This window comes from Cyprinus carpio, chromosome A3, assembly GCF_018340385.1.
Source record: "Cyprinus carpio isolate SPL01 chromosome A3, ASM1834038v1, whole genome shotgun sequence".
NCBI lineage: Eukaryota > Metazoa > Chordata > Actinopteri > Cypriniformes > Cyprinidae > Cyprinus > Cyprinus carpio.
Genome location: NC_056574.1, coordinates 17,159,768 through 17,735,795, shown reverse-complemented (window position 1 = coordinate 17,735,795; position 576,028 = coordinate 17,159,768). Strand labels below are relative to the sequence as shown.

At 37.1% G+C, this 576,028-nt stretch overlaps 13 protein-coding genes, 1 long non-coding RNA gene and 1 pseudogene across 22 annotated transcripts; 7 read left to right on the top strand and 8 right to left on the bottom strand.

Moving 5' to 3' along the window:
* Positions 1–9,925: 9,925 nt before the first annotated feature.
* On the bottom strand, positions 9,926–12,375 carry LOC109069891. The gene is made up of 3 exons (XR_006153522.1): positions 12,032–12,375; positions 11,420–11,498; positions 9,926–10,054 (listed from the first exon to the last, which is right to left on the bottom strand). It is a non-coding gene; the product is annotated as an uncharacterized LOC109069891 (long non-coding RNA).
* Positions 12,376–28,465: 16,090 nt separating this feature from the next.
* On the top strand, positions 28,466–32,423 carry arpc1a (actin related protein 2/3 complex, subunit 1A). The gene is made up of 10 exons (XM_042721254.1): positions 28,466–28,647; positions 29,632–29,721; positions 29,827–29,931; positions 30,049–30,271; positions 30,366–30,473; positions 30,580–30,792; positions 30,912–30,987; positions 31,094–31,287; positions 31,816–31,906; positions 32,034–32,423. Exons 2-10 carry the CDS (start codon positions 29,658–29,660, stop codon positions 32,070–32,072), a joined length of 1,113 nt encoding a protein of 370 aa, XP_042577188.1. The 5' UTR covers positions 28,466–28,647; positions 29,632–29,657; the 3' UTR covers positions 32,073–32,423.
* A 371-nt stretch (positions 32,424–32,794) lies between these two features.
* On the top strand, positions 32,795–39,684 carry LOC109050674 (actin-related protein 2/3 complex subunit 1B-like). The gene is made up of 10 exons (XM_019068256.2): positions 32,795–32,950; positions 33,565–33,640; positions 35,185–35,289; positions 35,374–35,596; positions 37,480–37,587; positions 37,674–37,880; positions 37,969–38,044; positions 38,126–38,322; positions 39,147–39,237; positions 39,339–39,684. The coding sequence occupies exons 2-10, from the start codon at positions 33,577–33,579 to the stop codon at positions 39,375–39,377; spliced, it is 1,110 nt and encodes a 369-aa protein (XP_018923801.1). The 5' UTR covers positions 32,795–32,950; positions 33,565–33,576; the 3' UTR covers positions 39,378–39,684.
* Positions 39,685–40,468: 784 nt separating this feature from the next.
* LOC109050689 (WD repeat domain phosphoinositide-interacting protein 2) lies at positions 40,469–47,920 on the bottom strand. Its single transcript, XM_042721243.1, is given in 14 exon segments — positions 40,469–41,597; positions 41,677–41,774; positions 43,041–43,148; positions 43,229–43,393; positions 43,628–43,715; positions 43,718–43,734; positions 43,841–43,911; positions 44,953–45,045; positions 45,152–45,176; positions 45,178–45,247; positions 45,487–45,583; positions 45,691–45,860; positions 46,636–46,718; positions 47,693–47,920. Coding segments are annotated over 14 exon segments (1,272 nt in total). The 5' UTR covers positions 47,767–47,920; the 3' UTR covers positions 40,469–41,484.
* A 1,600-nt stretch (positions 47,921–49,520) lies between these two features.
* LOC109050705 (monocyte to macrophage differentiation factor 2-like) lies at positions 49,521–69,093 on the top strand. The gene is made up of 7 exons (XM_042721234.1): positions 49,521–49,836; positions 60,864–60,945; positions 63,583–63,743; positions 65,135–65,209; positions 65,307–65,408; positions 65,596–65,665; positions 68,197–69,093. Exons 1-7 carry the CDS (start codon positions 49,574–49,576, stop codon positions 68,398–68,400), a joined length of 957 nt encoding a protein of 318 aa, XP_042577168.1. The 5' UTR covers positions 49,521–49,573; the 3' UTR covers positions 68,401–69,093.
* Positions 69,094–69,891: 798 nt separating this feature from the next.
* On the bottom strand, positions 69,892–79,275 carry LOC109050631 (AP-5 complex subunit zeta-1-like). Of its 2 annotated transcripts, XM_042721217.1 has the most exons (18): positions 79,119–79,275; positions 78,846–78,983; positions 78,555–78,741; positions 78,336–78,480; positions 77,454–77,566; positions 77,154–77,322; positions 76,406–76,447; positions 75,551–75,691; positions 75,420–75,457; positions 74,488–74,650; positions 74,224–74,402; positions 73,601–73,743; positions 73,367–73,519; positions 72,758–72,869; positions 72,514–72,611; positions 72,171–72,303; positions 71,872–72,086; positions 69,892–70,557 (listed from the first exon to the last, which is right to left on the bottom strand). In XM_042721217.1, the coding sequence occupies exons 1-18, from the start codon at positions 79,157–79,159 to the stop codon at positions 70,287–70,289; spliced, it is 2,481 nt and encodes an 826-aa protein (XP_042577151.1). In that variant the 5' UTR covers positions 79,160–79,275; the 3' UTR covers positions 69,892–70,286. The 2 variants fall into 2 exon arrangements, with proteins under 2 accessions (XP_042577151.1, XP_018923749.2); XM_019068204.2 differs by lacking the exon at positions 76,406–76,447.
* Positions 79,276–80,646: 1,371 nt separating this feature from the next.
* Positions 80,647–99,275, bottom strand: LOC109050616 (forkhead box protein K1-like). Its single transcript, XM_019068187.2, is given in 10 exon segments — positions 80,647–84,200; positions 85,142–85,164; positions 85,166–85,322; positions 85,438–85,695; positions 86,893–87,059; positions 88,671–88,864; positions 88,961–89,107; positions 89,192–89,348; positions 95,328–95,525; positions 98,383–99,275. Coding segments are annotated over 10 exon segments (1,908 nt in total). The 5' UTR covers positions 98,790–99,275; the 3' UTR covers positions 80,647–84,000.
* A 2,064-nt stretch (positions 99,276–101,339) lies between these two features.
* On the bottom strand, positions 101,340–109,511 carry LOC109050610 (annotated as a pseudogene).
* Positions 109,512–110,394: 883 nt separating this feature from the next.
* LOC109087162 (protein sidekick-1-like) lies at positions 110,395–400,795 on the bottom strand. Of its 6 annotated transcripts, none has more exons than XM_042721155.1 (45): positions 399,673–400,795; positions 278,996–279,155; positions 276,740–276,846; positions 273,803–273,950; positions 236,059–236,192; positions 205,054–205,165; positions 202,456–202,646; positions 190,619–190,702; positions 188,290–188,484; positions 185,209–185,325; positions 183,029–183,196; positions 181,654–181,756; positions 181,206–181,379; positions 177,713–177,849; positions 175,385–175,532; positions 170,321–170,461; positions 167,488–167,669; positions 164,875–164,990; positions 164,595–164,790; positions 163,720–163,818; positions 161,329–161,520; positions 160,587–160,708; positions 157,547–157,656; positions 155,829–155,979; positions 153,760–153,997; positions 151,867–151,982; positions 150,854–151,043; positions 144,427–144,525; positions 137,959–138,153; positions 135,931–136,132; positions 134,212–134,315; positions 132,920–132,990; positions 132,119–132,251; positions 130,049–130,105; positions 129,486–129,587; positions 122,714–122,829; positions 121,215–121,401; positions 119,738–119,875; positions 119,223–119,384; positions 118,848–118,973; positions 117,204–117,368; positions 114,148–114,285; positions 113,821–113,941; positions 112,032–112,164; positions 110,395–111,905 (listed from the first exon to the last, which is right to left on the bottom strand). In XM_042721155.1, the coding sequence occupies exons 1-45, from the start codon at positions 400,010–400,012 to the stop codon at positions 111,633–111,635; spliced, it is 6,693 nt and encodes a 2,230-aa protein (XP_042577089.1). In that variant the 5' UTR covers positions 400,013–400,795; the 3' UTR covers positions 110,395–111,632. The 6 variants fall into 6 exon arrangements, with proteins under 6 accessions (XP_042577089.1, XP_042577096.1, XP_042577103.1 ...); XM_042721162.1 differs by having other exon boundaries at positions 112,032–112,161; XM_042721169.1 differs by having other exon boundaries at positions 113,821–113,935.
* Positions 400,796–418,698: 17,903 nt separating this feature from the next.
* On the top strand, positions 418,699–451,287 carry LOC109113758 (caspase recruitment domain-containing protein 11-like). Of its 3 annotated transcripts, none has more exons than XM_042721131.1 (25): positions 418,699–418,798; positions 421,071–421,108; positions 433,665–433,880; positions 436,227–436,364; positions 436,680–437,005; positions 437,149–437,328; positions 437,444–437,590; positions 439,534–439,659; positions 439,756–439,950; positions 440,098–440,262; positions 440,347–440,398; positions 440,546–440,652; positions 440,743–440,846; positions 441,534–441,586; positions 441,677–441,812; positions 442,522–442,720; positions 442,820–442,946; positions 443,924–444,164; positions 444,347–444,431; positions 445,063–445,158; positions 445,266–445,386; positions 445,484–445,666; positions 446,747–446,871; positions 448,705–448,820; positions 448,967–451,287. In XM_042721131.1, the coding sequence occupies exons 3-25, from the start codon at positions 433,679–433,681 to the stop codon at positions 449,169–449,171; spliced, it is 3,429 nt and encodes a 1,142-aa protein (XP_042577065.1). In that variant the 5' UTR covers positions 418,699–418,798; positions 421,071–421,108; positions 433,665–433,678; the 3' UTR covers positions 449,172–451,287. The 3 variants fall into 3 exon arrangements, with proteins under 3 accessions (XP_042577065.1, XP_042577069.1, XP_018982121.1); XM_042721135.1 differs by having other exon boundaries at positions 418,707–418,798; positions 433,677–433,880; XM_019126576.2 differs by lacking the exon at positions 418,699–418,798 and having other exon boundaries at positions 440,113–440,262.
* Positions 451,288–457,380: 6,093 nt separating this feature from the next.
* LOC109113757 (guanine nucleotide-binding protein subunit alpha-12-like) lies at positions 457,381–484,491 on the top strand. Its single transcript, XM_042721123.1, has 4 exons — positions 457,381–458,193; positions 466,598–466,813; positions 481,105–481,155; positions 481,891–484,491. Exons 1-4 carry the CDS (start codon positions 457,870–457,872, stop codon positions 482,458–482,460), a joined length of 1,161 nt encoding a protein of 386 aa, XP_042577057.1. The 5' UTR covers positions 457,381–457,869; the 3' UTR covers positions 482,461–484,491.
* A 3,343-nt stretch (positions 484,492–487,834) lies between these two features.
* LOC109055614 (eukaryotic translation initiation factor 3 subunit B) lies at positions 487,835–495,708 on the top strand. Its single transcript, XM_042721110.1, has 19 exons — positions 487,835–488,093; positions 488,472–488,664; positions 488,927–489,046; positions 489,345–489,402; positions 489,514–489,642; positions 489,832–489,989; positions 490,582–490,713; positions 491,382–491,448; positions 491,535–491,581; positions 491,904–492,114; positions 492,203–492,275; positions 492,368–492,490; positions 492,583–492,661; positions 492,748–492,886; positions 493,223–493,348; positions 493,435–493,512; positions 493,622–493,730; positions 495,038–495,150; positions 495,236–495,708. The coding sequence occupies exons 1-18, from the start codon at positions 487,988–487,990 to the stop codon at positions 495,136–495,138; spliced, it is 2,049 nt and encodes a 682-aa protein (XP_042577044.1). The 5' UTR covers positions 487,835–487,987; the 3' UTR covers positions 495,139–495,150; positions 495,236–495,708.
* A 661-nt stretch (positions 495,709–496,369) lies between these two features.
* LOC109055615 (carbohydrate sulfotransferase 12-like) lies at positions 496,370–501,873 on the top strand. Its single transcript, XM_019072804.2, has 2 exons — positions 496,370–496,925; positions 500,209–501,873. Exon 2 carries the CDS (start codon positions 500,262–500,264, stop codon positions 501,570–501,572), a length of 1,311 nt encoding a protein of 436 aa, XP_018928349.1. The 5' UTR covers positions 496,370–496,925; positions 500,209–500,261; the 3' UTR covers positions 501,573–501,873.
* An 11,658-nt stretch (positions 501,874–513,531) lies between these two features.
* On the bottom strand, positions 513,532–518,243 carry LOC109055649 (neuropeptide FF receptor 2-like). Its single transcript, XM_019072849.2, has 2 exons — positions 517,879–518,243; positions 513,532–517,107 (listed from the first exon to the last, which is right to left on the bottom strand). The coding sequence occupies exon 2, from the start codon at positions 516,931–516,933 to the stop codon at positions 515,644–515,646; it is 1,290 nt and encodes a 429-aa protein (XP_018928394.1). The 5' UTR covers positions 516,934–517,107; positions 517,879–518,243; the 3' UTR covers positions 513,532–515,643.
* A 5,403-nt stretch (positions 518,244–523,646) lies between these two features.
* LOC109055637 (grifin) lies at positions 523,647–527,547 on the bottom strand. Its single transcript, XM_042721096.1, has 4 exons — positions 527,466–527,547; positions 525,457–525,535; positions 524,147–524,310; positions 523,647–524,032 (listed from the first exon to the last, which is right to left on the bottom strand). The coding sequence occupies exons 1-4, from the start codon at positions 527,475–527,477 to the stop codon at positions 523,868–523,870; spliced, it is 420 nt and encodes a 139-aa protein (XP_042577030.1). The 5' UTR covers positions 527,478–527,547; the 3' UTR covers positions 523,647–523,867.
* Between the last annotated feature and the right edge of the window lie 48,481 nt (positions 527,548–576,028).

Genomic DNA, 576,028 nt, shown 5'->3' with positions numbered 1-576,028 from the left:
GAAGCTGGACGACCGTTTCCTAACTAGTCGTACACCTGCACACCCCCATAGGCCTTTGCCTTTTTTCCCGGACCTCCACCAGGAGGTTTCGAGGTCCTGGAAACAGCCTTACTCGGCGCGCATTACTAACGCTGCGGCTGCGGATTTCGCCACCATTTCTGACATGGCGGACCGTGGCTATACAGTGATGCTGCCGGTGGAAGAGACTCTCGCCGAACATCTCACGCCTAATTCGGCCACGGCATGGAAGCCTCGCCCCCTTCTTCCTTCAAAGGCGTGTCGAGTCACGTCCAGCCTCGTCGGGAAATCCTACATGGCTGTAGGTCAGGCGGCCGCATCGCTCCACTCGATGGCGGTTCTTCAAGCCTACCAAGTGGAACTCTTAAAGGAACTCGATGAGGCATCACACCGAGGCTGTGAAAGAGCTGCGGCAAGCAACAGATTTGGCGCTATGCGCTACCAAATATTCTGTTCGAGCAGCGGGCCGTTTTATGGCTGGGTTGATTATGTTTGAGTGCCACCTTTGACTTAATCTCACCGACATTATAGAAAAGGACAAATCTTTACTCATGGATGCCCCTATTTCTAAGGACGGTCTGTTCGGAGAGGCGGTCACTTTGGTGGTGGAAAAGTTTAGGGCAGCGAAACAGCAATCAGCCGCTTTCCGCCAGCTGATTCCTCGCAGGCCCAGGGAGACTGAACGACGTCAGGTGTCAGCGGCGCGATCACGCTCAACTTCCTCTCACCGTCAACGGGTCACCTCACGAGAAGAGCCTTCACCTATGGCGCCCCATCGTAAAGATTGGGATCCTAGGGTTTTTCCACCAGCTCGCCAGCGACAGCGAAAAAGGTTAGACCTGAGCTCGACGGCAAATGCCTCTCGTCCTCGGGCCCCTAACAGCAGTTCCTGATACTCTCGCTGTTCGCCAAGGACTGTGTACTCCACTAGAAAGTGCTGTTGGACCGCTAAAGCGCATCCAACCCTCTCACTGCAGTCCCCACACTCTAACATTGACTGTCTCACCGCAAAAGGCACCTTGAGCAGCACTGGATCGAGCTACCCCTCAGACACTCTGCGCAATCCAGCCTTCAGAGTTTGAGGGACGGCCCATGGGTCCGGCAAAGACGGCCCATTTATGACGGCTCACACAGCTGCCACGTTTTCACTAGCGGCGGAGCCCGATGTTCATCTAGTTGGATTAATTCCTGCCGTTGACACGCTTCAGGATTATACACAACGAAATGCCATGACTTTGACGCATGCACTTCCCTTGCTTACGGACGTTGTGAGCCTTTCGTGCTCAGACATTTTAACGCATATGGAAACGCTGCAGCAGGGGGAGGCTTTGAAACCGCTGACATTTTTCCGGGCCGCGTGGGAACGCTTGCCCAGCATTTCACAATGGGTGTTACGCATAATTCGTAAAGGATACACCATTCAGTTTCGAAAAGGCCCGCCTTCTTTCCACGGAATTCTTCCCACGCTTGTGAAGCCAAAGGAAATCACGGTACTGCGGCAAGAGATGTCAGCTCTGCTGAGCAAAGGGGCTATAGAAGACGTACACCCCTCTCAGATGGAGTCAGGTTTTTACAGCCGCTATTTTGTTGTGCCAAAAAAGGGGGTGGTTTATGACCGATATTGGATTTATGCCATTTGAATCTTGCACTCAGGATGAGCAAATTCAAGATGTTAACGGTAAAGTCTATTCTGGCTCAGATTCAACCAAACAACTGGTATGTCACGATCGATCTGAAGGATGCATATTTTCATATTCAGATCATCAAGAGACACAGGAAGTTCCTCAGATTCGCTTTGGAGGGCAGGGCGTATCAATACTGTGTTCTTCCCTTCGGCTTAGCCTTGGCTCCTCGAACATTATGAAATGTATGGATGCAATTCTGGCCCGGTTTTGGTTAGATTGGATTTGGGTGTTGGGTTGTATGGACTCATCTAAACAGCCTGGGTTTACGCACAAATTTCCAGAAGAGTATTTTAATTCCCTCTCAACGGATAACCTTTCTGGGAATAGACTTGGACTCTTGCGCGATGACAGCAAGACTATCTCTCCCGCGCATTCAGTCTCTGAGACTTTTGGGTCTAATGGCAGCGGCATCCCCTGTAATCCGTCTGGGCTTGCTTCATATGCACCCATTTCAGTGGTGGACGAAAAGCCAAAACATTTCACCCCGTTGTTTTCCGCATTGGACGATTTCGGTGACACGGAGGTGTGTTATGTCAATAAAACAGTGGATGTCAGCCAAATTCCTTAAAACTGGAGTTCGGCTGGGGATTTGTGCTTGCCGTGAGACTGTCACGACAGACGCATCTTTGACCAGTTGGGAACGGAGTATGGACAATGACACAACGCGGCTGGCATATAAACAAGTTGGAATTGCTGGCAGTTTTTCTAGCTCTCCAGTATATCTCGAATCTGCTGATCGGCCGTCATGTACTAGTCAGGTCAGACAACATAGCGGTTGTGTCGTATCTGAATCATCAGGGAGGATTATGCTCTCTCCCCCTGTGCAGGCTGGTGAGGAATATTCTTCTTTGGTCTCAGAACAGATTTCTGTCGATCCGAGTGGTTCATGTCCCCGGGCACTTGCACTTCGGAGCGGATTTGCTCTCCAGACAGAGCCTGGAGCAAGGGGAATGGAGGTTGCACCCCCAAACGGTGAGCCTTATATGGCAAGTATTTAGAGAAGCGAAAGTGGACTTATCCACGTCGAGCATGACTACGCATTGCCCGCTGTGGTTCTCCCTATGCCCTCCATCGCCCCTAGGCTTGGATGTGTTAGCTCACGATTGGCCCAGGACCAACTTATATGCTGAGGGGAGATTCCCCTCAGACAGGACTTTCTATCGCAAGCACGAGGGATGATTTGGCACCCAAGGCCAGATCTATGGAAGCTGTGGTTGCTGTCATCCGCTGGTCTCTCGCTTTATACAGGGTTCGTGACGGCTAAGGCCTTTCCGCCCTGTGCGAGTTCCTTCATGCGATTTATCCATTGTGTTGCAAGGTCTATCAGGACATCCGTTCGAACCCTTGGAAACTGTATCAGAAAAAATCCTGACTTTAAAGACAGTTCTTCTTGTGGCTTTATCCTCCCTCAAGAGATTTGGGGATTTACAGGCTCTTTCTGTTTCGCCCTCATGCATGGACTTTGCACCAGAGTTTGTGAAAGTATTGCTGCGACCGAGGCATAATTATGTCCATAAGGTTGCCTCGAACCCCTTTCACTTTCAACAAGTGGTCTTGGAAGCTTTACCACCTCCCGAGGCTGGGTTAGGAGATCTGAGTCTTTGCCATGTCAGAGCGCTGAAGACTTATGTTGATCGAACAGCTCCATGGTGTGAGTCCGACCAGCTGTTTGTCTGTTTTGGACATAAGAATAGGGGCCATGTTGTCACAAAGCAATGCATGTCCCATTGGTTGGTGGAGGCAATATCTTTAGCCTATGAGGTGCGCGGACTCGCTTCGCCCTTAGGAATTAGAGCTCATTCCACGAGAGCAGTGGCTTCATCGCAAGCTTTTCTCAGTGGATCTTCTATGGATGATATCTGTGCTGTGGCAGGATGGTCCTCACCGAGCACTTTTATCAAGTTTTACAGTCTGAATGTGAGGACGGCTCCTGGCTCCCGGGATCTCTCCGCTTGAGCAGATGATTTCCTTGGATCCCAGCTATCAGGTACGTCAGGCGTTATGGTATAGGGTTCCCATACGGTGATGTCACCGCAGCATCGAAGTGACCTATGAAAGGGAACATCTCAGTTACGTATGTAACCACGGTTGAATAGGGAACGAGATGCTGCGGTCCCGTCCGTTCTGTACCTTGATAGCGTTTTTCTTCAGTTCATGAAATCTGAGCGAAATAGCATGCAGCACTCAGGTATACTATGCATATGCATGCGTAGGGCGGTGCCAAGCGATATTTAGCCAATAAAATTGGCGGGATGGGATAGGGCTTCAGACATTCGTCAGACCGAAAGGTGTTCCAATACGGTGATATCTAGAAAGTGCAGCTCTGTCTCGATTTTGGATGCAGTGTGGATACAGCCTCTCTTCATGTTTTCCTGTGTCTGTCCGTCTCTGTCATGTGTCCACTGAGTCTGTACCTGCACAAGGTGGCTCTCAGTTTTTTATTTGTTACTTAAAACAGATAGTCTGCCATAGTGTACTGTTTTTTGGGGGCCAAAAAGTATTGCACTTTACTTTGTTGTTGTGGTTGAGATTCCCAGTGTTTAATGTAATTGTGTTTTATTTGTGCTGTAATTTGGTTGAATTTAATGTGTTTGGCAGTATAGTTCTGGTCCAGAGTGTCAGTGTGATCAGGGCCGTGCACAGACATTTTGAGGGGCAGTGGGCCAAACCAAAAAAAGGGGGCAAAAGGAGGGTGGGTGCTTGTTAATACTAATTATCCAGTTGTAACAAATATACAATTAAAAGAGACGATAGCACACTCTGTAATAATTTCAGACTTTATTGTAGATGTTTTGATAAGAGTGGGCTCTCCCTCACTCTCTGAGCCTGCTTCTGTCTCATCTTCGGTGGAAGTAGGGGAGAGTGGGGTAAGTTGAGCCAGTGGGTAAGTTGAGCCACCCCCTGCATCTTGGCAACTGTACACTTTTACTGTCATGTGACCATGTATTTTGGAACCACACATAATTTCTGTCAGACTGTGAAAAGGATAAACACATTGGGGGAATGGAATGTGTCACGACACGCACACAAATAGGTAGATCCAATTGCAGTGTTTTATTGGGATAATCCAAAACTCATAATCAGCCAGGCAAAGGTCAAAATCCAGGTAAGCAGTCCAAAACAAGAAACAAACTCGGGCAAGGAAACACGAAATAGCAGGGTGACATTCAACAAGGACTCCGTAACAAAGACAGAACAACCAGGGTATTTATACACAGGTGCAAACAATGTAAGTGGGGACAGCTGAATACAGTGAACAGTGATGAATACAGATAAGGCTTGTGGGAAATGTAGTTCTGAAGTGGGGTGACGATAAGGGGAAGTGAGACCTCTAGTGGACACCCAGGGATACACAGACCAGACACTGTGACATTACCCCCTCTCTAAGGAGCAGCTTCCAGATGCTCCTCAGACACAAAACAAACCAAAAAGACCAAGAGGGAGGTGGACTGGTGGAGGTAGAACAGGGGGAGGGATGGAGGGTCAGGCCCGTGTAGGGGAACAGGGACAGGCAGCGATGGCTCCACTGGCAGCCAAGGTGGATCAGTCAGTTCAGGGGGCCAGGGTGGACCCGAAAGTTCAGGGGACCACGAGGGACCAGGCAGTTCAGGTGGCCACGGAGGATCCGTCAGTTCCGGTTGTGCCGACGGCCGGGGAGGAACCCGCCATTTGAGCAACCAGAGCGGAACCTGCCATCCCGGAGGCCCTGTGGAGACGTGAAGGTGCTCTGGAAGGCCTGTGGAGACGTGAAGGTGCTCTGGACGGCCTGTGGAGACGTGAAGGTGCTCTGGACGGCCTGTGGAGATGTGAGGCACCTCGGCTTCGGGCACCGCCTCTTGAACGGCATCGGGAGTGGCCTCGGGCACGGCATCGGGCACCACCTCGGGAACGGCCTGCTCGGGAATGTCCTCCTGGACGGCAGCGGCCCGCTCGGGAACGTCCTCCTGGACGGCAGCGGCCCGCTCGGGAACGTCCTCCGGTCTTTGAGGAACGGTAGACGCCTGTCTCCTCCTCCGCCCTCTATGATGGCGAGTCGGTGGCACCTTGACGGAAGACTCAGGCGTTGAGTCAGCCATCTTGTCTGGCAACACAGGTGTAAATTCGGCCATTCTGTGCAATGGTGCTGGGCTGGCGGCCATCTGGTGCTGTGGCGCTGGGCTGGCGGTCATCTGGTGCTGTGGCGCTGGGCTGGCGGCCATCTGGTGCTGTGGCGCTGGGCTGGCGGCCATCTGGTGCTGTGGTGCTGGGCTGGTGGCAGTCTTGTCTGGAGACTCAGGTGTTGTTGCTGCATCCCACTGAGCACGATGGCGCAGGTAATGGGTAAACCCCCAAAAGTCCAGGATCTCCAACCCCTTCATCTCCCATTGAGGCAAAGGGTCATCCAGGCAATCATCAAACAAGGCTTTCAGTGCTGCGTCATTATAACCTAACCCAACTGCCATGGACCAAAACAATTGCGCCAGGCCACCCACCTCACTCCCCCTTTGACGAAGGGTGGTTAAGTTCAGGAATCTCCCCCTCCGTTCCTCCATGGTGGCTGGGGAACAGATTCGAAATCCCACACCGCTGGATCTAGGCATGACGGAGTCCTTCTGTCACGACACGCACACAAATAGGTAGATCCAATTGCAGTGTTTTATTGGGATAATCCAAAACTCATAATCAGCCAGGCAAAGGTCAAAATCCAGGTAAGCAGTCCAAAACAAGAAACATAAACTCGGGCAAGGAAACCCAAAATAGCAGAGTGACATTCAACAAGGACTCCATAACAAAGACAGAACAACCAGGGTATTTATACACAGGTGCAAACAATGTAAGTGGGGACAGCTGAATACAATGAACAGTGATGAATACAGATAAGGCTTGTGGGAAATGTAGTTCTGAAGTGGGGTGACGATAAGGGGAAGTGAGACCTCTAGTGGACACCCAGGGATACACAGACCAGTACTGTGACAGAATGCACCACGGCCGTAGCCAGGGTTTGAGATTAGTGTGGTCTGGGTGGGAATTGTGCTATAATAACCCCACTCATTATATACACATTACATACGCTTTAAAAGAGACAGATATGTAGATGTTTGTGAAAGATGTTTCCTCTGTTTTGGTGGAATGAGCATTGTTAAATTATATCACATTGCGCCATTACTTTAGGTTAGGGTTATGTAATTTTATAAGTTGTTAAATAATCATTCAGCAAAATGCCTATTATTGTTATAGTTTTCATTAATAACCATTGCTATATAGACGATAACTTTATCTAGTGCCCTACAATATGAACTACAATATGAAATAGCATAGATGTAACATACTTGTTCTACAGATATCTGCACGAGCGTTAAATTAAGTTCCTGTGGCTCAGTGGTAGAGCATTGCGTTAACAGCGCAAAAGGTTGTGGGTTTGATTCCCAGGGAACACACATGGTTAAAAAAAAAAAAAAAAAAATGTATATCCTGAATGTATTGTAAGTTGCTTTGGATAAAAGTGTCTGATAAATGCTGCTGTTTTGATAGCGTTGATAAAGTTTCTGACAGATAATATCATGATGTTTTTTTTTGTGTGTTTGCGTTTGCCTTACCGGATGTGGTATCCTGTCAGCAATAACATGTCTGTGGGCTCTTTTGATTACTATCAGTTTAAGTTCTTGCAGTGTTGCCAGATATTGCTTTGAAAACAAATAAAAATAAATAAATAAAAATATCTTTCCACCTGTAGTCACTAATGGCCAACAAACTCTCTGTTTATTCTGATTTTAGGAGGGCTACCAACTTTGGTGTTCAACATATTGTTTCTTAAACGCAAACAATTAAATATTGAAATTTGAGCTTCATTTGGTTGGTTTTATTTTGTTAAAGTTAACTTTAAGAAAAGAAATAGGACTGTTATTATTAAATTATTAAATTAGTTTTTAATTGATTATTTATTTCACATGGGTTTGAATCAGATTCGGTCAAATGGTCATCTTACCCACTGACTCGACTCAAACCCAGGGCAAACTGAGCCGGGAACACTTTTTTTATAAGTCATATTTTTAGGACCCTTTGTCATAGATACATTCTGATCATTTAAAATGATAGGAATACTTATATTTGGATAGGATAGGAAAGGATAAATACTTTCATTGTACTTCTGCATCATTTTCCTGTATCTTGAGGTCCACAATAGTAAAAATTGGCTAATCTTACCCCACTCTCCCCTATAAGTATTAGACATTTAATTTAATATTTTACAGCATAAATCTACATTATATATTAATAAAATAGTAATTTGTGAAATTTATACTATATTTTTAGCTATTAATGGGTCTACTATTAATATGGTTTTAATAAAATATGATGTATAGATTACGAGTATCAAGACAAGTGATTATAATGTGAAATATACTTAATTACAAGATTTAAAGTGTGACAAATTGTTAAATATTCTATATGATGATTTACCTGCTGGCTTGCTGGAGCTTTGTATTCATGTTTGCAATGTTGAACTGCTTTCGTTCTTGTCTTCTTTTTTGTCTAAAAATAACCCAACAGTTGGGTTAACTAGTAACATTTATTCATGAGATTATTTTATTTAATAAAATATACTGTTTTCAAATACAGATAGTTTATTTAATTAGAAAAACAATGAATCTGTTTTAAAAACAGGTTTTAAGTGACAAATGTACTCAATATTGGTGAGCCTAGTATAAATGTTGAAGTACAAATATTCAAAATACAAATTAAATTCAAAACAAATGTACACATACAATACACATAAATTTAAATTCAAAACACAAATATGCACATACAGTACAAATATTCATAACAAATGTGCACATACGGTATACAAATTCAAAACAAATGTGCACATTCAGTATACCAATTCAAAAACCACACAAATGTGTACACCAAGGATCTTTATACTTCAAGAAATAAAGATATCCTTAAGAAAAAAGGCTACAGTGGTCACCATATGCATTATGTTATAAACACCTTAAAGGGATAGTTCACCCAAAAATGAAAATTCTGTCATTAATTATGCACCCTCATGTCGTGCCAAACCTGTAAGACCCCCGTTCATATTTGGAACACAAATTAAGATATTTTTGATGAATTCTAACAGCTCTCTGACCCTCCCATAGACAGCAAGGGTCCTTACACAATCAACGTCCAGAAACTTAGCAAGGAGATTGGTAAAATAAACCATGTGACATCAGGGCTTCAACCTTAATATTATACGAGAATACTTTTTGTGCACAAAAGTAAAAAAAAAGACTTTATTCACCAATTCGTCTCCTCTTCGTCAAATGATGGAAAAACACAAAACAGAGAACATTCAGTTGGGCATGAGGCTGTAAAACATATATATATAGTAGATTGATCAGGATTATTTAAGACTATTAACACACATGCAATAATGAATTTGAGACAAATCTAGATAGACTTACAGGTGGTGAACTCAACTGTTGCGCTCTGGTCACTAGGTATACTATGATCATTATAGTCAGTGCTCATTGTTGCTGTCAGAATGTAGGTGATATTTGGCTGGAGATTTTTGGCCACAATTTCAAAGGATCTCACAGTGTTCGGCACTGTCTTGGATATCTGTATGAACATATGCATATATATATATATGCATTAATATTCACATTAATATGGTTCATATTATCTATATATCATATATCATCTTCCTTACATTTTTGTGTCCTCCTTTGATGCCATAGGTCAGATTTATTCTCAAGCTTTCAAAAAAATGTCTTGGTACCAAACCACTTTTTTCATACTGGTCTTTCCAAGTTACATTAAAGTTTCCATTTTCAATCTTCTGCACTGATAAGACTGGACTTTTAGGTTTGACTACAGAAAATGGAAAACATGTAAATGTGTCAGATAAGGCTGGATGAAACTAAAGAGCATGCAAATTCTACTTTATCCACGAAATATTAAGCAACTTATAAACTTATTAACTTATAAACAACATTTATACTCACTGAAGTCTGAAGTCATGAATGTTTTGTATAATAAAACATTTGATCCTTCCAGAAGTGTAGTATTGAAGATCTCTGTTGCAACAAACCCTTCCACTGTAATGTTGCACTCACAATTGTCACTGTAAGGATTTCTCTCAAAGATGCAAGTATTATTTTTTTTAAACCTGCAATTCAAGAGATATTTGTGTCAACTGATTGCTAAATGAACAGCAATATATATAGTTATAGAGGAACTACAGGCCTGTACAAACACTCACATATCTAATACAGGATGTGTGATGTTGAGCTCGTATCCAGAACAGTTTTGGAGATGGTCAGAGGAGAGACTGCATTTCATTTCTGTCTCATAGTCATTAAAACATTTCAAGTCCTCCTTGGTGGGCTCTACAGTGATTTTAAAGTTTTGCATAAAAAGCAAATTATATCACACATGACCAATGTAAACAGTTGTTTTATAAAAATAACAGTAGTTATGACAGTAAAACATGGTGTAAAAAAGGTGCCACATGACAAAATTTTGAAGTATGAAAGTAAAATTAAAAAATTTGAAATGGTGTCGTCTAAATCAGCGCCTTCTCTAATTTATAAAAAAAAAAAAAAAAAAAAAAAACACCCATGTCAGCTTTTCATCAACATGTTTTAAATAAATAAATTTACGAACAAATGCATAAAAACAAAAAGAAAATATCATGTCTGTGCCGATGGGGAAGTTTGTAACACCTTCCTTTACCTGTACTTCTGAAGCTACAAAAAAGAACAGTGCTACATTTCACACAATTGTGAAAGTGGCATCTCTTAGAAGTTTTTCTGCTCTGCAGATGTGTTCGAGGCGGGACTTTTGACGACGCTGAGAACGGCATGCCAGAGCACATAGTGCTCATATTCTCCCGCTTGTTTACTGTCATTGTTAACAGTTCTGTCTGTTTTTATACAGTCTGGTCTAAATACAGATAGAAGTCTGTCTAATAATTAGATTGAATGGTTAAACAAAGGAATTAAAGTATACAAAAAGTATTATAACAATTACTTTTATATTATTAGTAATAGAAATGCAAACATTATCATACTTTCTCATTTGCCTTCAGCATTAAGCATATACCCATTTATATGATTTAAACAATTCTTTGAATGACTAATGAACATTTATTTTCATAAACCTTGCAAACTTAGTCAAATCCTGCTGTGAGATCTTGTGAAGTGTGTATGTGCCAGTGTCCCACAGAAAACCCGCAGTGGGCCCCCGTGGACATGTTTGCTGGGACACTGCTACACATGCATTTCTACCTGATCAGTTTGTTGGTATAAATTAATAGGTTGAATCAGTGATAGTAGACTTAAAGTAAATCAGTTAATTTAGATGTTAGGCCTTTTTTCAGTGTACAGGATCACGTGGCAATTATTTTCTATTAAACTTGACAGCACAGATGTAAAATGTAAGTTTATTTTCTTCGGAATAAAGGTTTGTCAAGGTTAAATTGAAATAAAAACACAAATATAATGTAGTATAATATTTTTAAATAGCCTAATGTGTAAAAATACATAAAGCATGGTTTAGCCCAAATAACCCTTTTCTGCCAAAATTATACTGTAGAACCTTTTTGCCATAAAGGGTTCTTTGGAGTTGAGTAAAGAACCATAGGGTTCTATAAAGAACCCCAAAGAAACTTTTTTTTTCTATATAAATATGGAGATTTTATATTTAAGTAACGTTATACATAGAGAGAAAAAACAACAACAACAAACACTTACCGTTACACAATGCAATACAGATGAGTGTGAAGATGATCTTACATTTAAAAACTGTGGAAAACATCCTGTAGCCTATGTCCTATAACAAAAACAAATATCATCTCATACATCTCCAAACAATTACACGTTACAAACTAAAACGATTCCTCGCAGACATGTTACGTTTTTACCTTTAGATGTATTTAGCCTACAGTACGTTGCATGTAAGAGTTTAGGCTACTACCACTCTATAGGCAAATTAAACACAGTTAAATACGGTTTCAGTCACAACCACATACAGCAAGTAGCCCAGCTAGTAGTTTAATCCAGCTTCAGATTCATATTAGCATGCTTCCCTATTCGGAAAAAGTAACTCGAGAAAAAGGGCGTTTCGAACTTTCCTGGAATACACGCAGCAGTTCCGTCGTTCCACAGTCGCCGTGATGTTCCTGCATCAACATCTTTTGATGATCCTGGATCAACATTATTGGCCAAAAATATAGACTTATCCCAGTCCCTACCCCTAAACCTTACCCTACCCATAATTTATTCCTAAAATCAGTGGGAAATATAGCTGATTAACAAGAGTGTAGAAGCACCTAACCCTGACTGTAAGCCTAAAACAGACATTACCTGAAATGTTATATCTCAGTTCTGATTGGTTGATTGGAATGTTGATCCAGGAACGTGTTGTACTTGGTGAAATCACGCTCGCCGTCGGTCCAGTGACTCCCGTCCTGCTCGAGCCTCCGCTGTTCCTCACAGATGCACGCTCACACTGATCTCTAGCCTGCTCAAACACCACACCGGAATAACACGGAAAACCCTCCGTTTCCACGTCAAAGATAAACAAGCAAGAATAATCTTCATTTTAATGTGTTATTTATGAGTCAGTCAAACGCAAAGGGGATACAAGGTTCGCAAAAGGAACCGCAAAATGAGACTGCATTTCAGAGAAACTTTTTACGCAGTTTCAGTTCCTCTGTACTTATGTCAGTTCTATGTCAAAATTAATAGCCTACCCCAATCTAAAATAGAAAACATATCAAAATGTTATATTATATTATTTATTTGTACATTTCTCTAGTACATTTTCAGTATGGCAGACAAGACAGACAGGTTTATTTTAAAAACAGAATGAGCCATATGCTTATGGTCTCTCTCTCTCTCTCTCTCTCTCTCTCTCTCTCTCACACACACACACACACACACACACACACACACACACACACACACACACACACACACACAGTTTCACAGTTAAGGTGTTAATTGGCATGACACACATTTGATATATGTAAATTTGTATTGCCAGTGCAAGAAAAGTCGTGGCCTAATGGTTAGAGAGTTTGACTCCTAACCCTAAGGTTGTGGGTTCAAGTCTCAGACCGGCAATACCACGACTGAGGTGCCCTTGAGCAAGGCACTGAACCCCCAACTGCTCCCCGGGTGCCGCAGCATAAATGGCTGCCCACTGATCCGGGTGTGTGTTCACGGTGTGTGTGTGTTCACTGCTGTGTGTGTGCACTTTGGATGGGTTAAATGCAGAGCACGAATTCTGAGTATGGGTCACCATACTTGGCTGTATGCCACGTCAATTTTCACTTTTGTTCTTGAAAGGAGTAGTGCAAAATAATATGAAAAGAACAAAAACAGTAATTGAAGTATAACAATACTCCAAGTACCCAGGTAGAAGTAAATAAGAGTAATACAATAAACAATAAAAAATACATTAAAGCTTAAAAGAGCATTACACTGAAAAAAAAAATAGTAGTTTTATTAATATTATTAAAAATTTTTGGTGTTGTTTTTCATATATATTTTTTTGGGTATATTTTGTGTGTGTTACTTTTTTCCAGTGTGTATATCTATAAATGTATGATAAAAGTTTTCCTGAATTTGTGGGCATTTTGTGCATTCTGTGAGAAAGTACAGCTCTGTCTCGATTTTGGATGCAGTGTGGATACAGCCTCTCTTCATGTTTTCCTGTGTCTGTCCATCTCTGTCATGTGTCCACTGAGTCTGTACCTGCACAAGGTGGCTCTCAGTTTTTTATTTGTTACTTTAAAACAGATAGTCTGCCATAGTGTACTGTTTTTTGGGGGCCAAAAAGTATTGCACTTTACTTTGTTGTTGTGGTTGAGATTCCCAGTGTTTAATGTAATTGTGTTTTATTTGTGCTGTAATTTGGTTGAATTTAATGTGTTTGGCAGTATAGTTCTGGTCCAGAGTGTCAGTGTGATCAGGGCCGTGCACAGACATTTTGAGTGGCAGTGGCCCAAACCAAAAAAGGGGGGGACAAGGAGGGTGGGTGCTTGTTAATACTAATTATCCAGTTGTAACAAATATACAATTAAAAGAGACGATAGCACACTCTGTAATAATTTCAAACTTTATTGTAGATGTTTTGATAAGAGTGGGCTCTCCCTCACTCTCTGAGCCTGCTTCTGTCTCATCTTCGGTGGAAGTAGGGGAGAGTGGGGTAAGTTTGAGCCAGTGGGTAAGTTGAGCCACCCCCTGCATCTTGGCAACTGTACACTTTTACTGTCATGTGACCATGTATTTTTTCTGTCAGACTGTGAAAAGGATAAACACATTGGGGGAATGGAATGCACCACGGCCGTAGCCAGGGTTTGAAATTAGTGTGGTCTGGGTGGGAATTGTGCTATAATAACCCCACTCATTATATACACATTATATATGCTTTAAAAGAGACAGATATGTAGATGTTTGTGAAAGATGTTTCCTCTGTTTTGGTGGAATGAGCATTGTTAAATTATATCACATTGCGCCATTACTTTAGTTTAGGGGAATGTAATTTTATAAGTTGTTTATTAATCATTCAACAAAAGGCCTATTACTGTTATAGTTTTCATTAATAACCATTGCTATATAGACAATAACTTTGTCAATATGAAATAGCATAGATGTAACATACTTGTTCTACAGATATCTGCATGAGTGTTAAATGCTGCTGTTTTGATAGCGCTGATAACGTTTCTGACAGATAATATCATGATTAATTTTTTTTGTGTGTGTTTGCATTTGCCTTACCGGACGTGGTATCCTGTCAGCAATAACATGTCTGTGGGCTCTTTTGATTACTATCAGTTAAAGTTCTGGCAGTGTTGCCAGATATTGCTTTGAAAACAAATAAAAATAAATAAATAAAAATATCTTTCCACCTGTGGTCACTAATGGCCAACAAACTCTCTGTTTATTCTGTTTTTAGGAGGGCTACAACTTTGGTGTTCAACATATTGTTTCTGAAACGCAAACAATTAAATATTGAAATTTGAGCTTCATTTGGTTGGTTTTATTTTGTTAAAGTTAACTTTAAGAAAAGAAATAGGACTGTTATTATTAAATTATTAAATTAGTTTTTTAATTGATTATTTATTTCACATGGGTTTGAATCAGATTTGGTCAGATGGTCATCTTACCCACTGACTCGACTCAAACCCGGGGCAAACTGAGCCATGGGAACACTTTTTTATAAGAAGCCATATTTTTAGAACCCTTTGTCATAGATACAGTCTGATCATTTAAAATGATAGGAATACTTATATTTGGATAGGATAGGAAAGGATAAATACTTTCATTGTTCTTCTGCATCATTTTCCCTTATCTTGAGGACCACATTAGTAAAAAGTGCAATCTTACCCCACTCTTCCAAAAAGTATTAGACATTTAATTTAATATTTTACTGCATAAATCTATTATTTACTAATAAACAACTAATTTAGAACATTTATACTATATTTGTAACTATTTATAGGCCTACTATTAATATAGTTTTAATAAAATATGATGTATATATTACGAGTATCAAGACAAGTGATTATAATGTGAAATATACTTAATTACAAGAATTAAAGTGTGACAAACTGCTAAATATTGTATATGATGATTTACCTGCTGGCTTGCTGGAGCTTTGTATTCATGTTTGCAATGTTGAACTGCCTTTAGCAGCCTCCCTTCGCTCTTGTCTTCTTTGTGAAGGCTTTTTTTTTTTGTCTACAAAGTGTGCCAACAACAGCAAATTTGGTGTTATCTATATAAGATCTGATCAGGTACATGGATATTTTGTACAACACTTTTATGTTGATTATTAGTAACTCGTACTACGGAGCCCCTCTGGTTCCACTTTGTCAAAAAAAAAAAAAATTATAACTATCTTGTGGCCTCAAGATACTAACTCGTGGCCTCAAGATAGTGAAGTGTCTGACACATGGACCCTTTGTTATTAAACTGGACCCTGTACTGTAGTGCAATGTAAAACTTCACATTCTGTGCAATATTCTCTGTTTTAATATCCAGTGTAATATAGTTTGCTGCAGTTCTGCTTCTATTTATTTACTAGTACTGTTCATCACAATCAATTCAATTCTGTTAATACAGTAATGTAAATCTTGTAGGCTGCATATCCATAGTCCTTTATAATTCTTCTTCATATTTTATAGCTTATGTTTCTGAGTTAAACAAAACCAAGTAATTGCAATGATACATAATACAACACTCGGTTAATCTTTGTAACGTAAATCTCCTCAGATGACATAGACGCCTGACAATTATGTTGTTGTGATTAACGTAAACGCATTTCATACTTTGCAGTCACGTGACTACCATGGATACCTGGCGGGCAACAAACGCTGACAAAATGCATCCAAGTGTGCATCCAATCGCACAACAACTATCTGCCATGCAGGCGACGATTGTTTACACCTCAAAACACCAACTTTTATATATTAAAACTAGCAAAGTCCTGGCAAGATCCTATTAATTCATACTTTGCACGTACTGTAACGTCACAAGTACTGGCTGGGAAATACACATAAATACATACAGCCAGACGGAGGTACCGTGACCTAAGCCTAGAACGCCCTCTGCTGACGTTTTATCGTAGGCTACACGGACATGCTTTTCCAAAATGTGAAACAATTCAATAATTAATGAACCAGTCTGCACACTACTATAGGCTAACTTAAAATCAGAATCAGAAATACTTTATTGATCTTTATTGATATTGATAATTTGGGGGACAATTCTTGTGTCACAGTTGATGGGCACATCAAGACATTTAAAGGAATATAAATAATAATAGAAGTTGGTAAATAAACAAGTAGCCCATATACATGTAAAAAGTATAAATATATGCTATAAAATATGAAGAATAATTATAAAGGACTATGGATATGCAGCCTACAAGATTTACATTACTGTATTAACAGAATTGAATTGATTGTGATGAACAGTACTAGTAAAATAAATAGAAGCAGAACTGCAGCAAACTATATTACACTGAATATTAAAACAGAGAATATTGCACAGAATGTGAAGTTTTTACATTGCACTACAGTACAGGGTCCAGTTTAATAACAAAGGGTCCATTTGTCAGACACTTCACTATCTTGAGGCCACGAGTTAGTATCTTGAGGCCACGAGTTAGTATCTTGAGGCCACGAGTTAGTATCTTGAGGCCACAAGTTAGTATCTTGTGGCCACGAGTTAGTATCTTGAGGCCACGAGTTACTTATCTTGAGGCCACAAGTTAGTACCTTGAGGCCTCGAGTTAGTATCTTGAGGCCACGAGTTACTTATCTTGAGGCCACGAGTTAGTATCTTGAGGCCATGAGTTTCTTATCTTGAGGCCACGAGTTAGTATCTTGAGGCCACAAGTTAGTATCTTGAGGCCACGAGTTAGTATCTTGAGGCCACGAGTTAGTATCTTGAGGCCACCAGTTACTTATCTTGAGGCCACGAGTTACTTATCTTGAGGCCACGAGTTAGTATCTTGAGGCCACGAGTTAGTATCTTGAGGCCACGAGTTAGTATTTTGAGGCCACGAGTTACTTATCTTGAGGCCACGAGTTAGTATCTTGAGGCCACGAGTTACTTATCTTGAGGCCACGAGTTAGTATCATGAGGCCACGAGTTACTTATCTTGAGGCCACGAGTTAGTATCTTGAGGCCACAAGTTAGTATCTTGAGGCCACGAGTTACTTATCTTGAGGCCACGAGTTAGTATCTTGAGGCCACGAGTTAGTATCTTGAGGCCACCAGTTACTTATCTTGAGGCCACGAGTTACTTATCTTGAGGCCACGAGTTAGTATCTTGAGGCCACGAGTTAGTATCTTGAGGCCACAAGTTAGTATCTTGAGGCCACGAGTTACTTATCTTGAGGCCACGAGTTAGTATCTTGAGGCCACGAGTTACTTATCTTGAGGCCACGAGTTAGTATCTTGAGGCCACGAGTTACTTATCTTGAGGCCACGAGTTAGTATCATGAGGCCACAAGTTAGTATCTTGAGGCCACAAGTTACTTATCTTGAGGCCACGAGTTACTTATCTTGAGGCCACGAGTTAGTATCTTGAGGCCACGAGATAGTTATAATTTTTTTTTTTGTTGACAAAGTGGGACCAGAGGGGCTCCGTACGACTGGATGCACACTTGGATGCATTTTGTCAGTGTTTGTTGCCCGCCAGGTATCCATGGTAGTCACGTGACTGCAAAGTATGAAATGCGTTTACGTTAATCACAACAACAAAGTTGTCAGGCGTCTATGTCATCTGAGGAGATTTACGTTACAAAGATTAACCGAGTGTTGTATTATGTATCATTGCAATTACTTGGTTTTGTTTAACTCAGAAAAATTTTCTATAAAATATGAAGAAGAATTATAAAGGACTATGGATATGCAGCCTACAAGATTTACATTACTGTATTAACAGAATTGAATTGATTGTGATGAACAGTACTAGTAAATAAATAGAACCAGAACTGCAGCAAACTATATTACACTGAATATTAAAACAGAGAATATTGCACAGAATGTGAAGTATTACATTGCACTACCGTACAGGGTCCAGTTTAATAACAAAGGGTCCATGTGTCAGACACTTCACTATCTTGAGGCCACGAGTTAGTATCTTGAGGCCACGAGTTACTTATCTTGAGGCCACGAGTTACTTATCTTGAGGCCACAAGTTAGTATCTTGAGGCCACGAGTTAGTATCTTGAGGCCACGAGTTAGTATCTTGAGGCCACGAGTTAGTATCTTGAGGCCACGAGTTAGTATCTTGGGGCCACGAGTTAGTATCTTGAGGCCACAAGTTAGTATCTTGAGGCCACGAGTTACTTACTCTTGAGGCCACGAGTTACTTATCTTGAGGCCACGAGTTAGTTTCTTTGTGTAGATTGTTAGTATCTTGAGGAGTGATTATAATATCTTGAGGCCACGAGTTAGTATCTTGAGGCCACGAGTTAGTATCTTGAGGCCACGAGTTAGTATCTTGAGGCCACGAGTTACTTATCTTGAGGCCACGAGTTACTTATCTTGAGGCCACGAGTTAATATCTTGAGGCCACGAGTTACTTATCTTGAGGCCACGAGTTAGTATCATGAGGCCACAAGTTAGTATCTTGAGGCCACGAGTTAGTATCTTGAGGCCACGAGTTACTTATCTTGAGGCCACGAGTTAGTATCTTGAGGCCACAAGTTACTTATCTTGAGGCCACGAGTTAGTATCTTGAGGCCACGAGATAGTTATAATTTTTTTTTTTTGACAAAGTGGGACCAGAGGGGCTCCGTACTAACCCCTTTTTGTTAACCTCTCTACCTAACCATCGATCGCGTGCATCCGCCACATTTGTGGTTTTTCTAACGCGTTTTATTCGTATTTGTAGTTTGGTCGGCCGAGTCATTACCGACAAAAACAAACAAACTACCAACTAATTACAAATTTACCGGATCAACCTCTGACTGTAATGTGGATCGAAATGCATCTACCTGGTAATGCAACGACCTTCGAGGCTGTGGTCTCCTCTCTCCAGAGAGCGGCACACAGGTTGTTTTTATACAGTCTGTGATTGTGAGTGATGCTGTGGAGCGGGCGGAAAACACGGAGCAGATATTTAGCGGATTGGTGGAATAGAGGTTTGGTGTGGTGTGATGGGGGGTTTGGTGAGGGTTTGAGCTGGGGCGATGAGGTCAAAGGGGCAGTGGCTCTAGCCACCGGGCCACCCCCCTGTGCACGGCCATAGGCCTCGCTATTTTTTCTCTACGCGTTTAAATATTAGTTGGCTACTACAATTTATGTATTAGCTACAGTGTCAGATTATAGGGTAGAGTAGGGGAAAACACCCCTCTTAAGGACTGTGTAATTTTTTTTCTGTGAAATAAGTTAAATGTATTAAGAAAAGTTATCATAGTTTTAGTGACAATGACATAAATTATAAACAAAGTATGAAAAATGTCCAGAGTTTTCATGTTATTAGATTTTTAACAAAAATTAAATTTGTGCCAAGGAGGCGTTTTACCCCCATGAGTGGGATAAAATACCCTCAGTCTGACAAAGCAATTTGCTTTAAACATTTACTGCAAAATCAGAGTACAGCCAGTTTTAGCTTAAAATTTAAACGAATATAATCAATAATTATGAATTACAAAATTATAATAGTCTGTTTGAAACATTTTGTTAGCTGATGCTAACTGCTTGCTAACTACCTGATGCTAACTTGAGGTATTTTTTTAAATTTGAAATGCAAATTTTTTATTCAACCAAATACATTTGATTGAAAAACAAAGGATTTGATGTTCAGAACAGAATAACTACAGTAATTGTGTGTGTGTGTGTGTGTGTGTGTGTGTGTGTGTGTGTGTGTGTGTGTGTGTGTATAAACTGTGTATTTGTGTCTTCAAGAACATTTTTGACATTATTAGACTGTTTTGTCTTTACATTGAATTTTCATATAATCTGCATACACTACTGAGCTGTTAAACATTAGTAAAAATGATGTTATGTGACAATGCTCAGCACTTAAGTATCAGAGTGCTATACTTTGTAAAATCGTTTTACTAAACCATTAAAGCTACATAAATCTGAATTTGTCAGCTTTTCAGAACTTGTCTATGTTTACGGTATTTAACACTAAATTGTATAATTTAGAAATTTTGAAAATTTTAATTACTTTCATGTGACTGATCAAGCTATTTTAGGAAGCAAGTATGAGCAAAAAAAATATTTCTTTGTTTCCAGATTTGACTAACGCAAAAACTTACACTTCAAAAAAAAAAAAAAAAAAAAAAAAAACGAATACAACTTTGATAAAAATGTCTTTAATGATGTCTAAATATATATCCAAATTAAAGTAACTAATTATGTGGGAATCCAACGTTCCCAGCCACAAGGGAACACACACACAGACATTTTTATATATTTATAGAGCTATCAAAGCCATCTACTGGTTACACAATGGTATTACAGATGATAAATGGTGAATAAATTTCCAATTTCCCAATAAATTAGAGATAATAAATATTTTAGTAATATTTAGTTAAAATCCCTTAAATTACAATGTTAAAGTAAAATATATATATATATATATATATATATATATATATATATATATATATATATATATATATATATATATATATATATATATATATATATATATATATTTATTTATATTACTGTTGGTTCAATTTTTGTTTTTGTTTTAAAAAAATGGAATTGTCCCTGATGAGTAGACAGGTGAAATTATACATGTATTAAACTAGTGCAGATACTAGGCCATCTTTGAGTATCATAGCCTAATGGTACACAACTTATAAAGTATCATGTTTTAATTAACTTGTTATATATTTATTTTTAATGTAGCCTATGTGTACATTTAAAGTACCATTCTGGCAGCGAGAACGATTGGGAACTAAATTAAGATTAATGTTTTGGCTATGATGTGTTTATTGAACCAATCAGATCAGAGTAAATGGAGAGTCAGCGAGAGGCTCATTTGATTGGCTACAAGAAGAAGTTGGACCCGCTCTCCCCCTCACGCTTGCAAAACTCAAGTTAGTGAGAGAATCGTACCAAAATTGTAAGCGCAGAGAAAAGAAAGACGGAGCTCTACATATCGGATTATTTCGAGAACTCTTTGCCTCACATGCACAACAAGTCATTTAGACATTTGCAAGAATTAGTTTTTTTACACATACAGACTGGTTCTATGCAGTCGATCCGTTTTGCAGTTCTTTAAACTGTTGTTTTCGCTTGCAAATCACTGTTCACATGCTTGCAGTGCTTTTGACCGTATTTTAGCGAAAACAACGTGCCAAAAGTGTAAGCGCAGAAAAATGGATGTCAGAAGAATGCAGATCATATTTATTTTGCCTTAGCATGAAGCTGCAGTTTCACAATACTTGAATTACACTACAAGTAGGGCTGTCAAGATATTAGATTTTTCATATCACGGTGGCCATAAGAATTCGCGATATCGATATATCGTGATACCTTTAGAAACCTTGGGGGAAAAAGTTATTTTTTACTTTGTTTATTCAGTTTTTCTTTTTCACCCAGCGAACATAAGGACACTGATAAACGCAGGGCACAAGACTCTGGCTTTCTCTGTCTTCTTTGAAGCTCCTATAACAAGAGAAAATACTGTCAAGTTCATCAGTATGATGAATAAATATTAATGGTAACACTTTACAATAAGATGTCATTTGTTAACATTGATGTATTAACTAACATGAATGAACAATGAGCAATACATTTATTACACAACTAATGTAATTAACTAATGTTAACTAATGAACCTTATTGGTAAGGCAATAAGCGCAAGGTTGGGGGTTCGATTCCCCGGGAACACATGATAGGTAAAAATTGATAGCCTGAATGCACTGTAAGTCGCTTTGGATAAAAGCGTCTGCTAAATGCATAAATTTAATTTAATTTAATTTTAATTTATTGAAGATTGACCGTAGTCAGAATGCATCAAAAATATCTTAATTTGTGTACCAAAGATGAACGGAGGTCTTACGGGTCTGGCACGACATGAGGGTGAATAATTAACGACAGAATTTTGGTCATTTTTGGGTGAACTATACCTTTAAGGTGTTTATAACATAATGCATATGCTGACTACTGTAGCCTTTTTTGTTAAGGATATCGTTATTTCTTGAAGTATAAAGGTATGTCCTTATTTGGTATGTGTACACATTTGTGTGGTTTTTGAATGTGCACATTTGTTTTGAATTTGTATACCGTATGTGCACAAATGTTTAGGATGTATATTTCTGTACTGTATGTGCACATGTGTTTCAAATGTGTATTATATGTGCACCTGTGTAGGTTTTGAATTGGTAAACCATATGTGCACATTTGTTTTGAATGTGTATACCTTATGTTGTGCACATTTGTTACGAATATTTGTACTGTATGTGCATATTTGTGTTTTGAATTTAACCTGTATTTTAATTTATGTGTATTGTATGTGTACATTTGTTTTGAATTTAATTTGTATTTTGAATATTTGTACTTCAGCATTTATTTGCCATGTGTTCTACATGTTCACTCGTGTATTTTGAATTCAGTATATGCAAATAATTGTGCATATTTATTTTAAATACTAGGCTCACCAATATTGAGTACATTTGTCACTTAAAACTTAAAACCTGTTTTTAAAACAGATTCATTGTTTTTCTAATTAAACAATCTGTATTTGAAAACAGTGTATTTTATTCAATAAAATAATCTCACGAATAAATGTTAGTTAACCCAACTGTTGGGTTATTTTTAACCCAACTGGCTTTTAACCCAATCATTGGGTTAAAAATAACCCACAGTTGGGAAGGTGCTATGTTAACCCATAGTTGGGTTACTTGTTGGGTTATTTTTAACCCAACATTTTTTAGTGAGTAGAATAAGAATGTCTAATCAAATTATTGTACCTGATCAGATCTAATATAGATAACACCAAATTTGCTGTTGTTGGCACATTTTGAGGACAAAAAAATAAATAAAAAATATTCCTTCACAAAAAAGAAGACAAGAGGTTGCTAAAGGCAGTTCAACATTGCAAACATGAATACAAAGCTCCAGCAAGCCAGCAGGTAAATCATCATATAGAATATTTAGCAATTTGTCACACTTTAATTCTTGTAATTAAGTATATTTCACATTATAATCACTTGTCTTGATACTCGTAATATGTACATCATATTTTATTAAAACCATATTAATAGTAGACCTATAAATAGCTAAAAATATAGTATAAATGTTCTAAATTAGTTGTTTATTAGTATATAATATAGATTTATGCTGTAAAATATTAAATTAAATGTCTAATACTTATAGGGGAGAGTGGGGTAAGATTAGCCAATTTTTACTATTGTGGTCCTCAAGATAAAGGAAAATGATGCAGAAGTACAATGAAAGTATTTATCCTTTCCTATCCTATCCAAATATAAGTATTCCTATCATTTTAAATGATCAGACTGTATCTATGACAAAGGGTTCTAAAAATATGGCTTCTTATAAAAAAAGTGTTCCCATGGCTCAGTTTGCCCCGGGTTTGAGTCGAGTCAGTGGGTAAGATGACCATCTGACTGAATCTGATTCAAACCCATGTGAAATAATCATTTAAAAACTATTTTAATAATAACAGTCATATTTATTTTCTTAAAGTTAATTTTAACAAAATAAAACCAACCACATGAAGCTCAAATTTCAATATTTAATTGTTTGCGTTTCAGAAACAATATGTTGAACACCAAAGTTGTAGCCCTCCTAAAAACAGAATAAACAGAGAGTTTGTTGGCCATTAGTGACTACAGGTGGAAATATATTTTTATTTATTTATTTTTATTTGTTTTCAAAGTAATATCTGGCAACACTGCAAGAACTTAAACTGATAGTAATCAAAAGAGCCCACAGACATGTTATTGCTGACAGGATACCCCATCCGGTAAGGCAAATGCAAACACACACAAAAAAAATTCATCATGATATTATCTGTCAGAAATGTTATCAGCGCTATCAAAACAGCAGCATTTAACTCTAATGCAGATATCTGTAGAACAAGTATGTTACATCTATGCTATTTCATATTGTAGTTTACAACAATATTCATAAGGGCACTAGATAAAGTTATCGTCTATATAGCAATGGTTATTAATGAAAACTATAACAGTAATAGGCCTTTTGCTGAATGATTAATAAACAACTTATAAAATTACATTCCCCTAAACTAAAGTAATGGCGTAATGTGATATAATTTAACAATGCTCATTCCACCAAAACAGAGGAAACATCTTTCACAAACATCTACATATCTGTCTCTTTTAAAGCGTATGTAATGTGTATATAATGAGTGGGGTTATTATAGCACAATTCCCACCCAGACCACACTAATTTCAAACCCTGGCTACGGCCGTGGTGCATTCCATTCCCCCAATGTGTTTATCCTTTTCACAGTCTGACAGAAATGATGTGTGGTTCCAAAATACATGGTCACATGACAGTAAAAGTGTACAGTTGCCAAGATGCAAGGGGTGGCTCAACTTACCCACTGGCTCAAACTTACCCCACTCTCCCCTACTTCCACCAAAGATGAGACAGAAGCAGGCTCAGAGAGTGAGGGAGAGCCCGCTCTTATTAAAACATCTACAATAAAGTCTGAAATTATTACAGAGTGTGCTATCTTCTCTCTTAATTGTATATTTGTAACAGATTAGGACTAGCTCTCCAAAGGATCGTCGGCAGTGAATGGGTGCCATCAGAATGATAGTCCAAACAGCATGAGACAACAATTTTACTGGAGAAAGCAATAGGATAGAGGACTCAGTGGCTCAGAAACAATAGTTTGAAGTTAAAAACATCTTAATGATGGATTAATTAATGGACTGGAGTGTATTACTTGTGAATTATTGTGATGTTTTATCAGCTGTTTCACTGCAAAGGATCCATGGAGCAAGTGATGTAATGAATGATTCTGTAAATCTTGCTGTTCCCGTGAACAAACTCATATACATCTTGGATGGCCTGAGGGTGAGTAAATTTTCAGCACATTTTTATTTTTGGGTGTACTACTCCATTAACATGTCATTATTGATTTTTTTTCATCTTTATTTCTAGTACTCCCTTATTTTATTTTTACTCTATCTGTATATGTACATATATGTCCTAAGTAAAGCTTTTTGTAAACAAAAGGTTTGAAAATGTTCTTTATAATTATTTAAATGGCTACACACACAACATCCTTAAATTCCCTGAATATAAAACATATATATCAATATAATATGTTAACCAATGCACATCCATCAAGCAGCAAAGATTGTTATTATTTCAATATATGCTCTTGTGTTTACCAGGTGTTTGTGACACAATCTTAATCCTGCACCTGGCATCTGGCATAAGGGCATCCTAGAGGGAATGTGCATTTGCCGAAAGGCTTTCCTAGAGACTTAGTAGTTTAAGCAGAAGCTGTCCTTGTAAAACAGTAGATCTTTTTCATATAAAACATGCAAAAATGAAAAGTACATAAAATCTACTGCATTTATACATACACTTAAAGGTTTAAACTAAACCCATGTCTCTCACTATTTCAGAAATGTCTTCACCTTCAGTCAGTTAAATGTGAGGAAATTCCTGCAGCTCGAATAAAGTGGAAAAATATACTTCTTTTCATGTCTATAATTTTTTTTTTAATTGTTTATATCTTTTCTATTCCTTTCTATCCTGCAGTGTTTTATTTTCAGGTTAAACTTTTACTCCACGTGGCTGACAAACAGAGCAAGATGAAGCCCAAAATAAAGGAGCCACGAGCTGCTCTGGAGAAATCAAGAAAAATGGTAGAGAAGATCAAAGAACTTGATGAAAAATTGATTACTGCTTCCAAAGAAAAGGGTGATTCAGCCCTGACCTCAGCAAGTATGCACATGACTGTGTGTCTGAATGTGCCATTCTTAATGAAAATGAAATGTATTTTTACATTCTCAGAATCAAAATACGGTTGCAGATGCTGAGAAGTGCTGTAACCAGCTGATCAAGCAGAAAATCAGCACGAAAGAACAGATATCCAGGATATGAAAGAGCCGTTAGAGAAGGAGAAGAATGTTGCCAGTGCTTGAAGTGCTCAAAACTAATGGATCTGAGAAGAGACTTGGAAGGATAGGAGTCGATTCTGGCAAAGTCAGAAAAGGAAAAACAGGTGAAAGCAATCAAGGTTTTCACTAAAATATGGTTGTAAATTCCCCACATATCTGCTATCATGTGTGAAATCAAGCAAACACGTGTTTTTGATTGACAAATTAAAATAAAGTTTCAATGATCTGAAATGATTCCGTTTATTGGTTATAAAATACCTGCTGTTGCTCTTTAGAGTCTGGATGACAAAGTGCACAGGAAATCTTAGCCAATGGGATGAAAGCATTACTAAAGCCCAAAAGGAAAAGACAGATCTAGAGAAGCCTAAAGAAGCCATCACTGGTTTAGAATTAAAGCTGTTATTACTAGAAAAGAAAATCCAAAGATACATGCAGCCACTCTGGAGAAGGTCAAGCAGCACAGACTTTTTTTTTTTTTTTCCTTTCTCTTTATTTATTTCTTCCCTTTCTAACTTGTACTTATTTGAACAATGCCTGAAACTTGGTATTACGAGCACTTCCTGTGTCTGTTTGCCTCTTTAAGAAGGCTTTATGTATCCCCCAATTAAGTCGCTTTGGATAAAATGTCTGCAAAATGACTAAATGTAAATGCTTAGATTTTTCAAATGTCAAAATACATGGAATATGTGTCAACATCAGTGTAACCTTTTTTCAAAACTGAGAAGGAGAAAACAATAGAATTCCTCTAAGCTTGCCCAGAGGAAGAGGTCAGAGGTCGTGCTGATGCTCTAAGGACCAAGAAGAAAATGGAGTCAGACTTGAATAAAATGGAGATTCGGCTAGACAATGACACAAAGAACAATAGTGACCTTCAAGAGACTGTAACGGCAGATCCAAGTACATCAGAATTGTTATCATTATTTTTTTAATCAACTTTGGCCCCACTGGAGTATGAAATTGTGTTTTTGATGAACATTTCTGCTATTAAACCTGCAGAAATGACATCTCGAACAAGATGGTGACTGAAATCAAGGATGTGTGCTGTGGCTTTAGAAAGCCTCTAAACCTGGCAGGGAACCTGTGGAGCAAGAGCTGTTGAACAACACTGAGTATCATGATAAGCTCAATGTGTAGGCATATGCCAGCCTTAGTTGTGGATAAATGCTTCATAAAGTTAAAAATAGAGCCTTGTTTGTTTGTTTGATCTGTGGGAAAGAGGAAATGGGAAATGGACAGCTTACTGAGGTACCAAACAGGATACAGAATTGTAATTTGAAATTTAAATTTATCAAAGTAAAAATAAAAAGAATGCAATTTAAATAAATTAATTACCTAGCCTAATACTAAAAACCATGAAATGCCAGCTGTAGAAATTTGTATTTAATTTATAGAGTCAGTAAAGTGTTTTCAAAATGCATTTGAAGTCTCTTATGCTCACCAAAAATGTGATGTCAAAGCTGATTTTTCAGCATAATTACTCCAGTCTTTTGTGTCACATATCCTTCAAAAATCACTATAATATACCTACTGATTTGCTGCTCAGGAAACGTTGATGAAAATAGCTGTGCTGCTTCCTTTTTTTTTTTTTTTTTTTTTTTTTTTTTTTGTGTGTGTGTGTTGTTTGTTATTTAGGATTCTTTGATTCATTTATTTGAAATAGAAATCTTTTGTAACAATGTGAACATCTTTGCTTTCACCTTTTTTTAATCAATTTGACACAAAATACAATTATTAATTTATTAAAAATAATAAATAAAATACTGACCACAATCTTTTATATGGTAGTGAAGCCCATATGCATACATGCAATATTTAAACAACTAATTTGATTTTATAAGGTTATACTGTAGAATTGCCAAAGTGGCAGAATTCATCCCACATGAATCAAAATCAAGGAGAGCAATGAACAAAAAAAGGACTATTAAGAGGGAGAAGTGGTCTTTCGAACAAAACAACGTCAAGAAAACCACACTGCAATATTGCACCGATAAGGACTAGTCTTTATCATGGACTTAATAATATGAAAAATCTAATCCCGCCTTAGATCAAAAAACGCACACTGCTTTGAACCCTGGCCTACTCGTACACTCCCAGGACCGCCCTCACTATTGTCTCCTGAATGACTTGCGCTTCCAGTGCACACGGACACGCCCACCGTTTGCCGTGCGTACGCATGCGCGCTGAGCGGTGTGCCATTTCCTGGATTCCTTGACAGGCCGAAATCAGGGAGCGAGAAGAGCCGTCGGAGTGAATTCGTGTCGACTGTCCAGAGTCCGCGAATTCAAGTCCGTCCACCTGGTGAACATCCGAGAGCGAACATCCTTAACGAACATTTCCACCAGAAGCGGAGCATCAGTTCAGGTAAACGAGGCCCGTGTCATGCCTTTTTCCGACAGCAGGGAGCGGACTCAACCGGCATCCTGAGCAAGGCCTTCCTGATCCTCAAATGTAACCACGAACATTTCTGTAACTTCACTCGCGTTGTAACACTGTTTACGTATGTATGAGTTACTACAGACCTTTATCTTTAAACCCGGAATCTTCTTTTCCAGCTCTCTGCGTAATTGTACTTGAATTTGATCAGTTTTTCGCGTTAGCTGTCGGCTAATGTAGCAGGCAGGCAGCTCGCGAACAGAAGCCTGTGGCATCAGATATTGATCTTCTCCCTCACCCACGCCCAAAACCGGGAACTGACACCCGTCACCTGGTTTTGCCGGTTGAACAGGCGGCTTTTGCGTTAGTATATGATTACAAAAGAAAAACAGTGCAGATTTAGTCGGAGACTTAGACTGATGGATGTGATTTAGCCCCGGCTCGCCAGTTTATCAGTGCTGGGTTTCATCGTTTTTGACACTCAAGAAGCCATGATTTACATCTAAATCCAGAGTGCATGATTTTCCACGATTGCGAATTATTTATTATTAAACTCAGAATAAGCAGTTCAGTAAGCATGCAATTAATGTCGATAAACTTGCGTTTCCACACAAAATGTGTCCAGTTAGTTCCTGTATGTGTTCTCTGCAAAGAAAATAGTTCAAAAAGAAGCCAAAACAGCAAGATTTGAGTGTCACAAATCAAAACCGGACTGGATCAGCCTGTATGAGTGGAGAGGACCTCCTAGTGTTTGAAATAACTCCTGCACAATCACTCTAGTGAGAGAAACCCTACATGTATTTGTCTTGGCAGCTGGGAAGCATTCACAGTATTGTTATACTAAATTCCTCATTTTTAAGTCTCTTTGGATAAACCCATCTGCTAAATGAATAAATGTAAATATAAAATCAGTTTAATTGAAGTTATAATATTACTGCCATATCAATCAAACATGACTGTGTGTCTTTTCAGGCAGAGGTGCAACGTATTTGAAGACAATGTCACTGCACCAGTTTTTGTTGGAACCAATCACATGCCATGCATGGAACAGGGACAGGACCCGTAAGAAAGATTTCCGTTGTCATTTATTCGTTGATGGTGCCTGCATCCATGATTTGATCATTTCTGAACCAATGCCTCCTCTCATGTATTATTTTTAAATGACAGAAATTGCTATCAGTCCAAACAATCATGAAGTCCATATATACAAGAAAAGTGGGAATCAGTGGGTGAAAGTTCACGAATTAAAAGAACACAACGGGCACATCACAGGTAAAAACTCCTTGTAAACTGAATTTCAAACACGAATGTTACATTTCTTAAATTCCTCACATTATGTTGAAATATACAGTTGATCATTATTTGTTTGTTCTTGTTGTTGTTTTCCAGGCATTGATTGGGCTCCTAAAAGTGATCGTATTGTGACCTGTGGAGCTGACCGTAATGCTTATGTATGGAGTCAAAAGGACGGCGTGTGGAAACCCACCCTTGTTATTCTCAGGATCAACCGTGCTGCCACATTTGTGAAATGGTCTCCGCTGGAGAACAAGTTTGCAGTGGGGAGTGGAGCGCGACTCATATCCGTTTGCTACTTTGAGTCTGAAAATGATTGGTAGGGCACAGCTGATATGTTGGACTACACTGATTGATTTATCTTTCAGGTCGTCACTTTATATATAATTTTATTTATTTATTTATTTTTTTAGGTGGGTTAGTAAACACATCAAGAAGCCCATCCGTTCAACTGTCCTCAGTTTAGACTGGCATCCAAATAATGTGCTTCTGGCAGCTGGGTCATGTGACTTCAAATGCAGGTGATTCTGCATATTGAAGCTTGTTAACCTTCAGTGTAAATGTCAATAGCTTTGAAATAAACTTCTTGTTAGCGCTCTGAATCATATTTGCATGTTTGTTTCTTAGGGTATTCTCTGCGTACATCAAGGAGGTGGATGAGAAACCAGCTCCAACCCCATGGGGGTCCAAGATGCCCTTTGGGCAGGTGATGGCAGAGTTTGGCGGGGCAGGAAGTGGAGGATGGGTTCACAGCGTCTGTTTCTCAGCCAGTGGGAACAAACTGGCTTGGGTCAGCCATGACAGCACCGTCACTGTAGTGGACCCCACAATAAGCTCAACGTGAGTATTAGAATTGGATGGTGTGTGTTTGGAAAAAAAACTGCTTATGATTTGTGGATGGAGACTTTTTGTAATCCATCATGCTTGTTTATGACTAATAGCACACTTCTGTTTTGCAGGCCAAGTCAGTTGAAGACCGAATACCTTGCCCTTCTGAGTGTGACTTTTGTTTCTGAGAACAACATTGTGGCAGCAGTAAGAACCTTTACGTTTTTTTTCATTGGTTGTAACATTTTCGATGTGCCGTACTTTAAAGGTGATTGCCTTTTTTTGGGAACTAATCTAGAGTATTTTCCGCCAGGGTCACGATTGCTGCCCTATGCTGTTCAGTTTTGATGATGGTGGAACCTTGACCTTCGTATCCAAGTTGGACATTCCAAAGCAGAGCATCCAGCGCAACATTTCTGCCATGGAGCGCTTCCGCAACATGGACAAGAGGGCCACCACTGAGGACCGCAATAGCACCCTAGAAACCCTGCATCAGAACAGCATCACGTAGGGCAAAAATTATAAATGTAAATGTTGTGGTCAGTAAGAGATTTTTTCCAAAAGAAATTAATTCAATCAATCAAAAATGACAGTAAAGGCATTTACAATGTTGCAAACTATTTCTATTTCAAATAAATGCTGTTCTTTTGAACTTCTTGTACATCAGAAAATCCTGAAAAAATGGTTTCCACAAATATATTAAGCAGCACAACACTGAGGATAATAAGAAATGATACTTAAGCTGCAAATCGGCATATTAGAATGATTTCTGAAGGATCATGTGACACTGAAGACTGGAGTAATGATGCTGAAAATGCAGCTTCGCTATCAGAATAATAAATTATTTCCAAACATTAGTAGTTTTACATTGTTACTGTTTTTACTGTATAGATCAAATAAATGCAGCCTTTGTGAGTGTAAGAGACTTTCAAAAATATTTAAATTCTTACTGACCCCTAACTTTGTATATAAATGATCATTTTTATTATTGTAATTGTGCATGATTATTTATAATTTTTAATTTTAACTTTGCAGCCAAGTGTCTATATATGAAGGAGACAAAAGAGATTGTCGCAAATTCTGCACTACAGGAATTGACGGAGCAATGACCATATGGGATTTCAAGGTTTGTATTTAATTCTTTCCAAACTATGCCAAACATCAACTTTCCATGCCATTAACTTGCTTCTGTTTTATCCCTCGAGTCACAGTTAACCAGAATTATGACCTTGTTTACTTAATTCTTTCCACAGACTTTAGAGTCTTCAATCCAAGGCCTGCGGATCATGTAAAACTAACTAGCATGACACAGCACAAGCAATGCAGCTTGAAGACTAACAAGGAGATTTCCGATAACACTTCTGAAAAAAAAAAAAAAAAAAAAACACAGCGCAATGATGTGAACTGATATGACACTCTTAAAAATGGAAAAACACTAATGGAAAAAGGGGTCAGGAGCTTTGATTTCTTTTTGTCTTGTTTTTTTTTTAAGGAAAAAAAAAAAAAAATCTAAGCTGGCACCCCAGCAGTGTGTGATGGTTGATCAAAATGTTCTGGGTCTCCAGGGGAACCGGAGAGGTGTTAAATTAAGAGGAGAATTTTATGTAAATGGTCTGCTAGAAATAAATGTATACTACAAACCATTTGCAAATGGCGTCTCTTTCTGTTTGATTCAATGCCTTTGTCACTGAGATTGGCTGCTTTCCATGCTAACATGAAACATCTAGGCTTTCAAATACTACTAGATATACACAGCTCTCAGATTGCAACCCAAGGTTGGGTTATACAGTTGTTGTTTTTTTGGTTTTAAAGTAACAGTTCTCGTAAATGATTACAATGCACATAAAGATTCATTCAAATAAAAAGTTTGTGACCATAAATCTGCTTTGCAGACGAAGGGTTTCAAAAACATGCAAGCGAAAAGAATGTGAAGGGGAGTTGAACTGCAAACCCTCCTCACCAGCAGACAGCTGCCCACGCAAGGAAGTGGTTATATGTTTCTAACAGGGAAGGGGAAGTAGTGCATATTTGGAGAGAATAACGAATAAGGAAATACTTCAGTTCATTCAGAGCAAAGCCAGCGTTTGTGTTGACTGCTCAGAGTCCACGAACTTAGGCTTCTGTTGCAGACACATTCCCCCCACATCTCTCAGTTTTTGACGGTTTCCCGGTAAGTAGAAAACACATATGGTTTTGTTTATCTGAATTTGGAAGATTTTTTTTTTTTTTTTTCAGATGTGAAGCAATCTGTAGATTCAGAATGCTGGGGTTTGTGCCTCACTTACATGCACTAACATGCAGAATGACAACTAGAAAGTATGTTTCAGTATTTCCGTGACTTTCTAGCTGTAGTGAGAGATTTTACAAGGTCTGCCAGACACTTGAAACTCACTGCTGCAGACTCCCTCACCAGAGAGAACCGTTATGTTTTAAACGGAAACTATGATAGATAGTGGAGGTGTTTTATGTGTTTTTCTTGTAAGTGGAGCATCTGGCTTTGTCGCATTCCCTTCTGGTCTGGTTTTAATTTACTTCAAACATTGAGGAAAATAATAATACTTGCTTTTACAAATGCAAAACCATTTTAGTTGTAAGTATGACTAAGACAGAAATAAGTCAAAAACCCAGAAAAGAAAAGGAACAAGAATTTAAATGGGAAGTTCAAAACTTCTCCATTTAAGTGACATGCCTTTACGGAAGTGAATGAGGTGTCATGTTGCAGTGGTTTGATCAAATATTGTTTTTACCAGTACATCTCAAAATTACTTCAAATTGAATTTGCAGGAAGAAGCAGCCATGTCTTATCACAGCTTTCTTCTTGAACCCATCAGCTGCCATGCCTGGAACAAGGACCGAACTCGTAAGTTCTCATACTTGCAAAATCTCTTAGTCTTTGGAGCAGTTCCCAGTGTCTAGGGCTAAAGATATCCTTCATCATCTGAACTGTGTATTCATGTGGGAGCATCACTGCCGAATACACAAATTATTATTTGATCATGAATCAAATACGTCTTTTGAGGATATTTCTGAAGAGAGTTGAGATTTGAACTGTGGACTAATGTTTAACATTTCCTTGTAGAGATGGTCGTCTTACCCATATTACATGAATTTTAACATTTATTAGAGTTTTAAATCGTCTTGTGAACCACCACCCATCAAGCTCCTTACTGAATGTCTACATTGTTCTGCTGAAACCTGCTCTCAAAAACCCAAGACAATTTAATTAACAGTTTAAAAAAACATCTTTAAGGAGCAAAAATAAATGTCAAAGTTGTGTCTTTTCACTGCTGCCGCCCTGCTTTTCTTTTCATGCAGTAATGACAAATTCCCCCCAGACTTCCTGTTTTACCATGAATGGTGCTTGGTTGCTGATGCCGTATGTCTTCACCAGACCACAGAGCAACAGCAGGGAAACGAGACGGCTGAGAAAGACTTTTAGGTTTAACTGCTGCTGTTAAAAACATAGCTCACCTATAAAAAATGTGAGAGAACATCTGCTGTGCCGGGAAATAGACGCTGTGTCAGAACCCAGGATTGGGTCTGTTCCCAATCTCCACGCTTGCTGCCTTTGTACTTGACCATTTGCTAAATATGTGACATACTTCCGATATTAGGCCCAAGTGTTCATGTTGGTGTGGACTGCAAGTACTGTATACTGGTGTCATCTCGCAAATGACGTGATACACTTCATCAATCAAATACTGCTTCGAAGCAGTGTGGGTATTGGGACAGACCTATTTTCTTTTAAGCCTTCTACACACTGCAAAATTTTAGCAATCAATAAGATCGTTGATGGTCACAATCACAGAAATTGCCTCGATTGTTTCACGATACCAATCTTTCGTCTGGGACAGCTGAAAATCGTGCAGTGTGTCTGGGGCTTTAAACACTATTCTGCAAACATGAGCGATGCCTGCCATAATGTTAGAGAGTTACAGGTGGCTGCCAGAGTGTTTTTTGCTATGCAGTTCCTAAGGTGTTTTGAGTAGTTTTTAATGTGTTGCTAAGTGGTTGCTAGGCTGTTTTTAGCAGTTTTTAATGTGTTGCTAAGTGGTTGCTAGGCTGTTTTTAGCAGTTTTTCATTGCTCCAAAAGAGCAAAGTGGGGTCCATTTTAATGATAGTCTATGGGATTTCCTTCACCTATTTTTTTTTTTTTTTTTTTTTTTACACCAGACCAAAACATATCCCACCATCATAAATCCAACCTCTCCTCAGCAATCCTCACAGTTATAGGGATATTATTCATCATTTTATTTATTTTAGCCACAGGAAGTGGCACTAATAAACCTTGAATAAACAAGTACTTACTAATAACATATTTAGGCTGTTATCAAATGCATAAAGCCAAAGTATTTTCGTCCTTGTGTTGAATATTTTCAACTCTGGATTCCCGTTTCCTTTAGAAATTGCACTTTGTCCTAATAACCATGAAGTCCATATCTACAAGAAGGACGGAAACAACTGGAGCAAAATCCATGTGCTGAAGGAGCACAATGGTCAAGTAACTGGTAAGTCTAGAAGGTTCACCTGACATTCACAGAGCATTACTGTGACCAACATCATCTCATGCAGGTTGTTTCTTCATCACCCAGGCATTGACTGGGCCCCAGAGAGCAATCGCATTGTGACCTGCGGCACTGACCGTAACGCGTACGTCTGGACCCTGAAGGGAGATGCATGGAAACCCACCCTGGTCATTCTGAGGATCAACCGTGCCGCCCGTTGTGTGAAATGGTCTCCTAAAGAAAACAAGTTTGCAGTGGGCAGTGGCTCACGTCTGATCTCAGTCTGCTATTTTGAGAAGGATAATGACTGGTGAGTATCAGACAGGAGAAACGGATATAGTGAGCTGGTATCTACTTATGTTATGAGGCAGATGGGCTTTCTGTTATTTTTAAATGGCTCGGTTTAAAACAGTGTTTGGAATGACGTGACTAGAAATGCACAGTAGAGGATGCTGGTACTAACCAATCGCATTGAAACTTGATTCGTCGGTCGATTTGTCACTTTCAGACACTTCCATGTGCTACAATGCTGGATTACAGGTTACACGTTACACATTAACTCATGTGATGAGCTGCAAGTGACCATATTTAACTCGAAATATTCAAGCTATCGCGCTGTTGCTGTGAATTCCAGAATAGCTGTTTTGGTCGCAGGCAATCATAATCTTGCTGATAGACAAACAGCGTGAATGTGATATTGCTTTAATACAATAAAGTAGTTCAATAAACACTACTACTAACAATACTGAATAACTTCTTAGACACAAGTTTCTATTTCATTGTCGAAGGGAGAATAGACAAAGGAACAGCGGAATTTGCCTAGCAACGCATTTAGTGGCGTTGCTAAACAAACCCACCTTTATTAAGAAATCGGTTTAATGAATGATTATATGACTCACTCGTTTCATTCCTGAATCAGTCAGTGTTTTTGAATGAATCACTTGAATTACATACAGTACATACAGCTACTTGGTTAGGTCCTGAAAGAATCTTTTTTTATTTTATTTGAAATAATCATTTAAGTTAATGGCTAATGACTCACTCAATCATATGTGCTGAATTCAGAACCCCATACTAGCATACTACTCTTTTTATTTCTACCATGAAAAGATATGGTAAAAGTGTTAGGATGGTTGGTATGCAGTTCTGAATTCAGTAGCAATCACTTGTCTAGTTCCTGGAAGAATCTGCAACCTTCTGATTGAGAAGCACCCCCAGTGTTTTTGAGCGAATAAAGCTGGCTGCACACTAGACGATTTTCAAAACTTAACCAGCTTTAAAACCATGGGAGACCACAGACAAGAAGAGTTAAACCGATTTTTAGCCTTATAATCCTATTAACGCATTCACTTGACGATTCGACCAGACCACGAGAGACCACACACTTGATTGTAGGAACGATTTCAGTGAGAATTGATCTCACGGAGACTCTCGAGATCAAACGTGACTAGAGAGGAAAAACAAATAGAGGACAATCAATGTTGTCAGCTGGCTCTCCTGGCGCGCGTTCTGTTTCACAGTGAAAAAACAAAGTATAAAAAAGAATATGGGTGATGTTCTCTGCTTTCATGGTATTTTTGTGGCTGCCAAGTTTCAGCAACAGAAGCATGCAACATCCAGTAGGTGACCCCTTTTCGCTCTCATTGGCTAAAAATCTCTATTGGCTTAAAATCGTCTAGTTTGCAGCCAGCCTTAGGTGAATAAATGATTCAATGACTCACTTTTAAAGTCACTGTCACCACCCACTAGCGAAACTAAGAAACCTGCAGAAATCAAGGAAAAATACTACACTTATGAAAATTAACCATGGTTTTACTATGGATAAAACCAAAAAAAATATTACAGTCCATGTCATTAGTACATGGTAAACTTTAATTAAAAATGGTTTTTTTATACTAACCATAGATAAACCATGGTATTTGTAGTAAAACTGGTAATCAATATGTCAAAAACCATGGTTACTACACTTTTACTGTAGTAAAACCATGGTTAATTTTCATAAGGATAATGAAAAATCCCTGTGCTATTCGACTGTTATAACAATAATTCGAGGACCAGAACTATCCAATGTTGTATTATGAACTACATCTTATGATTTCAGCAGACATTAGTTACTGTCAGATAATACAAACTAATCAATTGTTTTTATTTGTTGTATCTAAGATGCTTAAAGTTATTTTTTTATTATGCTAGGTGGGTGTGCAAACACATTAAGAAGCCCATCCGCTCTACTATCCTTTGTTTGGACTGGCACCCCAATAACGTTCTTTTAGCAGCTGGATCATGTGACTTTAAATGCAGGTTAGTTAAATCTTATCTGCATTATTATGTCTCTTTTATGAGTATGGCTGTTATTTGAACGTCCTATTTGTTAAATCCCCATCCAGGATCTTTTCTGCTTACATAAAGGAAGTAGAAGAGAAGCCTGCTCCAACAGCATGGGGCTCTAAAATGCCCTTTGGAGAGGTCATGTTCGAATCTACTGGAACTGCAGGTTGGGTGCACGGCGTCTGTTTCTCGGACAGCGGGAATCGTGTGGCCTGGGCCAGCCATGACAGCACTGTGGCAGTGGCTGAGGGAGGAAAGACTGCTGTGTGAGTATTGCCTTTCAAATCTGGCCCTGTATGCACTTGCCTTTAAAAATCATATTTACCAAATCATTTCGGTTTTTCATCTTGTCAGCTGCGCCAGTCTTACTTCAGAAACCTTGCCTCTTCTGTGTGTGACTTTCATTACTGAGAACAGCCTAGTGGCAGCTGTAAGTATCTTCAGATGTCAGGCCTTGATGCCAAAGTAATGTGTTTTTTAGATTGTCCCCTTATTTTCATATGTTTTTCAGGGCCATGACTGCTACCCTGTGTTGTTTGTCTATGATTCGAACAAAGCAGCCTTGTCTTTTGGAGGAAAACTTGACGTACCAAAACAGAGTGCTCAGAAGGGCATGACAGCAAGAGAACGCTTCCAGAACCTGGATAAGAAAGCCACCACTGACAGCAAAGAAGCTGTCCTGGAGTCTGTGCACAAGAACAGCATCAGGTACGGCCTATTTTTTGTCTTTCAGCCTCATTCCTTTATGTTGAAAGTTTGTCATTTCTGATTCACTGTGGCATTAAAAATACGTTTCAAACACTCCCTGTCCTTTAATTGGTGAAACGAATAGCTCCGCCCCAAAAATCACAAGATTGACTGAGCAAATGTTGAAATGCCCCACCCAGCATTAAAGGGATGCTCCACCCCAAAATGAAAATTTTGTCATTAATCACTTGCCCCCATGTTGTTCCACACCCGTAAAAGCTCCGTTCGTCTTTGGAACACAATTTAAGATATTTTGGATGAAAACCGGGAGGCCTGTGACTGTCCCATAGACTGCAAAGTAAATAACACTGTAAAGGTCCATAAAAGATATGAAAGTCATCATCAGAATATTCCATCTGCCATCAGACCATTCTCAGACCACCATTCTTTGCTTACAAAAAGTGTTCCCGTCGCTTCATATAACCCAGATTGCACGTCTGATGGCAGATGGAGTATTCTGATGACGACTTACCTTTTATGGACCTTGACACTGTTATTTACTTGGCAGTCTATGGGACAGTCACAGGCCTCCCGGTTTTCATCCAAAATATCTTAAATTGTGCTCCGAAGACGAACGAAGCTTTTACGGGTTTGGAATGACATAAGGGTAAGTGATTAATGACAAAATTTTCATTTTGGGGTGGAGTATCCCTTTAAATAAACAGATTGCAATTCCGTTTGCTGCCTGTAGTGATGCTGAAAATACTTAAACTTGAAACATTAATATACAACAATCGACATTTTGATCTGTTAATGTATTTTTTTTTTTTTTTATCACTTCTTAGCCAAATCTCAATTCTTAATGGGGGGAAAGCACAGTGTGCCAAGTTCTGCACCACTGGTATGGACGGAGGCATGACTATTTGGGATGTAAAGGTACTTGTTTAACTTTTGTGAATTTCATAATTATTCATTTGTTAGCAGTAGTCAAAAAGTGCATAAAGATTGATATTATTATTTTGTTAATTCTGTTTCAGACCCTTGAATCTGCAATGAAGGACCTCAAGATTGTCTAGACATTGCAGACATCAGAACAAAAATGTCTGCCGTTCATATTGCTTGCCTTTTTGCGATCTCTCTATTTTTTAATGCAGTTGTCTACACATTTCCAAGATTATGTTTTGATTAAGTGTAAGTGGTTTAAGGGTTTAATACTGATAAAATTTAGGAAAGTGGTTCTAGATGAACCAAAAACTGAATTTTGTCTGAATTTATGTGCTGGTCATAGATTGCTTTTCTTTAAATAGTGCAGGTACCTTGCATTGGATTTTTAAACTGCAGTTGAAACTAATGAAATAAAAATGATTCCTTGCTGAGGTTTAACATGCTGAATATTTCCTGTGTTAACCCAATAATTTCAATGCAACTCTATGTAATATGAGATATGCTTAATGAACATAAAAGATCAGTACACCACTCTCTACACTGAATTAAAAAAGGAATGGGGGTGGGGGGGGTCTAATAAGATGCTAAACATTTTCAACAGACGTTTTATTTTATTTTTATATGGAACAATTTACATTTTATACAAAAATCATTAGAAAACAGATTAAAGTGGCCTTGGGGGATTAGAGCTCATTGGCTGATGAAGATGCAAGTCAATTTATTACTGACATTTGTTGATATGCAACATCAAAACATGCTCAAGAGGCAATCATGCATAAAAATCATCTCAAGATTCTTTAGAGCTCCAAGAATTCAGGCAGTTTCTCAGAATGCCTGTTTTTTGTTTGCTCTGTGTGCTCATTTGGACACACCGGCTAACATTGTGTATTATTGTGAATATTTGGTAATCACATTCAAAAACCCTGGTCCTCTTATTTTTCAAAAGAACCCTGGATATCACTTTAAACATTTGACCTATTGTGGTTCAACTGTCAGACCATGTGACCTGTCTGTTCAGACTGACGTCCACATGCATGTCTGAGAGAACATACCCCATTTGTAAGTTAAATGCTGCAACCTTCTACTAAAGATTGATGTTTATAGTGAAATATATTCCGCTTTTTGCAAAGGACAAGGCCCTCAGAGTAGGAACCTACCAAAAATGAGGCTCATGAGCAATCATCAGCTGCTGGTATTGAGAATAAATCAAAGAGACAAGGCATGACTTCTACTAACTTCCTTCATTCATTCCTTAAGTTTCAAACAAAATGTTCTAGAAACAAGTTGATGACCGGCTGCCTCTTGAAACCACATTCAGCAGAGGCCAGGTCCTTCTCAAATCAATACATTAAATGCCTTCATCAGTCATCAGTTCTACTATAGAGGTTACTTAAGTGTTAGGAACTTAAAATAATACAACTTTTTCAAAGCAATCAGGCCGGATGAAGACACGAGGTGTAATTCAAAGCCAAACAAAGTTTTGATCGCCACATTGCCTGTTTAACCTTAATGTGGCATAGGATTAATTAAAAGAGAGTATTGTAAAGCATGTGCGTGTACAGATGCAGTAATTCAAGATCAAACTAAAAACAACCCTCTGAGCCTGTTAAAAACACTGTTCAAACAGTAATTGTAACCAGGCCGTCATGTTAACACATCATATACATTATTACAGGACAATATTCACATTTGCCACAGATGTTGATGATTGGTAAGGGACTCCACAATGCAGACACTGCACAGCTGTGTGGTGATGTAGCAGGCGGCGCAAGCCAGTTCGCTTTCAGTCACAATTAAAAAACAGACACAAATGGAAATGTTCAAGAGGAGAAATGGCCAGCAAACACATCAGAACCATCTACATGAAAGCAAAGGTTTTCTAGGATTTCTATTCTTGGCACATGTACATGCAAAGCTAAGAAATGTGACACCTGCAGCTTGGATTTCATATTTTGGTCTGATTAAGGACATAACTGGGCATTAAAAAACAGGTAGGGAAACAAAATAAAAATTCACCAGGTTTTATAAAGCCACAAGGGTGGGGGAAAGGAAACATCTATACGCAACAACAGACAGAATAAGGCTACAGCTAGGCTTGCTTTAAAATGATCTCTCTTTTAATCCCTTTCTCTATCTGGTCACACATGTCCATACATAGCAGCACCAGAGGAGGGAACCCCCCTCTGCAATGTCACTCAGTCGCTTCCATCTTCCATCCAGGGCATGACTGGCAGCAGCTCAGTCTGTTTCCAGGATTAACGGAGGCTGCTCGTTCTCTTCGTCCAGGTGCAGGGTGTTCATGTCATCCTCCAGTCCAGCACCCCCCACCGCCCCCTGATCCTCAGTGTAACCTGAGCCAATGAAAACCATTCAAGGACATTTTAACAATTACATTCTATGATTCTTTGAGAGAAAAGGACAGCTTCTTACCTTTGGCAACAGCAGCACTGTAGGTCTGTGCCACAAGTGGCCGGTCGTGAGCGGTTTGTTCAAGAATTTCATTCGCTGCCTCTGCACTTCCATCTAACCTAAAGGAAAAAACATATTGACATGAGAAATTCACATGACATTTCAATCAGTTTAAACCTAAAACTAGTTTTCAGACAGATACCATTACAATACGAACTATTTAATACAATTATTAACTTAAACACACAGCCTTTTAAGACCTTGTTTCAGTGAAGAGACAACCAGTAATTGGAAACTGTGTTTTTATAGATTAATTAGTCTCACTGCAAGACTATTAAAAACAACACCACCACTCAACTAAACTGGAGAAAAAAACAAACAAAAAAAAAAGACAATAAAAATGGCCCCTTGTCCTTTTTTTTTTTTATTACACTCTTTACTAGCCATGATTCATTAAGTTTTGAGTGTCAAGCAATTCCTCTTTTTTCATGTACAAACTGAGAGAGAGAGAGAGAGAGAGAGAGAGAGAGAGAGAGAGAGAGAGAGAGTGAGAGAGAGAGAGAGAGAGAGAGAGAGAGAGAGAGAGAGAGAAAAATCCCGGCCAATCAGAAAATATTTGACATTTAGCATTCAGCTATAGAGTGGGATTACCCAGAACAATGCATCAGAACTGTTAGTCCTGTTTGTGGTTCACAGTAAATTGTACAGGATACTCAATAACCAACAAAAACATACTACGTATACATTACCATTCAAAATTTTGGGGCCATTAAGATTTTTTTCTGAAAGAAATGAATGCTTTTCTTCAGCAAGGATGCATTAAATTGATCGGAAGTGACAGTAAAGACATTTATCTTATATCAAATAAATGCTGTTTATCAAAGAATCCTGAAAAAAAACTGATCACTGTTTCCCTGTTTTTATCATAAAAAAAAGATTCCTACGTAAATCAACATATTAGAATGATTTCTGAAGGATCATGCTTTGATCCTTCACAGGAATAAATTAGTTTAAAATGTATCCAGAGACTTCATTCAGAAACATGTTAAAACCTTACCAACCCCAAACTTTTACGATAGTATATGTATAGACGGTAACACTATAATATAGGGACCAATTCTCACTATTAATTAGTTGCATATTAGCATGCATATTACTTGTATATTGGCTGTTTATTAGTACTTATAAAGCACATATTCTGCTGCATGACCATATTCTACATCCCTAATCCTACCCAATACCTAAACTTAACACTTAGCTTACTAACTATTAATAAACAGTAATTAATAGTTAGTTAATAGTGAGAACTGGACCTTAAAATAAAGTGAGACCGTATAGACTAGTAGTCTGATAGATTGTTCCAGCTTGGTAACACTGGATCTCACTTATGCTGTTTCATTAGTGTGCACTCTCCCCCCTCCTGTGGGTCCAAGTTGTACAGGTAAAGATAGCCATCTGCTGCAGCCACCAGCAGGCGTGGGATCTTCTGGATTCTAGAAACCAATCACAAGCAAGATAATCAGAGACACATCGTTGTCGCTGATAGCATATTTAGATTGAATGGTTTTCTCACATGGCCAGAGCGCAGATGTTCTTGTGACCTGAAAAGGGCAGTCTGACTGTGGCAAATGCCCTTCCTTGAGTGAACATCTCTGTTACGTGTGCAGGCAGATACGTTGTGGAGGCCATCAATACTTTCCCAAAGTATCCCGTCCAAGTAGTAGGCTCCTCTTGAGGCCTAAGATGAAAATAAAAAAACATGAGTTGGTTGCATAATAAAAGATCAAAAAGAAAGTGCCTATTTTCTGTTTTTAGTGCAGCTTGTAGATCTGTTATCAGAAGGAGGCTTGGTCTTGCTCAAACAAGATTTTAATCAATAAAAAGGAAAGTGTAGAAATCCACAGGATTGTGTTTGAGATGTGAGAAGAAGGTCTGAAGAACCACTTATTTCAGTGGGCATCATTACACTGACTTCTCTCTCTGGGTCTCCAGCTTAAAAATATGAACTGTCTCCGTGTTGCTCGAGGCAGACAGATAGAGTCCCTCCATACTGAAGGCAGGGAACAGATGCTCACACATCTGTCGAGGGATAATTAAAGAAAGAGCATTGTTTTCACTCTGTGTGCTTATTATAGTTCTTGGTGTTTTGTATCGATTCAAATATAGTATGGTAATAGTTTACTACCTCTTAACTCCCCTCCGGAACTCAAAGAGCTTTTGGCCCTCTGGAATGGAGAACACTCGGATTACAGTGCCCTAAATAATACCAAGAAAAGAGGGTTTGAAAACTTAACTGAGTAAGGTTACAATAAACTAAAACTCTTGATCCATTATTACTCAGCACTTTAAATCTTGAAGGTCAGTATGCAAACACCATTCAAAAATTTGAAAGAAATTAATATTTTATTCATCAAGGACACCTTAAATTGCTCAAAAGTGACAGTCAAGATATTTATAATGTTGCAGATTATTTAAAAATAAAATGCTGTTATTTTGAACTTTCTATGTATCAAAAAAAAAAAAATCACAAATATGAAGCAGCACAACTGTTTTCAATATTGAAACATTGAAAAAATGTTTCTTAAGCACCAAATCAGCATATTAGAATGATTTCTAAATGATCATGTGACACTGAAGACTGGAGTTATGATGCTGAAAATTCGGCTTTGCCGTCACAGTAATAAATTATATTTTAAAATAGAAAATATGTTTTAAATTGCAATATTTTTGCACAATGTTACTGCTTTTCATAAACATTAGTATTATTTTCATTAGTAAACATGAATTAGACTTCATTAGACTTCTTTCATAAACATTATTAACCCCAAAAATTTGATTGGTAGTGCATATAGTTGGGCAATATCACTAAAAATTGAAAAACTGGAGCTACAATCCATTATCAACCAAACAACTGTAGCCAAGCAGATTCAAAAATCAAAACTTTTAACGCAACAGATTAAAAAAACTAGTTATAAAGTTGTTTAAAATAATGACATTTAATCATTTACTTGTATTCACAAATACAACCCACAGTAATAAAGAGCCTTCATATATTTTTAACTAAAAAAAAATATATATTTATGAAGAATACCACGCAGTGACTTCCGTAAACATTTTTGATTGACAATACAGAGTTTGGAATCGATTCACTGAATTAGTTAGAAGAGAATTATGTGAATATTGGCCATATCACACAACTTTCTTCTAATCTGAATGAGTGTCTCACACACACACACACACAACTTTCTTCTAATCTGAATGAGTGTCTCACACACACACACACACACACAGCTCTACCTTCTCAGATGCCGTGGCCAATTTAGTGCCGCTTGCATCAAACGCCAGTGCTGCTAGTGGACTATCATGGGCAGGTATCATGTTAGCTGCCCTCTGGGAAGGAATATCACACACACACACAGACATAGTGACCAACCCTGTTTAACACAATCCCTCAAAACCAAAATTATGGCAAACATTAAAACTACACAGTACTTACCAGATTGACAGTGTCAAAAACTTGTCTCTCCAATTGTTGCACTTCCCGGATAGGCCAAGTAACAGTTGTCATTACTGATTGACAGGGTACATAGTCCTATAAATATTTACTGACATTAATAATCACAAATAAAACATCTGTCTGGTTAATACTAATAACGACAAGGCCAGGCCATTCGTAACAGGGTCGCAAACCTACGCTTTCAGTTCCCCAAACATAAATAGAGCACTAGATCTTTCTGAAAGAAGCAGCTGCTACATGTACTTCCCCATGAAAAGTCTGGAAAAAAACAGCACACTGACAATGATGCACTGATGGCAAGCAGCGGTACGCACCGGAAGGATTCGGAGGGGTCTCTCGAATGGTATGTAGTACTTTCATATCCCTAATGTTGTGGATATAGAGTGACTCCTCTAAACACACTATCAGTCTCTGTGGAAATAAAGCAGGTTTGCAACATTCTCATATGGTCTGATCACTTGTAATAAAACACAATACTGTAAACATGCATCACAGGAAATGGATGTTTGCTGACTTGCCTGTCTGTTTAGCTTTACAGCCAGTATAGTGTTTGAGTAGCTGTAGTTGCATATCTCAGTCCCTTTCTTGAAATGACAGACTTTCAGCTTCCTAGGTGCCTTAAGGCTGACAATAGCGACAAGGCTGCTGGAGAACAATCTCTCCACGATGCACACATCTTCTGTGTCAGCTGAGCACAAATACATGAGAATATAAAACACGTCTTATGCACTACACTCATGCAAACATTTATTACGCACTACAGCAGTGATTCTCAACCTTTTCAACTCAAAAGCTCCCCGTTTATTATTCAAAGTCTTTCCCCCATAATAGCAGCGAATATAGTTTTGATAATTATGCTGTAATTAAGCTGCTTGTTTTTTCAACCATTTTTTTTTACAGAAACTGAGCGTACTGATTTATTAATTTAATTAACCACAATTTATTTTGTGATGAAAGAATTTTCAAGAACTGTATGTTCTTCAATAACAAGAAGTTATGGACTGGATATGATTTTGAAACTTTTTTAGATTATTTTAATAATATATATATATATATATATATATATATATATATATATATATATATATTTATATATATATATATATATATATAATAATTTATTTAATTTAGGTACTCATAAGTCATCCTGCATCCCCTCCTTGGTAGTATGTTGAGGCCACTGTTTGAGAACCATTGGACTACAGGGATGTAGCAAAAATAACTAACAAACCCCTGGAAATTTTTAAATGTCTACATCCTGCCCCCTTACTTTTTTGAAGTTTAACACTTACAGACAGGAAGACACTTTTTTCTGAATTTAGTTAAAGGCCATTGAGAGACATTATCAACCCCTTCAATCAACTTGTATCATGCCAGAAGTATAAGCAGCATTACTAGACATGATTTGCATGACTACACAAGCTGAATAAAGGCTGACAATAACTAAAACAAAAATAACTTACTACATTCGTAAATTTGTTCCAATTTGTCCACTGATGACAAGGAGAAAAACTTGTACCCGGACTTGGTACCAACAGCTAGGGATCTGGAAAGCAAAGAGGTAACAATAATGAAACGCTACAGTAAGTGATTAAAACACAAATCCACTTCTTTATGGTCTACTGGTTTGTTTAATGACTAAAACAGGTTGTTGACCTGATGGTGAAATGTGTTAAGGGCTATTTTGCAATCGAACTTCAAGATACACAAGTCAGGAGACAGTAAACTATTTCAGAGTAGTTTACTTTCTATAGTGCTGAAATGTAGCAGCTGTTATTAGTTATAAAACACTGGCGGTATTGTCTGTGAGGTGAGCCAGTTACACCCCAGGAGTCAAAATGATTTGAGCTTTGGCTAAGTTGACAGCTGGAAAGATAAACCAACGGCTTCTCAAAAACATAAAATTGCATAGAAACTATCAACCAAAAAACAAAATGAACGCTCAGTTTTAAGTCATAGGTTACTCTGGTGTTGCTAACATCTGAGCTAACGTTACTTTTGCTGTGTCGTCCTACTTCATTAAACACGCTGATAAAAGATCACTTTATTTAACACTTGCTAAATGATATATATATAACCAAACGTTAATTTACACCCCGTATTTAATATTTCACACTGTTAGGCTGACATAAAGCTTTGCAGAAAACCAAATTTGTATTTTTCTCGTTAGCACTGGCGCTAGTGCTACAAGTCTCGTGGGTGATTTTTTTCAACTTTACTTCACACTGCAAAATTGGGTGTTGATTTAAATCAAACAAAAGCGCATTAACACATCTTGTGTAACTGTCTTAAGAGGGACCGACTTAGAAGTCAGAAAGCATGACAAGAGTGAGTTAGCACGCTTTATCATCCTATGCGCACTGCACTCGCGCGACGACGCAGCGAAACCGCTTCAGTTACAACAAACGCAGCTTCGCAAGACTGCAGTGCAAATTACTCGTTGTTTATACTGACAGCATTGTGTTGTGGTCGAGTAGATGGGCTATTAGGCCAGCAGCAGTAGCGTGGTACTTTTCTTACGTGTTATCCTGATTAAAGTTGGCGAAGAGCAGCTGGCTGCAGCCGGCCTCTCCGCTCTGACTGGCCAGGTTCATGGGCTCGACACCATCTACAGATTAAGCCGAAGTGAAAGGGGCTCAGATGTGGATTAGATCAGTGAATTCTGGTGTCGTCTCGCACTGCCATAGATTCCACCCTTGTTCCAATGAATGTTGTTGTTTTTCTCCAGCACCTTTTTGTGCGCATGCGCAGTGGCTGCTGCACGCACAGGCTCCATTCTAATTAAAGGGAAAGGTGCTCTATTTCTCACTAAAGCGGGGATGTGTCGAATGCTTTGCAGAAGGTTTACACAGTTTATCCCAGTTAATTTTAGAAGCTTCCTACTGAAGCCCCATAATTGAGAATATATAAGGTACTAACTTTCATAGTGGTTCTTAAGCTTTTTGACTCCGAGGCTGTCCACAACACTGCACAAATGATCAAAACTTTGCTGAAAAACCTGTTGTACACAATATCCCATACCTTCTGCCTTCTGATTGATAGATGATTTTTTTTTACCAATAAAAGGTCTTTTACTATCATTCTAAAAATGCAAACTTTAAGGTCGTGTTACATGTGTCTGTTTGCTGTGAGTAATAAGTAAATGTAAGAATAACTTTTAAATTGTTATGAATACATCGTTCAAGATGAACACTTGGTCTGAAGCAACTAGATTTAGCCTACTTGATTATGCATACATCGTTTTTTTAAAACTCATGTTAATATGTGAGAATTAAATATGATACAACTTCTGAGGAACACAGTTTTGTCGCCATAATAAAAACTAGAGTTTTGATAATAAAAATAAGCATTTAAATATCATCTTACTACGCCATATTTTCGGGTGACAGCTGAAATTTCTACGTATTTTACATAAGTAGTCTGCTTACTGCCACCGTTACGACTATATAATTGAATTGGTTTACATTATAAGCTATTACAATTTCACCTTACTTTTGGCCATATAAATAATAACATCTGCACCAAATTGCATGCTTTTTGCTCAGTTTGGGCCTCTAAATAAAATGTATGTATTTCCCTCCTCCTCAAATCTGAGCTCCATAATTTCACAACATCATACAATATAGGCCATAAAAGCCTGATATCAAATGTGATACAAACATGAACACAGTTGCAAGATATGCAATAATAATTGTGATTTTCTTTTGTCTAAACTCTAAAGGTTCAAAACTGTTCCATTTCAAAAAACGTACTAATCAATCAAAATCTGGATTTTTAGTTGTTTTAGCCTTATTTTAAAGCTTGTTTTGTCTTTAAAATATTATTATAGGCTATTGTATCTTTAAAATATTTTAAGTAATCTTGAGAACCACTATACCAGTATTGAGTATGGAAGCCATCTCTGCGATGAATGAGACGCAGATTGATATGTTATGAACTTATTTAACCAGCAGAGGGCTTCGTGCGCCATGTCTCTGAGGAGTCACAATTCTAGTGTTAACTACTTGTTTACTTTCTTTGGGTCACAGAGAAAATGTGCTGACCAGGTCTGAAATGGTTAGATTTGATACCTGACCACTGTAATTTTGGCCTTCAGAGTCATATAAACAATGACCGGATTTATAACGGAGTTTATATGTTAAAAAGGATCTAATCTAATTTAACGCATCCTCAGAATTATATATAGGCCTATATATATTGCGTGCAAAATAGCGTGCATGTCTCAGATCTTGGAGAGGCTAGTTTGTTTACGTCTTTCTAAACAGGGATTTCTAAAGCAAATATCCGCTACATGTTTTACAGTACAGTTTACTTGGAAGGAAGCAGAGAGGCGGGGAGGGGATTGAGCGCGCGCACAGCACAGTGGCATTCCTGACAGAGAGAGGGGTCGCGAGACACTTAATGATTATTCCAAATATCCGCTGTCACCGCCTCGCGGCCGCTTCTCGCAGTTCTGCTCCCGTGCGCGCACTGAGCAGCGCAAGTCTTCACGTGCTCGTAGAGGCAGTATACTGCTTCCTTCCAAGTTTGGGACGCACTGAAACATCCGGAGTTTGCTCGTCGCTGGCACTGGGAGTAGTCAGGCTGTCTGCCCAGGAGCAAGTTCCGCAGCGAACATGTTCAAATATGTACAGTATGGATTTTAGGAGGACGAAGTTCAGCAGGTAAATTATCTAAAAAAAATAAAATACGTTTATAAACTTGTTTTCTTAATATTATTGAAAATAATGTTTGGCTTTTACACTTTTTTTTTAAACAACTTAAAGTTATTGCGTTTTTTTTTGTCCTGTGTTAATAACAGAAAATCATTCGCCTACTGAAAGGAGAATAAAGGTCTGCTAATAAGAATACAACACTATTAAACAAAGTAAAACAGCGCGAACCGAGACACTGTTTATTCATGGGGAAAAACTTGAGGTTCTGTCAACTTCTACTTTCATTTTATTTCTGCACTGTTGCAACTTGCCTTTGGGGAGGATTTCCTGCAGACTTTTACACAGACACACGAACACATCGAATAGAAATGGATTGTAACATTAGTTTGAAAGAACAGGTCTGGCATTAAACATATTGATTGTGTTTGGGCTAAAAAAAAGTATTCAGTTTTAGATAATGTACACTATAATGCCTATAGGCTATATAGATGTATATTTTACACAAATGTAAAGTGATCATATGAATTTATTCCCAAAAGAAAATAATTATTCACTTTACTCTTATATTGTCTTTGTGAAATGACCGAACTTCTTAGTATTAAACTCTCATCATTCCCATAAATTGTCATTCAACATGGCTTTCCAAGAATAGTGTTTTGGATAAAATGATATTTATTAATATGAAAATTTTCCAAATCCTTTTTTTCAGTAGGACATACAGATTTTGTAAATGTGTTGATAGTTTTGTGTGATGACAAAATGTCAATGTCAGGTCACATACCTGGCACACATAAGCAGGCCTCGTGTTTGCCTTTTAAGATCTTTGCCCCAGAGGATGTTGACTAGATTATGTGCAAATGCTGTTTTTGTTCCCTCTTTTATCTCATGTGAGCATTTTTAGAGCGTCTCAATGCTAAATATACATGTAAAAAACACACATTTAGCACTTTGTTCAATTTGTTTAAAATGTACTCACATTAGCCCATCCAAGATGTAGGTGAGTTTGTTTCTTCATCTACAAATTTCTCTTATTTGGAGAAATTTAGCATTACATCACTTGCTCACTAATGGATCCTCTGCAGTGAATGGGTGCCGTCAGAAAAAGAGCCCAAACAGCTGATAAAAACATCACAATAATCCACAAGTAATCCCCTCCAGTCCATCACTTCACATCTTGTGAAGTGAAAAGCTGCGTGTTTGTAAGAAAAAAATCCATAAAGAAGTTTTAACTTTATACTGTTGCTTGCTACTAAAATTCTCCTATCTTCTGTCCATAACATTACTTTCTCCTGTGAAAAGTTGTCTTGACTGAATCAGGAGAGAAATATGCACAGATCAAGCACAGTCCAAAACTGTTCTAATCAAATATGCTGGTGGATTTTGATGTGAATGGACAACAGTGGATTGACTTTTTCACTGGTTATGGAGCTGTATTTTGGCCAGAAGCAATAGTTTAAAGTTAAAAGATACATTTCTTTACATTTTTGGGTGAACTGTTCCTTTAACTAAAGAACAGTGGCTAAAAATGGTGAATTTAGTTAAACTGTATTATCGTACCTAGATGCAGTGTTTCCTCTAATCTCCACATAACTCTCAGGTGAATCATAAACTCCAGTCAGCACCTGATGACTTTCATTTAATTCTCCAGAATCTTTTCCAGAAAGGTCAGACACAGGGTTCCCTTTCAATCTCCTCTTCTAAAGTATAGTCCAATTAGTTGGACTGTGTGTATATTTGTCCCTTGTGACTCTTTGGTTTGGATCCTCCTTGTTTCAGAAACAAGAGACTTGCATTTTGGCCATCTGAGTGTATATTTGGTTTTTGGATGGGATATTTTGGCAATTGTTACACTCAACAATAAATCACTCAGTAAATTGTCTGTGCTCATAGAAGAATCGGACTTTATGAAGCTGGAGCATATGAAAGGATAACAAACAAGACCTTACCAAAACCTAAGATGAAGAAGCATATCCAACTTTATAATGACTGCCATATTTGATTACCTGCATGTAAATGTTTTAAACATCTGTTTTTTAACATTGCAAATTGGTTTTCAGTGTCTTGATATTATAACAGGGAGGAGCATTATGCAACAAAATGCACTTGCTGTTTTCTCTAGGGAAGGGCCACTGATAAGTGTCATTATCATATTCTCACATAGACACATCGGCATGGCACAGTCTTTTGGGGATAGGATAGCACCTAATTTCAAATGCCGCTTATTATTTTCACATCATAACATGTCTAGGTCTTACTCTTTCGAATTGAACTAGACTGATTGTTGTGTATTGTCTGTATTGTACATGAAGACAGTATTTTTTATATTTTGAAGTATTGCTAAAACATTTCTCTATTATAAAAAAAGTATATATATATATATCGTTATATAATAGACATTGATCTTTCCAGTTTAGCCCCAGATGCCATCATATAAAAGTGATTCCTTTTATAAAGGCCAAGCAGAGACACTCTGGGTGCTGAACCCTGTAGCAATGCCAAACATTCATTTAATGAACTCATCCATAATAATGAACAGGATGGCCTGCAGTGCTCGGAGTAAATATTTTCCCTGAATATAGTAAAAAATATTGTGATATGAAAAGTGACACTAAATATACCCAATAAATATGTTGCTTAAAGGCACATTCTGCATGAACTAGCAGCTCTGGTACATTCAGGCATTATAAATGAATGTATGACTGTGAATGCAGTTCCTACATCACACCTGTATCACACTTTTTTTTTTTTTTAAAGAATATTAATTGCTTAATGAAAATAAAAACACCCTACAGCAAATATTTATATTAAAATAGAAATTAAGAAAAAATAAAAAAAGTTATGAAAGCATGTTTCATAACAAAAAGGACTGTATGTTTCAGTGGCAGAATTATCTTTGACAAGACTGCAACTGAAGACAATTAATCTGTTTACTGCTTGAAATACACTATAATCAAGATATATAATGGAGAAGCAAAGTAAGATGGTTTCCTGAGCTTGGCTCGTTTATTCTGGTAAGCAGTGTAGCCCACTTCCCTGTGTCCTCAAGCTCATTAATTAAATCACACAGATAAAGAGTGTTTGGGGGGAAATAAAAAAGAAAATCCCAAGCCTCAGGTTGGCATGGAGACTATGACATCATCACTCGATACATCAGCGGCTCAATGTAAGTGGCATAAAAGACCTCATTCTGAACAGGATTAGCTTCGTCGTTATAGTTACAGATGCTAGGCAACCATGCAATATAAGAAAATTCTGAAAATGTGATCCGAATGCATATTAAATCCTTGAGGTGCCTCAAAGAGGCTTATCTAATGCTCTTGAACCTGAACATTAAGTGCTCTTTATCCTTAATGTGTTTCATATATCTGAATTAACCTCTGAAATGAAAAGGACCTGTAACACTGTTCTGCTGTTTCTGTGCCATCAGATGCAGGGCCGGTTCTAGACATTTGGAGGACCTAGGCAAAATTCATGCACTTGAAACAAATATGATTCCTAACCTTTTTATTTATACAGCATTTCATTTTAAATTTTGTTGATTTTTGCTTATACAGCACCGGTCAAACGTTTGGACACATTACTATTTTTAATGTTTTTGAAAGAAGTCTCTTATCCTCATCACACCTGCATTTATTTGATCAAAAATACAGAAAAAAGCAGTAATATTGTGAAATATTAATGCAATTTAAAATAATGGTTTTCTGGGGGAGGGAGCGGCCTCGAGTAAGATGGCGGCTTAGTTTGTTAGCTCCGTGCCAGTTCCCTTTCTTTTTAAAGTTTTCTATGTTTCATTTGGTCAATATTCGACGTATCTAGTCCTAAAAACATTAAACAATGTCCGAGAGTAAAGAAACACGGGAGTTTCCACTATTTAATTTCCCGTTCATCCAGAAATACAAAGAAAAAAGCACGCTGAGGCGGAGCAGGAGACCTCGTCTGATCAGGGCGACATTATGCTGACGGAAATTCGCTCGTTGGGATCCAGTTTGGCCAATATCGAAGGTAGACTAAGTGCGATCGATAACCGTTTGGACAATATTTCTACCTCGGTTACTTCAATTCAAGAAACGATTTCCAATTTGTCTGGTAGAGTGGACTCGAACGAAACGCGTTTAACTGAGGCTGAGCGCAGAATCTCCGATGTCGAAGATAGCATGCCGGCTCGTGATAGTAAAATTGCATCTCTGGACAAAGAACTGACATCACTAAGAGCTAAAGTAGATGACCTGGAGAATCGAAGCAGACGTAAAAACCTGAGAATCGTCGGTCTCCCTGAGAAAACTGAAAGCTCTGAACCCATGGCACAGTTCCTTTCGAAGAGGCTCCCGGAGTGGCTGGACCTTGCACCCGATTCACGTTTCGAGATCGAGAGAGCTCACAGATCTCTCGGCCCGGTCCCGGGAGCAAACCGCCCCCCGCGAAGCGTCCTGGTCCGTTTTCTACGATACACGGATAAGGAATTCATCCTGCAGGCAGCGCGGAGAAAACGCAGCATCAGTCACGACGGGAGTCAACTGCGCTTCTTCCAGGACGTGTCCGCTGAGGTGCTGAAGAAACGCCGAGAGTTCGATGATGTCAGGAAAATACTTTCTGGCCGTAGCATGTTTAGAGGCTTCGTTTACCCTGCAAAAATCAGATGCCTTCACGAAACGGAGATGCACGTCTTTTCCACTCCAGCGGCTGCCACAGAGTTTTTAAAGACTCTGAAAGATAAGTAACTATAAAGGACATAAGGGACATGAGTGCATCACAAGTGGTTATTCTTAAAACTTTGAGGGCCTTACACTGTTAACTTTACAGAAAATTCTGAGGTAAAATTTACTTTCAAATACATGGCCGGTTATCTTAGGTTGTCTTTTTCTTACACGTAAATTATTTTTATATTATAATATCCTTACTACGGATTATCCTGTTGTGGCCATGTTATAGAGGTAAATCTACTTCCAATTTATTTATTTTACTTTTGTTAGATATATGGCCGGCTATTTTAAGTTAATATATTAGCATCATTTTTACTGATTATTTTGTTGTGGCTACGGTAGTGTATCAACCTCGGATGTTTGACCAAAAAGGGGGACTGGCTGGTTACAAAGGTGTGCCTCCCTATGGGTATAATTCTGTACTACCATTTGGTATGGGTTGTCTTGACTTTAGGGGTAATACCAATCGGGTACAGTAACCTGAGTTTCTCTCTAGGGTTGGCTCGTCGTTTGGGGACGAGACTGAGGGAGGGGGGGGGGTGGGAGGGTTGTTTTTTTTCATTATATCATGTTTTCGTTGTTAAAATGCAAAAAATATTTGTGTCAGTTTTGCTACTTTGTCAGACATGCCTCAGTCTTAAATCGAATTCTCTTTCGTTTCCATTTTTCTGTAACTGATGACAATGGACAATTCGGTTAGGCTTATTACATGGAACGTTAAAGGGTTAGGCAATGTGATCAAAAGGAAAAAAATCCTAACTCACCTTAAAAAACAGAGAGCTAACATAGCTATGCTTCAAGAGACACACCTGTCTGACTCTGAGCACTTGAAACTAAAGCGAGATTGGGTAGGGCAATTATTTTTCTCAACTTGTAAAGCAAACACAAGGAAAAGAGGTACTGTTATTTTAATTCATAAACACTTTCCTTTTGTTTTAGAGGATCAAATTAGTGACCCGGATGGAAGATATATCTTAATTACTGGTACAGTTTATGGGGAACCTTTTACCATAATTAATATATACGCTCCAAACGAAGACTCCCCTAAATTTATATCTAAAGTAATTCTTCTGTTTAGTCAATACTGTAAAGGTATGGGGGTCTGTGCCGGAGATTTTAACTGTGTCATGGACCAAAATATGGACAAATCCCCTTCTGATACATTTACTAATCCTAGATCCTCTCTTGTTCTTAAAAAACTCTGTAACGAGGCCGGTATCGTTGATGCTTGGAGGGAATTTAATAAGGGTAGCAAGGAGTATACATTTTATTCTAATCCTCATTGCTCTTATTCTAGAATAGATTATATCTTTACCCCAGCTCATTGCCTCCATACTATATCCTCCAGTGAAATTGGTTCAATTGTTCTGTCTGATCATGCCCCAGTTCAGTTAGACATGATTATAAACAACCGTAGGGCCACCAGGATCTGGAGATTCAACTCTTCCATGCTAAATGATTCAGCATTTTGTGACTTAGTCCGAGAAGGTTTTAAGAATTATTGGTCAGATAATAGAAATTCACCAGTCTCTTCAGCAACTATTTGGGACGCTGCTAAAGCCACAATTCGGGGACATATTATATCATACTCCTCAGCACGCAAAAAGGCTTGGTCAAACAAAAGGCAAGAATTAGAACGAGAAGTAAAAAGATTGGAATGTTTACATAGTAAAGCCCCTAACCAAACAAATTGGGCCCAATTATGTCAAGCTAGAGCTGAACTTAATTTGGATCACACAAATCACATTAAAAAACTACTCTTTTTCTCTAAACAAAAATACTATGAATATGCAAACAAATCAGATAAATTATTGGCACATCAGATAAAAAAAAAATTAAATGAGAGAACAATTAAATCATTAAAAACTCCAGATGGCTCGGTCACGTATAATCTTGATTTGATTAATAACCTTTTTAAAATTTTTTATAAAGAACTATATAAATCTCAAATCACTGCTGAACAATCGGATATCATTGAATTTTTAGATAAACTTCCACTTACAGCCATCTCTGAAGAAGACAAGATATTTTTAGATTCGCCTTTGTCACCAGAAGAAGTCTTTAATGCTATTCAATCCATGCCTTCTAACAAATCTCCAGGTCCGGACGGTTTTCCCTGCGAGTTTTATAAGTCATTTTGGCCAGAAATTTCTCATATTCTAATGCCTGCCCTTCAAAATTTATTAGATAATGGAGTAGCCCCTGAATCATGGAGAACAGCATCAATTTGTTTAATACCCAAAAAAGACAAAGATCCCCAGGAGTGTGCTTCCTATCGGCCAATAAGTCTTCTGAATACAGATTACAAAATTCTTGCTAAAATTCTTGCTCGTAGACTTGAAACTGTTTTACCACATATTATTAAACCAGACCAGACGGGATTCATAAAAGCACGCTTTGGTACAGATAACATACGTCGGCTCCTAAATTTGATAAATGTAACTCAAGAACATAAAACTCCCCGCCCTTATTATTTCCCTGGACGCAGAAAAAGCGTTTGACAGGGTGGAATGGAAATTTCTATTTGCCACCCTTAAGAAATTCAATTTGGGCTCAAAATTGATCAAATTAATAAAATTACTTTACTCTAATCCCCAAGCTACAGTGACTACAAATGGTTTGATTTCAAAACCTTTTGATATTCAAAGAGGTACGAGGCAGGGCTGTCCCCTTTCACCCCTGCTCTTTGCCCTCATAATTGAACCTCTTGCTGAATCTGTTAGACAGTGCCAAAACTTTTTTGGAATAAAAGTGGGAAATGATGAACATCGCATATCCCTGTATGCAGACGATGTATTGCTGTATTCTTCAGAACCTGTAAAATCAATCCCTGCATTATTAAAATGTATTTCAGATTACAGCATGTTATCTGGATACAAGATTAATCTTACCAAATCCGTGGCGCTCCCTATTAATATTTCTAATATCTCTGACCTTTTGCCTCTTTCACCTTTCAAAATAACAACATCTGGTTTTAAATACCTAGGTATTTTCATTTCGCCAAAATTGGATGATTTATTTAATATAAACTATACGCCTCTTGTTGGCAGAATTAAAAGAGATCTTATTACTTGGCATTCTCTCCCTATATCCTTCTTAGGCAGAATAAATGTAATTAGAATGAATATTCTCCCAAAGTTTTTATATTTATTTCAGTCCCTCCCCTGTTACTTAGCTAATCCTTTTTTCAAAGACATTAACAAACACTTATCTAAATTCGTTTGGAACAATAAAATGCCTCGTATTAATTTTAATAAGTTGACAAAACCAAAAGAGAAGGGAGGCATCGCTTTACCAAATTTACAATTTTATTATTGGTCAGCACAAGTGAAACATATGGTCAGTTGGTATAATGAACGGACTGAGTCCATGTGGGTTAATATAGAAGCAACGGTCTGTGCCCCCTTTCCAATAAAATTTCTGCCTTTCATTAAAAATTTTAGAAAAATCAAAAACATTTCAACAAACCCTATTATTCTAAACACTCTTTTGGTATGGAGAGATGTCAGAACATATCTTAAAATTCCAGCCAACCTTTCTTTGCTTTCCCCTATTGCCTATAATCCAGATTTTCCTATTTCATTACATAATATAGGTCTTTCAGACTGGTTTAAATTAGGGATCTCAACTATATCTTGCCTTTTTTTTAGAGAATACATTAAAATCTTTCCAACAACTTTCATGTCAATATAATATACCACAAGCAAACTTTTTCAAATATCTCCAGTTGCGTCACTTTATAAAACCTTTATCAGATAATTGTAAACTAAGACTCAAACTTACTGCCATTGAACAAATTGTGACAAACATTTTTCCAAGGGAATAATCTCAGTGATATATGATGCCCTTTCTGATACATGTACTTCCTCATTAGATAGTTTGAAGAACGTTTGGGAAAAGGACTTAGGTCATGAAATTAACAATGAAGATTGGATCGCCCTAATTAACAACTTATACTTTAAATGTAATTCATTGGGAGTTCACGAACTTAACTACAAATTCATCAATAGAATTTATCTCACACCATTACGTTTAAAGAAAATATATAGAAATTCGACTGGCCTATGTTTTAATTGCAAAAAACATAAGGGAACATTTCTTCACTGTTTTTGGTACTGTAGCAGAATCATCCCTTTTTGGAACAAAATACATAACTTTTTACAAGAACTCTTTGGGTTACAGTTTTTGTTTCTCCTTGGAATTGTACATGTTATCTGTTGGAGTTGAGACAGTGTTTGATTCTCATGTGAAACATATGTTCTTAATTTTGGTGTATCTGGCAAAGAAATGCATACTACTATTATGGTCATCTCCTCAGGTTCCTTCTTTCAAAATGTGGATGTCTAAAATATCTATATTACTCCCGCTTGAGAAACTTACATATGACGTGCACCGAAAATCTGATGACTTTTGGCAGATATGGTCACCTCTTTGGCATTATATAAAGAACCTTCCTTGACTCTCTAATTTGTGATTCCCTGTACTTTTTTTTTTTTTTCCCCTTCTGCCTTTCCATTGTATTTTGCTTTGTTCTTATTTTGTATGTCTGACACTGTATCTGTGTACTTCTGATCATTGAACTGACAATAAAAAAAAAAAAAAAAAAAAAAAAAAAAAAAAAAAAAAAAAAAAAAAATAATGGTTTTCTATTTTACTATACTTTAAATATAATTTATTTCTGTGATGTCAGTGTTGATTTTTCATCAGTCATTACTCCAGTCTTCAGTGTCACATGATCCTTCAGAAATCATTCTAATATTTATTATCTGTTAGAAACAGTTGTGCTGCTTAATATTAATTTTATAACATGTGATTTTATTAAAAAAATTCAGTATCACAGTACTTTTTTTTTATTAAAAAGTTGTTTAAAAAAAAAGTTGTTACTATCACTTTTTATCAATTTAACATCCTTGCTGAATATTACTGTTTTTTTCCTGCATTTTTGATCAGCTAAATGCAGACTTGATGAGCATAAGAGACTCATTTAAAAAAACATTAAAAATAGTAATAGTAATGTACAAACTTTTGACCGGTACTGCATGTTCATATTAATCTAACTTTATCTAAGGTAATCTCTTTTTTGTTTGTTGAGTATGTTATTATAGCCATGATATTATTATTATTATTATTATTATTATTTATCACTCCAAAATAGATAAGGACAACTCACACAGCCATTTGCTTCGCAGCACCTGAATGATGTGTTCATCACAGTCAGGGTTGACAGGTTTTCATAACAAAACCTGCCCAATTGCTACTCAAAACTAAGCCCAAAACTAGGCCAATCGCATTTCGAGGGGGTTCCCATTTAAAATTGCGTTCCTGGGATAAAATCTGGTGTTTTGGAGGGGTTCCCCTGGTAAAATTCGACTTGGCAACAATGGTCACAGCAAACATTCAGAAGATGGCAGCCGCTTTGAAACGGCAACATTAATTGGTTTAATTGCAGGTCAGTGATAATTCAAGTATATCCAATGAACAATGAGGCTATACGGTGTTACGGTTATGGAGGCCCCGCCTCAAAGCTCGAGGCCACAGACAGTTGCCTGCTCGCCTATAGGTAGCAACTGGTATTCTGACAAATAATGCTACCAACACTGTATTTATCCTACTGTAAGGGTAGGTTTAGGGTTAGGGTAGGTGTTTATGTTAATAAAGCCCTGAAATGAGATGTGTGAGAAATGGGGTCAAATGGGGTGAATGGGACTCTGTTCTGTTCACCAAAGACGTATTAAATCAATGCATTAATGTGACAGTAAAGACATTTATAATGTTATAAACAATTTAAGATACATTGTTCTTTTGAAATTTCTATTCATCAAAGAATAAAAAAAGAGAAAAATATATCAGTTTTCACAAAAAATATGAAGCAGCACAACTGTTTTCATGAACAATAATAAGAAATGTTTCTTGAGCAGCAAATCAGTATATTAGAATGATTTCTGAAGTATCATGTGACACAAGACTGGAGTAATGTTGCTGAAAATTCAGCTTTGCATCACAGGAATAAATTACGTTTTAAAATATATAAAACAATTATTTCAAATTGTAATAATTGTTCATAAGAGACTTCTTTCAAAAACATAAAAAAATTACCACCCCCAGACTTTTGAATGGAAGTGTATATGAGCGTAGATATACATTTTTTTAAATAAATATTTTATTTTCATAAATCCAGTCTATATATTCTTGAAAAAGTTAATAAAATTTTACTAGGATGACAGCCCATATAAATTGCTTCTAATTAATGTATTGTATTTTAAATGAAGAGAGAGAGAGAGAGAGAGAAAAGACTGAAGCTCTGCCTTTTTTTATACCTAATTTATTTATTTTTAGGTTTATGAACAACCGAGTCCCATCTAGCAAGAGATACCAGCCAACTGAGTATGAGCATGCTGCCAACTGTGCCACCCATGGAGTAAGTGGAAATCTACTTCTTATCTCACGCAGAGCTCAGAGCAGGTCAAAACAATATGTTGAAGAACCCTCACTGAAAATAAAGTGATTAATAACAGTGCGTGAGATAATAAACTGGATGAGTTGGTCAACATTTAGTATACAGACCTCTGGTTTTGTGAAGGAGTGGGTGTTGTCAAGAGGGAAGGGTTTGATGCCATTGTCCTTTGACACAGAAGGATCACCAAGTTCACAAAAAGATCACAGGCATTGTGTGATGTAATACTGCTCAACAAAGAACAATATTTTAAGGATATACAGGGACAAAATCATTCGACAATACCATAACGTCACAGTCAAAGTCTTTTTCATAGTCATTTGCTTGACTCAGTTCTCTTTTCACCCTTGCTTCTGATCTTGGTTTATGTTCATGTGTTTTTTATGGCCATGTTGGGTATGGCCTTGCTCTGTGATGTTGTTTGGATAACATCCTGCTCTCTAATTCCTGCCTCTCAGAGCCGCACATCTGGCAAGGCCAGTTCACAAGCTTCAGCACACCTCGCTTTTCAGAACGATGAGCCTTGTAAACATCGATGCGTTTCAGTGTGTTTGGAATAGAGGGGAAGGGATTATGTGAGAAACATTAATGTAATGTATTTTTTTTTTTAACCTTAAACCGCATAAACATTTCATTACACCAAATACACAAAATAATGTTCTTTTTAGGTCTCTCTCTCTCTCTTTCTCTCTCTCTCTCACACACACACACACACACACACACCTGTTTACTGTACACACACAATTTTACTGTTTACATTTCTAGTACAACCCTCTTTCCTTAGCTCAAGTATGCAAACCTCTTTGCCACATGCATTGGAATATATATTACATTGAAAGTTACATTTTCGAATGAAAGTGGCAACATGATTGTTTTATAAAGTATGCGTTTCTTATGTGCTTCATTTTTACCGAGGAAACAGCTGTGGTGTGATGAGTGATGACTTTACGGTAACGTTAGATGTGGAACCGATTGCTCCCCTATGATATTTTTTAAACTGTATTTATGACAAAGATCTGCGTAGATGCAGATATTATAACAATCTATCAATAAAAACACACCTTGCCTTCTGTTTCTCGCTCTGTGCCGTCGTGGTCTGCAGATAGAAAAAGAATGCGCTGAAAGATGGAGAGGAGCCGATCAAAGTCTGCCGCCGTTTACATATGAAATTTAAAGGGGACTGAGGCGATCACGAATTCGTGTACAGTTTATGGAGCTAATTGCAAAATTTTAGGGGGACAGAGTAGTCAGTTTATGCCCCCCCCATAGCCCCCATAAAAATGGCCTAGCGACGCCCAAGGGTAGAATGCAAAATGTTTCAATACAAGCATTTCAGTTAAATGTAATTTATGCAAAATTTCAAACCTTTAACCCACGGAGGATAATCAACCCAAGGCAACAGTTTAAAAGTAGACTTGACAACCTGCATTTGACCGATCACGGGTTGAGAGGAGAGATGGCTGACAGACCACGATGGAGGATTTGCTGCTCAACAGATCCTGAGCTCACTGACAAACATCTGATCTTCCATCACACAGAATGTGCGTATTCACGAAAGTGAAAGTGAACAGCGAGCGCCCATTCAAAAGAGATTTAAATATTCTGCATACTGATAGCGGCTACCTGATGTGCGAAAATTATATGCAATATTAGAATGTTTGTGTGAGTGGGCGGTAATGTTCAGAAATTCAGTGGGAGCGGGATTAAGAAAGTAGCCCCTCGCAGGTCTCTAATACAAAAAATGCACACAGCGACTGTAGAAAGCAAAAGCCAAATCCCAGATATTTTGGGCTATTTAGAAATCCCATTTTTTTTTTAGGTCCAAAAAGAGGACATGTCCAGGAAAAAGAGGACGTATGATTAAACCAAACTTTTATTTTTTGGGTTGATGTGAAGACCTTAAAATTTCTGTTTGTATATAATGTGACGATAGTTTTTCCTCGAAAGAAACAGCATGTGACTCTCATAGAGACAGAACATGCAGGATTCATATTTAAATAGTCTTTTTGTGGCTTAATATTCACAGACAATAGTCCATATCACGTTTTGATTTAAGTGTACTGACCTACTTTTGATTTAGTCATCCAATCTTTGACAAATTCTGTGACATTCCATGTATACAGTAAATTCCAGTCTTATGACTGGATTCCGCATTTTCTGGATCACAAGACCAAGACCATGAAGAATTGGTCTTGACTCGCCCTCGAGTCCAAGACCTTATTTGAGTCTAAGACAATATTGGTATTTGAGTCTAAGACAATATTTTATGGTCTTGTTCCTCAGGTCCGAGTCCAAGGGCATGTTGTCATGATCTTGGCCTTAGTACACATGCTCCTGAGTCCACAGCAAGACCAAGACCATGAAAATATTGACTTGCTCATAAAATGTTATCAAAAAATAGTCTAAGACCACATTTTCACTTTCTGGTCATGTGGACTCATGGCATGAGGACTTGTTCTTGATTCGGATTCACCCCTCTTCTGGTCTTGTTTTCGACTCAAACAGGCTGGTCTTGGCTCTTAAACACTGCTTTAACACATACACAGAAATAATATTGAGAAAATACAAAAACAAAAGATACATATTTTGACTTCTCTTCAGTTCTGGATCATTCCCAGTATCCTGGGCAGCTCAATGTTGTACTTCCTCTCTGATGACCAGTGGGAGTCCATCTCTGCATGGATGTATGGGACAGGTCTGTCTGGGCTGTTCATCATGTCCACCATGTTCCATACGGTGTCCTGGAAGAAAAGTCATCTCAGGTGAGTCATAACGGAGCTGTGATATACAGTGATTATAATGTTTTAAATGTTCTATTTTATTTTAAAACGGATAGTAAAGAACCTCAGCAGCACCTTTATACACTTTCGCATGTACATTCACACACAATTTAACCTAAAATCTTGTTATTGAAAAAAAAGAAAAGAAAAAACAAACAAACAAAAACTTTTGTGAACTAAAGAGAATGCTTTTTAAAAAGTGTATGTTTCTGCCTAAGGGGATTCAAGAATGAATAAACACACACTCATTATAAAGTGCTTTAAAACAAACAGATTTCATAAGTTAATTAGGCATATTCCCTTCCTTCTATATATTTAAAAATAATTCAGCTGCAAAAAGTAGAATATTGCATTAATGCAATTGCTTTACATTTCTTCTAATCTTAAAACTCATGCATGACAACAGACGCCATCTGAAATGAATTATTTCCACCCTTCATGTTGACTGCCAAGCCCTGAATTTACAGTAAACAAAGAATAGTCATATGTCATCTGCAGGCATACAGATGTCTGATTATTAAATAGCTTATGATGACTCTTCCCAGATAAAGAGCAGCTTCACGCTACATTAACAGCACCATTGTAGATTTACTGGAATATTGTACAAACTTCTCATATGTCTATGGTGCAATATTTAATCTATAATGTAAAATGTTGTTTAAGCTTTAGTATATTTGCATATTCTGTGCTAGAGGAAGTGTCAGCTGTAAATGCAGATTTAGTGGAAACATTATGAATGAACTTTGGATCTCTATTCATCAGTCCGTGATTCAGTCATGACCCTGCCCATTCCAAATAACACGTAGGGGAAAAAGAACAAAAAAGTCTCATTAAGAAAAAACAGGACTCAAATCTATATAAATGGGTTGCAACATGCTTCACTAGAGTCACCTAAATACCTTTCTTCATTTAGAACAGGGGTGTCAGTTTAGTTCCAACCCACACATAACGTAGTTTTCAAATAACCCTGAATGACCTGATTAGCTGGATCAGGTGTGTTTAATTAGGGTTGAATCTAAACTCTGCAGGGCTCCGGCCCTCTAGGAACCGATTTTGACACCCCTGGTTTAGATTGGAAGATCAAATAAGCATATTATGATTTCTGAAGTATCATGCAACATTGAAGAAATGACTGCTGAATTCAGCTTTACCATCACAGGAATAAATTACATTGTTAATTATATTCAAATAGATAAGTTATTTTAAATTACACACAATAGTAATGTTTATACTGTATTTTAAATCAAACAAATGCATCCTGGTTAGTATGAGAGACTTCTTTTAAAGAATTTTTAAAGCCAGTACAAAGATTTGAGTGCAAACTAGAAAAAAGAGAGCGATTTTTATTTTGAAACATTTTCTTGCTGTAACAGGAAGGTGGAGCAACGATTCCACATGTGTGACAGGATGGTGATATATTTCTTTATAGCTGCATCTTATGCACCCTGGTGAGTATGTGATGTGTGTGTCTGCCAGTAACATCACCAGCAGTGTTTTACAGCTTCACAGGTGACACAGGTGTCTTTGTGGATGTGTTGTGTGCAGGCTGAACCTGAGGGAACTAGGACCCTGGGCTGTGCACATGCGCTGGTTGGTGTGGATCATGGCCTGTGCTGGCTCTGCCTATGTCTTCTTCTTTCATGAGAAGTAGGCGCCCACTTTTTTGAGGATAATAATCACTCTCAGATACTGATGTGGTAGTTGACATCCAAAATTGTGTAAAAATGCTGTCTGTGCTTGCTATTTTGCCAAGCAATTGCATTATGAATGCATCAAATAATGCAAGTGAATATTAGCAACAGAATATCTTTAAAATGGCTGTGTTATGTTTCAGGAACAAGATATTAGACTTACTGTGCTACACTGCCATGGGAGCTGTTCCTGCAGTTGTTCTTCTGTCAATGGTATGTGTGACTGACACCTATACACGTGTTCTTAAATATAGTAATCAAGGCTTTTGAGATGCCCTAAGCAGCTTATTTATATTTTACAACATTTCTGTTAGCTAGTGTTGTTAACATCAAGTATTCTTTGCAGTTGAAGTACGTTTTTATTTCATTAACGTGAGACCTGGGGCCAGTTGCATAAACATAGGCACTATGTTAAGACTGTGTTACAAAATAGTTTGACCAACCAGCAGTTAGCCAAGGGGTAATCAGTCTTACTTTCTGGATTCACATTAGACCAATCTACCTTTTTGTAACTGACTTTAAAAAAGTTATGACCAGTCTTGAAGAAATAAATCAGATGACTAACTTTTTAAGACTAGTCTAAGCAGTTAATGCAACCCGCCCCAAGTCACCTTGTGAGTCATTCAATGAATCAGGTGCCTTTCCTGATGAATTTTAGGAGGATTTAAAACATCCTATCAGAAAAACACTGTGCTAAATTAATGCATTTTAATAAATAGGCTGGGATATATTTATCCCCTCAGAAAGGGCTGACATTGCACTACACTACAGGGTGCTTCTCAGAAAAATAATTTAATCATTTTAATTATCACTTTTAATTTTTTATAAAAATTTTATCCCCAAGTGTAACATCCTTCCTGTTATCACCATTCATATATATACACATACATACATACATACAGGTGCATCTCAATAAATTAAAATGTCATGGAAAAGTTCATTTATTTCAGTAATTCAACTCAGTTGTGAACACGTGTATTAAATAAATTCAGTGCACACAGACTGAAGTAGTTTAAGTCTTTGGTTCTTTTAATTGTGATGATTTTGGCTCACATTTAACAAAAACCCACCAACTCACTATCTCAACAAATTAGAATACTTCATAAGACCAATAAAAAAAATAAAAAACATTTTTAGTGAATTGCTGTCCTTCTGGAAAGTATGTTCATTTACTGTACATGTACTCAATACTTGGTAGGGGCTCCTTTTGCTTTAATTACTGCCTCAGTTCGGCGTGGCATGAAGGTGATCAGTTTGTGGCACTGTTGAGGTGGTATGGAAGCCCAGGTTTCTTTGACAGTGGCCTTCAGCTCATCTGCATTTTTTGGTCTCTTGTTTCTCATTTTCCTCTTGACAATACCCCACAAACTTTTGGCAGTGTGGGAAGGTGCCAAATCCTGCTGGAAAATTAAATCAGCATCTTTAAAAAGCTGGTCAGCAGAAGGAAGCATGAAGTGCTCCAAAATTTCTTGGTAAACGGGTGCAGTGACTTTGGTTTTCAAAAAACACAATGGACCAACGCCAGCAGATGACATTGCATCCCAAATCATCACAGACTGTGGAAACTTAACACTGGACTTCAAGCAACTTGGGCTATGAGCTTCTCCACCCTTCCTCCAGACTCTAGGACCTTGGTTTCCAAATGAAACCAAAAACTTGCTCTCATCTGAAAAGAGGACTTTGGACCACTGGGCAATAGTCCAGTTCTTCTTCTCCTTAGCCCAGGTAAGACGCCTCTGACTTTGTCTGTGCTTCAGGAGTGGCTTAACAAGAGGAATACAAAATTCCAAATTCCTTGACACATCTGTGTGTGGTGGCTCTTGATGCCTTGACCCCAGCTTCAGTCCATTCCTTGTGAAGTTCACTCAAATTCTTGAATTGATTTTGCTTGATAATCCTCATAAGGCTGCGGTTCTCTCGGTTGGTTGTGCATCTTTTTCTTCCACAATTTTTTCTTCCACTCAACTTTGTTAACATGCTTGGATACAGCACTCTGTGAACAGCCAGCTTCTTTGGCAATGAATGTTTGTGGCTTACCCTCCTTGTGAAGGGTGTCAATGATTGTCTTCTGGACAACTGTCAGATCAGCAGTCTTCCCCATGATTGTGTAGCCTAGTGAACCAAACTGAGAGACCATTTTGAAGGTTCAGGAAACCTTTGCAGGTGTTTTGAGTTGATTAGCTGATTGGCATGTCACCATATTCTAATAGTTGGTGGGTTTTTATTAAATGTGAGCCAAAATCTTCACAATTAAAAGAACCAAAGACTTAAACTACTTCAGTCTGTGTGCATTGAATTTATTTAATACACGAGTTTCACAATTTGAGTTGAATTACTGAAATAAATGAACTTTTCCACGACATTCTAATTTGAGATGCACCTGTATATGCACGCACACACACTTTCACTTTTATATTTTATGTATCAAGTCATACATTTGTATCAGAATATGTGCAAATTTGTAAAATGAAACCGAGTTGGTAATGGATGGAGACAGATCAGATCAAAAAGGGCATTCTCATGATTAAAGGAACCACTTTAACATAACTTAAACATAATGTGACTGGATTTTAATGTTTAAAAGAATTATGCATTTGCATAGCAAAAGTTGGCATTAGCTATTCATTGTTATTCAAGTTATTTTTTTATATATGCATACAAGAGTGGCAGACTTTTTGTAGAGTGTCCCTTGTGTATTTCATCTGTGGGAGAGCGACCTGTTTAAACTGAACACATTATTTCAGCCTAACAGAGAGGGCATATTAGAGCTGTCGGTGGGCGGAGTCTTCTACTGCCTGGGAATTGTCTTCTTCAAGAGTGATGGCCTCATCCCATTCGCTCATGCCATCTGGCACATCTTTGTGGCAGTGGGGGCAGGCATACACTATTACGCCATCTGGAGGTACTTGTATGCAACGGGAACCAGCCAAATCAAAATATCCAGGTGACAGATGCAGAAGTGTTCACATACAGGGTTTGTTGAGCTATAAAAGACAGTGTATTTGATCATGAGCTGCCTTTGCATCCCTCTATATTAATCATAGACGGGCATGTTCCAGTACTGTTGGTCTAAAATATATTTTTATATAGAAGGATTTCTGTCCTGTTAACTGGCCAGTCTATTTTTGCAGATGTAGTTTTAACCTGTTGACATAATGTACTGTTTCCACAGTGTTTACAGGCAAAATGAGTGTATAATACAGAAGACATGAATAACATTCCACTTCCTTTAACTGAGCTATCTACTGCCTTGATATGAACTTCCATAATCAGACTGTGCTTGTGATAATGTACTGACATTTACTGGCATTAAGCAGAATAATGTTGAAGTATTTCTACTACTGTGAACTCGTAGTAAGTAACGTATATGTACAAAAATGTTAGAAATGACTTTCTAATTGTTGCACAATGGATCATAATGAATCATTTCTATGGGGTTGTGATATTGTTTAGATGGAAAGCTAGAGGGCACGACTTGATTTATACTACCGGTCAGGTGTTTGGAATAATTCATGTTTTCAAAAGAAGTCTCTTATGCAGTAAAAACTAATATTATAAAGCATTATTACAATTTTGAAAAACTATTTTCCATTTGAATATATTTTCAAATGTAGTTTATTCCTGTTATGTTAAAGCTGAATTTTCAGCATCATTACTCCAATCTGCAGTGTCACATGATCCTTCAGAAATCATTCTAATACACTGATTTGCTGCTCCATTATTATAGGTGCTCAATTAATATTATTATTATCAAAGTTTTGCTGCTTAATATTTTTTGTGGAAACCATGATACCTTTTTTTTTTTTTTGGATTCGATGAATTGAAGGTTTTAGAAATTAGATGTTTTTTTTTTTGTTTTTTTTAAATCTTACCCTGAACCTTTGAGAGGTAATCAGTTTCACAAAACTATAAAGCAACACAACTGTCAATATTGATCATAATAATGATGTTTGATCACCAAATCAGCACCAAATTATTATCCACATGAAATGAAAAATTGAAGTCAGTTCAGCTCCCACAAAGCCATTTGATTTGTTACTGGGAACAAGCCATGCACAGAAGCTCACATGGAAACTAGCCTTCATGAATTATCTTTTTAACAAAACCCAATAAGACTTATCTCAAGGTCTAATAAAAATATAAACCTTGATGAAATTCTTGCAACTAAAACGTCACTTTTAAAGTTAATAGACAATCATAATAGTTTAATAATTACAGATTTTTGTTGTGTGTTAGTTACTTCATGTGTTCCCATCTGTGCTCAGTTTAATGAATAACTCCAGCAGTTCTTTACATGACTCTTTTACCTATTGACACATTTAGCAAGGAAGCTCAGATATGAAAGAGTATGTTTTTAAGCACTTTGAATGTAAAACAGAATAGGTTTTTACTCATTTTGTCATAATGGTGCATTAATATGACAGCAAGAACCTGAGACGTTTGAATTGTCAAATTTCATTTATATGTCAATTCTTTTGCACCCTTAGTTTCGTAGACAAAGGACAAAATCTAAACTGTATTTTAACAGTTTTGACACTAATCATAAGTGGCAGTAATAAATGCAACCTGAGAATAAACAAACAGAATGTTTAATTTATAGAAATGTCTCTAACAAACATTTCAATAAATCAAAGAAGAAATCACAATCCCCTTGTGTCTTGACATTTAATTGAATACATTTCTGACTGACTAGCATGTGATCAGAAGAAGTGCAGTGCTTGGCTGTTCTGCTCCAGTGTTTCTCACATTCCCTTTCACTCCCTCTTTGTGTCCTTCAGAAACTCTCTCTTGGTATTCTGCACAGATATTTCGAAAACAGTTTCCTAGAATTGGCTTACGTGGGCAGGAAACTTGAATGTCTGTGGAGGAGCCCGCTGACTGCTCTCATGCCCTGAGGAAGTGAGGCGTTAGTGTCTCGGTGCCAGCGGGGGCTGTCGCCTCCGGCTGAAGGGGCCAGAACAAACTGAGCTACATTTGGTAACTTGAGCAAGTTAATAAGTTCATGGGCTCGTGTGATGATCTCCTCAGTGTCCTCCTCACTGTAGCACGCCATTACAGGAGCACTACGGGCAAACGTCCGCATCTTAGACAGGCAAAGCGACACTCTGAGAGAAACAGAACGAAATGGAAAGAGTGAGACACAGAACTATTAGTTGATACAGGATTTTAATTCTACTGTATGTTATGGCTGATAATTTTTTTTACTAATATATGATTAAGTTTGAACTGGGAAAAATACACCTTGAATTTATTTGCTTACAATATCTGGCTAATACAGACATGATCACAAATATCGTAAGGTCCAAAAGTTACATGAGAAAAGCATGAAATCTTGCATGAGATCTTCTGAAAAGTAGCTTTAGAAAGATTTTGTTTCTTTTTTCATTTTATTTCTTTTTTTTGGGGGGGGGGGTACTATCCCTTTCATTTGTTTTTTATTAATATGTAAATATGAAATTATTTTAATGAAATAATACTCTAGACAAGAAACTAAAACTGCCAGTAGGTGGCAGTAAATGTCCTGATGAATAAGTCATTGAGTGGGCCATTGAATATTTGGTTCACCCGATTCATTCAAAACGTGGATTCAATGAAATTGAGCTTTGCTTTGAAACGCACAACAATTGTGCTGTGGTTTCGCGTCTGCAAAACTGAGCAAAAACAAATAATATTGTGTTTAAAAAATAACACAATATTAACTTATTGACTGAACTGTTATTTAAAATCACATTTACACTCATGCTATTCAGGACAGAAACAGTACTAGTGTGATATTGCTCATCAAATGATATAAAAATGAGACAAAAACTTATACAGTGACATTTTTGGGCCCAATATCTTGAAATTAAGGGGCACATAACTGCATTTATGGACTACATAGTTGTTGCCCTGTGTGTCAACAGCCAACTGTATGAAATGTAAGATGGCATACAGGCCTGGGGACGTTAAAATATTTTAATCGTGTTATTTTTCCATAACTATTTAAATTCGTTAAAATAAATGTGTGTGTGTGTATATATATATATGTATGTGTATATATATATATATGTGTATATATATATATATGTATATATATATGTGTATATATATATATATATATATATATATATATATATATATATATATATATAAGTTTAACTGCTCAAGACAAATAATAGACTCATGAAAAACTATTACAAAAAGAACATGTAAGATTCAAGGGGATGCAAACTTTTGAACTGGTTTATTTGTGTAAATTCAGTTATTATTTTCCTTGGATTATATGTAAACATTTGTGATGTAAAACAGCATATTCAAGACAGTACTGAAAAAATATCATTCTTCTTATTTTGTTAAAAGTTTTAACATTGTGCATATTCTGCAAGGGGTATGTACACAATATATGATATAAACTATAGTGTTGGAGCAGGCAGGTCTACCTGGGAATTAGATCCTGACTGCGTGTGGCCAGTTTGGCCAGGGTGGTCATGAGCACAGTGACGAGGCGGGGGGAGAAGCTCGGAGGACTGGCTGACTGTCGCACCTGCGTGATCTCAAACAGCACCGCCTCCAAACTCTCAAAAAAAGAGGTGATCAGTTCCACCGTACAGCGAGGATCGTAGGACACGGAGAGATACTCGCCAATGACCCACACCTACGTATAAACGTTAAATACAGTCACCTCAAATACAGCATGATGACGCTCACAATCACAGTTCAACACACTTCTGATGCTCACCACATGTGTGTAGAAGTCTTCTTTACTGTATATGTTGGCAGGGGAGCTTGCGAATTCCAGGATCTCTCTGGACTGATCCACAATCAGTGGTGGGTGGAGTCTGCACAGGGCCTGCAGGTGGGTGCTGAACACCCTACAATAAATTGTTTACACGTGCAGAATTAAAAAAGATAAGAATATTCTGCTGAAATGACCATATAATTCAAGGAATTACTGAAAAATCACCCCATTGATTAGAATTCAATTAAAAAGAATAGCTCTAGTAACAACATGCCACTTGCAGCTTTCTGTGCCAAATCTTTTGCACAAATGAGAGAGGTTTTGCCAATAAAGAGTGCCTCACTTTTGGACCTCAACATTAAATGTCTTGATGTTGTAGAGCAGACTATTTCTCTCCAGCAGCACCAGCAACATCTGGTTCATCATTTTCTCATCAGCTTTCTATAAAACACAATAAAAAAAGCACTGGAACAGATGACATGACTGAGACCATCACTATTGCTGGTACAAAATGATATTGAAGGCAAAAGTTTTTTCATACTGGTGTGGGCTATTAAATGGCCTGACCTTTCATTTGTGACTCTTACCTGAGTGACTGTGTTGAAGTACACTTGCAGGAGCACCGGAACGACCTGAGCGCACCGAACAACCCGAGGACTCTCCGCCATGTCAGCCAGTATCTCATGAAGCATTTTTAACCTACGAGGCAATCACACTCAGAGGTTTAGAGTAAGCAGGCATTTAACACACACACACACACACTTCGTTTTGAATGAGGCAGCACAACTGTTTTCATGATTGTTATTAGTTGATTGTTTTTTGGTAAGCTGATAATTATATTAGAATGATTTCTGAAGGATCATGTGACACTGAAGACTGGAGATATAGTGCTGCAAATTCAGCTTTACCATCACATGAAGAAATTACATTTTTATACAATAAAATAGAAATCAGTTATTTAAAATGGTAATATTTCACAGTATCACTGATTTACTGTATATTTGATCAAATAAATGCAGCCTTGATGAACATAAAAGATTTCTTTTAAAACATTAAAACAATTTACTGATTTATGTACATGTGATTGTAATTATACCTACTTAAATTCTGCATCCTGCTACCTCATTTTAAATTTAGGAATTGAATTCCTGAATTCTTCCTAGATTATATTCTATAAATGACTTGCCAGGCATTACCTGTCTATTGTGTCTCCAGTCCCAGCCTCAGGTCTGAGGATGTAGAGGAAGAGCCCCCTATAGAGCGGCTGGCGGAAGGCATCCAGACAAGCGGCCACCTTCGCCCCCTGCTGGTCCCACGTGGTACGGTCTGAAGCATGATAGCACGCTGATCTGCAACAGCATTGCATCGCTAATTCACATCACAATCAACTCCAGTTAAAGCGTTGATCTGTAGTCTGTAAAGTCATGTACCTCTGCTGGAGGTCCAGGGCTGCTGCTAAGCAGGGCAGATCAAGGATAGTGTGCAGTAACTCAATGGCTGTATCTGGAGCTATCAGTGATGGGAGCAGCTCCACAAACTCTTCAATCAATCCTGAGCTGTTCCACGCCAAGAACTGATGGGAAAATTGATTTAAAAATCACTTATTAGTTTTCAATTTAAAGGAACAGTTCACCCGAAATGAAAATGTAGTTGAAAACTTTGCCCTCAAGCCAAGGCATCCAAGATGTATATGAGTTTGTTTCTTCATCGGAACAGATTTGGAGAAATTTTGACGGGTGCCGTCAGAATGAGAGTCCAAACAGCTGATAAAATCATCACAATAATCCACATGACTCCATTCCTTTAATTAATGTCTTGTGAAGTTAAAAGCTGAGTGTTTGTAAGAAACAAATCCACGGTTAAGACATTACTGTAATGTTTTTATCATCTGTATAAAAACTCTGACGGCACCCATTCACTGCAGAGGATCCATTAGTGAGCAAGTGATGTAATGCTAAATTTGATAACGAAACAAATTTATTTACATCTTGAATGGAGGATGAGTACATTTTTTGCAAAATTTATTTAAATCTATATAAGTCAACCAGTCCACCTTCAGAAGGTTTGGGAAGCTCTGTCTGTAGTTGGCCACTCTGTCCTGCAGCACGCTAGCGTTGAGAAGACAGAACTGGACAAACTCAAAGGCGAGCATGGGCTCGTTGAACTGCTCGGCGGGACAGTGACTGAAGAGTTGGCAGAATACAGCCTCCGAGTCCACTGCAGCTGTCTCGCCTGATATTAGAGCAAATGGACATTGAGATGTATTCATACTTCACACTATCAGATCCATACACCACTGAATGGCCACGTCACTCACTGTGGTTGAGGTAGAACTGAGCGATAGGCAGCAGGGCTCGAGCATAAGTAAGGTCTCCATTCAGTCTGCCGTACAAGGCTTTGATGCACGGGAAGGCACGGTACACGTAGGAGGGGTCCTCACCACAGATGATGTCCATTATTGACACTGACTCAATAATACACTGTACGACAGATAAACCGAGTCATCGTCCATATGCCATTTAACTGACTAAGTCTTAATCATGACACGATTCATCAATAACACAGTATAATCCCATTTTATTTTACATGGCAAAAATAATGAGTGCTTCTTTTATATTGCTAAATTTATTATTCATTTTAATTTATTTTGAATTTATATCCAGGTTAAAATGAAAAAATGTGATGAAATATGCTTACTACAGTTAAAAAGTTTGGGGTCAGTAAGTTTTTTTTTCTTCAGCCAGACTGAATTTTTTCAGTCAGATTGCGCTGAATTCAGCAAAACTGACAGTAAAGACATTTATAATGTACAAAAGATTTCTATTTCAAATAAATGCTGTTCTTTTAAACCGTCTATTCATCAAAGGAGCAGTTTCCACCAACACATTATGAAGCACTGTTTTCACTGATAATAATAAGAAATGTTTCTTGAGCAGCAAAGCAGCATATTAGAATGATTTCATGTGACACTGAAGAGCTTTATAAATAAATTTATATATATATATATATATATATATATATATATATATATATATATATATATATATATATATATATATATATATATATATATATAGAAGATTGTTATTTTAAATTGTAATAATATTCCACAATAATACTGTTTTTACTTTATTTTTTGAATAAATAATGATTAAATGCAGCCTTGGTGAGCATAAGAGACTTCTTTCAAAAATATTATACAATTTTACTGACACCAAACTTTTGAATGGTAAAGTATTTGGTACTTACTGCTTTCTGTAGCTCTGTGTCTGTCTTCTTTAGTGCTTCTACATTGTAAAAAATAAGAGAGAGATAAATCAATATATTCACCAGCAGAGTGTAATAAACACTCTCTAATAGCTGACCTATGATCTACTCACTCCGGTCACTCTGTTCAATGAGACGCTGGCAGTACTCAAAAGCCTTCTCTCTGAGTCTCTCTTTAGGAGGAAGTAGTCTGCTGGAAGAGGATGTGGCCGACACCATGGACATCACTGAACTGTCCACTTCCGAGCGATCATCTGCACCACAGCACAGCACATTACAGCACACTACAAAACCCAGAGCTCATCCAGGAGGATCTAAACAAGCATGTTATCTGGCAGGATCCAGTGCCATTGCAGGGCTGAGCATACGATGGGACACACAGGCTATGTTTGGAACGAATATAGTACAATTAGCCCTACATTAGTAGTATTTTTGTATGCAGTATATATAGTGTGCACACTATGCACATTTTCTGAATAACCACATGACTTACTACATTTTGCAAAATGTAAAGTATACAAACAAGAGCACACAACGCGACATCCTCATTGCCAAACATAAAGATATTCTTTCTCAAAATTAAATAATAAATAAAAATATGTCATCCTGTTTTCATTTATACCACACATTCATATTACCCAAAAAATACTTTTTTAAAGGTCATGACATCATTAACTGGATGTCACACAGAAGTAAAGATGATAAGGTCATGTGAGAGCAATGCAGCATTAAACACTTATCGCATTATATTGTGTGTATACAGTTTATAATTCACAGTAGAGAGTAAGTAGTATGCTAGTAATTCATTCCAAACATAGCCATAGACTCAAAATCAATTTGACACAGACAGCAGTTAATTGTGAATCATGGATCAATGTCATTCAGTAAAAGAGAGTTTCTGATTGGGAAGGAATGTAAAGCACACTGGTCATAGATTGATCATATCAGACTTTACGCTTGCATCTTACCTTGGTGCTGTGAATGAATGCCCTGTGTTTTTTTTAGTAGAGCTAGCAAAGATGAAAATCCCATGTTACGTGTCTTAACTAAGTGAAGCATATATCTTACATGGGACAGTTTGAAAACAGCGCTGATACTGTTACATTCATTTTCTGGTATTTAAAATAAAGCTGAAATAAAATACAAATCATTTAAGTAAAATGGAAATATTAAAATAATATGATAATGACAAAAGAACAACAGAAGTAAATGAAAACGAAAACTGGTAATATAAAAATAAAAACTAATCCAAAATATTAATCAATAATTTGTGAACCTTGACCACAAAACCAGTCTTAAGTCGCTGGGATATATTTTTAGCAATAACCAAAAAAAAAACATTGTATGGGTCAAAATGAACGATTTTTCTTATAAAAGTAAAGATCATGTTCCATGAAGATATTTTGAAAATTTTCTACCGTAAATATATCAAAACTTAATTTTTGATTAGTAATATGCATTGCTAAGAATTCATTTGGACAACTTTAAAGGTGATTTTCTCAGTATTTTGATTTTTTTGCACCTCTCGGCTAAATATTGTCTGATCCTAATAAACCATACATCAATCGAAAGCTTATTTATTCAGGTTTCATCTGATTTATAAATCTCAATTTCAAAAAACTGACACTTAAGACTGGTTTGTGGTCCAGGGTCACATATAACAGTATATAAGTAATAATAAACTAATGCTGATCATAAAGCAAACCAACTGACTACCTGATTCTGTGTTCGTAGTCCCGTCTGTGTCATAAGTGAGAAGCCAACTCTTGATCATAGAGAAAGTGTACATATTCATCCACTGGTCCTCGGTGTAGCTCTGACCCACACACAGCACAGTGAAGAAGTTACCCACCACCACCCCATCCACCTCCGTCAGCGGAGCTGGCTGATGAAGAGATGTTGACAAGTGATGGTCAGTTCACTGAGATCACTCAACAGTGTCATTATAAACTTGCGCTTGAGCTAATCGGTTGATGGTGAAGGTACTGATGAATGAAGAAGAGCAACATGCCCCACCTGACGTGTTCTTGGTCCACTGAAAAATCCCCCAGAAGACATGGAGGCTCCCTGCTGCATACTGGCATAACGCAACCAATCCACCAACTTACGACTGACCAGATTCACCTGATCTGGGTTTAGAGAGCACATAATTCATGTTGACGTCTTTGCATTTTCCAGATTATAGTATTTTCAATCATGCCTATCAATGTATAAGAAGCTAACTACAGAGAGGGTCCATTTTGAAAATCTGCGATTGGCATTGAGTTTGTTGGAACAAACAGAATGGAACAGATTTGGAGAAATTTACATCACTTGCTCACCAGTGGATACTCTACTGTGAATGGGTGCCGAACATCTGATAAAACATCACAATAATCCACAAGTAATCCACACAACTCCATTCCAGCAATCAGCATCTTGTAAAGCAAAAAGATGCATATTTGTAATAAACTTTGAACTACTGCTCCTGGAGTCTTTTATCCAAAATATTAGTCATCTAGTCTGAATCAGGAGAGAAATATGCACAGATAGAACAGCATTTAAAAGTAAAAACAGCCCTAGACAGTTCTAAACAAATATCTTGGTGGATTTTGATGTGAGAGGACACCAGCGATGGACTTTTTCCACCGGAGGAAGCGTTTTTATGGATTATAGACTCTGTATTTTTAGCCAGAAGCAATGATTTAAAGTTAAAACACCTTAATGAGGGATTTGTTTCTTACAAACACACAGCTTTTCACTTCACAAAATGTTAACTGATGGACTGGAGTCTTGTGAATTACTGTGATGTTGTATTAGTTGTTTCTGATTTCATTACTTCTGACATTTGGACCCCACTGTAATTCCCAAAGACACTTCTAATAGGGTTTTGGGTTTCAGAAATGTGATCAATTTTACCATCTGTGAGAATCTCTGGATAAGCAGTAATCATTTTAGAGAGAATGGGAAGCGTATGTCTGGATATCTGCCCGTCAGACAGCCGAGACTCAAGACTTTTCAGCAAATGGTGGCAGAGGGGCATCACATCTTCTTTATTTCCAGCCTGAGGGCAATTAGATGATTAGTTAAGTGTTCATGAACAGAACACAAGCTGATCACGAACAGCATGTGACTCACCTGAGTGAGGACAACACTGGCCACATAGCTGAAGGTCCTGCTGTCGTGACTGGGATCTGAGCAGAGGCTGTGTACGCTGGGAGGAGAGCTCTCCCGGATGATGGAGGAGGAGAGAACCTGAAGATGCTCTGGACACGAGGAAGAACGAAGAACCGTCTGCAGCTTCATCACCAGATCTGATGGGAGCCTGATGGTAATGGAGGTGTTCAATTATACACTTAAAATGCTCCTAAATATACTTTTCTGCACTCTATGTGCTGTTCAGATATATTTCACATGAATACGACTCACTCTCGTGCATATTTAGTGGCAGAAACTATCAGACTGAGTCTCTGGAGGGAGTCCACCGTGTCTCCACTAACGTCTTTAGTGTGGAGCTGCTTAAATATACGCCCGCAAAACCTCTGCAGCTCTTCCTCCTTTATTTCTCTGAAAAGCACATTTGAACGAATTACTCAGTTGTCACTGAGAAGAACTTGTCTAACTCATAGACTATAAACTGACCACTCGTGTGACGAATACAGCTTTTGACAGTAAACATTTTACGTAAAGATACCGTTTTACCTTGCCTGCTTTATTAAACTCTCCGTCGCGGCAGCATACATTCTGAAAATAATGCAATAACATGTCAAAACATTAAACTAGAATCAAAACATTTGCTCCCTCCGCTAAAATGTCCTGACAACAAATCACATGACAACAATTGGTTCCGCTTTTCCGCGTAAGTCGGCCACAAAACAGTGTAACAAACAGGAGGGTACAATCGGCGTGTATTCATACAGTGGTAGAATATCATATTTAATAATTAGAATATTCTATGTGTACAAAAAAATCTACTTAGAATATTCGTATCTCTCGGTAGATATATGATTTATACACGCTTCCCCTTTTGCCAATCGGGGGGATCATTTTTAACTTCCAATTTATTGAACCTCTTAAAGCAACAGGCATATGAAAATTGTTTATAGTAAAAATGGAGCGAGTAGAACGCTTGTTATTCCGAAATGAGCCACAGAATATAAGAAGAATTACACATCCATATGTAGAATATTCATTCATTTATGGTTACATACATCTATGGCTAAACTATAAATGTGGGTTTGGTCCCCTTGAGAAAGATCAGTGTTCATAAGAAACAATAAAATCCAAATTCGCCTTATATACTAAATAACATCTGCAGACTTATAACATGACAAGCAATAATCAACCTGTAAATGAATTCAAAACTTGAAAGGAAAAAAATAGTGTTTTTTTAATAGAATCAATGTAAATATACCCTAATTCCCCAATAATTATAGTGCACTGATATATGAAGAAAGTTTTTTTTTCTAAAAATAAAATAAAATCTAGTTTTATATTTACCTACTACCTTCTCTACAACAAAATATAGAAATACACTAAATGTATAACCATCATTTAACTAAATTACTGAAGGACTAACTACAATAAAAAACAACATAATCCTATAGCATTGCAGTGTTAATGCACAGTACTTTCTTAACTGTAAAACATTTAAAGAGAAAGTTTTAGGTGTCAAACTAATTAAATAAAATAAAAAGACACTGTTCTGACTAAATTAATAAAGCCAGTCTCGTGATTACAATATCTTTCATTCATTCAGTAAAATCCTTGTCATTAATTTTAAATATTTTAACAAGATTTATAATACTTACACCAATTTTATTTGGTAACACTTTACAATAAGGTCCATTAGTTAACTACTTTAGTTAACACAAATTAAGAATGAACAATACTTCTACAGCATTTATCATTCTTAGTTAATTTCAACATTTATTAATGCATTATTAAAATAAAAAATTGTGCTTGTTAGTTTATGCACTGAGAATTAAAATGAACAATGAATGACTGTATTTTCATTAACTAATATTAAGAAAGATTAAAAAATGCTTTAATGAATTGTTCATGTTAGTTAATACATTAACTAATGGAACCTTATTGTAAAGTGTTACCATTTATTTTTATACAGATCCATTGATGCTGTAAAAATCAAAGCTGTAATTAGCAATCTATAAATTCATACCTACTGTTCTTAAAGTCAGAGATCTTCATTACATGTGCAAGCAGGCTGCAATTGAAACTTTGTAGTTCAAACTTTTTAATAGTTTGTTGTTAACATTCCAGCATATTCAAGAGTTCTGCTCAGGCAGGGACAGAGTTTTGGAGCACATGGTTATAAAGAGTGTTAATGCAATACAACTTGGAAGCAAATTGTGAAAAATTGAGAAACAGAATCAAGCTAGGTACCCTGAATACAATAAAGACATGAAAATAAATTACATGAATGATAAAAGAAACAAAATGATGGTGAAGGGGCAGACATTCAAAGCAATGCTTAAACCTTCATCCAAGTGGAATCAAAACAGAAAATGCCATCATCACCGATTCATGTAAAAGATTAGCCAGTGAAGTATTTTTTTGTTCCAGATACACCATTGCATAAAATGCATAGACAGAAGAAAAGTCCTCATACACTTTGTGTAGTTGAATACACATAAAAAAAACAACAGACAAACCTAGAGGCATTCACAGATGCATGGCATGATCTCACTGATTTGTGGGGTGTTTTGTGTACAATGCAAACAGATTATATCTTTTAAATAGAGTCAAAAGAGAGAGAGAGAAAACCTACATCAGTTTAAATTAGAAATGTTTAGTGTAAAACACTTGCATATGCTAATATGCACAACACAAGAAGCACAAAAAGAAATTATAAAAAAAAATCTTTGAATCTTTGTGATAAAAATACTCCATGGTTATATATGCGTACAGACACTGTGACAGATTGTGAAAACAAAAAATATGAAAACCCATTTAGGCAGTGACAGCTAATTCTGTACAATAAGTGTGTTAACAATGACAATGTTTGTTTCACCATTCTACTGGTTACTCCATAATGATCTAAAGGGAAAGAGAGAGAGAAAAAAACATGTACACATGGATTGCTTTCATTTGTCAGGCAAATCAAAACTTTGTTCTTGATTTTTAAATAAAAATATACTTTAAATGGAATAGTGTTTCTCTCATTTATTGTGTTTATTGAAGCCCACTTGAATACATGAAACAACGAGCCATATCCAATCAGACTAATTAAGATCAATCTTTATGTTTTTGCGCTGATATCGGCATCATTTGAATCCAAATGTTCTTTCAAAGCTTTCAAAGGAACAGCTGAATCAAAAATGAAAATTTGGTGAAAATCTACTCACCCTCAGGCCATCCAAGATTTCTTCTTCTTGGTTTGTTTCTTCATCTGAACAGATTTGGAGGAATTTAGCATTACATCACTTGCTGACTTTCTCTGGGGAAAGCAATATAATCGATAGAGGACTATGGATAGCCACAAGAAACAGTCTGAAGTTAAAACTTCATCTCAATGATGAAATTGTTTCTTACACAAACACAGCTTTTCACTTCACAAGACATTAATCGAGGGACTGGAGTCTTGTGCATTACTGTAATGTTTTTATCAGCTGCTTAGACTTTCATTCTGACGGCACCCATTCACTGCAAGAGCATCCATTGCTGAGCAAGTAATGTAATGTTAAATTTCCCCAAATCTGTTCAGATGAAGATATCTTCGATGGCCCAAGAGTCTGTAAATTTTCAGCAAATTTTCATTTTTGGGTGAACTGTTCCTTTAAATCCACAAATAGACATTTCTGTTTACTAACAGATTCCTCTTGATTTATACATTAGTCTACTGAGCTATAAGAAGTTCTGAATCAATAAAAGCTTGCAAATGGTACAAAACCTCACTGGTCAAAAAAGAAAGAACATCTAGATTTCATTTCCTGTGTACTTTTATCATATTGCTCAGTCAATTTCAGTCACAATATAATTCATCATCTCACCTTTTCTTCTAAGGTTCTAAACATTATTACACAGGCAGGATCCTGTTGTTCCTTTTTTCATACAAGATGTGTTCATTTAAACCTGCAAATTAACTTCTTAGTAGGTGAGTTTGATGTGGTTTATCTTTAAGTAGTACATCATAATGATTTCTATTTTATTTAGTCCTGAAAGAAGTGGAGCACTAAGGCACTAATGATGAGGATATGTATTTGGTCTGTTAAAATTTCGATTTCTACTACAAAAGGAACACTGTACGGCTGTCACTGTTCAACTTCACTAGTATACAAAGAAGCTATCGCTAGCTCACGTAAAGCTACTGTAATTTGCATCATACAAAGCGGTCACTGAACTGAATCCTGTTAGTGATTGTCTTGAAAACACATTTGAATCATTCTAACAATATATATTTACTCTTCTCTTAGTAAAACTAGCAAGTCTCATTAAAAGGCTGACTTTGTTTATATTACTTAGAAACAAGTTTCTTGAAAATACTGAACATTCATTTAGTGGCTTCTGTGATTTAGTGATCACGGGAAGTCAGTGGAGAAACAATCAATATGAACAGTTACATTCCTAGGTCTGGAAAAGCATTTGGTTGACATCAGCAACGTATCATGTGCTTGCATTCATCCGTTGATGTTGCTTAAGATATTAAGGGAGCAGAATTTCGGCCAAGTGCTAACCGGGATGGACAGATACGACTGAGCTACACAAAACATCAAAAATGTATCTACATACACATTCTAATGGTTTAATATATTGTTAAGGTCAAAAGTGGGTGTCAGGAGTCAAAACAAATAAACAAACAAATGGTACTTACATTCATTGAGTTCTTTTTAATTTTTGCGCTAAACATAGACCAATTAAGAAATTAGAATTTTTCTAGACATTTCTCTTTGTAGTAAGCAAGAAAGGTAAGAATCCTCCACAGAAAAATATATTGTACACTATAATAATGCAGGTTAAAGGACTCCAGCTAGAAAAGGCCTCTGTTATATCTATTCATTTCCGCTTTGAGTTGTAACAATCTTATTTAATTAAAGACAACCTTTTTTCTTTTAAACAGAGAGATAAATAAATCCTCACAAAGGCCACACGGGTACCTGCAAGGAACGCACAGCTTCCCGTGACCCTTTTTATATACTGCTTCATTTCAGACTGTAATAGCTGCATAGGTATTGGTCCCACCCCGTCCCGAAAAGAAGAACTCTCTCAGCTGTACCTTGTGAGGAACTACCTGGGCACACATGCCTAGCTGGTGTCTTTAAGCACGTGTACCTCTCTTCATACTTCTTTCCAACATTCTTACAAGATTAAAAAACCCCTACAAAATTAAAACTGTGTGAGCATTGAATTTTAATGCTGCCAGATGTAGCTCAATGAATTTACTCTCATGAAACAACAACCTTTTCTTATAAAGACATTCGAACAGTCACCCGTGTCAGGCGTTTACAAAACGTTGAAGTTCTTGTTTTAAAGAAAACCAAACACGTTTCCCTCAATATGTTTAACGACATTGCGAGATGTGCTTTAAAGATCGGTCGTCGGCTCACTCGCTCGCGCACTCACTCGTTCATTCGCTGGCCTCTTGGTTCATTGCAACAATTACAGGCTGAGGGACCGGAGCGACACTGTCCTCCTCCATTTTGGGCCGTTTGGGCTCGGGCTCGTCGATGCTGGATTCGTTGGTTTTCATGCTGGAGGGCCTGTTGACCAGCACAGGTGGGGATGTTGAAGCCTGCGCAGCCAAGATCTGAAGAGGATTGGTGAGAGCTGCGGGCAAAGAGATGACAACACAAAGAGAATGGTTACAGGTCAATGACAAGTAATAGAAAAATGTGGTCTAGTTTAAAACAAACGTACACTTTGTTTTCTTGCTGGCTTTGTATCCTTGATTTTCAACACTTTTATATCATTTCCAATAAATAAATAAATAAAATATATAACTAAGAGGCTAAAAGTAATACTCATTCATCAATATCAGTATTTATTTATTATTTTTTAATGCCATGTCAGAATCAGGACAGTATATAAATTTTTTTAACAATCTATAAAAATCATGCTGTTAACAAAAAACTTTTCTGTTTTCATTTTAGGTTTATTTAAATTTATAGTAATTTCATTTTTGTGTTTTATTTAGTTTTATTTTATTTGGTGTTATTTTAGTATCATTGATAAACTGTTACAGTTTTTTTCATATTCAGATTTGATATTTTCCATTTTCGTTTTAAAATTTATTTATTTAGTTTTAATTTATTTCGTTTTTAACTAAAACTAAATGAAAAAGAAAAATGCTGCCTTGGTAACTAACTGAAATAAAATAAGTTAGTTTTAATTTTTTTCAGTTAATGTTTATTTCATTTTAATGAAAATTATATGGTTTTAGGTTTAGTTTTAGTGGCAGATTTTTAAATTAGCTGCTTTGTCTTTAACTACTGTACTTTTAAAAACAAACTTTTTTAAAGAATTTCAAAACATAAAAAAAAAAGAATTTGTGAAAAATTTCACAAAATGAATCAAACTTCATGAACTCATGAAAGGTTGTATCAAATCATTGCATGCATGAATTACATTTCTATGTATTTTACAGTAAATTAATAGATCTGGACAAAAAAAAAAAAAGTGTGTCACGATCCTTACATTTTAAGCAAGTTAGAAAATAAGCATACACTGTAAATTTCACAATTACAGGCTTCAGAACAATGCACACATACCGTAAGCACTGGTGACAGGAAGCGTGTTTGCCATTCTGAGCAATGGTCTGCACAGGAAGCTGGTGAATGGCGCTCTGCTGGACAACAGTGTAGCTCTGCTGCCCCCTATTGGCCGAGCTTATGTGACTCCCTACAGCATGAATCACTCTACTGCCAACCACAGGCATCTCCTCCACTGCACCTACACAGACCATAGACAGACTGTTAAGGCCTGTTCACACAGAGTGCAAAATTTAACAACAAAATTTTGCAAAAATCTCTCTGCAAGAAAAAAAAGAAGAAATGGGTAGTTGTACCTCTTTGATCTCCATGTCCCTCTCCAGAGCCTGATGAGGTGGTGTTAGCCAGGATGTAGCCATTGGGGGAGCTGGTCGAGGTTGTCAATACACGGACCATGGTGACAGCAGGCGCCTGCTGCACCACATGGATGGCCTGACCAGAGGCCTGGGAGGAGCTAATGATGGAGGCAGGCATGTAAGCCACAGGCTTGGGCATCGCGGCTGAGGACTGAGGTGGTACAGCCATGATTACAGGCTGAGCGCTCACTGGAGAGCCTGGGAGACAAGAGGAATCACAGAGAATCCGAGAAAATATATTTAGGCTTGAGAAGTGACTTTGAACTAGTAGCTTGCTAAGACAGCATAGATATAAAAAGTAGTTAGCGACACTATAAGTTATAACAAAACACAAAAAAACTAAATAAAACAAAATGAACCCAAACGAAGAATCAAACTAAACAAAAAATACAAAACCATACCTCATTTTTTAACATCAGTGTGAACCTACAAAAAAAAGAAAAAAAGAAAAAAAAAAACACCCAAACTATTTTTGTGTGTATGTGTCTGTTCAAACATAAGAAGGAGAAATGAAAGACGAATTAACTCGGTGTTCGTGCGCTGTCTGAAATATGTCTCTGTGTGTGTGTATGTGTGTGTGTGTGTGTGTGTGTGCGCGCTCTATGCACATGTGTTGGCTGAACTGAAGAGACTATGTGTGAGATGCGGCTTGTGCGTGCACTTCAGGTGTGAGACAGACAGCAAGACGAGACGGCAAAGAGTTGTTTTCTGCAACTTCTTACACTTAACTCTTTTTAACGTCAAGCAATTCTCTGCTATATGCATCGAACTAAAACTCTGAACTTTTGCAACATTTTGATTAAAGTAGCCTATTATTAAAATGATTCCGATATCGCACGCCCTTGCGATATGCATATTGCAATATTTACATTTGCGATATTTTGATACATCATGTAGCCCTATCATACAGCATACTCATGTAAAGCAGTATATAGTGTATAGCAAATCTCATCTGTGTGACTTTATATCAGTCACAAAATATAAAGTTAGCTTAGTAGGGCGATATATAATATATAGCAAATCACAACTACTGGATTGTTTATGTCATTACAAAATGTGAACTTTATATTATTGTTCTAATCTGCTAAATGTGGCTTTAAGGCATGAAGCTGTTAAGATATTACAAACATTAACATCATGATTTCGTGTAAAGCCTCTTTAACTATTTGTATTGTGAAAAGTACTATACAAATAAATTTGACTTGACATTAAGTCAAACACTGAAAGACAACAGCTGAAAAACTATACTATACTGAAAAACATAGTACTGAAAAAATGTAGGCAAGTTAGTATTGTTTCTGTTTGGAGACTTTACATCCAAACACTGCTAGTCACGCACACTGCTGTGCAGTCAGTCAGTCAGTACTGCTGTGCTATGAAAGGAAACACGCTCACCTGGTGCACTCTGGGAGTATCGGTACTCGGGCACAGAAGCAAGCTTAGAACCAAAGTCATGCTCATGAGACACTGGTGATCCTTCGCGTGACAGACACTCAGGGGTCTGGAGGCCACTCGAGTGTGGAGAGAGGAGGCCGGAGTGGGTGGGAGATGCTGGAGCACTCCTGAAACCAACGTAATGATCTGTCAGTCACACGCAACTGACATCCTGCCACACAGAAACTCTCAAACACACTGTGAATGCTACACATACTTGATCAGATGTTACTGGCCAAGCAGGGTCCAAAAATAACTTTTTGCCTCACCTGCCTAAGTTGGACAATTTAAATGGAAACATTTTCCAATATTAAACTTTTAACAACTTTAAGAAATAAGTGTGAATTTTTTGAGGGAGAAACTTTCAAAACACTGCTCTTTTTGTTTGAGGAATGTGAGTTTGGGGTGACACTAGCAAATAATGGTTTGGAAACAATCAATATAGACACAATTCTGTTTGGTGCCAACAGGGGTGCAGAAATGGGACATGAAAATGTATGGTCTCTAAATAGGTGGCACCTCATTAGCCAACTCAATTTTAGATGGGGGTGTCTTACATTAACTGCCATGACATTATATTACTATGGTAATACTAAAACTTAAAAATACTATTAACTAAAACGTATTAATAATGGTTAATATTGGTATTATTTCATATGCCTTTATAATGTATTAACTAATGTTAACTAACAAATTTTAGATATATACAAAAATATTAAGCAGGACAGCAGTGTGTGTATGTGTGTCACACACACTGCTGACCTGCTTAATATTTTTGTGTTATTTTATATAATTAGGAGTCTTTGATGAATAAAAAGTTCAAAAGATGAAAAAATCAAATCTTTTCTAACATTTTTGAGAAAATGTCTTTACTGTCACTTTTTGCCAACTTAATGTATCTTTGTTGAAAATGATCAATTGCTTGACAGTGATATAGTTTTCTTGACACTGACAGAGTTAAGATAAATCCTAAGATAAATTAATTATTAATCTGTGAATGTCTTGCAGGATCCCATCAGCCAGTCTCCTTGTGAAGTGGTACCTCCTACTAAAATACTAAAACATTGCAATTTTCAATGTTATATTAGGTCTAGTGGATAAAACGATAACGATAATTATCGCAATTGAATTTTCCTCTATAAAATGATAACAAGAGTTGGATAAATGTTCGATATAATGTTCATGTGCTGTAAACAGAATGAAACAGCGTGGCTCATTTGAACCTCACCACACGGAGCATTTATCTGCTCGGCTCAAAGTTCAAGCAGCAGCGCAGCAGGAGCTCACTCGCGTTTACTCGCTGATGATCTCAGTCACACGACACTAAACAGAGCTGTGAGATCCAGTGTGAAGCGCTTCAATTCACAAATGACTCGTGATTTAAACTAGTTTAGAGCCAGATGAAACAGCGCTGACAAACAGCAGAAACACTGTGTGCAACGAAACAGTCAGAAGCTTTTCAATCTACAAATCGCCATGGAGTTTTTAAAGGCAGAGAGCACAAGGATGGGTGTGACTTATGCTGCTTCACCAAATGACTCCTTAACAAACAACTGAAGCGGATCAAATACAAAGAGGTGACAGACTTACTTTGTTCTGCCCAGTGAAGAAACAGACAGAAGGGGAATAAAAAGGAAACAGAATAGGCTAAGCAGGCTTCTATTACATCGGACAGTGTGAGTGTTTTAAGGGGATGGTGGGTGCATGCAGAGTAAAAGTGGGGGTCTAAATCATCTCACCTTGAAGACAGCGGGCCGAAGGGTGTGCGGAAGCAGGACACTCCTCTCTGCCGGCGCTTTCTGAAGGCCTGCTCCACCAACTTGGACTCTGATGAGGGGTCCACACGCCAGAATGAACCTTTGCCTGGCTCTTCCTGTGAGCGCGGAACTTTAATAAAGTAGCGGTTCAGGGATAGGTTGTGTCTAATGGAGTTCTGGAGAGAAAGGAGAAACAAATTAGCACACAAACATGACAGACCAACAAATGAGAATTTGAGAAAATGAGAAAAAAAAAAAAAAAAAAAACTGACCTGCCAGCCTTTATCGGCCGTCCTGTAGTAGGGATAATGCTTGGTGATGTGAGCGTAGATGCCACTTAGTGTTAGCTGTCTGTCCGGTGCAGACGAGATAGCCTGGACTATCAGCTGAGCGTACGAGTATGGAGGTTTGGACTCATCCTGAAGGAATAGCGGACAGTGAATCTTGGGAACAAACACACTGATACTGACACTGACATGCATTAGGATGCTGGAGGCTCTTACCTTAGGACTATCTCCTCCTGTGGCTTCAGTGCACTGTTCTGACACAGCTTTGGCTGCGTACTCTGCTGCCAGCTGGAGATCTGAGGTGATGTTGCGCCCGTAGCGATATCCCGAGGAACCTGCCCCCCGAGGGCTCGCTGGGCAGGAATTGGGAACGCTGGGTGGAGAAAAGATGAGCAGAAAGGTGTATAGAGGTCATCATCTATAACAGTCCAAGAAGATCAGAGATTAAAGGAACATGCCTGAATATTATTATTATATTCCAGTTAAAATGTTAGGTTTAAAGGCATTCGTTAGTGCTCACAAAGGCTGCATTAAATTGATAAAAAAAAAAACCGTAAAACAGTACTATTTAGTGGTCGACCGATATATTGCCAAGGCCGATATATCGGCCGATATTTAGCATTTTTCAAATATAGGCATCGGCCGATACACTTTCTTCTTGGCCAATGTGTTTGAAGCGGGACTTTTATTTTGACAGCGTCTTGTTCGCTGTCATCATTAACAGTTATATTATTATCATTAACATCAACAGTTCTGTCTAATACGGATAGAAGTCTGTCTAATAATCTGATAGAATGGTTAAAGGAATTAATGTATACAAAAATTATTATAATGACTAATTTTATATTATTAGTAATAGAAAGGCAAACATTATAATACTTTCTCATTGGCCATCAGCTTTAAGCAAATACGCATTTATATAATTTAAACAAATCTTTGAATTGCTAATGAACATTTAAGTTCACAAACCTTGCAAAAAAGTGTTCTCTGTGTGACGATTGGTCCGTGTGAATTGAATGCTTTTAACATTAAACTCGTGATTTCAAATTATGCTGCACTTTTTGCATTTGCCCACTGTCATATTAATGTAATTTTCTCTGTGTACTGTATGTAAAATGAGTGTTACCCTGGCTTTATTTGAAAAATATAATTCCCAATGCACGCAAACTTCCCAGAATACTGAGTGCCCTGTTGGTTACAGTGTTTACTTCCTTTTTAATTATATTTTTATTAAATATTTATTTATTTGTGAAAAAATTTGTTATCTAAAGTATGTTTATTTTACACATTTATTTTTTAATCCATTGTCAAATGATTTCAAATTTCTTAAATATTAATAAAAATAAATAAATAAATAATTATATCGGCTTTATGTCAGCTATCGGCCACCCTGCTTTCAAAGATACCGGCAGTCAAAAAAACAATATAGGTCGACCACTAGTACTATTAATGCAATTTAAATAGCTGTTTTATATTTTAATATATTTTAAGATGTAATCTATTCCTGTAATGGCCAAGCTGAATATTCAGCAGTAATTACTCCAGTCCTCAGAGTCACATGATTTCTACACAGAAATCAGTTTAATATGTTGACGTACTGCTCAATTTCTTATTATCAATATTGGACTACAATTGTGTTGCTTAATTATTTTGGTGAAAACACATGACGCATTTTTTTCGGGATCCTTTGATGAATAGAAAGTTCCAAAGACCAGTATTTGAAATAGAAATCTTTTGTAACATTATAAATGTCTTCACTGTCACATTTGATCAATGTAATGCATTCTTGCTACATAAAGGTATTCATTTCTTTCAAAAGAAAAACAAAAAACTTTTGAATGATAGTGTACAACCCAAAAAAAAAAAAAAAAAAGTAAACATGTCATGACCAGCAGAGAGTAAACCTGTAAACCTGGTTATTTTCACTAAGCCAAAAGTTTATTTTCATGTTGTGGCCAATATTGCAAATCTTGACCCTTTTTTAGACAACTAAACATCCAATATCGACCAGGAAAAACTTAATGGTCCCAGTTTACTTTGAATCTCTACATAAAGCACTGTTTGCATAAAATAATACCACACAACCAGAACAACCACATCCATCTAGAACAGCCATCCCAATCAACACTTTACAGGATAAGTAATTTTTGGGGGCAAAAATCCAAGCTTCAAGTTTCTGCTTTTTAGCCCTCCGACTTGCTTGCCTTCTAGCCCCCATTTTAAGTGTATTGTGTCAGTATAAACATGTTTCCCATTTGTTTTTACACACTGAGGGACATGTTGAATTGACTGCCTGCGGTAACGTTGAAAATAACCCACAACATAATAACCCATATTATAACCCTTGTTATGCACCTGACATAAAAAAAAAACAATGTGCCAATAGGTGGCCCTGTGCCCTATAAACCCAACTGTTCAGATAAACAAACAAATTAATTACTGAGCCATTAGCCGCAGGGTTTTCTGAAATGTAACGATAAGAACTCTATTATTTAGACTGATAGTGACAGAAATGCATCCTGAGCCATGCTATTTTAAGGCTGTCGTTTACTGTCAACAGTTCAGTAAGTCTCCAGTAACACAGACACACCCCACCATTCCTTCACTCACTCTGTTATTTTTTACCACTGGCTTTCTGACAGCAGTGCACAACAGAGCGCTCAGATAAGGCTGTTGTGCTGCAGGCTCCATTGTGTTGTGCGGGCAGAGACAAACAGGCCTCTCTGAGCGGCCGGGGGAAGGCAATTGTGTGCATGAGGGCACAGCAGGCGGGGTGCATTGGGTTGAAGTCCAGTCCTGAGGCAGCATTTTCACAACAACTGGACTGTATTACAAAAACAACTTAAGGACAAGCAAAAAAATACAGCCTGAAACGTCTGTACTAAAACTGAAACTTCTATACTAAATGTGTATCAAGTATGTGTAAAAATAAATTAAATTATTCAAAAGCAAAATTTATGTCCAAGGAATTTCTATTGGGTATTTATATCATAAAATGGAACCAATTCCAAAGGATCCTAATGGGATCAAAATCAAATCAAAGGACCCAGATTTTACATTAGGCGTCAAATGATGATACAACACAGTAACTACATTGTTTATGGCACAAAAGTAAACAAAAATATACAAAAATAATCAAATCATATAATATAAATTTACTGTAAGTCGATATATTTCACACATTCTGGGTTATATTTATATTTACTGTCCAAGAGCCTTTCAGAACTGACCAGTTTACTAGATTTGATGTGATGAACTCACTGAAACCTGTTTTGGGTCAACAAATATGCATTACGCATTGCATTCATATTAAAAGCAATAACATGCCACCGCTTTCAGTGCTCATCAAGTTCAAACATACTGTGTTATAAACAGTGAAGGTTGGTGAAACACAGCCATGCGATTCCAAAGGGTCATGTGCAGTAATGATTTACAGAAGGCAACTATTTAACCAATTGATCATTAACCCATTTAACTAACAGAAATATTTTCTGAATAAAAAAAATAAAATAATTCACCCCAAATTCAACCCAACATCTAGTTTTATTGGTAACACTTTACAACAAGGTTAAAATAGTTGACATTATCTGATATGTTACGTAATTATGAACTAAGAATGAATGACAAATAGCCTACTGTTTCAACATGTATTAATGTTAATTTCTATAAACTATCATTCATAAGTTTGAGGTTGGTAAGATTTTTTAATCAATAGTTTTATCCAGCAAGGCTGCAATTTATTAATCAGAAGTTACAGTAAGGATATTTAAATTTTTACAAAATATTTAAATATTTTAAATAGATGCGGTTCTTATTGATTTATCTATTCATGAGCATTCTTGAGCAGCAAATCAGCTAGGGATGCACAATATTATCGGAAAGTTATTGGAAGTGGCTGATAATGGCTTTAAATGTAAATATCGGCATTGCCCCAATATGAAAAATGATGCTGATATGCCTTGCCGACAAGATGAATAATTCACATATGCTCATGGTGTGCTAGCGATAAGATCATGTCAGCAGTGTGGTCATTCTTGAAGTGAACTTTTTTCCTGAATGATGATTAGATTCACTGTTTTGGATCACCACATTTAATCTGAGAATGCAAGTACAGAATGATGCATCCTTTGTGCGATAGAGTCAGCAGCAGCGGTAGCCTCCCTGAGTCCAATGCCCCTATAGTAAGGTGTTTTATTTACTTAGGGGGCGCTGTTGGCCTACTTGTAATAAAATGAAAGTGAAATACACAAATTTTCAAATGGATTATGAAAACTTAAATCAGGCATGTGATCAGCTAGAGACAAAAAAAGAAGGAAAATCTGACCATGCGATGAAGTCATGCCCTCAGCACTCATTATTAAAAATATATATTTTAGCACATTAAAAGATATATTTTCAATTTAAATACATTATAAAATGTAATGTCATTCCTGTGATGCAAAGCAGAATTTTCTTCAACACTACTCCAGTTTTCAGTGTCACATGATTTTTTTTTTAGAAATCATTACAATTTATTTTACTCTCAAGAAACATTTCTGATTATTATCAGTGTTGAAAACAATTTTGCTGCTTCATATTTTGTGTGGAAATGATGATGCACTTTAATCTTCAGGATTTATTATTATTATTATTTATTTTTTTGCTTTAGACCATCTACAAATGTTCAATCATCAAACAAAATGTTAAGGTTACCACTGCACCTATCTGGGGAAAAAAAAGCATATTTATAGTTTTATAGATTTATTCATAGTTATTTTCAAAGCTTTCATTGTACTGTCATATAAAAGAACTTCATTGTTGTTTATTAATTCTAACGAGCAAGTTTTTATTAAAACTAACCAAAATTAAAAATAATTTGTTTATAATCTCTGCACAGGAAAGACTTGGTGTTTACAAACAAAAGAAAATATATCAGTATTGGTATCGGCAAAAATCCAATATCATGCATCCCTAAAATCAGCATATTAGAATGATATCTGAAGGATCATGTGACACTGACTGACTGGAGTAATGACATCACAGGAATAATTTACATTTTTAAAAATACAGTTATTTTAAATTGTAAACGGTCTGTACTGTTATTTTCTATCAAATAAATGCAGCCTTGGTGAGCATAAGAGACTTCTTTTTTTTTCAATCTTACAGACACCAAACTTTTAGATGATAGTCAACATTATAAATGAACAATACTTCATGTATTATGTACAAACATCAATTAACAATGAAGAGCAGTATATTTATAACATTAATGTAGGCTAATAAATGCTGTAAAAAAGGCTGCTCAATGTTAGTTTATAACACTTATGCATAACTACTGTTAACCTCATTGTCAAGTGTTATCACCCTATCAAAATTATGCTATTCTATTTATTAAAAAAAAGTTGCAGAAGGAAAACAGAGAGTGGGGTCAAATATGCGCAAAGGAGAGGCTGATACTGCAGGTTGTACTGTACATGGTAGTTGTTCAAGTAGCTCCATGTGTGTGGAATTCAAAGCTTTACACACATCTGCTGTTTGTGCAGCAGGCTGACAATCTGGGAAATGTCCCTAATCTATCACTCCACACAGAGAGTACCCTACAAGAGAAAAACATTACAGTAGAAAGTGCAGCTCAGCCGTCGATAACTGGTTCCAACGCTCGTAGAGCTGAATAGAAGGAAATACTCCCCCCAGTAAGGGAAGAGGAATAAGGGAGGGTAAAAAAGCATGTGTCTGTTTGTGTTGGGTGTAGGAACAGTCCAAGGAGTGGGATGAGAGGGGTGTTTGGAGGCCTCGCAAAAAGGAAACTATCTGTGGCTCAAAACACCAAACCACAACACTTTCCGACCGACCAATCAGAGCGCTCCAAGCTCAGCACATGCCATATATGGTATGTGCACACAGCATGCTCACTTTGAGAGCCACACGTGGTGCAGAAGAGCAGAGAGGCCGCCAGGGGCAGGCTTTTCCCAACACTATTGCATCTGACTACATTTACAATGAAGCCTGACAGCTTCAAACACGCATCAAAATCAAGCATCACCTTTTGCATGCAAATTCTGATGCTTCAGCATTAATGCACTTTAGAAATGCATTCAAATCTGACTTTTGCTTAAACTACAGACATAAGAGGAAAATGCAAAACCTAATGTTTTGTTGTCAAATTATTGATAATCTTTTCAAAACTGCAGTTTTGCACGGCAAATACAATATTGTGCTGCAGGTTTTTGCCTTTTTTTTCCTATAACAAAAACTTGAGTTTTCATTTCAGCAACAATACGAGAACAAAATCCACTTTCAAAAAGATCTGCAAAAGAACTGGTTCTCTAATGAAACAATTTTTCTGTGCGTGGTCTTTCGGACGAAGTCATACCTAATAGTTCCTGTCGGTGAAGGCAGGGGACTCATCATAGTTCTGAAGTCATTTTCAGGAATGCTGATTTTCAGTGGAGAGATTTGTGGGTAAAGGGGTCTCACGGGGGACACAGGAGCCTCCTCCTTCTGTGTCTCCTTGTGGTACAGCGCCGTAAACTGAATCTTTATCACCGTACTGGGAAATCGAAATGTGCACCTGTAGAGAAGGATACAGACAAATTAAGGCATAAGAGTTAATTTTATAAGATCAGTGCAAATATGTGGAAACCAGTAAACACACCAACTTTTGGCCTACCATTTAAAAGTCTCTTATGCTCACCAATACATTAATTAACAATACCGTAAATACACAGTTTTAAGATGAAAACGCACTAGTGTGAACATTGATCCTTGTCAATACTGGCATTTCCACTGCATTTCAGAAAAGAATGCAGTCCACACTTTACTACCGAAAATGCATGTTGCATGACCATTCATGCTCACTGTAGCATCATGCTATATAACACAATTTATAAGATTTATACTATGCTATTACTCAAAACTCACTTTAAACCACCACTGCGTGTTTGTAATAACTTCCGATTGTGATCTAATGTTTGTTTTGGCCATATAATGTTGCTGAAATATGTTTTTTGTAGCCTTTTATATCAAGCTAACCGCTACACTGGCTTAGAATTTCTAATTTAAATACCCTGTATGTAATGGACATTTGTAATAGGAGACAGAGCTGGTTATGAACGTGTAATATGATTGACATATGAGCGGAGAATGAGCTTCTTCTGAGTCAGAACAGCGATCGCAGACAGCGCTGGAAGCAGTGGAAAATGAATAGAAATTATGATTCTGTCTAAGCTATACATTTTAAAACGAAAATGCACTAGTGTAAAGCCCAAAAAGATGTGTAAACTGAAAACTATTTGAACTTTATTAAAACTATTTGCACTGAGTTATTGTGTTACATTTTGTTCTGTTGTGCAGTGGCTCAGGAGATCAGTCTATTAAAAAATAAAAAAATAAAAATTTAAAATGTACAAAAAATTATAAAACCCAATTTTTGACCAAATTGTGAATTTTCGAGTAAAAATGAACCCTCCCTTACACCCCTTTTCTGAGTTTTTGAACTGTCGGCCAGAGAGAATGATGAATTGGTGCACCGCCTCCACTGGATGTATTTACACAAGTGCTGCACAAGGAAGCCACTTTTAATGCTACAGCATACACACTGCAGTTGTTTTGAATGGTTGGCTTGGCATGCGCTCATTATGGGTTCAGTCTGTCCGTGTTTTCACAGCAGTCTACAGGAATAGTCACTCTGACCTCCATGACAACAAGCTCCACAGATCTATTCTGCATTGATAAGACAGATGGCATACACCGAGACACAGTAAAATATATTTTGATATGAACGAGGGAGTTAAATAGGGATTTTAATCAAATCTAAGAGTCACAAAGAGCTGAACTCTAGCCACTACTGTTCAGAAAAACTATGCAGGGACCTTCAGTCTGATCTAGTTAACTAGTTTATCCACCTCTCAATCATTAGTGTTTACATTTGAGGCTAAAACTGTCAATGGCATGAGAACTGCTTTCATTCTGATTAACTCTACAGATTACTGAAACTGAAACCAGTTTACTTGCGGTGCACTTTATCAAAAACACCCAACGAAGTAGGATCATCAACTACTCACAGATTGGTTTTCTAAAGTTGATTGTTACTGAGATAAACAACTATTTATACTGCTAAACTTATAGCTTAGTGTAAGCAGAACAACAGCTAAACACAGGGAAAGTAACAGCAAAAAACAAAAACATTGTCTTGAAATACAATATTATATTTTAAATGCAAGATTTAAAAACTTCACTACTTTTTTTTTTACTGTTTGTTAAAATAATTTCAAATTCGAAATCAAATTCCAAACTCATTAAAAACAAATTCAAATTTTTTTTAAAAGAAAATAAGATACTTCGAAAACTCAAATAATTTGAAATTAAATATTTAAAAAACTGTTTAAAAAAAAAAACAATATTTCAAAGATGGATGAGACTTATACTAACAACTGTAATATTTATTTACAGTTCAAAACAATCTAAACAAATAAGACTGCATGAGGATTGTGTACAAACAATGCCATATTACTACTCAAACGGTGCTGTTCGAAGTGCTTTATTATAGTATCACTAGGTTTTCCCCTCTGTTCTTTGTCAGCAGAGGATCATAAAGTGGTTACAATTGATATGTCATAAATGCGGCCTGTATCTCACATCTGCCCACAAAATCATGCGGTGGATCCAGTCTCTGTCATGCACACGGTTCCTGTGGTTGTAATGTGAAACGTTTAACTTTTCATGTTTGCATTTTAACCCGTCTTGAGCGCCAGCCTCAAAAAAAAAAAAAAAAAAAAAAACACTCAGGGGTCAATAAATTTATAACATTTAGATTCACACTGTTTGAACTTAAAAAACCAGATCCATTGACAGATCCAGATTCGGGACCTAAAGGGACACTGAGCCCAAAATGAAAACAAGTGTTATTGTTTACACACCCTCATGTTATCCCATTTCTTCAATGGAACACAACAACATTTAGACAGAACTGACTGCCTTGGTCAACATTTACTGAGGAAAAAAGTTGTAGAATAAACCTAAGAAATAAAGTCATATAAGTTTGGAACCTGAGAGTGATGAAATGATGCCAGAAGTGTAATTTTGTGTGAACTATCCCTTTAACTGATCGATTTACTACACTCACAATCGCAGATTAATGAACATACTATCAGATTATCCTGGCCCGAAACAAGTTTGTAGCCGGGAAATCCATTCAAAGTTGCATTTTATTTATTTATTTCTAAATGAATGCACAATACAATTTGTACATTTCTGACAGTTGTCGTATTCTCTCGCATGTAGTTTAGTCGGATTATGCAGGCGCTGCATTAAGCAGGTTAATTTAATCTCTTGTATGTACAGTATACACATCTCTCTAAGTGAATAGGTGCTTGCCATCTGGCCACAGAAGCTAATGTAAGGCAACAGATCTCATTTTAGTAACTTACTCCCTCGGCAGGAGAAGTGGAGGTGCGCCTCTCCTCTGGAAAACGCCATCGACAAACACACCGTTCTTGCCGAGACAGCGCAGGTAGAAGTGCGGCTCCTCGAAGGTGATCTGCAGATGTCTCCTGGAAATGAAGCTCGAGTGGCCCATGTTGACATCCACGGAGCCGTGCGACGAATTCCGCCCCACGGTCACCGTCCTTTGGCGCATGGCGAACTCGAAGTCCCTGCCTTCCAGGCGAGCGAGGGCCTGCGACGGAGGGGAGAGGGACATGGATGATGTGATCCCGGTCGAAGTCGAGGAGGAGAAAGTGTACACGGGCGGGACAGAAACAGCCCCCGGGCTACAAGGCGCAGATCTGAGGGCCAGTAGGGCTCTCGCTCCGGTATCATCCCCTAAATCAGCCATTTTGTTGAAAAACACCAAGGGGATTGCAAGCGCAACGGCTCTGTGTTGGTAGGGTTCGCTGTGTTGCTGTTGGCGGTGGTAGTCAAAACATGGAGCTGGCGCGTGGAAAACACGCCATGGATTCTCGGACCGGAGCGGGGTGCGATTTAATCCCTCGTTTACATTTCACTCGTTTTGAAACAGTTAGCGGGGAATAGTGCGATATCGTGAATATTTTTCGTGAAGTTCGCCTCAGATGTTTATTTTTTTATCGATCATTTTCATAGGCCTCACTCTAAGCTCTCTGGCATATTAAAGGTTAATGTTGTTGCAGTTCCAGGAACCGGACGACACGTGCGTTACATGTGGCAATAAAAAAAAAGTATACTTGATGTCGAACGCACGCGTGGTTACTCGCATTGTAACTAAACACACGCGGTTTTTGATGGGTATTATTTCTCGTTCGTTATGAAAAACAGTTTGAAAGGTCAAAATAAAATGACGTGGTTGGAGCAGTGACGTCAAGGCTCATCGACCATTCTGAGCTTTTTCTGTTTATAAACAGAGAAAGAACAAGGCAGAGGCAAGCCCCGGATGACGGAATCCCCGGATGATGGAGTTTCACAAGGACAAGTTCAAAATAAATTGAAACTATGCGCAGTTTCAGTTGCCAACACAAGGTGTCTGCCTTCACTAGTGCATAGATATTTGTTCTTTAACATTAAAAAAAACAAAACAAACAAACTACGAGTTCAATTGTATGTTGTTTGCCATTAAAATGCCATATTACGCATTTAAATCATTTAAATACAATTTCGATACAATTCAGAATGATCATTAGTTATTCATTTTAATCTATAATGTAGAAAAAAAACATTATGTAATGTCTTTTTTTCTACAGTCAAGGGGGAAAACATGTTTTGTGTAACTGCAGTGCTTTCAAGGCCAGCGTGTCTCATATTTCTTCATCTTTTCACACTTTTCTGCATTTAATTATTTTCCAACCATTTAATGCACATTTACATTTTGTCTATTGATAATATCCTTCACATCCTTTTATGAACTTTATTAAATCTCTTACTGGCTACATAAATGTACAGCTGGGGTATCTAATTATCAGGTTATAAACTGATCTGTAAGAATCAAGTATTCCAGAGAGCCATGTAATAAACTGATGTAAGGTTTACTGTCAGTAATGACTTTGAATACTTGGCCTGCCTGGCCTTCTGGATTATTTTACCAAAACCTTTTCTTAGTTATTTTTTGTCCTTTATTTAACAAGATAAACCATTCTGAGATTAAAAATGTCTTTTACAGAAGTGACCTGGCCAAGATACAGCACTACTTTATCAGAAGAAGAAAAAACAACAACACAAAAACAGCATTAAAACACAATTAAAAACATTTACAAATGGATTCTAACTTTAGCAGCTCATTGACCAAAAATCTAAAAGTGTTCGTTGACACCAAGGTCTTTAAGAATATTCTTTTGCTGTCTTTGTCATTTTAATGTGTTTCTTTTATGTTTTGATTAAAATCAGGCAATGGTTTGTTTCGCAATCTCAGAAAAGGGTGTAATGAAAAATAATGAAGACTTTCTAGGTCAAAATAAAAAATTCAGCCTGTTGGGAGTTGAGTCAGCAGGAAGTGGGAAGGAAAAAATGCTGCCGGATTTCCCATATATGAATGATGTATTTCTTGAAAGGTATTTATTGTAAAAGATTTCTAGGTACTAGGTCTGAAAAGCAATTTGGTTTACCCAAAGTTACACATTCAAATTTTCAGATGTCACAGAAAGACAAGAATATTTTTAAAAATGAAATGAAAAAAAGGGGCCTTAATGTAGGATGGAAATACAGCTGGTTACATCACATTCAGTGCTGAGGTCAGCTTTAATGATGCTCCAGCAGCTATTACCCAGTGCCAAACTACACATTTACTTACTCATCTAACTACTCATAATTAAATAGCCTATATATGAATTCATTTGTTTGATAAAGTGGGTATACAAACAATACCCCTTGAGGAGAATCTTATGCTCATTTAATTTTTTTAAAAAATAGTATGTTAATGTAAATGTTAAAAGTACCAAGAAAAAAGGAACATTGTATAATACATATAATATGATTCATGACTGCCAATGCTAAAAAAGCAGTTTCTTTCTCAATATCCGTTTTATAGTGGTGGTTTCCCAGGGCATGGCAGGTCTATTAAGGCTGTAAGCGGCATGAAAATAAACAATATCTTCCTGTTTAGTCTTCATTGACAACCATAATGCAGGACACTGGATTCATTTTTATGGGCTTTTTGCGTACAATGAATAACAAAATGACCGCTTTTCATAAAAAGTATTTCTCACATGGGCACATTTTATGTGGTAAAGTAATTCTGTTGATAAAATAGATCTTTTAAATAGAAAAGAACTTCATGTCTGCTTTACTGGTACACGAATGTACATTGCATTGACTATATACTGTACAATGTACATATACATTATTTGTTTTTATTTTATAAAACATATACTGTAAGTATAATAAATATAGTAAGTATAATTAAATGTGCACAACATTGTGTCTTTTAAAACTTATTTATTAAACTTCAATAAGCATTACACAAATGACACAAAACGAATGAACCAGGATGAGCTCAAGGTCCATCATGATCTTGAGCACCATAAATCGCACAATGGCTCACTTCTATAAAACGATTGACAATATAATGAAATATTAAAAAGAGAATTATAATTGTGTAAATATTCTAACATGTTTCAGTCATCATTATAAAAAATTTTCATATAACTCAGAATTATATAATGTAACTTTTGCATTGCATTATTGTTTTTCCTTGTGAGATCTTGGCATAAACTTCAGTGTGATGGGAACCTTTGGCTGAAAAGCGGAATTCATCTCTAGAGGGATCTGAGTTTAAAAAAAAAAATAAGAGAGAGAGAGAGAGAAAATAAACAGTAATTAATTAATTCAAGACACAAAGCAAGTCTGTCTCACATAACTCATGTATATCAATTCTAATTGATGACTGATGACTGGGTACCCACCTGTGTCTCTTTACATATTTCCGTAGTGAAGTTCTGAAGCAGCTTCACAACAAGAAGTTTCCAGATCATTAGGGTGAGTCTCATTCCAATGCAATTTCGAGGCCTGAGTCCAAAAGGCAGGAAAGCATACTGGTTTATATCTGAGTTTACTCTCTGGGCTGAACCTATAGTGATGTATTAGAAACAAATTCAGTTTAACAATTCTTGCTTTAATTAAATGGTCTAAACAAACAGAATTCAGTGTTTTAGACATACAATTAGGTTTCAAATGGAGATATAAATAAATCAGTGTTGTGTAACCAAACAAGGATGTTTCCTTACACTTTATAGACTGTTTCACAGTCCTTGCAAATTCCATTAGAGAAAAAAAATATTTGGTTTAGCCAGCTTTAATCTGGCAAATGGTTCTATAAACTGTATGAGACACATGCTATAAGATGATCATATGTGAGAAAAACTGAAGAAAATTTTGGTCGTGAAAAAAAAAATTGGGGGAGAATCTCATGATCTGTTAGTCCTATCAAATTCACAAAACCACATATTTGACAACAAGTTCCATTTGAAATGAAAGAGTCTATAATGTGTAAATGCTCTCTCTCAAACCTTTTGCTGATTGCTCACTTGTGTCCTCAAAATGATCACCAGGTATTTGATTCTGGAGCATGAGCTTGAGAAAATCTACCCGACCCTGATTAAAAACACAGAAGCATCAAAATCATTGCCAGGTCTAAATGACAGTGTGAGTGACAATAGATGAAAAGTGAAATAGTGACAAACATACATCTGATTCCTTTATCCATCTCCGTTGTTTATGGAGTCAATGTCAATGCTAAAAGAGGAGCTGGTGACAACTCAAATAAAAATAGTGTTTTCTTATTTTATATATGTTATATACAGTAAGTGATTTTTTTACATATTACTTTGTCATCTGCAATAATATTGCACCTTTTAGTAATACATTTAATTTTAATCCACGGAGCGTGCGACGAAGAATTCCGCCCCACGGTCACCGTCCTTTGGGCGCATGGCGAACTCGGAAGTCCCCTGGCCTTCCAGGCGAGCGGGGGCCTGCGACGGAAGGGGAGAGGGACATGGATTGATGTGATCCCGGTCGAAGTCGAGGAGGAGAAAGTGTACACGGGCGGGACAGAAACAGCCCCCGGGCTACAAGGCGCAGATCTGAGGGCCAGTAGGGCTCTCGCTCCGGTATCATCCCCTAAATCAGCCATTTTGTTGAAAAACACCAAGGGGATTGCAAGCGCAACGGCTCTGTGTTGGTTAGGGTTCGCTGTGTTGCTGTTGGGCGGGTGGTAGTCAAAACATGGAGCTGGCGCGTGGAAAAACACGTCATGGATTATCGGACCGGAGCGGGGTGCGATTAAATCCCCTCGTTTAAACATTTCACATCGTCTTTTGAAACAGTTAGCGAGGGATAGTGCGATATATCGTGAATATTTTTCCTTTGAAGTTCGCCTCAGATGTTTATTTTTTTATCGATCATTTTCATAGGCCTCACTCTAAGCTCTCTGGCATATTAAAGGTTAATGTTGTTGCAGTTCCAGGAACCGGACGAGCACACGTGCGTTACATTGTGGGCAATAGGCAAAAAAAAAGTATACTTGATGTCGAAGCCCACGCGTGGTTACTCGCATTGTAACTAAACACACACGCGGTTTTTTGATGGGTATTATTTCTCGTTCGTTATGAAAAACAGTTTGAAAGGTCAAAATAAAATGACGTGGTTGGAGCAGTGACGTCAAGGCTCATCGACCATTCTGAGCTTTTTCTGTTTATAAAACAGAGAAAAGAACAAGGCAGAGGCAAAGCCCCGGATACCGGAATCCCCGGTGTTGATGGAGTTTTCAACAAGGACAAGTTCAAAATAAATTGAAACTATGCGCAGTTTCAGTTGCCAACACCAGGTGTTCTGTCTTCACTAGTGGGATAGATATTTGTTCTCTAACATAAAAAAAAAACAAAACAAACAAACTACGAGTTCAATTGTATGTTGTTTTGCCATTAAAATGCCATATTACGCATTTAAATCATTTAAAAATACAATTTCTATACAATTCAGAATGGTCATTAGTTATTCATTTTAATCTATAATGTAGAAAAAAAACATTATGTAATGTCTTTTTTTCTACAGTCAAGGGGAAACCAAAACATGTTTTGTGTAACTGCAGTGCTTTCAAGGGCCAGCGTGTCTCATATTTCTTCATCTTTTCACACTTTTCTGCATTTAATTATTTTTTCCAACCATTTAATGCACATTTACCATTTGTTCTATTTATTAATATCCTTCACATCCTTTTATGAACTGAACTTCATAAAATCTCTTACTGGCTGCATAATGTACAGCTGGGGGTATCTAATTATCAGGTTATAAACTGATCTGTAAGAATCAAGTATTCCAGAGAGCCATGTAATAAACTGATGTAAGGTTTTACTTTCAGTAATGACTTTGAATACTTGGCCTGCCTGGCCTTCTGGATTATTTTACCAAAACCTTTTCTTAGTTATTTTTTGTCCTTTATTTAACAAGATAAACCATTCTGAGATTAAAAAATCTTTTTTACAGAAGTGACCTGGCCAAGATAGAGCACTACTTTATCAGAAAGAAGAAAAAAACAACAACACAAAAACAGCATTAAAACACAATTAAAAACATTTACAAATGGATTCTTACTTTAGCAGCTTATTGACCAAAAATCTAAAAGTGTTCGTTCACACCAAGGTCTTTAAGAATATTATTTTGCTGTCTTTGTCATTTGAATGTGTTTCTTTTATGTTTTGATTAAAATCAGGCAATGGTTTGTTTCGCAATCTCAGAAAAGGGTGTAATGAAAAATAATGAAGACTTTCTAGGTCAAAATCAAAAATTCAGCCTGTTGGGAGTTGAGTCAGCAGGAAGTGGGAAGGAAAAAATGCTGCCGGATTTCCCATAAATGAAACATGTCTTGCAACAAAGGTCTTGACTTTAAAAGATTTCTAGGTACTAGGTCTGAAAAGCAATTTGGTTTACCCAAAGTTACACATTAAAATTTTCAGATGTCACAGAAAGACAAGATATATTTTTAAAGATGAAATGAAAAAAAAGGGGCCTTAATGTAGGATGGAAATACAGCTGGTTACATCACATTCAGTGCTGAGGTCAGCTTTAATGATGCTCCCAGCAGCTATTACACAGTGCCAACCACACATTTACATTTACTTACTCATCTAACTACTCATAATTAAATAGCCTATATATGAATTCATTTGTTTGATAAAGTGGGTATACAAACAATACCCCTTGAGGAGAATCTTATGCTCATTTCATTTTTTAAAAAAAATAGTATGTTAATGTAAATGTTAAAAGTACCAAGAAAAAAGGAACATTGTATAATACATATAATATGATTCATGACTGCCAATGCTAAAAAAGCAGTTTCTTTCTCAATATCCGTTTTATAGTGGTGGTTTCCCAGGGCATGGCAGGTCTATTAAGGCTGTAAGCGGCATGAAAAAAGAAACAATATCTTCCTGTTTAGTCTTCATTGACAACCCATAATGCAGGACACTGGGATTCATTTTTATGGGCTTTTTGCATACAATGAATAACAAAATGACCGCTTTTCATAAAAAAGTATTTCTCACATGGGCACATTTTATGTGGTAAAGTAATTCTGTTGATAAAATAGATCTTTTTTAAATAGAAAAGAACTTCATGTCTGCTTTACTGCTACTACACAACGAATGTACATTGCATTGACTATATACTGTACAATGTACATATACATTATTTGTTTTTATTTTATAAAACATATACTGTAAGTATAATAAATATAGTAAGTATAATTAAATGTGCACAACATTGTGTCTTTTAAAACTTATTTATTAAACTTCAATAAGCATTACACAAATGAACACAAAACGACATGAACCATGAAGAGCTCAAGGGTCCATCATGATCTTCAGGCACACCATAAATCACACAATGGCTCACTTCTATAAAAACGATTGACAATATAATGAAATATTAAAAAGAGAATTATAATTGTGTAAATATTCTAACATGTTTCAGTCATCATTATTAAAAAAATGATTCATATAACATAAAAATTTTCATATAACTCAGAATTATATAATGTAACTTTTGCATTGCATTATTGTTTTTCCTTGTGAGATCTTGGCATAAACTTCAGTGTGATGGGAACCTTTGGCTGAAAAGCGGAATTCATCTCTAGAGGGATCTGAGTTTAAAAAAAAAAATAAGAGAGAGAGAGAGAAAATAAACAGTAATTAATTAATTCAAGACACAAAGCAAGTCTGTCTCACATAACTCATGTATATCAATTCTAATTGATGACTGATGACTGTGTACCCACCTGTGTCTCTTTACATATTTCCGTAGTGAAGTTCTGAAGCAGCTTCACAACAAGAAGTTTCCAGATCATTAGGGTGAATTTCATTCCAATGCAATTTCGAGGCCTGAGTCCAAAAGGCAGGAAAGCATACTGGTTTATATCTGAGTTACTCTCTGGGCTGAACCTATAGTGATGTATTAGAAACAAATTCAGTTTAACAATTCTTGCTTTAATTAAATGGTCTAAACAAACAGAATTCAGTGTTTAGACATACAATTAGGTTTCAATGGAGATATAAATAAATCAGTGTTGTGTAACCAAACAAGGATGTTTCCTTACACTTTATAGACTGTTTCACAGTCCTTGCAAATTCCATTAGAGAAAAAAATATTTGGTTGAGCCAGCTTTAATCTGGCACATGGTTCTATAAACTGTATGAGACACATGCTATAAGATGATCATATGTGAGAAAAACTGAAGAAAAATTTTGGTCGTGAAAAAAAAAATTGAGGGAGAATCTCATGATCTGTTAGTCCTATCAAATTCACAAAACCACATATTTGACAACAAGTTCCATTTGAAATGAAAGAGTCTATAATGTGTAAAATTCTCTCTCTCAAAACCTTTTGCCAATTGCTCACTTGTGTCCTCAAAATGATCACCAGGTATTTGATTCTGGAGCATGAGCTTGAGAAAATCTACCCGTCCCTGATTAAAAACACAGAAGCATCAAAATTATTTGCCAGGTCTAAATGACAGTGTGAGTGACAATAGATGAAAAGTGAAATAGTGACAAACATACATCTGATTCCTTTATCCATCTCCGTTGTTTATGGAGGTCAATGTCAATGCTAAAAGAGGAGCTGGTGACAACTCAAATAAAAATAGTGTTTTCTTATTTTATATATGTTATATACAGTAAGTGATTTTTTTACATATTACTTTGTCATCTGCAATAATATTGCACCTTTAGTAATACATTTAATTTAATATGGTTTCTATTTAGACACAGAAACCACTAAAAAACAGTCCTAATGAATATTTGGGGAACATTTTGCAGTAAATACTTCAGTAAAGTTCTTTATGTTTTGTTTAAGTACAGAAGTCACACATACTCTTTTACTTTAGCTGCTCGTGGTCTTTTTTTGCATGTTTTTAATAAAATGATCTGCACGTGTCACAGCTATGGGAAATATCTGAAACATATTTAGAAATAAGTGTTAGTTACATACGTGTCAGAGAACAAAAAGCAGAGCATAAAATAACATAAACCTAAATAGTACATAAAAGTTTTTATATAGAAGTAGAGAATACTGAGAGACTAGATGCCAATATCTGAAACTGCTCATATCAAAGGGACAGTTCACAGCTCTAAGTTTGTTTCAAATCAGTGTAAAAACTTCACAATATATTATTTTTTCATACGGAGAATAAACAAAGTCATTCATTTATTTTGAACAACATGAGAGATAAATTTTTATGTTTGGGTGAACTATCACTTTAAGGGCCTTTACTGTACATCCTTCAGTCGACCACTTGTGAAATATGGAGAGAGTGAACTGCGAATTCTCTTCCATTACTCATCTTTAACTACAGTTATTCCATCAGCAAAGGGGCCAGCAAGGTCTGCATTTGTTTCCTGCACAAATTCCAAAATGATGATGTTTACTGGGGCATAAAGAAATCCTCAGCTTCCGGCCATTAGCACACTTTCTGTACAACTTTGAAGGTGAGCCTACCCTTCTGTTAGTGAAGGTAGAATAACATTCTTTCACCATAATTGCTTTGATCATTTCCAGGTCAGTAACCATTAATATTGGGATCCTTCCATCATAGATCCTGAGCAATATAAGGAATATTGATGAGTTTGCAGTCACAGTGACAATACCATTCAAATGTTTAGAGTCAATATTTTTTTTTAAAGAAATTAATACTTCTGTTTAAAAAGGTTGCTTCTTTTGAGCTTTCTATTCAAAGAATCCTGACAAAAAGTATAAAAAATATTCAGCAGAACAACTGTTTTCAACATTGACACATGATTGTCACATGATATGCTGATTTGCTGTTCAAGAAACATTAGCAAATCAACATATATTCGAATGATTTCTGAAGAATCATGAGACACATTTTAAAATATATTAACATAGAAAGCAAGTATTTCAAATATAATATTTTACAACATAATAATATTTCACACTATTACTGTTTTTACTGTAAAATAATTGCAGCCTTGGTAAGCATAAAAGACTTTATAAAAAACCCCATTAAAAACATTTAAAAACCTCAGACTTTTAAATGACCTGTTGTGATCCACTAATAAAGCACACAGATCATTTAACCATCACAGCTCAACAGACAATTATCCTAACTTAAGCATAACATAATATTTAATATAAATTATTGACTGAGACTCACCCCCAAACTTTTCCATACTTCTTAGCACACTCCATATCGAAATGGCAAAATCCCTAAAATACATGTATAGACAATTAATCAAAGATAGATAAAAAAAAATCTGATCCAGAATCGTTTGAATACACCATCCTATATTATTTTACAGCAGTTACATAATTGATTACTCACTTTAGTGTATGAGAGAAATGTGCCAAAGAAAGGCCAAGGCCTTGGTCCTGGAATTCCCAGTTTCTTAAAAAACCCATGGGGCCAAACACCATAACTACAGTGGGATCAATTACAGAGATATCAGATCACAAATAACAGCATGGGATCCATTAGATGTAGATATAGATCCTTAAAGTTACGAACTGTACAGTGTGATGAAGTACACAAATACAAGACAACATACTACTAAATACAAATTAGATTAAAGCTTAAAGCCACAGAGAACACAGAACAAAGAAAACAGCATAAACCAGCAAAGGACCAGCATAAACCAGCATCCCAGCGTCAAAACATACCTAACCAGCATAGGCTTGATTTTTTAACAAGGTGGTTTAATACTATACACAGAAGTGTCAAGAGCAGAAGCACCAGGGTCCAGGTCACAGACTGAAATGGAAGGTCAATCATTGTAAGTCAGCTGTCAGCATTCTTCAGCAGAAGTCTTAATACACACTGATGCTGTTGGTTTGAATTTATTTTCACCAGAAGACGCATGATCCGGAAGTAGGCGTGGTTTACAGGTGTGCATGACGACCAAATAAGGCATTAAACGACAGGTTATTATAGTTTATAGTTTTTATTATAGCAGTAGCCAGAATAGGAGACGTAAGTCTAAAAAGTTATTCCTTTGTTAAGAACATTCATAAAGAACGACAGACAAAAACAACCGAAACCCAGTTCATCCTTCAGTGTCAAATAGAGTAGCACATCGATTTTACTCACCTTAGAAAACAGTAAAGCCCGAGTATTATGCGACTTCATAAAAAACGCTTCCTCTGTGCTCTGTTGCACAACAACATTAGATCCGTCCTTTTGTCGTATTTTAACTGTTCATAGTGACACCCATTGGACAAAAAGTGTAACTGAGTTCAGTCTTATTTTATATATAGCATTTATGATCACATGATTTAATAAGCTGCGAATGGATGCTTAATATGTTCCAGTGCCGTCAGGAAAACAAAAAAGATAAAAAAGCAAAGAAATCCCATGTCAAATGTTTATGAATGCTGATCCGAGAACAAATTAAAGAAAAATCTTATAGCTCCATGTATTCATTATACAAAGGTTATTAATATTGATGCTAGGTTGTATTGGTTTCAATGTCCAGCAACATTATATTTTTAAATAACTTTTTGGGTGAACAGAAAAACCACATTAGCTTACATTCAGACCAGAGAAATAATTTAAAGAATGCAGATTTAAACTGAAAGGCTTAATGTTAATATTAGGATAATGATGTTGCTCATAGATGTCAGGTCAGTTCAAGTTGTCATATTTGTACATAATTCTTTTTTTACCTTTACATTTATCTTTTTCATGAATTGTTACAGTTTAGTTTAAACTGTGCTGAAAAAAGGTAATTTTATGTATATTATACTTCACACTTTCTACTTTATTCAAATTGTTGCAACAACAAAAAACTGTCCAAAGATTCCCCAACATTCAGCCAATAGGCAGGACAGTGATACAAAATACAGCAACGGCCTGTTCTGATAAAAGTGATCATTTGATTCAATGCCTTACAGAATCTTTTTTTTTCTGTCATGATTTAGTGTGCATGTTGACACAATATCAAGAAGACATTGTAGTTGGAGGCATGTAAGTGAACAACAAACATTTAATTTATCATAAAAAAATCTTTACTTCATGAACGTCCATGACATACACTTGTGCTAAAACAGTTGGTGGAATTGAAACAAACATTTCCACAACAGTACACTCTTGTTTGATTACTATACTTGTTGTGTTGGCATTTTCAAGAACTGCAAAAATTCATACTTCTTGTGAAAGTACAACAGAACTACTGTACGTCACTTCTGAAGAACACTACGGTGAACAAAATTCATACAAATTAATTCTAAAATCGCACTGTAAAATTACACTTTTTACAAGCCTGTAAAAAAGCAAATATTCGATCAAAGAAGGAAACTGACATTTTTATGGCTCAAAAGTGCAGAACATATGTTCAAAGCAACCACATACTGATCTCCTCACATACAATTCATACGAGCGTTCATTAAATAATTTCAAGTGAGTGTTTGCAGTTCCCAAGTGAGGCCAAACAGACAGGAACAAAACAAGAAGAGTAAGAGAACAAAAAAAAAAAAAAAACCCAAACAAACAATGAACTTGATTGTTGATATGTGTGAGAGTGAGCAATGGCACAAATCACAACACATCTGGCACTGTCTCACCGTCTGATTTCACCGAGCTGTCTGGCTTCTTCTGACAGCCTCCGTAGGTTTTCTTGCTGGTGAGTCTATAGAGAATATACTGAAAACAACCGTGCTTCATTATCCAGGCCGCGTGAATGCGAATCAAATCAATTAGAGAAGATTTACATTTCATGACCTTTACGATCTCGAGTGCAACATGTATACAGTATATAGCGACAATGACGGTGAGATGAGATTATTCAGACAAGAGTATACAGTAATTACAGCGTGTTTTTCATTTAGCTTTTTCCTTATGTTCTTTTCAGTGTGGTAAGGGCAGGGATGTTCAGTGTGAATATATGCTGCTCTTTAGAGTGGGAATGTCTCGTTTTCTGTTTCGTCCTGCTTATTAAAACCACAGACATTTATGCATCTTTCACAACCAAGGCTGCAAACAGGAGGGACATGTACATTAACAGTAACTCTGATTAGTCTTCGGTATTGATATTGACGTATAAAAATCATTTTTTCTCTCCTTCTCTTATCGAGTACATTCAGGATCCAGCGGTCACATGTGATGTCTCTTGTAGTGCTCGTGGTGATAGTACTGTGCGAAACCAGAGAATTTCCTCTGCAACTATGTTGTCTGAGCCGCAAAGAGGTGTCTGGGTCCTCTTGTATGTCACACGAATGAGGAGAACCCTGTGATGGGAGTCCGTGAGCCTGGTGCGGGCTGGCCGGCGGGGGTGTAGACCCCGCCAACGCTGTGCTGCGTGACCACTGTCTGATAGTAGGACTCTGTGTCCCCGCTGGCACATTCATCATAAGAACAGGCCAGCGTCTGCTTCAGCCCCTCCTGCTGCCGCTTCCACGAGTTGAAATATGACGGGTCGCTCATGTAGTGATTCACGAACGAGTGTTTGATCGGCTCCTCTTCGCACTCGCTGTCTGTGGCCTGATCATGGAAATATGAGAGGGGAAATCACACACTTGGAAGATGTTGCGATATGCTGTATACAAGAGATAATGTACAGTCATGTGGTCAAAGTAAACCACAACAGAGTGAACTTGTGTCAGTCACCTCAGACTCGGACATCTCTGCAGGCCTCTCTGTCAGCGCGGTGCTCTCTGTGGAGACCACGCCATTGTAGTTGCTACAGATGTCTTCGTCTGAATACCGCAGTCCGGCTGGATTGGGTCGGGGAGGGGACCTGTGAAGAGAAAAGGAAGTGGTAAGGGCATATGTGACGTCAGCCAATCAAAAACTTTCTCTGTTGTGCATCTTTGTTTGCCTACCTCTCTTCATCCAAACCCTAAGTGATACTGTAGCAACTTGTAAGTGCATACGTTTGGAAGAATTTTGTAGACAAAAATGATCTATTGTCAATAGTGTTTAAATGTATAAAGCACAGCTCACACATAAGTCAGCTTTCTGTTGGTCAGTGTGGCAAATTCATTGAATCTGTTACGAAATCCGTTCAGGGAAATCACATGAAATTCCCAATCTTGTGGATTCCTATTGAAATAACAGGATTTTGCCCACGAAAATTCACTCAACAACAGCAAATGTGAACTAAAGGGATAGTCCACCCAGAAATAAAAGTTCTGCAATCATTTACTCATTCTCATGTCTTTCCTAATTTGAATGACTTATTGAAGTTATTTTGAATGTTGGCAACCAAACCTTAAAAAAAAAAAATCATTATCTACTTTTATGCTCCACAGAAGAAAGTAAGTCATACAGTTTTGGAACGGGATGACAGTGAGTAAATCTTTGAGTAGTCGATTTAGAAAATTTGTAGCTCGTCTTATTTAATCAGTCCTAATGAAGCCCTGTGTAATTTAGCTGGTTTCAGATTCACCCAATCCCAATCAGACACATTTATTAGGGAGCATTTATATATGACACATTCTTGCATTCAAAAGTAGCTCAGCAGAATGAAACAAAATGGAGCTTATTTAGCTACCATGTTAAGTTTATAGAATCCTAAAAACCATAGGCATTGAGGGGGACACATCCCACAATAATCAGATATGGCTAAATCATCCATCACAATATTCGATATTCTTGATGCTCTGCTGCACTCCATTAGACAAGGCTCTGTATGTTGTTAGGATGAAAAATGCACTCATTAATGTCTTACAGTACTTGTCAATGTCAAAACGTTGGAGATGTTTGGCCAATCAAATCAAAGAAGGCAGGCCTTACTGAGCACAGAAGCAGAACAATGATTCATGATTGAGATGTTAAACAACCGACAGTAATTTCCAGAGATACAAACAACAACCAGCTTTTTTTTTGTCAAACTTTGCGGTTTTGAATTGAAAATATTATAGCATATAATTTGTGTAATGTAAATTGTAGTTTAATTTGACGAGACAATACATTCAGAGCTGTTTTTAGTAAATGGGGCATACGTTTAAGAGTTAATGAATGCACATTGTGAATACATTTAATGAATATGGTTACTGGAAGCCTTTCAGTAAAATAAAATTAAGTAAAATTCAGATACATTACAATAAATGCTAGCTCTGCACTATTTTATCTTCATTTTTCTTTAAAAATTGTTTGGTCCCCTGCCAAAGTTAAACACATGGTTAGAGGACAGGATTAACTGTTCTAGTATTTAATATCGTTCTCCATCATTTAATAAAATACAGTGGATAATTTAATTAAATCCACTATAAGCCTAAACGGAACGGAGGGATGTTTAATGGCCTCATTTAAAGGCACGGCACTAATTCAACACATTTAGCGGCTGGTTAAACTGTTTTTTATAAAATACCACAAAAATGGCATAACCGTATTGTGAATTTGCCACCACAGAGTTATCAGATGATGCATTACATAAGCTGCATTGTTACAGTACCTGGTGCCATTCTTCCTCAAGAAGACACTCTTGACATGAACGGGCCTCCTGTTGAGCTCTAGAGCTGTGAAGCCTCCATTATCCAGCGTGACCGTCTCCTCCACCGTGGACACAGCTTTACCTACAGCAGTCAGCATATCATCATCACAGCAAAAACATCACCTGGCTCAAAACTTAATCGCTGTTTGATGGACGGCGTGCTAGTCTGAGTGGGCGGACAGGTTTATCTGGATGAATATGTATGCGTATTTACAGCACAAAATGATTATGTGAGGGAGGATGGATGGATGTGTCATGAGAAAGCTGAAGAGGTTTAGTCCAGGTCACCTGTTCCACAGCTCTTGTACTTTCTGTTCTGTCCGTGCAAGACGAGACCAAAAACCACCAGCAACAGCAGAATCAGACAACACAACGCCAACACGACGAGAAACCACCACTCCTCATAAAACGGGGTGTCTAGTTGAGCTGTTTATGACAAAGAAAAGTGAAATATAAAGATAAGAAATACAGAAATGTAGATTGTTGACATTTGACAAAACTTGCTGCCAAAAGTGCTGTGGGTGATTGCCAGGGTGTTGCTAGGGTGTTGCTATGGGTGGTTTCTTTGTGGATTTAAGGCTGGAATACTCCATGTGACTTTTACTTAGGTGGCTTTCACACTGGGCTTGTTTGCTGTGGTTCGAACCCAAGTGCGATTGTTCCCAGCACCTCCGCAGCATTGGTCTGGTTTCACACTCTCTTGATTCTATCGAACCCAGGGGCATTTGCAGTCATCACAAACGTGCATAACGTATGATAGAAAACAGAACGTGGGCATATGGGTAAACGGCATATGGGTTTACTCTATGTGTGACGCATGTAGATGGCTATTTTGAGGAGACAGCATTAAATAAGGGTCTAAACATTTCAAGTTTGCCCACTTTCGACCACTTCCAGAGGTAGTTGAAAATGCATTCAACCGTTGCTTTTGTTGTGTAGACATTCATGTGGTCTAATGAGTTTGAACAGCCACAAAAAACTGCCCACTTGCTGTCCACTGACGAAGATTTCAACTTCGCAATGTTGGGCCAAAACACACAGATTAAAATTGTGGTTACCATTTGCATCCTTTCCTTTCCATTCCCTTCCTTTCCTGCTCGTTCGCTTAATGGCTTCATTTATTCAGTCGTATTTAAGTGTCGCATTGGTGCTCCTGTGAAAGTGAAGTAGAGTGTGACGAAATCTGAACACAAGTAGTCACGGGAGAAGCTTTTAAAGCACATGTTAAGACCAGGTGTAAACAGTAATGTGTCTTGATTGACCACTTGTGATCGGATCACTAAAACGGCATCTTAATACCAGGTGTAAACAGGGCCTTAGAAAAGTCATTTACAGTCCTTCATATTACAAAAATTTTGTTTTATAGTAATAGTAACACTCCCCAACTTTTAGGAAGATAATTCCTCACTTTAGAGAAGCAGCAGTAATCGTCTACCATATGTAGAGCAGCAGTGACACATGTTTATTGGCCTGCGTCCTATCTGCTCATCTCTAGTGCTCTAGAGCAAAGGAGAGCATGGCCCGAATGTGCCAGAACTCTCCAGTCATATGTGACAGCGATTGATGGACTGCTCTGACAGCAATACTGAGCGGCAGTGACATCAGCTCACAGACAGATTGGAGCATGCCTGTGGTATGAATATTTCAGTCCCATGACATGAGAGATGTTGATAACATACTTTGCTTTTCATTTACAAACAGACCTCTAGGACTACTTGCACCACACTGCATTAATTACTTGCTGAGGCAACATGGCAGTTTTTCTTGAAAGCACTTGCCAATGGCCAAAGAGAACGACTGAGCGAGACGACAGCTTCATTTTTTTTCTTTATATAACTTTAGATGGCAACATTGGAAACTTGCTTTCAAATCCATGCTTACTGACTGCACTTTTGTTAAGGTTAAAGCTAGAATGAAACATCACAATGAATCAAGACAGTGATTATTACTCGGCTATAATATTCAGAGATACAAAGGTCTTCACTATATTTGTTTCAGGATTCTTTTAAGGCACTGGCCTCTAGATGACCCCAGTTACATTTGTTAACATTCCTTATACAGCAATGAGACAGAAATTAGTTGTATTATCTGAGATAAAGGAGGCAGACTGGTAGTTCAGAGTCCATGTTTTACAAATTCGGGATGTGGTTGCTCAACCACAGGAAAACGCATGAAAACAAGCCAATCTCAATGAGTAAACATTAATAAGAGCAAAAGAGTCACAGCCACATCTCTAAATCACAAGTGCACTGCAAAAAATAAATAAAAATCAGTATACTCAGTGTTTTTGTCTTGTTTTCCAGTACAGACATCTAACGTCAAGACGCTATACATTTACAATACTTTGAAAACAAAATGATGTAAGATATTAAGCCTTGTTTTCATGAAAAAAAACAACATAATTAATTAAAAAATAAACAAACAAAACACTTTAATTAAAGGAACAGTTCACCCCACAAAAAAATAAATAAATAAATGCTGAAGATTTCTCACCCTCAGGTCATCCAAGATGTAGATGACTTTATTTCTTCATTTTGAACATATATAGACAAAATTTAGAATTTAGCAAATTTAGCGGCTACATTTCCCTAAATTTGTTCCGCTGAAAAAATCTACATTTTGGATGACCTGAGGGTGAATACATCTTCTGCAGATTTCATTTTAGGGTGAACTGTTCCTTTAACAGTTTTTTTCTTATCCAATTTTTTCTTGTTTTAAGCATAAACTCACTTTATTTAGATTTTTTAAAGTAATTGTACCTTGATTTAAGATTGATTTAATGTTTAAACATTCAATGAAAAACAAGACAAAGTAAGCTTTTTTTTTCCTCAACTGATTCTCACAGTCGGCAATGAAATAAAATGGAAAACACTTGGAGAGGTCAAATTATTCTCCTGTAATCTCATAAGACTTCTCTTGAGATTCAGTTAAGATCTCCGAGATGTCTTAAACTGTGCCAAGATAAAGTGTGCAATCACATCAGAGAACTCAGAATGAACTCAATAATTTCTCATCTTAGCTACACATATTCATTCTATAGCCATATACTCCTCATAAATGTCTACAATTATTTAACTTTTGTGTTTTTTAATTTCTCCTACCAAATCTTAGCAGAAACATGTCAGATGAAGTTCATTTGTAAACAAAACATGTCTGAAAGCTCCATCAAGCCTCGCGAGCCAAGAAAGTGCTGCTTTTCACGAAGGACATGGTACAAACAGTTCACATGGGTGTAAAAGTCACATTAGAGCTTAATAATACCAACAGTAACTGATGCAACACCCTGTCAAAATCACTTTGATGACTTGTCTCAGGACAGGAGGCCACGGAGAGGGTGTAATTACCTGACATGGCAGCAGAGGGAGCACTCGGCTCGCCGTAGCCGAACTCGTTGACAGCCAGCACTCTGAACTGGTAGCTGATACCCTGCCGCAGGCGGTCTAGACTCACTGAGTGAGAGGTGCTGGTGGGAGGCAAGTGCCGCACAAATGTATCCCACATCCCTTCATCTGCGGAGAGCAAGGTCACTTCCAGTGAAAATGTCATCATGCACTTGGAAGCACTAAGTTCATTACTGTGTCCCATTTCACTTAGCAGATGCTGACATCAAGAGCAGCTAGCAGCTGTTTCATTGCCTGACAAGCAATGATGTTCAAATGTGAATGACACCATGATGATGTGGAAAGGGCAGTTATTTGAATGTATCCCAGCAACTATGGCAAGTAAATGATCAGTAGATTATTTCAGACCAGCAATTAGGTTCCTAAATTAACACTCATCAAACACCAAATGTGAGTAGAAATTAGTTTTGGCTGATAACTTTACATGGCTTGAACTGAAAAAAGTAATAAAAATTGCAGTGATCTTGTGGATTCTGAGGTTAATCAAGGATGCCTATTTTTTTTTTCTCGATAACTCTTTCTGTATAACACGTCGGAATACATAAACTGCCAAAATTGGAATACACTGAACAAAATTACAATCAGTCAATGTGCGTCAGGTGCAGTTTATTGGATTGGAGTGATATAATATCATGCACAAATAAAAAAATAAAAATAAAAAAAAAATCCACATGATTCCTGTCAAAATCTAAAATCTAATGAGGCTATATGAAAATAATAAAAACAAACAAACAAACAGTATTTTAGAAATATTTACATAAGTTTTTATTAATATTTTGAACGTTTTTTATATTTTCAGTTATTCTAACTTTAAGTTTTATGCCAAATCTTTTACTAAACTATTTTGCTATGTGCTTTGACATTTTTATCTTTTTTGGTAACACTTTCCAATAAGGTTCCATAAAGTTAATGTTAGTTATTGTTTTAACTAACATGAACAAACAATGAACAACACATTTATTACAGCATTTATTAATCTTTGTTAATGTTAGTTAAATAAAATACAGTTGTTCATTGCTAGTTTATGTTAATTCACAGTGCATCATCTAATGTTAACAAGCACAACGTTTTATTTGAAACTAATGATAACTAATGAACCTTATGGTAAAGTGTTACCTTTTTTTGGTTAATATTTCCATTTAGCTTTAATTTAATTTTATTTCAGTTTCAGTTTTAGTTACTAAATTATTTATTTCAGTTAGTTGCCACATTTGTAGTTTTTTAAGTTTAAGTTTCTCATCTAATATTTATATTTTATGTTTTAGTTTTTGATAAAAACACTAGTCGATTTAACTTTTAATTAGTCAAAACTAAATGTATGAATTTTCAGGGCTTTCAAAAACTTTTTTCATTTAAGTTTGATTTAAATTCAAGTTTGATTTTAAAATGAAATATCCAAAATATTTATAGTGAATGTTAGATAAAAAATTCAATGTATTAATAAAAACATCCCCTTTTATAATTATATAACTTAACAGTTGCCACTTAATGATTACCATTAACTTGGTAGTACTGATATGTAGTCAGTTTTCTCATTCAGAAAATAAATAAATACACACACAAATGAGTGAGTTTTGAGTGATGTACCTGATGGGCGTGCTTCAATCACATAACCGGTCACATGTCCTGCTCCTGTATCTCCTGGTGTCCAATGGATGTTGAGCATGGATCCTGTCTTTGAGATTGACATTTCTACAGGAGATCCAGGAGACCCTAAACAGAGAGGAGAGTGTGCAGTGAACTGAGAAGAACAGGCGAGCGATCCGACCCTTGTGAGTGAAGATCTAAAGCTAAACCAAACGCCTACACCACTGTGAGATATTGATCCACGCAGGTGTTTTTTCACAGCTTGGATATCTGACACCTCTCGCTGAGGAGTGGGGAATGTAAGCTGTGCTCAGCGACCCTGAGAGTTTTCTTGGTCTGTTTTTGTTTGGCTGTGTTTGTGGTTTTGTAGCTTACCTCTGACAGGACCCGCTGTGATGCTGGCCTCTGCCTCAGGCCCGAAGGCAATAGTTTTGGCCTGCACGCGGAAGCAATAGGTCACGCCATTGGTCAGGTCACGCACCTTCAGCCAGCGTTGCCAGCTGCCACGGATATCCACTGTCACCACTTTAGTCACACCTAATATGCACAAACACACACAAGACTGCACAATTACACACTACCGCACAAGAGCTCCTTTTATTCAGACAAACATTACAATGCAACAGCATCTTCCTACTGTACCTAGGAACAGCAAGTCAAAATCAATTACTCCAGTTATGTACGATAAGCTATGTTGACATTAATATTATTAAAGTCAGCTATTTTCTGCTTCTGGCTTTGAGAAAACTTAACACAGAGCCATGAAAACAATAACAAGAAAAAAAGTTTTATATAAACAACTCATCAAATCAACAGTGATGTAAAAAAAAAAAATAGCCACTGTTCAAAACAGAATCGGATAGAGTGAAAACATGCAGCTATAGACTGACCTTGAATAGGGGCAGTGGGCTCATATACCACCCTGTAGCCTTCCACCACACCGTTGGGGGACAGCGGGAAACCCCAGGACACGTTCAGAGTGCTGCTGGTCACCTCGGAGAAACTGATGAAGCTGGGAGTGCTGGGGGCTGCGAGAACCGTGTAGTTTGATCAATGCAACAAATACAGTCTATGCTAAAGCAATAAACCTTTGAGGCCATGTTTGCGTTACAGGGTTTTTTACCATAATTAAGCAGTGTTTTTATGCATAATGCAACCACATGACGATCTTGACCACATTACGGTTTCATATTATAAATCAAATTTTTTTTCAAAGAGCGTGTTGTATAACACAAGAACCAGAAAAAAAACAACACAAAGAAATTGTTTAAGCAAGTAAATGTGAAAAACAATAAGATAAAATAAACAAAATATTTTCCTAAAATGACTTTTAATATTTATGGAAATAATTGATGGATCGTTGAATATAATGATAATATTTAAAGGAATGACGCTTATTGCTTGTATAAAACAGCATTATGACAAATGACTCTAATAATGCTTCCTTCCATTTAACTTGTCACAATAATTACTACTGAATTTCAGAAAAAAAGACCATTTCATGAATTTTAAATATGAGTTTAAATAATAAGAGCTTTAATAATTAAGCTGGCAAAAAAAACTTTTTGCACTTTTTGTCAACATTTTGCAGCAAATAAAAAATAATTACTATAGGGTGTTTACAGTTGCTAAGCATCGGCAACTTACTAAAAGCATATTAATATAAAATTCAACTGGTATCTGTCACAGGTGTGAGTATATTGGCTATTTTGCAACAGCTTTGAATGTGGCACATCCAATCTGATTTTAGAGTCTGATGTAATATGTTTAATAAAAACAAATCCATACAAGTGACTATATCCCACTCTCTGAGAGATTTCACAGTGCTAGGTATGCAAATCTGTCCTCTTACACAAATGCAGCTTGTTGCTTTAGGAAATGTCAAAGAGAGGTAGAGGTGGTGAGTTTCCTCTGTTTGAACAAATGAGGTCACATCAAGACCATCTGAATAATTTTCAAACTGTTTTTTTTTTTTTTTAGGTGACTCGTGGGCAACAAGCCCCTCCCCGTCATTTCAGTGAGGTGGAGCCTGAGGTCAAATCATTCCCTGCTTGTGCGTAATTCATTCCGACAATATTTATAGAGTGAATGATTTAATGTAGAACACATGAATTGCTAATGTGAATGATGCAACAGTGATATAACGCTGCATGCTCCAAAATATGATCAGGTGTCGACCTGGTTTTCATGCATGGAGAAGAACACAACATGAAAGTGGACGTGTTGCCCTTGGTGCGCTGTCTGTGGTCAGATTTATAGTTTAGCCTTAAATGGTGTAACGGTTTGTGCTTAGGTCAGTGGAGGCTTCTGTGATCAGTCCTGAATGGGAGTTTAATGGCCGTTAAGATGATTTGTGCAGATGCTAACCTGCCTGAAGAGTGCGCCCCCTCCTGGGCTCACTGAAAGGACCGTCTCCAGCAGCATTGAAGGCAGACAACTTGACCATATAGTATGTGAAGCTGGTCAGATTCTTCAGTCTCATGTTGGTTTCAGGTCGAAAGAGAATCTTAACTCTCTCTGTTTCATTCTGATTATCCATCTCCCAGTAAAGAATCTACAGGCAACAAAAATATATATAGAGTGTATAGAATTAAGCTTTGTCAGGCAAAACCAACAGCAACCTCCAACCCTTTCAGCCAAGACTGTTTTCACAATATACATTGACCCTAAAAAATATTCGGACACTTAAGCCACACTACATCAGTGGTTTTCAACCCTTAAGAGACCCATGGAACCCATTCAAATTCTTAGCCAACCCAGTGACCACCAGTAAATAAATAAAAAATTAATAAATATTATTAAATAAATATTTTTTCCACATTTCCTTAGTAATTCATTCTTTTGTTAATAGCACTGATGTGTAGAAAAATTTTTCTTGGCGGATTAAATCTGCTACGCTGCTGCTTCTGCAGAACAAGTAGCCTTACTTCTGCTAAATGGTCTGTTCATAAAGTTAAAAGGAAACATGATGCTGCAGCTATAGAGAGCAAGATCCCCCATAGCAGATCTAGACAGGTGGTGCTGGGGAGGCGGTGGGCTAAGATGAGTACATGCATAGCGCACAGACATAGCATTCATTGAATACATTCGGGTTATATAGGTAAACGGTAACTTTGAATCTGATTGGCTGGGAACACTGAATTGAATAAACCAATTAGAATGCAAGTAGAGTTTCATGGCTGAACTTTTCATTTTATATCATGTAAATCAGGTAAACAGTTAGACTTTATGTGAGCTGTGAACTAATACAGATAACAGTTTTATTTTTATTTTTAATCATAGCTGTTACTATGGATGGGTGGATGGATGTTAATATATTGTATATTTTGGCACATCTGGAATGCTGTATTAGCCAATCAGCATTCAGCACAATACTCTGTTCCATAATCTAATTTATTCAATCCACTATGGTTATGTTACACAAATGACCATACAAACTATTTAAAAAACAAATAAAATGTGTAGTGGGCTTATCGTTTCTTCACTGATCATGCAGAACTGAAGTATTCAATGAAACAACAGGGATATCTGGATTAACATGAATCTGCCATATTACTGCCAGGACATTTTTATATATTTAATTCCATGCATATTTCAGCAGATATTCACTTAACCCTCACCCATGATCATTATTTCATGACCCAAATGGGCATTACTTTAAAACAAACTGTCTGGTGCCATTATCTAATGCAGTAAATCTGTGGAGGATATAAGAAAAAAAAAAAAGACGAAAGAAACAGATTGTAGCTATATTCTTCCACAATAGAGAGCTTAAAATGACAGTAGAGGTAGAGAGGAGGAGAGAAAGAAAACAGATGATAAGAGTATGAAAGAGACTGGATGAGGTGGGTGGTTTGGGGTGTCACCTTATATCCCTGAATAATGCCATTTTGGGTCTCGGCAGGGGGCGGCTCCCACTGCAACTCCAGCTGTGTGGATGACAAAGTGTTGATCTGGATGTTCTGAGGGGCCACGGAGGGGGCTACGAAAGAGCAGAAGAGATACTGTAAATACATCACACTCAGTCTCTTCAGCTAACCACTACAAAAGACATCAACTGTGCCATGATAAAATGAGAAGCACTCATGCTTTGGTGCCGATACCCAATCTGGAAGCATTTCACGTGTTCTAAACCTGTATGACATTCTTATTCTGATGAACACAAAAGAAGATGTTTTGAATAATGTTGGTAACCAAACCGTTGACGGTAACCACTGACTTCCATACTATTTTTTTTTTCATACAATGGAAGTCTGTGTGCTACCATTCAAGTGTTTGTTTACCAACATTATTCAAAATATCTTTTGTGTTCAATAGAAGAAAAAAAGTCATACAGATTTAGAACAAGTGGACGATGAGTAAATGATGACAGAATTTTCTTTTTTGGGTGAAGTATCCATTTAAGTCAGTCGAGATACGATGTGGAAACCTGGCTGGCATCAGTTCCTGAACGAGAGCTGGTACCAGTGGAAAAGTAATATCAGATGAACACTGACTCCAGCGTGGCTGCCGCCCTCTGTTGTGTCTCTGTTAAATGTCATTCATTAAAGGGGTGAGGAATACATAATCCCCATCCATCATAAATCACAGCAACTGATGCAGCTACCCCAGACAGCAATCATCCAAAAAAAAAAGAGCGAATTTAATAAGACCAAACCTGAAAGCAGAGCTAACTCCAGGAGCATGACAGCTCGTCTATTTTAGGGGCTTGAAAGTTGAGTTTACGTGTAGTAAAGTGGGGTGAATCATTTATGAGCAGGAATGAATTACAGCTGTGGACAGTGGGGTTCAAGAGGGGCTGGCGCGAGAGACTTGACTTGAATGAGCTGTTAAAATAAAGCACAGACAAGCTCAGTTCCAACATCTAAGTGAGCTGTCTTGCTGTCTACACAGACAGCATCCTAACCTAAACCCAACATTTCAAGTGAGATTTGGAACACTACATATAGACGACAGCACTACAGTATATGCCACAACACTTCTCACGTGAGGTGCACTGGAGACTCAATAGTTGTGTTCCAAATGATGTACTATACACTACTGCTATACTAATATACACAATAAGTACTGCACTTATTCTTTGCACGATGTACTCAACCATCTAGATAATGAGGTCTAAAAGGTTATTTTGTCATCCAGCATTGGAGTCTGATAGCCTCTCCCCTCTGGCTACATAAAGAAAGCCGCTACAGTTAAGTGCATGAAGTGTCCAACATTCCACACGTCATATTTAAATAAGTGTACTTTTCCTTGCTGGATTTTTCAGTGTGAACTCACTACTCACACTAGTTATATTAAAAAAGGGCTTGGAAAAGTGTGTAAGTAAGGCAAATAGGGATGAACTTAACAATTGATTCCAGTAGTGTCTTTCCAGTAGATTTCAGTAGTGTCTTGTGCCCTGCTAAAAACCTCTTAATCCAGCATAAACTGGTTTGCTGGTCTTAACTGGTCTCACACAAATCTTGGGTAAAATAGTTCTTAATTATTATTCTTAATTAAACCAAACTATTTGTTCATAGTTCCAGTGCCCTGCTGAAAACAAACAAACAAACAAACAAAAAATGTTATGTTATACCATGTTATACCAGCCTGGTATTCCTGATGCACCAGCCAGGGAGACCAGCTAGAAAATACCAGCAAATCAGGTTAGGCTGTTTTAATTTTTTTTGTTTTTGTTTTGTTTTTCATAAACACTGTTTTAATGAAGGAGTTTACAGGAACTCACAGGCTCCCTACCAGTAGCCCTCCATCACAAAACTAATCATCTAGCAGTTTTATCTTTGGTATCAGGGGCGGAATACAAAATGGGGGAAATCTTTTAATATAAGCAATTTATTCAACATATCAAACCTTCAACCTGCAGTAAAAAAATAAAAAGGGAAAAAAAATCAAACCGTCGAAAAAATACAGACTTGGCAACCCTGACTATGGCTGTAGGGATGGCAGAAGGCTTTAAGGGCAAAGCACCCTTCACGCCTGCTCTCCGTCTCTCTTTCCCAGCCTACATCTTTTGATCCCTCTTAGAGTATCTTCAGATGTAGCCAACCTGACGTTAATCAGAGGGAAATTCATTTGTTTGTTTGGCTCCCCCCCTCCTGCTGCTGGGAGTAATCTCGACGCCTGGCCCCTTCTAATGATGCTGTTAATAACCTGATGTTGATAACCCTGCCTGCTCCGCCAGCTGCTTGAGTTCTTTAAGACAGATTCATATTTACTGCATCATTAAACCCCTTATGAGAGGAGGCCTAAAATGCTCCAAAGAGGTGAAAGAGGTAAAAAAAAAAAAATGCACGCACACACACTGTCATGCCTAAACTCTCACCATGACTGCTTTATTAATACTGTGGAGCTACTACAGAAATGCTACTTAGAATTCCATAAATAATCTTGGAAATGATTGGATGAAATGCAAAACTGTGTGGCAAGCAAGAGCCCTGACAACATCCTGTCTGTGCAGCGTCAGCCTGTTAGCACGGCTGGAGTGGAATTAAACAGCAAAAACGACAGTTCGCATTTGTAACAATTTGCCTGCGTTCGATACATTTAAGCATATGTTTGAAATGCGGACGTAATGCATCTATTTGCTAGCAGTGGGAGGATTGTTTTTCCACTAAAGGCCCTTTCATTGATCATATGAGATGCCTTATGTGAATATAGATTTGTTTCGGGCTGTGTAGGTGATAAAGATCCTTTCTTTTGTGGTGTACCCAATACAACAGCATAACAATTATCAGTTTACCGTGAAACAGTTGGAATGTCATATGCGGGCTTCCTCTTTTGGCAGCTCATTAGGCAAAGCGCTCGGCTATTCAGCCAGGCAGCTGGATATTATTCAAGTCAATAAATATACAGAAAAAAAGACTGTTTTTAGTAACAAAACAACTTGAACTCAAATTGAAAAGCACTTACAATTCAGCAGTACAAGTAGGCCCGGTTCTACGGGGGTGCTAGAGGATGCTAAGCACCCTCAAACAAAATCAAAATCACCCTCAGTTAAAGCTGTATTAATGGCATTTTATTGCATATTTGCAAACTATCCAATGCGTTACGGTTTGCGCTCTGGAGACTGATTTCTATTTCAACGTGTTTTTGCAGCGTTGAGCAATATAGCCAATCACAGACATATCTGTTGATTTCTTGAATCAGAGGCGTTTAAGTTAGTATCCACTCACTGCTCAAATCGCCAGAGTTTTTGTTCAGATATTGTGTCCAGCATGAAGCATCTCATTATATTAAAGTGTTGGCACGTTGTAATAAGAGATTCGTTGTGCAGCATAGAGAACTAAGAACGAAGATAAGTGACAGGTTTTTAATGATTATGAATGGAGCGCTATACATATATATATAGAGCACCCTCACTATTTTAAGAAGCACCCTCAGTGATTTGATTCTGGAGCCGGGCCTGAGTACAAGCTATCTCGCAGGAGCCTGAAGCTCTCTCTCCTGGTAGGGAAGAAGAAATAACTAAACAAACCTTCAGTACAGCTTAAAACAGCAAACTCATCTTTGAGCACACTCTTTATTCAGCCATCTTTTCATATCTGCAAGCACTCCAGATTCACGTGGTCCTCTTAGCGCATTATCCTCAAGTCCTCTTTTAGAAGAACCAAACTCACATCGGACCAAAAATTGAACAGAGTGAAAAAAATGGCTATGACAGCGTTACAAAATGACAGCAAGGCAGTCGACTGTGTGTGTGTGTGTGTGTGTGTGTGTATATATATATATATATATATATATATATATATATATATATATATATATATATATAGTATATTTAATATCTCATGTCATCTGCATAGAAACAAAATAATAAGGTTATTTTTAGTTCATATTAGTCACTTTATAAGCAATCTCAATTTTTGAACTTAAAGAGTTTGGTTTCGATTAAAGTGTTTTGTTTTGAAGCCAAATTTCTTCCAAACCACTCTCAGATCCCTGAAACTACATTTCAGTACTAATCATGATTGCTTTAGACAGTTATAACAAAGCTATTTGATACAAAAACTGATCCAAGTCCAAAAATTGATTCAAACCCAGTCCTTTAGGTGGGTTTGTGTTTCTGTCACATTACGCAGCTCTGGCCTCTGTCCTTATGTTCCCTCTTTATGCCACTCCACTAAGAGAACACAATTCATATCTGTCAACTCATGTCAAGCCTTATTCCCTGAAGGACTGGAGACAGAGCACATGCTGTTCCATTCTTGGAGAGCATTACAGCACATGCCTCCATCTCAAAAGGAATATCCATTGACAGTGGTCATCACTCTGTATTAGAAAAACAAACAGTCCTTTATATAACCATTGAGTTATGTTCCTAAACTGTAAGTTCACAAAATGCAAGATACAATCCCCTTAACATCAAGGCTCAACAATAAGGATGACCTGGATGAATTATGCATCCAGCTGGAACTGAATATTATAATTTTTTATCACAAGTGTCTTTATGAATTTGTAGCAGTTATGGAATCACATATGCGGTTCCATTCCGGACAGCAGGTCCGGCAGCTCGTGTCTCTGGTGGCATGGGAGTCCCTCTACGTTCCCCTCCTGTACCAATGAAGACACCATTCATTCAGGTGTGCCTCATCACACGCAGCCAGACCTGGCTGTTTCTGTGCCCCTCCCCTCTCACACACCCACTCCTGTCGGGAGCCTGGTGAAGGGCAGCGATTAAGGGATGGGTGATGATGATAATTAGGGGGGAGGCAGCCGATCCGTCACTATATATACATAGTGGGAGTGGGGTGATTTGAGCCTGCTGGGAAGTTGAGCCAGCCCTGGATTCAAGACAACCTTAAACAAAATTGGTGATATGACCACACATATTTGAAGATGTAAGCATTTTACTCACCCTGTGATGCAGAGGGGTCCATGGAATACTTGGTAACTACATTTAGGTTCAAAAAACAGTTTTTGCTGCTCAAACTGCTGGATTATACAAGTTTGTTAAAATGGTAGGAGTGGGGCCATTTGAGCCAAAGGTCCTGAGGTAAGTTGGGCCAGTGGCTCATCCCTTCTTACGATTATAAATTATTATTTTATACTACACTATATTCTACACTATATTTCATTAATTTTACACGAAACATGATTTAGATATTGTTTTATGTTTTGAACTTGATTTTGTTCTGTAAATTTAAAATATGCCTTGTTTATTAAAATAGGCCACTAAAAATTTTTATGAAACTGTATTTACCTGCAACATTTATAAGTGGGATGTACTACTAACCCATTTCTGTAAGGTCAATTGCAGTGTTTTTTTTTTTCAATTTCAATTTGAACTTTTTGTTCTGAAAATTTTAAATAATAAAAAAAGCCTTCAAAGTTGTGACCTGTATCTTTAAATAAAACTTCTAAGAAGTCATCCATCCATTCTATTATCCAAACATATTATGTCTTTATTAGGGTTGTGGGGAGCTGGATCCTAACCCAGCGTCTTGAGCCACAGGTGAGGAAACTCCCCGGATGAACAGCCAGTCCATCACAAGGCTCACACACAGATTTTGAGAAGCCATTTTTATTGAATGTCCCTCCCTTTGATATAGCATTAAGTGAAAATGTTCAGTTTTACTTCAGCATAATCAGTGGCACTGCATGTGGCTCATCTTACCCTCTCCCTAGGCTCAATTTATCCCTCATTGTGGGCAAGTTGAGCCAAGAGACCACTTTTTTTTGAAAAGCCATATTTTGAAAGCAGATTATTTTAGACCCAAAGTGATTATTCCCAAGAATGCACCACATCCTGAAATTTATATAACGTTGGACCCATTGCTGGCATGTGCTCACATTAAACGTGGCGTAAGTAAAAACTCAATTCACCCTGCCCCCCTTTATATATATATATATATACACACACACACACACACGTGGGCATACCCCACCAAAGTGCAAAGGGAAAGGATTTTTTTTTTTTCACATTCAACCACTGCCTTCACTGTTCTAGACTGTTTGTACCGGATATATAGTCCAATCATCATCAAGTCACATTCTATGGAGTACCGCCCCTTCATGGGTGACATTTGACTCTTAAGTCAGGAGGGGCAAGAAAAAAAAACAAAAAAAAAAAAATAAACAATCAGTTGTGGGACTATATGAAAGTGTGCTGTGTGGGGGTTTGGCCAGGACCACTTCTAGAATTAAATCACTGAGGGTATCTCATATATTAAATTTCATATATTTTGTCCAGTCCATTGCAATGGTTATCACTGTGTCAGTCACTGCTATTTCGAGAGGGAATCCAGCATTAACATGTGGATGTCATTCCCTGAAACTTTGCAGCATGTATGTGTGCAGAAAACAAAAGTTTCATACAAATTCTGAATGGATTATAGCCTAGATACTGCGCAAAGAGTGCTCCCTTTATCACTAAAAAGTGTCACTTATCTTAGTTCAGTTATAATCAATGAAGCTCTCTAAACTGCACAATGAATCTCTTATTTACATCACGTCTGCATTTAGTTATGAGATGATTCATGAGCGTGCAAAACTGCAATAAAAAAAAAAAAAGAATAAAATCAAATAAAAAAATAAAAGCAACAGCTACTGAGGGACTATATAATTACAAGCAAAGTATTCATTTTGACAACATTTTGATATCAATGTGTAAAGTGCCCTCATTTTGACACAATCACTTACCTGCTTCTCCAACAAACACCTCTACCGGAGCACTTGGAGGGCTTTCGCCAATGACGTTGTAGGCAGTCATCACAATTTCATAGCGCCTGTATTTCTGCAGCTCTGATGAGAATTCAAAATTACAAACAGAAGAGCCATAAGCATGCTTGAAAGACACATCTTGGCTTTGAGACAGCAAATAAGAAGAATGAGAATACATCTGGGTAGAAACAAAAGCATCTCTGAGCTGTTCCTTATCAGTGTGGATACAGAACAGTTTGGGTGTGATCTTGGAAAGAAATGGCATTACTCTTTCCAAACTCTTTGAACAGTATTGATGAGACGGTACATGGGAGACTGAGAGCACATGCAAGTCTCAGGTCTCAGGCTGTGTGCAATTAGATTCACTTTGAGAATATCTCGGGGCCAGAATGTTTCTGGTCAGAGCAGATGGATTAGAGGAAGGACCTTGTTCTCTGAACAGGAAGAGTTCAGGGATTACACACTTTGCCAAAGGGATTTTGAATATTTTGGACTTCAAAGCAGACTGACGTAAATGAGAAAGATGGCTAAATGAAACTTACGCGTTAGCTCAAATTCGGTTAATGAAGGATTGCTGACAGTCTTCACAGTGCTTTTGGCTGTGGAGGGAGAAAGAGCAAACGATGAGGAATACATTACTGGAGAAGCAGCAGAGATGGAAAAGCACAAATCAAAGGGATATTTCATCATGGCAGTAAATCATTGCTTCTCAAAGTTGCTCATCACACACTTCTCCAAGAAATTGATGAAATTCCACAATGCTCATCTTGCGCTCCAATCAAACCCCGCAAGAAACCAAAGCTAGTCAGTGATTAATGATTCAACAGTCAATATACAGTATTAAATCAAAAGCTGGGGTGCATTAGGGACCTAATAAGATTTTTTAAAACATACATTGATCCAGCATCACTTGGATAAAATTAAAGAAAAATTTGACTGATCATTCCTTTTATACAGCTCCTTTTGAGTGCTGTAACTTAAATTAATATGCTTGGGTTTCTATATGGAATTCTTTCAGACTTTCTGAAGTATCTTCTGGTCAAGCTCAGACACTTAAATTTGATTTACAAAATGGCAAATAAAAATAAAATAATAAAAATAAGAGGGTGCCTAAATGGATAGAAATAAAGAGTTCAGTGAGGGACTGAAAATTAAAATGGATCATTTTTAACCATATTTTGAAACTTATACAGATTTTCGTAGAACATGGAATATTGTAAAACTCAAGTAATATCACACAATATTACATAAATCATCAAAACCACTGCTAATACTTGCTCATGTTTGTACTTTTGTTTTTCCCACCAAGTATGTTATTATTTTATTATATATATAGTTTTTCATTGATAAAAGGGATACCAATATGATTACCAATTAAAATAATATTCAAACACATTTTGCTTCAAATATTTGGATGAAGAAACAGCTAGCGTAATTCTGAATAAAAAATAAACAGTTTTTCATCCCAGAAGTGCATAGCAATCTCAACATCAGGTGTAGCCTACATTGATTTGAAATTATTTAAATTAATTTTAATATCACTTTACAGGGATATTGTGGTAAAAAAATGAATGTTATCCATCTTTAAAATTTTAATTTTATTCAATATATTAATAACTAGATGAAATGGGAAATGCTCAACTGGAATGACTCAGCTTTGTTTCATGTGTCACATGATCCAGAAGATTTTGTATTAGATCTTTGTATTTTTCCGACAACACACAATGAACAACAATCATAGGCACATACAAACATATCCGCACAATAAAGTAACATAAATTTAGCAGAATGCTCCAGAAAGTGACAGAGACCTTGTTAGCTTCTGGAGCACCTTCTAACTTTTCAATGTAAGCTGTTAAGCCTGAACAAATAGAGCATAGCTCTGGTAATTTCCTCTTGGCATTTAGGGTGATTTCAGCAGGGAGCCACATTCAGCACCTAACAGACCTCAGATTTTAACATGTAAGACGAGTGGAGAGCAGAGGAGAGATATTGCACTCCTGCCCTGGCCGGTGCAGAACATAGGGAAAGGAATTAAATACGCCTCCTTGCTCAGCTGCTCCGGGCTTGCGCATTTAAATGCTGTCAACACTGCTGAGCCCAATTTGTCAAAGGAGATTTAGCAGCTGGATCTGGGCTGCGGAGAGAAGAGCCCGTTGGCGCACCCTGTGTCGAACGCTTGAGCTGAAACTCATGATTCCGCACCTTACACATCCTGAACGCGTAATGAGTTCACCTACGCTCAGTCATCCATCTGAAAATTATCCTCTAACTGCAGGGAAGACGAGCGCTCTTACGCTTTGATAGCGCTCATCCTAGACTGACTTGCGCAATATTCAGCATATTAATGTGAATTTCATAATTTGCCATCACTGATTGTGTCCCGGTTTCATTTCAAAACTCGACTTACTTTCTGAGAGTGTAGCTGGGAAATACAATATTCATCTTTGCACAAAAGCGCACGTCAAAAAGGTGAGTAAAAAACGTTAAGGAATTCCTTTTATTTTCAAAAACTGGATGGGTTAAAGTGTTCAAAGAAGCACTCAAGCTATAAATCACACCTGCGTGCAGACGTTTCTGGTTCAAGAGGAGAGCCTCCTCCTGCTAGTTACCTGTCAGTTCGGTGCGCAGCAAGGAGCTGTTGACGGCCCTCTTTGATTCCTGCGGTGCGCTGTCATACTGCAGCTCGCGGTAGTAGAGCCGATAGCCCACCAGAACCCCGTTCACACTCTCCTCCTTGGGCGACTGCAAAGGCACAGATTAAATTAAAGGTCACATTCTGCTAGCTGTTCTCGTGGTCCTTATTAAAGCACACCCTGATAAAAAGCCATCCCGGCTGTAACTGACAGACAGTGCTCAATGATCTCCCATCACGTGTCCGTCAAACGGATAAGATAAATAAAAAATGAGGATTTAATTTCTGAGCCATTCAGTCAGTGGGTAATTAACAAAGCTCAGAGCAGAGTGTAATCGGCCTACGGTTCTGCTGATAGAACAGACAGTACTGAGAAAATTCGGGACTCATAGGTCAGTGAATAAAGGTTTCAGCTACTAATTAATATCCCTTCAGATTGCAGGATTGCCGTCGCATGTGGGTATTAATTATCCTGGGCTTGGCAAAGCCCTTTGCGAGCTCTGTAAATGTGCGGGTATCAATGCCGCATGTCATTAATTTATGCAAACCTGCACGAGGAATACTAAGTGATGCACGGCAGGCTGCTCAAAGTGAGGCGAGGCTACCTATTGACAAAACTCAGATCATTAAACAGAACAGGGCTGTAATTTCACTGGTGATAACCTGCAACATGCCGCTGCTCTTCTCAGGCTGGAGCCCGTTTGTTATCTGGCCATTAGATAAACATAAATGGGGGTCAGGAGTTCACTAGACCCGGAGTAGGCTGGCATTAGCGTACCTGCCACTGCACCAGCACAGATGTTGTCGTGGAGGGTTTCACGGCTTGAATTGTGGGCGCTTCATCAGGAACTGCAGACATATAGAAAATAACATTCGATAAGTTCATGTAAAATACAATGAGAAATTCCATTGCAAAAGAGTTCTTAGTTAAGGAAATACTGTCATTTTTATGTTGTTCCAAACCTGTATGACTGTATTTCTTCTATGGAACACAAAAGGATTTTTGAAGGCCGTTATTTTAATATATATAAGGACTGGTGATGCCAAGCTCAAAAATGACAAAAAGTACCATAAAAGTACCCTAAAAGTGGTTCATTTCACCAGTTGTAAGATTTCTTTCTGTGAGAAACAGACAAAAAAATGCTTTTCACACAGCACTAAACCATGGGTTCTTGTTGTTCTTAACCCTGCTTTTAGCCTGACTAAAGAAACGTCCCACACTTGTGATTTAGTTGCAGGTTTTGTGCCGTTAACCCTGCATTGCAGTGTCAAAAAGTTTGAAACGATGCAGTGTTAGAATGTTCTGGCTAGATGCTTAGCAACAGACACCCAATCGCGTGCCTCATGTGCTTTGCAGAGTCAATGCGCGTCCTTTCATTCTTAAATTTATACTCTGAAAAGTCCAAAACTTGATAGCAGTCGCCTATATATGTAAAAATATGCACAATGTTAGAAGCTGTGTAAACAGGTTGTGTGCTACGTCTGGCCAGCTAATGATACTGATACTGTAAATATGCAAATAAGAACAAACCCTGGGTTTAGGAACATTTCAGCATATGAATACCCAGAAGTTACTGTTAACCCCGGGTAAATAATGAGCTGTGTGAAATGCAAAGCAAGATAACCCAGGATTCTGTTTACCTGGGGTTTAGAATGACCCAGAGTTAACTATTGCAAGTGTGAAAAGCCCTAATGTCGTTATTTACCAGTAGCAAGTTTTGAGTCATTTGACCAGGGGTTTACAAACTATTAATGCCCTTGATCCCCATGTTTGATGGTCCCCTTGCAAGGGACCCCCTTAAAGACATTTATATATATATTTTTTTATATGTATTATATCTTTTTTTAACTTTCCCACAGACCTAGCACTCCCTTGTGGCCCAGAAAAATAAGTCACACAGGTTTAGAATAGCATAAGGGTGAGTAAATAATGACAGAATTCAATCAGTTCCAAGACTTCAGCTTGCAAGTAAATGGCATAGATAAGACTGTAGCTCCTCTACGACTTTTATTTGAATCAATAGCACATCAACCAAAGCCAGTAGATACAACATGCTCATTATTACTCACCATCTTGTAAAGTGGTAATTGCATCCGTCTCTTGGCTGTACTTGCTGTCTCCGATGTCATTAGTCGCCATCATTCTGAGCTTGTATGAAGTGAAGGGTTTCAGCCTGAGGGATTGCACAGCTCGTGAGCTCTCTTATATTGGACAAAGACCTTTCTCTTTACAAATGATGTGGCTCAGCAGTGCATGTATGAACTAGTATCTATAAATGTCAGGGACACAATCCATTGAAGCCCAAGGGCACGCACTGGCAATTACAGAGTTTTATCTTAAAGCACTTGAGGCAGAGAGGTGAGGACAGAAATAAGACACAAAAAACTTCATATCGGAGATCTCACATAAAGACATGAGTACAGCAAATGGCACTTCATAAAACCAGAAATAGGATTTGAACAACTGAGGTGATGGTAAATTGTGCTGCCTAATAGGGTTGCACAATTAATTGGACAAAACAAGTATTTTAAATAAGATTTAATTACATTATTTAATTTATAAAATATATTAATATTATTATTTGAATAATATATTTATATTTTAAATGTATATTATTATTATAATATATTCTACATAAATAATCACAATTTAATTTCAATCAATTACTATTTTTGACATAACTGCACAGCCATACTGCCTAGCCTTCTTCAGTTAATGTGAATTAAAATATAATTAATTGAATATAATAATTAAAAAATATATTAATACTATTATTATTTGAGTTATATAATATATAAAATATAAATGACTTGTACATAATCACATTACAATATTAAAGGATCAACAATAATCAACAATTACTTTTATCATAATTGCACAGCCAAACTGTCTAGCATTCTTCAAATAACTCATAAAAGTATAATAAAATTTTATTAATATTATTTCAATAATATAACATTAATAATTTCAACTATTATAATAATATAAATTATTAATTTACTAATATACTTCATAAATAATTACATCAGCTCTACTGCTTTGAAAAACACAGGCACAAAACTATTTGGGATTGACACTGAAGGGAATATGCTTTAATTTCTAATTTGTTCATTTCCCATTTACCCAAAACACACTCACAAGCCAATTGGGCTCATTAACGAACTAAACATGTCGTTTAGATCTCATAACCGATCTCTGTCGAATGAGTTGCACAGTGCTTTCCAATACGAGGGGGCTTTCTGCTTTTCGTATTGCTTGGTTAAAGGGAATATTTTTCCCATGATGCCCAAATCCTAAAAGCCTCCAGCTGGTAAAGACACAAATCAGACCTGAATAATCCATTTAGCAACAATCTGGCTGTTTAAAAAAGCACTCAAAAGCTGATGGCTGAGAGAGTTTTCAACTGAGAAAGGGGACTCATCATAATCAAGATGAGATGGCCCTCTGAGCGCATATAAAATACTATTCGACTGCCAATATAATCAAAGCTGCAGATCCGACATAACTTACATGCAAAAAGCTGGAACACCTGTAGCCCAACGTACTGATTGTTTCTCACTCTCTCAAATTGGATCGAGTATCATAAATTGCTGCAGAGGAAAAAAGGCTCCTACGCATTTAATAACACTCCCTCTATACTGCCCTTATTGTACGATCCTCATGAGCCTTTGAAGCAGCGGAGAGTAAAATCAGCTCTGCAAGGGTCACTGTAGGCCAGATTCTGGGTAAAGCCCCTGGTACTGCTGTTTGTGGGATTTTGGGGGTTGAGAAATGGCAAAGAAGCTCACCTGTCCACTTCCCAGGAGGTGTAATTGTGGCTTATAGTGGAGGAATGGGTGAGCCAGTCTCCGTTGGGTAGCTCCCGCGTCTGCAGGGTGAAGTAACGGACGGGAGAGGAGCCGTCCCCTCCGGGCACCCAGTTGAGCTGTAGTTTGCGCGACTGCACGTGTTCCTGGGGCACCCGCAGCTGCCGTGGAGGCTGCGGTCGCTCTGATGGAGGAGAGATAGATGTGAAGTGTGAGTTCAGGGGTCAGGCTGGTCTTGCTGACTGTTCTTAATCACGGGACAGGGCTCTCCTACTCGTGTGTGCATCAGTCAGCGGGTCTCGCTCTGGCCTCTCCACCCCCCACCACTTGTGTGACACACAACTGCATAACCTCATCGATTTTAATGGGAGAAATCAATACGGAGAGGCATAATTGTTTATTTAAAGGTGCACCATATCGACCGTCATTAAAGATGCAGATCATGTGCAAGGAAAGCTATCGAAAGCCATGATTGCAATGGCCTTGTCCATGCAGCATTTAAAAGCACCGATCTAGCAGCTTCAGGAGGTCAAAGGATGATATCTAATCACTCCCATCTTTAACCTAAACTATCTGTCTTTCTTGAAATTGATTTGTTTAATACCAGTGTAGCAGTTGGGCTGCATATCATGACTCTTTAGCATCTAAAAATCAGTGTCTATGGCAAAGAATGATTTGGATCATGCATGCATTTGTGAGCATTTCAATTTAAATATATGCTTAAAATCAACAGAAAACAATCGCAATCCATTTTACTTCTGTAATGTGCCTTGGTTTCTGAATGAAATACGATCCATTTTTATCCGTTGTGAATTGTTTGGACCATGAAAAGTAGATGTTTCAGAATGCAGCCAGACTTGAATGTGAGTTCTCAGTCTATTGTGGATAACAACTTTCCTCCTGAAACACCACTGGCATCCATTTCTGAAGTTGATTTTACTCTTCAAAGCAATTCGGTGTATCCCAATAGTAATGCTTCTGTTACAAATCTATTGTTTGCTATTACTGACAAACTTTTATTATGTTAACATTTACCGGCAATAAATTACTCTGTACACCATTGGGAAAATTGTAGAAACTAATCTAATATTATTTTATAATTACAAATTATAAATGTTGGACTTGGTTCAATCCATTTGTTGTTGATTGGATGAGTGCAGATCTGAATGTGAACTTGCAGTTAATTGTTAGAAAGGGGTCGGGTTTAGGCAGACAAAATGATTGGAGAAGTCCAGCATTTGTCACCAGAGAGAAGTCTGATGTTTTACCAGAAGATCCAGTTATGAAATTTTAATTAAACCATGCATGGATGAATCTTTCACAATAAAGTCAATAACATGCATTCAGAAAATAAACAGGGTGAATTTTCATTTCATTCTGACTTTAAAACTAGGGTAGGCAATTTTGGAGAGGTTAGCAATAGCAAGCTAGCTTTGAAAGCATAAGATCCCACCCTCCCTTCAAATCACTCTCCAAAGCCACGGCTCCTCCAAAACACATGAATGTGCACAGGCAGACCAGAGGCTAACCAGTGACACGATGAGAGACAGTGTTTGATGGAGGATTGAATGCATCGCTGTCAGATTACCTCATGTCTCATTCACCGGTGAGAAAACAGTACAGTACAAAGCGCATAACATTACAATAATAACACCTTCCGTTCCCTCTCGCTCTGCAATAGCGTAATGTAACGCGCTGATGACGTATCATGTCTGCACAATCAGGGTGCACGGAGGTATGTGAATACATACGTTGACAGGCAGGTAGGACAGCCTATCGTAGCCCTCAGACTGAGGGATATGACTGGACGAACATTTTACGGTCCTACGCATTCCACAGACGATATACTGTAAATACATGTAAATACATTTAGAGCACCTAACTTTCTGATTGCCATCGGGATGTAAAGAGACTTTCAGCCAGCATAACAAAAAATGTTTTTTAAACCAAATCACCTACTCTGCCTTTAAAGCTATGGGTGTTGTGTATTTGAGAATGTGTTTGCATCACCTCTGATCTCAGTAGTTATAACCACAGCCTGTGCAGGTGTTCCCCAGCCCTGCTCCGTCTTGGCAGAGATGCGAAAGATGTAGGCCGACTCCGGGGTCAGGTTGGAGGCGGTGAACTGTCGGGTATCAGGGCCCACCTCTACTGTGATGAACTGGTTGGGATCCCCAGAATCCAGACGGTAAGCTACCTGGTATCCTACAAAACAGTCATTAGATCATCTGAGGTGAGTCTTGATCCTCCATCCTTCTCATGTCTATGGTGAGACTTAAATCTAAAAACTTAGATCTTAAGCTGACATCAAAAGTCTGAATAACATTTCCACAAACTCTGAGAGTTGTTTTCAGTCAGGCATGCTTTTGAGAACTCAAAGTACAAAAGGACAGGAGGAAAATGACTCCTCAAAAAGCCATTTGTAGTTGGGAAACCATCTTTAGAAAAACAACAGCAGGTTTATAAGATGAACAGCTTTCAAAAAGGCTTCAGTGCACTGGAAAATCAGGTCTATCAGCATCTACTTTAAATTCGGTTCTGGTTAACGTCTGCAGGCATTGCTTCCCTTTACTGCAAAAAGACTCTATTCAAATACGTCTTTCATCGAGGAAGCCCTCTTGTCTCGCCTTCACTCCTTATATAAAATTGAACCCAAATGTCAAATTAAATTCAAAGAGAAAAGGACCACAAACAAAAAGGTGATGCACAACAAACCTGCATAAAATGAAATTTGTTTGTGTTTAACACAGCACCATAGATATGGCTCAGGCACCCCTTCATCGACAACAAACAAGAATTATGTTCTTTTAACTCATGTATTTCTGGATTTTATCAAGCATTATAAACTAAAGACCGATTCTGTGGGTGAAAAACAGTTTCACCAGTAGCTGCCACTCAAAATGAAGCAGAAAATTACAAAAACCGTTATTTTATAATTGGATTTAGTTTGATATTGGTTGGAACATTTGATGGGAGAAAAACAGAAGGTCCATATCTTTCATTACGAGGTTGAAACTAACGCTGACAGACATCATTTTGCTTTCTTTCCTTAAATAGGGACTGAATGTGGTAAGCTGCTAATAACAAAAATATGTTTTTAATTATTTGAATCAATTTACACCCCTAATATTTACACAATTTTTGCTTGAAAGGTTTAGCAAAACAAACAACAAAGTATTTTCAAGCTTTCTGCTTAGTTATTTATCCCTGGTTGAGAATCACTGTTTAACATTACTGAAATACTAAAATTTTAAATGAACTAACTTAATTAATAGTGTAATATATAAATCATATTAAAATATAGAAAGTATATATATATATATATATATATATATATATATATATATATATATATATATATATATATATATATATATATATATATATATATATAGTATAAAAATTACAATTTATATTTTTAAATTTTTTTTTATTTATTTTTTAAGTATTATAGGATTAAACGTATATTATAATTGTATTTTTTTTTTTTGTTTTGTATAAAGATTAATAAAGATTAAGTATATATTTTGAAAATATTTACATGTATTTACGTGTATATATATATTAATATAATTTATATTATATATAAATCTAGTTAATATATAATTATAACATATTTTTCTTAAAAATATACATGCATGTGCGTGTATTTGTATATACATAATACATTTACAGAGTTCACACACATATATTATGTAAACAAAAACTTTTATTTTGGATGCGATTAATCGTGATTAATCATTTGACAGCACTAATTAATATATGAGTATATTGGGAATCACTGTTTAACATTATTCATATTAAAAATTGTAACTAAAACAAAACAAATTATGTAATGTATATATCATACTAAAATATAGAAATTATATCTATATTAATAGATAAGTATGTTGGCAATCATTTACAACTATTTAAAGTGCTGTATAAATGCCTCATTCATTCATTCAAATACTACAAATTAAAACTGAAACTAAAACTAAAATAAATAAATGTGTTTATGCTAAAAAACAGAATGTTTTAGGCCCATTAGGATTAATGCTTTCCTAACTTAGAGACTGAACAGGCATGTTTTGACACAGAAGTGCTGTGCTAGGTCTGCTGAATGTCCATCTGCATCATGTCAGAGGGAATGACACGTGTTGCAAACTGCAAGCAAAACAAATGATAACATTATCAGGAAACATGTTGAAAATGGAATGTGTGGGCAGAGCTTGGCCGTGGGAGAGACGGAACATTATTCAACCGTCTATTTATCTTTCGGGATGCTTGCACTGCATGCTGGCCCCCTTTGGCTGTGCAAAACGAAATTAGGCCATTCCACATTGTGAAACTGCAGCACTTGGGGGCTGCCATTTCATCCTAATGTCCACTTCAGCCATGAGGGGCAGTGGAAAATCACATACATTCATCCCCAAACACACACTTACACCCACACACACACAGTTACTTCCATGTCAGTGTCTATATTTCTAGAGATACGGAGAGTACCGTGGGCAGAAAACAGCCCTTTCGCTCAGCGCTTGCGTGGCTCCGACGGGCTCTGACCCATGCATTGTTTATTAGGGCTTTGCTTTTGGCAAGGGGTTTCCACTGTGAGGGCATCAGCCCATGTGATTGGCTAGGTCACCACCTCACAAACTCCAGCAGCTCTATTTTCTTCATTCATTGCCCAGTGATTACCAGTCCTGCAGCGGCCAGCAAAAACACTCACAAGGGCAGTGCCCCGGCAGAAAGCGCAGTAAAGCCCTGTGCTCTGCCACTGAATCTCAGCAAGCTGTGTTCTCATCAACACTGGCTTTCAATGTTTTACCTTTCTTCGGGATGCCTCTTTTTATTATGGATATTATAAAAACCATTTGTACAATTAAAATGCTCTGTATTTTTGAAACAAAGTACACAGAGAATAATGTAAGAGTTTTTTTTTTCTTTTTTAATTACAAAGAATATATATATATATATATTTAAAAAAACCATGAATATATCTGCTGTCAACTTAACTATGACAACCTAATGTGTGCAATTTTGTGCTGTTAACATCACCAAAAACTTGCAAAGTTTTTTTGGTAATGACAAAAATTGCACACACACACACACACACACACACACACACACGCACACACACACACACACACACACACAAACAGTCACTGAATCTCAGTAAGCGCATTCTCATCAACATCTGCTTTCAGTGCATTGCCTTTCTACGAGATGCAGCAATTAGAGGCATGCCGGGAAATCTCGTTCCTCTCTTTTAAAGAGCTCTCTCTGTGACTTCAATCTACATAACCAGCATCTCTTGATCTGCTGAAGTATGACATGGAAACAGAGTGCGAAATAACACTGTGCGTGTGGCATGTTCATCTGGGAGCGCTGCGGTGTTGATGTAATTAACCAGGTTCCGTTGGCGGGGAACCTTTACTGCCTTTACATCTATTTAGCTTATGTTCACAACACACGTCTCAGTTTGATTTAGCATGCCATTTTCTGTGCAGTTCCTTTGTCGAACCCTTCTGTTTTTTTGTGTTTGAGTGGGGCAGCTGGAGTCAGATTAAGTGAAACTATTTGATCTGCTGCAAAATCCAAAGCAAACTCCCATTCCCAGCCACGGACTTTAACAGCATTTTTCAGGAGCTTTGAAAATGGGATTACATTTAGGCTTTGCTGTAAACAAAAGTCTCTGCTGGAAAATCCAGCCTAAGCTGGTAGCTGTTTTTTTTTTTTGTTTTGGACTTGCATTAACTGGTGCAAGATGATGGACAAAGTGAGAGAAGCATTGTAGAGAGACTTCCATACTTCACTTACAAACATTTAAATAAACTGCGCTGACAAGAGATGTGCGAACCAAAGAGGTTTGCATTATTTTGAGTGAATATGTCTCAAATTTTGGGCTGTTTTCCACACAAAGCAAGCATAAGAACTGCAAAAAAATCATCGCTTTTATTGTAGTTTTGCAGCTTGACAGTTGCAGTCGCCATCCTCTCATGTCCTTGTGTTTAACGGATAGAGACACATGATTGTGAGCATATGATGAAAGGAGTTTTAATTTAGGAAAACTAATTATTTCATACTTCTACTGCTACAAAGCAGTCTCTCTTTTAATATAATCCTTTATTTGGGATATTTTAAAAAGCCATTTTTTTACTACTATGTTTTGTTCTGTATCTTTTTGCAGCAAAATACAAAGAAAACTATTTAAGACTACTTACAGAGGGTGCATTCAGTTTTTTTTTTTTTTTTTTTAAGATAACTGATATGTTTACGTAACTATGGCTAGATAAAGTTTGCAATTTTTTTTTTTTTTGGCCTTAACATCCCCAAACGAAATTGCACAAATAATGATCTTTTGTTGGCCAGATATGATGGGTGATATTTTCCAACAAACCACATTGTTTACACATTTTGGGGGACAATAGCTAATGACCGGTTTTGCAGCTACAGTAAAAACTAGCTCTCATGTTCCAGAAAACAAAGCTATAGTATCTTAAGCTGCATTTTCCATCATAGATTTACTGGCTTTTTCAAGACTTCTGGGTAAACAGTCATGCTGTGCCACATTCTAGACTAAAATGAACCAGTCATATGCTTTCAATCTCATTTTTCTACAATATACACACCATAACAAAGTCCCAATTTTCCCCAAACATCATCAAAATGCTAAACTGACCTAACTGTATTAAAAATTAATGCTTGGTGAATAGGATTCTATCAACGAAAGTCTATCAATATGTTTGGATCTCATCTTTGCATCGCTGAGATTGCGTGTATTCTTCTCTGGTGTGATATGCACAGGCAGCATGATTTGGCAGGCAGCTATTCTTAGCTTCATTCACTTGAGGTGTTAGTCAGACTAATCTCATTAAAACGCAGGGATTTTCTCCTCTCCGGTTCCTTCTTCCCGTATGAGGAATTAGTCTCAGGTGCACGGTGACATGGCTTCATTCACAAAGCGGAGGAAAGAAACAGGCTCTGCTCTGAGCCAGATACTGCCAGTCCAATGCATTTCACGCTCTCATGTAGGCCAGATCAAGTACTGAGGAGACAGTTTTTAATGTTAGGTGAATTACATGAAAGCAGATTTCCCCCTTGAATCCAGGCTACATGGGTCAACCGAGAACATTCTCATGAGAAGAATGGCAATATGTGTAAAAATAAAAAATAAAAAAATCACAATAAATCAAAGTATTCTGTTCCTAACATAAAAGAAAATATAAGCAGCTCAACACATTTATTGGACTGAATCAGTCAAGCTGACTGGGGAATAAGACTGAATACAGACATGGAGCGTAGCATTAGCTCTGGCAGGTCACGTTAGTCAAGCTCGCATCAGCTGACACTCAGCTGATCCACATCTACCAATAGGAATACGACACCAATCATAATTCCCTTTAATAGGTCCTTTCAGTCATTATTCAGCAGCTATCACTTTGCTCAGGAGCTAATCACCCACCTCCATCCCCAGCTCCTCCTCTTGTCCAGTCAGGACTTGGCATTGGATATTTCTTCTGTTTTTTGTTGGTTTTTGATTTGATCAGTTGGTAAATTAATTATTTATGATATATTGATTTTTAATGTTGGTTCTGTTCTGTTTACCCTAGTAGAGTTATTTTTGCTCTCCCTGCTCCTATCCATGCAAGCTGTAGAACAGAACCATACCCCCCACCTAAAATGTATGCTACTTGTAAGTTATCTTTGACGATAGTGGTCCTGACAGAACTAGGATAAGTCTGAATCATGTACTAAATTAGTCAGACAAATCACTTCCTAAGTTGTCGGTTATTATGCCTGTCAACTTAAAATAAGTATGCCTGTCCACTTTAATACTTCAAATAAGTATTAAAAATGGCTGAAACTAATTTAGTGAAAAATAAGTACAGTTTATTAAAGAAGTTAATTCATGGTCATCCAAGGCTGCATTTATTTGATCAAAGTACAGTGAAAACAGTAATATTGTGAAATATTATTACAAATTGTACACTGTTTTTTATTGTAATGTATTTTAAAATACAATTTATTCCTGTGATGTAAACTGAATTTTCAGCATCATTACTCCAGTCTTCAGTGTCACACGATCCTTCAGAAATCATTTTAATATGCTTATTTACTGCTCAAAAAAACATTTCTGATTATTATCAATGTTGAAAATAGTTGTGCTGCTTAATTTTTTTTGGAAACTGTGATACATGTATTTGGAATTAATTAATTAACAGAAAGTTCAAGAGAACAACATTCATTTGACGTATATGTAATTAATTCATAATTTTTTTTTTTTAAAAGAATGTAAAATTCTTATTGTGACTACTGATCAACTGAATGAGTGCTTGCTAAATAAAAATATTATTTAAAAAATTCTTACTGACTTTTAAACAGTAGTGTAATAATATGATAAGGATATGTTGGGAAAAAGGCAAAATCTCAATTTGTTCTACATTTAATTTCTTCAGTGTATAAGAGAAGGAATTGACCTATTATTTCTCTTACCCATAATTATGCCATTGGGGTCCACAGGGGGCTGCCAGACCACCCTCACTTCTGTCAGACGCACCTCCGGGAACACAAGTCTCATAGGTGGTCCGGGAACTATTGAAGGGGAAAAGGAGAGGCCAAAGCTGAGATTTTATCATTACACGACTCTTTCAGTAATTACAACACCTATACACCTTAAAGAACTCTAAAGCTTTCTCTTGAATTATAGCTAAATAACAAGCCCAAGTCAGAGCTTTAATAGAGGTTATTTAGCTTTCAAAGCAGCAGCAGCCCTCCGAGACAGCCTCTGAAATGGTATTTACGTCAGGATAAGGTCATTATAAAAAAAAAAAACTGGTTTGAAAAGGACAACAACAAAAACATGTAACATTCATAAGAAGACAAAAACATGAGAGATGAGGAGAAAAAGAGACAGTTATGACAGCACTCAAACTATGGCAGTTTAATGAACATATTCCAGACTAAATCTCATCAGTGGATAAAGTCAGATGTAAGAGTGAGCGCTCGTGTTCCATCCACCTGTGCACAGAAATACTGTACACGGATCCACTATACCATAAAAATGATGTGAAGCATGAACTAATTATTAGTGGTGCATTAGTAATTGGTTGCATATTGCCACTGAGTGTTGCTATGTTGATGTTAAGAAGTTCTGAGTGGTCCCAGCATGTTTCTATAGTATAGTAGCTGCTAGGACATTGTGAATGTTTGCCAGGGATTTGCTATAGCCTAGTTCAGACTGTCAGCCAAAATCCGATTGAAAACCGATCATATTTAGATAGTCTGAACGGCAACGAATTACATGAAATGCGATTTTTACAAATCCATTTCGAGCTACATTCATATGTGGTTTGAAATCCTATTCATATAAAATTTCTGGAAATATGTTTCAATCTGACCGCACAGATCGGATTTTGCATAGCTTTTTCACATTCTCAGGCCATGTAAAAAGTAAACACGTCAGGTGTTGTTTGTAGAAAACATGCTGGACGTCCTTGCAGAAACGAAGGTTGTGTTGATGCGAGTGGCAAGTCAAGCGGAAAATGACAATAATCTGCTAGTCTACCCACCTTTTTGAGTTTTGAGACCGGTGGAGACAGCAGCAAAAAATATAGCCGTGAATGCAGCTTCCTACCTTTCTGCCGCTGCCTTATAAGGCGTAATATTGTTATCCCTTATTATAATCAATAATTTTTATTGCAAACTTTATTGCTCTTATTGTTGTTTTTAGCATAGACATACCGTCATTGCCATAGAAACCAATGCAGATATTGAGTAAGACAGTCAATCATTTAGATCGGATTCCAATCAGATAAACAAAAATTAGACTGACGGTCTGAACAAGGCTTATGTGGTTGCTAGAATGTTGTGAGTGGTTGTCAAGGTGTTGCTATGCAGTTGCAAAAGTGTTCTGAGTGGTTGTTTGCACAATGTTACAGTGTTATGGGTGGTTGCCAGATTGTTGCTTTGTAATTTCTTGAGATGCTCTAAGTGGTTGTTAGCACATTACTACAGAATGTGGTTGCTAGGGTGTTGCTATGTGGCTGCTAAGAAGGTCCGTGTGGTTGTCAGTATGTTGCTATTGCATTCTGAGTGGTTACTTGGTAGTTTAGGTGTTTGCCAGAGTGGTGCTATGTGGCTGCTATGACATTCTGAGTGGTTATTAGCACAATGCCATTGTATTCTGAGTGGATATTGGGGTTGTAGGTCAATGTTAGGGTGTTGCTATGTGGGTAAGAAGTTCTGAGGGGTTGTTATAATGTTGTTATGAAGTTTCTAGGGTATTGGGGCTGACTGCCAGGAATTTGTTATGTTGCTAGATGTTGTGAGTGGTTGTCAAGGCATTGCTACACAGCTGCTAATGTGTTCTGAGTGATTGTTAGTATGATAATGAGGTGTTATAAGCGGTTGCCAAAGTATTGCTGTGTAGTTTCTCAGATGTTTTGAGTCATTATTAGCACATTATTATGAGATTGTTAGAATGTTGTAGGTGGTTGTCAAGGTCTTGCTATGCGATCGCTAAAGTGTTCTGAGTGGTTGTTAGCACAATGATTCAATGTTGTGAGTGGATTACAGTTGCTACAGTGTTACTATGATATTTCTTGAGATATTCTAAGTGGTTGTTAGCACATTACTACAGAATGTGGTTGCTAGGGTGTTGTGGGTGGTTGTCAAGGTGTTGCTATGCAGTTGTTAAATGTTCTGAGTGGTAGTTAGTACAATGTTACAATGTTATGGCTGGTTGCCAAAGTGTTGCTATGCAATTTCTATAGTTCCAAGAGGTTGTTAGCACATTACTACAGAATGTGGTTGATAGGGTGTTGCTATGTGGTTGCTAAGGTGCTCAGAGCAGTACTGGTCTCTAGAAATTACTCTACAAGCCATGCGATTTGAAGTATAATTCATACGCATGAGTTACATGCCAAAGTCTACTTAGAGTGTGTGTGGTTTGTTAATTCAAATCTGCTCTAGCAAACAGTACTAATGATTAGCTGTCGGCCAGCAAGCTGCAAAATCTGCTCGTCTTGTCCTTGACCAGAGTATTTAGATCCATGCTGGTCCATGTGTGCTGCCACATGGCACACCAACTCACTCTACCCCTCCTAAAGCAGGCCACCACTGAGTCACATGCTTCGCTAGATGACCAGAGATCTATCATTGTATGTTAAGACTGGAGCTAAACATTTCCAAGGGGTGATCTGTTGCCTACAAGAGGAGACCTATTATGACTGGAGAATGTAATGACTGTTGTGCCCTACTCTGAAGGACACAGTGTGCCACCGGTGCTAAAAGAGGGCTCTGCCAAAGGCCTTGATTAAGGAGGATGTTTCCTTCCCCTGCTGATGTGTCTCACCTCTAAACATACATACTTTCCCCTCTCTCCAAGGCATCTTTGACAGGCCTATACATCCACTAAGAGGACACCTGTGGAGCGACAGATAACATGGAGAGAATCCAATAATGGAGGTGGGCCGGTGCTGTGCCTGAGGTACACACACAAACACATAAGCAGGAAATGACACTGCGAACACACCGCTGCTGTTTTGTATGAGAATCGCCGTGCTGTACAAATGTGGAACAAACACAATCAACGTTGTGCCGTCTCTCGACCGCTTCCTTAATTCTCTCTGGATTCCTCCAGTCGATGCGGTCGGTTAGGCAGATTCTGTGTTTCATTTCCTGGACATTAAGGAACTTATAAATCTAACACATCTGACAGCAATTTGATTTGTATTGCTTTTTGCAGTCATAGTGTGTTGGTCCGTAGGGACACATGTCCACAAGAAGAACCTCTTACAGTAGAGCGTGCTTTTCCCAAGATGCCTCTTTCCCTTGCCAATGTATTGCTAACATTCATCATCCTGCTATCAGCCCTCCTCAAGCCACGAGGTTTATATGGAGATTACATGCACATGAGGAGTCTTTTAACTACTTGTAATGTGCGACTCATGACTCGAGTGCATTTACTCTGCGTGAATCTTCAATTAGAAAATCTGTTTATTAATTACTTCTTTAAGTGAGTCACTAATAAACACACTTTCCTGCCAATCTTTTCAGAGACGTGCAAACTCTAACGACTTCAAGGCAGACTAATTTAATCGCAGCTCAAAAAAGAAACGTCCAATTTGCTGCCTGCTTTGCTGATAAGGCTCTGATTAAATCAAATTAGGATGTTTAGGTTTGCAGACAAAGCCAGGACAATCACTCACGTCCGGCCGAAATGGGATGGACATCCTGTGGCATCTGCAACCCCCTGCGTACAACATCCAGGGCCTGGATAAAATGGTGCTGCACCATCAGTCCTTAATGAGGTCTGTTCTGGAGGGGAATTTAAAAGGCAAACACACAGATAATTGCTGCCAAGGTCGAGTGAGCACAGAAGGGGGGACTTGCTGCCCGGGCCCTGTGCTTCCATCATAAAAGTGCGGTGGTGAAATGGCCCAAGCTCTCTGAATCTGTCAAGGGGGAGCTCCATTTACAGCCACGTTTAAAAGAGATCTGTTATCTCTTATTCAGAGCTGACCGCAGGCGTGCAGACTCCATTAATGTGACTCTGTAGCTGGCTGGATTAAGGGCTGACCCCTGTATTTCACATAGAGGGCTTCTTTAAATGGCTCTTAAAAGCTGGGGGAAAAGGCTTCTATTGCTATCCCCTATGACATCCTCTCTCGTAATAAGATTCTTCGTTTGTGAGGCAAGCAAAACTGCACAAAACTGAGCAATGTGATGTGTGTGATTCAGTAACGGTGTTGTTTTAGCTTATGACTTATAATATTTACATTAACAGTACCATACACACAAATTACATGATCCAGGCATGAGAACTAAGATATTCACATCATTGCAGCATTTATATCTTATAGATAGATATATTTGAATTGCATGTTTGATTCAGTTTTGTTATGGATTATAGAGTGATGTTTTTGCAAGAAAACAAGTGTTGGAACTTTAATCAAAAATAAGATAGTTGTCCCTCTCAATATCCACATTAGTAATTGGCTGATATGGGTTTTCAAATGGATGATTTGTAGTCTATTACATTTCATTTGCCTTAGTCTTGCATGTGTGGTATAGTCTAGCTCAATAATATATTTTATTCCTCCTTTTCCGTTGAGATATCTAGATAACAAAAATAATTTCTAAGTAAAGAACTGATGGCAGATGGCTTATATTAAATATAAGTTTCCAAGTATAACATGATTGAATGAATTAAATCAGCTTTGAACAAGAGATAAATTACAATTCAGCACTTCATATGTGCACACTATATTGCTTTATCTGACAAATCTCATTGTACAATGCGTATATCAGTTGTTTCTCCGGAACAACCTTGAGGGAGGCCTTATTTGTGCCATTTCCCAAAAACATGTTTCTGCTGTAGTCTGTCCCTTATGGCCTTGTTGGCTGTGTAGCAATCATATAAGAGTGCATTAGTTTCAACTGTTATCTGTCTGTAATCCTGACCGGAGAGAATCACTGTTGTAATGGAGAGCAAACTTATCATACCGCTCTTCAGAAAGCTTTCATTTCTCAAATTCAGCCAGCCCTTCAAAGTCTATTTGAGGCTGATGAACACTGCCCAAAGTTGCCCAGCAACACTGCTCAAAAAGTTGCCCCGTGTATCATCAGCCTTACATTTGGAGGCCATCCTCTGTATTATGTTTACTGTATCAGTTTCCGTCTAATATCAAATCTAGTCTTAAAAAAGACAGTGAGCGAATTAACTAAAGCCGGGCTCACACAACAGGAGTTTTAGGCTGATTTATCCCTGATTTCCCCCTCCCGAAAATCTGAGAAAAAAAATCTTGTTGAGGACATTGGGGGGTTCCGATGTTCACAGATTATCTGGTAATGTGAGGTGATTACAGATTGAATCTTGCACCTCCTGATCTGCTCGCACGCAAATCGGGGCCGCCTTGATCATATCAATCATGTTTTCATGTTTCATGCAACCAGATTTCGTAATGGGTTAGGATTTAAAAACTCCTGTAGTCTGATCCCGGCTTTAAGCGAATGCAAAGGCACAGAGTGTACACCAAAACAAATGAAGCTTCAAAAGCTATTGAAGACCTTCAAAAAAGAGTCTGAAAGAGCCTAAGACTAAACGCCATCTCATCTTTTTTTATTCTTTAAAATCCAAGGCCACATCAATCTGTGCAATCTTGTGCGCAGAGCAAATGGCCATTACTCATGACAGCTCATAAACTTACACTGCTTGGTCAAGGAGTGTGCACATAAAACAGAGTTACAGCATTAAAGGGGTACTTTATTGAAAAATGAAAATTTGGTCATTATTCATCTTCATGGGTTTCAAACCTGTATGGCTTTCTTTCCTGGAACAAAAAAATAAATACTGTATTTTAAAAAATTCTTAAGGTGGGCTTTTTTAAAACAATAAAAGTTAAGTGATGTTTTAGTAACACAAATTATACACACACACACACACACACACACACACACACACACACACACACACACACACACACACACACACACACACACACACACCTTAAGTAGTACCAGCACACAAGTCTCACTTTACTCAATGATCACAGCATTTCTCACAGATCACTAGCATAAAGACTATCAGAGAATAAATATTTATATTGTTCCTCACACAAAGCATCAGAAAACTTGGAATATTGCGCAGACGTTGATGATTTCTTTTAAGATGGTGTTTTGTTTTGTTTTTTTTTGCAGCCTGATGAACAGATGAGGTGACTGTGAACTGTTTTTGATGAGCTGCATTAAAAATTATTTTATGTTCCACAAGAAAAACCAAAAATAAACAAACAACATACTGTTTGGAATGACATGAAAGTGGGTAAATAATGACAGAATTTTTGGAGAAGTGCTCGTTTAAACTCTCTGTGTGGTCATTAAATTGAATCTTAGTGGTGAAATATGAAAAGTTGCTCACCATCATCCTTGGTCCTCTCCAGGACCGGTGGCCTGCTGAGCTGCCCATCTCCGATTCGTGTGAAAGCCAAAACTTGGATTTCGTATTGGACGTATTTACGCAGGTTCCTCAGTAAGACAGACTGCGTCAGATTGCCTTTAACCACGCTGACCTGTGCCTCCGAACCGGAGTCTTTCTCTTTGTACATAACCTGAAAGAATAAGCATATTAAGCAGTATTATAGCTCACATCACTGTTGTGTGATTTTGTGATTGTGACTGACTTTAATTTAAGATCGCATTAAATGGACACACACAGGGATAGCTGTTAGTAAAGCTGAATGGCAGGAGGTTTGTTCCTCTGGGGCCACTGTTCAGCAGGCTGTTTTTTTCTCTATAAAGCCTCCTGCCTTAATTACTGTTGACTTTAAACCAGAGAAGCTTCTCTGAACACATGGATTCATATCAAGATCTAGCTGCAAATATTTGTCTTTCTGCATGGGTCAGACTTTCAATGAACTCATTATTAAACCATTCCATTACTTAAAATGAAAAGATACTGGAACAAACATTAACAAACAATAATATTTGAATTGTTTTCTAAATGTACTTAAAGGAAAGGCAAAATGGCAATGGCACAAGAAATGTGAAATGTAAAATCTATGTAAAAATATATATATATTTAATGGTTTAAGAAAGTTTGAGAAATGTATAGTACAGCTGCAATGGTTAGTTATTATAGGAAATGTTGGGTTTCAGTGAAGAATAAAAACAATGCCTCTTTTCCTCAAGAGGGAAAAACATCAAATCTTTCATGTCATTTCATCATACAGAACACAGTTTAAATGGCTTGATCTTACATGAAAAAACCTTTATTCACTTCTGGGACACTTATTATACTGAGCCAAGAGCTCCTTCAGCAGACATTGTTTCAGAAAACTTCACATCAGTGTGAGGTCATTTTCATTTGTGTGAAATCACAAAGAATGTAATAAATAAAACAACAAGGCAGAAGCTTTTCTCATGAGTAACCACCTTGTATCCGAGGATGTTGCCGTTCTGCTCGTGCTCAGGAACTGGGCCCCAGGTAACCAGGATGCGACTGGAGCTCATGGCCTCCACCGTCACATTTTCCGGAGCCCCCGATGGCACTACGCAAACAGAGAAAGACAAATCACACTCCCTTATCGCACAGTGCCTTAACACATGGCCCCGAGTACTGAGTAAACTCACGGGGATTAGTCACCTCTCCAATGTCATAAGGGAAAAAAGAAAGCAAACAGCATTAGCGTGAGCAGCAAACAACAGTACAGGCGTGAGGAGACAGTGAACAGACCACTAAAAGATAGCAAACCTTTAACACTAGGCCTCATATCAGGCAGCACGGGCAGTCCAGAACATCCCTACATGTCGGATATTAGCCACACAATTATATAATGACTCCCTCCACAGATGAACTTCATTTTCTGATTACAATTATCTAAGTGCCGCCTTCTAAATGATGACCCACTAGTGGCACCAAATGGAATTGCAATCTGTTTGAGCAGCACAACTTTTTTGGGCATAACAACATTGACATTGATTTATCTATTCATTATTTGACCAACTGGATAAGTTTGGGGTGAGATAACCTGCTCATGCAAAACCGTGGAAGACAGTGAGGATGTTTAAAACTTTTTTTTTTTTTAAACAGTCATTAGTGGTGCTTGCTCATACTAAAGGTTATGGATTCAAAGAAACTTCTCAAATATTGTGGCTTGTTAAGAGGAGGCTGACTCTTACTTAAAGTGATCAGATTTACTATTTTTTTACGTTGTGGAAATATAATTAAATGGGAAGTAAAAAAAAAACTGTTAGATTTACTAGTTCATTAACGTTCAAAAGTCTGGGGACATTGAGATTTTTTAAATGTTTTTTAACAGTATCTTATGCTCACCAAGGCTGAATTTATTTGATCAATAATACAGTAAAAAATAATTTGAAATACTATTGCTATTTAAAATAGCCATTTTATATTTTAATATATTTTTAAATGCAATTTATTCATGTGACGCAAAGCTGAATTTTCAGCATTACTCCAGTCTTCAATGTCACATGATCCTCCAGAAATCATTTTAATATACCGAATTGCTGCTCAAGAAACTTCTCTTATGATCATCAATGCTGAAAACAGTTGTGCTGTTTAATATTCTTGTGGAAACTGTGATACATTTATTTTACATGATTCTTTGAAAGTTCAAAATAACTGCATTTATTTGAAATAGAAATGTTTTATGACATTATAAATGTCTTTACTGTCACTTTTGATCAATGTAATGCCTCCTTACTGAATAAAATGATGTATTTCACTGGCCTCTTTAGACCTGGGCTAGCAATCGCTCAAACACCCCAACAACTGCACAGTAATGCCCTGCAAGCAAACCACAAAAACCTAGCTTTGTGTCCCTTTCTTATGCATGTGTAAACATCATTGTCATTGTTTAAAAAAATTTAAACATATTTACAATTCAGTCTGATAGCACCAGTCGCACAGAAATGACACACTTCACTTTTAAACATCATATTTTTGAAGTTTACACTGCAGCCATTTGGGGCCATAAATCTTTCTTGAGTGTATCTTGCAGGGAGCAGCGGTAAAGATAAGTAGCGAAATCAGGCAGCCAATCACCTTGCTTCTTATCTGCAGTGTAGGCATGCATTCAGAGCAGCTCTCGAGTCAGACAGCATGAGTGGGTTGTGAGGGGCTGTTATGGTGATCACATAAAGGAAATAAAATTTCAATTTGTGAACCACCTGTTTACATTTGAGAACATGATTATCCTGAGCATGCAGATTCCAAGATGCTCCCTCTGCATTACAGTGGCAAACATGTCTCTGTGTCCCGTTGGGCTCATCAACCCGTATTAGTATTCGACTGGGTGTCCTCACCTGACTCGCGTGTGCGTCCCTTCACGGGCTCACTCCAGGGTCCGGGGCCTATGGAATTAAAAGCCTGGATCTGCAACTGGTATTCGGTCCACTCCTCCAGACCCTCCAGGGTGATCTCCCTCTCCAGCCTGTCGTTCACCAGTCGTGTGCTGGCTTCATCCCGCTGGTCCGCTCGCAACACTCTGACCCTGTAGCCCACGCTCTCTGGGTTTCCATTGTACTCGGTCTCCGGCAGTGGCTACAAGGAAACATCACTCTTGTAATAAGTCAACAGAATTACTGACAGAGATGTTCCTTGACATAGAGTGTTTTCATTTCATCAGCGGTAATGAAGATGAGAAAAAAAAGATTTTAATGAACACAACCAGTAGACACTTAATGACAAGTAAAAAACAGCACTGCAAGAAATTAACTAATACAATTAACTAAAAATGTCTTCTGCAGAAGAAAAATCTAGAAAGAATTTATCTAAATAATTCAACACTGAACTGCTTGTATAAGCTTAATCATCTGTATTCATAAAGTTAATGATACACCTTTTGACTGATGGTGAAGCGAATGAACAGTTTTCACAACATGTATTTTGGTAATAGCAACAAATCTTTTTATATATTTATACATATTTAAATTAATAAATGTTTATGTTGTTATGGTCATTTTATGTTACACACTGCCATTCAAAAGTTTGGGGTCAGTAAGATTTTTTTTTTCTTTTTGTAAGTAATTACTAATTTTATTCAATGAGAACACATTAATTTAATCAAAATTGACAGTACAGACATTTATTATGTCTTAAATAAGTCAACATTTATTAAGATTTCCATTTCAAATAAATGACTTCACCATCACGGGAATTACAACATATTTAAACTAAGTTTAAAAAAAAAAAAAAAAAAACCTTCACAATATTACTGTTTTTACTGTATTTTTAATCAAATATATGCAGCCTTGGTGAGCATAGGAACTTCTTTCAAAAACATTACAAAAATCTTACAAACTCCAAACTTTATTAGTGTAGTGTGTTATAAAATTTTTGAACACTGACACAGTTTTACCATTGACACATTTTTTTTTTTTATATATATATAATTCTGAGCAGTATCTTCAATTTAAATATTATTTTCCTTGACTAGAACGATATACCCTTCAGGGTAAAATGGACTAAAAATAAAGAATAGACAAATTAGACAAAAACAAAGAAAAAAAAACAGTGTAAAATAAACAGTGCAGCCTCTATAACACACAGTCTCAGCAGCATCCTGATCATTGCTAATGCAAGCAAGCTGAGCTCAGCCTAGCCCAATTAAATATACATACTCCTATAAATCTCATATTTATATTTAATATGCATATTTAATAATGCTACATCATTTACGTGCCCCCCAAAAAATCAACTGAACGATTTTGATTGGGTGCCAAAAGATAAGTAAGATGTCACAAACTGGCAAAACATCAGCTCTCATATGCTTTTAATTTGACAGGTAAAGAGCTTCAATTTGAGAAACTCAATTTAGGCACTAGCTCTCACATGTCAGCAGACTTTACATAAGCTGAAAATCGATAGATGCCTAAAACACCCTGCTTTCAACATCCTAGCCTGTATTCATGTGTGATACAAGATAATGACAGCCTGTCAGAACACTAGGACTGAAAGTTACAGTGTAATAGCTTCCTTGAATCCTTTTTTTCTTGTCATTCTAACTTCTGTGAATGAAAAAAAATGAAGAAAGACCTTGAATTAGTGAATGAACTCAATTGAATATAATGCACTTAGCTTACCTCATATTTCTCAGAGATGATATGAATCTGCTGAATTATACCTATTAAACTTTGAAGTATCTTATATCTTAAAAGCAACCATTTGATTGATAAAAGTCACTGAAATAGTTATGAAACACTCCACTTCATGAGTTGAGGAGTATTGTTTAACTCTACAGCCCTCTGAAGCAAACTGAGGTCACTTAAGGTCCCAATGATGATAATGTAACAATGAGTGGTGATAAATTCCCCCTCTTGGGGGTTTGATCCTACAAGCTACAGCCCAGATCTTTAACCACAATGCCACTCACCACCCAGCGTAGCCAGAGGCTGGTCTCACTGGCCGTGCGCACGGTCACGCTGCTAGGCGCCATGTCTGGAGGAGCCTGCAGGGTTTGAATTACACGGGACGGCATGCTCACCGGACTCGGGCCCACGATATTCACCTGACACATTCGGAACCTGTAACCACCAAGTTAATCAGTCACTTCGTTAAAACTTAACACTGGTAAGACTTCCCAAAGGGAAAGTAGATGGCAGTAGAGTTTGTGAGGAACCCTGTGTGGGGCATGTGCTCACTGCAATTCACTTTATAACTGCACCAATTACCATGAAATCAAAGTTTATCAGTGAGCAGAACAAATTGAGAGGCTGCGGCAACATTCATAAGATCCGACGTAAATCGCAGAGTAGAAAAAAACACAGAGGCAAGCAGTTCATCATGAAGCTCAAAGATGATTCAAGCTGTCTGAAACAAACGGATGAAGTCAGACATTAAACCTGTTTAGATAACAGCAATATCTTTATATTCACTGAGTGAAATAATACGATTATTGGCATGCCGTAAATATGACAATATTCAAATTAATCTATCTATCTATCTATCTATCTATCTATCTATCTATCTATAAATAAGTATAGTAAAAGTACACAGAAGTATAATTTCACACTATTACGATTACAAGTATATTAAATAATATGACTGGATGAATAGAAATCTCACATCTTGGCTGAAGAGGATGTCCATCCACAGCGATTCACACACATGATGATTTGCAAATGTAGATGAAATAATTCATTTGTGCATGCAGGAACTTTCAGAAATGTGCAAACAAACTTGGGTATTTATGAACTGTGCTTTGCATTTGTGAATCTTGTGCATTTGGTAATCATATTTTGTGAATATGAATTAGTTTACTGTGAATTGATGTTTTCAAATATGTAAACTTTTCTGGTGAATGTGAATTGGCTTATGCATTTGTGAATCGCATTTTGCAAATATACAAAACAGTTTATAAATATTAACAAGTCTCTAGTTTCTATTATTTCTTTTGGCAGAAACAACACCAGACAGGTTAAACAGTTGGCATCCATGCTTGTTACTTACATCCACAAGATGCCATATGCTATATTGTAGCTATGGTTATCACTATGTCAACCATCGCAAGTTCTGGAGTGATTTTTCACCGTGTTGTATTCTGTACACACACACAGTAGATCATTTAGATGCGACTGTCACTTGCAGAACTTGCAGTGTGTAGTGATTTCTGAAGTCCATGAATAAAATAAAGTGTTCTCTGTGTGTAAATAGATTTCACGCACACACTATGTCTCAGCAATTCTGTAGCAAATCTAAGTTCAATTGTCTTTTTTTTCAGCATAAGACAAAGACGTCAAGATCAGAAAGAACAAGAAAGAAGAAAGGAATGAATTGACGGAATCCTCAGGGAAAGAAGCAGAATATAACAAGATCAGAGGCATAAATACAAAAGCGAAAACATTGCCATAGTGTGCTGACTTGAACTGTGAACCGCTCGATTTGTTTATGCAGGCACAGAATCATAATCTGATTAAACTGTATACGTGTCTTCAGTAATGCAAGTGTAATTGCAGTAATCTACATGGCTTAATTTCATTAGGCTCACTTAAAATGTGTATTTATTCAGATTAAAGTAAATGAAAAAGCTGTTTACATGGCGATTTCTGTGTTAATGCAGTTAATGTGTGTTTGTAGAGAAACAGCGCTGACCTGTAGTGTGTGAACGGTGTGAGATTGGGCACCTCCAGCAGCTGAGCTTCAGGGTCATTCTCTTTCACGTACAAAACCTTCCACTCTTCCTCTTCACCGATACTGCCCACCTGAAGACAGAGAGCCCTGCTGTTACAATCAGTGCCAACAATACCAATGACCCCTACATATTATGATCCTCTTGTGAGGGATGTACTAAAACAGTGGTTCCCAATCCTGGTCCTGGAGAACCCTCAACACTGCACATTTTAGATGTCTCCCTATTCAAACACCCCTGATTCAACTCATCAGCTCGTTACTTAAGACTCCAAGACCTCAAATGTGTGTGTCAGATAAGAGAGACAGCAAAAATGTGCAGTGTTGGGGGTTCTCCAGGACCAGGATTGGGAACCACTATATTAAAACATGAAGGCATTTGTGTTATTTTCTCTAAAACAGACCCATTCATACAAATGTTAAGGGTGAAAGTTAATGTACTAACTTAAAATATGTATTAAATGTTTAAAAAATCTTACTCTTCACATTTATGGTCTTAGAAAACTAACAATATAAAATCCAATTATTTTGGTATTATCTCTATTATTATTTTTATTTTAAAGATAACATATTATCTTAAAATAATTGGCTTTTGTACTGTCATTGTGTCATGGTCCGGTCACTGCACATCCGTTTATTCACCACACAGACTTTCACACGACTCAGTACACCCTGGATTTCATTTCCCATAAACCCCTGCCTAGGAACTCATTATTGAACCTCACCTGTTTCCCATCAGTGACACTATAAAGGTTGCACTCATCCACACTCACATTGTTCTAGCCCAGTCTGTCAATTCCGAGTGTTTCTCCTTGTGTTTGTTCCTCCTGTGTCTGACTTTGGATTGTTTATACTGCCTGTGATTCTCTGCCGTCTGCCCCGACCTCTGCCTGGTATTGTTGCTGTTTCTGGATATCCCTTGACACACCTGATGCTGTTCCTGATTTCTGCCTGTCTGACCATTCTTTAATAAACTACTGCATATGGATCTGAACGTCTCTGACTTCCTGTTACACATTGTACTAGACCCAAAACAAATGATTAGAACAATCCCTGGAAGATGTTCACTGTATTATTATTTTTTTTCTACCCACTAATAGAGTGATGATAGGGAAATAAATCCGAAGAGTAAGATTTTCAGTTCGTTTGTTTTTCATAATAAATATCTTCCAATAAAGCATTTAACAAATTACTGCATTAAACATATGTAATAAATATTTTAAGTTTGTACATCGATTTTGACAGTCCTATACATAGACTTAAAAAAATCCTACAGACCAGCTGATTAAAACTGCAAATCAATATACACTCATTTATCACTAGGACACAAAAAACATGTTTTTAAGTTCTAGGGATGCTACAAAATCTACAAAAATTGTTAAAGACTTATTCTGTAAATGAGATTTACGTCCTAAAAATGTCACAAAATAATTTAATGTATCAGTCAGATGGGTGATTCTTCACCAGAATAAGCAGTGGATTTTATGGTAGTAGTCTGGCTACATGAGACTACCTGGACATTAAACTGCCAAGGCATTTCCAAACATCTGAAAAGAGTCATTTTTTAGCCCTGTTTTAAGAGTGATATTTCTCAGCATTTGTCCAAAGCAGCAAAGTAAATGAAAGAAGAAGAAGAAAAATCCCCACACTGCACTTTATTATACCCGGTACGTCACAGGCCGAAGCCTCTTAGAGTGTTTTGTAGAGAACGGGCCTTCAGCAAGAATGCAGAGTGGAGAGAGGTTAAAGCTTTTTCAATTGAGTCCAGGACAGTGCTAGCCACTGCCCCATTTCAGACACACTGTGCGAGCCAAGTCTAAACCAATCAAAGCTCATAGCACTCAGGAAGATTTACTATGACCAGTGGAGTGTACTGTATGCGGTAAGCATTTATGCCAACGTGATAGATGTTGGACGTGTGGCACCTTATGCTGGAGACTGCTGTTGTATTTCATAGCTGATGTGTGTGCAGGGGCTCTCTCTCGCTCGGTGACAGATTTCTGCAGCGGCAGATAGCCTGGCCTCAATCAACGCTGGAATTCAAGTACCGCCACATGAAAAGCAGATGCTTCCTTTTGCAAGCTCCGAGCCGGCGCCGTCAAGTTCAGAGAGTTGACGTCGATTACAAATTAGGAGTCAGTCATGTGATTCAATCTGTCATCACTTTTGCGAAAGTCGCAGGCGATGTGGAAAGGGTGAGGATGTACTCTCAATACATCTCTGAGCCTTGGAGGGCAATCACAACTGGAACTTGCTGTTATTCAGGTTGAAATGGAAGTGCTGAGTGGAAGTGAATCGAGTGTGTGTGATAAGTCTGCATGCTGGCTGTTTTTAAAGCCCTGTGATGACAGCTGGATGCAGGTTTGAGTGCTTGAACACTAGTAAATGAACACGGTGTAACCTTAAGCATATACTAAACCGATGAGCACATAGGCTGAATCAAAGTGACATTATGAGATAACATTTTCCATTTTTATTCATTGATTCATGCATTCTTTATTTATTGTGAGACACAAAACAAACACCAAAACCATTGTTCAATGTACATTGACGAACAAATAAAAAAAGCACAAAGATTTTTTGCTCTACTGTCCCACGTTAAATCCTCAAGAACTTGACTAGGTTGTTTCTTTCTTTCTTTATTTTTAGTGAGACACAATACAACAGTCAAAAATCTTGTTTGGTGACCTACTATACAAATAAAAATAGTAAATATATATATTTTTGCTTCACTGTCCCACTCTGAATCCTCAAGAACTCAACTGATTTATCCATCAAGCTGTCAAAATAGCTGAAATGCACATTCCTAGGATTAGGAGATAAAGCCTGCACAAATCATCATAAGTACTTTGCTCAACACTGCAGGGACGTTTCATTATCGTGTAAAATGTTTTTGTTTGCTGGTGAAGACTCATCAGGGAGCACTGTGAGGATGTACAGCTTCAGGCCAGCGTGATGGTAGGCGGATAATGATCGGATAAAGAAGAACTGAAATATGACTCACCTGCCCCTCAACGATCCACTTGGAGATGGTTGTCTTCCCATCATCCCCTGCACGGAACTTCAGCGTAGCAGATCGTGAACTGATCTTGGAAATAACCAAATTTGATGGAGGCCCGGGAAGTTCTGCGCGAACCCGAAATGAACTAAAAGTTAAAAGTCACTTCTAAACAACAGCCACTCATCACAACAATCAATAACCACAAAACATCCACAAACATGAATATTTTTAATAACACTATGTAGATCCATGTTGCACGAGGGACTGACTCAAAAAAAAAGAAAAAAAAAAGAGATTTGCGATTCTTTTGAAGTGCAGAGATAAAAAGTCTCATTTGGTTCGAGAAACCTTTGATGAAATTACACTGGAATTAAATCAAATAACAAACAATAGTCGCACATCTGCCTGAAATCCCCACTGAGATGTGTAGATGTCTGTTTCTCTAATGTCTCACAATATGCAATTTATCAGCAGGCATTATGGTTTTGGCTTGGCTTTAAGCCAGTTCAGCATTCGCCTTCTTTCAGCAAGAGAAAGCCTGATTTAAATCTGGTGCAAATGAATAATTCTCCTTCAGTGCCACATTTGATTTATGGCAGCGCATGGGAAACAACTTCGCAGTTCCTGAGCAAAAAAGACCAGCTTAAAAGATCATCATTCTTATATTGCTAGTGTACAATATTCATGCAGAAATAAGGAAGAGTACTGTAGCTCCTGTAATGCATGTTCCAAAGCTACAACAGACCTGGTGGCACTCCGGATGAAATGGTGGAGGAAGTTACAGTTCCTACGCCCGCCTCCGTCATAGCTGCCACTTCTAGCGTGTACGTAGTGAGGGACGTCAGGCCGGTGACCTTGTAGTCTAATGTGGTGTTGGCCAATGTACGCGCCACTCGCGATTGGTTCTTCCCCTGAGCTTCCCAGGACACCAAGTAACCTGCAAAGCACCATCACATTCATTAAAACTTGAAGTCATTTGAGTTTACTTCACTTTACAGCTCAAAACCTGTGGGAATGGGTCAATTTGGGGCGTCTCGTCCAAGTCCAACCTGGGAAGACAACTCACCAGAGCAGGAGGAATTTTTCTGAGGTCTTGAACTAGAAAGAAACCATCTCTCTTTAACAAACAATATGGGTGAAATGGGGAACTGCTGTAGAGTTGTCTAGACCCAGGGCCCTGCCCCCTAACCCTCATCTAACTGAGACTAATAGCCAGCAGAGATCCTATGTAATTTGCTGTTTATTGGGAGTATTTTCTTCCAGAGTCAGCACTGTTTCCAATCGCTGAATGTCCTCTTCCATTGAGTCGCTCATAAATCAAGCTTTGCGCTGGGAGAGCCCGCTGGAGAACAGACCTAGGCAACATTCAAAGAGCAACAATGCTGTGTAAATTGATATAGACAGGAGCTATTTAGTCTAATGTATGTCTGACCTCATTCGTCTCCATACTCTCAATCTACATCCAGAGCTGTTCCGCAACTCACTCGGTTTCATCTGTGTCCAGTATCAATCTACTGCTGCCTCGTTAGTCCACATCGAATTCTTTCTCCGCATTATTGAGATGTCATGAGTGATTGTCATGAAAATGTGTTGTTCTGGTCATATTTCATGCCAAAACAAAGAAAGAAAGAAAAAAAGAAATGATACAGAAAATAAACCCATGTATTTTTTAAGACTTGATTTTAAGATGATTTGCATTGTGACGTCATTTTCATGACATTAAAGGTTCAGCCATTTTGGTCATTGTAGAAATATTTTACTTACTAATTATTCTCAGTAATATCTTCTCATTGCCATATTTTTTTCCCCCTAATTTTCATTTTTCTCAAAGATTTTTATTAGGTTCTCATTTTTACAGTTTTATAATAAAATCATATCTCTTATGCAAGACTGCATATATTTGATTTATATAAAAAAAAAAAGTTAAAACAGAATTGTTGCGAAATATAAATTTTTTTTTTTTTTTTGTGGAAACCATGATACATTTTTTCAGGATTCTTTGATGCGTAGAAAGTAAAAAAAAAAAAAAAAAAAAAAACGCATTTAGTTGAAATAAAAATCTTGTGTAAATAATTATGTCTTTACTGTCATTTTTGATCAATTTAATGCATGCTTGCTGAAATTTTACTTTCATAAAAAATAGTATTATATAAATAATAAACAATATACAATTAAAATAGTGTTTTTGGATTTCATGAGATTTTTTTTTTATTAATTATTTATTTCAGTAATGTTAACTTGGTGGAAAGCATGCTTAATTCTCTTTAAAATAAGTGCAACAATATTAATGGTCCTAAAATTCTTCATTTTTCAAAAGCAAAATCTTTTTTTTTTTTTTTTTTTTTTTTTGATTTTATGACCATACTGGTAAAAAAAAAATGTATAGACTGAATGCACTGTTAGTCGGTTTGGATAAAAGCGTCTGCTAAATGCATAAATGTAAATGTAATGACCTGGAATTGTTCTTAACAGGCTCATGTTTTTGTCTTATGCTGGAATGTCACCTCATGCTTACAGATCTTTTGATCATGGTTAACATTTCTTTTATTTTGATCTGTTTGTGTTTTTCGTTCCTGCTGGTAATGATTCCAGCACAATATGGATACTGTAAATAGCACTCCAGGAATACTAAAACGCATGCATCCGCGCCCACACACAGAGTCACACTGAGAGCCAACCACACACACACATACACACACACAATCACAAAAGAATCCTTTACAGCTATGCAACAGGGAGCGAAAATTGTTTCTGCCAACTGAATGCAAACAACGATGCCATAATTGCCTTTGTGCAAATACTCAATGAAGTGTTAAATAGAAGTGTATCCATTAATAAAGCTATACGAACACCCAAGAGTTGCCAAATGAAAATGGAGCTCCTTTACAGGCTCACCTGCTCTGTCTAATGCAACGTTCAGCCACATTCAAACAGAGGGGGGCAGATTAGATTTCATTCAACAGTAACCAGAATTCTAAACTGAATTTTGCAAATACTGGTGCAAATAAATTCATTCAGATTTATTGCTGCAAAATATAAGTGTTTTCCTTTATTATTATGACGTCTGCCCATTATTTCCAAAGTTTTTCTACAGTATCATATCAATAAAAACAGCATAAAGATCAAAAACACTCACCAGAAATGATGCCGTTCTTGTCCACTGGTTCCTCCCAGCTAACTCTCAGAGACGTGTCCAAAATCTCTGTAAAGCTCAAGCGACCAACAGGGCCTGGAACTAAACGCAAAGACATTTCCTGGTTGTAGACTTCCTTTTGTTTCTAAATAAGTTCTTTCTACTGTAGGCTTATTGCACTGATCACAGACAAATCCAAACTCTAATTATGAAACATGTGAAATAAAGCATTATGTAGTCCCTTCATAATGAACCACAACAAAGATCCCAGTGATATTAAAACCTGACACATACACAAACATTGTTGCCTTTTCCTTGTTCACTCTTTATTCAGTCTTTTCCCACCAAATCTTTCTCAGATATAATTATATCGGCTTGACCCACAGAGCAGTATTTGTACTTAAGTCTGAGCAGTACATTAATTAATGTGACTTTTATAAGACATTTTGTAATTTGGTATTTTATTACCCTCAAACTACCCCAGCAGAGTTTCAGAGCAAGAACACTGTCATGATGCTGATGTAAAGGCCAAAAGCTGGCAGTGAACTACATATATTAAAACTGAAGAGTGTTTTTGTGGTTTGGCTTTCTCAGCAATCGAAATAAACATTTTGTTCTGCAATATTCTGTTTAACTTAATTATCTTTGAAGCTTCCATTAAAACAAGGATTAAAAAGTCCATGCAACAGTGTGATTGTTTCATTTTTAATTGTGCTTATAAAACGTTTTGTGACAGACAATATGTCCTTATTTTATGTAAATCCAATCAATCAGATTCTGAGCACCACTTTTATTAAATAATATGATTCAGTGAGAGACAGAAATACATCCTTATGACCTGGAGTATGGACTGACAGACTAACAGTCCAGTTACTTACTGTCCTCATGAGTCTGCACCAGTTTGGGGACACTGCGGGGTCCATTCCCTGGTGTGGTGAAACACAGCACTGAGGTCAAGTACCAGGTGAACTTTTTTAGACCACTGATGTAACCGAGGTGTCGTGTCCCATGATAATCAGGGGTGATGGTCACGATGATAACATCCTCTGGAGATCGTTCAGGCCACGCCATCAACTGAGGGACAGACCAACCCAAAACATATATTTTCTGCATATGACAGGGACTTAATGGGAACCAGTACAGGAGAACTAAGTTTACCTTGTAACCTTGATTAATGCCATTGATGAACTGTTGAGGCGGTGGATTCCAGGTAAATTCAATTATGGTTGAGTTCACTGCCTTGACCTCCACACCCTGAGGGGGCGCTGTAGGAACTAGATGAAAGTACATACTGTATGTTAGACTCCTATAACATCTTAATGCAGGGGTGTCCAAACCTGATCCTGGAGGGCCATTATCCAGCAGAGTTTAGCTCGAACCCTGATCAAACACACTTGAACCAGCTAGTGTGCTTTTTGTAAGTTCTGCTCTACTTTCAACAATGATAAAGTTGGTAATGTCTCAGTTCAAGTGGCTCATTTCTAATGGCTACCTGCATCTCTGATGTAACGGAAAGATTTCAGCAAACAAAGCCTTAAAACTGACAGGCTGTGGGACACTGTTGATCGCCACAGTGTTGGACAGAATGTACATGGTTATTTTTGATCACAGTGTGAACTCTAGAAATCACAATGAATCTGACATTTTCAAATCTACCAGTAGTTGAGGGAAAATTCTTTTTTTAATTAAAGTGCAGAAAACACTGCAAATTGTAAATTCATTTCTGACAAAAACATTAAACATGCATTGATGTACATTAGATGATAGTGAAAAGTGACAACAGATGTTAAAAAGTTAAGGGGTAATGCATAAATGTAAGTCTGAATAAAAAAATGTTGGTGGAATGATTTGATCTGAAAACTGGAAATGGCCACTGTGGACTTGTACTGTGGCCATAGCCCAATTTTATAACCATAACAAAAATAATTACAGGGTTTGCTCTTGTTTTTATAATGCAAAGTACAGCAACAATATCCACGGCCACTAAAATGACTGACGTTAGAATCGCAACAGTATTAAAATTCATCAGTTAAATTAAGGAGCCCAGCTTACAATCTTCACGGTGATCCTGAGACATTTCTGACCTTTTCTGAGAGTAGCATGCTATAGCATGAACAAAATAAATGAAAGAAAAAAGATATTCACATTCTATTATACATCCAGTATCCTTCTAAAAAGAGAGAAGGCAGTTGAATGAAAGAACAGGTCTTATATAAGCCAAAACACAACAAAACAATATCACAACAAAGTCCCAATTCCTGATTGTTTGCCATACTTCTTCCTCTTCCATTTTTTTTTTTTTTTTGGCTGTATGGACACTTTGTTGATGTATTTGATGTGTTTGTATAACACACACAAAACAGAATTTCATACTTTCAAAGATTTTCTGTGGAATTGGTTGTGAACATTTATAAAAGCCCTGGCAGGAAAATTCATACAAAAAGCATATTCATGAAAGCCTGGTGAGAGAGTTTTCTTCTGTGGCTGATCTTTTCAGGTTGCCTGTCAAGCTTTGACTTATTTTGAATCAAAAGACTATCGTTCAAAAGTCTGCCAATTATAGCCCTCTCTTAAAGCGGTGTAAACACATTCATTATGCAGTGGCATCTCTGCTCTTCAGAGGCACTATTCCCTACCTCAAATTCCTCACTGGATAAAACATATGTAGCCCTGGTGTTGTTCATAAAGCTGTCAATCAAATTTAGTGTTTAATTAAATTATTTCATCAAAGGAAGCTTATTTAGTAGTAAATAACATTATTGTTGCAGACATAATTTATACACTACCATTCAAAAGTTTGGGATTGGTAAATTGTTTTAATGTTTTTTGAAAGAAGTCTATTATGCTCACCAAGGCTGATTTAATTGATCAAAAAATACAGTAAAACAGCATTATTCTGATCTAATTTAAATAAATTGTTTTCTATTGTAATATATTTTAAAATGTAATTTATTCCTGAGATGGCAAAGCTGAATTTTCAGCATCATTACTCCAGTCTTCAGTGTCACATGATCCTTCAGAAATCATTCTAATATGATAAATTGCTGCAAAAGAAGCATTTTTTTTATCATTAATGTTGGAATTAATTAATTGCAACATAAAGTGAAGATAAGGCTAGAAAGCATGAAGCTCGTGATGTCAGAACGCAAGTCCGAATCAAGACTCAACCAATAGCAACGCATTAACAACGACGACTCAGATGGCAGATAAAAGTAAACGATAAATTAATGAGTGATCGTTACAAAAGTGCGCATTAAATACACTGAATACAGAAGCTCAAACATGTTTTACGCGCTAGAACAGATCTCAGTTTTTCTCGGAAACCCACTTAAATGGCTCTGTTTATGGTATGTCTATTTAAAATAATAAGAGATGAAGCCTCTCAAAGCAGAGTCGATACGTTTGCCGCTCCCCAGATAATCATCCAAAATGTCCAAATGAGAGGACTCTGAATTTCCTGAGATGGATTCTTCTCATCTGAAGAGAAAAGCGGCCTTGCACATAATTGACATAATTGTTTTGAAGAGGATTATTGTGGAAATTAGCTGTCTGAGAAGAGGGCTCTAACTAAATGTGGCGTCTATGTGGAGGCAATGTTGACCTCAGCATGGCATGTAAACAAGTGCTGCATCAACCGGGTTCAAACCAGCACGCTTCCTGCCTCCGCTGATGAAAAGGAATAGATGAAAACACAGAGGCTGATAGAAGCGGCAACTGTTAGGTAATAAAAAAAAAAAAAACTGAGAGTGTGACAGAGAAACAAGTTCTCACCTCCCTGCAGCGTGTACTCAGTGACAGGCTGACTGAAGACGCCCAGGCCTGCCCCGGTATACGCGGCCACCTGAATCTCATACTGGGTCCAGATGATGAGCTCTGTGATCAGGCAGTAGTTGATCTCAGGGCTGGTGATGTTCTTCTGCTGGTACTCTCCAGGGAGCCCGGCGAGCCGGTACCTGCATCAGGGCAATCGATGTCCAAACAGTGAGCGACAACGATTTTCTTCCAGGTCACTGTGCCATTAGAAGTTATCCCACAGGCTGTATAATTATTAGGCACACACTAGCTCTCTTTCAGGGAAGAAACTGTGTTAAACACACCACTGATGGGGGAATGCTATTAAAAACAGCAAAAATATTCACAACATACTCCACTGAGTAGGATAAGAGTGGTCAAACACTGCTAATGAAATGCATCCAAGCTCTTGCTACATAAGAGAACTGAGTGTCATTTAATTGGTTGATCTTTGTTGGGTGTAAAATAACTACAGTATAACTATAAATCAAAATAACATGCTAAAATTTAGAGTGGATACCTTGAAATAAATCAAACACATCATGACTTTTTACTGTGTTTGTCTTCACTGGCTAATCATATGCATACAGTGTGCTACCTTTCAAAAGTTTGGAATAATTATGATGTTTCTGAAAGTAGTCTCATATGCTCACCAAGGCTGCATTTATTTGATTAAAAATACAGTAAAACAGAAATATTGTGAAATATTATTACTATTTAAAATGATTGCTTGATGGCAAAGCTGAATTTTCTTCAGTCTTCAGTGTTACATGATCCATCAGAAATCAATCTAATAGGCTGATTTGAATCAGTACGAATCAGTCTGGCTCACTTAGTTAAACACCATTAATTTCAGTCATGTTAGACTTAAGATTAAAGAACTGGTCTGTGAAACTTAAATCAGTTTTTTTTTTTTGACAGGTTTTTCATACAAAGGCCCAGACAAACAGAATCAAAATAAAAAACTAGTGAGGATGAAAGCCAACTGTGGAGTCACCTCACGTCACCTTTGTCTGGGCAAAAGAGTTGCGCTTGAACACACCTCAGTGACTACAGTCAATGCTAACTTGCATGTACATTCTGCACCTGTGTGAAAGGAAATAACTAGCAGCAACAATCCGCAGTTCATTCAAAAAGGTCAATCGAAAAAGTTAGGATTGCAGATATTCAAACTGTAAACAAAGCTTTGTCATTTGCTTGCTGATGGCCCCCCGATGGCAATTCAATATGCTCAGTCTGACAAAAAAGCCATGCGGAACAAACTGCAAAAACTAAGCTGACATTGGCTTGGTGTGTCATGGCCCTAACAATGCGTAAAGACACATTCACAACAGAAATCTACGTGATAGATTTGCTATCACATAGACACGTCAAACAGTCCTTTTAAATCAGTTTGCTTATAAATGTGCTTGGCTACAACTGTACTAAAACAGCAGTGAAAGGTCAACTCCATTATCTAGATGGGATGACAAATGCAAACAAAACTGACATTGCTGGCCCCATAATAAGCTTCACTTTTTAATCAAAAGTGACTGCTAAATGAATAAACATGGCAGTCCACCCCAAAATGAAAATTTTGTCATTAATCATTTACCCCCATGTCGTTCCAAACCCGTAAAAGCTCCATTTGTCTTTGGAACACAATTTAAGATATTTTGGATGTGAACCTGGAGGTTTGAGACTGTCCCATAGACTGCCAAGTAAATAACAGTGTCAAGGTCCATAAAAGGTATGAAAGTCATTGTCAGAATACTCCATCTGCCATCAGACGTGCAATCTGGGTTATATGAAGCAACGGGAACACTTTTTGTAAGCGAAGAGACATGGAGAGACACAGAGGAGACCGTTGACAAAGGAATTACTGAAAAAAGTTATTTTTGTTTTCTTCACTTACAAAATGTGTCTGATGGCAGATTGAGTATTCTGACGACGACTTTCATACCTTTTTATGGACCCTGACACTATTATTTTCTTGGCAGTCTATGGGACAGTCACAGGCCTCCAGGTTTTCATCCAAAATATCTTAAATTGTGTTCCGAAGACGAAAGGAGCTTTTATGGGTTTGGAATGACATGGGGGTAAGTGATTAATGACAAAATTTTCATTTTGGGGTGGAGTGTCCCTTTAAAAAAGCAGATTTTTGTTCCATTAGTGGTACAAAATGGAATATCAAAAAGAATGGTAACACTTTACAATAAGATTCCATTTGATAACTTTAGGTTAACTACAGTATGTTAATTAACATTAACTAACAATAAAATTTCTTCTAAGAATTTATTAATCTTGGTAAATGTTCCTTTCAACACCTACTAATACATTATTAAAATTAAAAGTTGTATCTGTAAATATTATTTAATGCTAATATTTAGAGCTAACAAACAACAATGAACAGTTGTATTTTTATTAACTAACATTAATAAAGATTAATAAATACTCTAACAAATGTAATACTCATTGATAGTTATTATATTAACTAACTTTAAGCGACATTACTGTAAAGTGTTCAAATCTATTTCCCAAATACTTTCATTGGTCACAGAACCAGTTGGTGCCACCCCAAACCCATGCTATTGGTTGAGCCAGTGCTGCTTTGTTGGATAGCTCAAACAAACAATTTACATTTTTTCAAGGAAATAAACAAAAAAAATACAGAAAAACATAAATATAATGTCTACAATAACCATTCATTGGAAAAATGACTCAATAGAGAATCTTGGACTGAAGCCATAGTATTGTGGAAGTACCAGCAGTCATATTTCTGCACGTTTCATCAGTCAAGTTCTATTTGTGAAATGGTTTGTGTATGTCTCACCTGAGGACGTAGCCTCTCAAGACTCCATTGAGCTGAGGCTCTGGAGGGGGCTGCCACTGCACCATAATGGACTGGTTAGTTCTGCCGCTGGCTACGATGTTCTTGGGTGGAGCACTGGGCGGTTCCTCTCTCAGCATCAATCTGGGGAGAAAGCGTAAGAGGATTGTTAGCACAGGTACACACTTCACAGAGCACCAAAATATTGTTACATAACTGATTCATTGCTCCATTTTCTCTGGTGCGAATCGGGTTATTCGCCTCTCTCCGGGGCTCAGCAGTGTGAGCCGTGTAAGTGTAACCCTCTGGTCACAAGTCCATTTCCCAACCTGATGCACTGTGTCATATCTGCCTACTCCATCAATATCTCTTGTGCGGTTTCTTGGAAAAGTCTCGCTGTGCTTCAAGCACCTCACCGCTTTGATTTTGGAGGTCGCTGCTTACGTAGCAACTGGCTTGGGTGCATTCACAGCTGTACAAGAATGTGTTTGTCGGCTCAGCACTTTCAAGCTAAGCACTTCATTGAAATTTCAAGCTTTTGAATTACAAATAAACCAAGCATTTTTAAAGATAAGAGCATCTCATGGTTTGTTGTATGGTAGGCCACAGTATGCTGTGCATGTCTGCTGAAGGATTTGTCCCCAATGTGAGTGCTTTTTAAAAAAAGAAGGAACACGCTAAACAGCACTATTTCTGTTCAATCCTAAGAGGACAGAACATATTTTTTCCAGCTTATATTTTAGTTTATTCAAGGGTCTCAATTCTCATTTGTTGACTGAGACTTTGTGAGATTTTAAAAATGCAGAGGCTCTGGGCAAACATCAAAGTGCAAACAGACTTCAACATATTTCTCTCCAAAAATCTCTGAGACAGGAAAAAAGACATTGAAAGTCCTGTTGATGTCGATGTATTGGAATACAATACATGCATTCATATCGACACTATGTATTACTTTATTCAGAGTCCTTTATTTATTCTGGGACTGCCATTTGCAAAATGGGGAAATGTTTTACAACATATGTTTATAAAAGACCCCATTGGCCCCTCCTTACTAGATCTTACCACAACAAATTCGTAATGAAATAGTAAACAATTTTTTGTGGGAAATGCTAATGATTTTGTGGGCTCTGTGAACACTGGTAATGCCAAATATGTCATAATGTCTGGTCTCTAAAGGCTAGTTTGCTAACACACATAAATGGTTTTCTGTGAGCAATGCTTGGTTCATTCCACCTACAGAAAATGCATTTTCTTAATTAACAAAGTTTAAAAATGAATCAGTGTTGAATGCTTAATAATGCCCATAGATTCATCCTGTCCTTTGCGTTTCATGCTAATGGACAGTTAAATCTGCATTAAAGTTTAATAGGATCAGTGGGTCCTTTCAGATTTATTGTCAGAGTCTTCTTAAACCTCTGACCACACTTTGTTATTTCTTCCCAGAAGTCTATTTCATAATTAATGCCCTCTATAACCAATATCATGGAGCTTTTCTCAGACAGTGCTCTGTAAATCTGCCTAATGATGGCTGTAAGGAAAGACTGTGCGCTCCTCGCTGAAACAGAGCTGTATTTTTTTGCCATAGCCATGCGGTATTTATACATTTGTTTTACACACTTGCACTGTGCCACACACTATCAAACATCTGCTTCTGAACATAAACAACACAATGACCTTTTTTTTTTAAGCGGAGAAATTTTGTTTTTCTGAGAACTATTAGATAAACCATTTTCTAACATAATATTTACCCAGCATGAAATATTGCTAGTTTTAAACCCATCAGTTGTGTATGCCTCCCACCACCACCATTAAAAGGGTAATTTTGGCCTACCCCACTACGGAGGTCTCCACCTTCCTTTACTATATCTTACAATTGGACAACAATATCATAATTCAATTTCTGGGACATGTCTACATTTGCCAATAACTATGAATAACATTTGAGCGACAGCTTAATTTAGGCAATTACAAAAATTTTGAGTAAGTCTTTATATTACAATCTAATAACAGTAAATTATGCATAAGTGCTTTCAACTAACCCTAAACCAAACCATAATCCTAATCCTAAAACAACAGTAAGTACATGTTGTTAATTAATATTACTCACTAATAAACTTAATATTACACTGTAACAAGGACGCCTTAAAATAAATCCAAACTAATTTTGAATTGTATAAATGTTGTTTAATTTTGACACTCATTTAATGTTTACATCACACAAATCAGTATTTTAGACTGTATTTACATTTTTACTTTCAATGACTATTTGTTGAATAAACACCTTGTAACATTTTAAGAGTTAACTCTGTCCCTCAGGAAGTATCTTTTCTCTAAAGCAGGCATATTCAAATGGTGGACCGCGGTCCGGGTCCGAACCTCGGCTTGGTTCCAACTGGGCCGTAAGAAATAATGACAATGGTAGCACCATTTTACCATTTCTAAATAAAATGAGCAGCGCGTCAAAACAATGGAGCGGCCAAACATGCTTCATTCAAGCCCTTCCCGTGTGCGTTTAAAGATGCTTAAGCACCATTAAGAGCTGCAAATGACATGGTTACTTTAACAACAGAAGCAGAACCACAGCGAGCAGCAAAACAGATCTATACTTCGCAGAAAACAATGCTGCAAATATGATCATACTGTCAGTTTTGTGGACTTTAGTTTCCTTGTTTTACCCCGGTCTTAGTTCCTGTTGTCCTTATTTGGTCCTTCTTGTGCCTGTCCTTGTCATTTGAATTAGTCTCCAATTGTGTATCATTATCAGTTATCCTCCTCACCTGTCTGTCCCTCGCTATCAGCCCTATTTAGTTCTAGCCCATTCTGTTCTCCCTTGTCTGTTGTTAATTGTCATCCCTGATGTTCCTGTGTTCGTTGGTTCCTTGTTTCTTGAAACTCCATCGATGTATTCTCCAGCGTCTCCTTGTCCATTCCTGCCTGAGTGAACCGTGACGCATACATTGACCGTTCAAACTAGGTATGAGACTATATATATTTTTCATTTACATTTAGCATTATTAATCAGCATGTTAAATGCATATTAAAATAAACATTTCATTGTTATAATTGGGAAAATTACTTGTAGATGACAAGGAAAGACAACAAACTTTGAAATTATAGTTAAATTATATTTCTCTGATTTGATTATTATATACATTGTTTTTTGTTTTTAGTAGATACTTATTTTAAGCATATAATATAAAAATGGTCCAGACTTCAAGAGGAAAACTCTGAACCCCATCTATTTTCTGTCACATGCCCTTCTACCATGTCTAAAATAATAATAGCTTGATAAAACATCTGACCTATTCATAACTAATTGGACTCCACTGAATATATATATAAATATATATGGAAATGTAGACAACGGACCTCTTGGAACTTTAATTGAACACCTCAGCTCTAAAGAGTGTATCTTTAAACTGATTCAACAGCCCTCCGTGTATGGGTCACAATTTTGCAATTTTGCTATCGTAACGTATATCATATCTGAAATTGTTTTTTATTTATGAGTTAATCAGCAAGGGACTTCAAGGAACTTCTACAGTTTAACTTACATCAACATGGAAATGACACAGATGTGAAGCACAAACAACCAAAGCTCAGTTAATACAGGTACTTAACTGAAACACCTGCGAGCAATGAGCATTCCATTTGAAACATAACGTTTGCAATGAGTTTAAATTTGTAAGTATATTTAGAAGCAACAGTGTGCAGATTTTTTTTTTCACATAGTGAGTAATATATGCAGTCATGACATCAGATTCTCTCCTTCGAAAAATATGGAGTCTAAGATTCATTTAAAATTAAACGAAAAAGAATGTAAAACAACTAAACTAATTTCCTATGTTGAGTGAAAAATTACATTGAATAGTAATTTTTCAAAGAAATATGTCAAGTTAAGTAAACACTGAGAAATAACATCTACTGTATATAACATATAACAAGACAATATCAGTAATATGAGTCAAACATATTTAAATAATGGTAATATCATTAAAATACTGTTTTGTAATTGAAAGTGCAAATAAAAAGTTTTTACATCTGGCTGCCAGGTTTTTTTTTTTTTTTTTTTTTTTCACAAATTAACCAGGCATTCATGCAAAAGCTAATAAAGGCAGCAACAACAATGAGCATTCATGATGAAACTACTCATGATGATATGATGGCAGGTTATGAATTGCTTTTAGCCTTCTGCAAAAAAAAAAAAAAAAAAAAAAAAAGCCATTAAATGTGAAAAGTGAGCAAGTCTGAAACAGTTAAGCATTAATTGAGGTTAAACAAGAGTTAAGATTTTACAGCAGTTCTTTAAAGTTTAATGTATTCTCTCATCAGATTGTGCTGCACATTAACCTAGATGACATGAATATTTCTCAAAGACAAACTAACAAATATCACATTTATAGAGTGGGCTCAAAAGTCAAAAAGTTAAATGTCAATATTCACTTTTCCTGGAGAGGCATACAAACACTATAACACTATTTTGGAAGAACAGGTGCTGAGAAAAAACAGAAATCAGTGTTGGGAGAGAATAGATGTGAAGTCTGCAGAGAGATGATATTACTGCTCTGCGTACCTGACTGACTCACGCTGATTTCCCAGTTTTCTTTAAATGGGTTGCCCATTAACAGCTCTTTGCATTTACTAGAATGCTTTCATTATTCACACAAGCATAAAAAGAACGTCTTTTTCCACTGCAAAGCCAGATGCATAGTTACCTTGATCGTTCCACTTAAACTGAAAAGTCTTTTCAACTTTTTGTTTCCTGTAGCTTTCAGCTAATTCAGCATTGAGGAAGAGGTTTAAGCAGCTGGGTATCTCTGCAAAACCATTCTCAAAACTCAGCTAAATAAAAGTGATTAATTTTAAAGTGAGACATTGCTGTTGCGGGTGAGAAATGACACCACCTTCTTTTCACCTGAAACAGAAATGGCATGTTTTGCCACATCAGCAGCAGATAAAACTCTGAGGAGCTACTGGAAAAGAGGCGTCTGCCACCCACAGCTGAATCTTGCAATGATGGGCGGTTAACATGAGAATAAGCAGCTGCTGACAACCATGGCCTCCTACCTGTTGGTTTCGGTGCTGTATTGTCCCTTGCCCACCTGATTGACCGCGCAAACCCTGAACTGGTACGAGCGGGCCGGAGTGAGGCCCTTCACCATGGCTCCGGTCAGGGTGGGGTCCACATCAGGCAAATACACTCTCCAGGGAGAATCTAGTATACAAAGAGGAGCAGAACATTTATAAATATTTAAAAAATTACAAATGACATTATATATTGTTTACACATATTGTGGCGGGAGGAGCAAATGACAGAGACAGTGGGTGTGGCGTCAGGCCTCTGAGAGGCTTTTATTTAACAGAAAATAAAACAAAATCTCATGACATGCCGTGATGCTGCGCTGCGCTTCTCGTCCGGTGTGCGACCACCTTTAGTAGTAAACAGGCCTTTACTGCTATTGTACCAAAGACTTCTTTATGTAAATGAGCTCTGATGTGATAGGCTGACCAGTCTGCACGTGAAGTGAATCACACTTATATTAGTTATGGCTACATAGGCCTTTTTCATCATTAAGGCCCCTTTAACTAAAGATCTGCTGAGTGTAATCATTTCTGGAAATGTTATTAATGAAAGAAATCATACAGTATTATCAAACCTTGTTTTCTGTCTTCTAAAGACACGGTGGTCATGGTGGCATATATAAAATTACACAATTTGCATAATCAAGCATAATCACATGATACTTGTCAAGATATGTTTTACACAAATTAGTCATCCACTCATAATTACATAACATGCTTGAGTCTGGACTCCTCACAGCATTCAAGCTGGCCATTATTACTTAATGGCACTTAATGACCAGCCCATGTAGCTTCAGAAATTATACAACAGACTCCAAACAGCATTTGCAGCTAGATGAAGTTAAGATCAAAAGATATTAAAACAATCCTTTCATGAATAAATATCTCATGATTCTTAAGATAAGTACTACTCATTGCCTTTTGTGTCAGATCTTCTTAATGAGGAAGAAAATTACAGATTGAACTTGAAATTAGGGTTTTTGAGGGCAAAAAAGCAGTCAGAGAGAGAGAGCAGGTTTTTCTCACTTTCTCTGAAAGGTGTTTCTTATGGGACTTCCCATCCATATTACACTCTGCACCAGTAATCTTCACCTCCACTCCAACACATTCCTCACTGTCCTCTTCCAGCCCCGGAAGATCAATCTACTTTGGTGTTTTTTTTTCTGGTTCTGTAATACCACAGGCTTTTTCACCACTGGGTGACAGCAGCTGAAATCAACTCGTACATGTAGCATGCTGAGTGGTTGCTCTGGACTGGCCGAACATTCAGATGCATTATGGGTAGACGTGAATGAGGCACTGAGATCAGTAGATTCTTTAACACTACCGGTTCTGCTCTATTACTGCTTAAAAATAGTGCTACTGAGCAAATGGTTATACAGTGATCTCAGAAGTATTTGGACACCTTATTCACTCTTAAAATGATTTGATTTCAGAGCTATATCACTTTTCTAAACCACTTTTGGCTCAAATGTCTTTTGATCAAGTGGTGTCAAAGTGATTTTTAATGGATGCGAGAAGCTGAATTCAGAATACCATACTTGCATACTACTCATACTATTTTTGTCATTTAGAGCACATCAGTGGGGCTCCAGAAATAAAAATCCTATTCATTTTCTCCATAGGGGAACAGATTTTTAACAACAACTTTAAATAAACCTCTAAAAACAGACCTGCTATGAGCTATGAGATTGTTAATCAGTGGTATATGCTTTTGTTATTTTTTTTTTAAACAACAGTGTTTAACAACAGAATTTCTGGTTAAAAAATACATTACCCATGATTCTGCAGAGAAATCTCCACCAAACAATCGTGAGAAGCAAATCACGCCATAAGATCTCTTTAGTGCCCACCCACAACCATGAATCACTGCGAATGATGCAATCAAGTTTTTAAGTTGATAATGTCATTCAGCATGCTTCTTGGAATTATAGTTATTTCCTTCATTAAAGCTCATTAAGTTCACAGTCTTTTTATCTTTGTGGTCCAAAGATTGTATTTGATTCACTTCATAGCTAGTTAGTTTGCTTCATGGCTTTTATATATACTAAATCCCTATGGGAAAACTGACTGGAAAAAATACTTCTGGAACCAAGGCTGCTGAAAAAGTGGGTGGGCACAACAAGGGTTCTGTTCCCAATTCAACCTTAGTTCCTCTCAAATTCACACAGGTGTCCTAGCAAAGTGTAGATCACCACATTAACCACTGTTTGACAACCAGAAAGTGTTCAAAAAATGTAAAACCTAATAAATCTATTTTGTAAAGTGTTTTCATATTTTTCTTTACAATAAAAACCACTTGGTTTATCTTACTGTTCTCTGAAAGCTCCACCACATAATGCAATAGGGGGCTGTTTCCATCGAAGGGTCTCATCCAGGACAGATCCACGCTGCGGCTGTTGTTGGCGTTCAGGCTGGCCTGTAGGTTTCGAGGTGAGTGTGGCAGCTCTCTGAGGACAGAGGATAGCAAACACTCAAAATAAGGGCTGTTTCACCCTTCTCACACAAGTGCTGCATAAACAAAGCTAGCATACAGACTCTATACAGAAAGTGATATTATTATATTGGCGTTATTAAACTTATTTTTTAACAACTGCTATATACGTACAATCACATCTGAATATTGTACAACTAGCAACTAGATTTCTGGCCAGATGGAAATCAAACACAGGGTATTACAGAAGCACTACCAGATGTTCATTGTGGTTTGGGTCTGTTGATTATCATCTGTGGGACTGGCTCTCCCAGTAGGCCTCCTTGGCTCATTTTCAGATCTTCTCACATTTTCACTTCTACTGCCGGCTCCTCCATGTTCAAAAAGATTCCAAATTCAGCCCGAATCTCAGAGAAGGCGGGCATCCTTTTGCGTTTGTCTTGATTTTCTTCTTCACACTAGCTTTTTTTTTATTTTATTGATTACTTTATTAATCATTTCTGGGGAGGATAGGCTTCCTGCTGAGACCAGGCACCGAGCACCAACAGTTGCGCTTGAAAAGTTTGTTTTCTCTTCTAATTTAAACCCATGTAGAGAACCCGGCAACACTTAAGATTTCATCACTTTTCTGTGTTCTTTCTGACTAAGAAGGAAGATTATGCCATTTCTACAGGTGTAAAAAAATGTATGCTTTATCACCTGATGTTATCAAGCTATGATTTTACTATAATTAATAAAATATCTCTAGAAAATAGCTCTAATAAAATAAAATAAAGAAAAAAAAAACTATTATTTTAAAGTCTTTTTATGTAAATGTATATTGTAATAAGGAGGTTTGTCCATTAATATATTGTCCTTCACAGGTATTATTAGAAAACAAAGCAAAGACAATAAAAGATTTAATTTTCGAATTTTTAACATAGTAATATCAGACTACACTGGCCAAAAAAAGAAAGAAAAAGACCTCAGGATTAATGATTTGTTCAGATTGTTGGATCATCAGTGTTTAGTTGTAATGGTGTGGGCTGTGCTCGCTGGAAAAAGACAACGGATGGGTGACTTCAGCCACTGGGGAAAGTCCTCCTGACAACATGCCCGATTCCACACAACCATCTGATACCACCACGGCATCTTCTCCAGCTTAATGAGGAGCCAGAAAACCCACAAACAGATAATGAGTCTTAGTTCCACACAACATTAGCCTCATAAAATCTGCATAAAGTACACACACCCGCTGGTTACTGCCGTCTTCCAGCGGTTTATTTCTGGAGAGCTTCTGAGGGGATTTTATTCCCTCATCATATTGTGATACAGAGTCACAAGCAAAGGCTTTAGGTGTTCAAATGTTTATGCTACCAAGATTTGGCTTTTATTTCGGGTTTAAGGATTCGACTGGCAGACACGGATCAGAAATAGAGTTTCAAATAGCCGGGATGAAGAAAACTACACACTCAGAGACTGGTCAAAAGGTCAAAAAGCTTTTTAGGAGACAGTCAGGAGATTTTTTTTCTGGATGGAGAGTTAAAAAAAAGCATTCATAAACACTAGCAAACTAGCTACTTTAAAAACTAGGATTTGAAAGTCAGGGATTAAAGGCAAAGAACAGAGGAAAAACCTCTTTGATTAAATAAATGCTTACAATTAGCAGGCCGTTGATGAATATGAAAATTGTGTATAAGCAGATGGAATCCAGATGGAAAGGTTAGGCTGAAAAAGGTTACTGAGGAAAGGTCAGTCTACACGCTCCTGCTGAGAGCAGCAATCCACTCAAATAGTGTATGCAGATGCTGCAGTGGGTGAGCAAACATAACGTGGAAGAAAGCTAAAGAAAGATTCCAACATACATAACAAATATGTCAGTTGTGACACACAGACGGCATGCTGACTGATAAAACATGACCACAAACTTCAGTTTTGGAGGACTGCTTTTTATGTTTTTTCACTGTTGTTGTGCTGAATTTTTTTTAGCATAATCACACTGTACTCCACTGGAAATGCTGCTGTTACTGTATATATAAACCAAGAAGTTTCACTCATATTACTATGAATAGGAGAACCTACATCATATGGCAGATTAAGTCCCACTTTCCAAATAAAAGATGCAACATTTAATATGGGTTATGAAATGCATTTTTAAAAATTATTTTAGAATGTTACCTTAGGTGCACTTATAATCTTACTAAATTGATCATAATTTAGATATAAATGTCAATTTTATCATTTTAATTTAGCCCTGTGATTTGAATGCTGCGTTGGAAGGCGCGTGTCTGCTGTGAGACATCAATGTAAACGCCCACTGCTATGATTGGCTAACATCTTTGCATATTAAACAAGCGCTACAAATGGAACTCTCCCGAAAACTTGTACGGTCCCACTTTATATTAAGTGGCCTTAACTACTATGTACTTACATCAATAATTTATTATAATGTTATTTTTGTTTTTTTATTTTTTTGTGTATTTATTTTGGTGATATTTTGGTGGGATGTGGTTTGTTTTTTGTTTATTTTTGGTGATATGGGTAGGTTTAAGGGTGGGTTAAGGTGTAAGGGATGGGTCAACAGTTTAATTATTTACAGAAATTAATTCCAGATGTAAAATATTTGTCTGTGTTCAATCAAAGTCATACACAAAAGTCATCTACATCTGGGCCAGCATGAGGGTTACTAAATGATTAGAATTTTTTTGTTAGAACATTTCTGTACCGCGCTACTGAATGATTCTGTGCGTGCGCGATCTGTGCGAGATGTACGCACTACTGTCTGAAGCCTATGTGTGTGCGTTACAGTGCAGCAACGCATTAGATTTGAACGGCAGTTAATTTACCTCTACAATAAGCTGTTTAAAATGTGCATTATCCCATTACATTTCGAGCATCCAAATGCTATAATCACGCATTTCTTGTGGAGTGCTTTCATAGTATGCATTTATTTGTAATTTTAACTGTTTGGAAACGAAACATAAATATGGACTTCTTATCCTGTTGCGCCCTCTATAGGACCAGCGTCTAGTCGACGTCAAGCTTAAAGCGTCATGGCAGAGCATTAAAGTCGACTAATCGACAAGTAGACTAGTCTGTGCAACCCTTATTGCCCACTAGGTGGAAATCATACGACACCTCTCCTCAACAAGCTTGATGATGCCTATCTATAGCAGAAAACATGTGGGATGAGCTACATGACAAAGCTGAATACTTAGGGTTTGAGGTTTTGGAGAGCCAGCATATTTTTCGCTCTTCAGTTACGTCCTCACACTTCAAAGCCGGCTTGTGAAAAATGATGCGCAATACGCATCTGGAAGGTGACACACATCCATCAGCACAGCGCGTTAGTCAGCCTAATGCTCGGAGATGAAGGAAAGCAGAGTCACTCACATGACCTCCAGACGGGCTGCCTTGGAGTCGTTGCCGGCCTGAGAGATGACGTCACAGGTATAGTCCCCAATGTCCCCGGACCAGGTTTGACTGATATGCAAGGAGCCCTCCTGCAGGCTGATACGCCCCCCTCTGGTCTGGCTCACTAACTCCTCATCCTTTTTCCACACGTACCTGCCAAGTGAAGGAGACGAGGAGCAGAAGAGAACTCTATCACAGTCAAGCTGACACAGGGGGAGCGCAGGAAACAGCACTGGCTCATTACGCTGATATCCAGCATATTAGCGCTGAATTAACTGTACAGCACTACGGATCGTGCTTTGAATCAACTTCAAGGCCTGTGGGCTGACACTTTGAATTAACATTACAATCAAACCGAGTGTGGAGCCCTGGGCTCTGATGTTGAGAGGAGAGGAGGAAGCGGCGCGGCTCGTTTATCATCACCCACCTCACTGCCACACGCGGGTCGTGGGTGGCACCGCACTCCAGAATGGCCATGGTCCCCTTAATGACACGTCTGTCCATGGGAGGCCTGGATATGGACGTGCGACCTGGAGCAATCACAACACTGTTAATTCTGGACTAGTTCAACATTTCCAAGAACCAAACAGCTACGCTTCACTGTTTAACAGCCCCTTCACACATCAACAGCCGAGTGCATTTCCCTCCCGCTGAGACAATGCCAGGACTTCACATGCTCTGATCAGTGTGTAATAACAAGTCTGGATGCTGTAGATATCACCTGGCTAAGCTGCGCTAAGAAGCTGTTTTTCATGGAACAGCTTGTCAGGCTCTGCTCTGATTTTACTTATTTATTCATTTAGGAAAAGAAGTTTGATGTGAGTTTTGCCTTTGTCCAGTCCTCCAGAACCGCACATTTCTACTGAATTAATGGTGGTCAGTTAGCAGGCATGTTATTTTTCCTGTCCATCTGAAATAAAATTATATGTTTCAATTGATCATAACAGATCATTTTTAATGTGATGTTTTAAACACAATCAGTATGTTTAAATGCGCAGTTAAGGCAGTTTAAATTTGAATCAGTGATTGTTAATGCATCTATTCAGACCAACACAAACATTTGTATGCCATCAATGGAACAATTTTTTTTGGAGAGATGTTCTAATCTCTTTTCCATCAAAACAAAAACAGCATTGCACCAGGCTTGTTTGTGGACATATGGAAGTTACATAGCTACATATGGAAGCTTGTTTCTGCCATTGAATAAAAATATACAAAATGTAACTGCAACTTTTTATCTCACAATTCTGACTTACTTTATTTATTAATTATTATTATTATAATTTTGTTTTGCAATTTCAAGTTGATGTTTTGTAATTGTGAGTTAAAATTTAGTTTATATAGTTTTTAAAGCATGCCTAATTTTGGGGACGAAAGGATCTGTCTGTATCACAAAATGCATATTTTGTTCAAGAAATATTTTGGGACATTCAATTTCATATTCATATTAATGCATGGAATCACATATTACATTCACAAAATTAATATTTTGTTCACGACATGCATTTCTTTTACAAAATTAGGCAGGTGCAGGCCGGGATTGGCCATGGTGCACTGGGAAAAAATGATTTAGCCCACTGCCACACTCATTTTCAGTCCTTCAGTTATGGCTAAACTCAAAATTGCCAGATATAAACTTGTAATTGTGACAAATAAAGTCAGAACTGTGAGAAAAAAAAAATCACAATTACCTTTTTAATTTTTATATTTTGTGGCAGAAATGGGCTTCCATAGATACGTCATCTTTCCTCTCTCAAGTCAGTGAAAAATCAAATTGGTCAGATTAAGTGTGTTTCTCTTACTCCATACGGTGAGGGAGGCGTTGGCATTGATCACTCCCTCTGAGTTAGCGGCGTAGCAGGTGTACATCCCCGTGTCCTGCAGCACCACCGGTTGAATCTGCAGACCGCCGGACTCCAGCAGGGTGAAACGCGGAATCTGCACAGAACCGCTGGCGAGGATCTGAGTATCTGATGTGCATACATATGTAGACAAACACACACACAAACACAAACCTGTTACCTCAATATCTCGCATCTACTTCCATATAAGGAATTAATAGAACATCACTGTGCATGGAGTAAGAGATGATTTTATTACAAGCTTAAAGTTTTCCCAGAGGAAAATCCTTCTGAAACTGCCTGCAGAGCTCTCTACCTTGTTAGGGGCCACTATTATATATGCCACTTCATAATTGAGAATGCTATGGAAACGACTTCATGAATATACCCAAAACAGTTGTAGAATATAATGGAAGTTTTTTTTTTTTTTTTTTTTTTTTTTTACTCTTGCATGAAATTATCTTTTGTGTCGCCAATCGGCTGCAACAAAGACATCTTAATGGCTTCCTGTGAAACACAAAACACACAACCTCATACATCAATTTATGCCTCTGCCGCAGTAACAAAGTGGCAAGCAGGCCTGCGATCTGGCTGTGATCAGTAAAATATAGCACTAGTACACGTAACAAAACAGCAGGGCAGAGATAAACCCATGTTAATACTGACATTCCATCTGCACACTGACGCTCTGTTCAAAGACCTAGCTAACTGCCTGCAGAGTAGTCAACTTAATAATGCTGCCTCCTAATAAATCTCATTTTGATTTTGTTACAGACAAAATTAAAATTCATTAATTACTGCAAAGTATTGTAAAGACTTTTACATTGCTACAAAATATTTCTATTCTAAAACAAAAGCTTTTCTATTTAATAAAAATCATGAAAAACGTACCAGTTTCCACAAAACATTAAGCAGCACAAGTGTTTTCGACTGATATTTAAGAAATGTTTTTTGAGCAGCAAATCAGTATATAAACTTATATATTACCTTGCAATTGCGAGTTATAAATTCAGAATTGTGAGATATGAACTCACAATTGTGAGTTATAAAGTCAAAATTGTGAGTTATAAAGTACATCACAGGAATAAATTACATTTTAAAATATATTCAAATAGAAAACAGTTATTTTAAACTGTACTAATATTTCACAAAATGGATTTCACACATTTGTTTGCTGTATTTTGATATTATAATTGATGAGCATGAGAGACTTCTTTCAAGAACATAAAAAAATAAAAAAAACTTACAGAACCCAAACTTCTAAACATGAGTGTATTTTATGCAAATAAGGCAATCCTAGAATGGACTCTGATGAACTCAATATATAAAAAAAAATATTCAAGATTATAAATAATTATAATGTTAATTCTAAATGAAGTTAATTTAATTTATTGCTGGAAAAAAAAACAGAGCTTAGACATGGTTTATATGGAAGCTCATTTCCACCACTAAATAAAAAATTGCGAGTTATAAAGTCAGAATGACGAGATATAAACTTACAATTGTGAGTTATAAAGTCAAAATTGAGAGATATAAACTGCGTTATAATGTGAAAATTGCGAGTTATAAAGTCAGAATTACGAGATATAAACTCACAATTGCGAGTTATAAAATCAAAACAGTTATAAAGTCAAAATTGCGAGATATAAACTTGCAATTGCCAGTTATAAAGTCAGAATTGTGTTGTAAAGTCAAAATTGTGAGTTATAAAGTCAAAATTGTGAGATATAAACTCGCAATTGCGAGTTATAAAGTCAGAATTGTGAGCTATAAAGTCAAAATTGTGAGATATAAACTCGCAATTGCGAGTTATAAAGTCAGAATTGTGAGCTATAAAGTCAAAATTGCGAGATATAAACTCGCAATTTTGAGTTATAAAGTCAAAATTTTGAATTATAAAGTCAAAACTGAGAGATATAAACTGAGTTATAAAGTCAAAATTGCAAGTTATAAAGTCTGAATTACGAGATATGAACTCACAATTCTGAGAAAAAAAGTCTGAATTGTGAGATAAAAAGTCACTATTACCTTGTTTTTTTTTATTTAGTGGCAGAAATGGGCTTCCATAGATTTAGGCCTCACTCATTAGTGAATTATAAATGTAAATGCTAAAATCAAACATCACTTTGCACTAGCATTACCTTTCTTCCAGATAATGGCAGTTTTAGGGGCCCCGGACACCTGACAGGTGAACGAGGCCACCGCTCCGTCTGTGACAGTGATGTCGACCGGTGCCGCTGTGAAGGCCGGAGCCATACCTGCAAAACACACAGTCACAGTTTTTCATCAGGACGAGAATGCCACATCCGTTCAGTGGCCCCTCATTCACGCTTAATGCAGTCCGCCCACACTCCCCCACAGAAACACGCAAATTATTACAAGAGGCCAAACACCAGCCAGTAAATTGTATCAAAACAATGTTATGTCCATCAAAACACTACTGATGCTTTTTATTACGATGCGGGACATGTCTGCAAATTTGTGTTTCAAATCGGAGACGGTAAACAACTGGCATGAATCTAATTATACTGTTCTGATTGGGTGCCCAATGTGGCATTGTGGAGTTGCTGGGTCATTTTTAATAAGCAGATATGTGCAAATGAACAGGTATTTCCATTTGGAAAAGTAAAACATATTGCTGTTTGAGAGCAAAAGATTGCTGTTTGGATGCATTGTTGAATATGTGCCATAATCATTTGGAACAGTAGAGACAGAAATCTAAAACCCATTACAGCTTGCTTTGCAATTGCTTTACATAATTTTTATCACATGAATACTGATGCCACAGTAAGGCTGGGCAGTATAACCAAAATGTAATATTATGCTATAAGCAATTATATATATATATATATATTTTTTTATATTGTGTTATGATGAATTATTAAGGCTGGGCAGTATAACCATATAGATATACAGTAATATACAATTATATATATATATATATACACACACACACAATCACAGTAACAGTATATAATCACAGTCTTATTGTTTTTTAAAGATTTAATTTTTTGAGTTTACCTGCAAAATATTCATAACCTCAGGCATAACCTCAAAAAGTCATAACCTCAAAAAGCTTTTACCGTAGTACATTACCATAGTAAACTAATACATTTTTGGCTTTGCACATAACAGACACTATATGCATGTCTTTTCTGACTTGTTCGGTTGGTCTCCGGTACATAATTGCACTTGCAATACAGAGTGCTATAAAAGACATAAGTCACGACAAAAAGAGCTCAAATTCGTGCATTTTTTGAAATGCTTCAAAACATACAACAACCGACGTAATAAAATCTGTTTTGGATAAAACCCAACATGCTTTTAAGGCCACTCAATGGACATTTCATTTTAAACTTTCTGCAAAAAGCAACAAAAGAAGCAACGTAATATTTTGCAGAAATATCTCCACAGGCACATTTTTACTCTGAGCCTGGGTTGAAATTATCTTAATATAATAGTGTCCAATAAGCAATATGCAGAATTATTTTCATTTTTTGACACAGTACTAACTATATCATCTACAATATCAACAACAATTTTTAAAACTACGACTGTTGTAGTTTATTCTGTTGTTTGTGCCATTTATATTTATGCAAAGATTTTTGTGATCAAAATGGTAGCACATTTATTCTCACCATCGTTTTTGTCTATAATTAGTTATTTTTGCTTGAAAATCTATGTAAAAAAGCCTATAAATTAAATACATTTGGCTGTTTTGTGATAATTCTATTATTGGATAAGGATAATGAATTAAAACTTTACAAATTAAAAATATTTATCCTAAATTTTGTTTCTTTTTGGAAATTTGATGGACAAAGATTATTCATAACAAATAATGTCTGGCATCAATCCATATGTAGCATATTTAAAAACAAGACTAAACAGTACAACTAATATTATAAAATGGACAAGTCCGACTCTAAATCCTGTTTGAATGAGCCACATTTGAAGCCACTGTAGAAGCACATACAGCACTCATCCCTGTACCACAGTACTAAACAACTTTAACATCCTTAATCTTTACTATTTTTCATGTTTTGATTTGTTTAGGACATGTCATAATCTGCATTTTAGCATTACTCCAAGTTAAATAAACCTCTTTATGTCTTACATGTGTGCATTCTAAAGGTATCTCAGTGCTATCTTTGCTAGAGCACTTGAACTGTACATCCTGACACAATGTTCGACACTCAAAAATCAGATGTGGTATGACATTGAAAATCAACAGTTTCAATATGCTCTGATGTTTTTACGGTGACCTCACTCGCAGGCTCTCTGAGTGATTACACATCAAACTAGCATTCATCCACTGTACTTATCCTTGATCACTTTAGCATGAAACAAATCTATACAGGAATAAAAAAGCCAGCAGAACTAACACAGCTTTGATTGAACCACCGCTCAATGAGAGAGTCTAGATATACACAATCAATATGCAAGCTAGAAGAAGTGAAATTCCATGCGAGATCTTCAGCCATTCAGAGCTGAAATGAGCAAGTGCTTTTCTTTACTAACTTAAAACTTTCTTTAGGCCTGAAATTAATTGCTTATCTTTATTAAAGAGTACTTATTCTATATTTTATTTATTTATTTTTACTCTAAAGTTCATCTTATTAGTGAGGTTCTATGCACCAAACAGTATTGGTTTTATTTTTATTTTTTTAGACATTTTTGTGACCCTGAACACTGTAAAATGTTTCTTTTTAAACAAAATATTACTTTTTTAATGTCCAAGCTTCATTCCTTAAAATAGCCTGAACAATCACAGACAACTGGATGATTCAAAGGTCAATACAGCTGGAAGTTAAAATCATTACAGCAATCTACATGCAGTATATATGAGCAATCGGGGCTGTGGTAATTATCTGTGTGATGAGAGTGCTCCTCTGAGGGGGTCTTAATGTCCTCATGTACAGTGCAGTGCCCTGACAAACACTACGATGTAATCAACTCCAGACAGGCCTCTCCACAGGGAGCCGTTGCATCTCTTATGGAAAGGAGTGAGAATCACACAACCGTTGATAAGGAACAACACATCTGTCACAGTGGAGAACTGCTGTACAACGGCTGAGAGAAGGTGCACTTTGCAGCTGACCACATCTAAAACCCTTGACAACGTCTCGATTGTTTATGTGTCAATAGTTAGTAGCAGTGAGTCTGGAAAATATGCGATAAAGAATGCATGACGCCCCTCTGCCTGGCCTCAGGGTCAGACTCACTTGTGATGTCCAGGAATGTGTGGACCTGAGCCTCTCCGGCCGAGTTCCTGGCGAAGCACTGGAAGATTCCGGCATCGCCGGGCTGTAGCTTCCTGACCTGAAGCCCCATGCTGGAGATGACCTTGTAGCGAGGGTTGTTGAGTTTACTGAGGGGCACGGCATCCTTATACCACTCCAGCTTCGGTATTGGCACCCCTGTGAATTAAAAACACAACATGACAGGTCATGATGATGGTCAGATGAAGGTAGGAATTGAACAGTTGGGTCCAGAATTTTTAAATGAAATTTTAAATGAAACCTGGAAGTATTAAATTATAATTATTATTATTATTTTTTTTAAGAAAAGTGTTTAATAGTTGGAAATGATTTTTAAAAAATAGGAAAGAAAGCTAAAGAAAGTAAAAAAAAAAGAAAGAAAAATGAGAAAGATTTAGGTTAAAAATAAATAAAAAAAAAATCACATTATGGCTGATAACTGACAAAACACAGACATTAAAATGGCTTACTATTTTGTCTAAATAAATTAATAATGCTAAAAATCTAAAAATAAAAAAAATTAATTAAAGGTCCATTTAAAGGAGAATTTAAAAATCACATTATATCGTATAATATAAAAAACTGATATTCATTTTGAGATTTACTAAAGTTTACATTTAACAGTATAAATAAATTTTAAATGGTACATTTTAAAAATAACCTCAGTGTAAAAAATAACCTCAGACAGACAGACAGACAGACAGACAGACAGATAGATACAGACAGAAGGATAGAACGACAGACATAGATAGACAGAATTAACAAAACAATAGAACAACAGAAACTTGTAGAATTTCATGCAGCTCAAGTGCTGCTGTCATTGAAACTAATCTAATCTAATGCTAAACTAATCGCTAAAGCCACCTAGTATTATTGGTCTATTGTATGAGGTGGCACTATATTATTTACTGTCAGCTTCGCAGGTTCAGTAAATCCATTTTGTAAATGCAAAATTACTCTAGATGTATCCCCATTCTTGTTTCTGAAAGTGAAGGCCTGTGCGGTATGAAGCCACATGAACCGCACTGGTCTACAGTAAACACTCTTTATAAAACACATTCATAAGTCTAATTTGCACCCTTTGCATGATATAAAAAAAGATGAAGTATCAAGTGGTAATGAGATGAACTGAGGCCTTAAGCCTCCAAACAGATTCGGCTAGCACGCTTTTAAGAATATTCCAGTAGCTTGGAAAAGTGCACTCTCGGAAGGAATGATTTAAGTAACAGCTGAAAGAGCTAACAGAGAAAATCATCACTCGCTGTGGTTCTCGTCTGCATCAAGAGAAGGAGACAAGATTATATTATTCAAACTCATTTAGCGCTCTTCACCTGTGGTTAACGGCTGTATCAAGCTCTACTCGGCAGCAAACAGCCTCAGACTTTTCCGTGCATATTTTTTCCGAGACATATCAAAAGAGCGATGGGCTCTGGGCATGTGTTATAGTCTTTTCCTTGATCCTCGAGAGCTGAAGACTTCTGATTCTGCTCTGGAGAGATATAACTTCTCAAAACAAAAGGATTCCTTTCAATCCAGCCACATAAAAAAGTGAGAACGGTCCCAGAAGCAGCACATAAGAGAGGTAATGGATTGATTCCACTTTCCACTCTTGAGGATTACGGCGGGGTGACTCGCTTGTTTTTATTTCTCGCAGCCCATCTGATGCTGAGGGATCATTTTTACTCCTCGCTGAAATAGCAGCTGAGCCGAGCCTGAATCTCTATGGACAAATATCATAAGTACGGTTATAACAGTTGTGCCGACTTTCCATTCCAGCACTATTAGAAAGCTAGAGAATATTTCTGGCAGAAAACCAATACCATTTCATCGTCTATTTTTCCACTCTATAATGATAATGGATTAAGCCCCTTTCCATCAACACCTCATATCTCACAGCTAATCGTAAACTCTTCGCCACTCATCCGAAAGGCCTCCATTTGTCTTTGGCGAAGGGACACTAACATCCTCTAAATACAGATTTTATAAATCACCTCCAAACAGAGCAGGGCTCAGCCTTTGGGGTTGGTTAATAGCCCCGAGCGGCACTTCTGGGAGTTCATTCACAATGGTAGGCGGCAGCTCAAAGAATGCGATGTGAAAATTGCTATAAATACCTATACGTAACAAAGCTTACCAACTACAAAAGCTCTGAGCGCTCAATGAAGTGCTTGGATTAGAAGGAGGTTGAAGTGTATTGTATGTCTATTGTGTGTAAAGCATATTGCAGAGTATACTTATAAATCTCGAATCAATCCAGCCCCCTCGCTTTAAGTCCTGCACGTAAAGCACTCACCTCGAGCTTGGCATTGGATATCCATGCTTTTCTCCACCTCTCCCATCATCTTTCTCCTGGGCTCAGCGGTGAAATAGGGCACCTCTGAAAAAAGCAAACAGGCTAATTTGAGAACACACTGACATTTCTCAACTGAATACAAAAGAATGTTTTTCGAGGGCAATGAAATTCATAAATGGCTTCAGAAATAATGGAGTGATTCCATCAGTGGAGTTCAATTTTCATTGAGTGCAGATGGACGTGAGACAAATTTATTCCCTTTTCTGTAGCAACTATATGTTTACTGCAGCAAAATGAATTGAAAATGACATTGTCAAAACTGAAATGCTTGGATTGTGGGCTTAATGTGGTCAAGTGCCTTCAGCAGTCAAACATGTGGAAGGATCCCATTAAGACTGAGAGCACTGGTGTGCATGTTTCATTCACTCACCTAATGCACAACATATTCTACTGTAATGTCTGGACTTCCTGCAGAGGCACAGATGGCCACTGAGACTTCACTTTCTCACAATACTGCAGTCTTACATTATAGATTTCATGCCTATAAAACATCTGTAATGAGGAAAATCTCCCATTTATTATGTTCACATTATCCTGTAAACCGATCTGTATGAATGCTGTTTTGTTTTAAAGGAACCGTTCATCCCAAAAATACAATTCTGATTACCATTTATTCATCTCCATGCTTTTACAAATAAAATGATAATACATTGATTTGAACTGACATGACGGTAAATAAAATATTCACTTTTGGGTAAATTATTCCTTTAATCAGGTATTAAGATGTTTTAATCATGAAAACCGGGGCAAGAAAGCACATTCATAGATTTATTTTCTATGAGCTATTTCATACATCTCTTTAATAGTTCTACAAGAAATTAATCTCGTATGATGCACAGCTTAAAAGAGACATAATTGTAGAGATTTATGCTTGAGAGACAGAACTGTGATGTGTTTTCTGAGAAAAACTCACAGACCATCAAAAATCTGAAGTGCATCCTTCATCTAAATAAGCAGATGAATAAATGCATACTTAGAGATCTTGAATATAATTCAGACACCCAAACAGTTACTAAGCTTTTGACTTATGTGCAGTACACTCTGACAGCCCACATTCATCAATTCACATGCACTCTTGCCCAGTGCAATATATTCTTCCTGTTACAGATCCGTCTGTCTATACATATGTATTGGACTTCACATGGAGCTCAGAACACCTGTCAGGTGGGCTTTCAAATGGACACTGATGTGAAGCGACGAGAAGGCATAAATATTTAATATGCTGTTTAGCTCAATGGGTTTCCATATATAACTGTACAGAGAAGAGGTGGACAAACTAAGTGTGTGTTAAATAAATGCAAAGACAGGAAAACTGTTGAATTCAGCCTACCATTTACATTAATCAGAAAAAACATTAAAGCTAAATCATTTAGGAACAGATCATTGAGAAATTGAGAGTTAAGAGAGTTAAGAGATGAAGACAAGTTTGGGCAATGAATTCAATTTCAGCTCAGTACATGGTTCACAAGTGCTACAGTAAAAAAATAAAATAAAAATAAAAATAACTTTTTATGCATTGGTCAGTTGATTTCATATCTTGTCACCTTTCAGACTACTGGAAAGAAAGCATTAAAATTACACTTAAGTCTTTATTTTATTACACTTTATCTATTTGCATCTGTACATTTGAATTACAAAACAAGTCTGTAAAGAGTTTTCTTAAAATATGCTTTTTTAATTTGTTAAGAGATTTGTTTTTAAAAGAACTTGTGTTCTTTCTATTTATTATTAAAAAACTCGACCCTCTAACACTAGCACACTGTCTTATTTTTCTATTATATCTACTTGTTTTCTTTTAATTATAGAAAATAATAATAACTTGACCCTTTAACACTCTCTCTATTAGTGGTTATTGGCGGCCTGTTTTAATTTTAGTCTTAGTCTAGTCTTTGTGTGAAGCTGTCATTTTAGTTTTTATTAGTTTTAGTCACGTTCATAACTCTTTTTAGTCTAGTCTAGTTTTAGTCGACGAAAACTGATGACATTTTAGTCTAGTTTTAGTCAATGAAAATGGTATTTTAGTCTCTTTTTAGTAATGCAATTCTATTTAACCCAGTCAATATAGTACAAGTACCTAGAAGTACGGACGAAACCAAAATTTTCTTCTAGCCAAACCCATTTCAAACAAGGTTATCTTATTATATTATTGTTACCTTATAGACTCAAGAATACATCCATTCCAGACACAGAAGACTCTCTGATTTGAATTTACAACATTTATTTTACAAAACAAACATGTTAGAAGTACACACACATAAATTTAGATAAAATAAATTAAAACAATGAAAAAAAAAAAAAAAAAATTTTTTTAATAATCTGCAAATTTTTCTCCCAAAGACGAACCCTGGTTGGCCGGCCATCGGTCCCTTTCTCTGTGTCAAGGCTGATTTATACTCAATGCGTCCGCAATTTCGCTTGGGTGAGTGCGGAAAATATGACGTCATCGTGGTGTTGCCGGAAGTTCGCTTTGAGTGCGCACGAACTATTCGCGTGGCGGAGTGCACAGCATTTTTTGTAACTTTCCGCATAGCTCCGCATCTGAACACGCACGAGCTCAGGGCGATTCTATATAAAGTATAAATCCAGCTTAACTTTGTTTGTTGTCATCTTCTAAATAATGCCGCGAGTGGGACTTGAGGAAGTGACGTCGGTCCCGTCTGCGCAGTGAGATACAGGAAACAAAAATACTGCAAAATAATAATGATAACGAGACTAAATAATGTTAAAATATTTTGTTTCATCTCGTTTTGGTCAACGTAAATGAAAAGACATTTTAGCATAGTTTTTATTTTGTAAACCACATTTAGTCACGTTTTTATTCGTCAATGATATTGCATTATACATTTAATTATAGTCATCGTCACATGACCAGCATTTACGTTGCGTCTCGTCTTGTTTTTGTCACATGATAAAGGTCCGTTGACAACGATATTTAGTCATAATTTTTGTTGACGAAAGCAACACTACTCTCTATTCTATCTATTTTTCATTATTTTCAATTATTATAAAGGGTCTGCTAAATGGTTCAATTATGTCACGAATTCAGTCCATGGACTTCCTTTCACTCACCACCAGAGGTCACCCATCATAACATTGACTCTCATTTCACAAACTGTTACATCTCTCTCCGGACTACATTTCCCAGAACCCATTGCACTACACTGATCATGGACTCACCTGCAATCAATAACACACACACACGCTATAAAAACCACACTCAAACCATCATTCAGGGCTGAGTATTGTTTGCGCTTATCTCTGTGTTTAGTGATAGCAACATTAAGGAGTCATTCTGAGTTTTCTAAGTCTAGTCTAGTCTAGTCTAGTCTAGTCTAGTCTAGTCTTGTTCATTGCCTGTTTCAGCAGTGTTTTGATCCTAGCCTGTTTCCCTTATTAAGTTGGCTTGAAAAAGCCAACTTACTGATGTACTATCTAATCTTATTATTATTAGTGGTGCTTGCCGAAGGCAAAGCAACACTATTACTATGCACCATACTTATTATTATTATTATTATTATTAGTGGTGCTTGCCGAAGGCAAAGCAACACTATTACTATCTCACATACTTATTATTCTTCTTTTTCTTCTTATAGATTCCGTACAAATTTCTGCGGCGCGTAACTAGTCCCGCAGTTTTTGTCACAGACCCGCAAAAGTGGTGTCAAATCGTGCGGCCTATACGGGAATGGTGTGCTATGACTTTTATAAGCGATCGGGCGGCGTACGATGTTCGCACACCGGGCGAAATATCGCCCGAAAAATCGCATAGACAATGCATTGCGGCCGACTTTGACGGATCATAGCTCCAAGAGAGAATTTGGCAGAAACATGTGAATCACCACATTTGGAGAGGCTATCAGGCTGTGCGAGAACATACCCCGCAGTGGGGTATAAGTTGTACCCCTGGGGCGCAAGAGCCCCCCAAAGTTGCCCCATAGACATATTATGGTGAGGGATCGCCCATGAAACAGTGCGTTTTTCCTACTATGGTAATTTACGTAGGAGTTTTGCATTGAACATAACTCTGGATCACAATGTCATAGAGACATGGGGGTGGGCTCATTTTACTCAGGCAACCAATCACTCTGTCAGGATCATTGTGAAGCAGTCAAGCCACGCCCTAGCAACCATTTAGTGTCCCTTAGTAACGAGCTCCATAGACTTCCATTGAAAAAGATAAAAATAATATCTTTGGATAGAAGTGTCATAGAAACATGAGGGCGGGCTCGTTTGACTCTGGGCAGCAAACGGCCAATCACGAATCACATTCAAGACTTCATAGCCACGCCCTAGCAACCATTTAGAGCACCTTAGCAACCCAAAGCATAGAGGAATATCTTCAAATCTGAATATCATAAAGGCATAGGGGTTGGTTTATGTCATTCATACAGACAAGCAGCCTTTGGAGTATCATCATTGGCAGCTGTCAGGCCACCCCCTAGCAACCAATCACAGTACCCTAGCAACCATTTTTGCAAGATCTATATCTCTGCATCAGAGCAATGTACAGACATGGGGGTTGGTTTATATTGTCAAGCAGCCTTTTGAGTATCATCATTGGCAGCTGCCAAGCCACTCCCTAGCAACCAAACAGAGTACCCCTAGCAACCGTTTTGCAAGCCCTATATCTCTGCATCAGAACAATGTAGAGACATGGGGGTTGGCTTATATTGTCAAGCATCCTTTGGAGTATCATCATTGGGAGCTGCCAGGCCACTCCCTAGCAACTAAACAGAGTACCCTAGCAACCGTTTTGCAAGACCTATATCTCTGAATCAGAACATCGTACAGACAAGCCGGTTGGCTCTTTTGACTCATGCTAGCAAACTGGAATTCCAACATGCTAGTCATGCTAGCAGTGAATAGCTACATGTTAATAGTGATTAGCTAAGAGATAAATCAGGCTATGAACTCTATAAAAAGACCTAAAGCAACCGAGGGCCGAGTTTTGCCACTGCAAGCGCACTCCACTCACAGTGCTTACTTATTTTTTCTTCGCTTGAAAGGCAAAGCAACACTATTACTATCTCAGTTATTATTATTATTCTTCCGTACAAACTTCGGCGCGTAACTAGTCCCGCAGTTTTTGTCACAGACCCGCAAAAGAGGTGTCAAATCGTGCGGCCCATTCGGGAATAGTGTGCTATGACTTTTATAAGCGATCGGGCGTACGATGTTCGCACACCGGGCGAAATATCGCCCGAAAAAATCCCATAGACTTTGCATTGCGGCCGACTTTGACGGATCGTAGCTCCGAGAGAGAATTTCGCAGAAACATGTGAATCACCACGTTTGGAGAGGCTATCAGGCTGTGCGAGAACATACCCCGCAGTGGGGTATAAGTTGTACCCCTGGGGTGCAAGAGCCCCCCAAAGTTGCCCCATAGACATATTATGGTGAGGGATCACCCATGAAACAGTGTGTTTTTCCTACTATGGGAAAGTACATAGGGATTTTGTATAGAACATAACTCTGGATCACAATGTCATAGAGACATGGGGGTGGGCTCATTTTACTCAGGCAACCAATCAGTCTGTCAGGATCATTGTGAAGCAGTCAAGCCCCGCCCTAGCAACCATTTAGGGCCTCTTAGTAACAACCTCCATAGACTTCCATTGAAAAAGATCAAATTTATATCTTTGGATAGAAGTGTCATAGAAACATGAGGGTGGGCTTGTTTGACTCGGGGCAGCAATCGACCAATCACGACTCACCTTCAAGACTTCATAGCCACACCCTAGCAACCATTTAGAGCACCCTAGCAACCCAAAGCATAGAGGGATATCTTCAAATCTGAATGTCATAAAGCCATGGGGGTTGGTTTATATCATTCATACTGGTAAGCAGCCTTTGGAGTATCATCACTGGCAGCTGTCAGGCCACTCCCTAGCAACCAAACAGAGTACCCTAGCAACCGTTTTTCCAGATCTATATCTCTGCATCAGAACAATGTACAGACATGGCGGTTGGTTTATATTGTCAAGCAGCCTTTGTAGTATCATCGTTGGCAGCTGTCAGGCCACTCCCTAGCAACCAAACAGAGTACCCTAGCAACCATTTAGTAAGTATTATGTCTTCACAACCGAAAATCGTACAGACATGGGGGTTGGTTTATATTGGCAAGCAGCCTTTGAGTATCATCATTGACAGATGCCAAGCCACTCCCTAGCAACCAAACAGAGTACCCTAGCAACCATTTTTCAAAAGCTATATCTCTGCATTAGTACATCGTACAGACATGAGGGTTAGTTTATATTGGCAAGCAGCCTTTGGAGTATCATCATTGGCAGTTGCCAAGCCACTCCATAGCAACCGAACAGAGTACCCTAGCAACCATTTTTCAAGATCTATATCTCTGCATCAGAACATTGTACAGACATGGAGGTTGGTTTACATTGGCAATCATCCTTTGTAGTATCATCACTGGCAGCTGTCAGGCCACTCCCTAGCAACCAACAGAGTACCCTAGCAACCGTTTTGCAAGACCTATATCTCTGAATCAGAACATCGTAAAGACATGGCGGTTGGCTCTTTTGTCTCATGCTAGCAAACTGGAATTCCAACATGCTAGTCATGCTAGCAGTGAATAGCTACATGCTAATAGTGATTAGCTAATAGATAAATCAGGCTATGAACTCTATAAAAAGACCTAAGCAACTGAGGGCCGAGTTTTGCCACTGCAAGCACCACTCACATTTTCTTCAGGAAATGTACATTCTAGTTATTATTATTATTCTTCTGAGCCAAATTTTAAACACTATCTCCTCCTAGAGCTTTCAAGCTAGAACCACCAAACTCGGGTCAGACCTTCAGACTGGTCTGACTCGGGTTGCTATATCTTTTCTAACTGATCCGGCTTATGGTTTTCGTAAACCAGACTACCAAAACCACCTTAAATCCCATAGACTTTCATTGAGGGGGTGCAAACTTTTACCAAAATAAGACTTATAATGCATTTAAGTTGTCTACTACCATAGCAAACCTTAAAAACTCTCTATTGAGAATACAGCTAAAACCAGCCTAAGCTGATCAGTTGCTTTGGCTAGTCTCCCAAGCTGGTTTTTAAGTGGTTTTGGCCACTTTCATGCTGGTCTTAGCTGGGGTTTTAGCTGGTTTTTACTGAATCCACTGGTTTAAGCTGGTTTTGGCCGGATTAGCATAGAAACATGCTAAAAACATGCTAGTTACTCACTAATCAGCCTAGAAACATGCTTTTAACATGGTTTTAAAGTGGTTTTGGCCACTGTCACGCTGGCCTTACCTGGTCTTAGCTGGTTTTCTTTACTGAATCAACTGTTTTAGCTGGTTTAGTATAGAAAAATGAAAACCAACATGCTAGTTACTCACTAATCAGACTAGAAACATGCTTTTTAACATGGTTTTTAAAGTGGTTTTGGCCACTGTCATGCTGGCCTTAGGTGGTCTTAGCTGGTTTTAGCTGGTTTTATTTACTGAATCAACTGGTTTTAGCTGGATTAGAATAGAAAAATGTTAACAACATGCTAGTAACTTGCTTATCAGACTAGAAACACTTCTAACATGGTTTAAAGTGGTTTTGGCCATTGTCACGCTGGCCTTACCTGTTCTTAGCTGGTTTTCTTTACTGAATCAACTGGTTTTAGCTGGGTTTAGTATAGAAAAATGAAAACAACATGCTAGTTACTCACTAATCAGACTAGAAACATGCTTTTAACATGGTGTTTTTAAAGTGGTTTTGGCCACTGTCACGCTGGCCTTAGGTGGTTTTAGCTGGTTTTCTTTACTGAATCAACTGGTTTTTAGCTGGATTAGAATAGAAAAATGTTAACAACATGCTAGTAACTTGCTTATCAGACTAGAAACATACTTCTAACATGGTTTAAAGTGGTTTTGGCCACTGTCGTTGGCTTAGGCCTTAGCTGGTCTTAGCTGGTTCTTAGCTGGTTTTTCTTTACTGAATCAACTGGGTTTTTAGCTAGATTATCATATAAACATGTTAACAACATGTTAGTAACTTGATAATCCGGTTAGAAACATGCTTTTAACATGCTTTTAACATGGTTTTAAAGTAGTTTTGGCCACTGTCACGCTGGTCTTAGCTGGTTTCTAACTGAATCAACTAGTTTTACCTGGATTAACATAGAAACATGCTAGTCACTTGCTAGTCATGCTAGAAACATGCTAGTCACTTGCTAATCATGCTAAAAAAATACTAGTCACTTTGCTAATCATGCTAACAAAATGCTAGTCACTTTGTTAATCATGCTAAAAAAACATGCTAGAAACATGCTACAAACATGCTAGTCATGCTAACATGCATGCTACAGACATGCTAGTCATGTTAACAGCATGCTAGTCACTTGCTAGTCATGCTAGCTACATGCTAGCAACATGCTAATAATGCTAACAACATGCTAGTCTCTTGTTAATCATGGTAACAACATGCTAGTAACTTTGCTAATCATGCTAAAAACATGCTAATAACATGCTAGTCACTTGCTAATCATGCTAGAAACATGCTAGCGACATGCTAGTAACTTGCTAATCATGCTAGTGACATGCTAGTCACTTGCTAATCATGCTAGAAACATGCTAGTGACATGCTAGTCAATCGCTAATCATGCTAGTGACATGCTAGTCACTTGCTAATCATGCTAGAAACATGCTAGCGACATGCTAGTCACTTGCTAATCATGCTAAAAACTTGCTAGTGACATGCTAGTCACTCGCTAATCATGCTAAAAACATGCTAGCGACATGCTAGTCAATCGCTAATCATGCTAAGAACATGCTAGTCACTTGTTAATCATGCTAAAAACATGCTAGCGACATGCTAGTCACTTGCTAACCATGCTAAAAACATGCTAGTCACTTGTTAATCATGCTAGAAACATGCTAGCGACATGCTAGTCACTCGCTAATCATGCTAAAAACATGCTAGTCACTTGCTAATCATGCTAGAAACATGCTAGCGACATGCTAGTCACTCGCTAATCATGCTAAAAAAATGCTAGTCACTTGCTAATCATGCTAAAAACATGCTAGCGACATGCTAGTCACTCGCTAATCATGCTAAAACATGCTAGAAACATGCTAGTGACATGCTAGTCACTTGCTAATCATGTTAAAAACATGCTAGTGACATGCTAGTCACTTGCTAATCATGCTAGAAACATGCTAGTGACATGCTAGTCACTTGCTAATCATGCTAGAAACATGCTAGCGACATGTTAGCAACTTGCTAATCATGCTAATGACATGCTAGTCACTTGCTAATCATGCTAAAAACATGCTAGCGACATGCTAGACATGCTAGTCACCCGCTAATCATGCTAGAAACATGCTAGCGACATGCTAGTCACTCGCTAATCATGCTAAAAACATGCTAGCGACATGCTAGTCACTTGCTAATCATGATAGAAACACATGATAGCGACATGCTAGTCACTTGCTAATCATGCTAAAAACATGCTAGCGACATGCTAGTCACTCGCTAATCATGCTAAAAACATGCTAGCGACATGCTAGTCACTCGCTAATCATGCTAAAAACATGCTAGCGACATGCTAGTCACTCGCTAATCATGCTAAAAACATGCTAGCGACATGCTAGTCACTCGCTAATCATGCTAAAAACATGCTAGCGACATGCTAGTCACATGCTAATCATGCTAAAAACATGCTAGCGACATGCTAGTCACTCGCTAATCATGCTAAAAACAATCATGCTAATGCTAGAAACATGCTAGCGACATGCTAGTCACTTCGCTAATCATGCTAAAACAGGCTAGTCACTTGCTAATCATGCTAAAAACATGATAGCGACATGGTAGTCACTCGCTAATCATGCTAAAAAACATGCTAGCGACATGCTAGTCACTCGCTAATCATGCTAAAAAAACATGCTAGCGACATGCTAGTCACTGCTAATCATGCTAAAAACATGACTAGCGACATGCTAGTCACTCGCTAATCATGCTAAAAACATGCTAGCAACATGCTAGTCACTCGCTAATCATGCTAGAAACATGCTAGCGACATGCTAGTAACTTGCTAATCATGCTAGCGACATGCTAGTCAATCGCTAATCATGCTAAAAACATGCTAGTGACATGCTAGTCACTCGGTAATCATGCTAAAACATGCTAGCGACATGCTAGTCACTCGCTAATCATGCTAAAAACATGCTAGCGACATGCTAGTCACACACGCTAATCATGCTAGAAACATGCTAGCGACATGCTAGTACCTTGCTAATCATGCTACAAACATGCAAGCGACATTTTAGTCACATGCTAATCATGTTAGAAACATGCTAGCCGCATGCTGATCATCCTAGAAACATGCTAGTGGCATGCTAATCATGCTAGGAACATGTTAGCAACATGCTAATCATGCTAGGAACATGCTATTAACGTGCTAGTGACATGCTAGTCACTTGCTAATCATGCTACAAACATGCTAGTGACATGCTAGATACCTTGCTAATCATGTTAAGTACATGCTAGTCACTTGCTAATTATGCTAGCAACATGCTAGCAACTTTGCTAATCATGCTAATGACATGTAAGTCACTTGCTTTTAATGCTAGCAATATGTTAATCACTTTCTTTTTTAAACTTCTGAACTTTTCATCATTTTTAAATCTTTTTAAACTTTTTAAACTTTTCAAACTTTCTAAATTTTTCAAACTTTCTGGTCAGGCTTTTTCAAGCCAACTTAAAGTTTGAACACAAACTTTACTATCTAGTTTTGTCTGTTCTCTGCCTGCCCTGGTCTATATTTCCTGTCTTGGATTATCCCTTTGCATTTGGATCCGCACGCCTCTTGTCTCGCTGACTCCGTAACAAATTTAATTTATTCTTATAAAAATCATTATATTAACATTTTTATTATTAGATATTATAGTAATTTTTAAATATTATTAATAATGTATATACATATTTTTATTAGTATTATATACAAGTATTATTATTATTATTATTATTATTATTATTGAAATATAAGATGACACGTTAATGATATTAAATAATATTTTTCTGTTCATTAATGCTCTGTACACATTATACTTGTACAATAGAATATTATTAAGGAAAAGATAATAATATTAATAATTACAACAACAACAACAACAAACAATTATTTTATTATTATTATAGACATTGATAAAACAACAACAATAATAATAAATATTATTATTTATTAAAAATAAACAATTAAATATGACTACATTATATAAAGTAATTAGAAGCATCAGATGAGGCAGAAATGGCTCCTCAGGGTACCAATCTATTCTATTAATTTAACATTGTGTTCATGTAACAGAAAATATGTTTCTAGATCCTTCCTTTTTACTCTGTACTGAGGTGTCCTAAAGATATGATAACACCAACACTTATCTCCTTACACGCCACTATTTCAAAAGGCTACAAATTATGTGCACTTTCTGTTATTAAGTAAATCAAATGACTTGAAAATAGGCCTGATGGCACTTCACTGGTATGTATTCACGATGATCCTAATGTGTAGTATTACCTGGTGATATTCTCATATTCTCACTGTGACCGATAGCTGTAATGCCTGAGGCTCTCCTAAAAGCTCTTAGCTCAGCTAATACAGTGTGTAATTTCAGGTTTTATGCGCAGTAATGTAGTGCTATATCTATCAGAGGGCTTTGCTGTTCATCACTCCCCACTGAGTGGAACCATTAAGACGGTGGATTTTCTCTGCAGATGTACAGCTGTGAAAGCATTGTGTCAGAGAGAAGAAATGGAGCTTTTATTGGACAAAGTGTTTCACCTGTGATGAAGAGGAAGGCTCTGGCCTCCGCCGGCTTCACATTGCTGTCCAAAAGTGAGGCTTCGCACACGTACATGCCCACATCGGCACTTGTTGGGTTGATGATGGTCAAGCGCCGGCCGAAGGAGCCCACACCACTGGCCACTTCCACGCCATTTCTCCGCCACATCAAAATGAGCTTCTCAACCGGACTGTGGAAAACAACAGTGCAGAAATATGGTGTTTATATTACCGTGTGAAATACTTTGTTGCTGCTAATTCTGCTGATTTAAACATGCCACCAAGGAGACATTAACCAGTTAGGTTAGGGTAAGGTAACAGATGTAAGGTTTTGTTGGAATTGTGAGAATGATTTGAAAGCGGTAGCAGAATATTTTGTTCCTGGCATTTTCTACTGTTCAAAAGCTTGGATCAGTAAGATAAAAAAAAGAAAAAAAAAAAGAAATTAATACTTTTATTCAGCAAGAATGCATTAAATCGATCAAAAGTTACAATAAGGCCATTTATATAGTGTTCCTTTTGGCAGCACAACTCTTTTCAACATTGATGATAATAATAAATGTTTTCAAGCAGCAAATCTGTATTTTGGACTGATTTCTGAAGCAAACAATCAACTATGAGTGGCAAGGCACTGTCAAAAGATCTATGGGATAAAGTTGTGGACAGGTACATGTCAGGAGATGGATACAAAACATTTCAAAGGCTTTATCAATGCCTAGAAGTACAGGAAGTCTATTATTAAGAAGTGGAAGGTATTTGGTACAACACAGACCCTCCCTGGATCAGGACGTTGCTCCAAACTGAATGAAAGAGCAGGAGGAAACTGGTCAGAGAGGTGACCAAGAGGCCTACAGCAACTCTGAAGCAGTTGCAGGAATTTACTACAAAGAGCGGTCACTGTGTGTGTGACAACAATATCACAAATTCTCCACAAATGTGGCTTGTATGGGAGGGTTGCAAGAAAACAGCCACTGAACAAAGGCCACATTTAGTCACGACTGAGCTTTGCCAAAACACACCTTGATGCAGATGAGACTAAAATTTAATTATTTGGCCTCAACTGGCGGAAATCCAATACAGCTCACCATCCAGATAACAGCATTCCTACAGTAAAGCATGGAGGTGGTAATATCCTGTTATGGACTGGAGCACTTGTCAGGATAGAAGGAGAAATGGATGGGGCAAAAATACCATCAAATTCTTGACGAAAATTTGTTGCCCTCTGCCAGAAAGTTGTCAATGGGAAGAAAGTTTACTTTCCAACATGACAATTACCCAAAGCACACAGCAAAACTCAGCACACAGTAGTTAAAGGAGAAAAAGGTGAATGTCAGAGCCCAGACTTAAACTCCACTGAAAATCTGTGGAATGACTTGAAGACTGCAGTCCACAAAAGCTCACCATCAAATTTAACTGAACGTAAGCAGCTCTGCAAGGAAGAGTGGGCAAATATTGCAAAGTTAGTAGAGACAGAGACATATCCCAACAGACTAAAAACTGTAATTAAAGCAAAAGGTGGTTCAACAAAATACTGACACAAGGGAGTGATCCTTTTTACAACTCAGTGATTCTGGTTTTATTGAAGCTTAGGGTGGTTTTAGTTTATACAGTTGTTTTGTGTTTATTTGTTTTCTAACTCAGTTGTTCTTGCGATGTTTTTGGATTGTTATGTAATTGTGCCACAGGAACAGTTTTTATTTATTTATTTTTTATATTATAAGTTGCACTGAGTCAATACAACTGGATAAAACAAAAACTGTGTCCGTCTACATTTCAGGCTTCATTTAAAAAAAAAATACTTTTTGTATTTAGGCAATGAAAATAGTTCCAAACAAAGTCCTGCAATCCATAGCAACTGTTGCGTTTCCGAGCAACACACAGCGGTGATTTGTTACTGAATGAATCAGCTGTTTTGAACAAATCGGTTGAATAAATGTTTCCGTGGCTCACACATTAAGTAATTTGCAGCCACCTAGCCAGTTTTAGTTAGACATTCATATTCAGTCTTTCCATCATAATTCTGTGTTCAGAATTTTATTTTTCAAACATTAATCTCAACAATATTTATTCAATTGTAATTGTACTAATTCAGATGATCATTTGATTGATAACAGCTCTAAATAGTGTCTAATTGTTCTAATTGTATTTATTGATTAAATATTAGATATTTTTTTCAGGCAATAAATGTGGATCTTTTTGGATGAATTTCAGGAGTGCGTGTTTGGTCACGGCTTTGTCTTGGTCTTGGTTTAGGTGGTCTTGACTACAACACTATTAATACTCTGCTGAAAATTCAGCTTTGCATCACAGGAATTTAAAAAAAAAATAGAAATAGAAAATAGATCATTTAAATTGTAATAATATTTCACAATATTACCATTTTTACTGTATTTTTTGATAAATGCAGCCTTTGTGATCATAAAAGACTTCTTTTAAAAACAATATAAAAATCTTGCTGTTATAATAATGGCTTTGAAATGAAGGTTAAATGGAGTAAGAATCTGAATATTGTTGGGTGTGAATCTGTCAGAGGTAAATGAATATCAAATGAACTGTACTCCTGCTGGGAACAGAGTGTGTCCATGTATCTCTACTCACCGTGCATTAGCAACACACTCCAGTGTAGCCTCACTGACTCCGGCCGCCACTGTAGTGTTTCGGGGTGGGATTACAATCACTGGAGCCACAGGGTCCGCTGGGGCCTCTGAATCTAAACAGGAGAGAAGGTGATGGGAGAAAAGAGAACTTGAGATCTACTGTACATTTAGCTCTAAAATACCTGAATGCTGGTCTTTCAGCCTGGTCAAGTTGATTAAGCTGGTTTTGGTGGTCCCTAAATTATCCAAAATCCCCACAAACCTATCAAAACAAACCAGCCTAACAGGCTAGGCAGATTTAAGTCGTTTTCACAAAGGAAACATTAAGCGGGATCTACACTAAATCAGCCAACACGTATTATGGTATTACCACTCTGAAAAAGACAAAAGCCAGAGAGTTCAGCTCTTTATGTTTCATGCTTGCCTGACACAGAATGTTTTGAATAATTAATCTTTTGGCAGTGGTCCTGTAACATGCTCCAAACAGTGGGATTCCTCTACACCCCTTCGTGCGGCTGTAATACAAAATCATCCTTGGATTAAAATATGCTTTTTACATTTTTAAAATGACCCAAGCACATCTCTCGTTTAATAGTGAAAAATTAAATACTGCCTATTAAATCAGCTTCATTATTTCCAGAGGAAAATTAGAGAATATCTAAAATATTGAAATCTTATGATAATGAGGATTTAAATAACTAAATTGAATGCTAGACTCAAGCCTTTGATGTGGAATTTGATGAAATGCATGAAGGAGCTGCTGAACTCTGTCAAAAATGGGAACTTCATGTGCTACTGAAGGTGTCCTAACAGGGATGAGCTTCTCCAATTACAGATAGCGTCTGATGTGACTTATTAAATATGTCAAGGACCGTACAGAGGCCATAACCACATATTCAGGATTGAGAGAACCAAATGTAATGGTTTAACTGAAAAATTGGCCGAGCTTTAATCTGAATATTGTCAGTGACCTTTAAAATTCACAAAAAGAATATTAAAGGTCACTGCTAAAGATTGCATTTTGCTTTATGATTTATGTTTGTACTTTGGGCTACAATTCCAGCAAATATTACAATATTGCAGACTTGAAATGCAGACTTGACTTGGGATGCGGTAAACGGCACAATTCCCTCTTTTTACCATATGATCTCCATTGGACAAATGAGCCAGACATCAACTTCAACTTCAGATTATGTTATTTGAATAGCTAGCCAAGGGTCTGAGTCTAAGTAATTCTCTGCATTACTTCATTACAGATTATGTGTCTATCCAAGTCCAGAAAGGCACACTAAAGGGATAGTTCATCCCAAAATGAAAATTCTGTCATCATTTAAATGATAAATTATGATATAATTTTCATTTTTGTGTGAACAATCCCCTTTAAGGGGTGTTAAATATGAAATATGTATAGTATGAAAATCTACCACGATCTGCCTCAAGTCTCAACATTTATTATGAATTTGTTAAACTGCTTGTAATTCAATTATTTCCCATGAACGTCAAAAGTCTGATAGTGTCCACAGAGCAGAAACGCCATTTAATCGAATGCTAGGTGTAAACTTCAAGACACTTCATACAGGAGAACAGAAAATCATGTGTTAAGGACTAAATAAAACAAAAATTGGAGTATGTTTTACCAGAAAAAAACTATTCAGTGTCCTTCAAAATTTCACGTTAGGTTTGTTGCCGTTTCTTTGTAATTATTTGTGAAATTTGCTAGCAATTTCTGAGCAAAAATTGTTTCTATACCAATTTTTTCATTTTACTTTTATCTTTAACATATAAAACAACAACAACAACAACAACAACAACAACAACAACATTTCTCCATTTGTGTGGGATTGGTGTTTGGTTTTCTAATTTGTTTTGATATGTTATCATGGGTTCTTCTTTTTTTCTTTTTGGCTGTAAGGGAAAAAAAGAGAGGACAAATACCAGCCAAAAGAGTGAATTAACAGTATGCATGTAGTGTATATGCACAGCATGATTCACACATGTAGGGCATGTTATGGCATCATCTTTAACCCTAACTTTAAAATGTGAGGTCAACAGGAATGTTGTTCCAGGACCAGTAAAAGATGTATGAACATTTCCCATTTGTATAAATCATATTAACGTGTGTTTCATCAACTATGGGCAATATTGTCCCTTTGGCACACTTTCTTTAATTTTCTTTTAGTTTATTTAATTTGTCAATTAACAGTGTCAAAGGGCACATGCATACACTTTCTTTTCATAAAAGTCCCCACCAAATGGTCATTTCTACTACATCTCAAATGATATAGTGAATTTTTACACTATTCTAAAAACAATTAAAGTACGTTTTAATGTGATCTTAATATAACAAAAAGAAAAAGCCTAAATCTGTCAGCTTTAATTAAATCTACTCCTGGAACATGGATGGAACAAGTGCCCAGAGTTGAACAAACACCCATATACAGCATGGACAAACTATATAATTACTGAAATGTGAAAATGAGATCATAATATACTCAAAACAAGATTTAAAAAGGTTCACAGCGCACAATGACAATCTATATGCGCTTCTATATTCGGGCCAGTTTTCACAGCAACACATCAACCCTGAGACTCAAATAGAGATAATGCACAAGTACATGACCTACAGTTAATTGCAGTTGAGATGTGGAGGAACATGCCAGAACTGGGCTGAGACGATAAATGGCAGAAGAGGGGTGAAGACGTCCTTGTTTTCCTCCCCTAAATCTGTCGTCGCCTTAATTTACACACTGCCTAATGAATTCCTATGAAGCGTAAAAAGGTGATCTGATACCACACAACAAATAGATTTTAAAAAAAAATATCGAAAGAAAGGAGAACAGCTGGCAGACTGACAGGCAGAAAAGACACGAAAGCTATAAAATATTCAGTGATTCAGGGACTGGGGAAACTTCAAGGCTCATGTAGGAGTTTCTTCAGAAGGTATTGTCACACAAACAGAGCCAGATGAGCGAGCTGGGCGTACGTGGAACACAGCTGAGAAAATGAGGAAATATGTGCATTTGTAGATAATGCCTGGGAGACAAATAATTGCTTTGTTTTTGCACGGAAGGTTTAGTATGGATGGCGGACATCGTGTGCCACCATTAACAGAGAGGCAAACAGCAGCGGTCCACCCGCACGATTAGAACAGACATGTGATTTTTAGCAGTGCTCGGGCCAGTGAACGACTGACACCTGGGAAGGAGGTTGGACTGACATAAGGAACCCGAGGGTCTATTAAATGAACCCACTCTGCATCAAATGGAAGCTTACTCGCATGTTCATTCAATAATTTATGCTCTATGGGGTATAAATATTACAAATAATGGAAGACAACATTTTGAATTCGGTCGTGCTGTGTGACAGATGCCGCCCCGAAAAAGAAACATTCCCAAACAAGTGAATAACAATGGAGTCTGATTCTGTCACTCTGACCTCATCCACACCTCGTGCTGACAGCTGATGTGCGACTTCTGATTTTAAGTGCTGCTAGTTTTGTATTAAGGTGAACCACCGGCAGGTGTTTGCTGGTGAATAAAGACAGAACTGAGGCTATTCCAGTGCTTGTCAATGGCACACGAGGGGTTCGGTTCCTTGCAGGCTTGTTCTGCTTGTGTTCTGTCACTTGTTTTGCCAGGTAAGGAGGGGGGGATGGGGCCACTCCTCTGGTCTGTGTTGCCCCTGGGGCCCTGTAGGCAAAGGGTGGCTCTCAGAACCGATTTAGACAGACTCCACATGAATGGATTTGAACAGAATCAGTGTTTTGTGTATGTGAGGGCTTGATCCATATTCATTGTTAGCGTGTTTGGAATCTCTTCATAGGCAGACCCTGCTGTGGCCTTAGCTTTTTCTTTCGCACATCTAACCCCACGGGCAACACGCTAACTCAGTCAATGTGGCATGTCAAATAAGGACGAGCTCCTGAGGATAGAGATAGTTCAGCAAAAAATGAAAAAACGTCAATCATTTTGCAGTTAACCACCTCTCTCAAGCTCCAGAAAACCTCACAAGAATGATCCATATAGCTTGTGTGCTATTTTCTAAGAATAAAATTAAAGTCATTATGATCGTTAAACAAAAGCTAAAATTAAAACTAAACCAAAACAGTTTGTTACCTGAAAAAAAAAAAAAAACTAGCATAACTGATAAAAAATTACAATTAATTTTCATGACTCGAAAACTAAAAAAAAAAAAAAAAAAAAAAAAAAAAATTAAAATGGCCACAAATTACATGGTATATTACAAAACTTGAAACTTTTACAACCTGACTTGATTAAACGTGAAAATGCCATGAGATAGCAAAAACAATAGACTGTGCTTAGAAATTTTAAACCCTTACATATACTTTGAAAAAACTCTGGAGCCCTAAAATGCAAAAATAAAATGAAATAAAAATGGCCACAAATGATTTTTCAGTTTTATGTACATGGTATATTATAAACACTGAAACTTCTACAAACTGCCTTGATTAAAAAATAAAAAAATCTGCTAAACCTGTAGTAAAGACTGTAAAGAGATGGACCAACGAAACACAGCAGGGTTTACAAGCTTGTTTCGACCTCACTGATTGGAGTGTTTTTGAAGCTGCTAACACTGATCTTGATGAACTCACAGAGACCGTTACATCCTATATTAGTTTTTGTGAGGATATAAGTATTCCTACCAGGACTTATTTAATATTCAACAATGGTAAGCCATGGTTTACAGCAAAACTCAGACATCTTCGTCAGGCCAAAGAGGATGCCTACAGAAATGGGGACAGAGTCTTGTACAATCAGGCCAGGAACACTGAACAAAGAGATAGAGTGGCTAAAAGGACCTACTCTAAAAAGTTGGAAGACCAGTTTACTTCCAATGACTCAACTTCAGTGTGGAAAGGACTGAGAGCCATCACTAACTACAAGACACCATCTCCCTGCACTGAGGCTAATCAACGACTTGCTAATGACCTGAATGAGTTTTATTGTAGATTTGAAGCTCACCATGGTTTACGCTGTTTTGAAGTGACCACCCCTTAAATCTAGGAGCTGGTGTGGAGGCAGAGTTTTTTTTCTAAGGGACTTCGTTACCAGCTGTCTGAAATCGTGTTCAGATAGCACATGGAAGGTGTTGGATAATTAGCCTGAGCGAGACTGTCACGGTGTCTGTTCTGTGTCTCCCTGGGTGGCCACTAGAGGTCTCACTTCCCCTTATCGTCACCCGCACCTTAGAACTGCATTTCCCATAGTCTTGTCTGTTTCATCACTGCTCATTGCACTCAGCTGTCCGGTGGTTACTAATCAATCATTGCACTCAGCCAATTCCCCGTTAGCATTGTCATCTCTCTGTGTATAAATACCCCGGTTGTTCTGTCATTGTCACGGAGTCCTTGTTGAATGTCACCCTGTGTTTTTCCTGGTTCCCTGGTTTCTCGTGTTTCTGGATGTTGTCTATGTTTATTGTTTTGGACGGATTACCTGGATTTTGACCTTGCCTGGATGTTTTTCTGATTTTTGGATCACCCAATAAACATACTGCTTTTGGATCTACCTGTCTGTTTGTGTGCGTGTCGTGACAGAAGGACTCCGTCATGCCTAGATCCAGCGGTATGTTTTTTGGGGATTCTCCCCCAGCCATCGAGCGGGAGAGAAAGATTGGGTTTGAGGGAACCCGCCTGGTCATTTTTCGTGGGACCCGGGGAGGTCGCAGAGGAGTGAGTGGTCGTGAGGAGGCTCAGCATCGCTCTCAACCATGGCCCCCCTTCGATCCGGGGCTCGTGTTGGATGGATCAGAGCCACTGTCTCACCATGGCGGACGGAGAGGGGGGAGAAGAAGCGCAGGTCCGCCATGGTGGCGCCACTGCCCATGATGCCACTGCCAGGGCCAGCGCCACGAGGCAAGATGGACGCCAGCTCAGCGCCACAGCACAGGGTGGTCACCAGCCCCACGCCACGAGGCCAGACGGCCGCCAGCCCAGCGCCACTGTCCAAGATGGCCACGGAGACATTTTTTGAACTACTTCTCCAGGTTGAACAAGATCCCAGAGGTTCCCAGGAGTGTTCACGTCACGTCTGCTGAGCCAGCGCCACAGCACAAGATGGCCGCCAGCCCTGCGCCACAGCATAAGATGGCCGCCAGCCCAGCGCCACAGCACAAGATGGCCGCCAGCCCAGCGCCACAGCACAAGATGGCCGCCAGCCCAGTGCCGCAGCACAAGATGGCCGCCAGCCCAGCGCCGCAGCACAAGATGGCCGCCAGCCCAGCACCACAGCACAGGATGGTTGACTCAACGCCTGAGTCTTCCGTCAAGGAGCCACCGGCTCGCCATCATAGAGGGCGGAGGAGGAGGAGACAGGCGTCAGCCGTTCCTCAAAGCCCGGGGGGGGTCCCCGAGCAGGCCGCTGCCGTCCAGGAGGACGTTCCAGAGAGGGCCGCTGCCGTCCAGGAGGACGTTCCAGAGCGGGCCGCCGCCGTCCAGGAGGACGTTCCAGAGCGGGCCGCCGCCGTCCAGGAGGACGTTCCAGAGCGGGCCGCCGCCGTCCAGGAGGACGTTCCCGAGCGGGCCACTGCCGTCCAGGAGGACGTTCCCGAGCGGGCCGCTGCCGTCCAGGAGGACGTTCCCGAGCGGGCCGCTGTCGTCCAGGTGGAGGTGCCCGAGGTTCCCGAGGCGGTGCCTGATGCCGAGGCGGTGCTCGAAGCTGTGCCTGATGCGGTGGCCGAGGTGGTTCCCGATGCAATGCCCGATGCCGAGGCGGTGCCCGATGCCGAGGCGGTGCCCGATGCCGAGGGCGGTGCCTCGATGCCGAGGCGGTGCCTGATGCGGTGGCCGAGGCGGTTCCCGATGCAATGTCCGATGCCGAGGCGGTGCCCGAGGCGGTGCCCGATGCCGAGGCGGTGCCCGATGCCGAGGCGGTGCCTGATGCCGAGGCGGTGCCTGATGCGGTGGCCGAGGCGGTTCCCGATGCAATGTCCGATGCCGAGGCGGTGCCCGTTGCCGAGGCGGTGCCCGATGCCGAGGCGGTGCCCGATGCGGTTCCCGAGGCGGTTCCCCGATGCAATGGACCGAGGCGGTGCCCGATGCCGAGGCGGTGCCCGATGCGGTTCCCGAGGTGGTTGCCCCCGATGTTGTTCCCGATGCCGAGACCGGTGCCCCGATGTTGTTTCCGAGGCCGAGGCGGTGCCCGATGCCGAGGCGGTGACCGATGCCGTTCCGGAGGTCGAGGCAGCCCGATGCCGTGCCAGAGACGGTGCCAGAGACGGTTCCCGATGTAATGCCCGAGACCGAGGCTGTTCCCGATGTCGAGGCGGTGCCCGATGTTGTTCCCGATGCCGAGGCGGTGCCCGATGTTGTTGCCGATGCCGAGGCTGTTCCGGAGGTCGAGGCGGTGCCCGATGTTGTTCCCGATGCCGAGGCGGTGCCCGATGTTGTTCCCGATGCCGAGGCTGTGCCTGATGCCGAGGCGGTGCCCGATGCCGTTCCGGAGGTCGATGGCAGTGACCGATGCTGTTCCGCAGGTCGAGGCGGTGCCCGAGGCGGTGCCCGATGCCGAGGCTGTGCCCGATGCGAGGCCGTTTCCGAGGCGGTGTCCTTGTCCAATGCCGTTCCCTGAGGCCATTCCTGAGGCCGTTCCTGAGACCGTTCCCGAGGCGGTGCCCGATGCCAAGGTCGTTCCCGAGGCGGTGCCCGATGCCGAGCCCGAGGCCGTTCCCGAGGCGGAGCCCGAGGTCGTGCCCGAGGCCGTTCCCGAGGCGGTGTCCTTGTCCAATGCCGTTCCTGAGGCCATTCCTGAGGCCGTTCCTGAGACCGTTCCCGAGGCGGTGCCCGATGCCGAGGTCGTTCCCGAGGCGGTGTCCTTGTCCGATGCCGTTCCTGAGGCCATTCCCGAGGCGGTGCCCGATGCCGAGGTCGTTCCCGAGGCGGTGCCCGATGCCGTGCCCGAGGCCGTTCCCGAGGCGGTGTCCTTGTCCAATGCCGTTCCTGAGGCCATTCCTGAGGCCGTTCCTGAGACCGTTCCCGAGGCGGTGCCCGATGCCAAGGTCGTTCCCGAGGCGGTGTCCTTGTCCGATGCCGTTCCTGAGGCGGTGTCCTTGTCCGATGCCGTTCCTGAGGCCATTCCCGAGGCGGTGCCCGATGCTGTTCCGGAGGCCGATGCGGGGCCCGAGATGATTCCCGGAGGCGATCCCGTGTCCAAGGCCGTTCCCGAGGCGGTGCCCTTGTCTGAGGCCGTTCCCGATGCCGTTCCCAATGCCGTGACCTGGCCACAGCCTGCTCCTTACTGGCTCCCCCGATTGGCAGGTTTCCGTTCGGGGGCCACTCAAATGGCGAATTCCTCCCTGGCCGTCTGCACAACGAGAATGGACTGATCCACCGTGGCCACCTGAACTGCCTGGTCCCTCATGGTCCCCGGAACTTTCGGGGTCCACCGTGGCCACCTGAACTGCCTGGTCCCTCGTGGTCCCTGAACTTTTTTCGGTCCACCGTGGCCACCTGAACTGCCTGGTCCCTCGTGGTCCCCTGAAACTTTCGGGTCCACCGTGGCCACCTGAACTGCCTGGTCCCTCGTGGTCCCCTGAACTTTCGGGCCCACCATGGCCCCCCTGATCTGACCGAGCCAACTGGGCTACCAGGGGAGCCATCGCTGCCGGTCCCAGTTCCCCTACACGGGCCTGGCCCGCCATCCCTCCCCCTGTTCTGCCTCCACCAGTCCACCTCCCTCCTGGTCTCTTTTTTTTTTTGGTTATTTTTGTTCTGAGGAGCATCTGGAAGCTGCTCCTTAGAGGGGGGGTAGTGTCACGGTGTCTGTTCTGTGTCTCCCTGGGTGGCCACTAGAGGTCTCACTTCCCCTTATCGTCACCCCACCTTAGAACTGCATTTCCCATAGTCTTGTCTGTTTCATCACTGCTCATTGCACTCAGCTGTCCGTGGTTACTAATCATTGCACTCAGCCAATTCCCCGTTAGCATTGTCATCTCTCTGTGTATAAATACCCCGGTTGTTCTGTCATTGTCACGGAGTCCTTGTTGAATGTCACCCTGTGTTTTCCTGGTTCCCTGGTTTCTCGTGTTTCTGGATGTTGTCTATGTTTCTTGTTTTGGACGGATTACCTGGATTTTGACCTTTGCCTGGATGTTTTCCTGATTTTGGATCACCCCAATAAACATACTGCTTTTGGATCTACCTGTCTGTGTGCGTGTCGTGACCGAGACCCTGCTCTCTTTGAGTCTCGCATTTCAGACATGCACTTTTATTGTTTCCCCACACGCAGCAGGCAGAACTTCAAAGTAATGGACCTGAAAGTCTGCTCTGAGAAACACCAGTGACTACAGCACACCTCAGCCTCTTTCTGAGTCTAGCATGGCGAATGAATATTTGATCATTATTCGGCGGAATGCATAAAACTGTCATGACAAAATCTGCTTACACTACCTCATTACAGAAACAAACATTTTACCTTGCCATCAGGATATCATGTAAAATAAAATAAAACAAAAAACAATACCATGCAACTTATGTTGTTTTATCCTCTAATAATCAGTATTGGTCCAGTGTGGAAATATTGTACATACCAAAATTGTGATGTGATTTAGCCTTTTGGTTCTTCAATGCTGAGAACTTTGCAATATAGAAGTTTAAATAGGAGAAAGTTTATTTCTCTGGGGTCAAGTGAAACGCTTTCATCTTATAAAAGCACACCCTGTTCACTAAGCTATCAAAGGAGCTGTCAATCAACAGGTTTCCCCCTGGGCATTCAACATGAATTGGACAAAGCTGTAAATGTGCAATAAGCCTTAGGTCTGGTGTGACCTACACAGAAGCCTTTCATTAAATAAATCATAGAGATATCCTCTTTTTGTGTTCCTGTCTTTCGCTTTAATGGATCTCCGTTTCGAGCAGACCCCACTCAACTCACTTTTGAAATTCTACTGCAAAGGACGAGGTGTAAAAAGCAAGATGCATTGTTATGGCTTTTGTCGGCCAGGTAAGGTACTGCATTAGCTCTGGCCAGAAAACAATAGATGAAGTGCAGACAACTCTTTAAAAATGGAGAGCCTCAAATAGCTATCTTCCAGTTAAAGAGCTACAGGGTCTCTGCCATCTCAGATAGCACTCGGGCTGCTTAGCATTCTCTCCCTGCGAGCTCATCTTATTGATTGACACTGGCATTTCTTTGTAATGCAGATGGCTGAACAATAAACACAGCCATACACAATCCAGGCTGTTTGGTTCTTATTCTGAGCCCCAAATATCCCCATCAAAACAACTGATCCCACCCCGTGTGACCCACAGTTCAGACAGGTGAGTGATTTCCCACTACACAGTGAAAGAGTGGTGGAAAAAAAACAAGGAGGATGTTGGATCCTGGAAAGTCAGCTCTGACGTTGACACAAGGTGACCTTTTTGGTACTCCGTGCCCATCAAGTTGAAAGACAACCAGAGATCTGGCCCTAAACTTTAAAGAAGCTTGGTATTTCACCTGGACGAGGGGCATGACCGGGTGTCTAGAGGCGGTGCGGAGTGAGCAGACATCCATGACACGCTGGAGGATCAAGGAGGTCTATAATGCCAAAGCTAAAACTGGCCCGACTGCACAGATAGACAGAAAGATAAATGATAGATAGAACATTAGATAGCATGACAGACAGACAGAAAGACAGATTGGCTATAGAAAGCTTGAAAGAACAACAGATGCAGCATTCAGGAATGGTTTTCAAAAAAGCACAGTGCAGAACTCAAGGGTCTCTAGACACACTTTTGAGATGTGATTAAATAACAGAAATAACAGAATATAACCAAAAAGTAGAATAGATAAGAGTACATCAGGCTCTTAAAAAAAAAAAAAAATAAAAAAAAAACAGATTGTGATCCTTTCTTGAAAAAATGTTATATAATTCAGGGTATCCAGACACTATGACTGCCTCCTCCGCCATGTTGCCGTCAAAGAAAACAGTTGCTATGCCAACTTGTTACTGTGAACAAAAGCTTGCCATGCTTGCCTAACCTCTGAGGTCTTCTGATTGGTCCACTGTTTTGGAACTGACGTTGACGAGAGGTGCTGCTTGTGAAAGTTGAAATTCTTTTAACTTTACATGATGTCTCAAAAATGTGGCACTCATGTGCAAGACACTGCAAAAGATATTAGACTTGAGTGTCCATCTGCCGCGTGTTTACATAGAAAGCCAAATGGAAAAGTAGCACACTGGAATGGAAAAACACATTCTGTGTTTGACCCCAAGGCATTAGGCAGGCAGGCAGGCAGGCAGACAGACAAGACAGACAGACAGACAGACAGACAGACAGATAGATAGATAGATAGATAGATAGATTTGTTGACTCACTGATAGCACCATAAAAATATGCCCAGTTCTAAATCCTTCAGTTGTTTTGAATTGTGATGAGGAGTGCAGCAGGCAGGGTGAAATAACAGTTTAGGCCCTCCAATTAAAAAAAGTTCTAAGTCAATGGAGAAATATGCCCTAGTTTGGCCATCTACCAGCAGGGGTAACAAGGAATACTAACCAGCCAAACCGTGACCCCTTGGGTCTGAGCGAGCGGCTTGAGGCGGCACAGCAGACACCGGCCATACGCAGCAGGACAAGACTTTTTGGCGTGCCTCTGCAGTAATTCAATTCATTACAGCACTTGATCCGAGAGAGAGTGAACTCGCCAGGTGTAAATAAGCATCTAATTGGATAGTAAAATAATTCCCAGTCACTGAGCATGTTAATAAAAGCAGGTGAGGACACTTTTTTCCAATTAATGATATAATTATGCTGCTGCAGTGGGAACGTACAGCACCATTGGGGTCAAGAGTACTAGTTTAAAGCCCTGCACAGATAAAGTGCTCTGTGCTCTGATCAAAGGCTAGTTAAAGTAAAAGTGCCTTGTCTTCTTTTTAGGATTTTGCTGAATAAATGTTTTGAATTGGCAGCTGGCCCCGTCAAATTAATGTGTGCTTGTCCATTTATCCAGAGAGGGGTCTTGCAATTCAAAATGTGCGAGAATGTCTGTGAAATAATGAGGACACCAACTGCTTTTGCACAAATTAATTAGTGTACAGCGATGCGTATGAACAACAGAGTGCAAGATTCAGGTTAGAAAAACAGCCTGAGCCGTTTCAAATAAATGCTTGTCCAGTAATCATCCAGAGAATAGACTTCTCCTTCAATGATTCAGATGGGCCGACAGCGCGCACAGCTGTAGCTCAAAAGCCTTTCCCCCCTTTCTTTTCCCTCATCTCATTAATATCTTACTCCTCTTATGCCCAGACTGGGTATTCAAACATCTGTGGCTCAAATAAGCATAAATAAATTACACATCTTTCAAGGTGCAACAGCAAAAAAAAAAAAAAAAAAAAAAAAAATAGAATGTGTCATTCTATCACACATACAGTGGAGTCCGAAAGGCTGAGGCCATTACTGAAAATGTGTAATGTAGCTTAAATGGATTCATCAATTATATAATCAGAATAACTTAAAGTAAAATAAATAAATAATAATAATTTAAGTTTACAAATATATATATATATATTACTTTAATGACAACAGCACTTGAGCTGCATGAACTTAGTAATCATATTCCATTTGAGAAGATCCAAAGAGTCTCTTGAGCTTAAGTGAAAGTACGCCAGATTTTTTTAAATAATTAAAAAAATATATATATATCCAAAGAATATACTTGCATTTGCACATTCTTACCATTATTAACCAAGCTTAAAATCTTACAGACTTTTTTGGTTAATGATAAAGTTGCTATAGTTCTTCTAAAATATAAATAGAAGGTGATTAAGACAAATTACAGTGGTTATATAACCAATGTTATTTCTGTCTAAAAACATATTCTGAACTGAAGCTCAGAATCGACTTCATCCCAATTACACTGGTTTCACAAAAGCAGGTTTTGAAACCATTATTTTACAGTGTCTCACCTTTGTGCTTCCAGACACTTCAAGCAAATGAAGGCTCACTAAGACCGACTGCAGCATCACTGATAAGGAGAACCACACACTACAAAAACCAGAATGAATAAGAGTGGTAAACATCTTGAATCTGAATCCACACTACCGAAAAGGGGAGAGCTTGGGATCTGTTGGAGACGCCGGTTGCCTGATCTGAGTACTGCAGGCAATCTCACAGACTTAAATGTTACACTCCCTCAACACCAATCTCCAGTGTCAGAGGTTCCTCCTATACTCACCTCACCAGGGAGATCATTACGGAGTTCCATCTCCCAGCAAAATTACATGGCCAGCGCTTGAGTCGACTGGCTTGGAAATTAAGTTGCACAAGTAGTGTGGAGTGAGGTGCGGTAGGATGGGGGAATAATACAAAATGGATACTCCCTGGCTCCTGACCTCTGGCTTTTCACCTATGGAAATGTCTTATCTCTGTCTGGAGAAATCTCAAAGTTGTCTAAAAATCCAAAAGCACATTACCAACTTAATAGAATTCTGCAGTAAAGAACTGACTGACATTATCTAGATTGTAAAGGACAGGGTGCATTCTCTTCAAAATAGACACTTATTAAATCTGCAGCATGTAATTTTCTTATTACAAATACAAAATAATATAATTCTATTATATAATATAATAATGTGAAAAATAACATGTTAAGTTCTGTGATTTTCAGTTTAACATGTTAAAAATAATTAACGCAGAACTGACAGAGACAGAAACATTACAATATATACACTATATACAACGCACTACATTAAAACCACAGCTAAATGTGACATTTATTATAATGGGTTCATGTGAAGACTGTTTTAAGTTCACATAAATGGAAAGTCATAATTTTTTGTTTTATGTTTTGTAACAGTTTAGGCCTAGTAAACGTTAAAGATGACGGCACAAATTTTACTGTAATGTTGAATGGCTATATTTACTAATTTTATCCCAAGAAGAAGCAAAAAATCAGTATCAGAATTGGTGTTGGTGATACTTGCCTTCATTCATAGTACTTACTAAAAAAGGTGCCATTTAACTATGATCATTTAAATATTTAAATGAAATTTTATTGTTAAAGGGGAAATCAGATGCCCATTTTCCACAAGTTGGTATGATTCTTTAGGGTCTTCATGCAGTGTCTGTAACATACTTAGGTTAAAATTCCTCAATAGTCATGTAAAACGGCACCCTTTTAACTTTGTTAAGAACAGCTCTGTTCACAGCAAGCCGTTTCGATGCATGTATCTTTAAATGACAATGAGCTCTGCTCACCCCACCTCTCTCTTACATTTTTTGTGTATTCTGTGGTGCATTAGTTACTATCAAAAACAAAACTAATCCACTGCGTCCTCAGTTGCTCTGATGTCAGGAAAAAATGAAGACTCTTATGTTCACTTTTACATCCAACTACAAAACACCTGCATTGCTTACAAGATGTTTTTGCTACAGCTGCATGAGCGTGGAGAAAATGACAGACAGCATACAACTGGCTAAGGGCGGAGATATGCCAATATGGGACAGTCCATCAGTGGTTGTGGGTGGGGCTTGATCAGTATGACATCATATTGCTCAGAAAATCAAAACAGCTCGATTATTGAGATTGTTTAGGTTTGAAAAACAGAGTGAATGGATTTGTATCATTATAGAGTTGTTGTTTCAACGCAGCTAAGACAAATTTATATGCATACACCATGTAAAAGTGAATTTTGCATCTGATGTCCCCTTTAAGTGTGATTTATTACATTTAATTACAGAAAAAAATTGTGATTAATTCATTTTTTTTTAATTGATTGACAGCACTAAACAGCTCAAAAGACTGGTGTCTGCATTTTTAATGCTTTTGAAAGAAGGTGCTAAGTAAGCTGCATTTATTTGATCAAAAATACAGTAAACACTGTAAAAAGTGAAATGTTATTACAATTTAAAATATCTGTTTTCTATTTGGATATATTTTAAAATGTAATTTATTCCTGTGATGGCAAAGCTGAATTTTCAGCATCATTACTCCAGTCTTCAGTGTCACATGATCATTCAGAAATTAGTCTAATATGCTGAGTTGCTGCTCAAGAAACTTTTATTATCATCAGTGAAAAACAGTTGGGCTGCTTAAAACATATGAATAGACAGTTCAAAAGATCAGAACTTGAAATAGAAATCTTCTTATAACAATGTCTCTTATATAAAAATCATGCTGACTAATAATATTCTGTGGCACTGTTCCTTCTATAATACACTATTGGTGAGAGAAGCGGTAGGCAGATCTGAGTCCAGACTACTGCTCTTTCCTGAGCTACTGCTGTGAGGGGGAATTTCTTCCCAGCCAGGACATGAGCATGCTTGCTCTATGAGAGAGGTTAATGATCCGGCAGTCAAGGGCTCTTCCCTTGAGACACAGCGGGAGATTAGCACTCTGCAGTCAGGCTCAGGAAGAGTATGGTCTGAGGTTTAGCAATGATGAAGGCTGCCTGTTACATTCACAGCCCACTTGTGCATAAACACACACAATGGTTGGACATCAGTGGACTTCCTGCCTAACTGCTGACTGTACGGCTACCGTCCCTGAGGGGCCCTTCGATGACAAAACACACACTGGTGTCGCCTTCTGCTCGTATAGTACATGAGAAAGGGGAAATAGAGGGGGAAAAGAAAGCAGATCGTTTCTTGTCCCATTTTATGACTGCACAGGAAAATGAAAGTCAGGGAAAATGAGTTTCTCTTTGCTTTCTCTTCAAAGCAATTCCCAGTTCCCTGCAGGTAAATTAAAAAAGAGGGACTGCTGTTTGTCAGAAAAATACTACTATACTTTTAAAACTATTTAAATGTAAAATAGATTTTAAAAGTCAGATATAGCACCTATGCAGAGGATCCTTTTAAAAGTGGCACTAACAAAAAGCATCACTGCATTCACATTTTTTGGACTTTAGAATATGTGCTAAAGTTTGAATACCATTGCAAATGCAGAGATAAAAAAGTAACTAACATTGTACAGGTTCAGTTTTTAAGACAGTGTAACTTCCCAACTAACAAGCTCTCACGCGGAAACTCCAAATATGCCCAGCAGAAGAAATCCCTATAGCAGTTACTGAATAAACAGACAATTTAACTGCTTTCATTGATTCAACATGACTAATAAACACACGACTACAACAATATATGGTTTATCTGAGTTTGTCTTATTATAATGTTTATTATAATAAAGAATATAATAATGCAATGCTAATCGACATAACCTTTATCACTGCTTAGAATACTATGAAATATGTTGGGTGCCTTATTCTGTGTAAGAAGCCACATTATCTCACAGAAGGATTTACTTCAAACACTTGACTGACGTTATGAAGTGAGTTTGGAGTAAAAACATGCTATTTAATGTGGTATTTCACGTGAATTTTCAGATGGAGCAGAATTTACTACACAGCTGTAGTTCACTGAGAAGCTATGCAAACAGCTTTCATGATCGCAGAACGATTTCTTCGATTTCATTATCGCGCGATTAAATGGTCTAAGATTATGAACGTGATTTGGCTCTGTGTAGTAAATGCTGCCCCATCTGAAAGCACATGATGAAGATTTACTACTTATTACAGAACTGGCTTTACTGACAAGATGTGCATGACAATGGCATGTGATTAATCGTGCAGCCCTACATATAACTCAGAAATAGTTGTTTTAGTATACTGTGGTAAGTTGAACTGTAGTTTTACTACTTAGTCGTGGCCTAATGGTTAGAGAGTCTGACTTATAACCCGAAGGTTGCGGGTTCGAGTCTCAATTGTTGGTGGAGGGAGTGAATGTACAGCACTCTCTTCCACCCTCAATACCACGACTGAGGTGAGACCCTTCAGCAAGGCACCAAACCCCCAACTGCTCTCTGGGCGCTGCAGCAATATGGCTGCCCACTGCTCCAGGTGTGTGTTCACGGTGTGTGTGTGTGCACTTGGATGGGTCAAATGCAGACCATATTTGGCCACACATCACTTCACTTTTTCACTCACTTAAAGGTAATGTGTCATTTCTGTTCCATAAGTGGCATCAAACAGAACTGCAAAAGTAATGACTGATTTCAAACAAATGAAGATATTTTTAATGAAACCTGAGAGATTTATGTCCCTCCATTAAAAGTCCATCCCTCCACAACTTCCAAAAAAATTCCTCAATCCTAAAACATGCTTGCTTAGTGCTCAAGAACCAATGAGGTTTGTTCTCATGTCAAGCAAGTACAGCTGAGCTTCTGTTTCTTATTTCTGATGTGCTCTACGTATGTGCTTTGATCAATGTTTATATATAAATACAACCTAAATTAAGTCTGTTAGTCATATACAGTAAAGTGATCAGGTTTCTTCAGATGACTGGGATTAGACTGCTTGATTCATATGGATTTCTTTTATGTTCTCTTTATAAACTGCATCAAGTTTTGGTGTAATGGACTTTTAATGGAGGGACAAAAATGGTTTAACTGAAAATACTTTCAATTTTGTTTAGAAGATGAATTAATGCCTTATGGGTTTAGAAGGACATGAGAGTGAGTAATCAATGACAGAATTCTCATTTTGGGGTGAACTATCCCTTTAAACTTTTTAAAGTAGCTTCCCTGGCACCGTGTAGATGAGTATGGTCATCAAACAACACCATGCTATACATACATCAAAGTAAAATTTCCTCTAAATGACTCCAAGACTGGTTTTAATTATCTTTGCAATTCCCCTATAACCCTCTTTTTATATAAGAATGAGTTTTCCTCAAACATAAATCATTCTTAGCATGAAGGGCATGACAGCGTTGTTGTAATCTGCCCAAATGCCCTCTATGTCTTTTAAATGAGCAAGCGAACACCCTCATTCTCACGCTGAAGTTAATTATGCTTTAACTGCACTGATGGCGCTGTGCAGCCTCGGTCTGCACTAATATTACAACAGTCTAAACGCTCCATGCTCTACAAATGTGTGTAAAATGACCCACCTCCATTAGCATATTTGAGCCGTCACAAAATGCTAGTCCAATCCAGCAGTCATTCCAGGAACTCAGAGTCATCAGCGGCTGTAGATACCCTCTGCATAGATTTTTATGATTCCTTTGGCCTTGGGTTGAAATCCAATGGCAAATGCCAACAGCATTTCGGTAAGTGCTCCTTTATAGTCACAGCATTAACATCCATTGTGCAGACAGCATTGCAAAATGGCTTTCAGCAATTTGCTTCAGAGGTAATTCATATAGACGGACTGGATGAGGAATGATAAGCATCATCTTAAGAATACATAATAGAAACATAAAAGAGAGGAGTTGCTGACTGATTCTCTGACCGCCCATGATGCCTCTGTTTGCCAAGGAGTTTTGGCCACACTGGCCAGTCAGTAAGTGTGTGTAGTTATTGCACTCTGACACAGGATAAAAAAAAAAAAAAAAAAAATCACCTTTTCCACTTGACAGCAAACTTTATTAAAGGGTCAGGTCACCGAAAATGACAATTCTGTCATCATTTACCCACCTTCATGTTGTTCCAAACCAAATACATCTTGCCAATTTGAACATTAAAGCGATTTTAACGCATTCAAGCACAAGAAGACACAAATGACAACTCCATTCATTGTGTTCTGTGTGAACAGCGCACACATATAGAGCCATGTCTCAGGCAGGGCCAGTGATAATATCAGCAGGGCAAGTAAAAATTGAACCACTGGGCCAACCGGGCCAGTAGAAAAATCCTTAGCATTAAGCCCTGAAATAATTACAGAATTCCCACTTTGGGGTTAACTATCTGTTAAAAACGCTGGCCAGATTTCTAGGATTTTATAGTACAATCACAACTCAAATAATATATCCACAATGAAATGAGATTGTGTTCATCAGGCATTGTCTCCTCTCTATGGCCGAGGCAGACTTCTTGAAAATGCTGGCATAAAGAGGTTAGACGGCACTAAAAATGTTATTACTGGGGAACCGCATTACTGATTTTTTTTTTTTTTTTTGAGTATGAAAGTTTGTCATCATCGCTTCCAGGCACGTCTTTTAGACACAGAATAAGCCTTCTGAATGCTGCCTGACTTCAACACAACACACACGCTCCTATATATATATATATATATATATATATATATATATATATATATATATATATATATATATATATATATATATATATATATACATACACACGGAGGGGAGGCATATCCAGGTATATATTCCTCTCTGTTCCAGTCTGATGTTGGAATGATGCTCTTTGCATATGCAAACACTTCACTTCAATGCCTCTGCCATCTGTTTGCAATCCATGAAATAGAATGCTACTTTGGATATACAAAAATGATTGCAGCGACACTTTGAGGCTCTGCACTGCTACAATGAAAGCCGGGAGAGGCCCCTGAACAGTGTGATTCGCATAAAAAAAAGATGGCTGTTTATTTTTACATCACAATCGCGCCACGCTGGAGTTTCATAAAGGAGATATCTCAGAAGCATCGGCCCGCCATGAACACGCTCATTTACATTCAGTGTTTGTTGCGGTGCAGGAAACAAAACACGCAGACTTTCCTGTAAACAGACGTAACCACTGTACTTCCATGACCTACTTCCACCGCCAGCGATACTATCACGAATGTGACTGACAAGCTGACAAGAGAGTGACTAGACTAACTCACACTGACCATAAAGCTGTGGTAGCATAAATACTACCCAAAACACATTCTGTCACGTTGATACCCGAGGACAGACCTGCTAGCTAAAATGGCAGGAATGTCTCATATTTAGAAATGGTACCTCCTTTACTTATTTCTCAAAATACACCTGATATTTTCAATGTTGGCAGACAAAAAGTTGCTCGGTATCTGAATTTTTGGCCATGGCTTGTCAAAAGATATGTAGCTGTTGATATAAACCTGTTTACTCTCATTCCTATTTGTATGCAGGAAGAGAAAGGGTCAGTGAATGAGGCTTTTATTAGTATTATTATTATTAGTATTATTCCTGCCAGTGACACATAGGGTGCATTGGGTTGGACTGCAATCAAATGCACGCACTCATGAGCATGCAGCTGCTGTGCATATCCGCTTGTGACTTTAAGTCTCATTTAAAAACACAATTATATTTCAGCAATGCATGTCTATGACTACGTCTTGCTGTTAAACAAAACTTCAGTCTGTTCCTGGGGCCTAAAACTAAGAGACACAACACTGTGGTTGCTAATAATGGTGCAATTACAAAACAGTAGAATGGTTTACCAACTGGTAATTACTGAAACTACATGGTTGGAAAGCTATTCATTAATCAATGCAACTATAAAATTTAGTTAAGAATAAATAAAAGAAAGAGAATAAAAAGATCTTGAATGAAAAAAGTGCATGCCTCTGATGAGAAAATGTTAAATAACTCTTTTAATTAGAAATACAATATTGCAAATATTGTGACAAATTCATTACAAAGTAGTACAAAATGTTAAACTAAGATTTTTGGTTATTTTTGAGACACGTGGTTCTGCAGGAATGTATCTTGTATTGTCATCATCTCAAGGTACATTAAAGTGGCCCTATTATGCCATTTTCGAATACTGCCTTTCATGCAGTGTGTAATGTAGCTGTAAAGCCGAAAGTGCACAATAAATAAAGTTAGTGTCTCCCAAAAGAAAGAATCGACTCTGATTAGGTGATGAGGCTTCAAAGAATCAGTGGATGAAATGTATAGTATGTACGTATGTACTACGTATGTACGCATGTAGTATGTATGTACTACAGCAGTACAACCCCAATCTTTTTTGTGTTCCCGTCAATTTACTGACGACTGCTTCTCTAATCTCGGGGAGCTCAATGCGGGATTCACAAAATGCTTGCTCTTGAAAGATAACTCAGTAGCCAGTGTATTTGGATCAGTTGGCTCCACTGAATCACAACCTATATGTATGATAAAAAAAAGATGTTTATATTTTCTATCAAGCGTTCATAATACTATGGCAATGGGCATATTTTTTCTGACATGTGCTGTACGCGGTAGACCAATCACAACAGATTAGGCCATTTGACCAATCAGAGTAGAGCAGGTTCACGGGAAGGAGGGGTTTAGAGAGACTGAATCTTAGAACTGCTTTGAATGAATCGTTTGGGAATCGTTGGAAAATGAAGTGATATTAAAGGCATATTTTGAGAAAACAAAAGTGTTTTTTGACCTTACATGCATGTAAACCTTTTGTAGGAGACTCCCAAAACAATATTAGGAACCTTAAAAATGGCACAGTAGGGGCACTTTAAATATAAGATGAGTGAAGTTGTGCATGAAAATCCCTTTTTGCCATTTTAAAGTGTTGTCTGATTCCAAGAAACGATATACCTATACATAAAACTATATACCTATAAAACCTACATAGTTCACTTTTTATACCCATGCACTATATGTCATTATAGCATACAACCAATGTTCACTCAACACTAGTGCCCCAATCCAATGTAAAGGGGACCGCCAAAAAAAAAAAAAAAAAATTAATAATAAAAATAAAATAAAAACAATTAAATTAAAGCTTTGTTTCTTTTTTTTTTATTCCAACATTTATTTATTTGTTTTTTTTAATGACAAGTTATCAAAACAATAAGTATTTGTTTTTTGTTTTTTACTGTACTGTTACTCAGAGCTAAACAACAATATACCGGTAGATTTAAATGATATGATTATGTTTTAAAAAAATCATATGCTTTGTAAAGACATGAGGGTGAGTAAATGATGATAGTATTTTAGTTTTGGGGTGATCTATCCCTTTAATTCCTACAGTACATCATCATTAAAATCACTCTAATGTCCATCCCATAAAGATACATCTGGCTTGCTGAAAATGCTATTAGCAAAGGCTATGTTTAGGATGCTGATATTGTTGTACTCTCTCCAACTTTAAGTAGTGAGCCTATTAATTTTTTGGTAGCACATTAAGTCCATACGGTGCTGTAGTCGAAGAGGAAATCGAGGCTGTGCCCTGTGGGGCATTTCAAATGCATTCTTCACTATTGATTTTTCATCTTCCATTATTTCAGGCAAACTATCAAAAATAACAATGACATTGGGCAAATCTAGTCAAGAACACGAAGAGAGACCAGCGTTTGACAGATAAGATGGTTGTGATTTGACTAATCGAGTGTGTTATCATCTTAAACAGTTAAATGCCGCTGCACCTATAAACATTTACTATCAAAAAAGCTGACAGGCATCTTATTAGTCCTCCATCAAGAGTTGTTGTGAGCACCAATTCCCGGTGTGTCTTTCAGACGCTAATGAGGAGAAATGGCAGATTTCTCCAGCAGACGGTCCATCAGAGCGCCTCAAATCGGCCACTGTCGCCTCCTATCAATCTCGGCTCAAATTACAGGTGACAAGCTATCAAATCTAAGATATTACAAACTAAACATGATCTCTCGGGGGACCTATTTGTTTAAGATATAGCCAATTAAGCAAGGTGCTGAGTGTCAGGGATGAAACCCTCATCAGAGCGGCGGAGCTAATTTGAAACTCCTCAAGGAAATCAGATGGTGGAAGTGGAGTGGGAGGGGTGTGGAGAGGATATACTGGTGGGAGGAAGGTGATAATAACAATAAGTCCAAAAAATAAATAAATAAATAAACAAACAAATAAAGGTAAACAACATGGGGAAGGAGGCGCAGCTTTAATCATATTTAGTCTCTTGGGTCAGCTTACGGCACAGGAAAGCAGCTTTTGTTTGAATGTAATCTGCCAGCAGGAAGGGTATGATAAAAATTTATGGAGGTGTTCATTAAATCTTAACGATGCCATTCTCTGAATATTCCACATGCTGGGGTTCAATCCCATGCCCTCCCCTGATGGTCCTGCTGTTCCTGTCGAACTCTGAGTCGCATCGACATGCGTCGATTCTTCAGTTAGCATTCACCCAAAGCCTCAGCTCGCTCTCAGGGTGAGATCTGCACAGGAACCTGACTTGCAAATGATGGCTGCAGGTGGAAGTGTTTATCACATAGTTCTGACTGAGCTTGGCATAAACTTATCCCTGCAGCAACGGTAGCTGCTCATTCAAAACATCATAGAATTGTTATTATATTCCGCTGGCCTGAAGGGAGCACTTTTACAGAGCTGCTATTTTAGGCTCACGGGTGACCTGTTATTTTACATCAGGGGCAACTTTAGGAAAAGAAAAGAAAATAAACTATTGGTAGTCCATTCAAATAATAAATCATGGATATTACGTCCAGTTCATTCATCACACTGTAAATGGAAGATAAAGTTGAATGCACTGCAATGTGGGATGCATTACCCGGTATATTACGTATTTGATGAACACTGAAAAGGTGTATATTATGCACATTATTCATAGCAGGGTCGTGTATCATTCAGAATTGAATGAATTCATAACTAAATCCCAATTCAATTTTGAAATTTGAATTGAGGTAGCAAACAATATGCAAAACTACAATTCCAAATTCCAAAATGTAAGAAAGCAGAACTAAAATGAACTAAAATTAATAATTCATATATATATTTTTTTAATACAAAGCCTTCTTCAAAAGTTTTGAAGTAAGGTTTAAAAGACCTTAAAATTTCATAGACCCTACAGACAGAAAATAGAACAAATGATAAATAGATAGACAGACAGACAGACAGACAAACAGATAGATAGATATATAGACATGCAGACAGACAGTTAGACAAAAAGACAGGCAGGCAGACAGACAGACAGACAGACAGACATGCAGACAGACATGCAGACAGACATGCAGACAGACAGTTAGACAAACAGATAGATAGATAGACATGCAGACAGACAGACAGACAGACAGACAGACAGACATGCAGACAGACAGTTAGACAAACAGATAGATAGATAGACATGCAGACAGACAGACAGACATATAGATTGTAGTATGTTTACAGAGCATTGCCACTGAGTCCAGTTTTTAATAAATGAGGCTTTAATTTAAAAGGCAGAAGAAAGCATATTAAACCCTCATGTGGTCTGTGAGGGGGGCATAATACAAAAACACATGGACACACCCTCTATATAAATTTTTAATGGTCACATGTCTGTTATCAACCACACATCCTTATTCTGCGATTTCAATCTTCTATTTCTCTAACTGATCATCTACTGTAAACTAGACTAGCATATCTTGATGGGGACTGATTTAATGATGCAAAAGACAGCTAAACTACAGCTTTAATTATGTTTGTGCACAAACAGGAATTTTGAGAACGAAACCGTGATTGATTTTCCCTTCATAAAACCTTTATCTTATTGTCACAAATCCAGATGATGAAAGGCAGCTGGGCTTAGAAACACAGATTTCCATGCAAGGCATTTTCAGGTACCCATGGGATACCTGGGCAGACCACTACATCCACATTCCCTGTGTCCAACATGAATTTAATATCAGCTCACATAACAGTGCAGCACTGTTGAAGTCAGAAAGCAAAGCATCTCCACTCTCAAAATTAAATCCATAAGAAAAGAGAAGAAAAGATATATAATTTAGAAAATATAAACCCACCCCAGCTTCCTGTGTTGGTGTTAATCTCCACACTATGAGCTCGCCTGCTGTTCACTGCCTACATAAACAGCTGCCGTCAACAGCAGCATCCTAAACATCATGAACCCTCATAAGTGACTGATGTGAGATGTTCTACGTAGGAAGAGTGTAGACTTAAGCAGAGTGATGTTAGGCACAAAAACAGAGCTCTGCATGTGCAGAAGAGGTTGATGTTGGCATGTTGCTGACCTAAGAAAAGACTCTAATTAGCACAAAGACACTTATCACACACAAATTACAGGGAAAACTTTACAAAAGCTATTTTCATTTATTATGTTCTGTATTGAACAAAAGTATATTCCTAATTTCAGTTTGTTTTGCCATTTTAAAGATTTAATCATTTTCTTACTCACTATTTTTGTGTTGTTTTCCAGTACAAATGTCGTAACATCTTCAAAATAATCTACATAAAATTGAGAATCTAAATGACAAAAGAATGTTTTCAGAGAGATCTGAAAAAAAAAATCTACTTAAATTTAATACAAAACAAAAACAAGATGATTTTTCTTACACAATTTGCAAATACATTTATTGCATGAAAAATATAGTAAAAACAATAATACTGTAAAAAATCATTACAATTTTAAATAACTGTTTTCTACGGAAGAGGATTAGGGCCAAGCAATAATAAAAAAATAAAACCATCTCGAGATTAAAGTCATTATATTGCGAGATTTAACTCGTTAAATTTCGAGAAAAAAAGTTGAAATACAATCTTGAGAATAAACTCATGAAATATCGAGAATAAAGTCGTTGTGTTTCGAGATTAAACTCGTTAAATTTCGAGAAAAAAAGTCGAAATACAATCTTGAGAATAAACTCATGAAATATCGAGAATAAAGTCGTTGTGTTTCGAGAAAAAAAGTCGAAATGAAATGTAGAGAATAACGCATTCGATCAGTGTTCATTGCATAGCCTATATCTATATCTTAAACAGTGGTTAGCCACAAATGCCGTGTGACGGCTGCTTTCTGTGTGCGTGCTTCGGATGTGCATGCTCAGAAAACCCTATATCAGAAATTTAAACTGATATGGCTTTAAAATGCATGGTTTCAGCAAGACAGACATGATAATCAAAACCAAACAGATGTTTTTGGGCAGAGTATTTGAAGTAGGAGCTGTAAAGGCACAGCCCTATTGTTGAAAAGGGGGCAAAGAGCAGAAGCTCATTTGCATTTAAAGATACATGCACGTAAACAGTGTGTTTCTGCTTCCACTTAAAGGGATACTCCACCCCAAAATGAAAATTTAGTCAAATCAAAATTAATGGGGTTTTGGGGTGGAGTAACACTTTAAAATGGGCATTTTCTGTGGGGTATTTTGAGCTGAAAGTTCACAGATTCTGACAGATTCTGGGGTCACCTGAAACTTATATTACATCTTATAAAAAGGGGCATAATGGGGCCCTTTAATATATGTGATGCAAAGCTGAATTTTCAGCATCATTACTCCAGTCTTCGGTCTCACAATCGGTAGAAATCATTCTGATATGCTGATTTGGTACTGAAGAAACATTTCTTATTATTATCGATGTTGAAAACAGTTGTGCTGCTTCATATTTTTGTGAAAATTGTGATTTTCAGAATTATTTTATGGATAAAAATTTCCTTAAATAAAAATAAATAAATACAAATTAAACAGTCCTATATATTGTCACATATACGTAATCTTTTTTTAAGGATGCTACAATATTTTTTTACTGGTAAACACAAAAGTACATATAAGTATTCATGTGATGATGCCTCAGCATAATGTTGCTGTCTAGTGCCTACTGTGTCATGCCATTTTATGAATGCACAGCACAAGTTTGCCAAGTTCTATGAAAGCAAGCCTGGAAAGCCACCTGTAGAAATGCATCTCGGTTGTGAGACTTATTTTCATTTAACCACATTATGATACATCACACAATGTACACATCTCTGCAGAAGTGCCAGCTTTGTTTTAAAATGGTAGATTATTATTTCAGCCAGGAGAAATGAAACAGAACCAAGCACACGGTTGACTCCAAATGAGATCATTAGTAACGGCAAATAATGACTGAGCTGGTTAGTCTAAGCCTATTTCCTTTCGAATAAATCAAGCTGCTGTGAGAGTTAAAATGCTGTCTTTGCCAGGGAGAACGACAGGTAGACTGCATTCAGATAAATCATCTGTATCAGAGGAACCACATCCACACGATTATAAGACAATGCCGTCCAATAAATTCAGCCTCTACTAAAGGGCAGGTGTAAGAATCGTTAGGCCCCTCAAGATTGAATTCACTTTAAGTAGTCACAATGCAATTCCAAAACGATTCTCAAAGATTCTGAATACAAGCCTTACTGAAATATTTTCTGATATGATTCACTAGTTGAAGAATCTTCATGGATTGATGGAGAATAATTTGAGAAGAATCACACTTACGAAAGCAACATAATCTCCTTAAAAAGCCTCTGTTGAAATCGCAACTCTTGAGGTGATCCTTTACATCGTCGCATTGAAATCACATCCCACTTTTGTGACTGAACTGGAACAACATGCTCTCTTGAGTGTTATCAGTTAATCAGCCTTGATCACATGCTCCAATGTGGCTTATTCCACCAGGCTGACCTTTCTAAAGCCAGGTGTGAGCGACAGCATGGAGCCTGATGGAGACGCCACCAAAAGGAATCTAGGTCAAAAAGCTTTTTATTGTGATGCACGATAATTCATTTATGATTAGATGGATGATCTCCTTTAAGCAAGAAAAAGAAAACAGGCTAGAAAAAATGCTTCTGAATAAAAAATGAATCAATAAAGTAAGGAACGAACTCTCGATCTAGCCACCAAGATGCTAGGATGTTGTGTGGGTTCCAGTGTGTGGTCATGTGATTGCTAGGGGTGTTTGCTTACTGGCTTAACAGGCCCATTCACACCAAGAACAATAACTATAACAAAGTCTTAATGATCTTTCTTATTTTAAGATGATAGAGACATGCACACTACGGTTATAACATTAACAACATAGAGGAACAAGGAACGTTGCAATTACCTTTAGAATTTACTGCAGAAAAAACTACTATTGGTGTGGGCGATAATAGTTATCGTTCTTGGTGTAGAGAATAGCACACTCCACACCACAACTATAATAAAAACATACCATTTTCAGAACATTTTTTCCAGCTGTTGAATGATAAAATCATTGACAGCCAATCAGAATCCAGATTGAGCAGGGGTATAGGACAAAACTGCAGTTCATGTTTTTAATAAACAGAACATTATCATGCGTTGGTGTGGATGCTAGTTATTGTTCTAGGTGTGAATGAGCCTTTAGTCTTAAAAAAATCCACCTCTGGCCCCTAAATCTATGGCTCAGGTCTATCTTTAAATACAAATCCATTGGATTTCTTTACCCATTTTATTGTCTACAAGGCAAAAATCGCACGTACAATAATTTAAAAAAGTAATAGCACATCTCTCCCTCAATAAGCAGCAAGGTTTGAGGTCATGAATGTAGCATAAATGATACTGCACATACTACATTTAATACTTAGGGTTAGGGGTATGTTCAAATCTCAAACTTTCTGTATGCTCATATGGAGGTTTAGAGATTTGACACTTGCCCAAGCAAGCTAGCACAGCTAATTACAATAAGACCAAGGTCATGGATCTTCAGAGGTAATTTTTTTCCACTTCTTTCATAGCACTTTTCTTGCAGCTCTGGGGTGAATGCTGGCTAATTTCTGAAACGCAGGAAACGCCACAAGGGCAGTCTTGACAAAAGAATTGTACTTAATGCACATTAAGGGCAGCAGAAGCTTTCATCTGCCATCTGCAAGTGTAACTAAAAAGGGTTTCAGGGGGGCTGCCTCCCACCGGATACTCTTTATTTTGCTGTTTACTTCCTGAGAACGGGAAAAGTAGAATGAGACTTTGGGCATAAATGTCACAGCTCAGACACGATGATGATAGATCCCTTCATCTGGGCTCAACACTATTGTTTCCCAAATATCAGGGGAATTAACACTTCAATGGGGAAATTAATTATCTGCTAAATTTCAACAGCGCCCCTAAAAAAAGTATCACTGCAACCTATCAAATCACTGGTTCAGACAAAGCTATACACGCTGATACACACTCATTACGATGAACACAATTGTACGTTATCTGTACTGCATTCACAAATTTGACGCCAATCATCTGACGTGATAATCTGAAAACTGAGGCTGTTAAAAAGCAAATGAAGAGAGAACCACGTTAAAGCCTTTTATTGAAGGCTAGTTTAAATGCACTCCATTCATCAGGATATTAAATCTCATAATTCATTTGAATTATTAACTCTGCAGTTGGCGTAGCAGCTCAGCAATGGTCTCTTTTTTTTTTATTAGCGGCCTCCAGGCTTCTGATCATTTATACTCTTTAAATCGTCAAGTTGGTTTCATCTGGTACTGAAAAAAATAATGCTAGTTCCATGTTCCTTCATCTCACATCCAATTCTAGCTCACTACCATTTCCCAGAGGTCAATGACGTAACCCACAGCCACTGCCAAGATTGTATTACAGTTATTCTGGATGTTACCATTAAGCTAATTATTTTATGTTGTGGCCAATAACTAATAAATTGTTGATATTAAAATTTCAGTTTCCACAAAAATATTAAGCAGCACAACTGTTTTCAAAGTGAAAATTATGAGAAACATTTCTTGAGCAGCAAATCAGCAAATTACAATGATTTCTGAAGGATTATGTGACACTGAAGACTGACCAATGATGCTGAAAATTCGGTTTTGCGTCGCACAAAATATACACAAATACATTTAAAAAAATATTTAAAGGGGACATCAGATCAGATTTTCCACAAGTTGGTATGATTCTTTAGTGTCTTCATGAAATGTCTGTAACATACTTAGGTTAAAATTCCTCAATAGTCATGTAAAACGGCACCCTTTTAACTGTCAAAAACAGCTCTGTTCACAGCGAGCCATTTCGATGCATGTCTCTTTAAATGACAATGAGCTCTGCTCACTCCACCCCTCTCTTCTGTTTTTTGTGTATTCTGTGGTGCAATATTTACCATCACAAACAAAACTAATCCACTGCATCCTCAGTGGCTCTGATGTCTGGAGAAAATGTAGAATCTTATATTAATATTTACATCCAACTACAAAACACTTGCATTGCTTACAAGACATTGTTGTCGCTACAGCTGCTCGAGCACAGAGAAAATGACAACTTAAGACTGGCTGAGGGTGGAGATATGCTAATACGTGACAGTCTGTCACCGGTTGTGGGCATGGCCATGGCTTGATACTTGAGACTGCTTAGTATTGGAGTGAATGGATTTTTATCATTCTAGGGTGGTTGTTTCCACACACTGCTAAGACACATTTACTGTATATGCAATTTTGCATCCGATGTCCCCTTTAAGTGAAAAAAAAAGTTATTTTAAATTGTATTAATATTTCGCATTTTTAGTGTTTTTACTGCATTTTTAATCAAATAAATGCAGCTTTGGCAAGCGTGAAAGACTTCTTTCAAAAGCTTTTAAACAATTTTACTGACCTTAAACTTTTGATAATATTAATGTAATTTGTATAATAATATCTGATCATATAAACATTTGTAAATGAATGGACTCTGCTCCCTTATTATGAAACATTTATGGCCTTTTCGTCAGTCATTTGGTTAAGATCCTTTAATAATTTGCATTTCATCTCCACTTTTGCTTCAAATTAGAAGTCTCTATTTTAGTCTCCATATCCCCTGTTGCATTAACCACAAGCAGGCTTGATGATGCACTAAAGCAATAGTGAAGAGCTAATTGGCTTGAAAGGGTACTCGGATAATGACTGGTTATTTCTGCTGCAGGCTAATTTAATTTCTACTCCCTTTCACCTTTTAGGCCATATTTTGGATAGAAGCAAACGACACTATGCCAGTGGAACATCCATTTCTACAGGTCTGAACTGACGAGGGGAGCCTATATGCTGTTAGTAATTTTTTAACATTACATGGATAAGAGTTATGCACACTAGTAGGTAAATTGAATAAGACAACAATTGATTTGATCAAATAAGTTCTAACTTTCATAGTGAACACATTTTTGAGAAGGCTCAGCCATTTCTGCCTCTTCTGACAAATCACCACTGGCTGTGTATGCATGAATGGCACATGCACATTAGTATTGTGAAAGCCAGCCACGCTCATTAGCACCTGCCAAACCAGCTACGACAACAGCAACCAAACAATGTTCAGCTAGCAGATCCAAGTGTGTCACTGGAACAAACAGATTCTGTGTGTCATTCCACGGATGCCCATCCTCTCTGATGAATGCTCTGCATTAAACGGCCCCCTGAGGGAGGGGAAATTACAGGTGCCTCGTATCTGCATGCCAGCCTGCAGGCGCTTCTGAAGCGAGTGTGTTAAACTGCGCCTACAACACGTGGGCAAAAACAAAAGAGGGAGCAGGCAAACTGAAGGCCATAACTCCCACGTCTGGTCGATAGTTCTGTCTGGGCTGCATCAGTGGCTGCCCATGTGACATTAGCTGCAGGGTAATAGAAATGATCTAGTGAGATTCGTCCCCCCCCTCAACTTACCTGCCACATTCAGGTAAATGGATGGGCTTGTCTTGTTTTCTCCATTCTTCTCATTCACAGCTTGGACATAGTATCTTCCAGCGTCCGCCGCGGCTGTGGCAAGCACCACTAGCTGGTTCTCCAATGTTATGGCTCTGTGGAGAGTAACAAGGCGAATGAAATACAGCTTTGTTAAACCATTATTGACAATTATTCTGGTTCCCTAACAAATTCCACTATCGCAATAGAGTGACATTATTTTAATTAGTGCTCAACTAATGTATATTGTGTTCCATAAAACTAGCTTTGCCATGAACTCATTGCGCCCTGGGTTTGACTGAGACAAGTCTGGCGTGGAGAAATTTCATGGGGCCCTGAGAGTTTTCAATGTACCTGATCCCTCATTCTGACACAAGCTGAGAATCAATGAGCGGTAAGGGTCATTACGGACAGCAATACCGCTGTTGGTGGGAATTAACCTATAGGCTACTATCTAAGTGAGGGAGCTGTTTGTTGAAACCCAGACTTCGGTGACACTGAAAACGTGAAAAAGGAACAGTTCACTGAAAAAAGTCCACAAAGGACCATAGAAGTCTCATAAAGATACTATAAAAACAGTTCATATGGCAATCAAAAACAAACGTTTTGGTCACACTTTAGTTTGTGGACCAATTCTAACTATTAACTAATTATTAACTACAACCTTTGCCTCAATAAACTCCTAATTTGCTGCTCATTAATATTTAGTAAGGTAGTTGTTAAGTTTAGTTATGAGGTACGATTAAGGGATCTAAAACAGGGTCATGCAGTATGAGGCATTAATATGTGCTGTATAACTACTGATAAACAGCCAATATGCTAGGAATATGCACGTTATTAAGAAACTACTTATTAGTGAGAACAGATCCTTAAAATAAAGTGTTACTACTGTTTTCAACTGTGATAATGAGAAATGTTTCAAGAAATGCATCAAATCAAAGGATCACGTGATACTGAAGACCAGAGCAATGACTTGGAAAATTCTGCTTTGCCATAACAGGAAGAAACTACACTTAGAATGCATCAAAATACAAAACATTTATTTAAATTGTAGTTCACAATATTACTGAATTTTTACATTTTGAACAGTAGTATGTTTATACACAGAAACAGGAATAAAAGGAGGGGTTTAAATTAATATCAGAAATTGAATATAGTAAGTATATATAATAATTGAAAAGATTCCTTTGAGGTGCCACAAATCAACAAATCATTTGAACCATTTCACAAAAACTCAGGAAAAGGTCTTAGTGTATTACAACATGAATTTTGGCCTTTTACAAAACTTTTATCGAGATTTTATGACCTTAAGGATCCCTGAAAGCTCCTAGCCCAAGCAACTGTTTAGAAACCCCCCCAGTATTTTCTTTGTAATATTTTCTTTGGTGTTCCACAGAAAAAAAAAAAAGTCATACAGGCTTTGAATTAAATGAGGGTGAGGGTACATTTAATAAGAGTTTATCTCATTCAGACACTTGTAGACTGAAGTCAGAGCCACTGCTATTGCGCTAATGATTAATCAGAACACATCCATCATCCAAAGTTCATCCATCAATCCAAAGTTTGCAGGAAAGACACTAAGTGGCAGATGTGTATCACTGTCAATTTATTCAGGTGTCAGTTTCCCTGTGCCTCTTTAAGGCAAAATAACCATCAAAAACCAGCAGAGAACATAGCGCTTTGATAACCCACGACTCCACGTAGGCTGGATGGAATTGTTTTCTATTCATTTCTTTAGATGAAAGCAGGTACGGATTGTGTATCTCCAGCCCTGACTCCTACTCCTCATGCATAGTCTTTTTCCTCCCTTGTTTCTTGATTAATTGATGACATCCTCAATTACACATCACTGCTGTCTAAGAGATTTTCTGCTCAGGCGTGACCACCACGAAGAAGCCCTTGAGAGGCTGAGCACGACTCGTGGATGCTTTGAAACTTATGATTAGTTTTTTGTCTCTGCGGGACCTGTTGCATCTTCTACATGCCGCGAGTACAAGTGCTGCAGTCATTACCTATTTCCAAGACAGATCCCTACAAAAGACTGTCAAATCGCTGAGACGTTTGTACATAGACAAGTAAATAAAAAAAATGTAATGCTGCAGAATTGGAACAAGAGGGCTGTTGGCGCTTCTGCGGCAAGCAATGTTGACGTGTAATTAGAGCAAGCTTCAGTCCTGCTTAGTTCTCCTTTTGCTGTTTCATGATTAAATGCAGATTAACATAAAGAGATCCATCAAAAGTTGGTGCTTTGTTGGGGAAGGGGTTCTGCGAGGGAAGGAGATTGGCGGCCGCTGATGAGGATGCATTACATCGCTGTCTGCAGACTCTGCACCCTGACACCTGGCTGCAGATCCGGGCTGGGCTGCATCTGGGAAATAAAGGCACCCTTCACAGATGTCAGTGGCGGCTTTGAAAGGTCAGATCGGCCCGCCTTGATGGACTTTTAATTATTAAATATGCATCGGCTGAAATGGCTTGGCAAACATCAGAGGCTCCGAACTGATGTGTACATTAACAGCTCACCTTCATGATGATTTAAGGGCTTAATAGCAGCATGTGTGATCTTGTGTAATGCTGCCAGCGGAGAGAGCAAGGGCCCAAGCGTTTACCTGGTTTATGCTGCGAGCAGAATCGATGCAACCTGTGTATAAAGTGATTTTATGATTACTCCAGCTAGTTTGGATTCCATTACAATTGTCTAGATGAATGGCCCCTGCTCGCGGTTTGGTAAACAAAGCACAGTTGGAAAGATAATGGGAATGCTTGTTTCTGATCCCTGAGGACTCTTTGATATCAGCCCACAACGTATTAAAAATGCAGGTTGGGAGCCACGTGAAATGTTAATCCACTTAGGAAATGTGCCGGGAAGCCCAGGTAATCTAAATATTCAAAGAGGACAACCATTTCGATTTGTTGAAAAAGCTGTGCACCCATCAGGCTAAAAAGCACCAATTTAAACAACCAGCCATTTCCAATATAGGCGAATCAAATCTAAGTATCAAATTGCTGAGATACGCTCTGACAATCACGCTTAATACTTTATCATCTCTATTTTGAAAACTGAAAGAAAAATGGCTTTTTTGAGGGAAAAAAAGTAATATGCATAACTGAAGATGAATTCCTCTGAGAGATTTTTTTTTTTTTTTTATATTGTTTACCTGCCATTTCAGTAGGCAGTGTGTGTGTGTTCACATTCAAAAGGCTCTGAAATGTACCAAATTGCGTGCATGTTGGTAAGGGGCCAGAACCTAATTCTCTTGGGCACTGGACAGACCGCTACAGAAATATTACATTCATCAACATGGCAAGAACAGGCTTTCAGAAAGATGTTTAAGAGAATATTTGTTTTCATTTACTGCCATAAATTACACTCTCAAAATAGGCTTACCAGTCTGAGATGTATGACAATGTAATTAAAATGTCAGCAACTCGTATTGTGCTCCTAGTTCCTGGGAGCCCAGCTGTGTGGATCTGATGTTACGTTTTGATTTATGATGCTCTCGGGCCTTGGAAAACTTTCTCCCACCCACATCTGAGGACAGAAAAGCTTACCGCATTGACACCCATGGAGCAGGCAGAGAGACACAAACACCGCTGCCCTGAGGCATCGTGACCCAGAATTATGTCGGAATCATGGAATACGTTGTCTGTGCGGTGTGTGCCTCTAAGTGATGCCACAAAAGAAGAGATCAAAGTCTATCTGAAAGTTAAAAATTTAGGCATACTATCATGCCAGAAAATATGCTGTGGGTCTAAGCAAAAAAGATAAGTGCAAATGTCTGTTTATGTGAGACTATAAAGCAGTCAAAGAACTTGGGAAAGTAGCTTCAGGGCCATACAGGAGGCCATAGAGAGTGACACTGTCTGCTTTTCCCATTTAGCCCCAGGATCAAGCATATAAATGCTCAAAGTGAATGAAATTAGGTCATGGCAACTTTCTTGTTTCAGGCTCAGATGCCTAAGGTGGTCTGCGGGCATGAGTCAAGCCTTTTCCCCTGCTGTGCTCTGAGTGTCTCAGAAACACGTACAAAGGCAGGAGAAGCACAGACGCTCTGAAAGCTGCTGAACCAGAAGCCCAGACCTCCCTGTGTTCTCTCTATGGACTAAAACTAAAAGACTCAAAGAGAGAACATCTCCAAATCTCCCTTTCCTTTCAACCTGACCCCTCACTACTCAACAGAACAGACCGCCTGCTTCCGGATTCTGCTGCTTACCAACTTTTATACTGGAGAAATAGTTCAATGTGAAATTATAAAGGGACATTGAACAAAATGAGAATAAAAGAGATGTGACGAGATGAGACCAGTTGATACGAGTTGTAAAGAGATTGGTAGAAACAACAGATCTATAGCAACATGTTGAGATGCGAAGAGACAAGAAGAGACATGAAGAAACAAGAAAAAAAAACATGAGGAGAAGAGATGAGATAAGACAAAATAGAGGGGAGGGGACAAAATGAGAAAAAAAATCTAAGAAGAGGAGCAGCAGAAAAGAAGAGGGGGAGGAGACAAGAAGAGACGAGATAAGACAAGACATGACACGGGACAGGAGAGGTGGACACAAAATTAGATGACAAAAGGGGGTGGAGATGAGATGCAAAAACACCAGATGAGAGAAAAAAAAAGGGAAAGGAAAAAAAGGGACAAAACAAACTAAACAAGAGATTATTTGAGAGGAAATGAGAAGAAACTTTAAGAGACAAAGTGTGTAAAGAAAAGAATAGATAAGACAAAACAGAGAGAGAGATGAGAAGGGCACTGGTGGACTGTTCTCCTCTCTCTCTCCTGCATTGCTATGTATCACAGCACACTGAGACACTTTCACACAAACACGGTGGAGCTGAGCCCGAGCCCAGATGATCAATGGTGTGAATGCAATGACAGCAGAAAATCTCTCTGCCAGACCATATCCAGGCCACAGTTCTAATGCATCTAGCGTCTGCTTTCTTAATTTTTATTAAAAGCAACAGTCCGCTGCAGTCTCCTCTCTGTGATGAATGTGCTGGCCATCTGTAGGCTGAGATGTACAAGTAAAGATAAGCCTGCTGCCTCATCCGACCCTCAGCCCAACTCAACCCTATGACCATGGGATTCATGACTAATGGCTTTCAGAACCCAAACTAAACTGTCCCCGTTAGTCTGTGCTGTGTTGGTCAGAAGCACAGAATGCTTGCATGGTACTCCTGAAAACACAATACACATAATCAACAGCAGTTCTCATAGGAAAGAAAAATCAAAAGTGAGATCTCTTAACATCTCAAATATTTTATAAAGAAGACCATTGTGAGAGCGTTAGAGTTTTTGTCTCAGGAGACAAGTTTGAGAAGCAGGAGACTCAAGCAAAAGTTTCCATTCAATCTTAAGGTAACCCCATTTCTGCCTAGGAGAAATATTTGAAATGGTAAATGCACACATTGCCATACTGTATTTGAAGTAGTTTTATGTAGACCGTGTTTTATTGCACAGTGATTTAACAGAGGAAACCATAACCTATATTTACATACATGCAATAATGGGCTGTACAAAACAATTTTAATACTAAAAGCAAAAAAAAAAAAAAAAAAAAAAACACTGGAACACTAGTATACTAGTGTATATTTGTTAAAAAAAAAAAGGTATTGCTCTTATACTAAACATCACGCACTTGTAAGTCCTTTCTAGTGTGTTTGGAAAATGTGGTGTATAAAATGCTGAACACTGAAGATAAATTTAAACATTTAAACTAGTAACCCTTGATATTCTGAAATGTTTAAGGCTATTTAAATGATAGTTTTAGTATTTACAATATTAGTAACAGTTTAACGTTTCTCCTAAAATAAAACTGAAGATATCTTAAGACAAAGCAGATAAATCAATGAGATGTACAGTATAAGAGAATCACCCCTTAGTATCCTGAGCGTAGAGTAACCTGTCAGAGCCATAGCCTTGTGGCCAGCGACCAGACAACATGGGTTCAAATCCCATCTAAAGGTATTTTCCTGCTCCTGTTCAATTCTCACCTGTCCAATTGTTTCCTGTCTGGTGAAAAAACCCCATTGCAATAAAAAAAACAACAGCAACCTCTGAGTAGTAAAACATTTTTATAATGGAGTCTTGCAAGAGATATAGCAAGACAATAAAGAGATCTCCCATGTTCCTCACACGTTTCTCTCCCATTGTCATTTTGGATCCCTTTCTTTCAGAACTTTCTCATGTCTCAGTTGTGTCTACTTCTATTTCTCCTAAGGATTTTTAGGAGAAATGTCTGAGACACTGTTCAGACTAAAATGAGAAATACATGAGGATCACAGCTAAGTCTCCAGAGGTTAGAAAGAGCAACCACTGAGCAATAAAATTTTCCTATAATGGAGTCTTGATAAAGCTTGCAGCAATACAATAAAGGAGATATTCAGTTTTAACTTTTTTTTTTCCTCAAATATTTCTCATGTCTCATTTGTGTCTATTTCCATTTCTCCTAAGGAATTTTAGAAGAAACATCTGAAATGCTGTTGATACTAAAATGAGAGGTATATGAGAATCCCATCTACTGTAAGTCTCCTGAGCTTAGGAAAAGCAACCACTGAGCAATACATTTTTCCTATGGGTACACTTCCAGCTGTAGTAACATTAACTACATATCATGTATCATATGAGATATGACACATCATGTCACAGTTCAGTATGATTGCAGTTCATACAGTAATTTCTAAATATATCTATTGTTCTATCTGTCTACCATCTGTCTGTCTATTGCTCTCTTGACCTGTAAGAAATATAAACCTTCAAACTTTTAGGCTTTTTAAACTTTATCTTTATCTTAAAAAATTTTAAGGTGAAAATGTATATTTTTTTGAATTTCAATTTATTTAAATTCTATGTTCTAATATTTAAATTTTAAACTTTGTTACCTCAATTCAAATTAATCTAATTTAATCTCAATGTATTTCTGAATGGCATATAATCCTGACATTGACTTTCACAACAACTACACTTTAGACTTAACGACTTTGTTTTAAATCAAATATAAGTCTGCATCAAAACCAACATAAGTGTGGGTGAGATATTGGTAGTATTTCTAAATCAGTGTGTGCAGGGACTGTTTAAAATGCAAAGCTTGTATGTTTTTGGCAGAAGCACATTAATGCTCACAAAAGCTTTGATGTTTTGCATGACTATGCTTTTGTTTCATGGTGAAACATGACCTTATTTGCTTCTCCACACATCCCTGCTAGCCAATCCATAGCCAATTTTCGAACTTCTAGCATGTTCATAATGTCTAAGAAAAAGCCACCTTTCCAATGGCAGCTATAATAAAAAACAGCTAATTATGCATTAGCATCTAACAAGTTTGTGTTAGAGAATGGCAGATAAATTTAAACATCTCCCTAATGCTTATCTGAGGCGAGCTGAGCTGCCAAGCTGAGCTGAGGGATCTCCTTTCGTTTCCTTCAATGAAATATTCAGGTTCACATCAATACAGACAATCAAATATAAAACAGTCTGAAGGGATATTTCCGTCAGGTTCAGAGAATGGTGAAAAGAGGTCCAAACAAGATAGTTTCTCACTTTAAATATTGAAGACTGTGGTAACGTTACAGGGTAAAGCTCTCACCGAAACCCCAACCTCTTCAACCCAGCATCTAAAAAGTTCTGCTTAAAATACCATTCAACAAAGCAATCGAACGCACTGCATCCGTACACAACTTTCAAGTCACATCAATGGGTTTTCTGTGCTTCTCGCAGTGCCAAACACAGTAGACCACATAACTCCAGGGTTTGAACTATCTCAAGAAAGCTAACTTTTTATGCATATGCTTTTTATTCCACCCCCGTAGAAATGAAATAAATAGCCTCCTTTACTGGATCAAAAACAGCCAAGTCTTTTTCATTAGCTGCATTGTATACCGAACACCTGAGCAGAGGAGCAGAATTATGAGAGATAAATAAACACTGCTGCACCCATGTGGGCCTTCTTCACTTCCTTTCATTCTCTTTGTTCCATGCTATTCTACTAAATAATAGAGCCCTGGCATGTACCGGGGGCTCGACAGTACCAAACACAAGATTAAACCAATTTTTACCTTTGTGCTGAGAGAAAGAGAGAGAATAAATAAATGATCCAATACAGTTGGGGAGAACTCAAGTTGGGGCTTGGCAGATTGTTTTGTTGGATCATTCCTGGAGGGCCACGTTCCTGCGCAATTTAGCTCCAACCCTAAGTAAGCACACCTGAATCAGCTAATTAAGGTCTTGATTAGGATAAGATGGGCTGCATACTTCCATACTATAAAGTAGGCGATAAACAGTATGTGATTGGAGTGGTACATCCAAATATAGAGTATTCATAAAACCGTAGGTAAAAAAACTACCCGGATGACCTACTATTTACAACAAGATACTGAATAGTGAGAATCTAATGGACACTTTTCTATACCATGAGGCCTGGGAGAGGATTTGTGAATGGCAGTGAAGTCACACAAGTTGATGCTGTAAGTCACACGACAGTGACAACATGATTGCAGTACTGTACATCCAGGTTACATTTATACTACACAAATTCATACTATATAGAACATATTTGTTAAATGGTCACAAAGAATGTACTTTCAAAATAATTTACAAGAAGTATAGCATGCGCTTGCCACTAAATCTCAACACATTTACTGAATGCTTATGCTTTGTGAGATTTATGCAATCTGATCAGACTTGAGGTTAAATTATCTATTTTTTGTCATTGGATATCAGTGATCTGTTTATTTATTTTCAATTTTAAACATTTTTATATCTCTTTGTAAATGGAGGATTTTTGGACACAATTCATTTAGATTTCTAGTTTTTTTTTTTTTTTTTTTTAATCTAAGGTAAATGTTAGTTTAATTTAGACCCTTGACTTGTGTTTAATTTTTTAATTCATGGAATTCCACAAATTACATTATTCATTATAATGAATAATTCAGCAGAACCATTCCATCTAAATTCAGAGTTTGTTGCTGTTCTTTTCTATTAATAAACATAGGTTATAAAATATAAAATTATCATCATTATAGCAAAATTGTCAAAATTCACACATTCACACAAAACAATTCATTTATTACTCTACTTAATGATAATAAATAAATAAATAGAAATTACATAGGGTCGTCCTACCCCAGTGGGGCTGCTTTGATGATTTTCCATTTTGTGCATTAACACAAAATCAGCAAATACATCCAGTTATTTCCTTTAATAGTACTACATTGGATGATGCATCTTTATCATGTGCATACTAATCTCATTTTTAAATATGGTTTAGTAGTAAAAAAAAAAAAATGGTTACAATTTAGCAGTAAATGCACACTGTTCTTAACTTATTCAAACCTTCCAGTCAGGTGTTTTGGAGCAGGTTGAGTTATAACTCTGTAGGAAAGTGGCCTTCCTCAGAAACAAAGAGCAGAATCAGATATCCTTACTGAATCTCAACTGGTAGAGCATGGGACGACAAGGTAATGGGTTCAATTCCCAGAGAATGAATGGCCTGAAAATGAATGCAATTTTGGTAAATGTGGGCTAGAACAAAACCATCTCTCCTTTCCGTACAAACACATTGGGTAAAACCTGTAGCAGGTATCCTGCAGCCTCCACGGCAACCTCACCCATGCAAATGCCTCTTGTACAGTCACTCATGCATCTTTTTTTCTGCTTTGCAGGGCCTGTAGTAGCTGCACAACACCATTACAGCTACAATCACTGAAATATAAACTCTAATAGTGCTGGAGGAAAAGTTTACAAGTACACTGGGAAGGCAGCTATAAGAGCTACTTTAAAGCTGTAAGGGAAGGGACGGGCCCGTCTTCTATCTTTGACGGTAGAAGCGAGTATTACTGTCAATCAAACTAAAACCAAAAAAGTCCTAGTGAATACAAAACATATAAATTTGATCTTGTTTTCTTTCCTCAGCTACATTTTAGGGCATCTTTGCGACATAGTGGACAGACTGGGATTGGGATAGCCATGACATTGGTTCCTGAGACTGACAGCTAGCTTTGGGATGCAGACAGAGTGACAGTAGTACAAAGGCAGGGAGGCATCTTTGTTGTGTCAGAGTTCGCAACAACACTGTGACTAAATAATAAGATGAGACGTGCCTCATCAGAAATGTGTAGGCTGTGTTGTTGTGAGACTTCGCTCAAGAAGAAAAGATAGTATGCACTATTCTCTTTGATGAAGAAGGTTTTGGAGTGCTTGCCCTCTGGACTCCTGATGCCACTTTAGCTTTCTGTGGCTGATATATGTGGATCCCAGCAGCCTCAACCATGTCAACCAGCTCTCTCGCAATGTTTTTTCAAATCCTTTACAACTTCTGAAGCAGGAGGCTAGAAAGAAGCCAGTGCAACAACAGTTTTAATGTTGTAATACTCTGCAAGATTAAGCACACTTCACCATTGTGAGTATCCTAAAGCAGATGAGTTGTCTTTCAGCCTGACACATGAAGGGAAATGGAAGAATTCAACGTTATATGAAATTCACACAAATAAGAAAAAAATTAATATATTAATAATTACACTGAAAAAAGGGTGTAGTATTTACTTAGAAACAACTAAAAACATTGAATTAAACATGAAATTTTGAAGTAGACAGATTGAAATTGTATATTCCTGTAAAATGTTTTAATCTTTATTTACATCTTTGAAAAATCTTTTTTTTTTTTTTTTTTTTTACAGTTTATGGATGTAGATAGATGGATAGATAGATAGATAATAAATTTAATTAAACTTTATAAAAATATAACGTGCAAGACATAATATTTCATTATTTAAAAAGAACTGACCACCTTTAAAATACTAACTAAGGACAGCTTAAGACAGACAAGCAAATAAGTAAATAAATAAATATTTAAAAAGATTTCCACACCTATATTAATTGATTTTGATTTACAAACAAGGAAACAGGTGATCTGCTGTAACACAATATGCATTTTTAAAAACTAATTTCCTTGGAGTCACCCAATGCAAACTGTTCTCGTTAAGGGAATTAATGGGGTTGCTAGGCAACCAAGTTTGCTGGCAGGTCCCAGGCAGCTCCTTAAGTAACCCAGCAGCCTGTGTGGGTCGCGATGGTGCGTGCCCGTCTGCTCTGGGGCTTCAAGTGCTATCTGACATTTCAAAGACTTTCAGCGTAATTCATTATGGATGACTTCCAAGGCCTGATTAAAATGATTTGCTCGATAATAATTTAACCTACTGATTTTCCATCTGTGAGACTTGACAAGATTTTGGAATAGAATTTATACAGAGAAACAATAACAAGAACTCTGAAACCCAAAAAGCGAAAAGGTGACACATAATAAATACACTCTCATATATATATATATATATATATATATATATATATATATATATATATATATATATATATATATATATATATATCCCAACTCATAACTCAATCTTGAATTATTCCCTTTTTCCCTCTTAAATTAAATTGGAAAATAATTTCTTTACACAACCTGACTTTGCAGAAATGGAGCTACATAGACCATGGTAGTTAATTAGGTTCTTGGTATCATGAGTAATGATAGATAATATAAATGGTCTGCTCTTGGGGAGAAGAGATTTCATTTTCATGAATGTTAATGAACTTGTGAAATGTGTTTTTAACATTTCAACATTGTAGTGTGCTGGTGATCCTGGTTGTTATTCAACAGTGATAATCTAATTAAAAAAATACAGCTCTATCAGAGAAATGTGATCTTAAAGGATGTTTATATAGGAAAATAAATCATAAAAACATCCACACTGTACTAACACTTTGCATCTGAAAATACTTCAGTCCAGAAGTTGGTTGTTGAACCAACATACTGTAAAATATGAAACCCGATCTTGTTTATTTCTAAAACAAACCCATCCAAGTGCAATGACCTGAAATAACTTGCTATTCTCAGTCACTCCGAGCAAAGTCACTTCATGAAGGCTTCCCATCACTGGAGGAATCCATTTCGAAATCACTTGAAATATGTCCTCATTCCTTAACTGTATACCCCTTGTTTCAAAGAGAGGAATAATCCACTCCAGATAAGAGAATCAGAGCAGCTCTTTCGCTCAAAGAATAGAGTAGATCTCTCCAAAGCCACACAGTCAAGCTTGTCAGCACAAAAAGCCTTTTTACTTTGAGTAATTACCATTTCTCTGCAATAATTATACCACCTCAACTCTACTACCCCTCAAAGACTCGCCTTAATGTACAGGAAGCCAAAAGGCCATTCCTCTAAAAAGCCTCGCTACTTAAGTCCTTTTCTACACAGCCCATTAGTCTCTATTAATATTTGACAGTCAAACAGTTTTTGTGGAAACGAAAAATGATAAATTTACATTGGAAGTAGATGTACTGGTGTTAACTTTTCTAACAATATAAGTCTTTAATGTCACTTTTTTAATATATAAATTTAATGTCCTTACTGGATAAAAATATAAATTTCTCAACAAAAAACAAAAAGTATATATTTACTAGGACTGGGCAAGTTGCGTTATCGCGTTAGAGCATTAATTGATTAACGCAGACAATTATAGTCTGTTGCTCACTGGCTCTGAATACACATACAGATAAACCATGGGTCACAGGAGGAGTGGGATGTTGATCAGCATCATCACGCGTCTCAACCGATGAGTGCATTAGGGGTGGCCCTAAGACTGCAGCAGCGCTCACATGAAGCGCTCACGACTTCACAAGTGGGAAATAGGAAGTATCCGATAGCATGTGAAGACAGCAGAGAATAAGCGTTCTCACTCGAAACAGTGGAATGCAAAATTTTGTTAACTTTGTGGTTTATTATTTTGAGCCGTTTGGGATGCAGTAACACACAGCCCTCTCACAGTATATTACTTTACAGATCTATCAATTTTGCTGCTCAGAGATGTTCACCCAATCATGCTGCACGCATCATAAGTCTGACACTAAATGGGTGCCGTGCCCGAGCCCAACTTAACCGTGCTCTGGCCCACCTCTTCTCGATCACACTGGTCAAACGCACTCGGGCATGGTTAAGATTGCCTAATGTGAGTACACCCTTATTCTCCTGCATCCCGAACACATGAGTCTGCGCCCGCATCGCACTCGCCCATCAAGTATTGTCCCACGCCGCACTCTGCTGCGTTGGGTCCCGCGATGCGTGCAGGTCTCTACTCGGAAGGTGTCTGTTATAATCGAGGCTTGGTCTCTGAGCATAACTTGTTTTTCTATAAAATATTTTCTATAAAAACGTTAATGCCCTGGCAGTGTAAAAAGCTTTGGTTTTATATTTAATTTAATTACAATAATATTTTAACTGCTACTATGTAAAAGGAATAGTGCTGTAAAAAAGCACCTTATTTGTTAAAGTGTTTGCAAACCAAATGTTACTGCACTTTTGTTCATATAACATTACTTTTAAATGAAAATAGTGCACAATACACTACTTTTGAATTCATTATTTCATTTTGTGCATAATGCGATAAATCGTGATTAATCACAGAAAATAATGCAATTAATCGCGATTAAAAGTTTTAATTGTTGCCCAGCACTAATATCTACTGAGCCCAAACTTTTGAACTGTAGTGTATACTACAAATGATTTCTATTTTGCAAAACCACTGTTGTTTTTAACTTTTTATTCATCAAAGAATCCTGAAAAAAGTATCACAGGTTCGAAAAAAAATATATATATATATTAAGCACCACCTAATAAATCAGCATATTAGAATGATTTCTGAAGGATTAGCTGACACTGATGACTGATGTAATGGCTGGAGAAAATTCAGCTTTGCATTACAGGAATAAATTATATTTTAAAGTATATAAAAAATAGAAAACCATTATTTTAAATTCGATAATCTTTTTTACAATATTACAGTTTTTTTTCTGTATTATTGAACAAATAAATGCAGCCTTGATGAGAATAAGAAACTTCTTAAAAAAAAAACATTAAAAATCTTGGCAATGTATAAATTCATTTGAACGGAACAGTAAGTAATTAGAATAATATTATGTTATTGTTGTAAGTCTAATTTTTACAAATGGCAAGTCAACAGTTCTAGCAGCTATTGCCATCCAATTATCTGTAGTTAGCAAGACACACAGTCACTACCAAATATATGGTCATTTTGAGCACCATATTTGCACCCAAATTCATAAATAACAATCAATAAATTATGTAAATATTGTAAAAAAAATGTTTACATAGAAAATGCCCCCCAAAATAGCATCTGAAAGTATTTTAAGCTAAATGTAAAAGTATATAAGCAAATCAGTGACAGGCAAAGTCTTCAGTAACAGGCAAATGACATTTATGTTAAAGAAGAGACCAAACAGTCTTTCCAAATAAAACCTTTCACAAAAATAAGTCTGTTATCTTGATAAAAATCAGCTTAGTAAAAATAAGACAAAATGCATTAGCATTGATCACTGAAAGCTCCATATTGGTTGAGCAGTCCTGTCTGGCATACACCAGCCTATCCAGAAATTCAAAGCTTAGAGGTTTTTGTTTGTTTGTTTTTTTGTTTTGTTTTTTGCTGCATGGGGTGTACTGGCCTGGTTTTAGGGCCATGATGGGATCAGGTCACAGACAAGCCTGGGATTACTTTTAGGTGGTGGCACCCTGCAAATTCACTCTAACAACCTGGTGTTGGTCCCATTGAAACCCATTAAAATTGCAATACGATGGCTTGCAGTATAAGTAGCCAAGCTCAACTGCTTTTTTGTTGCTGACGAGAGCCCATTTCTGGACAGGAGTATTAATGTAAAACTTTTAAAACAGCTGCAAAGAGAAAACAACTATTTTTTATTCTATTTATTTATTTATAAAAATGGACAACTTCACATCCCTTAAATCCATCTTTAAAGTTACAATCCTGCTGATGAGTCACATCAAGAAGGTGAAAACCTGGCAAGTAAAAACTCACAGGAGTAACCAAGTGGTAGGTACAGTATGTATCCACAATGGCATCATCTACCGAAAAACATGCCAACAGTTTCTAGTAACAAATCACCTCAGCTTCTATGACATGAAAAGTGAAACATAAGACACCTTGGACAATTTTTACAAAACTGTTTCTGTAAAACATTCCCACCAAAGAAAATAAAATTTCACTGAAAATTCAATTATTTTATTTATTCTACTGCTGTATTAATTGGGGATTTGGTTACCGGGCATGAAAAAATATACTGCTGTTCGGTGATTTTAACGTTCATGTTAGCTGCACTTCTAAACCATACTCTGCAGAATTTTTAAATTTGATTGAGTCTTTTGACTTTACTCAATGGGTTTCCAGTCCAACACACATCCATGGTCATACACTTGATCTGATATTAACCTATGTTTTTTCAATTTCAAACAGTGAAATCAGTAGTAAATATTTTTCTGGTCACAGATTGGTCCTCTGTACTGTCCCTCTTATGGGCCTTAGAAATTCGAATCCTCAGAAATCCTCAGACTCGCTCTTTTACTCAACATTTTAGTGAAGAATTTTCTGTAGCCTACCGTGATGTATGCACCTCTCTGGAGTCGGAATCTACTCTGTTTAATCTGGGCACTGATGCACATCTTAATTTTTTTAATTCTACTTGTGCTGACATCATGAATTATATTGCCCCCTTGAAGTATAAAAATCATAAGCCTGTACCTGTGCCTTGGCACACTGAACCTGCATGTACTCTGAGACGGACTTGCAGACAGGCTGAACGCAAATGGAAGAAGGACAGATTGCAGCTTTATTATGAAATTTTGAAAAACTCCTATAACATGTTCCAGAAAATTGCAAAGGCTGCAAAAAAAAAAAATATTTGTCTGAACTTATCACAAATAATTGTCACAAACCTCAAGTTCTGTTTTGTACTATTAATTCTGTCTTATATCCCTCTGTGCATTATATTCTTGAGCCCTCTACTTCTCTTTGCAACAATTTTGGGAAGTTTTTTTGCTGAGATGATCACAACATTAAGATCCCAGCTGTTTAATTCAATATACATTTTGCATGATGTTCCATTATGTTCTTCTACCTGGCCTGAGTTTGAGCCTATTGATTTGATTTCATGTAATGAAATTGTTGGTCACCTAAAACCAACTATCTGCCCTCAAGATATAATTCCACTTATTTTCCTTAGACAAATCATGGACACAGTTGGTCCTAGTCTGATGTTGGTTATTAACAAATGTTTGTCTACTGGTTCCTTCCCTAACAGTCTTAAATGTGCTGTGGTGACGCCTTATCTTAAAAAACCAAACCTGGATCCTTCTTCTTTTTCCCATTTTCCTCCTATTTATAATCTATTCTTTATTTCAAAGATCATTGAGAAAGTTGTATTGACTCAATTACAATCTTATTTGACTGTTAATTCTGTTCATGAGATGTTTCAATCTGGCTTCAAAGCTTTACACAGTACTGAATCCACCCTTTTAAGAGCCTCAAGTGATATCTTTACAGAAACTGATCCTGGGTAATTCATGGCTTTAGTTTTATTAGATTTGAGTGCTGCTTTTGATTTGATTGATCATGAGGTCCTGTTGACACATTTGGAGACATCTGTGGGCCTGCGTGGCACAGTCTTACAGTGGTTCCATTCCTAACTGACAAACAGATGTTATAGTGTTCGTATTGGTCATCAGTCCTCCTCTAGTTTACATCTTAATTGCGGAGTGCCACAGGGATCAAACCTTGTGCCGGTATTGTTCACCCTCAGATCTATTTTCCTTTAAAGCACAATGATAAAAAAAGGCTTACAACCGCTGTTGGCCTGTCTAGAAGAATTTAAGATTAAGAATTTAAGATTAAGAATTTACTTGGCTCTCAAGTCATTTTCTAAATTTAAATGAAAATAAAACCGAACAATTCTATTTGGGCATAAGGAAAATTGTGTGTCAGAGGTTGACTGTGGCTCTCTGGCCCCATATGAAACTCAGTGCGCTAGAAATCTGGGCGTTCTGTTTGATCACAACTTAAAATTTTACAAACAGGTAAGTGCTGTTGTAAAATCATGTTTTTATCATCTCCATCAACTTTCTAAAGTAAAACCCTTCTTATCACAGAGTAATTTTTAAATGGTGATCCATGCTTTTGTAACAACTCGCTTAGATTATTGTAATTCACTTTGTTAAGGTGTTTCTCTCCCATCTACAGCTAGTGCAAAATGCGGCTGCTAGACTTCTTTCTGGTACCCACAAGTATGAGCCTGTAACTCCTGTTTTATCTGCATTGGACTGGTTACCCATCAAATATTGAATTGATTTTAAAATTCTTCTATTTGTGTATAAAGCCCTCAACAATTTGGCCCCTCAGTACCTGACAGACCTGCTTTGTCCATACACCCCTTCTAGAACATTGAGATCTTGTGATCTCTATCTACTCATCGTGCCTAGATGTAGACTTAAAAAAAGAGGTGATCGTGCTTTTGTGACTGCAGGTCCGAAACCCTGGAATATTCTACCTCTTCATATCAGATTAGCCCCCTCTATTTCTGCTTTTAAGTCTGCTCTAAAGACATATTTCTTCTCTCTAGCTTTCAATACCCCTTGATCATTGGTTCAGTTGTTGTTTTGTTGGTGTTGAGTTTTAAATTTGATAGCCTTGTTTTATCCATCTTATTTTTGAGTTTTTTATTCTATTCTGTGCAGCACTTTGGTCAACTTTGGTTGTTTTTAAATGTGCTCTACAAATAAATATTGTTTTGTATTGTATTATAGCAGGAAAATCTTGAAAAAAAAAAGGTTTTATTTGATGGTGTATGTTGCTTTTCTTGAACAAATAAGCCAGAGAAAAGTAGGATATAGTGGGTGATTGACAGTTTATTGAAAGATCTCAAGAACTGGACACAAAAGAACATTTTTGTTGTTTCCATTTGTGATTGAATTTGCATTATAGAAGGCATATTATAAAAGGTGCCACATGTCTTACATTTCAAAAGTTCATTCTTGATTTTTACAGCTCTGAACACTGGGACCAAACAGTAGAATGACATGTAAAATATGCTTCAGATTTCATGCTTGTAATCATATTTTTGAAGCCATAATATCAAAGTGCTTGTTTAGCCAACAGCAAATGATGAATGACTTTCACAAATAGACATGTAAAATTCAATTTGCAGCTGTCAGAAAATCTGATGTGGATTTTTTTCAAAAGACACAATCTCTTTACAGAAGAGACAAAGTGTCTTCTGCGTGGGGATGTGACATGGCACAATGCAAAAAAAAAAAAAAGTTTACAGAATGCTGGCCTGATCATGCGTGTCCGGTCTGAATAACTTTACATGACAACTAAAATGTAACTATCAACGACATTTTGTGGCGAAGCCCCTGGGAATGATGCAACAGGCCTCTCTCACTCAGTTATAGATTGCTGAATTGTCAAGGTGGGGTTTCCACGCAACACAGGTCTGTCTGTCTGGAGACAGCAAGCAATTCATGGAAGAACTGGAGGGAGGCTTAAAAAAGGCGCTCCCCCGTCAATGCAGTGCTTCAGCGCTGCTGAAATTGTATAAGAATGGCTCTCGTGCTTGGCATGCAGTGTGTTATATCATGGAGACACGAGCGTGCATACAAAAAAACAAACAAACAAACAAAAAAAACAAGACACACAACCCAATCAGCTCTGCCTAATAACCACTGAGAGCTGAGCCACTGTTGATTAATAGCATTAGTCAAGGCAAAAGCATGTAGTGTATTAACTGTAAATTGGCATTTGGAGGCAAAGAGGCCTTGGAGAAAACCATTCATTTATTTACATATTTATTCATTTTACATGAAATTTATTTAGTTATGAAAAACTCAAGACCATTTAAAACAGGCATGGACAACTCTGGTCCTGGAAGGCCACTATCTTCCAGAATTTAATGAAACAGCTGAAAAAGAATAAAATATAAGTCTTCCAGATTGCTTGAAAATTACAGGCAGCAACCTCTATACCCACACATTGGCAAGAAATTTGCCTTTGGCTAGTAAATATTTTAGTTTACTTGCCAGACTATATGTAAACTAAAATGAATGATAGGATATGGAACAGCTTTTTGTAAAGGTACATTCATATGTAATATGATTTTAAAGCATAACCGCAACACTTTTAATAAACTATCGCAGAACTTTAGTTAGTAGAACTAAAACCTTACAACCATGTATATGAATCAAAATGAATGCATATTTGCCATATTAAACAGAACTTAGTGAATAATGAACTGGTAATGATTGAGACATTATTGGTCATTCAGTGTTTCTATAAATAGTTAAACAATTTTATACTGATAAAATAAAGGTTTGAAGGATTTAATTTGAAACAATTTTTACCTATAATTACAAAGATATAGCAAGTAAAACTGAATTAAACATGATTTTTTTTAGTTTTAAGACTGAAATAATAACTCGTCAAACATACTGTAATTTCTTGTCTTCAAAAAAAAAATTATATTTATGACTTCTAACCTCTCTAACCTCATTTTGTTAGGTTACAAATGATAAACATATATATGTAACATGTATATTGTGTAGATATATTGTTCCAAATTAAGTAAGAATTAAACATTATCACATTCACCTGTGGTTGCTCTGGCAAAACCTGTTTAAACTTACAATATATATATATATATATATATCATTTAAAATATATCACTTTTTTCATGATTATCTAAATGATAATCCACATTACATATAAATAAGCTCTCTATTTCAAAACCAGTCTTTTATTGTGTTTTGAATATCAAAAAAGGAAATGCAAAAAAGGAATATGCAAAAAAGGAAATGCAATATAATTTAAGCTTCCATAAATTAGGCCAATAAGTGTTTGCTAATAAATAAATAAATAAATAAATAAAATAATTTCCCTTGACTTTTCCAGGGGTGTATTCCAGAAAGCAGGGTTAACTTACCGTGAACTAAACCCTGAACTCTCGGTTGATTAACCCCAAACCTTGCTTACTCGAGGTATGCGGTTCCAAAAACGCGTCTGGAAGTAAGTTCATTCAACTCAGAGTATGTTCCTGGTTAAGACTCAAGACATTCTCAACAGAGTGACGAATCGACGAGTCACTATGGAAACGGACGCTTAGAAATAACGCGCCAAGCTGTTTCTTTCTTCTTCTTTCGTTCATTATATGTTTACATGCTTAGTGCATATCGCCACCTAATTGATGGCTGTGCAATCATTTTTATTTTTTTTCCATTTAATCTATAATCCTTGAGAATGTGAATTATATTGTTTGTTTTATGCTGATTATATATTAAGTCATATCAGATATGTATTTTGATTTAGAATTTAGACATTATAGAAAATCCATGTGTGAGATAATATAACATGTAATAAATAAAATAAATAAATATATATGTTAAACATTACCTTGTCATAGTGTTTTATAATTTATACATACAATTCTTATATATGCCAATAAAAGAAATAATCATATTAGAATAATATATTACCTTATTTATTATTTGTATTAGCGCTTCCTCATTAATATATCAAATATATATATATATATATATATATATATATATATATATATATATATATATATATATATATATATATATATATATAAATAATAGGCTATATTACATATTGTAATATTATATAATGTTGTGCGCTATCTGTCACACCCACTGAAGGCTCGCTGAAGTGAACTAACCCTGGAACATAACCTGCTCCGGAGCAGGTTAAGTTCAGAGAGTGAGTTAGTATGACTACTAACATACCCTGAAAGTTACCTCCGTTTTTGGAACCGAAAGTTGAGGTTATCCGCTTAATTACTCTTAAACATACCCGGGTAAGTCACATAACCTGCTTTCTGGAATACCCCCCAGGTTAATTTCATTTTTAAGATTCCTTAATCATAAAAACCCTTCAAATCATATGTAAAAAGCTTTCTCCCTTTTGTAAACAACCAAAAATGATAAGTGCATGAGACCACTTTCAAAATCCTTTGAATCTGATAAAAATGCAAGACACTATTCCAGCTGAGTATGAAGCTTTTGCCACGAGGAACATAATGAGGAACATAAGAGGAAGAGACATGGACATTTGCAAGCTCTCTCTGACTCCAGCACTAATAAGAAGTTTATGCTTCAGTAAGCCATGCTGTGTGCTCCAATAAGGCTTTAGTTTGCTGCAGCTGAGATGGTGATAGCTGATCTATCTGAAGCCTCTGCAGTGACCAGAACTCACAACAAGCTTATAGGGAGAAACGGACTGTGTGGGACTTTAAAAGAGAGATAAGGAGTTCAATTTGCAATCTAGCTATGGGCAAAAAGCCCAGAAAACAGCACGGTTTGATTGCAAAGAATTATGCCAGACCCCTGGACTCTAATGTTATCAACCCCATCTGTCAATATCAGCCAGAGCAAAAAAAAAAAAAAAAAAGCATGGACAAGACTTCTATTGACTGGTTAAGAATGTGGATTAAACAGATCATAGAGGCTGGATTATGAGCTCTGTCCAGGGATCTGATGGCAGCAGGTTTTCAGGTGGTGCTGCTGGAAAATAGACTGACGTAAGGGAAATGGTGACCTTTGTGTGGGGCCAGGCCAAGTCACGGTGGTGCACTCCATTTCAGCGTGGTCAATGGGGCAGTTGTCCAGCATCTGATGTTGAGCACATTACCAGCCAAATATGCATGGAGCATTCAGGGGGCATTAACGGCTGACACTGGAGCCAGATAGCGAACAGCATGGTCTCCAAACATAAGGCCCATACTGTGGCTGATCTGGATCAGAATGCCTATGCTTCCAGCCCTGCTGAAAACACAGTATTTGTGGTGTATTGGATGCTGGTTTACCTGCTATATGACCAAAGGCATGTGGATTCCCGACAACACAACCACTTGTCCGTGAATATCTCACTTGGATGCTTATCAAGCTACTTGGCCAGTTGTTATTTTCTTAAACAATCACAAGCTTCGCTATTTGTCTGACACCATGGAATAAACACTGACTATTCACGGAAAGCAATTACCATTGGGTCATTATCTATTGAAGCATTGCCTCTCCGATGTCTGTGTCTGCTCTCTCCACTTTAAACATTCCTGTTGTTTTCCACAACTCTGCCATCCTCTCGAAGAACAAAACAAGAGAAATTCAGCAGCCAACAACTGGTCTTTAGAAAAACAATGGTAATTATAAGTAATTAAGTCTTCAATTAAGTGAATAACGTATGGAATTTAATCTGGCTGTTTAACTGGTATAATTTACTCAAGAGGTACCAGTCATTTCTCTTGAGCATTTCTGACTGATCCGAGGAGGCTGCTGATTAGGAAGTCAGCGCAGGGATGTTAGAAAAACAGACCTTGCAACTTCCAAACCTCGCATATGAAACAAACATGCCTTTGCCAAGACATGCCACCCATCAGCCATTATTGATCTGTGCCTTCAGGTATTTAATGATCTCTCAAGAGAGGAGAAAGGCAGGATGGGTGATGGAGGTGAAATTTGATCCCTGTAGCAACTCCTCCCCATCTGTAATTAATTCTCAATTAAAGTGGGCAGCCCGCAGCCCTGACACAGAGAACGGGAAGGAGGGAGGCCTTTGGAGTCTCATTAGTAGATTTACATCGATCAGATACAGCTGTTCAATAACAAAGAAAGAAGACGTTCTCAAGTCTATTTTTCACCTAGATAAACATTTGCTAGCCAATGTCGAAAAAGACTTTGAGTTGGGAAAGAAAGAACTGGAGCAAATGGGCCGCAGTGCCATATAATGCAGATGAATGAATGCATTTAGAAGCTGGTAGGATGATTAAAAGAGGTTTAGAATGTCACCTTAAGGTGAAAAGCTGTATACATGCGTTTCTCCTGAATTACAACAAGCCTGTCTGTCTATGATTGGTCTTCCTCTTAGTCTTTTTTATTCACTGTGGCACCGGCACTCTCTCTTTGGCATAGTTGCAGATAACCTTTTGTTTTCTACGGCATAATTTGTCATGAAAAAAAAAACTTATTTTGAAGGTCATAACTGCTTTATAATGCAAAGACACTGAAAAATGGAACATTATTCTATGTGGGTAAAAGTGGCTTGAGTAACAAAAGAAAGCACTGCAGCAATAGAAAACTAAATGAATATGTAGGTGGAATTAACCTAAGGCTTTTTCTAATAGCATAATATGTGGGTAAATCATAATTTAATGTCCCTAAGTAGCCTCTAAAGCTGACATGAACATTATTATTACTATACCATTCACAACAGAAAAGAGAAAAAGAGTATTATTATTATTAAAGTGCCCCAATTATACCATTTTTAAGGTTCCTAATATTGTTTTGGGAGTCTCCTACAATAGGATTACATGCATGCAAGGTCAATACGCCAACTGCCATAGTTTCATATTTTGAACGCTCAATAGAAAATAGAAAAATCTATAATTTATAATACTTACAGGATGTGATTCAGTGGAGCAAGCTGGTCCAAATAACCTGGGTACTGAGTTATCTTTCAAGAGCAAGCATTTTGTGAATCCCGCGTTGAACACACACACACACACACACACACACACACACACACACACACACACACACACACACAGAAAAAGATTGAGGTTGTACTGCTGTAGTACAGTGGGGAAAAAATGTATATTTTAACCACTGATTCTTCCAGCCTCATCTTTCGGAAGTGAAAATAGAAAAAATTTACTTTCACAGCATAGGACACAGCGTCTTCTCGACATTATGTTAACCACGCAAACAAGCTGCAGTGTTTGAGGGCGGCCTGTTGTTCACGGCCGGCCAACGTAGAACATAGGTGGCCATTATTCAAATGTATTACCTCGTAATGTGTAGCCGTCACGGAAGTAGGATTCAAATTACTGACAACTCATTTCGGCTGTTCAGAGTCGATTCTTTCTTTTGGAAGACAACTTTATTTATTGTGCACTTTCGGCATTTACAACTTTGCAAATTGTTTACATTCAATACAGCTACATTACACACTGCATGAAAGACAATATTCAAAAATGGCATAATAGGGGCACTTGAATAATAATTCTATGTATTTTTTTTTTTTTTTATTATTAATCAAAATGTATTGCTGTTGTTGTTGTTTTTTTTTTTTTTTATTTATTATTGAGCCACAGACAATTATTAGATGATTTATTGTAGTATATTATATTTCCAATACTTTTTTTGCAGTGAAACTGTGTAGGCAAACTTCATATAGTAGATCAGTGTTTAAAGTGTCTGTCTCTCAGTTTTAGAGGCACACATTCAAGACCCAATCAGATCAAAATAAATCATTCTAGACAACAAAATCTAGTCAAAGCAGAAACTGCATATATCATGAGCTTCAAGCTTCTGTATTCTTCAGTCCAATATTTCAAAAGTACCATATCACCAAAAATTGCAATACCTCTGCAACTGTCTTCACCCTAATTTAATTTAATCCTCTATACAGGCAAGTGCTCAGCAAACATGACCTAGTTTCACTCACCAGAGAGAAACTTCCCTTCAGCATTCTCAAAAAGACTTTATTTACAATATTTAAATGTCCCATCACACAAAAAGAAGTAAATGTTGTGTTGAGTTCAATCTAATTTGGAAAATACATTGCTTTGTCTTGCCATGTGCATTACTGGACAACACCTTCTTTTGTGGGACTTGAGTAACACGAGTGATAATTAGATCCACCACCCCCCAAAAAAGAGCTATTTAGCCTGCACCAACATGAAAAACAGTGTTTACTGAAATTATTGTAATCTTTGCACATTACCCTCACCAAACATGTAATTAAAGGTTTGGAGTGTGAACTGTTTTTTCCATTGCGAGTCAAAGTGATTCGCAGAAGTGAGCACTTATCACATCAATGACAATGTTTTTAGAAAAGCTGCAGACAGAATTCCCTGACCGCATTACCACAAAGATACTAACTTCACTGTGCTAGTATGCTTAAAAGTACCAAGAATGGAGTAACGGATAATGGGTGTACTCTGCCAGGCTTGTCTTGACTTGCAAACAGAGCAGCCCAAAAACCGTTGCGGTGTTATTTAATTTCATACAAAGTCGTTAGATGCACAAAGTCAACAGGAGGAGGGAATGTGGTTTTCTTCCGAAGTGTTGCACAACAACCGTTCAATGACACCAACAGATGCTTGTTCCCAGTAAGTGGCACAAAACGCACTGCATGAGAGCAGCAACCTTGAGCAAATGTATATGATTAAAAAGAATTACACCGCTCTTAGTAAAGGCGACTCTAATTGCGGCAAGCATGTAACATATCGCTTTGTTTGTAGTGCACGCTTAACTCAAATGAACCTGAGGGCAATAGTCGCTTAACCGCTTATAAAGTAGATTAAAGTTCCTGACTTATAAGGCCATTAAGTCTGAACACTGAACATTTAAATGAAAAGTAGTAAAATGTTTGTACTGGTAAAACATATGTGTTTAAATTCTTTCATCGCTGTTAGCGCCAAGGCAACAGAGCAGGTGCATTACCCAAGTACATGCTAACTAATAGACTGACAGACAGACTTTAGATCGATAGACAGACAGACAGACAGACAGACAGACAGACAGACAGACAGACAGACAGACAGACAGATAGATAGATAGATAGATAGATAGATAGATAGATAGATAGATAAACAAGCCAAAGCAGTTAATGCTCGTTAGCTCTAGCATTCTGCCCGCTTCAAATCAGATACAGAAATGAAAGTGTGGTAAGACCAAATTTATTTGAATGAATTATAGCATTTGTTTGAATTAATTATCGATCGATCGATCTCTCTCCCTCTGTGTGCGCATCAATTAAAGCAGCGCATTAATATAGAACAATGATTAAACTGACTTGAAACTACCTGTACATTAAACGGTTTTAATGCATACCTTCCAGCCAATCAGAATCGAGTATTTAGACAGACCATAGAATAAACGGTTTTGATGCATACTTGCCAGCCAATCAGAATCAAGTGTTCAGACAGACCATGGTATAATCCACAAGTAAGCCACAAGACTTACTGAAGTCCATCAATTAACGTCTTGTGAAGCGAAACAATGCATGTTCGTAAGAAACAAATCCATCATTCAGCCTTCTTTTTACTTCAAACCATTGCTTCCCGTTAAAATACGAGTTCTCTATGCATAATATTGCTTTCTCTGGTAAAAAATCTCATCTGAATCAGGAGAGAAATATGCACAGATCAAGCACCGTTTACAAACGAAAAATTAAAAAATAAGAACTCATCTAGATCTCGGATGACCAGAAGGTAAGTACATTTTCAGCAAATTTTCATTTTTAGGTGGTCTAGTCCTTTAATAAAAACAATATTTTTTTGAGAGAAAATGTAATTTTACATTAAATAATTACCTACAATAATAATAATAATATTTAATAATAATAATTTAAAATAATTTAGTCATCCCACATCCTCTTGAAAGCTTGCTGAGGCCCCCTAGTGGTCCCCGGCCCTCTGTTAAAGATGAGAGCATAGACCGTTTTCTCTCTGAAATATACAGGGAAGACTGATTATAAGCTCAAAGCTCAGAGCTCAAGACAGCATGGCTGGCCTGTAGCCATCAAGCGGCAGTATTCAGGTGCACGAGCCATGAGTCTTGATCTAGCTAGCAGCTTTGGACACCGCAGGATACAGCTTCTTTTCCTGCTACTGCAGAACTGCTGCGGCGCGACAGATGGACAGCCACAACAACCCTGTGTGTCAAAACCCACTGTAGCTTTCACTTTAATTCAATTATAAAATTGATTGCCTGGAAGTTGGCCTCCAGCTAACATATGCTTTGGTAAGCATGTTAAGACTTAAAAGCCTTCCGACGCAAAGCTAAGCAGGTATTTCCAGCGGTCTTGAGTGACAAACTGTCTGGTTTTTGGTACTTTGCTTCTCATCCAATCTGGCAAACAAGCCCAGATTTGCCATTTAAACATGTTGAAAGTTCACTGTGTTTATGTAATCGCTATTGACCTTTAATTATATTTATCTTAAAAAGCACTTTGCAATTGCATAAATTAGTTATTTATGAGGCGAAACGTATGCATTATTCACTGGTCTATTTGCATGATGAATGGATCTGGGAATTAATTGCAATACTTAATAGTTAATGCAGAATCAGCTACGGCCGGGCCATTGGTTTCCCAAAATATCCCATTCTTCTCAATTTAGAGGTGAATAGGTCATTTTTTAATGCTGTGAGCAGTAATGGACTCATTGTTAAAAGGCTGAAAGGCCATCGCAAAGCATATACGGTACACTCTTGTATTATTTGTAGTGAAAGCCATCAATTTTCCAGGAGTGAATTATGCTTTCAACAGGTAACTAATTGCGCAGTTGAGATTTCAGTTGGAGAAAAGTCAGCTCTTCATAATACGTTGACATTTCCACACTCATCTTTAGCACTAAATTAATCCGCCTCATCTCAGTGAACTCTGGGCCACTGTCTGCGGCTGCACACCGCCACTTCTGCTGCCGGACACGCCATCCCTGCAACACATTGGAGTGTTTCAATATGTCACACATGAAATCTTGAGCTTGATCTTCCTTTTCAGAACAGATTGCTTTCTGTCTACCCACACACTTCTGTTGCCCGCCATTGCAGAGATGGGCGCGAGCATCTTCTGACATGAAATGGGGACTGAGCGAGAGTGCGCCACATAAAAGGACTGACTGACAGAGCTGGTCGCTCAGTGAAAAGCAGGATAAGGGATAAACATGGTGAAGATAGATATCTTCCTTTTCATTTTTTCCAGCAAACACAGAACGTCTCTTTCATTCACACATCTATCCAGTCTAGTCCAGTCTTTCCTCTGCTGAATGCAGGTAGCAAACTAGGCATAATCTGTTGTGATTTATGAGATGCTTTTTGAAAAGCAGACATTTGAACTACTGTTGAAAGCACTAGTCGAACTGATTTTTTTTTAATGAGTAACACAAACTTTTTTCTTTTCTTCTATATAAAAAAAGTAAACTTAAACACAAACTTTTATTTTCATCCTCCAAAATAATCCAAAATATTGATTTTGACATTTTTTAAACTATTATCATGTAAACAAAGACTGATTGATATCAGTTGTACAGAAATTGCAGGTATGCCTCAGTGATCTCTTAACTAACCATTTTAAACCTAATAAAGTTTTTTGAAAAGCAAGTGTCCTTGTTTACCAATAAATATATATAAAAAATATATTAAGCAGCACAACGGTCTTAAACATTTGTAACAATAAATGTTTCTTGGGCAGCAAATCAGTATATAAGAATGATTTCTGAAGGATCATGTGACACTGAAGACTGGAGTAATGATGCTGAAAATTCAGCTTTGCCAAATTAAATACATTTTTAATCAAAAACTTTCAAAATTAAAACTCCCTAAGAACACACACACACTTTCTCTCTCTATATATAGTCACACTTTATTTTAAGGTCAAATTTCTACTATTAACAAACTATTAACTATGTCTCAAATAAACTCCTAACTATAAATGGAAAATTGCACAGTTCTCCAGTCCAGAGGGCAAAAACATGGCAATTTACATGGCACCTCCATAATTAAATATATGCATTTGGATGGTAAAAAAAATAATGAAATAAAATAAAACTTTTGGGCCAATTACTCTATGTAAACTCAGAGATGACAAATCGATCAGGAACAAAAAGAATAAAATACCCCAAAAACAGTAGGTAATTCATCCAGGAATTTCTCCTGGGTAGTTAGAGGGAAAAAAGGCAATAAAATCACTGACTAGCACCTATTAATGCTGAAATTGCATCATGTAACATGTAAAACAATTACAGTCCGAACAGGGCTATAGAGAGTAATTCCTGTTACAATGCTAAGCACAAACCTTCGCTATATGAAAATGCCATGGGATCATGGGACAATTCTTTCCATACTTCAGTCCAATCAATCATGAAAATTTAATTTCTTTGCATTCTCACGATTCTGGTCAATTTAGCACTTGGTCATTGATGCACCTTAGAGGTGGCATTTCTTCTTTATTTTAATGTGTAATACGACAGGTTCTCTGGAATAGCCTGTGAAAAGGCTATTATCTATCATCCGTGATTCAGCTCGATACCGGTCCTGATTAATGTGTAATTGCCTGGGAGTCAATGATAATTCTTTAGCAACATTTAATCACACTTCAGTTCCAACAGAGCTGCCAGTAAGCAGACACACACAAATTGCTCTCAAACACCCAAAACCTTTCTGCCTGTGAGCAGCCCAAACTTTTCTTTAATGGTGTCTAACGAGCTTTCTATCGGGCAGGCAGCTGATGTGGGGGTGTGAGGGAGATCAGGACAGACTCTCACATTTTCATTACCCTTTTCTTCTCTGCTACTTGCATCTCTTTTCCTCTTGTTTAATGAAAGGACTCAGCAGCATCTCTCCAGTGTGCAGGGTCTGTTTGCAGGACGAGGGCTTTATGTGCTCAATTCTAATTCGGCGTTCTATGCTGTGTCCCCTTCCTCCGGCTGCATTACTTCACCGTCAGAGGTGTAAAAGCAGAGACGAGGGCAGACAGCCCATCCGAGATCAGACTCCTTTCATGACTGATTGTCACTCAGTGGCATCCTGCTGCCACTGTGTCTGAGACCGTGTGTTACTCTACCAGCTATTACATATATACACATGCATGTAGCTTTGGAATCTCAAAAAACTTATTTTCCTCTTTCAAAATGGTCAGTGAAAGAAAATGCTTAAATAATCCATGAAGGGGGGTGTGTAACCTCAGAAAAGTTGTTATTAACCTCACTCTAATAAATATATTATTAATTTTATATGAGATTTGCAACTGTGGAACCAACCTGTTACCAAAATTTGGAACATGTTTAAATACAACTTTTGGTTATTTATATATGTAATTAAATATATCAATAAAATGGAAAGAAAGAAAAAAAGAAAGAAAGAAAAAGAAAGAAAAAGAAAGAAAGAAAGAAAGAAAAAGATAATTATAGGTTTGCAAATGTATGCAACTGTTGCACAAAAAGATAGGAAAATTGCAAAAATAAAGTAGAAGAAAGAAAGAAAGAAAGAAAAAGAAAAAAAAACAAAAAAAAAAAAAAAATAGGGGGAAAAAAAGAAAAAAAAAAAAAAAAAAGAAGAAGAAAGAAAGAAAAGAAAGAAAGAAAAAGAAAAAGAAAGAAAAAGTAGTTTAATATTATGTCAATTAAAAAAATATTTATGACAATTTCATTGTTGGATACAGTAAAAAAAAAATATCTGAGGCCTAAAATCATTTAAAAAATGCAAATATTTGCTGTTACTTTTCATGAAGGATTAATTTTATAGTTGTATAACAGTTCCATAATATATTGTAATTCTATCAATATAGATTTAATACAAAATTTTATTTTAAATTTTAAAATAAATTTAAATCAAAAAATGTATAACTAAAAAATAATACATTAAAATGACAAGAAATAAAATGACAAGGAAGGAAAAAAAGTAATTTAGCATAATTTAATCTAAAATTGATACATCCAAATTTAGTCTAAAATAAACTGTTTCATGTAAAAAGCTGAACACAGTTAAATATTATGTTAATTAACAAATTTATGAAATTTTTATTATTGGATATAGTAAATGTGCATTTGCTGTTTAAAATCTGCTGCTTTTAATTCTGGTTTGGGTTTCATTTTATAATTGTAAAATAATAAACAAACATACCTAACAGTTGTTGCAAGAAAAAAAGAGGATTTGTGCCTTTAATGCTTACAAACAAAAGTATTGGGACACCAAAGTGCCTTGACTGGATTCTGTGGACCTCTGCTTTAGCAGTGACAATAGACTAATTTATTTAAGAGTGAAGGAGGGAGTGGATGAAGACAAATGTGGGCAGAAGCCTTGGGCTAGCACAGGCTCACCCCACAGATGCCCCAACTGACTGATGATGGCTCTCAATAATTAACTTCATAAAGGGGCCCTGCCATCCAGCAGGTGTATTAAAACCAGGCCACATAAACGACCTCTATTGAATTAGCCAAGCCTACGTCATTTTTCATTTGACTCCTCAGAGCCAAACCACATTGATTCAAAATGGACGTGTCCATTGGGTGAGAATATGAGCAAAGGGCAATGGCTCAAACCCTCCCGTGAGTGACAGGACAGAGACGTATTTCTCAATCGTGTCATCTCCTCCTGATTACATTTGTCTAACACATCATTTACTATCTGTGGAGAGAAGTGCAAGGAACCATGACAAACAGTTGAAAAAAGGAGAAGGGAAAAAGCTAGCTAACATGATTTGAAATAATAACAGCAAATCACAAACACATTACCAGCACAATTCAGTTCAGAACAAATCTGATATCTCATTCTTTTCAGGAGAGCATATTCCTGGAATTCAGACTCCAAAAAGCTTGAAAATGGCTTCCTTGACAGTTTCTGATTTTGCTAAAGGCCTTTTTAAGTAAATCAGTCCACTCAGCAGCTCTCTGGTATGATATTTTCTAGTTGGCTCCTACTTACTTGAATGAAAAAAGTCTGAAATAGCCTAGCATTCTTTGCCAAGATTACATTTCAATAGCATGTCAAATGAGCTAGAAGATTTGACAAAAAATGTTATCAGTTATCTTATATCAGGCTAAAATGTAAATAAATATTTGAAACAACTAAATAATTCAAAGAAATGTAATATAGTAAAATAAGATTGCCCTAGACCTCAGAGGGTTAATATAATTATAATAATACATTATTATTATTCTTATCATAATGTATAATTGAAACAATGAATTAATTACAAAATGTATTATAGCATAATATTATATTTAATCCAATAATAGTAATATAATATGTAATGTAATATAAAGTAATGTAATAATAATAAAATTTGTTCTTTCTATAATTCCTGTCATAATAACCCTTTATGTTTCAATGTCAAATCACCTCTAAGATACCACAAAAAATGTTTCAATAATTAGTTAATAATATCAGGATAAACATCTAAATAAACAACTGAAAATTAAATAAATATAAAAATGGCGATAATAATAATAATAATAATAATAATAATAAATTATTTTCCAAACTTGTTTTAATGTCAAATCATGTACCAAAATGTCAAAAATGTTGATAAAAAAAAACAGCAAAACAGCATTATAAATTATTATAGTATAATATGATTGCAATCTAAATAATAATAAAATTCTAATAATTCTTCTTCTATACCTATTTGCTCAAACTCTAATGAAAACTGTATTTTTTAAATGTTCTGGGAACAGTGGTTCTTTCAAACAAGTAAACAGTAATCAGTTCTACTAGTTCAAAATACAAGTACCTAAAAGTAAAAGCTTGTGGCAAGTGTAATTTGGTGCACTAAATCTGCCAAAACATGCAGGAGTCTAGGGGTTGTCAAGTCCCTCAACGAAAGGAATTTCACATACGGCGGAGTAGAAAGACAGCACTGTCACCACACAAACACCACAGCCCTGTTGCTTGTACAGAGGAAAATAATCAGCTTCCTGTGAGCACTTCCTTTATTATCTGGTTTCTTGCTGTTGGTACTCGGGACAGGATGATTCTAGTGTGGAAGCCGTTTTATGTGCTGAGCGCGATGGAAGCCTGAATAGCTCGTAATGGGTGGAAACATCAAAGATCTCAAATAATGAATGATGAAAAATTCAGCAAGGTAGAGGAGGATGCAAGGACAAAGCAATGAGAGGTAGATACAATATCTTATTTCCAACCTGCTACTTTCATCTGCAGTGGCAACAGAAAGCACTTCTCACCAATGGGGTAATTATCGCCATCATGAAAGTTTCATGCTGTCTAAAGGGGAAGCCAGTGTGGAACAATAAGAGTGACTTTCAAAGGCCCGTGCTTCGCTGTCCTCCCCTGCATTGGCATTCACCTCTGGACCTCTCTGCTTTAACAGCTTTCTGCCTTTGTGTGGCTCAAAGAGAAGAAAAGACGACCAAAACAAACGAGGGGAGATGGGGAAGGAGAAGCCGTAACCACACAGAAGAGTAAAAAAAGCAAAAAAACAAAACTGTGGACCATTTGGATTGCAGCACAGTTATCCCTCAGCACGTGGATGCGATAGGAATCACACAGAGCAGCATCGCCCATCCACGTGCCCACTTATTTCATGCTACATTAACAGACCAAAGGGACGTTTCTGAGGCCACGGAAAAACTGAAACCAGAAAACACAAAGCTCAAGAAATAATAACACTGAAATACTGCACAGAGGCATGTGATGAAGTTACTAAAAATCGCTTTTCTTTAGGGAATGTTCAACGGGCTATCAAACAGAGTTGGATTAATATATTGACTACATAGCTCAACAATTCATAATGCTGATTGCAAGAAAACAAAGATCTGCAGGGCAAAGAAAACGAGCATTTGCAATGAAGCCGTACTGGAATAAATATGACCGCCTCAAGCTGCTTTCACTGAGTGGTGCCTCTGCTTTCCACATTTCAATGAGATGCATTTTCACACCGGAATTTAAAATGGACAGCTTTAGAATGAATAAAAAGTTGCTGCGGCCACAAAACATATTTGGACACTCAAGCCACTCACGCAAATATAAATGTGTGATTGAGCTAGATACAAAATATAAAATCAGCCAGCATTACTTTTAAAGAGGGATGGCACAATATCATTTTTCGAGAAAAATATTTCACTAAAAGATGTTTGCTAGGTTTTAAATGACAAAAAACAGAAATATTGTTCAGAATTGTATGCTTGTGCGCTCATGCTAGGCTTTGAGCATTGAAATTACTTCAGACCCTGCAACAAATATGATAACAGGATATTATGTTGTGGTCAAGGACTTATGCTTCTAACAAATTATAAATAATATATAAATAAAACTAATTTAATATGTTTGCATGCACTACTGTTCAGCAGTTTGTTTGGTAAGATTTTTTAAGATGTTTTAAAAGAAGTATCTTATGTTCACCAATGCTGCATTTATTTGAATAAAAATACAGTAAAAACAGTAATATTTTAAATATTATTTCAGATTTCTATTTTAATAAAATGTAGTAAATTCTTGTGATGGCAAAACTGAATTTTCAGCATCATTACTCCAGTCTTCAGTGTCACATGATCCTTCAGATATCATTCTAATATGCTGATTTGTCGCTCAGGAAACATTTCTTATTAGTATCAGTATTAAAGACAGCTGTACTGTTTAAAGTTAATTAAAAAAAAACTTCTGAAAGGTACTGGTTTACAAGTATTTGCAAAAAAATAGCTGAGAAAAGTTAGTTCTTGAGGAAAGATATAGCTCCATACCATGAAAGATTTCTGAAATGAACCTCTAGTTCATGAAAATGAATAATAATCCCATTAATTACAATAAGTATTAATAAAAAAAAATAACATTAGTAACAACATGCCACTTCTGTTCCAATTCTGGGGGCCGTCTTACAATGACCTGAGAGGGTCTAATTTTAACTTCTTACTTCAAAACAAAAACTATAATTTTCACTCCACAAAACTAAAACCATTGATGTGTTAATAAATCCCTCATTAACACATAAAACTTTGATATTCAAAATAATACATTGTCATAGATCACTATTTTCCAGAGACACAGAATTAGATCAATAACTGTTTCAACTGACTAAATCTCACAAACAATGATATTCAGATGAAATGACAAAATTACAAATAGTGTAACCATTTATCAAAAGTGCTAAAATGTTATTTTGTGATGACAAGATTAAAAATTGTTTATAAGTTTATGGGTAATGTTGAGATTGGGGTCTTACCCTACTATTTTTAATCATACTACTGTAATACTTTTAAAGGCCACTGTATATTTTAGTGTTGAAAATCCGGTCTACATCACACTGATTAATCAACTGCAAAAAAAAAAAAAAAAAAAAAGCAGCAAATGTGACCAAAATAGTCTGCTAGCTGACTCCTCAGAATCTCAAGAGCAGAATGACCATTGCCAATGTTGGTATCATTATTAATATTATCAGTGCAACACTCTTGTTATTTTGGGTACCTCTTGACTGAGAAACTGCAATTGATCAAACTAGTTTATAAGTCTGTACTGAGCATATTAAACTTTGATGAGGGCATCTCGACAAAGAACCATTCATTTCCTCCAGTTCACTCTTTGTAGAGGACATTAGTGTTTTGCAAAGCAGCATTTATCAGTTCTGGGAAAGAAACATCATACGAGACTCTCAAATAGATTTATGCTGTGGCATGTTCATCCATGTTAATATTGAATCAGGGCCGTAGATCCTAGCACATAGATAAACTCTGATCCTGCAAGGGCAGTTTATGTAATGACCGTGCCAGTCAAGTGCTTATGAAGTACAGCCCAATTTCCCAAAGTCCATCCTGGGGATTTTGCCCAGTAACACATAGTGCCAGTTTAAATGGCTAAGCTGATTGCATTGCTTCAGCCGCTGCCACAGAACAATTAAGGATGTGACATCACATCCAATAGTGCGCTTATGGGCTTGGCTGGATGTATGATTGCTTGATATAACTCTTCCATCCAATGGACTGGTTGAGCTTCTGGGTTCGAGTCTGGATGCCATAGACACCAGCTGGGCTTCGTACAGGGTCATAGCAGCGCTGTCTGGGAAGGCCGCCAGGCTCCCAAAGGTACAGATTCCCTCAGTTGCATATATGCGGCAGTGAACATTGTCAGCAGCAGTGGCATATTGATTTTATGTATGTGCCCCTGCTTTCTGTCATGATGCAATATTCTGTCAAAGCACTGGCAGGAGAGCACCGGTCCAATTATTGAGCTGGCGTGTAGCCAACCGCCTTAACTACATCTACGAAGAGCCTATATATATATATATATATATATATATATATATATATATATATATATATATATATATATATATATATATATATACTATATATATATATATATATATATATATATATATATATCCACCTTATAACATGTCTTTCAATCGAATGCACAATTTTACTTCAGAAGAACGCAAGATATATGTGCAAACCTAAATATGTTCAAAATCTGTTGGGCTGGAAGTCGTTTTCCTTGTTGACGGTTCTTCACTTTCCAGAAAGTTCCCTTAAAGCAAGTCGGTTCACTGGCCGCCCATTTTTGGAAAAGCCCTGCAGCAATTTCCAGATGTGTAATTACTGTTCATGGGGAAAGTATTGCAATTTATGTTACTGTTTCTGGAAATTAAATTTAAATAAAATATTTCACATCAGGAACAAAATCCAGTAACAATGGTGTCACAAGTTGTGCTTCTTAAGCCCAAGTCATGCAAAAAAGAAAAAAATTCATGCAAATTCAATAACCAGACGATTGACTCTCTTATCTATAAAGCAGGATTTTTATTCTTTTCATTCCTGCCATATACCATATTGAGTTTACATTTCCTCATATTTTAAATATATACAGACACACAAGTACATGAGTCAACCAGTGCCATGAACGATCTTTCTGCCTTTTAAAATGTTACATATAAATGTACATATCAAAAGATTTTAAACTTTAAGTAAGATTTTTAGATGTTTTTTGAAAGAAGACTCTTATGCTCTCCAAGTCTGTGTTTATTTGATCAAAAATTCAGTATAAACAGTAATATTGTGAAATATTACCACAATTTAAAGTAACTGTTTTCTATTTAAATATATTTTAAAATGTAATGTATTTCTGTGATGGTAAAGCTGAATTTTCAGCATCATTACTCCAGTCTTCAGTGTCACATGATCCTTCAGAAATCATTCTAATATACTGATTTGCTACTCAAGAAACATTTCTTATCAATGTGCAAACACTATGCTGTTCATTATTTTTGTGGAATAGAACAGAATATTTTTGATAAATAGAAAGTTCAAAAGAACAGCATTTATAAAACAGATTTTAAGCGGCATTACAAATGTCTTTAATGTCGCTTTTTGATAAATTCAATGCTTCCTTCCTACATAAAAGTCTTAATTTCTTAAAAAAAAAAAAAAAAAACTCTTACTGACCTCAATGGGCAGGGCAAACTTTTCATTATAGATTAGCATTTACACAATCAATGTGATTCGGGCCCATGCGTATTTGACTACTTATGAGGCATGACTGATTGAATCACACATGGTGATTGGTTATCCACATGTGATTGGATCAACGAGATGTATAATAATTCCAGGTGTAAACAGATTCACAGAACCATGAGCACAGTTCTACAGCTCACTTTGAGTGCTTTTATTAAAAATAAAACTGCCTGAACGTCGACCCAACTAATCAATCCAAGCCCGAAGCCAAACAGAACGAATGCAAATCAATACTACCGGAGTCTATTTCTAAATTTACCTGCGTTAGCCCGTTTACTTTTTAATCACACCTTCTACCGAAATCAACTGCAATTCTCAAATGGGCCCACCGCTGTATGCGTGGAGTGAAAGGTGAGTCATTAGATGTGTTTCAGTGGTGGAGTGTTGGGTCTCGTCAGAATGAAAGACACTTGACTGATAACAGCGAATCGGATCAGCCAAGTCGATCTCAGCCTGGGAGAGCTGCTAATTAGAAAAAGGCAATGAAGAACTACCGCAGCAAGGTTAAAGAAGGGCCGAGAACAGGCATTAATTGTTCTTCTGTGACAAGGCAGACGGAGAAAAACACTCACACACACTCTCAAAGAAAGCCGTGCACAGTATCCATGTCTTCTGCAACACTGACTGAAGTGTCTCAATGTTCTTCCCAACATTTTCCAGTGTGGGTCACCATAAGTGGATGCCCGAAGGGATTAAGAGGGAACACTGAAGGTAATTACATCTCTTACATGAACCCAAAGCTATAGGGACCTGTACTGGGTCACCCAGAACTTTCCTAATGAGCAGGCATTCTGGTTTAAAGATTAGTCAAGCAATTAAGCTCTACTTACACTCTGTTGCTAGGAATGATCTTGTAGCCGTCCCTGAACCATGTCACCTGTGGCCGCGGAAAGCAACTGACCGCTGGGGAGTTTAGGATGGCAGCCCGTCCCTGTGTCACTGTCTTTCTTTGGTCATTGTCGATAAAGTCGCCCATATCTGTGAGAAGAAAGCCAGGGTTCTTATTACAAACATGGGAATACTTGTTTGCACATAACAGAGCAACCCTGATGATTCATTCAGGAGGCTTTTGGGGGAAAAACTGCAGAGGAATTCAATCAGAAACATTTATTCAAACATTTATTCATGGCGCACAGCACCACAAGATTGCATCACCATGCTGAACAAAAGAATGTCTAATACATTGTGCTTTGAATTTGGTGACATAATTTCAGCGGTGCAGTTTTCACACCAATTTAAAGTGTTTAAAAGTTCTTATTTCTGGTTTTAAAAAGCCAAACATAACTGCAGCCAGTGAACAATATCCCTAAACTGACAAAACTTGCACTGACCTGCCAGATTTTTAGAAAAAAACTGTTAGAACTACTGTGTGAATGTTGCATCACCTAATTAATATTCATGATTGAAAAATTATGTGTTTATAATGGGTCCCTGTCCGATGGTTCCTACCACTCTGCTGGAATTGTTTATTTAATTTTTTTTAAACATGTAACATTATACAGGTCCTTCTCAAAAAATTAGCATATTGTGAAAAAGTTCATTATTTTCCATAATGTAATGATAAAAATTAAACGTTCATATATTTTAGATTCATTGCACACCAACTGAAATATTTCAGGTCTTTTATTGTTTTAATACTGATGATTTTGGCATACAGCTCATGAAACCCCAAATTCCTATCTCAAAAAATTAGCATATTTCATCCGACCAATAAAAGAAAAGTGTTTTTAATACAAAAAAAGTCAACCTTCAAATAATTATGTCTAGTTATGCACTCAATACTTGGTCGGGAATCCTTTTGCAGAAATGACTGCTTCAATGCGGCGTGGCATGGAGGCAATCAGCCTGTGGCACTGCTGAGGTGTTATGGAGGCCCAGGATGCTTCGATAGCGGACTTAAGCTCATCCAGAGTGTTGGGTCTTGCATCTCTCAACTTTCTCTTCACAATATCCCACAGATTCTCTATGGGGTTCAGGTCAGGAGAGTTGGCAGGCCAATTGAGCACAGTAATACCATGGTCAGTAAACCATTTACCAGTGGTTTTGGCACTGTGAGCAGGTGCCAGGTCGTGCTGAAAAACGAAATCTTCATCTTCCATAAAGCTTTTCAGCAGATGGAAGCATGAAGTGCTCCAAAATCTCCTGATAGCTAGCTGCATTGGCCCTGCCCTTGATAAAACACAGTGGACCAACACCAGCAGCTGACATGGCACCCCAGACCATCACTGACTGTGGGTAATTGACACTGGACTTCAGGCATTTTGGCATTTCCTTCTCCCCAGTCTTCCTCTAGACTCTGGCACCTTGATTTCCGAATGACATGCAAAAATTTGCTTTCATCCGAAAAAAGTACTTGACCAAATGAGCAACAGTCCAGTGCTGCTTCTCTGTAGCCCAGGTCAGGCGCTTCTGCCGCTGTTTCTGGTTCAAAAGCACACGCCTGTGCACGGTGGCTCTGGATGTTTCTACTCCAGACTCAATCCACTGCTTCCGCAGGTCCCCCAAGGTCTGGAATCGGTCCTTCTCCACAATCTTCCTCAGGGTCCGGTCACCTCTTCTCGTTGTGCAGCGTTTTTTGCCACACTTTTTCCTTCCCACAGACTTCCCACTGAGGTGCCTTGATACAGCACTCTGGGAACAGCCTATTCGTTCAGAAATTTCTTTCTGTGTCTTACCCTCTCGCTTGAGGGTGTCAATGATGGCCTTCTGGACAGCAGTCAGGTCGGCAGTCTTACCCATGATTGCGGTTTTGAGTAATGAACCAGGCTGGGAGTTTTTAAAAGCCTCAGGAATCTTTTGCAGGTGTTTAGAGTTAATTAGTTGATTCAGATGATTAGGTTAATAGCTCGTTTAGAGAACCTTTTCATGATATGCTAACTTTTTTGAGATAGGAATTTTGGGTTTTCATGAGCTGTATGCCAAAATCATCAGTATTAAAACAATAAAAGACCTGAAATATTTCAGTTGGTGTGCAATGAATCTAAAATATATGAAAGTTTAATTTTTATCATTACATTATGGAAAATAATGAACTTTTTCACAATATGCTAATTTTTTGAGAAGGACCTGTATAAGTGTACATCATGGTTCTGTGATGTAAACTAATGGATCAAACAAGACTTGCCTTAAAAGGACTATGTTGCTAAAATTACACACTTCACCTAACAAGCAATCTTGTCTGCTGGTTTGGGTAAATGAGGAAAAAAGTCATTTAAGATGATCTTAAAATAATTATTTCTCTTATTATCACTAGCGTGAACACTGCCTATTTTATGATAACTCTATCATGGCTGAATGTTTCTCTGAGCTAAAATGTTGAAGCATCTATTCAGTCATTCTGGGTCAATGTGAACCTTTAGAGCATTTTCTAAATGCTAGAGCAAAGGTCAAAGCCTAAAAACCAACTTTTGTACCACAGCCATTTTCCTCATTCAGTGTAAATCCTGCCTTATTCAAAGCATATCTGGCAACCTTTAATAGGTATCATTCAGGTCTTCACATGTACGTGCAAGAAAGAGAATCGGCTTTTTTTTTTTTTTTTTTTTTCCTGATGCATTTACTAAAAATGAGGAGTTTTCAAGCTTCAGAAAGGATGCAAAAGCACCATAAATGTGTATGTAGTGGATATGTATAAAAGTTGTTTTAAATTGTAATAATACAAACCCCAAGTGTGTGTGTGTGCATAAGTTGTCTGAAGTCATACAATATCATCGAACCGGAACAAACTAAAATTCAAAGCTCTGATCTGATCTACCACATCAACTCACATGCCACTTGTATCTCAGCTCTTCTCTGAAGCAGAGCGCCCATCCTGTTTCTCACCACACACTGATAAACACCCATATTGGAGCGCTGGAGAGAGGAGATGGTATACCTAAGAGAGAGAAACAGAATCAACAACTTTAATTCATATCTTAGGATGATAAAAAAAGAGGAAAAACAACAGTTCCCTGTGTTTCTATATAGAGAGGTTGGGTTTAAAAGGTTCACCCTCACAGTCACGACTATCCTTTTATTTGCCAGCTCGCACATTAGTGTGAACAGAGCACATCAAAAACGGCACAAAGGAACTTCTCTCCATGCCCAGCTACGATGACGAATATCAGATTTCAGCCAAAAGGCCACTTCGACCAAAAGCAGAGGTGTTGAACGCTTGGACATTAAAATCTGTTGGCATTTCCAAAAACAGGGAATACATGACTAATGTGCTGTTGCTCACTACTTAGCCGAATCTGTTTACATCTCTGAAAATGCCATCTAGTGGGATTGTGCATCTCAGTGGTGGTTTTCTTCCATCGCAGGAACTCAATAGCAATACCGCAGCAGCCTTGAGCATGCTGTTTAGGTGATGAAAGATAATAAGAAAAGCAATACCAATTACAGCAAACCAGTTCTATAGATTGACAAAATGTAGAAACACTTGACACGGGAAAGCGCAAAGATGTGAAACACCTACTTTAGCATGAATACAACTCCTAAATGGAAGATAAATCAAAACATCTAATGTAAAATTTGACATTAACTGTGAATCAGGTGTCGGCAGTGCACTTTACGTAACGAATGAAAGCATTATTCGTCTCCACAAGGAGCTGGGCAGCACTACAGACTCCTCTATTAAGACAGAAGAAACCCACAGGGCCAATTCTTCAGCACCTTTAACACTCCACATGTCTCAGGAAATGCTGAGTGCTACAGAGACTGTATGCGGATTAAAAAAGGTCAGGCTAAGAGGCTATCATTACTGAGAAATTAAACATAAGGCATGGAGAGACCTCAACAAGGAAATTATATCGTTGATTAAATGTACTACTGCATTAACTAAAGGAATCTCCCTCTCTAGAAAGAAAAAAAGTTAATTAAAAATAATTTGAATGCACTTCAATTACAGTAGTTTCATTTTTGATTAAAGGCACGTTCCAGGTTCAATACAAGTTAAGCTCCGTCGACAGCATCTGTCGACTCGTCTCTCAGTTTGTAAAAGCAAACAAAAACTGCATAATCCAATTACAATGGAAGTATATGGGGGAAGGCATTGCATTAAAATAAACATTAAAATACTGCTTCAACAGACTTAACTTGAGTATGTATTTAAGAAGATTCATTTGAACATTCATACAGCTAGAATAATAATCCCACTGATATTAGGATATTAGGATTATTTTTTACGATCACAGCAATTAGCAAACAATAATACCTATTATCCAGTCAATTCCTGATGGACAAAATCAAGTTCATGATTTCTCACTTTTGTTTACAGTAGACCTTCACAATTAAAATTACTTTTTTATTTTAATATTGAACATGCAGGACAAAGGTAAAACAATAAAATCTATAACAGACATTTGAAATGCAGCGGCATCAAAAATAAATGAAGGTCTGTTTAAAGTTTCCAAACCAGTTTTAAAGAAACTCTAAATCTGTTTGTTTTGAGAAAAATAATAGAGCTGACAGAAGAATGAAAGTGCTTTAACAAAACCACAAGCTTCATATTTTGAGATATATAATTCTTCTAAATGCCTTACCCAACAAGATTTTTGATTATAAGATTCTATGAAATTTAAGAAATTATATTCTGTGGTAATCTATAGATCTTAAATTGTTTTGAACATTTTTTTCCTATTGAAAACATCTAAAACAGTTAACACTTTTTCTTTTATAAAAAAAATGTGCAGTATTAAAAACAAAAATAATAATCTTTAAATTCCAAACTGCTTTCATTAAAAACGACACATTATTTAAGTAATGAGAAAGATTCCTCAAATGGATCCATAAAAGATAACAGCAGAATAAGAATATCCTTCTAAGGGTTAATGGTCATGTTTTGAACAAATTTAATATACCTGCCACAGACAGTGAATAAATGTGCAGCTTGTACAGAAGAAAAGCTGCAGGCGGGATTAATATTAGACTTTTGTTTCTCATATTAACCGTGAGCCTCTGCTGTTCTCTCTCATTGTAACCATGAGACAATTCTGAGCAGGACTTCATCTCCAGAAAGCCTTAAGATGAAAGCTGGCACTCACTTGTACTCGGGGGAAAAGGCTGTGATATCTGTGTTGTTGAGCATCCATTTGAACTCCAGAGGCCAGCTGCCCTCCGCTAGGCAGGTCATGACCAGACGGTTCCCTTCTAGGTGGATCTCTGGAGGACCCGGTTCCGTTTTGAAGTAGGGGGCCACATCACCTGCAGGCAGACATGAAAGAGGCACAGTTATAAAAGGTGCCAGTTCACCGTAATGCTTCCCTGACCTGGCGCAGGCAAAAAGTCATGTACCATCAAAGATGCAGTCAATATGCAGGACCATCACTGGTTCCTCAATTTACATCAACCAGCGGCGTCAACTTCACAGAAATCCACATTGATAGATCTGCCTATTTATGCCTACTGCTCTGTGTGAGCAAACAAACAGAAGCAATCACGCAAAGGTTATCGCAACACGTTTCTACACAGGTGGAGAAATCTTTCATGACACCTCACAGTGCCGGAGAACCAAAGACTGTCAGCAGCAAACCTTTTAAATCCACCATCTGTGGATTTCGCCACACTTCACAAGAGCAAGGCTCTGAGCTTTGATTTGAAAAAAAAAAGAACAAAAAAAAGACGACTTCGAGGCAGGACACCTGAGTGCAGTGAATCTGACTTCTGTCAGCGGCGTTGCCGTGTTTCCCCTAAAGCTCAGACAAATCAATTGTGCCATGCAATGGCTCTTTCAAACAGTGTATAAACCATTTCAAATACAGTATGTAAGCGAGAGAAGTGCGTCTCAGCCGATGTGCACTCGCTGCATAAAAACCTTTTCTGTATAATTTATTTACTGGAAAACAAGACAGAAATATCATCTAAACATCAGGAAGATTTACTCAAGAAACAGAATATATAATGCTTTGTTTTATTGAAGACATTTTGAATTAAGTGTATTTTTCTAACCCCAGTGGCAAAATGCTTTCTAATTTTAGGCATAAACTTAACTAAATATACAGTAGATAGATTTATGCACACAACAAATAACAGTATTTGTCAAAGCACTAAGAAATATAAACTTAATACAAGAGATGTTTTTTTTGAACACAAGTGCTATTATGTTATGCTATGATGTTTTTACTGGTAAACAAGATACAGATACTGATTAAGAAAGCAATGTTTTGCCTTGCTGAGAGATATAATGAGGCTTTTTTTAAAAACCTTAGCCTCTACAGATTCTTGTACTGAAAGTAGTCATTAATGTGAATTTATTTGTTAAAGAAAAAAGATCCAAATGTAAGTTGTTTAAAATGACTCGTTTTGGATTTATAAATCTACATCCAGACACTTTAAGCTCATGTACAGGCTCTTGATTTGCTGTGTTTCAGTTAAACGGGCGAAATGTCAAGGGGTCACAAACCTGCTGTAGAGCACATGGTGGAGAATGTAGACAGATGCAGTGGAGCTACTGTGAAGCATATCAATGAGGCCTGTAAAAATGTAATGAAAGGAGTGAAAGGAGGAGAAGGAATCCAAAGGCCAATGAGACTCCAGGTGACAGACATAGTGAGAGACATAGTGTCCTTGAGGTCAGAGCGATTGAGAAATATCTGACAGTGACCAGTGTGGGCGAGGAAAGATGGGAAATGCTTTATGGGCGTTTTATAGGTTTACCATAGTCGTCTCTCCAGAATGGAGGACACAAAATGCAAGGACCATACGTGGAAGCAGATTTCCTCGGTTTTTGGGTACTATTATAAAAATTTATGAGAGGACCTGCTGCAAATCACGTTCTGTCCTGGAGCTCCTTCTCCGGGGAGTTGAGACCCTTTAGCTCACGAGTATTCAATTCAACTTCTGTGAGGCCCATCCTCAGAATTTCTCTACTAGCAAAGTTTAGAACAATCTGGGACTGTTTCAGGAGTCCATATGTTGCTCAAATATTAAATTAAAAAAGCAATAAGCATTTCAGGAATATCTAGGATTTTCATACTTTGGGCTTTGGTTGTTAAATGGGCTTTTGGTCGTTGGGCTAAGGTCAAGATCCAACCAAAGCAAAGTCTGGACAACATTTTCGCTAATGGACCATTATCACAGACAGTGATCATGCATTTCCACCTAATTTTTTTTTTTTTTGTAATATATATATTTTCCTTTTAAAAAACATTAAAGTACCATTTATAACACTATACTTCATGTTTTATTACCTTGGCATTAAATTACAGAAAACTAGTCACTGAGTGTTTCTAATACATTGTCTAAGGGAGTAATGGCATTTGACATCTTTCGAAATCAATCTCAGGATATTTTTTTCCCCACTTTTTTTTTTTATTAAGTCATACACATGCTATTGTGGATTTTGTCTTTTGATATTGGGGGAAATGGGACCACAAAATCTGGAAACTACAACAAGCTGCTACATATGGATTATTTTTCAACTACAGGTCTAAATAAAAGAGAGAGACAATAACTGACCTCCTTTCCGCACAAAACATTCAAATCCAGCTCAATAATACATCACAAAAAGGCTTTCTTAAGCTTCAGGGTTTGCAGTAATCAAGAGCTGTAGTAATTAAAGCAAACACTCAATGCTGATCATGGATAATCATTTTAAGATTAATCTCTGACTGTGCTAGCACTGAAATGTTCAGTAATACTGACGTTCATCCTCCTCTTCCCTCCTCTCTGTCTCTCCAGTTCTTCATCTCAGAGAGAAGTCATGTCTGCAAGCAGACACCTGCTCACCTCTAAGGCATTTAAATCTCCTAAATCTAAAGAGTGAAAAGCATCCCCACATGGAATTTAACCAAGCGTTAGGAAACACTGAACTCCAGAGTGTTTGCCATAAAGACATGAGGAGGTCTGATTCTCACATGCAACACACGAATGAACAGCAGACTCCCTTCATGAGTTCAAAAACAGAACCCTGCTTGTGTTGTTCTATCCCGCTGCAAAGATCGAAGGACATGCCACTCTTCACACCCCTCTTATTTCATTCCTCCAGCACAGACATAAAAACTGTAAAATGTTAGTAGCCTTATGGTTGGCTGTAAATATAAAAAAAAGAAATAAGAGTGGCGAGGAAACAGCATACCCAAGTTTAATAATCCTCACTGGGGGTGAGGAGCATCATTTTAGAAAGTTTCCAGCCATTAATAATCAATCCATTTTTCATCCGACATGTTTCACCTACTTAGATAGAAGCTCTTTTTTGATGGCTTGATTCGGTTCTCACTCATTGTATTTTTTATTTTTATTTGATGCTGTGAATATGAGAGAGGAAATGAGTTTTAATTAGGGATGCACAGATCCGATACTCAGTATTGGTATCAGCTCTGATACTGCCATTTTCAGACGATCTGACGAGACCGATCCAAATTCGATATTGTGCGTATATTATCCCCTGTTATTGTTAAGCTCCATGAAAGGCACAAAAAAATTATAAAGCATAATAATGTTCCCATGCACTATATTCCAAGTCTTCTGAAGCTGTTCAATAGTTTATTGTGAGGTACAGATGAATATTTAAGTTCACGTAAACACTTCTTTCCTCTGCGGCTGTCATTCATCCTCCATCGTATCGTGTCGCGTACGGTTACGAAATTCAAGATAATAAAACTCTCTCCAAGATGATTAAATGTTCCTATTATTATACTTGATGGGTAGATAAAGATCAATGGTTTTGCATAAAAGGACTTAATCTTGCTGGAGTTTAGTGCTGTTTCTAAATCACGTTACTTTCTACCGGGTGTCTGTTAGATCACAACACTGGAGTAGAGAGCACTATGAATTGAACTGTAACAGTAACTGAAATTTCAAACTGTTCAAAGAAAAGACTCTATCGCACAGATATAATGCACTAAGCATCAATATATCTTCCCTTTGTGCTTTGAACTTTCCTATGTGGAGCGCACTGACTCCATGTTTCTTCAAGTGCATCATTCTGCACACGAAATGTGCATAAAAACTTTGTGCAACTCTGTATTGGAGCCTTTCATGTTATAATACTTTTGCGCAATGAAAGATTATTAATAGCTTTTTTGTTTTGTCCTATTTATCATATGTTGCTGCCTCATTACTCCGATATATTTAAAAGAAATGTCTTTTAATGTTATAACATATTTATATATAAATATATTTACTTGTTTTTTTATGAATGTATTTTACAACAATACAAAGAGCAATGTGTAACATTTTACCAGATTTAGTCCTTCACATATTACTTTTATTTGTTCCCCATAATGTTTTTTCACTAAATGTTTAGATTTTGTAAAATTACTGGGCATATTATATAATATTATTGGCAAAACAGATTTAACAAACACTCCTTTGCATTTTTCAGTTTGAGCTCTGGAGAACATGAAATGTTTCTATTAACAGTGTGTTTTTGCAGTGGTGAGAAATGTAGCCAATCACAGACATGTTCATTGATCTCTTGAACACAGTGGCCAATCAGAGGTGTTCAAGTTAAAATCCACTCATCGCTTCAAACGCCGGAGATTTTATTCATTGCTGACTAAAGCTCATCCCTCGCAAATCCTCTCTCATTAACAAAAAATGACACAATGTATGTAAGAAATTCATTACATGCATTATATACAACTTTATTGATTTAAAAGGAAAGTTGTGAGATGAGTGACAGCTTTTTAGTGATTGTAAAGTGAGCGGTCTTTCACACTTTCGAGGCTATATAGCTGTAATCTGTTGAATAAAAGTATTGAAGAGGCTGAAAGCAAATTACATGCTGCAAAGTTTTAAAAGTGACATCATATAAATGCGTGATTCACTCTAAAGCTGCTATTGAAATAGAGATACAAGCACAAGACAAAAATATGGCATGTCTTGTAGAATTTGAAACCTCTAAATCAATACTTTGCGCGATATCGCCTCAGGATCAAACATTTATGGTGTAAACACAATTTGCACTCACATTTCTTCAGCAAGCATGTGAGGGGAATATCAGCAGTGTACACAAGTAAAATCTGTCACCGACAAAAGTACACATGCATCATGATGGGCTATCTTATGTTTGCAACTAACATTGTCCATCTTGATGAAAAAGGCCAAAAAGGACCTTGATTGTGTTAGCATAAGTGCCGTAGGTATTCCCAGTGAAACATCCAGAGAAGAATTCACAATGACTGTACGTCGCTCTTGAGACGTGCTCTGTTTGATATGCTGTGGGAATGGCTGTTCTTGTGAATACCAACGAGTCCTCCACAAATTCTAATTCAGATAGGATCAAATCAAGCAGACAAAAAATAGGAAGCGGAGGAAAAGAAACAAGTACAACTGCACCAAGTCAGCTCTTCACCTCACAGTAAGGAAATGAAAACATCCCCTTTTGCTTATCTATGTCATAACGATACGCCATACACAAACATCCCTCCATCAGATTCAAAATGAACATTATTAATGAGCATAATAATGGTAAATCAGATAGAGGTAGGATTTTGATGTAGTTTCAGGCAGTCAAAGCCTCTTTAAGCATGCTACATCTCGAGAAAGACCCTTCCCATCTGCTACGGGTCCCTGGGCGACTCAAGCAGATGCCTGTAAGTCAGGTAGTGTGCGGACGTCTCTTCCCTCCTACTCCACCTATCCTATTTTGCCAGGTGTGCTCAATGGAGCCTTCACTTTCCATTTGTCTGTGCATGAAGCTGGAGTGGCAGTGTGGGGCTCATCAGCATCCTGCCTCTCCAGTGGACTGTACCACTGCAAGACGACTTCAGGAATGCATAAGCAGAGATCAAGAAGGAAATTCAATTTGTCAGGATTATTATCAAAGATGAAATGTTCTGACAGCAGACAGCTTGGCTAAAACTGAATGTAACGGGCCTCCTCCAGGGGTGATGGGCTACATTGATGAAACCGGCGCCTGCGTTTTCAGAAGCTTCTTCTGCTTTCCTAACTTTTCCAAACTTTTCCTAACAGGAATGCAAACTTGACAGAGGGCAATTTAATGAGTCAAAACGCATCCTGTGATTTCTTGAACACGTACAGAAAAGACACAACTCTGATACACATTTAAATATGTAATTAAAAACTGGTTGTTCAGTTCGGTTCCATACACAGTGCACAGAATTTCTGTAAATGAGGTTGTCACTACCTGAATTATTCAGGAGTCAGTTCGGTTGTAGAATATGGCTGTCACTCCCATAAATTACTGAACGGTGTGTGTACAGATCAGGATTAAGCAGTAAAAGTTCAAGCAAACAACCAAATTTAGCTGGAGTGTGTACATGGTCTTAATGTATTTCTTTGTTTCTTTAACAGGACTAAACATTTAGCCAAGAATCAATAGTTGATTTTTCAATGTAGAATCAATCCATATTTCATACATCATGCAATAATGTTGTAATGCCTAAATTCACTTAAGCATAACAATTTTACAATTGTATGGTATGTAAATTGGATAAAATATCAAATTTAACTGGTGATAGTATTGCCTATTGAAATTTCATTACTCTCACAACACTACAACTACCTCAAATATCCTACCATCCACGAAAACCAAGACTAAAACCAACTTTGCATTCCTTGTCAAATCAAGGACCCTCTGCATTAATTTGCAACGTCAGATAAGGAGCTAACAGCCTCCCAATGCTGGTTACTTCTGCACTCCATGGGAAATATGGGCCTGCCTTCTGACTCTTAACTCAATTACCTTTAAAAGGGCTCCTGGGAGCACTATCCTGCTTTTTATCTGTCAGTCTGTCTGGGGGAGTAAAGCCCACACACTGACAATCAGAGTGGGCAAAACTAGCTCATTACCATCCATTTGATGAGCTGACTGTGAATCAAAGCGCTAGCCAGGGCTTTGAACCTGAGAGCACAGCGCTTGACAAGATATGATACATCAACACATAAAGAAACATGCATGTGAAGTTAGTTAACAGTAAACCACATACTGGTGCACAAGGCATCAAACTAAATTTCAACCCAAAAACAGGGTTAAATTATTTGAATAAGTGGTGTTTACTAGTGAAAGTGTCATTATTACTATTGCTCAAACTTGAAAACAACATGCAACCATACAGCAATGTGCTAAAATAACTCAAATCACCTTCTATCAACACCTCAAATCAACAGTCTATCAGCCACCAAAGACACTCTAGCAACCATACAACAACTTGCTAAAACCCACTAAAAATAGTGACCATCTAGCAACACTTAAGCAACCCCAGCTGCTATATAGTAGCATGCTTAAAGGAGTCATGAACTGCCTTTTTATTATTTTGTACAGTTCTCTTAGGTACACTTATGTTATAAAAAAAAAAACATTTACATCAAAAAACTTATACTGAATATGCTATTTTTTGTTCTGTTTTGACCCCCCTCATCAGAACACTCTGTTTCAATAGGCATCGGGGACTGTAACCTTCGGAAGTAAATGCCCACTGTATGATTGGCTCACAGTTGTGTATGTTTGACAGCCTACATTCTTCATAGATGGACGCTGCTGTGATTTAGGTCAAAAATGCAAAAATACTCAGTACATATCAAACAATCTGTAATAACAGGCAATGTAATAGTGACCACGTAATAAAAACAGTTACTCACACTTGTGTGAAGTAATGAAGTGAACAAAGGACCAAGTTCTTACTGATGCGGTCTGGATCTTTATTAAGAATAAAGTTCATTCACTCTTTCCTAATGTTGGGATCAGAAAAAAACTCAATGCAAAGACTGTGTTTTTCCACAACTTGGCCCTGCACATCATCATCTTGTCTTTGGGACTTTATCTTTATCGTTTGATTTCTGCGTAGACCTGCATTTGCCTCTCTTGTTATTTACACCACATGCATGATTCAGTTGAAGGGGCTAAACAGGCAGTGGGCATTGATCTTCTTCTGCGGAGGCGGTGCTTAGCCACACTATTACGTCATAAAATGGCACATTCCACCACCTGTTGTTTTAGCAGACTGAGTTCAGTATGACCTGTTTATAGACTAATGAGAAAGTTTTGAGTTCTGAAACTGCTTTTATAGTACAATGACCTCTTATATGACACTTTAGAGTCCACCTAGAAACACCCTGCCAATCAACCAGAACAACCTAACAACCATACGACAACATGATTAAAACCACCCAGATCCTAGCAACTTTAGAGATCATGCTAAAACCGCTGACAAAGCTGTAGAAACCAACCAGAACAACCTAACAACCATACAACAACATGATAAAACCACCCATATCCTAGCAACTTTAGAGATCATGCTAAAACTGCTGACAAAGCTGTAGAAACCAACCAGAAACACCCTAGAAACCATACAACTACATGCAACAAAAAAAACTTCAAGAACACCTTAGTAACCACCTAGTTACACCTTAGCAACCACCAAAGCCCCTTTCACACTGCGATTCCGGCAAATACACGGGTAATGTGTCCCGGCAATTGCTCCCGGGTCGCTAGATTTTGCACTTTCACACTGCCAGAGATTACCAGGAATATGTGCGTGCGTTCACACACAACCCGTAAAGGTCCCGTAAAAACACGTGATATCAGGGTGTGACGTGTAATGTCTGAGTCGAAAATGCTAGGCACGTTAACTTTCACTGAAGCTGGTGAATTATCTCAGCTTCAGCGCGGAAAGTAAGGAACTAACTGATCTCTGCTTCATTACAGTTTGCACATATTTTTTCGTCGCGAACGTTGATCTGCCTTCAAGACAGCCGGTAAAAGAGTTAGGCGATAACGCGCGTCATCACTACGACACAGCATTAGTTCTGGCTTTTGTTCACACAGCGCTCGTTCCGGGACTGAACCCGGCAATGTTACTAGGTCCCCGACCCGGGTTCAATCCCGGAATCATTCCCGGGACGTGTTTGCTTTCACACAGAAGTCGACCTGGCAATGTTCCGGCAATTTGCCGGGTCCGACGTGCAGTGCGAAAGGGGCTCAAGACAGCCATACAGTAAAAACAACTGATCGGATAGGGAAAGCTCTGGCTTGTGTGGATGTGGCCTTAAAATCACTGAGAACACTTTAGGGAATGTTTACACGACAACGATTAAACTAAAAATGGAAAGGTTTTTCCTTTGCATTTCGGAAAAGTTTCGTGCACAGATAACAATCTTGTCAACGGTGTCGTTTTAAAAACTTGCATTTTGAAACCTATTTTCAAAAGTCTGCATTTTCAAGCTCCCAAAACAGCACTTTCATGTTTATGAATGGCCAAAATGCACAAAACAAAAATTCACCCTAGCATCAGTACAGCATATCTATTTGCTAAAAACCACTAAAGAATAAAATATTAAGGCCCTAGCAACCAACCACAACACCCTAGCAACCATACAAGAATGTGCTAAAAACACTTAAAACAACTTACATTATAAGCTTCATACTTCAGAATTTCATCAGCAACAAAATGTATTTTTTAATTATTACAATTTTTTTTAATTATTAATTAATGGAATAATGGTTGCACTACTGTATCTGTGAGGTTTAGTTCAATCTTTATGTGAATTCACTGTTAAATGAACAACAATTGCTCCTGAGACAATAAACGAAAGGATAATTCTCTTTAAGAATACCAATTAAAGCCTTATCTTCAAAGGTAGACACTTTTAATTTAAAAATCAGTGCATTAAGCTTCGTTCTGCATGTAGAGTGAAAGTTAAAGTCTTTTCCTGGGCGGATGGCACAGGATGATCATTCCTCTGCCTGACACTGTCTGACAGGCCAGACAGGGAGCAATCAACCCTGTCTACACATCACTGTGGAGACTAACACTCAGAGTCCAACACAGATGGACAGAGAGAAACACTGAGATTCACCCTCAATATTCACTCTGGGACGTGAAGCATCTCGTTCACAAGAGGAACAAAGTTCATCTACTCAGAGTGAGCCTGATCAGATAAACACTATAATACAGGCCAAGCGAAACAGTTCCTCAATTGGTAAATGATAAAAAAAAAAGTGAAGTGAAGTGACATACAGCAAAGTATGGTGACCCATACTCAGAATTCGTGCTCTGCATTTAACCCATCCAAAGTGCACACACACAGCAGTGAACACACACCCGGAGCAGTGGGCAGCCATTTATGCTGCGGCACCCGGGGAGCAGTAGGGCAACATGCCTTGCCCAAGGGCACCTCAGTCGTTGTATTGCCGGCCAAAGACTCGAACCCACAACCCTAGGGTTAGGAGTCAAACTAATTATTTGTTTATACCTACCTTAAAAGGAACAGTTCACCTAAAAATGACTCATTCTCATGTCATTCCAAACCTGTAAGACTTCTGTTCATCTTCGAAACATGTGAAGACATTTTAATGAAATCTGAGATATTTTTTTGGCTTTTATTAACAAAAAAACTCAACGCACATACATAGAGCGCAACAAAGATGATAAAGAGAAGATCAAACATGCTCAACACCTCTGGATTTCTTTTATGACATTAAAAGCAAAATTATAGTAATAAAATGATTGTGACAAACTACAGAAAATGTAGTCTCTGAAGAATCTGGGGAGAAATGTTTCTAACAATTTGATGAAAAATTAATACACAAAGAAATCTAGAGGTCGACTGATTGATCGGCCGATTTTTGGCCTTTTTTAATTAATCGGCATCGGCCGATTGTGCTGCAAATTAGGCCAATTTATAGGCAGGCGCACCGGTGGGCAGCTAAGCGTTGTTGCGGAACTCCCTCTGAGGCTGCTTGAAAGACTGCTGTCTATGAGAAACAATTAATTCTTTGCTTTGCCGATGACTGAAAGACTAAGAAAGAATAAATCAGGCTACAGTCCAACAGTATCTTTCACAAGTTCATGGACCTCAAAATAAAGTACAGCTTTACAACAATTTGTAAGAACTTCAAGGGCAAGCCTAGCTAATGTGGTTTACTGTTAATATTATTATTTCCACTTGCTCACTGATGGTAGGATTTAAACATATGTCACCACAACCATCTCTCAAGACATAAGCAAACTCATAAAGGATTCAGCAGAAGAGGCTTCAAATGGAGGGTAATCACTCACAACAACAATCACTGGAATGCGTGAAGCTACCGTGATAATCAAAACAGCCATCTCCCTCAGTGTCTATCATCCACATAAGCAACTCAAAAATCATCAGCGATGGAACATTCAGACATTAATAATGCAGCAAACCTTCCCCCGTCATAGAGTGAGATCTCAAGGCCCATAATCAACACTCTTAATCCTCCACAACACTGAGGTCAGCTTGGACTCGGCTATCTCTAAGATGCTGTGGCTTTCTCACACAACTCTTCAAAACCAACTAGTCTGTCCTACAGCTTACGGAATCAGGTTATCTGCTCAATACCCAACAAACCACGTACATTTCCTCTCCCAGCACTTAAAAGTACTGCAACTGTTCTGGTAAATCTTGAAGTATTCATCACACAGGAAGTGTATGTGATTTAACAGCATATTATGGAAACCACAGTCAAATAATAACATGTTTTAAGATGTTCAAGTAGTATAATAAACATCTAAAACACAAATATCCCCTTTGAGACAAGGTAAATATGCCTTTGCAGAGCTATTGTGCCACTAAACAAGGCATGCAACCCAATATCAGTCTGTCACATCACTACAAAGGAATGTAAAGCCGTCCACCTCACTGGACTATTAAAACATAGAAATATTGGTATGGGATCTTGTTTTGGTGGCCTTTTGTTCTGTGTAATGTTTATTTTGAAGGTTGGTTTCTTTGTTCACATCATGTGTTTGTTTCCAGGTGTGTGTCATTAATAATTCTCATTAAGTCATGTGTATATATTCCCTTTTGTTTGCCTTGTTCTGTTTGTTGAGTCCTTGGTTTCTCAGGCTTTAGGGCTTATGTTGATGCATTTGGTGTTCTCAGGCTAAACCTGCATTGCATTCTCTACTGCTGTAGTTGAGTGTTACATTACAGAGGGATGATGACAGTGCCAGGCCCATATGCTAGATAAATGTAAACCACTGACTTACCTGGCATTACCTGGCAACTCGCACTCTCCTCACAAAAAATAAAACACTCTTCACAATAAAATTTATGGCAAACAAAAAACACATGAACAAACACCACCACTATGTGAAGACAAATAATGTTACACATGATTTCTATTTCAAATAAATGCTGCTGTTTTGAACTTCCTATTCATCAAAAATTATAAAAAAAAAACAGAAGCAGCACTACCGTTTTCAACACTATAAGTGTATAATATAATATAATAATAACTAATAATAAAATTAATTTCTTGAGTATCAAATCAGCATATTTGAATGATTTCTGAAGGATCATGTGACACTGAAGACTGGAGTAATAATGCTGAAAATTCAGCTTTACCATCAAAGTAATTAAATGTTTAAATATTAAAATGGAAACCATTATTTTACTGTATTTACTGTAAATCTTACTTATCCCAAACATTTGAACATTTTAATCATTAACATTAACCCACCAAAACAAAAATATGATGAACAAACTCACAGTCACATTTTTTGTGAGGCAGTTTGACTGAGAAACTCCCATCTCATATATGCTGTTGCAAATGGCATCAACTTTTTTTTTCTTTTCTGTCTTATATATGTAACTTAAAACTTAAAGATGAAGTGGGCTATGAAAGAAAAATATCCAAACTTTTTCAGACTACTGCAGTTTGCACTCACGCTGCCCACTGGTTCGGCTACATCAGAAAGTTTCTCAGTTATGAGGAGAATCGGATCTTCAGTGGCACAGGACAGATTCTCAGATCTTTCTTTACTGCACACAGAGAACGATTAGACTGAAAAACTTTCAGAAGAGAAGAAATAGTGAAAGAAAGACAGTGGTCATCTACAGTGGTGCCTGCAGGTGTACAGATGTGTACGTACTGTGCGTAGGCCTACCATGAGCGCTCAAACTGACCTGAGATTTGCCCCGCAAACATTTCAGCAGTTATTATAGGCCTGTGTGTCCGTGTTTCTGTTGACTGAACCAGCAGTGCCATTAATTATGAATTTATCAGTCTTTTGCATGCCAAAGTCAATTTCTGCATTTAAATATTACACAAAATAGAAGCAGAAAATCGTGCCATATGCACTTCATGAGATTGGGTTAGCCTACAACAATTAATTTGTTGGCTATTTTACAAATGGGAATACAATGATTTCAAGACAATGTTTTACATTCAAGCTACCCGTAAATTTTAAAGTGAAAAGCAGGCTACTTTAAAAGCGTCTGGAATCCAATAAAGTAATTTTTACAGCTGTTTGTAAAGGATATGCTGCATGGATAAAAATAAATAAATAAATAAAATAGGCTAATAAATAATTTACATTTAGAACAAAACAATAGAAATATCTAAGCAGCTATTCAATTATAGGACAAAGTTTTACATATATGCCATTATAATTAGTTTTATTTTTTAATTGTGCATAATTATAAAATAAAATGCAAATCATAATCAGGCCTGTTTTAGGCTTTTTTTCCTTATTTTTGTATTTAAGACATCCATCAGTTATGGTGATGAAAAAAATTACTTGCCATCTTCTCATTGGATGTGCCTTTAGAGAGAAATGCACGGATTACATAATGAAAGAGTATCTATTTTCGATTTGACTTATTTTGTTTTAAAGTAGTAATTAAAATCTCTCTCTCTCTATATATATACATAATCATGTCTGTGAAGCAATTCGCTGAGTTTAGGTTCATCATCATGAAGCACTCCTGTTCATGACCGAGATGGCAGAAAGCGTTTCTTTTCTTTATTTTATAAAAGCACAACATTTTGTTGATATTGTGAGTGCACACAAATAAAACTAGACCTTTTATAGTTTAGAACGATGTATTACTCTTACCTTTATGAGCAAAAATGACTGTATTTTAAGTTGTTTCCACTTTTAGAAAAAAATGCAAGTGATCGTGCTGGCGCCTCCATGTGCTGCAAAGCGCGCTTCAGCTTCCACTCTCTCTACAAACTATTGGATATGCATCTAACAGCGCACATTTATCTAGGTTAAACGTAAACTAATGTTGTAATATGCTTGAACTGTTTATATATAGATTTTATTTTAGACAAGTCATGATTTGAGAAGGCTAAATTGATCACACATATATGACCAATTCACTATGCTGCTGGCCGCTTGGTCCTTACTTAAAAACAAAAAAAACAAAATAAAACTTATATTTAACGAACATAAAATGCTCAAAACATTTTTCTGAATTAACTTTAAAAAAACGAAACAAAACTTTCACTTCATCCAATGCTGTTTTGTTTTCTGTTTTCATCTGTGCAAGATTGCTCTTGATACATGCATTTTACCATTTTGTTGAGTTTAAAATGTTTGACACATTCGTTCTTCTCAAACTGGTCATTTGGTCCACCTAAAAAAAATAAATAATTCTGTGCGTTCCCTCAAAAGAAATCCTGTAGGCACCCTGGTCATCTACGCAATTCAGAAAAAGAGGCGGCTTTTCTGTGTTAGGTATGTTTTTTTTTTGTTTTTTTTGTGAAAATATAAATACACATAAAAAAATGTTTGTGGTTTGATAGTAGAAAGCGTAAAAGTTAAACTCCGCCTATGGGTACATAACATTTATATTAATCGTCTCAGTTCACTCACTACTGGCAAGTCTGGCAAAAAGTGAATTTTGGACCTTGAGAAGTGTGCACCTTTAAAACCCGGCCACTGTGTTGCCACATAACAGCACTTTGTTGCTGTAGAAACGCAGCATGAATACCAGTTGGGTAACCTCTCATCAGATGCTGCTGTGAACCTCCCACATGTTTCGAGCTCACAGAAGCCTTCTGGATCGACGCCAAATATCCATAACTAAATAACCTTCAACTTCAGTGTCTGTAAGCGGAGTGGCACTCTGCAGGATCGGGAATGTAATGGCTTCAATGAAGCTTCCGAGTGCAGAGGCGTCCTCATGCGAGGTGATTGATAGGAGCTTAATTCAGTTTTACTGGCCTCTAATGATTCTTTTAAAGAATGAGATGTGCTAGGACAGCCCTGAAAAGTGATGGAGGCTCTTGTGAGGCGTTCCCGAGTAATGAATGTGCCCATTAAGCAGTGTAACCAATGGCCATGGAGAGTTTGGATGATCCACAAAGCATAAAACATTGAGCTCAACATGTTTTCTGTAATCACTGGTCATTTGCAGCCATCAAGTGCTGGACCGCACTGCGGTCACATTTCATTCAGCACTACAGGGTTTGATTAGCTGCCTGCTATTATTATTTTGCTATCTCCAGTGTGTTCACTCTTTTGCAACCTCAAAGTCAACATTAAACCATTGGTATCCATTTGCTACTTTCAATCCCAAGAACCCAATATGCTGTTTGACAGAACAGTAGCAGTATTTACTATTTAATGGCAAAAATGTTTTGCTTGTTTACTGAAAGTTTGACATTGAATGTTTTAAGGTAAAAAAAGAGCTAAATTCTTCTTTAACAATTTAATCTAATTAAAGTAAACTGCATGCCTGGCATGGTACAAAAGAGAAAGTGTACCTTAGCGAAATACACCCAATTAAAAGAATAATTAGAATGAGCTGACTGAACATAAACAGGTTTGATTGCAACAGCTCTGCTCAGTATTAACAGTCACCATTTGAGTTCTTTTAGTACATTCTGGTATGTTATGATCCGAGCAAGATCCTGAAGACATCAGATAAAGCTTCTTTCTATCTGTATTACAATCTGGAAAGGGTTATAAAAGATACTGCAGAATCACAGTATGGGCTGTATTCAAAAGAAGATAGCTTGCTAACAAACTTTAATAATATGTTCCAGGAAGACACAAAAGATCTGTAATCAGAGCCATGATGCAAGAGTCAGTGATCATTTTGAACAATAGTGTGTGTGACGCAATATTTGCAGAATAAAAAACCTGACCTTGTCACGTTCTATTTTACTATGTGTGTATTTTGTTCTGCTTGTGAATCACTTTGGTCAACATTCGTGTTGTTTTAATGTGCTATATAAATAAACTTTGACCTTGACCTAGACCTGACACTTCTGTATGCACAAGCAAATTTCACATGTGAATAACATGTGCTGAGTAATTGAAAACATTCATGTTTATTGGGTTAAAGGTTAAAAATGTGTATATAACAAAAATGATTTCTTTGGTAGACAATTCAATATCAGTGTCTGGTGTTTGCAATGCAGGTGTTTTGTAGTTGGATGTAAAAGTGAACATAAAAGTCTTAATTTTCTCCTGACATCAGAGCCACTGAGGACGCAGTGGATTAGTTTTGTTTTGATGGAAATATGCCACCGAATACACAAAAAACGGAAGAGAGGGGCGGGGTGAGAAGAGCTCATTATCATTTAAAGAGATATCCGCCGAAACGGGTCGCTGTGAACAGAGCTGTTTTTGACAAAATAAAAAAGGTTGTCGTTTTCCAAGACCACTGAGGAATTTTCACCAAAGTATGTTGCAGACATTTCATGAAGACCCTAAATAGTAATTCCAACTTGTGGAAAATGGGCATTTGATGTCCCCTTTTAATCAGTGAGCATCAGATTAAACCAACCATGCATTATTTATTCAGTTAAATAAGGCCAAATTAGGAGTTTTATTTATTCGCCAAACCCAATTAGCATTTTGCATTTTTGCATTTGATGTTTGGTGTCTTACTTCTGGTCATTAACTTCCTATTTATACCTTGAAGGTGAAGCAAATGCTGCCATCATGACCAGTGTAAACTTATCCATAATGCTTCCGACAATAGCATCATCCACGGTGCCTTATTATGGCAAGAAAGAATATATTAAATGCATTATGAGCATTAAATATGATCAGGAAGTCCAGGGATGGACACAGCACACTTAGAGCGGCGGGTTTGACCTGTAATAGAGTAATAAGACATGGCTGCTGTACCCTAGAGATGCATGCTTGCACAATCTGGCTTCAGTTAATATTCTGCTGAGTAGATGGGTAATAGATGCTTTATAAAGTTTAAGGTAAAGTCATTTTCTCTGACTTCGGATTGCACAGGGAAGATTTGGTGCAGAATTTTAAGCATTGGAAGCCTGTATCCTGCTAAGCTGCCTTCATACCCTAGGCACCACAAGTAGCAGCTCTGAGATTTTCCTGCTCTCTCTGGGGGGATGAGATATTTCACAGGGCTCTTTCAGACTACTGACAGTAAAAACTGTGTTTGTGCTGTGGAAAGAAGAAGAAAAAAAAGGAAAAAGGAAACAAGGTAAAAGGAAAGAAGCTGGACTCGCACCTCTGACACTAGGGAACCCGGAGTGGTGACAGGGACAACGGCAGTATGTGAGTAAGTGTTCTCAGTGTGTGTTGGTAAAGGGAGTGCAGGACTGAAGGCAGGTCACAGGGGGTTTGAAGTGACTTGTGTGGGAGTCTGGATGCCTGTGTGGGAGCCCTCACAGCTGATGCTCTAGAAACCCAGAGTCGGATGTAAAGTGTGCAAAGAGCCTTACAGCAATGAAGGATAGAACAAAAGATATCAATAAACAAGAGCACCACACTACATATCCCGCTGGATATTGTTATGTATTAATTCTTACAGGAATGAACTAGCCTATCCCGACCATTATTTGAATGATAATTATGTTTTTAAACATTATGCTAACACAAAAAGTCTATATTTAATTGGAAAAATCAACGACTCAACATTGAGGCATTCATAAACATAAACATTAACATTTGAGCTTATAAAATACCCCCTGTAAGTCAAAGATTTTGAATTAACTAAAAAGAAGCAAACCTTTATATTAACAGGTGAGTGAAACAGTAAATGATCATCTTTCCTGGTAATAGTATACCATCATTATCCTCTCCAGTGCAGTTACACTGGAGTGAACAGCTGTGGAGCTAATGGAGGTGCCACTATTTTTTTCCCTTCATCATGCAATTTGTGTTTGGAAGTCAGAGATCAAGTCAAAATACCTTTCATTTGACTTTGAATGGAACACAGTATTAGTACAGCTCTAGGGCTGGGCGATATATCACATGAGATTGTCACATGCATTTTGTCAGTAAAGCCGGTTCCCTGATTACCGCTAAATCGCCATCACCTGCATTCAAATGGAGTGGCATTTAATAGAGCCATAGTTCACTGACAAGCTACGCAATATCGCGTTCATTATCGAAGGCGATTCATCTGTGATATAGAACGCGATATTGCGTAGCTTGTCCGTGATCTACGGCTCTGTCTATTACATGCCGCTCCATTTGAAACCAGGTGATGGCGATTTAGCGGTAATCAGGGAACCGGCTTATACTGACGAAATCTGCATGACAATCGCATGCGATATATCGCCCAGCCCTATGAAGCTCTGATATAATTCCCTCTTAAAACAGAAACGGCATTTATATGCTTCACACTAGTGTTGTCAAAAGACCCGGTACTTTGGTACCAAGTCGGTACTAAAAAAATGTTACGGTACCAGTTTTTTTTAAGTACCGGTGGTACCGAGTACCCGGTCAACCCTGCAGATGTGCTCTCTTCATAAAAGCACTGACATGAGGCGACCTCAAAAGAAGGAAACACACCAAACTAACAATACACTTTAAAGACAGACACCCAGATCAAATTAAAGAGTTCAAGCAGGTAAGTTTCACAGTGTTTCCCATACATTGGGAAATATCAAAACTGACCGCAACAAAGAGATTTTCCAAAAGGCGTTGACTTCGTTGAATAAACATGAGCACTGCACGTGTCAAAGTCTAAACCCGGTGCGGGTGTTTTTATATCACTGTATTTCTGAAGAAAACTGACTGTCTTCAGAAAATTATGGATGTCATTTTCATTTGATCTTGTCTGTATTGCCTGAGCAGCGTTTGTGAGCGCAGGCTCAGCGCTTATTTGATTACAGCCATTACCGGGGAAACCTCTATTTTAATTTGAATGTCGGATTGAAATGAACGCTGTTATTAGAGTAGTTAATCGTTAGCATAAGCGCGGCTAACGCTAATATAATGAGCTAACTATTTAATGCTCTTATAACTTTTATTAGGGTAAAAAAATATGGATGACATGATGATTTTTACTATTTTTACACACCAGAGGCTTTTGAATGAATTGTGAATCTAAACTATACATGTTAGAGAATGTACAAATTAACACTTTGTTATATCAGTCAGAAAAGCAGTTTTGGGCTTTTTTCTTTATTTTTTAGCTAACTTAGTTGTTATTCTTGGCTTTAAAATTCAAAATCCCTTTAAAATTAAATATGTACACAGTTTGGATTAAATTAAATTATAGTTAATTTTTTTAATTAGCATGTTTTTGTGTTTTGCTTTGGTACCGAGAACCGTGGATTTTCACTATTGGTACCTAATCCTGAAATTTTGGTACCGTGACAACACTACTTCACACAGTAACTGAATTTGACAGAACCCTGAAATTCATTCCACTTCCTGGCATATTTCACTTTAATATCACAACACTGCATCCTAATCAAATGCGATGCAACAAGTTTTTCATATCCTGACTGAAAGTGAAATACTGCACAAAGTGACATAATCAGTTAATCAGACTCTTTTTTTACACTCCTAAAACGTAACAGTCATATATAGGCCTGCTAAATGAAGCATGTTTATTTCAATATTTCATATTCAAATATGACTGAAAGTGCTGTTAATAGAAAAAAGAATGTGAACTTAATTTCTGATTATATTAAGCAGAACAAACTGAATGATTTCTAGTTCCAGCATGCTTTGCTGCAAACTGAATTACTTTATTGGCTATACTTAGTTGAGTTTTAGTTAAATGGTGTATCTGAATAGAGCATATAGTTATTTAATATTCAGGAATATAGTTTTTTAGTAAACTCAATAGAAACAAGTATATAGTACTTGTTTTCAACATGTCACTCATTTTAGGTCGCAGCAATTAGCAAACGACAATAATCCAATGAGCCAATCAATTTCCAATAGACAAAACCAAGTCCAACTCTAAATTTCGAGAAATTCGAGAAGCTGCTTCACTTGCATATACAATATGCAATTTCCATTCCATTAGACTTTAAGTGGAGTATGATTTTGGTTTCTGTGGGTGGAGCAGCCCAGTGCATCTCAACAAAAACAGACACTAAATTCACAAAATGTTTTGCCACCTGTGAATGGATGTTGACACTGAATGTTTAGAACAAAAAACTTCAGATTAACATTGAAGAGTGTTGTGATTGATATCGCAACAACTTGTTTCAAGAGCGGAGCACTTCAGACAGCTAATTGGGACTTGACTTGCTTGTATCCAAACTAGCATGGTCAACAAACCGTCTCCTCAGATTTGAAAAATAGTATATACAGAGATTGTTTCTGTCTCTCTAGAGGACGTTAAGCAAATTTAAAGCACACAGAACAAAGGGAGAAAAACAGAATCCATTAAAGCTGACTTATGATCACTGCAAAAGTACAGTGTGTGCATGTGTGTATGCGTTACTAATGGTAACCCTTTTCACGTGTCATCTTTCCTCACAGACAAGCCTGTTGAGTCACACAGAAGAAATTAAAATCTGCACAATGAACAAAGCAAAACATCTTGAAAGACCGATATTTAGAAAATAACAGTTATTGTGAATCATTAATGGACCGCAATCCGATCTTTTTAAGTTGAATAAAGTACTGTAGTAGTGATTTCCCACGAGGCAGCACTTCAACATTTCTTCCTCTTTTAAAGGGTGCAGCTGATTGCATCTCGCTGCATAGTTATTTGACAAAGTTGACAAATTCACCTGCTTTAATTCATTATTTAGATCTGACCCATCAAAAAATTGCATTCAAGCTGACCCTCGAGTTCAAACTAGTCTTTCAAACGGTGTGAAGGAAAAGGTTGTCTGTCTTTCCCAGTCTGCGATGCAGCATAGGTAGGTGTTTTTCTGACCTTATGCCCAGCATTGTCACTCATCACTGGCTTCCTTTCTATCTCGCAGCCCACAAAGCAATTATTTCAAAGTCATGAAAAACCACACAAGAGTGACAGAATCTACATGAAAGGATTTATATTGCCATTTAATTTGCCCCTAAAAAATACTGATACAAAATTTGAGGCTGAACAGAGAATCTCTTTTTGTGTCCAATATTGTGTGGTTTCAGAGGATGTACTCCATTCAGTGAAAGACATCTTTCACAACCGTTGATCAAGTATTCACTATAATGTTGTATGCATTTAAGTATAATCAACACACTCCTGGACATCCATCATTCTGGCACAGTCAGAAACCGGACTTTCTGTGACAGACAACATAGAAAAATACATAAATAAATAAATAAAGCAAAAATAATTTACTTTGCTAAAATTTAATTTTACCATGAACAACTTTGTTGCATTTAAAAAGAGCTACCTGGCTCACGTTATGTTGTTATATGTTATGTTATGTTGTGTTGTGTTGTATGTTATGTTATGTTATATGTAATGTTACGTTATTTATACTGAGGTCCCATTATTTAATATTAGGTAATGCATTAACAACATTAACTAACAATGAGCAATACATTTGTTTAAGTTATACAACTAATACAATAATACAACTGTTCAATGTTAGCTCAGGTTTGTTAATATTAACAGAAACAACTTTGGATTATATTCGTATGGGTAAATGTTTTAATTAACATTAACTAGGATTAATAAATGCTTTAGAATTATTTTTCATTGTAAGTTCAAATAATGACTTTTTTTTTTTTTACATTTACATTATATATATACACACACACACACACAAGCAAAGTGTCCACTGTCTGCACACTGTCAGAAGGTCATCTGGGTTTGTTCACCTACAGTACTGGTTCATGAATACTATTTGGACATACTTCTTTAATGTACTGCTTTTTGCATTCTAGATATGAAAGTATGCATATGGGGCATATTGCATTTATGAATATAAGCATGCATATGCAGAATCATCGGATGTGAGGTGGGAATCATTTTAAGGGCTAAAGGAATTTTAGATGTGTAGGGACACTAACAAGAGACTTCTCACCAAAATCTGTCGAAGTCTATGAATATATCTGGAGAAATGATTAGCATTTTACACCATGTGTTAAGTAGGCACAACATGATGCATTTGGAATTTACATTTTGTATATTTGACAGATGATTTCATTCAAAGTAACTTACAATGCATCTGTGCTACACATTTATCTGTGCGATCACTGGGAATTGAACCTGTGACCTTGGTGTTGCTAGCACCAGCTGAGCTACAGAAACACAAAGAATCAAAGCATCTTTTATAAGTCCTAACTTTCAAAAGCACATGTCAAATAGGCTTGGGGGAAAATAATTCACTGATGTGTTGTGATTCTTTTTCAAATGATTCTGGATTGGAATTCAAAATGAATGAATAATTCTGTTTAATGAAACAGTTGCCAAATTTATTTACATATATAATCAGACATTCAAAAGTAAATTATCCTCATGATCAATCTCATGAAAGAAAACTGATTTGACAAACATAATTTAAAGTCGGCACGAAATCAATCAAAATGTCATAAATCAATCTTCCATTGAAATGACAGACTTCTCTCTGGTGACGCATGCTGGACTTCTCCAATCAATTTTTTTTTTTTTTTTTTTTTTTTTGCTTAAAATCCACCAAATTCTAACAGTTAACTTCAAGCTAACAATCAGATCGGTCTCCTTCCATTCACTTCAACTTTAAAGAGTTTATTTGAGCATTTAATTAAAACTGAACAAAAGCAATAGGACTTATTATTACCTGCTTATTTTTCTACTTTTTTATTTGTGCCACACTGTTGCTAAAAAAAAAAAAATTAAAAAAAGAAAGTTTTAAAATTAGATCATGACTAATTTAATCAAATTCCCAACATTGGGTGGACTTTCAATAAATTGACAAAAATGATAAGTGAATATCAAAATATATTAATTTGCATTATGAAGATGAATGAAAAGTCTTATGGGTTTGGAACGAGATGAGGGTGAGTAAATAATGACAGAATTTTCATTTTTGGGTTGATCTATCTATCTATCTATCTATCTATATACTGTATATATATATATATGTGTGTGTGTGTGTGTGTGTGTGTGTGTGTGTGTGTGTGTGTGTGTGTGTGTGTGTGTGTGTGTGTGTGTGGTGTGTGTGTGTGTGTGTGTGTGTTTGTGTGTTTGTGTGTGTGTGTGTGTGTGTGTGTGTGTGTGTGTGTGTGTGTGAAAAATGCACATTTCTGTGACTGGACCTTTAACAAGTGCCATAGTGATTCTTGCTATAAAGTTAATAGCAGGCCAGTTCCTAACAGTGGCCTTATAAAAGAAGACAGACTCATTACCTGCTCCAGGCCAACGATGCTGACGGCACCTGTGTTACGAGGAACAGAGGGATCTTGAGTTAATCCCGTATAGAGTAATGCTGCAAACCATAAACTACACCGGACACCAGTCTTTGTCCAGGCAGGACAGTAAATCTGTGGCAAACAGTGGTGCACAGATTGTCCTCATGTCGGGGAAGAAGTGCTGCACCTGTCTGGGCGCTGAGGAACAGCAGTAAGGTCAGCCTATAAATCATTCAAGAATACAGGGAGTATTTCGCTGTCTTCCTCCACAGGACAGCATTAACCGAACCTTTACCGGCACGTCTGACAGGTGCGTTGAGTCTCCCCGATGACAATTAACTCGGCTGCTCGGTTTTCACATGTTGAATATTTTATGTGTACAGTGAATAATCCCAATTGTGCCCACGCATATCGATTCAGCACAGGCTTTTTGTGTAGATGGAGTGAAAGTATAGACTGCTGCTAAAGAGAATAGCCTAATTACTGTGAGAAGAAAAAAGACAGAGTGAAAAGAAAAGGTTGTCCTTGTATAATTGATCAACATTGTTTACAATTGCTTGGTAGGTTTTAAAAAAGAAGTGCCAAAAGCAAGCTGTCTAAACAGGAAAAGGAGAAAAAGAACTGTTAAAAGGGCCTTGCTGGAGTTTCATTAGCATGATAGACAAGCCCAGTTAGCATTGCCCCTGAGTCGACTTGCACCCAGCGTGAAGAAACCTGCCAACAGCTTAGCGGGTTACACATGCTATTTCAGCACTCAACTAACTATACTTTCTCTTCTCACCATAGGTGTTCGTCCAATCAGATGTGCATGAAAACAACGTTAATGATAGTCTTTAAAGCACTAAACTAACTGTGGAGCCAGCAAGAGACAGCTGAGCGTTAATTTACACCATGTTAATTAATTAGTGCGACTCTCTGCAATATGGCAGAAAAACTTACCTCTTAATTGTCCTTTATGGATGTTGGGGGGGGGGCAACTGTCCACGGTCGTGTGGAAAATATCACAATTAGAGACAAAATGTTTGCAACTGCACATTCTCCGTGCAAAGCAAAGCAAAGAAGACAATTTCCCCACTTAGCAACGAGAGTAAATAGCAATAAGTGTAGGATAATTATTGACACAAAAGCAGCAAACTCATAAAGGCAGCAGTGAATCAAGTGTTGGAACAAGAGACAGAAGAGGAGGATTTATTGTAATGGTCTTTGAAAGGATTAACAATAATAAAGCGGTCATGCTTGGACCAATACTTTCCATTAGTGCTCAGACACAAAGCTGCTAAAAACTGAGCCGTTGTCAATAAAACCAAACCTAAACATGCTCATACACCCTGGAATGGTATATACGGGGAACCGAGCATTAGAGGATTATATATATATATTTATATATATATATATATATATATACACACACACACACACACACACACATATACCGTACATATTTACATTAAATTATATATACACATTTAATTAATAAATAAACAAATAATGAAAACAGATGAGAAGTTTCTCTAACTTTACATTTTATCTACATGATAAAACTGGAAAACTTAAATTTTACAGATTTATTTCTTACTTTGTTAAAACTTAAAATAAACAAACATATATTTGTCTTGATGTTGCTCGTATTTTTCAATAAAATTTTCTAAATAGCCCTTAAAAACTGTGTATGATAATCTTTAATTACACTTTTCTAATCCCAAATTAAATTAATTTACTCTGAAGCCAGTATGCACTGTAGGAAAAAATAATAATAATAATTGTAGAAAACTGGAAAAGGTATGCTGGATATTTTCTGCCAGGACGTTATCTGTGAAAATATGTTAAAAAAAAAAAAAAAAAAAAAAAAAAAAAAACTCTGAAAAATCAATGCGGAAAATTCCTTTATATAAACAGTACATTGTGCCCTATTTTTATGAACTGTGAAATAAATTAATTTCCAATCTATTTTCTAAATATATGTTATTGTGTATTATGTTATTGTATATCTTATTGTGAACAATTCACTGCATGTGTTTCTTCCTTTTCATTTTTAAAAATAATTTTGAACTATTTTGAATTATAATTTTGAATGTTTATTTTATCAAAATTTGATCTTCCATTGAAATGACAGACTTCTTTTTGATGATGTATGCTGGACTTCTCCAATCATTTAGTTGGCAGAAACCCTGCCTCTTTCTTACAACTGACTGTGAGCTCACATTAAACTGATGGACAGAACCAAGTCCCTTGTCCTACTTTTTTCCCTCTATAATCCGTTTTACTTGGATGTACGTCTCAATACAGAAGAAAAGATCTGTCACTACTTCTATTTCATAATTTTTTTCAGATTTTCAAAACTACCAGTAAAGAAAAGTGTGGCACATGATTTTCAGTGCATGGACATGTCCCCTTTACATCTGTCACATGAATGTCTGGGCATGATAACAAGGGAACCATGACAAGTTCTAAAACAAATTAGTTTTTGACTTTCAAATGAACCATTGATTTGCATAAGAGGCAGGAGAGTTAGGCTAACAATACCTGAAAAGCTAAATGTGGTATTCTTTCATTCAGTTTCACTTTCAGTCTTTTCAAAGCAATGAAATGACACCTGAAAAGAAGCCAGCGGTCATTAACTGTTCATCTTGTTAATGAGGTGTCTTATCTCACAGGATCTTTTATTAAACTGGCTAGTGCTCCATTTGGATACATGGCCTGTAACCTGCGGCACTAAAACACTGTACCTTACTCTGGCTCTCTCGGGGCGTCTGGAAGAAAAAAAATCATTCAGGCTAGTCTGACAGAATTACTAATTCAATTCAATCAATGGTGGCCAGCCTCACCTTCAGACCAGAGTTATTACCACATCTGAGGGATTTGAGATGCGTTTGTCACATTTTTTTTTTCAATTGATATCTGTGTGTTATGAGCGTGTGGCAGAGGAATGTGCTTAAACTATTTTTCCTGTGGCAACTCGTCCCTTGAAGCATTTATGAAGCATCTATCTATCTATCTATCTATCTATCTATCTATTTATCTATCTATCTATCTATCTATCTATCTATCTATCTATCTATCTATCTATCTATCTATCTATCTATCTATCTATCTATCTATCTATCTATCAAATAATTTTTTTTTATTTATATATATATATGTATTTGTTTTTTTGTTCATTAGTTTTTGGGTTGTTGTTTATTTCCAAGAAATTTATATTTTTATTCAACAAGGCAGCATTAAATTGATCCAAAGTGACAGTAAACACTATTGAGTTACATTAAAAAAATCTATTTCAAATAAACTTTATTTTGAATGCCTTGCTGATCAATACAAAGTGTTTAGTGAGCATATATGAAAAGAAAATCTGCATATTACCTTTGAACAGTATATATTAATATACATATCATATCATATACTTAAAAGCAACAACAACAAAACAACCAGGCATTAATGGGCTATGATCTGCCGTGTCTCTTTTGTTCCTAAGATTTCTGGGGGGGGGGTTATACTTCTTTATTATGTCTCACTCAAATTGTTATGAAAAATACATTCAAATAACCAATCTTGCAATCATATTGGGTCATGATTTTTGCCTTCCATCAGCTCAGATGGAATAAACGGAAAGTCTCAATGCATTTCTAATTAGCGAGCATAGTACCCATTCATTTGTCAGTGTAAGGCTCCACAGCCCCAGGGGGATCTCCTTGCATTTTACAGCTTATTGAAATGAACCTTCTGAAATGGCGGCACACCGTCACAGACAGTCAAGTCAATTGACAATGACGCTTTCCTAAGCCCACACACATACTTGTTCTGGAATAATTTTTTGTGTTCTTCAAAACAAGTCTGATCAAAGTCACCCTGTTGCATATTCCCAACACTGAATTACCAGTGTCATTTTGCATCTTTCTTGAATTGACCCATAAACACATATGCATAAATGACCCGGCGTGACACGTCGCCTCTGCTGAGAAGCACGAACCCTGTGGCCGTCGTGGGTCCACAGTCAGGGGGCATTTTCACGCTTGGCTGGGTCAACACTTTGATTCGATTGGGTCCAGGGCCACGTGACTCGTGTGCCGCAACTGCCTGATTTGCATGCTGACCTGGCGTGGCTGTGGGCTCCTGTCTGAACTCTCACAGCATCTGTGCTGATGTATGGAACTGCAGGCTGTCCGGGGGCGATGACTTATTCTGTGCATTCACATTTGCTTCCTGCCAAGTACCAACAAACTTTTGCATAGTACATGAGCCATAGACACAAGCAAGAGAAAATACCTGGACCTAGCCAGGAATATTGCTGTATGAAAAACTCAAACTCTGAGTTCAGAAAGTCAGTGTCAATTTGACCATTACGTTTAAAGGCCAAAGTATACTTCATTTCCTATGCATATGCAAAAAGTCCACTTTTTCCATCTTCTCTACTCTAGCTTGTATCTTACTGTACATTGTTTTGGTTAAAGGGGTCATATGATGCGATTTCAAGTTTTCCTTTCTCTTTGGAATGTTACATGCTCTTGGTGCATAAAGAAGTTCTGTGAAGTTGCAAAGACTAAAGTCTCAAATCCAAAGAGATATTCTTTATAAAAGTTAAGAGTCAACCACACCTACCTAAAACGGCTCTCTCTTACACACCCCCACGTCAACGTCATGATGTGGGAAGATTTGCACAACAACTCCGCCCAAATGTTCACGCAAAAAAAAAAGGTGTAACTTTTATTCTCGCTGTAGTATTGTTGTTGCCGCCATGTCATGGAGACGTTGTGTTTCATTGTGAAAGTGAAACTGCTTTGTTTGGCCTTCCAAACGAGGACAATATCCGCTTCGTCATGCCTAGAGCTGATCCGTGCTGGTCGCTGAGGAAATACATCAACTTTGCACTGTGGATCGCCGGATTGGCCTTCACCGTGGATGAAGCGCAGTCCAGCCCGGGGTCGTCACATGTGGTTGCCACAAGATCCTTCGCTGAATTCGAATGTGTGTGTATGTTAATACGTGGTTAATATTTTTTCTTTATTTCTATATTATTATTGTTACATAAAGAATATAAATAAAATAATATAACAATAATTAAGATATTACTTTGGTATTGTTACATTATTGTTATAGAAGTACTTGATTTATACTTATAATATGAAGTGTTCATAAATGTTTTTGTTACAAATTACATAACGTCTGTACATATCAAATAATTATATAAAAATAATATAACATCATAGAACAATTTGTTGTATTTTATATAATATTTTAGATAATGAAATGTATTAACACATATAACTTAACACACGCATTACCTACACAAATATATTGTTTAATAAACTATGTACAAAATGTCACTCAAGGCCAGTTACTTTAGCATGGCCTATCACAAAAATAAAAAACTTTCCAATATTAATGAACAAACTACATATTTAATACTATGCATAAATATATCTTATAGATTTCTGTTGATCAAAAATTGCAAAGCGTAGCTCAGACATCATTTAGTAAGATGAGATAAAAGCCATTAAACTGGTACCAATCCTTCACTTCTGAGAGTCTGACACCAAATGCCACAAAACAGAGATCAACTAGAAGACTGATGCAACATGAAGACGTTCCTCTATCACCAGACTTAAATGGCCTTATCCCCCTGAGACAACTGTGATTCTGTGAAAGCAGTCTCTAAAAGTCTAAAAAATGGCCTTCATATTGCCGGCGCAGTGCTGTCATCTTGTAACAAATGAGTACCTGCACAAAATCTCTTTTTAAAGGGGTCGTATGATGCGATTTCAAGTTTTCCTTTCTCTTTGGAGTGTTACAAGCTGTTCGTGAATAGATAAGATTCCTGAAGTTGCAAAGACTGAAGTCTCAAACCCAAAGAGATATTCTTTATAAAAGTTAAGACTTGTCCACACCCTCCTAAAACTGCTCGTTCAAACACGCCCCCACATATCTACGTCACGATGTGGGAAGATTTGCCTAATGCCACCTAAATGTTCACGCAAAGAAAGAAGGCGTGACTTTACTGTTGCTGCCACCGCAGCCGCTATTTTGTGGAGACACTGTGTGTTTCATTGCGAAAGCGAAAATACTTAGTTTGGCCTTCCAAAAGAGGACACAACTAGAAATCAGTGGTTAAGTTGTATTTGCAACACTGTTCCAGAACTGTTCAACCCAAATATTCAGATGTGTGCAGCGCATTTTATGGAGGACTGTTTCCTGATCCTGGGAGAGTAGCCTACAATGCCGGCTTACATACTAAGTACGTTTTCAAATTTGAAGGATTTGCCAGTGACGATTCAAACGCAAGTTTTGAGCAGTGTAGAGAGTAGTGTTTGTTGTTTGTCATTTCTCCAATCACAAATGCAGACAAGGTTTTGTGTTTATGCGTCGCCATGCAACGCAATACATAAAAAGACAGTATAAGTCATTATAATCCGTAATTATGTCCCCGCTGGAAACAACAAATGCCTCGTTTGTAATAGGTTTTATTGGGTTTTGTCTCATCGCGCTGGTGTTCTGATGATTTGTATTACCCTGTCAGATTTTGCTAACTCCCATTAAAACAGATGGTAGCATAATTTGGAAGCAACATCCTTTATTAACATGTACACCTACCCCAGTGGTTCTCAATTCTAGTCCTTGCGCCCCCCAGCTCTGCATATTTTGCACGTCTCTCTTTGTTAACACACCTGATTCAGATAATCAGCTCATTGGAAGTGAGCTCCGTGCATGAACTGTGTTCCCATTGACATGGTCCCTACACAGTGTTCATTGCTCCCTACTCCCTGAGCAGGGGAAATCTGTTGGAAGTTTACTTCACTTCGGAAACATTCATTCACGGATTAGCGCTGGGCAACATCTTCACACACGGACAGGTGTGACATCATATACCTCTGCAAATAAATACAATTTAAATTTATATCTCGCACACTTCAATGCACTTTAAACTGGAATCATGGCGGAATATCCTGTGATGTCCACTTCGCAGGGAACTTACGTTCGAATAGAACAAACGTCTGAAGCGATAAGAGAAACATACAAAATGTGCAGAGCAGGGTGGCGCGAGGACTGGAATTGAGAACTGCTGACCTGCCCCAACCCTTAACCTACCCTTACAGTAGGATAAATACAGTGTTGGTAGCATAATCTGATAGGTAACATTATTTGTTAGAACACCGGGACACGGCATCACCGTATGTTAAGGGGCGTAACATTTCCGTCACACTCTTGAGGTATTCAGCCAATCACAACGCACTGGATAGCTGGCCAATCAGTGCACACCTCCTTTTTCAGATGGATGAGCTTTATAAAAAATGTACTCGTTTCAGAAAGGTGGGGCATAAAGGAGAAACAATGTACATTATGTGGAAAATAATGTGTTTTTTTTTAACCTTAAACCACATAAACATTTCATTACACCAAATACACCAAATAATGTTATTTTTAGCATCATCATATGACCCCTTTGAAGTCATTAAACCCATTAGTTACAATAAGACTTTATTAGGCTTGTTTTTTTCCAAGAATAAAACATTCAGTTTCTGATATTAAAACTGGATATCTTTGATTCAATTCCAATTAGAGAACTATATGTGCCTCCGACTTGATAACTGGAAGCAGGGACACAAGACTATAGGCCTCAACCCGTGAGACAGAAGCAGCCCAACACCAGTACATTCATTTAACCTCCAGCACCAATACTCTACCCATAGCAGCTTTGACCTTGTGTTGATAAAGGAAATCCTCTCTGCCATCTGTGCTGAGAATTGTACACAATGTCACGGTAATTGGCCAACCGACTGGATCAATGTTTGTACCTGGTCAAGGTTTTTATTTCTTGGTGTGCTTTCAAACTTCAAGCTGGAGGGAGATTTTTCTGCTGTTGACTTAGATGTAATACAGTATGTATAGAAGTGTGTCGTTCAATAAAGATCGGAACAATAGAGTGGTTTACGTGGCTCACATTTCAAAATGTTGAATACTTAAGCCACAATTTAAATTATTAATTCACCTGAAAATGAAAGGCGGCCATCACATATCACAGCTTTCAAGCTGAGAACCAAACAAAAGTATCAAAGAATCATAAAAATGGTCCATATGACTTATACACTATTTCAAGTCTTGTGAAGCCATACAAAAGCCATTTCTCAATTCCAAAGTTCAGACTTGTGTCCTTGATAGTTCGCACTTGGCAAGAACTCCTAAAGACAGGAGTAATAATAACCACAAAAATGTGGTTCAGGCAATGCATACATTCTCGCCTGAAAAACTCTTAAAACTATATTTCATGTCACAATGACAGTAATATTTTGAAAATTATGTGGGTTTTCTCCTTTGCCATTAACTCTTGCTCAAAATGCATTCTGGGATACCTGGCTGCCTCAAGTTTGCACAAGTCACCTCTTGATGCAATCTCGTAAAAGGGGCGTACAGGAACACTTCCAGGGATTTGAAATGTACTTGGCTAGATGTGAACTTTGAACTGGAACAGAACTTGGGCAACGACTGATGACGTTTCACAAATCCACAAGAACACAAGTACAGTCAAGAACGCACATATCTAGCGTAATATGAGAAACAGAGCCTAAATTTAATGTAAACTGAGACATAATTCTGAGAAACAGCAACATACTGCTGTCTCTAATAAATATGAATGCAAATGTTGAAAGGACTTTTCAGAAATGAGCAGCTGGCCATTCAAATTAGTGTCAGAAATTAAATTCTTACCAATTTGCATGGCCATTTTTACTTCTATCAGTGTTTTTTCTTTTTTTTTCAACTAAAGCACATTTTATTTCAAACATTTTAAATATCAATAAATAAATTCTTAACATGAATGTTTGATTACACAAATATTTTAATTGCATTTGCTCTGCATTCATCAGCAATGAATTTGAAACCTAATCTAATCTAAAATGACAGATGCTTGGTATCAGCAAAAGCATTCAACTGGACTTCATGCAAAAAGCAATAACAAAATACAAAAAAAAAAAAAAAAAAGGTAGTTAACCAGAATGAGCATCAATTTGGCTTCAATCTGGGGCATTACTCACAGTAAAATGAAGTTAGCTGTAAAAAAAAAACTTCAGTATCATTTGTTTCCAGATTCCTCTTGTTTGGATATTTTGCATTTAATGTAATAACATCCATTTTTAAGTAAGTATCTAAATACTTTTTGTGTCCAAATACATTACTGTTAAAATGGATGGGGTCTGTATAACTTTTTAATATATTTGAAAGAAGTTTCTCACCATGGTTGCATTTATTTGAAATACAAAAATCATCCTTCAAAATTCATTTTAATATGCTGATTTGCTTCTCAAAACATTTCTTTTTATCAATATTGAAAACAGCTGTGCTTCTTAATATTTTTGTGGTAACTGTGTTACTTTTTTCAGGATCCTTTGATGAATAGAAAGTTCAAAAGAACCACATTTATTTGAAGTAGAAATCTTTGTAAAATTATAAATGTCACTTTTGATCAATTAAAAAAAGTGTTCATTTCTTATTTAAAAGAATCTTACTGACCCCAAATTTCTGAACGGTAGTGTTATTTTGCTACTGTGCTACACAAGTAATGCTGTTTTCTCTTATTCTTCATTTTAAACACTATCCCTGGCATTTATAGCCTGTATTTCCCATATATGACTCCCCAATGGAACACAGATTGCCTCTATATTAAATCAATAGCACCAGAGAGCCAGTATGTTACATGTGGCCTACAGGATAAAGCAACCAGTTCTGCATGAGGCGGCACCTTGCCGTCAGTATGCTTAGCTCAAACACAAATCTTCTCTGATTTACACACCCATGCAGACTCCCAAAATGACAGCTGTAGACTCTGGGAGCAAAAGCTCCGATAGTCTGCGTTTGCCCGCAACCCATCGTTTGATGAATGAACCAAGACTGCAGCCTCACCATTCATTTCACAGCCATTACATTTCACCATGCAGGGGTTGGACAAGCACTCTGACCTCCCTGTGCGTATGGCATTTGCTTTTGCATTCTTTGAACCCTTTCCTCTCCATCAAATATGATCAGGCGCTTTCCAAACCGAAGCAGCGTTCGGTTGCAGCTCTGGAGCCGGTGTGTTTGAGCAAGGAGAACACAGGCACCGGAGGCTTCATCACTAGTGGGACGAGATAAACATGACTGTGGTGAGAAACATACAAGCCTGGTGGGTCTTAATACGAGATCACAGTGATAAAGCCCGAGGCTAAATGGTATTTCAAAGGCACAGCAAAGTCTTCTCCCAGGGACCGCTGCCGCAAATACCCCCAAGTCAATCTATGACACAAGCGTAATATCGGCAGCCCCTGAAAGAAGTCACATAACAGCACGAAACACAATAGGATCTAACATTCTGATGGTCTGATCACATATTTAATATAATGTGGGATGCATATGCTCCACTGCAAGATGCAAAAACACTTGTGCGCAAAGTGCAAATCTATCTATCTGTCTGTCACACACACACACACACACACACACACACACACACACACACACACACACACACACGCAGGTGCATCTCAATAAATTAGGATGTTGTGGAAAAGTTTATTTATTTCAGTAATTCAACTCAAATTGTGAAACTTGTGTATTAAATAAATTCAATGCACACAGACTGAAGTAGTTTAAGTCTTTGGTTCTTTTAATTGTGATGATTTTGGCTCAGGTTTAATAAAAACCCACCAATTCACTCATCTCAACAAATTAGAATATGGTGACATGCCAATCAGCTATCAACTCAAAACACCTGCAAAGGATTCCTGAGCCTTCAAAATGGTCTCTCAGTTTGGTTCACTAGCTACACAATCATGGGGAAGACTGCTGATCTGACAGTTGTCCAGAAGACAATCACTGACACCTTTCACAAGGAGGATAAGACACAAACATTCATTGCCAAAGAAGCTGGCTGTTCACAGTGCTGTAGTGCTGTATCCAAGCATGTTAACAGAAAGTTGAGTGGAAGGAAAAAGTGTGGAAGAAAAAGATGCACAACCAACCGAGAAAACCGCAGTCTTATGAGGATTGTCAAGCAAAATCAATTCAAGAATCTGAGTGAACTTCACAAGGAGTGGACTGAGGCTGGGGTCAAGGCATCAAGAGCCACCACAAACAGACGTGACAAGGAATTTGGCTACAGTTGTCGTATTCCTCTTGTTAAGTCACTCCTGAACCACAGACACCGTCAGAGGCGTCTTACCTGGGCTAAGGAGAAGAAAAAACTGGATTGTTGCCCAGTGGTCCAAAGTCCTCTTTTCAGATGAGAGCAAGTTTGGGTTTCATTTGGAAAACCAAGGTCCTAGAGTCTGGAGGAAGGGTGGAGAAGCTCATAGCCCAAGTTGCTTGAAGTCCAGTGTTAAGTTTCCACAGTCTGTGATGATTTGGGGTGCAATGTCATCTGCTGGTGTTGGTCCATTGTGTTTTTTGAAAACCAAAGTCACTGCACTTTACCAAGAAATTTAGGAGCACTTCATGCTTCCTTCTGCTGACCAGCTTATTGAAGATGGTGATTTCATTTTCCAGCAGGATTTGGCACCTGCCCACACTGCCAAAAGCACCAAAAGTTGGTTAAATGATCATGGTGTTGGTGTGCTTGACTGGCCAGCAAACTCACTAGACCTGAACCCCATAGAGAATCTGTGGGGTATTGTCAAGAGGAAAATGAGAGACAAGAGACCAAAAAATGCAGATGAGCTGAAGGCCACTGTCAAAGAAACCTGGGCTTCCATACCACCTCAGCAGTGCCACAAACTGGTCACCTCCATGCCACGCCGAATTGAGGCAGTAATTAAAGCAAAAGGAGCCCCTACCAAGTATTGAGTACATGTACAGTAAATGAACATACTTTCCAGAAGGCCAACAATTCACTAAATTGTTTTTTTTTGGTCTTATGAAGTATTCTAATTTGTTGTAGGTTTTTGTTAAATCAGAGCTAAAAACATCACAACTAAAAGAACCAAATACTTAAATTACTTCAGTCTGTGTGCACTGAATTTATTTAATACACAAATTTCACAATTTGAGTTGAATTACTGAAATAAATGAACTTTTCCACAACATTCTAATTTATTGAGATGCACCTGTATGTGTATATATGTATGTTATATATATATATTGTACATGTATAGTGCAATCATTTTCACATATTTAAAATTATATGTATATATATATATATATATATATATGTATATATATATATATATATATATATATATATATATTATATATGTAAAATTCTAAATATGTTAAAATGATTGCACTATACATGTAAAAAAAAAAACTGCACTTCATATGTTTATTCTATGTTCCACAGTTTCGACTACTAGACACTTCCTCAGTTCATGAAACACAGGTTCATTTGCAACATCAGACTATACTGTATGTAAACACAAAGCAAGCAAGAGAAACAAGTCTAAGCACAGCTAGTCAGTACAATAAAACAACAAACGCTTCATTAAATCATTATGGTTCCTTTGATTGCTCCACACTGTACATGGATAACTGTGGCAATTCTAGACCAAATACATGCAAGCGAGCACAGGCCTAAACATTTACTAAAATATTCTGGAATTCACAAGTGAAAAAGATGTCATTGAAAATTCTAAAAGTCAAAAATCAATCAATCAATCAAATTTATCAAATTTATGACATTACAGTATATTTACTATCTATCTATCTATCTATCTATCATCTATCTATCTATCTATCTATCTATCTTTGGTGGGGCCAGTGAAGAGTTTGTCATTTCTGAGCACTACATTTCCTTTGTGCAAATGAATAGAGAAAGGCTGGCTTATTTTTTCCAGGATGTTCACAGTGTGGGATGCTTGTACAATGCTAAACACAACTGACACATCCTGAAAGAATCTGAAGTAAACCTCTCATCACTGAAGACACAGAGAAAGCAAACAGCTGTGCATGTTTGATTTTAAACACACACACACCCTTACACAGGTGCACACACACATGTACACAGAAACACCTGTTTAAGGGCACAGTCTGCTTTTTAATGCTCAAGGTGAATATTAAAAAACCATATCTGATCTATTGCCTACACAAACCATTCATTTCAATAATGTTTGCCTGAGGGTTGACTTTTTGAGAAATATCCACTTTGCCGTTTGACTCCCAAATGCCTTAAAAAGTGCACAGGTCAATATGAGGCCCTGTGTATATTTTCTTTTAATCAGGACTTGAAATGTTGTGCCGCGTACAATAAACAATTTCAGTCACCCACAACACTGAGCCCATTCAGAAGATTAGATTATGATTGGTTGGTCCCTGAGCTGGGCTTGTTGACAGAAATGTGGTCCCTTGCAATAACTCACAGTCATGGGGGGAAACAATCTGTTTGAGGGGGGGTCTGAGTTACACCTGCAATATGCTCTCGCTCTCAGCCGGCCTTAACAAATATGAAACGCAGCTATCCCCTCGCCACAGAGCCTGAGCCCTAGAGTAAATATGATACAAACAAACCAAATCCACTTGTTTTATCTGCTGAAAGAATCCAAGGGTACCGGAGCCGCATAGAGTATTTCAGCAAAGCAAGTCACTGCATGTTATGCGCCGACAGGACATGATTGAAAATGCTTGGTTACGCCCCAACTATTTTAACAGCTGAAAAGAAAATGCTATGGAAAAGCATTTGTACTCAGGGCTCATTTTAGCCTTATTAAAGGGGTCATATGATGCGATTTCAAGTTTTCTTTTCTCTTTGGAGTGTTACAAGCTGTTCATGAATAGATAAGATCTGTAAAGTTGCAAAGACTAAAGTCTCAAACCCAAAGAGTTATTCTTTATAAAAGTTAAGACTTGTCCACGCCCCCCTGAAACTCCTCATTTAAACACACCCCTATATCTATAAGTCGCGATGTGGGAAGACTTGCATAAAGCCGCCCAAATGTTCACGCAAAGAAATAAGGCTTAACTTTGATTCTCGCTGTTGCTGCCTGCACCATGTCGTGGAAACGCTGTTTCATTGTAAAAGTGAAAATACTTTGTTTGGCCTTCCAAAAGAGGACACAACAAGTGGTGAAGTTGTATTTACGACACTGTTCCAGAACAGTCTAACCCAAATATTCAGATGTGTGCAGCGCATTTTATGGAGGACTGTTTCCTGATTCTGGGAGAGAAGACTACAATGCCAGATGTTCTGTCTCACAATCTGTAAATACGTTTACACATGTAAAGGATTTGCCACTCAATTCCAGTCATCGCGTCCCCCTGCTCTGCACTATTTGTATGTTTCTCGTATGGCTTCAGATGTTTGTTATATTCGAATGTAAGTGCCCTGCGAAGTGGACATCACAGGATATTCCGGCATGATTCCAGTTTGAAGCGAACCGTATATGTTCTGTTCAAAGTGCGCGAGACGTGAATTTAAATTGTATTTATTTACAGAGGTATATGATGTCATGCTTGTCCGTGTGTGAAGACATTGCGCAGCGCTAATCCGTGAATGAATGTTCCGAAGTGAAGTAGGGAGCAATGAACACTGTTTAGGGACCATGTCAATGGGAACACAGTTCATGCACGGAGCTCATTTCTAATGAGCTGATTATCTGAATCAGGTGTGTTAACAAAATTTTATGGAGGACTGTTTCCTGATCCTGGGAGAGTAGCCTACAATGCCGGCTTACAGACTGTAATTACGTTTTCAAATTTGAAGGGTTTGCCAGTGACGATTCAAACGCAAATTTTGAGCAGTGTAGAGAGTAGCACTTGTTGTTTGTCATTTCTCGGATCACAAATGCAGACATGGTTTTATGTTTACATGGCGAGATGCAACGCAACACGTAAAAACACCATATAAGTCATAATCCGTAATTATGTCCCTACTGGATGCAACCAATGGCTCATTTGTATTGAGTTTTATTGTTTTTGTCTTGTCGCCGTGTTCTGACCGGGACACGCATCACAATATGTTAAGGGGATTAACATTTCCATCACATGCTTGAGGCATTAGGCCAATCACAATGCACTGGATAGCTGGCCAATCAGAGCACACCTCACTTTTCAGAACGATGAGCTTTGTAAAAAACAATGCGTTTCAGAAAGGCAGGGCATAGAGGAGAAATAATAATGTACAGTATGTGGAAAATAATGTGTTTTTTTTTTAACCTTAAAGCGCATAAATACATTTCATTACACCAAATACACAAAATAATGTTCTTTTTAGCAGCATCATATGACCCCTTTAACACTATTCAGTTCAGTCAAAAAAGTACTAAAAATCACCAATGTATATTGGACATGTTCTTATATCAACACAGAAAAAACATGGATGGGTGGATGGATGGATTGCAACTTTATACTGTATCTGACAGTGTGACTTTATTCCTCATTATTTCACTTTAAATCTCAAGATACATCTCACAATGTAACTCCCAGTATTAAAACTTAAAATGACACTATTTCTTATTTTAAGCAAATTTCAAAATTGCTGTTATTATTATTTTTATTCTGAGGAGGAAACAAGCTTCCTTAGAATTGTCAGTTATTTTATTGCATATTTGTACTGGCAAAGATAAACCACCTTCTGGATTGAAATGTTTGATTGATGGGTGAGTGGGCGGTCCTTCACTGCTGAATGAGAAATTTATATTACAATGAGATGTGATCAAATGCATTTTCAGCTATCTCTAATTATTGTTTGAGCTACTGGATTACAATTTTTTTTTCGGACAAGTTATAATAAGCCCAGTTCACTTGTGATCAGATCAACCAAGCCGGGGCCTGAAACAAGGTCAAGGTAGCATGTTATTAATGCACTATTTGACCATGATACTGCATTTTACGGGTTAACTGCTTTGTGCAAATACAAAACTTCTGTATTGATCAGACTGTCAGTTATGAAGAATGAAAGTTCCTTTAAGCTATTTAGTTCTGCGTTTCATTCAATGTGCTAAAAGGGCTGCAACAGCCAATATGTACATAAAACTGCAGAGATGTACAGTAGAAGGAGAAAGGAAAGTGCAAAATATTATGATGAAACAGTAAAGAAATGTCACAAATTACTCTAAATAAAATAGCACAATATGTATATATATATATACATATATATATATATATATATAAATATTTATGAAATTATATATATATATACAAAAAAAAAAAACTACTCTGAACTAGAGGTCTGCTACCTGACCCAAATTTGACTGGTCCTTAAAAAAAATAAAAAATAGAAAAAGAAAGATAGAAAGAAAAAAGTCCACAGGTTTTAGGTTGGGTTTGGGTAAATTTGTCATAAAAAGTATTTTCTGCTTGAGAAAACAATACATATTTAAAATATAGTTTTATAATTTTAACACAACATTTATGGACGTTCTCTCGCTCACACACTCTCCGTCACAACACAACACATGGCATGCACACCTCTTAGTGAACAATGAGTAATATAAAACTAAAAATTAGCAAGGGAGAACTCATGATGACAAAGCATGTCATGGAGGATAAGACACGTCTGCTGGGTTGATGAGATAATAACAGCAGTTTTCTCATTACTCTCAGTGCTGAACAACCTTGCAAGTTGCAGCAGCAGAAAGAAGAACTATAGAACAAGAGTACAGTTGCTTTTTATCAGACAAGGACACCAGACAGAAACCTTTTACATTTTATTCATTTGGCAGACAGTTTTATCCAAAGCAACTTAACTGAAACCATTAATTGTCAATGCAGTTCCCTATCTGAGCGAGTAATTGTGCAACAATTTCTGTTTTCAAGAAGTTTGAGCTCCAAGAGGAATTTATGAGACTGTTTATGTAACTTACATCTGTTGGTCACTCATATATATATTTAGTAATTACATGTTGTGTGTGCTAAGGGAGTAATTGCACCTTAATGAAACTGTTTCAACCCAATCTCATGAGAAAACAGTGATTTTATGAATTGATGAATTCTCATAAATTTGTACAATTTGATATACAAAAATGTACAAATTAGACCAAACAGATTAATATGAATTTGCTGAAATGCTAATAATTATCAATTGCCATAAGAGTTACATGCAATCCTGAAATACAACATACCATGAAAAGTTAGTTGCTGTGAAAAATGAACAGTACTGGTAGGGTCAGGTCGGGTCAAATGGTACAGACTGGGTTCAGGCTTCGATCTGAAGCCCACTGAACATTCACATTCAGTCATATAACAGCATTAATATCTGTCTAATAGACTGATGCGATTATAAACAGCCTGCATGAATCTCAGTATTTCTTGAAAATGATGTAGAATATTGCGTCTTATTACTCCGCTCAGCTAAAAGCAAGTTTGGCACCGGCAAACTGCCAGCTATTAAACATGACCATCTAATTCTTGCTGCCCATGATGTGAAACCTGGAAAAATAATAGCATGAAAACTGAGGACTCTTTCATTGGCGACAGTCCAAATAAGCTGTTATGAATATGTTGCAAAAGCAGTTTGATTGATCAAATTGATCATAGACATCCTCTGCCATAATCATCCTTAAGACGGGAAAAGAAAAGAAAATGGATTAGTCATACGCTCGTCAATTAAAAACTGATTACTTGATTGATTCGTGCTATGGACTCCAGTCACACATTTCGTTTTACGACAGAAGTGAGAAATGACAAAAGAACTCTATAATTATCCCAAGCTGTTGCCATGACAGCAAGATATTTAAACACCTTCCAGCCCAACCGAACATGCACATTGCACATACATCTACTAAAGTACGTGTAATAACTCCTATCATCTCTAGCTTTGTTGCATTCTCATATTGTGTGGCAGCTTTTGAAAACTGAAGGAAATCATCCTTGGCTGTCACTCAAATTCTTTATAATCTTTTAAGACCTTTGTAATACAGTGGAGGAAATGATGTGAATGAATATGGCCCGAAAGACATTTTCTTCAGGTTCGGCAAGCTTCTACTGACACAGATGAAGTATTGACTCCCATCCTTGCCTAAATATTTTTCAAATATGGATGTCCAAAAGCGTGCTCTATTACAAATTAATTTAATAAAATGATAAAATTAATAAAATTATTCATTATTAACGCGACAACATACTTCAAGAGTATAGATTTCCTTTATGCCCTTTAGTGAATTAAGACAGCCGTTCCCTCACATAGAACAATCTGTATTTTCACACACAGAATTTTTATTTCAATTGTTTTTTTTTTTTTTTTTAGTACGGAGCCCCGCATATGACATGCAAGAAAAAATAAATAACTTGTGTGCACGATTTACTAATTCATTCACTCATTGTACTAAAACGTGCACACGATTACTATTGCGTTCCCTCGATTTACTTTTGCGTTCCCTCGATTTGCTAAATCGTAAAAACGAATTAGTAAATCGTGCACACAATTTATAAATTGAGTGAACGAAATAGTAAATCGAGGGAACACAATAGTAATCGTGTGCATGTTTTAGTACAATGAGTGAACGAATTAGTAAATCGTGCGCACGATTTAGCCTAATATTTTTTCCTGCATGCCATGTGCGGGGCTCCATATTTTAGCTTTCCAAAAAACAAACAAAAAAAAAATAATAATAATTTCCCTTCAGAACGACTCGACTCTGGGTGCCAACAAACTTCTTAATTTAATATATTCCAGATTAGTTGTACATGGTTATTAACTATTTATATGGAGTTAAGCCCTACGGAAATTCCAAAAAAATAATTATAAAATAAAATAATTAAAATAACTATTTTGGAAAAGAAACAGACTGTGTGATAAGAAAACTAATTAAATTTTTTATAAAAAGAATACAATTTTTAATATGCTAAATAGGCAGTCTAAGTGTATTCCTCAAACTAACATACAGTAGAACAATACTAGAATTCAATACTATTGGGGCCACATTTTTTATTTCCTTAAAAGCAGCCCAGTCATCCTGCCTCTGACAGGACAACATTGCCAAGTCACTTCAAATTTTTTTATTTTTTTAAGGGTTGTAACTTTTGACTCATCTTAGTGAAAGTGTCTGTTTGAATATGATCAAAGGAATGCTTTAATCTCCTGCCGAAAATTAGTGCTCCCCCATGTCAGGCGGACTCAGGAAGCCACCTTCATGATGGATGATCTGAGCTGTCACCTACCCATGGATGATATTAAGGGACAGCGGCCTGCCAGACACACAGCTGCTGCTTAGCCTCTACATAGTCCCGTCTACCTGAAACAGCTCTCTAACTCTCTATGGGACCTGTGGCATAGAGGAATGCATGCCAATTTGGACTGGTGCTGTGAAGCAAGCAGATGAATAAACTGCAGAGGGCCTCGACCCTCATCAACAGCCCTGGGAAAATGATAATACTTGCAATGCACCGGAGTATAAGAGGCAAGAGACAATGAGGTGATGATAATGAAAGTTTCACAAATCGCATGCGAGCATTATGTCCTTAAACCGGTCATGATGAAATGCTCAGCAGACTAAGCCTGTAACTGAATCTACAGTGATACAGGCTTCAAACAACAGCTCAGTTTATTATAATTGATTAACTTATGAAAATGTATTTACTTACTCTAATTTACATGGCTGTTCAAAAATTTAACAGTACTTTTTTTATTGAATACTTTTGTTCATCAAGGATGCATTAATTTGATCAAAATTCGGATGAATATTCAGCTTTGCCATCACAGAAATAAATTATATTTTACAATATTATGTATTAATAAATGCATAACCCCTCAACTGCCATTTAATATCAAAATAAATTTGGTTTCTTTAGTCTCGGTCAGAGCAGTCTCTTCCTGTTGAAATGGGTGGTTAATTCGTTTGAATAAACAGCAAAGTGGACCAGACTATGTTGGCAGTCAAAAGTCTGACTAAACGAGACAACAAAAGGGGAATGCTTTCAGAGAGAAGAATGGGAAGTGTTAAATGAATCCAAAAATAAATAAATTAATCCAAATCCTTGAATACAATCTAGACATTAACTATATTCGTTTTTCCGGCGGCGGGGCGGTCTGAGGTGAAATTAGAATCTGCCTCAGGTCAGTTACATATTCCTCCGGTCAATTCATTCATCAGCGGCTTATCCTTGCTCCCTATTATTTTGCACCTAATTCCAAGGCATGTAAGTGTCTGGTTAGTGCTATGTCAGCCCCCTACTGGGATCCTGTCAGAGCACACCGAAGCTCTTAATTGAATACTGTATTACCACTGTTTTCGCTGTAGGGTGCCCCCACGACACCTGAGCTAGACGAAGGCAGCCGGCACGACCCCTCTCTCCAGCCTCATTAATTACTACATCACATCCCTGCCTTCCACTCCTGTGCCGAAGGGCCCCTACCAACAGCTCATGTAAAAGAGAGAGCAATGGAAACTTCACAGAAATCTCCCTCGAATACCCAGGAGGGTCTTTCATGCCAGCCAAAGGACAGGCAAAGCCATGATAAGACCATCCCGGAAGAGGATAGGGAACACTGTTGATTTAGCTATTTCCTGACTGATTTTTTTCACACCATTCACTGGCATCAAACACCTTCTGCTCTGCCACTGTAATCGAAAACAAAAGATCCCACAGGAAGTGGCTCTGGGAACTAACCAATCGCTGCAATCATGAACACACATCCTGCTTTTGGCTCTCACGGCCATGTATTGATCAACAGCCAGCAGATGAAGAGTATGTTGGAGCTTCAGAGACAGAAAAAACAATCAAGGGGGGAAAAAAACTGGGATTATTACTCTCAGAATTCCAGGACACCTCAGGCGGTGATTTGCTTCCCTCACAAACTGGACATTTACTGTGAATAGGAAACAAGACAAAAACTAGATGTTATTCAGTAGTAGCCATAGTAGAATATCCATAATGCATATAATATTTTTAGACTTGTAATTATATTACATTATATTATATTATTTGCTTAGGTACAGGCTTTGTTTACACTTTAGGATTGGCTGTAATTAAATCTGATTCATTTGCTCAGACATTGTCTTTAATATCTAATGTATGTACTTGTACATCAGTTGCTATAGTAACAATGTAAGAGTTAGCACAATGGCAATAGACTTCCTCACAACAACTCAAAGTAGCTGTTAAAATGAAAAAAAAAGAGACTAATAACTTAAAATGTTTCCTTTACTAATGTCTATCATAAAAATCTTACTGAACTCACAAGGGCCAACAGAGAGCACAAGCAGCTGAGGGATTTTACATTCATGCATACAGTATACTGTGTCAAGGAATGCTGAGTCATTCACTCATTCAATATTCACTACAGTTGTTACTATATAGTTATATGAGACAAGAGAAAAATAAATAAGTGCACTCAGATAGCATTGTAACATTTGTATTACATTGTACATTATATGAAATGACTGGATTTCGCCTACAACACTTTACCGAGTCACTATAAACTTTGACCGTACCTTCAGTAACTGATCTTTCCTGTGATGCACGTTTGGCTCAACTGTGCTCATTATTAGACAAAACAAGTGTGAAAATAGATATCTGTTCAATCCAAAAATGCTGAATCCATTTCTCTAACTTTCAGTATTGGCAGAGTTACTGAATTTTGCATGTTTGGCGAACTGAGACAAATAAGATTTTAATGTCCATGCGAGCAAAGCCATATTCTTCTTTAAAGCCCAAAAGCAGGTCCCATCTCATTCTAAAATTACAAGCACGGATTCGCTCGTTTTTTCTTGATTCAAGTCTGTTATTCGCACAGTTTGCACAGAGATCTTTTAATTCAATTAGCTTTGACTCAGCTGAGAGACATATGCTCATCTATTGAAGTGTGGCAGGGCTTCAGATATATGTGCCAGGGGAACAGACTGCACATTTGAATATTTACGGCCACTATTCCTCCATGTTGAATGAGGTTTCACGAGAGTGCCGAGGTGAGCGAGAAACAACATGATCAGTCGGTTCAGCACTGTAGGGGCCTCTAATGAGCATCGTAGCACTCGGGATGAAAAAAACAAAAAACAAACTATTTCTCATAATCCACTTTGAGTACAAGGAAGCATCTTTGTTTTCAGAAGCACTGGGAACAAAAACAAGTGGCATAAACATCTTCAGAGCCATTATTTGTGAAAGTCTTCCATTCGAACATGCCAACTCTCAGTGCGACGCTATCGAACTGAAAGAGGGAAAAACTGCAAGATCTGGATGCCACAGCAAGTCTTCCTTTTCTCCATGTCAGCTGCAGCCACTAGATGTGAGGTCTCGGCACACTTCTTCAAGCCTTCAGTCCTCCTGAATCTGACAAGTCCAGGCGAGGCTGACAAAAGTTGTGTGACTGTTTCCTCGACATCAAACGTGCGGCAATGTGCCAGTGGTAGTGCTGGAAGGCTGTGAGACAGCCTAGTGAAACAAACAGCAGACAGTGCTCTTATCCCAGAAATAGACCTGTCTCTGACTGACACCTCAGATACGTCTAATGAGTGTTAGCCTATGAATATTTAATACCTTTTCTTCTTTTTTTGTCAATTTGAGCTCAAAGGGCTCTCACTGAAACAATGGAGAAAGGAGATGTTTTAATGTGACCCTTGAATCTAGAGGCCACTCTTGACTTTTAAAAAGTGACTCCTTCACCAGGCAACTGCCAAATTATCTGGCCACATATGTGTGGTATTTGCTAAAAAAGAAGCAATTTTCAAAGGAAATGCGTTTTAAATCAAAGAAATTTTGCCATCCAAATTACGTAGACATCACAAGCTGACCTTTTCACAGCTCTTTTTTTTCCACATTAAAATTAAACAAACATGCCTCAGAGCTTTCCCTTATTCAAAACCTGCCTTTCATCACATTTGTTCTGATTAACTAAAAATACCTACTGTTTGTGTGTGTAAAGGTTTTCAAGTAAAATAAATAAATTCACAGGCGCATGTGCATGTAATTTTGTTCTTTCCGTCATTGAAATAATAATGATGAATCTGATTGAAATATTGATGAATTATTATAAATGAGTAAGGATGGGTCTGCGGCAAGTTATTTGCAAAATACAGGGGTCAGTGTTGGGTCCGCTTTTAATTATTATTTGTATTTTACCTCTTGGTCATATTTTTCGCACTTATGGTATTAATTTTAATACAACTGTACTTATCTACAAAATCTAATATTTTCCATCCACCTCTCAAAATTACTAAATGTTTGCAGAATGTTAACATTTGGATGACTAAGGATTTAACGCTTAATACCAACAAAACTGAAGTCCTTCTTGTTGGGTCTAAATCTACTTTAAGTTTTTTTTTTTTTTTTTTTTTTTTTGATGAGAAAGTTCAAAAGAACAGTATTCATTTAAAATAGAAAATGTTTTGTAACATTATATAGTATAAAAGTCTTTGTTGTCACCTTTGATGAATTTAATGTGTCCTTGCTGAATAAAAGAACCCGAAAAAAAAAAAATTTAATTGACCCCAAACTTTTGAATGGTAGTGTATGCGATTTTACATTTAAAGCATGTTAAGTGATCTCCATATGAAAATGTTCACACACAAGTTTTACACACAAATAAGATTTATTTCCTCAACAAGAAAAATGGGTTTTGAATACTCTTCAGTCTCTCTTTTTGTAGTTCTCTTCACAGACTTGAAGCTTGGAAATGAAATTACAAATGTGTAATAAACTATTACAAAAAAAAAAAAAAAATGCATTAACCATAACATTTAAATGTTTTTGAATGAACAAATGTTAAAAAATATATAATTGCTGAATTTGTGTTAAGGGTTTTAAAATATGGTTTTAATAAAAATCTATTTGTGAATAACGTTGTTTGTTCATTGTAAATCCATATTAAATTTAGGAATCAAAAAAAAAAAAAAAACATATTCCTCCGGGGAGTTTGTGAACTACTCACAGTACTATAAAACTACCATGTAATGAACAGAAAAAAAGTATTTTTAAAAATGTTCTGCTATTCAAGGTAATGAAATATTCTGTTCATACTCAACATATATGCTAGCAGTACATGAACCAGCACTCATTCACTTGATATTCACTCAAATAAGAGCGCTTTATGCATAAAGGCTTTGAATGCAGTGATTGTCTGTACTCACCATGTAATCATCTGTTATGCTGACAAGCTAATTACTCGGTAAATGTCAATCAAAATCACAACAGACAGTAACAGATTAAACAGCCATGATGTTAACATTAACAGTCAGTAATATTGTGGAATCCTTTGTTAATTTGTGTTGTGCTGAAATAGAGTTAGCCCAGCAGGAGAATATCAAGCATGATTTTTCCCAAATGCTCTGAGAGCAAACACTGTGCGAAAAGCTGCTGTTATGCAACACGGCTGAAGTGTTCTTAAAGCTCAACTTGAACCACTTTGATAAAATGGGGGATATTCAAAGAAACTATCTATGTTTTGCCAGTATTCTAACATTGCACACCTGTCCTCCAATCAGACATTGACACTTCCTCAATCTGTGTGTCTGCTGAAATAAAGAGGCTGGATGAGCCATGGGATTGATATTTTTTGTTATTTAGTGTTTTTTAATGTAAAATTCAAGCACTTTTCAAGCACTTTCAATGTACATTTTCAAGATTTTCCAGCACTTTACAACTGTGGTAAATTACATGTTTACATACATACTTGAGTTCTTCAGTTTAGATGTTATTATGCTAATATCAAAACACCTGTCTGGATTGCATATAACATTGCCTAAAATAACCAACATACAGTTTATAAATTATCAAAAAAAAAAAAAGAAACAGGTATCTGCAGTATTTTTAAAATAAGATTTAAGGCTTTTTTATACCCCCACATATAAAATGAAAACTGTATGAGCAGGGTAGGGCAATGTCTATGGTAACATGACTGGTAGTGTTGTCACGGTACCAAAATTTCAGTATTCGGTACCGATACCAGTGAAAATCCACGGTTCTTGGTACCAATTTCGGTACCAAAGCAAAACACAAAAATATGCTAATAAAAAAATAAATAAAAACTAATGGCATTCTTTATACTTATTTACACTTATGTTTAAAGTTTTTCTACAAGTAATATAATTATGAAAAACAGTAAACAAGTTTTACCCAAATTTAATTTGTCTTTTAATTAATGAAATTTAAACATTTTATTTTTTGGTAAATAAAGGGGATTTGCTATTAAAATTAAAACATGGAAGAAATATTGTGTGATTTATTTCTTTAAAAAATAAAGTTTTATAATTTTTTTCAACAGTAGTAGCAGTATCACATACATTCTACTAAATAATAGTAATATTTCTAGCACAATGCCTTTATGTAAAAATGAACTTTTATTTTGATGGGTTGTCGTGAATACCTTTAAATTGACACTGGTTTTACTCAAATGAAATGGTAAAATGCTTGTGAAGTGACTCAGAACAGTTCTGGTGATGTTGTTTTTGTATTTATGTCCTCATTGAGACGGCAGATGCTGAAATTACTGCAAGCGTCACGCGCTTCAGTCTATGTAGTAAACAAACCCGCACGTCTCTGCCATTCATTCATCCATTCACACGGAGATGCGCAGAAGATGCACGATTCATATTTCAACCAACTTTTGCGGCTTAACATTAACAGATACTGGTCCATATGGAGATTTGATTTGATTAATTTTTGCTAACTTTGACAAATTCCGTGACTGTCCATATTAAAATGTAAGTTTCATTTTCATGACTGGATTTTGAGATTCCGTTCGTGTTTTCTGCTTCGCGGAAATCATAGCGCTGTATGCGTCCAGAACCGGGTTGACCAGGTACTCGGTACCACCGGTACTTAAAGAAACCTGGTACCGTGACATTTTCATTTTTTTAGTACCAACTTGGTACCGAAGTACCAGGTCTTTTGACAACACTAATGACTGGTACTATAAAATGACTAAAAAACATGATTTACAGATCAAAAACAGGTTCTTTACAAATAACTAAAGTTTTCTATAGTGATAAAACCATTAAAGTTTAAACTATTTTTAAGAAAATGGATTAGTCAAAAGTAGCTATAAGTTTTTATCTTAAGTTAAAAACAAACCCACACACAAAAGTATAAATTATCTTAATTTAAAGCGTGCGCGCACACACACACACACACACACACACACACACACACACACACACACACACACCTTATTTTGTAAATCGTTTGGATTTTTGAAGGCACATTAGCGATTTAGCATTGTTCTAAATGAAATCAGCAAATTGCCAGCAGGTGGTGCATTTGGAACGGTACAAAACAGTTGAAGTGATGATGATTAATGTCGATTATGTTTTTGTGTGGGGGAAACGACAGATCATATTTATTACATTTTTCAATTTGGTAATTTTAGTAGCATGAAAAACAAGATGGTTATTCAATTCGGGATTAAAACATACAGAAAACAAGCAAACAAACATTCCTGATGTTTTCACTGAATCTTGCTGTCTACACTGCAAAATGAATTTCTTGTTTAGATGGTTTCTGCTGTTTATGATGACAATATTCGAGAGAGTACAGAATACATTCAGTGAACGCATGATCTGAACACAACTGTAGCATTCTGCGGCTTTTTCCTTACTGGTGACTAATCTGCACTCAACACCGTGTGTGATTTGTTATAATGCCTATTATTAATAACCTAACCCTAACGCTGGGGAAAAAACCTGCATAAAGAAATTTGTGAGCAGAAATTTGTATGCATTGTGACATATTTAGCAATTGCTTGATACAGATGGATCTCTCAATCAGAAGCTTATAATGATGGCAATAGCCGAGCGGGAAGTTGTAGGCTAGTTCTCAAGGAGTTTGTCTGTTCTTTTTACTGAATATTTTCGGGTTAAAGCATGATTTAAACAGGTACAGCACATTCACACGCAAATCGCAAACAAATGTAATCTTACAGTGCTACTTCATCTGTATCTGATTTTGAATGAGCAGAAATCTTTAAGAAATGCATCGATCTGTAGATAAAATAACTGACAAAAATGTAAACTTATTTTCATCACAAACAACATTTGCACAGCAGAAAGCAGCAATTATACATTTTAATGCTGCCAACCATGTTATTAGTTTGGCATGTGGTAGGAAAAAAAAGTTTGCACACAATAGTCTAAGCCACTATGAAACTCTCCAGTTATTTTATTTTTTATTTTAATATAGGCTACGTTGTGAACATAACATTTCAAACATACTGAAATACTTTAGCCACGGAGCGAAGGCGGAGCGGTGTTTCTGGTATCAGTGAGCACGGAGTGGAGTGGGAGAAAATGTGAACCCGGAGCGGAGCTGGAGCGGAGTGATTATTAAATGCTCCACTCCGCTCACATACTCTGCTCCCGGCAAGTTTTTATCTCCTGCTCTGCTCCATCAGAGGGCGCACGTTAATAAAGATCACACTACAACCACACACGCAGACTCGAGCAGAGCTGCTTATTTTATGAAAAAAAAAAAAAAAAACTTATTTTTCCTATTCAGTAAGAAAGCTAATTATTATGAAACCAATGCAACTGCATTTTCAAGCACTTTCTGTGCAGGGAAATATTCAAAATCCAAGCATTTTTGAAACCTTGAAAACACTGCATTAAAATTAAAGCATTTTCAAAGATTTTAGGCACCCGTACGAACCCTGGATATTGGGCCCATGCTATAGAAAAAGTTATTTCTGTTGTTGCTTACAGTAGATGATGAAAAGTCCAAGAAAGAGTTTGCAACAGGAAGTTTGCTTGTGGTACATCGATTGCATGATTCAGCGTACTGAATAACCTTCATGCCAGCTCGGTGGGCTTTACAAATGACATAGACTCGGGGGATACATATAGCCTAAAGCCTACACTAAAGGAAGAATGGAATGGATCTGGCAGCTGAGGAAGGAAAGGATCATTTTGTCATCTTGTTTCTCTGAAAGCCATAGCCATGCTCTTTAATAAAAGAGTTGACCATTGCTCACCTATACGGTCTCAACACTCTTTCGTAGTGCACTCAGGGGACCAAAAACACCGAAAACTGTTGAACTAGGTGTGAGTCTGGGAATCTTGGGAACCATTCATATTTATGAGTGGCTCAGCAAGGAAACAAACACTCTTCGGCATAAGATAGCTGTTTTTCAAAACCCATGCTGCCTACTGTATATATACACTACATAGGAAAGAATTCATTTTACAGTACAAGCCTCACCTGAATTCACTAAATGCAATGTGAGAGGAACAATGTGATGGTCTAATTCACATAATTTTGAACATTTGGCAGATGCTTTTATAATCAAACGGCATACAATACAATAAGGTTCGATCACTTACTGTTGTTCAGTGAATTTTCACTGAAGAACCAGTCATTTCGATAGGAATCCATGGGATTGAGGATTTCATGTGAGGGCAAAAATTTGCTAATGTGGCTGCACCTTTAAGTATGCACTGGCATTAAAAGTCCAACCACTACCGATTATTATTTCCATGTTATGACCAATAATCAAAAATGGCCTATGTTAAAATACAATTCAATTTAATACAATTTACAAATAAATAAAATTCTAAATATTATTTTGCAGAAATAAAACTAAACTTGAAACTAAAATCAATTGTTTTAATGCTCAAGTGAATTTGAATTTGTCTGTCATTTAATTGTCAACAAAATTGAAATGCAATACTTTGGGTGCATAAAATAAATAAGCCCTTAAAATTTAGCAATTTTTTTTCATACTCTGCATTATATAATGTAGATTAGACTCTTGTAGCATTTAAAACGGTTAGTTTTAGGGCTGGGCGATATATCTAATGATATAATCATGCGCACCTAGTCAGTAAAGCCGGTTCCCTGATTAGCGCTAAATCGCCATCACCTGCTTCCAAATGGAGCGGCATTTAATAGACAGAGCCGTAGATCACTGACAAGCTACGCAATATCGCGTTCATTATCGAAGGCGATACATCTGCGATAATGAACCCAATATTGCGTAGCTTGTAAGTGATCTACGGCTCTGTCTATTAAATGCCGGTCCATTTGAAAGCAGGTGATGGCGATTTAACTCTAATCAGGGAACCGGCTTTACTGACTAGGTGCGCATGATTATATCGTTAGATATATCGCCCAGCCCTAGTTGGTTTTATTTTACAAATTTTTTAATTTGTTTAGCCAAGTAATACAGAATTTCAGTTCAGAATTTCAAAATTTAATACAGAATTTCAGTAAAATTTTCATCTGCCATTTGACAGTTGACAATAAAATTAAAAAAATAAAATAAAAATAAATAAATGCTCTTCTTGCAGATTTTTAATATTCAGTACATTCTTAATGTTTAAGTCATACATATTAAACAGGAAAATAGTGTGTCGATAATGCAAGGGAACGATAGAAAACACTCAATTTCCCAGTTAAAGTCAGGTTATCCTTGATTAAGTGATGTTATCATCCAACTCATTTCAGTTCAAATAGTATCTGTGCAATCAAGTTGACAATATTGCCAGAAATTAGGTGACCCCAACTAAGCAAGCCGAAGGCGACTGTGGCAAAGAACAAAAACTCCATCAGTGTTAATCATTTAACAGGTAGTCCAGATGGAAAATAGCCTTAGGCGTATTTTCAGTAATGTTTAGTAAGGAGTTAAAATTCAGTAATGAGAGCCTAACAACTTAGCATACTACCCTAATGCCTAGCTGAGCTCTAGGAGTGAATGCTTCAGTATGGACAACTCTCCAAATCAAGAGAAGAGCTAACAATGCCCTACGCTCAGGGTATCTTGTCAGCATTACTCTTGGAGCAGAGCTCTGGGGAGTGTATGCTTTAAGGAGGGTAGGAACGAGAATGCTATTGGTATTTAATGTGTATGTTAGAGAGCCTAGTCAACTAGGCAAACCTACTCTGGTTCTACTACTGGGGCCTAACACAAATAGAAAGGTCACCCGGCGTGTGCCCTTACCATAAGCATGGACTTCAGAAAAGACAAGAAGCCACACTCTCAGAACATCTTGTAAGGAGGCTCAAAGAGAGCCTACAACTCACAGATACTGTCCTAGGGGAGCTCTGGCGAGTGGTGGCCTCAATGAAGAGAATTCTCTGGAGCTAGAGAAGGCCTGACGATACTCGCAGTAGATGTCCCATACTCAGGATATCCTGCCATGAGGCTCACGGAGAGCCTACAACTTGTACTTGCTTGCCTATATCTGAGCTCATAGGTTACTCAACCTAAAAGCAGTGGCCAAGGAGGCTCAGAAAGTCTAACAACTCCACACCACTGCATGATGGAGCTCTGAGGATGGAGGCCTCAGCATAACAACTCTAAAGCTATAGGAGGCCTAACTACGTCCTATACTCAGAACGGCTTACCAAGGAGGCTTAGAGAAAGCCTAACGACTTGATGCCATCAGATCAAAGGAAAAACAGAAGGCTCACAGTAACAGGCAGTATGTACAGACAGTAACTGTTTCCACAAAATCTGTCTCAGGCAGCCAAAACAGATCTAATCTGTCATTGGCAAAAGCTATAACTTTAATAACTACAGCACTTTTCTTTCTCTAATTCCTCAGAATTAGAAACATAAAGAACAATGTTATTTGAGTCAAGAAGATGAGCCAAAAAAAACAAACACCTTCCTGTTTGACTTTGTGCTCTGCCTACAACCCCCGCACTTAATCCCACCTAACCGTAATGACGGTCGCGGGACACAACCGCAGGGTGTGCGCAATCTCAACTCTCATCCCTTAAGAGAGAGTCAAGCCCGGGTGGAACCAATTACTAAAAACACATCACTAAAGCACGCAATTTAACCTCAAGCACGCTAGTTCAAATGACGGATTCTATCACTCTGAAAAGAATCTTACGAGAACAGACGCAAATGCATCACTATAAGTGCCTTATAGAGAGCCGAACACGCTCATGCAAATCCTAACTACTATCCCTAAGGAGAGAGCAGAAAGGAAAGAGTTCTTTACCCATTTCTTGTAGTCAGTCTCATGAACACATCCAGCTTGTTCAAAAAGACAACATTCCAACCAAAAGTGCGTCCCACATCCCTTAAGAATAGGGACAGCACGAATAAAGCTTTCTTCTGAAAAATCCTTTCAATGAGTGAATTCTGAAAGGATATTTACTACATCTTAACCGAGCTGCTTTGCAGTGGAGGTAATAAGCAGTGCTCCTACGCAGCAACAGTGCACACAACCCCAGTCCTCCATGAAGTTACCTTTCTGCCTCCATCTGACAGCATGTGACAGTGCTGGGAGTTCACGGATTAAGAAAAGCCAAACAGAATTCAGTGTGATGCTTGCAATAAACCGGGTGCTTATAGGCCTAAAAATGGGCAGCTCATGAATATGCATGGAGCTTGAGGAAAATCCCTCACACAGTGAAAGGGGACTTCCCTGGAACGAGATAGAAAAAGACAGATGGAGAAATACAGCACACTTTGCACAACTATATATTACAGAGGAAAAAGTCTTTTCTCGCACCACATCAAAACAAATAGAAGGGGCTAGAGACCATTAGTATAAACATTTGGATGGGGGCGATAACTTTCATGAGATGTTGCGGTGAGCCTTTGAAGGGTAAAGAAAAGTTAACTGGTAGTCAACTAAATATATGGACCGCAGAGGTGTATACATCATATGAAAGAGCACAGCCCGTTCACCATAAACACAGACAATTGCCCTCAACCTCGAGCTCCTCATGAATAAATGCAAAAGTTTTTATGTTGCGCTATGGTATGACTTTGAGTGGCTCAATGGTATTCCGACTCAGGTAGACATCACTCAAGCCAATTTTTCCAACATCAGTTCTAGCACAGTGTCACATCTTGTTACTCTCTCATGACGCTAGAAAGCTGTTGGGATATGGCAGAAACATAACACATCTTTCAGCAGACCAAAGCCTTTTTTCGAGGGTGCTTTACTTTCGCCTACCAAGGAAAGTGAATGAAGAAACACAAGCAAGGTAAATCTATTTGATATAATTGGTAATTGTGCGATGCGACTAGCTGTGCTGGTAAGAGCCGAAATGGATGGGCACTGTCAGCTCCTCTCTGTCATGCTGTCAGTTGCCCAAAGCCCTGGGGACCAAGGCCTCCTACTGACTCATTTCCATAGCCACGCTTGTGCAGGTAAGCTAGGGATGGAAGGGGAAGGTAGGATGGGTGAGTTAACCAGACACACCAGAGATCGGCCAGTGCTCCCAGGTGGAATTAAGCAAACCAGGCAGGTCCGCCCAAGGTAAGTGGAAAAACCTGTTAGTAATCTGCATGAACAAGGCTGGCTATGGATTTGTAAATCATCCCTGCCCTTGCTGATCAACCGTACTGAGTAAATGCCATACGGCAGCTTTGTTCTTTCATTCTCCTTGCCTCCAGAAATGAAACAAGTGTTGTGCAGAAAGTGTGCACACATATCTACACACCAGCAGATGAACATACAAACTGCGTTCTTAAAAACTGAAACAAGTGAAGCGGTGTGTGGACTGCACTTAGCTATTGATAAGGAAGCAAAGCAAGAGTATGTGAGAGCAACTGACAGCAGTATTGATGTTTGAGACAACTCTTTCAAAACATGGGAGAATGTGTTTTTCAGCGTACACAATTTCTATACATCCTGGTGTAAATCTCACGGAAATATCCAGTTCACATTTAACCCAGGAACAAAAAGAACAAATTTTGCATAAAGAGAAATTGAAGTAAATTAAGTCAATTTTCAGGGTTGTGACGTTACGTGATGTGACGTGACATTGAGTTTAGAATTAGGATTCGAGATTATAAAATTGCACTGGAAAACATTTTGAATATTTGTATAAAATATTTAAATATTTTGTAATTAGTATACTAAAAACAAATACTATAAAAATACAGTAATTGATGTATATATTTACTTAATTGTAACAATTGGAGAGAATCGTTTTTGGGATTGTAAAATTTGATTGGAATCTGTTTTGAATAGATTACAATATCATATATTATATTATATACACACACTTGATTTAGCATTATAAAAATGAGAATTGGGGGACAAATGTACTTTATAAAAGTAAAACTACGATGCAAATATCATAATGGTCCTAAAAATAGGCTTCATTTCCATTAAGTGAAAAATTTTAATTAGGCCTACCTTTTTTTTGTTGTTGTTTTTTTTTTTACCCAGACAAATTGTTAGAGTTTCATGAGAAACACCTAAACATAGCTGCATTCAGATAACAAAACAATCTTATGTTGGCTACAGAAACACACACCACAGCTTTTACTGAAGCAGTCATTATCTCTGCTGGATAAGACAGGTGTGATTAAGAACACTGCACTAGCAACAAATTGCACGTAATTCATAACTGTGGTGATCTTACCTAAAACCAGGATGCATCAGCAAACAACAGGAGGCATGAAGGGAAAAAAAGAAAAGAGAAATACAGATTAGAGGTCATGGATGTCATTACAGGACATATGAAGACTTTCACAGCACAAACAAAGCCAGAGTGATTTTCAGTCATATGAAACCCGCCATATGTCAGAAATATTTAGTGTTCAGAGATTCCTTATGTATTCAAAAAGTTTACCTAGCTGACTTAGATAAAGCATTCTCATAATGCTCTGAAAACAAAAGTATGATATACACACACATAGTAAAAACAAATAAGAGATGAAGAGTTGCCCGTGCACACATCTGTGTGACCTCCGCTAAAAATGAACGGCCACATCATGACAGCTAAAAAAAAAAAAGAAAAAAAGAGAACTCTTATTGTAATAAACTTGTGTGTGAACTCCCTACTTAGACCAGACCTTCTGTCCCTCCACCCACCCACTCTGAACACACACATGCTGCGGTCCAAAGCCATACACTGCTGGGTCTTTCCTCTTAAAGGAGGGGCGAGAGAGTTCCCTTCTATGTGCACAGCTGTCTGCCTGAATGTTCCTCCCTAGTCGAACCGCAGGAATGAAAAGCCTTTTCATTCCATTGAACACCAAGCCCTATAAATGTGAGAACATTAGATCTGTGGGCCTGCTGTCCTGACAGCCCTCCATAGCTCATCCTAGAGCTCCTTGATACATCGCTGTCAACAATAAAGCTGGGAGAACTTTACAGACATGGTCAATAACATTTTTATTCTACATCTATATATAGTGATGTTAGCCTTGGCAAGCATATTACTACTGTGTATACTTACAGTTAGAGATTTCAATGAACCCTTAAACCTAGTTTTTGATGTGTAACCGGTCAGGCTCCATTTGTGCTAAAGACATGAATGATACCTCAAATTGTGTGGTTTCCTGAGGACTTTTCCAAGCTGTCACACTTACTGCAAGGCAGATAAAGCAGGCAGAAGCAAAATCCCATAGAGCTACATTTAATGTTGCGCAGTAGCAAACTATAAAAAGTCAAGCTAGCACTGTAGTTTAATTGCATTTCCCAGTAGCTAAGTAGTAGTATTGTTAGCTAAAAACATGTATTTGTTCAAACTGCTGCTGACCATTTTTAATGTTTGGTTTATTCAAAACTGAAGTAGCATATATGTAGCAAGCTACTTTTCCCATGTTGGTTTCTCTGAAAGGCAGCTAAGCTAATATTAGAGTAGTTACTAGCATAGCTGGCTGCATTTTTGAGTAGCTTGCATCACCACACTGAAGGTATTGGATGGACTACTAAGTTACACTCACCCCAGTAAACCCCACTCCCATCTGGGTCATGGCACCAATTTAATTGATCATATTTGCAATTGGTCATTGTAATGCCAGGCCAGCAGAGGGATCCCTCGCCTGAGTATTGACTGTCATGCTCCCTCTGCTTCCTCGTTGGTGACTTCCTGTTTGTTCAAGATTTATTAAGAATAGTGGTCTATATAATAGGATATAGGAGGGTTATTCATTCTTTTTACACTCCATCACAGTAGGTGGCGGTATGCACCTTGGAAGTTGGTTCGCAACCCGCCATTAAATTCAAAGAAGAAGAAGACTTCCTGTTTGGCAGCCACAAAGCATGGCTTGCCCAAAAAATCTCTGTGAAGTATTGCCAGTCTCACTGCCTTATCGAGCATTCTATTACCATTGCCTGTTGATATTGTGTATGATTTCTAGCCTGTTTGACTCTACTTCTGTTTATTGGATTTGCCCTCCGTTTTGGCTGCCGATTGGACTGATTGACTGTTTTGACTACTGCCTGTTTTCTGACGCTGATTCTGGATTGCCCTTTAAATAAACTTCTGCATATGGATTCTCACTTGGCTTTAGCCTCCTCGTTACAATAAGGTAAACATTTTTAGTTACAAATGCTTGATCGTTCACATTCGCTGAAACATGAGAAATTCTGACATAGAAAAACAGCGTTAAAACTTTCAACTTTCAAACCTGCATCCCCACAGCTCTAAAGTATTGCAAGCATGTGCACTAGCACCACAGTACTGCAACCAGTTTACCAAAACTACCCTTACAAAAATTAACCATGAATTTTTTTTTTTATAGTAAAACTGATGTACAGTATAACCACAGTTTTACTACAAATACCATTAGTTAAACTATGGTTTAATTTGTGGTTAACATGGTTTAACTACAACCATGGTTTTTTGGTTTTATTTATAGTAAGAACGTGGTTATTTTTGTGGTGTTAGCGCACTCTTTTAGAAAACTGTTACAAAATTACAGTATTTATAGTGCAGTGACGAATTTGGCTGTGGAGTTTATTTGATATTATTGGAGATTTGTGGGATATTGGAAAGGTAATCTGAGGGGACATCAGTGAGAGATTGCTTTCCTTGAGTGTTCTGAGAGTTGGTGTGTGATTGACGCGCGACAAGTGCGGGGCGTCTTCTTATCATGTGGCCTCAGGGACAGGGTCAGAGGCATGGTACTAGTTCGATTAAGAGATGGTGTCATAACTACACGCCCAAGCGTGTACTGCAGATGGATTGGGGGGATCTTCAGGGAGCCCCATGTCTCGAACAAAGAGCTCCTCCATCTGTCGTTTGCTTACTAAGGCATGTTGTCAACTCGCAGAGCAAAATTCAGTCTCCTGTCTGTTTGACGTAAATCCTCTAACTGTAGTTCCATCATTCTACAGGTTGGCAGACTGAAATTTAACAAAGACTGAAATTTAACATAAAAAAAGATTGTTTAATGTTGCCATTTTAAACTACAAAACTAAATACAGAATTTTCAAACAATACAGTAAAATGGGAATAGCCCATAAGCTTACGTCACACAACTTCTAATTGGTGGCTGGTGGTAAGGGAGAGCATCTGATTGGACAAAATCTGATTGGCCGTTTCAAGGTGAGGCTGTTTCAATTAAATAACCATGGTAACTAAATTTGACCATAAATTGTAGTTGTGCACACTAAAGGTACAATTTAGTTAAATTTTGGTAGAAAACAATTTATGAGAAGACTTGTGTAACAGTGTAACTACATGGTCTATACTTCTATGATATCATAAATCTAAAAATATAGTTCACATTACCATTTAAAACCTTTGAGTCAGTAAGATATTAATTTTTATTCAGCAAGAATGCATAGTGACAGCAAAAGACACTTGTAACAACTAAAGGTTTTTCTCAACGGTCTTCAACATTGATAAAAATAAATGTTTCTTGAGTGGCAAATCAGCATAAGAGTGATTTCTGAAGGATCATGTGACATTGAAGTTTCGAGTAATGATGCTGCAAATTCAGCTTCGCATCACAGGAATAACAGAGTTTAATATTTAAATATTAAAAAAAAAAAAAAATTAAACAGAAATAACGCTTCAAATTTACTCAATACAAAACCTTACCAACCCCAAACCTTTGAATGGTAGTATAAATAAAAATGTTCTAACATGCTTCGGATGTACTGATGTACTATAAAGTTGTGTATATAGTGTTAAAACAAACTGACCATATGCTGCGGAGATGTGATTTTCTCTGGCTTTCTAGTGGTAAATCCAAGTTAACTCTTAAAAAGATCAAACCGTTCAACTCTACGTGTGTCTGATATTTGTTCAATGTCCAACTTCAAACAACTCTACTAACCTTTCGGCCTATTAAACATGAACGCAGAGAGATCATGTCTCCATTTTCATGTTACTGTACACTCTCACAGCAAAGAACCTAAACTAAAATCACATCTGCTATGAGAAAACAGCAGTGCAAGATGTTTTTGGACTTTAAAGAAAGTGTCAGAAGAAATATTTGTGCATATGAAATTCTAGTAAGACTGCTTGTTTTAAAGAGTGCTTGTGAAGAAAGCTGCTGACGTATAGACCTACATCATGCGCTTCAATGTATCCAGCTCAGGGGACTAGTATAACTCATCTCTTTCATCAATAATAGACTTTGTTCACCCACCATTCAAAGCTTTACAAGAGATGAGATTTTGCTGAAGAGAATCTAAACCGCTATTGACGGATTTGCAATATATTACACGGCAATGTGGGCTGTGAAAAAGAGCCATAACTCTAAATCATTTTGTTATCTCACTCAAGACCACTTGGACAGACAAATAAAGTAAAATTGCAAGAATGTGTATATTGATGCGATCTGCGGTAGAGGCTGAAACACTGTGGCAGCACACATTGGATTAATCACAGAGCTTCTCTTTTTTTCCTCCCTCTTACTCTGAGTTTGTTATACTTATTTTCTCAAAGATTTCATTTGTCTGTTCTTCAGACTACACAGGCAGTTCAAAAACGTCCCTCTCAATTCCACAAAAATGCCCTAAATTATGAGCAGCCTTTCAAATAACCACTGAACAGACCCAAGACAGGCCTTCCCCTTTCATTTCAATCTAATAATAATTTCAGAAACATTTCAACACTGCTCAGTGTTTAAAAAGAGAGTGGGTTTGCAAAAGAGTGACCCATAATTTAACTGCCAATGAAATGTAGAATCAGTGCACAACGTTTGCTGATGATATCAGCTTCTTTGACTCAATTGAGAAGCAACAGTAGGTGAGATGCCTGATAACATCATGTTCTTAGCCCGAATTGTGAAACTGCAATAAGTGGAACACCAAGACTGAAATTACAAGATGACTGTGAGAACAGCACACCTGTTTTCAACCTAATATGAAATGTTTTTTAAGCAGCAAATCAGCATAGAATAATGATTTCTGAAGGATCATGTGACAGCGAAGACTGGAGTTATGATGCTGAAAATTCATTTTTACCATCACAGTAATAAATCACGTTAAAATATATAAAAACAGAAAAGCATTTCGCATTGTGATATTTTACAGAATTACTTTTTTACTGTATTCACTTAGTGAACTCAAACTTCTGATTAGTAGTGCAAAATATATCATAATTGTCACATTGTGCTGCACACAGGGAATCCGAAATAGTAATCCAAAATGCACAGGCAAACAGAACAGACGGGAGTATACAACACTATAAACGCAAACAAGACCACACACTGAACAAAAGAAAAAGATTAACTTAAGTTTCAAGTTTGTATTTATTTATATAGCACATTTAAAAACAGCAAGCAGGGCTGACCAAAGTGCTGAACAATACACAAGATAATAATAATAATAATAATAATAATAATAATAATAATAATAAAAATTAAAAAAGAGACACTTTCATGACATGATATCACAATGAATTAAAAGCTAAAGAAAAAAAAGTAGGTTTTAAGAGAAGATTTAAAAATAGTTCGAGATTGAGCCGTTCGGATGTAAGCTGGAAGGCTGTTCCACAGCCTAGGCCCGGCAATCGCAAAGGCTCTGTCTCCTCTTTTCTTTAGCCGTGATCTGGAGACAGCCAAAAGTCTCTGATCAACAGACCTCAGGTTTCGTGTGGGATGGTGTGGACAGAGAAGCTCCGACAAATAGCTTGGTGCCAGATTGCTTACAGATTTAAAAACAAAGAGAAGAATTTTAAACTCAATTCTAAAATGCACAGGTAGCCAATGCAGTGATTTTAAGATAGGAGAAACATGATTGTATTTACGTTTCCTTTTGAGGAACTTTGCAGCAGCATTCTGTACTAATTGGAGACGAGCAATAGAGTGTTTGGCAATGCCATAGTAGAGAGAGTTGCAATATTCCAACCGTGATTTAATTAGCGCATGGACAGCAATTTCTAAGGTTTTCTCAGAAAGAGAGGATTTGACCTTTGATAGAAGACGTAGCTGGAAGAAACAAGAACTAATCACCGCATTTATTTGTTTTTCAAATTTGAGGTTGTGGTCCCAGAGAACACCTAAGTTCTTAGTGCAAGATGAAGTTGGAGAAAGGTAATCCAGATCGATGTTACTGCAATTAAAGTTGTCATGGGGGCCAAAGACCATAACCTCGTTTTGGTTTCATTCAGAAATAAAAAGTTTTGAGAAAACCACATTTTTACTTCCTCTAGGCATGCAAAAAGAGATTGCAGAGCAGAATCTTTGTTGCGTTTCAGAGGCAAATAAATTTGTGTATCATCTGCATAGCAATGAAATGATATACCATGCTTTCTGAAAATGGAGCCCAGAGGAAGCAAATACAGAGAGAAAACAATGGGTGCGAGAATAGACCCCTGCGGCACTCCACAAGAGAGTTGGGTTGGCGAGGAAAAAAAGTTACCAAGTTTGACAGAAAAACTTATATTTATTAGATAGGATCTAAACCAACTTAGGACAGTTCCCTGGATGCCCACATAAAATTCTAGTTGGGATAAAAGAGTTTTATGATCAACTGTATCAAAAGCCGAGGTTAAGTCTAACAGTATTAGGATCACAGAGTTACCAGCGTCAGTCGCTAACAGTATATCATTAGAAACCCTTAATAAAGCAGACTCAGTGCTGTGCAGAGGCTTAAAACCAGACTGGAAGTTTCAAGAATTTGATTTGAGTTAAGGAAGGACTGGAGTTGATAGAGAGCCATTTTCTCCAATATTTTTGTAATAAAAGGAAGTGTCGAGAGAGGTCGAAAATTATTAAAATCTCTATCATTAATTACTGATACTAACAAGGTAAATTAATGAATAACAGCTGAAACTAAAGAACTTATCATTTCAGGAACTATGACAACAAATGACAAGCAGAAAATCAACCAAGGCAGACATGAACTAAAGAATACAATCTAAAAGTACATGAAACTGAAACTAACTGAACATTTCATCAACAATAATTTAATATATCCTTTGTTATGATTGTACATTTGAAGTGATCGACATTTACCTTTACGTTTTTTTCAAATCTTTTTATTATCATTTTATATTTTCATTATATTATTATTAATTTTTTTTTTTTTTTTTTAGAATACATTTTTGCTTGGATTTCTCAGATATTTAACTTTAGCATGCAAATGAGGTACATGGACTGGTGACTTGCAATTCTTAGTCAACACTGTCAATCATGATCAAATTCTTCACTAGAATGATTATCATATGTCTTTAATAAAGGCTCGTTCACACCAAGCACGATAACTGTAAAGATAACTAGCATCCACACCAGCGGACGATATAATCTGTTTATTCCAAGCGTACGCTCATCTGCCGCTTTAAATTTGAGCTTGTGATAGCAGGATTGATTCTGATTGGCTGTCAGTGTTTTTATCGTTCATCAGGTGGAAAAAAATTGTTCTGAAAGTGATTCCAACGATATAGTTTTTCTAGGCTTTTTCATTATAGCTGTGGTGTGGACTTTGCTATTCTATAATACTGAGAACGATTTTTAGAACTGTATCTTTATTGTTATCGTCGATGGTGTGAACAGGCCTTAAGAGATGTTGATTTCACATGTCTGCACCTGCACTAGTGACACTGTACAATCTGACTAGCAACAACTGTGAAGGATGGAAAAAAGGCACAGTATGAGCCTGGTAAGGTACACATTAAATCAAAACACTAAAACATATGAAATCATGATTTGTTACTGCCTATCATTTGTGCCCTGTCCCTTAATCACTTCTAACTGGCTGGAAGAACTACTTCCTGTTAGGCAGAGAGTGGAGACCAGGGGCTTTCAGCACAGTCAGCAGGTCACGGAGAGAAAAGAACTTGCACAACAAGCACAAAAGTTGCTTGTTCCAGCCGAGAATAAAACAAACTCCTACATCCAACAATGGAAAGATAAAAATCAACAAAACAGCTGCACTTTGGGATTTAAAGTTGCCTTATATGGAGCCTTGTTTATTCACCTTTCACTTAACTATTTTCATTATGGAGCAATAGCAGTGATGTTTTGCAATGACAAGAATTTGCAAATCAAACCATAAGTATTTCACAAACATGAAGCGTTACAATGGCTTACAGCAGGATCAACAGAAATTCAACACTGGGGAGTCGTAAAGTAATCCAGCGGTAGCGTGTGTGTCACAGGAATGCCAAGTCTAGCCCTAATCCTTTGTGAATCACAGATAATGACATGCCTTTAAAGACGCAGTGTTTGAAGCAATCATAATCGCTATAAAAAAAGCCATTTTTTGAGATGAGTAATTAACCCAGCTCCTGCGAGGCACATCAAGCTTCCTATAAAGTTGTCTGATCTCTTTCAAAGTTGTCCATCACCTGTCAGTCAGCACACGTACGCCGACAGCCTCGTCAAGCAAAAATTAGCGCACCCTTGTCTGCTTAACTACCTGTGCGAGACGAGAAGGCCAGGACAGGAATTTCTGATTCGCGGCTCAGTTCCTGACAACTTTCTCACAACTCTTTCAAGGGCCTAGGAGGTGAGATTGAATCTTTGCGTGAAGGTCTATAGTTGGACAATAGCCAGGCATGCCACGCTCGTTTTCTCGGCATGAAGAATGGGGCTGACAAAGCGTGCAAAGAAATCCCACAAGTGCAGGGGTGCGAGTGCGTGAGAGCGTGTGATCACAGACCAGATGGAGCTATAAAAGAAAGTCATGTAAGTGAAACTGTAAATTTGGTTTGTATACTGTTTGACTGAAAGCTGTACGTAACAATTTTGTAATCGAATGTCACCGTCTGCTCTGAATGTAACAAGTAAAAAATAAGCCCTTTAAATTTATCTTCAGCAGTGAACAATGGTTCACAGCTACAGTTACGCTGCTATTTCTGCCATCCTGGTGATAATGAGAGAAGGATCAATAGCTTCTGGAGGGGTAAAACCAGACATACAGACACATGCAGAATACTGTTGTTCGCTGGGAGTTTTCTGTTTCAGCCCAGAGGTTAAATGAGGTGCAGAGATGAATGCCCGACAATGGACTTGTGTCTGGCTTCAGTGGGCTGTTTCACTTTCACTCAAAATTCAACATTTGGATAATTCTAAACACATTTAGCAAGCAAACTGGGTTGTTTTAAAGTAAAACAGAAACAAAAACTGCCGAAACTAGGCTAAGTAGGGCCCAATGAAATCTGTTTTTTTTTTTCCTAAATTCCTTTTTATTTTATTCCAAATTCCTTTTTTTGATTTTAATATTTCTGGATTTTTTTTTTTTTTTTTCAGTTTAAATTTTTCTTGACTCCTTTTTAATAGTAAAATTTTATTAATAGAAAATCATAATTAATTAATTAATCAAACTAATTAATTAAAATCATGAAACTTATACATTTTCACATCAATTTATTAAAAGTTTAACAAAAAGTACTTGTTTAGGGCCCTATGAAATGTTTTATTTTTTCTCACCATATTTTTCATTGTTACCAAATTCTGTGTTTTAGCATGTCTTATTATTTGAATGCATAAAACAACTTAATTTATAAATTTTTTTCTTAAAGTAGCCTTATGATTTTTTTTTTTTTTTTTTTTTTCAGAAATTCTGTGTTATGCGATTTTTTTCTGGTTATCAAATGAAGGCATAAAACAATTTATTTTATCTTTTAATTATTGAAAATTAAGCAAACTTTATTTTTTGTCAAACAAAGGGGATTTACTATCAAAATTAAAACATGGAAGAAATGTTGTGTGATAATTCCTTAAATAATGTTTGTTTCATTTTAGTAGTAGTAATAGTAGTAGGCTATAATATACTGAAAAATAGTAATAGGCACAATGAGCACGTTTACATGCACACCAGTAAGCTGATAACTCACAAATATCAGCTTATTAAAATAACCAGGTTTCCCCGTTTACATGCACATCAGTAACCTGACAACGCAAGTAATCTGCATTTACATGACATTATTAATAAATCAGGTTATTTCCCCTTAGTGATGTCAAAATATATTTCCATATCTAACTCCGATTATTCCATATGTTTGCCAGTTGTTATGTTAAATAAAACTTGCAACACGTGAGTGTGAAATTTACAGCTCATATTATCCTCTCATGCAGTTATATAACCACTTCTACTTCTGCTGCTCGAGATGAGAGCGCTCATTTGTCTTCAAATCAAACCGGACTTTTATTTTGACGGGTTGCCGTGAATACCTTCATAGTTCTGTGTATTTGATATGACGCTAGTTTTACTCAAATCAAACGGTCAAATGCTCATGAAGTGACTCTCAGAGCAGGTCTGGAGATGTTGTTCATGTGTTTATGTCCTCATTTAGTGAGACGACAGAAGCTGAAATTACCGCGAGCATCACACGCACTTCAGTATGTGTGTAAGTTAGTAAATGTAACCCCACGTCTGCGGCATTCATTAACAGAGACACGCAGAACATGCAGGATTCATATTTAAATTGACTTTTGTGGCTTAATATTTACAGATACTAATCCATATTGTGATTTGATTAAAGTGTAATGACCTACTTTTGATTAATTCATTAAAAATTTTAAAAATTCCTTGACATTCTGCGTTAAACAGTGAATTCTGTTTTTATGACTGGATTCCGCGATTCTGTCCACGTTTTCTGCATCGCGGAAATCATAGGGCCCTAACTAAGGTCTGCTAACCTTGTCAACCTCTATTATTATCTGTTTCCTCAGCTTAAATGTAATGCTTTATTCCTATTACAACAGGAGTTTATGAGAGGAAAGCAGTCTTTTATTTTTATAGAAAAACTTTTTTTGTTAGGTCAAAAAAAAATTATTATTTGTTTATTTTACAATTTTAAACATCAGAAATCATGAGATTAATTATGAGTGTTTTTAACATTTTAAATTGTGAAATTTAAAAATTGTAAAAGTTCAAAAGAACATCATTTTTGAAACAGCCTTTTGTAACATGCCAAATGCGTCCTTGATCTTACTGACCCATTTAAAAAATAATAATAATAATAATATAAATATTTGCCAGACAATACTTCAAATATTTGATTGAGTGCAGTGCAGTGTACATGTAAATATGAAACTGTTTTTATATACATGAATAAATGTGTTCCCTTGGGGAACGTCGTATTTGGAGGTCCTGGGCATCGGTTTGAAAACCCCTGACTTACTACACAAAGTAAAGAAGTACATTTGGGTATTCATGAAGTTAAATACAACAACATTTAAAGTTATTTTCATTTGCTATTCAAATGTATGTGCCTCACTGAATGCTACATCAGCATCTTAAGTTACAGGGACAATTCTACCAGGATTGCTCAAGGATCGTCTCTTGGTGGCTTTGAATCACCATGCTTTTAGTTATCAGTTCAGATCTTTAACCACTAAATTACAGTTTCCACCAAAAAAAAAAAAAAAGATCAGCAGAATCCAATGAGACTTCTCAACAAACTAATAGCCTTTAAAAGGCATTTCTGACCACAAGATTCTTGATCAATACTTTCTTCAGCAACACCAACATCTGTTTAGCAGTTTGAGGAGATAGCCATGTCTAAATAACTCGTTCCTACAGAACAGCATCTACACAGTAATGTTCTGTGTGAACTGCTGCCGCCTCATTTTGAATCACTGAGACTGTGCCACTCGTCATCTGGCACGTCCCTGATGTATGAGAGCCCAGGAGAGATGCCAACTTCATCCTGCCCATGGCACTTTTATCCAAAAACACACAATTCTCTGAGCTACACTCTTCCATGCAGTCACCACTGGGGCTGGAATGGTTGTTCCATATCCATGCCAGCCTGAAAGTGAACCCCAAACACTGATTCACAGCTGGCTGATTATTTTATCACAGGAACAAATAAACATTTCTGAGAAGAAATGAACCAGATACTTTATAAACCCTCAACACACAGTTCTCAGAAGGGATGTGCAAAACTGCCTAATTTCAAAATTGACTAATCGGTGGTTCTAATGAATGGAAAAATTTTCACATGACCAACTTGAAACCATTGTGAAACCTGTATGGGGAAATCATTCACCCTCATGTGAATCCACATCGCGTGGATTCCTATTAAAATGATTTTGCCAATCAACAGTATATGTGACCACATCTTAAGCAAAACTATGTCAAATTAAACCAAAAAAGTACTCAATGTATGAAGGACAGCACACACAGAAGTCACTTTCAGACCAAGCGGCTTCCTATTGGTCAAAGCGGGAAAGTGTTTTCGAATTAAATGGTTGAATGAATAATTCAATGACAAATTCGTAAAAGCAGGATTTTTGACCGCGATATCCTTGATTGCGGTCAAAAAAGTATACTTTTGAAAGGCTTACATGCATAACTGTGCAAAAGACAGAGGGGAATGTGGAAAAATAAATATATCTGAGCTTCTAATAATCCTGTTCCTGTCTTCAAAGGTGACTACGGACTTGTAACAATATGTTGCACTGTGAGTGTACCTGAGGAATTCAGGAACACGGCACAAGCCATAAGGAGTCGCAGGTGTTGAGAACGGCCCTGTTCTACCTACCAGCTCTTTCAGGAAGAAAACTACTCTCCCTTTGAAGAAATTGATGAAAAGCAGATGAGAGAGTTAACCTCCAGCCACACTTGCCTGGGTCTTTTGATGTCTATCAAGGCATGTTTATTCACCTTGCATTCATGCTATGAAAATCTCATTTTAAGGAACAGAGGGCAGACCTGCCAGGCATTGCAGGGGACAGATAAAAGCAGATAGGAGGTGTCCAGAAGAAATGGCTTCCTGTGTTATCTTATTCCAGAACAAATTAGCTTCAGTCATGGGTGGTTGTATGGGCATGGAGACATCATGCTCTCAGATGAGGCGCCGTTGTTCATGTTGCATTGTATCACCTATCGCCATACATCTCGGGGACAATACGCCATTGCTATTGACATAAACAGTAGGCTTAACGTTATCTATTCCAGCTCAATCTTCTGCATCAGAGGAAACATATCTAAATACTAATGCGCCACTTGAAATCATATAATTGAGATTATCAATGGAGTAACTTTCCATTGGGTTAGAGATTTTGAGTCATTTCATGACTAAGAAATAAAATAAAATACTGGCAGAGAAATACAAACAGAAATACAAGCAAAGAGACCATTTTATTTAACAGGCAAGGGTGGTTAAAGAAGCCACTGATGTTTATATGTGAAGTCAGCATTTCATCTGCCGCCTGTGCTCTTCTCTTTATCTGAAGGAGGAAGGGTGATCATCGAGAGGGAAGTCAAGAATTATTCACAGAGAGGAGCATCAAGAAAATATGGTATGCCAACTGGGGCCAACTAGGCCAAGTGTGACTTGCAAACTGACATAATGGCATGAGTGTAGGCCTACACATTTAACAGAATAAATAATAGAGATGCCAATTACAGTAAAATAAGCAAGCCTCCAAAGTGAAAAAAATACTAGGGAGCTGTTTGCTCTTAAAATTAAACATTTAGGAGCCAAATTACTTTTTAGTTGACAGAACTGCTTGATGAAGGTCAAGGTGGTTTAGTTGCCATTTAATGATCTAGTCCAGATTATATCTGTGCCATATGAAATGTAAAATTTTGTAAGAATTTTATAAGAAGCCAAATGTTGTGTTGACTATGGCAGGGCTTTTCAAACTACATTTAAATATTTTAGAGAAAAAGTGCATAAACAGTAAAAATGAAAAGTAAAAACAGTAAAAAAAGAACAGTTGATTCAATGTACTCTCATTATGCTAAACAATGACCAATAAATAATATTTTTTATGAATATATATCTTAAATTTCAAGAAACAGTTTACAGTTAATTTTGAATAGGACATATTTTAAAAAATTATTCGCTAACCAATTGAGAAAGCCGCTTCAGTTTAGCATCCAAACAATTCATTGCCTAAGAGTAAGAGTCATTTGTTTGCTAATGACCTCAAAACTGAGGTCTATTAATCAAAATTGATCATCACCATTAAAGTATCAAGGGAAATAACCGACAATTATGATTTTTTTGTCATTATCATGCAGCTGTACATAAGCGCTCTGTGCCACAGAGACTTTTTCAATGTACCTCCAGTGAAGAGGAGTGATGGCCGATCTGACAACTCGAGAATGAAACTTCTCTTATTTGCAGACAAATTTGAAAGCCTTCACTAGTCAGTCATGGGTGTTAATTGCTAAAGACAGGAAAACTCATGAGTGAAAGGACAGTGTTATTGTGTATTCCAGCAAATGGCACAAAAAAAAAATTGTAGATATAAATTCATGCACTTAACACTATGCTCGATGTGATGTGATGATTTTTTTTTGACATGGTGCTTCTTTAAATTAGCAGCAGCACTCTATGACAATATGTCTAATTGAATGCGTTCAACTGCACACATTAGCTGCTCACTTAGTTAGACACCAAATCATTCATCAATTCTACCAGTGGTGAAAAAGCTTAAACATCATTATCAGTTCAAATAAGCAAACAACAGGAGCCCTTGCACTGTGAAAAAATGTCTGACCGAACCCCCCAACAGCTAATTGCACATTTGAATCAAAACAAAACGCCTAATGGCCACATTCAATGTGCATCAATACTTGACCAAATAACACTTTTGACATTAATAAATGTAATTTCCACCTAGCATCTTACTACATTGTTTTCAACATTTTCAGACAAAATACTTTTTTACAAGCACAAACATATATATATTGCTAATATTAAGCATCTGCTAAATGCATAAATTTAATTTAATTAAATTTTTTATAGTATAAAAAATGTTTTACCACTGCTGCACCAGTTATTATTTTTGCAATCCCATTTGGAGGTACAGAAATTACACACGCCACCTTTATTATTGCTTTTAACAGAATTATACTTTTGTTAGTTAATCTGAACTACAACACATGTATGCTATACATGATTGCATCAGGGACAGTGACCAAGGCTTCACCAATAAACAAAGCCCAAAAGAGGTCATTTGTTTCTCCATCAGACTGCAAGGCACACACAATTCATGAGACAAGCGATATTTACAGCATGACAAAGTCCTTGAGCATACACCAAGACGTCAGACCTTGGCAACCCATATGGATGTCAAGCAACTGTTGTTTCCCCACTCCACCCCCCACTTGTTATTTTTCTTCATCTGTGCTCAGATTGACTGCTTGAAAATGAGAACTGCTGAGGCTCTCAGTGCAGAGTAGCTTGAAATTGACAGCGCAAATTGAACTGAAAACTTTAGGCATTTCCTCACGGGAGAACGTACACTGAAGAGAAACCTCTGATGGTTTACCTTGCAGGGTTAATTTATGCATTTCAGCACCAAATGCATTTGTTTTGTTTTTCAGTTAGACAGGTCTAACATCACCATAAAAATCAGCATGCATCCTTCATAGAAAGTTCTAGGAATCCAACCACAAGGTCGCCATGTAAAGGCACCAAAATGTTCTTCGTCTCTGTGAATCCTAATGAAATCCTCAGTGGTTGGGTTGCCTAAGAGAGAGAAGGGCTAGTGAATAAATGGGGAAGAGGACTGCTTGGAATTCTGCTCCGAGATAAAGCCGGGCCGGGCCGAGGGGTCACCGAGGCTGAGGGAGATGGGAGGATTCACCAATCCCGCCTTTCAGCTCTGCTGGGTCAGAAATTGAAATCCAATGGTACAGATGGATCTGAAATTGGAAGTAACTTTACAGATGGAAAAGATGAAAACCTAGTTTGGGGAGTCCTGTAAGCTCTTGACAAGTGAAAGAATCAAATTAACCTCTGTGGCGGTTCTAGTGGTATCGGCTTTACCTGCTCATTGAGATGCCCCCCCTCCCGTGATGATCTGAAGTCCTGTGAAGTTGTGTAATGAGAAATTAACCTGAGTTTAATGGTCCTGGATATCTGAGGTACGGCCTGACAGAACACATGTGTGGATGGCAGTAACTAGATGAACTAATATATTCACCTATCAGAGTTCATCTAGTTGAATCAGGGTGATCTAGTACTTTTTGGATACTTATAATGACTTTAAGTGAATGGAATACAATGGTGAATGGTATGCTAGAAAAAGGTGTTTTGGTAATGTCAATGCTAGTTAATGCATTACGTATCACTATCTTTTTTTTTATTACAGTATCTAAATTGATTTATATTTATGTTAATTCATTATAGATAATGCATTCTATTAATGTACTGTATACAGCGTACATATATTAAATACATTTATATAATTAATCAATTTTAATTAATAAATAAAAAATAAACAAATTAGATCTGTTATTAGATCATGTTAGTTCTTGATGCTACATAACCTTTTTTTTATGAATTGATCAATTATTATTCTGAATAAAACAGGAACCAACTGTTGCTATAGTAACAAACACAACTTTCATGTGCATCTGATCGGATAAACTGCACCACTTCAGTGTTGTTGTTAATTTTGTGGATATTTCAGCAAAAATTTGCTTTGCACATTCAGTTTAACAGCATTAATTTAAAGATGGTAAACTTTATCATTCAACTGTACTGTGCACCTGCATTTCACAAGAGACCCTTACATCACGTTCTTGCAAAAAATGCATGTCTTTGAAAGAGCAGTGCTTTCTAGTAAATACTTCAACTTCTCAGGTATTGTCAATGGTATTGGACACATTTCTATTTAAATTACCATTTAAAATTAGTTAGAGCAATAGAAATGTATCATTATATTTTCAATGAAAGCTTCATATTATATATAGATCTTGTTTTGATGACCATCACGGGGGATCAAGTCTTATTTAAGGGGTTAGACTTCCAAACAATAAAGTACAACAACAACAACAAAAGTAAAGATCTCTGTGAATGGTGATGCGTTATGTTGCATTATACTGTTTTACAGTCAGATGTGTCTTATGTGAATATAAACATAGGGGAAAAAATATCAATTGGATTTGAATTTAAAATTATATAGTTAAACACATGCACCATACCAGGCTTAATGTGTTCATAACTGAAAATTTGCATAAACTCAAAAAAAAAAAAAAGAAAGAAAAGAAACCAATGAAGTTGCCCCATTGTAATTGAATACAAATACGAAAAATGGCGTGATGGAGTATCTGACAGCTCAAAATAACAGTACCAGATGTGTGTAAATGACAGATATTAGCACCTGTGAGTCACAGAGCTCATGCTTTCAGCATTGGGGGATTATAATAACTCTTTGCAATGGCTTAGCCTAATGCATCCTACCTCTCATTGATAACTGCAAACCTGTGCATTGACTGCAGCACCCTAACAGCCTGCTAAACCACATCATTAGGTTTTCATGGTCTCTTAAATTATCTCAGTGCAATTTTCTCTATTTCTATAAACTGTAAAAACCCACAGTGGACTCAGTCAGAGAAAATAGCGGTGACGCATTCATAATCATACTCGCTGCCGTAGATCCAGTTCACAGTGAGGTATGTACAAAACCACACATTTTAAAAAATCGACTGGTCGTATTATCATCTCAACTACTAGTCGGGTTTTATAATCTGTTTCTGCGATGACAAAACCTCCTAGAAAGCCTTAACAATACCCATGAAATAAGGCTTAAATTGTGAATGTAAGCACGAACAAAAGACAAATATGTAACATTCGTAAAACAAAGTCGTTAATGTTCTGGAGTCACATTCTCTCCTCACAGAGTGAATCATCAAGGAAGTGAGAGCACCTGCTGAGGGAGCCACATTAAGCTAATTTTAGTTAAAATGTTTTAAAACATGCAGGTTTATCAGGCAGACAAATGTCATTTCTGCAGAGAAGCTCATCACTCATCCCAGCATGCTCTCTGTTTGAGATTACTCTCCGGCTGTCGGCGGCCTCGCTCAGCCATTCTGCCTTAACGCAATTAGCACAGCTCAATGCTGTCATGACATATTCTCCCGACTTTAGATAATAGCATAGTTTATGAGAGGGGTCTTGTGACTATAAGTTTGTGTGTTCTTGTTTGCAGTCTTTGAGGTGTTTTGTTTTGGGAAATTTAAGGAATAGTTCACACAGAAATTACAATTCTGTCATCTTTCACTCACTCTCTTGTCATTCCAAGCCTGTATGACTTTCTTTCGTCTGTGGAACAGAATATTGTGAAGAATGTTGATTTGGTGACCACTGACTTCCATTGTATGGAGAAAGAAATAAAAAACACTGAGACCTTACTCAAAACATCTTATTTTGTATTCCACACAAGAAAGAAAGTCATACAGGTTTGGAATGACATGAAGTGACTAAACATTGACAGAATTTTCATTTTTGGGTGAATTATCCCTCATAAAGAGAGATGGGAGATCGAAGAGGTAGTTGAAGGGTAAAAAGTGATAGTTCATCCAAAATTGGAAATTCTGTCATCATTTCATTTTATGTCATTCCTAACCTCCATGACCTTGTTTCTTTTGGAAATTTTGTAGAACTGTCATTCTTTTCCATGCATTTACAATAAATTGAGATTTCAGGTCTCTAAAAAGATGTAAAACTCCATAAAAGTATTGTAAAAGTAGTCCAATGCTCATCTACTGAAGCCATTCCATAGCTCTGTGTGATGAACAACCCAAAATGTAATTCCTTATTCACTGATAGTTACCAGAGTTGTTATTAGCACTATTCACCAGAGTTGAGAACTAGTGTAAGGTTAAGCCAGCCCGGTTTAAATGTTTAAAATTGAACATTTGTTAGAAATTTTGAAAAGCAATCCTAAATAGGGTTGGGCCGATAGACTGATAGACATCACGTTGTTGCGCCGGCATCGTGACCCCCCCCCCCCACCTTTTTGGAATGCATGATCGCTTTTTAGTTTCACTATATCTGACCTATATTAACTATATTTAGTTACCATATCTGACCATAGCAGTCAAGCCCAAAGAACCCAGTCAGATCAGAAATCACCCTTGAACACAAGGAACACTCTGAAAAGAATGCTGTTGTTTTCTTTTAAAAGAAAGTATGCTGGTTTATGCCTTCTCAGATGATGGTGTCTCACAGTAACTGCTAGCCTCAGCAGGTCGCTGCATTCAGAAAGGCAATAAACTCCCACAGTGCAATCCTGAGCCGGGCTTCATTTGATTCCAAATCTGATTTGAATACACTGGCGTATGACTTGTTTGTGGGGCAGAATAAAGACATTCTATCCATCAAAATATCCACAGTGTCTTTCCTGAAACTTGGAAGCTATCCCATGAGACAATTAATCTGATTTGAAATGTATGGCACCATCCCAGACACTTATGTGAATGCTTATTGATTTACTGTACACCACACATCCATATTCTTTCGGTGGATGTTGAATATGCATGTCATCTAATACTTTCGATATGTGTGTTTACCAAACTGTATGCATATGAGTGTGTGTGTGTGTGTGTGTGTGAGAGAGAGAGAGAGAGAGTGAATGAGTAAAGGAAGAGTAAATGGGTTTGGTGTCAGTAAGAGATGGGTCGAGTTTTCTTTCAGTGGTCAAAGCTGTGGTCCGCATTAGGGCATTTGCTTAGTGCAGAGCTGCATTTAAAATGACTCAGTCATTTGTTTGCTGTAACAAAATGCAAATATGAAATGATGTCATATGAAATATTAGATGGATGGATATGGCAATAACAAAGGGAAAGAAATATTTTAACTGAATGCAGTGGAGCCTAATCTGAAGCATTACCATTTATTTGTTGGCTAATGGGCTATTTGCCATTCTACTGGTCTGATATTGCACTATGATACAGTCATGAGCAAAGGTTTGTGAACTCTTGAAAATGAACTGGAGTTCCAGTGCTTCCCACACATAGACTTTACTTGGGCGGGCCGCCCAGGTATATTAACGGTCGCCCAAGTATATGGAGTAACATTTTTGCTTTTATTATTTTTATTTTCATACTTTTTTTATCCGCCCAAAATAATGAAACCATCCACAATCGATTAACTAGTGGGAAATCTCGCCTCGCCCTACATGATTCCTATCTGCTCATTCTGTGTGTGCGAGAACTGTTTACTCCCGCTGACCTTCCCACGTGCGCTGCAGAGAGACGCGGTGGACATTTCACAGACAAAGACAGGGCTCAACAGCATGGGCGCTGATAAAAATAGATGTGCGCAAACTGTAAAATGTATTTAAGGAGCATGTTTGCAAATAAAGCAAAATCCCTCCGGGTGAGATTTCTTAAATTTACTGCCATGAAAAGTCTTCAGTACATGATATGGTAAAGTAAACATCTTAATGATCATTTTAAGTGGTCTTATATTTTGGGGATGGAAAAACATAAATCGCTATACAGCCTATCGATTATTAAACTTCAAAATGATTTCATTAAGGATTTCATGCACTTCAGACTGCTTCAAAGTGATTCTCAATCAATGAATAGCGCACATTTATGCCAAGCGATTGCTTATGAACTCGAGTTGATGAATTATGACAATGTCTACTTTATGACCTTTATATAATATGTTTTCAGACGGTTGTAAAAATGCATATTTTCTCTCTCATCTGAAGGATCAGCCCACAATAGTATAGACATTTCAAAATAAGAGTCCCAGTGTATTTAGGTCTTGTTTATGATTAAAAGTCACACATTAAGTTTTTTTTTTTTGTTTGTTTGTTTTTTTGTTTGTTTCTGGGCATTATTGTTATTTTGGTTACACAATTAATTGTATTAAATTAAATTTCCATTTCATTCTATCTATCTATCTATCTATCTATCTATCTATCTATCTATCTATCTATCTATCTATCTATCTATCTATCTATCTGTCTATCTGTCTGCCTGTCTATCTGTCTGTCTATCTAAATGTATATATACACACACACTTTTATTCAGCAAGGATGCATTAAATTAATCAAAGTTGACGGTAAAGACTTTGATTAATAGACAGTGATTAATAGAAAGTTCTTTTGAACTTTTAACCTTTTTGAACTGTCTTGAACTTTTCTTTCGAACATTAAAGAATCCTGAAACAAAATGTTTCACTGTTTCCACAGACACATTAAGCAGCACAACTGTTGAACTCTAAATCAGCATATTAGAATAGTTTCTGAAGGATAATGTGAAAATGCTTTTGAAAATATATTAAAATAGAAAACAGATATTTTAAATTCACTAATATTTCTCAATATAATTGTTTTTACAAAATCTTGAATAAAATAAGATAAAATAAAATTCAGACTAGGTGAGCAAAAAATACTTCTTTCAAAACAAGAAAAAACAAAGACGCATACTTTTCGAACAACAGTATTCATGTCATAAAATGAATACTCTGACAGAGAGCCATATTCCCTATTTAGTTCTGTTTTACACATCACTGAAAATGTCTGAAGATGTTTACCATTTTGTTTCTCTTTAGCTTCTATTTGATAGTCACCATATATTCAGTGAACTGCACTGTCACCTTAATGTCACACTGTTTACTTTCATAGAGAGTAAGCAATGAATGTGTCTGTCATCACTGACAGGAAGACTCCTTGTTACCTCTTCTTGCCTTTAACCCTGACAGACATAACGGTGATATAAAACAAATCATGACAGGTTGCTGCTTTTCTGTTCACAAATATTAGCCATGACAGAGCCCTTTACATCCAGATTCACAAATGCAATAATTAACAGCTGAACCTGATGATGATATTGATGAAGATGGCAACAGATTCTCTCGTACTTGTGAAGAGGAGTGCATTGGACAGGCAAAGAGCAGCCTGTTAAGAAAAGATATGGACTCCCTGAACCGTTAGAATTCAGATGCTATTTGGCTTTAGAAAGCAGAATCTGTTCCCTGCAATGATAACTGGGTCGTCAGCTCTACCTCTAGCGAAACAAAGCCCCGAGCTGCCAGCAGGAGTCCAGACGGCTCCAGCATGCAGAACTTCACGAGATGTCAGCAGGAGTGGACAGCAGGGAGGAAGTTACTAGCCATTACATTCTGCTCATGGGTGGCTGGAGAATCCCGAAAACGGTATAAACGGTATAAAACTTCTTTGCCAAATGCAAAAACACATGAAATTTTAGATAATTAAATAACAATCAAATCTAGACTTTAAAAGTATATATACACACACGTCTTCGAAAAATTACTGATCGGATCATAAGAGAAGACACTTATTTATTGTCAGGGTTCATGTGGATTACTTTGAAGCTGCCTAAACATGAATTCTGAACCATCAATTATTATTTTTGTTGAGCCCCGTTTACTTGCATTAGATGGAGAAAGATCCTGTAATGTTTTCCTCCAAAACATTCATTTCTCTCTTCATCTGAAGAAAGAGAGTCATATACATCTTGGATGGCATGGGGGTGAGAAAATGATCAGGAAATGCTCATTTTTGGGTGAACTATTCCTTTAACTCTCTGTTATCCTTACATCTGAATAAAATATTCAAGCATGTCACATCAAAATCAGTTATAAAGATGGCAAGGACCAGTGATATTTGGCATCACAGACATTGTGCTGCATCTGGAGGTCTGAATGGGCACAAGCGTGAAGATTTTCTGCAAATGACTAAAAACATCATCTGATCCTCAATGACACACCATTTAAATAAAAAAAGCATCTCGCAAAAAGAATCGCTCGTGAGGAAGCAGCATTCTGAAAAAGCTATTCCAATTGCACAGGCAACGGAAACATATCGGCTTCTAATACCAAAAGCTCTGCGTATTCCCATATAAAAGCATCAAAGAAAATTCAGTGGCGCATGAATTGATTAGTTCAGCCGTCTCGTATCATACTGTGTCACTGCATACTCAAGGTGCAATAAAAGAAAAACCTGCACATCTTGTGATTTGTCAGAGGTACAGTCCTGTACACGGCAGTGAAAAGGGCAAAACAGATACAGTAGCAGCCAATGAAGACGATAAGTGGTGTGAAATCCAGATCAAAAGGCCTTCAAAATCCTCCCCGGTGGAAGTGTAGGACAACCCTGATTAGAGCACTGAGCCTCTCGTGTGGGGATTTTGGGTAAAGATGCAGATTAGCGTGATTATGACACATGAAAGCCTCCCTTGATTTCGGATTAATCACTTAGAAATGGAAATTACCTCTGCTATTTAGACCGTAATGATTAACATTTCATAAATCAAGGGTATTTTGTATAAGGGTTGTTATGGAAGAAAACGGCTTCATCAGTTATTGAGATGTTATTGTTGTTTACCAGGCACAAACTGCCAATGGCAATAACTCTAACAAACACACCCACGCTTTATTAGTCGCAATATCTATCATATTTAATGACACCAGCATAATATTTACATAAATTCTGATAATAATTAGAAAATTACATGAGGAAATGTAAAATCCGAGACACCCCATGGGCAGCATTTCTTTGGGGACTTCCAAGTTCAGCCTCCATCTGTTAGCTGTAAACAATGAGAATACTGAGGCGCATTATTTTAACCTGACAACAGCTAAATTTTGCATGCTAACTTGGATGCCTAAGTCTGTTTAATTGCACTAATTAATGCCAGAACAATGATGTTAATAAAAGCTGTTGCCAGAGCTAAACATTGTACCAACTTTTGTCCTCTTACCAGAGTAATTGCTCTTGCAACTCATTGTAAATTGGCTTTTAATTAAAGATAACCAACTCTTAATGGTCACATGTGGTTAGGTTAAACCGCAACCCAACAAATACTCACAGAAATGAACTGAAGCCACTTTTATTGTTTGAATCTGAGAAGCTATTGAAACCTAGATGCTATTGAAAATCACTCACTAGTCAAGAGACAAGGCAGTGAAACTATTCTAATGATACACTCTTTAGAAAACTTAAAGGGTTAAAAATCATTACAATATTCACAGTATTCAAAATATTGCCCAGTTGTATTTTTCAATTCAGCCTTCATCATGTTCTAATCTCAATCGTGATCTCCCTTCGCATAGTTTCCAGACTCGAAGGCCCCCAATTGAACACCTGTATCTGACATAATATTTCAAAGCCCCCTATATTGAATAAGATGTATTTTGTTTTCATATTCCTGCTGTAATTAAGACAATATTGCTTGTTTTCAAACTTAATTAACAGAAACTGAGTACTAATATTTAAAAAATAATTAATCCAATTCTTTGTTTATTCAATGAAAATGTTTATAAAAACCCCTTTTGTATTTTATTTTTATCATTTCAATTAAGTTTTTATTTCTTTTTTAAACATAATCAAATACTTTTAAGTCATCTTTTGGCCCCGTGGAAGTTGTAAATCGGGTCCATGGGGGAATTTTTTTTTTTTTTCAGATATTTTCAAGGCTGTAAAAATTGCATGTTAACTTTAAAAATGTAAAAAATAAAAATATTAAAAAATTTGGAATGTGTTAAAATGTTTTATTAGTTTACAAATTATTCGTTTTTCATTCTTTCTAGTCTAAATCCTGACGTCATGAGCGTTTACGCATGAGAACCAACACAACTTTAACGGTAAACACAGTAAGCAAAACTATGTTTCCTAGCAACGACAACCGCGCTAAAATCTAATGAGAAAACTGCTTCTTCGAACTGAGACGGTCACAGCATTTGTATACTGTTGCCCTCTTGTTGGTCTGATTGCTTTGATTGCTCTCCTCATTTGTCGCTTTGGATAAAAGCGTCTGCTAAATGATTAAATGTAAATGTAATGTGAATGTTAACATTTTTGCACATAAATGCATCTGTATACATAATATATGTATATATATAGCTGTCTTTATATTTCTTTATAGAAACACCCTGGTCTAATATATATATTAAAAATAAAACTGATATATGGCAGAAAATGAATAAATAAATGATTACATTAGCAGTTATTCAGCTTTTAAGCATGGAGCGCAATCACGTCTAATGCAAGTCTGTCAATATGTTAATTGTGTAGTGTGTGGACATCTATTTAAAGTTGTAGGTGGACAGAAGGCCACAGGGTGTTCGGAGCCTTACAGTCCTTAATTACTTACGATGTGAACTAATAATCTCAATCTGAGAGTTTCATTTCCATTACCGTTAATCTATGCGCCATCTGGCTGCACGACTCAAGACTCAAACGTGCCTATTGTGTAAAACACACAGTCCAAAGACATGAGGCAGCTGGGCTCTGCCAACAACACAAGTGTGAAAAAAGCCAAAGCTACAAGTTGGTTTAGCTGGTCCTCTAGCTGGTTTAGCTGAACGGTGCCTAAAACCAGACCAGGGTTTTCTAGTTTTAGAGAGATTTTGGGCACTAAGACTCAAAAACCAGCTTTGGCTTTTTTGATTTTCTTTGTTTGTTTCAGCACAGATGGAGTCAGCAGATATCAAGTCCCGGCTCTTACCAAACACACTGACATGAGCTACACTTTGAAATGTTTCTGCAACATTTATCACCCTTCAAGTTCCTCTCACGGACTTTGATATCATACCGCCTCATGACATCAGCAGAAGGATGACACAAATATGTGTCAGAAAAACGATCCTGAAAGATATCATTGCTGTTGTGATGTATTGGAGGAGAAGGCCAGGCCAGGGATGAGACAGTTACATTTTTCTTGACGAATATCATAACGGTAAATCATCATGTGTAGTGTAGGTACAGACAGAGCCACCAAAAGAGAGATTGGCTTGGTGACCTTATCTTTGATTAGCCAAGAAAAATTAAAAACAAAGTTCCAGCTCTGAGTTTCAATAATCGTAATGTGAATTTACTAGCTAGCGAAAATTTTCTAATAAATAATGTACGTTGCTAAACATCGGCTACAATTTTATGCCGACGTTTTCAATAAGTATACATTGGCTGTTCCAACAAGGGATCAGCGAGCTGAGACTGTGGCCCAAACCCTGGTGACAGAAGGGTTTTATCAGTTTGGCATTCCGGGCCATCTCCATTCTGGTCAGGGTAGGAATTTTGAGTCCTTGTTAATACAGCAGTTATGTGATTTCTCGTACTACTCCTTATCACCCTGCCGGTAACGGCCAGTGTGAATGTTTTAACCGCACGGAGAGAGGTACAGGAAACTTTCTGAAGATCTGAGGAGCAGACATTAGCATTTACAGGGCAAAGTTGGCATAAGCCAAGCTTTCATGGCCCAGAAAATTTGTGCAGATTTGATACCTCAGATTAAAAAGCCAAAAGCTCCTTCCCAAACAGCTGAATCTAAGTGTGGACTGACTGGCATGTTAAATGTCTCAAGTAGTTCTGACATTAGTAGGGATGGGTGGTATGCCTGAAATCATATATTACACTGCGAGTCATTTAATATCACGGTAAAGGTATATACCACATACAATGTTATTTTTGCTGGATAGCGATAATGTCTATTTTTCAATATTTTTGTATCTTTAATACATAAAAAAAAAACTAATTTTATGCTTAGTGACAGAAGCTTTAAGTCGTGCCATATACATACTTCAGTACTGGTTTGGGTAATATGTACAAAAAAATTATCACAATAAAATTTTAAATGTCAGTCAATAGTCTAATCTTTTTTCTTTCAAGTTTTAAGGCAGATTTTTGCTCCCAAGTGAAAGTTGTAGAAACCAGACCATCAATTGTGGTTTTAAACTACTCTTTATGGTCAGAACATGACAAACACTTCGTTTTTGAATTCTTTGCACTTTTCCAGTCATTTTTCCTTAACAAAATAAATATCTTAAAAGAAAAATTAATTTCTTCAGTTTCTGCACTGATATCGTTTTAAATCATGAAACAGGTTTTTTTTTACCATTTCCACTTTATGCCAGCTTTAAGTCATTATTAACAAAATAGTGATGAAATGCTTGATGAACGGCAAAGATGTACATAAACATTCTTCTAAATTTCTCCTTTCGAGTTCCACAGGAGAAAAAAACACAGAAACAGGCTTGAAACAATATGAGGGTGAGTAAATAACACAATTTTCATTTGCGGATGAACTATTGCTTCAAAAGTAACTGTAAATCTTCAGACGAAACAATTGAAGAAGACCTTCCAGCAACAGCTGCACACTAGAGAAGAATGCTGCTTTTCCAGTCGACGGTTATTAACAGCAGAAAAGAAATTGTGTGAGCTTGTTTTAATCTACTCGTATCTAATCTATGCCATTACAAACAAAGGAATTGCAGACTTGAAATATTCATCCAATCCAGTGATCTGCACAGAATCTGATATTATCCCCACGGCAACATGTTGTAGTTGTTGTTCCAGCATTCTTTAAGCACTCTCTATTAGACTTTCCCTTCGGCTCAACCCATTTTAAACCGCCATCAAATGCTCCAATCTACCCAGTTGTCAGTTCAAAACAGTGGCCATCAATGGCGTCCTAAAATGATATGCAAAATGTCACTTTGAAATTAATAATGACATTCATATTTATGCAAATGCTGCTATTACACAGCTGGAAACCGCGAGATGCAGAAAACCTCCTCGCCACTTACGGTTAATGACAGTTTCCGACTGACATTATTCTAGCCTTCTCAGAAGTATTCTTCAAGACCGAACTGCAGAAAGTCTTTACATGTTCTGACATTTCAAATTTGTAGACATTTGAGCTGTCAAAAAAAAACAACAACACTGGCACGCTACTTAAAAGTCATTACCTGCTAAACTTTCTACAGCAAATATCAAGGTCACGGATTTCAAGCGCCTTCTACAAGGATTCGTCTGTCATTCTGAAATGAGAAGTTTGCTCAATGGCAACAAGTCGACGTATATACAAGAAAAATCTTCACGTCTTCTCTACACTAAACATAGATCCAATCACAGCAAAGTCATCTGAACTCCTGAAATGTCTACGTTAAGATCCATGGATTATTGTTCCAAAAGCAAATCATTTTTCTATTTAAATAATGATAAGTACATCAGTGACCTTTAGAAGTCATTAAAACTGGAATTTACCACCTCATTTAATCTATCATTAGGCAAATGGAGTTTTCAAATAAGTGGCTCATGCGATACGACATCGATGTCTTCACTCTTTGTCTTCCATTCAATGCAATGAAAATATCACGAGGGCAAAGCAAAGTAGGGGTCAATGAGAATCAATCCCAACAGTTTAATAATAAACGTTCAATACAGCATTAGCCATTATGGACTCTTTTATGATAGCTGCGGTGCAGCTGAATGTGCATCATTGTTGTTCAGGCTGCTCTTTTTTGTCTTCGTCCACTCCTGCCTCCTAGCAACCCATGTAACGCTACACCGTGTCGGTGCACACCCCACCTTTAGACGCTGGTGCTTGAATGGTGACCCAGTCTCTGTTTGAATACCAATGTTAGTGCACATAAAAGAGCTATTCAACAAGTATCAGCACATCCCCCCATCATTTAAAAAGCTTTGATCTGTGCCACATCACCACGCAGCTAAGCTTTAATGTCAGTGCTGTGTTACCACATCGTACAGCAGCCTAACGAGTGTGTAGCTGAGACTGGTTAAAAATTGTGTCAGGAAATAAGACACCATTGTCTGACAGGTGTGTCTGTGGAAAGGGGCATGGACTTGTTTGTGCATGTTTATGCACGTTTAGCACTTCCGATGGCACTAGTCTGCCCTGACCAAGGTAAATTTGTGTTTCACTGGCATCTCATTAACAAAAAGAAAATTAAATCAATAGGGAAAACTCAATTACAGATTGCTCAGGACGATAGTAGTAGCAGCTTATGTTCAGATATGATCTGCATCTAAATAGAATAAAACTGTATGCACTACCTTTTTAAACCATCTTATTCTTCCCATTCAAAACTTGATTAAAGAGATCTATAAATTACACCAACAAACTCACAATCACAACTACGGCTGCACGACCCCGGAAAAAAAGGTGAATTTGAATTATTTTGCTTTTTTTTTGTTTTTTTTTGATATGTATTGATTTTAGGGATTTTTTTTAAATATTATTTATTATTATTTTACTAGATGATTTAAGAGTAAAAAGGGGTCTTTAGAGTAAAAAAAAAAAAGACTTTGTTTTTGTGTGCAAACCATCCTTTTAGGACTAAACAATTTGGAAAAAACTTGGGAACTCTCTTTACAAGAACCACATAAAACATTTTTTACTATTATCAGTATTTAGTATTATTTAAAAACACTATTGTAACAATACTATGTTCTGTATAAATATATGATTATATTTATTTATGTATTTTTTTTTTTGTGTGTATATATTTATTTATTTATTAAAATATATATATATATATATATATATATATATATATATATATATATGGGTCAAAGACGTTAAGCTGTCCGCATCAAAAGAAATGTACAAAAGTGATTTTTGTGTCCATAGAAAGCACATTAAATGTAAGTAAAATGTCTACTTTTAAGGTTTCAAATAAGTTTTTGGAGAATAAAATGTCAAAATTTGGTTGAAATAATGTTACATTGTCATTCAAACAACATGCTTATTCTGACGTGTACATATTAAAATATCTAAAGGAATAACGGAGCATACTAAATTTTTTGTGTTTTAAATTAGTAAAGAATTCTTACTGACAAATGGGCAAAACCTTTGATAGTGGCAAATGTTAAAAATGTAAAATTACTAGGGATCGACCGATATGCATTTTTCAGGGCCGATGCCGATACCGATTATTACAGATCAAGGAGACCGATAACCGATATTTTGAACCGATATGTGTCTAGTGTAAAAATGAAAATTAATGTCAAAATTAAGAATAAAAAGGCCTCTGACAATGACTCTCTTTAAATTATTTTAACACATCTTTAATTCTGAGAACTGTTCATAATAACAACATTAATATTAATAATAACAACAAACATAAGCATCCATCAGCAGCCATTCTGTAAACTAAGTAAAACTTGCATCCATCAACAGCATCCTATAAACAAAGTAAAACTTAAAGCAAATTTAAACAGCGACAAATGAACAAATAATGGAAAATAAATGTAATCTCTCTCTCTCTCTCTCTCTCTCTCTCTATATATATATATGTATGTGTGTGTGTGTGTGTGTGTTATATTTAGCATTTTATTTGCAACCCAGAATTGCATTAAAATCACACACAACCCATATTGTAATAGTGTTTTTTTTTATCTTTGATGTGTAAAATGTTTGTTTGACTGTTTATCACGGCGATACAAACTAGGAAGTATACAGGACAGCGTCATCCAGAAACGTGCAATGTGAGATTATTGACAATTTACGTTATTAGCGTAGGGTTATTAGCAGGGTGCGATTTGTGAAATAAACAGGGGGGGGGGATGCTTTTGAAAAATTTTATGAAATGTTTTTAATACGACGGAAATTGTATTTAGTGTGATATCAGTTTAATAAAAACATTGTAAGCCTACGTTAGGCCCATTAATTGATAATGATTTAATGTCCATGGTTATTCAAACAACAAAATTACATAGAGAAAGCGAGCAAAGAAAACAACAGAGCTTTTTGAAAGTCTGAATCAGTTAAACCATTGTGTCGCAAAATGATTCACTGTTTCGAAGCGCTCCAATCAGATCGCGTATCGCGAATCATTTGATTCAGATCTGGACGTCAGAGCGGGTTTGCATGATGTTTTTATCCCCACCGGGGATCGCGTGTTGTTAATCATTTGCAGGGATGCATAGACCAGAAAGGGGGAAATCCCCCCCATCCTGGTTATTAGTCAAATGAGAGAGCGCGGCCGCGGAGATAACTAAATCAGGAATAGGGAGCTCGCGTCGCGTCAGGGCGTCAGAGCTCGCGCTTGATGCCCTTTCAGCTCTTCAAAATTGCATAATGGTAATTCTGAATCTGTATGATAAATTATTTTGCAATCATGTTAGAATAAAGCAATATTTCTCCAAATATGCGCAATTTTTTTGACTAAGAGCCCTAACGTAATGGACGCTGTTCAGTGAAGCTATGTGAACAACACAAAAAAAAAAACCGAAGCAGACGTGAGTGAATTCATTCGTGTTGATAATCCATTCACAATATAACGTTAAGTTGGCCGAATGGTGAGAGAAGTAGGTTTTAGTTTCACTATCTCAGCACTGATGTGATGGTCTGTTAAAGCATATCACTGCAATGACGGACATTGACCGGGAATTCACAGTATAATAACTGAACGACGCTTGTCATCATAAATCGATTATATTTAGGTGTTTTGCAACTTCAGTGTAGTGATTTATTGCAACTTCAGGAACGTTTACTGCATTCTTACCTTCGAGAGATAAGTTATTGATGTGTGATGATGATCACTGAAGCAGCTCCTGTGCTTTCGGTGTGAGAGCGGAACATTTTCCAGCCGCGCCAGCCGTATTGATTGGCCAGGCTCGTGACTCCCAACAAATCAGACGGATGATGTGGGCGGGGCTTAGTCTAGGCCACAGAGCGGTGCGCTCTGACTGAGGTGGCTGGATCAGTGCCAGATCGCGCATTTCAAAATAAAATGGTTTTATCGGCAAATCGGTTTTGAAAATGGCCGATGCCGATAACAATAAAAATGCTTAATATCGGCGCCGATAATCGGCCACGCCGATAATCGGTCGACCCCTAAAAATTACAACTCATTAGTATTTGGGGTGAAAGTAATTAGTTTAACATGTCATAAATTGATTTTTGTTGTAAATATGCCTGACAAGATTGTTACACTGAATGACATTTTACTGGGTGTCTTCTGTAAATCAGGGGAAAATGTATGATATTTATTTTTTGCTCAGAAAAACAAAAACAAAATTGCAGTTAAATAAAACAGAAAACTTTTTGCATTTTTTGGGGGAGAAACTACAACAGTTTAAAGCAGTATTACACTTTTTTTATGCTTAAACACTTTTTCGTCTTTGACCCAAATATATATATATATATATATATAATTAACATAATACAATTCTTTATATTATGACTGTAAAGTTACAATACTAATATTTAAGCCTTTTTTATTTTCAAACATTATCAAGCTTATATTTTGGAGGATTGCTAGCAAATATGTTTATACACTGTTCATTTATCATTTTCATTGCACCGTATCTTAAGCTGCACACTTGTAAATGAACACAGTTTCACGTGGAAATTTGCTGTACATATTTATTTAATTATATCACAGTTTTTGATAATCGCACTAAGCCAGTTTTATTTTGATACATCATGTAAACTTTGATTTGAATTTAAAAAGTTGGACAAAAAGACAAACACGCAAAACTGTGCACTCAAAAAAGTTACACAAAATTAGTTCTGGTCCATACAACAAGACATTAAAATGTTTCTGAACCAACTTAAAAGATTTAATAGATAATAGTAAGCTATTACATATTTCAATGGCTTTCGTGATGCTTGTGAGCTCAGATAAATAAAACAGCCCAATGCCATCCACATCAGTATATGAAATCACAGTTATTAATTGTGACAGAAAGGCTGTTTAGAAACCTAATCCCATCCAAATAGTGCTTTTGGTGAATCTGTGAATCTGTGTGTAGGGAAGGTCAGCACCTGCCGCTTTGAGGTTTAAGGTTTGGACAGAGGTCAGGTTGATGAAGGGGGGCTTAGCTGGAGAGCGCCTGAGGTAATCTCGAGCACACAGACGAGGGGCCCTTCAGCAAACAGACTAAATTTTATCAGTCATGACCAAACCATGTGTTGCGAGTTATTCTGCGAGGACCACCAGAACACATCACTTCCTTCTCTGAAGCCTCAATCAAAGCAGTCGGTCTCACAGGTGCCATGTTTCTGATGCAATATGCAGTCGAGCAGTACTGCCGCACGAAAGCTGCATGAAATGTTGTTGATGTAGCACTGACAGAGACTGATAGCTTCTTTTGAAGTGCAGTCATTAAAATTTAATAAGAACAGCTCAGGTGAAACAGCGCTTTTCATGGTGTGTACCGCCGTTCGGATCTCAGGTTCGAATCTCAGTAATATACATGGCTCAGGTCAGACATCTAAAGAGACACGGTTGTATTTCAGGTTGAGTGAGCCAATCATGAGTAACCTTCCTTGCCAGTACCTAAGCGGTTTCCACAGCGATGGGATGCATTTGGGTAGTAGGTACAGTATCAGAAAGTTCGGATACAACTAGTCATTTCATATTATTTCAAATTTCCATGTGGTCCTTATTTTAGAGTAATTAAAACAATGCAAATGGAAGTACACTGAAAAAAAAAACACTGGCATAGGAACAATCTTGAGAAACTGCTAGTAAATTTCACAAAGAAATGGCAAGTAACACATTGAATTAAAAATGACACTTTAAAGTAGAAAAACTTAATTAGTATTTTGTCAAATAAAAAAAGGAATCCAATAACATTTGATTACTTTATACTAGTTTATACTAGTACACTAAAAAGGATTTTTGCTGCTTACACAGTTATGAGTTATTGAAACAATTCTTGAGCTTTATGTCAGCTTAATTTTATGTCATGGAATCACTATGAATTTTTAAAATGGAAGTTTAAGTAATCCTTTTACATTGAGATTATGTACATAAATATTTTTCATTGGCCATAACTGGATGTACAGTATGTAAATCCGGATCTACCCAGACATATTGGTAATTGATTCAAGCTTTGTTTTTTGTTAATCTATCATCATCTGTCCATGAAGCCTATGTCATTCAGTACTCTACTAAATTAAAATATGGTTACTTTTCTTTTTTTTTATACTGTATGCTAGAAATCCTTAGCCAATGTTTGGTAAAAAGCCAAGTGGTCTGATACATTAAACTACATTACACATACATTACACAATAGTATGATTCATTACGTGCTGATGCATGTGTACAGGCATCCAAATTCGAAACAGTAAAAATCATGTCTATGTGCTTTGTGGGCAGCGCTTCGACAAAGTGCTTAAAGCCATAAAAATGGCAAAAATGTTACTATATTTTGAGGTACACAGAAACTTGTAGTAGTTACAGAAAAGAACAATGAGAAGGGACAATGAGGCTAGAATGTAATAAATACGTGAGCTTTGTGCTGTGCTAAATACAAAGAGATTTTCTAATGATAACCAGGATCATTTACAACAACTGAGAAATGTCAAGGACTTGTTCTCCTCCTAATTAAACCGTAGTCTGTCAGACTGTTATATGCAATAAAGATTATACTAACCTGACCTTAAAACCATTCATGCACGGCATAAAGAAAACTGATGGGTAAAATTGTAACTTTAACATCTAAAATTGAGCAATAGAGTACAACCTTTTGCTCTGTAACAGGACGAGGAGATTGAAAATATGCACTTTATTACATTTTAAAGCACAGGCTTTCAGAAATAAGATATTAAGTGCTTCCATTAGTAATCACTGCCTTCAGTGGAATATTCAGTGTTGAATAAAGAAAGAAAATGATGGAAAAAAGAGATACTTTCTTATAATCCCTGAACAGACTGAGCTAAGACTTCAAGATCATGCCATATGAGCAGATTTTGCATGTCTCTGTCACATATGGAAGACTAGCTAATTGTCTACCAATCTCTAAAAGAAGATGCCACTAACTTTTAAATTGATATGTTTAGAGTGTACCAAACCAACGTTGCCAATACATTTCCATTGAGCCTGTTTAATAAACCGGTATAATCTAAGGAGTGCAAGCAGTTAAATGACATAATTCAATTAGCTTGAGGTTATTTCCTTCCTATGAAGCTGTAAATTAGTCACCTTTCCCTGAGGTTATGAGGGAAAGGAAGGCAGGAACATGTGGCTGAGATGTTTTTATGTATGTGCAAATCACTTGCATGTAAGTGATTGACCTGCTCATGGAGGCATATCTGAAACGCCACAGCACTGATTGAAATTGAGTCAAGCGATGACTTGAGATAGTCAGGACACGTTAATGAGAATTAAGATTCAAGTGAGAGAGAACAATGGGGAGGCTTATCTTAATCCTGATGCTCTCCAGAGCGGATCACGGAGGTCCGCGATTGGTGAAGAATTAAAAACAGATGCCCTGCTGCACTGAGGTCTGCCCGTCCTCGCAATGTGTGGAACGCATTCAAAAGAAAACCAGGAACAAATAACAGCTCCGCATGAGAATCTAGCACTAATGTTCCAGTAATAATGATGGTGGAAACACACAACTAACTTATAAATCCAGGACCTAACAGTGTCAGGCCTGTGCAGGTCCTTTCTAACTTGTAACAGAAAAAAATGGAGAAGATATTAGTTAAGTTTCAAACCTTAGGCTGCATTTATTTGATGAAAATACAGTAATATATTGTGAAATATTAGCACCATTTAAAATAACTTTTTTCTATTTAAATATTAAAAAAAAAAAAAAATTTATTCCTGAATTTTCAGGGCCATTACTCCAGTCTGACCCTTCATGATCCTTCGGAAATCATTATAATATACTGATTTGCTGCTCAAGACACATTTATTCTATTATCAATGTTACAAAATGTTGTGCTTCTTTATGTTTTTGTAGAAAACTTGATGTATTCTTTGATGAATAGAAAGTTCAAAAGAACAGCATTTATTTAAAATACAAATCTTTTGTAACATTTTAAATGTCTTTACTGTCACTTTTGATCAATTTAATGCATCCGTGCTGATTAAAAGTAATAATTTCTTTTAAAAAAAAAAAACTTATTGATCCCAAATGATAGTGTACATTTGAAGATATAAAAAAAAAGGTAGTTTCTTTCATTAAATGGATAAACGGACAGTTAAATATATATTAATTTGTGTTCTGCAAGTAAAAAATAAAAGAGGAAAATCATACAGGTTTGAAATGTCATGTGGTGAGTAAATGGCCGAATATTCATTTTTTGGCTGAACTATCCCTTTAAAATCCTGTCTACATAGGCAGGTTACTAGGTTTAAGAACAAAGCAATTACCTACAGCTGGTCTACAAAAATACAAAAGAATCATCCCCGGGAAAAAGGAGGATAGCGCACTTAAGACATAGAGCCTGGGAATGTCTGCTTCACAGATGCTTTCTTTTCTTTATTACCAATGACCTTTTGATACCCTAGACCGGAATTCATAGATACTTGCAAGTTTTCAGAACATTAGAGAACTTTAAGAGTCACTGATATCACAAAATAAATGGAAAATGAATTGTGTCGGCTATGCTCTTTGCCATCCAGACACATAATAATTTGGCAAATCATAGAGAGAAGCTTCTAATCTGGGTGCGAGCAATGTCTTAAAAAGCTGAATGGAACTTTTTCGTTCCAATAGTAAAAAAGTCTATACTGTCTTCATTGTCTGGTTTGAATTGAATGTGAAACTCTCTAAGAGTTCTGTAAGAGTTATGTTATTTCCAGCTATTTTTACAAATTATTGTTTATGCCCTTTTTAATGGAAAGCAAGGAAAAAAGCATTGATTATTCAAGAGGACTTTGTAAATAGAAAGCCACATCTTCATGGATTGATTGGTTCGCTGTCAGGCATCTGTTGATTCATGCACTACAGGTGCATCTCAATAAATTAGAATGTGGTGGAAAAGTTCATTTATTTCAGTAATTCAACTCAAATTGTGAAACTTGTGTAAATAAATGCAATGCACACAGACTGAAGTAGTTTAAGTCTTTGGTTCTTTTAATTGTGATGATTTTGGCTCACATTTAACAAAAACCCACCAATTCACTATCTCAACAAATTAGAAAAAATCAGCTAATCAACTCAAAACACCTGCAAACATTTCCTGAGCCTTCAAAATGGTCTCTCAGTTTGGTTCACTAGGCTACACAATCATGGGGAAGACTGCTGATCTGACAGTTGTCCAGAAGACAATCATTGACACCCTTCACAAGGAGGATAAGCCACAAACAACATTCATTGCCAAAGAAGCTGGCTGTTCACAGAGTGCTGTATCCAAGCATGTTAACAAATACAAATAGTTTAGTGGAAGAAAAAGTGTGGAAGAAAAAGATGCACAACCAACCGAGAGAACCACAGCCTTATGAGGATTGTCAAGCAAAATCGATTCAAGAATTTGAGTGAACTTCGCAAGGAATGGACTGAGGCTGGGGTCAAGGCATCAAGAGCCACCACACACAGATGTGTCAAGGAATTTGGCAACAGTTGTTGTATTCCTCTTGTTAAGTCACTCCTGAACCACAGACAACGTCAGAGGCGTCTTACCTGGGCTAAGGAGAAGAAAAACTGGATTGTTGGCCAGTGGTCCAAAGTCCTCTTTTCAGATGAGAGCAAGTTTTGTATTTCATTTGGAAACCATGGTCCTAGAGTCTGGAGGAAGGGTGGAGAAGCTCATAGGCCAAGTTGCTTGAAGTCCAGTGTTAAGTTTCCACAGTCTGTGATGATTTGGGGTGCAATGTCATCTGCTGGTGTTGGTCCATTGTGTTTTTTGAAAACCAAGGTAACTGCACCCATTTACCAAGACATTTTGGAGCACTTCATGCTTCCTTCTGCTGACCAGCTTTTTGAAGGTGCTGATTTTATTTTCCAGCAGGATTTGGCACCTGCCCACACTGCCAAAAGCACCAAAAGTTGGTTAAATGACCATGGTGTTGGTGTGCTTGACTGGCCAGCAAACTCACCAGACCTGAACCCTATAGATAATCTGTGGGGTATTGTCAAGAGGAAAATGAGAAACAAGAGACCAAAAAATGCAGATGAGCAGACGGCCACTGTCAAAGAAACCTGGGCTTCCATACCACCTCAGCAGTGCCACAGACTGATCACCTCCATGCCACGCCGAATTGAGGCAGTAATTAAAGCAAAAGGAGCCCCTACCAAGTACTGAGTACATGTACAGTAAATGAACATACTTTCCAGAAGGACAGCAATTCACTAAAAATGTTTTTTTTGGTCTTATGAAGTATTCTAATTTGTTGAGATAGTGAATTAGTGTTGTTTTTTTTTGTTAAATGTGAGCCACAATCATCACAATTAAAAGAACCAAAGACTTAATCTACTTCAATCTGTGTGCATTGAATTTATTTAATACACAAATTTCACAATTTGAGTTGAATTAGTGAAATAAATTAACTTTTCACCACATTCTAATTTATTGAGATGCACCTGTATATGCCAGAATGCCTGTGAGAAAGGAACTGGCTTAGAGGGGGCGGAAAAGTGGTGCACATTTTTCCAGGAAAAACACCTTCAATGAGGAAAATGGCTAGAAAAAGAGAGGTCTGAAGAGCCTTATACACTGAGGTGCCTGTGACAAGAAGAACGTTGACAAAGAAACGATATGACGTTTTTTCCTGCCATCTGGGTTTGTGCTGATTGGCACAAGGTGCTGGTGAGACTCTCTGGTATAATAAGGCAGAAACTCTAGCCATATTTTTAACTGACAGCAGAGAAATATTTACATACTCTAGATGTGCAGGCTAACAGAAGAGTAGCCCAAGAAGCTTGGACTAATAGTAAAATTTATTTTTAACCCTGTAAACGCCAATATATGAAACAGACTGAGCCTAATGGGGCAGAACAGTTACCTAATGATTTAAATTTAAATTTTAATTCTTTGTCACTTGTTTTTATAGTCGCTTGAAAGTTGGCATGTAATGATAATTCACTCTTTTTTCTAAATGTATGTTATGCTAATATTGAACAATTCATCCATGCATGTTTCTTGTCTTTTTTTTACCTCATTATTTGATTAAAATTCAATTATTATTCTAAAATTATTTAGCCAGCTTAAACCCCGCCCCTTTCTTACAATTGGCTCAAACTTAAATTCAGCTCTGCCACCATCCATTCAATTCAACAGACAAACACACACATACACACACACACACACACACACAACATGAACAAGACAACATGACAACACAACGTTTATGAATCACTCTCTATAAACAGTTACACACCATCCCTGTAACAAAGAGATTTTCAATTGCTGCATTGCTCCAAAAATACCAGGCATTCAAAACTTTGTTGATGAGTCAGAAACAATCAGTCATAAAGGACAAGCAGACAGGCTACTTTGTTGCTACAAGAAAGAAACACTGCAATTCAGCAACTATCTTCTCCCAAAGTCCCATCGATGATGTACACTCCATTGTCTCTTATTGATTAAACGTGGCTGCCAGATCTGTAATATTGGAACTGAAGCGGCACAGACAGCCAGAGCCACTGTGTGCTGTTCATTACAGATCCAAAATGTACAATTAGCCAGCAGACTGAAACAAATAGGCTTTTTTGTTCAGGATAACCATGTAAAATACATGCTGTAAATGGATGACTTAAATGGGATCTTAGAGCTTAACTCAAAGGCCGTAACTGGAGATATCTGAGACCATCAACAGCAAACTCACCCATGTAAATGCCTGCACTCTCAAAACACTTGGCTTTGAAAGTTAATGAACATGTAATGGAGATAACTACAAAATATATGCTACATTTGCATTCTTCCACCATCATTTACTGGTTTCCCTCTTCTATCATTCATTAATTTGTCCAAAAGGCCAAAAAAAAAACAATGCAACACTTTTCTACGGCATCAGACTTTGTGAGGTTTCCAAAAAAGCTTTTATCAGTCGAAGTGCATTAAGATAAGGATGCTCTCACAATAATAAGTTGTCATTCTTAAGTGGAGACCATAGGTCACACCTCAGAGTCATCAGCAAGAAGGAGACCCTTCTCTCCGATGCGAAACACGCATCGATCAGAAGTGCACGACTGAGTGCCAATGAGCGAGTGACTTAACAGAGTAATTATGAGGGAAGTAATGTCTTCATGGCGCCGGCGTGAGCAATGCTACTTAAGATGGTCCTTAACGTGTCTGAACCTGTAGTCTCACTAGACCATTATCTGCTTGTCCTGACTCTTATTTCCTGATTTATCCTAATCCTCATTTATCTAATTACAAAATCATTTGGCTGGTATCCAGAGGGTCTTTGCTTTTCAAACTGGCCTGATGCAGATTGCCATCATTAGAGATAATATACACCACAAGCAACACGACTAATGAACCGTGTGATTGAACTCGCTCCTCTCCGCTAAATATGACACACTGGAGCCCTTGATTTTGAAGGTCTGATGTCATAAACGCCCTATCTGACATCATAGCATGATATGGTTCTCAGAAAGATGGGTTTGCAACTCTCTCTAATTGTGGCATCAAGGTACAATTTTTTTACATTGTGGTATGTCCCAGTTTTACCCCACTTACTTCATCATTCCCAGTGTACTACATAATTTTTGGACTGAAAGAATGCTAATGGCTATGTAAATCTACAATCTACAACCCCTTAAAGAAGTGTGTTTGAAGCCCATCTCAGTTTAAAAGTTTAGTTGTACTGGCAACACCAAGAACATTGGAAATGCAGGAACTGATAAAATCCTTAAATGCAATGTAAATAATTTTTAAATTAAAAGCATCTTACTTAATAAAGCATGTAAATTTAATAAATGTAAATTATGCCTTTATGACATTAACTGTTAACCAGATCAAAAATAAACAAAATAAATAATGATATAAAGGTGTTTTTGGCCATTTTGAGATCATTACCATCATTTGATAACCATTAACCAAGAGTTTGCCAGTAAATTATACTTTTTTTAAGTTGTTTTCGTGAATTTTGAGTAAATATTGTGAAAAAAAAACTGTGAAAAAGAATCTCTCTGTTAGTATCAATATTTGTATTGTCATTGGTCATAGAAAAATCACAAGCTAAATAAAATCAGACATTAACATAAATCACAAATGTTGTTTAAATGTTGTTTAAAAGTGGTCCCTTCAGATTTTTTGTGCATTTAATCTTAAATTGTATATTGCAAATATAAACCTTCAGCTACCCTGTCCTCTAAATATCAGTATCGATATTGAGCATTGAAAAATTAGTTGACAACTAAAAAAAAATAAAATACAAAACTCAAAATACAAATACTTAAAATTATGATGGGTCTCTTAAAAAATTAACCACAGACAGGCTTCATAAAATATGCTTCAGGCTTGGATGTCAGAATCCAAACAAAAGAATCCACTTTTTTAATAGACTATCACAGCTGTTCAGCATCTGCAGTCAGTCCACTGGGCGTCTTCCTCCATAAATCAAAGACATGTCAGAACATAATTTGCTGCTGCACTCGAAACTATTATAAAGTGCCTCACAATCATTCATTTTAATTGGTGGCATCAACCACAAATGTTATTTATTAAATTACAGATTTGGAGAGGGCATGCAATTGGAAACAAAGAAAAAAGACATCTGTAAGGTCAGAGGCACCAGAGATTGCATGCAATTTTTTTTGCGGTGGGTAATCAGAGTTATGCATAAGTGCATTCTAATAAGTTTCGCTCCCAGTATCTGCACATTATAATGAAGGATCAACAAAACAAGCCCAGTGTTGCCACCTTTGGTGCCAATGAATGGATGTGTAGCAAACACGAGTAATGAGGAGCCAGCACACCGTGCAAGTGAACAGTGAGCACAAAGCCATGTCTTGAAAAGCAAACAGCTGCAGCAGCCTCCTCATCAGGATGCTCAATGCTCTAGAGAACCTTTGCCTGACATATGCTTGAGTATAGACGGATGGAAGAATGGATGGATGGATGAATGGATGGATATGCCAAGGAAAGAATGAACAGGGGAAATGCTGTGAACTCTCCCTACTGTCTGACAGTATGACCTCTGTATAGAATATCTGACTGGTGCACTCATTATAAAAGTTTTGTACATAAAGAAATAATACACTGTAAAAAATGATATGACCAATAAGCAGGGCTGGGTTTTGAAATACATTTCACAATTCGATTCGATTCTCATTCACAAGCTTTCGATTCGATTCAGTTACCAGTTCGATTCGATTTGATCCAATGTCGATTATTTTGGATATATATCAGATACAGTACTTGCCAAATTTTCTCAAGGGAAAAAAAATCTCTCACCTAATGCTGTAAAATATACATGAGAGTAATTTGGTACTACATTACTATAATACTAAGGGTTAAAACTGACTGATTTGTAAGCTATAGCATACAACTGCTAAAATTACACAATGGAGTTTTTAAAATAATAAAGTTACAATTACATAATCTTTCTATTTCAATTCGTTTTCTTATATAAAAATTTAAATGGTGGCTGTCATAAAAATGAATGGATTTATTAAAATATAAGAACTATTGAGTTTATGGTCATCGAATATGTTTGTGTATGAGGTAAATGTGACGTTACGTGATATTGATTACAAGTCTTTAAATTGACATATAGAACAATTACATGAGACAGGATACAGATTGTAAAGTTGTACTCTTTCTTTTAACTTACCTTCGGATGTTTAGTCATGACTCATGTTTATTTTGTTCTGAAACTGGTATTAATGTGGAGGAGATGATTAGTTCAAGTGCGCCTCGCGCTGCCACATCTGTTGAACTGAGGCGCTACAGCGATCCCTCCACATTAAACAGCGCCAAAACAGCATTTATTGTTTGAATACTGCAATACAATGGACATAAATTGAAACCTGAGACTTTGTTTCATATTAAAAGCACCAAAGCACAATGCTTATTGCGATTTATTGGTTGGGAAGTGCCCTTCAATGTTGTCCATTAACTGAAAACAGGCTACACTGATCGATTCTTGGGATTTAAGAATTGATATCGTTCTGAATCTGTAAAAAAGATAATTGATTAATATCGAGATAATTTCGATATTTTTTACCAAGCCCTACCAATAAGTCATGGCTACATATGTTTTTCCATAACTTTAACTCATCAAAATCATTTCAACTTTATTTTTGAAGTTATACAAAATTCAGCTTGATTTTTTAAAGTCAGTTTAATATAAAGTTAAAAGGACTTACAGATAATGCAGCAACTGAACTTATAATAAGTTGTTAGACATTTTTTACAGTGTACTTTAAAATATCAACAAAGAGAGCAACTGCTATTGTTTGCACAGATTTCTATTCCACTACGAGAAGTGGAAACTGTCTGAGTTGACAGCTGATATTTGACTCCTCCCTGACTGCAACCACCTACTATGGAGTACATTCAAAAGGCAAGGTGTTTTTGAATCTCAAACAAAACTATTGTTACAGAAGAGTTTGTTGCTACACACGACTGCACAAGGCCATAAACACAATGTGAGAAGACTTCCTTGAAGACCCCCTACCGTTGCTGCTGACCAGCAAAAACTCTTTCCTAATACAATAGCATTATGTGCACAAAATGTAGAGATGATAACAGCACAAACAATGAATTATTTTCACCGCTTTGCATTTTGGTTCCTGCCTGCAGGCACTTTCAGCAAAATGCTCACAAGCTACAGTGCCTCCTTCCATACAAGATGTCCGTATCTGTGTCTTCAGCCTATTCCCTTTTCATTTCTCCTGAAGCCATGATATCAGTTGCCGTGCTGTGAATTCATAGCTCAGCACGTTTGGATTCATTCCACTTGAATGATAAATAGAAAATTGAAAAATGTAGGGAAAATAATCTAGTCGCCTTCAGGTAAGTCTTTAGTCATGGTATATCTATTCACCAAAAGAATATGTGACTCAGAGCGTACAAAAGGATTTGCACAAAATACAGTACATGTCTATAAAGAATAGAAGAATCGTTTGCTAATACTGTGCTATCATGTTTTATACTGTAGATGATATACACGTTCACAATCCAGGCTCATTTAAGCAAAATTATATTACGTTGCTTCTTGCACGTTTCACTGATATTTCAAAATGAAATGTGGTGATAAAGCATGTTCAGTTTTATCCAAATCAGATGAACATGAATCTGGTGACATTTTATTAGGTTGGTCGTTGTGTATTTTGGCAGAAACGTAATGTCTGTTGAGTGGCGATTTAAGGTTAATATCACATTTGAAAATAATGTACCACCTATCCTAAAACTTATGTTAAATAAACAAGATAAAAATCTGCAGAAGCGACCATGCCCTTTTAGCTTGCTTAGAAGACTTGGAGATCTTTTTTTATGGGTTTTATTTCACAGGACTCATACCTGAGTGCAAATGCTGTACAAGGTGAGCTACCAAGCAAGTTTACTATGTCAGAAAAGCCACATATATGATGCTGGTTTTTGTTTACAAATCAAGCACTATAATAAAAATGTTTCGATGTCATATTATAGAATATTGTGCAAGGAACCACACAAAAATAAGTCAATTAATCAATAACCTGCCCCTGTAATCACAATTTGTGTGAAAAGGAATTCAATTTGTTGGTGTTTTACTGCCAAAAGTGTTCATTTCAGGTAGAAACTGCAGTGAATTGTATGTAGGTGTAAGGTCTGTTTTGGGTTTTGTTTCTTGTTCATTGTTTTCATGTCTTATTTTGTAGTTTGATTTATGCTGTTTGTGTCAAGCTTCCCTTGCCCTCTTGTATTCCTGCTACTGGTTCCTCTTTACAATGTGTCATGTTCTGATTTGTTTTCTTAGTCATGTGTCTTGTTTCCCATTGGTTTGTTCTTGTCATGTGACCTGTATTGTTTGTTATAAGTAGTCATGTTTTTGCCATTTGTGCCTTGTCGTGCATTAACGTATGTACCTGCTGTTGGTGAGTCAAATCTGTTCAAGTCAAGTCTGTTCATACCTCGTCAAGTCTTTGTTTATTGTTTGGATTTTGGATTGCACTTTGTAAATAAACTGCACTTTGGTTCATCTACGCTCGCCTTCAGTGGACTACTCATTACAGTAGGTATTTTGGTCATTTTGTCATTTTTTTTTCTGTAGTCTTTAAATCAGGTTTTAAAAATTATTGAAAAAAATAATGGTATTTTTGACAATGACCAAATAAGTTGTGGTAGATTTTTTTTTTTTTTTTTTTTTTTTTTTTTGTCATGTAGATTGCAATGAAATAAATAAATATAGTTAAAGTGTATAACTTGTCTACATCATATTAAAATATTGAATATTTTGAAATTATGGACATACTGAAAACCTTTTTGAAGACAAAATACAGTTTCTATTTGTAAATGCATGGTTAATCCAATAACAATGCTTGAGGAAATTCACTCAATGTGAAATTATTCTCTCATTTGAAAGTGGCAGAACAGGCTCAGGAAAGACATTTTGACTGCATTATCAACAGTAACGGGGGAGTGAACCTTAACAGAGGGTCAGTTCCACACTACAGACCATTTTTTAACAAGCTCTTGCTCATTTTCTCTCTGAATGCAAAGTGTTGGCCATACCTTACACTATAGTAGCATTTTGAATAACTGCAACAGAAAATGTCAACCGTTATATCATTTCAACTGATAAATCACTCACATCTAATTGATGGACTAAAGGATTAATCTATAATAATCAAAGCTGAATAATCCATTCTGAGCTCATTGAGATTTTATTGATGACCCGATTCCCTAACATGTAAGAAATTAAGCAACGTCCTTGAAAGGCCTTAATACAATTTATAAAAATTTGAGGAGAGTGTAAAAACAAGCTTCAATAGAAGTAGATTAATTACCTCATCCAGAATGGTTGCAGGCTTCCACATAGTGCACTTGAGCCAGCCAAAGGCAAGGTTGCAGACATCTCTGTCAATTACTTTCTACTTTTAGACCAGGTGCCTTCGGGACAAACAAGTAATGTCACTGCAGTACGCTCCCAAGAGTTGTAGTCTGACTGCAGGGCATGCACTCTGCTGTGGGTCTATGAAGTATCGGAGCTTCACAAGCATTTGATTTAATCACAGGGAACATTTAACATTGCGATTACAACGGTGAATGCAAAGTCTTTCAAGTAATTCATTTCTGCCAGTGGGAAAAAGCTTGCACAGACTTTGAGTAATCTGGGGAGTCTTGCCTCAGATGTCTCAGATCTAGATCAGACTTTAATAATTACAAATAGTGGTTTATCCTACTTAAACACTAAATTACAACCAAAACATGTTGGGAATACAGCTTTCCAAATGCAGATTTTATTTTTATTTTTTTGAAATGCAAGGGGCTTATTTAGACATGTAGTTGGCATCTGGGACATCGCTGATGTCTATCTTTTCTCTGTAAAGGGTAGCAGTATCTGTAACAGCCCTAGGCTGCCTACTATTTCAAAACAAAAGACAATACCCAAAGCAAACATTTCTGTGGATTCTGGCCTTTTCTTGTAGCTTTCCAGCTATCAGCTGAATGTATAAATTTGCTTGCAGAGTTCACACGGGACTTGAATGACCTTTTCATTATGGCTTTTGGGAAAGAGCAAGTGAAGATTACATAAAACAACTTTAACACCTGTGATATTGTGTGTTAACACACAGTATGCAGGGCTCAACAATAAGGACTTTTTTTCTGCAAATTTTCTGTTTTTTTCACTTGCCCTGCCAATGTTTTCACTGGCCTCGCCGCACACCTCTCTATATTTATTACAATGTATTTAAATTAACAGGGTTTTTTTTTTATTACATAAAAAATTTCCAGTTAAATTTCAATATTCAAATGTTTTTTTAACCTCTACAAAAAGAAAAGAAACTAATACAAATTATTTAGCTTTAATTAAATGCATAATAAAACATAACTGATAAATTAATAAATAAACAATTGCAAAACAATCGCATATGATACAAATATGATATTTCTGCTATATTGTCACCAAGATAATATAGAAAACATCACAGATAATCAAATGTTTGTAAGCCATAAAAAAGTCATGTATATGAACAATGAAAAAGTATGATTTTCAGTTGCAATGCAGCACTAACAATAGCAAGTGAAAGTTCCATCAGCTTGCCTGAGACTCTCTCACACTGGCCTTGGGCCAGCAGACCATCCTAATCATTGAGCCCTGGAGTATCAGTACAGAGAGGTAAGTGATGGTCAAACTGAAGTTTTAGCTGTACTTCCAGAGGAAAGCTAAGGGAGTATTTGAAAGACCTGTGATAAAATATGGTAAGCCTCTTAGAATTGGGACTGTCAAGTTCCTGTACCATGCGCTTGTGTCGCTTTTCCTTTTATTCCCCACCTGGGTAGAATAACTATCTAACGGAGACTAGGTCAAGGGTTCAAACTCTTTTCTCTCTCATTTCAAAAGCAAGGCTTACTCTTACGAAAATGGATGCAGGTTAGTGTGGCTATTTGCATCAATTTAGTATATCTGACCAATGAAAAACGCTCTTCACTACCAAAAGTGTCTTAGATCCTCAATGGTGCCGCCAATCTCCCATTGGCGACAATGGATGCAGGATCTGGCTCTCGCTTTAGGCCTTTTCTCCACTCTTGTACACTTTTTACTACTATATTTTCTTTAATTGCACTTCAACTTCACAAAGGACTGCTATTCGCTCCCACCGAAACAGCACCTATTTATCAAGACCACAAGGCGAAACCATAATAATCCTCCTCTTCTGAACTACACAAGCTTCTGGCTATGATTACTTTGAGAAAGACTGACGATCCAAAGCCACAATATCTGGCTTCTGGCATTGCTACAGCTTGGTTTCTCTGGATTACATTGGGCTCACCACAGCCAGATAAAATACGGTTGTCTAAATGGCAATAATATTGTGCGTCTCTATAATTTTGTATGAAGGCCATCTCGTGACAGCTGGATGGTGAGGTCCATAAAACCATCATATTGTGGTAAAGCAACATCTTCACCCTCCTTAGCAAACACATTAACTGTAACCAACAAGAGTTGGGTTCGCTCAGTGGTTCAGTCTCTCCTGAGACCAACTGGTCTACTGGAGAGTGACTGCTGATTGAGACAAATGTGACCAGGGTGTCCCAAAGGATATCAGCACGAGAAGCCCCATGCTTCTATTTGTTTCTCTCTTTCTTTCGAAAAGTTCTCACCTCAGCATGCCCCTGCTAGCTCTAGCTTTCAGGTCCCTTATTTATAGGTTATCAGATGTGTCACCTCTCACATTCTACACATCCTCTCCTTTCATCACTCACCTCTCACAGTGCAAGATCACGCTGCCCGCTTTACCAGCATCCATGGGAGAAAAGTGAAAGGGAGATGCTAAAGCTAACAGAGAGCTGCAACCTCTGCCCAAGAGCTGTTGATTTTAAAGCACAAGGGGTTGCAGCCATATCCTGGTCTTTTATCAGGAGATGAATTTAATCTTGGACGAAAGGGAGATTGCTAGAGTAAAAAACACTTGACTGAGGTCACTGAATATGCGTCTGAAAAGAACAATTTACCAACATGCTAAAAGACAACAAAGACATTACTTGACTCCCTAATCAAATAAAGATGATGGTCCATTTAACGCGGCCTCCGTTGGGCCCTTGAGCTGCAGATATTCATTTCACTGAACATACTGGAAGGTGGAAGGGAGAGACAATCTGCCTATTGTTCCCTCTACTACTCATCTGAAAACCTTACAAAACCAAGTTGGAAAATCTGTACTGCTCCTAATTTAAGAATTAATGAAAGGTCTGGCTTTTGTCTGTGGTCCTTCTGTGCACAATCACAATGGAAAATTATCTTGGTTGTGATGTACAATAGAGACTAATTTAGAGAGACTAAAAAAAGTTAGAGAACAGTCACATAATTCAACCCGAAGGCAAAGAAACTTTATTTGCTTCACACAGGTCTATTCTTACCTGGTAGTTCACAACTGCAATTCTTATGCCCTTCAAGTGGAGTCTGAAATATTGTAATTATGAGTTCTGAGCACATGAATGAACAATCAAGGTTGTATTTACAAGTTGGAAACTCAGAATTCCAGATGAGTGGCCGAGCTGTGATGATGGAAGCAGAATGTCGATTTGAAACAAAATTTAAACACTGATCTATGATGTAATATATCTTTACTCTATACCATTATATAGAGATCAGTGAGTGGAAAGCAAGTCTGTAGTGAACAGTGTAAAGTTAATCACTCAACTTTTACAGTTTGTATTGTGTAATCATCATGTCATCATTCTGAATTCAGTGTTCAAAATATATCATTTTCATTTGTTTAGGCTACTTATGTGTTATGTTTCCAACTAACAATGCACAACTCAGAGATACTAGCTTCGTACATGCACTGGAAGGCAGCATCTGTTCTAACGAGGTCACGGACAGCAAGGAAAACTACGGCTAACTTGCTAAACACTAATAACAAAATGTTTATAATAATGCAAATATTTATTTAGGATAGTAAACTACATAGGCTTATAAACTTTTACTTACATCTTAGACTCTGGAATAGAGTTGGGGTTCTTGGACTAGGACTTGTATTCGGACATGCACAATAATTATAAATAAACTCAGATTCAGATGTAATTGGATGGATTTGACACTGACTCAGAAATTTTGGACTCTAAGTACAGTCGAATCCATGTCATGTGTAACATAAAAGATGAAAAAGTAACAATTATAGATAAAAATTAAGATAATTTAAGATAACAAATTAAAAGGGATAGTTCACCCCCAAAAAAATCAAAATTCTGTCATCATTTACTCACCCTCAAGTTTTTACGAACCTGTGAGTTTCTTTGTTCTGTTGAAAACAAAAGAAGATAATTTAAGTATGTCTGTAAACAAATAGTTGACGTTAGCTATTGATGTTCATAGATTCATGAAATTCAATAGCTACCGTCGACTGTTTGAATACAAGCATACTTAAAAAATATCTTCCTTTGTGTTCAACAGAAGAAAGACACTCATACAGGTTAAATGCAAATATGTAATTTACATTTTTGGTTACTTTTGTGCACTAAACAATTATGGTACTGTTTTTGGTCGCCCCTTCAAGTCCCATGTATAATCTGCATTCTAGAGCAAAACCAATTGTGAACCACTGTACCACCTGCAGTCACTGGATTCACAGACTAAATGCGAGTCAGAATCTAAACCTACAGTACAAATGCAGACCACCATCTCCAATATTAGAAACTGAGGCTTGACCCTCCCTCCCTCCCTCCCACACACACAAACACAAACACAAACACAAACACACACATCCGACAAAGACAGTAGAAGCCAGAGAACCTGAAGGAGCATGCAAACACAATCTAATCACTCAAGATTCATTGTCCCTGACAACAAAAACATCATTAAGACAGCATAATGGGCATTTACTCTGGTTGAATCACCATTCCACACAAGCATGTTAGTTGTATCTAAACAACAGCAGAGAAGTACATCTTGGGAGGTTGGTGGTGAAGGTCTTACCACATGTACAGGTTCTCCCACAATGCACCTGAGTCCTACACAGGCCACACTGCATGCCCACAGATTACAATTAATTACTTACCAAGAAATTATCATTTGGGCTTAACTGACCATGTAATTTTACGTGAGCAGGGGCGGCAAACAGTTTACCTTGATATAAATGTGTGGAAAGCACATTAGCAGCTGCACTGTATCTCTGTTGCAGTGTCTAAGGGCATTAGAGGGGATTTCATTTTACTGACACACAATCATTGGCAGCACACAGGCTCATTTCTTGGCTGAGAACTGCAGAAACTAATTCAAATGCTTGAAGCAATACTTTGTAGGTTTATACGATGCAAATAACAGCTAGATTGCTCTTTTGTCCACAATTGGCAGTAAAACACCCCTTGAGTGCTTTAAGGAATGTGTGTGTGTCTACCATATATAGTGTTTTTTTATTTTTTTTGGGGGGGGGGGGGTCAAGGTTCTGTTTTTGCTGCTTTCATTGTCTGCAGGGGAAGTCATGGCCTCGTGGTTCTCCTAACCCTAAGGTTGTTGTTTCGAGTCTCGGGCCGGCAATACTACGACCTTGAGCAAGGCACCGAACCCCCAACTGCTCCCCGGGCGCCGCAGCATAAATGGCTGCACACTGCTCCGGGTGTGTGTTCACGGTGTGTGTGTGTTCACTGCTGTTTGTGTGCACTTTGGATGGGTTAAATGCAGAGCACGAATTCTGAGTATGGGTCACCATACTTAGCTGTATGTCACGTTACTTTTACTTTTTCACTTTTGTGCTGATGATTGTGAAATAAACTTGGCTTGCTCTGGGAAAGTGGTGTGTCTGTCTGTCAAGAGTCAAAAATGGCCCAGTGAGAGTGCAGATTTGCATTTTATTTGTCTGATAATGCATCTCAATAACCACGTCATCATGCATCATACACAATCAAAGACATTGGCTTTGTTGGATTTCAATAAAACCAGCAGTAATCTGCCCGATCACAATTTGTCCTGCTGCCTATGGGGTAAAAGCACATGCTGATTGCATCTGAACGACAATAATACTATTGTTGAACAACCACGTGCATTCATTCAGCATTTGTTGCATGGGTTGATTAGAATAAACAGCCTGCCATCTATATGTGCCATAAAAAAGCAGTGAAGCACAATAATTCAGATGAATGTTACCCATTTGCACCCACAATTACTGAAGATCAATTAGGCTGCAGAAATGTTTATGGTAATATTTAAAGGACATGGATGTTAACATTTAAATGGTGTGGATCTGACAGCCTCCGGTATTATCAAGGAGTGGATTACCCAACGATGCAGACACGAGAGCGAGCAGCCACTAGCTATTTCTCCACATTAAAAGAACAATTACATCTTCCACAGGCGTGATTACCCTGATTATCATGGCCTTGCCAATAAGCGTGTGCTTATAGTGGGAACTTTGAATTAGAAATGGTTCATCGGCTGACATCTCACTATCCCCTGACATTTCGGTCAACAATCTCTTACTGGCACATCACTCCAAATCACGGATCCATCAGGATGAATCGTAAAGACATAAAGATGATGATGATAATGACCTCAAATAATACGCCTACTGAAGTATTAGGAGTTCAATCATGTGCTCTGCTTCAAAACCTAGTGAGATGCCTACAGAGGCAGTATTTTAAGGAAATCAGACGACTGCTTCAAAAATGATCTTGTTATGGCAACCACAGTAAAGTAAGCCCCGAATGCATTGCAACAAGTGAAAACTTGAAGATGGTGGATTAATTATTATTAATATATGGAAATATTATAAATATACTGTACTTATAATTTGTTTACTAGTTAAAGGTATTGATGAAAAGAGTTTAAAATAATTAGGTATTAACAATATCAACATTAAATAATACTAATGTTGATATCGTTAATATTATTATAAATACAAATTTTATATATCATAAACGCTTATTTGCTGCTTAAGAAATTTCTTATTATAATCAATGTTAAAAACAGTTGAGTCATTTAATACTGTTGTGGAAACTATGATAGATTTTTTGAGGAATCTTTTATGAACTGAAAGTTAAAAAGAACAACGTTTTAAGTAAAAATCTTTACTGTCACTTTTGATCGATTTAATGCACCTTTGCTGAATAAAGTATAATTTTCTTATTTTTAAAAAAGCAGTAGTGTTTGTATTTTTTTTCTTACTGCAGTAGTTCTTTCATTTTACCTTTATTCAAATCAATTTCAAGTCAAATCTCCTGAGTGTTGAGTACTACAGTAGGTTGCTACACAACTGCTCCAACTCACTCACTTACAAGGGTCAATTTCAGTTGAGATGCTCCCTTAGAAGGCAGCAGGCAGCTTGTTTGGAATAGAGCACTGGGTGGAGCACTGGCAGAAAGTTCATTTAAATCAGCATAATTAAATGTGAGCACAGTCCCGCACTGTTGCCAATTGGGAGCATGATGTCATGGGGTTCGGGTCAAGCTGTTAGAAACTGGCGCAGTCGCTGCAAATCAGCCACCTGCCACCGTGTGCCCCAGTGGTCACCACAGCTGGCAAAGTCACACGCCCTCCTCACCCCCCACGACCTGCTGTGCTCATTTTCATACTGCCCCGCCACAGGCTGCCTTTCACATCCATGGGTTCATTACTACAGCATTCAACATCAGTCACCGCATACGCACATACATAATAGAAAAGTCAAGGAATTTCATGGATCACATCCTTGCAAAAATATTTGTTTCTTCTCAAAAACATTACAGAAGATGAGGCATTTTAAAATCAAATGTATGGTCTCAGGGCACAGACAGCTCAGCTTTTTACTGAAAATCTTCAGCTTTGAGTGAAAGTAGAATAACTGGATGGACAACCGGGTTTATCAGCCTTGATCTTTTTATATGAGAATGACAATACAGCCAGGCGAAAAGCACATGGGAAAAGTACATCAGTATTTGTTTGTGCAAGTCCTGAATTTAACTAATGAAGCATAAAAAGACCATAATGAAGTCGACTTCATCTTCATCTCCAATGCATCTGAAAGATGCTGATCCCATGGCATATGCATATTGAAAACATGGGCTAAATATTAAATGAATATGCCCACATTGTTGTGCGGCGTGTGTGTAAGAAGGCAAAACAAATGCAGCCTATCTATAGAAAACATTAACATACATTAAAATAAGTTAATTGTCATACATAAATTGCTATGTTAAATTTTCTTCATTTCTATGATTACAAATACTTTATCCAAACAATCACACATTACTGTATGTACAAGGATCAATGACATGATTCTCTCTTTTTTTTTCTGGATCTATTAATTTAAAAAATAAAAATACAGAAATTAAATTCACAATTTACTTGTAGTGAAAATTTATTCCACACCAATTTGTGTGTGTGTGTGTGTGTGTGTGTGTGTGTGTGTGTGTGTGTGTGTGTGTGTGTGTGTGTGTGTGTGTGTGTGTGTGTGTGTGAACATCTATGTAAGCTTGTCTATGATAAGCACAGAAAAGATAATTATTATATTTCTGGGGGATAACGTCAAATATGTCAGGGTGTCTGGATGGTGCAACTGTCCTGACATCATAATGAGGAAAAGAAAACCTTAAGTAAATTTCAGCATAATGTTTTATTATTATTATTATTATTATTATTATTATTATTATTATTATTATAGTTCAAGTTGTGTCCTTCAAAAAGTCTCTTCAGTATTAACGGATAAATAAAATAATGATAAGTAAAATTAAAAAGTCAAAGCCTTCTTGCACTCATTGCCAGCTACAGTCAAATGTTCATCTCGTATCCACCTTATGTGAATGTGTTATGTGAGACTTCGCTTCATTAGCCACTTTAGGGATATAACAAGAAGAATAACAAAGTGAGTAAGTGGTAAAACTGTTTGCACTACAAACCAGTGTGTTCATAATTAAGATAATACATTAAAATAATATGGTAAGACACGTTTGCACTATCAAGCAGCAAAACAAGCTGTTTTGTACAGCTAACAATAGCTGGAAGCAGATGAGACCGGAAACCAGACACATTACATTTACAAATGACCTCGCCCGCTCTTACAGGAAAAATAAGGTGGATAAAAAACACCAGCAATTCACAGCTACTTACATAAAGTAGCCTTGTTGAGAAGTTTCGGTGAGTAAGGGCAAAACGCACAAGATATAGTACTTTCAGTGCCCTGTAGTTGGCGATATCACTGCAGAAAAAGCTAAGTGTAATGCAAAATGTAATGTGTAATTGCAACATTCATTAAATTGTAGTTAGCCTACCTGATACTTAGTGAAGTAGAGAGTAAAAGTTGCTAATATCATTGATACTCTGTAAAACTAAAAAGATACTCAAGTACAGTATTACTTAATTAATTACATTTTCTCAAATAATTTACACCTCTGCACAAACCTTAATGATATTCATGAAATAGTAATTCACAGGAATATATTAATGAATATGTGTACACTCACATGTATTTATTTTATTACTTTTTAGTCATTAAACTGAAACTTTTCTTTCAAACCCATATAAAACCAACATGAATTTATAGAGTACATTTTTAAATTGATGTGTTATAAAGTCAAGCTTTAAAATATCTTTCCTTTTTTCCTTTTTTAATGACACACAAGTTCATGTGAAAAGCCCAAACAGTTTCGGTTTCAATTACATGGCAGCATCATCTGTGCAAATCATAAGCAAATCCACTTTCCCCACATGATGACATTCAAGGCACGGCGCATGTTCGCATAGAAGGAGTGAAGAAATGTAAACGACCTCATCATTTCACCCTATTCTGATGACAGATTGCCTATGGAGTCCTGCAGTCATATGTATTAATATGACAACGATCCAGAAGTGAGAGGAAATGCTGAGTGTGTGAAAAAAATATTCCACACTATACAAAGCCATTTGGCAGGAGATTGAGCCCAGAATTCACAGAGTTTGAGAGCTTGTGCTAATAGGTGGTCCTCCATTTTTATGATTTCAGTGATTAAAGTGTCTCCTGATTCAGCTTGACTGAACTTTGCTCTTGTGGCCCACTGAGAAACTTGACCTGATAACAACTGTGTTATTGTGAAACCAAAATCTGGTTCCCATGCTGCTCTTCACATGTGTCTAGTGTCTAAACACATTTCAGGTGATCTACTTATCAGCAATACTGCACAAAATGCTTTCTTTCATGAAGGAAAACCAATTCAGCATCAGAAAGAAAACATGGAAGGGTCAAAAAATATTTGCTCGTGTTAATATTCAACATAATGTTCTGCAGGCGAGTGAGCAATTCAAGATAAAACTGTGGACATCAGAGCGAGAGGGACTTTTTCTGTGTGATCAATAATTGTGTGGGTGAGCGTGCTGTTTGAAGGAACAAAGCACACAATTCAGTTCCCTGTTCTCTATGTTAGATGACATCCATCTATCCAATCAGAATGAAGAATTATGCCATGGCTCAATTACTTTGCCAAATCATCTGTTAAACCAGGAATTTTTATGATGTTCCTTTAGCTCAAATGGTAGCACAGCACTAGCACCACCACATCATGAGAATGATTCCCAGGAAAAAAATACTTGGATATTCTTCAGATAAAAGCCTATGCCAACTGCATATCTATTTTTTTATATACCATGCAAAGTCATATTGCTCTACTTCACACTGTGCCAACAATGTGGTAAAATAACTGGAAATAACTAATAACACATAACTAAAAGACACAGACGGCTTCTTGTGTAAGCTGCTTTTATAAAATTGCAGTCAAAGTAACATGATAAAAAAAGAACACCCATGTTTAAAATAAGATAAATTCATTAATAATATTAATAGAAATAAACAACTCCTTTGCTTAGTCACTAGCATAACTGCAGGTTGTTTACGTTAGCACAAATGTGTCACAAATGTGTGTTTATTGCATATAAACTAAATTTACTGAACTAACGATTCTGTAAAAAAAACTGTGCTTGTTTGTGCACTTGTAGTGAACTTCAAATCTAAAAAGTATATTTTTATAAATACAAATTATTGTTATTTGATGCTACATTTAAACATAAATTTTTTAAATGTTATAAATTGCAACTTAATCACTACAAATCTATAATTACAAATATATTTCAATACACTGTAAAAAATATTTTTCAAAGTTGTAAATGAAACAAAGATTGATTATAAGAAAGATTATGAGTATGTTTTTTAGAAAAAAAATAATATTTCAGTCTTTTTACTTTAAAAAAAAACACATTTAGTGGAATGCGTTACTTGTCGTTCCTTTTTTTAAATATTTTTGGAAATTTACTTGCAATTTCTGAGCGGAAATTATTTTAGAAAATTCTACACATTTTTTTTTTTTTCAGTGTACATGACATACAAATTTAAACAGAAATGATTTATTTTAGTTTACCATTAATGCTTCTAAGTACATTCGGCAGTATGTTAGTATACTTCAATAACAGACTACAGAAAATAAATTTTAAAATCACATATAAAAATATACAGTCAAAAAAGCACTCTAAAGTTCAGCTAATTGCATTTAATATTCATTTAAACTATTTTAATTTAACTGCAATCGACATGCAATTAAGTGTCAGAAAAAATGACATTTAGTTCACACTTATAAATATCCTTTTAAAGTAAATAGCATATATATATCAAGAAGCCCTGTCTAAACCTGTCAGACAGACTGAGCAACTGTTATCATCTGATAAATTATTCACCACAAACATGTCTTTTGTATCTGATGAACATGAGTTGCATGACAACCTGGATCCCTTTGAATGTTAAAGACATGACACAACTGACACATTTTATATATGTGTAAATCACCCAGTTTTATTATATCAACAGAGCAGTTTTAGAGCTGGGCTATTTCATGTATTCTTTAAAAATATATGAATCTCTGAAATGCATGCTTCTCTCTCAGATATGTTTTGTCAGTTAGAATGATCAGCTTAGCATTCATTTTCAACTAAATCATGTCCCTGCGTGTGCTTTTCAGTTCAACAGAAAGAGCAACCTCTCAAATGCAACTTAGTGTTACAATATAGAACACATTCTGTTATGTGTCTATTATGCTTAGCAATATCGTTTTTTAATGAACTTTTATACAACAGTTTTAAGTTTACTAGTTTCTAGATATACTGTCAGTCTGTATATTAATGGTGGGATTTTTCAGTGACTCTTTCTGCAAATTACATTGTTATGCTAATAGGTGGCAACAAGTGACTTTATGAGTTAATTATTATGAGTGAGTCATTTAAATAATTCATTCAACCAATTCATTCAAAAAGACTCAAAATCTCACTTTCCTTATCAATGAGTCACTGAATCATTTCCTCAAAAATACAGAATAATTCAGAATGAACCAAGTTGTAACAGTTATGCTGTTAATTCTAAAAATGGCAATACCATATAACCTAATCAGACCTATTATGAAGTTAATGACATCACAAACACAGATTGTTTTCAGAGCTCTGTAGTATTTGAATATTGAGGGTCGATGATCTCATTGAGTTTGATTGTGAATAATATTATCCAAAGTAATTAAGCAGTAACTGTCATTTAATCAATAGTGCCAAAGAACTTCATGAAGACATTTAAAATTAATCTGATATCATGTACCGATTCCACAAATTTGGTACTTTTTCGCAGCATGTATCCTCCGAGAATGAATTTTGAGTCATGAATCTTAGTAAAGTTCAGTATAATAAATCAGTATCACTCAAGCAAGATTGCATTATGGCCATATATCAAGACAACAAGTACAACAAATATGTAAAAAGTACAGAAAAAAAAAACAAGAAATGTCTCAAAGACCTGAAAACAATCTGTGTTTATGATTTCATTTACTTCATAATAAGTCTAATTAAGTTACATGGTATTAATATCTGTAGAATTAAGAGACACTGTGTAGTGACTGTTCTTAATTAAAAAAGTACATTTTATTTTTAACATTTCCAGAATGGTTAAATACTTCTAACCTTACTTTGTGGCAGTCTGTAATCTGTTTTAATTCTCAGTGTTATACTTAGGTCAACAGTTTTACATTCTTGCCGACTTCATCAGTAACATATTTCTTCTATTTTATTCATTCTTCAAATGTATAAATTCCAATTCATTTTCTATTCCATTACATCTGAACCCTGGCAATAATAAGTAGCAATCCATTTTACTCTTGATGAGATTTGAAATGCATCTCAATCTTGAACTGATCCCAAATGAACTCATATTTAAAATCATGACCATGAAGAATGAACATTTTGTAGTTCTGCTTAAAGATGCTTCTATGTAAAAAGGCTTGATGAATTATAGGGATGTTCAAAATGACAAATTTCCTAGATTAGTCAGAGGGTTGCCTGAAGAACTAGTTAGCTAATTAGTCTTAAGGAAAACCCAATATAATTAAGCTGGTTTTGGGCTTGAGACAGAGCTAGACAGAGTGCAGTGGAAAAGAACAGAATGCACAAGGTCTGGAGATGCATTTTTAAAAACACAACACAGCAAAATTTACTACATAATGACCAAGGCCTACAAAAATAAAAAAGAACAAACAAACAAAAGACAAAATTAAACTTTACAAATTGCAACCCATTGGAAATACGTGACTCTGACTAAAACCTAAAATATGTTGCTCAGGATATATTTCGCAGCACTTTTTGAAATGACACGTCCACAAGAGGTTACTGGTGACAGCACGGTGAAAACAAATCTGTGGATACAAAGTGGTTGCAAAATGATATTGCGTTGCTTTAACATGCTTCAAGGCAGTTTCTAAGCAAACTGCCCAGTGTCTAGCGCTAAATAGCATGTTTCATTTTCTCCAAAACTCTTTGAACTCTTTTGTGGAGTGTCACAACTTGTGTTTCACTGAACTTGTACCTGAGTGCTCTACATCGCAAGTGTAACCTTGAGCTATCAAGCAAAATGACTAAGTCAGAAAATCAATACATATGGAGAGGATTATGTGACGCAAACATTAAAATGTACAGTGTGTATAGAAAAGAACCCCCCCCCACCTTAGAATAATCATATTTTGTTGTTTTGCAGCGTGAAATGAAGTCATACACAGTTTTTTGTTTTATCCAGCTGTATTTATTCAGTGTAACTTATAACATCCAAGTGAAAGATATAACAACAACATGTCAGAAAAAAAAGACCAGAATCACTGAGTTGGAAAAAGGATCACTCCCTTGTGTCGGTATTTTGTTGAACCACCTTTTGCTTTAATTACAGTTTTTAGTCTGTTGGGATATGTCTCTGTCTCTACTAACTTTGCAATATTTGCCCACTCTTCCTTGCAGAGCTGCTCAAGTTCAGTTAAATTTGATGGTGACTGTTTGTGTACTGCAGTCTTCAAGTCATTCCACAGATTTTCAGTGGGGTTTAAGTCTGGGCTCTGACATTCACCTTTTTCTCCTTCAACCACTGTGTGCTGAGTTTTGCTGTGTGCTTTGGGTCATTGTAATATTGGAAGGTAAACCTTCTTTTGCCCCATCCAAGTGACCCAGTCCCTGCTGCAGAGAAATTTGTGATTTTGCAGAGAATTTGTGCTTTTGTTGTCACATGCACACAATGACCACTCTTTGTTATAAATTCTTGCAACTGCTTCAGAGTTGCTGTAGGCCTTTGGGTAGCCTCTCTGACCAGTTTCCTCCTGGCTCTCAAAATACCTTCCACTTCTTAATAATAGACTTCACAGTAAGTAAATACAGCTGGATAAAACAAAAACTGTGTCCGACTTCATTTCATGCTTCAAAGCAACAAAATGTGGTTATTTTAAAGGGGGGGTGATTCTTTTCTAATAATGCACCACAGTAAAAAGTGTTTTGAGGTCATAACATAGAATTGTGCAAGGATCCACACAAAAATAATTCTTTATTTATAGATAATCTGGCCCTGTAATCATAATTTGTGTGACAAGGAACAAAAGTCGTTGGTGTTTTATTGCCATTAGTGTTCATTTCTCCTGGAAACTGCAGTGAAATGTATGTATACTGTAGGTTCAGTACATTTAGGTGCAGAGTCACATATTTCCAATAAGCCTGGGTTGTCAAATTGACTAGATGGTTATTAGTTGGCCATTGTGACCTAATGCTTATTATGACAAAACACTTAAATAACAATGCCAATTAAATAAGGTATTGATGTATTTTGTATATTACAGATCGCTCATGATTGCTTTGACATACCCTGACAGCCCGTACTGATAAGATAATGACTCACACATCTTCTTAATTGTGATGAGATGGGTTCTTGTCAAGTTCCAATAGATGCTCAGTGAGGCTTTTTCAGTATGACAGTGTTTATAATAGAACAGGCTTTTCTTTAAGTAAAAGTTTACATTTAACTACCAAATCAGTAGATTTTTTGCCTTTACTGTATTGTAATTTTACATTTATTAAATTTCATTGTTTCCTGAATCCTTTTTTCGTGTAGTAAATCTTTTTTGAGATAAGATTTGAAGTGTCAAATCTGGTCAAAGAAATTAATTTACTTTACAAGTAGCTGGAAACGCAATCAAAGCAATACAATCAAGGGAATAAAATACCGGCTAATTTACCCATTGTTACTCGTGGAAAAACAACTGTTAATTTCATTAACCTTTATGAAAACAATAGACTTGATGATTAACCTTTCTTTAAAGCAGTAAATGAAAGGGAACTGAAAAAAAATTGAATTTATGTTAAGCAGAACTGACACAATTTGTCATGCCAGGAGTTGTACTCATCATTTTAATTTAGAAGATAGGAGGCAATTCCTCAACTTTGACATGAAATACTATGTGGTATCCTTCACCTGGACGAGCTGGCAGCACTACACAGCTGTGAAATGAATGTCTGCTCCTGCATTACATTGTGTACAAATCAATAATCAAGATGATGGCAGCAGGACTCAACCCCCAGTTGCCCCCCAGTAGCTCATATTTCTATTTGTCCAACCAATATTTTCACTTGCCCCTCCACAAGACTTGTCATTTGTCTTTACAATATATATGTTTATCTGTACTATATACTATACATATATTACAAATCATTTATAATATACTACAAATAACTTAAATGTAATCCCATGATGGCGGCGATTCTGAATTATAAAAACATATTTGATGCTATATGGTACAAAATTTTTATCACTCTGACACTATCACATAATTTAGAAATTTAGACAGAGTCACAACGATGTTCAATAAACAACAACAACAACAACAACAACAACAACAAAAAAATTAAGTTTGCAAGTCATTAAAAACACATGCAAAGTATATGAAACTTGACTTTTGGTATTCTAAAGTGAAGCATATTTTTCAGATACAGAAGGACACTGCAGAAAATGACAAATTTAGCAGGAGCTGATTGCACAGATGGCGAGGCAAAGAAATTTAAAAGTTTACAGCCATAAATGAGTCAGGTGGATGTGTCTGCTGGCACATCTAGCAGATGATATACAGGGCACCAGCACTTTCTTGTGGACGAAACTACATTTACCTGCACAATGCTCTAGCACAAACATCATTAGACCAGAGACCTTTCTAGAAGCACGGCAGGGGATTGTGCACCTGCTACTGCTTGACAAACTCCCTCTCTGCCCCGGGTGTTTGGTTTTAAGGGCACTGTGGTCCTCTGCTAGACCCAAGCAACCAGAAAATCAACTGCCAGCAGAAGTTTATGATTTGAGACAAATATAAACAACTGCAAAAAGCCAGATTTGCCCAGGTTTTTCCCGCATCAATACGAGAGCCAAGAGCATTTTTAGAGTATAAATGGCAACTTTGTCTTTCGAACACAAACCGTGACCATTTTCTTAATGTTTCACTTTTGGCATATCTAAAAATAAAAATGTCCCGGCTTTGAGATCATAAAAACCTAATCTTAACACTCAGATTTATACTGCCATGTTAAGTGAAGCGAAAAGGTTAACATGTCAATTTCATTCCAATATGCTAGCTCCGATAATGCTGTTGGCTTCTCAGTTCAGATCAATAATATCTAGTCCATTCCCAGAACAGAGCTGGGAGCTCTCCAAACATCAAAAGACATTGACACAGGACTTGGGAACTGGCTGACACTGCATGCACCTCAACAACTTTGCAGAACCTTTATAAATTAAATAAATTACATAAAGTTGGAAGCATGCAATAAAAGACTGCAACTGTGAGTTACGGTAACTACACGCCTCCACACACACAGAAAAATGTGTTCCCATTTCTCGACTGATGCGAGGTCAATGCATCCTCTTAAGAGAGCATTCAAGGACTGTTTCCGTATGTTTAAAGTTAATTAGTAACCCCAGCGGCGTATATAAAGTAGACTTTGGAGCATAGCTCTGACAGTATTCCTTAAACATACAAATAACAGATTGGTCATTTTGATTATTATTTCCAATGGTGCATTAAGATATGGGATATTTACTCTAAAGATCACTCAATATGAAAGGAATTGTTCACCCTAAAAACTTTACTTTCCTAAAAAGGTACTCACCCTCCGGCCATCCAAGCAGATAAGTCTGTTTCTTTGTCAGAACAGATTTTGAATGAGAGAATGAGAGTCCAAACAGCTGATAAAAACATCACAATAATTCACAAGTAACATGACTCCAGTCCATCAATTAATGTCTTGTCAAGCAAAAAGCTGTGTGTTTGTAATAAACGAATCCATCATTAAGACATGTTTAACTTCAAGCGACAGTTTAAAGGTAAACTGCCTTAATGATTCGTGGATTGCTTGTGGATAATTGTAATGTTTTTATCAGCTGTCTGGACTCTCATTCTGATGGCACCCATTCACTGCAGAAGATATATTAGTGGGAAAGTGATGTAAATTTTTTCCAAATCTGTTCCAATGAACAAACTCATCTACATCTTGTATGGCCTGAGTGGGGAGTAAATTTTCAGCAAATTGACATTTTTGCATGAACTATTCCTTTAAGTGGATACACTTTCTCTGGCTACAGTGATTGAGCTTTATCTTTAGTGAGTGTTTATCTTGAAGGACAAAAAACCCCACTTTAAACAGAAACTCACACTTGAATATTTCAGATAGTTATATGGCAAATTAAATGTAATATGGATATTAATTCTGCTTATTCTTGTAGAGAGAAGTCACAGTTTTTATTTTTTTATCAAAACAAAACACTGTTTGTACCTAAAAGCAGGTTTTAGGCTTCACATATTTCTGTCATTTATTTTTATATTTATAGCTCAATCTAGTCAGTAAGTAGCTGGTTAAAACACCTTTAAATCCCTTAATGAACATCAGTTTTTCTTTGTTTTGTTTTCTTATTTTGTTTTTTGTTTTTTCACAAAGAAAATTGCTGCCACTGATTTTATAGTGACTTCAAGTATGCAAATGGCACAAGTGACAAAAATACATATTGTGGGTGGAAAGAGCTTAAAGCAGGATGAGGTTTTTCACAGGAATTTTGGTGTCTTTTTTTAGATCATTTATCCTTTTGATTACAGGGAAAAAAATACTCTAATCTGTGGCGTATTACGGAATTAAAAATGTTCTTTTTAATGAGGCATGCTGTTTTGGTTATTTTTCAATAATAATAATTTGACAGAAGAATAAAAGAGCCTGTCAATAATAGCCACACATGGCTGATCATTTCTATTATACCCCCCAATGTCTAAAACAACTAATTTCATAAAAATAAACTGCATCAGCTCTGTCAAGACCAGTTCCATCCTCACATTAAAAAAATACAAAGCAAACATCAAGAGTTCTTACAACAGCGCTAACCAATCACTTTCTTTTCTCAGCATGCCAACTGTTACTCTTCTCCCCAAGAGGCCCACTATGCATATGCAGACATCATATTTTCCCTGTATGAGAAACATTACAGAGGGAATAACAGCCAAAGGATGCATATGCCATCTGTGACCATGCATGCAGTCTGATCTAATGACCCCTCTATTGTTCAGGTCCAGAGATCCCAGCTCAACTGTCTGTTGCACAGGCAGACAGATATTTGACATTCCATTATCACTGAAATCAAGTTCGGTAGTCTTATGACATCAGTGTCAAACACATTGATCACGTATTACTCTCCAATATGAAACCATTACGCTGAGCTGTAAGTGATTACTAAGTGATTCTTCAACATTTTTGTCCACTTGGATAATTTTAAAGGTTTCTCTCTCTCTCTCTCTCTCTCTCATTTTGAAGAACACATTAAAATACATTTAAACTTCTGTACTATACCATTGCTAATTTCTGAAATAGATTAGCCAAAATATTTTTGGGAATCCATACTTTTAAACTTCCCCCACCTGGTTAAAAGCAGATAAATTCGACAGTTTGCACTTCATCACAAAAACATTTTAAAAACAAATAACATTTTCAGTATTCTGGTATTGATGTGTACGATTAGTATTAGCCTAAGTGAAATATTTTAAAGAACTATAAGGTTTTTCCATAAAGCTTCATATTTGGTTATGATGGTGTTAATGCAAATTGACAGGGGAGGGGTTTCATCCATAAATAAATAAACACTAAATAAATAAATAAATAAATGGTCCTTACCAACCTGGTTCATTTTTAATTTAAATTTTAAAAGAAATTTAATTTCAGAAACAGCTCATTTCTTTTTAATAGTATACATTCAAAACTGACTGACTGCTAGCTAGATAAACTGTGTAAGCATGTTCAAGGCTTATTCAACTTTTTCTCTAAAAACGGGTCAAAAATTACAATAACACATAACATCCAAACTCCAGCCCACACAATATAACACCGCAAAATTCCCTTGAAATCTGATATCTGATATCTGATAATCAGATATTTATTCCAAGGAAGCAGCCTAACGTTACACGTTTTGACAGTTTCATTCAGTTGAAGAATCAAACATATATCAAATACTGAAGTGTTGAATATGAAGCTGCTGTGTCATATTCAAAGCCCATCAGGTGCTACTGCGTTTTTCTTACCTTGTGTGACCGCTCTCAACACGTGGAAATGCATGCAGAAAAACGCCCACCAACTCCAAGTGTACAATGCAAACTTTCTCTTTCCGTTCCCGCTGACATTCCTCCCGGAGAAGCGTGTAAAAATCTTGGAAGAAGTGCTCTTAGAATCACACATGATGGCATTCTCGTCCACACATGCGAGAAGTGCCGCTGAGTAAGTGCGCGCCTTGGCTTTACGAGAACCGTCGCCTCCTGAGTAAACACTGTCCTCCTCCACTGCCGTGTTGTGTCTGCCAGGTCTGTGTGCTTTAGGCAAACATATGAATTGTCTCTCTGTGATATCAGATCCACTGGCGCCCATTCCGCGATCGCGTGCGCTCCGTTCCGCAAGTTTAACTCTTATGAACGAGAACTGACAGTTAGAAAACGATGCATTCCGTCCAGTCGAAAGTTCCAGGTGAGCTCGGCAAATAATGTGCTTTTCATTAACAGTTAAATGCAGCTACAGCGCGTGATGCCCGCGAAAGCGCGCGATCACTGCACACACGTCATTATGGGTTTATGAATATACTGAGTCTGGCGGTAATTACATTTATGCATTACACTGATGACACCACATTGATTCACTTTACAGGATCCAGTGAGCCTTTTTAAATACCCACTTTAAAAGTACACCCACTCAATTAGTCCCCAAAGTGCGTTAACAGTCGCGAGATCCGCTCTTACTTTGCAGATCCAGTTGCATGCAGTGCTGCTTCTGCTGTTATTGCAACATGTTGCAAACCATAACCAACCAAACTGTCCATCGACTGATGTGCTCTAACTATCGATGAGAATCCAGACGGTTGCATGCAGCCACGTACAGCAAGTCAAAGACACCCACAGACTGTATGCGTACTAATATGACCTCTCTTAAATTCACCGGCAGTGCCTGATGAAACGACGCAGCGAATAGGAATCTAAAAGCGAATCACTAGATAGATATCGCAAGGTATCCCAGGTGCTCCGGCGTACTTTTGAGCAGCTAAAGCAACAAGCGGCTGTTGGTTGTGTAGCCTCACAGCGAACTGAAGTGAGTGAAATGTAGACTAGTGCACAGCCAGGTCCAGCGCACTTACAGCAACTTCCATTGAGAGCTGCAGCCGCTCTCTGTCTCTCTCACTCACTCACCTCCGCCCCGCTAAAGACTCATTGGCTGCTGCTGCCGGAGGCAATACTTTATACAGTCCTTCGGAGAGATTCAAGTAGGTCTATTGCAGCAATGCTATATGTTTGTATATAGCTATATTACGGGTGAGAATTATTCGGAGGGTTTGGAGGGTCTTTTCGCCCAAAAAATGTTGTGGGTGGGGGGTGTTACAACACATTTATAATAAGACTATAAATTGCCTATTACAAAAGAAATATTTCTGCAGCATTTTAAACAACTTTTCTGTAACATAATAGGCATTTGCAAAAAAATAAATAAATAAAATTAAAAAAAATCGCTTAATATCCTAACCACAGCAACAGATTCAGATTTACGTGTATTTATAAAGAAATGAAAACTAAAAACAACTTGTAAAAAGTTGTAGTGTAGATATGGCCACGTTATGGCTGGCAAGAGACATTAACCTCAACAGATTGAGCCCCAAGAATTCTCTTTAAAAATCCGTTGACCACCTGTTTGTCATTGCATATCAAAAATAGGCTTACAAAAAAGTACTTAAATGAGAAAACAAACTTAACTACAAATAAAGTAGGCTATATAGCTAGATAATAAATAGAATTGACCTATTAGAGTAGGTTACACAAACAATATCATTTTTATTTCAGGTCCAGAAATCACTCTGTAATCACTTTTGCTGTTTTATAGTAATCGTTTTGCCTTCATAAAATTAAATTAAAATATTATGAATGCTTGCTGTCTTAAGTAGCCTAAAGATCTTACATTAATTTATTATTGTTTTAAAGTACCCTCTTATTTCAGCAGACACAATGATTAATTTTTTTAAGGACTTTATTGCAAACTGTTGCTTAAAGCGGATGCCCATTTTCCACAAGTTGGTAGCCTGATTCTTTAGGGCAGGGGTCTCCAAACTCGGTCATGCAGAGTTTAGCTCCAGCTTGCCTCAACACATCTGCCTGGAAGTTTCAAGTATACCTAGTAAAAAGACCTTGATTAGCTGGTTCAGGTGTGTTTGATTAGGGTTGGAGCTAAACTCTGCCAGGCACCTGCCCTCCAGGACCGATTTCGGTGACCCCTGCTTTAGGGTCTTCATGAAATGTCTACAGCATACTTTGGTTAACATTCCTCAATGGCCATGTAAAACAGCGCCCTTTTTACCTTGTCAAAAACAGCTCTGGGCTGCATTTCTCAAAAGCATTTTGAAATAAGTTGATCGTAGAGACCATTGATGGCAATAGATCTTACGATGTACTTAGGCTTACTTTTACATCCAACTACAAACACCTGCATTGCCTACAAGACTTTGTTGTCGCTACAACTGCTCAAGCGCGGAGAAAATGATGGACAGAGTACAACTGGCTGAGGGCGGAGATATGCTAATACGAGACAGTCCATCAACAGCCGTGGGCGGGGCTTGAGTAGTATGACATCATACTGTTCAGAAAATCAAAACAGCTTGATAATTGAGACCGTTTAGGTTTTTTGGGTGTTTAAAAAAAGTAGTGATTGTTTTTTTTCATCATTGTAGGGTGCTTGTTTCCACACTCTGCTAAGACACATTTATATCCAAGCACCATGTAAAAGTGAATTTTGCATCCGATGTCCCCTTTAAACTTGATATTGCTCATTAAGTTGTATACTGTATAACACAGTAAAACGAAAGATCTTATGTGGAATAGGATGAGTTGCAATGTCGTTACAACTTACTTCTCTCATTCACAGTTGTTCTGTCCTCTATCATCAGATCAAGTCATCTCACACACATCCTGGTTGTTTATGTTAATTAACACAACTCAGGCTATGTAAATATGTGTGAATCAGCTTTCTGTTCTACAGAGATAAATAGCTTAGCCTTGATGTCAGAATAAAGAAAATTGACCCGAAAGGGCACAAAGTTGCGTGTCTTTCCAACAGAATGATTCCATTAAATAGTTTGAGCTCTGTTCAAACAGTAGGATCTTGTTGGAATTTTATCAAACTTCTTATCCTCTATAAGTATTAAATTTTGGCATAAAACTCATCCTACACTTGTGTTTTATTAAAAATAAAAGCTCTTTGTTGGCATCTTTGGTTCCATGAAGAATCTTTAACAACCATTTAAACATTCTATTGGACAAAAGGTTCTTTATAGTGGAAAAAGGTTCTTTAGATTATTGAAATGTTCTTCACACTAACAAAAGAAAATGGATCTTTTGAAAACCCAAAATGGTCATTCGATGGCATTACTGCAAAAATAAATAAATTAATTAATTAAATAAAAAATGTTGCACCTTATGTAACTTTTTATTTTTAAGAGTGTATAGACAACTGATAAAGAAAGTTAGGGTGAGGTGTTTGCACTTTCTATTTTACATTTACATAAAGAAAAAAAAACACCTTAGCATCTATTTTAGAGAATAGCTACTGTGCAATGTTCAGTTTGGTGTTTAATATCAAAATGCTAACATTGTCACCAAACCCTTTAGCTTTAGAAACCCAAACCTTTAGCTTGACGCTTTGTAATTAAGACTTTAAATGGCATATATAATCCATCTGAATGTCTCAATGAGTCTAGACGCTACCTGGGGTCTCTAATTGCTCAGGCTAGTGTAATAATTCATTCTGCGACTGATATTCACCGTATGAGAGAAAGAAACAAAAGGAGAAACAAATAGCTAAGAAAATGCCTTTTTCATCACAGCAGGAAACAGTTTGTTTCATGAATGCAGATTATGTTCTATTAATGCAATACAAATAATCAGCGCCAGCTCCGTCATACCAAAGCAGCAGACCTTTCATCTCTTCGATGTTAACATATTTTTTATATCAATGTATTCTTGTAAATGAAGCTCTCATTGTTTGTTGTAACTGTCAAAGCCGAGAGGATGTTTGATAAGGCTGTTGACTCACATGATGTCTGAGTTATTTATCACCTCACCACCGTGATCCATGTGATTCACCAGCTTGAGAGATTTTTCTTATTCAAAGAGGCCCGTGATGGTTTTTAGACAGCCGACATGATTATTGCGTGTTAGTCGCTACACCCGACTGAAGGTGCGTGTTGTTTTCGTGTTTTTCATAAGCGGTGATGCATATGGCGAGTCGCTCGGCTTAAATGCCTCTGCATCTGTTTATTTCAAAACCCTGTCTGCATGGCAAACAGTGTTGAGACAAATCCAGCAACAGCAGGGCCTGTTTATTTCATGCCTTTCAGATCCAGGTCTTGTTTCCTGTCAATAAAAAGTTAGTGTAAACTGTTTGTCTGACCAGCTGGCCTTGATGATCCCTAGAACTAAATGGCGAAGTGAAGATCAAGCTTTTGTAGCGATAGCTCCAAAACTCTGGAATGAATTATCGTTTTCTTTCAGATCAGCTCGCAAATGAAGTGTTTTTAAACACAAGCTTAAAGAACATTTCCTTGCATTAGCATTTAATGGGGTATAGAGTTTATTTCACTGTCATTTTATTGTGGTTTTAGTGTTGTGTTTTATGTTATTTAAGACTGTTTTATTATGTGTTTACTTATTGTACAGCACTTTGGTCAATGGTCTGTTGTGTAATAAATAAATAAAAAGAAAAAAGAAAAGAAAGAGAATGGCCCATATCATATGCTGAAAATGGGTCACTTCTGTGCTTTGTGTGGCCTCAAGATCACCCAAATCCCACGTTTCCTCAAGCCTGTTACAGCCCATCCCCTGCTGGCCACGTTCATGGTTATATCTCAATGAGCAGGGCTTTGACTCAGAGCAAACTGGGCTACCTTTCTTTAATGGCATCCAATAAATCATTTCTTCCTCTTATCTAAGGCAGAACCACAAGGACCGTGCAATCAGATGAAAAGGAGACATCAACCCTGTAGTGCAAGTGTGGCCAGCAAGTGTGGGATTTGTTGTTGCCATGCTGGGGGGTCGAGGTGCTGGATATCAGAGAGATGCGATAATGGCCTGGCTTAAGAAGTCATGCTCCTTTTGTGAAGTACCTCAGCCCCCTGTCAGATACAGATCAATGCCCCTACCAAATATCTGTGCAAATGTGTCTTCTTTTTTTTCGGGATGATAAATTACTTATCGTCATGGCAATAAATGTTCTCATTTGCTGGAAGAAAGATAGGCTCTCTGGATAGATTCCAGAGCATACTTATCTATTTCTGTTTAAAATGTACAAGTGACATTTCTGATTGGTTCTTCCAGAGCCTGAGGGTTCAATGGAGAGTTCGCCAAAAAAGAAAATTCAGTCTTCATTTACTCATCCTCATGTTATTCCAAACCCATATGACTGACTTTCTTCTGTGGAACATCAATGGCGATGTTTTGAAGAAAGTTCTTGCTGCCTTTTTCCATGCAATGAAATTGAATGGTTAATAGTAATACGTAATTTAATTTGTCAATATGAATAATCTGATATGTATTCCAAGTATTTTAAAGCAGCTTATATCGGATTAGTCATATTGACAAACTAAATTATATTTCATGGTAGTAGTTTTTTTTTCTTTTTGGTCACCATTCACTTTCATTGCATGGAAAAAGGCAGCATGAACTTACTTATAGATTTGGAAAAACGTGTGTGTGTGTGTGTGTGTGTGTATACATGTGTATATATACACACACACACACACACAATAATGTTGTTCAAAATCCATATGAGTGCATATTCTGCAACACTGTCTTTTTGGGGGGCAGCTCTGGCCTGATGGTTAGAGATTTGGACTTGTAACCCGAAGGTTGCAGGTTCGAGTCTTGGTGATGGCAGGAGTTGTAGGTAGGAGAGAGTGAATGAACAGCGCTCTGTTCCACCCTCAATACCCATGGCTGAAGTGCCCTTGAGCAAGGCACTGAACCCCCAGTTGCTCCCCGGGCGCTGGATATAGCTGCCCACTGCTCCGGGTGTGTGTTCACGGTGTGTTCACTTCTCACTGCTGTGTGTGTGCACTTGGATGGGTTAAATGCAGACCACCAATTCCAAGTATGGGTTACCATACTTGGCAAATGTCACGACTTTCACTTTTACTTGTATTTTACATTAAAAATAAAATGATACAGGTTTGTAATGACATGAGGTGGAATAAATAAATGATGACAGATCTGTCATTTTTAGGTGAGCTGTCCCTTTAAGAGCAAAAGTATAACTTTTTTGAGTAAATGATGTGCCTTGTACTGTCTTAAGCTTAAAGGGTTTGTGCACATTTTCTTTTTTTGTCACACAATCATCATGCAAGAATGATGTCCTGTGGGAGTAATCTTTCAGGCAACCAAAAATTGCAATGCTTTGTTGTATCATTTTTGTTTGAAGCACACTAGGAACTCTAAACAAGTCTTGCATTCGTCTGTTGCTTTGATAACCAGCCTCTATTACTCATTACAAGGCCTGACTGACTGTCTCCTTGCCAACACTCAGTGTGGCTCATAACAGACCCAGCAGATGCAGAAAATCCTTCATCCTGCAAGAGAGGAAGACACTGCTGCGAGCTACAGCACCAGCACTAGCATCTGGATGGTAGTGCAAACTTCTGCATAGCGTGACTAACACATATTGGTTACTGAATAATTACTTTATGCAAATGTGTGTGGGTGCATCTGACAACTTATATGAATGACCCTGAAAAACTGAGGCGATTATTACTGTCTGAGCCTAGATGGCAGTGAAGTTTAAACGTGTGGGTGCTATTTGGTGTGTTATCATCAAGTTGTAGTGTACTGGACAGCATGTACTGTATGTGTGGGAGTGAGTACAGCAGACTGTCGTGCGCTAAAATACTCAATAAAAGCTTGTGCTGATAGTGAACCAGATGCAGAAACTAAGTATTTAAGCATGTTTAAGCGCTTAACAAGCATAGAAGTTAAATAGGCAGATACTAAAAGTGAAAAATACTATCTTTGCGACTTACTACTCTACATTTAAGCAGAAAAGCAACATGGAGATACTTTAATGCAACGTCTGCTATCAAATGTGATCTTCACATACATCTTGGCATCCTATAGCTAACCTGTGAGACTGCCCTACACTGCGGTGTAGTACAAACTGAAGCACAGCACCACACTGCCCCCTTTGGCACAGTAAAGGAACTGTCTGTACATTCATGTGTATAGAGAGCCATGCGGAGAACAGGATGTTCTCTGATGGAGGTTTCTTATTTCTTAAACTACAGCCACATTTATGTCCCTGGGGTATTCAGTTTTTTTAATTAACAGATTTGAATGCTTTTTTTCTTTTTTGTTATATAAAGGCAACATTCTAACATTTTGCTTTCATTATTTATTTTTCTTCTTTTCAAATGCTATTTATAGATTTTTTTTCTATCAGTCATACAATATGAAAATGCATCATAACAACACTGTTACCTTTAAACTATGATTATTTATACAAAGAATGAAATAAACCATTTAATAATCATAATTTACACAACATTTATTGTGCAAACATTTTTTATTAACTTTTCAAGAATAACTTCATAACACACAATGAAAATAAATATATGAAATATGGATTTTATTGTCTTTGTCATCTCATACACTGACACTTTTGTCTTAAACAATTAACAAATATTTATTTATTTAATAAATATTTATGTATTAAATAAGCTATGATTTTGTCTTAATCTACACTGTACATGTATATATCTAAGTAAATAAAACAAAGATTGTTAGAGTAAGAAAAAAAAGTCATGTTTAATTCACTGTGTTACTTGCTGTTTATTAGTAACAGTTTGTGGAAATTTACTTGGACTCTCTGAGGCGTTTCTATGCAAGTTTTTGTTTTTGTTTGTTTGGTTTTTTTTGTTTGTTTGTTTTTTGTACATGAAATGCTAGCTTATAACAAACATGTCAAATGTAATTTCTACCTCAAAATGCTATTGCACAATACATAAAGCAGGATGTGATGGAAATGACACTTTGGTAGAGATGTTCACGATGTTTCATGGGGACAAAATTTTCCCTCAGGGTCAAAAGTGTCCATAGTTGAAGAAATACTCAAATATGTAGTGTTATGCATTAGTCTGATCTGTAACCAAAGCTAGTCAGGTAGTTCTGATATGTTCTTCTTCATTTCTTTGTATACCTCTCTTCTCTGATAAAGTTGAAGTGTTTACTGATTGCATGGCTTTTCCTTTTATCTGCTGGTCCCTTATGAATACATTCCAAAAAAGTGTACATTTAAATTCGACTTTATTCATTGAAGGCTCCTGGGGACCCATCTGAACACATTTTCAGTTACGAAGTGAACAAAATAAAAAATAATCTTGTTGGTTTGCTCGGCTGTGGAGTCTTGTTATGCCTTACCGCCCTAACGAAGGTCACACAGGATGTCTCACTATGATAAAATGAATCCGCCCATTCCAATCCATGCACAATCTCCCTGTATGATTAGACATGAACTGCTGCTTCAACAAAGGCCATGAACCAATCACAGGGGGCAACAGGCTGGCAGCCCACTTTGTAGGCTCTGTGGAAGCATGTACACATTTGATGAGCTTGAGTCTGAGTGACCTGAATGTTGCCGTGGGGACGCACAGAAGTCACCCTGATAGTTTCATTTACCTCTGATTAAAATTTATCAGCTCCACATTTCAGTTTGCTGTCCTGGGGTTTAGGATTTATCAGGGAAGGCACGTAAAAATTTAATTAATTCAGCAAAGAATGCCCCCAAATAACATTTGACCTGAAATTGCTGCATGAAATATGTGTCCCCTGCTGTCACGTCACCATGCCTGTCATTATTGTGCTATTGTGGATGGGTTCAGACCTTCAAACATGAAATGCATGAGCAATGATTCAGACACGCTGTCCTGTTTCTTCAACTGCATAAAACAGATGGCAAACTAGTTCTTATATGAAAATACGTTTTTGACGATTAAAATTCATGCGCAGTAATCATGGGTTAAAGGCATGTTTAATCCTGGGTTAAGCAATATTCTTAGCCCTGGGTTACGATGTTCTGCTCCAAAATAGTGCTAAGGTGCCAAAGACATTGTGTGAAACACTACGGTACTGTACTAAAATGTTATTGCTGGTTGTTTCGTATCAGACAATCAATCATAAACTAAAAATGCTGTCTTCTTTAAATATTCATACACTTTGTACAGGTACAGAAACTTTCACATTCTGTTTTTCGTTTCAGTGGCCTTCAGGGAGGTCTGGAAAAAGCCACCCTTGTGAAAAGAAGTACTTTTAAAAAGACTAGGCTAGTTATTTTGGAAATAATATACTTAGGTGTGAAATGAATGTAATGTTGGTTGACACTTAATTGCATGTTAAGAATAGATCACCCAAAAATGAAAATTTGCTGAAAATTGTCTCACCCTTGGGCTTTTCAAGATGTAGATAGTTTTGGAGACAGATTTGGAGAAATTTAGCATTACACTTGCTCACCAATGGATCCTCTGCAGTGAATGGGTGCCATCAGAATGAGAGCCAAACAGTTGATAAAAACATCACAATAATCCACATGTAATCCACATGACTCCAGTCCATCAATTAACGTCTTACTGTATGAAGTGAAAGGTTACATGTTTGGAAGAAACAAATCCACCAATAAGACATTTTTCAATTTAAGCCATTGCCTCTGCCTAAACTACAGTCCTCTATCTATAATATTGCTTTCTTCATCTGAATCAGGAGGAAAATATGCACAGACCAAGCACTATTTATCAGTGAAAACAGTCCAAAACTATTCTAAATAAATATGTTGGTGGATTTTGATGTGAGAGAACAACAGGACATGGAGTTTTTCACTGCAAGATGTGTTATTATGGAGTAGGAGAAGTGATTTAAAGTTAAAATGCCTTAATTGTATAAATTTGTTTCTTACAAACATGCCATTTTTTTCATTCATATTATATTATCTGCAAGTACCGCTTTTTAAAAATATATTTTTAACATCCGAAAGAAGAAGCAACATGCTGTCTGTACTAAAGGTACTGTAATGATCTGGTCTTTCTTTGTGACTGTACCAAGTGTTGGAGTCTATTTCAACGCTGTTGTAGTCGTTCTCCACTTTAATTCATTATTGCTGTAAACACAGGTCTTAAGGGGATGATTGTTTACTAGTATTGATCATTAGGAATCAAATGTGTGAGTTCAAATCATGTAAAAGGCTAAGACACCCAAGAGAAGCAGAAACTATTTTTAGGTCATCCTACCCAAAATCAGCAGCTAAATCAGTTTGTTAAATATTAAGCTGAAACATTTTGAAAAGACCATCAAAGATATAAATTATTGAATAAACATTGCATGAATATTCCTGATGAAGGATTATGTTCCTTGGCGCATGAGAAACAAGGCACACACAATAATATAATTAGATCATAACATATTCACTTTGATTCAAATTAAATATGTTTATATGGGGAAAACACGCTTGATTTCAACCCAAATTGGAAAATGATGCACTGTTTGGCTGCACGAATAATTTCTCATGCCAGGAAAAATTTCCTTTGTGGGAGCTGTTTTCCATGCTGTAATTACAGTACACACTCCTACTTGGTGTGGTGTGAGGACTAAAAAAGAAAAAAGTGAGATGATAGACCATCAGTGAAGTCTTCCTGATGCAGGGTGAAGATAGCTTTTAAAATGAGGGCAAATAAACACAGAGAGGCCTTGTAGTGTTCAGCGCGTGTGCATGGCTGATGCCTTTGTTACGGCGCAGATTCCTTTTCCTGAGGTGAAATTAAAGGTCGAGCCAGAGTGTCATTGTTCAGTGTTTATTGTGGCAACCACAGAATTTTGGTTAAGATTGGAAGAATAGGCCTATCCTGCCCTCTTCACTGACAACTGTTTATTTAAAACACGCCACTGCATTCACAAGTGTTTAATTTGCAGAGTGAAAGATATAGTTCACCACAAAATGAACATTTTGTCTCCATATACTCACCCTTGTGTCATTACAAACCTTTATTGCCCTGACCCAAATGGAACACTTCATGTGCACTTGCGGTCTTATGGACAATGGCAGCCGTGTGTCCATAAAGTCCACGAGACTGTAGGGTGTCCCATTTGCATTTTACGCTCAGAAGTTTTTATTTGAGGCCGTTATGCGCCCTCAATCCGCACTTCTGCCAAGCCCACAATGGGGAGAGATCCGCAGCTGACTTCTACCCGACAGCCAAAGCGGGATTACGACACAAAAGTGCGGACTCAGAGGAAGACCGCGAGGGTTAGGGTGCCATTTGGGACAGGGCCATATAACTTACAGTACTTTCTTGTATGGAGAAGAAGGTCTTTTCTATATAATGAAAGCGTACAGGGACCAGGGCTTGTTCAAACGGACCATAAAATGGACTATATTAAGTTTTCTGAGGTCATATGACACCCTTTTGTGAGAAACTGATTGAAATTTAATACCCTATTCACTTTTCCCTTCATCAAAGTTCTCAAATTCCATATGTGCTTCTTCATATTCAACTCCAAGTTAAATGCACACTTTTGTATTTATATGCATATGTGCTTTTGGAGTTATGAAGCATATGAAACATGGCCTAAATAGACTGTCAATTTTGCAGTTCTTGATCAGCTTGCATTAATATATAACTTTGACTAATAACTTTGTATAGCACTCATAAAAACAATATCTGCTGTGGCTGAATGCAAATATTCCCTATTCATAAACGCTCTCATTGTTATACATTCCACTGTGTGAATAATAAATGTGAACTTTTGCTCTTGTCCAAGTTTTAGTGAAGTTGTAAAATTATCTGTTCCTTTTCACTAGGCGATAAAGTTCTTGACAATGCCATCTGATCGTGTTACAGGTGTGGGAGTTTTTTTGTGTGGTCAATTTCACTGGCCTGCTTCTGAGCGATGGATTTCCTGACCCATGTTGCACGGTGCATTTGTCAGCATCAGGTCTATTAAAGCAGGGCTCCTTCTTACTCAAGGGACATGATTTGAGCCAAATTTGATCACAGAAACACAACAATGAGTTTTGAAATCATCTCAGAGTGCTTCGGTTTACTTGTTTCTCTACTTTTACAGTGATTTTTACAGCCTTAGTTCTACATTTTATAAATGGAAAATAATTGTATGCATAATATGTATGATTTATATAATATATGCTAAAGTTATATAATACATAATGACAAGATCGCCACAAAAGCACAAAGACCTCACCCCCTTAACTGTTAGTAAAAGATAATCATTTCTATACTACTATAGTGGAGATACTGTAATTATCAATCAGCAAAACCAAGCTTATTTTTGCAGAGGCAATCAACGCGAAAATGGGGCGTGGTACAACTAATTAATCACAAGACAGCCAATCAGAACAGCTCTCTGTGTTTCTAATGCACTTTCACACATGCACAATTTAATATACTTTAGCTGACCAGCGTGAAATTCCAGGAAGAACACATACCTTGTATTTTCATGACTCCAGTAATGTTTTATTGGATGCTTTCATGGAATTTTTAGTCAAGCCTACCATAATCAGTCTTGCCTCAAAAGAATTATGCGTTCTTCTATGTTCGATGTTTAATATACAGGAGGAGCAGTACTATGGTCCTATAAGGCTTCACTATGGGCAGGGTTACCAGGCACTACATCGCAAAAATAGAATATTTACAACAACTTGTTGTTGTTTTTTATCAGGACAGTAAAGTAAAAATCAGGAATTCTGAGCTGTTTTTTTTTTTACAGTGAAGTTCAACAATGGTTTGAATGATGAAAAACTAGGCCTATTTAGGTTTAGCATTCCATCATGTTAGCCATTAAGCGTAAAATGCACAATGACAGTCTGTCACATTCTCTTAGTTTACCTTAGAGCTTTTAGAGACTGTATGTGTCTTTGCCATCATCTTAAATTGATGTATTAATATTAAATTCACTGATAATCAGCCATGTCTTTGATTCAAATAAAAGTGGGCCGGCTTGTATGGATACAAATGAGCAGCTTAAACATGAATGAATGGTTTCAAAAATGAAGATGATGATTAATCTTTCCTTTATTCTTCACATCTCTTTTAAGTTTCATATCCCCTTGTTAGACAAATAAATTGTATTTAAGTAATGTGATAATAGAGAACAGGCTGCCTTTACCCACACACTGAGAGCAGATTATAACAATGAATAGGATGAGGACATGTCTACCTTTTGTGAGACTAAAATCACATTAAGAGTGAAGGACATGACTTTCTTATAGCTCTCTCAATCTTGTCTAATGCACTAAATACCAGTAGATGTAGAAGAGGGTCCACTTTGATCAAGATTATCCTTAATGAAAAATATTTCTACTAATAACCTCAGATTTCCGAGTTTTGCACATTGATTGCATTTAATTGTGATGGTATTTTACTGTTGTGCATTCTGGGTCTATAATCCCTATGCTTTTTATTTGATTGTTTTTCAATGTCAACTATATGGATGTCTTTGACCATATATATTAGGGATGCAACAATTTCCCAACTCACGATTCGATTCACAATTTCTTTTTAACAAAATTAGATTTAAGATAAATTAGATTTAAGATAAATAAATTAAATGTGTCCTTTTATTAATGCTTTGACAAAATGCTGCATGTTTCTTTGCGAAATTAAAATATAACACTATAATAATATACTAATATAACACTTGCATATTATTGCTTTTTTGTTGGTTTTGATTGCTTCCATTGTCCTCATTTGTAAGTCGCTTTGGATAAAAGCGTCTGCTAAATAAAAAATTCAAATATAATGTAAATAACAAAACTAGATTGAAATTTTAAAACAAGCCCCAAATCAAATGAATAAGTAACACAAATTAAAGAAATCTCTTCATATAAACAAAATAAGGCTTTGTCTGTGCTCTTTCTGTGCTCTTCTCACTGCTGTGTGTGTGCACTTGGATGGGTTAAATGCAGAGCACCAATTCCGAGTATGGGTTACCATACTTGGCAAATGTCATGACTTTCACTTTAACTTTTCCATTTAAAATTAGAGACAACCACTGCATTTTAATCTTGATCTAAACAAATATGCTGCGTACATGGGGGAAGTCATGGCCTAATGTTTAGAGAGTCGGACTCGCAATCCAAAGGTTGTGGGTTCGAGTCTCGGGCAGGCAGAAATTGTAGGTGGGTGGAGGGAATGTACAGCGCTCTCTCCACCCTCAATACCATGGCTGAGGTGCCCTTGAGCAAGACACCAAACCCCCAACTGCTCCCCGGCGCCGCAGCATAAATGGCTGCCCACTGCTCTGGGTGTGTGTTCACGGTGTGTGTGTGTGTGTGTGTTCACTGCTGTGTGTGTGCACTTTGGATGGATTAAATACAGAGCACAAATTCCAAGTATGGGTCACCATACTAGTTGTACCATACTATGTCACGTCACTTCACTTCAAATGCAACATGAGCAGTTTTTAATCTAAATTAGATTAAATCTGAAGCAAAAACAGAATGGTCTGACTTCAGTTTTGTGAAATTATACATAAAATATGTCTGCATGAAACAGAAGCAGCAGACGAGCTGAATGAGGTGCAGATTCACTCTCTGCCAGCAGGTGGCGCTTAAAGCGTTTCCTTGGTTTCTACTGTAAACAAAACAGCGCTGCACTTATGAACTTTAATATGCATTACACAGAGGCAAGATGAAAAGAAAAAATACCATTTAAACTTTTCTGAAGACAGTAAGTTCCCCTCTGACGTACATTCATATAAACTCCTACCCCTAATTGAATCGCGATTTGATGTATATACATACATATATACAACGGTTTACTATCTGAATATATTTAAATAAAATAATAATTTACTGTACACCTGTGGTGGCTGAACTTTCAGCAGCCATTACTCAAGTCTTCAGTGTCACATGATCCTTCAGAAACCATTCTAATGTGCTGATTTGATGATCAAGATAATCAATGTTGAAGACAGTTGTTGCTGCTTAATATTTCTGTGAAAACCTTGCATTGATTAACAGTGACAGTAAAGATATTTATCATGTTGCAAAATATTTGTTATTTTGAGCTTTCTATTAATCAATGAATTCTGAAAAAATCTATCATGGTTTGTTTGATTGATGAATAAATTTATTTTATATATATACTGTGTGTGTGTTTTGTTTTGTTTTGAAAACTTTTTTGTTATGGGGATGTCTTCAACACGAGAGCATTGTCACATCCACTATAACTTTCCACCAATGATGATAAAAGTGAAAGAAGTATGGCAAGTCTACAGCAACAAATTTACCAATAACAATCTCTGCCTTCAGGTCACATTTCTGTTCATTTTTCCTATATGAATCTAATGAGCACGCAGCTCATGCCGCATCCCTCTCTCTCACTCAAGCAGTCTCATTGTTGCACAAGAAGGCAAACACAATGCTTTCCACTACATTCATAAACTATATCATTTGTTACCATTTTCAGGTTCATTTGCATTGGGCCTAATCCCAGATCTAATCGTATATTCACATATTCAGACACAGACACATGCCAGGGTGTACATAAATGTATTTAGCCTGTGTTTGAGTCCAAATTAATCATAAGATAAGATGAGACATTAGCTTTAATTACATTTATAATTTGTATTTGACCAGCAGGGCTTGAGAAAGTCCAAGACAACCAGAAAGAGACTTCAAACCGATCAGAGATGTTGCATCGAGGCTGATGTTCATCGATTTACCCACTTCTAAGGAAATTGATAGACTCCTTTAGAGCCAGGGTCCATTATGGCTCTCAGTAATGGAAAATTTCTTTGAAAACAATTCATTATTTTTAAGTTTCAATCACAACAAATATGATTACTGTATAAGCCCTTGATATTTGGAAAGCTGTAATGGTGTTGCCTCCTGAATGTGCATTCACCATTCAGATTCACCAAGAACAGCATCATCGGTTTAGGGAGAAAACAGAAATATCACATGGTAATGCTTTAATAGCAAAACTTATAGCTATGAAAATATTAACATTGACCCAATAATACATGGCGTCTTCCAAATAGGCTTTTAACCATTCAGTGTGATTTTCATTGAGCATTGCATGGAATTTCTGTTCAGCTCTACTGTGACTATTTCAAAAATATTATAAAATAAAATAATGATGCAGCTTTCACAAGGATATTTTAATTTAACAATGCAGAATTATAAGACTTAATGCAAACTTCAGTGGCTGCATTTTGTATCCACAAACAGTGTCATGCATTTTCAAGTTGCTTGTGATTTATTGGATAAGAATTGAGACTAAAGATTAGTTAAAATAATTATTAATATTAATAAATATTAAAATAATAATAAAAAATTACTCAATTTACCCAGTACATTTAAGAGCTTTAAAGTTTATTATAAAAACCCACTTGGAGTTATAAAATATTATCCATTTTACAGACTTTCCAGATCTAGAAATCACACTTTTAAAATGAGTCTTCCTCATATCAGAATCAGAATTAGAATCAGAATCAGAATCAGAATCAGAATCAGAATCAGAAAGAGCTTAATTGCCAAGTGTGTTTACACACACAAAGAATTTGTCTTGGTTTTAGGAGCTTCCAGTACAGAAAGTACAAACATAGTACAGACAAACAAGGTAATAAAAACACTAATAATAAAGAGAATAGACAAGAACTTATAAATAACAAAAGCAATAAAAATATACAGGACAGAAAAATGTCCATAGACAGAAATGTGAATGTGCAAGGTTTGATGAGTTGTTTACAGATGTGCAGTACTGAGGTGTGTTATGTTTTGTTCAGTTGTGATATGGCCTGTGGGGAAAACTGTTCTTGTGTCTGGCTGTTTTGGTGCTCAGTGTATCCAGGTTTTCTATGGGAATGATTCTTCAAAGACTATATATATAAACTATATAACTATATATGTGGCCAGTTTAATGCCACAGAAAGGTTTGCAAATGGTAATGAAAACTAAATTATCATAAGTAAGTAATTAAAAGGGGAAGTCGTGGCCTAATGGTTAGAGAGTTTGTCTCCTAACCCCAAGTTTGTGGGTTCGAGTCTCGGGCCAGCAATACCACGACTGAGGTGCCCTTGAGCCCCCGAACCCCCAACTGCTCCCTGGGTGCCGCAGCAAAAATGGCTGCCCACTGCTCCGGGTGTGTGTTCACAGTGTGTGTGTGTGTGTGTGTGTTCACTGCTGTGTGTATGCACTTTAGATGGGTTAAATGCAGATCACGAATTCAGAGTATGGGTCACCATACTTGGCTGTATGTCATGTCAGTAAATTGGCAGATGCTTCTTCTAATTTCAGACAGTAATTTTGTGTGTGTGTGTGTGTGTGAGAGAGAGAGAGAGAGAAAGAGAGAGAGCGTTTTGTACAATATTGTATGTTCAATCTATGTGGAACGCTCATCTCTTGTAACCCGAATGAAACATTGCATTTCACCTGACACAGAGCAGATCAATAGGTACTCATTAGCAACAGAATGCTAAGAGTGCTGCTCAGCAAACAAGTGCGGTCTTCGATGAAAGTTTCCACTCAACGATGACAGCATGAGAGTCAAGAAACTTGGAGAAGCACTCTAATTTTCAAGGAAACGTACTAGTGAATTAGTATTAATATAATATACGTATATATTGCAGCTAACCAGTTGCTTAGTATTTTGCCACTAGAGGGCACAGTCTTTAGCTAATTGACTGGATTTCTTTATTTGGTAGGCTTCCTTACATGACACTGTAAAGCGTCTTAACTGCGAGGTTTGAATTAGATCTTTGATTTGAAGTGTTGTATTATTGTCATGTTTGTTGTACATAACCCTAATATGAACAATTTTCTATGCTTATTAAGTATGATTAACAAAGTCTACACAAAAGGCAACGTGTAAGCTGCATCTCAAGCTATTATTAATTAATTCATTTTTGTGAAGTTTCTCACATGCATACAAGTTTCCTACATCATGACTCTAACATAACGTTATTTTTACTAAGTTAAGAACTACAACATGTTTACACAACAGTTAAAATAAAAAAAATCCATTTTATCTCATGCAAGCCCCGAGTCAAGGTAAATTTGAGTTAAATCAGGTTTATTTTTGTTCTCCTCATTTCAGTTTAGTGTAAAAAAAGAAGAATGAAACAGTCCCTTTGGAAGCATGGTTTGATATTTGTGTAACTGTTGTCATAAACAAATGTTTTGAGGGATGCATTTGCATTCTCTGTACCACAGAGTTCATATGATGGAACTATCTGTCAGACGCCGGAGAGAGGAACAATTCCCATATAAGCCAACAAATGAGCACATAAATAAAGATGTAAATGATGTAAATAAATAAAGACTTCACACAGTATATTCCAAAATCTGTCCGATGGCTGTATCTCAACAATATAACACTCATGGCACTTTGTTCATCTTTCAGGTCATTTTAAAGCTTTTGTGTTAGCTACTACTGATTTAAGATGAACCACGATGGAAGGCTTTCAGAATTGTGTCAATGACTCAGCTAATTGTTAAAATAATTAAGATTTGCATTTGCAGCCTTTTGGGTTTTAGTGCTAGACAACCAGAATATTGAATTGAGCAAACTGGAAAAATACAATTAACTAGAACTGACAGAAATAATATGTTCAGTGGATGGAATCAAATGTAATGAGAAAATGAAAACATAATTTTAAAGTGGGCGGCTCTGATAAAAATGTATATTTGTAATATATGTTCAATATATGTTTATGTATCTCACTTAAAGTTAACCACTTAATGAATATATATATATATATATATATATATATATATATATATATATATGTGTGTGTGTGTGTGTGTGTGTGTGTGTGTGTGTGTGTGTGTGTGTGTGTGTGTGTGTGTGTGTGTGTATATATATATATATATATAAATATATATATATATGTCCCATGGTGAGCTGCACATTTTATCGTCAGAAAAAAACAACAACTGCTATTTGCTTTGTTGTTACATTTCGAACAAATCGAACGTTTAACTGCAGCTGTAAGTTTATATAGCTCCATTAGCTCCGCCCATTTGTCACACCAGTGCTTTGAGTGACATCTATTATGAGGCTGCAGGTGAACTTATCCGGCTCGTCTTGAGACTTGTTGCGACAAAAGCACTGGCGTCTTCAAGTAACTAGAATGGAACGGTTTTCTTAAGTTTTGGGTGTTTGGGGTTTTCGGTTGGGTTGGGTGGGTCTTACTTTAATATTCATGTGTGTTTCTGTTTCGCGTTAAAGCGACTCTGATAATATTAGTACGTTTTCACCGGATCACAAAAACTGTTCAAAAAGGTAGGTTAATTACGTTTCAGCTTCTAACGAAGATAAGCAAATGTTGAATATAATTGTTCGTTTGTGCACAAAAATGTTATTGTTTGCTGTTTTAAATGTTTTTACTCAACGATTCCAGCCACTGATGCCAGAAGCAGCCTATCGTTAGAATACGCTACAAGTAAATGGGCCAGTAGCTGTTAAATATTTTCTCATATTCCTCTGTTTTGCTATTAAAAGTATGTCATTTGAAGTTGTGTAGCATATGGTGGCACAAACTTGCTCACTGTATTGTAAGACTGTAAGGTGAGAAATGAAGAACGATATAAAGACTCTTATGTAGTAACAACTATTTTACTTTTTTTTTTTTCTCCTTAAAAAAGGTGTCACATGGAAGTGCATGACAGCCTACAGTTCATGTGGAGAAGCTGTTTGTTTGGAATTAATATATCTGTTACAAATCAGCAGAGTTTGATACTTCTGCCTGTTATTTTTTTTCCTATAGCTTACAGAAGCTCTTCTAATGGGGAGACTTATATTTTTGTCAAGTTATATATGAGGCCACTATTGCACACATACATGAAGACATGCGTAAACGTTCTCAGAATTAACTTTTGCTTTTTTATCTGATGCAGGGGATGGTGGATGTGTACTTTATCAGTGTAATAGTTAAAAAACTTGTATAGCCTACTATTTGATACAAATGTTGTATTATTTAACCAGTTTTAAAGTTTTACTACATTTTGTTCCTGAAATCCACACTTTTGGAATCAAGATAATCAAAGGTAATCAAAACCAAGCACAACCTAATAAAACATGTTTCATGGATAAAGTGTTTTGTAAAAAAGATCATGTTGGTGGATATTCCACTAATATTAAAAACATGTGGGTCATTCTTGAATGGCTTATTCTGCAGTGGTATAAACAATATGATCCCATTGATTTTGGAAGCATGTTTATTCTCCCAACATTTAGACTGATTTCATTGAGTTTGTTCATGGTGCATAAATTTCTGTTTGCCATTTCTTGTTCATATAGGAATTTACTTTAATAATGTATTTAATAATTTACTTACAACAGAAATCATATAACATTTGCTTATGTTGATCAGTAGGCCTATCCATGAACACATATACAAGTTGTTACATCCTCGTGTAGCTTTCACCTGTTTTTTTTTTTTTTTCAAAACATGACCATGTATTTATATTTATACAGGTGTGTAGTAAATGTCATTTATGTAATGCCTTCACCACATCGGTTAATAAAACTTTTAACACCGAATCAGTTGAAGTCTTTATTCAGCAAAAGCAATCTACTTTTATCTTTGAAATGAAAATATACAAATTACTGTATGTTTTGATATAGCCACTTTCTATTAAACTACAAAACATTTTAATTGTTATAAGTTTGTAGAAATAAGCAAAAAAATTGTTAAAGCACTGCAAGGTTGTGGATTTCAAAACTTGACCAATACACATTTGAGTCAAAATGATTTTCAAGTGCACCACAATGTGTATATGATTAAAAACAATAATAAATTGTATAAAGACATTTGTACATTTTTGTTTAACTATATAGTGCATATATAGTGCATTTTATCTACTAAATGTATATTTTTTTTAGACAAATAAATAAATAAATACAGAGATTAAGAATGTTTATATTCCAGTTCATGTGTGCATTAAAAAAAAATCATCTTTTGCTTTGTAATTAAAAACATTTTTTTGAATGATTGAGCAAACGATTAGGAATGACACAGAATAATCATCATACATTTTATTATGGCACCAACAGATACATTTTGGAACAGTTATTAAACGACACATTTTAAGGACTTTTAATATTATAAAAAATGCTTAATTGTTGTAGGCTCATTTGGAGCATAGCCTACCTCAGGTAAATCATTACGACAATCACAATCTTTAAATTATTTTGCATATTAACAATAGTAATAAAAAACAACAATACACTAAGCATAATGTCATTCTACGCTAAAACATACCTTTTTGAAAATCGTTTTATGTTTCAGTGACAACGTACTAATATTTTTCAGAGACGCTTTAACGCGAAACAGGAAACTCATGAATATTCATGTAAGCTCCGCCCAGCGTCACCGAAAATCTCAGACACCGAATATTTCAGAACAACGGTCGAATTAGAACCCTGGAAGTGATCTTCAACAGGTAAACCACTTCACTGACTATTTAAGGAGGAAGAAGATGTATGTAACGAACTATTTAGCAAGTAAACACTGCAGAGCCGAACTTCTCTACGAAACTCGGCGACCGATAGACCGTCATACGTCGGAAACTAAATCGTATCAGGGATGTTATTATACGTATGATGCTCCCGAAATAACTTAAAGTCGTTTTGTTTTTGAACTTGGGGAACAGTATGTGTACGCTACTTGACTTTTAATCAGTGCAGAAGTAGGTTAGTAAAGTTCTTTATAATGCGTAGCCTCCTCGCGCGCATAAATGAAGTATGTTAAACTGATGCAAACGACTGATGAATTAGTGTGATTAGATTATCTTTTTGGCAGAAAGACAAAAACTGTATTTTGACTCATCTTACTCTTAAAATTCGTTGTTCTCTCCTTTTATTAGTCACCCATCCTCCCCAATAACCAACTAATAGGATGTAATGAGTCTAATCTTGCAGCTTCAACATGGGCTATAAACTAAATGTCTGATGCCACAGCAAAATGACTGATAGAAACTAACAAGTGTGCATGCTGTGTGCATTCACTGAAACGTCTGGCAGTGAAAGGGTCTTGCACTACCACATAAATCTGACACTATTAATCTAATGACAATGTGTTTTGTAGTGAATTATTCAGATATTTATTTAGTGTACACGAATGTCACTGTACTGTCTTAAAATCAACTTGTTGCATTTACAGAGATTTTTGCACTGTTCATGGGATTTGGTGCATTCTTTCATCAGATCTTTTTTTTTTTTTGTGCATTATTGAACACAAACTTCTCCATTTCACAATCACTAATGCAACTGATGTAAATGTAGTTGTAGGAATTGCTGTTTTCCTAATGAGGCACACCCTCTCTGTCCCTTTCCGTCCTGCTTGTGAGATGTGTATAGTGTGAAGATGTCATGTGACCGTTAAATGGGATAGACAAGGTTCCACTATGTATGTTCAGCAGCTATTCTGACCTCATATTTGCCTAACAAATTGAACCACATGTCATGGCATGCTTACTTTGATAATACCTTGGACTTTAGGTGAGTCCTCATAAATTTGGAAAGCTGCTCCTTTGATGACAGCTTGCTCTACAGGAAAAAAAGTTGTTTTAGGATGCCTCAGTAAGCTTGGTGTGTCCGCCCTGCCTTGTTCCTTACAAGTTGCATGATGTTCTGCAAAAAAATCCATTGTAAACATCTCATCCACTCCCAGTTGATTAAGCAGTGGCTAAAGAATAAAGTGTGATATTTGCATGGTTGCATATCAGCAAACAGTAGTGCCTTAACAATGTAATCACTATTTTGGATTTGACACATTATTGAGTGAATGCATTTGTAAATGAGAAATTATGTGAGAATGAGTAATACTTTATAGTGATTTATAATTTATGTCATATTTATTTCATAATGTGTTAATTGTGGACATGATGCCATATCATGAATATGCATAATGATATGATATACTTGGGTTAATTAATCACACAATTGAAAGTGTGATAATTGGTTTGGGACAAGAAAAAACATAGAGAGAAAAAATGCACGTATCATTGGTTACTACAAATTATTTTAATTAATAGAAACTAGTTGGCAGCACACCAGCATATATTCCGTAATAGTTTAGGTTCTTTTTCTTTTTAATTTTATAAATAAAATGCATTTGTCTGAAGGTCATAATCATAATCATGCCTTATATTACAGTTTCTGGTACAGTCTGTGAAAACAAATCAAAGATCAGAGTTTAGTGTTGTTTAATCTATAACATTAAGAAACACTCCAAAACTTGAAACAAAAATAGTAAATGTGTTCTTTCTAAAGTAAAAGGTTTATTTTGCATTTTTACATGCAATATTTCCAGAAACATTAGTTTTTTTTATTTATTTTGATAACAGGCATACTTGTTCATATTGAGAAATCATTTCCAATACATTGACTGAAGTATTTGATTCACACCAAAGTATTTTATATTGCAAGTAATATGCTCTCTGTTACAAACCCTTTTAAGTGTAGGGAAAAGTGAAAGGAGAAAAGAACGAAACCCTGCCAAATCAAAAAAAGAAACAAAATGATTAAAAAAAATTACTCTTACTACCAACAAAAAATACAAAGAGGTGGCACGTGTCACTAAACTAGTATTTTATACACAATCGAAAACTCAGTGTGGCACATGTATATCACGTGATATTTTACCTCTTCTTTTTCTCTTTCCCTGTTTAGTAACATAGGCTTGACAACCAGGTAACAAAAACTGTGAAAACCTTGAAGAGAAAGAAGATCGAATGGGCCATTATTCACTAAGTTATCAAAGAACACAGACTTTACCATGAACTGTATCCAAACATCAAGATAGTACAGGGCAAACTAGCACACGAGTACTATCACAACAGGACAATAGAATGTCTGCGCTAGCGTACAAGAACACTCCTGCTTCCCGTACAGGTGCACTCTTTATAATTAAATAGCGGGCCCTCACTGGTGAAGCTTCGCGTGGACTTCACTAAGTGTCTCAATGACTGACAGAAAATTAGACCACTCGGGTACCCGCGTCGCCTTGCTGAAAACGAAAGTAAAGACAGAGAAAAAGAAGGGGAGGAAAAAAAAAAACACCGTACCCAAAACAAATCGTAATTATAACATGGGATGTAACACTCTCCATTCCAAAATGGCTAGTAATGAAAGAGTTCATTTCTGACATCGCAGTATGTCACTTTAAAAATGAAAAACTACAGGAATCCTTAAACGGCCACACTGGAGAAGTGTTGTAAAGTTATTCTAGAGCCAGTTCATAAAAAGAAAACAATGGAGAAAACAATTGAATACACTATATTCATACCTATTAAACACACACACACAAAACACTTATTTATTTTTAAAATACTTTTATTTATTAATTCCAAGTGTTGCTGGTTTTGTGTTCCCTGGGAACTTTTTGAAGAAAATTTAGGCCATTATGTTTTTAAATTCTTTTCTTTTTTTTTCTTTTTTTGATAAATGGCAGTTCTTTGAGGAACTTACAAAATGAAAGCTTTAAGTTCATCACAAGAACAACACAGTCTGTCAATAACCTTTATCTTAAGAGGCAGGCTTCAGATGTATTCAAATGTATACTGTCTATAATATGGTGTATATACCTAATCTACTACATAATCATGCCTTTTAATAACAAACAGAAATAAATCAATGTTTTACAATATAAAGTCTAATCTGACCCCAAGACCAAACTGTGGCATAATTATAACAATGCTTTTAATGTAGCGCTGAAAATTTTTTAAAATGTTATCATACCATATACATTATGAATGTGGGGCTCTGAAAAGGTGCTGTTTTATGAAGAAATGACAACGTAAAATTACAGACAACGTTCTGTTGTATTTAGGACATGTTTTTTTTTTTTTTCTGGTTGAACAAGGAGTGTTTCACTACAAAGGTGTTCAAACTATTTACAACTCTTAAAATATAGGGTCATAGTATGTTTTGTAGTCGTTTCCTGGACAAAATATGTAACCTTTAACACAAATGTACCTTGAATAGACTTTTATTAAAAAATTTTAATGTCATAAAACAAGTTGAAACATTAAAACTTAAATGCTCATAAACTTCAGCTCATTTTTATTAGGGATGCACCAATATCATTTTTTTCCGAACCGATCTAATCCGATACTAAACATTCTGAGTATTGGCCGATACCGATACCAGTCCGATACTTGCACAGGTTTTTTTTTTTTAAATCAATGTAGAATTTCTATACTTCTGTATGTTTACCTGATCATCACTTTGTGTGTTAAACACAATCAACTGAATACAGACAAGTTCATTATAAAGAAAAATAACAAATGAAAAAATATATAATCATCTATGACAAAAATACTATTATAAACTAGGTTAGTGGATAATTCAGCAGCAAAATGTACTGTAGAAAAATTATGAGTGCACAATAATTTTACAAAATCTAAACATTTAGTGAAAACGCTTTGTTTTAGTGGGGAACAAATAAAAGTGAATAAGTGTAGGAGTAAATCTGGTAAAATGTTACACATTGCTCTTTGTATTGTTGTAAAATACATTCATGAAAAACAAGTAAATATATTGATATAAATATATGCTATAATATTAAAAGACATTGATTTTAAATGTATTGCACAGTAATGAGGCAGCAAGACATGATAGATAGAACAGAACATGAAAGCTATTAACAAGTTTTCATTGCGCAAAAGTATTATAACTTTAAAGGCTCCTATACGGAGCGGCACAATGTGCTTATGCACATCCCGTGCACAGAATGATGCACTTGAAGCAACATGGAGTCACAGTGCACAGTGCTCCACATAGAAAAGTTCAAAGCACAAAGGAAAGAGATATTGAGGCGTAGTGTTTTATATCTGTGAGATAGTCTTTTCTTTGAACAGTTTGAAATTTCAGTTACTGTGCACATGAAGAACAATTCATAGTGCTCTCTACTCCAGTGTTGTGATCGAACAGACACCCGGTAGAAAGTAACGTGATTTAGAAACAGCACTTAACTCCAGCAAGATTAAGTCCTTTTATGCAAAACCATTGATCTTTATCTATACATCAAGTATAATAATAGGAACATTTAATCATCTTGGAGAGAGTTTTCTTGTCTTGACTGTCGTAACCGTACGCGACACGATACGATGGAGGATGACTGACAGCCGCAGAGGAAAGAAGTGTTTACGTGAACTTAAATATTCATCTGTACCTCACAATAAACTATTGAACAGCTTCAGAAGACTTGGAATATAGTGCATGGGAACATTATTATGCTTTATAATGTTTTTGTGCCTTTCATGGAGCTTAACAATAACACAGAATAGTATACGCACAATATCGGATTTGGATCGGTCTCGTCAGATCGATACCCAATCTGGCAGAAAAGGGCAGTATTGGAGCCAATACTGAGTATCGGATCAGTGCATCCCTAATTTTTATTCACGCACAAACAGAGATAAACATTCGGAACAATTGTTTCGATCAGAAACCTAAATAGAAATGTGCAAGCACAGATTTTAATAGTCCATATATACACATGAAAGGCATGCCATATCAACTACATGCTACACCTGACTGGGGGAGAGTTAAAAGCTCCCGTTTCTGGATTGTGAATGTAATCAGATTGGCTCTTAGGTTCATGTGCAAAGCATCGTACCTCACAAAGGTTGAATTGTTAGTGTTTGCTAGATCTTGGATCTGAGTCCAAGCAGTTGCATTACAGCTGGAATGTGCAGACTCACTCTTCAACCCAAAATAATGGATTTCTTATGGTCCATTTGAAACAAATACATATTTGTGTCATCGATCTGGGCGAGTAGCATTTTTCAAAAATCTCGGTTCCATTTGGATATTCTGTCATCAAGTTTAATTTGAAATGTGGTTAGTGGTCTAAGGCTGCTGTTTGGCCAGCTGTCAATGGCACACTGTCAATAAGAATTCAGGAAGCATGCTTTGATGACTATCTTATTCATTCCTTTGTTTATTGGCTTATATATTTATTAAATAAACTGTCATTTTTTTGATGATGAAAGGAGTTGGAATAGTCTTATTTGTCTCCTCACTTGCAGATAGGGGAGTTTTTGGGAAACATCGTTTGGAAACAGTCAGTGTCTGTTTGACATTAGTTGCATGACACAGCTCACGGAAGGAAGTACTGTAAATCACATTTTAGAATAATAGTATTAACTTTTAGTATTAAATAGTATTAAATTAACTTTTTATGGGAATTAAATGTAAATATTTTTTTTTTTACTTGTATATTAGTTTACACTACTGTTCAAAAGTTTGGAGTTGGTAAGATTTTGTAATGTTTTTAAAAGGTATCCTCTCCAAGACTGCATTTATTTGATGTAAAAAAAAACCATTCAGTTGCCGTTCATTTGTTTTGCAAAATATTTTTAGAGAAACCGTAATATATTTCTTTTTCAGAATTATTTGAATGAATGAATGAAAGATTTTTTTTGTTTTTTTGTGTTTAACGTTATCATTGTCTTTACTATTGCTTTTATCATTTGAATGCCTCCTTCCTAAATAAAAGTATTAATTTCTTGAAGTATAGTGAGTATAGCCAAATTTTATATTTGACTATAAAATTAATGTAAAATAATGTTTTTAAGATCATGAGAAACAAATTGTTAAGACCTTTGTTTAGTGATCTAGTTCTCCAGGTTTAAAGGCATAGCCAAAATTGTAAAAAAAAAAACTTTGTTCAGATTAAAATGCTAATGTTGTTTCAAATCTCTATAACTTTCCTCTGTTAAACACAAAACACCACAAATTGCAAAATGTCCAAAACGTGTGGCTAAAAAGCACCACAGAACTCCATACAATGTACTGTATGCAGTATATTCCTAGTCTTCTGAAGCTGCAGAACATCTTGCTGAACATCTTATCCTCCTCCTCCATGGTTCTCAGATCCCAGCCTTGATCCTATACAGTTAAAATCACACCAATGATGTCAAACTTGGTGTGCAATCCTGACACTGCATTTGAACTGAGTGAGATTTAAGAGCTTCAGCAGAGAGGAAGATTTTCTGAATGAATTTTAGGCCTGTTTTGCATAGAAAGCTTTTCATGCCTCCAGAGGGCTTGGGATATTGCCCATGAGTTCCATAGTCCACTTTTATGGTGCATTGTTTGTTTAGTCATTTTTGGAGCTTCACAGTACCCGCCCCTTCCCTCTTTGGTGTTCCGACAGAAAGAAAGTCATGCAGGTTTGAAACCACATGAGGGTGTTTTAAATGATTTTCATTTTAGTTGAACTGTTCCTTTAAGGAAGTAGCGCTTTGTTATGTTTATGCAATTAGACATGACGTATATCGTTTTTTATCTGACTAAAGTGCTATATTTAGTTTTCTCATCAGCACAGTCTTAGTTAGGTCAGAATACCCTTGACCCTAATGTTTAGAGACAATTTCAGTCATTGTAAGCAAGGCCACACATCAGACCTGCTGTTTCACTTTCACACAAAACAGCCTGGTGCAGTTCCTCTGAACTGGAGCAGGGCTGCAGCCCATTGGCTGATGAGGTGCTGTTGGTTTGTGGTTTTTTTCTAAAATCGGATGGACCCACAGAAGCACGTGGTAAGGGCTTCCGCTAGCTCAGTTTTGCGCTGCTCTTCAACATGAGTGAAAATCAGTCAAGCAGGGTCCCACAGGGATAGACAGCAGCGTGGTGCAGAGCTAAACAACCTGTAGATGTAACATGCAATTTTACTCTTCTTGGATGCTCAGTGAACTTGAAAAAATTTAAATATTCTTCTGTTAAACAAGCACAAAATTGTAGGTCCTTGACTTTCTTCGACCAGGCAGCAAAAATAAGTCTTTTTTTCTGACTCAATCCTATTTAGTATTTTCTTTTATTTTGAAAGAAATTGTTTTATTAAAGGATGCATTAAATTAATCAAAAGTTACAGTAAAGATATTTATAATGTTACAATAGATTTCTATAAGATTTCATACAAAAACATTTTTTTAAACTTTCTTTTCTTTAAAGATCCTGAAAATAAAATGTATCACAGTTTCCACAAAAATATCAAGCAGCTAAGCTGTTTTCAACATTATTATTAATAAGAAATGTTTCTTGAGTAGCAAATCAGCAAATTAGCATGATTTCTGAAGGATCATGTGACACTGACTCGAGTAATGACTGTTACATTTTAAAAATACATTCAAATTGAAAACCGTTTTTTTACGTTTTGATCAAATAAATGCAACTTAGATGAGTATTAAAAAAAATCTAACCAAATGTGGTTTGAAATCCACTTCAAATCAGAATTTTATTCACTGTGTCTCAGTCTCAGTGGTCAGATCAGATTCCTGGTAGTTTTTTATTGTTCGAGACATGACGCAAATGTAACATAATACAAAGTGCATTATATATTGAAGAATTGTATCCAAATTCATTTCACTCACTTCTCCCATTTTGGAAAATTCATAGTGAATGAGCCCCAAAAAAATAAATAAATGAAATACCATGAAAATAAATAAATAATTACCAGTTGTCCATCTCTCTTTCCACACTAACAGTGACTTTCAGATGTTGTATGAGAAAGTCTATAGGCACCACACTGATGTAGATGCAATATATGTATATTGACTTCCTCTGGTTAGTGGAAGTTGATCTTCTGATAATGAATTTACAATATGAATTTAAATATACTTCAAAATGAGTATCACTTCTGCTGTGGAACTTTAAATGTGTTCCCAACATTTCTCCTTTTTTATGAGGCTGGGTTGAACACCTGCTAATGTAAAGGGGAAGTGAAGAGTGCTCTCTTACTCACTAACTCCAAATTAAGTCAAGAGGAAATCTGGTCAAGGTATAAGACGGGGTTGGGGGTGGACTGCGTGTTTGTGTGTCTGTCATGGTGAACCGCTGTACGTGATGCTTAATTTCGGCTGAGTCACATCCGGATACGAACACCAAGTGATACAGTAAATCGCTGTTAATCATTGTGCTAAAATGTGAAGGGAGAAACCCATAGTTTCCTAAACAAGAGCGATTTTGATCTCGTAAAAGGGGGCGTTTTCCTCGTGGGTGAATGCTTTCACCCTCATTTGCGTTCAAAACTTGACTCTCACACTCACTCCCATACGTTTCTCTGATTTCCAAAAATGAAAAGCTGTCTTTGCTTTTTTTTTTGAACAACAGTGGATGCAGATGGCTAATATTAGATGTGTGACTCCTGCTGTGGCACATCCGACATCAGACTGCACACTGCACTTAAAAATGGCAAATGCTGGCTAAAGTCTGCAGTTCTTCCTTTCGTTAAGCAGAAACCCACTGAGGTCTGATCAAATGTCTGCTGTCTGGCAAAGATGGGGAAGTGAGGCCATTACGATCGCATTTGCACTCGCATAGCAGTTGTTCTAGAGCCCGAGGGGCAAAAGTGAAAGGGCAGATACAAGAATGGAGCTTGGGATGACACACAGAAATATGCAAAAGCGTGTGTGGGCATATCAGTAGTAACTGTTTGATTTCATTTGAAAAGGATTATGGAGCGCTGGTGAACAATGCTGGTGTTATGCAGCCTCAGAGGGCCGACTACACCTTAAACATGTGTTCACCACAAAAATTTGTCATGCAGAGCCCTTTGTTAATAGGTTGGGTTACACTTTATTTTGATAGTCCACTTTAGACATTCTACTAACTGTAAGTAACTTTGCAACCGCATGCCAACTAACTCTAATAAGAGCATTTGTAGACTGTTAGGTAGGTTAGGGTTAGTAGAATAAGTTGCTGTACTTGCAAAGTCACTTAGTCAGTAGAATGTCTGTTGAGCGACCATCAAAATAAAGTGTTAGTAGATATTAAGCAGACAGTCTACTATTACTTTAATGAATACTAGTTGACATGTAGTTGTTTCTAAGTAGTTGAATGTCTAAAGTGGACTATGAAAATAGGTTGCTGCACATTAATTTACATTTATGTCTCACAGAAAATCAGGGAAAATATGAGAGGTCTTGAACATGCTGGAACTTTTTTTTTTTGTCAGGAGTAAATTGGCTCAAAGGTCAGAAAAAGACACAAAAACACATTGTATTGTCTCTTCAAACTAGATGAGACATCAGAGTGTTCTCCAGTTTCATTGTGATTTAGTTTCTTCCAGAGAATAGAGCTGTCATATGGTGACTGAGTGAATAATGCTTTTTCGCCATCACATAATGAATCGGGACATGTGTACACTTGTAAAAATCTTAAAAGTTTCAGTTTACAAGGTTCAGATTTTTCTTTGTAAATGAATTCAGCAAAGATGCATTAAATTGATCAAAAGTGGCAATAGTTTTCTATTTGAAATAAATGCTTTTCTTTTTAACTGTATTAATCAAAGAATCCTGAAAAAATGACTGTTTACACATAAATATTAAGCAGCACTGTTTTCAACATTGATAATAATAAGAAATGTTTCTGAAGCATCATTTGACACTGAATACATTACATTTTTAAATATCATAAAAATGAGAAAAAAATTGAAAACGGTTCTTTTAAATTGTATGTTTCAAAATATTAGTATTTTTACTGTATTTTTAATCAAATAAATGCAGCCTTGGTGAGCATAAGAGATTTCTTTCAAAAACATTATAATAATCAAACAATGGGCCAGTCAGCTTTGAGCTCCAAACTCGGTTCAACATCATTGAAATAGGTGAATTTCTTTATTTGCTACTATGTTTGGGTGGTTGCTAGGTGGTTTCTACATTGCTCTTCATTTTGCAATCGAGTGTCAATCTGTCCAAGAGCTGTTGACATGGGTTATGTTCCTCTGGTGTTTCCTCTTTTTTTTTTTTTTTTTTTTTTTTTTTAATTGTTGGTCTAAGTAGTTCACACCAAAAGTCAAAATGTACGCACCCCAAAGATCTTAAATAAATGAATTAGTTTGTTTTTTTTTACAAAAAAAGAAGATATTTGAAAGAAATATCACCAAACTGTTTTGGTGACCATTGATCTCCATTGTATGGTGGGAACAAAAAAAAAAAAAAAAAACACACAGACATTTCTCCATGAACTTTGTGAACTATCCCTTTAAGATACTTACAGAGAAATGTTCTCAAAGCTATTACATTAATAAACCCATGAATATGAATCTAGTATGAAATTAGCAGCGACCGTTCATAAGTGCTTGCACATTTAATTTAATACGGTTAAGTGTTCCTTTGACTTCAGGATTTTTGTGATTTCAATTTTCTCTTATGTATAGCCTATATCAGCATTTTATCGGCCATCTGCAGCCCTGCTCTCAGTATTCATAACATTTGACCATTAATCACTGTGCTGCAATCTGTGATCCAGGTACACAGTTGATGCGTATGTGCTGCAACCATTCAGAAGACTATCAGCTCAGTTCAGCACTAGTGGAGACGAGCTGTCCTCCGTGCTTTCACTTCAGTCATGTGCTGTGCCATCTTCACAGCCACTGTCCACAAGGTTTAAAAAAAAGATATGGTTTATTTCACATCTCTGAAACAAGATGGTTTGTGATTGCACACAGAAGCATGATGCTCGCTGCAGAACACAAATGTGCCATTATGGTGACACAGAGCCACCACAGCTGCAGGTCACTCTTGCATGAATTGTTTTATTATTGACATTTGTGAAGATTTTTAAAGACAATAAATGGTTATTAAAGGAAGTTGTGTGAAATAATTCCACAACTGTGGAAACAATGATTATTGTAACTTAAAAAATTATACATTTTGCAAGTGTCGGTGACAGTTTAATAACATTATTACAATTTGTGTATTGTATGAATCTGCATTTAAATAAACAATAATCATCATTTGAGCAAACAAGTCAACAAGAAACCCTTTTTGCAACTGAGTGAAACAGTAGAAAAAATGTAGTGCGGTGAGGGATGATAAATGGATGTTAATGTGACAAAAACGCCATAAAACAATTTTGAACATGTGAGTTAAAAACGATGTGTGGTTTACATTGTATGAATCTATCACTCACAGCCCCATTTTCATAAGTGTAAAATTCTGTATCTACCCTGACTATAGTCTGCATGGTCAGTGATGTCAGCAAAAATGAAAGATTGTTTTGAAACAATTTATTATGTTTAGGGCTGCATGACTTGGGTGAAAAAAATGAGATTTTTCTAATAAAATTAGAAATTAGACATAATATAATTATAATTCTAACATAATTGTATTAATTATAACATCATAAAATGTGACCCTGCCTCTTTTTTTTTTTCTAATTAGAATTATCCAGATGTAGAACATTCTGTGAAAATATAACCTTTATATCTTTAATATTGACTGAATAAGGCCATGTCAAAGATTGAAATTATAGTGAAATTAATGGTTGAAATCAAACTTTGATGCTTGTTATCTCATAATTAGATTTGGAGACTTTAGACTGGATTTCACAGAAAGGGTCACAAATTAGAACTGTGCTTGTTTGTAGTCAATGTGACTCAATCTCAATACAACTAATAATAAATATGTAAAAATATTAACCAAAATATCACTTTTTTTCTAATATTTCACAGTAAAACAAATCAAGTGTTTAATAAAAAAGAATATAATAATTTTATTTTGCAATATAATTGTTAAAATTACAATGGTCTTAATTTCTTCATTTTTAAATGTTAAACTATCAGACTTTAATTTTGCCAAAATGAGCCCCTAAAGCTTCTCTTTTATTGACAGCAGTTGGTTTCTAAGAATTTCTCATGACAAGTTTGGTTGCATTATGACCGAGTCACTCTGAGATACCGTTTTATCACAGCCTTGGTTATATTTTTTATCATCGCAAAACTTAGTTTTATTAATCGTGCAGTCGTAATTCTATTTTATTTATAGTGTTCAGTGTTATATTTTGTTTGTAAAAAGAAGCCAAAAAAATCACTTACTTCAGACCATAAAACTGCACGAAGGAAGTAAATTTATGGCTGAATAGACACATTTATCTTTGTGCATGCAATGACAAGTTTGTTTTTATCTGATGTGCTATCAATGCTATAGGTGTGAAAGGAGTGTTAAAATAGCGTCTAAAACTCTCTTCTCTCCCGTTCTCGTCTCATAGCGGCCCCTAAAGGAATGGAGAACGGAGGCTCGATGAATTTGCTAGACTACGGTGAGGCATCGTGGGAGAATGCTGAGAAGAACCGGTACATCTTGTGCCGTTTCATCAACCCCAACAAGCTGACCTCATATCTGCGCCAATGCAAGGTCATTGACGAACAAGACGAAGATGAGGTGCTCAACTCTCGCCTGCTGGAGTCCAAAGTCAACCGTGCAGGTATTGTTCAATGCTTTCATGTCTGCTTAAGCATATACTGTAGAATTGTTGATGATGTGATATGGATCTGCCCATGGTTGGTTCTGCTCTCCAATCGTATTGCAGGGACATCAACATTCCTAGATGCTGGTGACAGAAAATACTAAACACTGTGGAATATGGAAATGCAAATTCAATGCTGAAAACATTTACATGCAAATCACATCATCAATCAGTTACTCGGTCACCCCATCTTTCACTGTGTTTTTCCAGTGGTGTAATGTGATGATGAATGGACGCTTTTAATCCTGTGAGCTGACGCTGTAGTTTTTCTTTCCTAACGACTCCTTCCTAAACCTTCGTAACATTTTTCAACTTCCAAATGGCCAAAGGCAAAACGGATGACAGGGATTTCGTCCGAGCAGCTTGCTGAAGTCTGTACTGTTTGTTTGTCACAAAGCAGCACATCAAAACGCTTGTTTACCATGGCTGGGATTTTCACAGCCCCCATAATGATTCTCTTTTCCTTCTGGGACTGGCACTTTGGCACATAATACAGAAGATCTTTCAAGTTATTTTTGTGCCAGAACTTTCTCTAGTGAGTTAAAATACAATGCACTGCTTTCATCAAAGACAAATCTGGATCTTCCTGCTACAGCAACACTACAGAGTTTAATACCATGCCCTAACCAGACACAATGCAATAAGCAATTTGTCTGTCCACACCAGGTGCAACAAAATCTATCAAGATGTGATGCATTTAGGTAGTGTTTGTAGGGAGTTTGTTTGTCTGTAAGAGTTGTGATGTTTCTAAATTGAAAGAAAGTGGATAAATACATAGTCCAATAATAAAAAAAATGCATTATTCAAAATACATTCTCAGTGACTGATACAATCTTTCTCATGGAAATTATTTGATATTAAAGTTAATTCCATGAACAATGTTTTTTAAACGTTTTTTTTCATCAACAATAATGGAAAAAATAATATGATTTTATATATATATATATATATATATATATATATATATAAATATATATATATATATATATTATATATATATATATATAAACCTTAATCATAATCCGTAATGTCAGGGATTGCCTGTTATTTTCTTTTAAATGTCTTCTTTTTTTAATGTTAATGTATGTTTAAAAGGATAGTTCACCCAAAAATGAATATGCCATTAATGTTGATTTACTCCCCCTCAGGCCATTTTTTTCTTCAGTAGAACAGATGAATCGGTCACAATGAGATCACTATAACATGCATTTAAAAAAGAGATTTCCAAAGTAAATTTCCATTTCATTCCGACTTTAATATTTGAAATATAAAAAGTATGTACAGTATATATGGGTGATTCTATAATTTCTGGTACATTTGGTGTCCAGAGTTTTTTTTTTTTTTTTTTTTTTTTCAAATAGTTATAATTGTAGTTATTTTAATAATTTGTTACACATTTTCATGAAACACAAGATGTTATAGGCCATAACAACATCATATTTTCTGTGAAAAGTGTATTGTATAGTTGAAAATTTCTTTGAAGATTTCTTGTTGGCTGAATTAGACAGTGACATTTGTGTTACCATCAAACTCTGTTACCAAGATAGAGTGACAGTGTTGAGAGTATGTAACAGAACTGACAGTCATACACAGAAAAGCACACTCTCTCTCACATTCACACACATGACTCAATTCTGTCAACACTGTCACTCTACCTTGGTAACAGTGCTTGACGGTACCAGAACTGACACTTGACTTGACTAACTCTGACAAGAAATCATGATTTTCAGCTATATAAGACCCTTTCTATTATATTGCTACATTATATAGTGATCAAAGACAACAAATTATATATATATATATATATATATATATATATATATATATTATATATATTAGATATATATATATATATAGATATAGATATATATATGACATGACAAAATAATGACTAAATTTAGTATACATATATATATATAATATATATATATATATATATATATATATATATATATACATGTGTGTATATATATATATGCATGCAATATTTTACAATTAAAATACATTATATATGTGTATAAATAAATATTTAATATATAGTGTGTGTATATATATATATATTTAATATATAGTGTGTGTATATATATATATATATATTATATATATATATATATATCATATATATATATATATATATATATATATATATATAATATATATAGGATATATATATATATTTCGGATGATGATTCATCCTGATCACATTAACATATACTATTTAAAGTAATCTAAAGGTCACATCAGGTAGAAATAAGCTCTTTTTTCAGTTCAACAAAAGTAATGCTACAGTGGTTTATGTTTCAGGTCGGTTGTTGGATATCCTGCACACGAAGGGGGAGCGAGGCTATGTTGTTTTTCTAGAGAGTCTAGAGTTGTATTACCCGGACCTCTACAAACTCGTTACTGGGAAGGAGCCTACACGCAGATGTTCCACTATAGTCGGTGAGCCACCCTTAAATTAAATGCAGCACATATAAATGACCTACAACCATGCCTTAAAAATGTTTGTTGCCTTCCACCTGCTTCCCCTCTGAGATGAGCATCTGCCATAAATCCCCTTTCAGATGTGTGCGGTAGCCTTATGAACAATTACTATGGTGCTACTATGGTACACTAATGGTATCAGATGGTGATAAATGAATACTATACATATATATCATAATATTTGCATGACACTTCAAGAATTACAAGAAAATTATGATGGTACTTTTTTGTGCAGTAGTGTTGAATTGACTGTATTCTGTCCTTTTCCTGTAGTGGAGGAGGGCCAGGAAGGGTTAATCCAGTTTTTAATGAATGAAGTCATAAAGCTTCAGCAGCAGTCCAGGGCTAAAGATGTGCAGCGGGTGGACATCATGACCAAATGCCGCACGCTAGAAGATGAGCACAAGAAGCTACGACTGGCCAACCAGGAGCTGCACACTTTCCAGGAACGGTACAATAAGATGAAAGAAGAGCGTAATAACTATAACGATGAACTTATTAAGGTGAAGGATGACAACTATCAGCTGGCTATGCGATTTGCGCAGCTCAGCGAGGAGAAGAATATGGCTGTGATGAGGAGCCGAGACCTTCAGCTAGAGGTTAGAGGACTTCTGCATGCATTGTCTTCAAAAATCTCTTTCTCCTATATTTACTGCTAAAAGTGATGGGTCACTCATATTTACACGAATGATTTGACTATGTGGGATACAAATGTTGACTGCTGTCTCTCCATTTCCTCTAGATTGACCAACTAAAGCACAAGTTGAACAAGGTGGAGGAGGAGTGCAAAATGGAGAGGAGGCAATCTCTGAAATTGAAGAATGACATTGAGAACCGACCTCGGAAAGAGCAGATATTTGAGCTGGAGAGAGAAAATGAGGTCTTGAAGATCAAACTCCAGGAGTTGCAGTCCATCATACAGGTGAGGACGCTTTTTGCATCACAGTAAATAGAAGACAAACAGCTGGGAAAGGTTGCTCAAAGTCAGAGATTTCAGAGTTGTTTTGTATGCTTGTTTTGTTTCTTTTTATGTGTAGCCCGGGCCTCTACCTGATTCAGACAAGGCCATCTTGGATATCCTGGAGCATGACCGACAGGAGGCTCTAGAGGATCGTCAGGAGCTGGTCAACAGACTCTATAACCTGCATGAAGAGGTCCGGCAGGCCGAGGAGCTCCGGGACAAGGTTAGGACCAGCCTTATACCTTGAACAATCATTTCAGCTCCTTTCCAAACAGTGTTTAGCACCTACAAATGCTGGGTAAATACACCATTTTTTAATTACTAATGGTTGCTTTGAAAAAAAAAAAAAAAAAAAAAAATACTTTTTTGAAATTGTCAAATATCAAGATGAAATATATTACAGCTCAAAAGTTTGGTCTTATTAGTTTGTTTTACTTGAAATAAAAAAAAATCATTACATAGATTTTTAAATACTTATTCAATATAATTTTAAATATAATATTCAGCAAGGATGTATTAAATTGATCAAAAGTGACAGTAAAGATATTTGTAATATAATACAAAGAATTTGTTTCAAAGAAACAGTTTTCATAAAATAAATAAATAAATTAAAAAGAAAATAAATAAACTGTCATCAAACATCCTAAAAAAGAAAATCATGCTTTCCACAAAAATATTAAACAGCACAATTGTTTTCAACAATAATAACAATAAGAAATGTTTCTTGAGCAGCAATCCAGCACATTAGAATGATTTCTGAAATATTATGTGATGCTGAAGACTGGAGTAATGATGGTAAAAAATTCAGCTTTATCATAGGAATAAATGACATTCTAACATATATTCAAATAGAAACCAGTTATTTGAAATTGTAATAATATTCACAATATTGCTATATACATGCAGACTTTTTATTTTTTTCAAGAACATTAAAAAAAAATCTATCCTGTCCTGTTCTTGCTATGAAAATAGCCTTTGGTGTTGAAATGGCATTAAAAAAAGAGGAACTATTTTGTGTTTGTATTTAATGAAATAATATAAGTAGGCTTTATTCATATGCAAGCTAGATGCATTGCAACTAGCAATTACCTTATCTGCAAGCAATGCAATAAATTTTTTGCCAAAATGAGTCATCTTAGATGGCAGCATAACTTTTTTCCCTGCTGTTTGAAACAGACTTACTGCTATGAGTGCACTGACTGTATAGTGCCTGACATTATATATAGTGCACTTTTGGCAGAGACCTTAAGCGTCAGGTCATATGGGTCCATTTTGATCAAATCTTGAATGATCAAATGTCCTCATAATAAACATGCCAAATGTGATATTACATTGGCCTCATAGGGTACTAAGTGTATTTAATATGTTCTCAGCATGAGGGTTTTTAGTCGACGGCTAGAAATAATGAAGTGTAGGCAAAGGTTTTTTCTCTTGTCACACATGAACGAGAAGTGACAGAAGCTGATGAGGACTGGCTGCTCTAAGTGGCCCCTTCTGCAATGTGCTGCAGCTCTAATTAGAATCGCATCTGAAGTGACATGTGAAAAGTGTCAGAATTCAGGGTAAGACAGGAAGGGAGGGGGAGGGGTGGCGGCAGTGACTTCTTATCACAGTCACCCCTTTTTTGGAGCTTTTCAAATGTTCTACTTGCAAAAAATGCAAGTTTTAGAGTGTTGAAGGCCTACTTCAGCCACAAAAGAAAAAAAAATAACATTTTAGTTAGTCTTGTATAGCTTACCAGCATCTCTCTTAACACTACAAGCAAGTTTAATATGTGCGGAATGCTTATCAAAGCCAGACATCCCACATTCCCAAATATATGTTAGTGTTTGTTTGTTTATTGACATCGAAAATAATTCTTGTTTGAAAGTGTTGGTGTGCTATGGAAATTTATGCCGTAGCAGAGCATTTTCTCTGTAAACGATGAAGCTTTGTGTCTTTGACATGCAGTCAGCAAGGTTTGAGTCACATGAAACTGTTTAGTGTGGAATGAGGGGTTGGTATTAATAAAGTGCTGAAAAGAAACCCTACAAACTGTTGCTTTCAAATCTTTTTAACAGTAAGGTTTCCTCTCAGGGTCATGCGATACAGTTTTGAGTGGTGCCATTTCGCTCTTTATTCTGTTGATGGGTTTAAATGAGAAATGTTTAATCTTATAATGCACAGTACCTGGAAGAGAAGGAGGACCTTGAATTGAAGTGCTCCACTTTGGTGAAGGACTGCGAAATGTACAAGAACCGCATGAATACGGTCATGGTGCAGCTGGAAGAGGTCGAACGTGAGCGGGACCAGGTTGAGTACTAATGTTCCTATTGATGGCTTTGGATTAGTTCATTTGCTGTTTCTTTAAAGGGCTATCGGTATAGTGTAGTTTTCTCTGTCCCACAGGCTTTCAAGTCAAGAGATGATGCTCAACACCTCGTGTCTCAGTGTCTGATTGACAAAGACAAGTACCGCAAGCAAATACGGGAGCTGGAAGAGAAGAGCGATGAACTTCAAATAGAAATCGTACGCAAAGAAGCCAAGATCGTCAACCTGGAGTGCAAACTGAGACGGATGGTCAAAGAAAATGGTTTGGATCAGGTGAGAAATTATCTGTGTGATTGAAAAGTTGAGTGTTTTTTCTCTTTAAAACTAGGTAATATATATGCAATTTATGAGATTTTATCACCATATCAGTTATAGGCTGATTGGCTGACACCATTGAGTATTTTATTTTATTTTATCAAGATGTTTTCCCCTCAGAGTCTGCCACGAGACATTACTCCACTAATTATAGCTCAGCACTTTGGGCAACCTGATGGAAATACAGGAGGACCTTCAGAGGACTCTGGAGAAGACATCGTTGATGATCAAGAGCCTAAGCTCCAACGCAGATGTAACCTTAAGGGCAGAGTGAGTACAAACTTGAAGCTGTTTTTTAAAATCTCTCATGGTATATTATTGTTCAAGAATATGTCTGTCATTCTCAATTATTAGATCAATCGACCAAAATCTCCAGCTGCTGGACCCAAAAGTCCTCTATTCCAAGGTAGAATGTTTATTTAAAGAGCTCTTATGGTGCTGTGTGTCATCTTGCAGTTAAAATGTAGTTATTGTGTGGTAATGTTCACTGAATATTTGCAAAAAGAATTTCCTGTGAGCTTGGTTTCCTTTCTTTTCATCTCTCATTATGTAGCCATGCCTTTCACCAATGGAGATCTGTTAGAACGTGCTGCCACTGACAACACAAGTCTTAACAGTTCCAGTGCAGTGATTTCTTCTGCAGAGATCTGCTGTAAAAATGTAGGCTTTAATGCATTATCGCCTGATTTGTATATCTCTCCAAGTTGCTTTAATTTGAAGCAAATGGTGTGTATGTGCTTGTCTCTTCAGCTGCGGTACCGTAATGACAGTATCATGTCCACTGTGCCAGAGCCTCCAGACCAGAACTCCATCGTCAGGAGAATCAAGGAGAACTCAAACTCTCAGTACAAATGGTAATTAAAATCAGATCTCTGTGTAACATAGACAGTGATAAAAGGGAAAGAGTAGACTCTTCATTATTAATGATATGTTTACCATAGTTATTCCATGGTAACCAAATTTTTTATAATAATAACCCAACTAAATATTTTTAGGAGACATGTATTATTGCTAAACATTTTAAATACATTTATGTAGTTCTTGCCATTAGTCTTAGATGCTGACTTGGAATTAATCAATTAAATAAATACTAACAATAATAATGTAAACTACATACATAAATATATGTAAAATACTTGTATTGTTAATATAAGTTTACCTTACAATCAGTACACATTCAATTAAAAATGTGTTTATACCTAAGGCTTCATATATTATTTTTGGTGTAAAACAACAGTATGTGTTAAGAGTATTTTGTAGTGTAAAAACTGGTAAACTGTGGATAGTTCCTAATGATCATGGTTAGTTTAATGTGTCTGTGGTTTAATGTGTCTGTGGTATTTGCTTTTTAAAAATAGAAGCCTAACGTTATTTTGAAACTGGTGTAGTTGTAACAAAAAGTTAAATGGATATTGTTACTTATTTATGGATTATTTAGAATGCTTTTCCACAAAAACACCAGTTGGTAGCTATAGTAAAGTCATAGTAAATTGTTGCTGGCATTGTAGAGTAAAATTTACTGTGCTGTATCTTTCTTTCAGTATTCTCCCTTCAGACACTGCAGATACTGACAGTGGAGACAATGCCGACATGGGTATGAACAGCCATAAATCATTTACTCCGCCTACTTACCGCTGAATCATTCACTTAAGTCTTTGTAAAATTGTCTCTTTCTTTACTATAGATGACCATGACTTAGACATGTCCTCCTACGGGCCTTCCTCCATCCATTCATCTTCATCTTCCCACCAGTCTGAGTCAATGGACTCATATGATCTGGAGCAAGTCAATAACATCTTCAGGAAATTCTCTTTGGAGAGGTTTTTTGTTTTATTTAAAATCTTTCTTTGAGCACTCTCAAGGCGACTATAGCCCCTTTCACACTGCACGTCGGACCCGGCAAATTGCCAGAACATTGCCGGGTCGACGTCTGTGTGAAAGCAAACACGTCCCGGGATTGATTCCGGGATTGAACCCGGGTCGGGTACCTAGTAACATTGACGGGTTCAGTCCCGGAACGAGCGCTGTGTGAACAAAAGCCAGATCTAATGCCGTGTCGTAGTGATGACGCGCGTTATCGCGCGACTCTTTTAGCATGTTTTGAAGCCAGATCAACATTCGCGATGAAACAAATATGTGCAAACTGTAACGAAGCAGAGATCAGCCAGTTCCTCACTGTCCGCGCTTAAGCTGAGATCGTTCGCCAGCTTAAGTGAAAGTTAACGTGCCTAGCGTTTTCGACTCGTACTTTACACGTCACACCCTGATGTGACGTGTCTTTACGGGACCTTTACGGGTTGTGTGTGAACGCATGCACATATTCCGGGTAATCACTGGCAGTGTGAAAGTGCAAAATCTAGCGACCCGGGTACAAATGCCGGGACACATTACCCGTGTATTTGCCGGAATCGCAGTGTGAAAGGGGCTTTGAGAAAAAGTCAGTCTTTGTCGTCTCAATTCATCCTCACTGTGTACATCTATATTATCACCCCTCTTTGATCTGTGCATGTGTCCGTTTTCGTTCTCCAGACCGTTTCGTCCCTCATTGACCTCAGGCCCTCCGCAAAACCCATTGCGGCCAGTTCAGAGCCTTTTACTCTCTGGAGAAAACCTTCTGTCGGACGTCACTCTGATTGGTGGAAATGATAGTGGCATCTTCGTGTCCTCTGTCCAGTCTGGTTCTGAAACAGAACAGGCCGGAGTTAAAGTTGGACATCATCTTCTACTGGTGGGATTGAAGTCCTGCATATGTTCCACAACGAAAATAACAACAAAAAAACTGTTGTAGTAGTAGTAATCTTTTCCCATTTGGTTTCATTTATCCCCATTGGAAGGCAGTGTTCGTGGAGAAGCTCAGAGTGTGGCTTTGGACACCTGCACCAAAGAGGAAGCTCACTGGACCCTGCAGAGATGCACCGGACAAGTGCATCTCCATTACAAGTCCAACTATGATGGTGAGTCTAGACCTCTCTTAAAAGGAAAATGCTTTCTTCAAGAGTTCAATGTGCAGAGGGGAGGTTAAAAGGTCCACCGCTTCAGAAAGTCCTGCGCCACCCTGGAAGGAACCTAATAACGTGTTCAGGCTAGGTTTGCTGTGATAGTCGGTGTTGACGGTGTTACCGTAGTTATGCCACAACACCCGTTAATAAAAATAATTTTGTTCAGTTAGAGAATAGACACTACAATTAAAGATTAAGATTTAGTTTCTAAACTAAATGCAAAGGCACCTGTTTGCCAATATTTTGGATTTTGAAAAGGCTGTTGACTTTTGCCATTTATTAAGGTATTTTTTTTTTAAAACATTTGTTTCTCATTTATTTGATTCCACAGTGTTTGATGATTTTTACTGTATTTAAACTTTTGTTTAAATATTTGATTGTAATTTTAAATACTTTATTGTAATTTATTTATTTTATTTTACATTAAGGTGTATGCCGTGCTTCCAAGCTTTCTTATTCGTTTTACTAATAAACGTTCTATGTTTCTTATTTATTTGTTTTTATATATTTAAACTTTGTGTAAGTTATTTATTTTATATTAGGCCAATAGCATGGTGTATTTTAATTCAGTTTGTTAACAAAAGTTCTACGTTTAATATAAGTGAGTTGTAATCCATTCAAGCAATTCATGCTAATTTGAAAGTTAAAGTAAAATGCGCACAAACATTTATTAGCTATTTAAAAGTAAAGGAAAACAAGGCGTAGAGGGAAAACCCCAAGGAACCCCACCCCCTGGTGATACCAGTATTACAGGCGTTGTCACACATCGATTAACCAGTGTGAGAATTTCCTCACCGTCACAACCCTAATAAGGACTCTGAAGAAAAGACAGGGCTTTGGCCTCCTCTTTTTCTATAACACACCATCATATTCAGTGTTGTGTTAAGTTGCATCCCCAACACTGAACAAAACACTGCTTTTCTTGTATCTAGGCTACAGGCGGCTGCTGAAGGACATTGAAGATGGCACAGTGGTATCCGGAGACTCTTTCTACATACGTCTCAATCTGAACATCTCCAGCCAGTTGGACAACTGCTCACTGAACGTACGATGTGACGAGGTTGTCCATGTTCTGGACACCATGCACCAGGGCAAATGTGAGTGGCTGTGCGCCCGAGTGGACCCTTTCACCAACAAGGACACGGAGAAAGGCACCATACCGAGCTACTCCAGGTGAGGACACTGGAAAATGAGTGACCATTATAGTGTCGGTTTCAAAACGAGTGTGAACATTGATCTATTGCCTGCTGCAGATTCTCTGTCAGTGTGTAGGTGAGTGTGTGGGTGTGCATTTTTATATCTGTTGACTGTGACGAGAAGCTGAAAAGTGAACTTCGTTGTCACTTCCTCCCCAGAGCCCAGCAGCTCCTCTTGGTGAAGATTCAGAAGCTGATGTGTCGAGGAGGTCGAGAGGAGGTCGACACTCTGCAAAGACTCCGGGTCAGTTTCTTCTGGATTATTGGAAAAACGCGGCCACTTTTGGCTTTCATATTTGTTGATGAGTCAGAACCAATGAGACACAATTTGAATGCCAATGAAAGTTAATATATTTAACACTTTTTGTAGCTTTTTGTCACATCGATAGCATAGATCAGCCAAAAATGAAAATTCTATCATCATTTACTCACCCTCATGTTGTTCCAAACCTGTTTGACTTTCTTCTGTGGAACTGTTTTTGTCCATCTAATGAAAAAGTATCTTCTTTTATGTACTGGTCAACTGTGGATCTATTTAGAATGTCAGTCAACACCTATTGGAGTCATAATTTAGTGTGTGAACCTGTCTTGGACCCTCAGAATTAAACAAGCTGTTTGTTCTGCACCTTTAAGATGTATTAATGCAAATGACCTCTGTTATAATTAGCTAACCTCCATATTACAGTAGTTCATGCTGTTGTTCATCAGGGTTGTTGAATACAGTGTAGGTGTTGTGTGTATGGTCATATGTCAGATAAATCATAGTCATGATGTCATGCCATAGTCAGTGGTTTTTGGAATGACACATTTTTCATAAATTATCTTTCAATGTCTTCCCTTCTAATGAATTCTCTCGCTTCTGTTTGTGCTCACAGAACACTCTACAACCTGAGGAGCCCACACCATCTCAAGACCCCAAGTCTAGTCCACGTCTGTCCAGAGCCAGTGTCTTCATCTTTCAGTTATTACAGGTAACAGGTCCTCTTGAGTTTGCTCGGCCTACCATAGTACTGAGGTCTTACTGCAGGTAGGAAAAGAGCTGAGTCTTGCTGAGATTAAATGAGATCCCTGGTGTCAGTTTGTCAGCAGGGTGGATAACAAGTACAAGAGGATGAACAGCAATGAGCGTGTCCGCATTGTCAATGGAGGAAATCCATCGTCAGTTTCCAGACCAGGTTTTGAAACACTAAGGCCTGAGGGTAAGACTGCCCACCCTCATCTTTACTTGTTTATTTCTAGTGTTTATGCTGAATTACTGCTTTTAAAGCTGACCCGTGAACTGTTTTTGTTTTTCAGACACGTCTGACCCAGAGAGCGACTTAACCAAGAGCTTGAATCTGATCCCATACAGTCTAGTGACCCCACAGCAATGTCAGCGCAAAAGACCCGTCCTCTTCACCCCCAACATCCTAGCCAAGACCATCGTCCAGAAGTTCCTTAATCTAGGAGGTGCTATGGAGTTCAATATATGCAAACCAGGTAAAAGTGGGTGGAGGAAGTGATGATGATAGAGAGATTGTTCTGTAAACTGAGGAAAAAAACAAAAACAAACGGTAGCTGCCATTATTAACTATAGGTCACATATATTGTTTTAATTTGTTCCATGACTTCAACTCTTATGTCACAGGCAACAACCCACTCAGTCTATGGTTAGCACAAGCTTTTGAATGTATGTAAGAAACCTCAGATAAATCAAGCTGTTGCAGTTAGAAAATCGTTATCAGTTATCAGTTATGTTGAGTGGGTTGTCAGTAAGGCTGGGGATAGAGATCAATAATAATAAAAAAAAAACACATTAAAACAAAAAGTTACCTAAGAACAATATAGTTTTCTGTAGAATGCGGTGGTGTAATGGCATTGTTGGATGTTATTTTAAAAACTCATCTGGTGGCATAATTTATTGGTAAACCCAACATTTAAGAACTGACAAATGATCAAGTAAAAAATGATGAATAATGCTTAAAAATCATTTTAACCAATTATTGGACTATCTTTAACCATCTTTAAAAAAAATAGTAATCAGGTAACAGGGTGAAATTGATGATATTTGGTTTCATTAATGGTTGAAGAAGATCTGTACTGGTGGGGTATTTTTTTATTTTTGTTTTCTTTTGGCTATACTGCTGCTGAATCTGCAGTGCCTTGTCAAAAAAGAAATGGTTTCAGCTTTAGAGTTCAGCTAGGCACCTCAGTTAGATTCATGAATGGAAGGATCCTTTTAGCATTTTCTTTAAATGAATCACACATAAGTCTGTATGAGTTAATGTGTACTTAATTAGAATGTGACACTTATGGTTAATTACTGACAGGCTGTTCATATGTGACTTTGTGTAGGACTACACATCCCTAGCAGAGTTTAATAGTAATGGTGCTTTAATAAATTGGAGTATCTTCAAAAGTTACAAAATAATAATAATAATCATTGAGAAACTGGAATTGATAATAATAATCGAATCAGAACCACAATGTATCAAATCCTTACGATGCACTCCCTAGATGCAAGCAATGTTTTCCTTGACATGCCTATTTACGAAAACTATTAATTCATCATCTTTTCAGACATTGTGACAAAAGACGAATTCCTCATGAAACAGAAGATAGAGCCCATCATTTATTCCAAAGAAAAGCAGGCCTGCACATATGAATGCATCACCCCAGAAAACATCGAAGCGGTTGCCTTCAAGGTACAGTAACAAATGTTCTTTTCAGAAGAATTTAATAATAGCTAAATTATGTTTTTTCTTTTATGTGCTTTATGTCATTTCTCCTGCTTACCCAAGAAGCTTGTCAGATATTTATGTGTTCGCTGTTTTGCCAAGCAGTATCATTTTGAAGTGCTTCCTCCTTTCCTAAAGACACCAATGGGATTGTCACACTACACCTAGCCCAACTTCTTAACTAGTTAAAGGGATACTCCACCCCAAAATGAAAATTTTGTCATTAATCCCTTACCCCCATTTCGTTCCAAACCCGTAAAAGCTTCGTTCTTCTTGGTTAATTAGTTTAAGATATTTTGGATGAAAACCGTGTTGCTTGTGAATTTTAAGTTAATTTGGATGAATACCGGGAGGCTTGTGACCATAAAAGTGTGAAAAGCATCGTCAGAATAGTCCATCTGCCATCAGTGGTTCAACTGTAATGTTATGAAGCGAAGACAATATTTTTTGTACATGAATAAAAGAAAAATAAGGACTTTATTCAACAATTTGTATCCTCTGTGTCACTCCACATCAGCATAGCGCCATTTTGGCGAATCTGAGCTGTACGCAGGCAGCGGATGCTCTTCTGTGTCAGCCGCGCCACAAGGATAAGTTTTCTGTGTATATTTATGTTTTGATTTGAAAGAAAAAAGCGCATCCTTGTGTCGCAGCTGACACAGAAGAGCATATGCTGCCTGAGCAGAGCTCAGATTCTCCAAAATGGTGCTACGCTGATGTGGAGTGACACAGAGGAGATAATTGTTGAATAAAGTTGTTATTTTTCTTTCATTTATGTACAAAAAGTATTCTCATCGCTTCTTAACGTTATGGTTGAATCACTGATGGCAGATGGACTATTCTGACAATGCTTTTCATACTTTTCTGGACCTTGACAGTGTATTTTATTTGGCAGTCTATGGGACAGTCACAAACCCGGTTTTCATCCAAAATATCTTAAATTGTGTTCCGAAGACAATTAAAGCTTTTACGGGTTTTGAACGACATGGGGGTAAGTGATTAATGACAAAATTTTCATTTTGGGGTGGAGTATCCCTTTAAGGTTCATGACATGAGGAATCAAATTTTCCTTGATCTTTTGACATAAAAGTACAATTAAAACATTCTGCAAGTTTTCTAGCTTAAAACGCCCTACTCATTATTCAAAAAAGCATTTAACAAAGCTCAAATACAGCTTGTTTGAATATTGGGGGATCTGTCACATCAAAGGGGAAAATATATTTGCATATGACTGCCTCAGACATTTACTTGAGCTACTCCTGACAACAGGACAAATGGAGAAGAAAAGGAAGGTTGGCTTTGACGTGTCCGGTTTAAACAGCTTGTTGACATCTCTGTACAGACCTCAGCAAAACCCCAGTGTTAGGAACAAGTGGCTTACTTATTGTGTCTATATATATATGTAAAGGGGAATCAGCAGTGGTATGTAGGAGACAGACCTGATGCTCCTGATGGCTGCAGATGCAATCTGCTTGTTGGGGGTTTATCAGGTGGTTAGATGAGAGGCAGCATATTGTTTTTCACTTGCTAATGTGTCAGGAGATGAGTCTGTTTTTCCACCACAAAACTCACTTTTTCGAGAGGTGTGTCAAAAACAGGACAAAAAAATGAGAACTGACACCTCACAATTCTCTCTTCAGTTCTCAATTCTCTTTTCTGCTTTACATGATCCATATTTACAATATTGTTTATATTCATCTATAACTGTTGCTTTTTGATCATATTAAATAGAACACAACATAAAAAGTGTATTTTTAGGGAAAAGAAATCCTATTAAATGAGTTTTTTGGTGTTTTTTAGAATAAGCACTGTCTTTTGGAAGCTGATCTGAGCTGTGTGAAAGACTTGTTGAGGAGAGAGATCTACCCCATCGTGATCTTCATCAAAATCTGTGAAAGGAACATCAAAAAATTAAGGTAAGAACTCTTCCAAGGTCTTCATTCGTGCGAAGACTCGTTGCACTCTTAAACGAGTGTCATATTCATTATATAGTTCTAGTTTGAATAAGGTCAAATGTTCCTCAGATCATTTAGTAATAGTTTCTGATGTTTTCTTCGAGCAGGAGGCTCCCTCTGAGGGTGGACTCTGAGGAGGAGTTCTTGAAGATGTGTCGCTCCAAGGAGAAGGAGCTGGAGACGCTGCCATGCTTGTACGCAGGTGTGGAGCCTGACTGTTGGGGTGGAGTGGAGGATCTCGTCAGGATCATCAAGGACAAGATTTTTGAGGAGCAGAAGAAGACCGTCTGGGTGGAGCAGGACCTGCTGTGACCTGATCATGGGAGCAACGGCTTATGGCACACCAAAACTCTGTTTCCAGCTAGGGTGGAATGTATGCATGCAGCACAGGCGTGTGAACAGGAAGTAACTCTGTCAAAGGCGTCAAAGGTGAGGTGTGTTTCTCTCCGCTGTCAAAAAAAGAAAAAAAAAATATATATATATATATATATATGCAAACACGTGAATGGGGAATGTTACCATGTGATGCTCCTGAGGTTCACATGGTAAGCAGTGGAAATGTTCTCAGCCCAGAGCTTCTTGTCTATTATTCTCCTAAGGTGGAGCTGTTGTCAATAAAATATTATCCTTCCCAGCATCCACCTGTAATGTTTAATACAGTTGATAAAGTTGATTTGTGTGTAACTGTAAATTGAATCTGATACCACCATTGTTACAATATACAGTATGTACTTTTATCTTTATAGGCAAATTACATAAATTAATATTTGTGGTGTCTATATTTATTTAAATACAAGCCCACATTTGTAATGTGTTTGTAAAGGTTAGTCTTTGTGCAGATGACACACATGTGGCTTAATTCTGTGCCATTTCAGCTGCATCTCTAGTTCATACTGTATTTCAATTGCATTATCTGTATTTACACGTCAAGCTATTGACTGTAATTTGCAACTTTTTTTATTTTTATGTTGGCATTATTTTGGAGTCTGTTTAAGCTGTCATTGACTGATGTCCTGAAGTGGGCTCTTATCTTCTCTGTCTGTCTCTAGATGTTATCACAGTTAGAGCTGTTTCTGGTGTTTACTGAATGTTCCATTCTTTAAAGATGACTTACTGCTTGCCATTTAGAAATATCATGATTTATGGGTATCTTACAAATAATATGATTTAAAAAAAAAAAATACATTTAAGGTTAAATGTATGGGGATTTATAAGGGAAATGTTTTAGGCTTTTAAAAATTATTTTAAAAAATTATTCATGGGGTCTGTGTTGTCACAAATTGAATGTGTGTGTATATAACGAAAAGGGGGTTTTAAGCATCATTTAAGCTTCTTTTCCCCCCAACATTATGTGTTCTGTTTAAGTTTTTCTTCTTAGCAAAAATAATGACTGTCATACATTTTTACTATGATTTACTAAAAAATCTGGTCAGGCATATTTAAAACGAGAATTATTGGATGACATTAAAATTAGTAAAAACTAATTATTTTAAGATTTAAAATTACAATTAAAACAATCTTTGCTACTATCCTTCAAACTAGTAGGTTTTACCCACTTGTCAGCAATTATTTTTTTATCATTTAAACTGTAATAGCATTTTGTATGACCATTTGTTCTTTTATATATTTTAATAAGTACAGGTTAGATTTTATTCTCACAAAAGTTATTTGAAAAAGTAGACACTTTTCTTGCATTTAATATGCTTTCCATGTATATAAATTTGCTTTTGTCCATTTAGTTTGGTGCTGATGCCAACATGGGATGTCTTGTCTTTGGCCCATACAGTACAAATAATTCCATTTTATCACTCAAATAATTATATATATATAATTTTTTAATCTATATTTAATTATTTGTTAATTAAATATATTTTGTTTAATTCATTATTTGTATTTTTTTACAGTACAAATATTCTATTTAATCACTTACATACTACAATGTCATGAAAACTCCATGTCTAATAATTGTAAAAGAATTATGAAAAAATATTAATGATTGATGTCAACTACCCTTGTACTGACCCCTGTGATTCTAAACATACGGCGTATAGATGTGTGTATATTTATTGTTGAGAGTGATACCACTGTAGGGGAAATTTATTGTATCAACCTTGGCACCTTATAAAATGAAACGGAAACGTCTGTTGTCTAGAAGACAGGAGTTAATGTTTATATAGTATGTAATGGCATCTTATCCAGGGGAGTGCATCGTTGTGTTGAGGTATCACATTTGGGAAAGAACTATTTTGTCACTATCATTTTTTCAGTATATTAAGAAACTGTCTTTCTTGTTTAATCTCCAACTCTCAAGCTTTGATTTAATCTATTTTTGTAAATATTATTTTATAAACAGACACCGGAATGTACTTTGCAGCTGACACAACAATGCATGGTGTGTTTTATGTAATAAATGGTTTTGAGAAGCAGAGTTTCTGTTTTCTGGCTTTACTTTGTGCTTCAGAAAGAAACTGACACGTTTTTGCTGTTGAAATGAGAACTGAAAAAGATTAAAAGGGCTTGAAAAGAGGAGAAATCCTGGAGAGAGTGTGTCACGAGCAGCGCAGTGGAAATTTCAGTTGGTCCCTGCCAAGCAGACATCTTGTTGCTTTATGTGGTGTTGGTGGTGGTTCCTCTCAGAGTAGCGTCACTTGCAGACAACAACTCTGACGGTAAACCAACTTTCCACTGTGATTGTAAACACCATCGAAGAGGCTCTCGGATCTGGTGCTGCTCACTAAAACCAGGAGAAATCGGTTTTACGTAACAGAACGCGTCACATTCGGTTGTTTACAACCTGAAAAGACTGTTACTTTCTCCAGTTAAGGTCATCTTGTGTTCTTCAGTTTGAAATGCTTGCTTTTATATATGCCAGGTAATTGTTTACGGCGGTCAATATTAATGCATGAAAGGCCAAGGGGAAGTAGAGATATGAAAATATAATTTGCACATCAATGCAAACACATTATGTTTTGAAAGTCCTGGACAAACAATCCTGGTTTCTGCGCATTGTAGTCCATGTACTTTAGAGATTATGCACAAACCAATTTGTATCCTTTATCATAATATATTCAAAACCCACAACATGAAAATCCAGTCTCTGCAACCTCTATTGAACTTTTCATTGTCGTACCTTCCAGAGGTTTTTGTTTGTGCCTTTCTCACACAGCTGATCGCTACAGGAAGTGTTGCGTACGTCGCGAGCGTGTCACTTTGGCAGATGACTTGCCAGTCTGTTAAATGCCTTGGCCTCTGCATCCATCAGTCAAACATGTGAGGAGTGCTGGAGCTGAAATGTCATAATAGACTCTCCGTGAAGGAGTGTCTGTCACAGACATCAGAACTTCTATGTCTAGGCTTTCTATTTCACCCGCAACTTCATATAAACCATCAGATCTCACTCATCCTTTGTTGTGAGAAGCACAAGGCATTTAGCTCTTCTTCTAGCTGCTCACCAAAGCACAGATAAATGTGTTTTCAGCATGGTTTAAGACGTTTTAAAATACGCAGAGAACTTTGTGCCTTTGTTGCAGAAGTTAACAAAAACACACTTTCAAGATCATTGCTTTGATTAGGAGAGGAAAGCGATTGCTCATCTGAACCCTTGAAAGGTGTTTAATGCTCATGCATCTCATTTATGTTAGTTATCTCTTTAAAGTTTTATATTAGATGATATTATTTCTTTTTAATTATATTATTTTCTTATTTTCTCTCTTTTTTTTCTTTCTTTCAACCTCTTAATAAAGGTGGGGTTGGTTTTTTCCAGCAAGCCTTCTTCAGTCTAATAACAGCCATTTTTCATTGTGGCCATCAAGTACAGACCTCCATTAATGCCACATACACTTGTCCATGTATGAGAGTCATTATGCTGGAATCAAAGAGTGGCGTATTTATTTAATTACACATTCTCCTCTATAGTCCTCTGAGACCACATGCCCGCTGGGTTTGGTTTATTCTTATCTCACTTAATTAAGCTGGACAAAGCTCTGAATCTGGTTTCTGCCTAAAAACATTATATTATCGACTCTTTGTTCTGTTTGTTCTTAAAGGGGTCATCGGATGCTACATGCACTTTAACAAGTTGTTTGAACTGAAATGTGTTGGCACAGTGTGTACACAATCACCCTAAAATGATAAAAATCCACCCAGTGGTAATTTTTTAATCTACTAATATTTTTACCCCTTTCTCAAATCGAGCCAATCTCAGATGCCTCTCTTTGTGACGTCTCACAGACAGGCCCCTCCCACAATAGTTTGATTGACAGTGGCGTTTCAGCACAGATTGTACTGGCGTCTTATCAATCTTTGCAAATCGCCTTTCCTAATAATGTGCTAATTAGCAAGTTTCACTGTGAATGAGGCTAAAGTAAACAGTCCCCCAGAGAGTGGCTCTGAAGAGAGGGGCGGGGTAATCAGAGCTCATTAACATTTAAACGAAGATGCTCCAAAACGGCTTGCTCTGAAAAAAGCTATTTTTGACAGGGTAAAAAAAGGTGTTTTTACACTATAATTGAGAAATTTTAACCCAACTATGTTACAGACTTTTCATTAAGACCCTAAAGCAGTGGTTCCCAACCTTTTTCAACTCGCGGCCCACACAACCAAACACATATGTTTGCGCGGCCCACTGCAAAAAAATTAACTGAGCCCGCTATTGTTGGGTTAATAACTTAGTACTCAGAAGCTAGATTGTAAACTGTATTTATTGAATGAACTAGGGCTGTGCGATATGGACAAAAAAAAAAAAACCTATCGCGATTTCTTTGATCAATTTTGCGATTTCGATTTTAATAACAATTTTGACACACACAGATATGCTTTACAGTCATGAATGCATTCAGGATGAATTTGAAACATATTTCTAAAAGAAAACCAATTAGAGCTTTATCAAAAAGTTGTAACGTCTCTAGAACAGCCATAAGTCAAAATAATCACTATAGTAAAGGTGTAACAAAATTTCAAAAAAATATAAATAAATAAATCCTGTGTCCAGGGACTTTTTTTCTTTTTTGCCATACATTGTTCATAGAGCTTATTAATTGTAGCGGTGCCTCAGGTGTTGAAATAGATTTGTTATACATTATACAGGTTCACACGTAGGACTACTCCGTTTGCAGTGCGTATACAGTATGTGTATGCGGTGCAGAAGCAGCAGCGAGAGCGCATTATTGTAACGCGAAAGCACATTAAAATAATGTGCGAGCGCGAATCTGTCCGCACGCAGATTTCCTTTGCTCTGTCACAAAACCAGACGGCTTGCTCAGATACACGATCATATGTCCCGGAGAAAGTGCGCGCACTTAAAACGTGTCTTCTCTCGCTCAAACTGCGTCCTGTGCAGTCACAACTCTCTCTATGCTCATGTGCTAGATATTAATTATTTTCGCACGTTTTTATTTCTAGCCTTTTACCGCGTGCAGTGTGAACGCTCTGATCCGATAACATGGGCTCGGAAAAAAGGCGCATCACAGACAGTGTGTGAACCTGGAGTTACGTAGGCATATTCCCAGTCTGTTCTGTTCTCGTGCTAGGCGCGTTGCATTCTGATCAGATCGGATGGCATACTGCGGGAGGTCAGGGCCGTGGAAAATCGTGCTATAATGCGATTTAGAAATCGCGCACGCTCAAATCGTGATTTCATGACAATTTCTATCGCACAGCCCTAGAATGAACTGGCAATGAACAAAAAATAACTCGGGCTTATTTAATTATATATATGAAATGATGTTATTATGTTATGACTTAGACATTTTTACATATATTAACAATATTATTATTTATTTTAATAGTAATTGGCGGCCCACCTGTTGAAAACCACTGCCCTAAAGAATCATATCAATGACCCCTTTAAGGAATAGTTTTAAATAATCTTTTGAAATCAAGTTCATGGTGAACGGGGCTCTTAAAATAAAATAAATATGACTTTTGCATCACTATCAACATGCATGCTTGAGAAAAAAGATAGATATAAAGACACCTTAAAAAAAACATGCAGGTGAATAAATAGTTTTTTTTTTTTTTAGTTTAATAAAAAAAAAGTGAAAAATGCATTGTCATATATATTATAGTTTGTGCCCTTTTAATATTTTTTAATAAAATGCATGGAAGATTTCTTTTTTGCTGACACATGCATTCTGTGCTCAGTCACCACTGTATGCAAAAAACTTACCATAAGACACTAACTTTAACTGTTACACCAAAAAAAAAGAGAAATTAAATTTACATTTATGTTATTCAGAGTAACCAAAAGTCTAATGCCATAAATGACTGTCTGATTTGAGTATTTGTATTAATAATTCTCTTCATTAATAATAATATTTTAATGCTAAATAATTTGTTTTTTATTAATGTCATAATTAATAAAAATATCTATTTTAATTTATTTTAGATGTTTGTTTTATATTTAATTTTTATTTAATTATCATTGTTCTAATTATACCGTTTTTATATAGCATGCAAACACTGGCTAGAAAAGCTCCAATGCATCTTACATGGTAAATCAGCTCTCACCAACAAATGATGATTTCCCAAAATTATAGCACTCGGTGCTCAATTGCTGCCTCTGCTTCAAAGCAAGTGGGAAACACGGATGGCAGTGCTGGTTATTTCAGCCTTAACCCTCTCCAAGAATGCTATCAAGAGCAATTTGCCCAATGAGAAGAATGGATACTTGTATTTTTCTGTGTTGCTTTCTGATTTTGGTGCTCAAAATGTGTAATCTTGGCCATGTTGCTCTCTGAAAGCCTCTTCAGCTGCGTTTCGTGTGCATGTTGATTTCATCTTTCCTCCAAAAACCCAGTCCAATTAACCTCCTGCTTGAAAATCAACTTGAAAGCTTTTCCATTAAATGTTTTCCTTGTGCACATCAACGCAACAAATAGGTTTAAGAACTGAATCGCAACCACAGTAATCACAGAGTGTTTTTTTCCTATGCTGTAAATGACATTGAATAATCTACTTGGAGAAGGAACTAAAAAATTGTCACTATTTATATGCTAATGTTGGAAGTTCTGTTTTTCTTATAGGTGGTCAGTGGCACAAAATTAGCACGCTCTACTTTTCTGCATCTGTGGTTTTAATAAGGAAATGCCTTTGTGGTGCTGTGCTGGGAAAATGTTTAAATATTATTTTATATTGTTGACAGTATGTGTAATAAAGCTTTAGCACATAATGAGAGTGTCTTGTTAGTGTAGAAATAATAGTACAAAACCAACCTAATGATCTATGACAAATGATGTTTTGATTAAGAATATGCTCATTATATGGTTTCTTTACCTGTGGATTTTCTTTTTTTTTTTGGTTGACACTCATGCATCCTACAGAGCTCATTTTACAAAAAAACAAATGATGTATATGGACAAGAAACTATGATTCAAAGGAAATGTATGAATGTAAGCACAGGTTAACACTGCCCTCTGCTGAATGAACAGTTATTTTTTTATTATTATGCAAGCAGAAGACCACAGGAAGAGCCTTTTCTAGATCTAAATCTGGTGTATAACATCTCATGCAAAATCAAATAAACTATATATACAAGGTCAGTATTTTTTATAGATTTTTTTTTACATCTTATATGTTGACCATTTTTTTTTGAAAAAGCACATTTTGTTCAGGACAAACTGTGTGTAATCTAGAAAACTTTTTTTTATTCTAGAGTCTAGGGGAGAGTTTTTTTTTATTTTTGTTTTTTGTTAAACCTTTTAGATATTTAAGACTCAACATAAATCAATAAATCACTGTACGTGCTTAAATTTATTAGACCACCTGTCATAATAAAGAGAAAACACAAATATTTTAGGAATCTTTTAAAAACTTGTTTGAAACTAAAATATTATTGTCATTTATTAGGCAAATAATAAAAACTGAAACAAATAAATAGTCTTTATTCACACATAATAACCAAACAACTTAATATTTTGTATGGCCTACTTTGGCCTCGATAACAGCTTGCATTCTTGCTGGCATTGTTTTATGTATTTTTTCAGAGTCTTTGTTGTTATTGATTGTATCTGAATAAAAATATTAATAAAGTGCTTTATTGTTTTTTTCTGCTTTTTTTGTAAAACATTGTTATATTTTAGCATTAGAAACACTATGACTAAAGAGCTTACACATACTGGTGGATTAACCACCCGAGAAACATAAAAAAATGATTTTGGTAATCTCCAATACTTTTAGTTTAAGGCATCTGTGGCACAAACCTTACATTGGTTGGTGGTGGTCTAATAAATTTGTTAAGCACTGTATATATTTTGAAAGAAACATGAATACATGAATTATATTTCCAAGGGCTTGGTTTTGCTACAGTAAGTGTTTTAAAAACACATTCCCTCAACATCCTTATCCAAGTGTTTCATCCCAACTGTTTGCATCATACCTTTCGCCAGGTTTCTTGTAAAGATCTAATAATGCCACACAGACAGTAGTGCGTGCTAGACAGCTAGGGGCCACTGTATAACAGTGCCATTTCTGACACTGGCTGGAATCCCCCTCATGTCAGTACATGACGCCCATCTCAACAGCAGGAGGGGCGTCAGTCAGTCCAGCAAAGAAACTTCCCAGAGCTGCCAGGAAACATCAGAAAGTCGCTCTCGCTCCTCCAGAATGAACTTTTGGAACTTGTAATGTCGCTAAAGGAATACGGTTTCCCGCTTAATAACACCTCCTGAGCACATCCAGCGCTTGATGTGTTTTTTTTTTATTACAACGGATTTGTTTAGTAGGCAGCTGCCTTTCTTCATAGTTTAAACGGACAACAGTGGTCGCTTTGCTGGGGAAGGACCTCTTCAGTGTGCACGCCTTTACAAATGTCTTTTATAATGGAGGAAAATGCTTTTTGTGTTTCAGCCTTTTGCTTTTAGTGTTTGTTTTAACCGGTGAATATTCACAGCAGATGTTTGCCGGCGCCAGCTGAGTCTCCTCCATGTAGGTTTGGTTTAAAACATAAAGTAAAGTTATTTGGCACTTTAATGAATACATCAGGTGGTAACTAACCGCGTTCGAGTTGGAAAGGATGGCTGGCGTGGTGCGCACCCTGAGCCGGTGTCTGCTGCCCGCTGAGGCCGCTCACGATGACAGGAGCAACGGGAAAGGACGAGGAGACCGCGAGCGCGATGTGAACCAGGAGCGCGAGGCGAAGCGGCGCAATCGCGAGATCAATGCCATGATCGCGCGCGAGAGGCGCTCGGTGCGGCGTCTGGTGAAGATCCTGCTGCTGGGCGCCGGAGAGAGCGGCAAATCCACATTCCTCAAACAGATGAGGATCATCCACGGAAAAGAGTTTGACCAGAAAGCGCTGCTCGACTTCAGGGATACGATCTTTGAGAATGTCATCAAGGTAACGGTCTCAAGCGTGACAGTTTGCGTGGGGTTTAGTTGTCATAGTTGTCTGTTTTGTTTGTCAACAGTTTTGTGAATTCAACTTATGAATTAACTTGACTAGATAGGGAAAATATTATTTATTAAAGTTAGATAGATAGATAGATAGATAGATAGATAGATAGATAGATAGATAGATAGATAGATAGCCTATGATATGTTACCTATATAAATTTGTATTTAGTTTATATATTTCATCTTAACAAATTAAATTGGAAACATAGATGGGTGACTGTTAGGATAGATATATAGAAAAATAGAAAATTAATAATCCTAATAAAATAATTCTGTTGTATTGCTATCAAAACATATTAAAATGATGTTGTGTCAGGTTGTTTAGTTATTCTTAAGGTCACCAAGGCCAGGTTTCCTTGCCCAAACTGGCTTGTTCCTGCTGAGACCTGCACTTTTGTCACAATAAGTAAAACAAACATTCTCCACAGAAATGGGAAACACAAATAAATGCAATTTTGCATTCGGCATAATTAATACTTCCCCAAAGTTTGTGCTTCAGCCATCAGAAAAAAGCTCACATGAGCTCCCATCACATGTACATGAACCATCTTGTCATACTGACAGACTCACATGAGTTACTATCAGTTTTTTCTTTGCATATTAGATGAGTGTAAATCTAGATGTCCAGATCAGGTTCTGAATACCCAATCCATGGGAAAATGTTCAGATTTCCTCTTATGTATCTGACTAGCCTAATTCTTTTTGCTGTTAGTCATGTGATGGTTGCTCTACTGCAAAGCAGAATCCCAAGAGATTATTCCTGGGTCATTTCCCTGAAGCACGTCTATTTAAGATATCTGTTTAATAACAGTGGCTTGACTCACAGCTCTGAGTTAACGAGAAAGGAGTGAAAATGCATCCCAGAATGTGTGTGCGAGATGAGATAGTGGGCCTGGGGCTGTTGGAGTTACTGAGGAACATGAGGAACAATGTTTTGCCTTTCGGGTAAAAGCAACCTTTTCATAAACCAGGAATCACAAATCAGCACCTTAACATTTGCAGGCTGGCAGATGTTCTTGTAATTACCACAAGACTAAGCTTAGCTGTCCTTACAATTAGCAGTGCATGGAGTCACTTTGTTTGGTCTAGGTTCATCCCTCGCTCTCGCTTATGAACAGAGAGATTGTGTCTGACTTATCATTGTGATCAGCTCATGTGCTTTCTGAGCTCACGTGTCTTTGGATGTCTCAATATGTCCTGATTTTTCTGTGTACGCTCTGCATTTGTGTCTTCCTCTCTTTATCTCTTACTTGGTTTTACATTTGGTTTGGGAAGTTTGCTGATGGCGTCTTATGTGATCATAGTGAAGCCTCTGAGAATAGCTGCTGATGGCAGAAGACTCTAATTACAGCCTGGATCTATGTTACAATAGAGATAGAGAAGATCTAACATTCTTTTCATGTTGTTCAATGCGTCTATGTGCTTAAAAAGCACTAGATGACTGAGTCAGAGCTTTTCTGTGTTGTTTATTTATAAAAGAGCTTTGTTAAAAAAGCAGTGTGTTGTGCATTGTCTTGTCACTGTCATCTTTATGTGGTACTCTGATTTTATTTTGGATGAGATGTAATTATATGGATCAATGACTTAATGCATAATCATTTTTGTCTTATTTATTACTTTATTAAAATGCATCTAAATTCACACAACAGGCAGAAATGTATTCAAGGTGTAAAGAAAATTTGTTTTATGTTTTTTTTTTTTTTTGACATTTTAGAGTCATTCAATTAAAAAAAAAAACTACCTTGAATACAATTGGATTACAGTTCTAGGAACCTGGTATATGTGTTTTAAACAAAAATGTTTGTCATTGTTCCACATATAATAAATTATTTTTTTGTCTATTGAACATAAATATGTCTGTATTCTGGCAAACTATGATGTTCGTTTATTCAGTGGGAAACTGAAATGATAAATATTTCAATCCTTGGTCTTGTTATTTTACCCACAGTTTGGTCAAAAGCAATGCTGCCAGATCAGAGGTTTGGCTCAGTGGAAGAGTTTTGCTTTATATGGAAAAGGTTATGTTTCTCAGGATGTCAGAGCAGAGGTCCACATGTTCCATCTCCATGGTTCTGGTCCACCAAACATTTAAGACGAACCTGTTTTCGTTGGAAATTTTGAGTGCGTCTTTTGTGTCTTTTGTCGTTTTCATTTAGCCAAACTGCCAGACATCACATGCATGCTTCCCACAGCCAGAGAAATGTTTAAGCTCTTGTAGTTTTCAGGACTCCAGGAGCCCATGTTGTACAGGGACACGAGTCACGACTGAGGCACAGCCAAAAGATTCACTTTGTTTCGATTGGGACTGATTGCGATCAGATCCTCTTCTAAACCACCCGGGGAGCAAAGCAGCAGAACTGAGCTTTCTTTTTTCTGTTGATGATGCGATCTCAGTTTATTTTCAATAAGACCCCTTTACCACAAAGTGACTAGGAAAACATTATAATGTAGTTCTGATCTCTTTCGTTAGCTCCAGAGGCAAATGCTGAGGCCTGTGTTTTGGAGCATCTGCGAGTATATGAGAACTTGAATCAGTTTTATGACTAACCACACAAAATGCCCTAAATGTATGTGTTGGCGCTGATTACATGGTCCACTCACTGCCTTTCCAGTCAAGTGAAAAAAGTGCAAATGGCCGTGAAGAATGTGCCTAAAGTTTTGTTTCTGGATAGTTTACCATGGCTTCTTGTCACCATTCACCACACTTCCTTTCATTAATGGTAGTTGTTAAACATCTCTAAAGGTTATAAAAAGGTTATGAAAAACCTTTAGTTATATTTGAGAAACTTTTTTAGGGGGATTAGGAAGTAAAAAATAACATAAATAAAGGCCTGTTTACACTGAAAAACTATATTATATTACTAAAAACTAAACATATATAACTCTTTTAAGTTTAGGTTGGATTCTAATTGCCTGTCAAGGTTTTAAAAGTCTAAACATCATTCATACTGTATGTGTTGTTAATGATTATTAAGAGTGGGGTAAGATGAGCCAGTGGGTAAGTTGACCCACTCCCTGTATCTTGGCAAATGTACGCTTTAACTGTCATGTGATAATATATTTATTATAATATAAAAAAAGCTCTTTTGGCTTGTCAAAGTAAAACTTTAACATGTCAGATGTAAGGGCTGCTACATCAAAGCAAATTCATCTAGGTCTCAAAATATTTATGATGCATAGAGGTGATTTAGCAACATATAAAACCATGCAAATCATTTGTATAAATATTAGCCTTAACTGGTAAGCTAGCTAGTTTATTCCAAAATGGCAGCTATAGGGCAAAGTGAGCCAATTGTTCTGGGGTAAATTAAGCTAGCTTTTTAACTTACCCCAACATAAGACTCTGAAGTTAAGCTAAATTCCTGAAGTATAAACTGGTAATTTAATATGATATTACTTGTAGTTTATTTGATAAGGACAGTGTACAAGTACAGCAAATTCTTCTCTGATAAGAACCAGAAGATGCTTTTAATAAACCATGTTATAATCATTTATCTTTCCACCTGTAGTCCCTAATGGTCTGTTTGGTATTGCAGAAAAGCTGAAGTGCCAAGAATCTTTTGACTAAAATGTTTATTAGTTTCAGTAACATTTATTCATTCTTTCTAATCACATTGTTATTTAATTTTACTCAACAAATTCTTTGTTTAGTCTGTTTTTAAGAAGGTTACAACTGTGGTGTTCAATATATTGTTTCAGAAATGCAAACAATTAAAGGTTTTGAAATGTAAACTTAATTTGGTTGGTTTTATGTTTTTTAAGTTAACTTAAAGAAAATAAATATGGCTATTTGTAAAAGTACAATTCATTATTAAATCAGTTTTTAAAAGGGGTAAATTATCTTTGAAATTTCACATGGGTTTGAGTCTGATTCATTTTGACGGTCAGTTTACACCCAGATGGTGCGTCTTACCCACTGATTCGGATCAACTTACCCCTAAACCTGGGGCAAGCTGAGCCACAGGAACACTTTTTTATGTAATAAACCATATTTTTTAAAATCCTTTGTGAAAGATACGTTGTGATCATTTAAAATTATAGGAAACATCCTGAAATTACTTTAGATACTTTCATTGTACTTCTGCCTAATTTTCCCTTATTTTGAGGACCACAAGAGTAAAAATGGCTCATCTTACGTCACTCTCCCCTACTTATAAATATTACAAAGTTTTTTATGTGGTACAGTTAATGGACTGTTTTTATTTGAGTCAAAATATTATTTAACATGGCTAAATCAACTTACATTAGGCTACAACAACAAAAGTCAGGTCAGGATAAGGTCAGTTTCAGTTTTTACAGCGCTTTTATTGAACTAAAATTTTTTAGGAAGTATAAGAGTTCCACATTGTTTTGAAATCTTTTGTAAAATGGTTTGCAGTTCATGTAATTTAGTCAAGGTCTAAAACAGTTGCACATTAGTGGGGATTTTTTTTTTTTTTTTTGTAGGACAGTACAACAGTGGCCAATAAAAGGAAAGCATGTGATAATACTTAATTTCTCAGTCTAAAGATGTGTGAAGTGGCTTGAGAACTTTTTTGTCAGTGATGAAGTCAGGGTCATATTGGAATAGCTCCACAATGGTGCTCTCTATGGTCTTGCAGTATCGCACAGTCCACAGAGTCAGAGGAAATGCTTCTCCTCAGTGCACAGACAGCGAATGCTGCAAACAATGGCGATTCAGTCGTGCCATCATCTCCCCTCTGACTGCCTGTCATCACCCTGCTGTTCAGCCCATCCCTCTGAAGGCTTTAGGATGATGACAGTGTTGGTGATGTTTGTTTCACCAACCAGTCCAGACTTTTTCTCAGGGGTGGAAAAATCTAGAACAAAGCATCTCAGAGGTTAACAGTCGTGTGAGCGAATCTCAGCCTATGTGCTGATCAAATTATTGGTTATTTTAAAGATAACATTATCTTTATTTCAGCCACTTTACAGTGGCAAAGGTCCAGGAGATAGTTCTCTCAACTTCTTCCAGATCCTTCCAGTAATGCCTTTTGGATATTATGGCACTATTTGCCCTCAGCCTGTGGAGGTGGTTTGGAAAGGGTGTAAAATGTTTTTACAATCAATGTTTATTTTTAAAGACAACCTTGTTAGATAAAATCTAAATTGAATGAAATCCTATATCACTTGTTTGATGGTTTGATGATCCAATCAAAACCAGATGGATAAAATCAAGTCCCACCCAACTCCATTTGATATAGTAATAGAATGCATTAATAAAGCTAAATGTGTTGTGGGTACAGTCTTTAATGTCCAAATAAATGATTTGATACACCACAGTCAGTCTTTCCTGCCTTGTTTTTGTTTAACCAACATTGAGCAGGCTGAGTAATTTATGTCTGGGAATTTATTACTTCCTAGATCAGTAGCTAGCTATCTAGTTTCTGTTAACTCTTTAGTGGCCTTTTAGAAAGCTATCTTTGATAGTAGAGTGATCTAAAGACTGACCTTATGCTGACACTGCATGTTGGGACAGGATAAGATCTCACCTCTGTTTAGCCCCTCGTACCCCTCACTCGTCACTCTGACTCTTCAGGAGTCAGTTTCCCTATTGCAAAGCTCTTGATCTCTTGTGCAACGGGACACCATTGGCAGTGGAGCATTTCCTCTGTTTACTACATCCTTGAGAAAATAGTTGTGGTTTTCAGTAACTGCCCAGAATGTGTTTTTGCTCCATCATCCCAAGAAGAGTGTGTACGGATGAGCATGTTACCAAAAAAAATTACCAGACCGTAAGGTTTAAATTCATACATCCTGCTCAAACCATGTTTGCGGGGGAGGATACAGGAAGTTGCTAAAGGGTGACACAGGGAGAAAACCTATATCAAGCCCATCTTCCTGTGTGATAAATCTGAGAGTTTCGCTGTGACCGGAGTCTTGGGAGGCTCCTTCACAGGTGGCTTGTTTATGGCTAAGGAGTTGTTGCTGATTTAGCTGTGGTTGCTCAGCAGTGGGGAACCCGTGAGCAGCTGCCTGGTCCGCTCCCCACATCTGCTTACGCTGCGAAATCACAGCACTGCCATTACCACCACTGGAGTAATTACTGTGTTTGACACGCAGGGCCCGTTTAATGCATGTCAGATGAGGGCCAACAGAGAGGATTCGCTGTCAGCTGTGTCTCTCTGCAGAAACCAAGATCCCTGAATATCATGTGTGCTCTACATTCAGGAAATCCCCCTTTTTTTCAACAAACAACAAAGGGAATATCAAGAACTGATTGTAGACTTAAAAATCACATGGAAAATGTCTGTGGCTTTTTTGCTCAAGACTTACAAAACAAGTCTCTTTGGAAGATGCCATTTAAAACAAACACTTAGGGCTTGTTTTTCAGGAGGCATTTCAGAAATGATAGGAGCCTTGCTCACGGCGAGGTGAGGTTTTGGTGGCTTTCAGAGCTATTTTTGGGACTTTGCCATGACTCAGGAAGAGATTGGAAGCCCTGCAACTGACCTCTCTGATGTGATAAAGCTGCCTAGCCGCTCTCTCTTTTCTTTCACCCTGACTGTGTCAATGGATCCAGCCAAGGAGGACAGGAGGATACGTCTACGCTTTCCTGATAGTGCTGGCCAGAAGTGGGTGAAAGGTCAAAGATGGATGGGTGGGTCTGGGGGGCTGCCTCTTGGAGACAATAAAGGCAGAAGTGTGACTGAGTTTTGCTCCTGGAAAGTACCCTGACAACCCTGAACTAAGGCACACTATTAAGAGGATTAAGAAGAAACAGTAGGGAGGCCTTAAGCACGAACAACTGTTTACATTTGAAAACTGTTTGATGGCTTTGGGAATCTTGGGGTTTAGGGGGTCGGGGAATCTCTCATGGAGACAGCCAGACTAACAGGACTGTACCACATTCATTTCCTGCCACTGCCCCGCTGTTTTAATGGTTTTGCTATGCAACCGTCTTGTGTTGATGTACAGATTCCTCATACATGCGGACAGACTAGGAGTTTTCATTGCCCTTATGCTTAACCCATTGACCTGACATGCAGAAATGCCATTAAATGGACTCGTTCCACTGGGTCAAATCCCACGAAGCACCTGTGCCTGAGGGACCCTTTATCTTTTTCGGAGACAAAGGCTCACTGGGCGCTCTAATTACTGTAGCATTTGCTCAGGTCACTTTTGAGTGCTGGTGTTGATGATTCATACGTAGCTCTGCAGAACAGAGGAAGAGGACCAGGGCCCCCTTCTGGGACCCTGAAATCCAGGATGTTATTCCAGTGCAACAAAAGGAGGGAGAAATGTGTTGCAAAGAAGGACTTTGCCTCGGTTGATAGTACTGCAGTTATTATCAAGAAAAGTCAATGGCCTTATGTTACATTTACAAAGTGTCTCATGATATTCCTGCTCTTCCACAGAGCCCAACCCTCCTGGTAACTGCCAAAGGCTCAGTTCAGGGTTTTGTGTATTCCTTGTTATGCTTGGAAGCGAAGAGGCTTATCACGGAAGTTTAGTTTCAGTGCGATTGCTGTTCTCAACAGAGCTTTCTGGAGATGTTTTGATTTTTGGCTTCAGAGTTGAGTGTTTCAGTTCTGGGATCTTTTGAATATACATGTCGTGACTGAGTGGCAGCAGTCTAAGCTTCTTCTAAATGCAGTACAAGCACACTTCAGATTCGTCTTCAAGTTGTGCCAGCTGACAGTAGTATATATTTAAAGGGACCATATTCTTGAGGTACAATTATAATGCTAGTCAAGGTTTTTTGCACCAAAAGAGTATTAGTTTCACAAAATGTTCCACCTTCTCTCTGACATTTTTGTTTAAAGGCCTGTTCACACCAGTGCGAAAGATTTGGTCAGATTTTTACATTTGTTTTGTCCATTCAGACCTATTTCTAAGAAACGGCTGAATGAAAATGCAGATTCATTGTCTGACAGTAAGTGGCACTTGGACAGATGCATTAACAGCCATTAGTTCAAATTAATACGTTTATCTCAATAATTTGTTGCACCGAACATTTATCTTGTTTTATACACCAGCCTTAACACTCAATGAAACGTAAAAAAGGTATTCAGACCAACATAACAACATAATTCTGGTCAATTCTGATTTGAGGTTGTTTTTAAGACTTCAATTACTTGTCCCTTTTAACATAAACAGTTGGTAAGTGGTTTGAAACTGACCGTGGGAGAATTACAGAGACAGAATTTTAGCAGGTTTAAAGTGTGCTGTGGGTGTTACATGAAGACATTGCAACTATCATTATTTTGTCTCCAGATTGTTTCATCGCCCTGTTATAGAAGCTCAGCTCCAAAAGACACACCCTGCTGCAATTATATACCCCAGAGAAACATAGCATTAATCTCTCTCTCTCTCTCTCCTTCCCTTTGTCTTTCTTTTTCTCAAAGGGGATGCGGGTACTGGTGGATGCCCGAGACAAACTTGGCGTTCCTTGGCAGAACTCTGAGAACGAGAAGCATGGCATGTTTGTTATGTCCTTCGAAAACAAAGCAGGCATGCCTGTCGAACCCTGCACCTTTCAGCTGTACGTCCCAGCCCTGCAGGCACTCTGGAATGATAGTGGCATCCAGGAAGCCTACGGCCGACGGAGTGAGTTTCAGCTGGTGAGTGTAATCACAATACATCTCCTGACAACCTGTGCCATCTGGATACTCTTTACGGGAAGAGCCACATGGTTCTTTGGGAAGTTGGCAACGTGTGTTCTCATAAAACAAATAATCTATTATTTACCTGGGGTAAGTACACTGCTCAAGGGCACAGTGGTGACCATTCATAGATAGTCTCCTGCTTCAGCACGCTCAGATAACAATCTTCCTCTAAGGTATATGTTTTACAAGTATGTGTGTTCCCTGAGAAACCCATGATCTTTACCATTTGATAGCCAAGAGGGTACGGGAAATATGGTAATATTTCAGTGTCAGATAGACTGGCTTAGTTATTAAAGCTAGACACTGGGAGACCTTAATTAAACCTGCTGAGTGCAGAAAAGCAGAGGAAGCTTGACTTCTTTATGTGGATCTCATCTTAGCCACAGGACTTTAATGAGTTCAGAAGCTGTGCACAGGAGTCTCTCAAACTCAAATCACTCTGACTGCGCACTGGAGCGATGCGATTCACATACACATCTCTGTCACAGTACCTCTGGATCTTTATGAATTTTTAAGCTTTGTTGAGAGTCCTGAATATCTAGGTCAATGGAGCAGAATGGAGGACAGGATAGACAGCGAGGAAACCTGTGAGGAAATGGCATAAATTTCCCTTCATGCATGAGATGGTTTGCCTTCTTAGTGCTCATGTTCTTTTGTCTATAGAGAGAATAAAAAAAAACTTAATTAAATGTAATTTTCCACAGAAATTGAGAGCATCTCACTGATTATTTTGATGAAGTAGCTCTTGACCTTTTGCTGTGGTCATACTAATTTCAAAGGCTAAGAACATAGGGCTGTAATCTGATATCTGTCTTTGGCTCTTATATGATAAGTCCAAAAAAAAAAAACATCACAGTATCATAAGACATTTGGATGAAGCGAGTTTACGAAATCTAAGATATTATTCAGTTCAGACATTTTATTGTGTATTCAATTTTGATTTTAACAATGATTTTGTCAAACTTTAATTGTGACTTTAGAAAAATGTTAAAACTTTAAAATAATGTGCATTTTTAATGACCAGGTTCAAAAGTGATACTTTTAGAGCAGAGTGGCCAGATGTCTATATATATTTAATGCTGATATAGCCTATAATACAAATTAATGATAGTATATAAGATTTACACAAAATGCTGAAATTATTTCAATATTAACTGAAGGAAGAAAAGAATGTTTTAAAGCACCCTGGCAAAGATAGACCAGGAAAGAGATGTGAGTGAATATTTAAAGAGAAAATTAGAGATTCCAGAGTAGTACGGTTAAATAATTCAGTGAAATATTCCATCAAATGAACAGATCTCAAGACTGCAAGTCTGTTGTTTTTTCCCGTTGCAAAAGAAGATTAAAAGAAAAAAACAAAACCCAAAACACAGCACTTTAACTAGAGATAAAACTAGAGAATGACTGAGAATTTAAAACCTAGTGCATCAAATGATGGATAATAATAATAAATACAGTCAAATCAGAACATTTATTAAGAAGAAATAAAAATCTTGTAACATCCAACATCTAGGCGAATAAGCCTTTTAAGTATACTTATGCCATATTAAAGCCATTATTTGCATATTTTTGCCTTAATGGACAAGTGTGATGTCTGTGGAGTTTGACCCGGCTGTTTTTTCTTTCGGTCTGTGACATGAGTCTTTTGACCCTATATGGGTCATTACGTTAAACTGGCCGTCTGGGCTAAAGGGTTGGTGCCGCAGCTTCCCTCAGTCTCTTTTCTTCTCTCTCCTCTGTGAAGGCCTGTTTGTCTGTGAGTCCATTCAGAAGCCAGTGAGTGGGAGGACATAACAAGGCTCAGCCTGTCCGACTGAGTAACTCCTGTTACTGACAGAGGCCCAGAATTAACCCTGTCGTACAAGACTTAAACAAGACCCTAAACAAAAGTGCACCTATGGAAATGCTGCTTTTTTTCACAGAAAGTCTCTTTTCTTCCAGTTCTACTTTGAAACATATGCAGAGTGCTTGAGTAAAGGACTGCAAGTTGTACTGTACATGCTAATGAGACCAGAAAATCTCTCTAGATCCCACAAACAGTACACAATACAAGGTTGGCTATAAATATTCGATATCGCATTGAATCATTTCAGAATCTGAAATACACCATGAGGTTTCTGGACGTTGAACATTTAAAACCAAAAAAACATTATGACCCAAAATTTGTGACATTACTCAAAGAACTCTTTGTATAGATGCTGTGATGTTCTACTTCCATTGAAACTCAGGATACTCTTGGGATCATCTCAACATGATCAACATCATCAGGCTTTTTATTTACTTGCAGAGTTAATGCATGTCTTTGTGAGGATCTTGGCCCGGATTCTACCAGTGTCTGCTCCATTCTTCCAGCTCTTGGGAGGATTGTGGCGGTGCAAGGGAGGGCCTTCTGTACTCAGTTGTATTCTATTAGAGGACCTCTTTAGGGAAAAGCATTGGCATTGACCATGAGAAACAAGCATAGGACTTATGATCAGTATGCAACCCTAAATTAATGTCAGAAATCTGCATGACCATTGAATGTGATAAATGTTATGGCATAGTATTGAGTTGGCTGAATGGATTTTGATAAATTTCTGTGATTTGATTTTAATGGTTGAGTGATGTGATTTGTGCTGAGATGTAATTTCCCTCCACCATTATTTATGGGGAAAATTTAAAGGAAAACTGGCTTTAATGTGTGTCAGACTAGCACATTAATGCAAAAAGACAAAAACAAAAAAATGGACTGGATCCATTGTCAGTGAGGCTGCCAAAATCACAATACTCGCAGTTAGCGGGAATGCGGCTCTAGTCATATTGTGATTGGACTCAAACGTTGCTATGCTTAAAGGCTGCGGAGAGTTCATGGACAGGAAGTCTGTATTGCTGCTTTGGTGAGGGCTGACGCTGCTGCCCCCCAAGAAACCACACTAGATCTCAGCCACAGCTCAGACCAGAGAAGAGATCTGTCTGTGCAATGCAGCTTCACCACAGTTGAGTCAGAGCCATCAAAATTCCTTCCTGACAAACTCACCATAATATTAACTTCCTTTTTTTTTGGGTTGCTTGTATATCAAGTAAAGTGAGACACTCTGTTGAATAATCATTGTAAAACCTTTTGAATATTTTTATGATTTATCAGAAAGCTTAATTCCTTCCAAATTAAATTAAATGATTTGACTTGAAACTGGAAATGAAAATTTAGTAATTACAGTGTTACTAGTATTGGCAGAAGCTGTGCATCCATAACAGGATGATTTGTCACAAAGACTGTGTTTTGTATTTTGGATCATATTTCACCTCTAAATTAACAGAAAAATAGGACATTATATTTTGCATAAAGAAAATGGAGCCATTAAAACTTTTTGCACTGTGACATATTTTTTACACTAAAACAGACTATGCACAACGATTGTTAATTCTTTTTTTAAAAATATGATATGCATAAATGAAAGGCAGTTTAACAAATGCTTCTATGAGGTATGAATACTCAGTTACTCATGATTATCCTTAACTGTGATAAAAATAACATTAAAAGCAAATACTAAATAAATAAAATAAAAGCTCTTAAACAGGCTTCATTTTGCTAATGCAAAATATAACTTTAAAAAATATAATAATTTCCATAAAAAATAAAAAGGTAATTGTCTCTTGTTTACGACTATATTCTTATAATAGTGCCTCTATTTGTATGCTTACAACTGACACAATATGGTTTTAAATTTCATAATTGTGATTTGCATTTTGCAAATCTTACTTTATATCTCACAATAGCTGTTTACATGCACCCAAATAATCAGCATGTAAATGATTAAATCTGACTACTTTTTCAAAAATACTTTGCACAAGTGAACATTATGACTTGGGATCATCATCTTATAGTCTGTTGTTTTTGTTGTTACCATAAGGACATGGAGTAGATGTTTAAAGGGGTCATATGCTGCTGCTAAAAAGAACATTATTTTGTGTATTTGGTGTAATGAAATGTGTTTATGTGGTTTAAGGTTAAAAAAAAAACATTATTTTCCACATACTCTACATTATTGTTTCTCCTCTATGCCCTGCCTTCTGAAACGCATCGATGTTTACAAGGCTCATCGTTCTGAAAAGCGAGGTGTGCTGTGATTGGCCAGCTATCTAGTGCGTTGTGATTGGCTGAATGCCTCAAGCTAGAGACGGAAATGTTACACCTCTTAACATATTGTGAAGCCTTGTCTGGCTGAAGCGACAAGACAAAAACATAAAACCCATTATAAACGTGATATAAACATGATTTCTAGTCATGTTTTCTTTTGGAAGGCAAAAGAAACACACAACGGCCTTGAGTGAGCAGAGGCCGGAGGCCTAGAGTGATTCTACGAAGGAGCATACTTTAGTCTTGCAGCAACCACATGTGACGACCCCGGGCTGGACGCCACTTCGTCCACGGTGGAAGCCGATTCTGCGATCCACAGTGCAAAGTTGATATATTTCCTCAGCAACCAGTAAAGATCAGCTCCAGGCATGATGGAGCGGATATCGTCCTCTTTTGGAAGGCCAAAGCCGTTTCAGGGGGGCGTGGATGAGTCTCAACTTTTATAAAGAATATCTCTTTGGATTTGAAACTTTAGTCTTTGCAACTTCACAGATCTTCGTTATTCACCAAGAGCTTGTAACACTCCAAAGAGAAAGGAAAATTTGAAATCACATCATAGGTACCCTTTAATTGATCATTTTAATTTTGCCCCATGATAGTCAGGACCTGATGAATGGAGACATTCCAGTTTTTCTGCCTCTGTGTTTTGTAGCACCTATGTGAGAGCTTTTGTCAGAGGACAAGATCTATGTTGGTTAAATGTGAAGCCCCAGTTATATTTCATCCATGGAAAGCCGTCTCAACCATAACAGGGAAGCTTGCTGGGCTTTTGCCAATGAAAGAATCTGCAGAAAGAGTAATGATGCCCCTTTGTAAGACTGTAAAAGAGAAGGCGGGGGGTGTCATTTACACAGAGAACCATCGCAAATGACAGTGGGCCTTGTCCTGTGAGCTTCAGCACATAAAACCACATAGAACATCATTATATGTGCTGAGACATTCCATTAGTGAGCTTCTTATCTCATGTACAAAAATAGCAGAAATGAAGACATTTTTCAGGTTTCACATACCCGCCCCACATAAGAACATTTCAGTTCGTGACCCAAGAAAGATACCCCCGCCGCTGCCCGAAAGCTGGGCGGCATTCAACATTCCTCAGGGAGATTGATGTTGCTGGGATGTGTCTTAAATTCCTCATGGCTGAAAATAAGATGGGTGCTGGTAATCTCCCTGTTACCCCTCTTTTTCTGTACAAGATGTTTTAACGAGATCCCTGGCAGCAGAACGAGCCACCGTGCTGTGCATAGTTACCCAGAAACATCACTTTTAAGGATGATCTTTAATAGTTTACGATGCCTCCTGGAGGTCTCACCAGGCCTACCTCACTCCATTTTTCTGTTTTCATTCTGTAAATGTGGGGTCCATTTGAATTGTTTAATGGTCTCAGAGGGCCAATCCAAAATATATAAAGTGAATCCATACAGAGGAAGGGCGTATTTGTTTACTGAGCGGAATAGAAGCGATTGCTTATAGGAGAACATAAGCCTTCCTCAGAAGAGCTGGAGATAAGCAGAACAGCGCACATTCCTGAGCAGCTGCAGCGCAGATCTCCAGAGACCGGTCCACCTCCCCAATAACACAGCCAGCCTAGACATCAGCACAACACAAACACAACCAGCATGTCTACTTCTGTCAAAAGCTAGTACGTCTTCTCCATGTTTTCTGCAGAGAAACGGTTTACTCACACATGTGTCCTTCCAAAACCGTGCGACGTTTCCCTAAAGGAGATGTTTTTCAGAATGTCTGAGCTGCTATTTTTTGCATGCAATATTTTACAGACAAGAGTCTTTTCATGGCTTATATTAATATATGCAAATGAGAATGAGTTGGAAAAGTGCAGCTTCAAAATCATGCTAAACTTATCCTTGTATGTTCCTGTAGGAGACAGGGATTTTTTGGTTAGCCACAAGGGGTTCGGAGAAAAAAATGCATCTAGTACTGTCAAAATGAATGAGTTAACTTTAGAAATCAGTTAAAAAAGATTAACACCATACATTTAAACACATTGACCCATTTTATTATTATGAACATTATTACATTATGTAATTATTTTGAGGAAAAAGTACTTTTATATGCTTTGTTGTACCTTCCAATGAGGGAAATATTCTCTATAAAACTACTTTGCTACTATATTTACTATTTGAGAATAAAACATAAAAATTGGTTGAAAATTCGCTCAGTCGCTCAGCGAACTAATGTCAGTGAGTGCATATAATAGTGACTATGTGGGCATGAATCTTTTGGCTAGCCAGCTTTCTTCGCAGTGCGGTGAAAAGAAATTTGAATGCCTGTCCATTGAAAAATCCATCACATTGGCGGCATGAGAATGTTCATGTTAGTCTGAACAGATGCATTAGTTTTTTTCTAATTAAAATCTGACCAAATTGGGTTTTATCATTATGGTGTGAACAGGCCTTAATAGTGAGTGGAAAGAAGTTCACTGTCAGCTTTTTATTATTTATATTTTAATAATTTTTCTCACGCATTATAGGTTTTATACATAAAAAGCTATACCATTATAATTTGGGAAGGGGGTCCCTTGCATACTTGGATATCCTTGGCATCAATGATTTCAAATTCTGTTTGGAAAAAAAATTATGGCTGAGTAAATGATGAGAGAATTTTCATTTCCCTTTAAATCCCTTTGGATCATGAATGATGCATATACTTCTCATTGAGGATATCTTCCATTTTTGGCTTGCGGCGAATTTCTTAATTTGTATCAGCTCCTCCCTAGACTTTGCGCTTTTGTCAATCCGCTCTTCTTATTAAATCAGCCTGGTTTCTCTCTCCAGCGGATGTGGTTGCGATTACTGCTTAGCGTTTGTGGTCGCTGGTGCGGAGTGTGCTTAGTCAATAGTTGCCTGGTTTTTACACACTCTGTAATTAAAGTAAATCTGTCTAAGAGTGTGTGCAATACGCGGCGTAGAAGAGTGCTGAGCTGTGGGAGAACTTTTCTCGCTGAGTCCCGCCACTACTTTGGCTGCGGCCAGGGTAAATAATGCCCTATTGCTGCTCAGTTGACTCCTGGTCAACGGGTAACACGCTTCACCCCAGAACATAGCCAGTCTTATTCGTACAACTGGAATATAGACACTGGACTGGGACATTCATAGCAGAGTCGGTTTGAAATGTATGAGAAGTGAATAAATGGAGGAAACCCAGAACAATGTCATTCATGGTTCAGAGAGAGTTACGGTTAATTACTGCAGTTAATTGGTAGTGGCAAGATTGATGAAGGCATACTGACCAGATGTTTTGTTAGTTTTGGCCGAGATGTTTGCTGAGATCACTTCCAGAAAACATTTTATTAATTCTTCAGTTTTTTTTTATTTATTTACAAAAAGCAAGAAAAAGCATGGAATGAGGCAGATGTAGACATTAGATAAATAGCTTTGCTACTAAATGGCTTCATGACATTATTGCTGCTTTCAAAATGGTTCATGTTCTTCCACTGAATTGTTTCACATAGCTAATCTATAAAAATAGCTTAAAAGCAATTTTAATACTTCCTCCATTTAGGGCAAATTAAAATAGATATTTATATTTCACTATATTTAGATAATCTTGTCCATCTTTTCTAAATAAACACATGCTGTACTTTTGGTGGCAGTCTTTGATGCACCTCGCTTCTGTTCTTCTGAGACAAACAAAGTGGTGATTCTTGCAGATTGCTGTTTTACTTGCAGTAGGACAACAGGGTATATCTAAAATGTGTGGGTGACATTTCACCCTCAAATCAAAGAAAAAAGTAATTTATTTATTGCATAAAGGAAATAAATTTTCTTAGCTTTAATTTTTTTTTTTGCATTTGTGACATTAACTCTAATAACTGTATTACAGTTACTATTATCTCTATGATGTATAATATGCTTTTAGATTCTCTTTTCTCTGCCATTTACCAGTGCTATTCCTTAACAAAAGATCATTTATAGACCTTGACCTGTATTCCAACGTCTTAAACAGCTAAACTCAATGTTTCCAGATTCCTATCATTCCTACATCCTCTTTCTTCTGCTTTTTCTGGGTGTCATGTCCTTGCTAACTTCACCTTGCTAACCCCTCATTTCTCAGGAGACAGAATGGAAGTGATGTGGCAGAATGGCTTTTGACTCTGAGAGGTGTCACTAGTGCATTCAGCCATATTTCTCCAACTGCCCTGTCGTCTGTCATGTGCTATCTGCAGACAGACTGTCAGGAGCGATAAATGTACGCTCATTTTGGCCTACTCCTCCAGTGTCCTATCTGTCTGTCTTCCCTATCTAGGCCATTATAGTACAACTTAGTCAAAGTACTCTACAGGCATTGCTGAGGCTTGATATGACCATGACAAACACTTCCATTGCCTTGACATTCCTAAACTGGAGATTATACGCCAAAGTGGTTTACCAAAGTTATTTTATTTCTTATAATGGAAATAAAAAGGTTTGTGCATGTGTCTGCAGGTTCTTTCCTGTCTAAAATATGATTTTTTTTTTTGTCTTTTTTACTTTTACTACATTGTGATTTGGTCACAATGGTTATTAATTTATAATGACTAACAATTTAAATTTTGAATCAGTTTCTCACACAACACTTGCATGACTTCAGAAAACGTGAAAAATAGTGTATAAGTCATGTGGGTCACTTTTTAAATATTTTATAGTGCTTTTAGGACCTTATTGCAGTCTGAATGGCATTGAAGGGGTGATCCTTTAAAATGTCTCATTATGTGTTTCATAGAAAAAAGAAAGTCATATGAGTTTGGAATGACATGAGAAACACATGAGCCACATTATACACTACCAAAAATTAAGGGTCAGAAAGTTTTTTTTTTTTTTTTTTTTTTTTTTTTAAAGAAATTAATACTTTTATTCAACAAGGACATTATTGATCGAATTGACAGTGAATACACTTGTAATGTTAAAAAAAACATTTCTATTTAATTTCTTATGAACTTCTATTCATCAAAGAAACCACTGAAAAAATATTGTGGTTTCCACAAATATATTAATCATAAATCAAATATATTATTATATTTCTTGAGCATCAAATCAGTATATTAGAATGATTTCTGAAGGATCATGTGACACTGAAGACTGGAGTAATGATGCTGAAATTCAGCTTTATCATCACAGGAATAAATTACATTTTTTTTTATAATATATTAAAATAGATTTTTTTTTTTTTTATTAAAATTACTGTATTTTGTACCTTGGTGAGCAAACATAATAAATCGTACAGACCCCAAACTTTTGAAGGTGTAACTTATATATGTGTGTGTGTGTGTGTGTGAATTTTATACAAAGTGCATTAAATTTAGGTTCCAGGATCATAATTATTCTCTTGGAATGATGGGCTCAGAGACACATTGAACAAACTGAGATTCCTCCATCAGCATGTAAAGTAAAGCTCAGTACACAATTCAGTACCACTTTCATGTCCATGAGAAAACTGTGAGGATTAGCAGTAGATATTAAGTTTTGAGCCCCTGTGAAACAGATGGTGAGTGGGCTGTTCTTACTGAAAACAGACCCAAGGGGAGCACTGTACTGGAAGAGGAAAAACTGACTTTACAGGCAGCCATGTCCTTGGATGTTTGGCTGTTGTTGAAAACGTCATACACCTACACTGTTTTTCTTGACTATTTTTTTTTTTATCTCCCACACTGTTTTTATTCCATCCGTCAGTGGTTTGTTTCCAGGCCTGTCTAGGGTCAGTCTCCCTGAGGGGCCACCATTAGGCGAATGGATAAGATATGAGCAGAACTGATTGAGGTGTGACACAGGAGAGAAAAGAGGAAAATACCCGCTGAGCCATAGAGTGCCAAAGGAGGAGCAAAAACAGCGGCTCGGCTCTTAGTCTCACACTTTTTACACATTCTCACATTACAGAGACATATTGTTAGTTTGAAGCAATTGGCAGCTGCATTTGTTTGAAATAGAAATCGTTCATAACATTAAACATCTGTCACTTTTGATACATTTAATGCATCTTTGCTGAATTAAAATAGTAATTTCTGACTGACCCCAAACTTTTAAATGGCTATGTACACATATATAATTTTAGATAGCATTAAGGCTCACAGCATTAGTTTTTTGTTTCTAGGAACACAGCTCATGTTATTGTTAACATACCTCTGGCATAATGTAAGTCTCCAAATTGTTTTCAGAGTTCCCTGACACTCATCCATTTTCCTTCTACTGGTCTCCTCCAATTCAGAAATCATAATAATAGTCTATCCGCAAAGATAAAAGGCGAAGTGTACGGTTACAGCTAGATCAACAGTGTGGGAGCAGCCCGAGGTTCTGTGAAGTTCTGGAGGTGAAGGAGCTCCATGTGGGGGATTAATATGCGTTCTCTTCTCGCATCCAAACCAAATAGGCAATCCCACTCCAAGAACCGGGAAATCAAGCTCTGTTTGTTTTGTGTGAGGATTATTTACATAGTCTGATATTTACGAAGGCAAGTGTGGACATCATCGCTGCAGAAGAGGGCTGCTTTTCTCTCTGAAATGAACAGAAAATCATTTTGAAGTTTTGCTATTGACTTGATATTTTTTAGAAGACCATTTTTTATATATATATATATATATATATATATATATATATATATATATATATATATATATATATATATATATATATAATCATTATATATATATGATATATATCATATATAAATACCATTATTTACTTGTTCTTTCATGAAGGAGATATTTTGAATAATGTCTCAGCTCCCCTTTTCCAAATAGTGAAAATAAATGTGGACTCCAAAAAAATGATAAGATTTGATATCGCAAGTCATTGGTTTATCACACAAAGCTATTGTATTGCTTCAAAGTGATATTTATGTAAAATCATCTTAAATGTTTAAATCTCATTTGCAATTCATTTGCAAAAAAGGAACATACAGCTGTATTGCACTTTTCTGGATCGGCACAATACATTCATACCGAGAGTGAAATGAAAACATCCAGTGATATGTCTGTTCTCAGTCACCGTGGAAAAGTTATCCACCAACAAAGCACAGCTGCTGGATCTGGCAGTTGAACATCACTTCAGTAAGATCTCCACTCAATGCCGAGGAAGGTTTTACTGTCAGATATAACAAAGTGTGAGGTGAAAAGAATCCCTGATGGACCCGCTGAAACTTTAGAAAAGCATTCATCCCTTCCACTCAGCTTTGTTCATATGAGCTCTTTCTCAAGATGACACTGATGCTGTTTGATCGAAACAGAGAATACTGCAAGATTTATCAGATCGAAGTTTTATGTCATGTGCTTCTCAAGATATATTTTTAACCTAAATATGATTTCCTTCAAGGCATTTCGCTTAGTTACTAAGCGATTAGGGTCTATATTTGAATCATGAGGGATGCCTTTAATTGGATCTAATTTCTGCAGATCTGCTGTTTATTTGAAGGGGACTGGGGCAGATTTGTAGCGATTGAGATCACTGCTGGGAAGGGAAGGGGTTAAGGCCTCTGTACATGGCCGTGCTCAATCATGCTTCCCCTTACTCACTGCACAAATACCCATGGGCACACTTTCTTACATTGTGCTAAAGTTGTGTTGGTGGCCTACAAGGCCTCAGCGTAGATCTTTCCCACACTCTCCGCAGGCCGTCATGTGCATGTTGAGCTCAGATGGAGGGAGGAGGGAGACCTTAAACTTTACTGGTCAATGACCTGCAGCATATACTTTTGTGCAGAGAAGGGACCAATCAGAGAGCCCAGATAAGGGTCGGTTGAGTCCTGTGCTTTAGCTCTGTTCTACTGCAGCTTCTGACTATACTGCATACGGATGAATTTACTGTGCCAATATTTACATACATTTATATAACTGTACGTGTATGTTTTTGTGCATATCTTTACATCACAATACACATTAAAAAGACTGAAAAAATATAATGGATCAGTTGGTTTAGGATTATAATAGCTTTGAATTTAGTTTTTATTTAAGTTCTGTTCTTTAGTTAGTTTAGTTCTTTTTTATTTTAGTTTAAATTGTACTTTTATTTAATTTAGTTTTGTTATTTTCAACTTTTGACTTAGTGTCACTTTATTTAGTGTTTATTTTAGTTGTAGTATTTTTGGGCAGCCCATGTTAATGTGTGTCAACTGTCACTGAAATATAACAATCTAAAATCTAGGCGCATTTTTGTGATTAATGAAAGTCATAAAGGTTTAAAATGTTGTAATATACTGTGTATCTAAAATTAAATTAATTCTGTGTTAGTTTAGCTAGTTGTAGAGTCATGACAGTATATTTCAGTTTATTTCAACTGTATTTATTTCAGCTAACAAGTTTTTTTTGGGGCTTTATGCATTTTTTTTTTTTTTTCAATTTTGATCATACAACTAAAAATACATTGCTTAATTTAATAATATATCAAAAAAATAAAAAGGTTTACATTTTATATGTTGCCCATATAAAATATGTATTATATATTACCCATATTAAATATATATGGGCAATATATAGAATATGAAATATGTTTTTATTTTTGAAATATCATTATTAAATTATAGAATTATATGTAATTATGAATAAATATTTTGAAAATAATTTAAAGAAATGTGTGTGTGTGTGTGTGTGTGTGTGTGTGTGTGTGTGTGTGTGTGTGTGTGTGTGTGTGTGTGTGTGTGTGTGTGTAATATACACATGTTTTTATTGTGTGTGCATATTCTATTGAGAGATTGATAAAAGCCACAGGCGCTGCTATCAGATATCTTTGTGATTTCCTGCCTGCGTGACGTTAAACTCAGATGATGATGTGCGGTGTATGTGTGTTGTGTGTAGGGTTGGTGTGTTGGGCTTCAGTCTGTTATAGAGGACCAGTGCTGTTCTACTAATCCCCTGTTTTCACACACAGCTGTTTCCTGTTGGGAACATGGGCCAGGCCAGGGGCCTTTGTGAGACACACACAAACTAGAGGACACAATTTGCTTTTTTCAGACAATGTCCACTGAAACGCCAAGGCCACAGTGTCTGCCATCCAAATGCCTGCGTGAAAACAACTTTGTCAGGAAATAATGCTCAACACAGCAGTTTAGTTCATCTCTCTATTGCTTCATTCTAAGGAGTCTATTCTGTTAAGACAAAACATGTTTTTTTTTGCTTGGAAAAGTCTGCAGATATTGGGCAATAAATACAGTTATCAGTAGACTGTGGCTTCTGAAGGCAGCAGAAATAATTGATTCTTGGACCAGTGTGAACATGCTGTACTGACTCCGATCACCCTGAACTTCAGATGTCTCATCAGTCAGCTTTATTTATGGATTGGGTTTTGACTTCTGACCTGATTCTCCTGTGGTTCTAGGAGTGAAAGTCTGAACTGAGTTCAACACATAGAGCCTGCAGGCGTTCATGTGTCTGTTCATTTGTAATGTTTGGAAATTATAGGATCCATTTATTACAGCCAACGTTCTGTAATGTAAACAGACCTTAATGCAATGTGGTCATGACTGTAAAATGTGCTAATGTGCACTTAACCAAATTTTGGTCCAAGGGAGCAATACTTGAGAATGATTTTTCATCTGACTCCCTACAGCACTTTATGAAGTAACAGGAGATTATGAGCATTATGTGTAAAAGCTACATTATAGAGTTAACTGGAGTTCTGCTGACGGGCACTATGTGATATGAGTGTCCCACATAGTTCTCAGAAAAAGATAGGAACATCCTGTTACTTTTAGACTTTCCATTCCTGAATTAGCACAGCTTTTGGGATCGTGTAGCCCTATTTGTTTTAATAAAAATGTTAAAAGAGAGTTTTGCAAATAAATCACTATGTGAGAATAAGAACTGAGAATGTGTTTTTATCGATTTTTTCTATCCTGCTTAAGTAGTCATTAGTAATGTTTTTGAAAGAAGTCTTTTATGCTCACTAAAGCGGCATTTATTTATTATTTATATTAACACAATATAACAGTTTTCTATGTTAATTTATTTTCAAATGTAGTTTATTCAATGTAGTTTATTAATCCTTTAATCAATTACAGAACTGAAGAAATTTATGTAATTATTATATCATTTAATTGTTTAGTTTGTTCTGCTTCATTTAAATTAAATCATAAATGTGAATAAGCTGAAATGCCCGTTATTGCGCACAGAGTATTAAACTTTTTTTGTGGTCTTTTTTTACAGAGTGAATCAGTGAAATATTTCCTGGACAACTTGGATTGGATTGGACAACTGGTGAGTCATGATAACACAGCGTTATTTATTTGTGTCAGTTCAGCATGGTATATGATCATTCAGTGTTTTAATGGTGGTATGTGGTATATCTATTAAATAAACAAATATAGTGATCTGGAAAGATAGTTAGTCAGAATAGTGTTTTTTATACACTGTTTCCCAGCAGAGGTGGTGACACTGAAGACTGGAGACACTGAAAATTAAAGTAAAATGGTCTCTTTGAGACTGATATCGGCCAAGGTTGCCAAGAACACATAGTGTGTCTCATATGAGTGATAAAAAGGCCTGGAAGGGATTTGTGTGAGCACGGAAACCAAGGCCAATGACAAAACAAATACATGTTAGTTTGGGTGGGATGTGGGGCCTATGAAAACTGCTTCGAAGATCATTTTGTTTGCCCTTGTGGCTATTGCCATTAAGAGGTTGTATGTTTATGACAAAAGATTGCCTAGGAACCACTCTTATTCTACTTTTGACCACATAGATTAAAAAAATAGCAGAATGTATAAGTATGTTTTAGGTTGTACAAATGGTTAATAAACAAAACCCTAGTAGAATGCAAACCATAGAAAACTCTAAAAGAGCTGTGCAAATAAAAAGATTAATAAAAAATATTTCAGATAAATTTAGCAGAAGTAAATTGATATAAACTCTTTGATGTGTGCTAAAAAAACAATCTTGCTGTCTAATGATAAAGTGTATTTGCTGTTGACTCAATTTTACCTTTTCTTACAGAATTATGTACCGAGCCGACAGGACATCCTATTGGCCAGGAAGGCCACCAAGGGAATTGTGGAGCATGATTTTGTCATTAAGAAGATCCCATTTAAGATGGTAGATGTGGGTGGTCAACGCTCTCAGAGACAGAAATGGTTTCAGTGCTTTGACGGCATCACCTCCATCCTCTTCATGGTGTCCTCCAGCGAGTATGACCAGGTGCTGATGGAAGACCGCCGCACCAACCGCCTGGTGGAGTCCATGAACATCTTTGAGACCATTGTCAACAACAAGCTCTTTTCCAATGTCTCCATAATCCTCTTCCTCAACAAGATGGACCTTCTGGTGGAGAAGGTACGCAAAGTCAGCATTTGCAAACACTTTTCCGACTTCCGGGGAGACCCTCACCGACTGGAGGATGTGCAGGCCTATCTTGTGCAATGCTTCAACCGCAAACGCCGCAACCGCAGCAAGCCACTTTTCCACCACTTCACCACTGCCATTGACACTGAGAACATTCGCTTCGTCTTTCATGCGGTCAAAGACACAATTCTTCAGGAGAACCTTAAAGACATAATGTTGCAGTGACTTTTACAGTAATTTGATCTGTTTTGCCATTGTTTGAGTCCGTTTCCCACCCTATTGCTGGAGGAAATGCATTCTTGACTTCATTTTAACCAGTTTTACTTTGACAACTGTGCAGGAAAAACATCATGGTGCAAAATGTACTTTGCATCGTGTGTTAGCTAATCATGTACTCCAATATCCAGTGCTTTATATTTGAGACATGGCGAATGAAAATGATGTGAATCTCTTTTGGTCATCATTCATTTTGATGTCTTCCTGTGAAACAGGAACTTTGAAGACACCTTGGATTGTAGAAAAGCCAAGAACATTTGAGGGTATTACAGTTTGCCAGTGCAAAGAAAATGAAGCAGACTAATAATCAATCGTTATTGAGTATTTCACCTCTTTCCTCAAGGATAAACTTAATGCACAATATTACACTGGCTCATCTCCCAAACAGCATCCTAAAAATAAATCACAAACCTGCACTGAACATCCTGTTTGAACAAGTAGTTAATATCATGTCACTTGACAGGTTTATTTTTTATTTAATCTTAACATTTAAATCACATTTTGCTTTATCTATGCTTGTAAGTTTATAGATGATATGCAAAATTCTCATTAACAACTAAGCAGGGTTTTTGTACATAGAGTGAATAGGAGCTTTTGTACATGTTAACTGTCTCTTCTGCTTTTATGTGTCTCTTCACATTAAGCTACAAGCTTTGAAATATAGAGTAGGGTCAAATCACTGGTTATGCCTAACACCACTAATAATGCATTAATGGTATTCTTTAAATGTCATTATTGCACAGCATATGTACTTTATGAGTATAAATATGACGTTAATCCTCTTGAAATGTATGTAACCTGTGTAGTTAATGACTTTACAAGGAGTCAACCTGATGTTGTTTGGGGACTGAGTTTTATTCTCTGGGTCTTGATGAATGTCTGCTGTGAACAGCTGTGTGCTTTTTGTTTTAGCTGGAGTTGCGATCCCGGACGAGCCCCCGATTTGTTGCGCCATGTTGTGATATATTCTTTTAAACTACTTCATGAACTGGGTGTGAAGTGACTTCCTGGTGATGTCTGCAAGTGCTAAGAAGTATTTGTTGTGGAAGGTGGCACAGTTCGATCCATTTTCCAGAGATCTGGTTTTGTCATCAGGTGTCCACTTGTCAGAATTTTTTTTTTTTGTCATTGTTTTATGTTCAAGGAAAGCTTGAGATACGTTATCAAATAGTTTTCAAGTTTTAACGAGCATCAAGCCCTTTTCTTGCATTCTTTCTTGTTTGCGGACTACAATAGAAACTGTGACTCATTTCTTGCAAAACAACATTGACACTGTTTCTCTGTGCCCTAAAGGTTTTTAAATTCTGCCCTTCCTCATAATCACCGCAGTGCCTTGTTGGCTTACTGAAAGTTGGCAGGAAGGGATTTGATTTGAGATATTGGACACACCCGTAACCTTTGTCCCTGACAGCTCTTCCCAGTGGGAGCAAAACACATGAATTTACTGGAAGATCTCTGGCTTCTCTTGTGCACATAAAGAAGCCAACTGGATTCTTTAATTCAAGGCTGTGTTTGTCCTTGTTTCCTCTTTTAAGACCACAAATCCATTGGGAGAGTTTGAAAGTTAAATTGCGGAAAAGAAATGCAGACACAGTATGAAGGCTGTTAAAACTTGCAATCAAGATAAGCATATGGCATGTAATTAATTTGATATAAATTATATTTGGGGAATAATAATCAAAACTTTTTCCAGTTGCAATTGCAAGCTATTGAATATGATTCAACAACAGTATTTAATTAAGTTACATTTGCTGCTCTGTTTTTTTGTCCCTCTTAGGATCTCAAGAGTGTCACTATTACCAGGATGTCTACTTCAACACTCTTTCAGTGTTTTACTGTACTTTTTCAACTTTCAGATTTTGCTTCCCTAAAGTTTTAAGTACCCAGTGATTGTAAAAAGTGAGAAATTCCAGATTTTAACTTCATTATGTGTGTTTTGTATATAAGAACTGTTTAAATACAATAAAATGTTGTGTTATACTTTTGGGCTTGTTCTTATACAACTGCATATTGCAACTTAATATGCACTGTAAAAATATGCTGTTTAATTTACAGTAAAAAATGAGGCTTTGGTTGCCAGATATTCACATTAAAAGGTATTATGGGATAGCATATAGTGCTTGTATGTAATTGATATTAATATACCATTCAAAATCAGCCTTTTGACCTTAAAATGTAGCGATAACCACCATGATAATACAGATTGTTCACTAGAATCCATATATGAAAAACTGAACTGTCTTCACACTGTGCATTTCCTGCACATGGCTTTTGGGAGCAAGTTCAAACAAAGACAAATAAACAGAGGTTATGCAAGAGTTAAGTGGCAAAGGAAATGTTACCCTCAACTGGGGCCTGTGCTCAGTAAGTACTATTTTAACTTGAAGCTTAGATGCATCTTTTTCGAAAAGCCACACATCTATATATAAGAGTTGCTAAAAAAACATTTCCTTATCTGCGAGGGAGCTAATGTTTGACTCTGAACAAAGAGGCCCTATAATGGTAAGATACATCTAAACAAATATTACCCATGTAACCCTTGACAAATCCTCTGCTCAAGCAAGAAGATAATGTCTAAGCACACAAAGTGCCTTTCTGGGCTGACCATGGCTTATTTGTTTGAGGTAAAACCCATGACTTGTGTTATACTTACATTTCCACCAGGCTGCCTTTCATTGCACTTCAAAATTGAATGCTGATATTTAGCAATAAATAAGGGCAGCAGTCATTGTCAGACTGTTTAACAATGTTTCAGTCTGCCCTTTATTTTAATCTGCCTGCTAGGCCTGTGTTGGGCTTTCAAATACACATTCAATAGTGATTTTTCCAGTATTAAGGAGTGAAAGAAAATGTTGGCTCTGATATTAGCTTGAAAAGATGTGCCTACAGGAACTTTACTTAGTAATCTAATCACAACTGCAAAAAAATTGCTAGAAGAACACAGATCATTATACAGATGGCCAGAGTTTGTCCAGACACAGACAGAACAAATCATCTGACTCGTGTATGACTGGGAAATTTCTCACTAACTGAAGACAAAACAAACTCCTTGCAACAAGAGCGCCGCCTATTGGTTATGTGTAAAGAGGCGTTTGTCTACTAAAAAGACCCCAACTTGAAAATCTCCTTTAGAACATGGTATTAAACATAGCAAGAGGAAAAAGAAACAAAAAGGAATTTAAAAATACAATGATTCTTATACTTTATTAATTTTTATTTTTGATCTATAAAGATTATAAAGAAAATTATGTCCGATATCAAGTTCATTATTTTGGCTTGAAGAAGAATAATTAATTTTGTTATCAAATGAATTATAAAGACATTTATAATATTGCAAAACATTTTGATTTCAAATGAATGCTGTTCTTTTGAACTTTCTTTTCATTAAAGAATCCTGGGGAAAAAAGTTTCCACAAAAATATTAAGCAGCACTACTGATTTCAACATTGATAATAATAATAAATGTTTGATTAATAAATTACATTCAGAATGATTTCTGAAGGATCATGTGACACTGAAGACTGGAGTAATGATGCTGACAATTAAGCTTTGCAACATAAATTGCATATTAAAATATAATGAAACAAAAAAATATTGCAATAATTTATGATATTGCTGCTTTTACTGTATTTTTGATCAAATAAATGCAGTCACTAAAGACTTCTTTCATAAATTGTATATAAAATCAAAAATGTATCTCTCTTTCTCTCTCTATTATTATTATTATTATTATTATATTATAATATTAAGGCTTTTGAGGAGGTTATACAAGTAACTTTAAATTCCAAAATATACCTATTTGGAACAGCAGTTCATTTCACACAGAATATATAATTCATGTTGAACTGTGCTTTATGTCCACAATTCATTAACAGGATGAAAAGTACAATAATTTCCTTTATACACCACTTTGCATATTCAATGCATAACAGTCTCCTACTGTGTTTAATAGTTTCCTTGTGTTTCTGTAGGACTGCCACAGGTCAGTGTCAATCAGTGCAATCAGCTGGAAAACATCCAAACAAAACAGCTTCTTAAGGTTTTAGTAATGAACTAAATCATTAACTAAGCTGTGTGATGCAGTCATGCCCTGAGGATGTATTTGAAAAATAACTCTCTTGTAATGTTCCCAGCCGCCCCGAAGATTAAAGGGTCTCATTTCCACATCATTACCAGGCTTCATCCTTTCAGTGCATTTAAATGTTATGTCACTGGAAAAAAATGTACAATGTGTACCATTACCATCAAAGAACAGTGGGGTACAGGTACAATACCCAAAATGTGACAGTGGTATAGCTATCTATCTATCTGTCTGTCTGTCTGTCTGTCTGTCTGTCTGAGACTGTGTTGGTTAAAGTCACTAATGACCACTGATGACTAATTGACCAGTGACTGATAATAGTCACCAGCTTCTGATTTTGTCTCTCTGTCTCTTCTCATTCTTTTGTATCTTAGTTCAGCCTTTGATACTATTGACCATGCATAGTTACTTAATCGTCTTGAAACTGCATTTGGTTTGTCAGAGACTGTCAACTGTCCTGAGTGTCTTTTTAGGCTGGCCCCAGCCAGTCGGTTGAGATCGCCGGGGGGCCCCACTCAGCCGTGGGCCCCTATAATCGTCACCAGCTTTCACCCCACTAACATCGGCCCTGCTTACACACCATGTCTGTTCCTCTCAGAGTGGTCTCTAGTTGTTCCCAAGAGACGGTTTTGTTCCAAGGGTGATAGAGCATTTTCTTCTTATGCTCCTAAGCTTTGTAATTCTCTCCCGGCAGACATCAGGGAAGCATATTCACTAGTGACCTTTAAATCTCTTCTTAAAACATTCTATTTTAGGATCGCTTTTACTTGCTTATTCATTTTATTTTGCATTGTTTGTTGTATATTTATTGTATTTAAAGTGTGCTGTTTTCTCTTATGTGATGTTTGCTCGTTAAGCGCTTTGAGAAAGCAATATTTAAAGCCGTTATATAAAATAAATGTATTATTATTATCTTTCTCTCTCACGCACTCTCTGTCTGTCTGTCCATCTATCTATCTATTTATCAGCTTTTGCATACTACAGTAGTTCAGTACGCATATTCGGACGGAAGGTTCTTGTCACATGAACAGGAAGTACAGGGAGATAAGCAGAGGGAAAGACCATGTTGATGATAAAAGGGGTCATGCATGTCCTTTTATAGCAAAATGACACATTTAGCGCATTTGGACCACAGGAATAACATTATATGGACATTTACTCTTATTTTAAATCAAGCCGTCATCGTGCTCTTAAATTTGTGTTGTGCATTATTACAAATCAGTCTGTACGAGCCCTCACCCGCGCTCCGCACACATGGTACGGTCCTTCTCGCGCTCGCGGTGGTTGGCGCCCGGCTGCTTTGCACATGGCCGAGTGAGTAAAATCTCTGAATTTATGCAGTGAAATTTACCAGCGCCTTTTCACACGCCCAGACTGAGAGGAATCGATCTCTAAATGCGAGACACGGATAATATGGAGGCCGAAATGGAGTATGACGACGGAGAAGAAGAGCCTTCGTTCAGTGATCCTGAGGATTTCGTGGATGACATCAGTGATCAGGGTAAGAGAGGCCTGCGCTTTAGCCCGCCTGCTAACGAGATACGAGTCACAAACTAAACCCTAAAACTCAACATGTCAGCACGATACTAACACAGACACCCTTCGGATTCATTGTTTAGTAGCATATAATGCCGCGTAACTGCTCAGTTTTAGATTAAACATTTTTTTATTCCATTTAACCCTTCCGTATTTCAGATTTTAGCCTGTGCGCTAGCAGGACAAAAGCTTTAGGGAAACAGGCGCGCGCGTCACATAATGTGTCAGCAGCTTTTTTGCTCTTTAATTTCAGAGAGTTAAGTGTAGTGCTGTAACATCTGTTTGTCCATGACATGTTTAAGATGCTATTTTGACTCATATTGGACGGTTTCTCCGTATGCAGAGCTGCTGGGGGATGTTCTCAGGGATAAACCTCAGGAGGCTGACGGCATCGACTCGGTCGTTGTGGTTGATAATGTCCCTCAGGTTGGACCAGATCGTCTGGAGAAACTCAAGAACGTCATCCAGAAGATCTTCTCAAAGTTTGGCAAAATCACCAATGACTTCTATCCAGTCGCAGATGGAAAGACCAAGGGGTAATTTTTGGTTTGCTTGGAAGTCGGGATGCATTGTCCTTGACATTTTGCCAGTCTTTTTTAATTTTTAATTTGTTTATAGCTGATGTTATACACTGTTTGGCCTACTATTAAAAGGATATGAATATTAGAAATAGATGCATGGATAATAGTGCTTTTGCATCCTATTATATATGTTAAAACTGACTAATACGATCCCTAATATGGAAAAACTTAATAATGTTATTCTTTGAATTTTAATTAATGTGCTTCATCTTCACAGGTACATTTTCCTGGAGTATTCTGCACCAAGTCATGCTCAAGAAGCTGTGAAGAACGCTGATGGCTACAAGCTGGACAAGCAGCACACTTTCCGCGTCAACCTGTTCACAGACTTTGACAAGTATGTTATCTTTAATTGTGCTGTTATTTGACCGCATTTGCGAATAATGGATTACGTCTGAAATAGAGGTCGATCGATATGCATTTGTTGGTTGCTGATGCCGATACATTAGAGAACAGGGTGGCTGATTTAGATGATGTCACAATGTTTGATATCGGCATAGTAAATGACACGTTCTGCTCTCAAAATGTAAAAATACAAGTCCTGTTTTACTGGCCAAAGAGAAGAGAAATGTAGCTGATGCGGTAATTAAACAATGCTTAATAACTGACAAATCAAAAATGTCTCATCTCTGTAGGTACATGTCAATCAGTGATGAGTGGGAAGCTCCTGAGAAGCAGCCCTTTAAAGATTTTGTGAGTAGTTATTCTTCAGAACTGTTCTGATTGTGTGTAATGCAACCCTGCGATACAGTAACACACGTTTAAATTTGGTTATTGGTTTGATATTTGGTCTTTTGGTTTCAGGGGAATCTGCGTCACTGGATGGAGGATTCTGACTGTCGTGATCAGTACAGCGTAATCTATGACTCTGGGGAAAGAACAGGCATATTTGCTAATGATGTCAAGGAACCAATTGAAGTTGAGGAGAGAGCGGTGAGTTCACCCATTCATCTTTAATATATAATTACATTTACATTTAATCATTTAGCAGACGCTTTTTTCCAAAGCGACTTACAAATGAGAACAATAGAAGCAATCAGACCAACGAGAGAACAACAACAGTATACAAGTGATACTGTATTGTACTGTATTCAGTATTTTTGTGTTACGTTTTGCTTGTAGCGCTGGACCGAGACATACGTGCGCTGGTCTCCAAAAGGCACCTATCTGGCAACATTCCATCAGAGAGGCATTGCTCTCTGGGGCGGTGAGAAGTTCAAGCAGATCCAGAGGTTCAGTCATCAGGGGGTTCAGCTCATTGATTTCTCACCCTGTGAGAGGTAGAAATGGGTTCATATTTTTTTCAATCTTTTATTTATTTATTTATAAACACACATATATATTAAGGAGTTGATGAGATTAAAAAAAAACCTAAATTATGTATTATGCACAATGTTTACTCAATTTATTAAAAAATACTTTATATTAAACTAGCACCTGGAGGGACATTCATATTTTGTAATAAAAAATATTAATGTTTTCATTTTAATTTGAAAGTGTTATTTTTTTTCTTTATTTTTTATAAATGTGTGTGTATATATAATTTATTAATTTTTTTTCTTTTTCTTTTTTTTAGTGGTGTTATTAACTCAAGCTAAAAGAAAATATGATATATATTTTTTAAAATATTGTATTTTAATGTAATGATTTTTTGTGGTTTTGTTTAGCAATAATAACCCTGGTTATCAGTCGATGATGACAGTATCATAATATCCAAATAACAGCAGATGAATCGTTCATTCACTACTTCATGTATTTTGAACGAGGAGAATATTTTTCAGTGTATCATTGTGTATTACGTTGTACAGTCAGATGATTTTATTATTATTATTTTTTGCTATTACACATTTTTAATGTAATTTGTTTTTGCAGATATGTGGTAACATTCAGCCCTCTTATGGACACTAAAGATGACCCACAGGCTATCATCATCTGGGATGTTCTCACAGGACAGAAGAAAAGAGGCTTTCACTGTGAAAGCTCTGCCCACTGGCCAATTTTCAAGTAAGTTTGGTCTGAGTTGATTTTAAGGGCACATGTTACCAATTTGATAACAGTCAAACTGTAACATATGAAAGTGAAAGTGAAAGTGACGTGACATTCAGCCAAGTATGGTGACCCATACTCAGAATTCGTGCTCTGCATTTAACCCATCCGAAGTGCACACACACAGAGCAGTGAACACACACACACACACTGTGAACACACACCCGGAGCAGTGGGCAGCCATTTTTTTTTATGCTGCGGCGCCCGGGGAGCAGTTGGGGGTTCGATGCCTTGCTCAAGGGCACCTAAGTCATGGTATTGAAGGTGGAGAGAGAACTGTACATGCACTCCCCCCACCCACAATTCCTGCCGGCCCGAGACTCGAACTCACAACCCTTCGATTGGGAGTCCGACTCTCTAACCATTAGGCCACGACTTCCCCTGTCGTACACTGTTTGGCCTACTATTAAAAGGATATGAATATTAGAAATAGATGCATGGATAATAGTGCTTTTGCATCCTATTATATATGTTAAAACTGACTAATACGATCCCTAATATGGAAAAACTTAATAATGTTATTCTTTGAATTTTAATTAATGTGCTTCATCTTCACAGGTACATTTTGGTACAGGTACATCATAATGTTTAATGTAAGTACAAAATCGAAATCTTGTTCTGTTCAGGTGGAGTCCAGATGGGAAGTTCTTTGCCCGAATGACGCAGGACACACTGAGCATCTATGAGACACCAGTAAGTGTCCTGTGATAGAGACGAGAGGTTTGAGAATTTGAGAGTTCAGTTGTTTAATTAACAAATCAAATTTTCTCCTTTCTTAGTCAATGGGTCTTTTGGACAAGAAGAGTTTGAAGATAAATGGAATTAAGTGAGTAAAATGAACCAAATTAACAACATAAATACACTACTGTTCAAATTTCTTGGATGTCTTTAAAAAATAGTCTCCAAGGCTGCATTTATTTGAGCAAAAAAGCACAGTAAAAGCAATAATATTATGAAACAATTAGTACAATTTGAACAGTTTTCTATTTTAATATATTTTGAAATGTAATTTTTTGCTGTGATGTAAAGCTGAATTTTCAGCATCATTACTCCAGTCTTCAGTGTCACATGATCCTTCAGAAATCATTCTAAGTACTAATCTCATTTTCTGTACATATTTTAATGTAAAATTAATTTTATGTTTGCAGGGATTTCTCTTGGTCACCTGGTGATAATATCATTGCATTCTGGGTTCCTGAGGATAAGGACATCCCAGCTAGAGTAACACTCATGCAGCTTCCATCCAGGAACGAGATCAGAGTCCGCAACCTGTTTAATGTTGTGGACTGCAAACTTCACTGGCAGAAAAACGGAGACTATCTCTGTGTGAAAGTGGACAGGACACCCAAAGGAACACAGGTATAAGAGTTGTTTTGAAACTGCTTTGACATTAAACTCAAATGTTTCCTTTTTTTTATGGATTTGCTCAATTTCTTTTCTACTTTAGGGCGTTGTCACCAACTTTGAGATCTTCAGAATGAGAGAGAAGCAGGTCCCTGTGGATGTGGTGGAGATGAAAGGTAAAGTAAGAAGGATCTTGAGACATTCTGTTGCTGTTTCTTACTGTCTTTAATACCTTCTCTTGGTTCTGATATCTCTACCTGTCTTATAGAGGGCATCATTGCCTTTGCTTGGGAACCAAATGGCAGCAAGTTTGCTGTGCTACATGGTGAATCTCCCAGAATCAATGTATCATTCTACCATGTGAAGAACAATGGCAAAATTGACTTAATAAGTAAGTGTTCACATTGTGAATGTATTACACTTTACAAATATTTTTCATGCATGTACGTGATCTAAAAGTTTACAAAAAATGTATTGTTTCAGAAATGTTTGACAAGCAACAGGCAAATAGCATCTTCTGGAGTCCCCAGGGGCAGTTTTTGGTGTTGGCTGGGTTGAGGAGGTCTGTACTCATTAAGTGTGCTGTGTTTGTTTGTACTTTCGTTTTGAGTGGTTCATTCATATGACTTTCTATGTTTCATCCTGTAGCATGAATGGAGCTCTTGCTTTTGTGGACACGTCAGACTGCACCATGATGAACATCGCAGAGCATTACATGGCCTCAGATGTAGAATGGGACCCCACTGGACGATATGTTGTGACGTCTGTCTCCTGGTGGAGCCACAAGGTGATTTATCTGATTCTATTGGAAATATTATATATTAGTGTTGTCAAAAGTACCCACATCAGTACCAGTTGGTACTGAATGTTTAAAAATGTGACGATACTAGCATTTTGAGTGGATTCTTAAACACCTCTGATTGGCCATTGTTTACATGCTCAACAGATATATCTGTGATAGCCTACAATGGTCAATACCAGTATAATTATTGGGATTAGAAGTATTGGATTTCATTCAGAAAATATGATGCAGGGAAGTGTTTATTATTCTTTTATGTGGACTGGAAATGCATATCAGATGCCTTTGTATAAATTGATTTTTATTTTATTTTTTTAAATTTAGGTGGACAATGCCTTTTGGCTGTGGACATTCCAGGGCCGTCTGCTGCAGAAGAACAACAAAGAGCGATTCTGCCAGCTGCTGTGGAGGCCCCGTCCACCCTCTCTCCTGACTCAAGAGCAAATAAAGGTGAGAAGGGGTCAGATGCAGGGTCTCTCTCCTTACTTGTCAAGCAGAGTGAACTCTAATCCCACTTTACTTTTTGAAACCCACAGCTCATTAAGAAGGACTTGAAGAAATACTCCAAGATCTTTGAGCAGAAAGATCGTCTCAGTCAGTCCAAGGCATCAAAGGTATGAAACTGATGTGTTGTTGTTTTTTTTTATCCTAGGATGCACACAGTATTTATATGTGGATCAAAGGTCAGTGCTCAAACTTAAATGCATTCTTTGTGCTTTGCAGGAACTGGTGGACAAGAGACGTACCATGATGGAGGACTATCGCAAATACCGTGAGAGAGCCATGGACATGTACAACGAGCAGAGACCTCTCCGCCTTGAACTCAGAGGAGGTAACTAATGCAGAGAGCAGCTCTGTTCAGCAAGGAGTTTTATTGACCATCAGTGACATCTCTTAGGCTGCTTTGTTTCAGTGCCTTTCTCTAGAATAGAGCTGTTGCATTAATTATGTGCTATCAGTTTGCAATGAATTGATCCAACCATAACTGCAATGTTTAATCTTTAAGTTATGAAATCACTTTGCGGGTCAAATGAAGAACTTTTATGCTCCAAATGCTATAAATCAACCGGAGGGCCTTAGCAGAACTCAAGGGGGCCTTGAGATGACTTCTAGATCTGTAAATTAATAGACTTACAACACAATGGGCATTTTTATACATTATATGAATATACATTTTTGTAGCTATGCCAAGATTTAAAATATTGTATCAGGTATAAAATAATGGTAAAAGTCATTATCCTTAATCGTTCACGTATTAATGTAGATAATGGTTTGAGGACCACTGCTATAAATTCATATAAATTTAGTATTTATACCAGTTAGATGTCTCTCTCTGGTGCAGCGGTGTGTTTTTAGCCAGTCATTGCTAAATGCTAACTGCTGCACCATTGGACCTAATTATCTGTCCTATGTAGGGCCTTTCTCAGTAGGTTTAAAATATGTTTGAAAATTCTTGGTTCTGCAGGAAAAAGGTAATCAACATTTAGATGAAATTCAGTTGCAGCAGCTGTAAAATTGACAGACATGGATTTAACTTTTTGAAACGTTTCACTTATGGCAATATTTTAAATTTAAACTAAATAAAAATGGAAATGGGACAGACAGATAACTTTTTGACATGGTAAATTCAGATTTGAAAAAGAGAAATGGCAGTGAAAGGTACTAATTTCACAAATGTAATCAATCATCAGAAATTAGACAACCACAACTGCACCTTCTCATCAGCAGTGTCTAAATATAAACGTGGCCGTACCAAATGGTACATGGTAACAGACACTGTAACAGTTCGAACCAAAGATATGCAGCCATGCAGTCTGGTTGACAAACTTTTTGGGCTATTTTGTCATGTTTTATCATGCCTCTTGTTTTAGTATTAATTTTTATACTTTATTCATGGCATTGCCTATGTGTAAGCACTTTATAAAGTCTAATAGGAAATTGTTCATTTTGTTTAATGGCTCAAAGTGAATATGACAGTGTATTTAGCTTGCAGTATAATAATACAAAATTAGCACAATTGACATAATCACAGTTATAACTTTTAATTGTCAACAAAAATGTAATGATTGTGACAGCCCAACACTAGAGATTGAGTATAGGACTATTGTAGTAATCACTGTATTTTCTGATCTTTTCTAGGAGTGGACACTGATGAGCTGGACAGCAATGTCGATGACTGGGAGGAAGAGACCATTGAGTTTTTCATCAATGAAGAAATTATTCCCATTGGAGATCTGTAATTCCAACAGCAGGTACTGTGTGTGCAGCAATATGACTCTGATAGGCTATTTGAAATACCTTGGTATAGTCATAATTATTTTCTTTTCTTATTTTCAGTATTCGTTTTTAGTGGAGGAGTGTGGACTATCATTGGAGAAAAAAATTGAGGCATCCCCCATAAGAGTTTTCCTTGTTAGCATCAGTCAAGTGCCTCTTAATACTGGTCACTGCGGAAGGAGAATTTTGTGCCACTGTTGACTGCTGCTTTTTAACAAAATCATCCAGCTCTGGGAGGATCCACCCTGCCAACATCATTCAGGCCTGCTCTCGGTGGATCTGATCATAACGCGTTCCTGTTCTTGCCTTTGGTTGATCTACCTCATCATAAGGGTGTTACCATGGCACTATATGCCAAAAACTGTTTTTACATCATCTCACAGAAGGAAAACATTTTGTTTCCTAAGATTTTCCAAAAGGCGAACTTGTACTCTAGTGTACGAAAATGGCACTACAGTGGTCTGTATCCTCCTCCATTCAGATTACCTGATATTAAATGCACAACAAGGGAATAAAGTTTAACTGAAATTCAAGCGTTTGTTGGTTTTCTCTCTCGTTGAACTTAAGGCGAAAGAACATGATGCATATGATGAAGATGTGTACGGTGTAGTGCATTTTGGACAGGAATAATATAAAGTTTTTGTATTATAAAAGTCAGGGATTTTTGGGAATTCCAAAGTAAACCTAGATGGATGTTAAATATTTAGTATCATGCGACATTCAGGTTGTCTTTAAACTTTTGTACTTGACATTTTTAATGGATTCCTTATATTGGTCTCCTTACTGATCACATTTATTGTCAATTACCGGTACATTTAAATATATTTAGCATTTTATTCTCTTGAGCAAGTTGTTTAATTCATTCATTTGTAATCTGAATACGTAATTTTAATCCCTGATTAATCGAAGAGCATAATAGATGGTTTTTAAATTAAGAAATTACGCAACATCTGATTGCAATGTTTTCATTTATTTCATATTTTTGTGTAAAGATGCATGTCTATACTGTTTTTAAAATTTCCCCCCACTATAAAAAGCATAACTATTTTTTTTTATTTATATATATATATCTTTAAAGAATGATGTCACTTTACATCTTGATTTTTAACACATCTTTTTATTATTTATTACTGTTTATTACCCCCAACCCCCCCTTTCTGGTCTTTAGATCATTTTAAGTCATCTTTTTCCCTCATTGGAAGATTGACGAGCCCCCAGTGTGTCCTGGGCCCATATTTTAGAACCACTGTTCTTTCGGCTAATAGAGAATTTAATTCCTTCACTTTTTAGTTTAAATGATCCCATGAGATCTATTTACGTTATAATTAACATGTTGCGTATGTTAATAACAGAACAGGTCATTTGAATTTCCATTTTGATGATGCTGGCTAAAGTTTTATTGTGATATAGCGGTTCCAAACCGTTGCATTTTGGCATAAAGCTATTATGGCATTTTTTTTTCTAAGTGAAACTCGGTATTCTTTCAGTATGTGGTCTTTTTGCTCTACAAAATGAAAGTTTTAGGAAGGTCATGGAGGTCTGGTAGTAGAGCATGCATTCTATATTCTGACAAAACCCATCACTGTACGGTTCAGCAGCAGAAGCTTGCGTGCGCTTGGAAATCTCGCGACATCTGCGCGGAGCACTAAAGCGCTGCTGTGTCAACACCCCGAGCGAGCGAGCGAGCGCTCATCCCTCCTCAGCTGACGCCGTCTGCCTGCCGAGAAATCCAGACTCCTGCGATGATGAGGTGAGACTATGCTCGTTACAGCCATGTTTAGACACGCTACAGTGTCATTTCGATCATATCATACTAAACACACCAGTCTTTAAACTCCGTCTGCTCGAATCACACGAGCCCTGCAATCACAGGCGCGAGTCCCTTCATGACTTCCCGTGGAACAAAAAGTGGTTAGGCGCGTCTTTGCACTTGCTCTAGATTTGACTTCATATCTTCATTTTGTCAATGAAAACCAATCGACACACCATCACCCGGTTTAACCGAAATCGGCCGCATGGTAGAAAGTATGCACAGATGAATGGCTTAGGAGGAGTTTTCGCGTATAAGCTCGAATGTTTGCAGCTTCCTCCCACAGTCAGAGATGGAGTGAAAGAGCTGCATTGTGTCCAGCTGAATGTGACGGGTCGCTTTTGACTTTGAAATGCGCATGGAAAAAATGTGTAGTGCTCAGTGTACTTTGAGTTTTCGGAATTATAATTTACCCGAATTTAAATATATAAATAATTATAAACGTTTATGTCAGTTTTTGAGTTATTATTACGATACGCTACTACGCACGCATATTTTGTTTGTAGCCAACATCACTGTGTTGTGCTGTGACGTTATAATTCAGTCAAGAAAATAAACCAATAGCTGTACGTTATCAGATGTTTGGTTTGTAACACGCCAAATGTTCCAAGCCAGTGTGACGTTTCTGTTTTAACAGTGCGGTGTTTACATTCTGTCTCTGCGCTTTCTGCAAGTATAATAATAATAACCATATCAGTATTTCATGTCTGTGTATTATTTGGTAAGCAGCCTGTACACACCTTCAGGGTGATATGAGACCCCAAAAATAACCCTTGTCAGGGGTTACATTGCATTACTTACTAAAAAAATCTGTTTGAACTTAAACACCTGGTAACACACTATATTAACTTCCGTTAATAAATCATTAATAAACATTACATAATGCTTAACTGATTATTAGTTAATATATATTCACAAAGCTAGAAATATAAGGTAATGTTTTTGTTAATGTTAAATAATTAACTAAATAAACATTACAATGATTAATAGATCGTTATTTATTTGTAAACTAAAATGCTTACAAATGTAATTAAACTTTCAATTCATTTGCTCTAAAGATCATTCATCTAGAAATGATTTTGACATATGGTTTACAATTATTAAAATCTTCATTAATAAATCATTAACAAACATTATATAATGCTTAATGGATCATTAGTTAATAATAATAATAATAATTATATATATATATATATAATATATATATATATATATATATCATATACATACATGCATATACATACACACATACACACACACACACACACACATATATATTACAAATCATTTATTAATTATTTGTTCATGTTTTTGCAGTACTCAATCTAAAGTTGAAACTGTTCATTATTTGTAGATGTTTCTTAACGTTTGCTAATCATTTAGTACATATTAAGACACTTCTTAGTACATATTAAGACACATCTTTACTAATCATTTATTAATTAATTGTTCATGTTTTTATAAAAAAAAAAAATTTTTTTTTTTAAATATTTATAAACGTTTACTATGAAACATTTAGTACATCATTTAGACTTTTATGGAGAAAAGTATATTTAGTACTTTTATGGTCATTGGACTTTTAGCTAGTGTAGGTAATAACGTCTGTGTAAAGGGTAGTTGGTTAAGTTTAGCCGAAAGACATAACAACAATAAACAATTGTAATTTGGGTGCAAAACATGTATGTAATTGCCTCAACACTCAGTATACTATATCCTTAAATAGACAATATTCCTTGAATCATACATCAACAGGAGAGAACAAATAATTTTTTAAGAAAATGCTTATTCTTTTATCAAATCAATGTAATATAAACAGTTTGAACCATGTCCCCTTATAGTAATTAAATCGACTCCTGTATCTAAACTTACCCCTTTCACACCTCAGTAGCAGCAAAAGTGTTTTGAACATGAGCACAATAAGTACAGTGTACCTAACAATCATTATAATTTGTACATGAGTACACAGTAGTTAAAGACACCTAATATAAAGTGGCATCAGTCTTATATTGTTCAGTGCTCTGTTCAGATCGCTCATAGATACCAAACACCTTTTTGCATTTGTACTTTAGTAAATCTAAAAAAGTGCATTAGGTAATATATGAACTGAAGTTTAATGTCATTTGTAAGCATTTTAATTTACATTACATCTTGATTGATTAACAGATCATTAATTTATGTTTATTTAATTCATTAGTAAATATTAACAAGCACATTCTCGTATTTCTGTGAATATATATTAACTAATGATCTGTTAAGCATTATGTAATGTTTATTAATGATTTATTAATGAAAGTTATTATAAAGCGTTATGTAAGGGATAATGTACAGTCAGCTGGTTATTATGGTCAAACGAACCCTGAAAGGATTTATTTTGTGATAATAACCATCTGACGGATATATTTGTCCAAAAATGGACATGAAATAAAGCTTCAAAGCTTTAAAGCTTCCAAGAAGAAAAGATCTGACATGTGAAGTAAACACTGCATGATTACACTGCAGTGCAATGTTAATTATATTATTTATCGGGTAAATGTTACTTTTGTTATGTTCTTGGCTGGAATATAGTACACAGTTTTAAAAATCTGAACAGATTGTGAAACACTTGGCATCATACACTGATAAACTAAACAAATGAGGATCACACACTACCAGACTTTCAAGTTGTTATGAACACAACAGACTCACGCAGAAACTGCTCGTCATTGCTAGAAGATGCACAACAAATGAAAACAACGTGTTCTAAAATCAGCTCAAAAATATCAGACATGGTAGATCTCCAATGAATGGACAGAATCATAGAAATGATCTGTGCCAATCATACAATACATGACATCATACTGTCAACTCCGATTGATCAAAATCTGCTGCCTGACTCTGACATTAAACAACTAGCATTGACTTAAGACTGTAAATTTGGGCAAAAGTCATGTAGTGTATTATAGCCGTTGCCTACTACGTCTCTACAGTGTATCATGACATTAAAATAGCACTGTTGTCATGGTGAGCTGTGAAATATATAGTTTTGCTGTCATTATACAAAAATATTTGACCTCTCAATCACGATTAACCAATTACAAAGAAATGTCAATGCTGTGTCATATAAAGAGAATATGAAATGTTACTTTTTATTGCATAAAGAGAACCAAAATATTGCCAAACAATGAAACAAACAGGTTTGACACACTCTTGACTTCCTTTTCTGATTTGTTTTTCTCTACTTCAGACTATGATGAGTGCAGTCTGGGCTGTCGATTGTGTAATGGAGTTGAAGTGAGGATGGCTCTTTCTCAGTCAAAATCAACCAAAATGGGAAAGTCCAGACTGTTCCGCATTTTTATGATTGTGGGTGCCGTCTTCATGATTCTTCTTATAATCATATACTGGGATGATGTGGGGGCCTCTAATTTTTACCTGCACACAACCATCTCCGGGCCCCATCCGTCCCGCCTCTCTCCGCAGAGCCGTCGTGGCCCTGAAAAGAAAGTAGAGGAAGACAAAGAGAGCTCGTTTTTGATGGACATAGATGCTTTTGTCAGCCAGTTTTTAGAAGGAACCGCAGACCCCACGGAACAGGTGAGAGGAGAACCACCCCCTGGAGACCCCCACAATCAGTCCTCTGAGAAATCAGAGGAGAAATTTGTCCCGAGACGAGAGTGGAAGATCCATCTGACGCCAATTGACCCTGAGAAAAAACAAAGGCAGGACAGTAGAAGGCAGCTGATCCAAGATGTGTGCAGTAACAAAAGTTATTTTGACTTCCCCGGAAAGAACAGGACTTTTGACGACATACCCAATAAAGAGTTGGATCACCTCATCGTGGACGACAGGCATGGGATCATTTATTGTTACGTTCCCAAGGTGGCCTGCACAAACTGGAAGCGCATCATGATCGTGCTGAGCGAGAGCCTGTTATTGGACGGCGTGCCCTACCAAGACCCTCTAGATGTTCCTCAGGAGCTCATCCATAACAGTAGCCTGCACTTCACCTTCAACAAGTTCTGGAAGCGCTATGGAAAGTTCTCACGGCACCTCATGAAAATCAAGCTTAAGAAATACACCAAGTTTTTGTTCGTCAGGGATCCTTTCGTGCGACTGATCTCCGCCTATCGCAACAAATTCGAACAGGAGAACGAAGACTTTTACAAAAGATTTGCAGTCGTCATGTTGAGAAAATTCAGCAATTACTCGGATCCACCAGCATCCGTCGTGGACGCTTTTGCCGCTGGGATTCGACCGTCTTTCTCCAATTTCGTTCAGTATTTATTGGATCCTAACACTGAGAAAGAGATGCCTTTCAATGAGCACTGGAGACAAATATACCGTCTGTGCCATCCCTGCCAGATAAATTATGATTTTGTGGGGAAGCTGGAGACCTTGGATGAGGACGCTGAACATTTGTTGCGGATTCTCCGCGTAGACAATGTCGTCGAGTTCCCACAAAGTCATCGCAATCGAACGGTCAGCAGTTGGGAGCAGGACTGGTTTGCCAACATACCATTGGAGTCCAGAAAAGAGCTGTACAGGCTCTATGAGGCCGACTTTAAACTATTTGGATATTCTAAACCAGAGAAGCTGGTACATGAGTGATACGCTGATTGTCAACTTTACTGAGTTGCTGACACGATTTTCACAGCACAAGAAACAGGGCAATAGCAGTTCCTGCTGCTTGGTTCTTTCACATGATGCTGTTTATAAAGGCCCTTTCACATGACTCACGTCCAGAGAATCAATGTTTGGCTAGTTAGCTAAGTCCTGTAGGTAGATACAGTGATTGCACCATCTGCTTCCAAAAAGCATTTTTTTCCATTGGCAGCTATTCAAAAGTACAGCGCCCAACACATGACATCAGTAAAAAAAAAAAAAAAAAAATGAAGAATTTGCATTTACAACTTAAAAATAATGTGGTGTTCGGGTCAATTTGACCCGGAGAAGATTTTCTTTTTCCCGAAAATACTAGTTAATGTTCCGCGCTTTGGACTGAAACTTAGTGACTTTGTTCCCAAAGGGTATAACTACATCCAAATTTTTTTTTGGAAATTTTCTCACTTTTTTGTGGGGGTTTTGTTACCTTGTTACACTTGTGGTGTTCCCGGTCAAAAAATGACAGGCCTATAAAAAATAGCTTATAAATCACCCATTATACCATATTTTTCACCCAATCTTGGATTCAATCTTTTTGTCAACTTGTTCTCTTTCAATTAGGACTGGTTTTATATTTCTGTTTGCATCTGATTAATCGTGGGCCTCATTTATCTGAGAGTAGGCATCTCATTTTTTGAGTAAAAAACAAATAATTTGTGAGTAAATTTTTTGAAATATGAAAAAAAAAAATATGAAAAAAATGGCTACTGTTGATCACACTAGTCTACTCTAATGTTTCAACAGGAATGTTGTTTTGAAACTTTTGTTTTGTAAAAATATGGCACATAGTCACACTTGTGGTGTTTCCCGGTCAAAAATGACCGGCCTATAAAAAATAGCTTATAAATCACTCATTATACCATATTTTTCACCCAATCTTGGATTCAATCTTTTTGTCAACTTGTTCTCTTTCAATTAGGACTGGTTTTATATTTCTGTTTGCATCTGATTAATCGTGGGCCTCATTTATCTGAGAGTAGGCATGGTCAAATATGGTCACAATGGCCGACCATTCAAAGTGAATGGGAGAGACTGAAAATAACAGAAAAATTTATTTTTCAGGAGCATGTTCATTATTTTCATGTACACATATGAGCATATGTGCTTGCAAACATCGAGCCCTTGGACCTGTGCATGTATCGATACATTTATAAACACGCTACCCAGACACACACACGTTAAAACACACAAACTTTTTTGAGTATTACACACATTCTTTTCCACAGAGAGAAATTTGATCCTACCCTAACTTATATTATACATTTATTATTCATATATTACTCACACACACACACACACACACACACACACACACACACACATACACACACACACACACACACACACACACACACACACACACACACAAACTTCAAAAGATCTTCTTTCTTTCATGTTCTTGTTTTATCACAGCTTCCAGACAAATATTATGACATTTTGTTTTGGAACTGTGAGGTTCTCACACAGAACTAGACAATATTTACAAATATACATCATGCGATAGCACAGGCATATATAAATGCCTCACAGCACCTTGCTTGTCATTCATTTGTGGCAGCACAATGGCAAAGCAGCTCTCTGCACATGATGTTATTCATCAGATTTTTGACTCAGAAACTAGTGAGGAGGAGGAAATGCATGATGCATCTTGCAGTGAAGATGTTTCTGAAGAGGAAGGCACCACTGAATCGGCTACGGAGCTTGAAACAACTGATGAGGAGCTGTCTTCCAGTGATGAGGGCCCAGCTGAATGACAAGCAAGGTGCTGTGAGGCATTTATATATGCCTGTGCTATCGCATTATGTATATTTGTAAATATTGTCTAGTTCTGTGTGAGAACCTCACAGTTTCCAAAACAAAATGTCATAATATTTTGTCTGGAAGCTGTGATGAAACAAGAACATGAAAGAAAGATTCTTTTGAAGTTTGTGTGTGTGTGTGTGTGTGTGTGTGTGGTAATGTCAGATGGATAAATGTATATAAGATGCAGGTTAGGGTAGGATCAAATTTCTCTCTGTGGAAAAGAATGTGTGTAATACTCAAAAAAGTTTGTGTGTTTTAACATGTGTGTGTCTGGGTAGCGTGTGTATAAATGTATCGATACATGCACAGGTCCAAGGGCTCGATGTTTGCAAGCACATATGCTCATATGTGTACATGAAAATAATGAACATGCTCCTGAAATCTAAATTGTTCTGTTATTTTCAGTCTCTCCCATTCACTTTCAATGGTCGGCCATTGTGACCATTTTTGACCATGCCTACTCTCAGATAAATGAGGCCCACGATTAATCAGATGCAAACAGAAATATAAAACCAGTACTAATTGAAAGAGAACAAGTTGACAAAAAAGATTGAATCCAAGATTGGGTGAAAATATGGTATAATGAGTGATTTATAAGCTATTTTTTATAGGCCGGTCTTTTTGACCGGGAACACCACAAGTGTGACTATGTGCCATATTTTTTACAAAACAAAAGTTTCAAAACAAAATTCCTGTTGAAACATTAGAGTAGACTAGTGTGATCAACAGTAGCCTTTTTTTTCTTATTTTTTTTCATATTTCCAAATTTACTCACAAATTATTTGTTTTTTACTCAAAAAATGAGATGCCTACTATCAGATAAATGAGGCCCACGATTAATCAGATGCAAACAGAAATATAAAACCAGTCCTAATTGAAAGGGAACAAGTTGACAAAAAGATTGAATCCAAGATTGGGTGAAAATATGGTATAATGAGTGATTTATAAGCTATTTTTTATAGGCCGGTCATTTTTGACCGGGAACACCACAAGTGTGACTATGTGCCATATTTTTTACAAAACAAAAGTTTCAAAACAAAATTCCTGTTGAAACATTAGAGTAGACTAGTATGATCAACAATACCAATTTTCTTCAGATTTTATTTAATATTTCCAAAATTATTCAAAAATTTAAAAAAAATTACTCAAAAAATTAAATGCCTACTCTCAAATAAATGAGGCCTATGATTATTCAGATGCAAATCAAAATATAAAACCAGTCCTAATTGAAAGAGAACATGTTGACAAAAAGAATGAATCCAAGATTTGGGTGAAAATATGGTATAATGAGTGATTTATAAGCTTTTTTTTATGGGCCGGTCATTTTTGACCGGGAACACCACAAGTGTTATAGGGTTTTGAACACCACATGAGGGTTAATGGGTGAAAATATGTTATGATTTTTGATTTATAGTTGTACTGAGTTGTTCCCTTGTTAAACTGTGGGCATGATTTAACTAAATTAAAATGTGGGTAGAAGTTAGTGCAATGTGGCCATGAATGAACTAAAACAAGTGAATTAATTAATACGTGGCCATGTTTTAAATTAAAATGAGCAAATAATTTAGTACAAAGTGGCCACAATTAAAAAACAAAACGAGTGAATGAATTAGTACACTATGGACACAAATTATGAAGTAGTTGAGGAAACTTTTTTTTAACGGCCATTATCTATTTTTTTTTTGTTTACATCACGTGCATTCAAAAGTATTTGTGATTCACAAATATTATAGTGGGTGTTTTACCAGTGCCTGATTTTTATTTTGCATTTTTTTCTGAATCTATATTTTGAGAGCTCTTAAAAGCATGATAAGGACGTGGCCAGTGTCCACGTTGCCATGATCTTACAGCTCAAGTAATTGTCTTAAAACAGGCTGTAAGTAAAGAGGTCCGATAAGAGAAAGCATGGCATGCATTGCTGACTGTGTCACTGGCTGCACTTTGAAAAGATCAGGGATAAATGGTGCAACAAACTTGAAATTTTAGTATTGTGTTAACGTTTACCCTGTGCTGAGGGTAATGCTGTAGCTTCAAGCTTCACTAAATGTGGTTCAGTGCATTGGGGGAATGCTGATTTGAGTCATGTGAAAGAGCCTTTAGGTTTTTGTTTGGAGCTTGTGGGCATTGAAAGTAATACTGTAGTGAATATACATTCCTTGCACACAGGTTACATTTCCTCAGTCCATTTCCCAGTATCCCACTAAATGTGTTACTGTTGTTTGTATGGACCTCATGGACAATTTGAGAGACATTTTGATGGTTACCTACTCAAAGAAGCCCGCACAATTTTCTTTTTTTGATATTCTCGACAGTGTTTAAAAACAAACTCATCACCTCATTAGTATTATTCTTATAATGTGGATGGATGTGATAATCCCAGCAAGAGACTTTTGTCCCTCAGTTTTCAGTTGTATAGTTGTTTTTTACTCAAAGAACCACCAAACTTAAATATCACAAGAAATTAAAAAAAAAGTATTGTACATTTAGCAAGTGCACATATTAGAGTATTTTAGAATATTTTTGTAACCTTTTACAGTTAAATGTGAAAAGTGAAGGCACTTTTGTCCTAAAAAAAACTACATAGCATTTTGAAATGCAAGAAAACGTTTTACAGTTTGTTTGTTTTTTTTTTTTATCTTAAAGGGATCACTGCCCAAGTTGGAGTGTTTATGTGTCTGTTCATTTTTTTCTTTTCTTTTCTTTCTTTTTTTTTTTTTTAATACACAGAAACCTCAATGTCTCCACGGAAAGTTTTTTTTTTTTTTTTTACACTTGGATTTTTTTCAACCTTTTAAAGTAATTCATAGTCCTTTATTTCACAAAGTTGCCAGTGTTCTGCAGTGAAACAAGTAAATGGAGTAACTGTCTTCAAAAAGATATTTCTTTGTAATAGAGGCTGGAGAATTCAGTTTATGGCTTGCTCTTGTTGAGGAAATCTTGCCTTTCATCATTGTGATCCTTTTGTTATGTTACTGTGTAGCAGGGACTGGATGAGCCCTCTGATCTGCAGCATGCTATAGTTGTTAGCATGTGTGGCTTGCAGTCCTTCATAAATATGCATCACTCATGAATATTGTAGCAAACTAAATATACAATTTTCTAAAATTCTGTTTATATTATTGAGGGTAAATAATGGCTTTGTTTGGATATTGTTAGGAATATAATTACAGGCACAGGGTATTTCTTTCTTTCTTAGCAAGAGTTATTTGGTGTAATTGCTTTAGACCGTTGAAGCACAAATGTCAGTATAAGTTCCTCTAGTTGCAAGTTGAATGTGGGCATGTGCAAAAGAAATATTTAATGGTTTATTAGGGTTATTTTTTATAGTATTTTCTTTACCAAGAAAGTGTTTCTTTTACTTTCCATCATGTTTTTGTGCCGCATTTTGCACATTTGATCACATGTATGAAATTTATCTCTAAGGCAGTGAGAGATTAAAGGATGGAAGAAAGTGGATTAGATTGTATATTGTAGTTGGGAATAAAACTGTGGAGCAAAACTGTAGCATGATTGTTGTGGAAGTGACGGGCCAGAGGGAACGGGACGTCCCTTTTCAGAGGAAGCCACGATTCTGAATTACCGCATTGTTGGGCCCATTCGATAGCTGTGCCTTTGGAGAAAAGTTTACACAAAAAAGTATTTTTGAAAGCAAGTCTCTGACTTGCAGTTAAAACAATCATGGCTCCTACTTAAAAAAAATAAAAAAAATAAATGTGTAGTACTTATGTGTTGCGTCATGGAAAAGATCAGATTTGAAGCCACAATTCTGGCTGTGCTGTTGACATTTCTCAGATCAGTTCCAACTTTTCTTATTTCATAAACCACAAGTTCTGTTACATGGGAAAAGTTTTAATACACGTGTGCAGTTGCCTATGCTGTTGAGTTCTGTTTCAAGATGAGGGCCTTTGTTTTATATACATTTGGTGCCATATTGTACAAAGAAAGGTGATTTATTGTTTAGTGAAAGTTTTGATGCCAATATTAAGGTTTTTTTTTTTTTTTTTTTTTATATAAATCTTGGCGTACCTTTGAGTCATAGGAATTTCTTAGTTGCATGAAATATTTTCAGGAGATCATGCTGAACAAAAGGGAAATATTTGTTACATTAAATCAGGTCTTAGCAAGTGTGTTCTTGGCATTTGGTTTGGTTTGCTTTTTTTCCCTGTGGGCTTTGAGCTCTTTTATTTATTATGGTATTATTTAATGCTTCAGTTAAAAAAAGGTTCAATAAAGTTCAATGCATGGTGCAAACACTGTAATTTGTAACTGTTATTTGCCCTTTATTTGTTTTACAACAATGTTGTTAATTTCTAAAAGAAGCGTGTTTATTCAGTAAAAGAGCTCTTCTGATGGTCATCCTGACTCTCTTTATATGTGTGTGTATATTTATGTCATTGTAAATTATGGATAAGGGATGCAGGTTAAAATTCAATTCAGATCAGAATAAATAAATGAAAAATAAATGCTAGAAATTTAACTAAATCAAATGTAATAATAATAATAATAATAAAATAAAAATAAAAATCACGTTTTGGAGAACATTTTCAAGAACATACTGAAATAGAAAATACTATTTCAGTTTTTCTGTCAAAATGTAACATTTACTTACATTTCTATTTCTAGCAATAAGATTACATTTAACTTTTATTGTTTTATTTTATTTTAAACATTAAGTCTTGGATTCTTGGATTAAGGAAATGAGTGCAGTTAAATATCCAGTATCAGCCCAATACAGATAAATAATAATAATAATAATAATAAAACATCTGTAATGTAGGCTGATAGGTATTGTGCATCCCAAAGAAAAATATAGAAAATATGTTCCTTCTGCAGAATATTGGAGTGTTGGCAGGTCTTAACCACTAGATGGCATAGAAGTACACAAGTCCACTACATGTTGAGAACTTACATAGGCATTAAAAGTGTGGTCATGTGATCATGCAGTGTCTGGGCATTCTGATTCTGAACTTACATGATCTTTATGGAACATTCCCCACTACCTTTGATAAACTGGCTATGCAATGTATTCTTGTAGGATAATATGGCCATTAAGAAAACAGGAGTGTTTAACAGCTGTTGGGAATCTCTTACTGGTATTTTTTCTGTTCCTTTTTGTTGTAGGTATTACCAATGTACTGAAGCAGACAGGAAGCTTCTTCCTCTGACTGTAAGGAAAGATCAGTGTGTGGAACAGTGTGGTCATGAGGGCCACAGAGGCCAGCGGTCACAGATGGCCTGAGCTCTTTCCTTTACATCGCCCTCAATGGTTACATGAACCACTCAGACAAGACAGGTTTTTGTCTGTCTTGATTCCTACACACATTTGTTCCATATTTATACAAGTGCAGAAAAATCGGAAAACTTACAATGAAAATCGTAAGGGATGTTATGATGGATATTGGTGATGTTAGTTGTTCTAGCTCTAGGCTCTTTGCAAAATTAGAAATTCGCACTCAGGATCATGAAGGGGTGTAAGCACCATATTTGCTGTGTTTTGCAGTTGTAGTGTAAGGACTCAATGTTACTTTCAGCAATCAGAATTTCTAATCATAATCCGAGGTGTAATATAGATGATTTGTATGCAAAGCTGTATAGGTAGTTTGCAATTCTATCTTACGGTATAGACCCTAAAGATATTTGGAATAAAAGATAAATGCAATATGCAGCATGACTTTAATAGTTTTCACCCACAGGCTATACCAAAAAGATTAATTAAAAACAGCTGCGATCTGCTTAAAAAAGCTGTATTTTACAGTCTAAAAAAAAAAATCAATATTTACCCTATTAATTAGGCCTCCAGAGCTGTTTCTGTTTCTGAATTTGGGAATCAGCTTTGGTCTGTGGGAATCTGACTAATTATTCACTGCAGACGCACAAAGGTGCATTTGAATTAAATAGGAAATATTTAAATGATTTGGGATTTAAACTGGTAAAAACGTAAACGTACACAATTATCCTGAGACCAAAACCAGTTAGAGATGTTTCACTCCCACCAATATCAAATAGACCTCTCGGGTTAAATAGAAGATGAGATGCATGACAAGGATGTTGCAAAATGATTGCCATTTTAATTTGTTAAACATCAAAATGATATGGTGGTATTTTGTGCTTTATTAATTGAATCAGATCTGTTAGTTGATTTCCTGCTTCTCCCTTATTTCTCTGAACTATAGGGACTTTTTAAACTCTAATGAATGTAGACACACTCTTTTTCATCAGTCTTTCAGTGTTGTCTGTGCATGTCACAGTGATCATTTTCAACAGAACTCTAATGAGAAATGCAAATGAAAATGGTCTGCCGACAGGTCGCTTGGACTGAGGGCATAAAGTCTGGTCAATCACGTTTTTTCACCTCACAATGAAATCAGTGGTGTCAACCGATGTACTCCCCTCTGATTGAATTAGATCGGCTGAAAAGGGCCCAGCAAATGTTAATCTCACAACAAGTTTAATTTCAGCTGGTGCTTGTGGGAGGGAAAAGTTGAAAAGTAAAAAAAAAAAAAAAATCTCAGAACTATATTCTCCCTTATACACTATATGGACAAAAGTATTGGGACACACCTCTTAATTATTTAATTCAGCTGTTTAATTCAGAATTAAGCAATAAGTCAGTTTGTGAAATTTCATCCCTGCTAGAAATTCCACGGTTAACTGTAAGTTGTATTATTGGGAAGCAGATCCATTTAGGAACAGCATCAACTCAGCCATGAAGCAGAAGACTACGTAAAGTCACAGAGATTAATTTATAATTATAAATTAATAAGGGGCCATGTACACAGCTAAGGCCTTCTGTACAACCTTCTTTCAAACTTGCTGTCAGTATTTTTTATTTTTTTATTTTTGAGAGGCCAGCTGGCATGTCCCCGGGTCATAACCCAGGGAGATGATTGCAGATGTTTACATGCAGCACTCATCTTCTCTCTCTTCTCTTGATGCCTTGCTTTCACAGCTGAGGGTAAAGCAAGCCATCACGCATCTGCCATATCACTAAAGCCAAAGCTTCCGCCCCTCTGCAGAGGCGGGGATCCATCGTAGGGATGGAGTTGTCACTTTGCCATCTCCACAGGACATAAGTGTCCTGTAAACATGTTTTTGGAAAGATGTCAGTCTGGGCATATGGCCTGAGGTGCAGTTGATTTAAAAAAAAAAATGCTGAAACTGTGTCTGCAGAAAAGGGGTCAATGACGTGAACCTGATTTTTTTTTTTTCTGGATCTCTAGTTTATTTAAAAATACGTTAAAATGAATTTGATAAATACAATGACTTTAATACACCTCTTCTATTATGAGCATATTTTTTGTATGTGAAATTATTTTTGATATGTTTTGGGGAATAATGGACTCCACAAGACCTCTGAATATGTATCTGGCAGATCCTTTATATCCTGCAAGTTGCAAGGTGAGACCTCCATGGATTTGTTGGTCCAACACATCCCATAGATGCTCAATTGGATTTGGTGGCCAAAACAACATCTTTGAACATTATGTTCCTGAACAGTTCTCACAGGTGTGGCATATCAAGATGCTGATTAGACAGCATGATTATTTCACAGGTGTGTTGAAGCACAGGCTGACAGTTATTAAATTTAATGTAATGTTTTCTTAAAAATTATATAAATATTTATATACCAACATGAATACATTCTATTTCTAGGCACATGAGTTTCGAGCTTTTAGAGGATTTTTCCTTTTTTTTTTTTTTTTCAATTACTGACCCTGTCATTTGTCTTTTACCCAAAGAATGGTGAGACCTCTAAATGGATTATACACATGGTCCATTTGACACATGACGTCCTTCTTGGAAAGGTTTAATTTATCTGTTATCATAAAGAGCTCATCTTAAGATCTAAAAATATGAGACAGTAGCACTTAGTAACTGTATTACTTGATGATTTATCACTCTAGATGTGATTCAGGTGGGAGATTCAGGTCAACTGGGCATCCTTACTAATGATGAAGTCACCTGTCTCCTGACTGCATCCTAATGTATCGAAAGTCCAATCTTAACTATATTCTGCAGCAACCATCCTTGGTTTATTTATATTCCCTTTGGTCTTCCCTTTGACATCTTGAGAGAATTTGTGGGCACAAGATGCTGCAGCAGAGCTAATGGATCAAAGCAAAGGAGTATTTGTATTAGCCGTATATAATGTATAGCCCCTGCTGTCACTGTTGGATTTAATGCTAAACCATTTGCATATAAAGTACCGTGTCCTGTAATTGCATTGGAACACAACATGGGAACTCATGGCCTGTATGTTGGATATTTTCGAGTGGTATGGCATTGTTAGTCTTAGATGTTTTTGGGGGAAGCGGGTGGTCAGATCATCATGAGTGTATTCAACCCGCGCTCGTGCACTGCTGATGAGGTCGTAGGATATGCTCTCACTCTGCTGACAGGTATCTAGGATTTATCCTAGGAAATTAGTGATATTGAATGGAATGTCACAGATGGAATTGGTTGCTGATGTGTGACTGTCTGTATTTATATACAGATCCTGCTGGGGTTAATGGCAATGGAGCCAGTGGTGGAACCAAGGTTAACATGAATCATAGAAGTGACTTTTGCACTGTGAAGGAGTAGGATCTGTTACTGGAAATCACTGGAAACCACTGAACTGATTGTTGCAGGTTGGATCAATGGAGTTCACATGATAATGATGATCACAGTTTTTAGGAGGCTAAAGATTGGAGGCTCAAGACATGTCTTTGTCCAATACATTTACTTAGATTCTAAGAAAGATGCTTGATGTATTTTACTTTAAGTAATTTGTAGAAATGGCGGAATATATATATATATATATATATATATGTATATATATATATATATATATATATATATATATATGTATGTAAATATATATTAAGGGTTTGGTATTTGAAATATTACTACCACTAAAGGCTTTCCAAGTGACTGGGAAGGGTTATAACCTTATCCACTATTGTTCAAAAGGTCAGTGTATATATATCTATAAAATGTATTTATTTATTTTTGAAAGTAATACTGAGGTGTTTGTTTGAAATTTCTATTCAACAAAGAACCCCCCCCCCCCACTTCTCTGCACAAATAAAAGGTATCATGGTTTTGACAAAAACATTAAGCAGCACAACTGTTTTCAACATTGATAATAATAAGAAATGTTTCTTGCATATCGGAATGATTTTTTAAGTATGATAGAACTAGGTTAATGACTCCATCACAGGAATAAATTAGATTTTAAAATTACGTTTTACAATAGAAAACAGTTATTCTAAATTGTACACTGAATGATGTACAATTTACAATACAAACAGGAATGGCTACATTTCACAAATAATTACAAAATACACATTTAATTAAACATGAAATTCTTAAGTACGATTCTTAGGTTTTTGTAAAACCTGCTCCAATTATCTGTTTTATTTATAAATTTGAAAAATCAAACTTTTACAATATAATAATTCACAAAATCACGGTTTTTACTAAATTTTAATAAAATACATTTCAGACTTTTAGAGTTAGAGACTTTCAAAAAACATTAAAGAATCTTACTGACTTTTGAATGGTACTGTATACATTTTTTGTGCTATTTATCTTACATTTTAAGAGTTTTGTAACCATGACCGTGGATCTCAGTGTATACTTGGACTATGGATTTAATTTAAATTTGGATGTTTTTTAATTGTACTAAAATAACAAAGCAATTAATTTGTTATATTCGCTTAAGGTTGATGAAAGCAACAATTTTATTCTGAATATTTTTTTTTATGGTAAATATAACATATCAATTTATACAGAATGTCTCAGATTATAAGCTTATATTTAATGTCAGTGCATTTAGAGGGATGATAACATCTGCCATCTCTCCAAGACATACACTGATTCTGTTTTTTCTTATTTTTATTCAAGAAGTGCTCCTTGTATTTTCTGTTACGCCCCGTTCCTGTGAAAGACGTGCTACTTACAGTAGCTCGGGCTAATAACTGCTGCGGTCAGTATCGCTCCTGAACAGAATCACTGTTCATCAGCTTCCAGTATCTGCTCTCAGTAGTCACTCGTTCTTACTAAAGTGAAATACTTATAGGCTAATTAAGCTCTAGTCTGCATACTGAGTGATGAGACAGTTGATAATCAGAATTAGCATGAATATGAAGGGCAATGCTAGTGGTGATCACATTTCTGTGGTAGACATAGATGAAGCTCTTGCAGAGATGAGGATTTATGACTATGAATATTTCATGTAAACTGTTTTGTTACTGTATTTTAGCATTCCCACTGTCATTCAGATTTCCTCAGAATGAACAAAATATGACAGATTTTTTTTAAAAACATATTTTAAATCGATTCTGTTTTGCAAACTTTTGTCATCTCAGAAAGTCACAAAATGAAGAGGCGATGATTGTGTTTGTATTTCTTGTGGTAAATTATATTCTTATATTCTTCGGAGTGTTGATCTATTTCCATCAAAAGATCTGATTCTATTTACATTGGTTTCTATTGAAGAAGGCAAGTACAGATGATTATTCACAATCAAGCACAGTACATTTAATTAAATAGAATTGCTTTGAATCTTCACAAGGCATTTAGAACCTGTACATTCTGTCTGAACTTCATTTAATTCATGCACTCTTGAAAATCTTGAACAAGTAGGATTTTTTTTTATGAATGCGAATGCACACATGTATATGTTTATAGAGATAGTATGGAAAATTTATTTAAAACACATTACAATTAGTGATTTTTTTTTTTTTTTTTTTGCATCCACCATAATTTAAAACAGGGGATTTCAAACCTTTTAAGTCAAGGACCCCAATATAATGATTGTAAGGAACCCCTTTCCTAAAACATAATGGCATGTATTCATAATTTGACATATTTACACTGAATGAGAAAAATATTACATGTATGAAATAACAGATAATAGAATAATAAATAAAATATGAAATAACTGACTTTTGTATTGTCATTGCACTTAAGCCAAAGCAAACGATTAAATATCTAGAAGATATTCACTTCACATTTCTTTTCTAACCAGTATTATCTACAGTTAGATGCATAATCTGAAACCTTTTATTTTTATTTTCAATTACAGTAGTGCTTTTCATGTTTCATAGCAGCTTTAAACATTACCTAATTTTGCCTTAACAGCAAAATTTAAGTTAAAGGTAATGGTGGCAAAGAGAAACTCTTTAGAAAGATACAAATATAAACTAGTATTTAACTTATGCAGATCATAAGGAAAGAGATGGCTACTTAGTAATAAATATATATTTTCACAAAATGCAAATTAGTTTTTACTTTTAATTACTACCAATATTACAATCTTACTACCAATTCAGTAAATGTATTTAAGATTATTGTGTTAAACATGTTTAATTAGTATGTTAAGTTAACTTTGAAATGATATATTTTGTAAAATCCTTTTTTCTACGGAGCCTTTGTGGGGGCCCCCAGTTTGAAAACCCCCGATTTGAATACATCTCTCCTGCTTTTTGGTGGCAAGTAAAGGCCTGTCCATACTAACACAAATGTTCTCTAAGAAAATTTGTGATTTGTCTGTTTAGACCAATGAGTAAAAAACAGCAGGGAGGCAAATTAACTAACAGTAGATGGTGCTTATAGAAAAAAATTTAAATACCTTGGTTTCTTCATTACATAAAGCAGTGCTGCACAACTTTACATTTCTGACACAAGACATATATTCGCTATGGTGTTTATGAAACACCAAATTCAAGAGTACAGAGATGAGAGTAGTAGTTTCATATAACAGCAGCGGCTCTGGGCATGTGACCAAAAGTGTGAATCTCGGTTGGTTGGTTTTCTTTGCTGTCCAACAGAAAATAGATTAGAACATCTCCCCGTAAAAAACTCCATTGCATGATGGCATGCAAATGTTCGCATTGGTCTGAACAGCTGTTAAAATATTTATAGCACTGAATTTTCACATGCAAACATTTGTCTTGGTGTGAACAGGCCTTAATTGGGCATTTATGTACAATCTGTGTCAGTGATGTCTATGCATTGTAACTGTGGATGGTTAGTTACGAAAAACAAACAATGCTTATGTTGCATCAAAACATCAGAATCACATGCTTTTTGACTGTACTACAAGGCAAATGATCAACACTATCTCAAATCTCATGTCATTTCCTTTCTTCTATGGAACACAAAAGATGTTTTTGGGTGAACTATCCCTATAAGTGCCTTGCGTACTTTTCAGTAATATTCACCCCGACTACAAGTTCGATAACTCAGGATTGCTTGTAGACACTATTTTCTCTGAGAGGCTTTGGAGAGACACCATTTGGCTGTTGTTGGAACACCAATCAGAAAGAGTCTCCACCGACGCCTGGCTCACGGCACCTTGTCGCCGGCCAGATTTCGGCTTTTTGAGAGAAAGCAAACTGGACAGTTTAAAAGAGCTGGAGGATCGAAGGACGGAAAGCATTCTCTGATGATACCTGGACCTGACTGCTCTGGCAGAGCGGTACAAATCACCCAGGAAACAATAGCAGATGGGATTGAGGCTGGAGTTAGTGAGACCCAGCCACTGCGTGAAAGGCCGAGTCTGCAGAACCCAGGGAGGTGGATGAACCTCGCGGTCAATCAGGATGTCTGCAACGTAAATCGGAAGCCAAGAGACAGCAAATAAGAGAACCAAAGTGACCACCACCTTAGCGATCTTCTTGCGCATCTTCAGACGTGAAGCGTGCACGGCCTGGCTGTGTGGATCGAAGTCGGTGAAATGTTGAGAAGCCCTCCAGAGCTTCCTGCCTGTCAGACAGCTGATGATTAAGTTGAAGGTCACAGGCATACAGTAGAGAGCAACAAAAAGGAGCACATTGTAGACCTGCTTAAGTCTCGCTTGTGGCCAAAGCTCTCTGCAGATCGGCACGGTGATGTCGATTAAGTGGATCTCGTCCAGCTTGATCATGAAGAGTAAAGGTGCACAAATGGCCGAGGACAGGATCCAAACGCACACAATGGTGATATAGATCTTCTTCTGGGTGAAGTACGAGAGGGAATTGAGTGGGCTGTGAACGCTGTAGTATCTGTTGACGCTGATGACGGTCAGGCTGAGGACACTTGCCGACACGGACACGGCCTGGATGAAGGGAACAGCCCGGCACAGGAGGTCTCCATACACCCATGCGGTGTAAATGGTGTGGCCGAGCGTGATGGGCATACAAATGCAAACCACCATCAGATCACACACCGCCAAGTTAATGAGTAAACTCCGGGTGGCACTGATGCTCTGCATCCTCTTAGTCTTCTGGCAGGTGAGCATTCGAATAGCCATGAGATTTCCAATGAAACCCACCACAAATGATAATGAATACATGACGGTAAGAGCGATAGTGGTGGGCTCTTTGATTGTCAGCAGCAGCAGTCTCTCCAGCTCTCCACTCTGGTGGAGGAAAACATCATTCGCAAAGTCCTTGGAACCGTGGAAAGAGGCATTCAAGGACAGCAAGGCGTTTGAGAGCAGAAGCTCTTTTTTCAGCAAGCCAGCAGTGAAATTCATATTCCTTTTGTTTCCCGTAAAGGTTCAGGGGATATTTGTGACGTTTTGATATGTGGTGGTTGGAATCCAAAGGCTGCTTCAGACATCCCAGAGTCGATAACTAAAGCTCAAGGCATCTTCATCTTCAGCCAAAATGAGTAAGGTAATGAAATCCATCATTTAGCCAACTGCCCTCTACGGAAACATGACACACATTAGGAGGGAAATTAAATTACAAGATAACATCCAAGTAATTGCTCTGACTAAACTGTAATCCTTAAAATCCAGTGCCTGATTAATAATAAATATCACAAATATCTTTCTCTTTTACATTATATTACATTTACATTTTTTTCCATAATCTTGTCATTTTTCGTGCAAGATTAAATTGTGAATTATGCAAACCACAATAAGTCAGCATCTTAAGCAGAATAAATAGTGTGTGATATTGTGTGATGGTCCTTAAGGGCACCATTTTGCAAAATTATTCTCATTTCAACTAGGAATTTGGAACCAACAAACAAAACCACTAGAGAAAACTGGCATTTGTGTTATTGGACTTCGCAGATAATTAAAATAAACTCCCAGCACAACCTAGTACTGGTTAGTAATAAATATAACAAATAATTCCGTCTCTTAATATTGCATGCTTATTTTTCTTCAAGTAAGATTAAACCGTGCCTATAGGAAAACTCTCAGGAATGAAGGATCTGGAGCTACAATAAATCTATATTATTTAGCTGCTTAAAATGAATAAATTGCGTGTAATACATACGGTGTCGAAAATCCAGTTGTTTTTAAGCAGTTTTTCCTCTGACATATTACGCGTTGGTCTCTGCAAGTTAAGTCACTTTCTCCTTATTTCTTTCTTTCATGCATTAGAGCAATTATAGAATGTACAATATAATCTAAACTGCATCAAAACGACGCAAGATAGAAAGCAATTGGATAAATATTAATACATACCGACGATATGTGTGGAGCAGCAGGTGCGCGCGCGTCAGGTGCAGTCAGAGGACGGACTGGGTTCAGTGTGCTTCTGCTTCATCTCCAGCTGATGGGAAGAAATGAGCTCACACGACTCTGCTGGCGGAGCTGATGCGTGTCTCTGATGTGATGGAAACAGTTTTCTCATTCTCCTCTTCGCTCCGCACACACCGAGGTGAAGTGGCTGCAGAATTAAAGTGGTACTCACCAATGTTTAACGAAAAAAAAAAAAGTTGTACACATAAGGAAACGAACAGTACTTTTTATAGTCTACTATATATTCGCATGAGATGAAGGCAGATGACAATTTTGTTAAAGAAAAATTTGTTTTATTCTACATGGAGCAGGTCGCCACTTCATGGGTGCTGCCATGAGATCATCACATGATCAGCTACGTCATTTAATTAAATAATAATAATAATAATTAATATTAATAATATGTTCACCTTATATAGAACAAAAAGTACATTAAAAGCACAAAAATCCCTAAAAACATGCACACCAAACAGTTTGATCAATAGAGCATGAGTCAATAGCGTAGTTCAGTGGTATTGATCAGCACGTGTGCAATCCACTGGTCCAAACTTAATGAGCATGAGTGGAAAAAAATGTCCACACAAGTAAACCCTGCTTTGAAGACTTAATACAAACTGTGACAACACACTGCTCTTAAGACACAGAATGCAGCATCAAGCACGGAGTGGAAAGTCACAGCTACAGGAGACACTATTTTTTACTTAAAGGGTCCTATTATGCTCTTTTACGAAGTCTTGATTTTGTTTTGTGGGTGTACTAGAACAGGCTCTCATACTAGGTTGTTCAAAAAACACATTATTTTTCACATATTTTATATTATTACAATACCTCTCTCCCCAGTCTGGCATGAACTGCTCGAATAGTTCCTGTATCAAATGAAGGCCCGCCTTCTGAAATACTGTGATTGGTTAGCTGCGCCAGTCTGTGCTGTGATTGGTTAGCTGCGCCAGTCTGTGTTGTGATTGAAAGAACTCGGTGCGTCATCGGGAAATGTCATGCCCCTTACCATAGCCACCTGCTGCGAGCTTCAGTGTAAATATTGCGTCAAAATCAAATCAATTTGAGCATGATTTAAATCCGGATGATTGTAACCAGGGGGGCAGGGTTTCATATTTTATTGAAGCATCCCTGGGCGCCGCCATTGGCTAGCTGACCCCCACCTGCTGTTAGCATTCCATTGACTCCCATTCATTTTGGCGTCACTTTGACAGCCAATAACTTTACAACTGAGGCGTTTAAAGACTCCATTTGTCCATTCATTATTTCTAAAGAAACACGAAAATGTATAAAAGGCCCCATTACCTTGTATCTTACGTTATGGCCCCGTAGAAGCAGTTTTTGTAAAAATAGGCTAACAATTGCATCGTAACCTGCGACTCTCTGTCGCACAGTAGAGAAATTACCGTATGGACAGGAGGAGAAGCTTGCAGGCAATCTTTTACTGTCTATGAGGCTATCGGGGGGACGTGGAGGCATGAAGTCAAGGGAGAAGACCATAGAGAGTCCATAAAAGACATGGGACAAAATTATTCAACAACGTCTGCAAGATTTGGTGGGTGATTCAGATTTCTCTTGGCACAGCGATTAGAAGACTTACAATTGTCAGACAGGTTGCTCACGTGACATTTACGTCATCAAGCTGAGTTTGAGTCTATGATTGTAACCACTCTAAGATCGTCTGTCTTGGGAAAGCTAGCGTGTCTTCAGCATAGTGATAACACTCATTGACTTCTCTAGTGCAGCTCAACCAGGTTTTGTCACATTTGTCGATATTTGTGATTTCACAAATCCTGGAAAATATGTGTTGTAGTCCAAATGAGTGGTTTGTTGTAGTTTTTGAAAAGTGATTTCTGTTTGTAAATTAAAACATTTATAAATTTGAAGTGGACTTTGAGCTTTGTAACTTTGCCAATCTTTTTTATGCTCAAACAGCAACATTATAACTAAAGTTGAAAAAGTGAAAAAGCATAATAGGACCCCTTTAATATTTCTCAGGGTAGGTTTATTATTTTCATTTCTGTAGGCTATAGGCACAGCTTGAAGTCTTAGCTGCATAAATGCTATTGAAAATTTACTTTGCATAGACATTACTTTGTCACATTATGTGGGGTAAGTTGTCACAATGGGAACCTGCAATTAAACAGTCTAATATCAGCTATTAATGATGTGATTATGATGTGGTTCCTTTATGATGTAATGTACTTTGTTAAAGCACTTTGAGCTATATTTAGCCTGTCGCTGTTAGGCTACAGCTCAGCTCTCTCACCAGTCTTTGATGTCATGCAGTCTATGCCAAAAAAACTAAACAAAATTACAACACAGTGCATTATCATTGATTAAAGAAATATTTTTGACCACTTATCAAAGTTTACTACTGTTCAAAAGTTTGGGGTCAGTAAGATTTTTTTCCTTTTTTTTTTATTAGTCAGGACGCATTAAAGTGATCAAAAGTGAAAGTGAACAAATTTATAATGTTACAAAAGAATTCTATTTGAACTTTCTATTCATCAGATAATCCTGAAAAAAATATCAACATATATTTCAACATTGATAATAATAAGAACTGTTTAGTGAGCAGTAAATCAGCATATTAGAATGATTTCTGAAGAATCATGTGACACTGAAGACTGGAGTAATGATGCTGTAAATTCAGTTTTATATCATCACAGGAATAAACTGCATTTTAAAATACATCCAAATATAAAAGTTATTTTAGATTGTAATAATATTTCACAATTTTACTGTCTTTACTGTATTTTTGATCAAATAAATGCAGTCCTGGAGAGCATTTCAGTGACATTTCTGACCCCAAAAAAAGGTTTTGCATATGTAAAATATGTATTTCTATATATGTATTTGCATATACAGTGGTGTGAAAAAGGTTTTGCCCCTTCCTGTTTTTTTTATTTATTTTTATTTTTTTTTAATTTTTTGCATATTTGTCACACTTAAAAGATTCAGATCATCAAACAAATTTTAATATTACACAAAGATAACCGGAGTAAATACAAAATGCAGTTTTGAATTATTAAGGGCAAAAAGCTGTCCAAACCTGCCTGGCCCTATGTGAAAAAGTAATTTTTCTTGAGCCATTCAGAGGTGGACTTGCTGGTGTGTTTGGGATCATTGTCCTGCTGCATAACCCAAGTGCGCTTGAGCTTGAGGTCACAAACTGACGGCCGGACATTCTCCTCCAGGATATTCTGATAGAACGCAGAATTCATGCTTTCATCAGTTATGGCAAGATGTCCAGGTCCTGAAGCTCCAAAGCAGCCCCAGACCATCACACTACCACCACCATGTTAGACTGTTGGTATGATGTTCTTTTTATGAAATGCTGAGTTGGTTTTACATCAGATGTAATGGGACACACACTTTCAAAAAGTTCAACTTTTGTTGCATCAGTTCACAGGATATTTGCCCAAAAGTCTTGGGGGTAATCAAGATATTTTTTGGCAAATGTGAGACGAGCCTTTGTGTTCTTTTTGGTCAGCAATGGATTTTGCCTTGGAACTCTCCCACTGATGCTGTTTTTGCCCAGTCTCTTTCTTATTGTTGAATCATGAACACTGACCTTGATTGAGGCAGGTGAGGCCTGGCGTTCTTTAGATGTTGTTCTGGGTTCTTTTATGACCTCCTGGATGAGTCGTTGTTGTGCTCTTGGAGTAATTTTGGTCGGCCAGCCACTCCTGGGAAGGTTCACCACTGTTTCAAGTTTTCTCCATTTATAATGGTAATTTATAATGATAATGGCTCTGACCGTGGTTCGCTGGAGTCCCAAAGCCTTAGAAATGGCTTTATAACCCTTTCCAGACTGATACATATCAACTATTTTGTTTCTCATCTGTTCGTGAATTTCTTTAGATCGCAGCATGATGTGTTGCTCTTTAAGCATGCTTCACTTTATCAGACAGATTCTATTTCTTGATTCATCAGGTCTGGCAGTAATCAGGCCTGGATTTGGCTAGTGAAATTTAACTCAGCTTTCTAAAATAATGTGGTTAATCACAGTTCTTTCAACATTTAACAGGAGGGGGCAATTCATTTTTCACGTAGGGCCAGGCAGGTTTGGATAGCTTTTTCCCTTAATGAATGAAATTGTAATTTAAAAACTGCATTTTGTATTTACTTGAATTATCTTTGTTTAATATTAAAATTTAATTGATGATCTGAATTTTTTAAGTGCGACAAGTATGCAAAAAAACAACAACAACAACAACAACAAAAAAACAGGAAGGGGGCAAAAACATTTTCACGGCACTGTATGTATTTTCGTCTTTTTATTTGATTATTTTAAGTTCTGTTAAAGAGAGAAAATATGCATGGTTAAAGGTTAGCCAGTCATATTTTATTTATTTGTAATTTGTACAGTTTCTACATACAGTATACTTATTTTTATTCATTATAAGTATGTTTTATATTGGAAAACTGGATTAAGTACTAAGAGTTTTATGTCAGTTTGACAAAATCATATGCATGCGTTGTATCATTTTAAACTTTCATGCTACAGTAAAATGCTTCTTTGCAAAGACAAATCGAAAAATATTTCGGGTTCTTTGAGAAAACGTGATGTCACAGTAGAACAAGACTGTTGATGTTTTGTTGTTTTTCAATGAAATGTTTGTTCATATACAGTACAGGTCAAAAGTTTGGAATCATTACTATTTTTAATGTTTTTGAAAGAAGTTTCTTCTGCTCATCAAGCCTGCATTTATTTGATCGAAAATACAGAAAAAAATGTAATATTGTGATATATTATTACAATTTAAAATAATTGTTTTTAAATTTATTATACTTTAAATTATCATTCATTTCTGTGATGCAAAGCTGAATTTTTAGGATCATTATCACATGATCCTTTAGAAATCATTCTAATATGATGATTCATTATTAAAGTTGGAAACAGTTCTACTGCTTAATATTTTTTCAGAACATGTGATACTTTTTTAGGATACTTTGATGAATAAAAAGTAAAAAAAAAAAAAAAAAAAAGAAGCTATGTTTTTAAAATATAAATATTTTGTAATAACAACATACACTACTGGTCAGTAATTTGGGGTCAGTAATTTTTTTTCTTTCTTTTTTAAATAAAATCAATACTTTTATTCAGCAAGGATGTGTTTGATAAAAAGTGATAGTAAAGAAAATATATTATTGGAATATATATTATTAGAATTTTTTATTTTTTTTGAATAAATGCAGTTATTTTTAACCTTTTATTCATCAAATATATTAGACAGCAGAACTGTTTCCAACACTCATAATAAATCAGAATATTAGAATGATTTCTAAATGATCATGTGATAGACTGGATGTTACATGTGACACTGAAGGCTGGAGTAATGATGCTGAAAATTCAGCTTTTGCATCTCAGGAATAAATTTTTTTTTTTAAAGTATATTCAAATAGAAAACTATTATTTAAAGTTGTAATAATATTTCACAATATTTCTGTTTTTTCTGTATTTTTGATCAAATAAATGCAGGCTTGATGAGCAGAAGAGACTTCTTTCAAAAACATTAAAAATAGTAATGTTTCCAAACTTTTGACCTGTACTGTATGTATTATATTTATTTGTATAAGCATATTTTCAGTATTTTCTTAGGATGTTTTATCATAAGCAGACCCAGATGGATTTGAAGAATCTATTTTTGACATTGATTTTGTGGAAAAACAGAAATTCTGAGTCACCCAGATGAGTCGTTCAGGCATCTTTTCAAACATCCATTTATTCACAGATTCATATGTATATGGAGTTAAGGAAAGGCAGGTCATTACCAATAATCACACCTTTACAGAAGATAATTAATCCAAGAGGATAATTATGAGTATTGAAAGGTGTGTAAACAGAAATGCAAAAAACAATAACCCACCATAAACAAACACAAGGTTCACTCCAAATGAATGATCTGTTTGGCTTCCTGCCCACCACTTAGTAAAAATGTTTTTTGCTGATCTCTAAAGAGGAGATATTGACATCATTGACCACTTGTACTTTCGTGACAGTCTTCAGGTCTTCCACACGGTGTTTATACTGCATCACCTTGGTTTCGTCAATGTAAACATGGAAGTTGTCATTGTCAGAGTAAATTTCAATCTGTTGAGAGACAAGGAGTCATTGCTGACTAAATCATCTTCACTCATAATCAAACATAATTCCTGCTGCTCATGATACTTTGTCAATAAAAATGTGCTCATGATGCTTTATCACCTGGAAAGGCTCTTCTATCCCGAGGGGGAAGCGGCTGCACCTCTCCTCCTGCCCCCAGTGGTTGGCCATGTATGAGTTGCAGATGATATCTGACTCAGTGAAGCGTGGGTTGAAATGGAAGGCTATTTTGTCATCGCGGTCACACAGGAAATTGATCTCAAACTGAAAACAGAGAAAAACCCATATGCAATAATGAACTAATCATTTTGGCCAAAACTGAACCTGAGACTACTGCTTGAAGGGCTATCATTGCGCTAAGATGAGGTACTTGCATTTGAGCGTTTCTCCATCACTCTTCTACAAGTGAATGCTAAATGAGAAATGATGGGAGAAAATCACGTTTGACCCAGGTTATATTTTAGCTTGTATCTGTCTCTATTATAGGAATAATAACTGAACAGCATCTGAGTGGATCCCAGGAGAAATGTTATGAAAAGGATAGCATATAATTTAACTGCCGCATACATGTTTTTCTCCTATGATTGTCACATATTATTGTTATGAACTACTCTTCAATTATAGCCATGTTGTTTTCTTTGCAGCTATTCTTTATTAACAACCTAATGAATGAGTAATTAATCAGTATGAGTTATTCATACTTTCAGATTCTAGATGTTTCTGTTTCAAAAAAAAAAAAAAAAATACAAAAAGATTGGTACTGATATTATTACAGAACAGAAGATTGAAAAAAATATGACAAAAAATGCTGAAGATATGTAAAGCTGGTGTATTAAAACACATGGGCAAACGAGCAGATGACCTTATAAGATTTCTTTGGGAATTGTCTCTCTCTTGGCTCATTGGCTGATGTCATGTTCCATTCTGAAGTGTGATAAAAGCAACTTTCTTTTATAGCATTCCATTTGCACAACACTACTAGGCAGTAATGTCTAAACAAACATTTAACAAAAATACTTCATAAAAACTTTTCATAAATTATGTATAAATGCTTTTGTGCTAACTTGTTCAGAATGTTATTAAAAACCAGATAGCTTTGAACAAACATTCTATTAACATTACTTGAAGAGTGTTTGTCAGAATGTTAACTAAAGTTCATAGAACACTCCCTGTTACACTCTCAGAAAAAAAGGTACAAAAACTGTCACTGAGGGTGGTACCTTTTCAAAAGGTACAATTTTGTACCTTTTAGGTACTAATATGTACACTTTAGGTACTTATATGTATCTTAAAGGTACCAGTATGGACTCTTTAGGTACAAAGGTGTGCCTTTTGAAAAGGTACCACCCCAGTGACAGCTTTTGTACCTTTTTTTCTAAGAGTGTAGCTGGGGAATGGATTGAGCACTTACTTGCTGGCTTCTGCTGGGGTCTCTCCTTTCAGGATGATACTCCATCCTGGACATAGACCATCAGGACAGGATGCCTCAAACTGAATCGAAATGAAAAAACAAGCTTCATCACATTCACTGAATAGTACAGATTACATTTAGTGGTTTTCAGAAGACTGATGTCTATGGTAATACTGATAACTAGAGGCTAATATAATCCCAGCATACACAAATAGAATTCACTTACAGAAAATGAAATTAAATCAGCATTATTTATACATGCAATATTTGCTCAAAACTGAGCATAAATACTTAATATATATATATATATATATATATATATATATATATATATATATATAGAGAGAGAGAGAGAGAGAGAGAGAGAGAGAGAGAGAGAGAATAAACATATAACATTTATCAAATATATGACATTTTGATAATATAAATATTTGAGGCTTATTGATTGACTTGGCTGTTGGTAGATTCTGGAAGTGGAAGCCGATGCTGATAATGTCCAATCAGCAGATATATAAGCCTAGCATTGATCTATCACTATAATGTAGAGTATTTACGGTTCAGGCGACCCAGGGTGCTAAGGAGCTATAACTGTCCAATTACCAAAGGCTTCCATTCAGGAATCTCATCTCCGACTTCATCATGAATTCATAGACCTTTGTTTCACTGCATGGCTATCACCATTTAAGAATGAAATGAAGACGTTATAGCAAAATTCTATAGCCTGAAGCTATCTATGACATTAATAATCAAGCAGGCAGTAGTTTTTCATACAGATAGCTTGCAAGGATTGTGATTAACTGATCCCATCTGTCCAGCTGAATGAAATTCCATCAATTTTTTTTTTTTTTTTTTTTTGCAGTACTGGGCATAAAAAGTAATTTCCAAATGAAGTCAGCAAAATCCCAGTTTGCAAAATGCTAAATATATGAAGACATAGCAAAAATAAAAATAGTTATAAGAAATAAAAACGCTGTTTTAAAGACTGAAATCTATAACCTCCTGCTCTTAGCATTTGCTAATCTTAATATTATCCTAATGAAAGCAGTTTAGATATCACACAAACGTATGAAGTCACTAGGCTAGCTGGCAGAAATCGGGCAGACAGAGAATTTAACTCAGCGATGACTGGAACAACATTAGAGGATGACGTTTCTTTGAGTAGAGGTGAGACATCACCTGCATTGGCATTATCAGTTCAGCTCCACTGGCCAGCACCTGTTTTATCTGAGACTTTCATGTGCTTCTACACTGTGCTGCATGCTCTGTTATCTGGATTATGAGCCACTTTCATAGAGCTTGGTGCCACAGGGTGAGGACTGTTTGGGTATCCGAAGGGAATTGCAAAACTAGTCACGCTCCCTGTGCTCATCAACGCTGAGCGTCAGACTCCAGTAACTGCTTGCAGAGATATGTGTGAGATTTCATGCAGCATATATGAACATATATTGCAAGCAGCAACCAGTATCTGTGAACTAGAAAAGTGCAGATCTGGAGCTGTACCAAAAATCATTGGTTGTTTAAAAGCCTCTCAATGACATCGGAAAGGAAAGCAAGCTGATTTGTGGTGTTTTACAGGTAGAGATGGAGTGTTCTTTAGATCGAAACTGAGCCTTTTAATGTCCTCATTACTTTAAGTGCAGCCGCATGGAAAATAATTAAAGCATCATTAGTTTAGCTTGCAGAGAGAGAGAGAGAGAGAGAAAAAGAGAGAGAGAGAATGATGATCTATGCAGAAGAGTTAAGTCACGCTACCATCTTATATGAGAAGAAGGTGTGCATTTTAAATCAAATATTTATCATCTAAACCTGCCTCTGGTTTAAATTATTAAAATTAAACACTATGCCAAAAACTATGACTAAAAACTGCTTTAATCACATTAGCAACTTTCCATTTAAGTGCTCAAGCACATTTTAGCATCACAGAATCTTGAAATACTTAGCTGTTACTCAACACAATAAGCAAACTTAACCTGATTCTGTTCGCAGGTTAGCAGACAGTGTTTCCCTTACCCGTAATGTCATCTTGTTGGCAGGGCCGTCTATTGATCAGCTTCCAGCTGGATGTGTTTTGGCAGTGAGGGGTCATTTAAAGAGAGGGCGACACCACGTGAGGGTGAGCTTAGCAGGATCAAGGCTGCAAAATGGGCTTTTGTGTGTGGCAGGTTCATGCATAGAAAAAATCGTAGAAATACAATGCAATACAATAGCTTTGCCTTAGGCCACATGGGAGGCTTGTGACAGACAACCAGAAATAACATTAGGTCAGAATCACCGGCGAAGCATTTCAGGTACTTCACCAGTTGCAGAAGCACAATTGCAGATGTAATGGAAATCGTATATGGAAATAATGATGTGGTTAATGATCCATCACTCATTATGAAACACAAAACATCACTATTGAAATGAATCATGGGATTTGTTTTTCAGCCAATGGAGTGTATACATTATCTGGGGGAAGATAATGTGATTTTGATGACTGCATTTCAGCCGCCTGGGACCCCTGTAGGAGCTGGCAGAGAAGGAATTGTTGGCATCAGCAATAAGTGAGAGGTGCCATGTGACATTTTTTTAAACATGTTTTTCTGTAGCGGTGAATGATTGGCTGCTGATCCTGGGGATTAAACAACTATCCATGCGGGTGTCTGTTTGGGCTTTATAGCCTATCAAATCTGCCAGCCCTCAGGAATTTCCTGTCTGCTTTTAGTCACAATGGCTCGCTAAAGCTCATCAGGGCCGAATGTCCATCCCTGCTTACAGCTGCAAAATACTCTGAATTTCTATACCGCCTAGGCCTTAACAATACTTGAAGTTCATGAATAAAATATCATGGTCTTGTGCACTATATCACTCAAACTTTGCACTACATTAAAGCAAGTAACAAAATCAGACCGCTCTTCTAGGCAGACTCTTATTACTATGGCCTTTGGAGACTGAATGTCCAAAATTACCCACTCTGCTCTCTGCCAGTGAATGTGTATGGTTTGTATAGTTCAGTGTGTGTGTGTTTACAGTTGACTAGACGGTTATGGCTGGGGGCCCCACCCTAAACACCCTCCTCCACCCCTGAGATAGTAAGGAAGGACACAGCAGCATTCTGATCACAGAGTGCTGTTATCTTCATGCATGCCAGGGGCTCCATCCTGCTAGATTACATCTCATATGAGGCTGTGAAGTGCCTCTCGGGTACCACAAGCCCAGACACACAGTGACAACAAATTGCTTGAAACTGGGTGGGGGTCTAAACAGAATGCTAATATGAACTATCAACCACAACACACAAACAAATCATTGTGACACATTGTGTCGCTTCTAATGTTGGTGCTGTAGTGATATCAAACACTCTCTGGTGAAGTCTGCTTGAGGCTTGTAGGAATCTAGAAATTAAATGTGTGAATCTTGTGAGAAAAGCTATTCACATTTACACAGAACGATAGAATGCTAGATAGATAGACAGACAGACAGACAGACAGGCATAATAGTGTAGTTCTAAAACACATTTGAAGGTGTTACATAAAGTGCATATCTGAATCCACACATGCATGAATGCACTGGGTCAAAGAATGTGAAATGAATTGTCCAGTGGGGTAATATGGTGGAGGTTAGGGGAAAGGTTGTACTGTCTGATGTAATGGGAACAAAATATCAACCACATGTCTTTTTTAGAACAGCATTATTTATAATGCATATGGTTTAGTTTGGTCAATGTAGCACATGTTACATGACCTCTGTATGTTCTCATTAAAGTCCATGTCCAGTGTTTGTGTTGGCTGTCCGTGCTCATATGGTAAACTTTCTCATCACAGAAAATCACTCATGGACACATCAGCATGGGCTGAAATTTAATTCCCCATTTAGTACCATACATTCATTTTTATTGAGAATCTAAGCCACAGGAGGAAATCTGTGGAAGAAAGGAATGTTTGAGACATCAACATAACACTTATGCTGTATTTCTTCCCTGGCAACCTTCAAATGTTCTGATGTTGTTTGTCATCATCATTATACGGTCTGAGCACATTTTTTTCAGATTTCATCAGTGCAGAGCTGCACACAGTAAAGCTGTTTCTGAACTTCATGTCCTGCATCTTTATTACTTGTCCTAATCTTATGAAAACTGATTACAAACTTGATAACATGCTAATAAATGCAGTCAATTTTTACATGGTAAGACTCTCTGACTGGTGTACACACCTCATTAATTAATTAATTATTTAAATAACATTTTTTTTAATTCAATCATGCAAGTGTTTTGTGTCTTTTTTTTTTTTTTCAGCAGCAGCCCTGCATGAATATACTGTCAATCTTAACAGAACATTAGGGTTAAGCAGGTATACAGTTGGCCAGGAGAGGGCGACAAATATCCACTTATCTTCTTATTCAGACTTATTCCGTGAAGAAAAAAAAAAAACCTCCACTTGATGCTGATGACAGCGCACACACACACACACACACACACACACACACACACACACACACACACACACACACACACACACACACACACACACACACACACACTCAATAGATTTTCAAAAAAAAAAAAAAATCAATAGATTTTCTACTGCCCTTTTTTAAATAATTCCACCATCCTCCAATGACCTTTAAAAGATGCACTTTATCTCCATAAACTAATGTTACTGTTTAGCTAGGCAGTTTAATAGATTATAATTTTCCACTTTAATAGGCTCTAATCCACACAAAATGGAGTTTAACATCACCAAACATCAGGGCCTGGGAAAAAGCTCCCGTGAATTGCGCCATCAAGCTACTGATACTCCCACTGTAAAAAAAAGCAGTCTTCGCTGGAGCCATATTATGTTCCATAAATAAAAGTCAAATCTAAATGGGGCCCAACTGAATTTGTCTTCCTCTTATAAACAATCAGGCTATACTTTATACCAGTATATGTCACAGATCAGTTTTACCTCTTCAGAAAACACCCCATAAAATGCTTCTTTGAGAAACACAGCCAGATATATGAGCTATACAGGACATGAAACAAGTCAAGCATGTTCCCAGACGATTCTCAAGGCCTGATTTTTTCAAACCCCAGTCTGTTGTTTACATCTTAGTCCTGTGTCAGGGTTTAAATCTCTCATTCCCAAGAGAGTCTAGACAAAAAAAGCCAAACATGCATCGACCATGTCTCCATTTTTATTCTCCACTGTGTCTTTGATTTTTCCGTTCTGTGTGCATAATAATGAGAAGAGGCTAACGTTTCAGCCTTATATGCAAGGCACCCACCGATGTCAGCATCTCCATTTACATAATGATGCAGTGAGATTCAGCTCTCTCAGAGGCTTGTGAATATGTGCCATATGGTGCAGATGGGACCAGACCACAGCATGACAGGGAGGGCAGCCTGATGGAGCTCTGAAAGGCTTTTTCCCACCCTGTGCTCGACAGAGGTCACACAACAGGCTGCTCTTGTGTGCTCTTCTTTGTGACAGTCAAAGCATCATGAATCATCCCACCTGTGTTGGAATGAGCCATATAAATGATAAAATTCTATGATTTTTCATGTGTAGAAATACAGATACGGAAATAATGCCCAGCTCTGACTCATCTTGCACGTCTTAAATTTAGCCACCTGCTTTCATTACCCAAATTTATAGAAGAACTCAAGTTCAAGTTCGGTTTATTTCTAAAGCACGTTTAAGAACGCAAATGGCCAAACATAGTGCTGCACAATAAAAGAATAAGAATACACAATGAATGAGCAACAAACTAATGAAAACATGAAAAAAAAAAAAAACAAAGAGAGAAGAGGTGAGTTTTGAGACAGGATTAGAACTCAGATAAAGTGGAAGCCGTTTTAATGTGAATTGGCAAATTATTCCAAAGAGTGGGAAGGTTCTATATGCCCTGGTCTTTGGGTTCTGGGGGATCTGGAGGAGAAATTTGCCCTCCGATCTTAATCCCCTCGCAGGAATATAGGGGACTAGGGGTGGAGTAAATCTGAGAAAAAGGGAGGAGCTACTGTAGATGGCTTAAACATTTGTAGACAAGTAGCAAGTTTTTAAATGCGATTCTATAGTATAGTGAATCGGCAGCCAGTGCAACAATCTCAAAAGGGGAGTAACATGATGAGAAATTTTTTACATCCATTTAGAAATCTAGCTGCTGCATTTTGGACTATTTGTATACTAGGGATTTGGGACTTTGATATGCTGCAATAGAGGGAGTTGAAATAATCCAGCCGAGACCTAATAAAGGCATGGATAGCAACTTCTAGGGAACTATCAGAAAAAAACAGAAAAAAACAACAACACTTTTTTAGAGGGTTTTTAGAGAGAGAGAATGAAGACAGAAAAAACTAGAAACAACAGTGCTGAACTGTTTATCATATTTTAGGCAGTTATCAAACTCCACACCAAAATTCCATACTTGGGGAAAAATGAAATAATTGAGAGACTCAAAGTCCAGTTGATTGCTTGCCCTGGAGTCTGAGGGGCCAATGACAATAACTTTTTTGGACATGCTGATAGAGTATCAATGGCACACTTAGTTTTTTTAGTCACAGGCAAGTAAATTTGCATATCATCGGTGTAACAGTGGAAGGAAACACCATGTTTCCTAAAAATGTAGCCTGGTGAAGAAGGTAGAGAGAGAAAAGAGCAGGTGCTAAAATAGAACCCTGAGGAACCCCGCAGATTAAATTTTTTGTTATGAATAGGTAACAAAAGCATTTAAAATCTATTTTGCCTTTTACATTTAAATCCAAAAAATACATTCACGTGTCACATTTAAAGAAAAACATTTTGAAATATACTTTTTAAAATATATTTTGGTATATATGGTGAAATAAAATATTAAAATATATTGAATAAAATAAAAATATATTTCACTGAGCTTCACTGTTTACATCATATATTTAGCATATATTTAACATATATTTTTGCCACATTGTTTTTCTTTTGCCTTATGGGACATTTCAGTAGGTCTTTTCCTGGACTTTTTTCCAATGTACTTTTTTTTTCTAAGTCATAATCAACAGCATATGAAGCTGTTTGTAAGTATAATCTCCCCAAAGCAACATTATGACTCAAATTCTGATTTAAAATACATCTTCATGTGGATCTGTTTTTCACAAAAAGCACAATTCACACAAGTAGGCGCTCACACGGATATACATATACAACAGATGGACAGATGCATCACTACAATAGGGTAACTAAGTCCAGATGGGAGCTATATTAGCTCTGCTAGCCCCAGCTGCTGTCTGAACATGACTATGCAAAACCCATCAGCTGCCCTACCCTAACAGACAGCGGCCTGTTCATAGACATGGCAACAACTCGCCTGCCTCTTTCGTTACCCTCAAAAGCAGGATCACATGTGCCTACAGAGCAAAGGGGTGAATCACATGTATCAAGCTTTCTGATTGGCCAATTGGCTCCTCAGCTCTGTTTCTGTTTTCTAAAGGTTGCGGTCCTTTAAAGATGACAGTCCTCTAACCTCTCATTGCATGCAGAGAGAAAGGGCACCCAGAGTTAAATTTTATTGCTTAGAGGCTGATCTTTTATAGCTCATGAGACTTAATTGAGTTCTCAGATATGTTTTAAGTATCAATTTTGTCTTAGATGTTTCTTTTAAAAATCAGTAGGAGAAATAAAAATAGATGAAAGTGAGACCATGCTGATAAAGTAAAATGACAGACCTATAAAATTAATGCAGATAGCATAGCTCAAATAGTTTAGTTTTAGAAAAACTGAGTACACTGAGTAAATAAATAGGTAATATAGTCACTTGGAGTCAATGAAATAGAATGAGAATTTTTGGTGCAAATTAATACACTGCATGTAGCAGAAATACCACAGATACCATCTTTTGGCAAGATTTTGGAGGGAATTCAATCAGCACTATGCTCAAAGTGCACTTGTATTCTGTAGCGGCTAGCCATTGTACATTGATTATACACTAGTTGTACACAAGTTATTGTGGTGCATTATGAGGATGTATAACTGCATTCGTAATTGTCAACTATGGGTTCGGACACCACTATAAATGAGTGTGGCCTCAAATAGTGCATTAAAATGGTATCAAAGGCCATTTTGGATACGGCTAATGTCAGGTCAGCTTGCCAACTGCCATCAAAACTACAACAAAATGCAGGTGAGCATTTCTGCCACCTACTGGACTGGAGTATGAAGCACCGTAACAGTGTCCAGTGCAATTCTACTGTTAAAATTGTTACACTATTTGGTCGTTTTCACAAAACCTAATCAGGGCATAAAAATGACCAGCAAGCCTCATGTTGTAATGATGGGAGAAACAAAGCTTTTTGAAATTTTGAATGAGTTGAACCAATTGCTTTGCTAAATAATTCACTGTTTCAAAACTGATCAGAACAGTGCAATGAAAACTTGCATAAAAAATCAATTGCAAATGTTTTACTGAAAGTGAAGTCTATTAAATGCACAAATTAACAAATCATCCAATAGCCTACTATTAAGTAATAAGTATGTCTGTATAATAGGTGTTATTTTATTAAATTGTAGGGCTTGTTTTGTTTGTTTTCTGAACGGCTTGGCTAAACATGTCAATAACAGACAAATAACTACAACTCTTTATTTATAATTTACAAATTTCTAAAACTGATCCGAAATCAGAAAACAACAACAACAACAACAACCACAAAAAACAACAAAAACAAACAAACAAAACAAAACAAAAAAAAACATGTAGACATTGATTAATGGGTTCACAGAGATCATCACACCCTAGCGACGAACCACTGAAATTAAAGACGTTTACTATAATCATGTGACTTTGTCAGTTTGATACATGCTTTGAATCACTGGTTCAAAACAAATGATTCACAAAGGTCTTCACAAAGATTCACACTTTCTGTCAATTAAGTCTTGACAGAAAGTGTGACCGAACAATTTCTGTGAATTAAGTCACTGTCAGTACACTTAATTCACACAATCAGATATTTAATAAATGTCTCCTTTTATGCTTCACAGAAGAAATTAAGTCATGAGACTGAGACACTTTTTAAGCAAAAGACTAAATTTAATCTGTGCTGTCTTGGGGAAACAATTGAGTTATTAAAGAAATTTGTCTTTCCTATTGACTAAACCATCAGGAGGACCCAGTAAAAGGGCAGCATGCCGCTCAGCTACTGTTTATGCAGAAAGCGCCCCTAACCCTCACCAGGTCACACACTCTTGACTCCTCACAAATCACGGGGCCGAGGAGAGAAAGGCTTATGTGTGTTTGTTTGTCCACGAGCAGCGCATGTGGCATGCCTGCCCCTCACAGATGATAGGCATCCCAGGGGAGACCCCCCTGCAGAAATACATTCCTTCAGCTGCAGACGCTGTGGTGAGTCTTGTGACCACAGCTCTGATCAAATATGGACCCTTTGATGAGGATCTAAGCCCTCAGGAATGATCTCACAAGCATAAAGCAGTAACTGTTCACATGTTCAGACCACTGAAGAGCTGTCAGCTTTAAACAATTTATGATATATATGACAATATTTAAAGGTAAAGTTCACCCAAAAATGAAAATTCTGTCATCATTTATGTTTCAAACATCACTCTCAGAAACAAAAGGTGGTACCTGTTCAAAAGTTGCTGATATGTACCATTTAGTTACTAATATTTACACATTAGGGCCTTTCGCACTGCAGGAACCTTTTCATAGTACCAGAACTAATTGTGGAATTACCCACTTTTTTGCATTTTCGCACCGCAGGAACTGGGTACGATTTTAGTACCGGACTGCCTTTTTCGAGAACCAAATTAGCTCCTACTCCGGAGCAGGGTCTAACCAGCACTATTGGTACTACCCGTGATGTAAGTATACACTGATTGGCCAAACACGTATGAAAACGCCCTCACCCGCCATGATTTAAAAAGCCGTGTAACATACTGTTAACCATGTAAGCCGTGTAACAAACATTGCGTCAACTTATTTCGCAAGTATGGAGAACAGCAATAGATGGACGGACGCTGAAGTGCAGGCACTTGTAGCAAATGTAGTACTGCCAGTTGTCGTTTGGAGATTCTTAGTCCTCCTTTCCGTTCTTTCATTCGCTTTACGTATATATCGACATTCCATGTCCATAATTATAAAACCAGCGAGACACAACAAAAACACAGCTCCGATCACAGCGTCCTCCATCCTCCTGTTGTTAACGTTGTTCTTCTTTGTTTTCGTTGTAGAATGCCATGCACAAATGATGCTGTCAACTGGCTTACGTCACGTCCTAGTACACACTGTTGGTGCTAATGGAGCCCTTTAAATGGAACTGGGAAATAGTTTGTGCAAAATCCTCACAGTACTTTAGTATTGTACATTTAGTTCTGGAACTAAAGCGGTGCGAAAGGCCCTATTAAGTACTTATATGTACCTTTTCATAGCCACGTTTCCAATGCTGGAACTTTACCCAGGAACTAGGGACTTTGGGCTGGTACCCTGTGGAAACCAGGATCTAAATAAAGTTCCGGGTAAAAAAATGCCCCTCAGAAAGTCCCTGCTGGCGAGGTAGTACTTTTTCAAAGGTCCGGAACTTTTGGGGGCATGACTTGGGTGCTAAACATGCTGATTAGTTGAGTTCACCAAAGCACTGTGATTTCAACCACCATTTATTCTGATTAATTTCAAAATATTACTGTTATTGTGTCATGAAATGTAGTTTTAAAAGTATTTCAGGCGAGAATGTAGTTGTTTAAAACTCAAATCTGCGGTTTATTTAACTGTATAACTGTTTATGCTACACAGTAAAGAGATGAAATGGAGACTTTTGCTGAGGTGTACTGCTTTTCGGAGAAAAAGTGTAGGAGATTGCTGGAAAAACCTCATGTGTCTCCTGTAGAGATGGATGTCTCAATCAAACTGCTCGGATTTGCCATAATGTAAAATATTATAAAAATAAAAGTCTTCAGTCAAAACTGAGACATTTTCACTGAGATAAATCATTATTTTATTTATTTTATTATTTAATTTAATTTAATTTTACTCTTGCTGTGTCAAAATTGCCTCGCTTCTTTCTATTTAGATTTTTCCTCTTTTTAAGAATAATAATGTCAAGAGAAACAACTGAGACAAAGTCAGTACAACTATAACACCTAAGCAACCTCTGAACAAAAACTATCCTCTGGGAATATATGGTGAAGACATAAAAATCTATATTGGTCTGTTAAAAGATAAACTAGTATAAAACAGCAGGAGATATACACAGTGTAAAACCACAAATCACATATCCTCTTTAATTTCCATTCTTTTATGAGGTGCCATAAACAGCCCTGGCTCCACTAATAATAAAGTCCTAACATTGCCTGCTCATGGACCTATGTAAGGAAATGAATGCCTTTGTTCTCGAAGAGGTGAGATGGTGTGGCATAGTTCACTTTTCTTTATCATAAACCAGTTTATTGCACAGGTGTTTCATCTTTTGGGTACTGAAGTGTGCAGATTGCACAAATGTGACAATACAGTATAAAAGATAATAAAGTTGTAAGTGTTCATGTTGGTTGCTGTCCTCCTTATCTGTTTGGAACAGTCCTGGATTCATTAGGCAAGTCAGACAATACTGCTGTGGTTTTTCACAGTCAGACTCTGTCTGCTTTGAGGTCAGCTCAAGAAATGAACAATGATGCCATTGTGGAAAACAATGATAAGGAAACTTTGACGGATAAAGCAGCACTTGAACTGCAAGCCAAAAACACTAATATTACCCTGCAGTTTGGCAGGAACAGATAAACATTTGGAAATGGTTATTTAGTATTTACTGAAGTGTCAGTTGTGAAATAATAATCACATTTGTAGGTTCAGATGTGTTTTTTAATATTATTCTTCTTTGGAACAGCTATAAATCCAACACACATTTTTGCACTCAGGAATAAGGCACAAGGTTGGCAAATGTTTCCCTTCTATATTAGTCAGTGTTTCTTAGTGATGATGTAATGCTCTTCTATGCTCCCTTCTGTTTCAAGGGAATACTGTGAGGAGGAGACAGAGACCCAAGAGGACATTTCTAGCTCATTCATTTGTTGACTCACAGGATTTGAGGCTCTAAATATCAGATAAACAAACTCCTTCATGGTCAGGTAAGATTTACAGACCCTTGCAGTAGGAAACATCCTGTCTTACTACTGAAACAGTAAACCCCCAAGAGAGAGAAACAAGAGACAAGAAGAGATGAGATAAAACAAGACAAAATAATTGAAGAGAAGAGAAGAGAAGAGAAGAGAAGAGAAGAGAAGAGAAGAGAAGAGAAGAGAAGAAGAGATAATATGCAAAGAGATGTGATTACACAAGACAGGAGATGAATGGAGATAAAATGGAACAAGATGATAAGAGAATAGAAAACTGAACAAAAGATGAGATAAACAAAAAAAGATGATAGAAAAAATGAGACTAGATAAGATGAGACACATAGAGATAATGTGATTAAATGATGTAAAAAATAAATGAAATAAAATTATTAAAGAAGAGAAGCAAACAGAAGAGACCAGTGATGAAACAAGACCACAAGAAGAGAAGAAGAATGAGACAAGGCTAAATGATAAAAGGAGAAAAAAAAGAGATGAGAAAAAATGAAGAGAAGATAAGCGAATGGAACATTTGAGACAAGATGAGATGAAACAATGAGTTGATAGAAGTTAAGAAACAAAGAGACAAAAAGATGAAATGATATAAAAAGAAATGACACATTAAAATACTAAAAGAAGCGAAGCAAACACGCCAACAGTAGAGAAAAACGAAGCAGGATTTTGAGTGATGAGACAAGACTAAATGTTAAAAGAAGAGAAAATTAGAAAAAAGGTGGGATGAGATGAAGAAAACAAGAAACAAGACTAAACAAAACTAATCAACATAATAAAGGAAGTAATGAGACATGAAAAGAGCTTACAAGAAACTATAAGAAAACAGAAGAAATGAGAATAGATGAGGTGAGACAAGGAAAGAAGAGTAGAGAAGAGAAAATAGAAAAGAGATGCAACGAGACGACTCTTATGTTAGTGCAGCATGGAAATGTTTGCCAATGCCTTTTGTAAGATAGAAAAACATTTGTGTCAGTTCCCAAAAGGTAAAAGAGTACATGAGGGTCCTGAACTGAACTGAACAACAAGAGCCATGTCATCTGCCCTCCGGTGTGCCCTGTCTCAGGCAGGGGGAAAGCATTTGGATCATTGGGATCATTAGGACTGAGCTCTTTCCTTCAGAAGCCAAAGCGTTCCGCTGTCCTCACAGAAATCCAGACCTACCACACACTGTCAGAACACTGATACTGAGCACTAACACAGCACTTACCATAACTACCATCATTTAGTCCAGCTCTGCACTGAAGCATTGAGCCAGCATCCTGCTCATAATTCTGCCCATTTGACAATCTGTGTATTGGGTGAGTGAGTTGTTAGTACAGCGGGGCTGCTCTCTGTTTGCTCAGCTTTTAATGGCCTAATCTCAGAGAATGAAATGGCAGCAAGCAAAACAGAGGCCTTATGGTGCCCAGCAGGGCTCCTGCAGGACCAGGGACCAGGGTTTGCGGTCCCCCCCATTCTGTTTTTCTGTCTTTCCTTCATACTATTTATTTTCAATGACCTTAGATGCATGCAAACTGTTTTCTGGCAGCACCACTGTATGAACGACATTTACAGATGGTGGATCACCAGAACAGCAAAAAGCAGGCATTGTGGAAAAAGACGAACCGCCTTCACCAAAATGAGGGAAAGATGATGTCAAGGACATGAAGAATGACAATTTTTCATTACGCAACATCGATTTAATTTTATTAAATTGAAATAGATTTTAATCAATATTTATTTTAATCAAACAGGACTCATTTTAAATCAAAGAAAATCTGATTAAACCCTCATTCAGTAAATCAAATTCTACTTCATAAATCAATTGCTTCCACTGCTGGATAATGCAGCAAAGCGTAAAGTAGCCAGAGAGCGTGACAATACTTTAACTCTTAAATAAATCTTGAAAATTGCCACAATGTCTGGCATATAATGTCGTGTTTGTGACACTTCACACCCGTTGAGACAGTCGTAGTGTCGCCCGGCCCTCTATTTCAAGCTCTTTGATAAGATTAGGCCTCTTAAACATGACAGCTCGACTTGTTCTGTTTCTGAAAACAGTGCACATCTGTCACTGCTATCTATTCCAACAACCAGTCCCATAGTACTACAAAAATCATCTGATCTTTTACATTTAAATTAACTTAACATTCTCATACATATATATGAATATGATAAAATCATGGTATTTTCCTAAGATAATAGCCATGTTAAATAATATACAACCTTTTATATGATAATAAAGCGATAAGCTATGCCAGGCTGTGAGTTATAATGATTTTACCACTGGTAAAGTGACCAATAATCATACAGTGTTGATGATGTGAATGGACAAAAGACACAATGTTAGATACAGTTCCGCTGTTTACATACTTCCTGCAGAATAGGCAAGATGTTAATAATTTTACCAAAATGAGAGGGATCGTAAAAATGCCATGTTGTTTTTTATTTGGTATCATCCTGACTAAGCTGTTTCACACAACAGATCTTTACATATAGTCCAGTTCAAAAGATTATTTGTGTAAATTCAGTTATTATTTCCTCTTTGATCCCTCTTATTTTGGTAAAATTATTAACATCTTGGATAATCTGCAAGGGGAGTGTAAAATTATGAGTAGAACTGCAAATACTTAAAATCAGAATGAACAATTATTCTAATAAATAATACAGTTCAAGCAGCATAAATTTGCTGTATAATAGTATATTTTATTAATTATAAGATAATATTAATAACATGTAGTCATAGGTGTGTTTTGTCACTATTTTACAGCAGGGCCAAATACTGCTCATTCTATCAAAATGTACACAGTAAAAGAACTATGTGTATTACAATTTGTTATTTTTCTATATAATTATTAGGCTATGAAAATTAACAATGTCTAAATAGTTCTTTATATAAATGACTACTGGCCTGTGATTATAATGTAGTCTGTGCAGTGTCAGGCTAGCATTCCTGTGCTAATGTGCTGTGCTGCTTTAGCCCGTGTTAAGCTGTTTTGTTTACCAGACGAGTGTAAATCATGATATTGGAGGTCTTCTGGGGAATAGGGCTGTGTTGAGGGTCGGAGCGGGGTCATCTGCTAAAATCATTAGCCTTTTGGACGTGCACAAGCACATCTACTGCATCCACCATTCTGCAACAAATCTGGCCTAGCCACCCATTCAAAACAAGACAACCAGGCACTCCAAATGCCCAGCCATTAGACATGTTTGCAAGATTAATGAATGGAAAGGAGCTGAGAACACTCATGTGGGATATGTTGATAATTAGTATTTCTAAGCATGTTAGCCAGGGTTCAGAGGCCACAGATCAGGTTTAAGGTGTCTGTTACTGACAAATGCACCATGTGTGGGAGCATGAGGTGAGTTGCTTTAATAATTTTTGAGTATTTTTCCAGATGCACAATTTTGCTCTTGTAGACAGCAAGTCTGCAATTGCTGGATGTTTATCAAACAGGGAAAATTGACTGAGAACGAGAAAAATGTGCGTGGCATATTGAAAGTCAAAAGAGGCTGTTATATGAGATCTTCAAAGGGTACCAACATTACGACATATCAGAAGATGTTTTTTGCCCGTTTTAAAGTACAGCCGTAAAAGTCCCATGGTGGTTTTTGGATTTCTTTTAAATTGTTAAATTGTGATTGTCCACATGGAGATTATGATCTTCGTGCTCTGGAGTCTGCAGGCCAGACAGCAAGCCTTAATTCAATATCCCTGAAGTTCTGCTTGTGTGTGTCACGTCTGGAGTGATGGTCCACACGTGTGTTAGAGGAATCATTTCTGATTTGGCACCTTGGCCTCAGATCAAAGGATGGCCAGGACTAGAGGTCTGGGCACAATGTGTACAAAGCAGCCCGCTGACAGATTCATGCTCACACCAGCCGTTCTACCTGAAGAAACAGCTTGTACAGATTACGCTATATATTATACTGAGTGACACCCAGAATAATCTGATCCATACACCAAACCTGGAGATGAAAACCACCACCACCATTCTTCATCTCAAGTATAGCAAGAGCTTACCTAATCTTATTGAAGCCAAGGACCCCCAAATATGATGATGCCCATAGTAAGGGACCACCTTCCAGAAATACAAAGGAAGCGATGTATGTACAAATATACAAGAAATTAATACTTTCATTCAGGATGCATTAAACTGACGAAAAGTGACAGTAAAGACATTTATAATGTTACAAAAGATTTACATTACAAATAAATGCTTTAAAACTTTTTATTCATAAAAGAATTCTGAATAAAAAAATGATCATGGTTTCCGCAAAAATATGAAGCAGCACAACTGTTTTCAGCATTGACAATAATAAGAACTGCTTCTTAAGCAGGAATGATTTTTGACGGATCGTGTGACACTGAAGACTGGAGTAATGATGCTGAAAATACAGCTTTGCATCACAGGAATAAATTAAAAATTTTAATATATTAAAATAAAATAAAAAACGGTTATTTTAAGTTGTAATAAAAAGTTGCAATATTACTGTTTTATTGTATTGTTCATCAAAGAAATGCAGCCTTGGTGAGCATATGAGATTTCTTTCAAAAACATTTGAAAAGTTTACAGACCCCAAACTTTTGAACAGTGGTGATTGTTTACACTTTATGGGAAAACAGTAAGTCTGATATTATAAAGATAATATGCTGTTTGCTAAATTAAATGATTAGTTTGTATTTGTCTTTGTACTAAAATAAATAATTATTAGCCATTTGAATGCAAATGTTGGTACTGAAAGCTGCTTCCTCCACACTTCCTCACATACTTGTGTTTGCATTCTTCTATAACGGTCTCTCACTTGCAAAAAAGCACTTCCTTTCCCTTTAACTACTAATTGATTTCCAAACAGACCGTTATTCCACCATTCAAGAGCTCAATGCTGCCTGGTGTTTACAGAACATTTACAATTAAAATAAAGAGATAGATGTGTGGTGAAGACTTTTTGTTTCGTCTTAACAACATGGCAGCATGGTGCAATTGGAGAAAACAATCATTTTTCTGAAGTTGTTGTTATTTTCTATCTATCTGTCTTAAGTTCCAGGGTGTCTAAAGGGCTTTTAGGATTTAATTTTCACTATTTTTGAAACTCAACAAGGAGTAGCTTGAGGACAGGCACAATCACTTTATGTTTTCCAACTGGTTTACATTCAAAACTGCCAACAAAGAGAACAAATGCGGAAACAGGTCACAACGAGAGGCTTTATGTGGTGATATCGCTTACAACTTCCTTTGTCTTCCACTGTTCTGATACTGTTGCTGTTCCTTTGTTATTTGACAGACAGCATTTGTTTCAAGGAACAAAAACCATAAGAGATAGACTAGAGAGAGGCTCTGGAGAACCAGAAGTTCTTGGATGGAGGAAATGAACAGTCTTATAGAACGTTTTGTGTGTATAGCTTGATGACAGAAGAAGCAAGTGCAAATTTATTATCCTTTTTACTCAAAGCAACCAGTGGAACATTGATTGCAGATGTGAATTTAAAGAGCATGTGCATGAGCATGTCTGACGAGCGAGGGAGGGAAAGAGAGAGATTATGATGGCAGATGGTGGGGCAGAGCCCCTGAGGCTAAGAGCAATGCTATACCCTGAGACCAGGACACCTAATAATGCCCTGTTGAGCTTCCCACCTGCGGCTCCCCAGCAGACAATGTTATCTCATCTCCCTGACCTATTGTGCGTCTCACTGGCTGTAATGATGGTGGAGAGATCCACACTACAATCCAGATCCCTCCCTGGAGAGATGGACCCTGGGAACAGCTCTATAATCAATGCAGTCTCCCCATTACACCGAGCATTAAAATCACCACCAATGCACAGAGATGTGATAGAGATCTTTGAGGGTCAGTCATCTATAAAGAGACATGCAAGCTGAATATTCGGATGTGAGGGTTCATTCCTGTGCTTTATAGCTGGTGAGTTGTGACCCACACATGGCTGTTTTCTTGTTCAACTAAAAGGTTATTTGGTCCAAATTCAAAGTCAATGGGGACCAGCAACTGAATGGTTCCCTACATTCTTCAAATTATCTTCTTTTTTCACAAGGGGTTGCTTATGTATTTTGGTTGATGTCCATTGTAAAATCTGAAAAAAAAAATCTAACTTTATATACAGCCTGAAGTTGCATTGTTTGTCTTACATTTAAATTTGTGTACACACAGATATGAAACCATATTTTGTGTTGATATAGCAATTAGTTGTCTCAACACGACCACCAGTTTATTTATTTATTTAAATTTTTGGGACTTTGCCTTTTTGATTGGACAGTTCCAAGAAATGATGGGGAGAAGGAAGGGGAGAGATCAGGGAATGACCCAAACCGGGTTCGAACTCAGGTCACCCAAACACAAACTACAATCTCAGAGCATGTGAAGGTCTCCGACTGTGGACTTTATAATATTTATTTATAATAAAGATGTATAATACTTTCTATAAAGTCTGTATATATTATACACAATAAAGTCGTTTTGATATTTTTCAAAATGCACATTGTAATTAACACATGCCATATTGTAACTAAGCTAAGAGTTTAACTAATTAGTGAATAGAAAAAGTAATTTAAAAAGTAATTTTAAAAACTGCTAATTAAAAATAAAAGCAGATTATTTTCAATATTGCAGTGGAGCAATTTTCTCAGAAGAAACTTGTAAGCTTTAGAAGAGATATGACAGAGACCAACACCCCCCTTATCAGCCCAAACACAGGCACTGTCCCAAATCCCTGCACTCTCCCCACTGGCTTATATCCACACATGGAATTTGATTGACCCAGTCTGGAATGTGCCGAAACAAGGGTCTCCTTGGATATTAAATGGCAATCAAGTGAACTTTCACATAAACAGCTAACATGCAGAATCTGTGACCCTCAGTTTTATTGGGTGTATCTATCTTGAATGATTTATAGTGTTATTCTTCTGTAACACAGAACCAGTGCAGTGGTGAGAGAGTTATTTCCAGTAGCTTCAAAAAATTGTTTTATCCACGGGTCCTCCTGATAGTGATGCTAATCAGTGTGTTAGTCTTTAATCTGCAATGTAGATTTGCCAAACAAAGACTCTCATTGTCCTTTAACAAAAAAAAAAAAAAAAAAAAAAAGTGGCCAAGAGGAAACAAAGTGGCTCAAATGCTTTCAATGTGCTGAGGGATTTCATGAGTGCACCTGGGGCACAAAACCGTTACTGAGAACAAATTAATCATGTGACAGGTGGAGCGGAGTATAGTACCTCTTAAAGGTACTGTCAGTTAACAGATATCAATTGTAGGATGTTAAAAAAAGAAAAATCTGTAGTACTCACTAACCTAGTTTTTTTTTTTTTTCATCATCTTTCAGTAATATTGTGAACTACACTATTAAAAAGAAAAGTTCCAAAAGGGGGTTGTCACAGAAATGTCATAGAAAAACCATTTTGGGTTCCCCAAAGAATCTTTTAGTGAACATTTCATAATGTTAAGAATACATTTATAACTTAAAGAAACCTTTTCCACTAATAAAGAACATTTTATGGAATGGAAAGATTCCATGGATGTGAAAGGTTCCAAAAGAAGGATTTTATTACCATTTCTGGTTCCCCAAAGAACATCTCAGTGAACAGTTCTTAAAAGAATAAAGTTTCTTAGTGTGAAGAGCATTTTAAAAATCTAAAAATACTTTTTTTCCATTATAAAGAACCTTTAATCCAATGGAAAGTTTCCATGAATGTTAAAGGTCCTTTAACACAAGCTTTTATGAATAAAATAAACAGATGCTAATATGTAACTAGTTCTGTCAGCTCTTAATATGCTTGGCCTTATAAGTAAAGGCCTATTCAGTGAATATTTGGCCCCAGCAAGACTTTGAATCAAAACAATGCATCCCTATGGATCTATTCACACAGAGTATGAAAATCCATCTGACAATAAAATGAGGACTGTGATATTGTGGTTCTTAAACTGGCTTATTCTCTGAGTTTTGATGGTATTTCTCAAATGTGTCATGGCAGCAGATGCTGGTCTGTAATCAGAGCTCAATGCCATTCTCTGACCCCTGACATCAGCCCGTCTCTACTGCTAACAGTAAGGCCTCTGCACTGAGGTGAGATCGCTTGTGCCTCCGTGCCAAACCATGCTGCTGCTGACAGCGGGATATTTCTCTACCGCCTTCCACACAATGTGTGGACGAAAAACAAACTCATGGCAAACTTCCTGGGGAGAGCAAACAAAGTCTTGCACTTTTCTGATGTCAAAACAAACATCTCTTCTTGTTATTTTTAGATGATAACATCTACAAGCACACTAACTCAAACTGTACTCAAGGACTGCTGGACAAGTAGAAATGGCATCTATACTAATGTGTTCATCTTAGACCAAAACTCAAAACATTCAAATCTCACATATCATTTTTATAAACAAGTCTGCCAAATGAATAAATGTCAAATCAAACCCTCCAACTGAATTTTTTAGCCAAAGACATCTATTTCAGTAAAGAATGCATTTGGACACAGAACTATACTATTAGAAAAAAGGTACAAAGCTGTCACCAGGGTGGTACTCCAATGTAAAAAAGCTAAATGGCTCATTTTTATACCTTATTTACCCCAAATGGTACATATTAGTACCTTAAATGTACATATAAGTACCTTTTGAAAGAGTACCGCCCCAGTGACAGTTTTGTACCTTTTGTCGATGAGAAGAGACATTTCATTAATCACCAAAGCATTTTACTCTTTGATAAAGTGACTTTATGTTAATCATAGATATTGCTTAAAATTTGATACAAATGTGACAAGTGTGAACATGGTTGATCGGTCTGAAAACGTCTATATTCAAATGTTAAACAACAGTGCTGTGGCTATATATTTGCTATGCAGAAGCAATCAAAAAGCAAACTTAGTAAAAGCTCAACCACGCACAAGCAGACAGGAAAGAGAAAGAAGAAAAGATAGGGGATTGGTTTGCAGACTGACAATAAAACTGTTGAATTAGAGCTTTGGGACAGGAAGTGGGTCTCAGTCAAAGTCTCTTATCTCACCCAGGCCCGGGGCAGTCAGAGGGGGTCACACATGCCTTCAGTCCATGAGCCAGAGCAGTTCTGTTTACACACTCTCCCTAAAGCTGTCACAATGACAATTAGTGAAGATTTACACCACTTTCTAAGGAGAGCTATACTCTAAAAGGACCTTTAAACAGCAGCCATCTGAGACTAATCAGTACAGATAAAGAGAGCAGGAACATTCTCCTAATGAGTATTTCTTGTAAGTAGCAATTTAACAGATGCTTTTATCTAAATAACTATAAGGTTAAGAGTGTAAGAGCTACATCTAAACCCTACATCTTATTCACTAACCAGGTGCTGTCTCTGCTGGCTTTGGCATGAATATTTAAACCAAGTTAAAAATGAATTTTCAGAAGGTGCACACTACCATTTAAAAGTTTGGAGGTCCATAAATTTATTTTGTTTTTGAAAGAAGTCTCTTATGCTCACCAAGGCTGCATTTATTTGATCAAATATACAGTTTAATTTATATACAGTAAATATACAGTCTAGTTTAATATATTTTTTTTGTCAGGATTTTTTTTTAGAAAGTTTAATAGCATTTATTTGATAAATAGCATTTATTTGATAGATTTTTTAATGTATTGTTTTTTAATATTACACATTTATTTACTATAACTTCACATTATTTAAAAAACAAAAAACTGCAAAACAACAACAACAACAACAACAACAACAACAAAAAACAACTTACTGAATAAACAGCCACTTATCCCTTCCAAGATCTCATCACCACATCAGTTCCTCCTCTGTTATGTACTAAATATTATATAAGTATTAGAAATACTTCTTTAAATAAGTAGTCTTGTGTGTATTAACACTTTCAGTTATGTCGACAAACCCTCTACCACTGATAACAAGCCACATATTCACTTTTATCTTACTTAATTTTCATGTGAAAGTAAGAACTCATTAAATTAATTCATTGCCAGTCTTTTTAGGGTAGACAATAACTTTCAAATGAAAATTCTTTCATCATTCATCAGTCATCCTCGTTCTTTATTAACCCATTTGTATAAACGAGTGGTATTTTGGGATTCACCTGCGCTTATTCAGGTGTATGGGTTGCAGCAGAGAAATTATGCTTTATGCCAGATCACAGTATCTGCTGCATCTTCCAAACTGACCACTCAGAAATTACCCGCAAGATGGGCAACTACAATGTGCAGACTGTCAGATGAAGGTAGAAGATTTCAAATCTGCTCAAGCTTTAAGTCGCCCTTCACTATGATTAGACACAAGTACAGCGAGATTTTAATGAGCCATACCAATGGAAACAAAATAAAAATCCCCTGGATGTTCCACAACAGCACTTCCTGTGCTCTCTGCATATCTGTGTCCAGCAGCGCTGATCTGTTTGCTTAGTGGCTATCGAGTGGAAAAACTGACTCATGGTGTGGCTCAGGAAGCCCACCGACGCTATTGGCCTCGCTGAAGAACCGGCAGGAACATAAACACAGATCCCTTCAGCAGCCCCGTGTCAATTTCCCACTATGTGCACTGATGCAAACACATTTCCTGCTGAGGGAACATTACATTCCTAGCAATGATTCTCAGTCTGTATGACTGAACTGGTGCTTCAGACAAATACATCTGATGGGAAGTCATAATAACAAGGATGAATAGAGGTTATGCGCCATTATGAGCTTTTCAGCTGCACTTAGCAGACTATCTAAACACTTGCCTTGGCATGGGTGTTTCATTAAAAAGTGCACTTAAAATTATAGCAAACCACCAACAGGAATTGCTATTTGTTTATCTTAAAATGGTTTGCTTTATTTAGATTGCTACGATTGCTGAATACTTTGGAGCTCAAACACGCTCTTTTCAACTGATGTTACTCTAATTGGCAATTTTCCCTTTATTAATCAGTGCTTTTAAGTATTTCGTGGGGTTATTTTTCATTTCCTGTCCAAAGAGGCAGCTTCATATCTGATATGGCATATGCCCAACTGAAACAAACTGACAAGTTTCCCTCAGTATTCGCGGCCGATACAATCTTCAGCCCCGATTCCATGCTACTCGCCGTGTGGGCCCTACCCAAAAAAGTCAGAGTTCACGGTTCGTGTGATTAGAGGAACAACGATAATGTTCAGTGTAAGAGATGGTGTGTTTGGTTCTGTGGCCCTGAGGGAGTCCCACCCATGCAGAGGGAAGAGGAAGAGTGGAGGAGGGTGGTCAGCTGCGCCGGGCCCTCACTCACAGTGCTCGCTCTGTTTGTTCGCTCCTCTGTGAGAGATAGACAGTAAGACTTTATCGGATCAAAGCACGCACTAATAATCTTACACCGTTCCCACACATAACATCAGCTAGCAAAACAAGTCCGATAATAAGAAGAACAACAGTCAGAGTTCAGTCTTTTTCTTAGTCATAAATGCCTTCCACTGTTTTCTCTGATGGGGAACAATTGCAAAAATTTGCTATTACACATGAAACTACATTCACAAAGCATTTTACTTCTGTAATATGATGTATTTCCAAGTGAAACAGGAAATTCAGTGAGAAAAATATGTAGGGCAGGACTTGATTTTAACTAAGGGGAATTCATTGGATCATGAAAAGTGGGCATTCATCAGAATCACACCAAGATTGCAAATACAAAAAATTTCTTTCCTTTAGAATAACATGCACTGACGAAATGTGCACAATAAAGATCAGGAATGTGCATTAATAAAGTAAATATGGCGAATTTTGATTTTATGTTGACTTTAAGGCATTTGAAATGCTGACCAGTTGAGGTTTTACTGCTAAGTCTGCATTTGTAGCCTAATTTACAAAACAATGTACAAAAAAGAAAGTAACTCACTCCACAATTAACTAACAAAAAAGGCTGACTATATTAAAGATATCCAAAAAGGCATTATATATTTATTTGTAACTATTGGATTATACTTATAATAATTATATACTTAAAAGAAAAAAGCATCTTGCACAAAAAATGAGCACCTCAAAACAGGGTGAGAGGATAAATCAGTAAAGGCAGAGTAGGTAATTTGGTTTTTGTTATGCTGGTTGAAAGCCTCTTCGTATCCCAATAGCAATCACTAAGTTATGTGGTCTAAATGTATTTATATCGTCTGTGGAATGCGTAGCACCATAAAATGTTCGCCCAGTCATATCCCTCAGTCTGAGGGCTATGATAGGCTGTCCTACCTGCCTGTCAATGTATATAATTGCATACTTCCTTGCACCCTGTTTGTGCAGACATGATACGTCATCAGCGCATTTCATTACGCTATTGCAGAGCGAGAGGGAACGGAAGGTGTTATTATTGTAATATTATGCGCTTTGTACAGCACTGTTTTCTCACCGGTGAATGAGACATGAGGTAATTTGACAGCGATGCATTCAATCCTCCATCAAACCCTGTCTCTCATCGTGCCGCTGGTTAGCCTCTGGTCTGCCTGTGCACGTTCATGTGTTTTGGAGGAGGCGTGGCTTTGGAGAGTGATTTGCAGGGAGGGTGGGATCTTACGCTTTAAAAGCTAGCTTGCTATTGTTAGCCACTCCAAAATTGCCCTTTTACACAGATTCAACCTAAATGCAACTAATACAAGCAACAAATGCACTAAGTAATTTAATTTGGTTGAAAAACAGCATTATTGATGAGTATTTGTTGCTATATATATATATATATATATATATATATATATATATATATATATATATATATATATAGAATAATGACTCAAACAAATCACCCAATTTGTTGCGATCAAAGTCCACTTGTTTCTATTAAATATAGTGCATTAAATCAATTAAAAAAATCAACTAATTAAATGCACATTTCAAATCAAATCACCCACCAAGTGTTAGCAAAAACAGCTAGTTAACAGAAAAACTATACTGTTTTGAAAACAGTTAAAATTGTCATGCTGTAGTTGAGTTAGTAGCATCACTACTTTTGGTTATAAAACTGAAATAAGATGAAAGCCTTTATAACTCTTCAATGGAACATGTTAAGTGTTATTTTATCCTCGCTAATAAGTTACAGTGGTGTGCATGTTGTGATGATAACAACATCCAGCACTCTGGCTCAAGGCCTTTAACACATTGCCAAACAGGATTTATGGTTCAAGCAGATATGTTTGAGCCTCCATGTAAGCAGTCCAAGAGACAGTAGGGATGTGATAAATAACTCCCAAAACAGCCTATGAAAAACTGTGGACAATGGTGGGAATCTCCACTGTGGATGATGAAGCGCTTAGGTGTACAAAAACAACTGCCCACAATATAAAGCATGACAGCCATCTAAGATCTCTGCTAGCTTCTGTCTCAGCAGAGGCTGACTGATATTATGATTGTTGCACGGTAGGAAATACATGAGGAATGTTTCTCTGACATCTGAGACCCCTAACGATGAGAACAAGGGAGGAATCCAGGCAGACGGCAGGGTGTTTTTGTGATCAGGGGTCTTCCTGGAAACTTAAACACATTTACATTACTCGGGTCAGAGGAGCAGTGGCTGCTTAGGTTGATATTAAAACACAGAGCTTCCTGTGGACACCCTGACCTGAATGGAAATGGATGTTTTTTTTTTTTTTTCATTTTACCCCAATGAAGAATATGACAAGATGTCAGAGGAGGAGGACTTTGCCCTAGTAATCAATCTCTGGGTGGGTGGAAGGAGAAAAACGAAAGCACGGACCCTCACCCTGTGATAAGGTCTCTGTGTCTGTTATCTTGGCTTACAATGAAAAATGTGGTGAAGAGGGTTCGCCATGGCCTGACTGCTTATGTAGCAGTTTATGAATGACTGAACTATGATCCCTCTTGGTCGCTTTAAAACTTATCAAATATTATGTGAACTGGCCATTTAAAAGTATGTTAGACTAATAGAGGGGTTACAAAATAAAAACATCAAAAACATAATTTTAACATCTCAGAATTGTTCTTAAAGATGATGTATTTAATTTTATGATGTTATAATACTTTCTCTTCTAGCCCTTGTGAAAAAAGTGGCTGTAATTGTATTGAATGTGTACTTGTAGTGTGCTTCAAATCTTAAAAGTATATATTTCAAAAAAACAAACAAAAAAAAAAACTGTACTTGCAGATAATATATTAGTGAAATAAAAGTCCAACTGAGTGTACTTATAGTACAATTTCATGTCTGTTTCTTAACACACTCAAGTACACTTTTAAAAAGTGTAATTTGTAATAATGCCATATTACAAGTTTCACTTTAAAGTACATTTCAAATCATGGTTTTAAAAATCTTTTGTCATGCTATAAAGAAGTAGGCTACACTTAATTTGATGTGCTGACTAACATACTAAAGTTTTAACTGTATTATAACAACTTACACTTCTTATCAAATAAAATTTTAATATATTTTAAATGAACTTAACAGCAACACCCTCATTACAAATGTTTAATTAAAAATACATTTTAAATCATGACATACAAGTTTCAATAGAAATTACATTAAAGTATATTTTAGTTTTCCATAAATGCTTGTCACTACACTCACCAGCACACTTTAACCATATTTCAAAAACAATAAAATTATTAAATTACATAAAAAGAGGTTCTTAAGTCCTACTTATTTGGGTTAAAAAAAAAAAAAAACGTTATTTGCATTCAATATAAATTTAAACTATAAAACATTTGCATTTAATTGTAATTAATATGCTATTAAGTGTCTGAAAATATTACATTCAATTTGCATTTAAGTGAATTATTTCCATAATAAACATCCTTTTTAAAAAATTACAAACGTTTACTACTTTTTCACAAGGCAGTGTAAATCATTTTCCTCTTTCAAAACAAATCTGCTGTTTTGAGAGAGGAAAATGGACTATCTGTTTTAAGATGCACAATTTATATGTTTCAAAACCAAACCAATCTTACGTGTATTAATAGGTTTCCTTGTCCTCCTATCAAGATATTTCAGAATGCATTCCTGACTGCAGCATATTTTAACTGCACATTTATACTTCTCCACTGTCAGTTTGGGTGATTTAGATGTGAACAAACAGCATATGCGAGCACACTCCCCAATAAAGAAGGGTAAAGTTCATAAAAAGAGGCCTGAAGCGTGTCAGATAACAGACCCACTGGCTACAGCTGCCACTTACAGCATATAAAAGAGGCCATATGACCTCTGACTGACTCACGTTTTCAAGTACATCAACGTCCATAGGATAACATTTGAAAAATGCTGTAGCTATAGGCTTCCTTTGACCTCTCGTTGAAGTTGACCTTCAGAATCCCAACAAACATTTATTCAGTCACACTGTGAGTTAAACATGGATTTTTTTTTAATCCACCAGTCTTGATTGAGGTCTATCTTGCTTTCTAATAAAACCCAGATATTTTATACAATATTGATAATTAATTTTTGTAGCACATCCTACTTTGTGAATAAAATTGTGAACATTTATTGTCTTTTTCTTTTGAAGGCCATGGTTTGCCCGGGGCAAGGAGCTTTTTTGCTCCTTGAATTTATCTTTTGAACCATTTAATCCACACAGACCTCTCATACCATCATGAAAATCAGTAAGCAGTGCCTCAGTCTATGACTTTGCATATTAAACAATGAATAAAATATCAGTGCTTTATCTAACCTGACTGTGCTGATTTGAAATTCCACAACTTAAAGTAAATAACTAAAGAAAAGACATCAAGGCTCATAATCGTCGTTCACAGGTCTAGGATGTGTTGAAAAATATCCAGATGAACACATGACTAAAGCTGGATGGCTCATTCCGGGCTAAAACTTTTTGACTTGACCTGGGCTTTTCACTCAATGGCTGAAGTTCAAGCCTCTGCCCCATTCTATTCAGCAGCCAGACCAATGCTTTCTTAAACTCTCTGCACTCTCTGACCCAAGGCTCAGCTAATGTCATGCATCAGCAGACTGACAGATGCCGTACAAATGGACACTCTTAGCTGTCAGGAACTGTGTGCACCAGCCGAGGAGACCTGGACAAATCAAACAATAGCATTTGTTGAGCAAAGTCACGCAAGTAACAAAAAATGCAGCCTGGTTTTCTGTTCATAATTAAAAGCTTTCCTGAGTCTTTCATGACCCTGTACTGATGCTTGTTTTTTTTCTGAGGGAAATGTTTGCATTTTCTACACTAGTCCCCATAGAAAGGTTATCTATCTTCTATCAAGCTATCAAGAAAATGTAGCCACATTTAGCTATAACTAAAGATGTTGACTGCATTCTCATAGTGCACTGAGCCCAGAAATACATACTTAAAGGGATAGTTTACACAAAAATTACAATTCTGTCATCATTTAATGACCCTCAAGTTATTCCAACCCTGGCTGTAAACATATGGTGTACATACTATGGAAGTCAATGGGAACCAACAACTGTTTTGTCACTTTAAGCAATGCATTTTCCATCAAGTGTAAGTTTCCCCTGGCACAACACATTTCGTATTGATTTTGTAATTAGAAGCACTTGTTAGCTTTAGCTTTGTTCCAGTTCAGCAGCACTGTATTCTGAACTTCTGCACTGCAGTTCTCCATCTCCCTGTACATTACTATTTTCAATTTCTGCAATGATTGATAAACTAATTAAATTAATCCCTCACCCCATTTTCCCTTCTGCAATGTTGTTTCAAGCCTTATAATAAAACACTCTGAAGTTGTCCAAATAGCTCTCTCTTGTGATTTGTGTCAATGCTTTCTGCCAAAAAGTGCTTTGCATGTTAAATTTGGTCTTTTGCTTTTGTTTGTTGCTTCTAAATTTTGACATATTTGGCAATGAGTTATGGAATTTGCATGTTCCTGTGGGAAATCTGATGGTTTTAATCAAGTCAGATTCAGTGTCTTAAAGTCTTTTGTACAAACTCAAGCTGTGGCTGAACACGTTGTAATTTTCTTGGTTGCGTCTTTGTGAATCTTAACTTATTGATTGACACTAATAAGCTACAACTAAGGAAATTTCTGGCAAGCACTTAAAAGTCCTAAGAACAAGCAGCTTTTATCTGTATCTTGTGTCTGCAGCTCCCCGTGGTTTTGGAGTTGCTGCAGTCCAGTGATGGGATTGTCTGTGACCAGTGAATTCCACAGTTCCTAGTGTAAAGCAGTGCCAGTGACTTCACGAGTTCTCCAGCGGAGCCCCGTCTCCTCCCAGACTGCCCTGCTGTCTGCCACAAGTGCCATAAACCCACCACGGCTCTTCAGCTCCTAAATATGTTAAACGGGACACATGGAAATAAGCTGTTTTGATGTTTTGCAATTGACTTTTTTCAGATTCAAATTCACTTAGATATCAACATTGTTTCACTTTTAAAAAGCAGTGATGATTAAACATGTATTAAGTACACTGGAATATATTTAAAAAAAAACATGGCATATGAATAGTATTTGGACACTTCAGCCAACAGCCACTTGAAATAAAACTATGAAAAGTAAATATACTGTTCAAAAGACAAGACAAAAATCAAGTGGAGGCTTTATTTATGATTTAAATATTAATTGAACATTTCTACGTACCTGTGTTAATTGTCTGTTAGCTTGACTTGAGGAAAAGTGACTGTTCCACACACACACACACACACACACACACACACACACACACACACACACACACACACACACACACACACACACACACACACACAAAAAAAAAACCCAAAGCTGATAACTAAGAACATTTAGGTAAGGCTAAATTTATTAAAATTTAGTTAAAATGTGTGTATATATATATATATATATATATATATATATATATATATATATATATATATATATATATATATATATTTTTTTTTTTTTTTTTTTTTTTCAATTGAAAATATTTAAAAGCAATCTTGGCACAATCTGACTTGAAAACCATAAGTGTTCAGAAGCATGAAATACAAAAAACACTGAACACATCATAAATTTTAGTTTTGACAGCCTGAAGGGCTTTAGTTTTGACTGAAGTATATGAAAGTATGCAGAGTTGGAAGGACCAATAGCATTCAGCTCCAAAAGCATTCACTGTCGCTGTCACGGCAACCAGTCTCCATGGAGTCAGGCCTGTTTGTGCTGTGTGTGGTTTTGTGAGAGTCTTTCTCTATTGTACGATTGTTCCTCTAGCGCCACACTTTCCCCTGGGGCATTCCCCATACAACATCTGTCCCTCTCAAATCCCCACCCCACATGCTCTGCGCGCCGCTCCCATGAAAGTTTGGTCACTCGCACCTGCTAAGAGGGTCAGAGGTCTCCCTCAAGTATGCATACACTCTAAAAAATGATTCAGGGGAATCATGTTACTACAATTTAAATAAATGTATGGTTGCAAGTTAAAATAGTTTATATTTTAATATATATAATAATATTGCTCATTACATTAACTTAATATTGTGTGTAATTTAAACTCAGATCTCTGCATTTATTTAATTTCTTTATAAATTAAGTTGTAGTAGCTCAATTAAATAATTCTTTTTAACTTTGGAAATTGGGTAGTGGATTTCTAGTTCTACTGTAGTTTATTGGTTGAACTTATTTCCTTAGAAGTTGTCATAACTCAAAAAAAAAAAAAAATAAATGATGCAAACTGTTGCATTCATTTTTGTTGTTGTTGTTGAGCTAAAACATTATTTTTAAGAGTGCACATTACTGCTTCTTTGCTTGACTGCTGCTTGACTCCATCCAATCATGACCCAGCAGCTTGGGTTTGTCCCTCCATCTGAGAAGGATTTTCCACTGCTCATGACAAATTCATCAAGTAATAATACAAAACTAGGTTTCAGTGGCTTGTTCAGATGGTTTCTCATTCATTTGAATATCAGAGGCACTGCCAGTTATGGACAACAGCCCAGTCGACCGCATTACACAGCATTCAGTTTGTGCTCTCGTTTTCAGGACATTCAAACTAAACACCAAAGTACTGAAAACGGAGCAAATTGTTCAAAAGAAAAATCTCTGAAATGAATGATGACTGTAAGAGGATTACATTTTAAGCTGCTTGTATCGAAGACATTGGTGGCCTTTTTCAAAACTATGCCATCATTTTTTCACAATGATGCCATAGAAGAGTGATTCCAATTTTAAACCTTTTTTTTTTTCTTAGTGTGAAGAATATTTCAATAATATGAAAAACCTTTTTCCACTACAAAGAAACTTTTGTGCAATGGAAAGGTTCCATGGATGTTTTCTTCATGGAACCAAAGATGCCAACAAAGAACATTTATTTTTACATTTTCCTAGGTTTTGCTGGTCATCAAAGCATACATGTGCTTGGTACGTGTTGCCAAAAACGTAGACCGCATCTGCTGCGTGGAAAGAGTCTGACCCCTGTTGCTCATGCTGACGTCCCTGTAGGAATGACCCATGCAAACCCTCTTCAATCTGTCTGAACATTCCTCTAGCATGGACAATAGCAGCTCTCACTGACTCTGGCAGATGGCTCGCCTCGGGCTCTCCAAGCCAAGCCTCTTTTGTTTACCCTTGGGCTAGATGCACACACTATCAGTCATCCTTTTCACTCTTTTTTCTGTCACTCCGAGCACCATACCAGGAAATGAGCAATAGATCTTATCCTGGGAGACACTGTCACAGAAAAAGCAGAAACTCTTCTGAATTTGTAGGTGCTGCCTATATTGGTGGGTAAATGAAGAGTGATTGGTCACAGCAATGGCAGAGAGCCACTGGTGCCTTCCATTCTTGCACTGAGAATAAAATGCTTGTCCATGGCTGGCTAGAAGCATGCATGCCCTCAGGGATGAGTAATACTCAAGTCCTTTTACTGACACTTAACTGTGGAACAGTGAGATTATCGGGAGAACTCATATAATGGCAATCTACAGTCATTTATTGACTTTGCTGTGCACCTGTTTTGTTGAAGGGACATCAGTGGCTTACTTGGTTTCTCTGGCAACAAAATAAAAATAAAAAACAAAACAGCTTTGTAGTTATACTTATACATAAAAGCATAAGATATGTTAGTCTAGTGGTACAGTCCTTGATTTGACTACAAAGTGACCCAGGTGCAAATATGGATCTAATACATAACTGTTATAATAGACCGCACAAAATTACTTGTAGGGAAATAGTATTTGACTATATATAACATACAACTATGAACGGCCAAACAGGAAATAATTATATAAATAGATATAAATCTGAATATATAAATGTAAAGCAAATTTATAGTTATGTCTAAATTTATAAATGTAAATTGTCAATATATGATTAGTTCTAATTCCTCACCAACGTAGTAATATTTTTAAAATTCTGTATGTTTTTATTTATTTGTTTATTTTTTTGCCATATGAAATCCTCAAAATTGTGAGGGAGCAAATGCCTCCATCAGTTTTAATGCTTGAACATGATGCTTCTGCTTACATCATGTTGCATTACTTCAGCTGAGGGTATGGTGAAACCACATGTCTGAGGAGGTAGCTTTGAAGATGTGAGGAATCTTTCCCCTTTGGACTTTACTGGCATATCATGCTCTTGGTGCCAGTTTGCTGTAAAAGCAAGAAGGGAAAAGTTAGTAACCATAGTTAAATTGTGTCATGACTGTGCTCACCACAGGCCCAAAAGCCAGCCAGGAGAATCCAAGTTCTCTAACAGTCTGCTTGGAAATTAGCATAAAGCTGTTCTGAAAAAAAAGGAAGGAAGAAAGCTTATTCAGAGTTTGTAGCGACAGGCTGTGCTTTCTTTAACACATCTGCTGTGTGCATGTCTGTACAGCTCACAAACAAGTCTGTTGACAGCAACTTCTTTCTTCAGACCTGAAAGAACCTTCCCACCCCCTGATAGATAGCCTTTATTTAAATCAAAATAGCCTCCCTGTCGAAAGAGAGAAAGGAGAAGCACCACTCCAGTGCACTTCTGCATAAAGTCCCTAAAAGCCGCCTTCTCTCCAAGAAGAAAGAGTTCTCTTAAACAGCCTGATACTGAGCCTAATCACATACAGAGAGAAAGAAAAGCGCTTGTGTCCCGGCCTGAAGCTTTGTACGCCTTCTTAAAGCACAGATCCTCCACATGTCTGCCATGACACACTGTAAACAGCCACAATAAAAACTGCTAAACCGCGGCCGTTATAAACATGTTTATTTTGTCTACATGCAATGAAATCTGAAATATATTTAGGCAGTTTTGGCTCACAGAGAGAGTTTATTTAAACATGGCACAAGATAACAAGGCCTGACAGGACAGTTCTAATGCGCTTAGACTCAATACATAAATAGGAATGATGATGTAAGACAGCTGGAAATCAGAGGCTGCATTTCTGAAAGTGCCAGCTTGAATCACGGATACAGGATCAAGACCATGCCTAATAACATGAAGTTATTCTAACGGGAGAATGACACCCCCCCCCCCCAAAAAAAACAAAAAAACAAAAAACCTGGATAGACTGTAATTATGAAACTCTTGAAATAGTCCTTATCATACATATGATTTATATCAGACACTTTCCAAGGTTTTACATTCTGTTCATTTCAAAGTCAAAACATAACTGTATTTTTCTTTAGTCTTGTTTTTAGTTGCATCCTCATAATCCCACTTGGCGTGAGAGAATGTGATGAGACTGCATAAAAAGAGAATCTTATCTGTGGTTGCGGGTGGGTCAGGATGTTTTTTCCCAAAGAACATTTATTTTCAGGATGACACCCAGATTTTAAATACAATGATTAAGACTGCATGCACCTCGACATAGAATAAACTGAAATGTCTGGGGTCGATGCATCCTAAGAGGAGTAAATACAAAAAAAAGCCTATATTTCCCTTGTGAAGTTTACATAAATATACCTCACAAGGGAAATCTATATATATACAGATTATAGTTGTATATCATATTATAGATAATAAGATATGGGTCAGCAAGATTTGAATGGTTTTTATTTATTTATTTGCACCTGGAAACATTAAAAGAACACAATATCTCTGTCAGTTATAACCTACGTACTGTATCATTGAGATGATCCAACAGATTGAAGAACTAAATTAAAATCCAAGTAGTCAAAGTTTATTCAGGATTTAAAAAAAAAATAAAAATTATATATACTTTAAAATGCAATTTATTCCTGTGATGACAAAGCTGATTTTTTTAGCAGCTGTATCTCCAGTCTGCTTGATATTTTTGTGGAAACCGTGAAATTTATTTATTTTATTCTGTTTTTATTTATTTATTTTTTTGATGGATAGAAAGTTCCAAAGTACAGCATTTATTTGAAATAGAAATCTTTTGTAACATTAAAAGTGTTCTTACTGTCACTTCTGTTCCTTTTGGAATGGAAGTTTTTGAATTGTAATTTTTCAGACGTCTACATCCATACATTTGCTAATCTGCTAATAAAAAACAGTACATGAGGTCTGTTTTGCTTCCTGATTCAGCAATTAAGATTAATTGAAATGTGAGGTCAGTGAGCGGTTAGCATTTATCAGACCACAGATCCGAGCAAGTAGGACTGGACTCAATCTGACGTGATTATACTAACCACTTTTTGACAGCATGAGGAAAACAGAGTAGGATAACAAATGGTGATAAGTGAATCACGTTTTCTCAAAGTCAATAAAATCAGTTAATGCCATACTGGAGTCGCTCATTTCCAAAACAATCAGTCTTAGCATAAAGAAAAAAAACACTCTACATGGAAAGTTTTTGCTGTGACAAATGTGTTTTTCATTGGTGAACCGAGTTCCAGTGCAGTGCAACATGCCTCATTTGTCATATCTCATATACAGCACATGACCAGAGCCAGAGTCTAACCCAGAGTGTAAACTCTACAATGACTTTCAGGGGGGTCTGTTCTTTTAAAAAAAAAAAAAATTCTAGGCACAATCTGTTGAAGTTCATCTCACGCTATTCAAATGTTCCTTTTGGCACCACTAGTAGTTAGCGAAATGTCTGTTTATCTTAATAATAAAAAAAGTAGTTTAAATATTTTTTTGATATGTAAATCTATAACAACAGCATTTATGTTTTCAAAAATGGTTCATTGTATAATGAAAACATACTCTTATAATTAACCTTTGTGATTACTGAAACGTTTGAAAACATTGTCGATTTATAGTTTTAAAGCCCTCTCATCTCAACCTTTATTTTGACTTCCCTTTGGGGTTCATGGCTTAATCAAGGGAACCAGACCTCCTCAGATGACCCTAAGATTTGAAACCTGGAAATTATATTTTCATATATTTAACACTAAAGAGAGGAAGGGATGTGAGAACATACAGTTTAAAAGAACAAAGGCCTAGAGGAATGTAATAGCAATCCTTAAAGCGATAGTTCACCCAAAAATGAAAAACTGATGTTTATCTGCTTACCCCCAGGGCATCCAAGATGTGACTTTGTGTCTTCAGTAGAACACAAATTATGATTTTTTTTTAACTTCAGCCATTGCAGTGTCTCAGTCTACAATGCTTGTAAATGGTCACAGAATCTATGAGAGAGAGAGAGAAAAAAAAAACATGCACAGAAAAACCCAAATTAAACCCAAATTAAAGAAACAAAGTCACCTACATGTTGGATGCCCTGGGGGTAAGCAGATAAACATCACATTTTAATTTTGGGGTGAACTATCCCTTTAATATCACTGCATGACTAACACTGCATGTCAAAACTGCTAAACAAGTTAAAGTTCTCATTCAAAATAGCCACATTTGATTGGGTAACATTGGCCACACTGATCAACACATTTGGCAGCGGATAAAATAAACAATTATACAGTAATTCCCGTAGTCTGAACAGTACATTATTGCACCAGAAACCCCAAGGTTATGGGTTCAGTTCCCAGGGAAACTGTACAGCACCCATATAATAGCACTGTTACTGTTTACATGTCAGGGAAGGTACACTACTGTTAAAAAGAATGGGGTTGGTAAGATTTTTTTTTTTTTTTTTTTTTTATGACAAAAGTCTTATGCTCACCAAGGCTATTTTCTTAAATATACAGTACAAACAGTAATAATGTTAAATAATATTACAATTTTAGAGAACTGTTTAAAATGTTGTTTGTTCCTGTGATGCAAAGCTGAATTTTCAACATCATTACTCCAGTCTTCAGTGTCACATGATCCTTCAGAAAGTATTCTAATCTGCTGATTCGCTGCTCAAGAAACATTTCTTCTTATTATCAGTGTTGAAAACAGTTGTGCTACTTAATATTTCTGTGGAAACTGCAATATATTTTTTTCAGATTCTTTGATGAATAGAACTATTTATTTGCAATATAAATCTTTTGTAACGTTATAAATGTCTTCACTGTCACTTTTGACTAATTTAATGTGACCTTGCTGAATAAAAGTATTATTTTCTTTAAATATAAATATTACTGAACCCAAACTTCTGAACGGTAGTGTAAATTATGTGAATACAGTCAGGGTATTCATGTTTAAAATGCCTATAGCCATGACTATATTTATAACATAACATGGCCTCTTGTACCTTATCATTTAAATGCGACACAAACATATCCACATTACAATCCTCTCTTCTCATTTGCTCATTAAGACATGTTGTCTCTTCAGCGCCCATGTCATCTCCCTTGTATTGTCTCTGTTGGAGCTCCATTCTAAATCAAAACGGACAGATCTGGAGCAATACAATGGGACTTATTGTTGGGCCCTGAAAGGCGAGCATGTGCTTCGCTAATGCTGCAATCACCACAGCCAACCTCCAGGACAACTTCTACATTCAGCCTTTGATTAAGGAAGCACATTTAGGCATGGATGACTTCCTCAGAGGTGCTTGGGGGTTGTGGGAAAGAGACGTGGAGCAAGTGTGGCCTTGTCTATGGCTGCTGCCGACCAGACTGAATACAATCAGAGGTTATTAATAAGTGGGCCTAATATCCTAGTTGGTTACATGAAGACCGGGACATGAGGTTACCTATGTTAATCTGGATAGGACAGGAGGTGTTTGAGGGATTTTACGTAAGTCTCATACCTCAGATCAAGTGATTTCAAGAGCACAAAGACTGTGTGGAATGAGGGTGTAGGCTGAGGATAACAGGTGGTACTTGTACAATCTTCAAACTTGTTCTTGTGGCTAAAAGGACATGTGTTTGGCATCATTCCATAACTTCTTTCAGCCTAACCACACTCTTCAGGAGTCCCCTGTATTTTCACAGCAAACAAACCAGAGGCAGTTTTTAGGCAATCCTGGCTCATTAGTGCCGTGTAAGATAGAAAAAAGAATAAAGAAAAGAACAATATATTTATGTATGTATACATGCATGTATGTATGCATGTATTTATTTATTTATTTACTAAAGTTGAGCCATATTTAAATGTATTATTATTATTATTATTATTATTATTATTATTATTATTATTATTATTATTATTATGTAACACTTTACAATAGATATATAAATAAACATCAACACAAATAAACACTGTATAGTTATATAATGTATAAAAATATCTAAAATAAACATTTTCATATTTAACATTTTTATAGCCTTTATTGATGTACTAATTAAAAATAATGTAAAACATTTACTAGTATGCAGGAATTAACATATAGCCTTTAGCTTTAAAAATGTAGTAAAAGTATTGTTCATTGTTATTATTGTCATGATAGAACAGTATAGAATCTCACTGTAAAGGGAATATTATTATTTATTTTTTTTTTTTGTAAATGATGGTTTACATAATAATATACTTCATTTTCAAATATACAAATATTTTATCGTTATTGTTATTATTATTCTAAAGTGAATCTTTTTATAAAATGATTGTTACCTAAAAATAATTAAACAATTTTTCAAAGATACACAAATTTAATTGTCATTATAATGATGATGATGATGATTGCATTTAAAATGCTGTTTAAATTTGCATGGTTTTAATGTAGACTTACACTTAGTGGCTGTAAACACGGTTTACTGAGGGACAAGAGGTGTCTTTCTGGAAGCATCATGTGATTGAAGAACGTTTGCTCTGCCACAAGCATTCTGGAAAATCAAAGTGACCACAAAATGAAACATGGAGAGATCAGATGACACAATTATCAGTCACAGACATTCATTCTTTGTAGAATCTCTCTATTCACAGATGCAAATTAGACTAACTGGTGCCTTAACAGGTTTGCATTTATCCTTACCACAGAGTTTTATAATGAGCTCAAATTACTTCTCAGTTTGTTTACCCTGAAGAAAACACCAGTATTATGAAAAAACATCTGGTCTGGTGATGGTGGACCAGCACAGAGAAGCTTAACTGGTGAGCAGTCAACCAGCTTTCTGAAGAAACTGGATGACTTGGGTAACCTGTTTGGACATCTAATAAGACTGGAATCTAAAACACAACAGATGCTGGTGCCCAAATATGCTGGTCTTCACAGGACAGCCAAGAACCCCTGCTGTTTCCTCCCCCCATCAGATGCTCTAGATGTGGCCAGAATTACACTCCTGAAATCTTACCACAAAAATATTTGTGGTAAAATAATAAAAGAAGTTTTTATTGCCAAACTCAACATTAAAAGCACACCAGCTGACCTACAGATGCATTTTTAGCAAGCTGAAACAGAGGGAAAATAAGAAAAGCACTATGAGCAAAACATTATGAGAAGTACACATCTGTCATGAGGGAAAATAAATAAATTAAAGGATCCATTTTGCCTAAATGAGCAAAAACTTAATGGTCAGACTCAAAGGAGTTTGTCTATGTCGTGTCACAACACTTTTTACAGCTCATTTGAGCCGCTTGGTTCCTTCATTTAATAGCCCCATATGCTTACAGCAGTTGCTTAAATGGGTCCAAATGTGGTGAGTTAACCTGCTCCTCTGTGGTTTGTCCCGTGGGAAATCAGGATCCCTGTAACCTGTGGAAATGCAGTCTGTTCCCACGCTCACTGTATAAGTTTGGCAAACTCACATACACTAAGAGCTGACTAGCCTCCACTGGCTCAGAAAGACTTCCACCTAACTCCACCCAAATCTAATCATACCATGAGACTGTGCCCATTATACACTACCGTTCAAAGTTTGGGGTCAGGAAGTTTCTCTTTCTTTCTTTCTTTCTTTCTTTCTTTCTTTCTTTCTTTCTTTCTTTCCTTTCTTTCTTTCTTTCTTTCTTTCTTTCTTTCTTAATTTATTGAGTAGGGATGCATTAAAATGATCAAAACTGATAGTATAGACATTTGTAAAATAAAAATTATATTTCAAATAAATTCTGCTCCTTTGAACTCTCAATTTATCAAAGAATCCTGGAAAAAAAGTATCACAATTTCTAAAAAAAAATATGAAGCAACCCAACTGTTTTCAACATTGATAATAATAAAAAATATTTATTAAACAGCAAATTAGCATATTAGAATGATTTCTGAAGGATCATGTGACACTGAAGACTGGAGTAATGATGCTGAAAATTCAGCTTTATATCACAGGAATAAATTACATTTTAAAATATATTTAAATATAACACAGTTATGTTAAATTACAATAATTGTTCATACTATTACTGCTTTTACTGTATTTTTGTTCAGATGAATGCAGCCTTTGTGATTTCCTTCAAAATATTTGTACATATTCCAGGTTCAGTAAGCGGCATAATGTTGATTAATACAAAAAAATTATGAGGTTAGTGCAGCACAAACAATGAAAGTATATGGGCCTTATTTGTGTTTGTGGAGGATTGAAAAGCAGATTTGTGAAGCTTACAATTTTATAAAAGCCCTTGTATTAATTATTTTGCTTAAACTTGAGTCATTTGAGCTGTTAAGTTCTTGTAATTGTGGGTGTTTTAAGGATTTAGGCATTATGTTGTCATGTCAACAAAGCTGTAAAACTGGATGTAACTTTACACACACACACACACACACACACACAAACAAACAAAACAAATTTTTTTTTACACTAAAATTGTTCATGTTGTTCATGTTTTGTGGCTGTACTATCAAAACAATAATTATGTTTAAGGATCAGCCTGAAAGTGCCTCACTGTAACCCAGATCTTTTTATAGTAAAGAAAAAACAAGTGCAAATGCATTTTTAATGAACATTATTGAGATTAAACTTAACTTGAACTGAACCCCAGAAATATTTCCGTAATGTTTCTAAGGAAAGCGTGAGAACAAACAAGAGGGGTCCTGTTTAACTAAAGCATCGGGCCATGCCTGCTCTGCCTCTAAAGGCCTTTTCAAGGAGCTTTCTGAAGGCTGTCAAGTCGTATTGAGCAGACTCAATGCTGGGATGGCCACCGGTGTCCACCCACTAGAAGAGAGCAGGTCTGTGAACCCGGATGGTGGATACATGGGTGGCATGTTTACTACTGACCCTTGGAATGAGCCAGTCTTATAGAGACACAAGAGGAGCAGAAGATTCAGTCAGCTGACCAGGCAGCACGTCTATATAGAGTCTTATAGAGACACAAGAGGAGCAGAGTGTGGGGGGGGGGTCTGTGCGTGTGTGTTTGTGTATGTAATGATAGCAGACAGACTAAATCTGTTTAACAGGTGGAGGTCTGGGTATCGTGTGGCGTTTCTGACCCATACCCATGCACCCGATCTGACTTGTTGTATTCACTAAGCTACTGCTGGAAGTATAATTAATTCAGGAAATAATCATTTCAAGTGAGATCTCTATAGTATATCAGTTGTTTCCTTTTGGCAGGTACAAAGTTATTTAGAAACTAAATGGAAATGCTTTTCAGACATTTCTCCTTAGGAAAAAAAAGAAGAAAAAAAAAAGACCCCCAGTAATCCCACATCTGAAATGAATTAAATTTAGGAAAGATCTTAATGTCTCATACACTGCTCAGATTTGCCAATATAGACCAAATTATCTGAGCTATAATGCTTTCATTTTAGATCCTATATCCTATAGCTCTTACATATAAGATTTTTTCTTTTGAAAGAATTTAATACTTTTATTAAACAATAATTAACTTGAATTGAACAAAAGTGCAAAAAAGAGCTGTTCTTTTGAACTTAAAAAAAAAAAAAACTTGCATTGCTGAAATCATTGCAATATGCTGATTTGCTGAGAAACATTTTACAGTTTTCACACAAATAATAAGCAGCACCACTGTTTTGATCATGTGACACTGAAACCTGGAGTAATGATGCTGAACATTTAGCCCTTTCCATCACAGGAATAAGGTAAATTTTGAAATATGTTAAAATCGAAAACAGCTATCTTAAATTCTTTAAAAACATGAGAGACGTTTTTCAAAACATTTTTAAAAAATCTTTCTAACCCATAACTTTTGAATTGTAGTGTACATTGGCAGTGCCTGGGTAATTTTGTCTGAATGGTCTTTATCTATAATCAATTAATTTTTCTTTCAAATGAGTTAAGGACAGTCCAGTTAAATTATATTTTTCAAAGAAAAACTAAAAACTAAAACATTTTTATTTTATTTTATTTATTTTTTTTAAGATTTTTAAAAACATCTTGTGACTTTTAAAAATCTTGTGTGATCATTTTGGATTCAAGAAAGAAAAATGTTTTAACTGTGAAGCATCGAATGAATCTGGATCAAGATTAACAAAATTAAATAAACCTGAACTGAATTATAACCCGATTTGTGGTTGATGACTGAAAGAGTGTTGACAGTATAAATTTATAGCCTCACAAAGCAAATTACCCAAAAAGCCTTTAAATATGAGTCACTGTGTTAAGTTCCTGTGACGTAAGAATTAAGGCAGACGAGTGAAGGAATAAAAAGCCATGTTAAGGAAGTTTGCAGTTTGTCTTTGGTGATTATCATGGCCTGGTTCCCTTTGTGTTGTGCACCCAGCATATGCCTCACATGGCTGTAAAGTCATTTAACAACCTCACAGTCACATCTGCTTCACATTGAAAGGATGCAATTCCTCTGGCCCCCCATGGACCACCACATAAAAGCCACCCTACTCTATTGCATCCTTACACAGGCCATACAAAGAGTTTTATTTGCGCTGACAATCTTCACGTTACTTGAAATCTGCTTTACAAGACTATTTACAAGATTATCACACACAGACTCCTAGAACTGCAGTGACTGCAGTGAATTCAACCCATAATAGTCAAACTTCAGTAAATCAAACACCAAAATGTGGACAAAGACACCACAAGGGACTGAAACCTGAGATGCCGGCTGCAAAGTGAAAATAAAAGCAGCCAAAACAGTGAAATCCAAAATGGATTATACGAGAGGTGTATTATTACAGATTGGCTAGATTACTGACCTTTAATAGCTGTCCCATCTGTCATGGTTTCTCTTCCTGTGCACACAGTGATGGAACAGCAGCAGGGTTGAGGGTCCAGGCATTATACTCAAATGTTTGGGCCCCTCTTGACGGGAAAATTAGTCAAACTGGGCTTCAGAAGCCAGCAGTTACTGTACCAGAGACAGATTGACTCCATGGGGCCACTGGTCCTTCCCGAGCCCTTGAGGAAAGGGAAGTCAGGGGGCCGTACAGGCGGGTTCACTGGGAAGCAGGATCAGGTATCGGGGTAGTGCGAGGCCCAGGACCTTTATGAGCTCTGGGGGACTCAGGCAGGTCATAATGGTGACACTGAGGAGCCTGAGACCAGATCTTGTACTTCTTACCTGCAGAGAGCAGTAACACAGGGCTGAGATGCAAACCAAAGCATGGGAAAGAGACAGCGCTCACAATAAATGTAATGTATCACAAAGTGTGAGCCTTAATGAAAACAAAACATACTATGAACAAAAGATCCTGTCCATGTCAATGTGTGTAATATTTCTTCTGAGGTGACTTTGGAATAATATTCTAATATGAAGAATGGCCCCATTTTTCTCATATGCTTTGGGTCTGTATTATATATTTGCTAAAATAACAAAGATTGCCTTAATATTACATATAGCACTTCTTTTAAATAGTTTATATTTTTTTTTATTGTTTATATAAGCATTAACAGATACTTCAAATGTGCTACAGCAGTTCCAAACCAACAATACAAACATCGGAGAGGTTGGGACTGTGTAAATGAGTCTCATTTTTCTGAGAAAAGATATTAACAAAGAGGTCCATGCAAAAACACTGGTCAGGTGACTTAGAATAAAACCTCAGATATCAACTTACCATCTTTATCTGAAAGTAAAATGGTAGCCATCTATGAGAAGGCCACTGACCTAGAGGTAAATATTCCCACAGCTTGCATGTTATTTTGAGGAAAAACGTAGTTCTCAGTCTTACTGTGTTAGAAAAGAGCAATAAATACATTTCTGAGGTATTTTAATGTTCCCTCTATTAAAACGGATTAAAACAAACAAACAAACAAAAAAACTTTGTAATGTGGCAAGTCATGCGCAAATCAAAACACAAATTCCAAACACAGTTAATTTAGCAATGAGTGCCTGTTATTTGGTCTGCTACAACTAGTTAGTACAACTTAAGTTTTATTTTTATTTAACAACAGTATTTTTTAAAACATACACTACCATTCAAAGGAGTCAGTAAGTTTTTTTTGTGTTTTTGAAAGAAACCTCTTATGCTCACCAAGGCTGCATTTATTGGATCAAAAATACAGTAGCATGATAACATTGTGAAATATTAGAATTTTAAATAACCATTTTCTATTTTAATGTAATTTATTACTGTGATTTCAAAGCTTCAGTGTCTCATGATTCTTCAGAAATCATTGCAATATGCTGATTTGGTGAGAAACATTTCTCGGTGTCATCCATAATTAAAACATTTATGCTGCTTAATATTTTGGTTATTCTCATTTTATTTTTTCAGGAATCTTTGATGATAGAAAGTTATAAATATAAAGTTCAAAATAACAGCATTTATTTAAAACGTAAATATTTAGTAACATTATAAATATCTTCACTGGCATGTTTGACCAATTTAATGTGTCCTTGATTACATACATACATACAATAACATGATTATTGTGGTAAATTTCTTCTAGCATTGTAAAATGAAAAAATAAATAAAATAAAATAAAATAATAATAATAAAAGAAAAAAAAGAAAAATAAAATGGTGTATGGTTGTCGTGCAAATTTACATCACTCTTTATGTAAACAAATACATTGATAAATAATAATAATATCAGATTTAGAATCAAAAAGAGCTTTATTGCCAAGTATGTTTGCACATACAAGGAATTGTTTTCTGGTAACAGAGACAACATCATCAACAACACACGATAAGAAATAAAGATATGTAAATAAAACACATATCTATGTATATATACATTTACACACAAACGTGTATTTTAAGAAATAGAACAAAAAAAAATTATTTACAGCCGTGGTATATAGATAGAATAAATTAGAAGTTAAAAGGAATGGAATAAGATGTAAGGTAGTATTAAGTAAATAAAATCTTTTTATTGAACAGTAGAGGAGAACATTTAACTGTTCATGAGGTAGATTGCCTGGGGGAAGAAACTATTCTAGTGCCTGGCAGTCCTGGTGTTCGGTGCTTTGTAGCACCGGCCATACAGTAAAAGTTATAAAAGGACATGGCTTGGATGTGGACTGATTTTCTGAGCCCTTTTCTTCACTCTGGATATATACAGTTCTTGAAGGGTGTGCAGGGGAGCACCAATAATCCTTTCAGCAGTCCGAACCGTCCTCTGTAGTCTTCTAATGTCTAATCATATCACATAATGCATTTCCCCCAAGACTGATCGTGGACCAATTCATCTGAATTTTATTTTCACAGAGCGCTGTTGAATCGGAGATTACTGAGGAAGCTAGCAAAGCATGCATTATCTAACTTTGAAAACATCCACTGCATTGCTAAGTCGATGAGACTGAAAAATTTCAGACAAGTGAGCTCATCAGCCGGTCCTATCAGTCAGTGCTATTTTTCCCACGTCTTACGCCTCTCCCTTGGTGGGTGAACTGCGATTAGCATCACACACACATACAAAGACAGTCTCAGCATTTTCCCAGCACACTCACTCTCTCCTGCTCAGCACATTGTGAGAGGTCCCTGTAAGATTCTCACACAGCAGCGCTCTCCGTCATCCTACCCCTCCACAGCTCTCGCTCTATGTTTGCCTAAGGTATTGCTTCCCAGTGGCTTCATTCTACCCCTTGTGCCGCATGGTGTCCCCTGCGACTACATCACAAATCCATCCGAAACCAAAGTAGCTGACATGAGAGAAAAAGAGAACACAACAAACAAACAAAATCAAGCAGGACAGCTCTTTTCATCTCGACTGTGTTAATTGGTACTTTCCCGGGACACTGTTCTCACTGCTGTTCCAGATCCACCCACCATGTCCTCTCATAAACTACAGCCCCAATTAATTACAGTTGATCTTCTCTGTCTCACAGAGCTGTAATGCCTTCACTCATTAGAAGGTTCTCAGGATAATAGCCTTGGGTCAAAGGGGAAATTATGGGAAGAGAGTGGAAGTGGAGGAGGGGTGGAAGTAGGACAGGTTTTGTAGGGGGTCAACAGTTATGCAAATGAGCCGATCCAGACAACAGGACAGTACAGACACGAATTAGCACAATAGGCCAGTCTCAGTTATTCTGGGCTGCTAGATGTCATACTATTTTATATGAACTAAGCAATAAAACAGACATCCAGAAAACACAGAGACTGTTTTCCTCCTGGGATCTGCAGTTTTAGAAACTATAGCATGACTGGGCAACATGTGGTTCTTGTTAGGGGGACAAATAGACATGAAAACAAACAGATCAAGAATTCATTTCGGAGCTTGTTGCAGTTAATGAGAGTCTACAGGGGTTTTGTGTTTGAAGTTGTCGTCCACTTACCAGCGCTGAGGCTTTTGACACTTTGGACAATTACTTTCACGCTTGTAGGAATGACTCATGTAGCCTTCATCATCAATCTGAAATGGTGTTTAACTTCCACACGTCCTTGCCACACACAAGTTTAGTGTGACGCCTTCCCATCCCAAACCTGGTGCTGAGCTTTCACACCAACTGTAGACTGACAGTAAACAGTTTGAAACCGAACACAATAAAGATTAAATACACGTTGCCCATCATTCCTGTCTTTTAGACCACGAACACAATGCCAAGGCCAATTGTAGATAAAACAACAACAAAAAAAGTGTATATATGCTGAACAAGGTCAAGCTACAGTCACATGATCTAGGTCTGTTAATCTGATTTGTCTGGTGAAGTCGACACTAGTTGCCAGAACCAGTCGACAGATTATGGGCAGGCATACTTGACAGATTTCACAGAAAATCACAGAGCTGATGGACACAGACTGATTTTTTTAGCTTCAGATTATAAATCCTTCCAGTCAGAGGAGATCAAGCATATTTGATATTTTGAGAAATTTTAGGCTCTAAACAAGACATCGTTTACGTTTGTCACTATCTTCTAGCAAACAAGGTGCACGTTTTTACATGAGTTCGGAAAAACTCAGACTCGTTTTTTGTACATGAAACCATGTACATGTTTAATTTGTAACCATTTATAAAGTCAGCAAGTGTAAGAAGACTAGTCAAGACTAGTTAGTTTAAACTCTGGTCAAATTTTAAATGCCATGTAGTGTATTCCAACCAAGTGTTTTCAAGTGTTTCCAAGTGTTTGTGATCTTAAGTGAAGGAAGAATTACTGTTTCAGTCTGACTGAAATCTGACATTTCAAAGGGCACATAAACACACTAATTGAAGCTAACTTTGTTAGACAACACAAACACACCACAGTTCCCCTGAGCGCTATTCATCCAGGTTAACATTTAAATATCAACAGTAGCTTATCTCCCCATTAATTACCATTGAAAGCACCAGGAGATCCACATAATGAAAACTCTTGATATTGTCCCAGAGGAGTCATCTCAGCATTCCCAAATGCCATTTAGCATTCAAATACCCAAAATGGGCTGAAGAAAAGGTAATTCCCCTCAACAGCGGTCACCCTACTCAAAACCCATAGCTGCAATATCCCATTGTTTTCAATGAAATCAAAGGAAACTGTTTAACATCTCAGTACCCGATACCCCAGGCCATTACCAAGCATTTAAGGAATAATCAATACATATGTCTCACAGAGACATATCAATGATCAATGAACCCAGTTACAATAGGACATGTGGTTACATCATAACAACTGGCAGCATTCTCAAAACCCAAAGGTGGGAAAACCCGACAATTTAAACCCACTCGTATTTGTGGCTGGAATGGGATGGGTGCTTCTAGCTACGGGCCTATTGGCATGCAGCAAGCTATTAGAATGAGAATAGAGGCCTGATGAGAGAGACCTACAGTAGAGCTTCAGAGCTTAATAGGCTCCGGGCAGCACAGAAACATGTCTCAGTTTTCAATGGTTGGCTCATTGTCCTGCTCAGCAAGGTAGTGGCAGGCCACAAAAGGGAAGGGTATAGACTGAAAAGAACTGAGTGATCCATAGCCTGATTCACCCACAAACAGCAGCGTCCTTGTCCCAGCTCCACTGTTCCAGCACTATACAAAGAGAGCCAAGCGGCTCCTTTCCCATCGTTACACATCCCACTTCTTCCTCAAACTGTAATAAGCTACAAAATGTTACTGCTGACATGTTGGGGAGAAAATTTGCTTCTGCTTCTTGTATGTAAATCTTGCATATGCTTCCAATGCTGCTCAAAAGTGCTTAAACTGCAGTTCACATTACACTGCTGGTTGTATATGTTCTATATAATCGTGCATGTGACGAATAAAAATCTTGAATCTAAAATAGTTACGCAATAAATTATGTAGATGAATGAGCAGTTAATTAAACTTTTCCTTGTGATTGCAATTATTAATGGTGTTTTGTGTCAGGGAGATATTTAATATCACATAGAAGAGAACCACATGTGTTATGTAATGTTGCTACATTACATACATTGATTATTTGTGGTTGAGGACAAGCCTGGACTAGCCAGAGGAGCAATCTGACCCCCCACTGCTACAGAAAGGCCATTCAACCCATTGCTAAATTTCCCATAATCTATTTGACATGGTGGAAACAAAGCACAAGTTACAGCAACAACAGCTGGCACTGTGACACAGACCCTGGCATCCAACATCTGCAATGAACAACAGTCCAACTATTCGCAATTCTCAGAATAACAAAATTAAACCTCATCTGAAGTATCTTAGGATCTGGAGAGAATGACCAGCGAATCAAAGGCTTGAATGAGCTCAAAGAAAACAGATAATGGTTAATTGTTAAAGTTGAAGAAATTTTTTTTAATAAAAATAAAGCGCAAACCCAAGTCATCCGAGTGCATTTTCTTGTTCACGAATATTTATTCCAAAGCTGAAATGGGCTGTGTGAGAGAAAGACATAGTAAATAAAAAGGGCAGTGGCAGAAGCCAATAGCTCTGTTTATTCTCCCAGCATGGCTGTGCTAGCATTGATAGGATTACAGGTCACACCAGAAGTGAGAGCCAGGGGACTCCGAAGCCCCTCAGAAGCTGCATTATGTTTCCCTGCTCAGGACGCAACCATAGAGGATATGCGCTGCAGAATTTATAGCCCAAAAAGACAAATAAATAAAGAATGTTTTCCCTTCATCTGGCTAGAGTACATATATACTTTTTCCATCAACTGAAATAATTTTACCCAGATGGGACGAATATAGTTTCATTATCACTGTGCACTTACACCCTAGGAATGATATCAAGGACCATCACTGTCTGGAAAGAGCTTTAGAGAAAGAAAAAACAGAGACCTGGAAAACAAGAATGAATGAAACAAGAAGACATTGAAGCTCCAAGGACGGATTCAAACTTGGCAGGACTTGATGATTGCATAATTCAATTGAACATTTCACAGATCCCCATTAAATATGTCAAATGGTCATGGCGCTTCTCAAAGAGCCATTTTTCCCCCTTTAGTTGAGAAAAGAGATGACTATATGTCATGTATTGTTTTCAATATTTGAAAGTTCTGTTTTGTAGCTGGCCAAAAGGAAGAAATTATCCCCCCAAAAATCAAATAGACCACCAAAAGATGTACTACACATACTGTAACTCCAGATGATTGCAATACAGTTAAATGCTCCATTATGTGGATCAGAAAAATAAACAGGAGACTGTAGGCTGACAGACAACCACTAACCATCCCACTATATCCTTATATATGTTCATTGTACAAGGATACAGTAGGACACCACATAGCCGTCATCCTCTCATACAGCTGTTGTGAATTTACCCTCCATCTTCAAAGAATCTGCCCAATGGTTGGAGGGAAAGGAAAAGACAGAGATGAATAAAAATAAATATGGAACGAATGAAGGAAGGATGTGCCTTTTGTCAACATGATGGCGTTTTACCACTCCGAACAGACTGCTCTCATTACCCAGAGTATCTGTGTTTGTAGGTTGTGGTGCATCGAGGGTACTAAGATCAAAGTGAGTCAGTTTGCATCAAGGGAACTGTTTAAACTGAATGGTCAGATAAGACAACTCTGTCCTCAAATACAGCTAACATGCTGAAATTGCTTTGTTTACCCTACGCAAACATTCAAATCCCAAAACAAACAGTTGCGCCAAGCCTTGAGAGCTTGAGTTTTGGCAGGCGGGAAAAGGGGCTGTTTAGACAGGGCATGTCCAGTCTCATTAAGCAAGGATGCCCACCATACGCATTAAATTGTCGTACCTCGCCTTTGTGCTGCATACATTAAAGTGACTCTATAAATAGCATAGCAGTAATCATAACCATTCTTTTGAGATTCTTCATCATCCTGCTCCAGATGCCACGGCGGGACAGCAGGAATGGGGTTGCAGGGTTGTTGCGTTCATTAGAAGGATCGCTGGGCATTCTTGTGGGGAAGTGGCTTGGATGGGAGATTTCATTTAATTGGAATTCAGCGATAATGTCTTCAGATGGGGAAGGATCCAGGATGTGGTATGGAGGGCAGACGGGGGAGTCTTTTTTTTTGAGAATGAAAGAGAGGTTAGAAGAAAAGACTTTGTCCCCCCTTTTTTATTATCCATCGGGGGGAGGGAGGGGGGGGTGTGTGGAGTGGTGACTGGCATGAATCTGGGATACAAGCGGAACTTTTGAATTGTGTGGTGTAGTCTTGCTTTTTATTGCACAGATTGTCTGAGGAGTCTGACAAGGGGCCTGCCAGAGTGTTCCTCCATTCCAGAGTAAAAAAGGGTGCTGATCCTAAAAAAGAAAAGAGGCCGGGGGAGGTTGACCCCTCTGCCTGGTTTCTTATACAGGTTTTAACACATTTTTTATTGTGGGCTGTTTCAAAAGATTAACAAAAGATGCTGTATGTCCGTTAGCAGCACTGGAATGTTTGAAGCTTTGCGCTTTGTATGGACCTGTAGAATTTCTGAAGGATCACAACTTTTTGTTAGAATTTTAGTGCTATGTTCCAACTGGGCCATTTCTTGGGTCAAGTCAAGTCAAGTCAAGTTCATTTATTCGTCTCCCTTGGGAGAAATTTGGTTTAGAGACAGGGTACTGCTGCATAGGCAGACATAAAACATATAGACAACATAAAACATAAAACATCCAACAAAGGAGAGGGTACATAACTGGCAACCAGATGGGGACCAAAGTGCAAGAGAATCAAGCTCCAATACTTGAAGTACATTGCAGTTATTACACATTTAAAGTGCAATGCACAGTAAAGTGCTGGTGCATATTAAAGTGCAGTGCACAATACAGTACTAATACACATTCAAACACACACTACAAATGCTATACATGTTAAAAAT

What these genes read in the sequence shown, in the direction of transcription:
- LOC109055614 (XM_042721110.1), top strand. Translation starts at nt 487,988, where the DNA reads ATGCGAGACACGGATAATATGGAGGCCGAAATGGAGTATGACGACGGA. An exon ending in TTGAAGTTGAGGAGAGAGCG is followed by an intron (nt 489,643 to 489,831) that starts GTGAGTTCACCC and finishes TTTTGCTTGTAG; the next exon opens with CGCTGGACCGAGACATACGT. An exon ending in GCCCACTGGCCAATTTTCAA is followed by an intron (nt 490,714 to 491,381) that starts GTAAGTTTGGTC and finishes TGTTCTGTTCAG; the next exon opens with GTGGAGTCCAGATGGGAAGT.
- LOC109050705 (XM_042721234.1), top strand. Translation starts at nt 49,574, where the DNA reads ATGATTATTCCAAATATCCGCTGTCACCGCCTCGCGGCCGCTTCTCGC. An exon ending in CCAACTGTGCCACCCATGGA is followed by an intron (nt 60,946 to 63,582) that starts GTAAGTGGAAAT and finishes ACTTCTCTTCAG; the next exon opens with TTCTGGATCATTCCCAGTAT. An exon ending in GCTGCATCTTATGCACCCTG is followed by an intron (nt 65,210 to 65,306) that starts GTGAGTATGTGA and finishes TGTTGTGTGCAG; the next exon opens with GCTGAACCTGAGGGAACTAG.
- arpc1a (XM_042721254.1), top strand. Translation starts at nt 29,658, where the DNA reads ATGTCACTGCACCAGTTTTTGTTGGAACCAATCACATGCCATGCATGG. An exon ending in GACCCCACAATAAGCTCAAC is followed by an intron (nt 30,793 to 30,911) that starts GTGAGTATTAGA and finishes TCTGTTTTGCAG; the next exon opens with GCCAAGTCAGTTGAAGACCG. An exon ending in AGAACAACATTGTGGCAGCA is followed by an intron (nt 30,988 to 31,093) that starts GTAAGAACCTTT and finishes ATTTTCCGCCAG; the next exon opens with GGTCACGATTGCTGCCCTAT.
- LOC109113757 (XM_042721123.1), top strand. Translation starts at nt 457,870, where the DNA reads ATGGCTGGCGTGGTGCGCACCCTGAGCCGGTGTCTGCTGCCCGCTGAG. An exon ending in TCTTTGAGAATGTCATCAAG is followed by an intron (nt 458,194 to 466,597) that starts GTAACGGTCTCA and finishes TTTTTCTCAAAG; the next exon opens with GGGATGCGGGTACTGGTGGA. An exon ending in TGGATTGGATTGGACAACTG is followed by an intron (nt 481,156 to 481,890) that starts GTGAGTCATGAT and finishes CTTTTCTTACAG; the next exon opens with AATTATGTACCGAGCCGACA.
- LOC109055637 (XM_042721096.1), bottom strand. An exon ending in GACCCCAGCAGAAGCCAGCA is followed by an intron (nt 524,311 to 525,456) that starts AGTAAGTGCTCA and finishes TTCTCTGTTTTC; the next exon opens with AGTTTGAGATCAATTTCCTG. An exon ending in GGATAGAAGAGCCTTTCCAG is followed by an intron (nt 524,033 to 524,146) that starts GTGATAAAGCAT and finishes GTCTCTCAACAG; the next exon opens with ATTGAAATTTACTCTGACAA.
- LOC109050631 (XM_042721217.1), bottom strand. Translation starts at nt 79,159, where the DNA reads ATGTATGCTGCCGCGACGGAGAGTTTAATAAAGCAGGCAAG. An exon ending in CATTCATTCACAGCACCAAG is followed by an intron (nt 75,692 to 76,405) that starts GTAAGATGCAAG and finishes GCTGTGGTGCAG; the next exon opens with ATGATCGCTCGGAAGTGGAC. An exon ending in TCAGTTCTACCTCAACCACA is followed by an intron (nt 74,403 to 74,487) that starts GTGAGTGACGTG and finishes CTCTAATATCAG; the next exon opens with GCGAGACAGCTGCAGTGGAC.
- LOC109113758 (XM_042721131.1), top strand. Translation starts at nt 433,679, where the DNA reads ATGGAGAACGGAGGCTCGATGAATTTGCTAGACTACGGTGAGGCATCG. An exon ending in TCGAACGTGAGCGGGACCAG is followed by an intron (nt 439,660 to 439,755) that starts GTTGAGTACTAA and finishes TCTGTCCCACAG; the next exon opens with GCTTTCAAGTCAAGAGATGA. An exon ending in GTTCAATATATGCAAACCAG is followed by an intron (nt 445,667 to 446,746) that starts GTAAAAGTGGGT and finishes TCATCTTTTCAG; the next exon opens with ACATTGTGACAAAAGACGAA.
- LOC109055649 (XM_019072849.2), bottom strand. Translation starts at nt 516,933, where the DNA reads ATGAATTTCACTGCTGGCTTGCTGAAAAAAGAGCTTCTGCTCTCAAAC.
- LOC109050674 (XM_019068256.2), top strand. Translation starts at nt 33,577, where the DNA reads ATGTCTTATCACAGCTTTCTTCTTGAACCCATCAGCTGCCATGCCTGG. An exon ending in TCATGTGACTTTAAATGCAG is followed by an intron (nt 37,588 to 37,673) that starts GTTAGTTAAATC and finishes ATCCCCATCCAG; the next exon opens with GATCTTTTCTGCTTACATAA. An exon ending in TGACTATTTGGGATGTAAAG is followed by an intron (nt 39,238 to 39,338) that starts GTACTTGTTTAA and finishes ATTCTGTTTCAG; the next exon opens with ACCCTTGAATCTGCAATGAA.
- LOC109055615 (XM_019072804.2), top strand. Translation starts at nt 500,262, where the DNA reads ATGGCTCTTTCTCAGTCAAAATCAACCAAAATGGGAAAGTCCAGACTG.
- LOC109087162 (XM_042721155.1), bottom strand. Translation starts at nt 400,012, where the DNA reads ATGGGCGCCAGTGGATCTGATATCACAGAGAGACAATTCATATGTTTG. An exon ending in GCCTTTTCCCCCGAGTACAA is followed by an intron (nt 276,847 to 278,995) that starts GTGAGTGCCAGC and finishes TCTCTCTCTTAG; the next exon opens with GTATACCATCTCCTCTCTCC. An exon ending in TTCATCCGGAGTGCCACCAG is followed by an intron (nt 160,709 to 161,328) that starts GTCTGTTGTAGC and finishes GGGTTCGCGCAG; the next exon opens with AACTTCCCGGGCCTCCATCA.